Genomic DNA, 550,860 nt, shown 5'->3' with positions numbered 1-550,860 from the left:
ACCATCTGTAAACCTACCTGCTCCTGCTAAATACTAGTCATCCATTAAAAAAAAAGTCCTAATCTTGTTTTTGGAGCTTATTGAACTTAACACACTGAAAAAGAATTCTTTTTCCAGGATGAAATTTAAAAAAAAAAGAAAGCCCACATCAGTAAAATAAATCTGCTTACAGATTAGGTAAAGACTGGGGCTGCAATGCAACCTAACCTTTCCCAGATTGTGCAGTGGGGTTAGCAGATTTAGATAAATTGAGGAATGAAGATGAGGAAAGGGAAAACTTACAGGCTCAGCCGTGGAGAGCATTTGCCTGAGCTCCCTTTCCCTCACTAAAGTGGTATGAGCAAGTCCCTCTACCTCACCAGGCCTGGCTTGGTGATGGTTCCTTCTTTCCTTGCTGGCATTTGAAGGGGTAAGGGGAACAGTCACAGCCATGTCAACTTTGGCTCAAACTGCACTCAAATATGCACTCACAATTTACTAGCAGTGTTGCATTTGACTATACACAATAAAACTTGAGTGTTGTATTTAAGATGAGGATCTAAGGAGACTTAAGAGCAAGACAGGGGAGAGGAAAAGCTAATCTATAAGCAAATAACTTGGAAACGTGTGCCCCTGCAAATGAACCACCATCCTGAGTGCTGCTGCACTTGGGTAAATTAGACTGTAGTGTCTGCTAGTCCTCAGGTTGCACAGTCCTCAAGTTACTCCTAGATCTGTGTGTAGGAGCATCTCCTGTCAGTGGTGAAGTTTGAAGAAGAGTGAGAAAACAAAGAACTGACACAGAAGGAAGCGTAGGGTTGGACTGAACCTTTTTCTGATGTTTTATTGGACATGCTCTCCAGTACATCTTGCTTACTGTAGATAGAAGGTAGAACTCTCTTTAACCTTTCTGGAATTAGAAACGTAGGCGTAATTTGAACCCGGATTATTTTATGCACCCTTCTGTCATACAAGCTGACCCACACATTGGCACTGAAACAGGGAGACAAGGTGGGGCAGGGAAGAAGGAAGAGCTTTGTTTGCTTCTAGGACACAGCCCCCTGGAGCCAGGAGGGACCATGAAGAGGGTGGTCTCTGCCTTCACTGATCCAGACAGACACTTGCCTGTCCTCCTACCCTGAGACCTCACAGCCTCCCTGATGATGTCCTTGGGGGTTTCACCCTTAGGAAGTTTTTCCTACCATCCACTCAGATCCCTCCTGCTGAAATTAAACTTGGGGTTTGCTTGTCTCTGCTGTGGACAGGTGGGACAGATTTTCCCCCTTTTTTCTGCAGCAATGTTTTGGATATTTGCTACGTCCTGGTTGTTTTTATCTCAGACTGATCAATTCTCTGAAGAGATCTCCAATGCTGCTTGGGTTTTTTTCTCTGCCAGTGGGGAGCTGGGACCTGAAAATGGTGACAATTCATTCAGTGAGTGGAAGGGATGGATGCCATCATGTACCTTGCAGCAGAAGTCTAATTGTGTGTTCCAATATATTTCCCATCTCCCCATTGGCATAACTTTGCTGATTCATAATTTGGTCCATTTTGCATTTACTCTATTGATGTTTTTTTGTGCTTATGCATAGAATCTTTCCCACAGCTTTACTGCATTGCAGCCTATTTTTCTCAAACTATTTCTCCCATTTGTGAAAATAATTTTGAACTATTACCCTCTTTTCTAATATACTTTCAGTTCCTCTCAGCTCTGCACCACTTGCATATTTACTAAGTACACTGTCCCATCATTGACTTCACCAATGAAAATTTGGAATTAAATGGAAGGAAGACCCGTTCACTGAATACATTTTTCTGTTTTGATGGTGAATCACTTTCCAGGGTGTGTATTTTTCCCCTGACCAATTCTGCACCGACCCCAAGGCAGTTTTCTCTAGACCACATTCCTTCATGTGCTTATGAAAACATCCTGCAAAGCTGAACATGTCCCCATCTGAGCTGATACCAGCAGTTTGTGAAGAAAACATCCTGATCCTCACCTTGTGGTTGCTGAGCCTTGATAAATAGGCAGAAAATGAACACGTGAAAAATAAGCATAGGGCTGCCTGCAGGTTTAGCAGGTTGACTTGGCCCAGCAAAGAGTCCAGGGAGCAGTGCAAGTGCCACCAGGGAGGGGATGACACTCAACTACGACATGTGACTTCACACTGAGCCTGCATCAGGGTCTTGCTGAAGCTGGGGGGTGGCATTTGCTGCTTCCCATGAGCAGAAAGGTTGAGTTTGCCTGTTGGATAAAACACTAGGAGGCAAACACGGTGTTTTAACTAATTTGTAGCCAGTGGTAACTTAATCATATCTAATTATTAAGTCTAAGATCACCTTACATAACCTTCTTTAATCAGATTAATTTTTGTACCCCTTTCTTGTGTGTGTGAGAACGACCTGAATGTACTTGCTCAGTCAACTGCAATTAATAAATTAATATGGGTAGCACCTCTGTGTACTGAATCACTGAAAAGCAATTCTGGAAAAGACATGCATGTCTCATACATGTTCTCTCTTGCTCTCCTTGATATCAAGCTGCCTCCACAGCAGGATGAAAAGATGGGTTTTATTTACATTGACTGCCCAGGTCACTCCAAGCTCGGGCCTCCTTGCAGGAGCCCAGTTTAGGTCTCATCCAGACAGAGGTGATGATGGTTGGATTATCTCCTGGCATTTTGCAACCCCTTAGACAAAACTGTCCACCCAAGAATCTTGGCCCAGGTGGAGGCTTTTCCTGGGAGGAGCAGTCTGTTAGCTGCACAGGAGGCAAGAGGAAGAAAGTGACAGTGGCAAAGGCCATGTCCCTGAGCTAGCCCTGGGCTTTGCTGGGTTGGCAGTTTAGAAAAGAAAGAGCAGTTTACTGATTCATCACAGTCGGTAAGGGAGACAATTAGACACAGCAAATAAATAAACCCACAGAGTTAATTTTATAGTAATTTTTTAGGACAGAGCTGGATTTAAAAGCCCCTTCTCTGTGACACTGGTCCTGTTTACAGCTCTGGCCTGTGCCTGGTAGCAGCCTGGGAGATTTCATTCCTTGTTGTAAGAAAATCATCTTCTCATTGACATTTGCTTTTTTTTTTTTTCCCAAAAAGAAAGGCTTGAGAACATTTGCCTGCCCTGTCAGAAGCTGCCTTTGCCTTATCTTCCCAGAAGTTTCCCAACACTATGCTTGCACTGAAGCTCTCATTAAACATTTCTCTTCAGATGATGCCCTCTGCAAAGGCCTCTCAAACAGAGGTAACTGGAGAGCTGAAGCGTGCTGGCAAGCTGAAAGCCATCACCTTTGCCACCTGAGAGTCCCCAGCCCAGCACCGAGTTGCTCACCCTTTGCCGGGACACAAAGGGAGCCGTGCGGGAACCCCACTGAGGCTGCACTCGCCGGAAGAAACCTAACAATTCTTATTACCAAATTGACAAAATCCTATCATCGCAATTAAGGGGATATGTAATTAACTGTTTCTTAATTACAGCAGCTGCCACTTCATCTGAATGCAGCAATTTGCTGAGAAACTGAGGGAGATGCTTTAAATTCGTGTGTGTAAACAGTGCAAGCACAAACAGCGCGGCCGCTGAGCCTCTGTGCCTGCCTGGGGGTGTGATGCCCGACCCTGGGGGCTGCCAGCCTGCTGGCTGGGGTGGCTTTTGGAAATCCCTCAGGGAGGCAGAGAGCTTTTGAAAACCCCACTACAAACCTATTGCCCAGGGGGTTTCAAGTGTTTTGCTTGATCTCGACCTACTGAGCTGCAGGGCTGAATGTTGCCCAGGACCGCAAAGACCTCCTGGCATGGAAACGTTTCTAAAGAGCTTCTTACTCCTGGGTCCTGGCCTCTGCAGGAGAGTGAACCCCTGGTGTGTGTGCTGGCATGTTCTGGGTGATCCTACTTTTGCTTGGTCTCCTGCTGTGTGCTTTCATGGCTTTATCGCTCTTGTCTGGAAGGATCCGTGCAAAGGGATGGAGCTAGTGCCTGCTCTGCCAGTCTGGTTTCTTTCTTTCTCCTCACCAGCTGCTGGGGTGCAGCCTGACCCTGTCCAGCTGCTGTGGGTCTGCATGATGTTTTCAAGGTGCCTGAACCCTTTGCTGCTGCAGCCTTCCCTATCTTTGTCCATTGAGACCTTCCAGCTCTGCTCCCCTTCAGTGACTCCTTCTGGAGATGATGCTGAGGAGCCTGGGTACCACTCTGTGCCTCAGCTTACCCACCTGCAAGAGGCTCAGAGAATTTGCTTGACTTGGGCATGCAGCATCTGTGCCTCTAGGTACATCCCAGGAGGTGCTTATTGCTGAGCTGTCAGGCCCATGGCACTGCTAATAAATAGGATTGCTGCTACAAAGGTGTAGAACTGTACCTGATGAAGTTGGTAATTTGGGTTCTGTCATTCACCTGCACTGATTTGTCCTCTGTGTTTCATACATGAAATAAAGCTTCTCGATATCAAGCCAACACAGGAAGGATATTCTGCTTGGTACCAGCATCTCTCCTCTGGTTTCCTAAATGAAAACAAAACTATTTTCTGAGAATTTAACTACCATGCAGCACAAAAAAGACTGGCTTATTAATATGCATGTCAAGAATTTGGGAATATGGGATGACATCTCATTACTATTTTAATGATGACACGAGTTCCCACAGACACTGGTGCACCCAGAATTTCATCAACCACAGCCACTCCACTGTCACTAGCTAGCTTCATATCACACCACAGGCCTCTGGGTTGCAGTCAATAGCACTTTGAGGAAAAGAAAAACACAGTTAAAACTTGTTGAAACTTGTCCATTTGATCTCTCAAAAAGCACTTAGTTGTAGATTTACACGTTGAATGAGGAAAACTTCTGACGTGTGTTTCTGCCTTCTCTGGGATGGAGGGCTACCCACATGGTGTTTTTGAAACCAGTTATACTTGTGTGGATGCATGCACTTTGATTCATCAACCTTCGTGTTTTTCTACCTAATATAATACGCTGACTCAGCTATTTCCACAGCACTTGTCTGTGTCTGTGTTACTGGCTGTGCTTCGGTTTTAGCAGGAAAAATTACATTAAAAAGTTGAAGAAAACAAAGCAGCCTTTCAATTTGTTTAACCAAAGGGGAGTGTACAGGCAGGAGTGATATAATTTTCATAGCTGCTGAGCATTTTGGCTTTTACTGATGTCATTTGTGGGCACCAGTATGGATGCCAGGTGTCTGGCTTTTGGTAATGGGATTTGGAAACACCACCCAAAGTTTCCCATTGCCATCCAAGTGACCTTAGCAACAAATACAAAAGAGAAACAGAAAATATGAGACATGGAAAGAATGTGTTCTCTCCAAGCTGTTTGATAGGTACAGGGTTTCCTCCTGTCCTACCAAAACAGCCATCTTCATAGGACAGAAAATGCCATCACCACAGTCACCTTCTGAGGCCCTCCCTTGACCCTGCCATAGGTTGAGTTATGTTTGCTCTTCCACACAAAACCCCAGAGAGGTAAATCCACAGTCTATCACACTTAGGCAATTTATATCCAGCATCTGTTACAGAGTTAATTTTTTTTTTTACATGAGGGTGATCGACTGCAGTAAATGTCTGACATCCAGGAGGTAGAATGGGAACACTGTCAGTCTCTAAAAACCCTCCATACTCTATCCTACCCTTCTTGTTTTTAAGATCCCTGGATTAGAAGGACTTGGCGATATTTGCTACCCCCCTTCCTTCTCCCCATCTCTGTTACCCAAATGCTGGCCTCTCTCTGTGGGAGGTAATCAGGGGCCGCAGGCTCTATCAAATCACTGGGTGTGAACAAAGGACCGTGAGGAACTGGGATGAGATCACCAAATCCATTTGATTTATTTGGGATTTGAGCCTAGGTCTTCTGGGTGCAAGTGAGTGCATTAACCCACTGTGGGAGTTAATTCCTTGCCTAGCCATTATTCAGGCATCATTACAGTATGCATTGTGCTGGAGGTCAAATCAGATCACTCTAAAGAATTTGGAATGAGAAAAATGCTGGGAGTTTTTCATCGGCCTAAGGGTTTGCTTATCTCAGTGTTTAGCTATTTATATTGTGCCCATCACTGTGGCATGTCTCTGTATAAACAAAGGGATGCTCTAAATCTCTTATTATTTTAATGACATTAATGTTCTTTAGCTGAGGAAAAAAGAAAATAATTTCCCCCTGGAAGATAACAGAGTAAGTGGTTTAATGTAAACAGCAGCTCTGGGAAAGCTGCTCTCTCAGGCTCACCCAGGCAGAACGGTCCCGCTGGCACCAGCAGCCACCCAGCTGCACCTGGAGATGTTGCTACCCACACCCTGTCCTGATGCCAGGGACAAACCCCTGCTGCTGTAAGAAGGGCTCCCCTGCAATAGCAAAAATGTGGAGGAGGAGGACAGCCCATGTCTACCCCACATTTAAAGAGAGAATGGGGAGCAGCACCGCATGACTCTGAGCTCTCACATAGGAGTGTAACTCTGAGCAGAGCTCTCCTCTGCAGAGGTAACCTGGGTGCTCTGCCTGAATCCTACACTCTGGCACCAGGGGGAGAAGGAACACATGGGCTGGATCAAGGAGTATTCATTTCTTGGCGATTCACAAAGATGCGACTTGTAATTGCAGATCCAGACATATGCTGCCCTTATCATTGCAAAGAAAGATGCTAAGATAATAGTGTGATGCTGGAAGGGGATCAGCAAGGCAGAAGCAGGAGAAAACGAGGGCTGCAAGAAGTCAGCTCCCACTCCCAAAGAAACCTGTCTGGCTTTCTGGTTGTGGCAGCAAGGGGAGAGGAACTGGAAAGAACTTGAAACCCAGACTGAACTGGTCTGCAGTCTGCAGATGAAGGCTCTTCTTGGGAATGCATGATGGCTGGGAAGGCATTCTAAATACCAAGACTATTCTAGTGCTGAGAGATGGTGCTCAGAGAGAGGGTGCTTGGAGAGGTAGTGTCTGGTGTGCCTCCGTGAGGAAGAGAGAGGGCAGACAAGTGCAAAAACTGGTGGTACTGGGGGTGACTGGCACAGAGATCCTCCTAAAGGCTATAAGAGACCTCCACTAATTTTAACCTAGGGATTTTTTTAGTCTTGTTTCATGTAGAAATAAGGCCTAGACAGTCACTCCAGATGACTTCCAAACTTTCTGAACAGGTTGACGAAGGTGACGTTCTCAAAGACATCCAGTCCCTGCAGCACAGTCCCTTTGTGCAAACAGGCATCCCAGAAGAAAGACAAACACAGAGCCAAAGGAACTCCTATGCAGTGTTAGTTATGTGCCATGAAGGAGAGGGGTTTTATGAGCACCACAGTTTCAAAAGGAGCACCGCAGGTGCAAAATGAACAATTGCTAAAGGGAGCACATTAGATAAGGGGTAATCCCAAGGTAAGACACATAGCTGTAGGGATCCAAGCTTTATACGTTCATCTGCTCAGCAGTGCTTATTTGTAATTAATTTCAAATGGAATCTGAAATTTCTATGAGTTTCTCCATCCAGGGTCTGGGATCCACATGAGGATCTGTGTCCTGAGCACAGGATTCAGCACACGTCCCTTACTCCAGGAGTTTAGGGAACATCAGATTTACTGAGCTGCACTGAGATGTCCTGTACTGAGGAGTACTGAGGTACTGTGCTCGGCGTGGGAGAATGGGGCTGAGACGGACATGAACCTGATGGAGAGATAAAACAGTGTGTAGCCAAAAAGTCAGTGCTCCTGGCCAGTCATGCAGGGAGCAGAGACCACTAAACATCAGATAAGGATCTAACCTATGATATGGAGGAAACATCTTGAAGTTGCACCTGGGGAGGTTTAGACTAGATATGAGGAAGAATTTCTTTACTGAGGGAATAGTTAGGTGTTGGAATGGCTGCCCAGGGAGGTGGTGGGATCACCATCCCTGGAAGTATTTAAAACCCGTGTAGATGAGACATGTAGGTGGGACACGCTCTAGTGGGTGGTACAGATACTGATAGATACATTTCATGACATTGACAGTTGGATGCAGTGATTGTATTCTGTGACAATTCTGTGATTCTGATTCATGTTTCAACCCAGCATGCAGGGGGCTGGCTCTGTGCACCAAAGCAGAGAAAAAAATTGCTGCCTCTGTTTCTAAATATCCTGGCTCAGGTGTTGTCTTCACCTTGCAGCAAAGTAAGCTGGAAGCACAGCATTAAGATCAGCATCCCCAGGAGGAAATTACTTGGTGAATGGAGTACCAGTACTGAAAACCACTGTGAGGAACCTAAATGTGCTTGATGTTGGTTGGGTGTGCCTGTGAGTTTGTGGAAACCAGGTCCAGCTGGAAGTCTACCCTGTACAACTGTTGAACCATTCAATTTTGTTTCTAATGTTAAAGAAATATTACAAAAGAATTACACTGAGGGTAGCTAATATAACCACTGATGGCACCCATTTAACACTTTGGTGGAACACTATGATGCTTACTTCTTGTTCTCCAGCAGCAGCAGGGAAATCTTTTAAAAGGCAACTGGGGCAGAAGTGATGCTTATGCTGTGAAATAGGTCAAACGTGATGTGACACCTTATCTGTTTAGTTGTGACCCCCACCATTCCATTGCTACTCGGCCTCTGCATTGATTATCTGACAGTTTTAAAATGCTCCTGAAACCTTTGCCTGTCACCTCACATAATTTCATTAAGGAGTCAGCACCAGCCCTCTGTTCTTTCAGCTCAGAGGATCCAATCATTGTTTCTTATTTCTGTAGCCCAGGAAAAGAGAGGGAGCCATCCTCATGCACAGATGGCCTGTGATTTACATCAGGAGCTGTGGGGTTAGGGACTGTCCCAGCAGAGAAAGCTCGCTAGCCTTTCCTTTATTGAACTGTCTAGGAATGATGTGTAGTCAAAATCCCAGCCACCTGTGGCTATTAAAAATCCAGTGGTGCTTTTTGCAGGACTATCACCCATGTCCCAAGTACATTTGAGGGGGTGTGTCTGTGTGTAGAAATGCACTACAACTTCCTAAATCCTACTTCCTGATGAAACTGTGAGAAAGACACATTATTTTTTTCCTGCTCTGAGTTTTCCTGTAATGTAATTAAACTGTAGGCAATCAAATAGTTATTGCTTGTTGCCCCAGAGATGAGAGTGTTTCTGATGTGAATTCAGGAGATCCAAACATGTCGTTTCAGTTTGTGAAGTGCCTGGGAATGGTGCTTACTGCCTTGAGAAGAGCTCTTCAGTCCTGCAGGCATTTTTATGAGGCTGCAAAATACCCCTAAGCCTGCTGAAGACTGCAATATTAGCAGAATAAAATAAATTATAAATAAATAAAATGCCTGTGTAAGCTTCACCATAAATCACTGTACTTCTATGAACCACTGGGGAGGAGGCTTGGCTCTGACAACAACAGCAAAAGCACAGTCATCACGAGTAGATGCTTTGTGGTGTTGGGTGGAAATGACTGGAGGAGACACCAAATACATGTGGTCTTGTTCTCCCCCTAATTAACTGCATGACTTCTATAGAAATATACACAAAATAAACACTTAAAATTAGACTGAGAGCTCTTGCTTAAATGAAAAGACTGTCAATATTTGCAGAGAGATGCTTGGGCTCACCCAGACAGTACATCACACTTGAAAGGCTGAATACATGGAGCACTCTCTTCCCTTGCTCTGCTTAACAAAAAACAAAATGAGGAGAGACTGATTTTGATTTTCATGTTCATGTTTTTTCCAGATGCTCCCAAACTTGATTTTTTCATCAACTACTTCAGACAGCAGAATCAGCACAATGGCTCATACTGGCCTAAGAGTGTACAAAACGCACAAAAAAAAATGGGGGGGGAGGAAAGCCCTTTTTTCCCCCAAATGTTGTAGATATCTGCTTCTCTAATCTCCCTTTCTCTCTGGGCTGTTAGATGAAATACCCAGGGCAGACATTGACTGGTTCTGGAAGCAGAGCAGGAGTGCATTGCCTGAAGGCTGAATTGAACTGTAACATGGTGTGATCTTGCCAGGATGACTGGGTAAAGCATCCCATACAACACCCTTGTTTCTGTCCTTTTATCACAAAGAAATAATAATTTCAAAGCTGATGGGCATTATCATCCCAGGTGGCTCAGATCTCTTTGTGAATTTTTCATCACACTTCACCAGAATAGCAGGACACAAGAGTCTGGTCCGAGGCAATTTCATGCTTCTCAGGTAGGGCCAAACTCTGTTGGATCCATAGTGCTGCAAGCTCAAAGTAACCACAGTGAAGGCTTCTGCTCTCTAATCATCTGTGCTCAAAGCATTTCTTACCCATCCCTGGCCTCTGATACCCTTGGTATCTCTGGCTTTTGCAGGCAGTTACCTGCCCTCCCTACCAAAACTTCCCCTCACTCTGTCTCCGAAGAAATAGAAAGGCTGATTTCCACCAAAGGGGGTGGAAGCTTTTGCACACCACAGAAAATGTGGCTGCTTCTCTGCCCCCTTGCATCCATCACCCTGCATGCACCTTGTTGGGTACCTCCACTGGAAAGAACAGGAGCATGGTTCACAGGCATGGTTCACATAACACTTCCCACCTCTTCCATCTAGATCTCCATTTAACAGAAGCCTTGTAAGCCTCCATGTACTTTCAAAAGCAGGCTGAATATTATTATTTTCTCCATACAGCTAGGGAATGTGCAGCTCAGATTCTTGTTAAAACTCACATCATGTGAGGACCTTGGTTTCCATTTTCCTGAACCAACGTCTTGGCCATGGTACCAGGCAGCATTCAACAGTTCCTCCATTTTTTCACACATCAGGTCCTTGGGGACATGCTCCCCATCCTGGGAGCAATCACTGACCCATCCCTAAGGTCAGGGGATACAATTTCTGAGCCTGATTTCGTGGAATAAACCATACATAAAAGCAGAAGTATCTGACAAATTTGGTCTGGCACAATCTGTTCAGCGCAAATCTTAATGCAAATAAGAGAAATGTCAGTGCTAAAAGAAAAAAGAGTATTGAGGGAAAAAAAAATTAAAATCCTGTGCTGTTTTATGGCGTTTTTGCATAAAATAATGAGACCAAATATATCACCATTGGATTTGAGCCAGGTAAGTTCATAACGTCTAATCCAGCTGGTGGATCATGACTCCCTTCATTATTTAAAGCAATGCCGTGGGAAAAGACACACAGCAAAACTAACAAGATGGTGCTTGAGCTGCCATACTCCTGGCAGCTGAACAAATGCAGCGTGCATTTTCTCACACCAGCAGGGAGAGGGAAGGAAAACGTGGAGCTACCCATGAGCCCAGCATCCCCTCACGATGCAGACTGAGCCTCACCCACTGCCATCTCCCCTGCAGTCTGTTCATCTCAAGTGACAGTGTTTCCCTACCCCTCCAGACCACAGTCCTGGGGTTTGTAAGGTGAAGTGATACCTGGACAGGAGAGGGTTGTGCTGGAGAACAGTGGTCCACCCAGCTCTCCAAACTGCCTCTGATTGTTGGGAAACAGGTAGCAAGCACCTACCTTGCAATGCGTCCTCTAAGCACGCTCCTCAGAAGTTCTGGGATGGAGCCAGAGGTGGTAATTTCACATATATCAGCCCTTCAGTGACTTATTTTCTTCCTCCATCTCACCCAGTCTGCCATACAAGCTTTTTGGGTTGTGGCATTGGTGTGGAGATCATGTCTTGGCTTCATTCTTATGCCACCTTATCCTCTCTTGGTCTCTCCATGTTCCTTCAACACTTCTGCTTTTTTTGCTCATGACCCCTCCACAGCTCAGCTGATGGAGGCTCCCAGGTTTTGGTGCTGTTGATTTGGACACAGTCTGGAGGCTGTGCCACAGGCCTGTCCCTGCACACTATCTCCCTGCCTGTCTTCTACTACCCCCACAGGGCCCCCTCGCAGAAGCTTGTGGACATCACCCCAGGACCACGAGCACGTCCTCATCTCCAAAGAACCTCCAGAAGCTCTGGAAGGCATCATGCTTCCTTGTGTTTAAGATGATGTTTTTTAGGCTCCAGGCACTTTGTGTCCAGCATGGCTGCCATGGCAGGGAGAACACAAGGGCTCTACATAACTTCAGCTGTATGGCTTGGCTCAGAAATGGCCATGTGTGCATGGCTGCATCTTTCTGTGTAATTGTGAGGAGACTGACTGTGGTGCAATGCCATTGGTACACACAGCTCTGCTTCTCCTCATCTATACTTCAGACTTTCACCAATTTTTCACCTGTTTTGGAAGTGGAAAACCTGTTCCACCTGTTCTGTGCAAAACCAGAATATACTCTTGCTCCATTGTTCATGATAGGTAACTGCTAGGGCAAATAATTTGCTATGCAAAACTGATATCCTGGTCATAAAATTTGTTTTCCCTCTGAAGTCTGTGTTCCAGGAACGTTGATTCTGGTCTGGGAGAAGTTGTTGGGCACCTTGGAGAACCTGGCACCTGTCATTGTGGTCCTTAGTTGATGCACCTACAAAGCTGTCAAGTCTCTGAAGTATCTCCTAAATACGTGAGATACACAGATATAAACAAAAGCTTCAGGTGCAACCAGAGGTACAAAAATATGATAAAGTGACTTCCTTGAAAACCAGTTTTCACCTGCTTTTCTTTCTCCTCTGTCTCAATCTGACAGGCTCCTCTGTCACTCATCCTGGCTTCCAAGAAAAAAAGCAGGGCAAGAGAATCATTATCATCTATGGTAGGGAAAAAAATTGACCCCTTCACACAAAACAAAGAATATAACATTATCCACATATTTGTACGTCAGCATCTGAGTCTTGGAGCTCACACAAGAGGAGAAAAAGAGCAGAAAACAAATAGATTTATCGAAGTGCTGGATATTTCAGCAGAAGAGCAGGGAATGAGGAAGAACGAGAGGTAAAAGAGCCCATAAACATTCAGAAAATAGGTGTGGTGCTCTCACCCTGAACTCAACAACTGCCTGGGAGTGGTATCCTTGGAGGACAATCACTGCCTGCAGACTGAGCTCAGGAGGGAATAATTTTGGGCAGGAGGAGTGGAGGAGGCAGAGGCCAGGTCTGGACTGTGGGAAGAGTAGGAGGGACAGCTGCAGAACCCTGAGGCTGAGGAAGTGGAGTGTCTGGCTGGCCACTGGGTCCAGTACTGGGGTTGCTGCTGCCTCTGCAGCTCTGTTAAATGTTTTGCTAAGGCAATTTGGGAGGCCCATCAGGCTGCTGCTTTCTTTAGGCTCTCAAATCTCCAAACATGCTCACTTGGAGGTCCCCCATGATAACCCCCCACCACTAGCTCAGGCAATGCATCTCACAGGTGCTGTCCAGTGGTGAGACACTGCTGCTGACACATGTGCAAGGCAGGGAAACCCACATGAAGAGCATCAGCATGGTTCTCGCCACACAGGTCTTACCTACAATTCCTTTCCCAGGAAAAGAGTCAGCACAGTAAATGCCTGTTTGGTGCACCAAGCAACAGCACCTTTCCCAGCAGCACCATCTTTTGTTGCCATCTGCATGTGCTCCTTCCCTTTCTCCTTCCAGCCAGCATGGAAAGTTGCCTCTTTCTTTCCTCGTTACCATGGCCTTCCTCTGTCTTCTCATTTTCTAGACTGAACAAAAACAATGCTCCTGATAAACTGCTTTTGTCTCACTGGTGGAGGCTCAGGGTGAAGTGGTATCACCAACCCCCATTGAAGGCTGCTGTATCCTGGCCTTGGGCTGAGCTGTGGGAAAAGCATCGTGCTTCTGCCTGCACGGTGTGGGGCAAGGGCCAGAGAAAAGGGAGCAGGATGGTTGCTCCAGCATCACCTCTGCAGTCCATACGTGGTTACACACATGCAGCCTTTCTACCCTTTAAGGCAAATTTTGTGTTTTTCTTGCAGGAAACACCTCAGCTTTCGCTGTCCTGCTGCTTTGCATGCACACACCACACCCCCCACGGGTATGGGGCCAGGCTGGGGAGGAGGATGAGTCAGGGAGCAAAGGGCAGGGACAGGGAGAGGAAAACCCATCAGTGCATGCCACAGGGCAAGAAGACAAGAGGCCTCCAGAGCATCTTTGAACAGCTGCCTGAGGCAAATGTTAGTAGGTTGTTTGTTTTTTTTTAATGGTTTAATATTGTCTGAATGTTAGAGGTTTTGTAAAGTGCAGGTGGTGCTCAAGCACAAACTCTCCCACCGTTCCTACAGAGAGATGTGCTGGGCACCCATACGCTCCTCCTTGCTCTTCCCAAACTGTTGGACTGGGAGGTTCGGTCCTGGTGTTAATCGGCCCAACCCACCTATTACGTGAGGTGCTAAACGTTTGACTGTTTGACTCCCCAAGGCGCGGAGGGTCCCTGGGGGTCCGGCGGATCATTGAAGCCGGGCCCCGGTGGAGTGCCGGCTTCTGGCGGCGGGGTGGCAGAAGCAAAGGACACATCCCCGGGGGCTCAATACACGGTTTTCTCCTGCTGACTCCCGCCGGGGACGCAGCTTGAGGCCGCACACCCTGACGGCGAGGCCGGCCCGATCAGCCCAGAGACCAAGGCCAAGGGCCTGCGGCAGGTGGAGCCGCGGCGGGCGGCGGGAGGGCCGGTGGCGGCCGCTAGGGGTCTCCCGCCACTCACGGTTGGGCGGCGGCGGAGGCTGAGGCGGCGGCGGCGGCGGCTGAGGAGGAGGGGGCTGAGGCGGGGGCTGTGGCGGCCGCGTCCCTCAGCCCCCTCCCGGCTCAGCCCCCGCCGCCGCCGCCGTCTCCGCCACCCCCGGGGCAGCGCCTCCGCTCCGCCGCCGGCCCCTTCGCCTAGGCACGGCGGTCGGCAGCAGAGTGTGGTCAGTGGGGAGCTCGGGGAACACCTCCGGCATTAATACGCTTAAAAAAAAGCAAACCAACAAACATAAACCTTAAATATTTCCCCCCCTAAACTACACAAAGGTAAATTTTCAGAGCGTGCCGATGCCCAGAGGTCTGCCGAACCCTCGGATGTAACCAGGGCAGTGGTGGAACATCGTGTCCTGGGCACCCGCTTTGTTTCTTTGTTACCCACCCGCACTGCACACGCCGAGCCAGCGATTAGAGATGCCTTAAGCAGGGAAAATTTTTAAAAAAGAAAAAAAAAATAGAAAAAGAAGGGAAAAAAAAGAGAAAGGAAAAAAAAAAAAAAAAAAAAAAAAAAAAGAAAGAAAATAATTAAAGCAATGACCAGGTTAAAAGGGGATTTCGCTGGCTGATTTTAGGGCTGTGATGAGTCCACACTATAAAACCTGGGAACTGAACGACTACCCAGAGTGCAGGAGGTGGTTTGTTTTTTTTTTCTTCTTCTTCTTTCTTCCCCCAGAGACTCTGGGTTTTGTTTCAGAAACTTCATAGGCGTAGGAGCTGGCTGCAAAGGTTGAACCAGATCTATTCCAAGTTTTATCTGCCTCACAAAAGTCATTTTGGCAGCCAGGGAACCGACAAGACCTGAATCCAAAACCCAGCAGAAGTTCCCTGTTAGAAACTTTAGAGCAGGAAAATGTCTAGCACTTCAAAACAATGTAGGCTTTCATGTGAAGCTCTTTGCAAACTCACAACGCAGGAAAAAGTTCCTGCACTAAACCCTGTTTACTTGCGTTGCACGCCGACACCCAGCCCAGGTTCCTGCACCCAAAGCAAAGGGCCTGCAGGGGAGCAGAAATCAGCTCTAAGTGCATGCTTGTGTATGGCACCAACACAAAAAAAACTGTGACAAGCAACTGAATGAAGTAAATGCTTTTCCTACCAGAGTAGTTCAGCGGGTGCATCTGAGGCCATTCTTCTTCTCCTTTCTAGCTTGACATTTTCCTGGCCCTGTATGCTAATGGAAACCATCCTAAACTAGCAGGTATCACCTGCCCCTGCAGGGAAGCAGCATCTCCCTCTCCTAGTACTTGCCACCAGTGAAAATTTCTGGAACCAAGCGAGAAAGCTGAGTTAAAAGGCTTTATCTTGCACTTGCAACACTGCTGCTGAATGTGATACAGGCCAGTGAGAAGCTGAACCTGTCGCAAAACTGCCATTCAGCATGGAGGCAAGTTTCTCAAGCGTCACAACATGTCCCCACATCACCCTTCTCAGGTTCCCAATACAAGGCTTTCCTCTCGCTGAAGACTGTTCAGATGGGTCAGCGATTGCCAGGGAAGGAAATGACAGCCAAGGAAAGTGGAGTTAGCCACAGTGCAGACAGGGTTTGTGTACCACTAGTTCCCCTGGAAAAATATGCTCATTTTATTTGTGATTTGAATGGCAGGACCCTCTGTGCTGCAGCATGCACAACTGTCTAATGACAGGATGGGGGGGGTTTCCCCTTGATTGCTCTCTGAGTGGGGAGCACCCCACTGAAATGGCCCCCAGCCAGGGCCTATCAGCTTGGCAGGAGCGAGGAAGAGTGGCCCCAACGAGAGCACAGGGCACAGTAATTCACAGGAAGAAAAGCAGGAAAAAGTGCTCCAAATTTGTGGAAAAATTACAGGTTCCACAGAAGACTGCAAAATCAAAAAGGGATTTATGTAAAAGATAATCCTGCAAAGAAGAGGACTGGAGGCTGCAGGCTGTATGTTAGGCTGCTTGCAGCCTTATGGGACTGAGGTTGTGTGGTAGCCATCAGTAATAAGGTTCCAGCTGTGTGGGGACATCAGGACTTTGGGATTGACACCTGGAAGCAAATAGGCTTCACATGAACTGTTCTATCAGCTGCTCCAGGAAGACCCATGATTAAAAGCAACGCTAACTTTCAGCATACATACTTTATGGCTGTCTAGATGTGGAAGCTCTTAGATCATTCTTGATCTTAATCATTTTTTACCTAGGGAACCAAAACACCCTAATGTGTGACCTTGTGATGTACAGGATAGAAAGGGAGTTAGTGCATGCAGGGGTCCCAGCTCTGAGCCTGAGAAAGTCTCACTCCAGTGCATTTTCTAATGGTATATTTACCTGCTGATGTGTGCTAGGTAAAATGCATTAAGAAATTTTAATAAACATTTTCAGGAGATGTTTCTTGTCTTGTCCAGAGAAGCCTTGTCTGCATCCTGTCTGCATCCTGTTTTGGCTGTCCATCTCTTCCTGTCTAACCGTTGTTGTGCTACAGAATTTATATTTGAAGGCAGGAAAACTGCATGGACAGATGACCCAGAAGCTTTCTGGAGGCATGATCAAGGCAGAAGCATAACTTCTTTGATGACTTTTTATATTTAAGTTTCTTCCTCCTCTGCTTTATTTCTGGTTTCACATCAACAGAGCTTTCTTATATATCTACTGTAACCATGAGGTCTCCTTCCAGGGCTGCTACTTAATTATTTTCCTGCAATACGCATCTGGAAGCATTGTAGTTTCTTTCCTCTGTATTATAGTGCATGTGATTTGTTTTCTGGCTATCCAGCTGGATCATGCTTTTTTATAGATGGAGATTTACTTAAGTGAGAATCCTTTCTCCAATTAAATGCTCTCAGTTTAAGAAACCATTCTCATTTTATGTGCAAAAGGATCTTGAAGCTGATCAGTTCTATACAAGGTAATTGATGTTTCCTTCTTGATGAGGTTTTTTTTTCAAATTGTTTACGTTGTATCAGGGAGAGCACTGTGTAGTCAAAAGGTTATTCATAAATAATGAGCATGCAGAAGTCTTGTCTATTGACTGATGAGAAAACGGGGAGAGAACAAGCCCACAGCTCCTCCCGAGGTCAAGTGTCACCATCAACACCTGCCCCAAAGTGTTGGCACTCATGATGAATTTCCACTTTCCAGGGAGGATGTTCCTGAGTGCTGTGAGTCTGGACCTGGGCAGAGTGATGCTCTGCCCACCCTGAAAGGCAGAGTTGAATTTTAAGGCAAGAAATCTCTTTAATATAGTAATTTGTGGAGACATCAAAAATTTATAGGTGCTGGAGCTACTCTTTATCACTTGAAGCTTTTCTTTGAGACTGTACCTGGACAGCATGCACTGAAGATGAAATGTCAACTCAATCATTCTTCGGTGAGATGTTGTTGCATTTTTTCCCCCTAAAGATAAATTTAAAGGGCAACTCATTTTGCATAGCATTTTCATATCTTCAGTCCTGAAAAGAAGGAGCCAGGACTATGATCTGAAATCTAATATTCACACCTTTTGCAGTGGCAGAGGACAGGGGGAAATGTCATTAAAAACCCAACTCAATTATCTTTGTGAAAGAGTGTTGTGTAAACTGGGAAATACAGTCAATGAAGAGTTAAAATAGTAAATAGCATTACAGTTTGGGTTTTGGTTTTTTTTTTTTATTGCTTTACCCCAGGCATTTACTGTGGGTTCTCCATGTGAAATGTGGTGGAATTATTGTGAAGACGTGGTGTTTAAATATTAAACATTAATGTTCTTCTTTTGATGGTGAAGCCAGTATTAAACCTGTTAATTTTTCATTAAAGGACCTAAAGCTAAATTTGTTTAAACTCTAAATTTGCTGTCATCTTCATAATAGAAGACACCAAGTAAAAGCCATGCAGACCTGAGAATAAATAGGAGGGAAATGTGGGAGCCAGCTCCAGGCTTCCTCACAGGGTGGAGGGAAGATGAAGGGGAAGAGAGAAGCAGCAGGAGGGGAAGGAAGAAGAAAAGCAGCTCTGGGAAGAGAGGATGAAGGAGGAAAAGATGAGCATGTACAGAGCAATGGGAAAGGGTTTGTAAGTATTAAACACACCAGTACAGCAGCAGGGCCTGTGCAACTTCTGTGCAGCAAAAGGCATAAGCCTGTGATGGGTTGGAGGCAAGTCAGCTCTGGGAAATGCTGCTTGCTCGTGTGGACCAGGCAAGAAAAGGATGTGGGGATTCTGAGCTAAACCTATGCCCTCACAGCACTGCCATGGGCAACTAAAGTCAGTGCTACTTCACAGCTGAGTCTGGCCCCAGGTGCATTATTTTATCTCAGCGTGGTGGTGAGATGTGTAAATCAGCTCCTGCTCATCATTCCTAATGTCAAGGGCTGCACCTGTACAATCACATCCAGGTGGGAGCCTGTACCTTCATCATTGTTTTGTGATTGCCGGTGAGAAAAAGAACTCACAGGAGGTGTTTGTGTGTAATCCTTTGGAGCATAAATGATTTTAAGCTGTGGTTGGCGGGTATGGTGCTGGCTGGGCAGGGAGATGGAGTAGGAAGCGCTGGATGAGTCTGCATTTGCCAAGCAAGGAGAAGGATTTTACAGTAATTGAGATGTGAAATGCTGAGAGTCTTGACAAGAGTTTTAGCTGTACAGATGGGTAAGGAAGGCCATATCTCAAAGATGTTATGCAGAAAGAATCTACAAGCAGCAGAGAGAGAGCTTGGATGTGAGCCCGGGGGAGGCACCCACGGGAGCCGCTGCCCAGGTGACTGCGGAGCGATGCCATGGAGCGATGGATGGGTGGAGGGATGGAGGGGTTGGGTGGGTGCCTGGGTGGAGGACTGGGTTGTTCAGGGCTCTCATAAACAGGCATCTGCAGGAGGGAGAGGTAAAAGATGGGCAGCTGTATTTTAACCTTGCTGTGTGCAAGCTGCTGCCTGCTTGTCCACGCAAAACTGAGAGACTTAAGATTCTGATCGGCGCAGAGACAGGTCTCTGGTAAAGCACTAGGTCTAGGAGACAAAATAGGATGTTCTTATGGCTAATGAAGAACTAGTATCATGCCCTTCATCCAGTGAGATTTCCAGCTACACAGACAACCAAAAAACAGTCAATTAATATTCAGTATAGGCTATTTTATTAGAAATAACAGGGGAAACAAGCCCATATTTAACTTTGGTTATTGGACTGCTTTTCTTAAACACCACTTTCCTATTGCTTTAACCAACCCAGTTAACCCTAAGGAAAAAACCTATTTGATTTAATAAGGATGGCAATGACAAGGGCTTATAGAATGACTAAAAAATAGGGGGGAGTCCCGATACATGGGCCTAAACTGAGCTGTCAGCACATGGACATGGAAGGAAACAAGGCAATTGGGGATTTTGTGGCAGTGGGACATGGTCCAGCCAACTGACAGGGCAGTGAGTGAGCAGCATTATTTTCTGTTGGACTGTGCAAAACAGCCCAAAAAACTAAATCTCTGCAGCTGGTTATGTTTTTCACCTGAATTATTTAAGCCCTTTCCTGGAAGGGCCATCTCTGTGTATTCCTCTCCTTTACTCTGTCCTCTTTTTCCCCGTTTTCTTTTCCTCTCTCCCTTATGTGACCAGCTCATTTGCAACATTTCTGTTGCAATCCTGCCGAGATTAATTTTCACTTTTTTATTGAAAAATCAAAATCTTTGGAATTAAAAGCTCCCAATATTGAATTTTCAATAACAGGTGAAAATTAGGCTCTGCATGACGATGAGGAGAAGGATGCGCTGAGCTGGGAGCGTGAAGATGTGGGTGCCAGTGGGCTCACATTTGACCCACATGAGACAACAGGGGCAAGTATTTACAGCAAAGGAAAAAAGCAAAGGTCATTTGGGAAGTGCAGTGGAGAACACAGGGGAAGGAATTTTTCCATTCAGGGCAGGGCTGGTAGGAGGAGGAATTTTCCTGCTGTCTGCTTGCAAAGCAAAAGCAGGAGCAAGATGCAGAGTTTTGGGGGGATGGATGTGTTTGTGGAAAAGTGTTGGGGATTTGAAGGTTCCCTTTAGGAGAGAAATAGCTTAATAGATGCTGTTCCAGCTGCTTCCAGCTGTGCTTCTCAGGGCCTGCAGACACCTCACTGTGCCGTGCTGTGTGGCAAGCAGTGGGACCATGGGTTGTGCTAGTGATGGGTGAACCCCTCTGCTGCAGCAAATGGAGTGAAGCAGGCAAGGATATTTTCTCTCTGAAATCTGCCACAGAACTAATGCAGATGCAGCAGCAGCATTTCCAGCTTCACTAGCACCTGGTGTTCCTTTAATTACCATATAGCCTTGCTCCGAGCAAGGTTAAGCAAGGCTGTGGTGACACAGCCAGTCTGTGCTGTGACTGCTGGTCTGGGTTCCCCCTAAGGTGCATCTTGCACTTTTCTGGGAGTGTCCTCCTTTATCTGCAGGGCCCTTTGTGGCCACCTGGACATCTGCACAAATGAGAGGTGCAAGGGAGAGTGGCTACCCTGGCAGCCATGTGCCAGTGCATGTGAGCACTGGGCAATGGGTCAGGGAGTCCCAAGTCCAGAGAGCTGGCTGCACTCTGTGCATGCAACAGTTCACACCAACCAAGGGTAACTCTTTCCCTGGATGGTATTTCTTTAGGTTTATTTTTTTTAAGTTCCTTTTTCAGGCAGATCTTGCAAACCCTGGCCTTGTTTTTCATCTGGGATGGCAGGGTCTGCATGAGTGGGGCTGGATGGCTGGGGTCAGAGCTGCTGAGGCACTGTTGGGCAATGGTTAGCAAGTAGAGAAGAGCAGATGAGGTGGTTCCCTTATGCTTTCAACCATATCACAAAGTTTTTCCACCAACTTCCCAAGAGTGCACTCCTGCTCAAATGCTGTTTCATTTCCTGCTAAGCTGTTATCACTGATGAAGACTTTGAAGATGAGGAAAATCATGTAGGTTTCAATTTCCAGCAAGTGAGATACTCTGAAATTACTTCAGAAGAACTATGGTCTGCTTCTCCCTCTGCTGCCCAGCCCTGCTCCCTGCAAAGTCATGGGGGGAGTTTTGCTGCATGTTTTGAATGTCCCAGGTATAGAGCAGGGCAAGACAGGGAAAGCAAAACACACAGCAAATCCCTTGAGTGCTTGGGCCCTGCGAAACAGCAGGTAGCCAACAAAAGGGTCTCAGCCATTTTAGTAATGCAGTAAGCTCGTACCTGCTTGGAAGGAGGCACCAGGAATGTCCTAGCACTGCAGCACAGCCCCAGCCCCTGGAGCAAATGGCCAAGCACTGCCTGGCCCCATCAGGCTGGGGACCCTTGGGTCACATTAGCTGCGAGCCCTTCCCCATTTCTGGAGGCGAGAGGAGGAAATCAAACAGGAGGTAAAACATTGCTTGAAGATTTCACCGTGGCTTCCTCCCTTCCACCAGCCCTTTCCCAGCCAGCCCTGGAGAAAGCAACTGGCGGCAGCACGTGAGGAATGCTGCAGATGGATGGTGTGTCATGGACACAGCTGGATGGATCTGGCATGCAGGTGTTGGGCTGGTGCCTGCCAGCTGCCCAGCCGCCTCCAGATATTTGTGTCCGAGGGATGAAAGGGGAGAGGAGTCTCCCTCCTCCCTTCAGAGCACAGTGAGGGAGGCAGCCATGCTGGGGGGAGCAGGAGGAAGGCAGCAAACCCTTCCCACAAAAATTCTCATGGCTGAATTGCCCTGCCAGTAAGAGTTTGAAGGATCCTGGGGCTGGACATGGTGGCTGCTGCCTTGCAAGCCAAGTGACCTCCAGCAGCCCCACAGGCACTGCCCAGCTAACCCAGCAGGGGGGAAGCCTCTTGCAGGAGGTCCTCTCCTCCCATGCCCATGGGGGAGGCAGGTGGTCTCAGCATTGGAAAAGGCCATCTCCTAATTCAGGCATCCCTGCTGCTGTCCTTGAGGGGCCCTGCATCAGATGCCATCACGAGAGATGGAGAGATTAATCGTGAAAATAAAAGTTGTCTGTTGCTTAAATACAAAATGATCATGGCCTTATTTTTTTTTTCCTGTGCAAAAGAAAAGTTAAAACCCTGTATTAAATAGTGACATTGGTGCTTAGGTTACCATAAATTATGGGCTGAATAACCTGGGAGAGAGAACTAGAAAGATGTTATTTGTTGTCTTAAATGCCCCAATCCCTAAAATTAAGGGCTTGAGAGGTTATGCCCAGCCTGTCAGAAGGGAATAAAGCTAACTGAAGTTACATCTATATAATTCTAAAGAAGTATGTGTTTGTGTGGGTTGTGTGGAGTATGTACATATGTATGCACACACATACAAAGGGATCTGGAAATACACTGGTAAGGGGTGAGATACTGCAGTCTTCCCTGGATGCTGAATGTGGGCACTGGGGGCCTTCAGGAATGGTTAACAGGAGAGGTGGGCTTTGTAGTTTCCTTCCAACCTTTGGCACTTTCACATTGATTGAGGTCTGTCTGAGAGTCTGTGTTTGTGTTATGTGGATGCACGTACACCAAGGGAGAAGGGGAAACGGGTTGCAATGAATATTGCCTGGAAGAAAGGAACAGCAGAGAACTGGTAAATTAAAAAATAATGATTTACTATAACACAAAGTTACAGTTTAATGCAATTTTTTTTTTAAACAAGCATATTAGTAGCACAGAAAATCTGAGCAACTGTGTCACTAAATGGAAATTATAAGCTGTCACTCAAACATTATACAAAAAGGCTTTGCAATCAGTAAATATTCCTCTTGTGCATTTGGGAATGAACATACGCTATATTTGCATCCCAAGAAGATAACAGTGATGAGGATGCCTGACTTTCAAGCCTCACATTGGCTTTGGCTCCACAGGGCTCTGGGATGCTGCAGACCCCACAGAGTGGTGCAGTCTTTGGCCAAGGACCTCCCTGGCAGCTGCTCATCCCCCTGCCCGGGATGAGTCCTGCCCCCCATCCCGCTGTGAGTATTTTGTCAAGCCAAGCTTGCCCAGACCTGCTGGGGACTGTAAGTGCAGGTTTGTGTTTTGTTTTGTTTTTTCTGAATTACAGCTTGTATAATAAAGATTTCAGCAGCTCATTGCAAACTCAACTTTAGGCAACATCTGGGAGAATCTCTCAAGATTACTTTTATTATCCATTTTCTGCACACAAAGATGCTCAACTGGCTTTCAATGAGTCAGCGAGCAAAGGTGTATTCCTCTAGAATGGTCTCATTTATATTTTTTTTTTGGTTACTCCTTCTCTCTTTGAAAAGGCTGTTGGAGCTTTTTGATTTCTCATAAGCTATTGATGGAAATGACAAAGAAATCACAAAGTTCATTGGTTGGCTCCTAACCATTAGATGAAATTAGCTTGCCTAAGCCATAAACCCACTGTATCTCCTGCAGGACCACCTCATGCTGCTAACATCATGCACACAACTGCTTTTCAGCCTGAATACACAGAAATGTTCTGGTGCTGAGCTGAGCACTTACACAGCATCTTTGTGTTGCTCTGCCCAGCCTGTGATGTTTGCATGTTGTCTATTCCCATCACACCACCCCCCTGCACTTTAGAAAGTTTGGAGATGTATGGTTCCTGACAGCCTGCAATTAAGGGTTCAGGAGGGCTGTGTAGTGATAGCACTTTGCCCTCCCTGAAGGATACAGACTGCTTTTCTTCAAGAGGGCTGCTGGGTTTGTTCAGGTTGCTTTTATTTGTTTTTCTTTATGGAGAAGCTAAGCCCCTTTCTCCATCCCACTGGAGGATGGAGTAAAGCCAATTACTGCAGAGTTTAGAATCAGAGGCATTGCTCTGCTTATTTCACAGATTTACTTCTGATCATCAAAGTGACAGAAGACAATAAGGAAAAATTTTCTTGCCTTGCCCTGTCTTGTCTCCCCAGTAAGGATCTTAGAGGTCTTTTCCAACCATGATGATTCTGTTTTTCTGTGATTCTGTGACAGGGCAGGTGTCTGCAGTCCAGAAATACTGACTCCCACATTAAGTGCAGCCTGGGGATGTGAAGGTGAAATCTTTGAAGTGACTCAGTAGAAAGCCAAGGGAAGCCTTTCCATGTGTCATGGTAAGAGCAGTGAGGCTGGAGGGAGGCCCTGCAGTGAAGTGCTTGGGCCATGTTGTCTTCTGCTGTCTTGGCACCCCTGGAAGGGGAGCCACCTCCATGCAGTCCTGGGACATGGTGAAGACCAGCACCATGGCAGGGATGGAGACATCAGGGCACTGCTTATTTCCATGTGCATAAAGGTGAGGGGATGTGGCACAGCTTTGTTTGCAGCACAGCTCCATGACAGTTGCCTAAAATACCCAAGCACTGGCTGGCAGGCAGGCCCATAGGGCACAACTGTGGCCAAAGCCACCCCTTCACACCTACCTGGGGAGAACTTGATGGTGGTGTTTGAAAGCATCTGAAGGGAGATAGTGGTCACATGAGATGGAAAAGGCTGTTTTAGCCCCTGCTAGGACAAGAAGGGTGAGCTGCTCCCCTGGCCTTTTGGGAGGGAAGTCAGCGATGGCTCAGAGCATCCCAGAGCCAACACCAGCCCCTGCAGCTGGACAAGCAGCAGTTCAGTCTTATAATTTCAAGCATTTATGGATGCAGGCTGGCACAGCATACTCAGAGCTAATGGTCTTTTTGCAAAAGTAGTGTTTTTCTCTGAAAATAACTCACATTGGCATGTTCCATCCTACTTGAGTTCAAGGCCTTCAATGATGGAGAAGGGGGCAGCTCCATTGGGGCTCCTGAAGGTGCTTTGATGTAGCCAGATGTGGTCTGTTCCCACACAAGGTTGGAACTACTGCAACAGTGTGATACCCATGACCAGCCCTTTGCCTCTCTCTGCTGGGGCACTGGGGAACCCATGCTTTCCCATGCTACATGTGTGACCCTTTTGTGGCTTGAAAAGAAGGCTGAGCCCAGGGCCTCTCTGCAGGAATGAACAGAGGGATGGTGGGAGGATCAAGTGCCTTGGACCCAATTTTGCTCCTGGATGGAGCTGGGATGGAGCTGGGATGCAGCTGGAGGCCAGTTTGGTTGTTGCATCCTCTCCCCAGGGATTTCGTCTGGATGACAGCCAGGGTGCAGGTTCAGCATTCCAGCAACTCTTGCTTTTGCAAAACTCACTCTTTGCAGAATCCAGCTCAACCTTGGTGTTGAATGGGGTGAAAAAAGAAAACCACACAACTAATTCCAGCCATTGCACAACTGTGGCATTGCACCCCCCAGGCCTACAGAGGGTGGGCCCCAGGGAGACCCAAACTCAGCTGCGACCTGGGGGCTGCCAGGTGCCCCTCTGTGGGTGCCCCCCTGGCTCCTGCCCTGCATGAGGGCTTTGAGGGCCCTGAGTGCCCCTACCAAGGGGAAGGGGCAGCTGTCTCCTGCTCTGGCCCCATGGGCATGAGCTGAAGGGGAGAGAGGGGAGAGAAGACGGAGAGAAGGGGAGAGAGGCTTAAGTGCTGATGCTGCTCAGTGGTGCTGAGCTGGGCTGGCCACCCCTCACCTGCCACATCTCCAGCAGTGCTTCTGCTTTGTCTAAGGGGTGGCTGGGCAGAGTGAGTAAACAACATCTCCTGTGAGTTTTCATCATCCAGGCAGGTTAATAAGGGAGAAACTACAAACTTTAAAGTCAGTGCAAGAAGTTTGGCTTTTCTGCTTGGCCCTTCACTTCCCCCGGTGAGAGAGCTGGTGCCAAGTGGCCCCGTGCCAGTGCAGAGGGTGAGCAAAGTCCTGCTGGACCTGGGGGGATCCCTCCCCAGGGCCTTGGTGGCTGCTAGGCTGCCCACAGGGTGTTTAGCATCACTGCCCAGTTTGAAAAGGCCCCTTGTCCACTAGGGAGGATTAGGAACAAAATTTCATGTTCCCCCCTCACACACCCCCATCTTATTTGTAATGTTTCTGCCATGTTGATAGCAGGAACTTATTATGGTGAACAAACAGGGCTTTGAGAAGCTTGTCGGGAGAGGGTGCCTGCGGAGAGGACTCTTCCCTCTCCCACCCCAACTCCAAAGGGTGCCCCCGCCAGGTCTGGGAGAGGCAGATACCAGGGGATTAGCGGGTGGCGCTGGAAGGGCTGCAGCCGGAGGGGAGGTTTGGCACAGCCGCCTGGATGAGAGCTCACAACAATGGCGAGCTGCAGCCTGCCAAATCTCAACACAGCAGGCAAGGCTAAGGCTCAGCTCTAGCTAAACGGGAGCCGTGTAGGACCCTCCATTTTGGAAGAGCGCTAGCAAGGTCTGGCACTTGGAATTCTTGGCATCCACAAGTGTCTTCGCTCTTTCTTATCCCCTCCTGTTCCCAGTAGATTTTGCATCCTTTACAATGGATAAATTATACATGCAGAGTTTACTCTCCTACCCAAGCTTTGAGAATACCCCAGTGCCAGCCAAGGGAGCTGGTGCATGGGGGAATAGCCAGGAATGTTTAAAATAGTCTGGCCATGTGACTTTGGGGATTGGGAAAAAAAAAAACCAAAAAAAAAACCAACCCACCCCAACAAATCCTTTCCCCCAGCACTTTAAATGCGAGTGAACTTTTTTTTCACAGGAGAGACTCATGAACTGGTGATCTGTGCGCCAGTCACGAGCCAGCAGCTCTGGTTTCCCTCCTGGCTGCAGAAGCGGCTGCGTCTGGGCCCTGGGGCGAGGCACGCGGAGCCAGAGCTTGCTTGGAGGATTCTGGATCCAGCCTGGGCGAGGTGGAAAGTGGGAAGGCGGCAGAGCGCCCCCGTCCCTCCCTCTTTGGCTGGCGCTGAATGATTAAAACTGAGGGCAAGGGTACCTGTGCTTGTACATACAGTTTGTTCTCTTGTAGGGAAAAAAACCTAAACACAACAACAAAAAGAACAGCCGTGAAAAGGGAGATGCAAGTGATGCAAATCCCTGTTTGGGCAGGAAACCACTGGGAGAAGCGTGGCTCTCAGCCCCACATACTCCTCTCTACCTGGCTGGCTGCCTGCCCCTGTGGGCCCACAGCCCCTGCCTGCAGTGGCACCCACCAGCCCCATCCTGCTGTGACCATCCCTGTTTGCCCATGGATGAGGACAGTGATGGTGTTCTACGATCCTCCTGTGGCTGCCTGCCCCTGATGGCTGTGGGGGGCAGAGGGGCAGCAGTATTAACGAAGCTTTTAATGACAGCTACCGGCTTGTACTACAAGCATCTGAGTCTCATTTGAATTCAGGCAACTTTAAGCTCTTTTGGCAGTATAAAAGGGCCTGAAAGTGGATTCCAGTCACATGTGTGCTTGCTTTTAGACGCCAGTGCTGTGCCAGTGTGATGTAAAAGGGCCTCCGCGAGCCGGAGAATCAGGCCCTGCATATTTTACACTCTTTTGTAGCTTACTGTGACTCTGCTTATCTCTAACAGTTAAAAACCGAGTGCCAATGGTCTACACGCTGGATACGTATCATGCAAAACCAAATATAGCACGGCTCAAGAACACTCTTTGCATAATGTACATATGTATTTCATTTATTTTTGTAAAAATTCTGCTTAAGCATATGGAAGGGAAGGAGTGATAACACTGCCTAGAGGCAGATATAATGTGGTCAGGCAATGTGCAAGCTTCCTCACACAGCTCGAGGAATGTGCCTGAGTTTGAAGTTGTTACATGAGTCCTGGACAATTGCTTAGCAGGGAGAAACAAGTAGGTCATACAGATGATTTTGTGACAGGGGTCTTCCCATCAGGTGGCAGGGAGCCTCCAAAGGCTTTTCACCTGGGGCTCTTATTTTCTAACCCAGAACTATGGATGTGCAAGACACTAGCTGAAAATAACCATGTAGTTCCACATTTAGGAGCCTGCATACATGAATTTTTCTTCAAACTTTTGGCTTGCCACATCGACTCTGTCCTACCAGTAATTCTACAAACCCTCTGGCTTACATTGCGTAGTGCAGCCACTACCGCCAATTGCAAAAAAAAAAAAAAAAAAAGAGAAAAAAGAAAAAACCCCAAACCGATCCAGGCAAGCCACTAACAGAAAAAATAACCACATTTAATGAAACTTGAAGCTTCTTGTCCTCCCTGGGCAGGGCCAGCCAGACAGGACTGACCCCAATGCCTGGCCCTGAGAGATGCTGGGCTCCTGCCAGCGCTTCAAACAAGAGCTGTGCTTTGTTCATCTCAAAGTGTGCCTCTGTCTGTACTGCCTTTTCCTACTTTCCCTGTCTGCAGACAAAAAATTGCATTTTTAAAAAAGCAGAGTGGCTGCTGCTAGAGATTGGGGTAAACCATGTGTTGGCTTTGACTTGTGCATTCATCTCCTCTCAGCTGTGGTGGGAGCCGCTGGGATCTGCTTGTCATTGCGTTGCACGTATCAGCTCCTGGATGCTTGGCCAAAGACAACACCAAGCCTTCTGGGGCCCTTGGCCAAACCTCATGGCCTCTTTGTGCCGAGAGGATCTTCCCATCCTGCCATGGCTCCTGGCGAACAGGAAAAGTTGGGAGCACTGAGCTGGCTGGCCTCTTACTTCCCTTTGCTGATCTCTGCTGGATTTACCCCTGATTTTTACAGGTGCAAATGACAGGCAAACCAAATGCATTAGCACTAGCTGATGTTCACAGATCCAGCAGCGTGTGAAGCATTTTGAAGCTGGCATGCAGATGGCAGCTGCCTGTACCGAGGGACACACTATTTAAGGGCTGATTTTCCAAGCTGATTGCATCTTGGGCAGGGAGGATGCTCAGACATAATCTTGAGTTCATATTAAATTTCATCATTTTCAGGAAAACACCAAAGCACCTATGTAGCTGCAAATGGATAATTTACTGTAATTCTGGATAATTCAGTGCAATTAATCTAAAAAGGGTGCTTCCCTAAACAGGGACCACGAGAACACTCCTAAGCTAAGATGAAGTCAATGAGCTTTACTTCTGAGTAATGTTAGCTGGTGCCTGAAGTGAGAGGATCAGGGTGTAAATGTCCTGGTGGAGAAGTGAAGGATGAAGAAATAGAGATTACAGCAACACTGACATGTGCTTATTTGTGGACACAGGTGTAGATTTAAATCATGGACAGGTGTTTTACCTATGGGTTTGTGTAGATTTTATCAAACAGGCTTTGTTTTAGAGGCTGGGGGAGAGACCAGAGACATTTTAAGAGGACAAAGGACTGTCAGGGTATGAACATATGTGACAGAGGCAGCAGCATCCAACAACAAGATACCTTTTGATGTGTCGTGCTCTCTATCCAGAGCCAAATCTTAATCTAATTTTTTTACTGGTACAAAGTGATTTTCTTAATATAGTCATACAAAGCTGTAACAAAATAAAATTGGATCTTGGTGTGCTAATTGGAGAGCTGACCCAGAGCAGCAGTTAAGCATACGCTGAGTGTGAAGTGTGAGAGCCGCTCCACCCAAGTCAGGGAGGGTACACCTGGCCTCTGAGTTAAGCATCATTTTAAGAATTTGGAGCACAAATTCAGAGGAGCTGGTGTCTAATCTTCTCCCATTTCTGCTTAGATACCTCAAACCTCCAAACATTTCCATGTTAAAATAGTGAGTGCTTCGTTGGGAACTACTGTAAGTTTCCCTCCTCCCTTGGAGGAATATTGCCCTTCACACTGAGGGGTGAATTTCATTTTAGGAGAACTGCAAGACTAGAGACAAAGGTAACTCACCCTTACTGACCCTCATTCCCACAGCACTGGGTGTTGCTGCTGTAGTGGAAGAATTAGGTGTTTGTTGAAAAGTCTGTGCTTCACTGGCTTGCAGGGCGTACAAGACGGGAGGACTGGATTTTAATTTAAGCTATTAATTTGGAGGGAGGCAATAAAACAGAAAGGCACATAAAGATTTACTTGCCCAAAAACCTCTGAAATGTCTCCTATTTTTAGAATGCTCTGCAAATGCTTTTCATGCAAATGTAAACGCACGTATACATACGTATGTATATCTCTGTTATGGAAATCAACTCTGGCTTCTTATTCACTGTGTTAACGAGCTTTGAAAAGGCTTTGGCATTTCCTTTTCTGTGAAGGGATTTTTGTTTTTTAAAGAAATAATTAAACCCACGTCTCATAAAGGTACTTTTAAAGCAGCCAAACCCTCATAGCTGTAGTCAAGCTAAATTTGATCTGGTTGTGCAAGCAGTCCCCTGAAATACTTCCCAGAACACTGACAAACTTTTAATCATTTGCTGAAAGGTGATGCTGAAGTACCTGGCTGAACTGAGGCCTCATCCAGAGACCTGGGGTGTGGGAGCCAGGCATGTGAGAGGGTGGGAGGGGGGAAGTGTGAGGAGTTGGCTCAATCTCTTTGCTCTGCCAAAAAGCACAGAGCTGGCTGGGGAAGCCATGGGGCAGTTATCACCTGCAGTGCATGGACACACCAAGTATTGTATCCCTGGCAAGTCTTCACCTGCAGCCACATCTCCAGCAACAGCACTGGGTGGGCAGCTCTGGGTCCACGGGGAGAACAGCATCCGCCTTGCAGGGTACATCTTCTGGAATAAAAAATCTGTTCTTCAAGTCTCTGTATGAGTCTCCATCCTGCTGGCAGTGAGTCAGGAGATGATGACTACTGTGGACCCCTTCAGTGCAACACCACCTCTTATAAAGTCATCAAAACCCAGAGGGAAAGCCAAGAATTCGTGGGGCTGGATTGTATCCCAGAGTGTCCAGTAAGCAAAGATGTACATTATACGTATGCCTAAAATGGAAACATGAGCTGGTGCTTGCTTCTACAGCTTCAAAGGCAGCAGCCAGCAAATTCTCTCTGGAGCCCAAATGCTAGTCCCAGCAGACAGCCCACTGTATTGGCTGAGAACAAAGGTGAGCAGCAGGCCACAGCCTGCAGGTGCTGGAGCATCTGCAGAGCAGCAGCCAGATCAGGCTGCACACCAGAGGATATCTGCAAATAAAGTGGTTGAGTCCCACCACATCTGTAAGAGAACTAAAATGCACAGCAGTCAGAAAACATCTTGGCAAATAGTTTTTTTCTTTTTTGTTTTTTTTCTGTGAGTAGAAGGAGTTTTCTGACTAGCAGTTTCTGCCCATGTCCATTGGCTGCTTTCTGTGACTTCCCTTTCCACTTTAAGCTGTCTGTACTGACTGGCAAAGGAAATGAAGCAGGATTATTTCATACCCAAGTTGTATATCCTATAAGAAAAGGAGCATCCTGCTGTGCCAACTAGTGGTTTTCATACAGTAGCTATGCATAGAAAGCAGGCACTGGCTTTGAAAAGTAAAACCCTCCAGGGAGTCACTGCTCTCCCTGAGGGAATACCATTTACTGAGCACCAGCTCCATTTGTTCCAGGGACATTTCTAACCTGTTGCCTGGATTTTAATGCAGTTCAGGTTGTCACATCGCACCAAAAGGCACACACATGAGCTGCCTTTAGTGGGTAAGAACAATGGGCTCAAAGGGTTGGGTTTTATTTGTTTTAAATATTGTTTATTGATCAAGAAGGAGCAGCTAGTGTGGTGGGAGAGCAGTGATGTCCTTTCCTCCCAGACTGCTCTCCTGGGAGGGGAGGACTGATTGCCCCCACTCCTGGTTTCCACTGAGGTCTGAGCACTGAACTCCAGCCAGGGAGGTGAAAATGAGCAGTTTCCATGTTGCCTGAATTCCCTGAATATTCATCTCTCCTGCTCAAAAATGAAAAGAGAAAAAAAAAGAAAAAAAGAAAAGTAAAAAGAAAAAAAAAGAAAAAAAAAAGAAAAGGAGAGAAAAAAGAAAAAAGAAGAAAGAAGAAAGCAAGCTTCACATTTTCTGTGGCACCTCAAGCTGGGGGGAAAGGCCAAGATAAATGGATACTTTCAAGGTCATTAGCTAGTGGAGCTCACAGTTTGTATCACCCTGCCAGAGCTCAGCTTGGAGAGGTTATAAATGTTTTTCATCTGGAGCAGGGAGCTCATTGTTGGAATTTGGATCCTCTGCTTGGCTGACAGTGAAAAATCCAAATTCTGGTGGAGCAGGGCCCCCCTCCCTGCCTGGGAGGTCTTTTGTCTATTCATCTGTAGCAGAAAACAGGGAATTAGATGTGGGTTGGAGATACTGCAATGCTTTGCTGCTATGGTTGCCACCACCAGAAACATCACTGGGCAGCTGACCTGCCTGGCGACCCACCAAAAGAGACACAAGGTCAAGCGCTGTTTGGCCTCCAAGAAAATTACCTCAAAATGATGTCCAATCCTCTGCAGCCTTACGGGCCAGTAGCCCCGCAGCCTGTGGAGAGACAGCAGGATGGAGGGCATCTCTGAACCCTGGAAGACTGCAGATTTTGGGGGCACTCGATATGGTGTCTGGCTCTTTGCAGCTGAGGCAAGGGCAGCTCTGCAGCCACTGAGCCTGCCTGCTAACACTCAGGGGTCTTCTCCTCGTCCCAGCTCCCAGCCCTGCTGAAAGCCACAGCTTTTGGCCATGTGTTTGTCTGAGTTAATAAACCCTGTACCAGCTTCTTTTTTCTCTAGGCTCCTGAGGAGATCATAGGTGCAGGGACACAGCCGTGGTGGCAGCAAAACCCAGCTTCTGAAGGGGGAGCTGGTGTCTGGCTGTCTATATCTCTTCTGCCTATTCCCATTGCTTTGCCATCCAGCTGTGGTGCTGGGTGCAGGGAGGGTTTGTGCAAGGGGGGGCATCCTTCAGTCTCATGGACTTGCTTTGAAGGCTGCTGTGTAAGACTAGAGTTCTTCCTTCAAAATCTGATCTTTGGCATTCACCCAGGTGCAGTTTGATCAGTGGATAGATGCTTCTTCTGGCATCTGGAGCCCCACAGGTTCCAGGGAACTCAGAAATGGTGAAGATAAATTTTAATTTGGGGTCAATGCCACAGACTGAAATGGACAGAAAATTCCAGCTATTTGGTGCTCAGTCAAGCCAGATGTTTTATAGCCTCTGGTGGAATATCAGTAGATGTATTTCACAGCAGTAAAGGTCAAAGATGGACTCTAAAGTAAGTGGAGCCAGTATTTTTGATGGCTCTTGGATTAGAGAAATATTTACTGGCAGATAATATCTGCAGAACAAAACCTTCTCATTCAGAACCGAGAGAAGAGTTTTAGCAGTAGCTGGGACCTCCAGGAGCCATCGTGTCTTACAGACCTCAGGCTGGCATGGATGGTCCACAGGGATTTTTCTCTTCTTCCAGAGCATGAAAGGTGCCCTGATAAATAGAGCTGAGCTCCTCTGCCTCTCAACTGCACACCTCACCAGGGACTCCTGTTCAGGTTAACCACAGTGAGACCTGTTCATCATTTCCAGGTCATGACACAGAAGCACGGGGATCCTGGGAGATGCAACCTCAGGGATCTCCATTGCCTCTCCTTCCCTTAACCCACCAAGCCTGTGGGTCTGGTTTGCCTGCTGTCTGCAGTGGCTGGGTAGCTGTGGGGAGATGTCTTTCCAAGGCCTTTCTCCCCACTGCTTCCAGAAGCAAAGTCCCAAGAGCCTCCAAAAAGCTGCTGCTCTGCAGGGATGCCTCAGCACAGAGCAACAAACATTTATACCCACTTAGTCACAGCAGGCTCTGCAGGACAGCTGGACTGAGCTGAGATTTAACTGCCAGGGACACATCCATTTTGTTACTGAATTTATCCCCGACATAGTCTTTTGTGGAAAAAGTTTCTATAAGGATACATCCCCAAGCATATATGAACTAGAGGCTGCAATAATACAATTTGAAAGTGGGCAGGGTATGAATTAGCAGTGCCTTTCCAGACATATTTCTGAAATGGCACACAGAAATACTGAGAGCAGATGTTATATTGCTTTCAGAGGACAAAAATGGGTCAGACCTCATAGCAGAGTTTCTAACCACTATGCCATCTCTGCTGTCCTATATTTCTCAGGAGGAGAGCAGGGAACACTAATTGTCCTGTTCCAGGTGTCCCAAACTCCTGTAACAGTTTATCTCCTAAAATGCTACTGTGGTGAAACTGGTGTCTTCCTCCCTTCCAGAAAGATAAATGGTCTCCACATCTGAATCAGGCAGAAGTAAAACGATCAGCCCAGATGTCCCCTTCCTAAGAATGTGAGTTTGGGAGCTAACAGATCCCAGGAAGTAAGGGATGAACCCCAAGTGGCTGTGAGTGCTCTGGATGTGATGTTACATCTCCTGGGTCTGGAGAGGAGGAGGAATACCCACAAGACCCATTGGACACCAAACATGTAGGACAGATCTGGCAGCTGGGGCAGGAGCCATGCTGGGGTTGGAAGCAGGGATGGAGTGGCAGGTTGTGCCTGTAGCCTGGGCAGGGCTGACCTTGGCTGAGGTGGAATGGATGGATAAGCCACCAGGCAGCAGCAGGACCTCCCTGACAGACAGACAGACCAGCCTGAAACGTGAGGCCTCCCAATAGGAGCCAGATCCTTTGCCACTGCCTTGTTGGTGTCCTGGAATGACCTGGACACTGAATTACTTCAGGCTGACTCGGTGGCTGGAGCCTGTAACTCCTTGCATGTAGAGGTTACCGTCACCTTAACCCATTCAGTTTGACTATCAGAAAACTAAAATTTTGTATTTTTTTTTTTTTAAGGTTTGATCTTGTTTTCAGGTAGTAATTTCCTGTTAGGGAGGTTCTTCCTGAAGAATTGCCTTCAAGTCATCTGATACTTGTTGGAAAGTGAGGTTTCCCTGGGCAGCAGTGGTTAGAGGGCACATTGATGTATTGCCAAAGCCTGTATTGCTCTGGGCTGGCTGCAGCCAGTAACAAGTCAGGCTGTGACTGGAGAAGCAGGGGAGTTACAGGAAAGGGAAACCAAGTATGCATGGGTGATATATCTGTGATTCCTGCTATCAGGCCTCCAGGGCAGCAGAAAGAAGGTGTGACACTAACTCTCCTGAAGACATCAGCAAAGACCCCCTTGACTCCCCACACAGCCCAGGCTTTGGCTGCAGCATCTCCATCACAAAGCAACTGGGACAGCAGGGCTGTGCTCCACAGGCATGGCAGAATTCCCAGGAAAGGTCTCAGAGAGAGGCCACCCATCTCCCTGAGTACTTGCAGTACTGGGGCAGGGCTGCATGAACAGCTGGACCTGGTGGGGCTCCCTCAGCACTGGGGATCACAGCCCCATGGCTCCTGGGGGCTGTATGTGAATGAGGGAAGGGCTCAGGGACCAGCATGTCCAGAGCAACCAGGGGGACAATGGCAGGAACACACACTGGCCCTGACCAAGTAGGCCACAAGTCAAAATAGGCTATCACACCCAAAATCGTGTCAGGGGATTTTCTAGCACCAGAGGAAACCTTACCGGGTTTTATGCTTTAAATAAACTGACCTAAAATATCCTAGCAAGGTACCCAGTCAGAAAAATGCCAAAACTCAGCCAAAAGCTTCTGAAGGCAGTCAGCAGTGCAAATAACTCAGCCATTCAAAACCATTTGTTTTTCATGTCAATCCCTGATTAATCGGCGCTTAAATTATGTTCTGTTTATTTGTTTATTTGTTTGTTCTTCTGGGATTAGCTGCTTCACTTTGAAAGAACACAGGCCCCTTAAAAGATAGATGAAGGTGACACACAGCAAATGTCCACTCACCCTCTGCTTTTTTTTGAAAGTCTCAGATGACTTCTGACTCTCCTTCTGGGTTTCCACCGGCACAAGACATGAAACGGGATCTTTGTGGTGTGAAAGATGGCAACAGGCTCACTGCTGTGCTGCACCAGGGCAAGAGCATTGGTGTAACAAGGTTTTAGTGACTGATAAAAAAGCAGACAGGAGGCTTTGGGTTTTCTCCTTATCCTAAAACACCAGACCAAGGAGCTGATGCTGGACTCTGAGGTCTCTGATGAAACAAAAGCTGGATGCACTCCCCATCTCGGTGAGAGGAACAGAAATTAAACTTCATGAACTTGAACAAAAGACTAATCTCTGAGAGGGGAGAGGGGAGTGAAACAGAGAGGAACCACAGACAATTAGTACTCTACAGGCTCTGACAGAGTCATTAATGAGGGGTAATACCCAATTAAGGAGGAGGATGGGAAATCTGGGGAATGCCTGTATATATTCCAGTAAATTGCTTATGGCTCCTCCTTATTCGCCTCTCTAACTTGGATGATTGTCTAAACAGGAAAGAAACATTCAAGTGAAATATAGTTGATGGCAAAATTTGGAGCTCATAGGTAGGTGGCTTGCTGCCCAGATGTCCTGGGAGCACATCCCCACACACACGTCTCATCAGAGATGCATGCATTGAAGGGTGTGCGAGAGGGAGCCTAAAAGGTTCTGGCAATGATTTAACTCAATTAAAGTCCGTGGGAGGGTTCAGCTTCACATCATGAAGCAAACACGGGATGAGTAACTGATATAAAAATGAAAGGCACTTTACTTGTGTCTTTTGTCTTTAGGATGGCAGGAGGTGGATAATATTCCTTTACTGACAGGGTAAGGCTGGAGCTGGTCAGATTCTTGTAAAGCATTATGGGTTTTTTGTTGTCAAAAGGTCATCAGCAGCTTCGAAATGCAGATTTCCTTCCAGCAGGAAGTATTTAAAAAAAAAAAAAATGTTCTACCCATCTCAGCATTTCTTTAAATGGAACTGTTAGTCCTGTTGATGTGACCTAAATCAGCAATGTCCTGCATAAGAAAGAAAAGTAACTCACAGTCCCCAGTGCCTCAGAAACACTTGTCTCGATTGACAGAGAAAGAGTCTGTTTCCAGAGAGTCTCCTATAAAAATAGCTGGTAGCAATTTTCAGATTATGAATTCTCTGGGTTTGGGGCTTTGGGGGGCTTTGGGGAGTATGGTTTTTTTTTTGATAATTTTATTTTTGAATGAACCCCCCCAAAACATTAATTATGTCATCAGTATTTGTTGTTATTTTATTTTATTTTATTTTATTTTATTTTATTTTATTTTAAATCTAGCACCTCCTTTAAAGTGGTTCCCAAAGTAGTTTTGAGAGTAAAGCTTAGTTCATTTATGTCTTTACATATGCTGTGTAGAGGGAGAGCTGGATAAGCTCCAAAGACTTTTCCAGACCTTCAGAGCTTTTTTGAAAACCAGTAAGTCCCTTGTGCCCCCAAGCTTTATGACTAAATTCTCTCCTCAGTATTGCTGCAAGGAACAGAGATCTTTACAAGTCTGCTTTTATAGATTGGTTCTAAACAGTGTAATCACCAAGTTCTTGATGGTCTGAAGAATGGGGCTTGACTTGCTCTAGTCATCCCTCCTTTTCTCCATAAATACAAATATATATATATACATATATATACACACATACTTAATCCCTCTCTGCCCCAGTATATACAACCAATGGTTATTGCATCAGTGAATGTTAGAGATCCCATTTTTCCCAGGGCAGGGCCCCTAATGTGCACAAAGACACAATGCAGGGAAGATTAATATCAGCTTCTGCTTTGCCATTCCAAGCCCCTACTAACTGTAAATAATATTTTAGCAAAGATCTTGATGCATCATGATCTATTGTGTTGCAGTGATGATGCTGCTTGTTATGTCTTTAGCAGTGATTTATCATCCTCTGCAATGACACAAATCACGGATGGCTCATGACACCCCAGGATGTATGATCTCTTAGTGGTGGCAGTGATGAATTTTGCGCTTAGATCATAACATTTTGAAACCTGGGATGTGGAGCTGATCCTTTCCTTTTTACTTCTAAAAGGTACCTAAGGCAATAAAACCCTCTCTTTGTTAACAATGCATCAAGTAGCACATCTCCTCCTTTCACAACAGCTCTATAAGGTTAATTCTGGCTAAGCCTCAAAGGGTTATCAGGCAACTCCAGATTACTCATTCCTGGTGCTTTTCCCTTACTACCTCCTAACCTTTAATGTCCTCCTCCTGCATTCTGGTCCCAGGGACATATTTTGAAATTCTGCTGCATGTATAATGAGTATGAAATGTTCCTCTAGGAGCTGGAGAAAGCTCAGATGTTTGGGTACAGTAGGCCCATTCCGACACAACAAGCCTACGCTCAAGCTGTGATCCCAACAGAGAAGAAAGCGTTTCAGGTCTGAGCTGCTCTCATCCAGTGAGCTCCTGCCATACCGGCTCTGCTCCGAGGAAGTGGAAGTACTTGCTTTTATTTATTTTTATCCTGTGGCACTGAAACACCCTAGCTAAGAGAGGACAGAACGGAGAGGGGGGGTGTTGAAGGTTCTCACTCTTCACTGCTGGGTCCCTGCTGCTGAGACAACCAGCATTTCTTTTAGGCAACATGTAACTTATTGTGAGAATCCAGGTTTTCTGGTTTTCGAGTTGACAAAATAGACATGAATGTCAAAGGAAAAAAAAATTAAAAGAAGAAAAGAAAATCCCAAACAAATATCAGGGGGCTGGCCAAATGCTTCCCTTGGTGATGAACATCTGGCTTTATTCGGGGGACCTTTCAGGCTGTCTTGGACATGGGTATGGCTGGAAACCTGTTGCTGGGGGCTCACTCCAGCAGCCAGCACTCCCCCCGAGCTCAGGCTGAAGGGGCCCCTCCAGGGCTCAGCCCCCATTGCTCTGCCTCTTCCCAGAAGCGATGGGTAAGTCAGCTGTCAAAGAGAACCTGGACTGGCATCAGGCTGGCTGTAAGGCACTGCTGATACCCACAGGCAAGGGTCTATACAGCAGCCACGGTGCCTGTCAGCCGGAGAGGTGCTGGAGCCCCAAGCCTGGACTCAGGGCTGCCGGTATCCTGCTAGCAGGGCAGGGGATGGGGCAGGCGAGGGCATCCCCTTGGAGGGCTGCAGGGCTTTGGCTGAGGCGTTCTGCGCTCCTCGGCCCCATCCTCAAAGCCTGGATGGAGGCTCCAAGGTGTTTCGTCACCACTGGATGGAGCAAAAGAGGTGGGCGAAGAGAGCCGAGGAAGCCTCCCGGGAGGCTGGGCTGGCCGCCTGCCTGCCCTGGCCGCGGCTCAGCTTCCAGGGAAGCTGTTAATAACCCGGAGCCTCCTTTCCCCTCTGCTGGGGGGCCCCGGGGCCCCTGGGGGTGCTGCCCGGCCTGCCCGCCCCCAGTCCCCCCCCGCCACAGCTGCTGCTCTCCAGCCGCAGCCAGCAATCCAGGTGCTCCACGCAGCCCCTGCGGCCGGGAAGTCCTGGGCGAAGGGGACCCCAACCCCACCGGCCCACGGGGTGAGGAAGGGGGAGGGGAGGTGCTGTGGAAGGCAGCAGCACTCAGGGGCAGCAAGGGTGAGGGGGGGGGGAATGCAGGTACCGCACCCCAAAGTTGTGTCTGCTCTGCTCTGCCCCGAGGATTTCGGTGCTCGCCTCCAGCCCCTCCATCCCGGCCGGACACAACCAACCTGGTTTCTCTAAAGGTGTTAACAGGGTCAGACTCGGCAGCATTTAGCAGCTGATAACGATTTGATACCGTTATCAAATCTCGGAGAGCTGACTTTTTTTCTATTCCTTCCATCACAGAACAGAAGTCTTAAGCCATTCAACCAACGTTAAGAACTCATTTCACATGAGAAAAGGGCCCTTTTTAAGGAAGGAGCTCTTTTCCACCCCTAAAACTTAGGAAAACAAGAACCTTAATTATCAGCCTGAGACAGCCGAGCATCACGGAAAATTTTACCTCAAGTGGTGAATGTTCAGCCAAGTTAAGATACAACAAAGGAAGATTTTAGAATAGAAAATCTTGGGCAATCCTGTTTATAGTCTTCATTGCTCATTAGTGTCTGTGTTTTCTGTAATACTGTAATTCATTCTATAATATGGTATCATGACATCATATTGCTGCAGCAGGCAATGCCATCCCCTGAGAAGAGAGTTCTACTGAGAAGAAAAAAAAAAAGATACACAGGTTTTAGGCTATATACTCTGGAGTGACCATCTGTGAAATACAGAGCAGCCTTTCAAACTGAAGCCTGCCTTATTACTAGATCCAAGTCTAGAAGGGGAAACATCTCCTGTTGTCTTCCAAGGGTGAGAGAAATCATTTGAGACACACCTTTTCATGGTATCACATTTCTTCTGTTCCCAGTGAATAAATATGATTGTCAGTAAAATTCTTAACAGTGGGGATTTTACACATGCAATAAATTTCTCACATAGAGTGCTCTGTAAATATAAATATATATTTGAAACTGAGATGCACCAAGAGCAACCTTCTATATTTTAGTATGTAACAATTTACAATATAATTCCCACTATTTTACATGCTTTCTTTTCAATAAACATATTTCTATTAGCTCATACTTCACCAAGTCTTTTCAGCTTAACCTGTTAAAAATGTTGCATGAAGGACTGTTGGGTTATCAAATACTAATTGGGTTACCAAATACATGTCTTGAAAGTATGAATAGATGGGTTTTAGTAAAGAATTAAAATGAGTCAAACTTACCAAAACCAGACAAGAATTAAAAAAAAAACCACCCTAAAAGTTATTTAATCAGGTAAAGAAAATTAAACACCTTCCTAAGCCAAAATAATTATAATAAAATAATTACAATAAAATCTATGAATGAAAGCCCAGGGATGTAAAAGCTGGGATGACAAAATGGGAAAGAAGTGCTCCTGTGAGCCAGTAGCACAGCAGCCAGAGCATGTTTTTTGTGAATGTGGAGGACTTAGGTTTAATATTCAGTATTCCCCCATGCCCAGAAGAGATGTGAAGCCTCACCACAGTCTTGTTCAGACAAAACACCCTGGACACAGGACTATAGACTTAATGGAAGCTGAGTTTCCTTGTCCTCAGTGACTGCTCTAAGCACTGTGCTATTTAATAAAAGGGAATCCCTTGTCCTTTATTTTATGGGAAGCTTTCCCTTTTTTAACAGGTGCCTGAATCTTTTGATTATACTAGAACAGCTAGCAATGGAAATTATGGGACTCGTTTGTCTACCATGTTCTGATATATTTATTTCAGCTGAAAGTCTCTGGCAAAATTCACTTGAATTTGCAAATGTGTTTGAGCTTCCCTGAAATATCATTTTATGATATTTCATTTTATGATACATCGTTTTATGATGTTTCACCTGGTATTTTCCAAAATATGATGTGATGATGGTGATGATGATAAGATTAATGATTACAGCTGTTATTGTTCAGGTAACTCTAACAGTATTTCCTTACTTTTTTCTTTTTCTTTTTTTTTTTACTTTTCTTATTTCTTTACCTACCTGCAGCATATTATTTTACATATATTTCCTATTTATTTTGCTTTGTCCTTGCCACTGCCATACATGATGATGCCCTCATGGCTTTCAGTATCCTCAGACCCACATCCCCATGACTTCTTTTTATATAGTCTGGGCCAAATCCTTCACAGCATTACTCCAGTTTCCTTCAGATGTGATGCCAATGAAATCAAGTTATATCAACAGAGCTGATGTGCAACCATGGAAAAAGCAGAGACCTTATCTGTATAATGTCTTGATATAATTTTTTTATTTTATAATGTCTTTCTCAGCATATATCTCTATTTACAGTTTCCTTTTTTATTTCTCTGCACCTCTTTATACAAACCTGTCTTCTTTACATTCAGTAGCCATCACCATGATCTATCTGATCTAGACAGCTGTGCCGAGACAGGGGATTTTGAAATATTACAGTAAAAAACTGTGAGCTTTTTGCCACACTTGTATTCATTTTAGTGGTTATCACTGTAACAGTTAACAAAAGACACAAAGACATCCATACCCAAAACACAGCATATGAAGATTTAATTTTTTTTTTTTTAATGGCACATACATTTAAATAGCTCCTACTTTTCCCATTTGGCAAGGCCATTGTTGTGGCTAATGTATGTATTTCTGAAAACAATGATACATTTCCAATAGTATCTTCCACAATTTTTTTTTTCAATGAGCAATAAAGGAGGTTGAGGTGGGATGTGTTTTATCCCACCACATTATATCATTCCTCTTTTTCCTCTTTGTTGGATGGCAATCAGGAACCCTCATGCCAAGCTTGGGAAGCAACAGCATCTGGCTCCTTGGCAGATTCTGCAGGCGGTCTTGTTGCCAGCCTTTAAGCTGTGTCTGGGTCTGCTGCATGGTTTGGCTGCAGATGGGCTCTCTGGGTTGCCTTGTGCTTATGGGTGCCAGTTTTGGCTTACCTTTGATTCTGAGGACTTTACTCATTTTTATTCATTTGTGAACAAGGACCCGTCCAAAAGCTTCATGAAACCAGTATCAGAGTGTACCAATATTTAAAATGAAAAGGGAAGGAGGCTATTTCCCTTCCCCCTCCCCTCCCCAAGATGAAACATTATAATAGCATCTGCAAATGGATCTGGATCTATCAGTATTTCCATTATAAATCAGAGGCTTAGAGCTTAGCCATGAATATTCCTCCCAGAATGGAATGCAATGCAGTTGCTGGTATCAAAACAGCACTGAATGTTTTTTCAGACCACCTAGGCATTCCCACACTTGCTTTCCCTTCCTTCAGGGACAGTCATTTTGAAGACATGACAGTCTAACACTGAGCATATGTCCAAAAACATCTGCATGACAAGAAGAAACACTTCTTGCTGGTGTTTTGGGATGCTGAGGTTCAAGGCAGTTTTGGAGCCACTTACAAGAACAGTGCCTGGGCCTGGAAGAAAAGCTTCAAAATCAGAGACTCGGTGGGCAAGGGGGGAACTGTGGCTATGAACACAGCCTTCCTGCCTCTCCCACCTCCAGACTCCCGAGGGCTGGGAGGTTGCAGCAGGGAAATGCTGTGCCCATCTCCCGCTTCAGCACCTCCCATCAGCTCCTGCCACGCTAGATGTGTCACTGGTGAGACCCAGTTTGGTCACCTTTCTGCCTGGGTTTAGGCACCCAAACACCCTCCAGGAAAGGCCCTGTCTCTCCTGGAGAGGGTGCAGGGTGAGTGGGGTGTGGGGAGGCTGTGTTCCCTAATTGGAGGTGTCAGGCTGTTGTCAGGGGGTAGCCAAGTGCCTCTGCCCAGCCAGCCAGTGCGGATGCTGCCTGGCACAGATGGCCTGGGTGGGGGGTGGGGGAGCTGCCCAATTACCAAATTAAGCCTTCAAAACACAGTATGACTCGGATTTTGGAAGGAACCTTTCTGAACCCCAAACCCCCATGCCTGTACCTCCTCATGGTCAGCCAGACCAGGAACAGATACTTTCAGTCATATTGGGACAGGTGCCTTTGGGGTATCTTACTTGCTTGTAAAGAAGCATTCCTGCTGAGCCAGGGGAGATGTGAGGACCTGGCATCCCTGAGAAGTGGATGAGGTGGGGCTGGAAGGAGCAGAGGAGCATGAGGAGCTTGTAGGCACCCTGTTAGGGTGTACATACGGCAATGGTGCTTGGGGACCAGGACTCTGCCCCTGCCTATGACTGGGACCTCGTGATAATGTTGGATACTGGGCAAGGCTGGATCACAGCTGCCCATGCTGATTCCCAACATGACCCTGCTTCCCTGCTGAGTGATTCTAAGGGATCAGAGCAGTCTCTGAGCAGCCAGGCAGGCACTGAGGACAATGCACAGCAAAACCTCTTCTAATTACAACAGGATCCACAGGCAGAAGTTCCAGTACCAATAATGACAAAGGAAAATTAAAGTAAAAAAAAAAAACAACACTTTTTTTTAAAGGGTATTTCTATTTTTCTTTCTGATATACACAATGCAAAATACAACTGCCTGAAATTTTATTGCTATGTATATGCTCAAAGAGTCATGTCAGTGACACATCCTGTTACACAAAATCCAACTAAATGTGATGCAACATTCAATGCTGGTGTCTCTTGCTTTCTTTTTGAAACCTGTCTTTTCCATACTGAGGGGAAAGGGTTCTTTCCACATTTTCCTGCAGTACAAGATTTATAACAATCTTTCATCTGCAATCTTTTCCAAGATACATTTTTTTGCAATCCTTTGTAACAATCTTTCTTACAATCTTATGCTCTTGCATTCTTAAATGAATCAAGGCAGGATGTCAGATATGTTGGTCTAGTGGCGGGCACCTCTCTACCCCCCTGCCTTTTTTTCATAGCAGCATAGGGAAAAAAGTTAAATCATGGACAAAATTGTTGTAGATTCTCTTTTGCAGGTTATTTGTTGAGAGGAAGTTATTCACCTTTAAACTGAGTGATGCTCCCCATTTGGTGACAGACTTGAGCACCCATGCAGTTCCAAGTATGGGAGGAAGCTACATGCAGTTGATGAAATTACTTGCCTTTTAAATTAAAGTGCTTAATAAGTTTCAAATGTCAGGTCTCATTTTTGCATGTGGGTCAGAATCTTGTCTAAAGTTCATTTCTTTTTTAGACTGGTAAAATCACACATTACAGATCAAAATAATAACCAAAAAAACCCAACAGTTAGGCTCCTTAATGTGAACCTCTCCCCTCTCCTGCATGAGAAGCAAGAGAATTCATCAGAAAATCACACATCAGTAATAAAAGTACAAGCTAATATTATCTCCAAGAAAGACTCCAAAATGACCAAAGACTGAGTGTCCAAATAGCAGAGCAGGTTAAGTGATGAAAAACAGGACTGGTGAATGTTTGTTTCACTTCCATTTGAATTATCATTTCATGCTGTGTCTTCTGGAAATTTCTTTACGGAAGTGAGGGCTGACTGTTATTGGAGTGGTTGGTTGCTCTTTGTAGTGCCCTTATTCACATAAATCCCACAAATGTTGATGTGTTTGTGGTGGTATTTCCTTTTTTTACTGTTCTCTTTGACAAGTTTCACCTATCCAGAGGGAAACAGAAGGAGTACTGTGTGGTTTAGGTGATCAAGTCAATACCATGAAAGGTGAATGGCAAATAGGAAACTGTCAACTCAAACAGCTCATAAATAAGGCCCATGATGAAAATCATGAGTCTAAACCATTGACAGCCAAAAGCAAAAATATACCAAAAAACTTAACGAATATGCTCAATGCAGTTCCAGCTGGTCCATCAATCATTAACCAACAGAAGTGCTACAGCCATGGCAAATAGTATTAAAATAAATAGTATTACTATTGCTAGCTGTGTTGTCCATGACTCCTGTCTCACAGGGGAGGGTTAGGCAGGGATCTTCTGCCTAGAGTTTAGGGCATGTCAGAGATGCTCCACAGAGATGTTCCACTCCCACTGTCCCACTCCACCAGCCCTGAGCCACCTCTTCCATCTCAGGTCATTGCTATCTGAGCACAGAAGTCCAGGATTCAGTCACTGCTGCAGGTGGTTTGCTGTGGATCTAGGCACAACAGTTGAGAAAGGCATTTTTATTGATGTCTCACTGTCCAGTTTCTAGGGGGTCAAAGAGCACAGCACAAAAGCTGTCATCCCACTTGGCTCTCATCACTCTTCATTTTGGCACCAACAGCTGAGGCCAAGGATTGAGTGAGCACAGGGGATGAATCCTGCTTTCAAAGCTTGCAGATCAGGACTGAAGCATGTTGAAAGAGCCATATGAGATGCCTGCATACCTCTTTCTTGCATAGTCTTGTTCTCTGGGTAAAAAAAAGAATCATGATGCTGTGGGGCTGAGGGCTCTTATGACCATTTAGGCATTCTTATTAATGGCTTGAAAAGGTGGTCAGATTTAAAAGTGATACTTCAGGAGGGGGCACTTCTGCAGCAAACTGACCTTTGGGCTGAAAGCAGACCCTTTACTTCTTGTCCACAGGTGATTTTTGTTAAGTAAAATCTGGAGAAAATCCATGTCAGTTTTGTTTGTGTATTTTTCAGTTTGACTTGCAAGCAGTGCTTTGCCCTGCTTTGAACAGTCAACTCAAACATTTAAACAGAACATTTAAACAAACACCTTCTTACGTTTTTGAGTTGGGTCTATCTTTTCGCTTCCCTTTAATGGCATTTTACCTGAAAACTTAAGGCTCTTGCCATTTGCCAAGACACATCCTCAACTCCTCACTGGGCAACAAGGCATGCACACAGGAGCAGCAGCTGCTCCTTTATGTGCCTGGAACAAGCAAAAATTGGAAAGTCGGGAGCGCCGTGTAGTGCAGCCCAATGTATGCAGAACCAGGGTATTTACTGCACAGCAAGGCAGCTATGTACATATTGGGCCTGCAGAATGGCAGAAGCCCTGTGTGCCTCCAATACCTACCCACTTTACTCTGCTTTCCAGACAGGGCAAGGCAGCCCCACACATCCAGCCCTGGCTGTGCCCCCCCACTGTCCTACCTGAGGAACAAAGGGAGAGGACAGTTCCTCAGCTCTGGCCCCAGCTCCTGAAACACAGGAGCCATCAGCCAAGAGTGCAAGTAAAACAATTGAAGTAAATCTTCAGGTTTCAATAATTTTTTTTTATTGGTTGGGGTTTGTTTGTTTGTTTGCTTTTGTTTCCTTCCCCTTTTTCTTGTTTTTATTTTCCACAGATTTGGCAAACATTTTGCTTTTACAAGCTCAAGCTTTGCCCAGTCACTGAGCTGTGTATAGGTTTTGCTTAGCTTTTGACTTCCATGTTAAACAAGAATTAGGAAATAAAAGAGATATCATTACGGTTTGAATGTTCTGGTTTGGGAATCAATAGGACATGTAAGTGTTATTCACTCCTGGTAGGGGATGACATAGAGCAGACTGCCTCCTGTTAACATTGTAACCTGGAAAGTTTGCTCTTTAATCCCAAACCAGGTATGCACTGCCCATCTGACATCTTCCCCATCCTTGCTTTGAGTCGCTGGCAAAAAAACCCCTTCCATGACATTCCACAGCAGCAGGATAGGGTCCAGGATGTTTAAATCCTCAAAACTTTCTGTTATTTCCTAACAATACCCAATTCATTGGGCCGAGATCTGAATACACATCTTCCTCGCACCATTTCACAAAGGGCTTGGATCCCAAGAATAGGAGGAACCACTGCAATACAACAACGACATATAAATATGAATGTCAAACTGCCCCATCAATGAAATGCTTTAAAATGCAGGGAGTGTCATGGTGCAGTTGGCCACAGAAACACAATGAAATGATAATGAGGACAAGTGGAGATGAAGACCACCCACCAGTAGTTTTATGACTGTGACTTGGAACGACAGTTCTCAGTGGGGCCATTGCCACTGGATGTCATTGTCATTTTTAGCACATGCTAAAGTAACAATTGTGCATGGACATTTCAACTGTTGCCTCTGACAAACAGCAGCCAGATTATTTATGAACAAACCCCAACCCCCATTCTTAAAGGGTTGTAGGTAGGAGAGAATGGGAGACTGCTACTTTGTTCCGACAGGTTTTCCCATAGTCACTGTCTGCTACTCCTTGCATATGCTTAATTTTCTGAGGAAGAGAAATTACTTACTCAGATCCCTTCCTCTCCAGCTTCAGTGTTAATCTTCTCTTATGAAAGCTTCTGCACCCCTTAAGCTATAGTCTTCTTCATGCTCCACTGTTTTTACCCTCCTTTCCTAGGAAAAACCTCTAACATTCAGAATTAGGGAACCAGAATAAACTTCTCTAGGGCTTGGCTGTGTCCTTAAGACATAATGTGGATTTTGGAGGGATGAGGAAAAGAAGGGGAAGATATGGCAATAGTACATTCTTGATACATTGATTCACTCTTTCCAGGAGGTGCCTGTTCTGGATCACAACATCAAGGTGTCCTGGCTTAGGTTTCTGCCTCTCTATTCCAAAATTTTGCCACTCACTTTCTTGGCAACTCTCAGGACAGAGAGGGTTCAGACAGAATGTAGGACCATGTTCATCCACCCAGCTTACACATCAGAAACTGTTTGGTTCAAGATTTAGGTAAGCAAGAAGTTTTTAAAATAATAATACAAATTCAGATCTTTTCTGCTTTGTAAATCCACTAAAAGGCTACCAAGGCACATTCAAAAAAATGCAGCCTTTTAGGTTTGTACAATGTTTCATAAATATCTATAGATTTCACAGCACCCTGACAGCTTGCATTTAAGTCTTATTGTACTAAGAAACTCACTTGAAAAGAATTTTGTAACTAATATATTCTTAATCCTTCACTCTTCAGATCCAGTCACAAAATGTGTAGCTGAGAGAAGCTGCTCACATTAATGTGATGCTGTACCAAGTCATCACTCCCAAAGCTTTCATCATGGGATGTCACCAAAAGGTGCCACCTTTACAGCCAAGAAGTGCCTAATTTAACCATTAGGCATTCCTTCAGTATTCATTCAAAGTGAGCATGATTGGATTTTTTTAAACTTTCTGTTTTTCCAAGAAGAGAGCTATGGATCAGAAAATAAGCATTCATGTTATTTGCAATGGCTTAGGGGAAAAAAAATAATTTGCACTTACATGATGATATTGGAAGCTGACTGAGAGGGAGCTGTTGCTAACAGGTGGTTCTGGATGGTCTCATTTAAGGAGTACTGAGAGGTCTCCAGTATGGACCAGAGTGTTGTGTGTTTGGATGCTGTTCTCTGTGTTGTATAACCCCTTTCTAAAAAGATGGGGAGTTATATATTTATTTTTGAAAAAAAGAAAAAAAAAAGGAGCTAGAGAGGGAGGAGGAGTAGAGGGATGTGTTGCAAGCAGAAAGGGACAGCTGAAGGCACAGGGAGACAGGCACAGTGCAGTTTATTAACCACTGTGGAGGTCATTGTGCATTTAGTCCTGGTTTTATTCTACCAAAGTTCTTTGAAGAGACCTGCAACATCCCCCTGAAACATGCCTTAGGTATCCTATACAGTCAGTGGAGAGATGGACTGGATAGTTTAATAAAAACAGTTCAGTTACCTCAGATTAGAGTGTTTTCTGGAGCTATCCATCATTATCTGGAGACTATAACAGAAGTCTAGTGTCCAACCTCAAAATCATGGAATCATAGAACAATTTCGGTTGGAAGGAACCTCTGAAGTTCACCCAGTCCAACCCAACCCCCTGGAATAAGCAGGGACACCCTCAACTAGATCGGCTTGCTCAGAGCCTCCTCAAACCTCACCTTGAACATCTCCAGGGATGCGGCCTCAACTACCTCCCTGGGCAGCCTGCTCCATTTTTCCAGTATCCTCATGGTAAATAACTTTTTCCTAACATCCAATCTAAATCTACTCTTCTCTAATTTCAAGTCAGCGCCCCTCATTCTATCACTCCAGATCCCTGCAAACAGCCTCTCCAGCCTTCCTGCAGCCCCCTTCAGATACTGGAAGGTCACCATTAGGTCTCTCCAGAGACTTCTTTTCTCCAGGCTAAAGAAATATGGGGTCTTGCACTGTCACAACATCACAGTTATGAAGGAGGAAGCCAAATTCCCTGGCTCAGGAAACTTCTTATAAAAATCTTAATGAGACTGGCAATCACAGAATATGCAGTGTGAAGCTGAGTGGAGGATGGGCTCCAGGTGCATCTATCAGGCAGGTGGTGACCGTGGCTCTGCAGGACAGGTGTATTTTGCCTCTGTGACCTCCCCCTTCAGCTTCTGTGTTGGGCTGACAACTCAGGATTGGCACCAGAGCTCGTGAGCCACAGGACTGCCTGTGTAATTCAGATTTCTGTTTGTGGAGGTAAGAGAGCCAGAAAAGTCTGCACCAAGGAACAAGGCAGGGACAAAGTGTCCAGTGACTCACTGCCATGAATGGGGTTCTGGTTTGCAGATTCTGTGCAACACAACTTTCCAGTTATAAAGCCAGTGGATCTACAGTGGCTGTAGAAGTGATTGAGAATAGAGCAGGAAATGTAAATTTCCCCTTGCTCTTCATCCTTGAACTCACTGCTTCTTGCACCATCCCATGACTTCTTGGGAATTTTAATTGATGAGTACTTTGGTTTGCAGTGGAAATATGGTGTGGGTATATGGCAGTGGTTTTTCATACCTCATTACATATTTGTTACTGTGTAGAAACAAGAAGTGTCACCTCACAGAAAATTCAGCAGAATACACTTGGCAATAATATTGACACTCTTGGCCAGATGTGAATCCTCAGACTGATTCTTCCAGATCTCAGAGCCTCTGCTTCCTCTTCTTCCTGGTTAGTTAAAAGTTTCTCTATAGTTCTAGGCTAAATGGGATCTCAGAAACTCACAAACATATATCACAGACACCCAGCAAGACCTCATGGTGTGGGCTGTCTGGTGTTCCCAGTTGAGGCACATGTTGGTGAGGTAGCCTGTCCAGTTTTGTGCAGGAAATTTCTGCTAGATCTGAGAAAGGAATTCAGTGATTTGATCCTAAGTTCTCTGCCTTAGCCCTCACTCCCTTCTATGTCTTTCCTTCACCCTGAATTCCCATTCTTAATGCCTCAACACAGAGATTAAATAGGCCTTTTCGTATGAAAAGGGGGACACTTGTGACTGCAAAACTATATTTGAATTCAGCATAGCAGGGAGAACAGGCGACAAGAAATGGGAATACAGTCAAGCAAGTTCACACGTTAGTTATGTCCGAAGAGAGTTGCTCTCTTTTGTTACAGTGTGCTCCACTCATCTGTGCAGCTGTGCATCTGGCCTTTTGTTTCTCTACCTATTCTCATAGGTGACTATTGGAATGAGGAATGGGATGACAGCACCAAGGAGCTGACAAGCAGAAACCTCTCAGATGGGTGAAAAAGGCACTTGAATCAAAGGAAACTGGAAAGATATTCAAATATATATGAATACATAAATATTACGAGCAACACTACCATACCTCAGCCCCACTTTGCTGCAGACCTCTGTAAGCATTCAGCCTCACAATGGACCCTCTCATAAATCTCTCCTGTTTATTCTCCATGAGTCCAGATACCACCCTGGAGACTACACAGGAGTTCTCCTCAAGAACCCAATGGCCAGCATGTAGCTGGTCCCTCTTCTGGACTGTGCTGATTTTCTTTGTGTTTGGCACAGTTTGTTCTCTGTGCCAAGCACAGACCAAGCAGCCTAACACATTATTTTTCAAACTCTGCAACTGATCTCTAAAGGGTGGGTTTCATACTTTGTAGGGGAGATTTGAGCCTGCCTGCCAATGAATGTTTATTTTTGTGTTCTTGCCTAATCATTGCCACAGATGATTCAGCAAGAGCAGATCTACCACTCTGCCTGAAAAAAAGAAATATCTGCCAGCTCTCATACAATTTGGAGTGGAAATGAACAAAAATATATAAAAAGCCATCCTTGTGCTCCCAGAGGGTATTTCTCTGCATTTTGAGGGAGGATTATTGAGCTAAAATTGGAGAAACTGCACAGGTAGAACATTATTAACATAATTAATGGCTTATGTAAACTAGGAAAAATGTTGTCTGGGGGATGTTTTGCTGTCTGCAAGAACTCAGAGACCTAACAGGTACCTGCAGTTCCATGTCTTGATGTTGTTTAGACAATTTTCTCCTGCCACGAGGAGGTCAACAGTCACGTACCTTCTGTGTGGGACACTGTCAAACCTTGATTACTGTCATTAGAAGGTCTCAGGAGAAAGCTGGTGAGTTTTTGGCAGTTTATGGCAGAGGAGAGAGCTACAGCTGCAGAGCAGTTGTTGTAGAAACACCTATTCATCATTATCCCTCCCATCATGAATCACCTCCTGATAACTGACCCGTCTTTGTTTACCATCACATCTAGAAAACCCGTTCTTGATTCCAAAAATCACATCTTTACCTGAGAAAACTGTCTGGTTTTGTGCCAGCATTTCTTCCCCAAACTCAGAAAATTCTCAAAGTCTCCCTGCTGAGAGAACAGGGACAGCTTTTCAAATGTTTTGTTCACTTCCACTTAAAATTCAACCAGAGTGTCTAAATTAGGAATGCTGCTACATTCCAGCTCAGAAAGCTGCAGTGCTCTGTTACAAAGAGGGGCTTCCTCTCCTCCTTGCCATCCGGAACCTTTCTGGATCGTCTGGTCCATTTGCCTAGGTGGAAAACTTGGTAGAGGGCTTGCGTTGTACCCTTCCTCCTGTGTCTCACACAGCACGGAGCACCATGCCATCGCCACACTAACACAAGAGAAAAATCAGCTCATCAAATCAGCTTCATTAGCTGGATCTGGAGAGCACAGCTCCTCTGCCCAGCCCCGCAGACACGCAGCCAGCCTCACCGCTCCATCTGCTGCAGCCGAGCAGGAGGGGGCTGCCCGCTCGGCTGTTCACACACAAGTGCAAAAGCCCGGGACTCCAGGGGTACTTGGAGCATGTGCCATGCTCCTGCCTGACACATGTCACCAGGGGACTGCTGCTCCTCCCCTGTCTCTCAGACATAAGACCAAATCCAACTCCGGAGGGCTGGCGATGAAGCTGCGGAAGCGAGGTTTTAGGCCACTAATGATTTCACTGGTTTTGGGGAGGATGGGAGACAGGTTTGGTCCAAAAATCTGCCTGGCATGTCTGTTGTAAAATGGATTCCTGGAGACCACCCTGTGCTGCTGGGGAGGGAAGAGGTGGTAAGGAAGAAACTGCCCAAAGGTGGGTTGTCCCCACAGTGGGCATGGGGATTTGCAGTCCCTGTATTTCAATAGCAGAGGGCCAGGACACTGGCAGGTCACGAGTTTCACAGATTTGTTCACTGCTTGGAATTTCTGAGTGAGATTATTTATGGATAGCTCTGGAGTTATTTTTACAGGAATGGCTGTGTAACTAAGCACTTCAGAAAGAATATCAGGCCACCATGTGGATGAAAAGGCAGGTGGAGAAAGCTGCACTTCAGCGTATCCAGTTTGAAAATGGATAGGTGCAAGCACCTAGCAGGCACTTGCCACTGAAATCCCCTAAGGACAGTTATCACAAATGCTCTGCTTCAAACAATGATGAATAATAAGCACATGTATAAATCTTACAGTCTTTGGTATTGCCAAGGGTCTGTGCAGAAGTATCTGTTGCTTACACTCAAGTTCTCTCTCTCTCTCTCTCTGTATTTTTAGCATGGATGGAGATATAATCTCAGAAAATGTAATGACATGTGACATGAAGGATTCATATGTATCGAGGCAGTATTGGAATGTACCATGTAGGAGGAGACGTAACATACTGCTTGGCTTCTAATACCCATTACTTAAGCATAATAAGAAGCAGTATGGAAGCCGATAAGGGGACTCCCCGTTGTGCAGCATTAGAAGACACATGTTTATCCTGTACCTGGATTTCCCTTTGCTTTATGTCACTGCATTAATTCATGAAATTCATGCAATACTGCCTGAAGATTTACACAGGCTTGTCAAAAATGCCCTCGGGGTTTCTCTTTAGGAGGTGATGGGTTTTCATGAGAAAAAAATCATCAACTTGATTGCATCTCTCCCAGGCCATTAACAAATATCTGCTAATGAATCTGATCAGATATTGATGCAATGCTATGGAAAATCATCTAATGTTCAGAATTTCTCTGCTGGTTTTAACAGAGTCAAAAGGCAATGTTCTATCCTGGAGTTGCCCTTGTAATTCTAACAAGATGATATACTGAAATTTTGCCTTGTAAGTGGTTCTAATAAAATGTTTTTCCAAAAACCAGCATGTTTAAGGAATCATCTGATGTCCACACTATTGCTGCCACTGAGAGGAGTGTGTCAAACAGAAGGGATCAACCTCTTCCCTCTTCACACAACCTAGTTTTAATAACTAGCCTGCAAATGGATACAGAAAAGGGCTGCCAAAGATCTTAATATCATAGTTGAAGCAAAATGCCTATTTTCCTAACCAAAGTTTGAATTGTATTGTAAAGATAGATGTTGGAATGGTTGACAGTTTTAACAAGAAAACTGTGACTGCGATTCCAGTGCAAACCATACATCTTGTGAGATCAAGTGGAATGCTCTGTACAGATGCCAAAAAGAGCTGAATTTTTAAAGCCTGTTTTTTTATTAGTAGCTAATGGTATACACTTAACAGTGAAAGGATCATTTGACAGCACATCAGTCTTGCCAGATATAGGAGTAAAAGGAAACTCAAAAATTATATTTGTGTGGGGTTCTTTTTCATCTAAAATTTTAGGAAGAACCAACCTGCCAGATGTGAACTCTATTGAATTAGATGGAAAGGCTGCCATTGATTTCCATGGGCTTTAGATCAACCATAAGGAGAGGAAGCAAAATACATGCTAGGATGTTTCCTTGGTTATTTGCTTGTCCTTTTAAATGCTGTATGTGACATTTTAAAGTTCAGGTGTTAAAAAAGGAATGATAGCTTCATGAAGGGTTTGTCAGTGAACTGCAGAGTTTAGAAGGCTGTTAAAAATATGAATATAAATGTCTCTGTGCATACACACTACAGGGACAGAATTTAATTTAGCTGGAGCTGGTGGTACCTGACACTTTCTGCTATGAGAGTCTGTTTTCAGTTTTCTATACCTTTGCCAAGTTTTAACCATTTGGTGTCTACCTCACGCTGAATATTTTGCATCTCTTGATTCTACCAGCAAGGTGATGAAAAGCTACCCAGTATCACAGAAAGGAGAATGCATTCAGGGGATCTGGCCACATGGGAGAGGCAGTAAGTGACCGTGAGAGAAGCATGTGAATTCTTCTTAGGACAGGAGGGGACAAAGTGAAACGGAAGGTAAATCAGATGGGTGAAGCCAGATGTGAGGGTGATGGGGTGGGGTGAAGAGCTAGTCCAGCAGGAGAGGCAGCCTTGGAGAGAAACAAAGGAAAGGGTGAGGAAAAAAAAATCCACAAAGCAATCTGAGCAGTAAATCCTTGACTCATGTATTCATCTTCTGTAGGTTGTTTTAGGGTTTTTTTTGTTTTTTTCTTTTTCTTCTTTTTTCCTCAGGCTAAAGAAAATGATTTATGCAGCACCAAGCATAAGAGACCCCCATTCTCCACTAGCTGGTAAGCATTGCTGTAAGGAACACAACAGCAGCAACAGCAAAGAAGGCAGGAGTAGATGCCTGTTGTCATGTCAAACATCCAGAGAATGACTCATTGGTCAGACTGCTCCCAAGAAGAGTTGCTTATTGCAACTGTTTTCTTTCTTTTCCTGTTGAGATCACAGTTTTTATATTAATTTTACAAGCATTAGGAGCAGCCTACAGGACTTCAGAAGAAGGCAGAAGAGCTAAGAGAGGAAAGGTAGACAAAGTGCAGATGAGGAAAGAGAGCAAGTGAAGAAGTTCAGAGAGGGAAAGACTCATCAGATGGGGAACAAAAAGACAAATAACAAAATATCTCAGCGTTTCTAACCGTACCCCAATGTATGTGCATGTTCCCTGTGCAAATATTTCTTCTACAAGGTGCTTGATCACCAGAATACAGGGGTGGGTGCAGTGTTAGTAGAAAGCACAGCTGGTCAGGTATAGTTTGATGATCACAGAATCATCTGGATTGGAAAGGACCTCTGAGATCATCAAGTCCAACCCTTGATCCACTACCACTGTGGTTCCCAGGCCATGGCACTGAGTGCCACATTCAGTGTCTTTTTTAAAACTTCCAGGGACAGAGAATCCAGAAAGAATTTATTCCTAATATCTAACCTAAACTTCCCCTGGCAGAGCTTAAGACCATTCCCTCTTGTCTTACTGGTGGGAGAACAGCCCGACCCCCCCTGGCTCCAACCTCCTTTCAGGGAGCTGTAGAGAGTGATGAGGTCTCCCCTGAGCCTCCTCTTCTCCAGACTGAACACCCTCAGCTCCCTCAGCCCTTCCTCACAGGACTTGTGCTGGATCCCTTTACAGCCTCCTTGCTCTTCTCTGCACCTGTTCCAGCACCTCAATCTCCTTCCTGAACTGGGGGGCCCAGAACTAGACACAGTACTCAAGGTGTGAAATGTCTAAGGACATAACCCTGTACACTCCACTGGTAGAAATGCTCTGAGAAAGTCCCTATTCCTGTGTACTCCCCCACTGTAGCTGCTAGGCTTAAAGCCTTCTTTCCAGGGAAGCACCACACGTTTCCTTGTACATTGACCACAGCTGGGAGTGGGTGAAAGCTTTCCATGTTTAAGTCCACTGTCTCCTTGGGAATCACATTAGTCTTGCAGAGCTGTTTTCATGAGGTCCTGCTAACTCTCCTTCTCTATCAGCCTGTGTCTGCATTTGTCCCTGATCCCCAGATTAATGGTAAGATTATGCTTGTGGTAGCTGCCTCCTTGCACTGCTGCTGAGAAACAACATGTAGGCAAGGAGGTGTCCCTCAGGCTCTAGCAGCATGTGCCCATCGCAGGCATTTGTGGAAGGGAGGTTATTTTGGAAGTGCAAGGAATCACACGATTCCGGCAAAAATGTTTCTTGGAGATGTTGCTCTTCCTGCATCTGTTCCGAAGTGGAAAAGAAAAGGGGAAAGGTAGAGGGAGGCTTCCAGCCAGCCCTGTTATCTTTTGCAAATGAATTCACTAACGAATGCAGCTTTCTCCTTGCAGCATGAATTTTACACCAAGTTCTTGGGCATACCCCTGTTCATATCTGCTGCAAAGGAATTAGGGCAGAAAAAGAGAAATACTTCAAAATGTTGCCCCTGACTTGTGGGTAAACAGGTTATTTGGAGCCTTGGCTAATTATTTTCCCTGATGTATCTGTCACCCAACTTTAAAGGCATTGTCTCTGTGCATGACTACCATAAGGAAAAATTTGTTTTGTTCTGTTTTTTCCTGTTCAGAAATTATCCACACACATTTCCTAAACATTTGATGGGTCTCAGAATGTGAGGCTTTTCCAAAAGGCTGCAGAAGCCCTTCTGTGGCTTATTTATCCAAGTGAATATTTATCTCCTAGCAATGACACTATTCCCCTGATGGATGCAAGTGTCTGTGGCAGTTAAGCTGCTTTGTGTGACAGGACCCTAAGTGATGACCAAGAAGAGACACAAAGATCCAGATGTATGGGTGGATCAGGGGAAGGAGGTCGGGCAGGGTGACTGCTGTGGTTTAACCACCCCCCAGTTGTGAAGGGGTCGTGGCTCCTGCTTGTCTCACTGTTCCTTTCACAGACAATCCAGTGACTACAACCACCACCACCAATAACTTGGTAAGTAAATAAGGTCCATAACACCAGCAGAGCGAATCAGTAGTTTTTAGTCACTAAAATATGAGTTGTTGTTCTTTGGGTTTTTTTTTTAAGAAAAAGAAAAGCTGTATCCACACAGCTGTAGTCTGGACTCCCACATTTCAGCTGTTCACTCTGTCCACAGGCAGAAGTAATGCGTCACTTTCTGAATTGTTTCTTTTTTTAAAAAAACAAACCAACATAAATCAGTTAATCAACAGCAGCAGTAACATCATGTGGAAATGGTCTGTTCAGCTTCTTCCAGGAGGGGCAGCATCGACTATGGCAGGTAACAAGCTGAGAAGCTCAGCATCATTTTTGGCACATACTGTCTGTCCCCTCAGCCCCCGGGGGGACATGGGGACCACTGCTCACAGCACCCAGGTTCCACCTGGGCCCAGAATAATGCCAATTCTGTTAAAATTAAGAGGGTTTCAGGTTGGGCTGTGTTCAAGCAGGCTGCCACGGGCCCCTGGAGCCTACTGCAGACGGGGCAGGAAAATGTTGTGTTCCCCAGCAAGACGCACAGGATTTCCTGCAGTGGGTCAAGAAAACACACCTTCCCATTGTCCCCGTCGTGTCACGGGGAGTCCTTGTGCTCCACCAGGGAATATGTCAATTCCTACCCTGGCAACCAAGGAAAACAAGAGAGGTTGTTTGGCATTTTTTTACGCGAAGCTGCTGCCTGCCTCCCTCCCCAGAAAGGCCCAGCTCTGAGAGAGGCATCGGGGCTGCTAAGGAACTTCCCTTGTCGACTGTTGGTTGGCCACTGAGATGGAAAAACTGTGGCAGCCCAACGGAAAAAAAAATATCTGTATTGAAGACAAACAAATGCTCAGGGGTGGGGGAGGTGGACACCAGCCAGCTTCTCAAAGTGTGGTTCTGACTCCTGCCCTGGGTCTGCCAGGAGCTGCAGGTCAGGTGGCAGTGGGCAAGTGGCCAAGAAGGGCCCACAAAGGGCATTTGGGTCAGCACCAAGCCCAGCTGTGGTGGTGGGGTGTCCAGCAGTGAGGACCTGGACACATCATTGCTCCATAGTATGCACAGGGGTCAGGCTTGGTGGCCACCCCTCCATCAGCTCTGGATTAATTGTAGAGTGGGCTTCATGTTGTTCCTGTTCTGATGTTCAGTGTGTTTGCTATTATTATCGGATTTTGTCCCTCTAGAATCACTTTAACATTAAAAGAGCAGTCACAGTAAGGAAACTGCTGTCTTACATTCTTGCAAAAACCTGGGGACTGAGTCTTCTAGCAGGTGTTGAACACACATGAACACTACACACCATGCTGGACCTGAGAGACACAACACAGACCTCACCAGCATGTCTCCCAAGCACTCACAGTCCAGGATGGATCCTGACTGGCTTTGGAGCCCTGTGATGGAGGCTGGGAAAGTCTCACCTTCGTTACTGCTGGGCTGGCACACCTCTGGGATTAAAGGCACTGTTTTCTTCCTGTAATGCTTTTGTGCGCCTGCGTTTGCTTTTTGTCATAGCACCAAACCAGCAAGTGCAGGAGGAGACAGAGTGCCTGGAAAGCAGTGCAAAGATTGTAAGAAACTGGGCATTTTAGTACAGCTTAAAGCAAAGATTTCTCACTCTGAACCTTTAAAATAAGGTCATGTCAAAATGCGCATGGAAAAAGTGTAAATTGGCTTACTGTAACAGTGGCATGCAGATATGTTTTTGTTTTTATACTGATAGTAAGAAGATATCTGAAAAGTTGACTTGAATAAAAGAATATCAAACTGTAAGAGCAGCAAAAACACACAGTCAGTGCAAAGGTCATTACCTCAAGAAATGATGTTTCGGTTGCTGGCTAAAATGCAGATTTTACCTCTGGCCTTGAAAAGCCAATCTGTGCTACATTTCAGTGCACCCTAGAATACCAGAACTGCTGTTTGAATAGTACTCATTATTTGCTTGATTAAGGATTGTTAATAAACCCCAACATAATGCAAAAGTGAAAATACTTAAAATAAAGCCCTGGAGATAGAAGTGCACATAGGCCATGCCTCTAGGCTTCAGAAGTGCTGACACTAAGTCAGGTGCTGACCCAAACTGCCACAAAACAGAGCTGGTGTTACTATTTGACAAGATCCATGGAGAATACTGTGTGCAAGTCTGCCCACTCAAATAAAGTGAAAAAGGACACATATAAAGAGATTTCATTAGTATTTCATTGTTAGATAAAAAAAGATTTGAAGTGTGTTTGTCCAGAAAGGGGGGAACATGTGTCTTTAAATTTATCATAGATAAATGGGCAGAGGGAATAGCAGCCAAGATTTCCTTCTCTGAGAAGCTGAAGCTAATACTGTCATCTGTGGTTAAGACCCATTTGTCAAACAGAGTATGCTGAGAATAAAGAAAATCAACTTTCCCTTCTCTTTTTAATTTGAGTTAATTAGCCATGATTCCCCATACTGAAATAAAGGCATTTCCAATAGCAGGACACATTTCTGTGCCCTTACTTTTGGTAAAGGAAATACATAGCTCCGCATGCAGGGGAAGCAAAAGCCGAACAAATGTGCTGCAAAAACAAGATGCTCCACTACACTCACCTCCTTCCTTGGGAGAGGAGGACAGAACAAACAACACGTGGCAGATGTTAGCCACACAGTTCAGTGCCCTACTGGGAGGCATGCAAATACTGTCGTGATAAGCAGCCTGGGAGAAACTACATCGGCGAAAACATTGCACTTGTTGTATGTATGTATGTCAGATTTGCCCCTCCATAGCTAGGAGGAGGCATGCACTCATAGCACGGCACGGAGTGCATAACAAAATTATAATTGGGTGCAATATGTTCACAGCATTTAAAAAAACGTTGTCTTAAAAAAAAAAAACCAACAAAAAAACCGAGTGCCACGTTCAGATGGCTTAAATTCCCCATGAGCCCCTGTGCCTACTGCTTCCTACTGGCTGCTTCTGGTCCTTCAGCGGTGCCCAGCCAAGAGGAAACTTCAGGGCACAGATGGAGTTCAGGCTAGACAGTCCATAACCTTCACTGGATCCCGCTGGCATCCTGTGGTGCGAAACCTGCATCCCAGAATTACTTGGAGCAGTCATCCTCCCGAACCCGATGAGCACACTTGCCTAAAATAGTCGCTTGCAAAGGTGTGGCGAGGCCAGCCTTGGGGCTCGCAGAACTGCTGAGGGGGACTGTGAGCCTCAGAATATCCTTGTAATTTGTCTGTAATGCTAAACTTTAAATAACTGCCTTCCTCTTTCACTCCTCTCTACCTCGGCTAAGAAATGCGACACGCACTGTGTAAAGGGACTGTCACCAGCTGTTAATAAGAAAGCAGCTTTAGCTTCCCTCCGCTTCTCTTGTTCACACGTAGACAGTGCTGGAAATCAGTGAAAACGGGTGTAGCCCCTCTGCTACCGCCACCGTCACCTCCCACAAAGAGAGCAAGTGAGAAAGGGAAGAGGAAAGGTTGAAGAAACGGGCTGACCTACTTAGGTACTGCGAAGGACGAGCATGCGGGCTCCGAGTGCTGGGATGGCTGCGCGCGTTTGTTCTGGGCACCTACTGTTACCCTGGCATCCCTCCAAACAAATGGCTTTACACCCAATTCCAAAACAGCTCCTTCCTCCTCCTCTTCAAAATATGCCCTCCCCACTGTGCATGCTCTCCCTGTGATCCTCGCTGCCTCGGTTTTAAAACGGCCACTTCCCCGAGCAGGCAGCCAGCCCCTGTCTTCTCACCCACCTGTTAATACCTGGCCTCCTGTTTGTCACACGGCAGCTCTGGGCTCTCGACCAGCATCCCCCCCCTGCTCCTGTGCCGCAGCCACTGCTTCCGGCATGGGCCACCTGTCCCTCCTGTCTCAGCTGAGAAAGGACAGGACCTAACTGCAGGGTAGGTGGCTGTCAGCGAGCAGACCCGGCTTGCAAGGGGGGTGGTTTCCAGAAGAGGGAAGGAGAGCAGAGGAAGGTCTCCTCGCTCTCGGGAGGCCCTGACTCAGACCCCTTCCCGTGTGTCACATGCCGCCCCCTCCCCTCCACTGGCTCCCAGCCCCTCGGTGGCATCACTGGAACCCTGCGAGTTAGCCAGCCTGAAAATTATACCCACTGGGATCTGGCCAGTTTGCAAAGCCTAATATCAGCGATTGCAAGGTGGGATCAATGCAGTCAGGCGACACAAAGATTGCATTATAAACCCTTTTGGATTTAGATGGCAAAGGATCCTCTTGCTCTTCAGACGGTATTTCTGGCAATTCAGAGCAGTTACAATTGCTTGTCAGAACAACCAAAAGTGCTTCCCTGGCAGCACGGCGTATCTTACTGAGAGACTGGAAGAACCTTCTTTGGTTTCTATATAAAACCACTGATGACTCATATAGGACTCAGAAATTGTCCTAGTTAGAGATAAATGAGAAGATACACTGCAGATCTGGAGAGTGAAGCCTGAGTCACAGAGCTGGAACCAGGATCAGAAGTCAAACTTCCCTGAAGACAAGGAGAAGCTTGTTTGCCTTTTTCACTCAAGCATCACATGCGGCATCTCTTCCTTCTCTTTTCCTTCCTGTTTCCTCATTTGGTGTGTTCTGGAGTCTCATAGTTCCTTTTGTCTACTCCCTCTACCACCTTTCATCTAGTTTCACAGCAGTGATGTCTCAGAGGCAATGAGGTTCCACTGAGTTCCACAATGCCAAGGCTGCTCCCATCCTTTACCGAAGACTGCATAATGATGTTTCACACACAAACCACGGTGAAGGATCATTACATCGAATCAAGCACTGAGAAGATAGAAAAGGCCTCTGATAAGCTGGCTTGCTGAGCTTCAGTTTGGCCCCTCTGTGAATACACATGTTGCAGTAGTCTTTAATTACGTCAGTATAATCCAGCACTGTTTGTCCCACAGAACCCCTGCCTCATTCAGCTCATGGAGCAGGTGGTGCTTGCTTAACAAGAAGCTATTTATATTGGGTCTGTTCTCAGCACAGGACCCCATGCCTTGGTCACTGAACACTTGTTTGGACCCCACAAGCAATTCACTGCCCTGCGGGTTCTTCTTGTGTACTTACCACTGTTGTGCTGGTGGGCTTACTTTTCACAAAATGTTTCAGAGATGAGGAGGTGGAATGATTCCTGTTTACTGATGGTGGATTGAAAAGGGAGATGTGAAGGGTCCAGTCCTTTAGGGTGACCTTTGTCAGGCTTCTGCTCTTCCTCTGTTCCACACGCAGGCTCCCACCTGCATGTGAGAGCTCAGGGCTTGTACATGAAAGACCATAACAGACACTTCTAGTGCCCACTGTGGAAAGTCTTCTTTCAGTGATTTGACTTAAATCATGCAGGATCTTCTGGAGCCTTCTGGGTTTCCTTTATATACAAATATTTGCCAGAAATAATACTGTGAAAAAAAATTCTCTCAGCAAAACTTTGTTGTGCTTGCACACTAGCTGTCCAAAAGAGGTAATTTTAAAATATTAGTCACTCTAGGTGTAATTTTATATACCCTTCATTTATTTATAGATTGGAAATGAACTTTAACATCTTCATTTGATACTATTATGTTGTCCCACTTCTTTCCAAGTAGAATGAAAAAATGCAGAGTATTTCCACATCATTAACAATGTTTGCACCTCCCCACCAATAATAAGCTGATGCCAATTCCTTTTGCTTCTACTATATGCAATAAATCATTCTTAACCTTCTTAGTCTGCTGCTTTCCCTGTTCTTGGACCTACTTTTTTTAGTTAAAACTTGGTAAGGTATAATGCCTCCTGTTTGGTCCCTCTTGCCCTTCTATTTACATTTTTTTTCCTTTAGGAAAAGGATTCCTTTTTGCCTCACAAACAAAATTAGTTGTCAGACAAATCTTCCTTTTTCCTTAAGAGTGGAAGCTTGACCTCTTGACCATATAATGACCTGAGTATTCTTGCATCCCTTTCTTGGTGTCTTTACAAGTTTTCCTCACATTTCTTATCACCCTGAGGTATTAGCCCTTCACAAGCATCAAGGGTACTGTCTTTGGTGTAGTGCCTGCAGTCAGATCATGATAAAGGTCCCTAAACTGCCACCAACTTCCAGTCCCTCAATTATTTGATCTTCACACATCATAAAGAAGTTCAAACTGGAGTTCCCTCACACTGGTTGCCATGTCTCTTGTGTCAAAACAGTTTCATCTACAGTGCTCTCCTGTGAACACATTTCCCCAGACTGCAAATCCATTGGGATCCCCCCTAACAGTAAATTGTTCTCCCAAGACCCTGACAGAAAGTCACTAAGAAATGCTCTCTGCTGGTCATGGTTGGTCTGCCCATTCCTCTTCATGCTTTGACCTGTTCTGCCTCCTGTCCTCAAAGGTTTTATGCCACAGCCTCTCTGCTCCCTGCTCTTGTCTTGTTGTTTATCTGCCTTCTGGACCTCAAACTTACTTAGCCAGAACTTCTTACTTCACTAGATCCACTCTCTAACAGCTTGCTCTCTGCTTTTGAAGCCCCTAACTTATGCAGCCATTACCAGAGGTCTCACTGAGGCAGTAAGTTGACTGAGCCAAAAATACTTAAGGTTTTTTGATTTGCAGCCCCAGTTCCTTGGTCATCTGCATCAGAGACCTGGACAGAGCCTCTGCCCACCCCTCTGGGAGCCAGCTGAGCGGCAACCTGTTGAATACCCATCTACAAGGGTTTGGACATGTTTGCAGCTCCACCAGCATGAATGTAACCCGAGGCTACCACACAAATATAGTCCTGTACACTACAAATATGGCCTCTCTTCTCAGTTCTGGCTCTAACTCAGCCTGGAGCAGCTATTACAGGAAAAGGTTGGCTTCTCTCCTGCAATGCTGGCCTCAGGCATGCTCTGCTGTTTCACAGAAAGGTACATGGGTCTCTATTGTCTCCTGGAGATAACCATGGGATGGATCATGCTCCATGACACTGGCATTCTTGAGGGCTGTATCTGTTAACATCTATAGAGTCTCCATTGAGCAGCTGTGAAGTGAGGGTTTTTCCCCAAAAGTTTTGGCCAAATTTGGTGGATTTTCAGAAAAATGATATGCGGCACATCCCTGAAGCTGAGACCAATCCCCTGCCAGATTTCAAGCCCTGCTTCAAAGCATGGCAATGTTGCAACAATTCCAAGAAAAAGTGGCCAGAACCTTTAAATTTGGACAAACTAACATATTTTCCCAAACCGCATTCTTGAAAAGGCCCAAACTGATGGATCATAAAGTTAAAAAAGAAAAAATTTAAAAGAAAAAAAATCAACCTGAACAGTACGGTAAATTTAACTTCAAATTATTAAAGTTTGGCATAGCTATAAACTGCCCAAACCATGGTCATGTAATACAAATCTGTGGGCAGTTCTTCTAAAACCCAGCAGCCCAAAATAACTTAATAATTTTTATCCCTGTTTTATTTTCTGGTGCACTTATATCATTCCCTCTTCCCCTCTTCTTTACAAGTTGAAGTGGATTTTCATGCATCATAAAAGATCTTGTGAGGTCACAAATCTTCACATTAAAATATGTAATGGAAATAGAAACTGTACTCTTTCAAAAACCAAAATCAGAACTACAAAACCAAAAATAAGGATGGGGATTTCCTATTTTTCATTCCACAAGCACACCTCACAAATGTCAGATTTCTTAGCTCTACAATCAATGTGAGGTGTAGAAATATTTTTCCTCCTGTTCTGAGTAAACATACAAAATGACTTATTTTCATGGAAATGCACAGAAGTGTCTTCTTGCCTCCAAAATTGTCACCTCCAAGAGAGCTAAAAATGAAAACTAAGGAAAATGAAATAGTTTTATGGCAACTAGTTTTGTGCAGATACCTGGGGGCCTGTTATCACTCAGGAGTCACTAACTGAAAGCATTGAGCTCTTAAAATGAGTGTCAGCAATGACAGCATTATGGCTGTGTTGCTGTATCTTTAATGATACAGGGTATTATCTCTTGGTGCCTTGCTGCAGATGTTGTAGAGCCAGAACTTCTTTGACTTGAAAGTGGCTTTTCCTATGCAGAAAATTTAATTTCTGGTTTACAGACTACATTTTTTGCTCTTGTCTCGGTGACTTTTCTTCCCCAACACAATGTGTGCATTCAGATTTCTTTTTGAGAGCTGTCTCCTCTGCCTTCCTCAGGGCAACAGAACCACTTATTTTCCTTCATGAGATGGCTGAGCTCTGTGGAAACCCTATTAAATGGCTTTGGAATCAACATGAAAGAACATAGAAATCATCTGTGGAAAACTGCAAAAGGTGGAAACGATGTTGTCATCTATTAGCCCTGCTCAAAAATAAAATAAAATAGCTCCATGGGGCTTTTCCAATATTTGTGGAGTGGCACACCTCCAAAGCACACGCAGTAAGACAAGGTGCTTTTGGAATGCATGCATCCAGGCTTGCAAGCACACAAACACATACACACACCATGGACTGCAGGCACAGACTATTTTGCTGGCTTGGAAGGAGTCAAGTGTTGGAGGACCCTAGTCAATGAGCTCTGCTTGCTGCCAGGCTGATGTCCCATTTTTTCTGTACTGGTGATGGGTGACAGCTGGGAAGAGCAGTTCTGCCCTGTCCTCTTGTGCCTCTTCCCAGCAGGGCAGGCAGGAGGAGGGTGGCCAGGACTGGTGTCCCCCCATGGGAGACATTGCACAGGAAGGTGTCAGCAATGCATTGAGGGGTTGTGCTGCCCTCTGGGAAGGGAGAGAGGTGGCTGGAACTAACTGGTATCCCAGGCCAAGTTGTCTGGGGAGAGGTTTAATCAAAGGGTAATACTGACAAAAATTCAGGAGACTGAGTATCATACCAAGATTTATACTGTGTTGATGCTATTTGTCAATTACCTTATTAAAACTGAGAAACTTTGGAAGAACATTGCAGATAGGGGAAAAGAGAGGAAAGTCTTCCCTCTAATGCTGGAAATGAGGGAAAGTCAGAGGTCTGCATGTTGTGGGAAAAGAGAACTGCACTGTTCTGTCTCTGATCACATGGAAGCTGCTGCTCTGCTTTTGGTTCCCAGCACAAGGGATCAGGAAAGATCTGCTCACTTTAATAGGCAGCTATAGCTGTTTGAAACCTCTCCAGATAAAACCCAGTGGGTTGGGAGTTGTGCTTCTTTTTAATTCCCCATCTCCAACTTAGAGACAACATAGCTGCAAGGATGTTGATGTGCCAGAGATGGAAAGGATGTGCTCAGTTAGGCATCATTTGCCAAAAGGTGAGGGTATGTGTGTGTCTCAAGCTGAGTCAGGGCAAGGGCATCTTTTCATCCTGGACTTGGGGAGCACAGCAGAGGAACAGGCAAGATCCCAGCCCCACAAACTGAGGTGGTTTTGCAGTCAGTAACCACTGCACCAGTCATCTCTGCATATTTTAAAAATGACAGGCAGTTTGGGCATCTGCTTACATCAATATTCTGTAAATACAAGTATAAATTGGTAGCCCAAAACAGTGAGAAAGCTTTGCATAGGTTCTGTTTTCAATGCTATTTATTACACAGCATGATATACACAGAACTCTTATTCATGTCAGTGGGAGTTTTATGCAAACATGGAAAGCAGAATGTGGCTCAAAATTGTAACTTGATTTGCTGTAGACAGGCCTTTATGCGTGCAAGGCTGTGAAGGCAAGTTCTCCTCTTCACACAAAAAAAGGTGCAAACCTGTTACCTAAGCCCAACATAATCAGGAGGCTGTGGTAAAGTACGGAAAAGTCTGGCTGGCGTGATTTTACACCAATTCACCCTTCACCAAGAGGAATGAAGAGAAAGAGAGAAGGGAGGAGTTCTGGAAAACATGCAGATTTAAATTTTTTCTTGACAGGATTTGGTTATATTCAAATTCACAACTGATGGTTTTGAAGGGATAAGTGTATTCCTAGATCATGGATAGTATTGTGGAGAGGTGGCAAACTTTCTGTAGATAGTGGTGTCCTTAGACTGTTGGTAAAATCCCATTTCTATCCCTGTACCTATAAGGATAGAAACCTACCATCATCTTACCTACAATGACTGCTCTGAATAATAATGGATTTATGGCTTTATAGGTTTACTCTTTTGCTAGGTGTTTTCTTTGTTTTTAAAAGTAGTGTTAAGAAGAGCTGCTTTCATCAAAACATGAAAATTTAAAAGGTAAGGATTTTTTCCCCAATACCTCATCTTGATTTTTGCTTGTCCTAAGAGTTAAAAATCTTACCTCTACTAGCCATCTTGCCCAGTAGCACTCTGACTTCTTGATGGTACTGTAGTGACACTTAAATTCCAAAATTTCAGGAAAGTACACACCTTACGTATACCTCCAAGTAGCCATTTTTTTTACAGATTCAAACAAGTGGTGCCAGGGTTTATGTAACTTGGAGTTGACAGATAAAAAAACACTGTCCATGTTAAAATCCAGATACTTTGACAATACAGCATTAGTACCTTGCAGTATTACAGCACTGATAAAGATCTGCCACTGAGGGCTTGGACATATTTATCACCTAGAACTCCTTCCGTGATGGTGACTGTGCACAAATAACCTCCTGCAGAGAGCATAAGCTATGCACAGAACAGATTTTTTTCCCCTTGTTTTTTTGCTCGGAATAATGATAGTCTCCCTTCACAGGCAAGATTTACCCAAGACATTTTTTGAAGAAAATGTACAGGAAGGAATCCCTAAAAAATTTCATATCAAATGCTTAATTAGCACACTTGGGCTGTAAATGTAGATTTGTACTATAAGGGAAAAAATAGTCTCCTGTGTTGCATCTGTTTCATATTCAGTTTGGAAATTCTAAGATAAGACAAAGTTTTCAAGATGTTTTGAAATATACTTCAAAGATTCAGCCTTCGAGCTTTGTGAACCTTAAGTCCACCCACTACTGATGGCAGTGTGCCCTATATATTCACTATAGAGAGCAACATACCCTGTATGCCCACTGCTGAGGACACTACCTATTCAAGGTATTTTGGTACATGATGGCTGGGAATTCCAATTACAGCAAGCTGCCTCCTAGATTTGCACTCTACAACATGCCATGGGTACCACAGGTGTGTTGACTGGCTGACAGGTAGATCTGCAGAAAAGGACCTGTGGAACACCAAGTTGAACAGGAGCCAGCAATGTGCCTCTGCAGCAAAGGCAGCTGACGGTATCCTGGGCTGCATGTGAGGTGTTGCCAGTGGAGGGAGGTGATCCATCCTCTAATGAGCACTGGTGAGGCTACACCTGGAGTGCTGTGTCCAGGTTTGGGTTCCCCAGTACAAGAGAGATGTGGAGTTACTGGAGAGAGTCTGGAAAAAGTCCAAAAAGATGATTAGAGGGGACTGGAGCATCTCTTCTGTGAGGAGAGGCTGAGGGATCTTGGGACTGTTCACCTGGAGAAGAAAAGATTCATGGGATCTCATCAATGGGAACAAACATCTGAAGGGAGGGCATAAAGAAGTTGGAACCAGGCTGTTGTCAGTGGTGTCCAGTGACAGAACCAGAGGCAGTGGGCACACACTGAAACATAAAGGCTCAATCTGAACATCAGGAAACACTTTTCTAATGTACAGGTGACTGAGCACTGGCACAGATTGCCCAGACAGGTGGTGGAATGTCCATTCTTGGAAATACTCAAAAGTTGTCTGGACATGGTCCTGGGCAGCCTGCTCTAAGTGGCCTTGCTTGAGCATGGGGGCTGAAAGAGAAGACCTCCAGAAGTCCCTTCCAACCTCAAATCTTCCGTGATTCTGTGCTCTCATTAAAAATACTGAGCAGTAATTTAAGCCTACTGACTAGAGGTTTCCTTTCATAAATCCCTTTCTCAGGCCAATTGAGACACCTTTGGGATTTTTGTACCACACTGAAAACAACTTCCCTGGTCAAATATACTACCTTGCAAGAAAACCACAGATTCTACCTTTTAAATAAATAATGACCAAGCAGTCAACCATTGATAAATCTCTCAAGCAATTGGAAAGGTTTTAATCTTTCATGTTCTAAAGAGTATGTGCATGGTGTAACGACTTCTGTCATAACACCCCTGATGGAATCAGCTTCGATAACAGAAATGTCTTTTATTATAGTAGAATATCGGGGGAAAGTTAGTGTGTGGGGGCTCACTCCTTTTTTAAAATCTACTAGTTCCTTTTTTTAAACCTTTACTTTCCATTTCAAAATCTTGACTTGAAAAAAAAAGTCTTAATTTAAAAAAAAGTCTTAATTTAAAATGTTGTCAGGTTTTTTTGCAGTATTTGATCTGTTTTTGCTAATTCATCTTCGTTTTCTGACCAGAAATAACCAATTTAACTAGTACTGCTATTTATTTTAGTAACTGATTTAGAACTGGTGCAACCTGGTGGGGCTGCTTGTGCCAACGGCATGATGGTTATGTCTGCAGCAGAAAATCTGGCATCACTGCTTGTCCTGAGGAGTACAGAATCCAGTTTGGAAAATAGTTGCTTTTCTAACCTCTACCCAAAAATCCAGCCTCATGCACACATTAAATCCCATCCATGTTAGGTATGGCCTGGAAATGTGCCAGTCCTGTCCCTGCAGAACCAGGAGGTCAGACAGCAGAGGAATTTGCTGGGGAAGCATCACGTGGCTGCTGAGAAGGGGGAGAAATCAGGATAGGATGAGTATCCCAGGGATGGGGAAAAGGGGCATGAGGAGAGTATAGCTAGGGGTGGAATCTGACCCCCTGCACCAACCAAGCTTTCACCTCTGTGTGCATGTGTCCTCTGAGTGGTTTTTGGTGCACGTAGCACTCCTCATTCAAACCTCTCACTGAGGCAAGTCATTGCCAAAAAGAGCCCCCCACCAGCCCTCCCCCCAGGAGACTTCAGTCCTTCCTCACATCATATATTAGCACCTCAGATCTCCTGCATTACTGCTCCGACTAAATGTGCATTTAAAAAGAAAGGGGAAAAAAAAAAAAAAAAAAAAAAAGCCCACACATTGCAATCTTCCTGTGAAAAAGAATCACAAACATGAGGATAACACCCCAGCCCCGGCTGTCAGGAAACAGTTTCATTTTGGGGGGGTTTGCTAACTCGTCCTCTCCTTGGTGGCCAAGCCACCTCAGTGCACAGGCAGTCAGGTGTGTGGAGCCTACTGAGGAGCGTGGCCCTTCTCCTGGTGTCTCTGCCACAATAGCCAGCTCCTTAAATAACTGCAGCACTTGGAGATACACAGAGTGCTCAGTGACCCTCATAATTTCTCATTTCTTCCCTCAGATGAAGTGGTCGGTATGTTGTGCTTATGGTAGTAGTCTGAAAGATGTAGGAGCTCTCAGATGATCTCTGCAAGATGTGCTTTCACTTACCCATGTGCATCTCTTTGTTTCTGAATTTAAAATGTGGTACATCTGAGTGAGGAAAACTAGGTTTCTATGCAGGCTGCTTCTTTTTCAGATCAGAAGTAAAAGATGTCAAAATCTGCTTTTTGAACAAACCTGTTAGAGGCCGGAGGCTTTCTCTGGTGATCAGGAAGGCTCAGAAAGACCAAATTGAAGTAAAAATCCCAGAATGGTGGGGAGGAGGGTATGATTATTTTTTTACAGATGGCACGTCTGAGCAGTGTTTGGCTTTGGTTCCTGGACCAATGTAGCATGCTCCTGCTGTTGGTAGTGGCAAATCCAGCCTACTAGAGATGGAGTGCTGCAAGACACTCCAAAAGGCTCCCTTTGATTACTGCAGTCCTGCCTCATTCAGGGTCCTGTGGCCCTTCTCCAACCTCAAATCTGCAAGCATCACAGTTAATAGAAAACACTGAAGGGATTATTGAGGAAAATCTGAAAAGTTTTCTGTGGGAATGCTGAGCAGGAATCCCAGAAGTGCATGAAAGAGTTGTTAGTCTGAGCACCTGTGTCACTTTGACATCTTTGAAAGCTCTGTCTGCAGCTTTCCTGCTCTAGGGCTGCTCCCTGGCAATGCAGGTTCTTGCTGGAAAATTTAATTTGGTGCAATTTATCATCTCTGATGATTTCCTATTGCAAGTACCTAGAAGTATGTGTTGCCTGAGACATGTGCTCTATGTATTTTGTGGTTTTGTGGAGTGGCCGTGCAACCCAGGTGACACACAGCACCTCTGATTTCTGACTCTGGTAGTCCTTTCCTGAAGAAATCACTAACCCTCACAGTGCTGTGGTTTTTGGTCTGCACACAGAATGTCAGTACACGCTTGCCTTCCTCTGTAAAGTGACCCCAGCTGAGTTGGTGGAGGTTTCAAAATCAACAGACCTTTTCATCATCTTGGAGCTGCACCAATAGAACCAGAGAGTTTGTGGGCACCGAAAAGGCTCAGTGTGCCTGTCACAGCTTGCTTGTCTCTCCAGAGAGCAGCTATAGAGCACTGGAAGCTCTAATGAATTGGGAGGGTAAGGGGGAACCTGCAAAATCAAACCTGCTACCAAACTTCAACACTGAAGCACTGGGGAAGAGGCTTCCTCACTGCTGTGAGCAGGACAAAGCTCCCCTGGTGCCAGCCTGGAGCTGAACAACCCACACCAAGCTTCCTTATGAGCAGCATCCCCATTCTCCAGCGTCTGTGAGGAGAGGGCAAGCCAGTTAATTCACTGCAGATAGGTAAAGGGCCACATAAGATCCTCCACACACCCAGACTGCTCATTTGGGTGCTGTCTAGACAGCAGTACCCCAGCACCTCCTCCAGAGATGCCTTCCTGCCCTTCTTGCACACATCTGGTGAACATCCCCATGGCAGGGGGCTCCTCACCAGCTGCCCACGGAACTCTGTGTGCCCCAAGGACACCAGCTCAACCATCAGCTGGAGCTTGTGCTTGGTGGCAGGAGAGGAAATTAGTCTTTTCTCTAGGCCTCTACTTGCAGAAGGTTATGGATATTTTTATGTGCTGCTTGGTGAGATGTGAGTTGGTTGTTCCATTGGCAAGGACAACTTTTATGGACTGCTGGCGCCCTTTGGGCACGACCCCAGCCCCATGTCTCACCTCCTTCACACATGTGGGATGCAGAAGTGCTTCATGGCAGGCAGAGCAGTCACAGATGCCTCAGTGAGATGAGAACCAGATTTGCCTTTTTTAGTGCCTCTAAATGCTGCTATATCCACATGAACCTTTGCCTTAGATGGGCCCACAGCACAAGTCTGAGCAGGAAAGGTGTGGGGTGACCTTGGAAGGCAGAGGTTTTGCCAAGACGGGGAAGAAATAATAATATCAACCTAGGCAGTGTGCACACCCAGTCTCCCCTGGCAATATTTTCCAGAAAATTTAAGTGAGCCCTAAAATTCTACGTCTTGTGGAAGGGACCATCCCCTTCCTCTCCCCAGAGGTTTTCATTTAATTTTTTGAATTATTAAAAGATCAAATGTTGGAATGCTGAATAGCCTGAATTCATTTGTCAGATCACGAAGTACTCATAACATTTCTCAGCCTTAATAACACATCTGCTCTTAAAATGTGGTCTCTTGATAATAGCTGGCTGAAAGTGTCTGAATTTAGGGATTATTTGAGACAACAGATTTCCTTCTATTTGGAATTGAATGAGGCATCTGCTCCCTCACCGTCAGCTTTGTGGGATATTCTCTAGGCAATCATAAAAGGGCAGATCATTTTGTACATTATGAGAAGGAAAATAGACCTCTGTTGGCAATTATGAGAGTTGGAAGGGTGAATTAGGGACCCACAAAGGTATCACTTCATGTCCAAAAAAATCTAGCTACTCCATCCATTCTCCCCTCTGTGTAGGGTGGGATGCAGATTTATCTGATGAACAGAGGGGAGGGAGCAATTCTCCTGTTAAACCAATGTTAGCAAAAGGGAAAGAGCAAGAAAACAAGTCAGGAAAGGATGTATGCACTCCATCTTGGGTAACTGACCCAGCAACATATTAGAGAGATTAGAATTTGGGATGGAGAGCAAAGCATGGTTCCCTTGGAGAATTAAAGGAAGTTCTGCCAATATTTATGCCAGTTTGCTACGCTGGAAAACCAGGACAAAAACCCGAATGCTTGCAAATTATTTAACACATATTCGTCATCAGAATCTCCTCCCACATATCAGCAGGAGATGATTAATAAAGAAGTGAAAACAAAAGCAATCAAAGCAGAGAGGAGGCACTACTTTGCACTTTACAGGTATATCATTCAGTTCTAGATGTGAAATATTACAGGCAGCGTCCGGAAGATGACATGTGGACAGAATGCATGCTCTGAGCTGCCTGCCCTGCTGAACACACAGGTGAAGGCACACAAATACATCCATATCAATCTATATAAATCCATATATAGTATATACATATAGATGTATAGATATGTATATATAGCTTCTTAGTCAAGTGACGCAAACTGCTGCAGCTGGAAATAACGCTGTCTGCTCATAAAAAGACAGGCATGTACTTAGACTTATTTATGTGGTAGAAAATATGTTCAAGGGATGTGAGCTGCCTCAAAGCCTTTGGCAGAGGAGAAGGGAGCAACCTGCGAGACACCTTGGCTACACTTGTGTCTGGGAATAATTATTTACTGTGGGACATAAAATACCTGGAGGTGGACGTCCTGCTCCAGGATGGGCTTCAGGCAGGTGGGAACGTGTGCCTCATGGCCTCCCTGTGCTGTGAGGGAGTCCCCAGCTTGTGTCAAGGAAAACTTTTTGGGTTAGAAGGGAATAATCTGCCTGTCTGTTTTACCAGAGAAGGGCAGAAAAAGGTGCCTGACACTGGTCTCTGTCATGTAGACATATTTATGAAAATATGTAGCCTGAGTTTGAAAAGGCTGCTGAGCATTAAGGGAGTTGCCAGTTATTTTGTGCTTCCTGATACAGAAGCCTGGTGTAAGGATCCTTTTTTTTGAAAATACTGACTTTTCATTTTGAATTACTGAAGTCCTGGGATAAAACTTTAGGACCTCCAATCCTCCAGCACCAACTGCAGTACCAGTGCCATGGACATCATGACCACCTCTGTAAAATGGGCTGAGACAGAAGATACAGTGTGCTTTCCTACCACAGAGAGTGTTTGACACCTTTGCACATCCTGATGTATACAGGACCCTCTGAGAGACAGAGAGGTGGTGGTTAGGCTCTCTCTGGGCAGGTAGCGCTGCCTTTGGGTCAGGACCTCCTCTTGGCTCACAGCTGGCTCTGGAAGAAGGAGCAAATGCAAATGCTCTGCATAATACATAATATACCCACAGGTCAGTGAGCATTGCACATCCTGCTCCACGCCTGTGCTGTGGAATAGGAGTCTGCTCTCATTCTCAACCCAGGAGACATGCTCTTTAGCAAAAGCTATGGAGGCTTAAGCTGTGAAGGTCTGCAGTTATGTCCCCCACCTTGGCAAAGGACACCTGGCAGTACCAAAAGCACCCCGGGCTGCCCTTCATGCTCCCTGGCTCCAGGTGAAACATTCCAGCACAGAGCTGAGAGCATCTCCCACCAGGAGCTGGGCTTTAGCACTCTGGTCCTCCGGGGAAGGCCAGCATCTTTAGTCACGGGGTTTTCATTTGGGGATGGTTCATTTTCAAAAGAAGCTTTTTAGCACTTTGATTGAGGCCCTCATCTATTCTTTGTGGTTTATATTACATACTGCAATTATACTAGGAGAGGTGTTCAAAGTTTCTGATTTTCCCCTTGGCCACTTTTAAATCTCATTTGTAATCCCTTAGCCCCTTTAAAGAAGTTCTCAGCAGTTTACATTGTTATTAAATCTCTGTTTGGGGAATATAATTTTAATCCTCATTATATGCCAAATATAGATATCAAATATTCATTGTGTAATTGCAATTTAAAAATATGGCCCCCCAAAGGATCTTTTATATTAATTGAAATTATCCCGTTCTTATATTATGGTCAGAAATAACCTGTACTGCTGAAAATGTCTTCATTGAAGAATGTATATAGTTATAGTTAGAATACCTCCTTGTTTTGGTTAAATCCCATTCTATGACATTGTAGCCACGCAGATACAGAAATACAGGGTGCATTATATTTGAAACCCCCCTCCCTTCTTTGTACTGTAAAGAAACAGTGGAAATCACTGATTTTGCTTTCAATGTTAGCAAAAATAGAGTAATTAATCCAGGCTTTTTTAGGCATTGGGCAAAGTTTCATCTCACATGAACTATTTTCTCTTTATAATCAGGGACACAAATTCGTTACTCCTAAAAAACCCTTACAGATATCAAGAGAGTAATCAAGAAAAAAGATCTCCTTATAACAAATAGGATGACTTAATATTATGGAATTTACAGTTTCCAGCTTAAACATGGAAAAAACAATTTATAATCTTTTGCTTATAGATGTCACTGGTTGGCGAATATTTGCAGTGAATTTCAACAAAGTAAACTGCTAGCAGCTTACAAGATTATTCACTTAAGCTTGTTTGTGGATAATAATACCAACTTCATTGTGATGTACTCTTTTTTTTCTTACACAGAACACTCTTTATAAGAAATAAAAAGGTCTTTTGAAGTCCTTAGATGACAAATGTTATATTTACAAAAGGGGATCCAGCCCTGACCTCTGTAGTCCAGGCAGTCAGTACAACTGGGTGGATCAGCCACAGCGAGACCCACCACTAGCTTGCAGTCCTCACTGACATGGTCATATACTTTTCTTTAAACATCGTGGAAGAAAGCATAAAAGGTCACATTTCTGTAAGCCACATAGATCTTTGCTTTTACAGAATTACTAAGCATTAAATAGAGATGCTGTCTGGCTAAAATAGAATTAGGATTAAGACAAATTCCAAAATCCAAATCCCACTATTCATGGAGGAAATTCATATGTGATTTTTGCTGCCAGTCCTCTGTTTCTGCAAACTGCCAAACCCAAACAGGAGGGCCAGGTGCAGATTTTCAGTCTCAACCCCATCCCTGGTTGAAGCATGATCTCAAAGTGTGAGTGGTGGGAGAGGGGACAGGAATGGGAGGGAAATTTGGCAAGCAGAGGAACTGGAGTGCTCCCCGCTGTCTCCTACCAGCCTGCTGTGGTCACTCAGGAGAGCAAGTTGACCCAGCAGTGTCTCCAGAGAGCACCACAGCTCAGGCTGTTTGGATATTGCCAGCAAATGGCTTTTGGAGGATGAACACTCCTCTGGGGAAGATATTACAGAGTATTCTTTGGAGTGGCAGCTGCTACCAAAACCTTAGTGGGAGTATTTGAAAAGCAGTAGGAGAGACTTTCTTCTGTTACAGGAGAACAAGGGAAAGTCAAATGAAACCCAGGCATGAACACAATGTCCATAATTCCTTCTGCCCTACAAAGGCTGTTGGCAGAAGTCCAGCTTAGAAAGAGTTTGAAGCCTCCTGTGATGCCTGGTGCCAATTTTGCTTGCTCCTGATGCTTCCAGCTCTGACCTTCCTGGTCATTGCCCCTGTTAGAATATGGCTTTCCCAGTCCTGTGCTGGGACCTGATGCAGGCCATGGGCAGCAGGGACTCCCTTCCAATGCTTCATGGCCAGGAAGCCTCACTGCCCTTTGTGTGCCATCTCCCCTCTTTCCATTTCCTGCAGTCTGTGCATCACCAGTCCCAAGCACACAGGTTGCTGCCCTGGCCATCCACAAGGCAGCTGGGGCCAGAGGCCTTCTCCTTTCCCTGGAATCTTGCTAAGCAAATCCAGGTGCTGCAGGGGGCTGAAACCCAACCTCTCAGGCAGAGCAAGGGTTATCAAGCCCACTGGCTACATGGTGATTCTTCTCAAGTCTACCATGTAGGAAAGCCATCTTTAGTTCAATGTTGGATGTTCTTGGCCCAGTCTGTTACTGAGAAACCATCCAAGGCAGCTTGCAAGTATCAGCAGTGCTGCTTGTTGAGACAGGGGAGGAGGCTGGGGCATGTCAAAATTTTGTGTGGATCAAAACCTAAGTGACTATTCACACACCTCTGGGATTGTCTGCAATGGGCTAAGTCAAAGCTCTTGAAAAGGTGAAACCTCACCTTGCCTGTGCCTCCCCTTCCTTACACAGCCCAGGTTGATGCTGGGACCATGGAAGTTCAGATGGCAACAACTCCATTTGACTTGCAGTTTAGCAGTAAGATGGTTCCTAGCTGCCCTTCTTGCCAGACCCATGCCAGGTTGGTTTCTGTGGGCTCCCTGCCTGTAGAAGCACGCCCATGGAGGTCAGGCAGAGCTGGGTTTATGGTGATGGATCCTGGGGACCATTTTGCTGGGGAGCTCAGTGGTGTGGGTATCTTCCTTAACTATCAAGGCTCAGCAACCCTTTCTCAAAGGGCTGTGTCTCTGCTTATCAACAATGAGTATTGCAGGTTCACTGTCCAAAATTAGACCCATATTTCTTTTATCTGTAGGTATCTTCATCCCCATCGCTAGTTCCATGCACAGGCAAGCATTGTTGGTACTTTAAGAATTAATCACATACTGTTCGGGGAAAAAAAAAAAGTAATTTGCATTTCAAAACTCTTACCAATTCTAAACATTTATTCTACAAAAACTTGGAAAGATTGTAGTTCTGTTTCAAATTATTCCAGCACCGTGGGCATTGCCACAGAATGTAAAATTACAGAACATATGAGACTGAAACCTGACACCCGTTCTTCCCTGTTGTGAAGTGTCGTTGATGAAAAATATACTAGTTTGAAGAAAAAAAATAATTATGTAGGAGCATGACCTATTCCCAAAGCAGTCAGCCAAATTCACTCTTGTCTTAGAGGAAGCTGGGTATGTACATTCAGTAGGGGACCCCTCTTCAAATACAATTAATTCAATTTAAAATAGTAAGAAAACATGAAATAGCATCTACAGAATAATCTTCTGATGCATCTGTGAGAACATTCAAAGTGTTAGCAGAAAAGAAAAAGGGCAGGGTACTTTCTGCAAGTATCTCTCTTCTATAACAGTGATTTTGTAATCAGAATGACACAATTCAGTAAAATTGATCTTTATTGCAATTCTATAATCCTTCTTCTTTTAAGCATTTTCCAAGCAGGCATTTTAAAATTTTGTAATCAAAGAGACAATGACTTTTGAAAGTAATGAATAATCTACTCAGACATTTCAGTCTTTTATACTGATCTAGAAAAGATGGTGAGATATAGGTAGAAAGGAGTATTTACATGAAGAATTGGAATACAAATGAAATTGTATTAAAGATAAAGTATGTGATGCAGGTTCTCTTTCAGAAAAAAACCTCAGATATGTGTTTGTAAGTAGACATGTATATTTCAATGTACACTCACTGATGTGTGCACATTTTCATCTGAAGACCCCAGAATGCTCCAGAAAGCTAAACATAGCATTTTGCTGCTCTTAATTTACAGGTGGGGAAGTCAAAGTGAAGAGAGGTTACATGTGCAAAGCACATTGCTTTCCTGAATGTAATAATCAGCAAATCAGTTCCCAGCTAGCAGAATTGCCTCTGCTGCCTTCAGCAAACCACCTGTTGATTTTGAACCAAGAATTAGCTATTTCGGTCCAGGCATTTCATCTTCCCATTCCAGCTGCTAATTTTCTCTCTACCTGAAAAAATCATGGAAAGCCACAAAGAAATGTTGACATGCTTCAAACAGGGTAGCCCCGACTTTGAAAAAACAAACCCAACCCCAGGTGTAACCCACCATTCATTTTAATAGATCTGGACTTATGTCCTGCTTCTCACCTTTGCAGCATTTAATTAATTTTCTAAAACTTTTCTTTAACCACAAACAGGAGTGTTATTTGAGTAAGGAATGAACAAGAGCTGTAGGCTTTAGTGTTTGGGTTACAGAGATGGAATGGCTTGCACTCACAATGTGGTACCCTTTGAAAAAGGGAAATAATTTTTCTCTGTGAAAATCAAATCTAAAACATATGACTATGATTGTCCACATCTTTTACAAAACACTTGCATGTTCCTGAGGACCTTGGTTTCACAAAGGTTGGACAATTTTAGTTTGATTCCCTGGACTGTTAATTTATGCTCCTCTCTCTGATCTGTTTTGCCTCTCACTCTGTTTTATCAAATTACCTGGACAGAGAAAAACAGATGATCTGTTCTGGAGCCTGTATGTAGCAAAAAGCCCTCCAAAACCCCAGGACTACAGAGCTGGCATCCCCCCTTCCTCCAAGACTTTATTCATTAAAATCCGTTCATTTTCAAATGACTGATCTGCTCAGTGGTCTGCTGAGGATTCTGACATCAAGACATGAGTTTGCACATTCTCTGCCAGCACTGGCCTGGGAAAAAACAATACAGGAAACTCTCTCCACTACTAAGATCGACTGCCTTTGCTGTAGACTATAAAAACCTGGCAGACCCCCTGTCTACCTCTTCCTTCCCCCTCTTTCACACCAAAAATGCTCTTGGAGAAATTTAAATTTACTGTTTCTTCATCACATTGTAAAGCCTGTGCTGCTGCAGATTTCTGTGCTGGAAGAGCTACTTCTCACAGCCAGTGCCAGCAGCAGCCCAGCTCCAGGAGCTGTGAATTCACTGCTCTGGGCTCCAGCTTTGCATCACTCCCAGTTGGGGTGGCTGGGCAGGGGCTAATACTAAGGACCAGTGCAGACTCTGCCCTGGCTCTCCTGACTCAAACTCCCTCAGGTCTCCAGCCTGTCACTGTCTCTGCTCTTTGCTTCTATGGGCTTCAACCTGAGTTGCTCACCCCTCTAGTTCTAGCCTCTCCTGGTAACCCCAGTCCCTCAACAATTTTTCTTTATTGCTACCCAGTCTTGCTTTCCTGGCTCCTTCAACCAACCATCTCCCCTTTCTCTCAGCTCCCAGCCTACCTCTCCCAAATCATCTCCACACATCAGGGATGAACATGGCTGTAGCCTTGAAAAGATGGAGAAGCTAAAGGGGCCTGAAGAACCTTCTGTATGGTGTACAGGGAGAAAGATCTTCCAGAAGTTGGGCAGTAACATGATCAAGCAGAGCAGAAGAGATCTGACCGTCACTTAGTGTCTGGTGGCAATCAGAAGCATATTGGTACTAGAGGTCATGAGACAAACCATGGTAAGATTAAGGTTTTAATATAAGCAAACTAAAGAGTGTTGCTCAGTCTCATTATTTAAAATGGTGGATGTGCTGCAAACTGCTGGATTAACTACAAACAATTCGGTAAAGACACTTTATTTCATTCCCTTTATATTAGTTACATTGGGATTTTGCTAAATAGTGTGCTCTTCAGTGGTGCATGATTCAGTGCCAGATTTATAAAGACATTTAGGTGCTCTTTCCCACTGATTAAGGAAGTAAAAGACTAAATTGGTTTAAAAATCTGCCCTCAGGAGCTGCCGTGTGTGTCTGGGCACCTGAAACCTGTGAAGATTTACTGCATCTAAAGACCTAGTGAAGATCAGAGAAATGCTTTGCCAAACAGAAATGGCAATGAGACATATTTTGAACCATCAAAGTACTGCCTTTAATTTTCTTTTCAAAGATCAGTGTCAATAAAGAACTTACTGAGCCTGGATTTGGGGACCAGTTCTGCAAACTGGGTCTGATGCTGCTGCAATGGGACCCAACTGTTTGCTCCAGCGAAGCCAGACCAGATCTAAATGACTTAGTGTCACATTACAGTGACATTTCTCCTGTTGAGATGGACTTTTATTTGACACTTATCTTCCCTGGTTCTCGTGGGCTCAGGGGAGAGGTAAGGTGCTGTGTCCACTGGGCAGCAGAGTGCTGGATCCCATCTGGCTTGCAGGGACTGGGTTAAAATCAATGCACACCAGCACTTCTTCCTCAGCCTTTGGCTTTAATGGTGGACTTGGGCTTTTTATGCCTCGCTGGTAATGCCAGGCTCTGTGAGACACGTGCATTGGTTTCTAATGGGAAGAGGAAAACTGAATATTCTTCACGAAGCTTGGGTGATTTTTTCAGTTTGATCTGATTAAACTGGTCAGGAGATGTTATGGAATCAACAGGGTAAAAAATGACCTTTTGAACACATTCAATTTGTTTGAGCCCGTTTAGCTTATGAAAATAAATAAAACCTCTCTTAATGATTCATAACATCAATAATAACCCAGAAATTATTGTGCATTTAATGACCAATTTAAGAGCATTGAATTCTGTTAACAATCAATTTACTAGGCATTATAGTGCTTCTGTTCATAACTGTCTAATTATATGGGTCAGACTCGCTCGTAGTGTGTTACCTTTGGTAGGCAACCCCAGCCCTCCGACTCAACCTAGTAAAACCCAATTGCATTATAAACCTCTCCTAAAAGCAGCAGCAACACCAGTGTTCCCATACAGTTTCTGCTGTGCCATCAGAATGTGGCACCCATTGTGCCACCCTCTGGCCTTATCCCTGGGCACGGCTGCCCCTCCAAAAGCAGGGAAGGAGGAGGGCAGGGCTGGGGCAGAGCAGGGAGCTCCCCATGCCTTGGCAAAGGCTTCTCCTAAAGTTCTGTCCTCTAGCTGTGGATGCAAACTCAAGCTGGTCGTGCACACAACTCTGAGCCCGCCGAGCCCGCTACCCCTCGGCACAGCCAAATGTTTCAGCAGCTGCCCTTTTGTCCTGTTTCTTAAGTAAACAAAGAACAGATACAAATTAATGACCTAAATTTATGACAAAACACACTGCTTTCCCAGAGCAAATAGCCTTAAAAGAACAGATGTTAAAATAGCATTTTGTACTCACAGAGAGAAAACGGCTACTGGGAAAATGTAAAAGCTCGGGATGTATAGAAAAGAGTATCTAAGGCATCTATTTGTGCCACGGCGCCTCCCGCTACACTACAAACCCCATAACCTTCTGATGGTGCTTTGTACAGAATAATTATCCTGCCCGGGGCATTCCACATCCCTTCTTGCCTCCTCTTGCAATCCCAGTAAACTTTCTCCTTTCATTCCTTTAGATTCCTTTTGGAGATGAAAAGAGCAAAACGATCATTTTGCCAGCATGTTAAATAGCAACTGGCAATCCCGTGCTGTAATCCTCCATCTAATTTAGCCTGGTAGAAATATGCTCCCACAACGCACCATCTCAACAAACCATTCCTTTGAATTACCTCTTTGTCTTACCCTGAAGGGCACATTCATTATGCAGGAGAGATTATTTCTTGCAATATTTTAAATTTTTTTTCCCTGAGAATTATCTTACCAATGCCTACATTTAAGTAAATTAAAAAAAAAAAAAAAAAAATAGCAAAGAGGGGCAGAGGCTTTGGGGTAGTTATTAATTATTTCCTTTGTTTATTTCTTTATTTTTTTTTGTGAAAAAGCAGAGGGAGACATGAAGACATGATCATGCACAGGAGGCGAACGTGCCTTTCGGTCGGTGAGGTGTCCCTGCCATCCGGCACCGGCGAAGGCAGAAGCGAGCGGCGCTGGGTCACGGCGAGAGGAATTAAAAGGCATCTCTGCTTTCCCACCCAGCAAGTGCATTCTGTTTATACTACACCACATTGTATTTCCAGTCTTACTCAACGTTTTAATATACATTTTCTTGTCAGGCGTCTTGGCAATCGGGTACACGACTTGCAAGATGGACTGAGAATTCCACAGGTGGACTGATTAGTGGGTGGCATTTCTGAGCTCCAGCAAGCTGTTAGCATTATGTCTGTTTGCTTTAGGTACAGATGTGAAATGATTTGACAGTCAATCTCAAAGTGTGTGCGAGTACTTGGGCTTTTTTTTTTGCTTCCTTCCCCCCCCTTCCTTCTTGGTATGTCAAACTCTTCTTATAATACAATCCTTATCCGTCTGGTTGTCCATTGAAAAAGCATCCCCCCCGCACCCCCCTCCTGTAGCCAATCTGGATGCGTCATGCATTATTCAGGAGATATAATTTGTAAGTGTCAGAAGTGGCTTTGGTTTTTTTTCCTGTTCGCTCATTTGAGGACCACAGCTGTTGTGACCAAGAGCCCTTGCTGGGCAGGGGGGTTATCCTGCCGCAAAAGCGAATTGTTTCCTTTGGGCAAGTTGTCCGAACACAAGTTGCCTTAACAAAGCCATAGTCGTAAGCAAATGGTGTTTGACAAGTGGAATTTTCTGTTGACTTGCTCATTTCATTTCCCTCTTTTGGCAGAAACACTTGGAACTTGATTTTCTTGCAGTTACTATGAGCCCAGAATAATAACTCCTAAATCAACACTGAGGAGGTGGAAAGGTACAACAACACAAACACTCAGTAACAGTCAGGACAGCGACATGGAAATATGAGTTGACATGCAGAATAACCACAAGTGGTGCATAATTTATTGATTGCACCTTGTCATGGGAATGATGAGCTCTCAGCTAGAGGAATTATATTTTATATATTTCACAACTTTGGGGGAAAAATATAAATATTATATATACAAACTGCATATACAGTAACTAATGGATAGAGCAGAATTCCTATTTCCAGTTAGTGAAAAAGTTGTGTGCATCACAAGGCAACATTGTGTGGAGCCAGGCAACCTGGGAGAAAGGAGACAGGAGGGTGGCAGGGGGAGATGTGGCTCTGCAGCACCTCTTAGGTGTTTGAGTGGATGTGGCTAGGGTAGAGTTAAAATTTCCTGAATGTTGGAAGGCAGATGCATTGTATCATAAACACTGAGCTTTAAAATTGCCCTACGTTGCAATACTGTATTTCAGTTGTGAAATATTATATATGTGCACCCATAAAAAACTGCAGCATGAAGCAGCATGTGAATAACAGCAAATTACCCTGGAAAAGTAGGGTAAAAGGTCTGAGAAGTGTCTGTTTCTAAGCTCCTTTAAAGCTTTCAATTAGGCAGACTCTCGAGCTGCTCTGTGGCCAGGCACAACCCAACAGCTTCTTCTCTCCTTATCCTATTTTGTTTTCAGCACCAGGAGAACTGCTTGTTCCAGGGCTGGGGCTGCCCCTGTTTCCAAACTGATGCTGTTTCTTCCTTCTTTTACTCACTGGGTAAGCAGGGAACCAACAGACCCAGACTCTTTCCTTACTTGGGCAGTCACACGGAAGTGGAGCCACAGCCGCAGCGTCGGTTGCTGAAGGACGGTGGTGAAGTCTCAGGGTGGGTGGCCTGCAAGAGAAGCACAAGAAGGAGGACCACCAGCCACTGTGCTGGCACTCCTGACTCAACTGGATGGTTGAAACCCATGAAATAAATGCCCAAAAATACAAGCACTTGCCCTACCTATGTTTCATCACATAGGAGCAGGCTAACAGGTTACTCAACTGAAAAATCCGTTTCTTCTACTTCAAAGAAATCGATCTTTTATCCTTCTGCATTGAAAAAGCATGTAAGCTCTTTGATTTCTGCCGATTGCCTACTACAGCACTCAATTTACAACCCTGGAATTAAAGCTTTCTCTGAGTAAAAAAGCTGTGTCTCCAAGTGCCTCTTTTTCCGTGCTATGAAGAAACATGTCAGAGGAGACACAGCAATGCACTCCAAATGAGAAACAGGGGCTCGGCTCAGTACTTGCTGGTATCAGCAACAGATTTGTCTATGTCACCTTCTGCAGCTAGGAAAGTTCCTGCCGTACATTTGCCATTTAAGTCGTGAGCTGGTCTCATGCTGCTTAGGAACAGCTTAAGTTGGAATAAAAGATGCTTCATCTGAAGAAACCAGTAACAAAGCCTTGGGTACCACAAAATCAGAGCAGAAAAGTGCCCCTGAGTAATGCTAAGAAGAAAGAGCCCCCAGCAGAAAGCTGGTGGTCCTACTCTAGGGAATGTCAGCCACTGCATGGGCTGAAATGCAGCTTGGTTTAAAGGTGCTCTGTGCTCACCCTCGTTACGGCACATATTTTGCTTTATTTTCTCCCTCCAGACCCAGAAATATGTTTACCACCCTGCTCCAGGCAATATATATCTCACCATTTCCCATGATTTACAATTAAATCTTATCTCACAAGTGGAAATAATTTCTGAGCTGTTTATAATGTGAATGTGATGGAGACCTATGACTAAATATCCGATTTATTATTTCGCATTAATCTTCTGACTTTTTATGAGGTTTCTCTAAAAATAGAGAACGCTTCTGTTAAACACATATTTTGGGTGACCTTCTCAGAAAAAGAAGTTACCAGGCTGAGCACACCCAGATGTGAATCATACAAAGAGCATGGAAAGCAGGGCTTGAGGATGCTGCCTCTCCCCTCCTCAGCCTCCACAAAGGCACCTGCTGAGAAGCTGGCAGTGGCTTATGCACCTCATGGTGGCAAGGGTCCCTTTGACAAAGATAAATTCCTTGTGAGAATTGGATTTGCCTTCCTTAAAGCAAAATTATTGACCAGAGGACTGGTGGGAAGGGAGAAGAATTGAGTAGATCCCCAGGATGCAGAGGGGCTGAGGGCAGCAGTGCTACGCTAAATGCCCAGATTTTGCCCAGTGCATCCCGTGGCATCCCTGGCACGTGGCTGGAGCCCGGCTCCCTCTGCTCAGTGCTGTCGTCTCTTGCTGTGTTGCTTATTCACACATCCCAGCTCACTCTGTCTAGCTGCCTGAGTACGGATGCCAGGGAAGCTGAAACACCACAGGCTCTGCAAGCCCACCCAGACCACAGGCTCCAAAGTGCACACTGCTGCCTTTTCCTCCAAAATTAATATCTCAGCTCACTAAATTAAAACAAGCAGGGTTTCACCCAGGCATGTTGTGATCACACCTCCGACTTGCAATATAGACTTACCACATAAACTGCTAAGCAAGGTACAGTACTCTCCCAGCAGGAGAAGACAATGTCAGACTGCAAGGAAAAGAGGCTTCTGGTGGGAGAGCCGGGTATGGAGTTCTCCTCCAAACAGCTCCTGGATGCCGGTCCGTACCAGCACAGTGTCCAGAGAGGGCGGCATCAAGGTGGATGCTGCTCACTCAGAGACCCCCTAGGTCAGAGTCACAAAACTCATTTAATGAAGAAGGCAAAAACTGGCACCTGAGGCAACCTGAGGTGGAAAGGTGGAGCACAGAGCAGGCTGGAGCTGACCCCTTCACTGGCGAGGCCACCGCTGCCGAGGGTGCTGCCTCATCCACCCCAGCCAACAAGCCTGGTTTATTCTCCTGTGCATCTGTGCCCAGCTCAGCCCTTGCAGGCAGGTGTCTCCTGCTGCCCAGCCACTCTGCAGAGTGCTCTTCAGCACAGCTTCATCTGCACCCAACACACTGTGAGGCTGCTGGGTTTTTATTCTTTGCTTCTAAATCAGTAGACTTGTTACCATTTTTTTAAAAGTGTGAATAGCTGCAACAGAAGCCACCAATTAGCACAAGCAAACAGGGCCAAAGTCCTTCCTTCCTCCTCCCCCACAGCATATTGTGAGGAGAGCTGTGCTCTTCTACTTCGGAGGCTGCTGGAGAGGCTCTGAAGTTGAGCGGTCCCGCTGCCGCCTTTGCATCTGCTCTAGGACGGACAGTACGCTCGGGAAGCAGGATGGGCTTTCAGTGCTGGCACTGGGACAACGGGAGTGAGCCCAGCTCAACAGCAGCAGCAGCAAAGGAAGGCAATTTTTTTCCCCTTTCTGTTCCAGAGAGCCTTCCAGGGCTAAGGGAGGTTGCCAGTGGTTGACTGTTTTTTTTCAAGCGCCATTCCCCCTTCCCAGTTTTGAAGAAGCTGCAGAGGGAAGCCCCTCCAGCAGCTTTGCTTAATTACCCTGATCTATGGCGAGGCTAAAAAAACCTCTCTGCTGAATAGTTTGAAAACTGGACTGTGCATGCCAGAAGATTTCTGTTGATTAGATGATGCAGAGTATTAATTAGAATATAGATCATATGCAAGTGCTTTACTGTAAGTTTGCTGCCATTTGGTCTGGGCATGTACGTTTCTTGCCACATTGCTTTTTCTCCCAGAAAACCTGTCTCCTGGAGCCAGCCTCTTAACACAGATCCCAGCCAGCAAGGAGAAGGCTGATTGTGTTCCTGATTGTGCGAGTGAGAGCTCTGGTCCTTACCAGCCTTGTAAAGGATGCTAGTAATTAAAACAGGGTTGACCAAAACCCACCAAAACACATGACCTGTGAGTGAGACTCACCCCACTTTCCCAGCCCCCTGGCCGTGCTGCAGACAGACTCTGGTCACCAGCCAAACCAGGCATGGGAAGCACAGTTGTGTGGCCACAGATCTAAGTGGCATCGTGTACTTGGCATGGGCTCTCTCCAGTCCCTTTTTGAGCCACATGATTTGCAACCTGCAGGGCAGGAGGGCTGTTCCAGTCACTGGTAACTCTGTGTTTGTTGGGGCCCTGAGACTTGTGTGTTCAGTCCCCTTGGGTCATGCTCTGAATGGCTCTTTCCAAATGTAGAAGGACACCTGGGATGTAGTTACTACTAAAAAACCCATAATTTTTCAGTCAATAGCTTATCTCAACCTGCTGCTCTTTCTGGCAGCTACAGGTTCTTGAGAGCAAGGTACAAGAATCCTATAATGGGCAGTTTGGGAAACATGTGGCCCGCAGGACCCATTTCTTTCCAACCTTTGTTTGACTTGCTTCCTAAACCATGATTTCTAGCTCATTATCCATAGCAATACATAATTTTTTTCTTTCTGTAATATTTGTATGCTGTTCCAAAGATGAGTACCTTGTGGTATATTACCTGTGCTTGAAGAATATTTTGAATGCTGAACATGTACAAATAAAAAGAAATTACAATCTTGTGCAGAGTGAACAGGAGCACAGACTTATCTCCATTGTGCTGTTCACTGCCATAAATACCTCTAATGTGCCTCTCTTCTTTATCCTATTTCTAAATTAAACAGTCATCCTGTTTTTCACATCTCTCATTATATAGAGGTCTTTCCATATGTCTAACATTTGTTTGAATCTCAATACATCAGACCATGTAACATGCTGATTCACAGAAATCTCACGTTCTGTAATGACCCAGCCTTTGATATCTGCCTGCATTTTTAAAAATCTGGCTCACATTTTGACTTATCAAATGCTATCTGACCACCTCTCTTAATCAGAGGTTGCTTTCAAGTCAGATTTGATCCTGAGCATTCATGCTTGCTTCCAACTTGTGTCTGTTGAAAACAGCAACTTTATTCAGCTCTTTAAAAGGCTGATAAACATTCTCCTGCCATGTTTGCAACTAAGAAACATCTTGCCATTATTCTGGATCATGAGTGGGTTTTAAGCAGGCAAGCGGCCCTTCTGAAATACCACCTTCATATCAGAGAGCTGCAAGGTGTCCAGGTGTTTCTGAAACCACTTCAGCCCCGCAGATGTGATGGTTCTGCAGGGCAAAGCTGTTGCCTCTTGGCATCAGATGAGCCATTGACTGCCACCCATTTGGCCATGTGGGAGGTGCTGTGGTGCAGAGAGAGGCAGCCAGAGTATCCTTGCTGCTACCGGACTTTGCTAACCCAGTGTGGAGCATGGGTAGAAGTCAGTCACTGCAGGTCTCACACCAAGACTCAACTCTCTGTAGAAAACTGGCCAAGAAAATGGACATCTGTCTTGCTCAATATTTGCAGCCGGATATATTCAAAAGCAGCCTGGACATGGTCCTGGGCAGCCTGCTTTAGGTGTCCCTTCTTGAGCAAGGGGTTGGACCAGATGACCTCCAGAAACGTCTTCCATCCTCAACCCTCCTGTGATTCATGGCTCTGTGATAACACATCTGCCTCTGTGACTCAGCTGGCCACAGCAGCTTAATTAACCACCAGTGCTGGAGAGCTGGGCGTGCTGCAGAGCTGCTGTGGGTCTGCTGCTCAGGTTCTCTGCCTGGAGCAGAGCTGCAGGCTGGGTCCTGTCATGGGCTCAGGCTCTGCCCCAGTCACACCCTGGCAGGGCTGCTGGGACAGCAGGTCACCCCCAGGGCCAGGGGGGCACTTCCCACCCTGCAGGATTTACTGCAGGTCAGCATGCTTGGGCCAGAAAGAAACAACTCATCTGTCACATCCTCAGATGAAAAACAGCTATGGCTGAACCCAAGTGATGTGTCCCAGTGTTATGCACAGGTACAAAAGAAGAGCTGTCACTAGTGTGGCTTTGCCAGGGTCCACACACTCCACAGCGCCATGGTCAGATATTTTTTATCCTGAGACTGCAGAGGTGTTTCACTGACCCATTCCTCCTTATGATCCCGTGTCTCTGCAGCTCAGTCTAAATACTGGAGATGTGAAGGACTCTGGCCCAGAAGCCCTGCCTTTCCCACCATCCCTGAAAAATGTCACATCTCACACCTTTTATTTCTAATGTTAACTGAGAAGGATTGTGCCCCTTGGCCCCAAGGATGCATGCCCATCACTCTTTGGTTATTCCCTGGGCCCCCGATGTTCAGACAAGCATCCAACCAAATGAATCCAAACCCAGGAGGTTTCCCACTCCCAGTCCTCCAGATACTCTGCAGCATAACTCCCCCCAGCCTTTCATGCAGCTCCAGTGTAAAATGTCCCTGGTATGATTTCATCCCCTTGAGAGCCTCTACCTGTTGACTCTTTTTACATTTAACACACGAGTGGATTTATTTCCCATTTGCCTTAGCCCTGCATCCTACTCATACTGAGCACCTCCACCATCCTCATACACCAGTCCTCCTGCCCCACCTTAGAAATCCATTTTCTCTAAGATAAAAAAGTCTACACTATTAATTAAAATAAAATGCTTTCACTTTTACTGCCCATAGATTGCCACAGTCGCTGTCTTGGGTTCCTCTTTATATTCAGGCAACTGATTTGTATTGTATTTGATAAAGGTTTTGATCTTTTTTCTGGGGGGCTGATCACTGAGCTTTAATACAAAGCTCTGGTTGAATGCCATCCCTTTGCTGTTTTTAAACAGAATGAGGACTAGAGAGGGGATGGTTCAGTGCTCGGGACACCGGGTGGCAACACAAGGCACTGTGCTGCAATTTCTTTTCTGGCACCAGCTTCCCGCAAGGCTTGGAATGGTCACTTGGTCTCTTTGGCTCTGAGTGCCCCAGAAAGGGCTCGCCAGCACAGCTCCACTACCCAAATACAATTACAGCCCATTGCAGCAGGCGACAGCTTTTTCTCAGACATCTTTAAAAAAAAAAGCTGCTCCTAGAGCATAATGATCTAACTCAAGAGAAGAGTGTTTTGCCCCTCTAAATGCAGGCCTGTTGGGCTGCCATTAGCCCAGGTAAGGTGATGAGGGACACCAGAGATGTCAAGCCTTTTTTACTGCTCCTGCTTGCCAGGTTTGGATGGAGAAGTTGTGCTGGTGTAGCCTGGGCCAATGCATTTGCGAACCTTATGTACAAGGGACAATAGGCAATCCAGGCCTCACAGACTATTTAAGAATAAACTCCAGACTGTGAGCTGCTCAGACATCTTGGTTGTCGACTGCATATAGGTGCCATCCTAAAACTGTGAAACTGAATACCCTTAATTTAAAAATTCATGCCCAGATCTGTGCTTTGCCCTTCATCCTTGCATTTACAGAAGGCTAAATCAAGATCCCAGATTTTACATCCAAACGCTGAAATGTTCACAATTCAGACTCCTGTGAAGACTTACAGACAAGCACATTTTAAAATCGCATCGTGTAAACTGTTTATGTGCTGAAGGAAAGCCAGGGATTTTGCTAATGACAAAGAAATTATTCTCTCCTCTGCTAGCTGGAAGAATTCCTCTAATGACAATAAAGCCCCATCCTTGGCAATTTTCCTTCGGGTGGATGGCAAGATTAAAGAACGTCCATCCCAGCTATGATTTTTCAGATTGCATAAGTACCTTAAAAAGATGCTCATTATCTAAAGTGACGCCTCTTCCTTAATTGCACTGCCACTATTACGTGAATTTATTTCCCCCCCCCCCAAGCCCTCGTAGATGGTAAAACAATTTTTTTAGATTGAGGAGTGAGCCCCACTCACAGAGGTGCCTTTTGCTAAGGGAGCTGGGGGCAGGTGTGGGTCCCCCCCGACGGCCGCCCGTGCCGTGCAGCTGGGACCGCTCTGCTCCTGTCCTCGCCTCACCCCGCCACGTCCAATCTGCTGCCCCAAATCGGGAAATCGGGAAGGGGAACAAAAAGGAGAGCGAAACCTTCGACTGGGAGGCGATTACAAAAAAAAAATCACCAAAACTCAAAAAAAGGCTGAGGCTGACACTGAAAAAACCACGACAGCCCGGACCGGCATCTCCGACAACTTGCATGCACGGAGAAATGTTTGATCGTTTGCTTCGCCTCCTGCTCTCTTCCGTTCGTTCAGCCCCTGGTGTCGTGCCAGAGCCCGGCCACATGTCCCGGTGGGATGGGGTACCGTGCCGGAGGGTGAGAGCACCCGCAGCCCTCATTGGCTGCGGAAAATCGGGAGCTTTGGTGGTCCTGCTGCTGCTGCGAGTTCTGGTTTGGTGCAGGAGAGGCTGAAAGCGGGCAGTGGGGCACGGCAGGCAGGGGAGCAGCCTGTCTGCACCACGGGCTTTTCTTCCCCGAGGGATAAAGGTGGAAACAAAGAGTCTTTCTTGCCCGCGTGTGTTTACTTAGTCTCAGGGGCCAAAAGGGCACCCATCGCACTGCTGTGAGCAGGGTGGCTGCAGCACCCCAGGGCTGATTCTGTCACCTCAGGGCAATTTGCACCGAGCCCCCCAAAACCGCTTGTGCCTCCTGCCCTTAGTCACGTTCCTGGCTCCCACCAGCATCGGCAATGTAGCCACCAAAATTTGCAGGTGGTCATCAGTATACAAAAGGGGCTCTGGCAAAAGATTTTTAACTCCCTTCTACTATTCTTTCACAGTATCAGAGTTATTAGGGAAATAATCCGTTTCCTATTTCTTTTAGAGATACTAAAAATTCTTTTAGTATAACATATGCATCCATACGTACACTTGAAATTTCTGGGAACTCCGAAAACCTTGTAACTTTAATCCTATTATACGGTTTATATTTAATTGATTGCTAGTCAGAGATGAAAATTTCACAGATCTTCTAAAAGAATGAATATTTTTAATCAGCTCATTTAGCTATCAAAGAGGATACGCATCCTCTCTCTAAACCAGCATTTCACAGCACCGAGCAGGTTGCAGCTACTGCGGGAGTCGATTACCCCACAAGAAAAAAATGTTGAAAATTAATCCAAAGCTAAATCAGTGACATGATTGTATTCCCATTACATTGCACTTAAATGCATATGTTTACAATATCCTTTAATAATAATTATTATTAAACATAGTAAAATACTTCCAAACTTGGCTCATGGCATCATTGTACTTCTAGTGGAAAAAAAATTATCTGAAGCCTTGTCAATATGCCACTTCCTCCTCCCCCATCTTTTAACAGAAGCAGCCTCCAGTGAAATAATCCAAGCTGTGTTCAAGAAGTTGGCAAGTGGGTCCAATTAAATGTGGTTTTAGTGTATTCTGGCATTTGCATATCTAGTTTGCCAAGAAGTAATGTTTTAGAAAAAAAAACACCATCCAAAAAAAAAACAAAAAAACCCACAACAACCCACCCACAAAAAAAAAACCCTGCATCAGTCCAGACAGAGAGTGTATGGTGTGATGCTTCAGTGAACTTTGTCCTATGAATCACAGTTTTAAAATTAATAAATAAATAAAAATAATTTTTGTGTCAGCTATTGCCCCTTTTTAGTTAACAGGCTTTACAGTGATCTTTATGTCCTATAAAGGACAACATACAGAGGAAATATTAGAAAATTAATGCCTCAAACTGAAAAAAAATCAGCTTTAATATTTAGTGAATCATTCAAAAAACTTAAATCACAATGACCTTTATTTCAGGGAAATATTTAATGCCTTAGCGGAGCCATTCTCCAGCTAAACAGTGATTAAATAAAGCAGTCCATCAAAATAGCTCCTGTTCTCCAGGACCCAGAACTGAGAAGTCAATCGTTGTCAGCAAAGGATCATTTACCTCTGCTGAGAGCCGTGCCTTGGTTTTTTTGCAGCTCCTACCCCTTCCCTCACTGTAAAAGCCACCACCGCCTCTCTGGTACCCTGACCCCATTTCCCCTCTGCTGGTGTGTTCTGTGCGTGACCCCTGGGCGTGGGAGCTCCAGTGTCCCTGTGCCATTTGGCCACCATTTGTGGGACAGCACCAAAGGGCCACAGATGCAATCCCTCACCTCCTTCCCCCCTCCAGCCCTGATCAACATGGACAAAAACCCCTGCAGAGGAAGGATGTGTGGAAAAAAAAAACAACCCACCCCTAAGCCCCCCCCCAAGCTCTAATCCTCCACAAGGCTAAGTGTAAAACGATGTTTAAGGTATACTGGCCAGCCCTTCCACCCATTTATTCCATAGCCAGGACAACCTTCTTACAAAGCAAAGAGAGTTAATTAATAAAACGAGGCAGTGTGGGGTTATATGGAATCTTTAAAGCCTTTATCAGTTTGCCAGTCCATTAGCGGGGCTGCATTCTCCACAAACTCCCTGCTCCAATATGTGCAGCAGAGCAGTTAATTTCTTTTGGACTCAGTCTATGGCACCAAGCTGTTTTTTTTTTTTCCCCTATCTTTATCCAAACAAACTATTAAATAATCAACAAATAAGAATATTTAACCCAAAATAAATGAGAAGAATGATCACTTGCCTAAAAACTATAAATTAAAGCTATCCAATCACAAAAGAAAGTTGAGTCATCCATTAAGCAACAAAGGAGAAGGAAAAAATAGATCTCTCGGATGTTTTCGTGGTGTTGGTTGCCTCGCAAATGTGCTGAAGCCAAGGCCCCAGGAGAATGGACAGTTGGAGCCCAAAATTGCCTGGAGACCATCATCAGGGAAGAACTTCCAAAATATTGGACTACATCCCAAAAGACAAGGAAAGAGAAAAAGATACAGGCCACTGCATCCTTCTTGCTGATGCAGGTTAGGCCCTGGGGTGTGGAGCTGGCTGTGAAGGGGGAGGTTTCACCCAGGAGCCAAACATGGCCTGGAGAAAGATACTTTGGACTTTCCACAGGTCTGAAGGAAAGCAAACCCCACTTTTAGGGGGCCCTGCTCCCCTCTCTGTTCCTTCCTTCTCCTCACTGCCCCACCAGCTGTGCAGAAGAGCCGTGTTTAACAAGGTCTGGGGTGGGTGGGGTGGGTGGGTTTGTGGTGATTCCCAGCCCCCCAGCTGTACTCCTCAGAGGAGATGTCTCACGGGTGCTGTGCTAACAAGATGCTTGACAGGCACCAGCCAGTGGCTGCCGAAATTCCCAGCCTGCTTCCCAGTGACATGATGGGCAAAAGCCTCGTGTGCCTGGGATGGCAAAATAGGGAAAATGGGGCTGGGGAGGTGGGAATGAAATAAAGCAGTCACAGGAGTATTTTGCCATATAACCTGGCAAAATACTACAGCTGGATTCACATTAAACCCCCTTCTTATTTTTCTAAATAAATAATGTAGACACAAACTTCCAATAAGTGCCCACTAAAGACCATCGAGTATCTCTGGATGATTTGTGATGGAATGAACACTTCCATAATCAGCTTAATTCCTGCCCAGAACCCAGGAATGAGCTTTTATTTCAGCTTACACCTCCAGTGTTCTCCAGAGGACCTGAAAATTATTTTCCCTCACTGGGAACTCTGGAAGAAGAGGTTCAGCTTGGATCAGCTGACAGCAGCCAAGCCAAACATCAGGCATCAAACATGGTGCACAAAGGGGCTGGAAATGTAGCACAGAAGATGTGGTGAATACACTCCAAAATAGAAAACCCTGTATCCATCCTCAGGACAAATATGAATTTCACTTTTTTTTTGTTTTGGTTTTTCTTTTGGGTTTTTTGTTTTGGGGTTTTTTGGTGGTTTTTTTGTGGGGTTGTTTTTTTGTGGGGTTGTTTTTTTGGTTGGTTGGTTTTGTGGGGTTTTTCTTCTTTTTTTCTTTTTTTCTTTTTTTTTTTCAGTAAGTTTAGTGCCTTTGAATGAGCCACAGCATTTTACCAGGCAGTGCTGGCTCCCCATTCCCAATGTCTCATTTTGTAGGAGAGCAGGAGAGTGCTAGAGAACTCTTGGTCCATGGATGGGGGCTTCAGACTTCAGCTGTAGGCTTCAAAACTGAGCTTCTGCCATCTGTAAATTCATGAGCAGCAGAAGATTTTCCATTCTTAGCTAAAAAAACCAACAACCAACAGCTTTTTGAGATGAATTAGAAATGCTTCATCCTGTAGGAGTGCACCAGGAGCAAGGCTCACGACCGTGCCATGGTATATTGCTTCCTCCCTAAGAGCCAGGAAAAAAAAGGAAAAAAGTTCTCATAATGCTTTTTGTCCTTAATAAGAATCAAAGTGGTGCAGAAAAGAGGCTTTATACGTCCCATTCCCATAGCCTGATTAATGTGCTCTGTCTTTCAACATGTGCTTTCCCTTATACCTCATTTTTCTGTAATTTCCTTCATTCTTTTAACAATGTGCTTAAGCCCCCCCTAAAAAAAAAAAAAACCATTATTTACAGATGTTCCCTCTCCTTTCACTACCTTCAAGTGCAAAGCACAGTCTCCTCTGCCTTCTTCTAAATGAAAGAAGATAAGATCAGAGATAAGATAATTTCAAAAGGTGAGCACCAATATTAAATTTTAGCAATACATGCCAAGCTGATGTCTTTGTAAATAAACTTTTTTCTGCTCCAGACACATTTCTACCCTGTTCTGGAACTCAATAGCAGCTACCCAAAGGAACTGGATATTCCCAAAAGCAAACTTTTGCCTGTCATTAATAGAGGCAATTTTAGACCAAAGGAATCTGGCTCAGCCATGTTTATCAGAGACTTTTGTTGAAAAACCCTGCATTAAATGGTCATGCTTTCATGTGAGGGAGCTCTGAGTCTGAAAAGCACCAACCTAAAATAGAAGGCTAGCATTAGGACAAGTGCTTGTTGTCTACTCTGTCTACTCTCTGAGAGTGCCTCAGACGTAGTTCACTACAGGTAGGTCCCAAGCCTTGACATCTCTGCTTGCCTTGAGCTCATATTCCATAAAGGAGGCTCGAGAGATCCGACCCTTACATTCAGTGTATTTAAAAAAAAAAAAAATAGCACTGCAATACAGCAACCAGATACCCAGCTACAGTTGTGCTAGTTCATAGCATAACACTTCAGGATCGGCTTGCACCATTGGGTACTTCTGTGATTCTCACAGCCCTCAGCTCAGGGTGGGCAATGGGCGCTCCCACCCTGGTTGCTGCTGAGGAAGGGCGAGCGGGTTTGATTTACTGCCTTGTTTGGATCACTCCAGGTCTTCCAATGTCTTCCCAGAAGCAGTGCTTCAGTCATTTTCGATCCCCTCTGGCAGAAACGTGCCTACAAACCTGCTGTCGTTTGGGGATGAAAGTCCAGCTTGCTGCAAGATGCTCACCTCCAGCAGGCTGGTGGGAGAGCCAGGCACCTCCCAGCCTAGCCCCACGTTCAGCCCCAGCGTTTGCCTCCTGCCCTCACCCTGACACAACACCCTCAGCCTGGAAGGTGAATATAACTTGGCTGTGCTTCCTCTGCTCGGCAGGAACCCCACATTTTCCTTTGAGCTGCAAACTTCATGTTATATATTAGAGGGAATAAAAGAGCACATTAAAATTAGCACTCTGTTTAAAAAAAAAAAAAAAAAAAAAAAAAAAAAAGAAGAAGAAGCTCAATCTACTCTCATTTTTAACTACTAATTATAGGATTTAAAAGGTCTTCTCGATGAGATTTTAAAATGCATGGGCTTGTTGATGCCAATTTAGGCTAAGAATAACAAATTTCCTAAGTGAAGTACTGCTTTATGCCATTTTTTGTCCTCCCTTTGTGGCAGTTTTCTCTTTGTGAGGCTTCTCCAGTCATTAAGAAAACAGAAATACATTTCTTCTTATTACACTGGACTGGGCAAAACACAACTTTGCCTTCACCTTGTGTCTCAGGAGCTTTTTTCTTTCAGTGCTGAGAAATCCTTGGAAGTAAGCTGCAATGAGTTACCTGACACTTGCAGAGGGACGTTGGTCTGTCTGTCAGCAGGGAACCCAGCACCCATGTGTTCATTACATTACACCCTCATAATTAATACAGAGATGTACAACTTTCCATTTCTCCAAAAATTAGGAATTGCCTAGTTACTCTCAGCTTGTGCAGACATAGCTCTTCCTTAAAAGTCACTGAGTCATTTGAAAATAATGAAATATTGGTATTTATAGTGTTTTCAAGCTGTCATCTATGCAAGCATGAAAATCATCTATGAACAGAAATCAGATTTTGGATAGACGGCGCCAGTCAAATGACTTTAAAAAGAGAGAATAAGCTACAGAAAATGAAGACCTGGTAGCTATAGCCTAGGAAGATGGGATATGTTTCATTAAGATTTTAACTGTATTTTATCTCAGCACAAATTTCCAAAATTATCTCGACATGAATCCTCACTAAGTGCGAATACGTGGCAAATGCAGTTGAAAATAAATCATCTCTTCTATGATAAACCTCTATCAGTTTCAAGGGGGTTTATTTATAGAAAAAGTACATTTTTAAAATTGTAAAATGTATATTGGGAACACATCCAAAAGTTTATAAAAAGTAGCTTTTATGCTAAAATTGAAGACAATTTGACAAAAGCCTAAAATGAAACACCGAAGATAGTTTTTATTTTCTTAATAGCTGTAAATAAGACTTAACCAAAATGTATTTCAGGAAGGTTGTGAAAGAAATATTTAAATCTTTATCTAGATTTGCATCCAGATACACCATATACCATGCCACAGAGCTGTTTTGAGACAGTTAAGCCTTTTAATACACTACTCCTGGAGTAGTAAGGCAGTAACATATTGCTTTACTAGTTAGATCCTTTCGGAAGTCATCATGTACGTGTAACTTTCTCTCTAAATATTTTACTAATTTCAAACTGGGTTTCAGGCACTGGGTCGTAATGTCTGGAGATGTGCTGTGTAAATCCCTCTCTGGCATGTTCCAGACGTGGCATAAAAAAAAATAAATTCCTTCTTGGTGCTGAGATTAGTGCTGATAACTGAAGGCATCACAAGCAATAAGTTGCAAAGGACCACGTCATGTTGGCCACTACGTATGAACACTAACCATGTCTTCTAAAGATGTTTAAAGAATAACTGAGGCTGTGATTTCAACGCTCAGCTAAATAAAAATTAGCAAGTTATTTTAAAGTACTTCCTCACCCGCACACACATATGTTCATACCCAATATGCGTTTTAAAGAGCACTGCTGAGGTTAAGAAATACCAAACCACTGCACATTAAAACATCCTAAAAAATAATCACCAGCTGTATTCTGCAATTAATCATTTATTTATTTCCTGCAATCCCAAAAAATCCCCAATCACATGGAAATTTCAGCTCCAAGGCTAAACTGCATTCGCTCTCACTTTTAGCCCCAAGCTAAAGCTTGTTACAGACAGGCTGTAAAATCGCAAAAAAATAAAAGACAATTTGTCCCCACAGTAACAGCTGTGGCACTGAAGAGGCACAAAGTCTGTCCCAGCGAGGGGAGTGGTTTTGCACTGGGGTGAGCACTTGTGGCTCCCTGCTATGAATGGTTAATGCTGAGGTGTTACCAAGAATGCAAACACTCTGCGTGCTGCACCATGTATTAGCGGAGTGACTGTCTTCTGAGGAAAAAAACCCTGAAAGTAAGAAACAACATTATAGCAAAACGAACCTGAAGATCATAAGCATACATAGCTAAGGTCTTTCAGTCTGTGAAATTAAATAGCCCAAGAAATTCCGATGCAAGGAAAATGCTTCAGGTCAAACGTAGATTAATCCTGGAAAATAAACTTTTTTTTTTTTTTTTTTTTTTTGGCAGACATCTCCATCACTCAAAATCTCTGCAACATTTGCTGTCACTGTCATGGTTAAGCCTGTTCCACCTTTGGCTGTGCAGAAGACTCACCCCTCTCTTGCTCTGGCAGAGCTGAGTAAGCTCTGTATTATTTGCACTGAGAGCATTTCGATTTGACAATTGGTTAAAAGTAAATGCTTCTTTTTTAGTCAATGAGACTAAAATGGATAATCTTTCCCAAAAGGATGTAATCGCTCATCGGTAAGACCCATTAACAGGTTTAGATGAATTTTATCACACTAGTGGGAGCTGTACGTTTTAATAAGCAGGGCTCTTCCTCTGACTATCTTCATTTGCCGACAAAGTGGAATATTTCCACCTTCTGCCCAAAAGCATTGGCACAAAGAAAGAAAGAATTCTTTTCTTACCATCTAGAAAATATTTTCTATTACCAAATTCACTGTATTTAATGACATAGTCAAAACATGAGTGAAGCACAAAAAAAAAAATCAAATAAAAAAAAAAAATCAAGCAAGGACTCCTGAAGTAGAATATTTTAAAAGAACCCAAAAAATCTGTGAATCTCTTTTTCCTCCCTTCAAAAATACCAGACAGTTCTATAACAATTCACATTTACCATCCCAGTAAAAAAATCCTTAATGACTTGGTTAGATTTCTTTAATAAAAGATCATGCTCATTGGAAATATTTCCATTTGGAAATCACATGGACAAATACCATTAATAATGTATAAGCTTGAGAACCCTGCTATGGAGGACTACATGGCAATATTTTAGAATCAGATTTCTAATTTTACGGTAGTTTTGCAGACTCTAAATGTATTTCACCTTCATTCTAAATGAATGTGCATTGCTTCAAAGTCAGGGGAGGAAGCCTGGAGAAATTTTCTCCCCTTCCAAGTTCACCTCAGCTACAACTTGCTGCAGCAGAGACATTGATCTTAAAAAGGGAGGCTCAGGGTTTTGTTTTTGAAAGTACACTGTAAAAAAAGTTATTTATTAGGAGTCTATTAAAAAGTTTGAACATTTGCTCACTGTAGAATTAATTAAGGGGGGGGAAGTCAGTCCACCACTGCCACATCACTTGATCCATTATCAGCAGAAGTTAAGCAGAGGGCACGCTGCGGCAGGGGAAGGAACTGGTGGTGTCCTCCCTGGGAAGGTGAGCCAGCAAAGCTGCTGGGGGGAGATGGCACAGGGGGAAAAGGCAATCTATCCTTTTGCTAATTAATTTTAAAACTTTATTTAGGCTTCCAACCAGGTGACACGTAAGCTTCACCTCAGCTCAGCAGAAGTACATAGGATTATTTAGGATTCACTTTTCCCTTGATGCAGAATAGGAGAAGCAATAAGGATCCTTTTGCTTCCTTGTTCAGAAAGTTTCATTTTAAACTCCTAAAAATGTTCTTCAAATTGCACTTAAAACATGCAAAGATCTCAGTAAGCAGAGGATCTGTAGAATGCTCCACTATTCAAAAGTTTGTTACACCAACCCCCTAAGCTTGAGGTTAGAGAAAGTACTCATAATTAGCGAATATAAAGCTATCACAGGCAGTGGTTAAAAAAAAAAGAGCTGAATGATACATTTAGCGTGCTCCCTTTGAGTCCTGGGCTACAAGCACACACAGTTAAAAAGTGATGATTAACACTGGTAAGACAAAGTCTTTGAGACCTAGGAAGCTAGAGCATACAGCTCCCATTCCCGCAAATTGCCTTTGACCATCATGGCAACATGAATGGTGAGGATTTTGTTACCATGATATTCTCAAGCCAAATGAAATGTTCCCCCAAGCATCAGTATCTATGGGCAGTATTAGAAAAAAAAAAAAAAAAGTCAACACATTATATTTTATGGAGAGAAGCAACACATAGGAGTATGTGAGTATGTTTCATCTTTTCATTGAAGAAACACTTTGACAGCCACAAGCGTGTGCTGCACATCTATATCCCTTCTAGATAAAACCTGAAAGTATACAGGATATTTTAAATTATTTTGCCATTAATGGCTAAGTTATGTTCTCTGTTACCATTCTGAAGAAGGGCTCCTTCTAAGTCTAGTTTTTCTGAGAATCTGCAGTCCTTGAAAATCTTAATGCTGGAGAAGAAACTGAATGTGCCTAGAGCCACAGCCAGAGCTCATCAGTTGCATGGACATCCCTGCTTAAGCATTACCTGTTTTCCAGTCTTGATACTTTAAACCATCTACACATAATATTCTACTATATGAAAGCCTACAGGAAAGATCTGCTGATAGACAAAAAAATACGCGGCCAAAGACAGATGTTGACAAAAGGAAATATTTTCAGGATATCTGTAATAACTCAAAAAAACCCAAACACCAAACACAGAAAATGATTATTGAAAATTGTAATAAATAATAAAATGGTGAAAAATTTTGGCCCAGAACAAATTACTATAGATTTAGGAAGATACACAGTATGGCAGAGATTCGCTTGGTCAAGGCATAACTGAAGTTGCACCTAGAGAGATGACAAATGCAATGAATTGTTTAAATTAAGGTATATTTTTTCCCCTTCAAATTGTCCCTGCTGTCTCCATTCCAAACTTCTAATTTAGCTCTACTTTTATATTCCCACTGGGCTCTGCAGTGCTGGCCTTGTTCCTAGGATGGAGCAGCTTCGGACAAGAATTAGGGGTATATCCTGCAACAAGTATCTGAACCAGGTCTTTTTCCAGAGGTTTAAATAAGCTTCATATCTTTCAACTGAAAAGAAGGTTTAGCCCATTGTCCAAAGAGACTTAAGATTATTTAAATTTTCCTCTATAATCCTGACAGTTTTGATGTATTACCAGCATTTTGGACATTTTGACTGCCAGCCAGGACTGGGCCAGTGCTTCAGATTAAGTTGTTGCCTTCTGCTCTGATGTTCTTATAGAGACTGAATACAAAAGAGTGAGCCCAAGAGAGCTCCTTGGGTGAAATTAAGCCCAGAAAAGGAACTGTGTGTCTGCACAGATATTTGAATGGTAGCAATTTTTTTTTGGAATTTAATAGATTGCTTCTGCAAAATTCTTTGGGGAATAAAAAAATTATCAAAAAATCCCTTAACAGAATGATCAAGAGCTACACACAGAGAAATGCTTTCAAAACACAAGCATTTAATTTTTTTAAATGTTAAGTGAGATGTAAATATGTACGTTAGCAACAAAGTGCTCAAGAGCATACTGAAAACATATTCCATACACAGTTAGCAATAGAAGTCTGTACAAAAGTAATAAAGTTACACATTATAAAAAATACTCCATAACTATAATTTAAAAGAGGGAAAAAAGACAAGGGAATTGATTTCTCAGTTCATATAATTTATTGCAGTTAGCACACAGTTTAAAAATTCACCAACACACCAATAGTACAAAACTAAACAGCATTATAAGTTATTCCCCCCTCAGGAAAATAAAACATACTATGATTGTCAAAGCTAGATGTCAGTCTAAGTTTTAGAACAAAAGAAGAATGTGAAACTAAGGAAAGGAAAAAGCAATCACTCACAAGGACCACAAAAAAATTCAAGAGAAAGTCCATTTTCCTCAGACACTGATTGTCTTCTCTAACTTAAGAAAAGAATGTAGTTTTAAAACCTAGAAACTATTCAAGTAACTAAAGATAACGCTCCAAGGCCATTTTCACAGCTTTTTTTTTTTTGTTTTAAATGCCATTACAGCCAAATTAACACACATTTGACCAAATATTTCCAAAACAGTCCAGCAATACACAATGGAGTTTTCCATTCAGTATCTTAAGCACAAAAATAGGCTATGTTTACAGTAGTTAAGGCGATCAAATTTTAAACAAAAGCAGAGAAAAAAAAAAAAGGAAAAAAAAAAAAAAGGAAAAAAACAGCAAACGTTTTCCATGCTACTCCCATAGACCTTATTTGTAAGTGCAAGACAGGAAAACAAACACTGTGCAAAATGCTTTTGACCTGCGTGCTGGTCATTAAAACCACACGTCAGGCTGCAGTCTCTGCTGCTTGGATACACATAGTCCTTCCCCTGCCCTCCCCCGGCCCCCCTGTCACTCAGGCCTTCCCAAGCCTTTCAGCCCGGGGCTTTTTCTTTCTTTCCTTCTTTCTTTCTTTCTTTTTTTTTTTTTTTTTTTTTTCTTTCTTTTTTTTCAGTCCACAGCCTCTTTTCAACGGGGGGAAAAAAAAAAAGAACGACCTATTGTGGTGGAGTGGTGCAGCAGGAATCCTACAAATGCTCATCTGGGGAAATGGACGCACCTCAGTTGGAGCTGGCGTGGGGTCTGTGCAATTAGAAGGGGTCTGGGGTTAGTAAATGCACACCGCACATGCAAATCTCGAAGCCTGGTTGTAAACATTCAGGTTTGTTTTTTTTTTCTTTTTTTTTTTTTTTTTTTTCCTTGTTAACGTAGCTAAATCGGCGACTCGTAGCTTAAGTTCTTCTCAACTTAAAGACAGTGGGAAAGTAAGTTTAAATTAGATAAAATAAAAAACAGTGCATTTCTTTTCTTCGTAACACCGGCATTTTACACGGTGTTGGGTTTTTTTCCTAAGGAAATTAAATAATTTTCAACTCACTCGTTAAAGTTATACAATGCAAACAAAGACAAAAATATACTGAAACTCATGCATTTCTGTAGCGTTAATATTTACTTTTCAAGACTCAACTAAGAGCATCAACACAACCTGCCAAGTTCTTTGATACCTCCCCCCGGCCCATGTAATCAATTACAGTATACAATAACAGTAATTCACATTTTTTAAACACACAGTTCATCACTGCTGAAGCTGCAATATCCTTTTTCATCCCAAGCAAACCTTCACGTAAGACAGAGTCCCAGTGATCCCAGTGTACTCTCAGGGTTTTTGTTTTATGGTTTTTTTTTGTGTTGGTTTTTTTTTTTTGTGTGTGTGTGTTTTGCTTTTCCAGTGGGAACTGTCAGAAATCCAGAAGTTGCCATAATAAGTTTTAAGTCAACTGCTTGTTTAAAAATAGATAATCCAGCATTTCAGAAATTTTCCATTTGGGTCTAAAAGCATTCAGGTTTCCAACAGCTAGTAAGGACTCATGCAATTATAGAAATGTAAAGGAACTGACAAAATTGGGTGAGGATTTCTACATTCAGATTTTAAGAGGAAAAAGATCAAGAGCTTAAAGGAACGCAATGTTTTGGGGGGAATAAAGCCATGTCCAAATTTTTAGAATTGGAGATTCCTTAGAAGTAAAATATCTGCTGGCTTCTATTCCAGAAAGGGGTAAAATTCGTTTGATAATTTGTTAACTCTGTCGGATTACCTCTACAGTTCATTTTTATCGGAGTGCTAAATTAGTGAAATATTCATGCTGCCTTAAAGTGCAAAAACAAGCTAATAGCCAAACTTTCAGTTCAGGGAAACAAGATTGCTTTTAGACTGTACCACAACTATATAGATTTATATATATATTATTTATATATATAAAAATTTTATTTCCAAAGTTCTTGTGAGCTATCTTCTAAGGTCCAGTCTCTGACAGTAGGTAAGCTCAGTGCTTCGCTTTTGACAGACAATGAGTTCACCAACTCACAGTGAAACTTCCGAATGTGTCTGTAAAGGTCTCCGGACTGCGTGAACCTGCGTTCACACCACTTACAAGCGTGAGGCTTCTCCCGCGTGTGAACCACTGCGTGGCGGCTCAGGTTGTGGGAGTACTGGAAGCTCTTCCCACACTGGGTGCAAGTGTAGGGCTTTTCACCTGAATGAGTCCTCTCATGACGTTTCAAGGTGTACATGCAAGAAAAAGTCTTACCACACAACGAGCAGGTCGGGACATTGACATCAGTAGCAGGCTTGCTGCGGATCCCGTCCTGCTCTCGAAAGTGCGTGCTTAAATGGATCTGCAGGATGTGGGGGCTAGGAAAGACCTTGTTGCAGAGAGGACACATGAAAATTTGGCCAGCGGGGCTAAGTATGTTTGACACGTAAGGGAGCAAGCTGCTGTCCATGTTTCCTTCCACCTGGACTCTCTCGTTCTCTGGAGTTATCATTTCATCATCGCTTGCCTTGTCCTCTCTATCTAGCTCCCTCAAGACCGAATCTTCCCTCATCGGAGCCAGGTGGGCCGGCTCGTACTGTACCCTGTTATTAGTGCTCACACTTTCCTTCACAGTGCTATGTTCCATATCATAGTCATTAGTGCCAACATCACTCTCATCACAGGAAGCCTCTTTCTCCACCTTCACCTGAACCAGGCTGCTTCTAAGCATGTCCTGCGAAGAGAAATAAGAACTGTTCAAATTTTCAACTCCTGAAAGGCTGGACTTGACAGACAGGTCCAGCACGCAGTCAACATCTGCTGAATCCCTCACGGAGGTGACAGACCTCTGGGACAAAGACTCTGTTGAGCTGCAGGGGCTGGCTACTGTTTTTCCAGCTGCTGCTGCGTGCGTCTCTGCCTCTCCGCCAGTCTGGGGAATGCCTGCTGAGTCTGAGGGCAATCTCATCCACATGTTCCCAGGCTCGGCCGCCAAGTCCCTTTTGCTGGGCAGGATGTTCAATTTTTCATCTTCTCCGTCGTCTTCATCGCTGGGCAAGTCTCCTGGCATGTGGCTGCTGCCGTCGGAGAGGCTCTCCACTTTGTCTGAACAACTTGAGGCGTCTTCCTCCTTTTTTGTACTGTCTGCCTCCGTGGTTGCTTTCTCTTTCAGCTTCTTTTTGCAGACTTTGACAATGTCATACATGTGGAGATAACTGGCAGCTGCTAGCACGTCTTCAATGGGCAAGTCTTTGAACTGGAGCTTTCCTTCGTACATGAATTCAAGCAGGAGAGCGAAAGCTGGGGCTGTAACAATGTCGCTGTTCAGATGAACAATGTCCCTTTTGTCCAGCTGGTCCTTGTAAAAGAGGTGGAAATACATGCTGCATGAAGCCAGTACAGCTCTGTGCGCTCGGAACTGGGCATCTCCTACCAGAACAGTGCAATCACAAAGAAAACCCTGATGTCTCTGCTCACTCAGACACTGTAGCAAATGTCTACTGTGGTCAGGAAACTCCATACTGTCTTCATAACCTATAAGGAATGAGATTTAAAAAAATTAAAACACATATTGGAATCACAGAACTTACAAACCCATGTTACTCCACTCTAAAAACCTTGTATTTATATTACCAGAATTATGGTACTGACACGATGCAAAGATTATTTACCATGTATATATGATGGCAATTCCCTTCCTGACCAACCACTGAAGTTATGATTTCCTCTCAGTGGTAAATAAGCTGTTCTAATAAGCGCATAGGTACATCTGTAAATTTTTTTTTAAGTATCACTGCTGTTCACAAAATCTGTTCAATAGTGATTTTTTTTAAGGGAACTTCCTCCAGATTGCATCCCTAGGAGGGCAGACCCCCCCTAAAAAAAAAAAAAATAAAAAATTAACACTAAGTTTGAGAGATCACAGAGGGTGGGAAAAAAAAAATCAGATCATCAACCTCCTTTTTTCAAGTCGAATCGTGGTAAGAGGAGAGGTTCACAGATGAAGAAATGCTAATATATCCAAATCTGAAGGTCTAACATTCATAAAGTATAAAAATTATTTACGGATGTTAAATTCTATCTACTGCAAAATCAAGGTTTTTAGAACTTTTGTGGTTGTCTTCTGGTAGTAAGTAGAGTTCCAGGTTTAAAACCTTCTCCATACTGTACAACAGAACATGAACATTTTTGCCAACATGCAGAATTTACAAAAGAAAATTAACAACCAAAACGCCAATGAACACCACTTCCCCTGTGCAGAAGGACAGAAATTTCCCTCACCTCCCACACCAGGCAGAGTTTGCAGTACCCAACTTAAAAAAAAAAAAAAGTCATCCGACGTGACCGTGTGCATATTTAAAATCAGTATCCCGAGTGCTGTTCTTACCCAAGTATTTTTGTATTCACCTTCCTTGATGATAAAGAAAAAATAAACTTAAAAGGAAGTAGAGAAGTCAAAACTCAAATGGAAAGTAAAATCTCTTAAAAACCTGCCTTAATCTATTCTTCTGTGATTGATAGCAATGCTCTTCCAAACCATCTAAGCAGATCGTGACTCTCTAGGCTGGCAGATACTACTGAAAAATCCTTATCCCTCGCAAACCAAGATGTACTAAAACTTACAACACAACTCCTACTATATTCTGTAAAATACCTTTGCTAGAGTAAAGCACGAAGATTTACAATACAATCACTTTAAGTGCCCCACAGCCAACATCAATCCTAATCCTTAAGAGGGCTAAAAATAAAGATTGGAGGGCAGCTCACAAGGTAGCTGTGATCAAATTAGGAGGCTGAAAGGACAGAGAGGGACGAAGAAGGAAGCTTATAAACATCTGATCCAGCTGACTGTGGCCATATGGCAGCTGCTGCCCAGATAAAGAGATTAAGAATAGAGGAGTGCGATTACAGCTGTCTGGCCAATTCAGGCAGCTCAAATCTACAAGTTCTAAATTAGTCGCAAATACAAAAACTCCTTCAAATAATTATTGTTATGCTGAAATAAAAGATTTCAAATGCTACATGCAAGAAAGAAAAGAGGAAACCAGTCAAGCCATTCTGACGGGTACAAAAGTTTTTAAACACGTAACTGATTTCTATCTTTCAAAAGCACTACAGCTGTATGCTGCTATGGTTCTGAGCTGCTGGATATTTAACCGTGAAGTTTAATGAAAGACTTCCCCACCAACACATTTTAGCCAGAACAGTCCCTTTTTTTAAAAAAGCACACTTTTGTATATTTCACTAAAACCCCTGTAAAGTCACTTAAAAAATGCAATACAAGAACACTCTTTAGTCTTGCCACAAAATCCGTAGCATTTTTAGTCTTACAAATGAAGAATGAACTTGCTCTCTTTCTTGCAAGACAAGACATTCTCACAATATGCATTAAAGTTAATGCTAACAACGTGCCCAAGAACTGATACTCTCCAACTACAGCCCAAGCCTTTTGACTAAGTCCACTTATCTATTTAATACTCAATTTCATATATTACCTCTAAACTTGGTTAGAAAAGTAATGTGATTTTTTTTTCTGAAATTCAATAAACAATACACCAAAACAGAAATATGCTGTATCTAATCTATTGCTACTCCTACCTTTAGTACACATAAACCTGATTAAGTCCTTTCCTCTGAGTCTTGCTGGCTCCAGGTCTGTTAGATCGGTGGAAAAAAAGCAGACTAGGAGAGACAGATGCAAAGTGGAGATGATGTTAGAGAGGAATGAGATACCTTCTCCACACACAGATCTGCACACACTAACTCCCTGTCTGTGTGTTAGAATAAAAGGCTGAGGGATGGCAGGCTGTCAGCTGCTCTGACATCATGTTCAGATGGAAATGCTACCTCCAGCTGTGCTCCTTTTAATGCCATATGCTACTCCTCTACACTCCTGCCACCAGCTTTTTCTTAGGAGAACTTTTCTCTTCTGTTAGTATAAACAAAATACTTCAAAGTCTCTTTTTTTCAAACTTTCTAACAGGGAGGGGGAAAAAAAAAAAGATAGAGAGAAAGAAAATCCTAAACATATGGGGCTCTACTGTATGTGCAGCATAGCAACACTTCTGCCTTAAGTTGGAGGACCGCTTTATATACACTGACAGCACACCCCAGCCGCGGGGTTACCCGAGAAATCCATACCGACTCGGCTTTATTGAGCCCAGAGGTTCAGTTGAAAGAAAAAATTAGCCGAAGCCATTCACTCAACCAACAGCCCCCCCCCGATCCCCCTCTTCGCCGCCGGTCCTTTCGGTTTCGGCGTTCAGACAGGACGAATGACACAGAGCACTCGAACTCCAGCCTTGCACCTCAGCTCAGCACCCAACCTGGCCCGGGCGCTACCTCAAGCGTTCCGCTTTACTCCTAAATCTCTCTTTCCCGGTGGAGGCTCGGGCTGTCACGGAGGGGACTGCCGTGGTACCAGGACGCCGGCTCCAGCCCCGCCGGCTCCCATCGCCCCGCAGCTAGGGAGGGGAGCAGGAGTCGGCGCGGCCGGGCACCGTGCCCCTCGCACCTCCGGCGGGATCTGTCCCCCCCCCGGTGACACTCACGGCCCGCTCGTCTCTACCAACCCGGGCGCTTCACCTGCCCGGGGCCAGGTGGGGGACGAGCCTGGAGTCCGCCGCCCCCCAGGCCGGCCCGGGCCGTGAAACTGGGGGGGGAAGGGAGGGCAGAAGGGGGGGGGGGGGGCGCGGCGCTGCGGGTAGGCAGGGACACCGCGCATTAAGTTCCCGGCGGGCCCGGTCCCCCCAAACCCTCCGGGCGGTGGCAACTTTTCACCGAGCTCGCCCCCTCCCCAACCCCGACACCCCGGGCCGGGATCGGCCGCCCCCCGCCGCGCGGGGCCCTGCACCCGCCGGGCAGCGCCGTCCCCACCCCCGCCCGGGGCCGGGCGCGCCGGCGGCCGCCCCCCGGGGAAGGAAGCAGCTGCCCGGCGCGCAGGAAAAGCCGCCCCCGGGTCACGGCGGCAACAAAAGAAAAGTAACCGGGAGCGGCGCCGGGGCGGCCGGTCCTGCCGCCCGAAGGAGGGCAGCCCCCGCCTCTCCGCCCACCCCCCGCCGGACCCGCCGCCAACTCCGCCCGCCCCGCGGGGTCACACCGGCCCCGGCCCCGGCCCGGCGGGTGTGTGGGGAGGGGGGCAGCGGGACTCACACTCCGCGGCGGCCCGAAGTCCCCGCGCTCCCGCCGCCGCCCGCCGGCTCCTCTTCGCTCACTTGCCGCTCCGGGATCGCGTCTCGCCCCCCTCCCACCCTCCCCCCCGCCCGCCCCCCGCGCCCGCTGGCCGCCGCCCCCCCCCGGCCTCCCCCCTGCCGGCAACTGAGGAGCGAGCGGGGCAGCCGGCGGAGCGAAGCGGGCCCCGCGCTCAGCGGCTCCCCATGGCACCGACGGCCGGAGACGGCGCGGAGCCCGGGGCCGGGCGGCCGGGCGCGGGGGAGGGGCAGGAGGGGGGGGGGGGGGGGGTGAGGCCAAACGGGCGGGCGGGCGGGGGCGCCGGGCGCACGCAGCACGGGCGGGCGCACGCACGGCGGCGGCGGCGGCGGCACAGCCGGGCCCGGGCTGCGGCAGACAGATGTTCGCCCCCTCCCCGCTCCCCACTTCGGACTCCGGTCCCTGACTGACAGCCCGGCCCGCCCGCGCCGCTGCCCCCGCCAACCGGCGCGGCGCCCCGGCCTTGAGTGACAGTCGGCGGCGGGCGCTGATTGGAGGAGGGCGGCCCGGGAAGGCCGGCGCTGCCGCCAATCGCAGCACGCGGCGGGGTAGGGGGCGTGGCCCGGCCGGGAGCCGAGGCGGAAGGGGGCGGGGTCTCACCGAGGCAGGGGGCGGGGAATAGGGCGGGGCGATCCGCGAGGGGGCGGGGAGTGAGGGGGCGGAGCTTCGCTCCTGAGGGCTCTTGAGGGAGCCGGGGCCCCGCGCCGGTTGGCGGGGCTGGGGGGGCGGCGCGGTGCATGGTGGGACAGTGGCGGACGGCAGGTGCGGGCAGGGCGGGATGGGCCCTGCGCCATGGGGCCTGATCCGGGTGGATACGTGCCCTGGTCTGCCCGCCCCGGGGTGAGCCCGGGGTCTCGAGTGTGTCTTTGCACTCTTGTCTGGCCAGGCAGGTGGTAGAGGCTGGGCGAGGCTGCAGTCGGTGGGTGTGTGGTGTGAGCAGGCCCAGCCCGGCCTGGGGAGACCTCGGAGGCCGCCGGTACTGGCCAGGCTGCCGTGCCCACCCTCAGGAAACTGCCCGGTGCCTTCTCTCTCGTTAAACGTGGAGTTTGCCCGTGTGTGGGCTGACCATGAGTCTGGCAACAGCCCGGTCCACGGCCTGGGAACCACTCGTTGTGCTTCCTTGGGCTGCTGAGGATGGGGACTATGATGTAAATTACTGACAACAAATTAACCAAGAACAGATTAGCCAAGAACATGCTGTGTTACGGTCTCAAGACCCAAAACTCATCACTTGCCTTTACTTACTAAGAGATCAAGTGATCCACTAGGAAAGATTTTCACAGAATTTATTGAAGGATCCAAATCTGAGAGAAACACAAGTTGCTGCTGCCTGATTACTTTGCAGAAGCTGATGACAGAAACATCTGGATTAACAAGCCACAAGGATGCTGATGGATGCTGCTTCTGCAAGATATAAATACAGTTGCTTTGCTGTGCCACATTTATGATTGGATAATTAGAAATATGCATTAGTAGGTAATTAGGAGATTGATAGTATACCCTTGTATAAAACCCCCCCAAAAAAATTCCTTGGGCGTGCCCAGTTTGGCTGAGGCACCTGTTGTGCATAATTAAGTATTTACATTTTTAATTCTTTAGTTGGTGTCCTAGCCCTTCTCAACTGGCACAAGTCAGTTCTAATTTCTAAATGAGATTAATGGGAGCACACTTCAGGTCCTCTTTTCTCTTACTAGGAGGCCCTGGACTAGTTGCCACCTCTAGCACTATCTTTCCCTTGGTGATCTGTGTGCTTGTTGCTGCAGCAGAGGGAGTTGGGAGGAGCAGTGACAGCAGTTTGGGGTTGTTTGGTAAGTGCATGTCCTCAGGCCTGCCTGCTCTTGGGAAAGGGTGGGAAGGATGGTGCCTGAGGGGTGAAGGAGCTCTAGAGACCTCATGAGGGTTCAGAGGTAGGTTGAGGTCAGCAGCTTGGGAGGATACCATGGCTTAATGGTGGGTTAGGAGAGGGCAGTGGAGGGCAGGTTTGAAGAAATGAGGTCTTCCTTAGTGAAAGATGAATCCTAGGGGGTTGGGTGCTTCTCCCTGTCTCCTTCAGTTTCAGATAAATGGTTAACACAAGGAAAGAAGAAAACAAGGCTGACCAGAATTTAAAGACAATGAACTCAATTACACATTAAAAATAAAAATTGGTGTATATATAAAACCTGAAGGCACGTTCTTAGTCTCCTGCCATAATGTGAAACCATTATGAAGAAACATTCTGAATTCTTGCTGTGCTTAATTTATTTGACAGCACTGCTATGTATATCACTAGCAGCTAGCATCTAGGTGTCCACACACTTTAAGCATTACATACATATATGTAAAAAAAATATGAAATATACATGTGTACAAAAGAAAACACTTCTCAATATCCTTTAGTGAACTGATTGCTCACACAGACCTGGTGTGAGACACTTAATTATTAACATCAGTTTTAGTCCTTCTTAGATACTGACACAATTCCATCTTAGGGTTGCTTTTTTTCCTTCTTTTTTTTCTATTTTTTTACTACTGGCATCATGTTCCATATTTTGTTATACCTGGAACTCAATGAGGCTCTGTCCTTGTCTTCAAGACACAGCAGCTAAGATGCTGACTCTTCATGTTTTCTGTTTGTCTCCTCAGTGCTAATAATCACTTCCTCTGAGAAAAAGCAGTTCTCTATGCCCTGCTGCCTCTCATTTCTTGAACATCTTCCCTATAAGTACTAAACTGCTTTTTCTATCAGTTGCAAAAAAATTTGATTATTTTAATAAGAAATACAGTTCAAAATTGGTCTAAGGTGTTGGTTTGTTTTTTTTTTTAATCTAGACCATACAAATAAATTACATGGTTATATATATCTTTGAACTGTCAGTGAATGTACCTGAAATTATCATGTTAACTTTGTTGTCCTAGATCTGTGAACTGCATCCTGTCTCATGCTTCCTAGTCCAAGCCATTTCACCAACTGCCCAGGGTTGGTAAGTGAGACCTCAGCTGATGAATGCTGAATTTTGCAAGTGCAGTTTTACTGAGGGAGACAGTTTAGTGTCATTCTCATGATACAAAGCTGGGAAAAATGACTCTGCTTAATGTGAAAAAAAATTCCAAGAATGTATTTTCTCAGGAAGACATTTATCAAATGGGCTTTCTCAGGTTCTCATAGACTCTTACAGGACCTTGAATTTTAAAGTAATCTTAAAATTTTGTGGGCTATTACTGTTTATACATTCTGTTCACTTATTCTTTCCTCCTCATACATATGAACTTACCTTCTTATGTTTTAAGATGTACTGAGAAAAATCTTACTGCCTCTCACCTCGTATTTACAGTGCTGTCTCCTAATTAAATCAGGTGTTTTCTCTTCCATTCTATCACTTGACTGCATGACCTTGGGCAAATCACTTTGTCCTTTTTGCCTTTTCAGACTGGCTTGCCCTGGGGACTACAGCTTTTGTCTTACTACAGTTATATTAAAGAGAATGATTTGCAATTGCAGTTTATACAACTCTTATAATTAAACAATTTGTTACTATTTCTAAATAGGAGATGGAATGAAAGAGAAAAAAAAATGACTGTAAGTAACACTTTTAATATTAAAAATCCTTTTGGCAGTGAGTCAAGCATCATTGATATAAACCTGGAACTGTTGACATTTGGGTTTTTTTAATGCAATTTTTTTGCTTTGTTTTTGTGAAAGGAACTCTAATTTTTTAAAAAGAGTATTTAGAGAGGTTTAAAGACTTTGCATTATTTGATTTTAAATACAGAAACAAAATGGTAGAAAAGTGACTAAGAAAAAATCCTACCCAGGGAAAACTCACAAATGCCCTGTAGGTCAGCTGATCCTCTGTTAGAAAAAAGTAATATAAGGTGGGCATTCCATTGGAAGAGATGGTGAAGCCTTGTTGTAAAGGGACATAAACATCTGGCAATACACCTGGTCTCTACACTTATTTATAAATCACCTCAGGCATCCCAAGGCACCATAGAGAACACACATGAAAATGGAACTAAGAACATTCATAAGCCAAAGAAAATAAAAATGGTCTTGATTTAGCGTGGAAAGAAATGAGTCTCATTTACTGCACAAACACAGTTTGGAAAGACATGATGTGATTTTGCACTTCTTGCACCTTTGCACCTGCTGACTTTCATTTATATCCTCCAGGCAACAAGCAAGCCTGAAGGCCTTTGGCTCATAACCAATGCTGACGTTGCAGTGTGGTGCTACAGGAGCACTTGAAGCTCTGGTAGAGCCTCCCTGCTGGCCTCTGATCTGGGAACATTGAGGTTTCCTGGAGTCTTTTCTAAAACACTTTGTGTGGTGAATCTCCCAGTATTGTTTGTTGCTGCTCAGGGTTGATTAGCACACAGCAAACTGCTTTGCAGGTGCCAGCTTTGCCTACAAACCTCAAAATGTGTTTGTCACATTTGTTTCTGGAGCTTGCATGTGCTCCATGCTCTTGGAAAGTCTTCTTGAGGGCATTCCATCAGAGGAGCCTGAGCTTGACAAAGGTCAAAGGTGCCTACATAATGTTTGTGTCCAGAGCCATAGGTTTAGATGTTAACACACTTATACTCTGGAACAGCTGCAGATTTAGCCCTTAATACTTCTTTCCTATACCTGCTATAGCACAATTTTCTACATTTTCTTCAAAATGTAAAGTAATGGTGTGCTGACTACCATGCACTTTCCATTTTGTGGTCCATGAAAAAAAGGAAATTAACAGGAAAACTGGTCATCTGCAGCCAAATATCCCAGTTTTATGTTCCACAGATTATTTTGGACCAGATACTGCCACCCCATGCATAGTACCACTGTGTTCATAGGTAGGACAATGGAAAGCAGGTATCTCCTTGATAAATTAACTCTCCCAGAATGCTTTGACTAGGAAGCCTGAGGGTACAGAAGCAAACATCTTCAGGGTTATGTATCCCAGGGAAGTGAAAACTGGGGGTTGTGATCAATCTGTAGTGACATGTAATTAATGGCAGTCTGGTTTTCAGAAAAATTAAAATTAAAACAGTTTCTGGAACTGCCATCACACTTGAGGTTCAGCTGATGTCACCATGGAACTGAGTTTTCTCTCTGGGGAACCAGTGCTGGGGAAGTGCCAAGAAAATATAATACAGTCTTTGCATGACTTGGCTATATGTACATCTTATTTTGCCAAAGTCTGACTGGATCAGTAATTCTTATCAGCCCGAGCTATGCTGGGTGAGCCACTGTGATGGGTTCAACTAAGAGCTTGTCTTAGCATATGGGCCAAAAATGTCTCTCTCCTCTGACATTCTTTTACATAAAGGAGAAGGAGCACTGTGCACTGAAGTTTATCACTTTCTTAAGGTCCAGGTCTCCTTTTCTAGAGCATGGATTTGTCTAGCTTTAAGCTACAGCTTCCACTTCACACTGATTACTAAGATCAGTGACTTTGTTGTTTTGTCTCCAAACAATTTCAAGACTCCGTACAAACTTGATAATAAAAAATGGGACTGGCCCTGTGGGTGGAGACACGAGCTGGATTTTTAAAAATTTGTTTGTTGAGTATTAATGATAGGCACACCATCACTATAACCAGAAGAGAAATGTTTTCTCTCAAAAGGCAGCTTGTTTTGGATCCAAAAGAATTTGTTCAAATGTTTAGCCTAGGTACACCTGGCTGCTTAACTCCAATCTCCCACAACTCTGGCTAATGATGAGCAGATGCTTAATTCAGGACAGATCTGTGCCAAGTGCCACTGCATGCTCACAAGAACACACAAGTATTTCCCAAAGCATATATATAAAAATGCAAAACCTAGAGTTCAAAAAGATGAGACACAAGCCATGATGCCCTGAAAGGAAGAAAGTGGGAGTGGTTGTGAATTTGTGCCCCAGGCCCTCGCAGTGGCTGAGGTGTGCTGGGTGGGACTGCTCAGAATATATCCAGGTATCTTCTTCCTGCAAAACCTTCTGTGGTTTCTGCTGAGGTCACACAGGTGTGACTGGGTATTGTAGCTGGAGTAATTCTTAGAAAGCTTGAAGGTGTGAAGCCTTTTCAACTGGTGTGGCGGCCAACACCGAGTTATTTAGGATTGCTTTGTTCAGAAGTTAATAAAATTAAATGCCAACTTAGTTTTACAAAACCCTTTGCTTAATTTTTCTCTCCTTATATGCTGTGTAGGTGTATGCATCTGTGTACATTTAGGGGGTGTCCCTTCTACGAGGACATGCTGCAGAAGCAAAATAAGTAATAGCTGCTATGCTATTTTTTCACTATATTTAAAGCAGACCTGGAAAATACAATATTTAACCAAAACCCAATTAAATTGTCTTATGCTTTTTCTGTAATTTCTTTCCTATCATTACAGATTACAAAGACATTTATGCCTAAACAGAAGCTGTCTTCTTCCAATCAGCCTGCTCTTTCTGTTCAGTTCATTCACTAAATCATTTAATCACCCAAGGCCATATGTTACCATCTTGTGTAAAACGGGTGGAAGAGAAAAAAAAAATATGCAAAATTCTCTGCACTAGAGTGGGTGTCGACATCCAGCATAGCTCCCACTAGGAGCACAAAATATAAAATGTTATAACCAGTGAATGTGACTATGAAAATAATTTGAGACAGACAAAAGAAAGAGACAAGGCATTGCAAAGGTGAATAGGAGTCTTTGAAACTCAGTTCTGTGTAGAAAAGTTATGGGCTAAATGTTCTGTGTTAGTCCACATGTTTGTATTTTCAATAGTCTGCCATTAACATAGTTGCTGCTTTCTGCTGTAATTACCTGGAACATGCATTAACTCATGCTTAACAGTCCTGGTTTTTATATTGCATCAATAAGACCCTGTGCCTGACTTGGTTCTCTCTTAGGACTTCTTTTTCTCTCTCTCCATCTACTGGTGCACAGTTTGTCCCAGGTATTTCTGTGCAGAGTCATATGCCTTTACCACTCAGCTTCAGCTGCTGTTCCCTGTCATGATTACTTTGCGTGGCTTTCTCTCTTGGCACATTTGCTGGGTGTCAGACCCTCTGGAAACGCATGGCTCAGAGGAAATTGTGGGGTATGAGCTCCCGTCAGGAATTGAGGAGGCTTGAGAAAAGTTAGAGGTGGCAAATCTATTGGTTTTTTTAAGTGAGGGGACTTTACAGTTTTGTGGAAGGACATGCAGTCCACCCTTTCTCCACACCTTCAACAAGATACTGTGTGTTTCCTTGCCAGTGGGGTTATGACAGTGCTGCAGTTGAAGAAGGGAGAGGAGCTGATGGAGGGGTCTCCACCAAGAAGCCACTGCTGCTCCTCTCCACTCTCAAGGGCTGTCAGGGCAGAGGCATAACACTGCAGGCTGCAAAAAAGCCCAGCCCTCCTCTAAAACTGCATGCGCCGGTTTATCCTAAGACTATGAAAGCATAAAAGATTTTATTTTCATTTGCATGGTTTGCTGGTTTTTATTTGGCAGCTACAATAACAACAGGCTACAGCGAGCCCATAAAACAAAGTGAGAGCAGCAGCTCATTTTTGTGGCAGAATGTAATGGCTATGGCTAAAGGGCTTACATAATTCATCTTAAACCCGTATGCCTCTATTTATTGATGTTTAAATGAAAATTAAACTCTTAGAGCCATAAGGAGGCTTCTGGTATCTGAAACGGGATTTTGATGCTGATATTTTTATCCAACACTGCCAGCTGAAAGCTGCTGTTGGGAAGCATTTGGCTGGGAAGTGTGGTGCTGGGCAGGGTTGGGTCTCTTCTCCCTTGTCTGCTGCTCAGAGTAGCACCAAAGTTCTTAGAGACCCAAGGCTGTACCCAGGAGTCTGACCTGAGAGGCTGCATCCGTAAGCTGTGTTTCCCTAGTGGGAGAATGGTCACTGAGATGACCAGGAAGAGAATATTTACACATTGAAAAGGTGAAGTAAAACTGAGGGTCCTGGTTTCCTCAAAGGGAGCTTATGGTAAGAACAGCTTCTCAGTGATTACTTTTCCGAATACACAGGGAGACAAAAGATTCAGATAACCATACTGTTAGAGTAGAGAAAGATGTGTTTTGGGTTTCTTTTATTTTATTTCCCAGAAGCTTTTAGAAGGTTATTTTGTTTGTTTCTCAGATTTTTCTGTAATGTATCATTTCCCCCCCCCCCCTCTATTCCTCAGAAGATAGAGCAGACTCAGGAAGTGAATTGCTGCTTAGGGAAGTGTCCTGCCTCCAAGCTGACTTACATAGTAGGACATATGGCATAAGTTATATTTGGACAGATGTGAACAAGTAGTCAGTGGATTTGATAAGATTCTTTATTTAAACTAACTTACATAGTGTCACTGTTCTACCATCTTTCCTTCCTTGATCTGATCTTTTGCTGGTTTAAAGAATTTAAAATATACAGTATGTCTAAATAGTCTGTAAAGCTTTAAATGCATTGAAGAGCATTCAGTCATGACAACAATATCTGATTTTTTCCACCCTATGATTGGCAAATATCTGCTTTTGGTGATAAAGCAGGCACAGAGGATAAATTGTCTGAGTTGCAAACCCCAAACGATTAACCAGTTTGAGACAGCCAAGTTCAATGTGAGTAATTTTCATTGATTTGATTAATTTGGCCCCTCACAAAGTAATTCTATACTCCCATGAGTACCATAGAAATTACAGGAAAAAAAAAAAAAAAAAAAAAGAAAAGAAAAGGAAAGGATTTAGTAAATTTCAAGAGATCATTTCATTCACTCCCTGCCTGGATTGCTGTCAGGATTATCTCTGTTTGGGCTGTTTCTGAGAAATTCAGGTCTGCCCTGTTCTCAGGAATTTCCACGGAAGGAGACCCCACTGTACATGCAGGCAATCCTTCCCACTGCTCCATTAGCTTTTCCAGAGATATGTTTTTCCTGGAGTCTTCTTGCAAATATATTTTTAAGAAAATGGTTACTTCTTGTCCTACTCAGAGATGCCATGCAGAAGAGTTTATTTCTTCTGTGCTTCAAAAGTTTGTGTGCTGGAGGTTAGCCATCATACCTTCTCCAGCCTTGTCTTCTTCAGATTAAACTGCCCCGTGTATTCCTTGTATTCATGTTTCTCAGGTTGTGTTTCACTGTTTGCATCTTCTGCTTGGTCCATGTCCTTCTTAGCCATGCCTTGGCTGTGGATCCTGCACTTACATAGTTTATTACTCCTACTGAAGCAGAAAATGTTGCTTTGATCCTATCTGCCATGCACCCAGCTTTTCCAGGCCATTTCCAATCTGACAGAATAATTTTGAATTATAACCTTTCCTCCAGTGCTCTTCTCTTGCAGCTCATTCCAAGCTGGTGTCATCTGCAAATTTAAGAGTTGTACTGCTTATCTGTATTGGTAATGAAAAAATTGAGTTGTAGCAAAATTAGGACATATATCTACAGAACTGGACTCACTATAAACCTTCAGTGTGGCAGTAAAATTTTTGTGAAGATCCCTTGCATATGTTTTTCCAGACAGTCTTGCCACCACTGGTTACTTTTGGCTTAGCCATGTTTCCAGGTTTCATCACAAGAGCATCAGGCAGGGCAAGGTCAGCAGCCTGGCTGAAGGCAAGACATGGTGTTGATTACTCCAGGCCTCTTAACCTGTTTCAGAGAGGAACAGGACTTGTTTAACATGCTTCATTTGTGATAAATCAATGTGGACTGAAGCTTGTCTCCATGTTGTCTTCTTGGTAGTTTAAAAATGTTTAATAACTTGTTGCTGTATTCCTCTGAAAAATTAAGTTTGATAAATGGTCCATAATTCTCTTTTCATCATCTCTGAAGGATGAAGTACTCATCTTGTTCCTCATGAATTCTCAAAAATCACTGCTACTAATGAAGAGATGGTTTCAACCAGCCTCTTGCTATCCAAATGCTGAAGGATAAGGACAGCATAGGTTAGGAAATAATGAGCAGCTCATCAGTGGCTTTATAGAAACTGCTTGGTAGTACAAAGGAGGGGTCATGGTGCAGCCTTTCCCTCCAGCACACCCCTTTCTCACCACCTCAGTGGTGCCCACTCGCCCACATTAGCTCCTAAACCACAGCAGCACAAAATTAAACTTTTCTAGCATGTTATAGCTCTCAAAAGATAGCATGGGTGAAAAAATACATTCTTCAAGGCTTGAAAATAGATGTAAGTGGATATTTGGCATAAAGCTAACAAAGAGAAAAGCCACGGAAATGAACTGCCTCAAAGATGGGTTTTAACTGCCAGTGGCCATTCAACAGACAGGTTGACAACTTGGCCCAATGCTCACCTTTTTGGTACAGACATTTGCTGCATAAGCGTATGTGCCATTTTAATTCCCAGCCCCACATTTTAATGGTTAAAAGCTAATTAAAACATACAGTGGCATTTTGAATCAATACAGCGTATGGACTGCTGCAAATTCTCTCATCAGGCATGTTGCCCTCAGGAAGCAGCATTAACTTCAACAGCAAAATAGGGCTGTGAGCTCATTAATCATCACACTCAGAGACCGTCTGGGTGGCAGTGGCAGCAGCTCCGTGTGTTTCTGGTGGTGAAGACTGGATGCTATGGTTAGATATGTGATGTGTCACACAAACATTAACTCTTACAGCCAACTGTCTTTGCAGTTGGCATTTATTAGCTCAGGCCTTCAGCTTAAAAAGCAGAGACAGACCATGAGGTGGAGTTTTTTTCAGGTAGTAAATAGGTGTCAGGCTTCTATATGAACTCAGCATCCTGGGTTGTTAACTCTTAAGTCCCCTTATTTCCCTGTAACAAGGAAAGAAAACCCCTAAACAACAAACCCACCCACCTGGGAATGTGTGGAGAAGAAAAAGAATACTGAAGAGGGGGAAAAAGATGAAGGAGGTGGAAAGGAGATTTGAGGGGAAAGAAGAGAACGGGTGTCAGAGGTAAAGCTGAGGTTGGAAGATATTAGGCTGCAAAGGGAAGGAAATTGTTTTATGTCTATAAACACAATCTTCTGTGCCTGTGAGGAACTCTGAGAGCGTCTTCTGAGCTCTCTGCTTTGGTACCAGGTGCTCACTGAAATTGAAAGCATGTGCCCTTGTAGCCCCTATCCCCCTCTCCTCAGCCACACCAACCTTGATGAGTGAGACAGGAATCACCAGAACAAAGCAGTCTCCTGACAGATTCCTCTGTCCTAATCCTGCTGGTCACCCTGTTTAGCACAGTGCCTCTCTTTTGCACTAAAGCCTCCTAAGCAGTGGCAGTTTTGCTGTCCCTGCTGCAGCCAAGAGCCCTTCTTACCTTTTGTGGGGGCTCTTGATAAGCAACCTTCAACTTGTTATGTGTGTTAGCAACCACAACATTTGTTACATGTTCCTGTGGCTGATTTGTCCTGGCATGTAGTGAAGAGCAGAAAGAAAACCTGAATGCTGGCTCCTAGCTTTTTATAAGATTCAGGTGCACGAGCTCCAGTACAGACTCCTTCTATTGAGACTTTATATTTAGAAGAGTTCAATTTTTTCTTTCAATGAAGTCATGGTTTAATGCTTTGTTATGGTTTAATGCTTTCAGCAGCGCAAGTATTCTATAGAGTCACGTCTGTAGTCTGTATGAACCGAGGATGAACAGTCAAGTTGGGGATAGAGTGTTGCTCTTTGTCTTCCTCCTGCAATAGCTTTCTCCAGTCCATCTGTCCACTCTTTGGTCCTGCAAGGAGAGAATGTTGAGGCACATGTTGGCTCTCTCTGTGTGAGCTCGCCTGTACACATAGTTTCTTCTGGAGGCACCATCATGGTGTTATTGTGGACCCATCTTCAGAAAATCTGGAGACAGCATGCAGAAGCATTAGTGATTGATGAGGGCTGAAAAAGTGCCAGGGAAGAGAGAAGCTTCCAAAGAAAACAAAGTGCTGTGGGAATGCAGGCTGCATACGTATGACACTGCTGCTCCCTCACAGGGTAGGGGTTGAGCTTCCCACCAGTTGTCCAGAATGAAATATCCTCATAATTCTCACCCCAGTGCAACTTCTACTCACCAGCAGCTGGCATCACATCAGCTTCATCTCTTTCCCTTATAGATCCATCAGTCCCACTTTCCTGCACTGTAGAGTTGATTTTTATGCTAAACAGCAAGTTTTATATCTCATGCTTTCACCTCTGGAGCCACATGGCTTCTAAGAGCCCCTGCCAGGTTCCTTCTCCATGAGGTGCTAGGGTACCTCGTTTTTGTCCTCCTCTTTTAAAATAATTTTTTAATGGAAAATGGAAGAAAGATCCAGGGGGAGATGTAGGTGCAGAACTAGGAGTGGTGGATGCCCATAGGTGGTGCAATGAATCAAAGGCACCTTTTCTCAGACTCTTTCAGTGGGTTTTTTGGCTCTGTGTTGGGGCCACGTACAACTTGGAAGCAACTGCTCGACAAGGTCTGTCCTGCAATGGGATGCTTCAATATTAATCCTAAATTAAACTGAGCCAGTGTGCACAGGGCCTTCCAGGCAGAAGGGGACAATAAGGCAGCATAACGTAAGAGGGCATGGAAGAAGCATTTTGCTCTGTAATGGCAAATTACCCACTCAAATGTAACATAAAGAAGGGAGGAAAAAAATTAACGAATAAAGTCGGCACGTTATTTTAAATCACAGAAGTGTCAAAAATGGTAATGCCTATATCAAGGCTGCCCTAATGTAGCTTTAATTTGCATGCAATTGGCATTGATTTGATGTGAATATTTACTCTCCTATTCAATTAAGAAAATCCATAACTGCCACCATATTTTAATGTTAATGTATTTTTACACAGCTCTCTGTTTACCTTATTTTCTCTTCTATAACATTAACACTTTTTTTGTTAAAAAATGTGTGAAAGATTAATTTGTAGAATGACGGGATATGTGGGTGTGTAGCACAGGCCAGATGGAAGGGGTGTAACATGACAGTTTTCTTCTGTGGCTTCGTTTTGTTTTTATTGTTGCAAGCGAGCAAAGTATAACTAAAATTATCATTTCTTCTCTGGGCAGAAAGAACTAAGTGGTAAGTTCCTCTTTTACTCCTCGTGGCTCTCTGTGCTTGCCATGCAGCTGCAACCCTGTTCAGCATAGCTGACAGGTTGATAAACATTTGTTTAAAACTTCAGCTCATGTATTTGAAGACTACTGTTATTTAAAGAAGGGTGTTTGTACCTGGCGATCCATAATTCTGTATCATGGAATAGATCTGGATGCAAATTTATTAATAACCAAGAGCAATCTGGGGAGACTGATTAGTCTTCACTTTGCTGATAAGGGTACAGAAGGGTGAGAACAGCCACTAATCCTGAAAAAGGAAAGAAAAAGGAAAAAAAAAATCTATTCAAGACAAAGCCTTTTTAATCTACAAAGCTATCCATTCAAGAAAGCTTTATAATTGTTGAAAGAGGGCTGTTCCAAGGCCAAATTCTAATTTACACATAAGTATTGTAGGAGTTTGGTATAGTAAATGTCCTTATTGAAGAATAAAGCAATTAGCACAGTAACTCGCTGTCATCTGGCACGTAAAGACATTCCAAGAAAAAGTTAAGTGTTGAGGAAAGGAGAGAAATTCAGGACAGCATGTGGGAGAGGAATATGGAGGCTCCTTTTTATGCCACTCAGAAGAAGAAAAGGAGGGGAGAGAAAACCCACTGCAAACTTAATCTGTTCCCTTACCTCATCACAAAATGACCCAAGTTTCTTCCCTTCTTTTAAGGGAAAGGGGGAAAACAACCTAAGTTCTTACTTAGAAGCTAAAATCCTGAAATTATCACCCCGTAAGCTATAGCTGTACATTTTGCACCCTTATCCACAAATGCATCTTCTGCTCTGTGAATGTGCCCGTGTGATTCCACACTTAATGAGCTTCACTTGATCCCTGAGACTTCTGTGTCAGTGCTACCTACTCCCCTGTAGGTCAGGAATCATCCCATAAAAATGGTTGCCCTTTTTTCTACAATACATCCACATACAGCTCGTGGCTTTGTTATAATGCCCTGCAAGTCTACCTGATGCAACACCTGGGTGTTTAAACAGGCACAACAGGACTATCTTCTGCCTACAGATTTTATGTCTAACACATGAAAACGCAGCTAAGAAGTTGCACATCAGGAGAGAATTTCACTTGCCGTTTCAACCACTTCTGGTATGGGTGCATGTGGCTGTACTAGCAAAAGTATCTATTTTATTCTAGTCTCTTAGCTGAAAAAAAGAGGGTTTGCTCAAATTTTCAAATAAACAAATTATTTTGGTTTAACAGTCAGCTCAGGAGGGTTCAGTCCACAGAAAAAAATTCTAAAAAACCAGAACCTAATCGATGAGGAAAACTGTAAGTCAAATAAACACTTTAGCAATAATTGAATTTGAATCTCCACAGCTGGAATAATAGAGTGAGAAAGATGTAATAAATCAACCCATCCTTGTCCATCCATACTACTGCATGCAAAGGATTATTCAGTTTTGAGTGTTACCAGCAGTTTATCTAGTCTGCCTTGGGCTTGGTGTCCCCGGGGGGTGTTTTGCTGGTATGTCACATCATGAACTCCCAGCTAAGACCAAGGAAGTGATGGAACTGCAAGAAGTGAGGAGAACAATTCCTGTGCACTTGGGTGACTGCAAGAGTAGACGGCAGTTGTTGGCTTTGCAGTTTCCTTGTACATTTTACCACTGAAGGGTGGGGTTGTAGACATGTATAGGATTCTGGGTGCTGTCTTCACAGCTGCTTCCTGGAGCTAAGGAGGTGCAGAGCAAGGGCATCTGGTGCTGTAGTCACCAGACCCCCACCAGGCACAGAAGATTAACCCCAATGTGGTTGATATGGCCAATGTGCCAGCCCTGTGCCTTATGACCCCAGTCCATACCTGTGTAGATTTTATTTTCTTATCCAGTGAGAAACAATGAAAGAATTGAGCTTAGGAAATGCTGCCAGAGAGGGGCAAGTGAAGTCTTACACTGGAGGTGGGGAGAAAATTAGACAATGAGAGCAGGTGCCAACTCATTATGCTTGTAGCCCTGCTCGAGGTACAGCATGATGCTTTGGGTGACTGTCAGGACCTAGCTAACATTATTTAAGTCCACACAGCTATAAGCAGTAGCAAGATTATCAGAAATCAAAAGCTACGTTTCCAGGTAGCTGCATATGTCCTGGCTCCCAGGAGGGTGCCAGAGCTGCTTCTTCCATGCCCAGCAGTTTCCACTCACTCCTGGGGATACAGTGGGTGTCAGACAATCAAGCAGGAGCTGTGTCAGATGGCAGGAAGGTCTGTTTGCTTTGGGAGACCCTTTGCAAATCAAACTTGGTAGAACAAGTAAAAAGGATTAACAAATAAAAGCTTCCTCAGCCCAGGGGTGTCAATGTTTTTGAGTCTAGGCAGGGAGCTAAGCTGCCTCACAGACATGCTTCCCCCTTCTCCCCAGTTGCATTTACTACACTGCTTCTCCCTTCCTTCAAAGAAGGAGGAAAGCTGGAGTTCATTCCCTGCTTAATAAAGCCATCTTATGCCACGTTATGCAGTATGTACTCTTCAGGGACACCTTATTCTTTCAGCAGCATTTGGCTTTTTCAGAGTTACATTTCTTCTCCCCTTCAGTCACACATTCCCCCCATCCCAGCACGCTCTCTTTGTAGATACTATAGTTTGGCTCCTATTTAAAGGGGAGGGAGAGCTAGCTGGTGGACCATGGGTGTAAAAACTGGCCCTTGGCAACACCATTTTTGTCAGTCATTGTCAGCAGATTTGTCTGTCTTGATATTAATAAATCGGTTTTAGTTTTCCATTAGTAATACCAACAAAAAGGACCTTCAGTTTTCTTTCTTTAAAAGTACAAAGCAAACTGTTTTCGTAGTTAAAAAATCATTGCCAGTACCTTTTTTTTCTCAAAAAAAAAAAAAAAAGAAAAAGGAAAAAAGAAAGAAGCAAAAAGATGGCAACTAAACTTGAGAAATCTATCTTCAGAGCTGTTAAGACAGTCACAGTGAGGCTCTGAGGATGAACAGGTACAAGTGTGCTTCAGAAAAGAAAATATGCATTTCATCACTGCAAAAAACTAAACATACTGCCAAAAATCAAGGTGCTGGGGGAAAGCAAGCTGACTGTCAAGCTGCATAACTTTGTCCACTGCCATCTTCATACCTGTTGTACAGGATTCAAATCAGTACTGAAAATATAGATTATGTACCACATTTTCTCCTCCTTTTTCAGAAACTAATTTGTTAAGTTTTTTCCTCCTTTGTGTCTCATGCATTTTAGCACACTGCTGCCAGGCTGTAATTGCTGCATAGGTGCAGCTGAGGATGCAGAGGGATGGCTTCATGTCAGCCTGCTCAAAGTCTTGGGGATCCTGGAAGCAGGAGATGCCTGAGCAGCCCACAGCCTAACCTGGATAATCCTTAAGGGGTCGGTGCCAGCTGCATCTTCCAAATGCATCTCCAGCAGCCCAGGTGGGAGATGCTTCTGGAGATGTCCCATTCCCTCCCTCTGTTGATGCTGCTCAGTCTGGTGCTGTTCTAGACTTAGGCACCTGCCACCAGGGCAGGTCAGGGAAACCTTCCTACTTTTGTGACACAGGGGGCTCACATCCGTAGAGGCAACTCTGAGTAGAGATGCTGGACTGTGGCCTGGAACCAGGACAAAATACTTGGTTTTTAGTTTTTCATGTTGATTTGTGTGGTTGCTTTTCATTGTTAGGTTGCATTTTCTTGCTAGCAAAAATATTTTCCAGCCTTTTTCCCACTGGTTCATCCTATTTTGTCTCCAGTCATCATAAAATGCAGAAGTACCACGAAGCAAAAGTTTCTTGTGCATCAGTCACTACCAGCAGCCAGCTCATCATGGAGTCACTTGCTTTTTCCAAGTACAAAAGTAAATTTGACCAATTTTAGCATGAGGCTGAAAAACATTATGCACATCTCTAGAAAATATTCCTTGCCCCAGCCAAATGAACAAACATTTTGCAAGGCTGAGCAATAGTGTCATGCTTTCAAGAGATTTTCTGCCAAGGATTTTTTTCTCCTGATGATACTTAAGCATTCTACTGATGGGACAAAGACCTCTGGGAACCGGTCACATCCAGAGCTTTCTCACTTCACCAAAAGGATGGGACTAGCAATAATTTCAGGGCAAGGAATAAACAGAGAGGCTCCACTGAAATCAGACTTAAAGAAATACATAATTTATCTCTGTTCTTTTATTTAAAAATGTTAGATACTGGAACATGGCTGTTTCTTTCTTTGAGACTTCATTCAAGCTCAGGGTCAGTGTGGGGCAGGTGATTGTACCCTTGTCCTACCACCCACCACCCCTCAATGGCAGGGCAAGGGGCAGAAAGCAAGATCTAACATGGGTGCCTTGTCTCTGAAGAAGCACTGACTCCTGTCCTGCTGGATGGAGCTCATGTGGAGTGTGCCTCTTTGTTGATGTTCTCCATAAAAATCTGACATGCTCAGACCGCATCCTCTGTGTTCTGACTGGGTTTTGTAGGAATAGTGAGATGAGCTGCAAGGAAGTCACCTGGAAGGTGCTTGAAAGCACTCAAGCTACATAACATGCCACCAGCACACTGGCTTTCTTTAGTGAGATGAGTGCTTCCCTGTAGGCATCTCAAGAAGAGAGATCAAGCTTGGGCTTGGGCTTGGGTGTAGGCTCTGCTCTCAGCCCTGTGTTGGACTCTCTGTGGCATTCCCTGCCTTGGTGAAGGAGGTTTGAGTTAGCAGTGCTGTCCTCTGCAGAGCTACTTAGGAGGCTCTCAGATCAGACAGCAATGAGTTCCACAGAAAAGCTTATAAATATATTAAATTTATGAACATTTACTGTACGCTGCACACTGAAATCTGCCAACACTAATCCAAAAGAATTACACATTTTAGGCCTGAACATAACATACTGTATGCAGTAACTCACATCAGAGCAACCCATATGCTACTGTTAACGTGCCAACTGACACATGTTAAGCCACAAACATAAGAAAGGATTGGATTTCAACTGCATTTTTGTATTCCAGTTATTCCTGGGTCCATTATTTTTGTTCACCATCATCTTTTCTCCTCTCTCTAGACAAGTCTGCTCTCCCTAATACATCTTTCATTCCCCCTACCAGATTTCAGGCGGGATAGAGGCTGCCCTGGAGACAAAGCAACTAACATAAGTGCACAGGCCAAGGAGGACAGAAATAGAACCCCCCCCCTCCTGCAATAATCTAGGTCACTTAATAGCCTACTTTCAGGGTTCTCAGTGAACCCTGTACCCACTCCTGCGAGGCAAAGAGAAACCCTGCGAAGAAGTGGGTGGATGAGTAGACAGCCAGCCATCCCAAGTGTCAGATCTGACTCCTCGGGAGAGATGCATTGAGGATGCTCTGACAGAATGTGTCTGAGCTGGAGGCAAATGTTTCTGTATTACATTTATGACACAAGTTCTTCCACCTAGCAATATGTGAGCACTGTCGCTGCTTGATGGTAATAACTGGATTTTTCCAGGGAGCCAGAGAAGGCACCCCAATCTTGACACAATAATTAGATCTCAAGGAGCTTTACTGAGCGAGGATAATCCTCCAGAAATTGGTATGTTTTACATAAAGCAAGTCAAGAGCAATGGCAGGAGACTCCAAGCATAAATGTGCTCCACAGAGAAGGATGGAATCTGCTTCTCACCTTTCAGCTTTGTCAAGGTGTAACACCAGCAACTGAAACATGCAACAAAGGACCAAACCACAAATGGCTTCAGTTCTCCTCCCCAGCTAGCCAGACTCATAGGTTCACATGGGATTAGTGGCAAAAACTGTGTTAAGGATGCTATTTCATTATGTAAGCAGGGGGTTTAAAAAAGGAAAACCAAAAAGAAGACAAGAGCACATGTCATCATGCAGACCTAAACCACAAACTTTCAGTTACCTTATCAGATAAATACTACTTAGGGAAGCAACTAATGTATTTTCTTATGAGGTTCTGATAGATATTTAAGCAATAGATTCTACAAGTATTTGGCAATGTATAACATACTGGAGAACCAGACTCATGAGTCTTGATTAAAGGGAAGCAGCTGCTGGTGTCTCAGAGCTAGAAAAAGCAACTGAATATGCCATGTGAGAAACCACCTCTGCTAGAGCTGACCTGCTATAAATTGTGAAATAAAGGAAAGAATTACTGGCTTGTTTTTAAGGTAGGATGTGAGACTACAGAGCACAAATGTCATCCAGCACATAGGTAGAGAGAACCATGATGCACATTGCCCCCCAGCCTTTATTTCAATATATTTCTACAGATTATTTGGATCCTCTCCCTTTTTCTGTTCTTTTGGCCTGTGTGGGTAATGCTGTGTAACCCATAGTGGCACGTGCTGAAAAAGCTAATAATACCCTGGAGATGATGGAAATAGCATCCTTAGGGTAAGAGATTGCACTTTAATTTCAGCACAGAGAAATCTTGTGGGATTCCCTTATTCAGAGTTATACACCTCACTTTTTTCTAGAAACTTCAAAGCCTTTTATGCTGAAGAACTCTTTCATCATGTCCTTAGACTGGCTTAATTAAATTTAGGAGACTTCTTTTATAAAACAAGCAGAAAAGTGCCTACCATTTAGGCATACTACTATATTTAATTTAATTTAAATATTTTAATATTATTCTGACTTCCTTTTTTTGTTTGAAACATACATACAAGATTTGCTTGTGAGTTACTCCAGAGCCTATTCACAAAGAGATGAAGCATGTTGATACCCCTGCCCATAAAAGTCTGCAGGGTTTAGGCATTTAAGACATTCATTAATATAACAGAGAGGGCTGTTAGATAATGTTAACTTTAATTTGGTAAGAGCAAGCTTCCAAGACACTTTTTAATAGAGGTATGCCCCTGAGGTTACTTCATTTGATATGTGCTCCACAGCCCTGCCCAACTCAGGGTTCAGGACAGGACCTCCCCTCTCCATTGGCATAAGGGACACATAGCAGTGAACAGCTGCTGGGCAAGGAATCTAACAGAAGTATTTGGAATAGGCCAACATGATTCCTCTCCATAGTGTGTTCTGAACAATGCCTGCTTTTTATGACTAAAAGCATTCGTGCATAGAGGTGAGACAGAAGTCACTATGGGCAGTAAAAAATTGAAGCTCAGTTGCTGAAGTTCCATGTTTGACAGAGGGTATGAAGGACATGGGGAGAGCCACGCTGCATCAGATTAAGTGCCCATCTAGTAAAATATTCTGCACTGAGCAGTGACCAAAATATATTGTAGGAAGAGTATAAGAGCAAGGGAAATGTTCAGTGAAACATCTCTGCATAACAGTCTGCCAGCCTCCAGTGGCTTGCAATTCAGTGACCTCCTGAGCCAGAGGTGGTGTCCTGGTATTTAACTGCCCTCAGTGGGTTTTCCTTTCTTCTGTGAATTTGGCCAGTTGCTTCTTGAGCCTGTATAAACTCCCAGCTTCTTGTGGTGGACCATCTCTAGTTAGTCCAGTTGGTTTGGTTGGACACACTGAGTGCTGTGTGTCAAGGTAGTAAATCTTTAATGTATTTTGGACCTGCCATCTGACAGTGCAATTGTTTTATCAGCAGAGACAATAAACAATCCATCCCTCTTTACACTGTTCATTTTTTTATAGACTCTTGTCATCTCCCATCTTTTCCAAACAGAAGAGTCCTAGTCTAGTTTGTCATTTCTGATATGATGTCCATGAATCTACGAGTTAGATGAAAATGTAATAGTTTTGTTCAAGAAGAGCTGGAGTGGATAGATGAACAGAAATGCTTAAGCACAAGTGAATAGGGAAAGTGATTAAGCTTTAGTAGATGTGATACTTATAGCCTGTGGCTCTCCCAGGGATAAGCAGCTGGAACTCCTGTCTCAGTCCCTGCAGTTGGTTCTCTTGGGCTGATGATAGTTCTCTAGAATTTACCAGAAAACCAAAACCTCATGTTTTCCATTTAGCCTATTTTCCCACCACAGCTATAGAAAGCCTGGAAGAAGAGACATCCTTCATGCTCCAGTAGCTGTCCTGGGAAACCCTTTCTTCCCCAAAAATATGCTTTCCTGATGGCTTGTGCTTTGAGGAAGCTGTACCAGCAAATTTCTTGCAGATTACCCTGTCCCTCCCAAAAGCTTGAACTGATCAGGGAGGAACATTTACTGTTCCTGAAAATGGTGAGCAACAGTGAACACGAGCATGGTGCCCTTGCATTCATGCTCAGGCACTGACCTGCCTCATGGCACTGCTTCTACCTATGAGGAAAGCTGGGGGAGGCAGGGGCCCTGCTGGCATCTCTGTGTGCTTTGTTAGTGTCCTGGGTGAAGGTGTAGCTGACTGGGATGCAACTCCTGAAAGTGAATTTGGGCTGACAGTACCATTCATTGAATACCTGAATGTCATTGTGACATCTCAAATGTCTTCCAATGTGATGCTTCTTCAGCTTGCAGTAAATTATTATGAGGGGCAGTATAATGTCTGAATTTAAAACTTTGTGTTTAAAGTGTCTAGGTACTAGGGTTTCCTTAAAAATAGATCACATTCCTAGTGACCTTCCACTACCAAATGTTATCTGGCACTGAAGCTGAATAAGCGAGTCAGTGATTTCATTTCCATGGTTTGAAGCACTGGATTTGAGATGCTCGCTCTCCTCCTTCCCCCATTCAAGCCAGAATGCAATCTTTGCAAAGCATTGCTTTCATTTAGCTATACCCAGTTGGTACTTGTTGCCAAATGGATGTGCCTCAGAGAAGATCACTCTCGACTAATGAAATGGTAATCAGTTTATGCAACTTATTAGCACTGGTATTTATTTTACTTTACAGTATAATCTAAAACCAGCCCTGAGAAATTTAAACTGCAGCATTATCTTTTCATTGCTATCTTTTAAATAAATTGTCCTACTAAATGTAAAAAACTGGCATTTGTACTGCATGCACCTATGTTATCATCGTTGCAAAGCAGATGCAGAATGTAAGGCGACTTGAACAATCAGCACTGTAATTTGCACAGTAACATTGTTTTAGATCTAATTAGTGCTTATGCAGATCCCTTACAAAAATGTGAAAACCGCACCAGGATGTAATTGTTAATGAATTTAGTGCAAAGCACATCTGCATAAATTCCATTTCAGCAGGAAAAAAACCCAACCTCTAAGTTCAACTGCTATTTGCTCAAGAGCCAAAACACTGTGAATTGTGCCCACTATGTTTTAGCCTTGCTCTGCTGGCTTTGATATTTCAAATAAATACTACAAAGTTAAAGCCTCCAGCTGCAGACCAACCCATCTGTAGATGTTTGTTATATTTGGCAGTATTCAAAGATGATTTGCCTTCCTGCTGAAAAATAAAATAAAAAAAGAGGTTCTCTCAGCAAAAAAAATGAAATTGAAATACTTATCAGCCAAAAAATAAAGTTTAAAAATATTCTGCATGGGTCAAGTGGCAGAACTTTTGGAACAGCAGGCATGCGTGTATGCTGCACCTATAGCTTGGTCTCTATACCTTGCTCTGTGTACGTGCAGGAGTCCATCTGTGGTCATCTCTTTCTGATCTGCAGAACATACCCATGGCTAACAAGGGATGCCACTAACAAATGCAGTTAACTGATCATAGACTTCATGCAACAACTACCTTAGAAACTGCTCATCTGCCCTTCAAGAACAGCAACAAGATCTACTCCACCTATCTTGGTTTCTGCAGAGCTGTCTTCTAGGTTTTTGACAGGGCTCTGGAGCTGGTCTTTTAGCAAAGAACTTGGCTCAGAGGATTTTGTACCAGTATCAGAAATATCACCCAAGAGTCTGAAGTTTGTCATGAGTGCATTTCAAGATGAGAACATCTATTTGTTGGATCATGGCTTGATGGTCTTTATATTCAAATGTAACTCAGGTGGACCTTGCAGCTAGCAAACCTTCAATAAACTCTTTTGTAGGCTTCCTTATGGAAGTATTTGATCCATAGTTTTCCTGTCCAGATAGAGTAGAAATGGATTTTTACAGACCAGGTAATATTATAATTGTTCTGACTGGCATTAGCCCATAATATGGTTAGGGAGACATCAGAACAAAAGTCAGAAACATCCAAAGCAGAGACCATGCCTGTCTTGCTACCCTGGTTTAACTCAAAAACATCTGACAAGCTCAGCTAATTCAGAACAAATGAGTGACCCAAAATCAGAAGTTATATCACACATGGTATTGGAGAGGTCTAGCACAGCAGCACATGGACAAAAGAGACTTATGCCTGGAATAGATTTTCAGTCTCGGTCTATATTTTTAAAATTTCTGGCAGTTTTCCCTTCATCTGGCATTTGCAGGCAGGCTTGAGCCCTTTCCTTTGGTTATCATTATCCAAAGCATTTTTCCTATCTGTAGTTTTCCAAAAAGCATAATTTTAGTTTTGCATCCAAAAAAAAGATCTGCATCCAAAAGATCTGCCTATGCCTTTTGTCTGAGGATTCAGAATGGATTCAGGGAAGAGATGGGTATGGTGGGGCAATGCAGAGAGGTAGCCCTTCAGGCTCTGCCATGGTCTTCTCATGGGTGAATATTCTCATATTCTTCATTCTCCATTTCTCAAAATGAGCAATGACAGCACAATGATAGTACTGGTTTACTTCACTGAGACATTCACAATGAATGGCCACATTAAAGGTGCTGAGACACTCAGATATCATCTGATAGACCTACACAGAAACTTTAATATAATCTAGATTCTTGGATTGAAGTGGCTAACTTCATGAGTTGATAGAGAAGTCTAGTTAAAACCTTCATGAGGTCCATAAATTTGGTAGGAGATTAGTAAGATACATCCTGTCCAGCAGGCTTCATGTCAGCAAAAGCATGTGCTAAATCCCTGCAGCCCACAGCACTTTCAGTATCACATGATCCCATCCCAATAACTGCTGGGTCAGCCCTCTGGAGACTGAATCAGCTCCAAGGCTGCCAGCAGAGGATGTTCATGCTGCAACCTTGACAGTCTGAGGAAAAAACAGGAGAGGAATGAGAAGGAACCAGAGTAGACCTATTTGTGGTAGAACTGGAGGAGGACACATAAGACCCAGTGAGACTGCAGCAGCATTGCGTCTTGGTTGTGTGCACACATTCCTTCATATAGACAAGCACTACAGAAAACTCCCCTGCTGTGCTGACTTCTGCACAAAGGATTCAGAGAGAAGACCTCATGGTGTATGTTTTCCAGTTTGAACCAGCAAGCAACTGATTTAAACCAGGCTTTTCATCTTCCCTTCTTCTGTATACTTTAGTAGAACCCAATATTTCTGGAATCAGAAGATCCCTTTCTATGAAAAGGGGTACTACCTCAACTACTACTGAGGTTTTCAAAATGACAAAGTAGGTTGCATAGAGTTTTGGTTTATTCTTTTTTTAACATGATATTCACAAATGGGGAGGACTTCAGGGACTGAGGGAAAGAGAAAGACTCTGGTAGAGAGTAGAACGTGACAGCAGGAGAAATGGAGATGGAAGACTGATGAAGGAATGGAAGGAGATGAGAGGAAGGTGAGGAGGACAGGGATAAGCAAATGTTATTAAAAGGCAATGGGAGACAAAGAACAGAATAGATGTGTATGAACTACATAGGAAGCTTCCTTTCCAAGAGCCTCAAATATTAGCAGTTATCTTAGTTTTCTGTTGCTTGCCATTAGTTCCTCCAAGCAGTTGCTCATTCAACTTGAGAAACTGTGGGACATGAGGTGTGCCATTGGCCTGGATCTAGGAGGGGGCAAAATGGGAATCTTAAGGATTCCCAGGAGCAGGAAAGCCTCTCCTCCAGCACATGGGCTGAAACCTGGCATATGGGGAGTACAAGCAGATGTTTTCTTCCTTGCACTGAGAGCTCTTTTCATGTTAACTGTGTTAACTGTGTTTCATGTTAACTGTACAGAAAATTCAGCTTGTTCCTGTTCCTGCAGTTTAGCACAGATAATAAAGGCCCTTCACTCCTTGCTTTCATATATTTTTCTGAACAGTTTGCATCCTTGAATCATTTATACTAACAAAGAAATTCCACTGCCTCCTTGTCTCCCTCCATCCCACCCCCACCCCAATAACTTGCTCTGTCTTGTATCTCTGACTTGATTTTTGGCATATATTTGCATACATTAGAAATGGAGAGAGGATTAAAGTTTAAGAGGAAATTGTGGCTAGTGTGAAAGGGGAACAAAAGGACATCTGTGAAGTAGCCCACAACTGGCAAGGAAAACTATTCCACCTCCAGCACCAGCTGCAGGGGAAGTGGTGCCCACTACCCCAACAAGACCTTCTTTGTTTTGCTGCAAAAACCGGGAGTGGCAGCTTTTAAAGTGACACAATTTGAGGTGAGGAGCTTCTCTTTCTGCTTCTCTGTTCCAATATTAGATGGCAACAGATGTTTTCTAAGGAATTAATTCCTCCCACTATGACCCCCCAGAATCTTCCAAATTCAAAGGGAATATAGATTCATGGTGCTGGGTCTCTCTGCATCTGGAGCCAGGAGTCACCACTAAAAATCCTTCCAGAGCTCTCTAGCCCTCCTAAGCCTGCCTTCTCTTCCCATGGCAGAGGAGAATGTTTTACAGAACCTCCTGGCCCTACAGAGTCAGAAGGAGCTGGGGTCTGTGCAGAGGATGCAGGAGATGGGGGAAGGTGATGCAGGACAGAAGGCAAGCTGAAGCTGAAGGCGAAACTGGAGAGTAAAAGAAGGGGATGAAAAAAAGATGCAAACTGGAATGGTTTTACGCAAAGCTGGCTGTGTGTGAGATAAGAAGGAGCTTAGCTTGCACTGAGGAGGAACAACAGAGATTAGGGATGGGGAAACACAGCAATGAAAACCGTTTCCCATCCAGTTTTGGGAATCACTTTTTCATTCTGAAATGGTGGATGCTCTCCAACTGCATTGTAAGTGTCTACCTAGTACTCAGTGAAAACAACACTCTAAAGCCTTGCTTGCCTTCTGTTTGCAGAACCCCTAGAAAGTGTAGTACTGGGGACCCTAAAAAGAGCAGTGTCTAGAGGCAGACTGTTCAAATGACTCTCCTAGCATTTGCTTTTCTCTAGAGTTCAAAGTCAGTCCCCAGTCAATATTCCCTGAAAATATGTTTTTGTGCCATGAGTCTGTAAAGCATGAGATCTAAAGCATATGTCTTTCCTTCCCAGCTTTAAGAACTTGGAGTGCTTGAGTCTATTTTCCCCTCTGCCTTGGCCACTTTGCTGTTCTCTTCTCCCCTGGTGAAATTCCTCCTTGGAGACCACTGGAGACCATGAGGTCAAAAGCAGTCCTGGGGGTTTCCACTGTGTGATTAGTGGCAACATAATAGTGACAACTACCTAATGTGAGCCACAGGCAGAGCAGTGCACACAGCCTGTGATGAGTGCCTTCCATACAGACTCATCCATACTCCTTTTATCATGTTGACAGAGTCCCCCTTACCTTCCACCATCATTAAGCTTTAATTAAAAAAATAAAAGTGGCTCCAACTATCAGGTTTAAATTACTTCCATGGAAAAAGATACCAGCTAAACAAACAAACTAACAAAAAAAAACCCAAAACAAACAACCCCAAACTAACAACCAAACAACCCAGCATGGGATTTCATTTGAACAAATGCAACTAAATGTTTCTTAAAGTGTCTGGTTTGATTTTTCTGTAAATCTCTCAGTAACTGCCAGGCTCTCTTCTTTCCTTGTGTGCACTTGGAAAAGGAGAGGAAGACATCTAAGCCTAGAGCATACCTGTGAGGGGCAGAGCTGAGCTTTTTCAAGCGTTTCTTTGTTACTTGGTTTTTTCAAGTTTTTCCCATTAAAAATGGATGGCATTTCTTCTTAAAGATGAGAGTTACACTTGGAAGTACTGGATAATACAAGTATCAACTGCTCAGCTGGGGGCTGTGCCATGTAGTTTTTTAAGACGTGCAGCAAGGACACATGAGGAAGTTTTAGGAAAAAACTCTTACTTCTGCATGTGATTTTGTAGGAAAATTGTTTTGATTCTTGAAATTGTAACCTGATTTTTGCTGTTGTTGGTAAATCCATGTTTAAGCTGGTATTTTTCTAGTTGGTAAAGCCCAGAATAGAATAGAATAGAATAGAATAGAATAGAATAGAATAAAATAGAATAGAGAATGGGCTAGACTAAATCATTTGGAAAAGACATTTGGTGATAATCCAGTCCAACTGCCTGACCACTTCAGGGCAAGTGGACTGAATATTGATGTATTTTTAATATATTCATTTTTTCCCACTCACCCGTGTTGCTGTTGGATATTAGCATGTATTCATCAATGTGTGGGAAGATTCTTCATTTATGCTTACTGGTCAATTGAAAAAAGAAATAATAATAATAAGAATAATAAAAAGTATACATTTCATAGCACTGAAAATATTGCAGATTTCTCTATTTTCACAAGAGTGAGCTCCACAGTAACCACATTTCCAGGCGACTGTTCCAGCACTATGCTGTGACCTTTTTTGAGAGTATAAAATCAAGTGCTGATTCAGGACACCATTTTGTGCCATGTCAGCCCATCATTGGCAGGAGAAAGAAACGAAAGGATCCAACCCAGATGTTTCTCAGAATGTTCTGATAAACTCAAGATTTTAATGGCACTTGCTACAATAGAAAAATAATGAAAAAAAGGGGAAGAAAAAAGCGAGTGGGAATGCTGGGCAGTCATGCAGAGGTGATCACTAAATGTCCTTTATGTGCCCAATTTGTTCTTGATACTTCAGGACACTGTGGTGCTTGTACATGAACTGGAGCCACTTGTCGCTAGAAAGTCTGCCAGGATTAAATCAGTAAGAAATTGTTTATTCAGCCTGTTCAAACAAAAAATGAATTGTTTTGATGAATGAGATTTTTTTTAATGAATTAGCACATGTCATGCCAGTAGTTTTTGAATGTAAAGCACTGAGAGACTTTTTTTTTTCCCTTTCATTCTGACATAACTGCCCTAAAATAACTAAAGTATCTGGGCTTCTGCAGCAACACATTACATTCTATATTCCAAAGGACATAGTTGCAACTGTAGGTAGACAAATACCACTTAAAAAAAATTTTAAAAAAACCCAACAAAAATCCAACCCCCCTTCATTCCTTATTATATTCCATGGTAGCTTTGATAACATCATCCTTATTTTCTTTAGTAAAAATCCAGTTGTTTCAGTTAAATGTATTTGTAGTGATAATGGAGATTTTTAAGTCCCTCTGTGAGGTTTATTACCCCAAGGTAAAACTCTTCAGATTATTTTGAGAGAGGTCTCAATACTGGAGATAAGTTGCATTTATTAAACTAAGCCCTAATCTTCCCTTCTGTTTTCATGCAAGAAATATAATTAATTTGGGATTTGAGATAGGAAATGGACCTTCCACTTGTGGAAAGTGTTGTGCCTGCTAAAGCTGAGGTTGTCAACAGAAGGGAGACTATAGACACACATTTACCTTGCAAAAGGTCAAAAGTTTCACCAGTCTCCTTTCTTCAGCAAGGAGAGAAAAAGTTGGTATTCCTTCTCCTCCACTGTCAGTGAGTGAACAAAAATCAGGGGTGAAGGGGATTTCAGTTGATATAACTGCACTGAAACAGCTTGGGGTAATCCCAAGGATGTCAGTGGTGGCAAGTATCCAAGAGGTAGTAATGGCTTCAGAGGCCCAATATTTTCAAAATTAGGGTTTCTGGCCTTACATTTACTTGTAGTCTAGCTCTCAGGGTTCTATTAGAATGCAGACCAAGGTATCAGTCCATGTATTACTCCGTGTTATAACCCTGATTTGTTCAGAGCACAAAATAGCTGTGCTGAGCAAGTGGCAGCTGGGGTTTGGTAGAGACTTGGAACCAGACAGAGGGCTTAAAAGTAAGGATGGAAGGGTATGGGCTGTGAACATTAGTGGGGTGTAAATTAAACTCAACTCTTGACATGAAAAAAACCTTAAACTCAGCAACTCAAAATCATACATAGATTCACCTTGTCTATGTGAGTACTTTCAATATATCAACCTCAGTTATTCTTATTATTAGGAATGAGAGAACTCATAATTATTAAATCTGATACATTTCCCCTGTTGTTAGAGCATCCAGGGCATTGGTGTAAGCTGGTTTACACAATGCTTACGTCCAGGAATGTGAAGATTGGTTCCCTTTGGAAGAAACATGTGGCATTAGGCAAAATGAGGTCATGCCCACTGAAACTCCAACTTCGTACCAATTCTGGCTGGAAGGGGCATCATGTCTGGAAAAGCCCTCAGTTATAATTAGCAAACTAAGCTTGCTCCATGCTCAAGGCAGGGTATCTGACATGGAAAACCTCCAAAAGCTTTCCCATCCCATTCCAAATTGGCCACCATAGCAACATAATTGAGATGGTAGGGATATTATATTTGGAATCGTGGGGCTAGTAATAGGCTACCTTCTTTAAGAAACATCTCTTCCCCTTGGTAAATTCTGGAAATGCCTTTAGCTGCAAGAATGGAGAGTGAAGAGAATTCACTGATATTCTTGGAAAACAAGTAAAAAGTTTAAATTATGGTACAGAAACCACACTACCAAGTCCATTTAATTTTAAAGGATTTCTCAACTCCTTACTCTCAAACATAAACAGGAAAGAAATAAAAAATATATTAAAAAAGTAATAACAAATACAGAAATCTATACTGTTTGTCTCTCCTGCTGTGTTGATTGCTTTCTGTTGAAGGTATCATTTGATGAAGTGCAACATTTACAACCTGCTTTCCTCAAATGCCACAACATGCAGGAGTGCTTCCAGGGCACCCGGCTTCCTCATCTAAATCCCTGAAGTAACATGCCCTTCAGCAGCTGGTGGTTGTTCATAGCCAGACTTTGCTGTGTTTTATTTCTCAGTAGACTATTTAATTAAGACAGCAAACTGGTAAAAAACTCTACATTTTAGCCATGTTTAGAAAATCATAGGAAACTTTGCATAATCTCCATGCTGAGATAAGTTTATCCCTGTTAGCACTTGGATTACATGTCTTTGGTTAATCTTTTTAGACGGTAATAGCTAACGTTTACAGAGCTTTCACATGAGGACCTGGATTTATGTTACAGTTTTTGTCTCTTTACTGTTTCTTGTGCCCATTGATAGAGCAGATGGGGAAGTGTTGATGGTTTCACTTCACTGGTGGTGGAATGAGCATGAAAAAAGCTTAGAAAATGTAACCAAAGTTGGGGTGCAGTTCAGTGATGCTGCTGGTACAAGAACAACCTTTCAACCAGCAGCCCTGAAAGATAAACAGTACTCATGTAAAGCTGCTCTCATGCTTTCTTAAACTGTTGAAAGCATGAAAGCTTTCTGACACAGGCATGAAGTCATGGTAATACTGACCTCCTGGAGGGGGGGTTTGTGGTACACTGAATCACTTGGAATAACAGCTTGGTCAGTGAATTGGTTTCGGTGGAGTTGCTCATGGAGGGAGCACTACCTGGAAGGAGGGAGGGGATCTGAGGGTGACCGTGTAGAGGAATGTGTCTTTGCCACCCAGACCATGCAGCCTGGGCAGTTCTTCTTAATCTCTCCCCAACCCATCCACATATCTCTGAATTTCTAACTCTGCTGGCAATTGTGGCTCATGGATCTTGCAAGGAATTAAAGCTACTCTCTAGCACCTTGTTGGTAGCCATCTCCTCCCCTTGCCTTCAGCTGATGGTGCCTTTGGGTCCATCTTATGCTCCTTACCTCAATTTTTAAAGTCAAATATCTGTGTTCTTACTATGGGAATAACTAGTTCTTGTTTTGCACAGCATTGCTGTCATAGACCTTAGGTAATGTACACACACACACACACCCCTATTAAAAATTTTTCGGAGATTCTCCACCAGCTAAAAACTATTAGATCCACCATCACCTGTACCTGTGTATGAGAAGGTACAATGAGGTCTCTACAGAGTTTGGAGCACTCTTTTACAAATTATGGGAATGAGTTGCTGATAGCATTAGGGACAGGTTAGGAATAATTTAAAAGAGAATCTTTTCAATGGTCTGAGGAAGGCCAAGCAATTGGAGAAAGACAAGCAACTACAGGACGTTTTAAGGACAAAGGAAAATAGTTCAGCAAAGTTGAGGAGCAGATGGGGTAGAGGAAAGGAAGAAGAGTATAATTCTGGACCACCTTCTGCACTGTGATTTTTTTTTGATTCCCTGGTGGAGCACATCTGGTATTCTGGCTGTGAGCTGAGCTGCTTGAGCTTCACCTAAAAATGCAGCCCCTTCTCCCATCCCTCCTCCATAGCATTTAAAGAGCAAACTAAAATCTCTCCACTAGCAGTTCTATTAGTGTCTGACCTTAAAAGGCTACATTATTCTAAAGGCAATACCTGGAGGAGTATTTAAGTAGGCAACAACTTGGGGCAGTCTCCAAGGAGAACAGAAGGAATCTCAGCCTTCCTAGCAAGAAGCTTCCTTGCCATTGTCCATGGTGGCCTTCTCTGAGTTCCACACTTTGAACACTGAGTTTCAGGGCATTTCCTTCCACAGGTAGCCAGTGTCAACCTTGCATAGCCAACATCATACAGACTGACCTATCTGGTACTTGAGACTGTTTGATTTAGTTTGATCCCTTGAGCTGAAGGTCCTCCTAATGACCTTGGCTTGGGTGGTTTAATACTATGACTGGAAACATACTGTGATGGCATGATGTTAGGCAACAGTTCTGCTTTCACAGCCTTATCTAAGTGTAGTGACAAGGTAAAGTGAACAGTTGTACAATAGGGACAAGATGCTGCTCAAGACAATGGGGTTCAGCTCCCTCATATTTTCCCACCTGTCCAACCTCAGACATAATATCTAATATATTTAAAATAAATAATAGCTAAGCAGCAAAACTCCATGCAGGCAAGGACATCCCTCTGGACAGAAAAGGTTGGGGTGAAACTGAGAGGATGCTCACTTCTCTCCTTCTTCAACAGTGTATGCTGAAGCCAGTCAGATTCCTCCAGTTTTGAACCAGTCTATCTAAGAACCAAATCTGGTTCTGCACTTGGCAGGAGCACAGATACAGAAACATTATGCACAGCCAGATCTGCAAATAAAGATCTGCAAGATTAAAGGGCAGATATACAGTACATGTTTTGCTTCCCTGGTAGCCTGGAGAGAACCACCCAGACTTCTAACTTGTGCACGTATACTTTCAAAAGGGCAAAAATGTTGCTTTCATAAATTAATTTCACACACTTTACAGAGATAAAAATAATCACTGTGACATTTTGTTTGTCTTCCTTTTTTCCTGTGTGCAAGCAGCCAACTCTCAATTACTTACAGCCCTAAATTTGTTCCGCTCAATTGTGAAAAGCCCCCACAATATTCAACAGGAGGGGAAGAATTCTGATTTGTGGAAAGTCATCTTGTTTGCAAAGAAAGCAAATTTCCTCCGCTCTCAATATGCTCTATATACCAGCCAAAACAAGACTCTTGTACTGAGTGCCAACTGGTATGAATTCCAACCATTTTATGTCTTATATATTAATGTTATAAAAATATGCACCCCGATTTTTTATAACAAGAGGATTTGTTGTGGCAATATCTGACACGGCTTCTGAACTGAGGTAGACATGACAATCTAACAAAAACATGCCTGCCAGCATGGTGGCATTGGTTATGGATACACAATTGTCTCAACAATCCATGGGGTTCTGAGCTGGTTTTCTTCAGTAACAACCATATCAGACTTGCTGAGCTTTTCTCTAGCTACTTTCTCTAGCTACTCTAAGCCCAACCAGATGTGAAAAAAAAAATCAAGTTTTGATTATTTTGCTTCTTATACATTAAAAGTAATAGAAATGGTACAGACTCTAGTTTCTTGTTAATTTTTTTGCTGTTGGGTGACTGCCCTAAATACTTCAGTTAGGTTCAGAGAAGACCCTTTCTTTCATCTACAAAACCTCATCTCCATTATCCTCCATGTGAGGAGATGTCTCATAGGAATATGCTTCTTGTTCAGATGCTTCTTTGTGGTTTCAGCATGTGGTGAAATAAAACATTACATAAATTCAGTGAGGGCTCTGGAGGTCGTGTGTGTGTGTAGCATGCAGGCTGCAACTAAAGTCTGGGATCAGCACACAGGTTTTTGAAATCTGTTTTGTCAGATATCCTGAGTACAGAGTCAGGTTAGGGCACTAGATGTGGTCACACATCCTGGGAAGAAAGCTCCCATTCTGTGAAAATAGGCAGGGACAGTAGGAAAGAGAGCAAGTGTTAATGAAGACCAAAAGGCTCTTCAGTGCAGTCCTTATCTCCTGGTGCTTAAGTATATAGCAACTCCAAAATCATCAACTATCTGATCAGGTAACTGAAGATATAAAATCATGCAATTATGTATTTTCTCATGCAAATTCAGTGGGCCCGACTTATGGCAGTATAAAACCAGACTATTGCCAAGAGGGTGAATATAAGTGGATGTTCTACACCACAAAGAAATGGTGCAAAACAGGCATGAGTAGAAGAATGAGACACTTCGATGGCGAGTGCAGCCCTGTCCTTTCATTTGTCCTCCAGTCTCACACATTATGTCTTCAAGACTGGCACACATACTTATTAGTGGGTGGTTATTACAGAAGTAAATTAGATGTTCTATTTACATAATTATCAAAAGGCATGAGAAAGCCAAATGCTATAATCTCTACCCATAGTGGTAGGAATATTTTGCCTGAATCAGGAAAGTGCATGGCTTTGGACTGTGGGGAAGTGTCTACATGGACCCACTCGGAGGTTCACCAGTGCCTTTTAAATTTCCCAGTGGGAAGCACCAGGAAGCCCTGACCACAGCAAAGGCTCAGGGCTGTGGGGCAATGCACGTGGCCAGCTGCTGGCTGGGATTAGGGGAATCTGCCCCTGCCAGGTGCTGGTGTTGTTCTTCTTCACCGAATATTTTTATGTTCTGATCACCTCTCACATTGGAAACAACAGTTCTTTCTCCTTCTTATCCAAATGCTTATTGCCCTTTAAACTTTGGTTTCTTAAACAGCCAACTATTGGTTTGTGGTCCTGTGAAATAGCCATCTCCTTGACCAATCAACCAATCAATCAGTCAATCAATCTCATAGACTTCAAAGAGCAACCCTGCAGCAGTTGGAGTAAAACACTATCTGTCCCAAGCCTTTGATGGGATCCTGTTAATAGTTTTTGTTAGCAAGCTGGTTTTCCTTTTTTTCACTTCCCCTTTTTGCTTTTTCCTTTCCCTATCTCCCAAAACAAAAGTGGTGTCCAGCTATTTTCTGTCAAGACCAGGAAAAGACTTTCCCTTTTCTGCTCTGATTTCTGCTCACTGATTTGTTTCACCTTTCCAAAACTTGCTCTTTTATGCCAGTACAAAATCATCACAGCTACAGGCAACAAGGGGTCCCATTTTCTAATGAAAACAGTTTGTGGAACTCATTTCCCCTTCAGCAGCATACTATTAGTGTTGTTAATAGTAACTGTACAACATACATTGCAGCAGCAGCAGCCTCAGAATCAGGACCCCAGTTCAGTCTAGAATTGCTCAGAAATACATGAATACCTGAAAACAACCAAGAAGCAATACCAGTGTAGGGCTAGCTACAAAAAGGCCAAAGATGAGTAGCCCCAGAGAGATAATTCTAATAATTTACACTCTCTCTGAACATTAGCTGCTTTTAAAGGAGCACTGCAGATGAAAAGAATATAGAAACCTTCTGGGAGGCAGCAAAGCCTGATGTGCAGCCCTTCAGCACTGCAGGTTTTTGACTGTGGGCTGAGTTAAACATAATACAGCACCATCGATGCCAGAAATCTCAATATACTGTGCCTCATCCAAGATCCTGGTGTGCTGGGTAGCAGAAAGTGAAGAAAAGAATAGTGAGACAAAACAAGCATCATCAGGCTTTATCATGCTCTGCGCTGCCTTTTGTAACAGTGAAAGCTTTTTCTCATTGGAGAAGGCTCCTCTGTGAGGTTCAGTGAGGAGAGGCTGTAAAAACCATGCCCAGGTTCATTGACTGAAATGAAATACAGAGCTCTGCTTCATATCTGACAAGAGTCAGTGCTGGAGCTGGGTTTGCAATTCTGAGTCTGTGTTACAAGTGGAAAGGGGTACCTAGAATGAAAGTGGAGGATGGTTGAGCAGGCTCAAGGTGATAAAGGAGACCCAACTATAACACATAAATGAGGCTGTCTTTCCCAAAGTGATTGCAGCTACTGTGAGACAGAATTACACCTTTGAGGAGCCAGGGCATGCAGTTTGGGATGCATAGGTAGACCCAGTACTGAAATTTCATACTGGGGTCAGAAAGGAAGATTCAGTCCAGACTGGAAAAAAATAATGTACAGGTCTTGAGCGTGCAAAGCCCAGTAAATCCCAAAGATAGAACCTGCAGAGACATTTATCCTCTCAGACACAGCCACATCAGAAAACCTGTAGTAGCCAAGAAAAAGCAGACAATGTAATGAGCTGACTCTCACCCAGCCCTATATATCATTACTCATTTTATCTTCCCAGGAGAATGTACAGGTATTGGGCCATAGTCCAGGAAAGCACTTAGGGCCATATTCTGATCACATGCAGAAGAACAGTACTTTGCTCAGCAAACAGCACTGCCCAAGTCTTTGAGGTGATTTATGGAGTGAAATTTGCGCAGAGCGAAGGCACCAGCATTCGTTTGCTTCCTGAGATTCTGAGTAGTGCTCTACCCAGTCAAGCTGCTTGCTGCTGGAGGTTGTTCCCATGTGCATGTGCTCTGTTAGCAGACCTAACTAATTACCCAAGCCAAGGAAAGAGAAGCAGAGCTGCCTCTCTGACTCCCACTGGAAGCCTGCACTGAAAACAGTTGGAAAGGGCCCTCCAGATTTTGGGAATTTGCTGCAAAAGCACACCTGCCCTGTGAGCCAGGAGAGTGTGTTTCAGGGCACAGGCTGTTAATTCCTAATTATTTAACTCCATAAACTGGTCAGAAAGGCAGCCAGAGGTACCTCTGGATGAAAGTGCAGGTAGTCTGGATTAATGTTGGAAGAAGAGAAGTGATGCACCTTCGCCTCTCCAGTGCCCCAAGATTTCCCAAATGCAGCATAAATACCCTAGACCAGTCCTGGGGAATTTCTGTGCTGAGCAGGCAGTCTTGAAAATACCTTCATTTAGAGCCCAAGCAGAAACTCCCATTGATCTCAATGGGTTCTGGATCAGAGCCTACAACATCCTTGTCCAGATCTGAATTTAAGATCTCCAGAAACTACTTGGTGGGGTGTGGATGACACCAACAAACCTAGACAACTTTTTGATTTAGCAAAGATATTATGCTGCTAGATGAAAGACTGCTCATCATTTGAATGAACAGAAATCAAGTTAAAATTAATTTAGAAAGTTGGATTAAATCCACCAATATAGGAATCAATTCAAGGTGAACTATGGAATGACAGCAAAAACCAATGCCACATTGTTCATAAATGATGAGTTGGTGAGTGTTACACTGACTGCAGCTGCAGTGACTTGAAGGCTCTGGGCACTTCATGGTCTGGAAATTCAGTGCAGTGAAGACACTAATCCTTTTATTCTAGGTGTTAGTGTAGCAAGGTTTGAGGAAGAGACAGAAGTTTTAAGATGACAGTGTTAGCCAGTAGAGGCACAAGGCTGTTTTGATGGTTCAATAAAAGCTATGCATGGGGATTTTGGGAAACTGGAAACCTGGCTGAGGCAGGCAGGGTCAGGCACCTGCCCAGGATACACCAGGGCTCCTTGTGGCTGCTGTGGCCGGGGTTCTATTTTGCAGAAGTGGCACGAAGGCAAGAGGATGAGTGGGTAATGGTATTAACCAGATTTACATGGTGCTGGGAGAGCACACCATGCACAGTGGGCAGCACATGGATTGGGTAAAGGAGAGGATCATCAGTGCTGGTGCCTGAGCACAGGAAGGGCCATTACTCATTATTTACTAACTCAACATCCAACCTGTACCTGCTGTCGCAACAGCGTGAGCTTTAATCATATTAGAAAAATTGCACTTCTGCTTCCAAAATCAATTTGATGGAGATGTTGCCTCCATAATACGCAGGGCCAGATCCTCAATAAGGCAATCAGCAGTGTTGTGTTGACTTTGGAGAAGATGTAATGATTCATATCTGCTAGGAAGCTGATCCTCAATCACGGTGTGTTGAGAGGAGAGAAAATGTAGAGCTGTGATGACTGAGCAACATCTTGAGTATGATTAACAGGCTTGCTTTCTGGGAGAAATACAGTCTATGTGCAGAGAGGCAGCACCAGTCATAGACAGTAATGAAATCCCACATGACCTTTAGGTTTAAGTGGAATAAAAACAGTGCATAGGAGTTAATTTCATGAGTAGGCTTTCCTCTCTTTAGAACATGGTAGACTCAGGTCAGAAATTTGGGAAGATTAAATAGAAATGCAACACCTAATACAAAAGTAAATGGTTGCAGTGTCATGTGAAGGAACACCCACTGCATAAATGAAGAAAAGGGGAAAGAAAAGATTACCTTTTCTTTCATCATTACCTTTTTTTGTGAACAAATGGTCACATTTTACTGTAGGACACACCAGGAACAGGAAGATCACCCTGAGGCTGACAGAAAGTTTCTTTGGGGTGTGTCTGCTGGTGTTTGAGGGGGATTAGCTGCTGCTCCCCCAGTTGCCATCCCAGCTGGAATATCAGCCCCCGGTGGTAGCTCTCCAGGGACAGCAGTGAGCCAGCATGTGCAGCAACTGTTTGAAGGGGGGATTAAAGCATGTCATAAAAACTTGTGGCCAGAAGCAGGAGAGGAATGTTTTCGTGAGACATCCGTAGGTTATGAAGCACCGGGTGTGCAGACAGCTATTAAATAAAAGGCAGAGAGCAAAGCACTCACAAAGCACAGGAAACCACACGTTTATTTCTTCTGAAGAAGCCTAGTGAGCAGTAAGGCAGCAGTCCAGCAGAAGTCCTTGTCTCCTTCCCCTTGTGCTGAGCTTTCAGGTTGGCTTCTGCTGCAGATCTGCTGTTCATGCAATCAGGGAGGGACTGGCCAGTGCTGGCTGACAGCCATGAAGGGATGGCTGTGTCACCAGCTATAGGGTGCTCGCCATCCCTACCACAAGCAGGCAATGGTCCTTGCTGTGTGGTCACATCCAGGAAACCAGGAAACCTGTATCTGTTGCTTGGACCTGGCTGGAAGGAAACAGACCTGCTGTAAATCTTTAAATTGCCAGGTTCAGATCATCAGACAGGCAACCTGGAAAGCAAAAGTTACTGCTGCTATGTCAGTGTAAGGGACCTACTGCTAATTTTGTGAACATTTACAGACTGGATTTTGAATATAATTGTTCCTTATGGCATAACTGGGACTACAGCTGAGTAACACAATTTGACTTTCTCTACTCTAAAAGATTCCCTTTTTGTTTTCTGACAGCTTAAATTGTAGTTATCACTTGACATAGAGTGCAGCTGGCTAGAGATCTATCTAGAGATCTTGCACTGAACAGCCCAAGGTAGGGGAACACATGACTGAACAGAGGACAAAGAATTGCTTAAAATGGTTGAGTACTAAAACCTCTCCAGCCTTGACTGTATGCACTAATATGAGGTTTTTCAAGCTATTAAATATTTTTCAATTCAGTATTTTTATTGGTTTTTCCTGGGTCTTGTCCTTTTTCCTTTTAATTTTTTTTAATCCTCTTTCCTGTGAATTCACTTTACTAAAAATTCCAACCAACGTTCTCTTTGTACAGTGAAATCAGGTTGGTGAAAACTGGTTTTGTGCAAGCAGCACAATAAAAGGTGCATTCAGGAATATATCCAACAAGTGAGGTCTCTGCAGGGTGTAAGTCTCCTGAAAAGGGAAGCCAAATCGTGCAAGCCCTTCCATTGCAGGCTTGTGCTGCTATTGAAGACAACCATGAATAAGGTTTGCAGGATCAGGCCCCAGAGTTCAGCAAAATTTAGTTCCTGGCTGCTCTCCATAGCATTTAACGGCCGAAATAAAAGAAGGAATTAATTTCTGTTTTAAATCCTTGGCAAGCAACTTTATCTCATTGCTTATCTTTTCATGGGAATCGAAGGATCCTGCCTCGTTACAGCTACTCACAGAGTAGGGGCTCGAGGGAGAGCAAGGTATTTGCTTTCTTAGATGAAAATCAGATTCTGACTGGTGGCATTTTCAATAACGTTTAACAAAGCTGCATGGCTGAAGAAAAGGCAATATCGTGGCTTCTCTGTGTTTCCATTCTTGCCCTAAGTAGGGTTCATTTTTCAGCCAAAGAGTTAACCATTGCTGCTGTGCTCACCCAGTACTCTGCTCTTCATGGTGGCTTCTATCAAACTCCATTTTATTGTGAAGCATTGCACTTTTGGAAAATATAGCCCACCAATTTGGTGGTAAACAAGCCTTGGCTTTAAGACAAAGCTTGTTTTAATCTCCATGATCAGGCTACAGATCTGACCATGTTTTTAAACAAACCTCTTACGAAGAAATCCTATCCATGATTATTATCTATATGAGAATAAAAATGTCTAATTACCTTATATTAAATCTGTATTTATCAATTGTGGCTTTCTCTGGGAAATTGTAATTTGCAGAAATGCTCCACATTCCAGGCTGTAACAGTTGGAGGTGGATGTCCTTAAGGATGAGAAAAAAAGTTCTTTTTTAAATGGCACATTTACTAATTATAAAATGCTCTTATCTCTCTGCAGCCAAAGCCAAAATGAACATGTGCCTTGCACTAAGAAATCCCAGGATTGTCACAACTTGTGCCAGCTGTTGAGGTTATGACACCTGTGCCAGCATCGCCAGCTCTGCCCACTGTCATCTGTTCCAACTGTTCCATCTGCACTGTTTGTACCAATTCTCCCATTTCTGCATCTGTACCTTCTGCAGAAACGGGTCCAACAATGCCAGCTGTGTCATCGGTGCCAAATATGCCAGATGTTCTATTTGTCCACCCTGGGCCAAATCAATGTAGTTTTGTGCTCATTAGTTTTAGCTGGTAGATTCTATTTCACAATTTTTTGAGATGCACTTAGATCAAATCAATTCTAAATCACCACTACAACTGCTTTACATCTATCTTGCCATAAACAGAACTTTGTTTTTTATCCCATGTTCCGTCAAAATTATTTTGAACTTATTAAATCGCACGTGATGATAAAAATTCTGCCTTAATGACAAGGTTGTTTTTCTGTTTCCTGTAGAGGATGTAGCTGAAGAGAAATGAACAGAAAAAAGATAAGGGTCGTGGTATCCAGGCTGTAAATAATTCCCATGGTTACAGTAAAAAATTGCCCAGACATCAATATACTGACTGAGAGAGCTCTGGTCTCCATCCCTTATTCCACCACTGCAGATCAGGAGAAGCCCATCCAATGTCAGTTTAGTTGCTCTGAGTACTTTAAGCTGCAAGGACAGAGGATGATGGTGCTCTGGATGTGTACTCTGGACATGTTTACCAGGGCTGTGCTAAAGGACTGTTCTCTGCATCCTGCCCATGAGAGGGCAAGCATTGTGCTGCCACTGGACCTCCACAACTCCCCTGTGGCTGCACACAGTCTCCAAAGCTTTTCTGTTGGCAAATTTAACCTGTATTGATTTGGGTGGCGTGTGGTCTGCCTTTTCTGTGCTTCACTAATGACATAATATTAGAAAGATGAATTTGTGAGTCACAATTTATTTGGATACATCACTTACAGGACTGTCCCAGTTTGTGTCCTTGGCCACATTCTGAAAGATCATTGAAGGTGGTGGGACTTCTGGTTGCATTGTATCCTTTGGGATTTGATGCTCTGGGTCACTAAGATAAGTAAAAATCTGCCACTGTCAGGTATATCAAAATGAAGTTTGTTCCTGCATAAGAGAGTGAGCCCAGGTTTTGCATCCCCATCTAGTACTGCTCAAAATAGCTTTCACAATGAAATGTAAGTAGGACATGGATGGTGTACTGGGCTGACCCTAAGGCCTGCAGGTGACCACAACTGCACGGGCGCTCAATCAGCACAAGTGACAACCCCATCCTTAACTCTTGTGGGTCTGCATAAACCCAGTCTACCACTCTGAGCTTCTGAAAAGAGCAGAGGTGACAGCTCCTCATCAAAGGAAGGTACAGACTGAAAAATAGCAAGTCAATTTAGGAAAGGGGACTGAGGGAGAAAGAAAACAGGCATTTAACAGTGGTTAGTGGCTGTAGGTGGGGAAGGAAGCTGGAAGTCCTGCAGAGCTTTAGAGATACGGATGCTGGGTACATCTCCCAACCAGCAGCAGGGAGCTATGCTCCTCTGAAGGATAGGGTCCCAATAACACTGCAGAACACTTTGGTCCTGTCCTGCAGCTGTCATGACAAATCTCATCTTCCTGGGAGGTGGCTACATGCAAGGGCTCCAAAGTGCAGTTGGGTCTGATGTGTTTGTCCCTTTCTTCAGTGGGATTAAGAAATAGGGAGAAAATGGACTGAGAAAATAAGAAATAAATGTTTTGTGTATCTGGTTGGGTAAGTGAGTTGGCAGCCAATGAGAGGGACAGACTTCTTATTAGGAAATAACTCCTGCAGCTTCTCAGACACAACTCTGGCAGTAACCTATGATTTGTTGCTTTATAAATTCCTTGGATTTCCAAGTTGTGCAACTGGAGGACACCCTGTCCCCCAGCTCTGCAAGCTTTGCCATCGTGGTAAGCAGTGACCTGCCAGTCATTGTCTTTACTCATATGGAAAATGCCTTGAGATGGGAACTATTTTATTTCTATGAGATTTACAAGAGAAGTCTCTAGTATTCACTCCAACTGCTGTAAAACACCATCTGAGAGCAATAATGAATAATACTTTCTCTGCTCTTCAGTCACCTGTGCCCGCTACCCCATCACTGCACTGCTGTGAGGTAGTGCCAGGTCTCCAGCCCATCCCTGTCTCCTTGGCAGAGCTTATGGAGGAGACCTTGGAAAGCATTTCTAATGCTGTCTTCCTCAGTAGCTGATCTTAAAAGATTTGGTCCCGGGCATGAAAAAGAACTTATTTTCCTTAAGTTTTCTAGGACCTCTGGGGTCTTTTTTACCTCTTTATCTCACACTCCCTGCTTCCTGCAGCCATCCAGAAGATTTGCTCATGGCCCAGAAGGTAGGAGTAGCTTCTCTCCTGTGCTCTGTTGGCCTTCTGCTGTCTTTTCAGGGTTTCCTGCAGGTCCTGGATTTGCTGCAGGGCAGTGGGATGTGTTTGATGGCCACTGCTGTGTGGTGAAAGGAGAAGCAGGATCTTTTGGAGCTTGTTACCTCCTCACTGTGTTCTGTGGTTTACCTTCACAGCACAGGTCCCTGCCAGCAGTGGCATCCCACCAGGTGTCTGTGACCTGTTCCCTAAGGGAAGGACAGTGAAGAAGGGCTTGTCACCTCCATTGTTTTGTGCTGCCCTTGGTGATGGGTCACATAAAGGGGTGTTTCCATATTTCACTTTAAAAAATAAAAAGTTTTGGAGGCCAGTGAGATGGAGACCTAGTCTTTCCTTTAAGAGAAGGTGTTGTGGAAAAGCCCTGGAGATTTTACTAGTTTTCAGTTGTGTCCTGAAGAGATTTATTTCCTTTTTCTCTAAAGACTGTTGTTTCCTTTCCTTTCAAGTCTTCCTGAATTATATGGATCTCTGCCTCCTTGTCCCAAGTAGCACAGCTGATTCTTTAATCACTCTGTTTGACACCTAGCTAGCAAATGTAGGTCACTTGGTCACTTTTATTTATTAAATACTAAGCCAAAACAAAACAAAAAAATGAACCCCAAGACTGAGAATGCTGAGTAGCTCCCAGTTTAGCTTTAGTTTAGTTTTTGTGCTTAAAAAGAGAATATGGCTGAGAGGACTGTGTGTTCTAACCTGGCATTGTACAGCTCTAGCTATATAGAAACACTCACTTTGCTCCTTGCCACCACTACCAATAACACTGACATGAATGTGCACACATTCATACACCCCCAGATGACTGCCCATGTTTGTAGGCAGCACAAGCCAGTGCCCATTACAGCCCAATTCTTGAGCTCACTGAACATAAACTACATTCAGTGTATCTTCTTTTTATAATATAATTTTATAAATAAACTGAAGTATGGAGAATTTTAAATATTTTCCATACTTTCAACAGAGTGACTATCCAGATCAACTAAGAGGGAGGGTTTGCACTCTGGGTAAAAGCAATGTGCTACATTCCAATGAGCATCTCTGGCTGCCCTGATCTTAGGACTGGCCAAAGGTCAGAAATGGTCCTCATCCCACATCCACCCTTGGCAGCTCTCCCCATGGAGAGATGCTTCATCAAGAGACTCCTACTCCTGCTGCCCCCACAGGGGAAATTCCCAGTTAGCAGACCTCAGCAGAGCAATGTAAAGGGGACATAAATGGAACTGAGATTGTGTTGAAGAATTTTTTATAGGGTGCCTGTTCTTTCTCAGCTTTTTTGCACCTTTCTGGTTTCATCTGAGTGACAGGAACAAAGACGAAAGCATCTGCTTTAAAATTCTCCAGAAGAATTCCTCAAAAAAGGAATTTCCACAGCAAATTTTGAACATGAGCAGTCCAACGGGTGTGACTGGAAAGGTTTTGGTTTTTTTTTTCTTGCAGCAGAAAACACCCAGGCTTTCAAAAAAGAATTAATTCAGTTCAGTATTTTTTGGTTTTATTTTATTCATTTAACAAATGTCATTACTTGCAGCTTAAAAAATAACTGAGTTTGTGTGAGCTCTCCTGACGCTTTTTTCATTATTCTGGTGGGCAAAAGAAATAGGCAGGGGAGAGAGGAGGAAAGCAGCTGAAGGTTGCCAAAACTGATGAATTTCTATACAGAAAGAAACATTTAGGTTGTGCTGAAAATTGTGGAGCATCAAGCAGTGGTATCGGATTGCCTGTAGAAACTTTTTTTAAAATATAAGAATAGCTCATTTGTTGAATTTTCAAAAAAAAAATCATATTTCACACTGGGCTGCTATGAAGGGTGGAAATTTTCTTGAAAAATTGTAATTTTATACAACTCTAATTAGCAAACTGTTCATATAAACCCACAAGCTGTGCAGCAGATTTCACTTCCAACATCTCTACAGACAAGACAGAATTTCACCTACTTATTTACTGATCATGTTGCAGCATTCTTTTCCTACTGGCTAATGACTGTGCAGTGGCTTATATAAAATGTGCTGGTGATTTCACAGCATTTCCATTGGACAAGTGTCCATGTGCTAAAGCAAATAACCATCACTGGCACGCTCAGGTTGGCAGTTTTGTTAGGCAGGAACCAAGGAGCAGGAGATTGATTTGTCTTCTCAACCTGTGAGATGGTACAACCAAAAGCAATAGAAAAATATGGATGGGGTTGTTTGGGGTCTCATGCACTACTCTTTCCCTCTTGGTATACCTTTCAGCAGCATGAATATTTATGACTGTACTTTGTCCTGCTAGAGACAAAATAAGACATGCCCAAGGGGATTCAGTCAATGCAAATAAAAGCAATGTTTGCAAGCATGAGTAAATCTCAGTCCCGGTACTTGGCATTTTATGTCAAATACAGCTAAAGTGCAAAATTGCAAGAGATAGACATGATTTCAGGACAGAACTGTTGTTGGAAGGTCACTGGGAAGAAGTGGAGCCTTGAGCGATGAGTCCTCCCTCTTTCAGGCCATGGGTCAGGCAGGGTTGCCTGTGTTTCATGCATAGCCACTCTAGGATCATTAATCCTGACTGAATCCCCTGTTTCTCTGAGGTGGTAAACTCACAGATACTGGTTGGATCTTATTCCTCCTACAGCCAAGCTGTACCTTTCACTAGTTTCTTATTCGTTTCAAAATGCCTGAAAAGTTTTTCAGAACTCTGGTTGTTGGGCACCATGGCAGAGGCTGATGGGGAAAGATAACACTTGATTAAAACTAAGTAAATTTATTGCATTCTTTCTTTATTGGTAACCCATCTGTACTGAAATAAAAAATAAAAAAACCAAAGATGACAGTGCAAGAAGGCTCATATTCTGCAAGCATCTGCTCAATATTTCTACGGAAAAGTTTGCCTTCCTCCTCTAATTTTCTTACATGATAACATGGGGAACAGAAATTTCCATCTAACTTTATTAATTTAATTCCACTGCTTTTGTTAATATTTAGAGATACTGCTGTTTCATTAATGTTACTTAGGCTAGATGCATTTAATAATATTTATACACTGATAATATTTATTGTTCCATCCTTTTTTTATGTCAGTAAAATGAATTTCCCCCAGTAGAAAAGCCAAATGAAAGTCTCCCTATGCTCTTCACATGGCTCTGTAAACTTAAAGCATTCTCAGGTACAGTGTCTTAGACTGAAAAAACTAGAAAGTATATTACAATATTGGCTCCTCTCTGGAAGTGTTCAAAGCCAGGCTGGATGAGGCTCTGAACAACCTGGTCTAGTACAAGGTGTCTCTGCCCATGGCAGGGCAGTTGAAACTGGGTGATCTTTAATGTCCCTTCCAACTCAAACCATTCAATGATTTTTAAATTTATTTTGTGGCTTCCAGTTTAAGCTGCATGGAACAATAAAATTAAACATATAAATGTTCTATTTGATATCTTTCATTTTGTATTTATCTGTGAATGTCTTACTTATCTGTTCACATGTACATACATTCACTTACAGATAGCGACCACCTCAAAGTATGCTTTTCCAGATGTTCTATTCTCTGATTAGAGATTTTGTTATGTGCAAGTTGGAGAAGCTTTAAAATCTGTTTTAAAGCTTCTCATTGTGAATAGGTACAGTTTGTCTTAAGTATAGAGCTCAGACAAATCTGGTTTTGTTTATCTTTCTCAGTACTCAATAATCCAGTAGCTCATTTGTGTTTAATACATACTTATTAGGGCTTGGATTTTCTAAGTGGTACAAGATATAGTCCCTCCCCACACCCACCCACTCCCTTTGGACATACCAGTTTATTTTAAACCCCAAGATTCTTTCAAATACCCGGATAATTCAATTTATTAGCATAAATCCATACATGGCCATGAAATATCTATTTAAATTCATATGCATTTATTTATTTTTCTGTATTTTTCCATTCTTGATGCTACTTTAAAGTGAAATGAGAAATCAGTAAGTGTAAAACCAACAGATCTCTTTGAAGTGTAATAGCTACAGGTTTTTATTATTTAGAGCTCTGTGGTACATGATCACAGGTGTATTGAACTCACAGTCAGGTAGTTTCTGATATGGCTTTGAGTCTTGTCTGTGCTTTTATGAATTGCTGAGAAAGCTTTTACTGCCTTTGCCAGATTATTAATCTGCCTTACCCGATTATTCCTCTTCCTCACAAGGCACTACAGTTGTTTGGTGTGAAAATAACAACACATCCTCACTGCTTGTCTTTTCTTTCTGTTTGACTTGACAATAAAGTCATAATGATGAACCAGTGACTCTTCAATTTTATCATCTTGGCAAGTTGTGTGAAAACAGAAATACAGCTTTACTGCAGGATGAAAAAGAAAGAAAAAGAGGTTTGGATAATGCTTTTCTCAAAGGCTGTTATTTAAAAAGTTCTGTCAAAGGAAAGAAAAATGCACAAAAAGGCCTGTGTTTGTTTCACCCTGTTGCTTTTTAATCACACGTGGTTTGATATAGTGCCTGTCAGAGCTAAGTGGGCCATTAGAAGCTCCTGAGCAACTTGAGTTATGTTGTTCATTGTGTTTTACCTTCATAATCTGTTGTTTGATACAACTTGAGGCCCTGGTAGGTGCCCTGGTGTTTGGCCAAGACCCTTCCCTTTTGCCATTCCTCACAGGTCATGGGTCAGAGGCCTGGCTGGAAAGCCAAAGTGTCTTTTCTTTGGGAGGAAATACCTCTACTGTGAGAGCATTACCGGGCTGATACTACTCATTTATCTGTTCTGTTTCCAGTTATTCCGGGCCAAGTGCCCTGTACTCATGGTGAGCAATGATTTACTGGCTTGGTGGGACTTGGAGGATATTGCAGCACTTAGTGCAAGTTGCAGAATACAGTCAATAGAGAAGCAAGAAAGTATTTGCACAGTGGATGTGCCACCCTATTTGAGACTCTTCAGATTTCCAGACTTGTGCTGTCTTTGGTGCTGTGACATTATTTAGACATGAAGTCAAACTGTGAGAGATGGTGATGGAAGAACAAACATGCTGGTGAGAGACCTGTCCATATTTAAATCACAAAATTACAACTGCATCTAAATTTTTCCTACTAACATTTTAACTGTAGGGATGGGCATCCCTAAGGGTTCAAATCTGAGATGAGTTTAAGTTGTTCACTTTCATGTAAGTAAGATAAGGTACGTGGCAATACACATTCAGTGCTAATAGGGGAACTTCTCCATGTCAGCAGACAATCAAAGGTGTGCTTGCCCAATAAGGCCACAACCAGGGACAGTTATTGAGTCCCTTAATCCATTCTAATATGTGCTTTCATACAGATCTAGAGAAGACACATTTTCTCCTCAATTAAATGTTGGCCTTGTGATAACAAAACTCGTGACAGATAAAAAGATTCTGACATCAGAACTATACATCATCAAAGAAATTTCTGCAGACTGAAACACTGAAGCTGCATATAATTATGGACTGTCTAAGAAAGATATCCCCATACAGAAGACCAGCACAAGTCAGATGAAGTTTGAAGTTCTTGATAACTTGATTAGTGGGGTTGTCATGGTATATAGGACTCATGCATATTACATAGGGATGATTTTTTTCCTAGACGAAAGAAAGATTGGGTCAGAAATACATATTTATTATTACATTTAATACACTATATTTTTAAGAGTACATCAATTTGGCTCTTTTTTTGTCATCTATGTGTAAAATATTACTTTTTGTTCTTCAGTTTTCCACTATTTTTAAAAAGGATTTTGATATGCAAGCTCCATCTTCAATAAAACTTGTATCACAAGCAGCAGGTAAAGGAAAATATTTCCAGCAGCAATGATTGGAAGCCAGTCTGTGTCACCTGGGTTTTACAAATAGGATTTTCTTTGAAATGTTGCTTGGCATATACCATGCTGCTTTCTGAGAAATGACAATGGCATCATTTACCAATAATCACAGTCCTCTTGGAAGTTGAACATAAGTGCTGGACTTCTCTAGCAAAAGAAATGTCCTGTAATGAGAAGGTGATACCTGTGATGAGAAGGTAAAGAGAACATGGAAGAGTCAAGGAGGGGACATAGGAAACCAGATTCCACAAGACTGAATATATCCATGTACTGGGGAGAGATCATAATTTCTCCACAGAGTAATTGCAAGAGTCTTACATTAAAAGACTTCCTCATAAGTATAATTTTGGATTTATAAGACAGATTGCCATTTTATCATTTGATTTTCCTTTGCTGAAATACTGGTCCCACACCTCGTGGCTCTTTTTGCAGTGGGGATGAGATGCATTTTCTGCCTTCAGTTCTGTGGGCCTCTCTGTTGCAAGAGATGTATTGTCTGTAGCAGGAGATGTTCTTGTGGTGCAGGGACAAAGGGGTTATGATGCAAACTCTTCTTTTAATAGATCCAAGTTCAGAATCAATTTGCCAGAAATTTAGCAGATGCCAAACAAATATAATATGCTCTTGCATAACTCCACTAGAGGAAAAAAGCTATCAGAATTAAAACCTTGGAAACAATAGGTTTTTGGAAAGCACAGCAATTTCTTGATCTTGGTATTGATCATTTCCCTGATTATGAGTGTTGTACAAATTTGCAGAAAGTTCAGAGAGCCTTAATCCAGTGTGCAGCAGTTCCAGGTGCTGATCCTTGGAGTGCTTTTACCTTTGAGAGATTCCCTGGTCACAGCTCTTCAGTCACAGTGTAGATACAGCCAGTGTTTTGGATGCTGTGTAAATAACAAATCCTACATCCTAGAAACTCATGACCTTTTCAGTGGCTCATTCAATCTCTGAGTTCTGGAGGGCTCTGTGTTTTCAGCAGGGCTTTCCTCAGGGTACAGGATGCTTGCTGTCTGAGCACCCTCTGCTTTGCACCCATCAGGAGGATGGCAGGAATACTGCACTCCAATAAAGCTGTGTAGCTTGGAAAAAACAGAGTGGAATGTTTTAAGTAGGAAGTTCTAAGCAAATGGACAGTAAAACTGTTGGCCTAAATCACCTTGTGTCAGGTCCCCTTCTAGAACATGGGTATAATCCACCTGCTTGGGGTGGTAGGGGTGTTGCAAAGGGCAATTTTTTGAATCTGTGATTATAGTCCTGCAGAGAAAACAGTGAGATCAACAATTTGGGACTCAGTCTAGTGTCTGGTTCACACTTCAAGGGAGGCAAATTAAAGTATCTTGGGCAATAGATAATATGGCTTCTCCTTCCTCACAGTGATCATTTGCTTTTGCAGCTATAATATACTTTTAACATCTTAAAATACCACCTATGACTTCAGTGACCTGTGTCTGCCAAATCTTTGCCCTCTTACAATCCTGTTGGACAGACAAAATGTCTAATCCCAGGGGTTTGATTATCAGGGTCTCCAAACTCAGTTTCCTTTTTTTTTTTTAAACTAGGAACTTAAGTAGAAAGCCTAAAGGAAAAAGAGACAACCAGGATGAATCACCGGGGGTTTTGTGTGAGTATAAAGAGCTGCAAGTAGAACTCAGAGTTACAGTAGCGAGACTTTTATTATTTGTAAGATCAAAGAATAATTTATCAAAGAATTGTGAACACCATGACTTGGTACACCAATGACTGAAATAAGCACCACCCACCCTAAGAGGAATATCTGTTGCTGTACTTATTCTATATATTCTAAAGTGTCTCATTAAACTTCAGAGATATATCTCCTCTCCCTTAAGGAAAACATACAAATGTTTACCACTTCGCCCTGAGTGTTCCAGGCAGAGAAACAACAGAGCAGAACCCTCAGCACATGGGTGTGCTGAAGACACTGCCTCCAGTGACAGAATGGTCTTAAGGGCTAAAATGAAGAGAGATTTGGGGAACTTCCAGGAGATGGTTGAGCCAGGAAAGGGATTGTCTGAGCCTGTGCTTGTAAGGGCCACTCCACACTGCTGCTCAGTGAAAGGCTTAGCAGGCAGCAGGTGTGGGATGCCTGTGGCTGCTGTAGTTGATGTCGCTGGCAAAGACTCTGATGGTGCACGATCATATTTTCAGCTTCTTCAAAGGAATGAAAGGCATGAACAGAGGTTAATGTAGTGCATTATCAACAGAACAACCCCCAGTCTCCACTTAAAGTAATAATCCTTTCTTTGTGAGCACCGGTAAGCTGCAGCCAGCATACATGAAGTCATTTGTAGTTTTCTTTCACTTCTGCACAACCTGCAGCAGAAAAACACAGACGATATCCAAAATAACTTGGCAAGCTGTTTGTTTATTTGTGTAAGAAGCAGAAATGAACAGGACTGCACTAAGAAGAACATGAGAAAGCCTGAAATTCACTTGGTGGACTCGTGGTAGTCTCCTGGCATCGCATAAGTTTCCACTTGTTAACAAATCCTTAATTTTTCTTTCTTCCTAAAACTTCATTTTTGCATATTAAAATGGTTTCCATGAGCTGTAATTAAAAACCAGAGTAAGCATGTTGCTTATTCTTGGGCTAAGTGTAAACTATCACACTTTGGTGAGCCCCTTTTGTTGATGCTGAAGAGCAGATTGAACAGAGCGAGGCTTATTGTCTCGAGCTAATTGTGCAGAAGTGTTTTTGGAGCTTGTCAAAATTATAAACAACTATGCACAAAACTGAAAGGTTGCTTCACAAATTAAAGAAGCAGCAATTTCTTTTGTTCTGTGCTGAAAAGATGGGAATAAAAGACAACAATGGTTTTATGAATGTCTTAACAAATAACCTGGAATAAACAAGAAATCAATTATTTTTAAAACCTTGAGGAAATCTTGAGAAAAATAATGAAAAATCTACCAGTAACCCCCTAGTCTTATACAAATTATTTCAGAGGTATCATATTTTGTTGAGAGAACAGCAGTCTTGATTTTTCATATTAATAAAATCCAATGATCTGTAGTGCCTTCTTAATTCCTTTCACATGCTAAACCAAGACCATTTTAAATTATGCTGTGTGCTACACCTTATCTTCCTAAATTCAGTACATTATTATGAATGATCAGGAATAAAAAGACAGGAGAAACACAATTGATACCTGAAGTTAGAATTACTCCAAACACACTAACAGCTGAAGACCAGAAGTATTAGCCTTTTTACTAACATGATGAGCAATGGCCATCTGTCTCCACAAAGGATTCCCAGCCAAAATTTATTACCTCAGTCCCAGTAAACTCTTGAACTTTTCTGTCTATCAATAAGGGGTTTAATGAAGAAGATAGAGCATGAAGGCCCAGACTCTCAAAGGTCTGCTTAGGTGTTTAAGTCTTATAGAGGCTCTCTCTTCCATGAAAGTCTGTGCTCAAAAATACTTGAAGAAGTCTACATATTATCTAAGGAAATTACAGGATTTAAAAAACCCAAACCATCAGTGCAACAATTTTCTGTAAATACCTCAGAGAATCTTGATCAACTTCTTTTCTTGCCTGAACTCACTGAAATCTGAGTTAGTCTCCAACATCATAGGAAAAAGGAAAATAAGCAAAAAAACCAAAATGGGAACAAGTTGCCCTCTGTTGTAGTGGCATGCAAAACCCTATCTCCTCAGTGTACCAGCACAAAATGAAATATAGATACAGTTTGTGCAGAATTACGGAACTTGATCATAAAATCAGAACACCAGCGTGGGTCAATATCAGCAAATAATTGCAGCCAGATTATGGCCAACATGTGGACTCTTGCATCTACACAATACAAAAGAAATCAAGAAGCCCTCCCCAGGAAAAGGAATCCTTCCACATGGATCCACTTCCTTGAGAAAAGGCATCCATTGTTAGGAATTGGGTGGGATATAATCTGAACAACACCAAAAGAGTCATTGCGTTTCCAAAGGTAAGAGGAAACCTTTGGAACCTCTGTCCATCATTAAGAGAATCATTAAGATTCATCTATCTTGCTATCATTAAGAGAAAGATAACATCAGTATTAACAGGGAGAAAAAGCAGTCTGACTTCAAATATTAAATCTGTAAAATTGGAAAAAAAAAATTGCAAGATATACCTTTTTGGGACATATATAGCACTTTTTCTTTCATAAGCATTTCATAAGAATGGATAAAACTCCTTCCTCCTGATTTTGTAGCTACAGTAATTAGGGGATAGAAGAACAACAGTGACCTTGCTAAAATTTGTCTAACAATGCTTCCATAACTCCCAGCATGGGGAGAAAAAGATCCTAAGGGATGTATTTTATAAAGGTAGCAAGTACTGAACTTATATAGGGGAAAAAAAATCTCAGAAGGAGAAAATAAAATATGCAAGTGGAAAAAAATAGAAATGAACAGTTAATTGAGAAAGAACAAAAAAAGGAAAATATACCAGAGAAGAAAAGGAGAGGGTTTATACAAACATGTAAATACTCATATATTCACTGCAGATGTACACATGCATATTTACATGGCACTTGGGGATTTTTAGCAGGGGTACCTCTGTGTCAGAATCCTGGCACGCACGTGGATGATGAATATGCCTGAGCTCCTGGTGTGGGGCTGTGGCAGGGAGCCCCTCTGGGACCATTAGCATCACCTTGAAAAGTTTCATTCTGAAAGGTGAGAGGGGCTTCTCCCCTGACAAGAATGCAATCAGCTGAATGACTAAATACTTTGGCTTCTCAATGAAGCTCTGGTAAATGAGCACTTTATTAGGACAATTCCCCTCCTCCCTCCCCCTTTTTTTTTTATTTTTTTTTTTTTTTTTTAAACTCTGAACTCAGAGGTCTCTTATAAGGAAAAACTGCATGGTTTAAAGTCAGTGAAAACAAACAAACAAACAAAAGTAATCCTCAAGAGATCTGAAGCCAATGCAGACAGCCTGGGAAAAAATTTTTCTAAGTATGATAGTACAATGAAAATCAATGCTGGAAAATTGTTCATTTTTTGGTCAGTGCTTCCTAGCCACCCACATTGGTTTGTTTTAAAGACAACTTTAATGCTATTTGCTCATGTTCAAACTGCAACAGTACAGTGTCACATCGATAGAGTAGTTGCCTCAGCTTTGCCTGATGATATTTGTGCCGAATTTCCAGAACTCTTCCTTTCTGAATCGTACTAAAATACCTTCTTTACATTTACTTAATACAATTTGGCTCTAATTCATGAAGATATTAGCTACAGCTGCACAGGTATTATTTAGAGGCTGAATTTTACATTCTGAACCCCTGTGTTGTGTGAAGAAAGAGCTCATACCCAGCCTAAGATGCCATGTTGATTTTTTACAGTTAGTTTATAAACAGCATATTTATTTAACTTCTAAAGGAAGCAAGATCAATATAAAAGGGAATAAATGCAGTACCTTACTAAGTAATTTTTAGAAGATCAATCTTTGGATATTTTAAATTGATTTCCCATAGCAAGCTTTCTTTATGGCTTTTATTTCTTCATTAGTATTTTTTTTCCTCTTTCTAACTGTAATATTTCTTTAATGATTTTCTGTTTATAATTGTTTGCTTTAGTGTTATAGCACTATATACATACAGTTGCTATAATTGAAAGTAACTGTAGAGTAGCATTAAAAAATTAGATAGTGAAAACCATGGAAACAGCCTAATCTTTCTACAAATTAAAAAGTCAGTGAATGACTTGAAAGAAGAAAAAAATAATAAAGTAAGTGTGAGCAAAGCATAACAAAAGCTTTTCTCATTTAAGCACTTAAAGTGGGCAATTATTACATTTCCAAGTGGGACTGTTTATACCAGAAATGGGATAGTGAGGGCCAAATTGCTTAATATGCTTAGGTCTGTATTTGAGCATTCTAAGTTAGCCCCCCATTAGAACTGACCAGGTTCAGTCCAAAGCCACTAGAACTGACCAGATTGAGAACTCCTATTTTCCAAAAATGGGGATTGCCTGACTATCATCCCCACTCACTATCGAGCTCAGGCTCTGCTGCCTCTGCATTTGTCCTGGAAATGTGAAGGGTGACAATGGCCATGGGTCCCACAAGGCTGGAGCAGTCCCAGAATAGGATTTGGGTAACACGTCCTCAGCAAATCTCCTCCTAGATGACAAACTTCCAAGATATAAATTTCTTTTGTAGCTCACAGGAAAGCATAACTGCCCTGTGAGTGTAAGTACCAACTCTGACCACACAGTATATAGGCTGCAATTAGGATCCTAGTTTTTACCTGCTGGAAGACATTTTTATTGTAATTGCATAACTTTTATGATATTTGATAGGACTGCTTTAGTTCTGCAGTTTGAAGGAGGGTTAATATCACAGTGAACAGTAACAGACAAGAAGGCATCCTCTACACCTATATTCACATGCTTTGTTAGTCCAAGGACAGCATGCATTTTGGTTACCTTTTGTGACAGTCATTTACTACTTGGTACTGTTATTTTGAAGGAATATTTAAAGTGTACTTCACGTACCAGCAAGGATGGTGTCAAAGTTCCTACTTTGCTCAAGGCTACAGAACTGCTAAAGGTAGCAAGGAGAAAGTTCTAAGCAATACAAAGCAAATATAGCAAGATGGATTACCCTGAAGTATGGGGTGCCTTATGGAAATATGTCCTCAGGGCTAAGGATTCAAATGGACTGTAAATGGAATAAGTACAGTCCCCTAATTAAGAACAATCTGAAAATTGCTACTCTTTACTCATATTCTGAGCTTCATTCATGTTTATGCAGTCATGGATCCTGGCTCAGTGGTGGAGGAGCAGGATCCTCCTCTTTTCTCATTGGAAACACAATACTGAATAATTCACTATAGTGGGGGAAAGAAAAGTCAGGCTCTCTGACCCGATGAATTCTACAGGAAAAAGACACCAAAACGATTAGTCCATGGGCTTTTCTAGGTCATGTGCCAACTACCTAGTGACAGAAGTGACCCTAAATATTATGCAAAGACCACTGAGTAAAGGAGGCACATCCCACTCTTGACAGAAGCTGGAGATGTTTCATTAGTGCTTCAACTGCATAGAGCTGAGTTCCCTCCCCTGCAGAGGGGGGGTATTTGAGAGTAAAGTCATCTGGAGATATTAGATAAATCAGAAACATTCAGATTATTTTCTAAAAGATAATGATTTACACAGGTCTGGATGGAAAAGGGTTGATATGATTCAGGTGAGGATAACAGCAAGAAAGCCGCTTACAGATAAACCTACCTTAATTTTTGTCAGCAACTTGGTCTTGGACTTCATAAAGTGGACTTTATGAAGATGTCAGCTGTCCTGTCTTGCTCTCTGCTAACCCAAATTATTAATATATCCAATGGATATATATGCGTATCACTTTACACACTGCTTTGCACACTGATTCATTTTTGTGTAAGATTTTAAGGTTATATGTACTTATATCTATTCACATACAATGTGCATGCATTAAGTATATACTAGTTGTGAAACTGTTCATATTTATAAATGTTTCCTTCGTTCCAAACAGATAGAGATGCATGTGCAGAAAAAGATGATGTGTAAAAGTACCTATACACATTCAAATAACATAAAAAGGTGAAGAAAAGAAATACATAGGAGGAAGGACACATAAGAAATCAAGAGAAGTTACAGTCAGGAAAGACTGACATATAAACACTAACAGAGACATGAAACAATATTTCTCTACTTACTTTTGACTATGTTCCCTTGAGTTACAGAGAAATAGGAAGAGTGACATTTAAAACTAGTGGCTACTGAGAAAGAGACCCATCTCATTACCTTAGATTGCTAGATAACGAGGCAGAAAAAGGAATAATTAACATAAAGACACAGCAAGTTTTTAAAATGCTTTTACTTGGTATTTCTAGTACACCTTTAATGGACAAATTATCACTTGAGAACAAACTCCAAGTGTATCTTCAGAGAATCACAAGACCCTTAAATCTTCTAGGTATGATGAATTTCAGACTTCAACAAACATATTTGTATTTCTTTTTCATGGGATGTAACTGACTTGAGTTTTGTGCTTTATGAAAAATAGCAACAGTGCTTTTATACTTACATAGTTTCATCAGTTTACCATTCCAAGTTTAGTTCTATGTAATTTTAATCTCAGGTGCACATTGTGTGAAAAAACCTTTAAGTTTGGTTGAAAGCAGTCAGAACCAGGTCAGAAGCAGGTAAATAAAACTCTATCTTTTTTCCTCATTTACAATAATTCTTTCACCATAGTTCTGCAGTTCCACTTCTCTGTGTAGCACACTTCTTTGGATTAAGTTAAGGGAAAGTGCCTGGGAATTTCTACATTCAATAGCTATTTATAATCTCTCAGAGAATATTCTATCAAGTAGTATCAACACATGTTTTCAAATATCTACAGATAGCTGTTTAGGGCTAGAGTCAAACTGGTGCAGAAAGTTGTAGTGAGTCAGTGCCCAACTGGGGATGAATCATCCCCTCAGCACCTGGGACTGAATCATCCTCCAGGCAGAGAGCTGGTGGCTGCTGCCTTTACAGACACAAACACTGTCTCATACATAGCAGTTGTCTACATGAGGATTTTGCTTGGCTTCTTATAGCAACCATTAATTGAACAGAAAAGAAGTGGCTAAAAAAGATCAGTTTTCAGTCCAAAAGTCTTCCAGCTCACTTTCTGCATCCTTTGGGTGCTTTCTCATATCCTTGGAGGACAGTTGCCAAACACACCAGAAAAATGCCTGAAAATTCTTTCACTGATTTCCTGTGAGAGGTGCAAGTATTGCTCACAGTCTCGATTCTGCACAAGATATCCCTCAGTTATAGACCATCCAGGCTCATCTTTCAGATCGTCAGCTTTCTTGCTTAATCCTGCTTTGGGGTTTAATATCAGTTTCTCTCTGACTGTACTATGGCATGACCTATAATTTCCCTGCTGTGGCTTACTAATGTTTTTACCACATGAACGTGGTATGATCTCAGGCTTTCTGATTTATCTGTATGAACTTGGCTTGATCTGTGATTATGCCCACGAGGATGGGCTTGGTGTCCAGGTCTTGGACCAAGGCACAGGGCAATGTTTCCTACTATCCTAGGGAAAAAAAAAAAACAAAACCAAAACCAAACTAAGTATTTGTGTACCTGGTGAATTTCATCAGTTAAGGCAATATAGTTAACATACTTCTTACCTTAGTAACATAAAAAAAAAAAAAAAAAAAAAAGCCACTCATTCTGAGATATCTGAGATATGAGTTAGGTATGATGTATCTGCTGTAGCTGCAGTGCTTAAAAAAAATAAAATTTGTCTTATTACAACATAGAATATTTACAAGGCCTAAATAAATTGTAAATGGCACATCTTTAAAATAACACAGCTTCCTAATTGTATACAAATTAACTTGCCCCCCTCCTATTTTTGAAAAAAAGAGTATCTATTTGCCAAGAACCTGAAGGATGGTATTCAGATACTGTAGGTACCTACACCATTTTAGATGCCCTTGGTATGCTGTCACTCCAGAAAAGCAGAGGTCTTTTGCAGTTTCCACATCTACCTCAACAACCTTGTGAATTTTAAATGTGCTAGACACCTAGACACTACAGCACAGACATCCCTCAACTGACCTAGATAGTATCAAAACAAGATGCTTTACCTCTCCACTGCAGAATGAATGCTGCTGCTTTCCCCCTCTGCCAGTCTATTTTCTGTCTGAAACAAGCTTTACAATAGTGGAAACAAACAGAAAAGTCTAGACTGCAGATAATGTTTTCTGAAAATTCTCCTGTTGTTCATTTAGAAAAGTGGTTTTTTGCATGAGAATGAAAAGACAGACTGCAATGGATGTAAACTAATGTGCATATATAAATACAGATGTCTTCTTGGCCATTTCTGAAATGAAGGCCAAATTAGTCCAGATCTGCCTCAACAGGCAGGGCTGTTGTTTCATTTCTGATGAATCTATTTTTATTGAAACAGAATCTTCCTGTGAAGTCTATGCTGCGATTTTATCAAAACAAGGTTTATCCCATATTTCTTCCACAATCAGACCAAGTCACAGCCAGTGGTCTTCACACCAAACGGAGAAGCATCAAGAAATTCTTATTATGAAGGAATTACTGCGGATTTTTTTCAACTGACCAAACAGGTGAAGTCAGCCGATTACGCAGACAGTGCAAAACGTGCTTTCACCTTCACAGTTTTTTCTTTCAAGTGGTGTTTATCACCATGTTTCAAGACTCCAGAAGTTATTCACCACCTCATTTGCAAGCACTCCTGTTGCTGTTGTCTTCTCGGGGTGTTCTGGTCCGACGGACGAGGAGCGCGGAGTAGAACCGCGTCCGCTCTCCAAGGTCCTGAAACACGGGGCTGGACTTTGCAGCACATCCCTGCTAATTAGAAGTATTAAACGTTTTATATTAACATCTTCAATTAAAGCTGGATGAAAAAAAAATTGCTTTAAAATTAAGCTTTAAAATTCAAATGAATAGGATCAATTTGGAAAAGAGATTTGATTTAAATATATAACTATATTTAAATTGCATTTAGGTTCTAGGAAGTATAAATAAGAAAGCAAGCAAATTGAAGTTCAGCAACTGCAGAAATGTAAAAGATCACCCTTGTGATTTAAAATATTTGTGGAGGATTTTTCATGGATATTGTATTCCTGGAAAGCAAGGTTGATGAGATTTGCCAGACAAGCTGAATAATACAGCTCTTGCTGAGCCCTGAACTATCAGTATGTTCATTATTAATAAACATTACTGTTCTTTCTTTGCATATGTCCCCTAACACTTTTTAACTTGGCAGTGGCTTTTGTACTCAGAACAAATGCAACAGAAGAAATGTCGTGAGCATTTGTCCTGAAAATTGAGGCACTGCACTTATTTTCCATTCCCCTTTAGTACTTACTTCTTATATGAAAATATGGTGTGATTAATATTTTTTTCCTTTCAGATTTATTGTCCAAAGTTGTAGCATGACATAAGTTCAAGATATCAGAGACTGCATTTACATTTCTATATAACAGTTCTGAGCTGCAGGAGCTGATACTGAGGAACAGGCTTTGAACAGGCTGGTAGTTGTCCAAGTTGCTCAGTATATAATGCTTATTTCCTTTAAACTATCATGGTTTTATTGCAGAAATATGCATCTAAACATCTAACCAGCTAGCAATTTTGCAACCTTAATGAAGAGACTAAGAAGCCTTAATAAAGCACCTAAGGACTGAATATGAATTTTGACCCTGCTATCTGTCTTCTGTGGCATTCTCTGTATTGGACCTCAGGAAGAATGGTCAGAGCAAGCTCAGAAAATTTGCTCTACTGGACAACTGATGTCTTTTTCATGGATAACTAAATGACTTTTTTTTTTTTTTTTGACATACCTTTAATTTGATTTTTCTTATCCACTAACTTAATTAGAATGAATAATATGGTACAAATTAAACTGATACTACTCTGCTACCTCAAATTTCAGGGAGAATTCATTAGTAAGACCTCCCTACCATAACCCCTGAGGGATAATTTATGTAGAATGCCTTCTTTACTTCTTGCTGTGTTTTCTAAATTAAATTAAGATCACACACAAATCAGACAAGGTGTAGTTCTTGAGCCAATGGAAATCAGGAGTACTGAAGACAATGCAGTATATCAACTAAAATATCAGGAAATACTGTAAATTACAAAGTAACATGAGGATACTTTTACTAGGATTATGGTTGAGGAAAAAAAAATCTGCATTATAATCACAAATTAGTGATAAAGTTGTCACCAAAAAGAATGATTATAGAGGAGAAAAAAATACTAATAACATTTCTTTGGAAGTTTTCCTTCCTCATTTAATTACTGTTTTGGACACCTGATTCCAGAGACTGTATAAAGGAAGAATGAATTTAATCAACAAGCAATTCTCTAGGTACTTCATCAAGAAGAGCAGTTAACAAAGTGGAAAGACATTTCTGGACTGGAAGACACAACAGTTCATTATGAGAATAAGCACCATCAGGCCAAAGTGCAATTAAAAGAATGTTCATTATAACTGGAAACACAGAAAGCAAGATTTTCAGAAAGCAAAGAAGAATGTGATCTGTTTGAAGAATGGCTTCTTAAATACACAATTTAAACTAAAATATTAATAAAGACTACACCAAAGACTTCTTGCACGCATGCGTAAGCCCTTTGTGTGAACTTGAAACAGAACCTTGAGAATCTTGTTGTTCATTTTACCAGTTTCAAAACAACTTACTGCCCTTCTGAGTGCTTCTCAGGTCACCTTCATCTCTGCATATATTGGTAATCCTTAGAAAGGACAAGTGAATTCTGTACCATGAATGAAATGCAGTTTTGTAAATGTATAGAGGTTCAAAAAGTACCTGGAGCTCTAAGAGTGCAAACAGAACAAAATAAAACAGTAGAATCCCTCTCTGGGGACTGCCGTAGCTTCAGAGCACACCACATGAACGGGGGATGAAGCCACCAAAGAACTGGTCCCTTTCAGCCATGGACAACTTTCCAATAGCTGTAGGGATGTTTAGTAAGGAAGACTGGTGTTCTGCAAGTTCATGAACTGGAAAAGGGACATCTGGACTAAAATAATTGCAAATTCACCATAGAGAGATGTTGAAATCCTATTACAGGTTTATTCATTTGAGTTCCAAATGAATCTCCTGTTCCAGATAAGACTTGAAATAGGACTTGGACTTAGTTTTTTAATTCCAAGAAATATTGCTCACGGATTATACTTAGATAATGATATTCAGTTTAGATAATGTTATTCAGTTTCCTGGGTTGCAAGGTAAATATTTAAGTCAGTATTATTTGGGATGGTTATTACAAAGCTCAGGTGTTTGCATCTGTACCTTTGTAGTGTCAGCAGCAACAGCTACATCTACTTTTTCTTGTTTCCTGGAGAAATTTCTTAGGTTACGATATGCTTCCTTGTTTATAAAATAAAACAGATTTCCTCTAGAAGATAAAAATATGCTGAATGGTACTCATAAAGCTTGTGTTGTTCCAACCCTAGGAAATTAAAAGTATTGCTGCCAGATGTTCCACATGGTCCCGTGTACTGAAGCTGGGGAAACTTATGTCTATACTTCATATACTATTTGAGAAGCAAGATGCAGAGAAGACAATGGTGGCAACAAGTATAAAGTGGTGCTCTGAATGGTTCTGCTGCTCATAGGTTTTAGCCTGGATTCGTAAGTTTAGCAAGTTGCCTTACATTGTCATTGTCTATTCGTCTTCAGGTTATTCCTAATAACTTGTGAATTTGTTATCTAATTGCAGTCAAATGTAGCAGGGAGATAGAAATATCAGAAATTTTGTGTGTCTAGAATCATGAAAATTTGTAGCTAGGCATGGAGGCAAAACACAAATAAATGCTTCCTCATCTCCTCCAAGGGAAAAAAACCAAACGTGTAGTATTGAATTCAGTAATGATCTGTCACATACTGTTTCTGTGCCACATACTGTTTCTGAGCTGAAAATACTTTTCCATCATCTTTACAGTTTGCAGAAATTCATCTGAAGGCCCATTTAGTTCAAATTTCATTCTTATGAAAAACAGCCTTCTGTCTTGTGGACCTGTACGAAAGCTGTTTACAGTTATTCCCAAATTTCTGATTTCTTTCTTTCAATTGCTCCAAGATTTGAATTTTTTTTGGAGCACATTTATTAAATATTTGGGAAGCCTCTCACACGCAGTGGAAATTACTGAAAGGGATTAAGAAGTAAGGGTTTATCACTTATTCTAATCCAGATGTTTTATTGTCAGGATAGAGCTCTTCTCCAAAAGTCAACTTTTTCCTTTCACACTACAAGAAATAAAGGACATTTATTTTGGTGCAATGTAATTTAAAAAGCAAACCAAGATGGTAATTTGTATGGAACTAAAAAATTATTTCAACATTCACTGTTATCAAATTATGCCATAAAATTGAAGAAATTCCTGTGGAACTGACAAGTAGACAGAAGACAATAGTCACCTTATGTAAGTTTAGACACCTAAATTACATTTCTGATTTAAAAAGCAAACCTGCTGAGACCACGCACAGAGCAAATGGGGAGAGGCAGGTTCTTATGGAAGGCAGTTCAGGGCAAGACTCCATTAACAACAGAGAAACTATTAGGGAATTCACATTCTAACTAGTATCATAACCTAGACTTCTAAATGTGCTGTTGGTAAGTAAAATCAAGAGTGGAGATCTAAGATCCATTTTCATCTTATTCCCATGATTATCTGTAACCCTACAGCCCAGCTCAAGAGTTATTACAGTAATTCTTTTGAAACAAATAAACCTATAAATGGTTGAAAAAACTGTGACAGTATTAGAATTAGAATTTTCACCTATTTGCCATGGAGAAATAATCCTCGGCCTTTAGTATGATTTGGAAAGTTTTTCTAGCTTTGTTAAAAACTGTGGGAAAGTGGAAAATAAAAAGCCATTGTGTTGGCAGGCTCATCTGTGTAGAAATGATTTGCCCAAATGAAGGATAGTTAGGAATAAATAACCTGAAAAGAAGATGAGTGGTAAAAGTTGTACAAAACTACAGCCCGGGCGAGGTCTATTAGCAGTGCTAATTTTTCATAGATTATTTAAATGAATCCATTTATAACTTGCTTCAAGAAGATAAGAAAAACAAGTGTTGACTGCATTTATCCTTCTGTTTTAAGAAAAGCATAGTATTTTAAAGTACTACTATGCAGTAAGAGCCATAAGTTATTTAAATATTTCTGTAAGTTTTTAAACATTCTCATGAATCATTCATAGGTAGATATGACTAAAGTCACTGTCAAATAGATAACACCAATGAAAAATATTGTACAAAGCACTTTCTAAACTCACAATATCTTTCTTTTTTGTGTGTTTTAAAAAGTAAAAAGATTTTACTATAATTACAACCCTATACTTATGATTCATAAGGAGATACTATAGTTGGAGCACCCACTGATAGATGGCCCTGGTGGCTAGTGAAGGGAGTTAAATGTTTCCTGTTCATTTTGAAATTTCATCTTAAGGCTGTGCCAAAAATGGTTTTTGGATCAAAAAGGGACAAAAGTGAAAAGAATTCCAGAAATAAATCCTATGTAATAGAAAAATATAAACCATATGGGCAATTCAGATTTGCAGATAAAGTTACAAGGTTGGCAATCAGATTTTGACTACGTAAATATTCTCAGAGTTCTAAATATAAATTTCTTCTATTCTTTCTCCCTCTGAAAACTGTTTTATAGCATTGCTATGTGCAGTAAAGTGAGCTGTCTTGATCAACTCAGAGAAGACTGATTTACTTTGTGAGTAAAATGACATTTAGTACTCTGGTACTGTCATGTACCAGTGTAAAACTCAGGGTAGAAGCACAGGATCTTTCCTAGAATCAGTATTTATCCAAGCAGTCTCAGACTCTTGAATTGTTCATCAAAATTTGTGCTAAGTCAAGTAGATGTATAAGGACAGCTTTTCTGAGAATTTTCAGCATGGTGTCAAAGGAAACTTGCACTGTCCCTCTTTATGCCCACCCTCCTCTCTGCCCATCCTTTCTTTTCCAGTGACTTTTTATATAATGTTCCCTCCCCCAAACAAGTTTCAGAACCAGGTGAAAGTCTCAGAGAGAGTAAATTCTTAAAATATTCATGAAAACTGGCCACTGAATGGAGGAGCTCTCTACTGTTACAGTTGTTTATATTGGAAAGCCTGAAATGTTAACTGGAGGAATCACAGTGGTGTTAGGTACATGTGGAGGGCATCAATTATATATATTATCATATATATAGGGATCTGCAAGACAGTTGGATTCAAGAAGTGTAACAAGGTGGAAGACATGACAGAATTATTCTATAAGGAATCCCAGCTTCTTTGGTTCCACTGCTCATGGAACATCTTACTTTATGATTTATATTTGTCTATCTTAACAGCCGAACCAGTATTTGTCTCCAGATCACTGCACTGCTGTTCAAAGGAAAAAAACAAAAACAAACCATTCATGAACTTAGGTTTTAGAACCAAAAAAGATTATTGTGATCATCTGGACTGCCACGTTACTGCAAACATCAGCAGTTTCCTAATTTCTTGATCAAGAAATTTCAGGTGCTCTGAACAAGAATATTTAATTGTGATCTAAAGTAACAGAGAATCTATCACACATTGCTTAAATTGTTCCAATTTAATAGTTCCAGAATGTAATAGTTCCGGAATTTAATGCTTCCCACTGCTCAAGATATACTTCTGTTTTGAATTGGTCTGCTCTCAGTTTTCATTCACCAGATCTTCCCAAAGACCCATAAAAAAGGCCTTTGCCTTTTAATATTTAATTATAGAGTACTCCATAGAGTACTCTAATTAGTCTCCCATAATTTATTACACAGAAAAAACATATTATATGGGAAAAAATCTTAATTCTTTCTTTCTTAAAGAGAGTAGACTGTAATCTTTCACTATAAAGTAGGATTTCAACATCAGATCATTAATTTTTAAATTATTTTAAATTCTCTCAGCAGCTTTAAAATGTGAGCCCTGGCTGGACATATTACTTGAGTACTACTTTAATATGATAATAACCCAGCTATCTAAAGTTATTAAAATTAATACTCAAGTTTACTAGCATTAATTCACCCTGAGCAGCTTATTGTGTTACTTTTATTTCAGTCCTCAAGTCATGTAAATAGATGTGTTGCATTCTCAGTGGCCTCAGTGTAGATTCCCCATTAAGGTTGCATTAAAACTATTTCAAAATTCCTTGAAGTTATTTTGGATAAGAAAATGATTTCTCAAAAGGAGCAGAAGACTGGTTCTATGAAGGTGACATACTGACAGCTTACTAAAAAGTTCACCCTTGAATCATCTATAATAATAGCTTTTTCTTGGTTTACAAGATGAGTAGATTGTAGAATGAGGCAAGTTATGAATTCCTTACAATAGTAATAAGAATTCTTATCTGTTGTTCTGAAAGGGGAATTGCCATGAGTTTTTAACATAACAACCAACCAATAATGGTTTTGACAGAAGGAACAGTTACAGAGATAACATAAAACTGAATTCTAACCAGGCAATCCAAACCTCTACCTGAAGGAAGACAGCACAAAATGCATACAAAACCCACAAGTAGCACAACAGCACATGGAAATGAAATGCAGAATTTCACGTTGCCTTCTGAGGCAATGCAAGACCACAGAAGAGCAGCTTCTTTTAGGCCATCGTGAGCCAATTGGGGAGACATTCTCAGAGTCCCACCATGATTTTCCAAGTCCACTAATGTTTGTATGGAGCAGCCCTTTGCAAATGGGACTTCAAAATTTATGCCTTAGTTTTAGAAAGTGAATATGTTGTTTTCCTAGTGCTATTTTGTTTTCTTTCTACTTATTAACTTATTTGTAAATTGTTATTTTATCATAATATTTTTTCCTTGATTCTTTTTTCCATTTCTGTGGTATAAATCCAACAACTTCTGTTGGTTGGAGTACTGCTGCCATCAGACTGGCATCCAATTTATAAAAATTCTATACAAACTAAATCTGAAATACATTAATCATTTGCCCACTGTCTATCTCTAATACACAGCAAACTACAATACTGTATTTTGATATCCTTAGTGAGAATTCATAATTTTAATGTTAACCTGAAATAAATTATTACATGAAATTCTAGCTGCTAGAAGGACAGTGACCTTAGAAACAGTAAAGATGATAGTTCAGTGTTTACTTTTTGCCTGATAACAGGCTTGAAATAATTCAGAAGGAAGAGACAATTTTGTTACAAAAGATTGAATAGTTCCCATGGTTGTGTATTCTCACAGAAGTCAAGGACAAAATCTCGACCCAACAGTGTCAATAGGAAGTCAGAGGATTAATTAGCTAGGAAAACAAAAGGAGATTCCTATGAGAAGAAAATTTCAAAAAGACAGAGTTACCAAATTCTGTTAAAAAAGAATTACATGCCCTAAGGGTATTAATTTTTTATTATATAAAATATAATCTTAACAATAATATATTTTATTATATATTTTTTTCTAGGAAATACACAGCATTCTTGATCAGACATTATAATCTTAACAACCATTTTATAACATTTACCTAAAGTTTATTTGAAGAGCAGCCTTGTTTTTAACAATCATCTTAAATCCTAGTAAACTGAAGAATTAATTAGCAAGCATGGAGGATCAGCAAACTAATGCTTTAGTCTGTTAAACCATCTGCTCAGGAGCACCCTGTTCAAATCTTGGCATTAGGAGAGGATGGGTGAATACTTTTGTCTCTTGCACTTAGTTACAACTTGCCATTCTTTGGACATTCTTCTTTTTTCTTTCAGCTGACGGTCAGTAAAGTCACAAAGAGGTCAATAATTGATCAGATTTCTGTTATAGAGAAGTTTCACTGAGCAGATTGCTAACAGATTTGGTAGAAAAATCTTAGTGTAGCCATTCCTCTTTCTTCATGTCAGATTCCTGTGTATTATAGGTATGTGCAAAGGGACAGATTCAGCATTATCTTTTGTTAGCTTTGCCTTGACAAAGGCAGACCCATATCCAATGAAACCAGCCAAACTAGTGTAAGGTAACAAGTATTTAAAGCAATCTGTCCTTCAGTTTTGAAGACTATTAATGTATGCACCATTAATATTTTAGTACCTTGCTATATTTCATTATTAACAAGAACTCACCAGATCTGAGGAGGTCCTGGCTATTGCAGCACACAACCTGTCTTTGTTTTCTAAACTTCTGTGGTAGTTCTTTGATTTTGTGTCACAGCTTAGTTTGCAGAAAGTGAAGCTACTTTCTGACACGTAAAGGATCAAGGGTAGCATTAGGCAATGGGGGTAGCCAGCGGTCTAGTCTACTGAAACACTTTTATTGTTGATCCCAAACCAATTTCCTCACACTTCTGCTCTCTTAGACTGAAAAGACAGAGGACTATCTCACCTACAAACCAGGGGATTGGTACACTAGGGAAGCAACCCAGCAAATCACACTGTGAAGTCTGCAGGGTAGTAAGGCACAGAGGAAAGTATTCCAAGTAGCACACTCAAAGGATAGCACTGTGCCACTGGTAACCCAATTATTTGCCAAAGACAGAATTGTTCTAAATAAACCCAAGGATCTGGACTGAATCTGGCAATAGATGGCATCCCCTCCCTCCATCAGTAGGCATCTTTCTTCTCAGCTCTTTCTTTCTTACTCTTCAGGCCTCTGTGACCCTCTCAAGACTGTGTGGGGAAAACTTGTCACAAAACGTTAGAAGACATTTGTTTAAAATTCTGTCCCTCTTTCTATTAAGATTTATACTCCTTGATTTTGCTCATGCATTACAGGCTTGATCCTCCTAAATAGCCTCAACTGGCATTTTCTCATTGGCTTCAATTAAGTGAGATCAGGACACAGATAAAGTTCCGTGTGAGAAATCACAGTATGCTGGTAATTGCAGGATTTTATTCAAAGACATATTTTATCTATGTTGATGAAATTAAAATAGAAAAGAGAGGGAGAAAAAAAGCTCAGGCAGAAAGGCTGGCATTTGATTTTTTTTTTTTTTTCGGGTTGCTTCTGTAGTAGATTGACCTCCCTCAGATAAATCTGTGCACCATGGAAACTATTTTCTCACTGAGGAAGAATTTCTAAGTTCAGCTGAAGGCCTATACATCAAGTTAAGCATATAGATAAACTGTGCAACTGTGTAATCTTACTGCCCTCTTCCCATCCTTCCCTCCCGTTGTTTGTCATCCTCACTGTCATATCTGGTTTCAAAGCAGGGTAAGGTCACCGGGGTAGGGCTTGTGCCTTCCTCTGTGTTTGTAGAGCTCCGGTGTGTGGGAGTATGGGAAAGAAGGGGAAGGAGAACACTTCTTTAGATCTTCCGAGGATAAATAATAAAGCAATAATAACATATGGAAAAATAAATGCTATCAACTGATATTTATGCAGTCTTTTATCTAAACTCTTGACTGTGTTCAGCATAATTATAATGCTGCTGAGCAAAACATAGGTGGACAGAATAACAATTTTTTTTATTACTATCTTGCTTTACTGCCTATTCACAGATAGCCTACACCCTGCAGGTCTAAAAGAATAATAATGAATCTATATGTTGTTACCTTCTCTAAGTACTGATGAATTGTGACCATCTGTGGAAAGGAGAACATTTTTTGTGTCCTGAAAATTTGTATAATACATGTAGGACCCAGCAACACGGGTCACCTCAGCCAGGAATGTGACAGCTGATGTTGAAGCAATTTCATGGAGTTGGTGTCAAGTATAGGAAAACACATCCTGTGGAGGCAAAACCTAGAGTCTAGGTTGTTTTTGTTTGTTTCTTTGGGGGTTTTTTTGTTGTTTTTTCCTCAGCTCTATATATTTGAAATAAATGAATGACTCTTTAGTGATTTTTATCCAAATATATCACAGATATTCAGGGACACAGAATGGGATATTGCCCTCTGAGACAGACTCAGAGGCAGAAATGCTGAAAAGAAATTAACTGGGATTCAAACTGGGACTCAAAGAAAGTAAAGACAAAAGAGAAATAGGTTAAAGCAGTATTTAGTAGTGAATGTGACAGAAAAGAAAATAAATGCAGTCTAAAATGCAACTGACCACGAGTGAGTTCTGTTTCCTCCCAGCATCCAGTGGATTGCAACATCCCCTGCCCACAGTTTTCCTACGTGTCTTATCTGAATTGTCCAGCTTCACAATGAGCTCTTTCTTATTGTGAGGAATCTAATTGCCACGAGAGAGAACTACAATTTGAATGACAGTGGTTAAAGTCCTGACATATCTCTGTGCCTACTGCAATACAAAGAATCCAGAGCCATGGCTCAATGTAAGCTGAACATGTTCACTGCTGCTGGAAGCTGAACTTACACTAACAGACACGTTCCAGCTTTTTAAGAACTACACACATATCTAATACTTGAGCCACGATTTTTGTAGGCAGCATCTTAACATCACTGTAACTAAATGTATATTAAATCTTTTAGGCATCATTTTATGTAGAGCAAATCTCGTTCCTGCCAGACAGTTTTCACTGATATTTGTGTGTTTTTTCAAAGAATATAAAGACAGACAGTGACAGGGAGTTTAAAACCAGAGATTACCATCAGACCTGATGTTCTGTTTGGTTTTGTTTTTTGATTTGTTTTGTTTTTTAATTGCTACACTTCAAGTTATTTTTTTAAAATGCACTCTTACAGGGAAAAAAGCTTATTAGCCAATAGGACGAACAAGGAATGAAGTTAAACTGAAGGAAATGTAATCTGTAGAGGCAGAGAAAACTGGTGTTCCGCAGGCGAAATCTTCTCCACCCTGACTTAACTGTTTGTCTTCAGGATGCATATCTCTGTAGTCTTAGACCTTATCACTCTGGTAAGCTGTAAAGCTTCACATAAACATGTTAAGTCAAACAAGGGGCATGTGCTTTTTCTTTTTAGATTGAGCAGAATTTATAGAGATTATCTGTAATTTTTCCCTTTGCTTTCTGTTGAAGTCACAATTACCAGAGATCATATAAAAGTGTATCAGCCTTCTTAGTGATGCCAGTACAGGTGACAATGAATGGATTTTATTTGGTTTATTTCATTATTCTGTGTTTGGAACATTTAATGTCAGAGGTTCACATTTTCTCCTAAATTTACATGCAGTCCTATTGTCCTCGTGTGAGCTGCAATACTTTCTTCATTAGCATATGTTGTTAATATGTTCATTAAATTCATGTCACATTGTAATTAATCTGAAAATTATGTCATTTCTGCAGAACCTACAACCTCATTATGTTCACAGTATGTACATCACAGCCATGTTATTTATGAAAGAGGTATGCCACTATATGGTTATTAATCAAGGGGTCATTTCTGCCCAATTTACAGTGATTAACTCTTTGCAAGAAATCCTGCTGAAGTCTTGAAGTGACATACTAGGCAGTAAAATGATTATATGCTTTAAGAAAAAATATATTTTTGCATAGCAGTGTTTATTTTTATAGCACATTTAATAATCCATAAAAAAATGGCAGGTTAGATTGAACTTGCTGAGGTCAGTACATAAAGCTGAGAAGCATCAGATATTTAGGAGTAGCTGGTAACTATGAATTTCCAAACAGAACAATAAGATTTGATTTCTAAAGAGTAAGATAATGATGAATCTGATTTTAAAGTAATACTGAGCAAAAAAAATATTTCCCATGAATCGTTGTCTATATTGTATAGATAAATCAGAATTACCCCTATCAAGTAGTGCTAAAACCCATATGTTAAGTCTCCAGACCAATACAACAGATTTCAGCCCACTGTTTCATTTTCAGCAATTTGTCACAAAATAAAAATGTAGAAAACAATTTTTCCTTGCAGTAAGTGCTGTCTTTGCTAATAAAAACATTTTTACCAGGGTGCAAGTTTTTTTTTTCTTTTTAGATGTGCTTTTAGTGTGCTTTTATATCAGGTTTCCCAGAGTGATTTGCATCAAGTATTTTATCTATCAATGTAATCAAATTTACTGTAATCATAAAAGAAGTATCTCATAGGCAGCTTTTTGAACATTGGGAGAAATAAATGAAGATAATTTACTATGTAAATGTACTTCTAAGAAAATTCTTATTTCTAATAGGAGGGATTAATATACAGCAGAAATGGAACTAAATTCTTTATCTGACTGGTATCAAATACCACGACTTTCTGTGCCAGATTTCACACTCAACATTTGGCATCCAAACAGTCGATCACCACTTTATCAGCTACTGCCCATGCAGATCTCGTGCTACCTCAGGTCTTGGGTCCTTCGAAGGAATTGCAGCAAGCAGAAGGCACATTACAAGAACTACACCTTTAGTTTTTCAGGAGCAGCTTAGCAGCAGCAGTCAGAGGCATTAGTGAATAAACGCATTTAAATAATTGATACTATGGATCCATGTAAATATTCATAGCTGATATAATAGACTGTTTCTGAGAAACAGGAAAATGGAATGGTAAATTCTGGGAAAGGAAGCGCTTTGACAAGGTACTTTTTAACTTCTTTTTCAAAAAGAAGCATACAATACATGTAATATTTCCCTTTCTTCAGAATTAAGGGAATGGAGAGCTTGGGCTGTAGCCTGTTAGTAACAACAGCGCAGCAAACAGACTTCATAGTTCTGAGAGGAAACTCAGCAGATTTATGAATGGGTTTATTGGTGTGGTTGCCTGCCACAGCACGGAAAGGATTCACTGCCCCCGGAGGCAACTTTTCAGTCCTGTGCCGACTCATATGATTATTCAGATCTTAAAAAAAACCTCTCTAAAGCCCTACAGCAGCACAGGGAAAAGGAGGACTTGGTAGGAAGGTAAGATGTGGAAGGAAGGGAAACTTCAAAAACCAAATATGGAGTACATCCTAAAGAAACACTTATTTTTTTTTGCTTTGTTTTTTTAAAACGTAATTTTGATGAATGTCTTTATACCATTTTAAGAATAAATTAAACAGTGGTTAAACAGTGCAAATAGTTGTGTTACAAGCCATCAGAAATACCCACTTCCCCTTTGCAGTAACAGGTTCTGACACGAGTCAGTGTCAGCTGCAGGTACCACAGCCGCGTTTATGCAGTTAATCTGTGCGCATTATTTAAACCAGGAGTGATACAGAAAGCACACTTACGTGCATTAAACCCGTGTGTGAGCACACACACACACATACACACAGCCACATAGCCACAAACCCAACGTCGAGGGCACGGTCCCTACGAACTCCAGCTCCCAGCGGAGTTACAGGACCACGCCGCCCGGAGCTGCCACAGCCCGCAGGCCATCCATCCGCCCGCTCCAGCCTGCCCAGCCCCTGAGGCACCTCCGCTAAACCAGCACAATGCCGGGCTCAGCACCCTGCCACACGGTCGCCCCGTTGGCAACTGTTCTATTTCTGTCTGCCATGTGAAAGTGCCAGGGATCTCCCATCCGCCGAACGCTGCTGTGAGGTTTCTCGAGATGTTTGTTTACCCACCGGGCTAACTCGGAGCCTGGAGGTAATTTAGCAGCGTGGAGGCTGGTGCATCCACTAAACACTTCAGCAAGGGATGAATTACAGCTTCCTGCTGTGTAACTGGTAGTTTTATTTTTGGAAGAGTTTGTAGAGCTAAGTGGACCGCTCCGGGTACTTAGGCGAGATAAGGGAGTATGTAAACGCTTGAGCGTGAGAACAAAGGAAATAAAACTCGGGAGGTGTTTACAGGTCTAGCAAGGAGACGTTCTGCTGCGAACCCCAGCCGCAGCGGGAAGCGGGGCACCGGCAGCACAGTCTGCTGCAGAGAGGGGCAGAGGCAGCTCCATTCCGGCAGCCGCTGCCCTGCCCGGGGCAAGACACCCCGTCGGTGCTCCCCGGCCAAGGCGGGCGGTCTCCCGGCCTGGCAGGCACCGCCCGCAGCCTAAGGGACAGCTCCAGCCTGGTGCCAGCGGACGCCGCCGCCAGCCTGCATCCATCCATCCTCCTGCTCCTACCCGCGGCCCGGTGGCGGAACGGGACACGCCGCCCGCTCCGCTCGGCTAGGCTCCCGCCCCTGCCTAGCGGGCGGGCGGGCTGCCTCGCCTCTCTCCCTCCCTCCTTCCCTCTATCCCTCCCTCCTTCCCTCCTTCCCTCCCGCCGACGGCCCCCGCCTCCCCCACCCTCACCTCAGCCGCCCCCCGCTGTCTGGCTCCCCCCGCGCTGTCTGGCGGCCCCCCCCGTCCCCGCTGCGCTTCTCGCGAGAGCTGGGGATGCCGCCGCCGCCGCCGCCGCGGAGGGGGAGACACTCGGGGGGAGCCAGTGACGTCGGGAGTTTTCCTGAAAGTCAATAACGAGCCCGGCGGAGGCGGCGGGAGGAGCCGAGAGCGGGGCCCGGGCGGCTCCGGGGTGAGTGCGCCGGGGGGAGCCGCCGCCGCCGCCCTCCTGACCCCGCGCATCGATGCTGCGGCCGCGCTGCCCGCCCGGGCGCCTCCCTGCGTAGCGGGGCGCGCAGCTCCATGTAGCCGCCGCCGCCGCCAGCGCCCTGGGGCCGGAGCCGCGTCCTCCCCCGCGGAGACACCGGCCGCCAGGGACCGCCGAACCCGGCGGGGGGACAGGGGAGGAGGCAGCGGCGCCCTCCCTCCCCTTCTCCCCCCGGAGCCGCCGCCGCCCTCCGGCTCCGCAGCAGCGCCCGCGGCGCCGCCGCCTCTGCAGGTACGGGGCGGGAGGGGCCGGGCGGCGGCGGGGCGCTTGGGCGGCGGCGCTGCGCGGCCGGGGGCGGCGGGGAGCGCGGGGCGGGGGCGCCCGTGGCCTAGCGCTGCAGGCGGCGGAGCGGGAGCGGGGGGGGATGGGGATGGGGATGGGAGGGTGGTCGCCCTCCCGGCGGCTCGGGGCTGAGGTGGGAAGGGCGGGGCGGGGGCGTTTCAGCGGGGAGAGGTTATGTAACGGGGCGGGTGTGTGTGTGTGTGTGTGTGTGTGTGTGTATATGTATGTATGTATGTATGTATGTGTATGTATGTATGTATGTATGTGTATGTATGGGGGGGGGTGGGAATGGGGGGTGGAGGGGGAGGGCGCTGCCTGCGAGGGTTCCCACGCGGCGGCGGCCCCTCCCCACCGGGCGCGAGCGCGCCAACCTTGCCCCCCCTGTTCCTCCCGTTTCCCCCCCTCCCCCCTTTTCTGGCGCTTCCCGCGGCCCTGCGTGTCCCGGGGACGGGGGGTGGAAAGGGGTCGTGAGTCCCCGGTGCCCGGGGTAGGCAGGGGTCTGTCTGCCCACGGGGAAGTTGTGTGCGGGCGGGGGTGCCTGTGGCTGTGCCCCTGCCCCCAGGATAGCGGCGCGGCCGGCGGGCAGCGACTCCCGCAAGCGATGCTGCTGCTGCCGCCGCTGCTGCTGCTGCCGCCGGCGGCGGCTCTGGCTGCAAGTAAACAAACCGGCCCCCCCCCGCCCGCCCTCCCGCACCGGCCATCATGGAGGCCGCGGCCCACACGCAAAAGTTGATGCGCAGCCGACTCTTAGGGGGTACCGGGCGGAGGGGGGGGCCGGGCCGTGAAGGTTGGGGGGGGACAGGTGGTGCGGCGAGGGGGCGGGGAACACCGAGGCGTGGGGTGAGGCAGGGGCACCCCAAATGTGGATGGGTGCGGTGGGGGGGTGTCTGTGTGCGTACGCAGCCAGAAGCACCGCCCGTGCGTGGTGCGGGTCCATTCCTGCAGGTCAGTACAGCGCCTCTGAACATAAAGTTACTGGATGGCGCCGCTATGTATATATAAATATATATATATATATATCCTGGGTCAGATGAAAATGGTCGTGATGTAACGAGCAGTAACAGGCGTATAGGCTGTGCGTTTGCTTTATGTGAGCAACGCTTCTTAGTTTTACTTTTGGGTGGGAATTCAAGAATGGCAGAAAAAGCCTGGGCTGTTTGTTTCATGTTCTTGCACAGTACCTTGTTTATAAAGGGTGTATGTAAAAATAAATAAATAAACAAATTTCTTAGAGCTGAAAAGGAATAAACAATTTTGTCTCTCTTGACCTTTATTCTGATTATTTTTTTAATTTTTTATCTTTGGAGTACTTGTTAGTTGACTGCTTGCTTGGATAGATCCACATCACCTTATAGTTTTTATGACAGCATGTCTCAGATTTAATTCAGTTAGCCTCTATTGAAGAGTGTTATTGTACAAATTGCAATATACCTGGTACCTGCATTGCCAGCTTTTTGCAGTGCTGTAGAAAACTTCGAGCATTCTCTTTTGCTGATGTTTGTCAGGCTTCAGTGAAATTTTGCTAATAGACACGGTTCCACAGATTTCCCATGTTGAGGTTTTTATTCCGCAAGGTGAGAAGCATGCAAAGAAGTAGGTATAAACTTCTGACAATTAACATTTTAAACATGATCCCTCATTTTTGCTGGCTTCTGCATAGGGCAGTTCTGGCTGTTCTGCACTGGAATATGGGAAAAGGGTACAGGAGACAGGAAAGGAAGCTTATTTTGACTTTAAAAGTTACTGTACTACTTCAGAAGATTCTGTTGGTAGGACTTTGGCTTTTTTGACAGGAGCTTTTAAGTTGGCCTCAATATCTTTAATTGGATTGGATTGCTAATTATAGTCCATGTGAATATATTTTGGTTGGATGCAACCAGTAAGTCAAGTTCAAATAAGGGCCAATGAAAAACTGCAGAGATAAGAAAATGTCTGTTTCCTAGAACGTTACCCATAATATTTGAATAACTTACTTTTCTCTAATATAAATGCATAGGGGTTTTTTGTATGTACAGGTGGTATTTACAAGACTGTCCTGTTCTAGACAGTTTATGGTGTATTGCTATTTAATCTGACAAGGTTTGAATGAATTTAGTAGTTTCTAGTTTTATATATAGGTTTTTGAGGGAAGATAATGTCTTATTAAGCAAAATGCTGCTGTTCTAAGGGAAGCTGAGAACACAGACAGCTACTAGTTTTTATTTTGCCCCAGTTGAAGTAGGTACATTGTAAAGGATTGGATGACAGCTTGCACTGGAAACTGTTGACTTTTTGACAGTGGAATAAGTGCTTTGTGAAAGGAAAAATAGTTTGATGGGGGTTTTTTAAGCTTAACCCAAACCCACTTACTCTAAAGCTCTGCGGTTGTGTGTAACCCGAGCTTCTGTTTGCATGGAGTTACCAGAAACGGTATCTTGACTTCCTAGTCGAGCAGCTTGTGTCTGAAGTTTGTATAATAGCGAAAAAGATACTTAAAGCTACTTGGAATTTGTCTAGCACCGATCGATTGAGTCTTCTTTCACTTTTGGGTGCACATTTTCCAGATTTAAAGAGACCTATGGAGTATGTGTCTGTATCCCAGGGGCATGGTTTGCTCCGTTCTTTTGGAAGGCACTGTGCACCTTCACTACAGCCCTGCCTGGTAAAATGCAGCTGAAAATTCCTCGTACAAAGAAGATACAGTTGCTTCCAGCCGAGTTTGGTTACAGTTTCGTTTTGTGCTGTTAGTGTAACGGGATGTGGGCTTGATGGACATGGTATTTCCGTGGGCTTTGCAACAGAGACCTGATGTTCTTTGGCATCTTTTAAGGCATGGGCATACTATTGATTTTGATCAACACTGGGGAGTGGGAGGACATTGAGATACACTGAATGAAAACTTTACTGTACCATACTTCCATTTTGATACGGATAATGTATAAATTAACTGATTAAAAGTAATGCACCATACTCTAATGGTGTATTTTGTAGGTATGTTAGTTGTCTATATACCAAAAGCCCTCTTTTCTTTTTCCCCAGTTCTGCTGAAAACATGCAGTGCTCCCTTTGTGAATGATAGTAACAATTCAAATAGAGAGGAATAGTTAAGTGACTGCATCTGCAAATTTCATTTATATTAAAATATTGCTTTTATTTTCAGTGTTTGTATGAAACTTAAAACCCACTTACTGTTGTAAGTAGTCTTTTATAAGACTAGATTGACAACTTAAGTGCCCTTCAAAATTATTCTAGAATATTAATGTGTGTCATCTCAGATTCTGTTAGGATGTGCCTGGTCAGAATTCTGTGGAGGGGGTGGGGAATACTTTCTATCACAGCATGTACTTCAGGGAGTTTGGCATTCTTGGGAGGGAAGGTGTTTGCAGTGAGGATCTTTCTCATGAACCAGCCTCTTTCCTCTTGGTGGTTCAGAAGTGAGTTTCCCAGCATGGCAGGGACTCCTTGGTAAATGTGTTGTGATAGTTACTCTTACTTGCAACAGGTTGGTTATGGTACAGACAAGATGATTTTATGAAGAGAAGTTACATAGTACATGGAAAAGCTGATTCCAAGTTTTTTAAAAAATCATTAAAAGCCAGAGAAACAACAAACTACTGGCAAATAATAAAACATTAAATGTGAAGTTAACTTTGTAGTGTGTTACATAGAAAAAAACAATCTTTAAAGTTTTAATTCATATTTTAATCTTGACTGATTGTATAAACAATATTCTGGGCTACCTATGAGACGAGAAGAATTTATAAATGAGGCTTATTTATACAGATCACTAATATATACTAATAAAAAGGCTATGGAAAAAGCCAGGGTGTATTAGTTGATTATTTGGCATTTTCTCTGTGTTCCGTAGCTCTAGATCAAAGTTAACCTTGGGTGTTCAGGTAGTTCTGATGCATGCCAGGGATTTCAAACAGAACATTTTGTATTTATTATTTAGAAGTGTTGTTCAGGAATAGTAGGAAGCTGTGGCAGAGTTAATACTTCCAAAAAAAAAAATTGCTTGAGGACTGAGTATTACAAAATGTTACTGTCAAGGACAGTAAATATTTTTGTCTTGTATATATGAAGGTGCTTACTTATGGTCACTTTAAATGTTTCTTTGATTTTTGATACTATTTGTGTCTACACTTATGTATAGATTAAATAATAATATATGTTGAATCCATCTTGTCCAATCTTCTTTTTTCCTTAATATTTCCATTTGAGTGCCTAGGTATGAGTCATGCTGATAAAAAAATAGCATTAAGAACAAGTTGTTTCCCTATGATTTATTTTACTTACTTTTTCTTTCTTCTTAATATCCCGAGTAAAGAGCAGTAGTAATTTTAGCATTCCCTATAAGAATGCAACTGGCAGCTTGGTATTTTGTATTAATATCTGAATGACTGGACAGCATGGTTTGTCAGACCATGTGTTCTCCATGTGGTAAAGATCTGAGTGCCTCCTATAGCAGGAGGTGAAGAGCCTGCTTCACTGACAGCAGTGAAGATCTTACTACTGCCTCTTTTTAAGTGTGGAAGTGCCCAGCAGTCAAAAAATTCTTGTACAGCTGATTTATCATCACAGAATTAATGCAGTGTTTCTCAGCTGAGTCCCAGCAATTTTGCAAAACAATTTTTACCAACACACATAAATTTTTCTTCCCTAAGCACTTAATGTGTCTCTCTGAGATACCTGTTCAGTGCAGCTTGTCTTGCAGGTTTCTTTCTCTACCTTTTTCTAAATGTATTGATATAATTTGAGGCAAAGAGTTAAGGTTGTATGTATGCTTTTCATGTAATCTGGCTTTTCTTAAAACATTTGCCAGAGACCTTCATCTTGTGAGCTCTGCATCCAGCCTTAATTGTCTGTAAGGAATGGGAAACCTTTGAAAAAACAGTCTTCATGTAAGGTGGTAGAGAATTCTTTCTGTCCTTAGGAAATTCAGATCTCAAGTTGATGAGAATAGTGCTTTTTGAAGGTGAACAAGAAGATACCAGGGTTTTGGGTTAGGAGTTGATTACTTTCCAGTTGAAGTGTCAGAATTTGACAGTAGGTTCAGCAGTGCTTGATTGCTTTGTAGGAAGGAATAACAAAGCTCTTCCCCATTGTTGCAAGGCAATTCAGAATTTAATTTGTTCAATATCCAGATAATAAATAAATCCTTCAATGAGAGTTTAAAACAAAGTTACGTGGTGTGTCATTGAACTTTATCTTTCATATTTACAGTTTGAGAAAACATTTTTATCTCAGTACTTTCCTTTTCTTGTTACTCATGGCACTCATGGCAAACATATTTCTGGTTTTTATTATCTTCAGCGGTGTGCACAGTGCTTTACACACAATATGATGTTGTGCTGCAGAAAACTTGTTATCATATAAGTTATTAAATAGATGAGCTTAATTAAACCATTTTCTATCACTAGGAGATATCTTTTAAAATATCTTGAAATGAAGAGGAATTTCTATGTTCTATCAACTTCTGAGAATCAGATTACCAGAGCGTTCTATCCAATCTCAGTTCAAAATATGAAACTAGACTTTAATTTGACTTGGTTGTTTGTATCATTATTAAACTCTATTTTAAAGGGCAAAGAAACTTTGTCTTAAAAAGGCAAAAATTAGTATTCCTGCAGTTATCAATCAGAAAGTTAAATGTATTATATGCATTTTGAAGTGTTGAGAGGATTAACAGTCATAGTTGTGATGCTCAGCTAATCCTTGATTTGACTTCCTTTAAGTCTCAAAACTCTCCCAAGTTCATTGTCTCAGTATCTTTTTTTTTTATTATTATTATTTTTATTATTTTTTTTATGTGTAAGTTTAGTCCTTCCTTCACCTTTTGTCCTTTAAATGAATTCTTTGGTTAAATTTCAGACCTATACTCTCATGTGTTTTATCACTCAGCTTCTGTGTGATTTTCAGTTATTGTCTTATGTACTGTGGGGGAGGGGATGACAAAAAGGACTGAAAGCATTTTTGTCAATAAACACAATGCAAAACAATGGGTTGTTAATGTTTCACGTGGGATTCTAAAGAAACAATTAAGTTACTTTTAGAAACTTCCTTTATACCTTGGTAAACAAGGGCATGGGTGTCTTTGTTCACCTTACTTTAATTATAACTTTGTCCCTTAAAATAGCTGGCTTTGTCATTATAATAGCAAAAGCAATACAGAGTGATGGTTTCTTTCTGATAAACATATTTAGTTGCAGAATCTAAATAATACATCTTGTATATTAGGATTTCAGTGTGCCTGTAGCCTCCTAACTAGGTTATTCTGAGCACAGAGTACTTACGTGCAACTTTCTGTCATACTGAAAGTGAAAATAGAACTCTGAAAATATTAAGGCACAAGGCATATGCATAAGTATGCTTTTAAAAAGAGCTATTTATCTTTTCCAAAGCACATTGGTTTTCCTTACCACAATGTGTAGGCAGAGCTATTTTCCTGTTATCTTCCCCATAATTCCAAGTCAAGGGTTATTAAATAAAGTTATTGGGAGTAATTTTTTGATACTAAAATTCTTAAAAACATTGAGGCTTATAGTAAGAAGTATAGTTTAAAAAAAATTTGTGATGCCTGTCACAAAGGGACATTGGAAATTCTTAAATTGCTTTTAAAATGTGAGAAGTATGAACGTTTCTACTTAGAAAGTATTTAAGGTTTTATTAAAAGTGTCTTAATTATGCATATGTAAAGATTACAACTGTATAAATTTGAGACCTGTTGTAAACCATTTCATGTTTTGTATTGGTTTAGTTTCTTAATTTTTAATTTTTTTTCTTTTATTCTTCCTTTCTTTTTTTTTTCTGTTTTTTTTCTTCTTTTTTTCTTTTTTTCCAAATTGACTTTGTAAGTTGAACGAATACTGTCTGTCTCTAAGTCCCTTTTTCCCCCCACTCTAATCAGTGATAGTATTAAATCAGTCAGTCCTCATGAGACTGTAAAAAGGGACATACTCCATTCTACTGTGTCTGAAGTATAATCAAAATTCCAGAATGGGTAGTTCATAATAACCTGTGTAAATACTCTATCCTTTTTAGATAAAGCACTCAACTGAATGTGGTTCTTCTATTAGCAATGTAGACTAATTTGATTTTGTAGGTTTTGTTGCAATCTCTGATCTGCAACATAGTCTTTTGTGTAATTTTTGATGATGTACAATATATCCTTTAGTTGTTTGACTAGACTTTTAGATAGCAGCTTAGATAGGGGAAGAGGATATGCATATGATTTTTATATAAATAAAGCTTGGATCTCAGCTTCTAATCCTAAAGACAACTCTTGTTTTTAGTTCAGAACCTTATTTTCTGAATTCCTTGCTGTGGCTGCAACCAGCACTGGAGACAGTTCAGCCTGTTTGGGTCTCTTGGAAGATTCAAACTCAGTTTTGTGAAAACCTTAGGAGCTTGATAAGCTACCAAAACAACCTCCAAAGTAGGGAAACAAACATGTGTGTGTTGGAAGCTGCTAGAGGACGATTGAGAGCTGCTTTTTTTTTGCTAGTATGTGTTTTTTGTGTGCATGCACAAAATGATTCAGTTACCTTGCAGAGAAACAAGGAGACAGAGGCAGTGAGGTTTGCACCTGCTTATGCTGGGGACCAAAGAATCTCAGTGTGTCAGGCAAAGTGCTGTTTTTTTCCCCAAACATTTTATTAAATGAATGATTACTTGTGGAAAGCAAAAAGGGTACTTCCCTTGTATATTAGGAGAATAAGGTTGGATGAATCACTAAGTTGATCATATTACGAGAAGTTAAAGGAAGTCTCTGGAAATGCTGAAAGTGATCCTGTTGGTATTCTTTCTGGGAATGTGAGTTGGTAAATCTGAGAGTATCTGTTTTTTCTCAGCTCCAAATCTGTTGAAAGTAGGAGCCTGTGTTTATGAAAGTTCTTACAACAGAGACCTGAATCATACAATTTACACTGAATTTATGGGCACTGTCTTCTTTACTCAGCTGTCTCTTGTTGTGGGGGAAATGGGAGGATGCCCAGATTCCAAGGGAGTGTTGTCTGTTTTTATGAGTCTCTATCGTTATTCACTTACACATAGTGGTTGTTGAGTGTAGACCTGAACCACTGTTTTTAGTCTTCTGCATGCAAGGGTTTTCTTCCATTTTCTCCATCCACTGGGTCTGTGTAGGTACCTGACTACTGGACACGCATGAGAACCTCTTTTAATTTAAAAATAGAAGTTGAGGAAAAGATTTCTTCCTATTGAATGGACCGTTGCTCATTTTAATGGTTGGTCTTGTAGTTCCCATATGGTAGCATCATGAAACAAGCTGATTGTTTATATTGTTATTATTCTTAAAGTTCCAAATGAACACTGAAAAGGTGTTGGCTGTTTTTTTACCATGGCTTGGGAAAATGTTGAACCTTGGCAGAGGGATCCTGGAACTCTGTTGCATGTAATAATTAAGCAGCCTCAACAGTTGGAAACTTAAAAGTGTAACACTACCTTTTTCAAGGTGTGCTGAATTGTTTCATCTAACACTATAAAACTGTCTTAATAGCTTGCCAAAGAAAGGAAAAAAATTACTATTTTCTACCACATCCAAAGGACTCTAGTGTTTTCTTCACATAACTGACTGTGATGGAATGAATTTTTCCACCATAAAGCATGTACACAAGAAATTATTGCATGTACTGTGCTTATACATGACTCTCTGATGCTCTCTACAGAATACATGTAGTTTGAAACATGTCTTCCAAGTTCTGTTTGACAATTTGGGGAATAAAAATGCAATCCACCCTGTTCTGCAGTCATTAGAACATATATAAAAACAAGTCAAGTTTTTACCTGTAAGGCCAGCTGGAATGCAAAACGTCTTCAACTTCAGTTACATATTTTTCCCCTATTTTTGTGGGTTCATCCTATAGCAATGAGGGAAATTGTAAAAACTTACTCTATACAAGCTGCTGAAATTTGAAGTGCATCAGGAGAGTAGAGTTGATTCCTAACATGTATTTAAGCTCAGTGTCAGCTGTACACAATAAACATTTCTGGATCTTTTCTTGAAATAATTGAACTACAGGTATATTGCTATTTTATTGTGAGACTTCTTGGTTCCATGTGTTTTGGGGCAGCTCCCTTATGTCTACAGAAATCCTTTATTCCATTTTCAGAGAAGAAGGTTTCTGTATGACTGAATTTCATGAAGGTCAGTTTTTGTCATAAGAAGTAAATCTCTGAAGTCTGCTCGTTTAGAGCTTTGCTGAATGACTTTCAGAGTAAAGGAGTACAGCTTTTAGAAAGCTTCAAAGGAATTTGATAAGGGATAATAGTGCAGGTGCTTAGAAATGGCTTCTTGTTAGTGTAGTGTTAATGTGAAACCTTTATTTTCATTAGTCTTTTAATGCTTTGGTATATCTCCTTCAGCTTCCTATGGAATTGAGTTTGACTTGTAATTACTCCATTAAAGGATTGATCACCATAACCATACAACTGTTGATATTTCTACTTAAGTTGTTCCTGGTTATATTGAAAAGCTAAACTGGAGATAATTCTGATGGTTTTGTCACCATATTTATCCTATTTTTGTATTAAGGGGATTTTGTTTGAAGTTCAGTAAAGCATTATGTGCTATGGGTGGGGATGCAATCCTACAGACATAGACTCAAGGTTGTTGGGGCACTGGCTGACATGAAAATTGATCATGAATCTTTTTTGATTTTGATGGAATAATACTAACTTAATTGCAGTCAGTGGATAAATAGGGACCTTTAAGCATAAGTTAGGTTGTTAAAGCTGGGTGTCTTCCCAAATAGTGGATTTAATGATCAGTATGTGGGCAGACAAGTTTATTTGTATTTAGTACAGAAGTTAATTTCTCGTAGCTTAGTCTCTAGCAATAGAAATAAATTATTGCCCTTTTCCAAAGCACACACCAAAATTGGAAAGTATATTAAATATGCCAAAAGGGTGAAACATACTGCAGCATATGCCAGTCCAAGGTATGTACTGTGAATTACATTGCTTTCTTTGTTTTCATCGTTTAAAAAAAAAAGTAACTTGTGGTTGCTTCTTAAAGGGTTCAGTGGAAGTCTTGTAGGAAAATCAAACTTAAGTCAGATATCTGAATACTAACGCTCTTAACACTTCACAGTACAGCTGCTTTTAGGTCAGAGTTGTTTGACACCTCTGGCTTTGCAAAGATTTGTGTGCTTGTAATAAAAGATGATACAGGGCTGCAGTGATCCAGAACAGCAGAACCACAGCCTCCTTTCAGGCACATGTCTTCATCTGTCAAGATCTCTTTCCACGCTCAGCTGTTAGAGCTGCTTATCCCTAGTCTGAAATGGGCAAACCAAGGTTCTGATAATGCATGACCCTGAAAATAGCTCTCACAGTTGTAAGGTGAAGGATGTGGGAATGGATGTTCTGGTTATTCCTGCCCTACGGACTTACCTAATGCAAAGTCTAAACAGCTAAAGCTGGTGAGATCAATTAACAGTAATGAAGCTGTCTTAATGTCCTTCCAAAACCTTGTATGTAACAGTTTCTTTTAAGTGTTATAAAAGCTTAAACAATATTTAAGTCTTCAGGCAGGGTGCAGTTGCATAAGCACAGGTGACCTGTGGCCTTTCAGACACAGCAGGGTGTGATGCCAGTGGGAAAGGCTGTGCATCACCTCCACGGGTCTTAATGTCCTACCTGCCTGTGCTGTGGAGATGTCTTAGAGGCACTGTCTTCAGTATTGCTTAAACTTTGCAGTTACTGATGAATTCAGCATTGTGGGTTTTGCTTTTGAAATACTGCATGTTGTTGAGGAAAAGCAGTTCAGTGAAAGTGAACTAATGTAAAATGGACACACTTCAGTGTTTCTGTAAAATCAGGTTGGACTGCATTTTTTGTTGCATACCACTTGAAAAAAAATACTCGTATCAAGTTTTATTTTGCAAAGCACAGAAGCCGTGCAGAATTAGCCTCCCATCTAGCTGCTGTGTGGTGCAAATACACATTTTTCAAATTGTAAATAAGAAATAATCTGCATGTTTCAAGCCTGTACTTAAACCAGCATATTGCCCATTCCTTTCTCCATTCATTCATTGCACAGTTTGCTTCTAGCACTGTCCTGTTTGTTTCTATCCCATTTACATTTGTTGGTCAATGTACTGAATGGATATGTGTGTACTGAATTTGATAGCACTAAACTGGTGTGTGCATTCCTGCTGTGTGCTAGAGCTGTGTACACGTGTGGTCCTGTGTGTAAAGCTGTAGAAGGGTTCCTCTACCATCAGAGAAATCCCTTTTCTTGGTTTTCCACCCTTTTCAACATCATCATTATTCTCTGCTTCTTTTTATTTTGAAGGATAGAGGGGAAGGGCAGTGTGCTGGCAAAAGGAAACCTCTCCTGCCCTATGGTTTCTCTTTCTACTTGATTGTAGTGCTGTTTATCTCTTCTTCACAGCTGTTAGGTACTCTGGGAGTGAGGTGATCAGCAGAGAGGGTGGTGGCTTCTGAGAGTGGCATGTCCTGTTCTAGGGCTGACTTCCCTTCTGTCCTTTACAAGCTGAGCTTTGTAGGGAAAAGAGCATTCTTGTCACTGCCTGACAAAAGCTTCGAGTGAATGTGTGCTCCTTCTTTTCATAAACTAAACATTGGGGGTTTTTGGTTAATCTGTACTCTTAATAAGTTGTCTTTCTACTTGTGTACTTGCAGATGTTCAAAAAAATTGCTGTTTTTTTAAGAACTTCTCTAATTTAAGGATTTCTGTTGGCTATGATGAAGTTGAAGTAGTAAGAATCTTGTATCTCTGTAGCCTTTACTATTTTTTTTAATTCAAGAAAAAAAAAAAAGGTAATTACATGGCTGGTAAGCTATTTACTTCAGATATTAACTGTTATGAGGATAATCATATCCATAGTACTTGAGGCTTTGGATTTAAGCTCCTTTACAGAACCTTTCCTCCCATTTTCTTGCACTCTTGATCTTACAGATGTAGCTGTAACAGGGGAACTACATGATCAGTGCACAGATTTTGACAAATGTGGAAATGGTTAAAGCTCCTGTGGATTCAGAGCTGGACCTGTGAAGCAGTACCAGCACCCTTTCATTTAACAGCATTCTGTTCATTAGTATGAGAGAATTCAATTATGTGCCTTTTACATAAAACCTCATATGACTTAACACATTCTGCTTTTTTAAAGTATTACAGTGTTCATAGAAAATGTGCTGTAAGACTAGAAATATTATTCAGTTATATGGTTAATTAAAAAAGCAGATTTTTAGTAACTTCAGTCAGTGGAAGTCATCAACAAAGACTTTTTTGTTGGCTGTCAAGTGAGAAAGACAGAAAGGATTTAAATGCTTTCTCTAATATTTCCTTCCAGGCTGACTCATCAGTAGAAATTGGGAAGAGCTGCAGAAGAGAAGCCAAACAGACAAGCTGATAACTCAAAGAAATACTCTTTTGAGTTGGAGGTTCAGAGTGGAGCCATCATGAGCGATGTTACCATTGTGAAGGAAGGCTGGGTTCAGAAGAGGGGTAAGTTCTACCTTTCATGGAAAGTTCCTCTGACATATTGTGTGCTGTGGGCAGTTGCATTACACTGTTACACACATCAGAGCATTCTTGATTTATCTTCTAGTCTGCAGTGAGGCAGTCTGACCATATGGAATTAATGGCCATTAAGGCCTTGGTCTTGTTAATACTTAACCCTCAGTACCACCCCTCTTCTAGGGGTAACTGACAGTGAAGAGGACTCAGTAATTCCCACTTAACCTTGCTGCTGCAGCTGCTGTGGTGCTATATGGAAGAGGTAGGAATAGAGGAGCACAGTAGAAGGTTTCTTGGAAGTTTTTGTCAATGTAATATTTCAAAACTTCCTAGATGCCATAATCATCCACTGTGGCTCAGTTTACATTACAAATGCAAGTAGTCCCCATAAAATCAACATAATACTTGCATAAAGGTCAGCGTACACCTAATTACTGTGCAGTCCTGGAAGTCATATGATTAAGGAATCTGCTCTTAATTATAAGCCAGTCTAAAGTAGAGTTTTCTGTTACATCTGAATTCCTGTGAATTCTTGAGATGTCACTTTATAATGTGTCACCATATGATTTGCAAATTTGGGAAGGTTGCTTTTTGTTAAGCTTTGAAAGAGAAACCTCTGGATATAGCTGGCATTTGTATAATGTAATGAACTTAAGATAAAATCTTCAGTGTTTCATGCAGCTCTGCTTTGGGTTGTGGTTGTGTACATGATTATTTCCAAAAGAACAATCTTTTTTGCAGAGAGAAGGTGCTCTGGATTATAGGGTAATTTATGCCATGAGCTTTGGTGATTCTAGCCCAGAAAGATTCAGACTGAAATAGTGGGAACAAAATTGCCCTTTAATTTACAAAAGAATGCTTTGTTTCAATAGCAATGTGTGAAGACAAAGATCATTATTAGCTTTGTTATTGCAGATTGACATTAAATGTCAAAGAAGGCAAGAGAATGAGAGAAAAACTTTATTATTCTGTTATTATTCCTGCATAAATTGTATCTCAGGATGCATTATGGGTATTGTAGATGAATGGGGGCTAAAGTGAGTTAAGCTTAAGGCTTGCTTCCTGTTTTGGTCTGTATATTTACATTTATAGCAAATCAAATAATACACTATGGGAACTATTTAAAGTTTTAAATTACTTTTCCTTCCCATCTTCTTGTTGTTTGCTCAGTTTGGATATCTGATTTCCTTTCTGATTATTTCATATAATTTCTTTGAAATGTATTAGAAAATAACTAGGATCACCCACGTAATTATCTTTTACACAACATCTCAGTTCATTTGTGTAATACTGCTCATTCTTACTACTCCCTGATTTCACATCTGAGGCCTGGATATACATATATTAATTGTTGGGGTCCAGAAAAGGACAGTGTACAATGAAACCCAATGTCTTACTGAATATTTGAAATTCTGAAATGTAAAATAAAGATTTCCCTACTCATGCTGTTTTATTATCTATTCACTAAAGCCTACTGAGTTGCCATTTTTGTGTCAGTTTAGTTAGTAATTATTTTTTTTTTCTGAGTGAAGACATCTCATTACACACGTTTTTTCTTTATTTTAATTTATTTCGGATGAATGTGTAGCTGTTTTTCCTACTTGGTATAGGTAACTGTGTAAGTTGAAAGTGGGATATTTTTTTTTAAATTAGATCTAATGTTGTTGTTAGTTTTCTGTGTCTGACTTACTCTGGTTGCTGGTGTATTAAAGTGTTTGTTTCTGAAAATAAAAGGCAAAGTGCAGCGGTGTTTTTGAGTGTCAAGAATTTGTAAGCATTTAATTCAATGGCTATGCATTTCATTAATTACAACTTCTACCCTGACCTTCCTCTGCAGCAAGAGAATCAGAGCTGTTAAGCACTTTTTTTCTAATCTGTTGCTAAGAAAAAGTATCCAACCTTAATCTAAATTCTGAAAGTCGGAATATGCTTGGTAGAAGCTTTTTATTTTGCCAACTAAGTATATTCTGTTTGTACCAAGAACACCATGGGACTGGGTAAAGCTGCCCTGCTTCTGCCTACTGTCATGCTATTAGAGTTTTAAAGGGAATTCTCTGACCATCCCAACTGGACCCTCATCGACTCAGTTCATAGAATTTTGGTGTGTACAAACCAGGTTCTTCCTGGAGGAAGCTGAGCATGGGATCTCTTCTCCTGGTGGACACCCCGAGCGATTGGTCTTTTGGACAGTCCTGAACCACGTGTGTGGTGCAGCATTCAATCTCATTCTCTAGACTGACTTTAACTTGAAATAAAAGCTTAAATCCTATATACTGGAAATGTAGGGAATGAGGCACTGGCTGCTTTTGTTGACTGATATATTTCTTTTATGTGGAATGGTTTCGTCATGTGGGTACAGCCTGGGACCTTTAAAAGTCCTTCCCTTCAGCAGTCAGGAGGGTTTGTGATTTAAGGGAAAGAACAGAGCAGTGCAGTCTCTGATTCACAGCTCAGTCAACGAGTTTGAGGATGACCTGAAAGTACTGGGAAGAACTTTGTTGAGGAATTGGGTAGTGAAAGAGGCCATTGCAAAGGCAGATTAAGTGTATTGAGTGTAGGACTGAGAGGGGAGCATTACTGGTTGAGCTGGGGATCTCTTTCAGCATTGAGACTCCGGTAGGGTCTGGGGAAGTCAGTGTCCCTTAGGGCACAGTGTTACAAGTCTTAGTACCTGTGAAATGCAGTGAAAAAATGTTTGCTTTATTATCGCTAGTGCTGTATCCATGTCCATAATAGAGGGCTGAGGGTTACAAGTTTGTACGCTTTAACCCTGCTGTTGAACACTGAAAAGCTGGTGGTTGGCTTCAGTGGTCTGCCTTTTGGCTTGTGCTTAAGTGATGAAAGCAAAGTGGAAAGTGATAGAAGCATTTACTATTTTAAAATCAACCAGCGCACGAATTTAAGAAATGTATGAATTAAATTTATTTAAGGATGATCATACTGAGGCTTTGAGTAATCTTTATGAGAAGTTTCCGTGTGGTGAGAGTAGATTATGCTGAGGAAGAGTAATCTGTTCTGTGTGACTGGTCAGATGGGCAGAGATGAGTTGAGAACAGTCCTGGAGTTGGGAACTTCTGACACGGGAAGACATGAAACCCAAGAGGAAGCAAAGCCTGAGGACTTCAGTGAACCTCAAGTGCAGTCAGGTCCCATCTCATAGGTGAAAGGAGACCCTGAAGCACAGCAGCTGGGCCTGCCTGAGCAAGTAATGTGAGGGCAGATTCAGAGGATGAAATAAGTGGTAGTGGGAGAGCCTGGTAACTGTCTACACCCAGTTCACGTGTAAGTGAAGTGAGTATTGCTCTGGCTTCTGTTTGCTCCTGTGCCCCGTTAGCAGCAGCAGTGCTTCTGGAGTACATCTTGTGGTTTTTAGTTCTGTCTGAAAGGCACCAGGTTTGTGCACTTCAGGACTGCTTGATGCAGCAAACAAAAGAGCATTACCTGGGGCTTGAGGAAGATTTATTGCAAAGCTGCTCTCCTCATCTGAACTGAACTATTAATATGACATCAGAACTTGTACAAGTGGAGAGCCAGCTGAGGAGTCCTCTGGAGTAGAGCTCAGGCAAGAGAGTTGTGGGAATGTATTTTGTGTGGACAATCTTATGGTTGTCTGTGTCCTAAACTCTCAGATTTAGTGGTAAGAAGAAAGGATCTTACAGCCTTGTGTCCCTGTGCTGCTGGGAATACATCTTGCAATTCACTGGCTCACTGTGTTTTCAGAGAGGATAATAGTTTTGCTGTCTTCTTCCTATTTTCCAGTTATTCTGTAGCCATCTTAGAAGAGAGATCTGTTGTCTTTATGAGTTTCTGTTTTAGATGACACCAATGTTTTTCCTTCTAGGGAAGTATCTTGACTAAAAATCTGAAATACACTGATCCACCCTTTGCTGCCGATATACAGGAGTTAAAACGTGTTTTACATTCATGCATTTGGTGTAGGGACTCTACACTAACAGCTGAAGTGACTTTTACATTTTGAATTTGCTTATAAGCACAACATTATGCAGTTTTTTTTTTAAATTCTGTTGAGAGTGTTTTTATCTTGCGTAATGTGTTTTTACTGTATTAAATAAAATTTAAAATTTTAGAAAGGAGGGTGTGTTTTTAATTTATCAGTTTGGAAACAGCTATTTTTATAAATGAATGAACTTAGTATAATTAGAGCTATATCATTAAGAAATGATTGTACATGTATATTACTCTGCTCTCATGAGACCCCACCTGGAGTACTGTATCCAGTTCTAGAGCCCCTATTACAAGAAAGACATGGATGTGCTGGAGTGTGCCCAGAGAAGGGCCACAAGGATGATCAGAGGGCTGGAGCACCTCTCCTATGAAGACAGACTGAGAGAGTTGGGGTTGCTCAGTCTGGAGAGGAGAAGGCTCCCAGGAGACCTCATTGTAGCCTTCCAGTATCTGAAGGGGGACTGCAAGAAAGCTGGTGAGGGACTTTTTAGGATTTCAGGTAGTGATAGGACTAGGGGGAATGGATCCAACTAGAGGAAGGTAGATTTAGATTGGATGTTAGGAAGAAGTTCTTCACAATGAGAGTGGTGAAATACTGGAACATTCTGCCCAGAGAGGTGGTGGAAGCCCCATCTCTGGAAGTTTTTAAGGTCAGGGCTCTGAGCAACCTGATCTAGTGGGAGGTGTCCCTGCCCATGGCATGGGGGTTGGAATTAAATGGTCTCAAAGGTCCCTTCCAACCCTGAAAATTCTATGATTCTCCAAAAAGTGGGGTTTATGCATGGAATTCAGGTGTTATTTTTTTTCTTTAAAGCTGAAGTTTGCTGAGTTGTTGAGTTGACCTTGCCTGTGGTCTATAATAGTCACAACAATTAGATTTAAGAATCATTAATAACTATGCTTAATTGCAACCTAATTTCTTTATAAATAACCTGTGCACAAAATTTCAATTAGTTTAAACACATGAAAAGATTTAAGAATCGTTGTTACCATGCTATTAAAAGATCATTTGGGACCAAGGAAAAATTGACACAGACGCTAACTTTTTAAAGGACAGTGTTTTAAATTTACATCTTAGCTAACTTTTTCTTTATGGAAAGAGTAAGTGTGTTGCTTGCTTGTTTGAAGTATACCTTATGTGTATTGCATAACAAGGTGATTAAATCATCATTTGAAGACAAAACAAAATGTTGTCAGTTTAAGTTAGTTCTTCTATTGTGGTACTTCGGTCACCACACCTCTGGAGGTTGAAGTGTGTTGCATTAGGTAGTGCTGTTTGTCATTGCAGTCTTTACCTGGTTTGCATGCTATACTTTTACCCGTTATATTGAATGGATAATGTGTTGGACTTGATTATGGGGATGACATTAATATAATTAACAGGTTTTTATATCATTATTTTGTCTCAGAACACTTACCTGAAGTACGGAAGTACCACTGTATCAGTTTAATAGAGGGGGAATTGAAGTATAATATTGCTATAGCTTAACCATGGTAATGTAAGAAGTGTGATGTAATGAGATGGGGGTGTTTGAAAATCAGATGCCATGAAGCTTTCCTGTAATGAGATTGCCCACTAAACAGTATATCCATCTTTTTCTCAATTATTTTATTTTTTCTTTTCTAAATACAGCCTTTCATAACGTCTTAGTATCCAGAATTGACTTACCTGAAGTAGTATTAATATTTCTAAAGTCACAGAGTTCACAGAAAAGGATATGTTTGTTTTACTGTGATGAGGTTCATTCAGCTGCTGGTCTGTTTTCATTTTTGCAGTTCAGGACACAATGCAGTTTATCAAGGGATTTTAAGAAACAACCGTGTGTAAAATATTTGTTGTTGTTATATCTACTATAAAGAGGAATAAATAGTCTAGTGGAATACATCTATTGTTTCAAATAGGAATATGGTTGTTTAAAGTACAAATTCTTAAGAGTTTTAAGGTAACATGCCTCCCTACCCTCTGTAATTCAGAAAAACAGCTGGTAATTTAATTTATTGGACATTGGGTTTTACAGTTAAATCAAGACCAAACAGATGTTAATTTTGGAAAATAGACTTGGTTCATGTAGTATGTGGTGAGCTTTTTTTTGGGCTTTTTTTGGGTGGGGGCAGGAATGCCTTGATTGAAAAATTAATCTCAGAAGTTATGGTACTAATTGAGTGTTATTCACAGCCTGTCAGAAATCTTGTTTGCAGATTGTCTGAATTATTTGAGCAGTTTAACACACCTCTAACAAAGACAAATTTAAATAGACTATCATGAACATCTGCTACACAAAGTAGAAGAAATTGAAACTATTTTTTTCTAATTGTCTCAGCAAATAGTAGTTTAAGGCAAAATCTTCATTGGTAAACCACTTTAAACTAAATAATCTTTTCTTCCAATCTTCTATTCTAATTCTGGCTAATTAGTAGAAAATGTGAAATACTGTAAGTTCCAGTAAAATATTATATGAATGTAAAAGAGGCAGCTTCATGAGGAGAGAAGTGACAGTTCAGGCTCTCCTATATAAATGTTTAAATCCATATATTTAAAACTATTTTTTTAAGCTGTCAAATAACTAGAAAATTCTGTAGCATACACTCAGTGGATTTATGTAAATCTGTCCAGTTACTTGTACTTGGGGAAGCCTCACACAATGTTTTTTTGGCTTCTGCATACAGTCTGAGCAGAGATCTGTGCATGTGGAGGATGTTTTCCTGCAGCCACCCCACTGTGAGAGGAGAAGAGCCCTGTGTGCCCTTCCTCTCTCCCTCTTGCCTCAAAGTTGAGTGCCAAGCTCTTCTTTCTGGTATAATTCACTGCTGTTTTAGCCCGACTTGTCCTGGAAAGAAGGTCAGACCACGTAAAAATCTTAACTTGATGCAACTAGGATGGATGTGGGATGTTCTCTTCACTAAATAACTATTTATTCCAGTGTTATTTCTGCAGCTCTCTGCTGTGGGTTATAACCAGTTGCTGCAGGTAAAGGCAGTTTGCTGCAGTAATTGGAGCTTGAAACACAAGATATTTTAAATAGTCTCAAGATTTGTCTCTGCAGTATCTTTGGTGAATACCAATATAGGTAATTGTACATGGTTGAGTAGCTTTTAAATTTTTTCAAATTGGTTTTGTTTCAGTTTAGATGTAATACAGCTGGTTTCTAATTTTCAGATGGCTGTGAAGTTGTGATTTGGATTGGTAAAAAAGACATTCTTCTAGATGGAACTGTATTTCAGATGGTAGCAGCTAGAATTCTGTGCATGTTCTTGGATTAAATTTATTAATTCCTACATGTAATGTGTCAGATAGAAGATGCAATACTATATTTCAAGGGAGGAGGGTGTTGTCCTATGTTTGTATTAGTAGGGTATTATTATCATGGAATGTTCATGAAAGTACCAATATGTTAGAATTTGGTGCTTTTGATTCTCAGATTTTTCAAAATAAGTTAAACAAATTCAGTACCTAAAAAGTACCCCTGTTTATGATCATACTTTCAGGGTCTTGTAAGGCATGTTTCTGGTGCTTACCACCTCAGGCTTCGGGTTTTCACACATTCTTACTTTTAATGGTAAAAAGTGCTTTTATTATTTGTGACAATTAGTTGCTTGTTACACAGGAGCACACCTAGGCAGTGGATTTTGTTTTAATATTCTGGGCACTCTGATGTTACAATATTCTCTGTTTCTCTGTAATGAATGCTGCCTTACTGTTCATGTTCTGAAGGTTTTCTCTGCTCATACCAGTTTCTCTTATTCACACCAGTTTGCTACCCACAAGTGCAATACTTTTGCAATACAAAAGCAAAGTTGACATTCCCTGTTGTAGGGACCTGAGGAGCAAGATGATGATAATTCCTTGTCCTTTCCATGCTCACAACACTTTTGTCCTGGCAGCAGCTGTTGGAAGTAGTGCTGCTGGGGAAGACTCTAGGGAACTGTTTCCCAAAAACATGTTTTCTGTTTAATAGAACTCCTACTTTTTATTTAAATCTTAAGTAGTCCCACTGTATAATACCTTTGACATACTGTAATCTGTTGAGTAAACTTAATTCTGTTTGTGTTTATGTGAGTTTCACATCCAAGTTGCTACTGTAAGGATAACTTGTTTGCAATGCCAGGGGTTTTGATACTTCATAAAAATCATCTTCCCTCAAATATACCTGTGTGCCAGTCAATATAATGGGTAAAAGCATACCATACAAACCATGCAATGACAAAGCTCCCAGGGAAGTCTTTTGTGCTTTCTTTTATTTCAAAAGCAATCCATGTGTCTGTTCTTCTCACCTCAGCTAGGTCAATCAGCTTATGCTTCTGTGGGACCTACTTCTTTTATACTACCCCTGCTGTAATAATCAGAAACATTAATAAGGTCAGCAACTGTGACTTGAAACTAGGCCCTGAAGCAGTTTTAGGACTGGATGGAGAAGTTGAAGTTCTAGGGCACAAATATCGAGGCAGTCGAGACTGCAAATTGATATATTGAAAAGTAAGCTCTGGGAAGAGATAAGATGAGTGATGTTTTATGGAATGAGTAGAAGATGGAGAACAAGAAGGTTTTGTAACCACTTGAATGCTGTCTAGGTTGCTTTCTATGTTTTCATTTTTTTTTTTTTGCAGGGACCATTTACCCTTCATGACCATCCGTACATTCTGTTGACAAATTGAGAGATTTTTTCACATTAAAACGTGGAAGGAAGATGGTAGTCATGCCTTGAATTTACTAAACCTCCAACTTACTGAGAGCAGCTTAAACTTTCCCAAATTGCAGGCAAAACAGTGTTGCTCAGTTCCAGCAGCACAGACCTTGACTTGCACTGGGAAGGTTTCCTGGGTCTCACACTAGGTCTCCCTTAGCACATAAAATAGCACAATAGGAGCAGTCTCTCAAGAAGTGCTTGGGTTTTGATGTCCAAACTATCTGTACATGTTTCCAGTGCTTTGCTTTGCACTCATATCTCTGTTCCTATGGGTTGAGTGCCTCTTGGCAGTAGGAATGTATGAAGTGTGGTCACAGTGTAAGCCAAAGCTTTTAACAGTTGGTAATTAGAACATTTGCTTCAGAGATATACCCCTCATCTGTAACATAGATGTACCTCAAGTCTCATTTTTTTTCTAGTCCTCTTCAGTACAAACTCTGTCCCAAAGAGTCTGCTATTATTGATTGCTTTCCTTGCAAATCAGGGCAGTCTTAGCTTACTTTTTAGAAATCTAAGCACATTTCTTTGTAGTCAGATAATTTCAACCAAAATCTTGTTTACCATAAATTGTGAATTTATGGTTTACTTTCTTACAGGGTGCTTTCTTAAAGCAGATAGGAAGATAGGAAATGAATGCATCGGATGCCAGCACACTGATAGGAAACTGTGTTCCCTTTTTCAAATAGGTTCTGAAGTTCACTTTGGAAATTATGGCTGTCTTGCTTTTGGAAGTAGTCTTCCCAAAAATATTTAATTAAACTATGGCAGCATATTAACTGTGCAAAACCAGAAAGCTCACAGCTTTATTAGTTATTGTTACCATTTTTGCATTGAAATTCTAACTGTTAATACTCAGTAATTCACATTTGAACACTTGAGGTGTAAAAATTTTACTGGGGATAGTTTCCCGCTGGTGTTTTATCAACATTGTCTTGCTAAGAAGGTTACTGAGACTTGTTGTGATGAACTTGTGGATGGCTTTGTTCCTAATGAAGAAAGACATGCAAGATGGTAAATTATGTAAAGAATTGGGCCAACAGTTTAGTCTTTAGCATTGTGGATTTTAACTTTCTTCAAGTCACATTTTCCCTCAGATAAAATGGAAGTAGTATTTGATACTTCACCTCAAAAGCTTTCTGAATGTTTGTTCATCCTTGTGAAATTCCTGAGTGCCTTACCTTTCAGTGTTCATGGTTTTTAAAATGTGATTGTTGTATAGGAAGTAGAATGACTCCAATAGTAGTTTTAGTTCAGCCTGATGGAGAATCAATGGATTTTTTGGGTTTTGTTTATACTCCTGACACGTTGCAGAGAAAGAGGTGAAATCTGAAAGGGAGGAGTTGTTAATAAGATGCAAAAAAACCCAGTTGTCCCTTATGAATTCTTAAGCTTATGGTTTTTGCTAGATGACTTCCAGGGAGACTGGAGGAAACCCCTGAACAGCAATCACTAGGAGAGTGAGCCATAGAAACGTGGCAACATCTCTACCTGTACTTACACTCTTGACCAGATGAAAAGCAGATGGATTAGTGGTATAACTTTTACCTAGATGAAAATGCTTAAAGAATAATGTAGTTTCATACAGCACTGATTAAAGTCAGTAGTCACTCACTTTGTTCTGAACTATGGTGGCTGTTATATCATGCCAGTTTATGTATGCTGACTAATACATTGGAAACTTTTCTGAAGTTCAAGCTTGTGAACTTGCCCCTGATAGATGCAGTTCCATGTTTGCTTGAAACTTGTGTTCAGGGGAAGCTGTTGCTGGAATGGGGGAAGTGTCGTGCCCTCTTCTTGCCTGGCAATGTTGGCACTTGTGCTTGTAATGGTGACATGGTGAATCACACCAGGAAATTTATCTAGCTGAAAATGAATCTATTTTTATTTTCCTAGCTTAACTTTCAAATGGATCATTTCCTTGACCTGACTCACCATGTAGCTGCAGAAACAGCAGTTCTGGCACACATGGGAACGTGGGAGCAGCAGAGGCTCCTAGTGACTGTCCCCACCTTTGCAAGAGTAAATTGATTATAAAACTGCACCTAAAACTTCAGTTATCACAATTACCAGAATGCAGCACAACTAGTTGGAATTTCAAATGGTTTTCTTTGAAATTCATATTTAGAAAAGGGCCGCAAATTCACCCTCTTTGCCAAATGATGAGGTAGTTTTGTAATCCTCTTGGGCTTGGAGTTTGTAAGATGTTTAAAAAAGAGTATTTTAACGAGAAAAAACCCCTAAAGCTTATGATAGACAAGTATCCTTCTGAGGTTAGTGAGTTGTTGTCTTCTGGGAATTACTCAAAATTAAAATTATACTTAATGGTTCTCAGAGGTCAGAATATACATACAGTGTTGGTGGGCATCCAGTGAAACTTCACAGAATGTTAATTTTTAAGCCTTTTGAGTTTCTGCAGTGAAGTGTCCATAAAGTTTCTGCTAAATTTGGTAGAATTCCTGTAAATTAGAATTGGGCTGAAATTCATTTGTTGCAAGCCTACTTCTGGTTTTGTTTGGTTGTATACCAAAATGTGGAGAATGATCATGGTCTTTATGATTTAAGCATGGACAATGAATATTTGAAATGATTATTTGTTGTAAGCATTTGCATTTGGAATACTTTTGGATGGTTTTCGATCACAGCCAAGATCTTACACATTTAATTTACACCATGTGCATAGGATTTTATGTGGAACTGCTGTTGGCACAAAGAGGCTTATGTAGAGCTGGTGAAGTTTTACCTCACTTGATCCAACCATCCTTGCTCTAAAGGAGAGAGGGAATTGCTATTCTGTGCAGTAGTTTGGGCTAACCATGCTGATATTAGACCAAATAAATAATTTTTGTGGCAAATGCACATACAAACAGCTCCTAGTTTCCCATTTGCCACAACCATATTGCTATGTATCTTTCCTGATAAAAATAACAAAACCAGACAAAACAAAAAACCCCCTCTGCTTTTAGGGATCCTTTCTAACACTTTGTGAACTTTTGTGCTCTCTTCAAGAATGCAGCTGTAGATATTTAGTCTAAAGAGAGAGAATTAAGGAAACAATTACAGTCCTACTGTATTATTTGTGGTATATAGTATCTGTGTAATACATACTTAGGTGTAAGTATAAATAATTTTTTATGCCAATCTCCCCAGTAGCAGTATAGTCATTAACAGATAATGTTGCAAGTGCTTAGTGGATTAGTAGTGAGGGTTTAAGTAATCTGCTGTAGACAGGCAAAGAATAATAAATAGTACCTTCCATAATAAAAGCTTGACCCACTCAAACAATGTCACATTCTTAAAAATTCTAATATTAATAAGTATTTTGAGTATTTTTGAGAAACAGTATTCTAGTATAAGAATATAAAATCTAAATTTGAGTTGGTTCCTTGTAATGAATTTTCCTGTGAAAGAGGTAACACATTACTACTCTAAGGCTGATGAAAATAAGGGGGAGAAAAAAGGTTTTTTTTATTGAGAGGCAAGTGGAGAGCAAAAGCATCACTGGTGTTCCATAGTGTGACTTTTTCTTCCAGAAGGAAAAATATCTTGACAATAAAGTGAATTTTGCTGAGAGAAGGTCACGAGTTGTCTTATTCAGTAAAGTAATTGTCACTGGGAAGTTGCCTCACAATAGGCATTTGTATTTTTCTGGTAAATACCATCCTACACTATAGTTTTAGCATATGAGTAGCCTTTCCTTTTTTGCAATCCACTTCATTCAAAGCCACCTGTGACTGGGAGACTGTTCATCTCAATATATTTGTAGCTGCAGTGTAGAAGCAAGTTTTATACTGATTAGATGTACCCTTTATAAAAAGAGTGGCTTAGCAGTGTCTCTGACATTTTGCCAACAGGCATGTTTAAAAATGCTCCAAATACCTCGTCATCTTTGGAGTTCCTTGCAAATCTGCTCGTATTTCTTCACTGAAGAGTGTGCATGTGATATTTTTAATACACAAAGCAAGAAATCAATCTATTCATTAACATTTTAAATTTTTTCTAGAATAGACAAATGCTAACAGTTACTCTGTCAAGAGATTCAGTGCCTTGAGATTTAACCAGTGCTTGAAGAATGCATTAATAAATGCTTTATAGAACGTAACATATAGGAAGAGAATGGTGTTCAAAAATGCACCATCTTAAATAGAAATGCTTTTAGTGTACATAAAGCCTTACAGAGGCTTCAAATCAGAAATACAGGACTCAACAAAGCATACAAAGACGCCAGTTTCCTGAAGTCTTCACTATGGGAGAAGAGATAGATCCTTTTTTAAATTTTATCTGTATTGATGTGCCTTTTTAATTATGGAATGGTGTGAGGTGCTGTGGAGCCTGGGGTATGGACCAGGTACTGAGCAGTAAAGATCAGGAGAAGTTTCTTAGAGCCTGTTGTAAGGAAAGCCTCCCAGGAACCAGCCTTTCATGCTCATGCTGTGCTGAAGAGCGCTTTCATTTCTGAAAGAGAAACATGCAGAGATGGTTTCAGCTTCTACTCTAGTTAGGGAATCTGTTCATGGTTTGAAATGATAAAAACGGAATAATTAAAATGCTTTACAGATATTTTCCTTTTGGTTTGAACTGTAATTGCTATTGGTTATTCCCAGCATAAAAAGTCTGTCGTCAGTTTTGCTACACCTTTTCCTGGGCCTCAGTTGTTCTCTGTGAAAGAGAGAGTTGAAAGAGTTGCTGGAAAATGGTACTATTTTTGCATGGTTCTAAGCAGCTGGTGGGCTTGTGAGAGTAGAGGATAAATGATAAAATGGGAAGGATACAGAGAATGGTGACATTTAAAAGATGGGTTGGATAGACTAGGAACGTGGGCAGCTTTGGTATGGAAATGAAGTACCTGTTGCTAGGTACAGCAGCATCAAAGAAGGAAAAATAGAGAAAGTTTAATGCGAGGATAGGGTTTTAGGAAAAAAATAGTGAAAGCTTACATTTGAGAGACTTGTAGTTTTTTAATTACTTAAGTTTCTGTAACAAAAAGAATTCTGTGGTAATTGCAGTAAACTCTGAGATGCTGCAACATGTCCTTGTCATTCTGTGACTGGAAGATGAAGTTAAATAGAAAACATTATATTTTTTTTTTTTGTGTGTGTGTGTCTTTGTTTAGTTTGCAATGCTATTCTGAAATTATAAAGAAAAAAATTTAGATGAATGTAACTAATCCCTGGAAACTCCCAGCTCAAATACTCCACTGGAAAGCAAAGAAATACAAGAAAGTAATAAATTTATATGTACCTTGGTAGTAAGGTGACTGTCATCTGGGGATTTCAGTAAGGAGATAACATTACAAACTGGCAAGGCAACAGTTTAATTTATCAGCTAAATAAGATATGGTCATAAAAATCCATGTTTTAAAGACCAGGGTGTGAAACTTCAACTCAGATATTTCTTTCCATCTCAACATATGGATGTGAAAGCTGGAAATCCAACAAAGGTACAGACATCTGAATGCCTTTGAAAGCAAATGCCTTAGAAAAATACTATGTATTAAATGGAATGAATTTATAACAGATGCCAAGATTCATTAGACAGCTCAAAAACCCCTTGGCTCTAAAGTTATCCAGAAAAGAAGATGGAATTATCATCTGGAACATATGTTAAGAATGAAGCCAGAGCATCTGTCATGGAAAGCATGCCACTGGGCAGCTGGAGGAACATGCAAAAAGCACCAACTGGAAGAGTCTCTCCACTGAACAACAGCTAAGGTACAAAAAAACCTTGTGGGACATGGCACTGGATGTGCAAGGAGTGTCCCAGAGTACACAAAATCTAGAGGGCTTTTAAAATTTTATTTATTTGTGTGTGAACTGAAGTTTTTAGGTTGTTTTCTCTTAAGATTTAAATAAAGGATGATTAAAAATCAAAGGTCAGAATTAAAAAGTACAGATCAAGTACAGTACTTAATTGTTGGGTATTTTAATTAATTTTGAAATCTGCAGTTTTTTCATGTGCGAAAAGATAAAGAAGGTTTTGTAATAAATAATTGTTCAGATGCATTCCCACTGACTGGTTTAATCAGTAACACAGCATTCAGGATTACTCGGTTAAAAATCCAGAATTATTTTATCCAAGTATCCTACACTTACTGAGAGTACTATGGATTTCTGTTTCTCTGAGAACACTTGCTTTTTTTGTACTTTCTGTCTCTTTGCAGGAGTTCTGGTGTTTCTGAACTGTCAGCTCTCTGTGCTAAGATGTCTTTTAAGAGTTTTAGCATTAGCTTAATGTTACAAAGGTTTGTGTTAGAAACTCCTCAGCAGAATTTATATTTCATAAAATACTTCCATTAGAAATGTAAGCTTTCAGGTTTTTTGTCTGTCTGTCTCTTGATCTTATGTTATGCAAAATGTTATGAAAATATAACAATCTGAAATAAGTGTGTCTGAAGTATTCATTAGTGTCGTAGACTTGGTGAATAGCATTTTTTGTCTTCTTTTTACCCTTGTGATTTTTCAGGCAAAAAGAAAAAGTATTCATTCAGTAATGTGGGGACACTTCCAAGCAAGTGTGTGTGTGTGTGTGTGTGTGTGTGTGTGTGTGATAAGGCTTTTTTGTAAAATTGTTGCTTGGGTTTTTTCCCCTTGTTGAATCATCTCACTGACACCTAACCTGAAATGTGGGAATGAATGCTTCCTGTGAGAAGTCTGAACACAATCACTTCACCTTCTAGATGTGTCTTATGAGTCAAAATAGTGAACCAAGACTGTTAGTTCCACTTAGCAGGGTAACAAGTTTAGGCAAAGTGAATAGCTCCTCAAGCATTTTCAGAGGTGTACTGATAGCTGCAGCTTTCCATTTCTTCCTCTTACAGTAGGATAAGTGTCACAGAGATTATTTCTTAATGCCTCATAAAGGTGAGAGAATTTTGCAAATACAATTCAGCTGCACAAAAAAGGCTCAATATTCAGGAAACATAATTTAGTTTTATTTTTCTTTTAAACTATTTCCAGAGTTTTTATCCCCTTTAGATGTTTGGTGTTGATGGAAATCAGTTTATATCCCTTCCTGCCATGCATTGGAGGAGAAGTATACAGATATTGACTGTTCTTCAGAGCTTATGTGGTCATTATTTTCTATCAGAAAATCAGAAGATGCTGCTTCTGATTTATTGCATAATTAGATCCAGTTAGGTCTGTAGATAAAACTTTAACAGAACTTTATCAGAGATTGTCCATTCTGTCAAATTCAGAGCATCCTTTGGTTCTTTTATATGGAAAAATAAACCCAGTGCACCCCTGGATACATTTTCTCCTTTCATTTCTATGTCTGAAATTTCTTTGTATTCAGTTCATAGTAATGTAACTGTAATAAAATTACAGTTCCAGTAATGCTGCAGGCAGACTTAGAAGTTATGCCTATGTAAATAAAAGAAGTGAAAAGACATAGTGTGGTATACTATTTCAAGTTATGTGTTGACTAGGGTTTTGAAATACAGTTGTCCTGTGCTCACTGATCAAGATTTTTGCTGAACAGTACATAACAGTGAAAAATATTCAAGAGCTAAAAATACAGGATTACTTCATGCTTTGACCTGTTGTCAGTGAGTTGGCAGGAGTAGCTTTGTATTGTTTGTTCAAGGTTTGTTTGAAGAGAACAATCAGAGGATGATCATTAAAAATATTGACATACTATTTTTCAGGAGCAAAGGATTAAAAGCACACCTTGAAGAAAGAGGAGTTTTAAGTATTCAGTTGGATGGCATTAAAAAAATCAGGAAAAAAAAGAAACCATTGTTTAGGACTTCCTTTGAAAAATATTGAATTCTAGTTATTGAGGAAGTGGCTGTTTATGGAAATTGTGTGTTTTTCTGTGCATATTCCTTGCAGTGTTCTGAAACAAAATACTACAAAATCTTAATTTAGCAGAATCTTGGTTTTGAAGAGAGAGAGGCAACCCCTCCACATACATCTCCAGTAGGACTGAAGGAAGACCCTCAGTGGATTTTTGCCAAAGACTGGAAGACTGCCTCATTCTCCTGATTTTGATGCAGAGTCAAAATCAAACTAGATGTAAAGGTGTCCTGGTTTGGTAGTAGTTAGGACTCAGAGAGGTTGCCATGTTGATACCCTGAATGGGTGATTATCTTGTGTAGAGCTCTGGTTTGCACGTATGAGAGTGTGTGCATTCCCAGAGTGCAGCTTTGCTGAGTTTATGCCAGCTTTTTGGCTAAATTACTTCTGTAATAAAATCGGAATGTTTCAGTCTTTGTTTTTCTGCTGTGTAGGGTCAACACGCCTGCGTTATTTTCTCCTTGTCCCTGACTCAACTTTGTTGCTTTCATAGCTGGTTTGAGATGTTGTTTTGGGAACTGCCTGTGAAGGAGGACTGGCATTTCCTTCCAGTTCCCCTTTGGGTGTCCTGCTGAATGTAGGCACTCCCTCCTCCCAGAAACCATTACCTGTAGTTAAGTCTAACACGAATAACAGCATTGAGCAGGGACAAACAGATAGGAGCTGATTTCTTCCCAAGAGCACTGGTTTGGAATGAGACAGGAGATATGTGGATAAAATCACCTTTTTGTTTTAATTCTGTTCAGGCTTCTGGATAAAGTTCAGAGAGAGCTTCCTGCTGCTCATAGCTGTTGCCAGGCTGGAGAAAAGGTGACTCGGACTCTTCCTTTGTGAATGAGTCCCCTTGGTCTAGTTGAAGATCCAGGTGGAATGACAGGTGCTCTGTATTTTCTCCAGTACAACTAAGTGGAATAAGGAGTGTAATTTGCGCTTAATTAAAAACAAAATAGAAATTTCCCCTCAAGCCCACTTTTCTTAAAATCTAGGTAATTTTTAAAACATTTGAAGGTGGTCTGAGACCATTGTTAGGGTTGTACATAATGATGGTGAGAGCTTCGTGGGTATAAAAAATGTTTATTGAACAAATTGACAATTGCAGTTCAGTTACAGTGTGGATGTGAGTCTTAATAAGAAAATGGAAAAGTATATCACTTCCTCATTAACCTCACTAAGCTAAGTGAACTGAGTACAGCTGTCCTTATGTTGCAAAATACCTACCGAAATAACTAGTTAACTTCAGAAATGTTGGCTTGTGTTTCCAACAAGGCTGCCAACTTAGATTATGTACTGATACATTTTTATTGGATTTAAAAATGTAATGTTGGAAGAGATTTTGAGCGTTAGTTGTCTGCCCCCCATTTTGATGTAGAGTCAAATCCAAAAAAAAGTCCTTGCATGATGTTTGTCTGGGATGTTCTTGAAAACTCCAGCAACCTTCTGACACAAAGTGGTTCTGCAACTTAACAAACTTTATTTGGACCAACTTTCTAACAATATGTAATCTAAATTTCCCTGCTGATCAGTTTTTGTAGTGCCATCTGTAGATGTGAAGCACAATTAATCACTGTCCTCCTTATGAGACTAGCATATTTAAAAATGATATTCTGCCTCCCTCTTACCATATTCTCTGTTCTAGACTAAGCCTAGCCAGTTCTTTTAACTGTACTTCAAACTTGCTAATTTCTTAGAAACAAAAAAACGTAAAAGTTTATAAGGCTTCTTGTTCTCTCAGGACTTTCCTCAGTTGAGCTTTTTAAATTTTTCTTCATTTTGTAGTGCTCAAAATTTGTAAATGGTGATATTTCAGAGCTCTGCCTGACAGAGGGGAATTACTTCTTGTTTTAGTGATTTCCCTTGATTTGCATACAAAATCTTTCTTAATATGTAGGATGTTTGTCTTGTATTATATTTGTCTCTTTTGTAACATCGAGCTGTTTGTTCTTCCCAGACTTTTTTCAAATCAGAGGTATAAATGTGAACCACTTTCTCCATATGTGACCAATTTGTAACCAGATAATAATAATTTTTTTACCTTTGGAATATTTCTCTTGCTCTTTATTGTTTGGTAGCTGACTTGGTAAAAAACATCCTTAATCTGACGTTGTTTTTTCCTACTATATTTGAGATTTACTCAACTGTTGAGTGCTGGTTTTATTTTTTGTGGATGCTAAGATAAATAGTATTTTTCATTATACCCAAATGCAGGCCTCTCCTGTCTGTGACATTCTACTCTCTGATCAGTGAAAACAGAATTCAAAGAAACAGGAAGAGGAGAACTATTCATCCTTCCATAAAGTAAAATGTTGGGGAGAAGAAAAAAATCTCTGAGGCAAAATTATTTAGATTTTCTTTTAATGAGTGGTGCCATTTGTGTGATCCAGAATATTTTGTTTATTCTAGCAAGCTGGATGAGTAATACTAAAATCCTTGTTTGAATCTGTTGATTTCCATTAACTGTGGTAGTGCTGTTAAATCTTATCTTTTATTAACATATCTTATTACATTTAAGGTTGTTAGTGGCTTTTTTGCTAAGTATTTGTTGTTTGTTTGAATGTTTTATAAAAGTTTGAAATTTTAAGTAAAAATACTGTATTTTTGTGATATTTTTCTCTGCAAAAAAAGTCAGTTTCTGTTTGCTTATGTAAAGCATATTGATTTCACCTGATAAACATAAAACCAGGTATATTTTGGGGATAAACACTCTCCCACTGAGTTGGTCGCAAAAAATGACTGTGCTGTGGTGCTGCAACAGGTTGGAAGCAGATTGATGATCTAGGAGATCCTTTCTGCTGCTGTGATCTCTTTGGCTGTTCTTTTTCCACTTGCCTCTTGTAAATGTATTTCTACAGGAAAGAAGTTTCTGACGTTTTCCCTTCTTCCCTTTCTCTTGCCTCTAACAAAACACAGTAGGCACTACTGTCCATGTTCCTAAATGTTAGTGTGTTACAAGTTTCCTGTAGGTATCCCAAACCTTTGCTACATACACCTCCCTTTTTCAGGAAACTTGCAGGCAGTCTTCTCAGTGACATCTCTCTGTGAGACACCTCATATTTTAGATCTCAAGCAAGGTATTTCCTAGGAGAGCAGAGTCACACGTGACTGCTGTAGAACAGTTGTTCACCTTGCTCCATTTAGCAGTTGTGGACCAGCTGTAGCTCCCAAGGCCACTGAAGAAGGAGACAATCTTCTTGCAACCTAGAATGAGTCCTTCAGTGAAGGAGAATTCCTCCAGGTTCTGCCCTAGTAAAAGGTGGGGGGTTCCTGCAGTGGGTGGGAATTTCTCGAAGACACCTACATTAGGAGGAACTTGCATAGAAAATGGAACCTTAGTGTAGAGATATTTTTTTTAAATTAAAAAAATAAAAGGAAACAGTTTTTTGCATAAAGTGGTGGTATTTGGTGTTGAGTTCATAGTTTCAGCTCATGGTTAGATATAGAAGTGCCTAGGATTCTGTCCCCCAGCAAGGACAGCCTGTCCCACTAACACTTTTTTCTTTTCTAACCTTCCCAGTGGCAGGATAAGCTTCAAAATCTGCAGGTAGGTCAGCCGTGTGTCACTTGCTGATCACAGCTACTCAAATATATGGTAGCTAGAAATATGTAGCCACCTGTAGTAGTGGGTTGACCATGGCTGGACACCAGGTGCCCACAAAAGCTGCTCTGTAACTCCTCTCAGCTGAACAGAGGGAGAAGAGTACAACAAAAGGCTTCTGGTTTGAGATAAAAACAGAGTGAGATCACTCACCAATTACCATCATGAGCAAAACAGTCTTTACCTGGGAAAATTAATTTAATTTATATCCCAATCAACTCAGAATTGAGTAGTGGGAAATAAATAAAAAAGGTGTTTTAATACATCTTTCCCCCACCTCTCCCTTCTTCGTGGGCTCAACCTCTTGAATTCACCTCCTTATCCTCAGTGGTGCAGGGGGTGGTAGAATGCAGGTGTTGCTGAGTTCATCACCGGTTGTTTCCATACTCCTTCCTCCTCAGGGACAGGACTCCTCACATCCTTCCCTTGCTCCAGTCACAAACTGCTCCAGCATAGGTCCCTTCCCTGACTCAGAAACAGACTGGTTCCAGCACGGGTCCCCCATGGGGGTCACAAGCATTTTGCTTCATGGGTCCTGCCAGAAGCCTGCTCCAGTGAAGACTTCCCATGGTGCCACAGCTTTCCTGGGGCATCTGCCTGCAACAGTGTGGGGTCCTCCATGGGCTGCAGGTGTAGATCTGCTTCAGGTGTAGTTCTGCTTCCCCATTACCCTCCATGGGCTGCAGATAGATACTGGCTCTGCTGTGGAGCTCAAGGAGCTGCAGGGCTCAGCCTGCCTCACTACAGCCTTTACCAGGGGCTCAGGGGAATCTTTGCTCCAGTGCCTGGAGCATCTTCTTCCCTCTTTCTTCAGTGGCCTGCGTGTTTGCAGAGTTGTTCCTCCCAGACATTCTCACTCTCTGCTGGCAGCAGATTTTCCCCCTTTGTAAGTACGTTGTCCCAAAGGCACTGCCACTGATGCTGGTGGGCTCAGCCTTGGACAGCAGTGGGTCTGTCTTGGAGCCATCTGGTATAGGTTTTGCTGGACATGAGGGGAAGCTTCTAGCAGAGCCCCCTACCAAAACTTTGCCACACAGATAGATCAGTAAACAGTTTCTGACAGATTTTTTATTCTGATTTCCTGCCTTGTTTCTCCCCAGCTTCCTCCCTTCATCTAGGGCTTTGGACGTGGTATGTTGGTAAGCACTTACTTGTGGGGGCCTGGATTATTTTGAAGGTGAGAAGTGCAGTGTAGTGCTAGGTAGAGATAAGAAGCTTGGTATACTTTTCCTGGGAAGTTACTGTACATTTCTGTATAGAATTCTACTCAAGTTCAGTGCTCTCTGTGCTCATCTAAAACAGTTTTTTGTTGTAGCATGGTGTTTCACTTCTTTTGTAGTTTTAGCCTCACATTCCCTACTTATTAAGCAAATTGGGTGTTTTAATGTGGTGCTACAAGTGCTCATTAAAGCTATTTTTCCAACAGCTGATGATTATTTCTCCCTTTTTTGATTTTTTTTAATTTTTTTTTTTTTAATTTGAGAAAGCTAGCCAGTAGAGACTTTTATTTCATTTGTTTTATGTAAAATAGTTTTTCAATTCTTTGTTCTTGCAGCTCTTAAAGGCTTGGAAATCTGTTTTTGGTTGCTGCAAGTAGCCTAAAAAAGTTTGTATGTTTTATTCTTCCCTGTTGATCTAGTTGGAGGCTTTGTTTGTAGTGCCAGACATGGTAAGGACTCCATAATCTGCTAAAATCTTTCCCAAATGGGTCATATGTTTTGGGAGTGTGAATCAGCTTTCTGAAACCTATTTCTAAATTTTGTAGATTGTCTTCCAAGATGCATGAAACACAGGAATTGAAGGAATGGGAACTGCAAACTTTGATCCCACTGTATTTTTAAATTTTTGTAAGTTTATTTAATTTTTTTTTCCTTGGAAATGAGTGTCCACTGACCCAGTTGGTATTGTTTCCATCGATCTAGGTGGTGATGATGATACAGATACATCTTTTAAATATGTGATTGGACTTTATATTGGATATGTAACTTTTCTGGAAGAAAAAACCCTAGCATGAATATTACTTGAATAATCTTCTTGCAGTTCAACATGTCAGGGTTTTTTTGGGTTTTTTCCAGCAATAGGTGGGTGATCCATAAGGGATATATAAAACACCACTGAAGGTAGTGTAAGATGGTGATACTGGAGCAATTTTCATTCCTGGACAAATTCACTTGAACTTTGTGATAGCAAAGTTTGCAGTTTTTATCTCTAGAACTCATTTTGATGGGGGTCATTTCTTCAGAAAATGGAGCTGTGGGAAAAGCAGTGTTTTGTCATTCCCTTCTATGAAGTAATAATTGCTTAGCAGAATATGAGGAACTTGTTTGTGAATTAGTACACTTGTGCAAAGTGCAAATTGGAAAGTAAATTATATTTTCAAAGAGCCTTTGTGTTTTGGTACAAGTATCTGGACTATGAACATGGTCCTTGTGCAGAGAAATATTTTCATAGTTATGCTGTAGTACTTTGACTTCATTGCCATTAGATTTGGAAGATTGACTTGAAGCCTGACAGAAGTGTGGTGATAGACACAGGTGGGAGATAGTGCTTACAGTTCCAGCCATGGATATCTAGGGTAGGGTGGAAGGACCTTAATAAAGATCTGTGACTGCAATCATTTTAGTTCACATCAAAACTGCAAATTGTGACTTGCACTGCATTAAGTGAGTGTAAAGGAAATGGAATATTAAATATATAATATATCTGTAATAATTACAATTTGCTAGTGAACACATTTAAGAAGTTCATTATCAAGTTTCAGACATTGAAATGAGGCTTTTAAGACCAGACAGAAATTAAGTTTAAATACCTGAGAGCTCCTGTAGAAATCTGTAGCATTGTTGTAAGTGAAAATGTGAGCATACTTTAATGTTTTACATGTAAAGCACAAAATTGTGTAGACAAAAATAGGAAAGTCTGTAGCAGTTAAATCAAACTCCGTGATGTTACTCTATCGTGTAATTGAATGCTTATGTTCTGCAAGAGGTTTTACCTTTATGGGTCTTTGATGTCAGTGCTGAGCCCTTTTGAAATCAATCTGAATCACTGCCAGTGCATTGTTCTAGTCTGTTACAGTCTTGCTTCTTACAGAGATGATAATTTCTCCTTAAAATTACAGATCTGAGGCTAATGCAGCACTGCATTTTAATTAGACATACTTTAAGATTGGTTTTAGGGTGAAATATAATAATAGAAGAATGAACAAAGGCCTTGACCTTGCAAATGACTGTAGACTGCCTTCAGATTCCCTGGGCTTCCCTGGGACTTCTGAAAGATGCAGGACATCTGTGGCTGGTGAACCTCCTGGGTAGAGGTAGATTCCTGCATCTGCATCTCAGCAGAGTTTTGCTTGAACTCTTTTTAAGTGATCTGTGCTGGTAGCTGATCAGAGAACTTCAAAAGGAGGAAGGTGTGATGGGTCAGTCCTATCCCTTGTTTTTACCATGCTTCTCTTGTTACTCTACGTGAATTAGTGAAATCTTAGTTGAGGAATGCTTCCTGCTTTTCTGAAGATACTGCTCCCCCAAGATGTATTAACTCTGGTGGAGTCTATGATGTTTCTGCATTTGAAATAGCTCTGAATATCAAGGTGCCTAAGAAAAGAATTAAGAATTAAGGTCTGCCTTCTAAGTAAGCATAATGCTATTATTTTTCACTCACAAAAATCACATATAGTCTGGCTATTACAAAATTATGTGAATATTTGTATGTATAATTTCTTTAATGTTAAAAATGTAAAAATATTTTTAGGTCTGCTTTTCACATAATTGCAAACTCATGGAATACACACAAAAGCCATAAAATATTCTTAAAAATGTGAAGATGACGTTTTATTGCTTACTTGTATCTGCAAAAGAATCTCACAGCGTAGTGGTGGTCTGTTTTCCAGAAATACTCTGTTCCTCTGCTTCAGCCCACCTCGAGAGCTGGTAATAAAAGTCTTGATGTGAAACACACTTGCACAGCACAAGAGTGCAGGTGCAAAAGAGAAGAGCAAGCATTTTTTTCAAGTGGCATCGATTGTTTTCTCTGCAGTATGCAGGAACACCAGAATATTTTTAGATGAAAAAGATTAAAAAATTATCCATTGCATTTGTGATCACTTATATGTTTGGGTTAGTTATTTATCATTTCCACTATCCATAATGCTATCTTAAGCATCCTAATTAGGTTTCAGCTTTTCACAGGGAGGCTGGAAGGCTCTCGTGCAGTTGTGGTGCTGTGGCGGGGTGCGTGCGGCACAGCTGCTTTCTGATGTCAGTCGCTATTTCAATGCAACAAAAGTGGGAGAGGAAGAGCATTAAAAAGGCAGTTTTTAAGAAAAAAGTGTCATCAGTAAGCAAATTATTTTTGTCTGTGTTGTTTTGATTAGGATATGAAATAACAAGTAAAGTCTGATTGCTACAAAAGAAATTACATCTGGAGAGCTTAACTGGGGCAGTTGCAGAAACTTTTGGGTGAAATGTGTCATTTTGCTCCCCCTGCTCAGGAGAACTTCACATTGTCTTTAGCAAAACTTCTGGTATTACCCACATTTACCTGGCCTTCAACCAAAGTGGGATCCTCTCAGTGCTCTGTATTTATGTTAGAATGCTCTGGTCAGAGACAATGGAGGAACAGTGGATGAAGCTTCCCACAGATCATCGGGTAAGGTCCTCGGTACTTGAGCAGGAGAAACATTCCTGGGTTTGTTTCCTCTCTTTGTAGGCATCCTTTCAGTATGCTGGTAATTGCATAATATCTTGTTGAGTTTTTCCTCAGGTCTTGGATTTTGTTGACTAGGTATGATTTCCATCAGAGTGACATGTCTTCTGCTTTTTTGGAACATTCCTAAGGAGAGACCAATCCAATGCCTGTCCATTGAGGTTACACATCTCTTTCTCTGACTTGAGAGTCGGCTTTCACAAATTTTATGGGAATGTATTATAGATTGTCTGCTTTCTGTCATACAGATGGCATCAACTGCTGGTTTTAAAAGATGTAAGGGAAGGAAATGGAGTTGTTATTTCAGCACCTAATTTCCTTGGGCTCTTGTTGGCCGGGCTCTCTGGCAAAACTCTTCCCTGTAATTCACCTCATTCACCTTTTTTGCTCATTCACTGTGCTGCCTTATGAAAGATGTAATTCCATTGCAGAAGCTATCTCAGAGAGAAAATTGGAGCATATTTTGGCTGACCTATAGTTTCTCTGAGACACCACAGCAACATTTCTAAATTTATTATGTTCTAGATTCCTTTCAGAAAAAGACAAAAGTTGAATTTTGATTCAGTTTCAATGCAGAAGACATCTAGAAGAACTGTCTGGAATTATTATGCAGATTGAATAACTTATGGATTGAATGATAGTAATAGTGTGCTTGCTTTAGAGAGCTTATATAGACAAGGGTTTTTTTTTTCCTCTTTTCACTGCTGATGTATGATTTTTTCATATTTATAGTACAGCTGTACTCATGAATTTCCACTTGTGACTTTTTATGTTTTAAGTATTTAGAATATTTGTTTTGATATCAATTTTGTAGTCTTGTATTATCAGTGTATGTTTGACTCTATATAAATTTCATTTGGATTCAGACATGCTTTATTATATACAGTAGCAGATTTAATTAAACTACCGTGTAGTAACACCTGATTCTTTAAGAATATTGACATCTGTAGAGAAAAACTGAGGGGAAGATAGAATTCAGGTTCAGCATCCACATCAATAATTTACTTTTCCAACAATTCCAGCATATATAAGATCTAGTGGAAAATTATAATGTTATAAAGGTATACAAAAGTAGTTGAATGAATGCTTTGAAATTATAGTAGCTGATAGATTAAAATATTTGAAAATATGTAGACCCAAATAAGCTTTCACATTACTTTTCCTTTTTGAGAGACACTTTTTTTGTTCTTTCTTTCATTCTTTCTCTTCTTTAGTTAATTTATGATTTTCACAGTTTCAGTTTGCTAAATGAGAAATTTTTTTTCTGTCAGAAATTTAAAAAGAATATCTTAACTTTTGTCTTAACCTTGATAGCCTAGGTGTATAGAACTTGTAGACAATCTCGAGAACAGCAAAGTTATCTTCAGACATGTTACAAACTGTATTCCATGTTAGTGTTTCAGAATGTGTGCTCATACATGGTTAAATTTCCATTCTTGCAATAAAGGGTACTTTTGATGGGATAAAGGAATCTTCTTATGAGTTTGGAGGATAAAATAGTCACGTATTGAATTACTTGATTTACATTTTATGTTAGCATCTAACATCATGCTGCCTTCACATTAAGTTGGTCAAAGCATTCTCTCAGCCTTTTTGTTGAAAGCCTTGATTATTCATTGAACTTTATAGTTATTAATTCAGGTCAAGATTAGCTTTATAGAGTCATTCCTGGAGAAAATCTAAATGTAAGCCTTCAACACTCATGTAATGTCTATTTTTGTATGTTTAATGTTTTTACAATGAACTACTGATTTTCTTCAAAGAGCTCTATACTGAGGTGCCTTTTAGGAGTTCAGAAAGTATGGAAGTTAAAATTAAATTGTTTTTTATTAATTTTTTTTGTTATTTAGACTGAAACTTCAGAGTATCTTGTGGTAAAAGCATTTAGCATTTGTCTGTGTACTTGTATCAAGTAACTTTATGTATTTCTTCCATAGCTAATAAATTGATAATTGAAAAAAGTTGTTAGAATAATTTTTGTAGATCTTCTGTAACTATCACCATAAAATAAATCAGATTTGTGAGTGACACATACCAAGACTGTTAAGAGACAGGCCTGAACCCCCATCGCTGGGATGGTAGTTTAGTGTGTACTGTAAGGTTATAAATTGTTGCTCCTTGGTGCCACATTCTTTTCACTTTTCCCCTTCTATTTTATTTGGTTCCAAAATGTGAAATGTGTCAATCCCCATCATACCTGTGTTAATCTGAACATAATTCTCACCAGTTTTTTTGAACTTAAGTGGCAGCTGAAAGTTGAACTGAATTTCTTCACTATGTTTGGATCAGCTGAAAGTCCTGGTCTGCACCCAGTCATTTGTGTAAATGAATCACACTGTGTGTTTTTTATTGGAATTCATTCTTTTCAGGTTACTCCATGTGCAGTTAAAGTAACTGGAATTTTAGCAATGCTGATGTACCCACCCTTTGCTGTATAAAATGATGAATGTCTTTGCAGCATTTTCATAGTTGAAAAAGTAATATTAATTTAAAATAAGTGGCCCTATTTATTATTAAATACATATGCAAAAAAAGGAACATCTGCCTTCCAAATGTTATTCAATAATTGTAATTAAAAGGTTAAATAAAAGCTGAGGCAAGCTTTGAATTTTGAAGCATTTGCAACAGCTAGTAATCTGACTTACTGCAGACATTTTTGTCAAAGTTGAAAAAGTTAGAACTAATTAATTTCTTGGGAGACATATGATGAAATTGTAGGTGTGATAACATATTTGAGTAACATATGGTCGTTATGGGGCACCTTTCTAATGACTGAGCACCAAGTTAAATATAGGCTTTCCAGTTTTTCACTTCTATTAGTGGTTCTTTGTTACTACCATCAATTTAAACTCCTTATTTTTTGTTGTGCATGAAATAGAATTCTTTATATGTCTGGAAATAATTTTAAGCATATTACTACCACAGTACTGTGCCTTGCTGAAATTTACTGAGGGAGACAATATCTCTTTGTCAAACCTGATTTTGGTAGCATTAACTGAGATTATGTACATTTTGACTTGTATTTTTTAAAACGTGAAACTTGCCCAATCGTTAGGTGCCTGTCCTCTAAAGTAGGAGTGAAAATGTTTTTGAAAGAGTGACAGGAATGCATGTTGCTCCCCCTATATGTAATATGCTGGAACTTTAATAAGGTATTGTAATTATGTCACAAAAAGGAGGACAGAAGTATTTTTGGAACAAGTTCTTGTTCCGTCTACAAAGCCATAATAAACAATTATAATTTTTCATGAGAGGTTGTTCTTCTGTTCCTTAGGAGCCTGTAGGTAAAGACTGTATTAGAATATGTAAATGTTTTATTTTTTAATAAAAAAAGTTTAACCTAGTTTTAAATTTTATTTATCGTTATAATTTAGAGCAAATTTCAAACTATTATTTCAGTGTCAATGAGTGGAATGCATAACACTAAAATTTACTGATAGTGACACACAAATGAGGAAGGAAACAAAAATGTTTTGGGTGGAAATGCAGAACAGAATGGAAGGAGAAAGGTGGCTTTTTGGGGGGGCTGGGCTGGTGAAAGCAAAGGATGCATGAGAAAGCTGCTGTTTTGGGAGGAAGGTAAAGAATGGGGCCTATTTGTGTGAATTGTGTTCTGAGTTGAGTAAGAATTTTTTGGTAAGTCATGCTTTTGTCTGTATTTCAGTATCAAATGGAATATGTATAAATATAACAATTAATTAATTTGGTTTTAAGGAACCTGCTTGCTCCTCAGTTCTACATTGCTGGAGATGATTCTGGATTATCACAGAATCTGAATTTATAGTACCTGCAGTTTCACTGTCCTTACCATACAGGCTGCAACTGGGGCCAGGGGGTGAGGAAGAGGTGGTAACTGTTCCAAGAAGAGTGGTAATGGTTATTGCTGGAATGTGGCCATCCTTTTCTTACAGGAGAATGAAAGATCTGATGCTTAGGAAAAATGAAAGTGCTGATACTTAGAGGAACAAAATAACAAATCGTACTGCTTGGGAGGAGCTAATGGAGAATTGTATTTGGGTAGCTATGGAATTAGTGGAAAGGAAAACATCCTGAGAAAGATAAGAGTGGGAGTGCTGTTGCATGCAGCAAAGACTTTTAGCACTATGTACAATGTCATTCGGACTTCGTTTTCCACATTGATTGCATTTCTCTTTTTTTCTGGGTAGTTTTTTGTGAAAAGGGAGCTTTAATATGTGTCTTTTTATGTAGAAGATGCTCAGATTATATTCTCTGGCAGGCTCCTTGGCTAGAGAAGAAAACCAAATCATGATTTCTACCAATGAACTTTTGTTTTGCTGATTGCTCTCCTTTGGTTCTGCCTGGCACTTACAACATGTACTGAGAATTACTCATGAAAATATTTGTAATGGATATAGTAAATTACAGATAGAGTTCAATTACTCATAGCATACTCCCCTCCAAACTGTCCGGCTGATCAAACTATTTGTTTACTTAAATATTTATTTCTGCATAATGCTGAAGCATTAAAAGCACGATCACAGATGGAAATGACTGGAAGCACTTGAAAGTCTAGAAGTCTTGCTTAGTTTAACACTTGATGTTTCAGCTTTTTGTTAAATTAGAACTATTTCTGTAATCTTTAATTGATAATTTAGCCTAAATAAAATTAACTTTGTGAATAAGTTACTCTTTCAGTAGGAGGAAGAGACTGAGTACCTGTTGACAATACAGGTGGAGGGATGTGGGGGAGGAGGAAGATGTTCAGTCCTAATACACCTGTTATGTTGTATGCAGGAGGCATTTGTATATTTTTATTTTAACCTGTTTGCCTACAAGTAATGTGTATGTTTTTAATTTGGCTTGTTTGCCTACAAGTAGATGTATTTAATTCTGGAGTATTCTCATCTGAAATCATCAACAGTATATTTGCTGTGCATAAATTGTGGTGCCAGATGTGATGAGGTCAGGACTCCAGCTAGTCACATATTTCATTAGTTATTGTTAAAAACTGCTGAACCCCTGAAGGGACTAGTTATCAGGGAGGGGGAGTATATTTAAAAATGTAATTATAAAAAATAAAAGCAAAAAAAAAAAGCATCTTGTGGCACATTATGAACTCTCACATCTAAGCATTTTTGGATGCTTTCATTGCCATCTGTAGAGGGAGGATCATTGATTATGCATCAGCCAGATAAAAGAGATCATTTCAGTGCATTTCTTTCTTCACCAGATACCATTTCCCTGCAAAATACTATGGTATCTTGATCAAATGATTAAAACCAATTTTTTTAAGGAGTGGTAATAAAAACATACTGTATAGAGAACACGAATTATATGCTACAGGTTGAGTTTCTTTTTAGTGGTTTTTTGATATCTGTATAAGTCGTAGGAGGGAGAAAAATCTCCATGAATCACATTTAAAATTAATCACCACCAGACCCCCCCGCCACTGTTGGTGTGTTTTTCCTGCCACTTCTGAGTCAAAATATTGTAAAAATTATTTTGAAAAACCCACTGTTATCTTTTTAAAACTTGGAATATTCAGTTTAACATTATTTATTCTTCATAAGTTAGGAAGCTAATAATGGGAGGGACTAATGGGAGGGAGTTTTTATAAGGGCATGTAGTGACAGGAGGAGGGGTAAGGGCTTTGAACTGGAAGAGGATAGGTTTAGGTTAGACATTAGAAAGAAATTCTTCACTGTGAGGGTGGTGAGATGCTGGCACAGGTTGCCCAGGGAAGTTGTGGTTGCCCCCTCCCTGTAAGTGTCTGGGGTCAGGTTGGATGGGAATTTTAGCAACTTAGTCTAGTGGGGGGGTGTCTACGCAGGGATTTGGAATTATGTGGTCTTTAAGATCCGTTTCAACCCAAACCATTATATGATTCTGTGATAAGGAAAAGACAAAGTTGTTACACAAAGAGAAACAAATTTGCCATCTGAATTTGTTTAAGAAGGTAGTGTAGTCTACTAAGAATATACCAGCTAGGTTATTTAATGTACAGAGGGAGCAGTAGTGTGCAAGAGATGTGAAAGAAAGATCATTATAGACTCATATGGAAGACTGACATAATTTAGAATAAATTCCTGTTCTGTTGCTGATCACTTTGTTAGAGGTGTTAGATCACAGCATAAACTTAATTTGCTTGATACGAGTCCCATAGTGCTTATTTCTTTTAAAGAATTCAGAATTGCAAGAAGCAAGAAAGCATGATTTTTGTATTCGTTTGTTTGTTTTCAAATCAGTCTTTCATCTCTCAGTACTGAAATAATTCCAAACGTTCAAATGTTAAAATATCACATTTGGCATATGACATTTCTCACTGAGGAGCAGATCTGTGTTTGTCATTTTTTTGTGGTTTGGGTTTTTTCTTAGGGCTGGAGGTGGAGTGTGATAACTGCTCAGAGGTTGTGTACTGCATTTTCAAAAAAAGTATAGGAATTTTTCTATTCCAGCTATTTGCTACCTGTTAAAAAAATTTGCAATTGCGGGACATAAATAAGGAAAATTTTCCATTTTCTTGGTAGGTTTACCTTGGTGGTTCAGCACTGTAAAAGATGCACTCGTGTTGTAGGTGACGGATGAGCTAGAGCAATTTCTGTTCTTTAACAGTTCCTAGTTATTTGATACAGTGAGTGAATACTATTCCAGTTGCCACCAATTTTGGGTTTTTTTGGCTTGTTGTTGTTCCTTTGTTTGCTTTTTCCCCTGAGGAGTTCTCTATGTACAGAATATGCAGTTACTCTTCAAAATAAAAGCTGAATTAAAATGTGAGTATATAGTAACATAATGTGGAAAATTCAATGACAAATATATACACATAAAATTAAGACTATTTAATATATATACAAGGTAGGCTTTCTAATAAGGGTTCTCAAATTCATGGTGTCTGCTGAAGAGTTGGAACAGACAATGTGAAACACAGTTGAGGCCAACTCTGTAATAAAGAATAAAGGGAATACTGACAGAGGCTTAGTGACAGAAGCAGAATCCCCATGCTAATGTGTACCTGAAATTCAGATTTAATTCTGGCCTCTTTTAAAGTTTTTTTTCAATACTTCACTTAGTTTGCTAAGTCACCCTTTTATAGGAGTTTGTTTTGGACAGGAATTTCATATTTAAACCTGACTGAAAAGTAGTTATATCACATGGAGTGTCTGGGTTAGAGTAGACATTTGTACTTGGAAAGATGTAATTGGTAGCTGTAACAAACTCTTGTCTGTAATGAGAACTATCTACTAGAGGGGAATGAAACACTATAACCAGAGGTTTTCACAGCTATATGCTGCTAGAAAGATTTAACAGCTTCAGACCCCTAAATTCAGATTGTTTTGGCAAATGTACTTTCTAACCTTGCCATTCACTTATCTTTCCCCTTGTACTTAATCCCACGTTAGCTTTCCTTCTGCTTTCATGTTGCCCTGCTGCTGTCGATCTGTACTTACACTTTTCAGATCTGGCCTCCTTTCTTTTTGTCTTCTCAGACCATAATAAGTCCCACCTCTTGCTCTCTGCTCTCAGCTCGTAGCTATGACTATTTTAAAGTTCTTTCAAGTCCTAAACTCTCTAGCAATCTAGTTGTCTCCTCTGGCCATCTTCTGCTTTTTATCTCCTGCTACCCCGTTGCCCCATTCAGAATTCTGCAATGTATTTGTCCCAACCTGAATCATTCCTCATGGACTTCCTCCTTAATCTTTGTGATACCTGGATGTCATTAAGGTAATATTTGGAGTGAAAGAAAAAACCCTCTCTGCTCTCATTCAGTTGCATGGAACTGTTGTAGAAAATTGTCATAAGGAGCAATTACAGGAGATGACCTGGTCAGTCACTGCATCAGGAGAGAGAAAGTGGTCTGCATAATGAGCCTTTGGAGAATTGGGCTGCCAGACTCAACAAATCTTTTCTTAGCATATGTGAAGTGATTTTATTATATTTTTAAATTTTATTATTTTATAAATCATCATATTTAGGTGGCTCTTCCTATAGGCATCTCTGACATCAGGTGAATCTCCTGCCAAACTCCAAGTTCCAGGTCAACTTTCAAACCTGGATACTATAGTTTTTTGACACGTTTACTGTAATGTTTCTACACAACAGCATGATAACGTAGCTTCCTTAAATTCCCTTGAGAAATAACAGACTTGATTTAACTTCTTTCAATTTATATTCAGCTTCAGCTAAATCAGTGGAAATAGTGCTTCTAGGGAACATGGGAAGTGGCTCAGGATGCTGAGGTTATTCACGTTCAAGGAGCTGGTGACAGCCGTGTTTCTGTCTGCTCTTTCATGCTTTCGATATGGTGATGCTACCCTTTAGCACTCTTAGATTTTCTTCCAGGAACTGATGGTTATTACACTGTGAAGAAGGGAACTAATCTTGACTTACTCTTCTCTGAAAAGAAGGTAATGTAAAGGGAGTGATTAGCATTATGAAGGAAAAAAATATTTCAGAAGGTGGAGGTGATACTTACAATTTAAATGTATATAAACTAAGTGTGGATATTCCATTTATTTGACAAAAATATAATAACTAGACCAATACAGAGCTCAAAGAACTTCAGAAGTGTAAATGTGTTTAATGGGATGCATTAAGTATATCCACATATGTATTTATAGATTTATTTTTCCGCTTTGGAAAAAATTGCATGAATTTTGATAACCAAGAGTCTTAAAATTGTGTACCAGGTGTAGTTTTGGAGAATTATTTCTAATGTTAATATATAGAATCATAGAATACCAGGTTGGAAAGGACCTGAAGCATCTTCTGGTCCTTATAGTTTTGGCAAAAACATGGTTTAGATGAGATGTCCCAGCACCTGTCCACATGAATGTTAAAATCCATCACTTCCCTAGCTGATTGGTCTTGTGAAACATTTTCCCCTTGTGTTTAGTGGGGATCTCCCTGAATTATCTTGTTCCCACTACTCCTCCCTCTATTTTCTGTGTGACTCTGTGTAAAAAGGGAGTCTCCATCTTCTCTGCAGCCACCCTTTAAGCACTGGAACATGGTGACAAGGTCTCTTCTGAGCCTTCTTTTCTCCTGGCTGAACAAACCCGTGTAGCAGGCTTTCCTTCCTTCATCTTTGTGGCACTTCTTCAGCCTGTCCACACATTTTTTTTTTGTGTAATGGGGACTTGAACTTGTGTTCCAAGTATGACCTGACAAGGGCTGAGCTGAGTGGGATGATGACTTCTTTACCTCTGTTGGTGATGCCCTTGTTGATGCAAGCAGCATCTTCTTGGCTTTCTTTGCCCCAGCAGCACACCTGAGCTTGTTGTTCACCAGGGCCCCCAGGGCCCTTTCCACGGAGCTGCTTCACAGCTGGGTAGGTCCCAGTCTGTGCTGCACTGTGGATTATATTTTTCCAGGTGCATCACCCTAACAGTTATCCTTGTAAGGACTTCTAAACTTCTAAAGGTTCTTGTTAGCCCACTCTTCCTGTCCAGGTCTTCCTGCAAGGTGGCTTTCCCTTTCAAAGGTGCACTTGCTCCCTTAGTTTGGTATTATTAGCAAACTTCATCAGGGTAGGCTTGATCCCATCATCCAAATAGTTTATGAACAGCTTTGGGCCCCATATTGATCCGTGGGGCCAAAACTTGTGACAAGTTCCCAGTTTGAAAAGGAGCCATTTACCACCACGCTCTGGGCACAGCCTGTCAGCCAGCTCCTCACCCACTGAACAGACCACTTGTCTGGACCATAAAGCATCAGGAGGCTGTGGGGAACTTTTATCAAAAGCTTTGGAGAAATCCTGGTAGACAATGTCCACTGCTTGCCCCACATCAACTGAGAATGCTGCTTGTCATAGGAGGTCATCAGGTTTGTCAAGCACGGGTTGTCCATGGTGAATGTGCTGGCTTTTCCCAGTCATGTGCTTCATTTGACACTAGGATAACTCCCAGGAGGATTAGTTCTATAACTTTCCCAGTGATTGAAGTGCAATTGCACAAATGCAGTGGGTGGTGGTTACTTCTTGGTTTCCCAAGAAATCCGAACTTGTTGATCTGTCAAGATTGCATGTAAGGTATGACAGCCTAATGTAGGTAATCAGCACACAAGGGAGGAGTATATTCAACATCTTGTTTAGCACCCTTGAAGTCTGCAGTCCAGATGACCAGAGAATGATGTTCACAGTAGCTGTCACAGATGTCACAGTAGCTGGGGTTTTTCAGTGCATAAATGTAAGAAGAGAGTTTGTCCTCTTGCCGTTTGGTGTCTTGCAAAATGCTCTAGGTGTGTTGTACCAGAGTTGTTTCTTCCTTTCTCAACTGGTTCTATTAATGCAAGAAGGCTTTAAGAGAGTAAAGTTAAAAAAAAAAAAAAAAGATTTAACCAGACCAATGGGCTTGGAAGGAGATGGCTTGAAATGCTTGTGTATGCATCTGAACGTGCTTAGTAAGGAAGTATCATTTAGTATGGTTAATTAAGCACTTTGCTCCCAGTTGAACTGTATTTCTGTTCAAAAGTGTCTTCTTGTTTTGTTCTATTTTTTTTGTTGCCGGAATGCCCAAACCTGCATTGTGTGGTATTTATTATTGTTTTAATTTAGTAAACTATTAGTGTTCCACCATTCTCACTACAAGTACTTAATTGAAAATGTGACTAAATAGCCTCTTTCATATACTGGATTTTCTATCATCTGTTGAAGCACTCAGTTATCACCCCTTTCTGTTACTCTCTTGATCCTGTACTCCTTCAAAGTCAAGCTTATAAATGTCCTGCTATCCTGGGGTCAGCCACTGAGAATCAGGGAGTTTCTCAAGTACTGTTGCTCCTTCTTAGGAAGATGAAGTAGAGAGTAATAAAGATGGAGCAAGACTTAAAAATCTAGAAGAGGGATGATATTAGTAACTATAAATGTGCTCTTAGTTGTTTACAAAGATAATGATATAGAATTACTCATTAGTAAAATCAAACCATTTGTTCTTTTTTAATGCTAAAAATACCACTGGTATTCCCTCTTCACCCATTATCTATTTTTTTTAAAAAAAGATATTCTTGCATTGGTCAGATGCTATGTACCAGAGATTTTCTGGTCTCTTTTTAATTTCATACAACAAATACAGAAGTTGGACACCTGATCTAGTTTGAAAATTGCATTTTGGAGCAAATACAGATTATCTGTGACCAGCTCTCACTGAAACAGTGTGTGAGAGCGAGGATTCACACAGGAAAAAGACCCTTCATCTATCCTTGAAATCAAGAGTACTCATGGTTACAACACCTGCTTCCAGCAGTTAAAACACTGTAATTTCTGAGAGACTTGGCATCTGTGTCCAAGGCTTTAGAGATCTATAGGTAGGTAGAGATCAGAATTTGACAGAGAACCTCTAAAAGATTTTGATGCTGAGTAGAAGATTCCTACCTAGACATGTTATTCAGGAGAAGCCACTTGGAAGCAAACACCAAACATTTAATAACATCCATCTCAAAACTAGATCTTGTGGCAGTGGAAGTCTCAGAATCTCAGAATATGTGCATGAATGAACTCAGTCAGGACCTTATAATTGACTCAGCTTGTTTGTATCTACAGAAGTGACCTGTTTTGTAAATTAGCAAGAATAGCACCAGTGGCTACTCTTAACTCCTGTCTCCAATAGTAGCTAACATTTGATGGTAGGGAAGAGTGTGAAGAACAGGGAATGATATTAAATCCTTCTGCAGTTCTTCACAGTTGGCTTTCAGGGTGCTGAAACATTTCTTTGGAAACCTGTTTTTCTCAGTAACTTTCCCTTTTTTTTTTTTTTTCCTTGTCATATCTAAAATTTTCAGCAAAAGATAGGGAATGAATTTCAGTTGTGAACCCAAAATCTGAGAGTATCATAGTGTCAAGGATTTTCTTTTTCTTTGCAATTGTCTTTAAAGATTCATAAAGTGGACTTCTTCACGTTGGAAGAAACTGTAGCACATGGGCTTTTACTGTTCCAGAGAATTGTTTCTACAGTTTCTTAGGTTTGTAGGCTTGAATTAGTTTTGATTTTTTTTCTGGGGGGGAGTTTTTAAAATTGTTGTTAGTAGCTTTGCACTTAAGTAAGTAAAAGGAGATGGAAGTATGTAGCAGGGCTTGAAATACAATTATTGGAAGACACAAACTAGAGAACTGAGGAAGAAGGAAGAAGAAAGGAGTTTGAAAACAGATTTCATTTCTCACTTCCTAGAAGAGTGAATCCAGGTAAAGTTGCCTAGATAAGGTGACTTACTCATGTAATTTATATTCCACATTGCGTACTATGATCCTTGCTGTGCTCAATATATAAACACTTATCACAATATGTATAAATTTTTTTTTTGGTTGGTTTTTTTGTTTGTTTGTTTTTGTTTTTTTTTTTAAAGTAAGGAGTACTGTAACTGTGAGTCTTTACCAGACCTGCATGGCCTCTCTATATTTCAGACATCAGCTGATATTTTGCTGGTCAGCATCCTTTCAAAATCTCTGCGTGTTCCCACTGCTGCTGCAGAGTGCTGAGCACAATGATGTGGGCTGTTAGTGGATGTGGAGGTTGTGGCCATGTGTTGAGAGTGTTGTAAGTCAAGTTACTATGTAAACCTGTTTGCCCTGTGACTATGACCACTGTGATGCTGTATGGATACTGGGAGAATAGACAAAAGAGAAATCAAAACGAGCAGTTACTTTTATCATGGTATTGTGCTTAATAGTCTTCCTGATGCTGACCAGCAGTCAAGTGACTGGTAAGATAAAGCAGCAGCACAGTCCTGGTGTAACACAGAAGCTGCAAATCCTTGAGAATTAACTTCTTTGAAAATCTTGGGGAGTTCACCCCAAGATAAGATTGCCTCAAACTGCAGAGGAAGCTTTGAATTTCTTCATCTGTGAGTTTGTCATCCAGTGCCATCCCTCAGTCAGTGTTTCATCAGCTGATTACAAGTCTGAAGTGTGTGTTGATATGGAAGGGATGTCAGACATGTGCCTTTCAGCAGTATTGAAAGCATGGCTGAAAACCTTGGGTGCTTGGGGTCACAAAATGGAGCAGGGTTTTTTGATTTGATTTTATTTTAGAAACAAATTAATTATCTTGCTCCTGCTCTTTGTGAGGTTGTGAAACTCCTCAGATAAAGGGTTATTTTTTCGTGGCCAAACACAAGGCCTTCTTGATCACTGTGGAAGGTCACGATACTTATTTGGGATATAAAATGCCCGTTTTACGTAATGGAAATGTGATGTTTTGGCCCCAAGCCACTATTGACGTTAATGATGATGCAATTTCAATTGCTTTTCTGTGAGATCTGAAGTTTCTTGTAGAACACTGACTTGAGAGGCATTTTGCTCAGCACTTTTTTAGGAGACAGTATTTCCACAAGAGCTCAGCAGTCAGTGAAATGTGGAAGAGTGAAGAGGAGTTGGAGCTGTGTCGCATCAAAGCTGTAGAAGCTTCAGAGAGGAGCTCACTGATACGACACGTGCATAGCATGATTTGTAGGCAGCTGTGGCAGACGTGCTGGACGACTGACTGAAAAGCTGGGGGGAAAATTTAGGAACATTTTCAGTAAGCTTTGTATAAGTTTTGTGGAGGGGTATATTCATTAAATGCCCTTTCTGGCCAGGAATTCTGTGAACACTTTAAGATATGAGGAAAATGAAGGTTTTATAAAAAGGTAATGGGCTGAAGAAAATATGGTAGGCGTTTTATTAAATTATTTCCTTATAAAGATACAGCTTTATAACCTAGTTCCCATATTCAGTATTTTAAAAGCAGCTTTAAATATACATTTATATACATATCACACAAAATTTTATCAGTTACGTAACTGTTACTCAGTACTGGTTCTCCCTCTTGCACACAGTAACATTCAGAATGAATGACTTACTGTAGGTAAAATAAAGTTAAAAAGCAGCCTCCTCCTCAAGATCACATGCCAGAAATACATCACCAAAAGTTCTTTTCCTTTTGTAGCTGTACAAGGAATAATCTGCAAGTTCAAGAACATCTTTGCAGCCTTTCTCAGTGGGAGATTTAGCTTTGGTTTCAGCAAAGCTGTTCTCTTACCTCTTCAGTTTGTGGTTTTATCTGATCAAATTATTCCTTGAACTGTAGTATCTAAAAATCAGTACATACACTACAATTTTTCATTATTGTATCTCTTGGAATTCTAGATGGTAAATACTGAGTAATATAGGTTCTCACTAAGCCTTCTTGAAAAGAATAGAGTAATCCCTCATGTGAAATTTAGTTGCCAGTCTTCATCATACTGGAAAGCAAGTGTCCTCTCCTTTTGGAGTTAATGATGCTCCTGGATAAGAATTCAGAGTGTTTAAACAGCAGTTTCCCATAAAAAGAACTGAAGCTTATATTGTCAATTACAATGGAAAGGTGGTAAAACTGGGAATGTAAATGATATGGGTTTTTAGATTAGAAAAAGGTCTCAGTTCATAGTTTCAGTTAAATATTTACAAAAAAGTTGGCATGCATTGTAGAGCTCATAAAACAAAGTAAGATTTCACTGTTTACATAAAAAAACAATATTAAGAAAGAAAATAAATTAACATTTTGTGCAGCTAGCAGATAATTATGTTTCTGCCTCCAAAAGTAGAAATGTGAGAGAATGGAGAGGAAGTTACAGCTTCCTCATAACTACTGGTGTTGGTGGATTATTTTAGCCATTGTAATCTTAAAAGATGTGTCAAAATAAAGAATTTCAAGGCCTTTATAATAAATCTGGGCAAACAGCATTTTTGAGTGCTTTTTGCCCTGCTGTGCTGTTCCTTAAAATTTGCAACAAAAATTTAAAAGTTTTAATTGTGCCATATAGGGCATTTTTGAATGGGGACACGAAGGAAAGCTGGAAAATCAAATAGTATAGAGCCAGCACACCAGAATTCGAGTGCATATACCAAACTGGACACGTGCTGTATTTCACTGTTTGGTCATGTTTAATTGAGTTTTGGATATGCTTGTTTATTTTGATTGATTTAAAAATAGAAGTAGTGTAGTTTTCATCCCTACCTATTTGCTAGGAGGTTGAATTTCATTGGTGATGCAGGGAGTGAAGGTAAGACTTGGAAGCAAATGGAAGCAAGCCACAGAGAATATATTTCAAAGACAGTTTTACATGAAACACTCTTTGCCCAGTGTGACACTTAAAGAACCGTGTTGTTGCCTGTGTTTTGAAGTCTCCTGAGCTCACAAAAGTGGCCCAGACAGTTTGCTGACCCCAGATAGACCTCTAAGTCTCTGACTTGTCAGACGAAAGGGGCAGGACTCTTAATTGGCATTCAGCTCACAAGCAGCCGCTGGGCTCTGCGCATAGCCAAGTGCTGCTTTAGGATTTAGACAAAGCCACTCTGGCAAAACATCCCAGTTGTCAGGGAAGCTGGCGTTTTCCTAAAGAACTGTTACATAATGGGGAGACTGAGAAGAGCTTTAGGATGCAAATTTTTTTTTTTTTTTTTTTAAGTAAAAATTAAAAAAAAAAAAGTGGCAGTAATTTTTGAAAAGAAACATTCCCTCCCTCCCCGGATGATCTCATTCATTGTTTCCTCCTTCTGTTTAACTTCTCAGGGTCATAAATGTAGTTTGCTGTTTAAAACTATAGTGATGTCACTCCAAAGGTATTTTGTGGAAGAGGGGAAATTAATTATCTGAAAGTATTTGGGAATCAACACTTAGAGATTTATTAGCTTTACTAGAGGTTGGCTATTTGCATTTCTTCTTCTTTGTGCTTAGTGTAATGTAAACTGGGAATTCAGCTATAGAGTTAATGTTTACATTTGAAACATCCCATGGAACAGAAGGGGATGCTGTCTTTATTGCTACAGCTGTGGGTGAAATTGTGATCTAAAGTCTCGTTGGTCCCTGGCCAGATTTCCAACCTGCCCCTGTGTGCCGATCCCCTTGGGCAATGCCAGGGTTTGGTGCTCCCTGGTACCTTTCCTCCCCTGCCCTACCAGAGGTGACATCAGCCCAGCCACTGCTCCCAGCCTGCCCACAGCCCCTGCCCACTCTGGGGACAGGATGGAAGAGGAGCAACTGGTTCATTTGTTGTTGGAGTTAAGGAAGTGAGCCCCACAAGGCTGCTTAAAAATAGTTTCTGTACTGAGGTTGGGGTGGTGTGGGGAACTCCTATGATCCCCATTACAATGTGTTAGCTCTGCCATGGGTATTGTGGTGGTAGCAAATTTCATTTAGTCAGCCTTGGTTGTAAATGCCTTAGAGTGTTTTGGTTATAATAGAGCCCAGTTCAACAAACTGCTTTGGAAAATATTTCAGTATTTGTGCAAGTGCTGCTCTCTCACACCCTTTAAATGCCATTCACACCTCTAGATATTTCTAATTTGTTAAACAGTGTACCAGCAGAGTACTTTCCCCAAAACTGCTGAAGAAGGAGTTCAGAGAGTACATATATTTTCTTTAATCACAGGGTAGTTTGTTTTGGAGAGGTTTTTTGCAGGAAGCAAGGGGGAATGGTCTATGGATGCAGCCAGAGAACACATCTTACAGCATATGTTTTTGTAGGGAGAGCATATTCATTCCAGAAGCTTGGGTTTTGAGGGGTTTGGCCATTCTTCTGCCAACCCCCTGTTGTTAGGTGTTTGAGGGTTCCTTATAGAAACCCTAATATGTTGCAAAGCTCATTTCTTAATGTTGGACACCAGGACACTAAGTTAATGCTTTTTTCTAGCTGGTCTGTAAGCAGTACATTCCCCATTGCAGCAGGTCAATAAAAGGAATAAAAGACAATGCAAGTCTTCATTCTGGGAAGTCTGAACCACTGATAATAGAATCATAACAGTATCAGTGATCATGCTTTGGTGGACTGGGAAGGTGTGATTTGAAGAGCGCATGGTCCATGTCAGGTTGTTGCTGGCAGCCATTTCCAAAACTGGGGTGGTATCTAAGTGCTCCCATTAGGTAATTTTTTCTAGATTGCTTTTTCACAGAATCTCTTAGCTGCAACTTCTCTGATGCATATGTCCTAATAGCATCCTGGAGTGTTTCCTTTTTGCAGCACATAGTTAGGTAAACAACCTTTGTCATAAAAGGGAGACTTTCTGAAAAGAGTTTTTTCCTTTCCTTACTAACAGTCAAACAAACTCCCATGTCATTAGAACCTTTGTCTAAAGTTCAGTTACCAAAGCTTACACAGGCTTTGTTACTTCTTTTGGAGAATACTGAGCAGTTACATTGCTCTTGCTTCCTTCAGCATGTTAATAAATACTATAATTTCTCTGGTATTGCAAGTTAGTTCTCCATAAAAGGAAGGCTTTGAAATAATACAAAAAGTATATGCATAACTTGTGTAGGTGGGAAGCTCTAGCCCATGCCAGTCACTTAACTTTTTATTCCTGGTGGATTCTAATTACCTACCACGGAGTTCTGGAAGGAAGGAGTGATCTTCCCCTTCACACTTTACACAACTTGCTTACCTTTTGCAAAGAGCAGCTGGTCCACCCTGAAGATCCCCAGTCTTCCTGAGGAAACCCAGCAGGAGGATTTGACCTACTCAGATGTAATGCACTTGTAACCACTATGTAGTGTTTTGCAGGAAGAGTATGGTCTTAAAACAATAGTCTGATATAAGACTTACTAGGTGTGTTAGCTAAGAATGTTAGCTTGATACAAAAATCTCTATGCTTTTCATCTGCCCAGTTCTGCTTTCAGGAAGCTCTGTCACCAGCAGGAACACATGCAAAGTAGGAAAAATCTGGATGCAGCATTCATAGAAAATGAGGTTTTAAGAGAAGAGTGTAATGAAACACAGTAAATCAGAGATAACTGTAATGCCATAATGTTAAAAATAGTCTCATACTAAAATTATGATTCTTTCTTGCCTGAAAACAGCTGCTGAGTAGTTTTGGTCTTAATTTATTTTTTTTTTTAATTTTTAAATTTTTATTTGACTGATTTGCTTAAGACTTGCAATATCTCAGCATGTATTTAGAGTGTTTTCCTCTTCATCTCATATGAATACTTAAATAAATGCCCTGTAATAAACTGAGTAATACACACATATAGATTTTTTTTGGATGCTGCTACTTTGTAAGGCTTTAATCCATTTATCAAATACTGTGTATTTATTTACAAATACTGAAACTGACCTCTCTAACATACTCTGTTTCTTCCTCTCATAACTTCATAGCTTCTACTTCAAAACACAGGAACAGTACCTCCTTGTGTGTGTAAATATGATACTAGGTCTTAAATTCTTCTTTATGTTGGAATTAGCACAGTATTTCTCATAATTAGTTGTCTTTGAATCTCACAGTCTTAAATAAACAAACAGAAAGCAGATGTATCTGCATCTAACTTTATGTGTGGTGCTGGTATGAATGAGTAGTAATCACCCTTGTCACATATTGTGTTTAGCACATAGCTGACTTACTTGAAAATGAAATATTTGAACCTTATTTTTATATCTTCTTGGAGCTGTTTAAGCATTTCACAGCTGTTTGTTCCTTCCTTGCAACCCCTTGGTGTGGTGACAGTGGAAGTTACTGTTCCCATCAGAAATGTTACAAATTAATGAGGCAGACTATTTTCTGCAAAATCAGAAAGGTCAGCTTAAACCATTACATATCAGTTCATGTCCCAAGCCAGAAAGTTTGTGATATAATTAGATCAGTTAAACTAATGTCTTTCTCTCTCTCTCCAGAAGGGGAAAGAAAGGGCTACTAAGTGCAACCTTTGCATATGTATATCAGGTACATCTTTTGGTGTAGCAGCAGTATTCATGTAAGCAAGCAGTGTTTGCTCAGGGAATCAAATGACTGTAAAACTATACACTGTACCAAAAAGAAAAGTATGGCCCCTTGAATTACTTTACAGAAGGTCAAACAAATGGCAGTTTTAATACTAAGCAATATTTGCATTTTTTCAGTGGCTGGATGCTACTGAGTTGTGAAATTTGGGATTACAGTGTAAGAGCTAGGAATCCAAAGTTAAAGGTAACTCTGAAGCTGGTGATTCTTCATATAATAAGCAAGCTGTAGATGTAGTCACCAGATCTTTCTGTTCGTCAAGAAAGAAACAGCAGAGAAAAAGAAATGTCCATGTCATTGTGGGGATTACTGGTACAGTTGAAACTCCTGGACTCCCCATATACATCTTTGCTGTAAGAGCTATCTGGAAAAATGAGAACAACTGTGGGACTGTTACTCTCTGTTTGGACTTCTAAAAGGATGATGTCTCTCTGGAAGAAGCCCAGTAATTAGCTTTGCTGGAATTTTCTAGACATACATTTTGTGTGCTCTGCATTTCTGTTGAGGGTCTTGTAATATTACAACATATTATCTTTTTGGTCAGTCTTTTGGTTTCTTAGAGAGTAACTGCTATGAACATGGTGTTTATCATTTGGCTGACCCAACAATACTGAAGCTTTCATATAATTTCCAGCTGAGCAGAACTTCATGGGGAAAAAAAGCAGTGCATGTTGTTAAAAATTTGCAGAGCTTTGTAAATCACCCGGTGTGGTTATCCACAAAAATAGAACTCTCTATTACAGGTGGAAAAAGCATTAGAGGGACCTCAGGTGCATATTTATATTGGTGGAGGATGTTGTATTAACCAGTTAACTATAGACTGCCTCCCAGTTTTGGAAAGGTGCTTTATATTATATATTTTACTGCCTGTTCCACCCTAGGTGAAACAGCATCTTTCTTTCCATTGTCTCTAGCCTGTCCTTCTTCTAGCTCTGTGTATTTATCATCTTTAGCCCTTCCTCCCAGCTATGTTCTTACTCCCTGGGCAGTCCAAGTATTTGCTTGTAAAGCTTTTCATTTGTGAAAAAAAATCTTCTCTCAGCAGGTGCTGAATATAGAATTACTCAGTTCAGTGGTTAAAATCTGGCAAATCATAAGGTAGGAGAATCAGATTTTAGCTGTCTATAGGTGGCACTGACAAGCTTATAAAATTAACACATTAGGGTTTGACTTTGGAGAGGAGGCCACTAGGCTTGTTTGGTGTTCATGCTGAATTTGCCTATAGAAATGCATCACTGGGGTGGATGGAGCATTTAGAACTGCAGAAATCAAAGAGCTGTGTGTCTGAAATATTAAATGAGAGGCAGGAATAGAAAGACTCTAAAATGCATTGGTTTAATAAGAATAAAAAATAATGTAGAGCTGCTTTGAATATATTGTGTGTTCATTGTACAGAAGGAATCGTGTATTTTGACCAAGTATTAAAAAAAAACACATTTACTTGAAGACTATTAGGAGGAGGTGATCTCTAAAAGCAAGACTTTTCACCACCCATTGTCTGATAAAACTAGAAGTAAAAATTCTATTAGTTCCTGGGGACTTTTCTGTAAAAAAGAGAAATCCTGAACATTTAAGGCTCTTTTTATGGTGCTGTTCTGGCAGTTATCCTTGTTTTCCTATTCATGATGAGTGTTAGATGAGTGACCTGACATATGTAGGACCGTGAAGTCATTTAATGCAAGCATCATTTTGTTACTGGTGGCACTTTAATGATAAGTATGAAGTTATCATAGTGCATCCTAAACTGAAAGGATAGTAATTTTTAAACAGGAGGCTAGAACCTTAGCTTCACTGGAGGTTACAGATTGTAACCAACACAATACTGAACAGGTACAGGGGAAAAAAAAAACCCAAAGTGTAGAAAAACAGCTAATTATAGTAATTGCAGCTGGTTTCAAAGTACTTCTAACAGTTTGTGCATAATGCTTACTTGAAAGCATCAAATGGGCGCTAGTTGTGAAATAGAACACCTGTTTGTTGTTGAGCATGTGTTTATGCAGATGATTTTTGTTGTCAAAGCACCTTGATGTAGAGTAGTCCTGTTTACATTTACATTCTCCCCAAAGGATTAACAGTGTTCTCTCAATAAATTTGCAGTCTATTCTCCTCTCAAAGGCTGCTGTTTGGAGGGTGGTGTGAACAAGGCAACAAGTGCTTGCTAATCACTTGAATATACATAATTAGCGACAGTCTGGTGCACTGGAGGCTTTGTACAGCCATAACAATACTGATTGGCAGCAGCAGATAACAATAGTCGTGGCAAGGTGCTATTTGTTGAATATTTGAAGGTGTTTTTCTTCTCTATTTGCGGTGTGCATTTTGTATTAATTATGCCATTGTTCTGGAACACTCTTCCCATGTCGCCTTAATGTCATTTAAAAGATGGGTAGTGTCAACTGCAGAGAATTAAGACATTTAGTAAAGCCTTTGCTACTTTTCAGACTAAGCTGTATTCTTTTTTTCTTCCCTCATAATTTTATGAGACTAAGCTAGATACCATTTTTTCATTTGTATTTTATATGACCCACAGTCAAACTGAAAGGTGTGTCTAAAAATTTGGGAGATAAATGTCAAGGTTATTATTTGTATAATCTGCAGTGATCAGTTTCATGACTGTACTTTAAAAAAATACAAAATCATTGATGATAAAATTTATAGATAACATAGACTGTAATATAATATAAGACAGAGAAAATTATCTGGATTGCTTTTCATGCTTTTTATGTTCAAACAATGTCTTTTAATATGACAAAATTCTTTACACCAGTTTAACCCAAGGCTAAATACTGGAACAAGTAGGCTATGAACATCTAGGAAATTATGAATGAGTCACTGTGGGTTTGGCAAGGTTAAATTTTACCAAACTAATCAAATTTCCTTTTATTGACAAAGTAGCAATTTTAGGTGACATATCTTGGATTTAGTCAGGTCTCTGATATTTTGTGAATACTATTTTCATAAGGCAACAGGAGATAAACATTAGGTGGAACAACTCTGAAGTTTGTTACTAAAAGCAAATTGTTAGAAAACTATGCTGAGTAATTACCAAAGGTTCATCATCAAAATGAAGTAAACAGGGAGAAGAATTTTGTTAGGCTGTTTTCTGACTTCTGCTTAGGCAGAACTTGCATTTATGAAGTGAGGAATGGAAAAGAGAATGATTATTAATGTTTTGAGGTGTCTCCAAGATGAAAGGGACTGCAGGCATGCTGGAGGATGAGATTAGAATTTAGAACAGTATCTGTAACGTGGAGATGTGGTGTGTAAGGAGCTGGAAGCTATTCAGAGGGAAGAAGTTTAACATGCAATCTAGAATGATCCCCTTTACAAAGCAATGGATGGGGAGCATGTGGCTAGGTAAGTATTTCTTCAGGAAAAAGTCCAGCAGGTCTGTGGATCACAGGCTGGATATTAATTTTATCTCACTGTTATGAAGAATTCAATGCCTAAATGGCACGTGTAAGCAGTAATAGAACTGGTAAATGCATCTTTCTGCTCCATTGAGCACTCAAGGTCTTAGCTGGACAGTTTGCACCTGTTTCTGGATGCTGAAGTTCAAGATGATAAAGACTATAAACAGAGACCAGCAATGAGAGGGGTCAGCAATTTAGGGAGTGTGACCTGTGAGTATAGGTTGAATGAACTGTAATTACTGGGGCTAAATAAGAAAAGAGAAGTGATTATACAGTCTTTTCTTCATCTATACAGCAGAGAGGAGAAGAAATTCTAGTTTTAAGTTGTTGTGAGGCTGTTGGCTTTCAAACTGGGAAAACTTTTTTCAAGTAATTATAACATAAAAAGCCTGTGGAGTCATAGCAGTGGCCCATCAAGCCCAGTATCTTCTCTTCAGCATTGGCAGAGGAGATGCTCCTTTGGGAGATCTTGCAGGTTCAGTTGTTTTCTTGCCTTCCATGCCCTTTGCACTTTTCCAGTGTCCACAATTGTCCTATTAGTAAAGAGTATCTCTGTGAGATCCTTCTTGCATCGATTTAAGGACCTATTTCAGCAAATGCCCCAACTCTTTTACTGTGGTATTGGGTAAACAGCAGTGGTGCCTTCATGATTTTAAAAATCTCAATCTTCTCTTTGAACCAGATTGCCCCCATCTTTTCATCCTCTCAGAAAAGGTGGTTACTTCAACCCTTGGATAATTTTGGTTCTCCTTCTCTGTATTTTCTCATAATTTTACTTTATTCTTCCTAAGATGTGGAGGCAGGACTATGCAGGGTAATGAAGATGTGGGCACAGCAGTGTTTTCTGTATGAGCAAAATGATGTCCTTTCTCTTGTTCTCAGTATCCCTTCTGACATGCCCAACATTTTGTCAGGTTTTTTTGGTTGGTGATGTACAGAAGTTATAATTTCATAGAGCTGAATGGTTAATCCACAACTCAACTATAATTTGTGGGTATAAGGTAAACATGGTGAGCCATTGTTTAGATTATTTTTTCCCAGATACATTACCTCATGTTTATGTACCCCATATTAATTTGCCATCTTTGCCTGCTCAATTTTTTGATATCCTACTGTTTTTCATACCATTTGACTGTCCACTACAGTGTAATATCATCTGTGTTCTTTAAGATTTCATGGATCACACCACTGTCTAGGTTATTGATGAAGATGTCATTTCAGAATGATCCCAGCATGGATTCCTGTCTCTCTTATGCTGAAAAATGACCATTAAGCCTTATGGTTCGTTTCCTTTTCCTTACCCAACTTTAAGACTGTTAAGAGTCCTGTGGCCACTTATCTTCAGCTATATTAGGGGAGGAACCTTGACAAACACATTGCGCCTACTGGATGCACTTTGTCCTCATGTTTATTGCCTCCTTTGTAGAACTCTGTCAGGATAATTCCTTTCACATCAGTGCTGATGGCTCTTTCCCAGGTCTTCTCAAGTGCTCTGTGGTCTCACTTATAGACTGCAGTGACCTACCAGTAGCAGTAGTCAGAATCTCAGGGAGTTTGTGGCATGTTTTTTAGAGTTTCTTTGTGCTGGAAGTTGTGTTGGCAATCCATCAGTCTTCAGGCATGTAGTGATGGGTTATACTCCTTGGACTGCACCCCTCTGCCTTCGTCTTTCAGTTTCTTCAGCACTCCTGGGCTGATTGTCATCCATTCTCAGTGACTATACTGACATCTAACAAATTCCTACGTGTTTACATTAAACCATCTAGCCTTCATGTGTCTACTACAGGGAATGGTTGGGGTTTTGATAACTCTCCAGTGTATTTAGCAATAAAGACCAGGACAAAAATTCATACTACCTCTCTGCTGTGGCCTTATTACTCTATGCTGGAGTTCCCTTTCTGTTCTTTTGTCATCTAGCTGTTTTCTTGTCTGTCTCCCTGGTTTTGATGATGAATGTAATTTGCAAAAAGCTCTTCAGATTCTTTTCTAGCTCTCTTGTCTTTGAATCTGCCATTTTTTAATGGTCTTTCCTTTTTCTCCTTACTTAGGCAGGCTTTTGCTGCCCAATACTGACCTTTTCCCTATAATAACCTTTTTAAATGTTCTGTTAAAACACCTTATCAGATCGAATGGTGTGCTGCTGAGGAAGGAGAAAGTTCAGATAGAACCTGCCTGGACCATACCTCCCTTGCCCCCTTGTGATGAATTTAGCAAGACTTGCCAGCTGATGGGATCAGGTGTCTGATGTTGTAGTAAATCATCCTGTTTCTGCCCTGCTTCACAGACATGCACACAAATACTCTCCCCTTTTTAAAAACTTACTGAACTAGTAAGATGCACAAGTGACAAATGACAAGGAAGACCACTGGACTGCAGGAAGAGAAGGAGGAGGAGGAGGCAGGGTTTCTCCTCAGCTGGATCAGCTGATATATGATAAAATGTTGCACCTGGAATTCTCTAAAGTGGTGTTGGAACTGGAGGAACTGAAAACAGACATGTCAGAAGCATGAAAAACATGTCAAGGACTAGAGTTTCTATACCTTACTGATCATTCATCCCTGGACCACACCTAATTCTGACCCATATGGAGATAAGAAGTATGCTCGACAATGCCCATTTATCTGAAAAATGTTTTTTACTCTTTTTTTTTTGGCGTTTTTACCTGTATTTTTCAGTTGATGTTGACTATTTGCATATTGGATTTACCTTATTATCTCAGATGATCTGGAGAGGGTTTGTTGTCTGTAACCAGTAGTCATGCCACTAGATTTCAGTCATTCCATATCAAACTGTGATGCTAAAAACCAAGTAGTCTTGGTGTAAAATTTAACTGAATTAAACTGCAAAAGTTAGGAAAAAAAGCTTTTAATGAAACTTTTTCACCTGTGCTGCTGTTGATTGATCTTCTTATGTGCACACTTGGTAAACAAGAATATGAAAGACTCTTAGAGGAGATGGAAAAACTTGGGTTGCTTCTCCCTGCTGGGGAACATGAATTCCCTGGGGAATGTCAGCATGGAAAAATGCATCAGCATCATAACGGGCACTCATCTGCAGCACGACCCCCGGAAGACAAAGCAGCGTTTTACCTCTTGGGATTAACAAACATGTGTCAGCTTTCCTACTGTTGTTTGGTAGTCAGGTGATAGACTGCCCATATGTCCTCATACCTCATTCTGGCACGAGATTTTTTTTTTTTCCCTCTCTTTGGAATTTGAAATAAAAGCATAGCTTTATGCTCTTGTCATTTGTTCCAGTTCTTATGTCACAGGTACAAAATTTTAAAAGATGTTTTAAGTAGTTCAGTACCTAAATTTATTTTTCTTACTGTAAATCTATTGGAAAAGATGCTTTGGTTGTCTCCAGAAGGGGCAGACAGAAATGGTTAGAGAACGTAGATAACTTGCATCAAAGGAACTTATTTGTATAAATAGTTAGGCTCTAAATAGGGAGATGAATGTTCAAGAGTTCTTCAGGCACCTACACAGCTCAAATCCCTTCTCCTTGTACAGCAGGGTCCTTCTGGCAGTGCCATGCTCCTAAATTGCACAGGGAGGAAGGAGAGAAGGAAAAGTTTTTTTTAGACATGACTTATATCTAACTGAACAAGTGTCCCTGCCTCTTTCAGATCTCTGGTCCAGTGATGTGAGGATTTCTTGACATAGGAAAAGTAATTATTTAGGTAACTAGTGTTTTGCAGTGGGGAGAAAGGGAAGATAATATGTGGCTTTGAAGTATCAGGAAGTTAAAAGGTTTAATTTCAAAATAACTGCAAGCTCAGAGGAATTGTGTTTTCTCTCTTCTACTTTATCACTGGCATTTTAGTACTGTGAGGAAATAATTTTTAGTTCATTTTAAAGGATTTAGAAGATGTGACTTACATCAGTGTTATGCAGCCATCATTATTAAAGGCTGATGGTGATGGATGCATTTAGTATGGAATTCTCCTCACGCTTACATAGGTTTCTATATCCCATATAGATCAGGTCCTTTTACTTCAGCTATGTAGCTTTTACCTAATTTCTTACTTTTAAAGACAGTTGCAACCATGATTCGTTAGGAATTCTGTAAATCATTATAATAAAGACAAAAGACACAACGACCTCTAATAAACATTTTTATTAAAATGGACATTTCTGAACCTTCTACAGACAATACCTGCTCAGATGTGACAGCATTTGTGACATCACCAGTACAGACTTTCTCAAGGATTTTGAAGTCAGTGTTGTAAGTCAGTTTCCATTTTGTTTTTGTTCATTAGAAAATTGTGCTGTTTACTTTCTAGAGGAAAAAACATCCACTAAAACCATATCAAATTTGTGTATTTAATTCAATAGAAATGCAATTTAAAAAAACAAAAATAACAGCTTCTTATTGGTCCCTATTATTTTGGTGTCACAAATGTTAAATATTTGGTGCCAGATAATTATTGTATGTATAATCTGAATTTCATAAAGGCCAGATGTAGGAGGAGATTATCAGTGTTTCCTCTTGTATGAAACTTGACTTGTGTAATGAATAAAATAATTGTAGACAAAACCATTTTGGAGGCTAAGTCATTAAACACTTATCAGTAATTCAGATTAGGGAAAAAAAATAAACGCTTGTAGTGGTGAAACATAGAGGAAATATAGAGGAAAACCAGTAACAAACTTCATCCTCTGATCTGCTAGGTGAATTTATATGCCTTATCCAGATTTGTCATTGTGCAGTTCGATCGTGTGGTTGGAATTTAAGGTCTCAGAATTTGTAGTTTTGTTTTGAAAGTTTATAAAGTGACTGAAAATGAGGAAAAATTTGTGTAACATTGCAGGGTCTGGAATTTTTGCATTTCTGCTTATCAGTCAAGCTTTTTTTTTAATTCAGAGGGCTGGGAGAACTATGAAGCAAAAAGCTTTTTAATATCTCACTTGCCTGGATATTTATTGCAATTGTAATGTAAGAAAATTGTGCAAGATAAAATGTTGTAAAATATGTATATTAAATTGAACTGTATGATGATTCCTATGTGGGTGTTATGAGCAGTTTTATTCATTTTAAGGCAGTGAAGTGTTTTAGCAATATGTAGAATCCTGAGGTTGAAAACTTGAAGTTATTTTTTTAGCTTCTATTACTTAAATTATAGTCTGCATATTTAAGAAAACACTTTACTGAGCAAATTGTTCTTAGCTTCGTGGTATTGTTTCCGGTATGGGAGGTATTGCACGGCTAACTCCAAATATCAATTTATATTGGGATCTCTATGTTCCTCAGGTTTTATTATTGTAATATTTAATATTATAATATTGTAATAATTATTTCACAAATACACATCAAAGTCTTACAATTCTAGCTTTTTTCAATGTGCATTTTAAGTGATTTTTCAGTTGCTTGCAGAAGTACAAAGATTTGTTCATATTTCTTTAATTTATTTTACTTACGTTCTCAGAATATATTCAGGCTCCTATTTTCAGAATATACTTTTGTTTGTATAGAATCTGAAATTATATTAGGGAAATTTTTGATTTAGTATTGCATCCGAACTTCTGTGGCAGCATTGTTTAGAGATGCAGTTGAAATTGGAATCACTTGAATCCCTTGAACATGATTTTCTAGCTTAACTGGAAAGCAGGAAGTGCAATCACATGATAGCCAGCACTCCTATTAATCAATAGTTAATCTTACATAAGTTCATGCTGATGTTCCTTCCCCTTGCATCTTTCTTGCCCCCAGCCAATAATTCTCTGTCTTTCCTTTGTGCTTCTGCCCTTTCAGGGAGATGAAATTGTTTTGATCTGGTCAAAACCTCTTTTCTTGGGGTTGTTCAGCAGTATGGCTGCCAGTGCTGATGCAGTGGAGCAGGATGTGGGATGCACTACACATTTGCTTTGCAAGTGTTCCTCACCTTCCCAAATCCCCTGTGGTGGTAGTAGATTGTATTTAAGGTGAACCAAAGTGGCCAAGGACGGGGACTTTTAATTCACCATCAGTACTTCTGTCTAGTACTACACTTGTATTCAAAAGTGCATTGCAATTAAAGGAAGAACCTTGATACTATAGATGTAGATAGATGTAAATAGAGTATCTTGATACTCTAATACCCTAAATGTGAGATTTTATTATTTTTTTTTAAGAAAAAGTGCTCAGAGAAGTTTGGAGGTGCCTCACAACATTCAAGGAGACTCTGTCTTCTAAAGGTGCTTGTTGGTGTTGGGTGCTGTATTGGTGGGAGAATGGCTGCCATTGCCATGGTGCCAGTTATGTGGTTATGGTACAGAACCTAGCTGGAACTTTAGATGCTGAATGTTTGAAAATCTGTTCCTGAAGTCTTCCAAAATTAGTTCTTGTGAAAAGTGTGATACTCTCCTGTTGGCTAATTGTGGTGTTAAAGCGTTTGAATCTGAAGCCTAATCCAGTCTTTCTCTCCTTACTCTGCATCTAACTCCATTTTGTATGTTTTGTCTCTGATGCTCATCTGTTTTCTTGTAATTTTTAAAAATATAGTTAGCTAATCTGTAATTTATTTATCATGGAATAATAATATTTTCAGTGTTCTTAAAATTGTATAACTTTTACAAATTATAGTATTTTTCTTTCTTTCTATGTACATAAGCCAGGGTTACATTAATTGCTCTTTAGTGGTTAATTTAAAACCCAAAAGGGTGTATGAGTATTTCAGGTTATTCCTGTAACTGTTCATTAAAGTAATTTTTCATTGCATTTCATCTGGTGTTTCTCAGCTCACTGGTGTAGCTTTGCCACTCTGAAATTATTCACATTCTTAATAAACTTGAAGTTTGACTGTTGTGCAGTATATGCAGTGATGATTCCAGGTCTTTGTTGTATAAATTAGGTATAAATGTTCATGAAAGTGAACTGTAGAGCTTCTCAGACTGAGATTTGACTATGTAATCCATTTTTCTCTCTTCCTTTTACACACTTTCCTATTCTTGGTTCTGCTCCAGGTGCTTTTTCTTCCACATAACTTCTGTTTTCTTAAACTTATTAAAAGCTTTTTAAAAGTTGAAATACATTGCGTCAGTTAGTCTTTATCCGTTTTATTTTCTTGACATTCTTAAATAAATCCCGTATGTATGATGGGCAATATTTTTCTACTGAAAGCCTGTGCTGCCTTGTTTATCTTATGTCAGTTTGCTTTATTTAAGTATGAATAAAACCAGAATTATGAACAGTTTTCTTTGATTACAATCCAGGCAGATGACTTGAAATTTTAATGTTTATTTGATGTGTGTGTGGTTTTTTTATTTAACTTTTTTGTTTCTTCTGGGAGTGTGGGGTGTAATTCTCCATTTATAACCCTTCAGTTTAACTGTAGTCATTGAAAGGTAGCTGCTTTTTGCCAGTAATTTTCACCTCACTTACAATTTCTTAGTAATTGTAGATGTGTTTTTCCTAGTTCTGTGACTCTGTAGTACTTAGCATTCTATTCCAGCACCTCCTTTTAAATTCAGAGAGAGTAAAAATATTTGTTATCTGAAGCATATTTCTGTTTTTGGTTTCTGAGGTAAAGAACAATAGAAAGAAAATCCAGTTTTCTTCCTTGCAGGTGCCATTATCCTCAGTTGCAGACTTTATTTTATGTGTGGTTAATATTTAACCGAATTTTCATATTTTATTTGGTTGAGTTTTTATTTTACTTTGCTTGGAAGTTCACTACACCTTTTTTTCTGTAAGCAGTACTTATAAGATTTATTAATTTTGTCATTTAACTACAATGGTACCTTTATTTAAAGCAGGCTACATTTTCCCATTTGCTCAACTGGTTCCTTATCTTCTGAGATTCAAGGATGGTTTGGTGGCATGGAATGAAAAGCTAGAAGCAAGCAGACCCTGAGGGTTTGATGGTCTATTTCCCAAATTTTGACTGTCCTTATGAATGAAGTGTTTGGAGTGCTAGCAAAAATACTGGAACACACGATCCAGGAAGAAAGTGGGGCTGGAGGTGAGGGATTTGAAGTCTTTGTCTCCCTCCTGTGCCCTGTGCTGAAGTTCAGTTTCACCTTTAGGTTTACAGAGGAGGTCTGCTCCCAAGTAAGGTGGAACTGGAATACTTTGTGGTTGCTGTTAAGTGCTTCTTGACTTAATTCCTCTACACTGCGTGGGTGAAAAGGAAAATACCTTCCGCTTGTGTTTTAGAGCCAACAGTATCCAGTAGTGTTAGTGTCAATAAATTCCTTCTCTGAAGTTTATTATGTGTGGTATTTAGCCTGTTTGAGAGAAATAAAAAATCCTTGAAGTGGACACTATTTAAATCTGGGGGCAGGGGATTTACTGCAATTAAGTAGAGTGCTATGGTAGGCCAATATATTAAGCTCAGGCAGCTTTGCTGCTAATTACACACAACTTCTCTGGAGTATCGGATATTCAGATCCATTTTATGAATATGGTAGAGAGAATAACAACTGTAAAACAAAGCACTGTGCATGTAAGTGACTGTTAGCGTGTATTTCAGAAGGGATAAATGCTCACCATATGGTACAATTACTGTGTCCAAGTTTTCAAATTAGCTTCTCTCATCCTCCTTATTACTGTCTTTAAAAAGAGAGGAAAAAAACCCAACATGATTTATCTACTCTGCAGCAGAACTCTTGACGCAAAACAGCAGCCCAGTTCTGTCCAGTTTTTTTTTCCTAGCATAATAGAGGCTGTCGGACTTTTTTATACTAATTACTGTGTGAGCCTCAGATGAACCCCCTTCAATTCACAGGGCTTTGTTAAGGGAGGAGCTGTCAATGTGTCTGCCCGTTTGCAGCTGTGCTGTGGCTTTAGCTTGCTTAACATTATGCTGCTTTTTAGACTTGACAGAAGGGATTTTTTTTTCCTCTTTTTTTTTTCTTTCTTTTTTTTTTTTTTTCCTTTTTTTTTTTTTTTTTTTTTTTTTTTATTAAGGCAAAGCAGCCTTGTAGCGAAATGGTTTAAGCAGCTGCATTGTGGGGAAGCACAAAGAAGTTATTATTGTGTCTGTTTAGGGGGGTCGGATGGAGGGGGGAGATATTCGGCTGCTGTTGATGCCGATTGTTGACTTGCCATCTGCCAGATAGGGAGAAGAAAAAAATGACAGCTCCAGCAGGGTGTTCAAGAGGTTGTTTGGAGAGACGCATAAACATGTGCAGATGTCGAACTGAATAATGGCAAGAACTTGAGACGGTTTATGATGCTGCTGTTGTGTGTGCATATACAGAATGAATGTATGTGGAGATTTGGTTAGGAGGAGGGTACATATTAATTATCATTGTCCCCCACCTCCTCCTTTACTTCTTTTAATTAGTTCAGGAGTTTAATATCTTCCCTCTGTTGTTTATTGCTAAATAGAGCCTTTTCTTGTAGGGAAGAAAACTTTGGTTTCCCCATGTGGTGGGTTTAAAAGAAAAGACGCAGCAACTTGATAAATGTGGTACTTGTGGAAGTAGAAGGAGTAATGCAGTTATTTCAGTCTCAGGCATTTGGTGGACAGGTGCTATACAAGTTCTTACATAGCATTGTCTGTCTACCTAAAGACTGATAACATTGCATACCCCTACGATTGCATCCTGGGCTTCTCTTGTGCAGAAAGTGCCACTCTGTGATTGCTTAGTATTATATAGAGAGTGAATGCTAGGAGTTAGAGTGAGATTAGCAACTAATTTTTTCTTTCACTTCATCTTATTTTCTGGTCAGGCATTTCTTATATTTTCCTGTTTGACAGTTGCACATAAAATAAATATGGATTGCTTTGTAGGAGTATGGTTTTCTTTCTTCTACTAAAATCCTGTCTTTTTTCTTGTTTGGTGATTGCTGCTGCTGAGTATCCAGGATGATGTGAGAAAGCATAATAGAATGGAGGGAAATGAAGTTAGCCCAGAAAGGCTAAATGAAAGCATTGTCTTAGACAAATGATCTCTTACTTTACAGATTAAAAATTGGGACTTTAATATATATATTTTTTTAATATTACATGCAAAATCAACATTCTTATATATGTATTGAGTTGGAAAATAGAAAATGAAATAATGGTTGAAGTTGCAGACATATCTTCCAGTTATCACTATGGATCAGAGTTTTTTGGTCTGTCACAGCATGACTTAAATATTGTCTGATTGGACATGTCCACTGCTTCCTACCACTGCATCACCAGAAGTGAAGGAACCTCTTGTGTAGTGTCTTCCATATTGCTTCTAATAAGCCTCAGCTCTGTTGGTCATTGGTAACAGTATCTACTGATGGAAAAATTTGATGTCCCCTATTATCATAATCACTGTGGCTGAATGAATAAGTCACCTTTGGATTATGTCAACTTAATTTTAACTGAAAATTCAGGTGTGGTGGTCTCATACCCAAGTATTGATCTCTACATCTGACCCTAAGCAGAGGCCAACAGCACTGCAAATAGAGAATTCCTTTGTGCCTCTTGGTTGGGTTGTTGGTTCTCCTCTGCAGACACGTGCTATGTTCTGAGTTCTGTCATTGGTGGTGTGACATCCAGGTTACTCTGGGTAGTGCTGCATTGCTGCTTTTCATGAAACATTTAATGCAGCTGAAGTTTGCCTGATGTGGGCAGCAGCAATGGAGCTGTTCTGCCGACTGAAGCAGGCTGAAGGATGCTTCTGTGTTATCTTGGACAAGTTGTTTGCAAGTGATGCTGGATAAATTATAAGGCAAAACAGTTGACTTCAGTGATGTGCTTGAGGAAGAAATATACATGAACGATGCTGGTGTTAGTTTTTAGAACCTGCCAAAGTTTGGGGCTAGGAGCACACCTAGTGCCATGGAGAAAGTTCAGGGGAGCTATTCTAAAATCATTGCACTATGCCAGCTTTAAAAGTGAGGCAGTTTGCTTTGTGAAAAATATGCTAGCAAGTATACCAATTTTAAGAGGAGAAAGTCATGTAGTTTTTGACACCACATTAATCTGTCACAGAAAGCTGAATGGTAATGCTATTGTCAAACTTATCACACTCTTTTGCAAACAACGGAAAGTTTGAGATTTTTTTGTGTAAACTAGAGCTGGCTGTTTTACAAAAAATTGTAAGAGAATATCAAGAAGGTGTTTAATTCATGTTAGCTACATGTAAAAGGCATTTAAAATGTAATAATCTGATTTAATATATACTTTTTACATGAATTTAAATTGTTGCTGCTATAGCTGACTGTCTTATACAGTGTAATTTAAATACAGATATTTGTATACTTGTCTTCTCTTAAAATATTTTCAATATCTGGGGTGGATTCTTTGGTATCCAAGCACTTGATAAAAGCAGAAAAAAGGACAGTTATTTTTTTTCTGAAGCATCTCTTGATGCTTATAGTACTATATAAAAAATTATAAATATTTAGAAGTACTGAGAACATGAAAGGTTTTAGCTATTAAAAAGAATAATGATGTGAGGCAGTATTCTAAAATTATAATTTTTAAAAAATTTATTTACCACAGATCTCAATACTGATAAAAACTACAAAATTTCCCTGAGAAGCAGATAAATATTGTGGCATTTTTTGCTTTGATCCTAAAAAGCCTATGCAAGATAGACATCTTAAATATGTGAGTAGTGTCCCTAAATGTTCCCGGGATATAGACCTTGGTTTTCCATTCCTGAATAGCAGGCATATTTAGAAAATATTGATCTTTTTTGTTGTTCGGGGATGCTGATGCAATACAGGACTCTTAGCCCAGACAGCAAGAATTAATCTCAACTTCTTTTTATTTATTGTTCTAATTCTTATCCTTCAAGAATGAAGGGGAATTGAAAATGATGTTGAAGCTGGCAAGGTTTTCTTCCTGTTGGCTCAGAGTGGACACGGTAAAGGTCAAATCTCAATTTGCCAGGATGTCAGCTAACTCAGTATTTCTGGTATGAGTTTTTTTAAAGGACAAAATTTTGTGCATATGAAAATTGAGTATGTGCTGTGAACATTTATTTTCTATGAGATGCCAAAACACATCAGCAATTTTGCAGATATTGCAGATGCCCAATTTGAAAACTGCATTGACGTTTGGATAGCAGCATGTCTCTCTCTTATTGAATATTCTCCTCCAGATTTTTAGATATTTTAGAGAAAAAATTTTTAATGCAACAGGAAAGGGCTGAATAAACAACAGGAGCTAAAGTACTGTTGGTTGCATTTATCAGTAGTCAGGGGTGGGTGGTGATTCGAACCCCAGTGAGCCTGTGTCTGGAACATGCTTTTAGGTTGCATGCAGAGCCTGGAGGGAAGAAAACCCCAAAGAAAACCCCACAGTGAGAGCAAGGAAGAACTTTCTATTGAGAAGCTTGGTCCTCTTTGTAGGTTGGGCTGCAGAGATGCCTGCAGGGACCATGGAGAGCTGCTCTGGTGACTTCACCTCACACTTGGAATTGTTCTTTTTCACAAGTAGAAGCCCTGCTCCTTGATACTACCTGCTACTGCTTCAGGAAAAAGATCTGATTGTTTGCCTCTTCTTCAGTGTATCTTGGCTGGCATGGAGGGAAGAGAAGGTTGTCCCTGTTTTCCTCTCCCCTTGCTCTCAGCTGAGGAACTTCCAGACCTTGTTCCTGAGGCTGCTTGCTGCTGCCTTCTGCAAAATCTTAACATCTGAGTGATTTCTGCTGGTTTCTGGCCACAGAGCTGTGAACAACCTTTCTGTCTGACAGGTCATGGACAGTGAAGGGCACTTATTCTTTCTCACCTTAATTCCCCAGTTTGCAGGAACCTGAATGTGAGCTTAGTTTTGGTGTAAGCAGATGCCCACACATAACATGAAAAGTTCCATATTCCCCAGCTGTGACTGGAAAAATTAATTTGTCTAATTTAAGCCCAGATGTGCGCAAAATGTCATACAGCATTACTGGGAACTGTGGGGAAACAGTATAAATAAATAATCTCTGTTTCACAGTATAAAAGAACCAAAAAGTGTTAGTTCCAAATTCTGCTTTTCTTTGCCGAAAGAAATATGGGAGGAGGGTGTATAATAAAAAACACCTTTTATAATGCTAAAGCACAATAGAAAAAATCAGGTTTATTTAATTCTTTTGTATACAAAAAGATTTTGTCAAATCTTTTGCATGATGTATAATTACACATTTACATTGGATTAAAGGACATATATCGAGTCATGAAGGCAGAAACACTTTTTAGTTTTTTAAACATTTATTTAAAAAAAAATATCTTAGAACACTGTTCCAAATTTGTTACAATGAAATCAAAACTAAGAAAATATTTAACGGAGTGCTTTACATTTGCCTGTGTCTATCGACTTAAATTGTCTCTGATGCTTCTAATCGTGTGTTAGGTAACACTGCCCTCAGAGGGCCAAGGTAAGTAAATTCAACTGCAAAACCACTGGCATTACTTCTGATGATTTACTTGACCTGACATTAATTGCAGTTGTTTCTTTTAAAGAAAAATTGCATATAGTTGTTTTGTATACTTTATATAATTTTCTTTAATGCTCTTAGATAAATTAATTTTTTGCCCACTCTGTTTATTACATGTTTGTGTAACAAAACTGGAGCTTAATTTAACAAAAAAGTGTCTTAAGAAAGAAAAAGAGAACAGAATTTTTGTATTATTTCTATTAAATCCGTTTTAGGAAATTGATGAGACAGACAAGAGGCAGATTTTTTGTGCTCTCTGCTTGGAGGGGGGGTCAGGTTTTTTTCTGTTTCTCCCTCCCTTTCCCAGTTCCCTTAAATCTCACTTATGTCTGTGTGGCAGCTGTTGCTGCTTTTAAGGAAGCAAGTTTTTGAACTCAGGTTTCTGTTGCTTATCAGCACTGTATATTAAAGACATTTCCTTCACACCTCTAAAACCATTTACATATTGAAAAATGTAGATGTTTTGCAAAAGTGATTTTTTTTTAATACAGGTTTTTTAAATAATAAGATTAATTTTACTGAATAATTTTTCAAGAATTGCTGAGTTTCCATATGCTTAAGACTTGGAAGTGATGAGACTAACAGCAGCAGCTATCAAAGCTGAGGTGAATATGTTTGAAGAGTTCTTAGTTCAAGAGGTGAAGTAAAAAAATTATGGACTTTGAGTGGTACATTTGTTTAACATATATTTGTGGACTACTCCTATGTTTCTTAGGAAGCTCTTCTTTGTGAAACTCCTTTGCAGTATCAAAACTATGAACATTGCACCATCAGACTAAACATATTTTGTGAAATGTCCTGAAGGCAGGACTCTTGTTACTAGCTATCAAAGGCAAAGAAAATCATTAAGGTTTCAGTACAGAGGCAAATACAGAGCCAGCCACAAGGGTCATGTTCTAAACAAACCTTCATTAAGCATTCTTTGTTACTGTTGTTAGTCAGTGTATTATTAAATACAGCATTAATTAAAGAGTTGTATGTTATGAGAGTGCTTTTTGCATGAAGATCAGATTGCATTTTCATGTGCTTCAAGAGTGCACTGCCATCTTGTTTCTTTTTTTTTTGGTATATTCTCTCAGTAGTTATTAAAAAAGTAGACCCCAACAACCTAAAACTGATTCAAAATTTTTTTTTTAGGTGTATGTATGTACATATCATCTATCAATATCTGTAGGAAATACAGCCTAGTGCCCTTGTTTTTAAGTAGCTTTAAAAACTTTTACTAGAATTAAAATGGTGCAAGAATTACTTGGGTTTCTTTGCTGCAGTGGTTGAAATTAAGAGACTTCTTACTGCCTAATAAACAGATACTAAAAGAACATGTTTTTCAACTTAGAAGGGTGTAAATTTAAGCAAAATAATAATTTAGCTTACATTAACTCAGCGGGAAGCAGAGTGCAAGCTGATTAATTCTCTATGGCAGATCCATTGCTTTTTTAAGTACCACAGCTCTGTTTCATTAAATTGTCAGGATGTCTTGTGGTTTGGTGAGCCTGCCTGGACCTCTTTCTCATGGAATAATTTCTTTTCACTTGAATTAAATGTCAACTTCTTGTTTTTTGCTTGTGCTGAGGTATTTAATAAACACTCAAAATATCGGTAATTTAATATTGCTCAGACTTAAAAACCCTTTCTTTTGCCAAATTTTTTTGTTTACAAGTTTTCATTTTCAAATGCTTTACTGTGTTTTAATATTTTTGGCATGGGTGATCTCTCTTTCAAAGCAGTTCAATAAGCATATCTCTTAAGAAATACAGACTAAAACATCTTCTGTCTTTAAACAGTTATGAGAAGTAATGCAGTTTTAAGAGTGCACCTAGAGTGCATCTTGAAAGCCATTAAACCACTTCAGCAGCTCAGTGAGCTGTTCACTGATACCACCGTTTACTTTAGTCCTCAAAAGTGTTCAGGCATTTCTTAATTAAATTACAAAATAAATAAAGGGCAACTGATAAATATTTCATGTAAAGGCCTTGAAGAGGGATTGTAGTATTAGTGATTTCAGGACAAAACTAGGGGGAGGGGCCTGTATGCAAGGTTGTACAGATGTCTTGACAAAGTAATCTGGCTGTGATTCATGTTGGGGAGCCATTTAGGAGAAACATGTTTCAAAGAAGTCTATGTCTCTGAGAGAAATATATGGATCCGTATAAAACCATAGTGTTTTGCCATTGCTTTTAAATTACATGTCCTGTGTCTACCTCAAGTTTGCAGAGCAAAGACAGAGAGAGGTAGAGCTCTGCTTGTGGATAAACTGGTACTAAGAGGTCATTCAATATTTATCTTGCTGTGATTAACTTTTATCCGGAGTTGTGAGCTCTTTTCAGAAGAGGTTGGAAGTGACAGTCAGACTCTTCTGAAGGTTTTTCTCCAGGCAGAACACCAGCTGCATACCTCAGTAGATGACAAAAAAATCTGTTCAGTTTTCTGATTAAGAGACTCTGAGTACCTAGTATAAGCCAAATGTAATCTAAAGTGTTGTCTTGAGAGGAGAAGAGGGAGTAAGTGATCAGGGAAGTGTGTGCTGGGACTCTGAGGGCACCTGCTAGAAATGGTTTCCTTTTCTACAGCTTTAATTCTGGAGAGTGTGTATGTAAGTAAGCAAAGGCCTCTCTTCTTCCCTGAAGTGACTAATGAGTGTGCTTACCCTATCAGTTTTGATTCTTAAAGCAGTCTGCTTATCTCCCTGACCAGTTTATTCCTTACAGAAAGGAGGAGCCACCGTTGGGTGGCTGACCTGTTCTAGGCACGCAGGCGTTGTCACCACACTCTCCTTGAACCCTTCTTCAGTAGTTTTAGGTGCCTGCTTTGCAGTTAATTCACCTTCTACATAAGACTTAAGATCTTGATAAATTTTAAACTCACTAACAGGCACTTTCTTTCCTAACAGTCACTTGCTATTACAACTAAATAAGATATAATTTATTGGAATTGTACCAAAGATTCTCTCTATGGTCTTCTAAGAAAGCATCTAGGATGTTAATATTTCTAAAACGCACACTGTGTGATCTGATATGTAAGGTTTTGTTTTGGCTTCAACTTTTGAGTCCATAATGATTTCACTGAATTTTTTGTCACAGATGTATTTCAAACTTTCTTAAAATACGAGCCATACCTTTACTTAGGCCTCATTATTTTGTTTTTAAGTATTCACTAAACTTAATTCAAGAAATGTCTTTTCCTTTTCATGTTATGGTGATACAGTTTTTCACTGTTGTTATTAAAGTTACACATTTGTTTTCCCATACTGCACTGGTATTTGCTTTTTTGTTAGCTGGGATTTCCTACTGTGGAATCAGTTTAGAGTGGCAGTGTCCATAAGGCTGTTGCAAGCTGAAGCAGAACCAGAGATCTGAAATAGAAAGCTCTGATTTGATTCAGTTGTATCCAGCACTATATCTCCTCTGTTAATTTTATGGTCAAATTAAGTAACAATTTGACATTTTCAATTTTTTTCCTACTTCTACGAAAATGTTTAGATAACAGAATCAAGCAGGTACCCTGCTATCTAGAAGCAGGAAGAGGTTTGCTGCCAAGGGCCAGGAAACATAAGTTAGCACCAATAGCCTGGTGTTAATTTTTCTCACTCTTTCTGCTTCCCCATCTCATCCTCACTGCACTGCTTCTCTGCTTAAGTACGTGTTGAAAATCAGAAATGTTTATGGCTACAGTTTGATTTCAAGTCATTTCAGAATCCTTATAAATTATAATCAAGCTCAGCAAGGCCATCTTAGCAGTTCCTGTGTTGGGCTGCAGTGACAGTTGATTGCTCTGATGGAAAGGTGAAGCTGCCATTAATGAATTTTTAGATTACCTGAGTCTCCATGTCAGATGTATGTAAACTACTTTGTGACCTTGGAAATGTGTAAAAGCTACATAGGTACAGTTAACAGGGTGCAGAGGCAGTAAATGGCACTGAAGGGCTGAGCTTAGTCCAGGACCAGTGAGCCCCTGGGCTGGTCAGTTCTGAGCGTTCCACAAACAGATAGACATCTGTTTGGCATGGTTGGAAATTCTTCATTGTTGCATACACTTCTTCTTCTTAAAGTGTTCATTTGTATTATGATGAAACGGTGACATTTAAAGTCTCAGTAAGTACTTGTACATATGTTATTTACTTTGCAGAGTTGATAGAACTCAGGGAAAAGCGGAGCAGATTTGAAGTTACCTTAACTGAGTAATTGCACTTTCAAAATGAAATTGTTGCTGAGATTTAGTGTAGCATTGCAAAGGATAATGCTGATGAGGAGATTATTCACCCTTAAATTGCAAATAAGTGGTGTTAAATAGGATATCATGTCTTTGCTGACCCATTCTGGATGTTTCTGGTTCTGAGTACCTCATTGCAAGCAGAATCCTGCTTAGACTGGGGTGGGGTGAAAGTGGAGGTTGTGGGTTTTTTGGTGGACTTGTCTCTGAAAAGACAATTAGCTTCTTTTTTATTTCTTTTGCTTTCAGAGTTATTTGCTAAGGATACTTTATATAGACTGTCCCATGACCCCCAGTTTTCTTGTAATTGCTTAGTGTATGTTTTGAGGAAATTAATGCTTTTTGCTTTGGCTCAGCAGTATAAATGTTCTATCTTGTATTAGTTTAGAATTAATTTTGATATTAAATGTCAAGCTGTAGTGCATATTTTTGCCTACAGCAGTATTCAAGCTTAGGGGTGTAAATACGTAGGATTTTGAAGAGTGTACTGTGATTAAAATTTAGAATTACAGAATATTACTCTGCAGAGCTTGTAGTTTCTTATTCCAGAGGCATCATTGTATAGTCCAGATTTCCCACTACGATTAATTCCATTTTCTCCTCTTTTGGAGGGAGTTAAGGTTCCCTCTGTAAATTGAAAATGTCTGAAAACATTTTGATATAATCAATGTTAGGCATTGATAATATGTTACACTTTTTAATATCATAGTTTTTTTTCCTTGAGTACTAATGCAATTTTTATTTTTTCTTCTTTAGGAGAATATATAAAAAACTGGCGGCCAAGATATTTCCTGTTAAAGACAGATGGCTCTTTCATAGGCTATAAGGAGAAGCCCCAGGATGTGGATCTGCCATATCCACTTAACAACTTTTCAGTGGCAAGTATGTATGTCCAGTATTTATTACTCTCTCAGCATATTGACTTATTCCTTCATGTGTATTTCAGAATTTATTGGTAACACTGGAATATGTATATCTGTGTCTGTGTGTGTGTGAAGTGCGTGTAACTAACAGTAACATTTGGCAAATGGTTGTTGTAAGAAGAAAATTCCTGGAAAGCTTACCTTTAATCAGATGATCGACCTCTTTTCAGTTTTTCAGTAGTATCTCAGAATTGCTTGAAACTCAAATTAATTAGAAAATTATCTAGACTGTTAAATGACACAAAATCATGCTAAATTATTTTTCTCTTGGATAATCAGGTAATCAGCTCTCCAGCCTGGTTAATCAGTAATTTCAAGCAATCAGACAATTTGCATATATTAGCAAAGCTACAAAGTGTGTATCAGTTGGATAAAGTGAAGACGTTTTGTTTTCTTGTTTTCCAAGAATGTTTCTAAAAGACAAATCTGAAATCTTTTTATCTGGCAAAGTGAAATTTGTAGATGGGTGTTTCTGAACAGAAGTGAGAGCATTTAAGAAGCAAAACTAAGGAGGCAAAAAATCTCCCCAAGTTCTGGATATCATAGCTAGAAACTTTCAAAGGAACACTGGTAAATGTACCCATTTTCTTTCAAAATTGTATTAGCAATTCAATAAATAGTGGTGTTTAGTTTTGTAGAGGAGTATTGGAGCTACAAGAGCATGTGTGCTTAGGGAGGGGGTTCCCTTCCTCTGCATTTCTGAAGATGGAATAAATGCTACTGAGACTTAATATACCTATTTTCTTGATAAAATTGTTCCTGAGTTTGACTTCGTTGCTGGATATGAAGTAATTCAGGTATTTTATTTGGTAAGAAAGTAATCCTGTGCTCCAAGCCTATGTCTTGTCTGACAACTAGAGGAGGAAAACTTTGCATATTCTTAAAAATGACATGGACTGTGCAAGCCTTCTAATAATATTGATGCTATTCAGGATAAAATTAGTGGTGTCTTTATGTTGTCCATGGGTAGAAATTGACTGGATCATGGGCCTTTATTCCTTAGTTACTGCTCTGAATATCTTAACCTATAAATTTATAGCAACTAGTAGTTTCCTAGGTATTTTTTCCCCATTGGGCAGCGGAAAAAACATTTGTAGAACTACTTTGCCCTCCTTTACCATGCTTTTCCTTGCATGTCTAGTCTTTCTTTGCTGCAGCAACTAGAAGGATGATCTGAGTGGTAGCCATGCTAAGTGAAGAAATGCATAATTGGCAATTAATTCCAGTGTGTTGATACTGATGTTTTTCTTTGCTTTTTGATATCCAGAGGTGATCTTATATAATTCCCCTGAACTTTGCCTTCATGGAAACTGGAAGATTTTGTGTTTTTTTTCCAAAGTGACACCTTCACCATCTCTACCCACTGTCCTACTCTCCCACTCCCCAAAAAAGTCCCTTCAGCAGGTAGCTAACCCCATAGGTCTGATCCTTAGGCAATGTAAGCTAAAGGAACAGGGAAGGAATATTAATAGAAGGAATACAGTTCCAGTAAGCAAGATGAGTTTTTCTGTTTTCTGGCAGGAAAAAAGAGTACTGTAATCAGAAATGATTGCTGATCAGTGCAAAGATAGGGAGATTTTCCACTCATAGAAAGAATCACATAAAATGAAGTGAAGCACCTATGTGGAATTCACGGGATGAAAAGCCAAACGTCTTCTAGATTCAGAATGTTTGGATAAGATTCCATTTTATAAGTTGGTTTTAATTAAATGGATTATGTTTGATCGTGAACAATATTACTTGATACATGGAGAAGTTGAAAATATAAAGCAGTATGTTATTATACTCTACAGTGCAAAGGAATAAGTTTTTAGTCAGCTGTTTTATTTGTCTGAAGATGGGATCGGTAGTAGGGCAAACAAACAAACAAAATCACTATATGAATGGATCAGATATCTTTGGCAGTACCTGGTAAATGTCAAGAACTGGTCTCACAGCCTCTGATCCAAGAGTTCCTGGGCTGCTGCAGTAGGTTTCGGGCCACAAGCAGTGCAACATATTTTTCCTGTAATAGTGAAGTACGTTTTTCATAAATTACTAGCCAGGCAGATGGAGTGTGAGATCACTGTTAATACCATCTTGATTAGGTTGGCAGGGACTTAAAGATATGTCTTTACAGTCCTATCTTCATGTAATCTTTGTAGCTATCTGTAAAGTGAGAGTGTGGTCTCAGTCTACGTTTTTCTCTCCAAATGATAGACATCTTTGGCTCTTGCTTACAGCTTGTTATTTCAGCAGAAAAGGCCAAGGCTGTGGTATTATTTTCATAGTGCTGTTGGAGTTGAACATTGTAAAGTTTGCACAGCTCTGCTTTGTATTATACTTGTTCTGTAATTCATAACTTCTATATCCAGCTCTGTCAAATTAGTTCCATGATACAGATACCTTCTCACCAGTGTTTGCTGCCTTCCACTCCTGTGACACCAGCCTTACTTTTTCAAAAGCCACTTCCCCAATCATAGTATAATTTTTTCCATGAAGTGGCTCTCCGATGTCTTCCAAGATGTCTGTAAAATTCCACACCTGAACATTACTCTCTCCCTGGTCCTCTGCCATCTGCATAGTCTGTCAGGAATAACAGGAAGGGTGCAGAGAATGAAGGTGTTTTACTTACTGCTAACAGTGCTTCCAGTGCTAAATAGATCTTTGTTAAAACCTTTCTCATCAGGTGGTGTTTTGTCACAGGATGGGGTGTTCAGAGTCCATCCCTTTTCCTTGAGGTGTTTTGGAAGAAAATGAGGGGAAAAGGTGCTGGGAAGTAGGCATGTGAGCAGGTACAAGCTTTACCCATAGAGGGAAAACCTGAGGCAGTGTGCTCTCACTTTGGCCCATTCCAGCCACACAAAATGCAAGAGAAAGGCATGGGCCCAAGATGGGAGCTTGTGATCTATCCTCCTGGAGCTGAAGTATGCCCCTGAACGTGGGATAGAGTTGACTGAAGGGCATGATGGAGTGGGCTGGGTGGAGCTGAGCCCTATCAGAGGATATGGGACTGTCCCCCTGGGTGTGCTGGGGCTGGGGCTTCGCCTCTCTTGCAGCTGCTGCATCAGACACAAGTCCCAAGATGAGTGAGTGCCCTGCTCTGCATCTGCAGGGCTGCCACCAGGTTGCAGAGCTCAACAACTCAGCCAGATCTCATGGCACTGAACAGCACGTAGGAATAATTCTGGTTTTTCTCCTGTGGAGTGAGTGTATTTTATACAAAACAGAGTAATTTCTTTAACGTGGCAGTTCAGAGAGCTGTGTGTTTGAAGTGTGCTTTTAGTTCCATGATGTGTATGCCCTGACACTTGGACTCACAAAAAGCTGCACTGTGGTGTCTTAACCATACACTCAGAGGTGCGTGAAATCAATGTAATTACAATAATGGGCAATTAATTGTGGAAACTTAACCAGTTGATAGTGGTTTTCAGAGGTAAATTCACAAGCGTGATCTTACTTGAATTGTCTGGTTTGAAATCAGTTCAGCTCTTTTCAGGAAGAGACAAGCAGTTGCAAGTAATCAAGCTATTGTAGCTTGAAGATATACTCCTGATTGACTGAGTGGGCATGCATTCCTAGCCCACTTCAACTGCAAAATAAAATATGTTAATGTAAATTCTTTTGCTTAGACATTTATGCAGTCATAACCAGTTTAAAACTAATTTGGATTAGATTGGTTTGACTTCTTTGTACAGGCAGATGCCTGAAAAAAAAGTCCTGGCTTTTAAAAGTCTTTATTACACTTCCTTGGAACAAAGCTACTACTCTTGGTGACAGGATGTATATATTACCTCAGTGCCCTCCCTCCCTTCCAAAGCCACCCCCCCAACCAATATGTGCTGTTTTTAACTGTCCAGTGTTGCCTAATTTGAGATAACACTGCTTTGTGTTAACCACCTTGGTCTTTTGTTTATTGTTACTGAGGAAGGCAGAGTGGGAAGAAGAGGCAGTTGCTTCAGTTCTACTTAAGGAGCATTTGTGATTTTACTGTAAAAAAAATACTTCCCACATATGCAATGAGTATGTAGGTAATCACATAGCACATTTGAGAAGGAACATCTCTAAGAATTGGCCCTTTGCCTTAATTTTGATCTTTATGAAGGGAGTAATTGGGAAGAGCTGTATCCCTTCACAGTAGCCTTTGAGCTTTGGCCAAAAATGATGTCACCTGGAATTTCTATTGTATCTTGAAAGATAATACTTCTTAAGCACTCTGTGTTACATCTATCCCTTTTTTCTTTGAAAAGAAAAAGTGAAGTCTAGTTATTGTGAGAAAATAACATTTTATAACATTTTTTCCTTTATTTTATATTCTCTGCAGAAATGATTATTGATCAACCTTGGCTGTTCTAAATGGAGAAGCAGTGCTTCTTTTTCCTAGTCTTTCAGTGGGCCGAGACAAGGTTTATTAATTTGGGGATTTTAAATCTTCAAAACATATGAAATGGAAATATTTTTGGGGAATGATTTTAGGCTATAAAGAATTCTAAAGTGATTCTCTAAAGAAATGGTTAGAAAAGTATATTTGCATGTTTTAAGTAAGATTAAATTATACTTTAAAATACTCAGCAGTGGATGTGACCTTACGTGCAATTCCTCAATTCACTTTTCAATGAGATTAAAGTTTTAAGTCCCACTTTTTTTTTCTAATTGCATGTTACGGGATGATATGAACCCATAGATAAGCGTGTAGTTGTAGATACTTATGATTACAGTATAGACTTCATGCCAAAATGATAATGTTGCAATCTTATAAATAATGTTCATTTAACACTGAAAATATTTGTGGGGAGAAAAAGGTAATGTGTGTGTAATGTACTACATATGCACATACACCCATGGAAATTCAAACTCTAATGTGTATAAGCAATATTACTGCCTGATTTGGATGTGGAATTGTTTTGCTTACTGGAAAACCAGGCCAGTAATTTTCTGTGGGAGGCTTTAATATTACTTTATGAATGATTTCTAGGTTGTATAGTTGGTATTCCATCACTAGACTTGGAAGTTTGGATTCAGTTGTTGGCTTTGTCCTGGGTGAAAACTAATTCCATGTTCTCATCCTTCTATTTTAATGGCCACTGATTTCTCAGAAACCAGTATAGCATACTGTAGTTTCCAGTTATGTCTAAATAGGGTCTGGTATCAGCATGGTAGGTCAAAGGTGAAGTTTATAGCCAGGTCTGAGAGTTTTTATGCTGGTGTGATACATCCAGTTGCATAAGTAAAATTTCTTTGCATGAAAGACAGAGAAGGATTTATAATTTTACTGTCTTCTGTGAAAACAAATAAAACCCTAGGCAAAAGCCAACAATAACATTCAGAAATCTCATTTCCATTCTCCCTCTCTGCATGAAGGGCCAACTAGCAAACTGGTTGTAGTGACAGAAAGACATGGATGCTACTTCAGTACTGTTTGGAATGTTGGAAATAAAAGACTTTCCAGCATCATAAAAAGTGCATCAAGGGTGATTTTCACCTTCAAGGAATCAAATTATTTTTTATTATTATTTATTAATCAGTCATATATGTTTTTATATTATCAAAGCACGTATAATACTTGTTATAAGCCAAGCCCCACAGAAGTGGGATTTTTACCCATACGGAACAAAAAGTCAGTCCCTGCTCCAAAATACTAAAATTCCAAATATAAAAAAAAGGGACAGCAGATGGATGCAGACAGATGGGGGGAGTATGAGAAAACAATGAGACAGTATTAGCCTGTAGTACAGGCAGTGGTCTCAGCACATCAACAACTAATCCATTGTCAAGATTAGATTTTTACTCGCTTCTCCCTTCTTTTCTCTCTCCTTGCTTCCCTCCTTCCTGTATTTTAAGAGGTGAAGGAGAGTTTTAAGGAGGATTTGAAGAGAACTAGTATAGCAGAGAGAAATCAGAAAGACTTCTGAGAAATGGTGCTGAAATTGGAACAGGGGAAGGATGGGTGGCATTTTGATGCTGAATACAGAGTGCTACCAAGGATGAGGGTAGGCTGTGGAGGCAGATTGTGTTGAAAAGCTACCTATAATTGATGTGGTAGAGATGGTAAGAAACAAGGAATACAAAGAGAAAAGTGGTATCATCAAAGAGGCAGTGGAGAAAAACGATCTGTTCGGGGATAACATTTTTAGGGGGAAAACTGCATTTATTGAGACCAAAGAGAGGAGGTATTAAATTGTTCACATAAATGTCTTATTTTTAGGGATCATATTCCTCACAGATAAAATGCGGTGAGCAAAGACAGAGCCTCAGAAACATAGGTTTCCCCTAGGATGTAGGGTGTGTGTATCCTCATGTATTTGTGCAAACGTGTAGAAGCTGTGGCTTTTCATACATGTAGAGTGGTGTGATAGTTCTGCTACTTGTCTACTACAGACAAAAGTGTGGATTTAGAGTGCAGAGTAGCAGTTATGGGAAAAGGTAATTGTAAGCAGTGTGTTTAAATTTCACATTAGGAATTAAAAATGGGTGTAGGAACTGAACAGGGAAAGGTTTAGACAAAAGTGTTTATCTTGTGAAGGAAAGATTAAGTGAAGAATAGAAAATCAATGTTAAATTTTACTGCAAATAGATAAGCTAGATAGATACAGATAACTGTATATAGATAGAACTCTATATATTTAAAAGTGAGCATGTTCTAAACAATGCAAGGAGTGGTTCTATACTATTTCTTCTATATCATATAATGATCACGGGGAGTTGTCTTTTGTTCTAAAACTCAGTCTGTATTAGAAATAATTTCCAAAATTTGCAACCTTCTGTTCATTTTTTATTGCAATTTTTTTATGGCTGCTTGTGTGTTTAGTATTCTTGTCTAGCTCCATCAACAAATACTACTGAAGTTGAAAGCTTCCATGGATGAAATAGTAAAATTGCATTAGTCTTCTTTGTAATTTTTATTCTGAATGCATGTGCTCAGGAAAAGAACACTGGTGATTATATGGTTAAAGTTATAGAATTCAAACTTTAAACTTTTTAATAAAATCTGAACAGATGATCTGTGCTTTTTTTTTTTTTTTTCTTTTTCTTTTTTTTCTTTTTTTTTTGGAACTGGCAGGTTTCAGGCCCTCTAATTGGCTTCCCAGCTTTGCAGAGTAATTACAGCTTCAAGCAAACTTTGTCATCTGTGGTTCAGAATGGTGTAAAGTAAACAGAACGTTTTGAAATACAGTTTGTAGTTAGAGTTGCTCAGGAGAGTTTAACTAGCATAACTACTTAATTTAGATAGTAGCAGATATTTGGAAAAGATAGTCTAACATTTTAGAATTGTCAAATTGTGGATATGGAGACAGAAGTTAACCTGACTCTTCTTTTGTTTTAAAAAGAGAAGTTCAATACTTGAGAAGCATCCATTATATTTCTTTATACTGTATTTAGTTCATATTTTCCATTTCCTGTATGGATCAAAAAATGGCCATACGAGTGCTACAGACTTGTTGGAACAGCGTTGTCAGTTTCTGTTACTGATTTTGTATTTTGCTGCTTTGAACAAGTGTTCTCCCCCAAGGTTTTTCATCCCCCCCCTAATATTAAAGAGGAAAATTCCTCTTGCTTAATCTAAGCAAGACAGAAAGCTTTAGGATTAAGAAGTGTAGTTCCAAGTTGTAGATGGCTAGCATACAAGAACACAAAGTTGAGTCTGTCTGTTTACTGGCTTACTCATCTTTTTGAATGATAATTTAGACTTCCAACTGTTTTGAGTTGAGATTCAGCCCTTTAATTACATATGTTTATGTGTAGTAGAAAACTTGAAGACATTATGCTAGAGTTTTCTCTACTCTTGGTAATGACCCAAATATCACTCGAGCTTTGGGAGCCAGCTCTCAGTAGCCAGTTTCACTTGTTCTTCTGTGCTTTTGTAGTTTCCAAACTATTTTCTCTGTCTAAAACTACTACATTTTTTTCCCAGTAATTAGCAGGAAAATATTTTGGTAATTAGCAATGACTGTGTATTAGAGTACTTATTCATCCTAATAGATTTCTTTTTTCTAGCTGTAGGTGAAAGACATTAACAAACAAGTTTCTTATTAACGTTCCAATCATGACAGAAGTGTTCCTTATCTCATACTTTTATATACAGCAGCACATGAAGCATGTGGGGATATCAGCAGATTTCAGTTACCTTTATCTACTTGAGAAGGATGGGTGGCACACCACTTGTAGAGATACATTAGTCCTCTGCTCCTTTTTTTGCTTCAGAAGGGAAGGATATGAACATGCACAATTCTAAGCTTCCACAAGGAAATGTAATCTGTAGTGTCCTTAAAAAGAATATTTAAAAAGATCATTAAATATTGCTAGGTTTTATTTTTCAATAGCATCCAACAGTGAGAGTGAACTGGCATTTTTTGTTCTGTTTTCAGTGCCATTTAAAGTTGCTAAGGTATTTTTTGTTCTATTTAGTTGATTTAGTTAATAATCTGTAAAGAAAGCTTAGAATACAGCTACTAGTTACAGAGCATAGTGTATGTCTCTATATGTTTTGCTCATTTTAATAATGTACATCACTTTGAGGATTGTATGAAAAATTAATATAGATAGTACTACTAATAAATCTATTTATTATATAGATTTACATAATGTACCTACTAGTATACATATCTGTTATGCTGTGTATGGTAAGCAATATGTACAGATGAAGATCATATTATAGATAGTGTTTAGTCATAGGCAGGCTTAATTCTGTTAGTATGAAGTTTTAGTGCTTGAGTTGGCAAACAAATTAATTTCACTTTAATGTATGAATTTTTTTTGTATGTATTTGCAATCAGAAAATGAATGGGTAAATTAAAAATCTTTGACTCCATTACAGGCACTGGGGAGGATGTACTTTTTAGTTGGTACAGATTAATTGCATGTTTACCTTTTTGCCTTCAGATTGTCGTAACACAGTCATCTCACACTTGTGTCCCTGACAGCTTCTTTTGTCTTCGTTTTCCTAAACTAGCAACTCTAGTTTAGCTGTACTCCACCAGTCCTCCAAGTTTTTCTTTCTAATACAGGCTCCAGTCTTTTGTCTTCCCTGTTTCCACTCTTATCCCTTTAGTCCTTTAGTCTTTTGTTCCCAACATCTCTTACTAACTCGCTGTATGCCATCATTCTGTACTGGATTTTGCCTTAACAAGGTAGTTTCATTATCTTATTGTCTGAGGAATGGGATCGGGCTTTATGAATACAGGAGAAAGAGCTATAGCCTCTGGATTATACTCAATGCATAGATTTTAAATTACTTTATGCTTTAGTAATTGTTATTGTCTTATCCCTCCCACATGTAGTGTGGCCAGATGCCTTACATTTTCACAGGAATACTAAAAGGATATCAAAGGTCTTGATTTGCCAAGTTTTAAGTCTCATCTCCAAAAGTAGTGTTTTCCAGCAGTGTGCAGCTTTAGGCAGACACCCAGCAAAGAAAATTTCAGCCTACGTGATTGAAGTGTGATAGGATTAAAGATGTGAGGATGGTTTTGTCAGGAGTAAGATGAGATAATCCTAGAGCAGACAATGCTTCTAGTCACTTCTGTTGTGAAGGTAGCCTGACACATTCCTTACTGCTACAGCTGATGGAGTCAAGAAAACAAATAGCCAGCTAACCCTAGACTCACCGTTGCTGTGGTCACAACTTTGACTTCAGCCTTATCCCTGGAGATGGGGGTTTCTTTGATCTCATGAGTAATGTTTGTACCCAGCTAGGTTAATTATCCTAAGAAATTCTGCTTCATTGTTCTCCCCAAGTTCCCATCATCTGCTTTTGCCATCCTTGTTTCTCTTCCAGCTTCTGTGTTCAGTTCCCTCTTCCTGTGTCCATCCTGCTGTAGCTCTTTTCTCTTTTCCACAAATGGGCTCTCATCCCATCCAAAACTTAGCTGAGTTCTTAAAAGCAGTGCAGCTAGATTACTGGTCTTCTTTTGAGTCTCCACAGTGTACACAGGTTCATTGAATGTCATGTCATATTCTTGGCCAGTAAACAGTCTGACTTCACTAAAAATTTATATTGTGTATCAAGGAATACACACTTGTGCAGTGCAGTATTTACTGAGTTCCTCTCTCATTTTTTTTATACGTATATCTGTCAAGCTTCTGAGGTTCTCTGCTAAGCTGCAGGAGAAAAATCATATCAACAGATGCCTCCTTTCCCTTCTTTTTTCCTTTCTTCTTTCCTTTTCCAATAGAAAAATTACAGTGCCCATGATAGTTCTTAAATCAATGTGTCTTCATAAAGAAGACACCACTCTGATACCAGTCCTTTCATGCCTGTGTATTAAGGGTATTTCAGTACAAGCAAGTCTGCTGATATTTGTTGTGGCCTTATATCATGAAGACAGAGGCCATTTCATAGATAATCATGTCCCACATTGTTTAGGTGTTCAGGCATACAAATTAATGACTTAAGCTAAGGCTTTAAGCTCAGTACGAGCTAGTAATATTAAAGAGAATTCCTTTCATGTGTTTTCAGTATGCAGCTGCATTTCAGAAGGTCAGCTATGAGTATGCACCTTACACAATTAGCACCAGCATCAAAACCATAAAAGAGAAAGCAGAAGTAGTGTAGAGGGTGCTTATATATGTTGGGTGTTCAGAAATTTGCTGGCTCGAATGCAGCTCCTTGGAGAATATTTAAAATGTGTTCCTGTAAAATTGCAGATGACAGTTGAGGTTTCAGGACCCTGAATTTGTGAAGGAAAAATATACCAAGTCAGTGTAATTTAATTCTGTGAAAGAACAGCATACCATGTGAAGCTGTACATGTCAAATAACATGACTTTTGTAAAATGCTGACATTAACTGGGATAAATAAAATGCAATTCACCAAGAATAATGCAAGGTTTTATGATAAAGATTAGTCAGCTACATCAGCAGAAGGTGTGGGTCAACTGGTAGCTGATAGCTTTACCAAAGGAAGCTACAGTGGATCATAAGTGAGCAGGAATTCTGTTGCCAGATTTATTATTTCTTGATGTGTGAACCTGATAAATCATTTTAGATCACACATTTGATCTGGATCAGGTCTGAAGAAGAGACAGCATTCCAGAACAGGAGATGTGATGTTTGTCTACTTTGTGGTAACTGCAGGAAATTAATTATACTTTTGACAAAGTACCTTTAGCTTCACAGAAATGTTTAAATATATTTGCATGAATAAAGAGCTCTATTAGGTCAGTGTTTTGCAGATACAATGTTTAGTGCAATATGCTACATCGTAAAATCGCAGTCTCATTGAATCATTGCCTGAATTGCCAGTGCCGTGGTCTTGTGACAAAGGAGTAATAGGCAGTCTACTGTGTGTCTAAAATTGTGTGACAAGGAAGATCTTGGATGTGAAAGCACAACCTGTGAGGACAGACTGATTGAACTGATTTAGGCAAGGGAAGACTGAAGAAAGAGAAAATAGTGTTCAAGGGGATAGCTGCTGAAAAGATAAACTAGATTAATCAATAGGGTAAGAAACAATATGTTTACATTTTAGGAACAGTTTCATTAAATACTTGTGTGTGTGATTATTTTGTGTTTAATATTCAAACTATTTTCAACATCTGAATTTTCTCAGCTAGGCTATTTTACAATAAGCCTACTCCTGAAGTGACAGTAGCATGGGTAATTGTGGCATGGTTACCATTGAAGGGAAAATGTCATATTCCTCTTGCCAGGTACAGATGGAAAAATGTGCCTGTGGCTACTGCTGTTACCTTGGCATACCAGAGCAATTTGAGACCTAATACTCTTCTTACCCTCATGACACAGACCTAGTTTGCAAATGGAGATTGCACTCTTCATCTATGCAACAGCACAAGTCCAATAAATTCCTATTGACTGATTTTTTTCACTTTGTGATTATTACGTGATATTTTTTGTTCAAGCCTATGCATATATGACCATTCCATATTTCCTTCTGTGTCCTGGATACATGCCAGATGGGTATACATTAGATATATATTTTTTATCTTAGTAATTTTATTTGCTTTTCACCTGCTAACTGGCAATGTATAAAAGAAGCAATATCATTTATTTCTTTAGAATGTCAGCTAATGAAAACAGAGCGACCAAAGCCAAACACATTCATTATCAGATGTCTTCAATGGACCACTGTCATAGAGAGAACATTCCACGTAGACACTCCAGAGGAACGGTGAGGCTTTCACTTTTGTTTTACTTTTTGTCTTCTTTATGTTAAAACCTCAACTCAGTCTCTGCTGGGAGAGTGATCACAGTGATCAGCACTTGCAACTGTGCCATTCTGAGCACATCTGAACAGTTATTTGAAGAATTTGTAAGTCAGCTCCTGTGAAATACCTGAGCACATAGTTAGTGGAAGAGTTGCCTGCAAGTAGCTGGGATGAGTGTGTTCAAATATGCCAAAACTACATTTTGATACCTCTCTGAAGTGTTACATTTTGCACAGTTCATTGAAGAATATTCAATATATTGAAGAATATTCAATACTTCTGTTCTGTGAAAATGTCTCGCAGGGAAGGGGAATACCAAAAACTCTCTTTCAATAATAAGTTATCAAATAGTATTGCCTGGGAGATGACATTCTGTGCTCTGAGCTGTGTTATACCTGGCACAACTGTTTTCACTATTAAGATATTTACAAAATGGGACATTTGCAATTCTTGAAATTAACCATGCAGTGATCCATTTTGGTGCTGGTGAACATCACCACCTTTAACATAACAGAGAATTTGGAAGGCCATTGAAGTTACTAACTTATATGAGTCTTCTGCCGTGTAACATGAGAATTGAACATTGAAGCAATGTAGTGTGTGAAAACCATTATAAGCCATTTATTGGGATGTATTTTATGAGTTTCTAATATGGATGTTGGCTTGCTTATGATAGGGAAGAATGGACAGAAGCAATCCAGGCTGTAGCAGACAGACTTCAGAGACAAGAAGAGGAGAGGATGAACTGTAGTCCAACTTCACAGATAGACAATATAGGAGAAGAAGAGATGGATGCTTCAACAACTCATCATAAAAGAAAGGTAATGGCATTAAAAAATAACTGGTAAGACTAATATGTAAATCACTTTTGTAGAATGAATTAGCTGTGTAAAATGATGTAGAGGGTATAGTATTCCTACATCCATTTCAGTGATACTAAGGTTACTTAGTACATGTTGATTAGAAGTACTTAGTTATTTTATTTCAGTAAAATGGAACTGTTACGGTTTTATTTATTTGTTATGCTATATGATATAGCACTTCTGGAAAACAAAGTTCAACTGTTCAGGCATATGTTAACATTCTGCATATTGTTAGAACATTATTTTGGTCTTTCCCTTTTGTTTGTTTACTGTTTTAGAAATATGGTAATAAAGTATTTTCTTTAGAAAAGTAGATTTACCCCCTTTGTCATGCAAATACTACCCTTTACTAATTAGATAATTTGCATGAGACAGGTTAGCAGGATTTGGTTATTAATGACCTTGGTTTTTTGCTGTCTGGGAAAATAACTGTGCTTTAGATACCAATGAATTAAGAAAAAACAAGGTTCTGTGTTTTTGCAGTCCTTCACAGCTTTTGCTCTAAATAGGAGTAAGAACATTTGTGGCTATAACATACTTACATCTCCAGAATCAACAAGACAAGCACACAACTATGAGCATTTTCTAAAGATCCAGTGCCACACAAAAATTTGGTGATTATTTTGTGTTTCCATTTCATCTTGTGTTTCTGTATGGACTACTCTTGAAGTCCATTCAAATGGATGTCTTGTTTACTATACAGAATTTATATGACTCCCTAAATGCACTGAAAATGCATGAGAAATAATAAGCTGTTTCTATAGGACTGGCTTAATTCTTTCTTGCTAGAAGTGAAACCTGTAGAAAACTTGGTGAAAGTCTGCTGACAGAGCAAAATAGTCTTTTATTAATGTAACTGAACCCTTTGAATGATGAAAAAATGAAAAGAAATTGTGAATATGTGTCTTTACTCATTGTGCATGTTTTGTTCATTGCACAGTATGAAGTAAGAACCAGAAAAATCATTCAAGAAGAATCATCAGTGGATGAAAACTATGCCCTTACAAAGGTGTCATAGGAAATCTTAGTTCTATCCTATCCTAACTTTTGAGAATTTGAGTTTGCAGTGCAAACATTGTTCTTTCATGCTGCTTCATTGTCTGCAATTTTCTAACCTTTTTCCACTCTAGAAAAAAGGTAAAAACTAATTACATGCAGCTGTAACAATGCTCTCATTCGTACATTGTCAGGTTGGCATTGAACTTTCAGCCTTGCAGCAGAGATATTTAATGATTCTGCTCCAGGGTTAAATACGGTGAGCAGCAGCAAGACAGAAGCAGCACTTGAGATGTGTCAGTCTTTCTAAGAGGCAGGGTGATTATGTGGAAGGGATTTGGGTTTGCTCTGTTAAATATCTGAGCTCTGTTCCAAGCCTGTGTATCCACTTAGTAGATGTGGATACAGAACTTAGGTCTTAGTTTTATGCAGACCCACTGCATAAACCCAAGCATTTTTGGAGTATCAAAAGCAATGCTTTATAATGTCTGTAGTGTACTTGGAATGTGTGCTTTCTGTGGTCACAGTGCAGTACATTTGCCCATAGAACAGAAGGGGTTGTGGGAATAGGAGGAGGAAAATCAGTTTTGTTTCTGTCTTGCTGCTCATGCTTTAGGAAATGCTGAAATAAGATGCCAGGAAGGTACGTGTGAAGTGCTGCAGAATATTTTAACAGCTTTGGCAACAAGCCAAAAGCAAATTCTACAAAGCAAAGGTGAAAAGAAAAATGCTGATATTCAACACATAGCTGTAGAGCAGAATGGAGTTTTGTAGCCAGTGAAGAGCATACTGATGACAGCAAGGATATTTTTTTGCCAAAACCCAAAATCCCACTGCAGACTGTTGACTGTTGGAAGATTTCAGCAAAAAGTTCTCAGAAGTTTTTGGAATAAGAAATATTAAGTGACCATAATGTTGGGGAGTTGTCACTACTCCCTCTATGTTAATTGAAATTGGGAAAAAAATTTACAGTCATTTCTGGTTTGTACAAATGTTTCTGAAAAGCTTCTGTTTAAGCTTTTGTAGTTGTCAATATAATCAGAACCATTTCAATTATAATGACTTAATGCATTTTTATTGCCTTTTTTTGGGTATTGGATTCCTTTTCAGGGATTTTTTACACAATGTGTCCTACAAACTTGTTTTGTCACCTGATTTTTCATCTAAGCCCAGTGAATTTTGCTTGTGCATGCACCAGATGGCATACATATGAGTAGAAGAGCATAATCAGATTAAGAAACAAGACAAGAGAGGAGTGGGCATGTTCTTCTCTAAGAAGGTGGCAAAAGGTTTAGGAAGAAAACAGTTACAGTCTTTAGGATGTGGAACTTGATTTGAACAGACATGACAGCAACTTCCCTGGCCCAATTATCTGGAAGAACCAGAAGCCCCTTTTTTTTCTTTCTTTCTTTTTTTTTTTTTTTTGTTTTCAATCTGTCTTATCGGTGTCAATGTGTCACTTAAGTTTTACAGTAATAACATCACTAAAATTTGGAGGACTAGAAATTCTTAGCAAAATGTTTTTATTTGTTGCAGTACTATTTCTTATAAGTAGTTTTTTCCTGATAAAGTCAGATATAAACTCCAAGTGATAATATAATTTTTGTGCAAATTAGGAATTTAAGTTCCTTGGTAGGAATGTGTGACACTGTAGTGGGTTATATTCTTTTGAACAGGTCATCCATAGGGGAGTAAATAAGTTTTACAGAAAGCTGAGCATCATACAATTCTGTTGTTGATGAAGTTTCATGTAGCTTTGTTGTTTTTCCTTTGTTTGTTTCTCATGATGTAGGATGAGTAAAGAATAGATTTTTCAAAGGAAACCAAAAAGTAATGTAATGAGGAAAAAGGTTGAGTCCTCAGAGTTAGCTAGGAATGAAAAAGATGGGAAGATGATCCAAGAGATGGAATCCAATCTTATGGGGGCCTCCAAACTTGCTTACCAATATCCTTCATGCATAGGAAGTATTTTCATTTTTCCACCAGTTTTCAGTACACCCTTAGCTATGGCATCTGTGTTTTTATCTCCCAAGGTCTTGTGTTCTTTGGCAGACTCTTTGAGTTACCCTGAACTACATATCATCTCTAAGCCTTCTGCTAAGGTTCTAAAGAATAAGAGCATCAGGAGATTTTATTCTTAGGACTATCACTACTGCTAAAACCTGTTGTTAAGCCACAGCTCAAAATCTTGCAAACCTGTTACCTTCCTCTTATATGTATACATATATTTTTAAACTTGTTTTCACTGAGCTTGCAGCTAGATTCATGACTGCTTTGGTAAACATTATGTAAGCAAATTTTGGGCGAATGAGTCTTTCAGTTTGACTGGATTGCTGCCCTTAGCATAAAACCATGTCTATGATGAGGCAAGCCAAGATTCTTGTGTGTGCAGACAAAGGGCTGTTTTTCTGAGCAGGTTTTATTCTGATGGTTCCCCTCTAAGTTCAGACCCACCCAAGAAGATCAGAAATATGGGAAAAAGTTACCCCTTGAAGCTGCTTGTGATGTTAGAAATCATTAACTTGGTATTCTTTGTCAATAAAGCTTTTGGCCATTCTTTGAACACAATAGCTTGTGACTGAAAATGCAGAGGATTCTGCCCTGAATTACTCATCTTCTGCCTCAATTATGTTTTGAATGCATTTTGGATTTTTCTTTTGGTTTTGTCAGCTTCCCCTCGGCTAGCACAAAGGGAGTAGTTTTTGCTTGAAGGTTATCAGAGACCTGCTGAAGTATATGATGACTTTCCAAAGTACTGACTGTGAAATTTGAGAAGTTTTACCTTTGGTTGATTAAGTACTAGTAGCCACATAGTGTTTGAATCACAACTTTACATACTACATCATCCATCACTAGTTGTTACACATTATATTAGTTTTGGAAAAGCTGACCAATTAAGGGTTTGTCTGTGGTCACTGACTTGTGTAAAGTGAGTTTCCTCCAAGTAAATAATATGCTGACCCTTTGAAATCTCACTCATATTTCTTAATGGGGTAAATTCTGTTTTATTCTTCCTGATGTGAGATGATTTTGGCAGCAAAACAAGATCTGTCACTGCAGGAATGACTGGATGACTGGAATTCATCAAGGCCAGTTGCATAGAAGCTACCAATCCACCATGACATGGGAGAAAGATTTAATTCCTGCCTCTACAGTTAGAAAGTAGATATATGCAAAGCATCTCTTTATTAAAGCTTTGAAACATCCAGCTACCCAAGGTGTTACCTGAAGTAGTCTGTTGGAGTTTTGCAGTTTTTAAGTTGCAGGTTGAACATTTGAAAGCTGAAGAACTGCAGCATTAATGTGTTTGGTGGAACTTCAGTTCTACCAGTTATGTGAGCAGTTTTCAAACTAACTCTGAGGAAGCAGTTGCATAAATTATTTTCAGTCTGTGAATAGCAGCTTTAGATGTACAGTAATAATATTATGCACTTGAGCTTAAAGGAATACATAATTACAGAAAAAAAAAATTTCCCTTTATTCTTTCTCATGAGAGGAGGATATGATTCTGCCACTATCTGTGGCAGAACTAAGGTGATTATTGGCTCAAGCTTTATGCCCATGGAAATGGCTAAACTGCTAAACTGCTTTGGGATCTTGTATCATCTGGTCATATTCATCCCATGTGTGACACTCCAGATGAGCTGGTAAACCTGCTAGACTCAAATTGTCTGTTGGTGGATCCAGCTCTTGGATGTACTGTGTTTAGTCTGCAAAACTAGGGTGATAAGTAGAACCTTGAACAGTCACAGTGATGGAGTCATGTGAAAGAAGAAAACTTTCCACCTCTTCTTTTTCATTGCAGTATAAAAGCTATGCAAATGCTTTCAAATTGTAAATTGTAATAAAAATCAAATTTTTAAAAATTTCTGCCTCTAATGCAGAATGTTTGCGGGGTCTTACTGGTATAGTGTTACAGGGAGGATCATGTATGTATCAAAAAAGCCAATAGTGCAGAGATTGGTCTTTGCAAAACCTACTGATATGCCACATTCTTGTATCCCTGGTGATATGGGAGTTGATGAACTTTCTTAGGTGTGGAACATTCATTAAATGCTGGTATAATCTAAGACTTTTTATGCTTTGTAAAAATAGGTGTGTGTAATATACTGTGCAGTACTTGACTTTAGAGAGCTAGTGCCAGTATCAAACAGTGGTTTGATATCCTTAGTGGTTTAAGGATACAGTTAACTGTATGAACTTAATGGTGGATGTGTGCTGATTTTTGTACATTGTTCTTGTTATACTGGTAGCAGCATTTCTTTGTTTGTGCACATGCTTGTTTGCATATTGGAACTGGGTAGCATAAGTCTTGCTGATCTCTGTTCTTTGCTCCTTATAGACAATGAATGATTTTGACTATTTAAAGCTACTGGGCAAAGGCACGTTTGGCAAAGTGATCCTGGTCCGAGAGAAGGCCAGTGGGAAATACTATGCTATGAAGATTTTGAAAAAAGAGGTCATTATTGCAAAGGTATGGTTGGTTACAGTTTTAATGCTGCATCTTTTTTTTTTTTTTTTTTAATGGAACAATCCATATCTAATACATAAAGGATATTTAAATTTTGTTGGTAGCTGACTTTAATAGAAATATGTCTGTTTCTCCATAAAACAAGTGTACCTAGAAAGTATGTATACCCATTTTGCTTGCCTTTTTTCAGTGTTTTGTAATCTAGAGTGTGCTAGAGCACTGTGAAAGTTCACAGGGCAGGAAGATTATGCAGTCCAGCTTAACAATAAAAAAAAGTACACTGTAGGGTATCCTACATCTAAAAATTTTTTAAGTAAGCTGCAGATTTATTCAGATAGATGCAATTAATTTGATGGATATGTATTCTGCTCCTGCTATGTTAGATAAAATGGCTGTGCATGGGACAAACTTCTGTTCAGCTTTTGAGGGAAAAGGAAATTAAAGCTGCTCTCTGAAGGAAGTGGTTTAAACTGGCATTGTTCAGACACATAAACTTGGTTAGTTTAATGTTACTAGCTCTTGTACTTGGTCATAATTTTCCTAATTGTAAACTTGGAGATCATCTACCCTGAGTTTTGTTTGTAGTGCTTCTAAAGTTTGAATCCCTCTTGAACAGAACAAATTGAGAGCAAGAAACTTCTATGCTGTTACCACCATGAGATGCAATTAAAAATAATCCCAGTTAACTAAGTAAGGAGATTTGTGAAGAATATGGATCTGACTTGAGATTTTTGAATGCTTGAGGCTAGCAATACCAGTATTCATAAGAACAATGCAAATGGGAACTACTGTGGTTTACATATCCTTTAAAATATCAGATTTTTCTGCTTTTCTTAGTGGCCTGTGAAAGCAGGGCTCAGAGAGTTTTGAAGTCTATTTCTATGTTCATTTGTCTGTCTGTCACCTACTGCAAGTAACCTTTGATTGTGTTGATCAGTTTCAACTACATTTGATAGAGAGGAAGAAATATCAAAGACAATTACATTTCATTAAGTTTCATTAAAAGCAGCCCTTGTGTATGGTGAGAGACTTCAGTTTATGTCTTTAGCAGAGAAGAAACTGACCTGTAAGTTCACGATGCTCTTAGCAGCTGTCTCATGTGCAGTGGTGGGTTGGTCAGCAGGTATACACTTTGGACTAACAGCAGGAGAGTACCCTTTACTTCTTCATAATTGGGAGATTCAAAAAGAAAAGAGAACTGCTGAGTTCTACTGATTATGCATGAGAAGGAGCATCTCAGTGGCCCTCCTTATAAGACTTTTCAAGTGGCAGAATTCTCTGTGGGTTGCCTTGTGGGTCTCAGGGTTTCTGTCTGCTGTGGCCCAGCCTGACATCCTTACCCAGTACTCTGCTCACCCCTGGCACCATGGGGCATCAAGGGATTCTTACATCTGAATTCTTTGTTTCTGTTCTGCTGCTGCTCATTTCTGCTATTCCAGCCTTTAGAGCATTTTAGCATGTTTTCTTAGTATCAATAAAGTAAAAACCACAGTTTTAAATTTTAGTGGTTTTTTTCCTTTTACTTTGCTGTCTGCTACAACATCACTGAATTTTTAGAAGGATTGAAACTGATTCTTGGATAGCTTTGTCTGTCTGTGTTGAGCAAAAATTCTTGTTCATAGAAGTGTGCATAAAGCCAGAGAAATTTTTTTTTTTAAGAAATTTTTTTTGCAGGGATGTGACTGTTGCTTGATCTGCTTATCTGAAAATGGAAGGTAGCTCAGTGATAGACTGGGCAGAACCTTACACTCCCTGAAGCAGAGCAGGGTGTGTTTTTCTGACTGTTTCTAAAATATCAAGAAGATTGTGTGAGGAAAAATGCCTTCAGTCCTGTGATGAAAATGAAAGCATCTTTCCCTCTGACCTTCTCAGAAGTGAAATTTTGTTTTGAAGGAGGCCCTTCTAAGTTTTTCATAGTATGGTTGTATATTGATAAACTGATGGAAGAACAAAAAAGAGACTGTGCATAAATCTTCGCAAGTGAAGTGATCATGTTTTCTTCCCTGCATTCACCAAATAACAGTTTTTCCACAGCACCTCAAGCTAAAAACAAAAGCAGATTTGAGTCTGAACTTAGCTGCCTAGCCCAGTCAGTGTGTGGATTTAGCAATAACATTTAATTCTGAAGATCATTGCTAAGGTCCCTAGGTATAATAGATCTACAGTCCCAACTTGGCCAATAATGTGAAATAATACACTATAGAAGGTTGTACCTGTAACAGCATAATAAGCAGAAAAGTGGTTCGTTGACAGCTGTATCTAGAAGGCTGTATAGCATCTGCTGAGTTGAGACTAAATCTGTTCATCCTAAATTTTATGACAGATTAATATCACACTTACCAGGGAAATACTACCAGTATTACAAATTTCTGAGGCAGTGCCAGAAAAACTGGCCATTGCCAGCTTTTAATGGCCCATACATGTCTGTTGAACCACTGAGGTTTAAAATTAAATAAATAAGACAAATGTCAGTGTTGCTTTTCTCCTGGAAGTGTTTTTTGTTTTTCTACAGTGTGTGGTTGCAGTGTATACACTCAGTGTTGCACTGCTATTCAGATAAATGGCATAGTAATTTATTACCTATCTTTCTGTTGATGTTGTTTAACTTTCTATTTTGACAATTTTTAAAGACTAATTTAAAACTCCTGACATCTGTGTTTACTTTCTAGTTTAATAATACCTTAACTTCAGAGTATAGTCTGGTAAGTGTGTGCAGTGTAATAATGTTGTATTGGTGTAATTTGTAGCAATACTAAAGTACAAGCTGACTAAATACATTCACTTCTGCAGGATTATGGTTGAAGTTTGGGTTGCACTTAAGTTAGTCTTCAGTGCTGTAAAATATAATGCTTAGCATCAGTTTAGTGCCACAGAAAATTGCTTAAACCAGCCTAGTGGCTCTCTGGCTTTTTCGGTCTCATCCCTGCCATCCTAGGAATGGGGAAATTCCTGGCATCTTTTGCACATAGAATTGTATGAAATGGATGTGTATTCACAGAATCATGGAACAGTTTGGGTTGGAAGGGACCTCTAAAGGTCACCCAGTCCAACCCAACCCCCTGCAGTAAGCAGGGATACCCTCAAATAGATTAGCTTGCTCAGAGCCTCATCAAGCCTCACCTTGAACATCTCTAGGGATGACCTCAACCACATTCCTGGGCAACCTCTTCCATTTTTCCAGTATCCTCATGGTAAAGAATGTTTTCCTAGCATCCAGTCTAAATCTGCTCTTCTCTAATTTAAAACCATTGCCAGTCATCCTGTCACTCCAGGTCCCTGCACACAGTCCCTCTCCAGCCTTTCTGTAGCCCCTTCAGGTACTGGAAGGTCACTGTTAGGTCTCCTCAGAGCCTTCTCTTCTCTAGGCTGAACAACCCCAGCTCCCTCAGCTTGTCTTCCCAGGAGAGGTGTTCCATGCCCCTGATAATTTTCATAGCCCTTCTCTGGACCCACTCCATCAGCTCTGTGTCCTTCCTGCATTGAGGGCTCCAGAGCTGGATGCAATACTCCAGGTGAGGTCTCACCAGAGCGGAGCAAAACGGCAGAATCACCTCTCTCAATCTGCCGGCCTCATTTTTTCGGTGTCCCTCCCACATGCTCCGTGTTTCTCCCCAGTCCTCGGGAGCTGCTCACCGCTGCAGTGCAGGGAAAGCCCTCTCAGTGGTGTCCTCTCTCCTTCGGCCCTGCACAGTCCCTCTCTCTGCAAAACCAGTGGTGTCAGTGGCCATGCCCCTGCCCCTGGGGCCTCACTGCCACCCTGCAGGCTCCTTTTAACTTCCCAGCAGCCGCTCCGAGGGATGGTGAGGAGACTCTGGGGCTGCAGAGGCAGTGGGGCAGGAGAGGGCTTCCCAGGGCACCTGCAGGCTGGTTTCTTTCTCTGCTGTTGGCACAGGGCTCATTTTAATCCTTGTTTAGGCTCAAGGACAGGGCAGCATGGCTGTCTCTCTCCCCTTTCTCAAAAATCTGTCGGGACACAGGGTAGAGGCAGTGTGAATGTCTCCCATATCCATGGAGAAAGCCTCAGGGAGGGAAGTCGGGCCCCGTCAGAGGAGTGCTGCTCCACTGAGGGGATGAGGAGGTGTTTTTGTATCTCTGTGTGGTTTTAAAGGAAAATGAGACAAGCGTCAAACCAAATGGATGTTTAAAAACAGAAAAAACGGCTTTACTTAACACTGGGCTAAATTGCACTAAATGAGACGAGGTTTTGTAGTTGCCCGTCAGTTACTACCTGTGGATGCTTCTTGCAAATTGATTCAGTCTCTCTGTACATCTGTTGATCAGAAGCTTCATACCAGAACTGCAAAACTGTGAGGACTATATTTTGAACTCTCAAATCCAACATTATAATTTCTTTTTCCTCTGCATTGGATCTAAAGATAAAGACTTCATTTTAAAGCAAGAAAAAACAAAACAAAACACATGTTAATTTGTATTTGCCCAACTTAAAGTTACTTTAAAGTCTGTATTTTTAAAAATGCAATTTTTTTCATATTTCTTTCAGGTTTTTTCATTTTCCAAAATGGTGCTTAAGTTTTTTCTTTTCAGAAGTCTTGACCTTTTCCACATAGTTAATTAAATAACAATTTTATATCTTAATTCAGACCTACTTCCCCTTTTTATTTCTCAGGATGAAGTGGCTCATACACTTACAGAAAGCAGAGTATTAAAAAACACCAGGCACCCTTTTTTAACAGTAAGTATTAAAAATTAGTTTTAAGTACATTAGCAGGTAATTTTCAGCATGAAGGATATCCCATTATGGATATAATTTAGAAACAAATTTCAAAGCCTTTCTCATGGTGATTTTTAAACTAGTAGCGGCTATTGGGCTCATATGATATTCTTTATGAGAATATATATTTATGAATTCAGAAAGTTTCTAATGAATTTGTAAAACTATCTTCACTGAAAACAAATTATTTGTAGAGTGTATCTGTTGTGCAATTTTTATGGTTTTTGTATGTGAACACTTTTTAAATTAAAAGTTATTATATCAAGAAGTTTCTTATAGCCTAAATGTAAGCAGTAGCAGGTGCAGTTCCAGCCAAATCATGCAACAAAGCCACTGCAGTTGTATCATTTTGTCTTTCTGATGTTATTTAATAAATATTTTAAGGAGACATGCACTATGAGTCACATGAGTCTCTATATGATTTTTTACATGTAGTTCTACTGCATTTTGTTTCTTTTTATGCCAGTCCTGTATCTGTAGATCTTTTGTGGTGTCATTTTTCCAAGCAAAATCAAATTACTCTGAAAGTTCTCACCTAATCAGAATTATCTGCTTGAGAGGATAAAACTAAATTTTGTTACAGTTTAAGTGCAAGAAATTGGGTTAATACAAGATGATAATTGGTTTGGTTTTGCTGTTTTCTTTGCAAGTCCTTGAAATATTCCTTCCAGACAAAGGATCGTTTGTGTTTTGTGATGGAGTATGTTAACGGAGGAGAGGTAAGTTTAAAAAAGATGTTCTGTGCTTGTAATGGTAGTGCTGTCACTGGGTAACACTGTAAGCAATAGATTTTTCCTTCTTATTCTGCTTTCCAGTACCTTTGCAGGTTTTCTTTTTAATTTTTTTTTTTTAAATTTAAAAAATTGTTTTATTTTAAAGATGTAGATGTGTTTTATATCTGTGCTGTTAAAGTAGTCCTATTGTTGAAAAATTAGACTTTATCTTAAAAGATAATTTCATGGTAGAGAAATAATTACAAATAGCTTACTTATTATTTTTTTTCTTCAAGTTTATTATGTTCTGGAATAAAATGGTCATAATCCAATGCAAACAAGGAAAAATAATGCTGCTTTTGTCTTACTGTGGGTTACGTGCTCACTTCTTTTGTATAGCCATTGCAAATACTTAGGAGAAAGGAGTGGAGTGTTTTTATTTTTCATTACTTCTGTCCTGTTCACTTGCTGTGTACTCTGCAAATTTCAGCTTAAGTTGATAAACTTGTTACAGCCTCATTAGCCTTTAAGCCATTACTGTCGTCCAGCTCTTTAATGAGGAATGGAATATCAAAAACAATACCCATCAAATGGAATTAAAGGGAATTGCAATCTGAGAAGAAGGCTTTTATCTACCTTTCAAGGTGCTGATTGCTATTCAGGCTGTCTCATAACAACGTCAACTAGAGGGTTTCCCTTATTTTGTCTACTATATGCTGTGTAATAATGTTAAATGACTAAGTGTTTCCACTCTCTTTTTTTTGTTAGCAAACTGTTTGGGAATTTTTGCAGCATGTTAACCATGTTTTGCATTATGCTTTTGATATGTTCTCCTACAATAATACTGTCTTTTTGAGCACCCCCCGAGTGCCTGCCTTGCATTCATTGCCCTGGCAGTTTCTGGGCTCAGTCTGGGGCCCATCTACATCCTAACTATATACATCATGGCCATCCAATACTAGCCATGGCTACTATACATGGTGTCTTATTTAATTCCATATATATTAACCCAGGTCTGGATATGTCAGGTGTTGAACTGTTTTGGCCAGTTGAACTAGACACAAAAATGTCCCTCAGCTGTAATGGGATAACAGCCTTCTTCTGAACCCTCACCTGGCTCATTTGACATTGACATAGTATTGAAATTGTAATTTGTAAGCTTATCTCCTATATAGTACACATACTTTTTCTGTTGCTGCTTCCCTCTACTGTACTCTTGGTATTCCAAGGAAGTTTCATTGGTGGAGGTGTTGAAAACTCATCTTTTAATTATTAGCTTCCATTGGGAAATTGGCTGGAGCAATACCATGTTGCTTTTCATTCTCTCCAGAGCTGTATTACCTTCAGTGTGTTTCTGTTTTAGATTCCTTCAGATTAAAGCTTTCTTTTTAGTTAAACAGTCGTGCCTGAGTCAGTTGCTTCAAAATTTTCATGGATTGTGTTTTTCAGGAGCACATTTACCAAACAGCCCTCCAAATGAAGGAGTTATTAAAATTTTTATCCATACTCTTGACTCTCCAGGTGAAAACAAGAAAATGTCACAATTTAGGTATCTTCCCTGCTACAGAAATAAAAAGTGTAGCCAATATGTAGTAGCCAAGTGTAGTCTTCAGTCTCTTCCTGTGGTTGGGATGGAAAACAGTCATGGAAGGTATGTCTACAACTACCTGAAAGGAGGCTGTAGCGAGGTGGGAACTGGACTCTTTTCACAGACGACCTTCAACAAGACAAGAGGACACAGTCTTAAGTTGTGCCAGTGGAGGTTTAGGTTAGATATTAGAAAGAATTTCTTCACGGAGAGGGTGATTAGGCTATGGAATGGACTGCCCGGTGAGGTGGTAGATTCTCCGTCCCTGGAGACATTTAAAAAAAGACTGGATGCGGCACTCAGTGCCATGGTCTAGCAACTGCTCTGGTGGGTCAAGGGTTGGACTAGATGATCTCTGAGGTCCCTTCCAACCCGGCTAATTCTATGATTAATTCTGGAGGAGAAGAAATTCTGCTAAAATTATTCTAAGTAACCTGTTACAAATCTAGATCCACGTTGAATTTAATATCCCCCCAGAATAGTATCAATTTGTCTTTGCCTTATATAACCTATGTTGCTTCAAGTTAGTTAGGTTCATTTACTAAAGGGACCATGTTATAATGAAAATGTAACTACATCAGTTTTACTGGTTTATGTCTGTGCTTTTTTACGTTGTACAAAGTATTACGGTATAGAATTATCTTTTACTTCATTAATAAAAAAACATATTCTATAGATAAATACATAAAAGCAGAACATTAGAGATTTTCTTCAAGCATGTTATTCATACAGAAATACTGAAGATGTTTTTATTGCACTAACATCTTTTACAGTTCATCTGCTGCTGCTTAAGGACTCAGTGTTGAGATATTTGTTGTGTACTGAAAGCTTGACTTTTTTTGTGTTCCTGTTGGAACCCATGGATGAAATGTTTAGCAATAGCTATTGATTATAAACTGTTGTAGTATAGAGCTAGAAGGTTATTTCTAACATTGTGATTTCTTCTCAATACCTTTGTTATACTGAAGTGGTTAAAGTAAAGTAACATTAAGACACTAAAATTTGATTTTATAAAAAACCACTCATCTGATTTAGTTGAAATGACCAAATTCCATTGTCAAGACTGTGAAATGGCATATTTTATGTGTGTTGTAAAAAAGTACATGCAGTATTGCATAAATAAACTGTCTTCTTTTCCTTTGTTCAAAAGCTAGAATATTCATGGAAATACTATAAAATAAATAAAACTATCAATATGTAGAGACAAAAACAGAGCTACTTTAAAGAAAAGAAACCCCCTTCATTTTTGTACATCTTTTGCTGTCCTCATCCTATCAAGTTTTTGAAAGCAAGGTCTAAGGCTGTATTGATGGGTTTCCTGCTAGTATTGATTTGCCTTGATTTTGTAGCCTGTATAATGTTGAGTACTATGTGACTGCAGCATGTTTGTAGTACATTAAAGTGTTCTCCCAACTCTCAAGCCACACAGACTTTTTTATACTGTGGTACAAAGAATTATACCCTATGAATGGCCCTTATTGCTGGGGAATAATTGTGGGGTGTATCGTTTCACTTTTTTTTTTATTTCCAGCATTTTGCTTTAAAGGTTAGAAATCTTTCAGAATAAAATCTATTACATACATTACTCTGCAGAATACACTGATTCAGGTGACTAATAAGTTGATTAACTTCCTTGCTTTGCACTTGCAGGATAATTCAAAATTCTTTATTTTGTAACAAACTTAATCAGTAATTATCTGTATAATAACATTAGACTAAAAAATTATTCAGATGGTTTCTTCACACCAGAATTCTGAATCTCTGTTCCACTCAGCCTTTTTTTTCCCACAGCTCTTACTTGAGTTCATTAGGCAAGAGAGAAGTAAATGGTTTGTTTTAATTGAACAAGCACTATTAATGTCTAGAAAAAAAAAGACAGAGGATTTTCAATCTGCCTAATGAAAGATAACTGAATATTGTTGTTAAGCTTTATCATTTTTATTTTGTGTCCTGTTTTGTTTTCCTAAACTCTTAAGTAAATGAAAACATATTCCTTAGCCTGAAATTATGACAGTCCATAATAAGGGTGCTATATTTATTTGGCTATAGAATGTATCTAGAAGTGGTATAAAGTCTAAAACAATTAACAAATACTTTAAAATTTCAAGACTGCTGTTTTAAATTCTTTGTGAAAGAGTCAAATCAACTGTCAAAGATAAAATGCATTTAACTGCAGAGCTGAGGAAACCCAATGTACAACAGCAGGAGCCAGTCATATAACTTTAAACATGCCAGACAGGTCACTAGCATGTGTAAATGTTACACATCTCAATGGATGTGAGGTTGTGTCTTTTATGTATTTGGCATGCTTGCTTCTGAAGTTGAGTATACTTTTGTGTTTGATCTTTGTTTTTATTTGTTAACATTTTTCCATTACATTTTTTTATTAGGAAGAAACCCCATGGCAACATTGTTGTTCAGTTTTTAAATGAAGACATGCCAGGAAATTTATATCTCAAATCCTCACTGTAACTATAGCACCCTCATGTATGCCATCAAAAATTTTGTGTGCAAGGTTGCTTTCTTCGTGCCAAAGCTATTTCTATTGCAATTCCAGTGACGTTATGGCACATATTTAATAACTGTAAATCAATAAGTAGTGCAAATGTTGGAAGCTTTTTTCATACTCTTCTATCAGATTTCTTCTTTTTCTTCTCTGACTTAATAAGTCTAATCTTCATGTCCTGACGACTGTAAATAGAGCCTGGTGAAATAAGTATTGCAACCCAGTGAACCAGCTAAATAATTAGCTGAAAATAATGCTGTAATTTTACTAAATTAGAATTTTCTATTATAATTTTAGAGTTTGCTTTAGTATCTTCAACATATATCTTAGTTTATGAATTTGCTTTTAACATGAACTTTTATATCTAAATACACATTCTTCATTCAAAATTAGGAAGCATGGTTTCATGAGAAGTCTGCTAAGTGGCATAATACTATGAAGATTGCTTATGAAGAATGACTGTAGTGTCATATATAATATTAAACTAAACCAACTTGGGAATTCAGTCTCTTTGGCAAACAGAACTATTTCCAGTTGTTTCTAGCTGGTCATTTTACCTTGGAGTTAGTGTTTTAAAGGAATATCAGAGTATTTTATTGGAAATAAGCACTAATAATAATAAAACAATTCTTTTTATGCTAACTTGTTGGGTTAGCAGCTCTCACATTCAGATTGGGACATTTTCTTTAATGGAATCTAACAAATGTAATGCTGGCAAGGATTCTGAGGTTGCAGAATTTTCTAAGGCTTTGCTGCTCATCTACTGGGTTACTTTCATACAGGAAATAGCAGTGGTCCTTTTGCATAGGTATGAATGTAGGGCTAACTGGAGATTACTATAGATTTTTGGAATGTGTTTGCTATGTGAACACACTAAAAAGTGATCTGAAAGTTGGTCTTAATTTTGAATTACTTTGAGTCTATGGAAACAAATGAAACTGAGTGGCACTAGCTCATTGTTTATAAAAGAGATCACAAAATAAGGATAAATACATAAATTACATAAACTTTATATTTTGCTTTATTTAGATGAAGATCTACTTTGTAGTGTTTGTTTCCTACTTAAATCTTACATAAATGAGTGCAAAAGACCCTATAAATTGTGAAATACATTATTTTCTTTCCCCTTTTATAATATGTGAGGCATTTCATGAGGGCAGGCTTAGTTGCTGGGTCTGTAAGGGTCTTCTGTTTAGGTTGGCATTTAAGCAGTCCTCAGTACAGAATGCACATTCCTGCAGCAAGGGCTGATGTCTCCACCAGGGATTGGTGTTTAAACAGGGGAACAACAGCAGGAGCAGTTGAAATGCTTACAAAATAATGATCCCTCCATTTTTATACAGGGTGTCTTGAGAGTTCAGAAGGAAATTGAAAGGGGAATGCAGACATGGTGAAAAGAAATGAAATTCCCTTTTTAAATCATGCATGCATCAGTTTATGTTCTCTGTGAGGTCTCTGCTTACACAAATAACACGCTGCCAAAATGCTCAGTTCAGTAGGAAGCTTGTTTAGGTTCAGCAAAAAATAATAAATGTTTCTTTGAGCACTGCTGTCAGGAAAGAAGTTGGTTTGGAGTTATTTATAAGATTGACTTTTTAATGACATTTTGAAAAGTCCACACACTGAGAAAATCTGTAGTAAATCTTAAACTGTTTTGTGCCTTCTGAGCTGTGTCAATTTCCTACAGGTGTAAAGTAGCATGTTGTAATGACAGATGATTGTTTTGTTGGTTAGTTGGTTTTCAGGTAGTTTTTTTTTTCTTGTTTTTCTTTTGTACCAGCCCTTCCATTTTGGAATTCTTACTTACTCGATATTTTTACCAGTTAAAAAAAAAACAACCAAACAAGCCAGCACATTTTTTTAATGGATTTACCTGACTGTGTTTAATTTGTAAATGATTTCTGTATTTCTGTTGATTTTTAGCTCTTGTGGTAAACCCAAAACCAATGTAATTTGAAGGAGTAAGGCAGGTGGCCCATTTGGTCTTCAGCAGAACACAGAAACATACCCAGTACTCTTTCTTTAAGCACTTCCCAAGCTTTCTTACCACAGTAAATAAAGATGTTTTTATAAAATTTAAATTAAATAACAAAATCCTGCCTTTAGGTGTTGTTCCAGGTTCTGAGGGTGGTGTTTTACTAAGTAGAATGCTTACAAGCTTGCAGAATGTCATCTTACACAGCTAAAGTTACTGGCAATCCCTACTGACCAGTATTTTTTACTGAAAGATTTCAGTTGAAGAAGTGTCTGCAAAGTGCTGTTACCCATAAACTACTGAAGAAGAGATAAAAACCCCATGGAAATGTTTCTGTTGTAGCACAGAAATACACTTAATACATAGGTTCATTTTTATAAGCCATAAGTGGTTGTTGGTTTGCTTTTTTTAGTAGTATTGCTAGAGGTATGAATATCCTGCTTTTGTAAAATTCCAGTTTACCTGTACAGTCAAAGTCTGCTGAAGACCCAGACTTCTTTCAGTAAAAAAAGAAAGTTACTTACTGAAAAATTTAAGATAGAACCAGAATCTGGATATTTGAGTGAGATTTCTCAGGGGCTTAAAATAAAAGTATGAGGAAGTGGTGGAAGAAGTACAGAATGGTGCTGCAGTATACTTTTTTTTTTCCTCTGGTAACTGAAGGTTAAATGAGTAGCAAGCAGAATGCCTTAAACAAGATTGGTATATTGATTAAAACGCTGATTTAACAGCTCGCTTTCTCCCTTTGGAAACCTGGAAAAGATAAGCCAGCTGCTGTCTAAGAGTGCTGAGTGTCCACTGAGAGTACACTATCTATCATCACAATATGGTGATGAGAGGTGTTTTATGTTTGTGTTAATTTCCCCCACTAAATCAGTAATTATTACAATCCTGTCCCTGCTGTTTACCCTGCAGCTGTTTTTCCATTTGTCGAGAGAGCGGGTGTTCTCAGAGGACCGCACACGCTTCTATGGTGCAGAAATTGTCTCTGCCCTGGACTATCTGCATTCTGGGAAGATTGTGTACCGTGATCTCAAGGTAAAAAAAGAAAAAAAAAAAAGTAATCAAATTTTTGTTTTGGCAGAGACTATTGGGACAAACACAAAGTAATTATAAAGTTGCACTATTCAGAGTTAATGGGGAAAAAAATCAGTGTTCAGTTGAAGTTCTCTGTGTGCTGAAGGAAAACATTTGATGCAGTAATCTATAGATGGACATATTATTTGACTTTAACTTGATTAAAAAGAGAAACAGCATGCCTTGGTGATATCACTTGAAGGAGCTCTAAACTTCTGATGCCATTCCCCCCCATTACTTGCAAGTTAACTTAAATTGCAACACAGATCTCAGATAAAATTCTCATTGTCTCCAAACATGGGAAGTGGGGAGTTGGAACAATGTAACTGAATTCTCTGTCTCAGCAGAGAGTTGTATTCTTGTATGGTTTGAAAACATTTACAATAATTCAGAATACTTCATTCAGAAAGGAATTTCATCCTTGACTTAAAAAGTATTTTGTCCTTTGTATCTTGGGAAAAAGTCATAATACTGGAATAAAGTTTGTCTTAGATTTGTTTGTGTATACAGTCTGTATCCTCTGTTGCCTGAAGCTCCTTTTATATTGTGCCTCAGGTAGTCTGTGTTGCAGTATGACCATGTTCTGTGGAAGATAACCTCTGATTTCAACTGGAACATTTTCTAACTTATGTGGGAAGAACCTCTCAATGCCATAATGAGATTATTTTATTTCTGTGAAAAGCCTTTAACTTTTAGTATGGTAAATTGTGCTTTCCCATTAAACATGCACAGCAGTGGTGTTGATTCATTGACTCCTTTCTACAGGAACTGAGGAGAAAGAAAACAAAATGCTGTTTGTGGCAGAAACTCTTTTAGTGACGTAGCATACTCTGACATCTTGGTAACATACAGAACTGTCTGTTCAAGGATTGATAGGTCATGAGTTTTGACTTAAATTCCAAATAATAAGTATTGAGGAATTTGGCCTCATAATCTTTGATTAGTGATGTCTTCTACTTTACATCTTCTGTGTATGACACTGCTGGACTCAACAGGAAATACATACTTTTGAAGTGTATTGCAGGTTTTATGCAGACTTAGGTAGACAGGGCTATGATTTTTCTTGGTTGGTATTTTCACTATATGCCTTACAATAAGAAAAAAAATTCTGCTCAGAAAAGTTGTTCAGAAGTATGTTTTTACTTACTTTTATATGTATCTGTATTTAAGTTACTAGTGAGAAGCTTTTGAGAAAAGTTGTGTTAGCTGTAGTCCGTAGTAAATATTGCAGTGGTTTTAATTCCTGTTCTTTTAGCACCTCATACCAGCCTCATATAGAGTCTAAAATGAAATGTAAAGCATACGTAAAGCTTACATACACAACTAAGCAAGAATGATGTCCTTTGCCCTTTGCAAGCATGCAAAAAGAAATTTACCTTGGGGTTTTGTTTTCAGCAGTAGCTTCTCTACCCCTACTATTTTCTGTTACTGAAAAAGTTGTCAAAGATGAAGATATTTTAAGGATTTATTTTTAAAGAATGAGACATGGATATATACAAGCTGTTTCATTATGGTATAGTATGTACAATACATCGTGGTAAGTGAAGATGATCTAAAAGCAAATGAAACTTATGAAGTCATGATAATAATAATAATAATAATCAGCCATGATAATAACCTGGAATCATCTTGAAAATATTTTTAAAATATTTTGCTCTCCTTCCATGGAAGATATACCAACCCTGTAAAACTTCAAATGAATGACCATGCTTTGATTGACCTGGGATTTACTATTTTAAACTGTAATACACTATTAAATGTTTAAGTTTTTTGAAAGTGTATGTAACACTGTTAAATGCTGGAATATGATAGAGACTGTAATTTTTTTAAAAATCACAGATATATTATGCAAGCAATAACTGTACCTTTTCTTTTTAAAAACAAACCAACAAACAAAAGATATAATGTGTCAGTTTGTCCTGTTGAGAAATACTAAGGGAACATTTTTTTCCCCAACATACAGTTAGAAAATCTAATGTTGGATAAAGACGGACACATAAAAATTACAGATTTTGGACTTTGCAAAGAAGGAATCACAGACGCAGCGACTATGAAAACATTCTGTGGTACTCCAGAATACCTGGCACCTGAGGTATGATTTAGAATATACTCTTGTGATACAGTAGAAAATGTTTATGTTTCATTTAATTTAATTTTAGACTGGTGTTCGTGTGCTGAAAACTGCTCACTGCAGTACAGAGCTGACAGTCTGCCTTATTAATATTATGCAGTTGTTATTCAGAATTGTATGTGCTACTTTTCTTTTTGGTGATTGTATATATATTGCTGCTGCGTTTCTTAGTGTTTAAAAAGGCCTCAAACGTGCATTTTCCTTCTCATGTTTGCCTTTCTCTGTTACAGTTTTTATCTTCCAGTGATTCCTTCAAAAATAATCCTCTATCTGTCTGTCACTTGGAACATACTATTCTGCTTTACTGAGCTGTATAACTAGTGTTTATATAGCCTTGGTGGAGGCAAGGGGCAATAGGAAGGTACTGAATTTGCTAGGTTTTGTCTGAACCTTGTTGCAGGGAAAAAGAGCTGAAATTTCAGCTTAAAAAGACTTAAGTGTATCATCTTCAGGACTGCAGTGGGCACCAAAACCTATCCATTTCCTTGTGTGTTTGCAGAAGTGTCATCGCAGAGTATGCCACCCCATCTTTATCATTAGGGACCTCTGAGTGCCAAACATCACACTTCTTGAGGACTGATTAAAAGATGGAGATGAGGACTTAGCTTTACTTCCCTTTGCAGCTCTGGTTTGGCCACTCAAGAAACTACTGTGGAGGCTCAAGTCACCTAAATGATTTACTCTAATATTAGTGCTGACAGCTCTGCCACTGATGCCTACTGAAAAGAAGCAGGGAAAGCACTCCAAAAAATGGATTTTTGTCCTGTCTGGCTTCAATCAGCAGTACTGACTGTGGTGCTTGGAAATGTCCTGCAAACAACTCTAGTATTGACATGACAGACAGCATTATTTTGTTTTACTTAATGCCAACATTTCTGTGGATGCTGAATTAGCCCTTATTTCCATTTTGTCAGTGTTAAGGGTTGCTCCACACCTGATTCTGAGACAACTTTCAAGTCAACCTTCAGGTCTTTACAAGGCCCTTCAGTCCTACATGTTAAGAAAGATTCTTCAAGGGATCCCCTACTTCTTACAGCAACTCAGCACCAGCAGAAAGTTTCTATTCTGTATCATCTTTGAATAAGAATGGGCCTTAGTTTAAAGGGAAGAGGTAAGGAGGCACTGATTCAGCATAGCTCGCCTACTTCCACAGGCAAGTTTAGACTGCCTTTTATTTTTTATTCTGAACCTTATAAAGAAAAGTTTTCAAGGAAACTGGTACACATCACCTTCTGGATACTGCTGATTGGAGATAAAGAATTTAAAGACTGGATTTGGCACTCAGTGCCATGGTCTAGTAACCATGGCAGTAGTGGATGAAGGGTTGGACTTGATCTCAGAGGTCCTTTCCAGCCCACCTGAGTCTATGGTTCTGATTCTATGAATGTAGGATGGTCAAGTTTGTGGCTCTGAGTCTTTTTACACCTCTTAAAGTAAATTTCCTCAGGGAGGAATTTGAAACTGCTGTTTGTAATTTAATATGGTATGTGGAGTTAATGAAACCACTTCTGATCAGAGCAAGATCTTTTGATACATTCTTTTTTCTCCAGCTATAAAGGAAACATCAGTATTCTTAGGAGTCACTATCTCTTCATCCATGTGGTTCCATCTTCCTTAATTCTTCCAGCAGTGAAGAGGAATCTGAGCATACATACACTGACACTGCAGGTTTGAAGTACCTAAATAATTTTAGTTGGTTGAATGTGTTAATTTCACTTGTTTGGTGTGTCACTAGCTGCTCTAGCTATGAAGACAAACTCACTGATACTTGGTCTACTTCAGAGATTCCAAGGAAGACTTGGATGCAGATCGTTACTATCCTGTTTGGCAGTTTCTGACATGTCTTGTGTTTAGTGCAGGGAGACTCAGCAGGTATCTACATTTAAAGATTCCATGACTATTCATAGCCTGCTTTGAATCTTTTCTGGGTATTTTGAAGAAGTTGCAGATCTGCCTGTTTGGCTTGGTAAAGTGGCCACTTTTCTTGTGTGACACTCCCAGAATCTGTTCCAGAAAGTAGCACACAAGGGGAGATACTGTCACCACTGGCATAGACTGCAGGTGTCATTGCCAGTTCTTACCCCTCATTGTCTTCTTGTCAGCAGTCTTGAACACATTCTCAAAGAGTGCAAATACCCCGTTCAGTTGCATTCATCATCTTCTCCATCTCTCACTTTGGAAACATGTTAGCTCTCTTCCATCAAACTTGGCAAGGGTTCATTCTGGGTTTTAGACACTCGCCACAAGTAATTTAACAGTCCTGCTCCTCTCCACCTCCCATTGTGAAGGTGGAGTTTTGAAGACCCACTGTTTGCAAATCTGTCTTGAAGGACAGACAGTTGGCCCAGGAACCTGGCAGTTAACCCACTGGCAGGATTCTGTACTTAGCCTGAGAGCTGACTTAATATTTTCTTTTGTATGAAGTCAGTTTTTTGGATTCAGTTTGAAACAAGAACTTTAGTGTAGTTCTTCAAGTGCTTTTTGGACCATTGATTGAGGTAGAGAGTCCTACTCATTATTTAATCTTTTTTGCAAAAACTGAATGGCATTTGCTTCCAACAGGAAAGCAGGGACATAGCATAGCCAGGGGAAGGTGGATTTTCCCCCTGTATGAACTTTTCTTAGGTAAAGATGCCCTTGTGTATCCAACAGAATTGTTTCCCAACATGATTTCAGAATTACTCTTAATCAGAAAATAAACATTCTTGTTGCTGTGTTTTCCTCACAAAGCTTATGTTTCTAAGCTCAAAGCAGTTCTTCCTACCCTCTGGTGAAGACTTATTTCTCATAGATAGGGGCTGACCTTTCATACAGGACGTGAGACTGACTGTGCTGGTACCTGGCAGATCCAGAAAGATATCCCTGTACATGTGAAGATAAAATAGGTGGTGAGCCTTAGGGAAAAAAAGAAATGAGATAGCCAGGTTGGAGCTAATTTTCACCTTTAGAGCTAGAATTACTTTTCTGTACTGTCACTGATTTATCGTTCATTGTACCCATCTGGTAAATTATTGGTACTTGGTAAAGTACCTTCACCAATAACTGTACTTCTAGAGATGTACAGGGCTTCCAGCTATCATCCACAGGTACATTCCCTTCCCCTTGTCCTCTCCTATTCCTTCCCTACTATCCAATGCCAGTAGTAGTCTGCATTTTAAAGAAAACTTGGGTGTGATTTATCTTACATAGTTACATGTCAAGCGTAAGAAATGGTATATTATGTCTCTAGGAACAAAATAGTTGCACTGTCAAATAGCAGGGCTTATATATATTTACAGTAGAGATGTACGTTGTGGTCACATTTATTGAAGAGTAAGTCACTTTTTAGTTGTGAAATTACATTATATTGCAAGAATAATTTGGTTATCTGAAAAACAGTGAAATTTCTTTTTCATCGCAGTAGAACTCTAATGCAAGCCTCATTTTTTTCTTTGCAAATGTAGTGGTGATAATATTTCTCTGGGCTCTAAGAATCTGTAGTATTCCCCATCTGAAAGGTATAAAATAAAATAATTTATTTCTTAGTATTTATTCAGGAAGAACAGACTGTTTCTGAGGAGTCTGCTTCCGTTGTTACCCTTTAAAGTAAGCTGTCACATTAGAGATCATTGTGGTGTCAGAGAATAAACATAGGTACAAGGAGAAAAAAATTTAATTGGGATCCCATTTAGAAAACAGATGTACTCTTGATTTTTTTCAGAAAACAAACACAAAAGGTTTCTTTTCCAGTTTTGTAGTGGCAAAGGTGGGACAGGACCATGTGTATTTTCCAAACAGTATCACTTGCTAAATAAAGAAAGAATAAAACTGAGAAGGTACTTGTAAACATACCTGTGAGACACTTTAAAACCAGTTTGTATTAGGATAGTTATGATTGCTAGGGATCAAAGAACTGCTAATAAAGACACAGCCCTCTACAGACTTCTTTTCATAGAACATTCAGGAAATGAAGCTACTTGTGCATAGAAATGAAAATTCCTTCAGCTCTTATTATTTATAGGGGTAATTTCTTATATATGAGTGTAGATTCTGGCTCTCTGCATTTCAGTTCAAGTTCTTAGGATTAAGTGCATGGTCCTAGTTTTACAATAGTCGTCACTGTGATATTAAATTTTGGTGTAATGTGGAATACAGGTTTAATACCAAAAATTAATTTTGAAGCTTTTGATCTTTTTAGTAACAAGAAAGAATTTTTGGCTTAGAATAAGGGATTTCATGGATGATCATTCAGATGACCCTTCATGGATGTAGAAGATCAATGATATTGAGGTGCATTCTAATAACAGGGAAAATTGCAGGACCTCACTAAGGTTTTTTGTGTAAAATTACAGCCCAGATATATAGCAGGACCATTTCAATGTAGCTTATGCAGTTACTATCACTTAAACATATGTGTCAATAAATAAGACCAGAGCAGATTCATAGCCTTTGTCCATAGGCATGAGAAGATCTGCATGTCTTACAATTTATTTAAATGAGACCCGTGGAGATGAAGGAAATATTGATATTAGTTACACAGTGCTTGTATGGCTGGGTTTTTTTGTTGCTGTTTTTATTTTATTTTATTTTTCCTTTAGAAATGGGAGTTGAGAGAGATCATATGTAATCAATTATTTCCCTGATTTTTATCTCAGAGAAATGAAAGGTAGAACTCTTTTATCAAGAAGCAACTGCTGTCTTTCCTCACTTTTCACTTAATTACTTACTTGAAACTTTTGTTTTTGGGAATGATGTAGCTTTGATGTAGGGGTGACCTAAAATCTAGAACGTGGCTGTGAAAGTTCAGTGGCTGAATTTCAGCAGAGGGAAGGATGGTGCCCAGAACTGGAGGCACAGTTATAACAAGAAAACTCACTTCTGCCATGTTTATAGGAGTAAGAGTTGAATTTTTAAAAAATGTTGTGTTATATGCAGCTTATAAATGTTGTGGTAGAGGCAGAAAATGCATTTTGTAACTGATGCAGCAAAACATTTTGTTTCGTTCTTGCACCCTGGCTTGCATTGGGCTGGGTAGTTCCTGTTTTTGTTTGGTTTCCTCTTATTTTCTTCCGTTTCTTTTTTTGTTTAGAGAAAGGATAATGGGACACTCCACTAAATTGTCAGTGTTGATGTAAATATATTGGTTCATAATGGTTTGCTAAAGACTTAAAGGATCTTGAGTGGTGCTCTAAGGAGACAGAAAGAATTTCATATGTGAAAATATATGTTATAGATAGATACTTTATAGAGATACTATATATACTATAAATAGAGTAAAGTTAGTGCATCTTGGGAGGCTGGAAGATAATTTTGTCTACCTTTAGACCTGTTTTTGTTCTTTTCACATTGAAACTGTTAGAAAGTGCATTTTCCAGCAGGAATGCTGTGCTGAAGTGTGGTAGAGTTCTGGAAACAGATACCCTCACCATTCAGTCTTGTGCTATGATGGCAACTTGCAGTTTCTTTGCACCTAGAAGCAGTATCTGCTGCATTTTTAAGGAACTGCATTGCATTTCCGTGCATTACTACCCTTGACATAATGCCTTTGCTTCTCCAGGATTTCCATGAGCTTCCCTACATATCTGTAATTGTGAGAGTCCTTTATTCCTTGTCCTGTGGCAGCTTGGAGAGAAGACACAAGCTGTGACTGTCCAGAAGTAGGCTCCATGTAGCATCTTATCCTGTGCCTCAGGCAACATTGTGCAGACAGACTCAGTCAAGATGGATGTGTGAACTCGTGTGGATGTATTTCTGGGTTTTGTTCCTGTCTTTGAATATAATCTTTTTAGTGCTGAGCTAATTATGTAGTCTCAGTTTTACTGTTGAGTTAAGAGTACCTGATCAACTTTCCAACTGTAAAACAGTTTGAAAATCAAATGTAGCTTACATGCAAGACCCAACAAAATTAGAAGTGTTAAGTACGTTTTGGCAGTTCACTTTTATTATGCCCAGTCCTCAAATGTACTAGCAGACAATCATCTGAATGTTAGTTATTTTTCACATGCTTATGTGATCACACAAAAAGTACACGCTAAAAAGAAGCAGATGGTGACAGATGGGGAAGGTTGAATAAGGTGGTTTTTGGAAACCTAGAAAAATGCACTTCTGTAATAGTGTAAAAATAAAAATTCTTTGATCACCAAGTTAGAATGAACAAAATAGACTGCGTCCCCCCCCCAAAAAAAAAACCCACCCCAAAACCAAAGCCACTCAAAAAAACTTAAGATAAAAAGAAATGGAACCTACGAGTGTTCAGTGTATATTTAGGAATGTATGTTCTATAGTGTTGGTTTGACCAAGGATAGAACATTAGTTTTTATCAGCCAGAGAACTGAAAAGGTGGTGGTTGTGTTCTGTCTTCCTTTTAAAAAGATCCTTTCAAATCAACAGTGCTCCATGCTGAAAAATGCCATCAGAAGGGTCATTCTTTAATGTCACATACTGGTGGCATTGTAGGTTGTGATAATATTTTTTTCTGGTATCACAAGGAAGAATTTAACCCTCCTGCTGCAATGGCAAATAAATTCTGTGTGTAATGGGAACACACATCTGACCAGAGCTAATCTGTAAGTGGCAGCATTGTCTCTTTGTCATGTAGGCAAATACAAGACTAAGTAATTAGAAATGGTATAAGCAACAACCACAAAAAGCATCTTTCGTGTGTGGACCACAACATCCCAGGGCCTACCCTACTGTGAGGATTGAAGATTTGCATATTCATTTACATTAGTGTAGTGGAGTCTTAGCTTTTATATGTGTTGAGTTATATAAACAAAAAAAATTCCTTTAAAAAAATTAATTATGAAATGCATTTTGTTCCATAAAATAAAAAGTGCCTAATCTGATGATCACTTAATTGCAAAGTGTTCTGCCAACATTGATGCCATGATTACTTTTCTTACCTATAGTATGAGACATTACTGCTTCCTGCTGAGGCAGAATGCTTTGCTTTTGGTTGTTTGCTTTTGCTTGAAACCAGAAAGCCCCAACTTCTAATAACTTGTACTCATTTTCCTGGAAAAGCAGCTAGTTTGCTCAGTACCCAAATACTGTAGTTATGATGTGCTCTGCTTAATAATATTCTTTTCATTTCAAATGGATGATTCAGGTTTATTTACTCTCCATTTTCTTAGGTGCTTCATGCATAAGGTGATACTTAGAAGAGGCATAATAGAATTTTTTTACTTTTGGAAATGTGGTTTAGTGTTGATTTTTACTCTTGAACAACTGTCATTTGTATATTTGGCTATCTGTCATTTCTGGGTGAGGACCCATGGAGGCTGTGAGGAGGGAAAGCACCAATGCCTGAAAATATTTTCCCTTCTGATCTATGGGAGATTTACAATAAAGAATTTGCTCTTTACAGTAGAATTTCAATTACCAATTTCTTTGGAAGTGGAAATTCTAAAAGTTGCTCTATCTTGAAATGCTAAAACCTCATTAAAATTCAAATGTGATCCCTCTTCTGTAGTGTTATAACTTACTATATTTTAGTGTACCACATTTTGTCATCTTATTCTCCTAAGTCATCACAAATGACAGTGATTTCAATTTGGGCATTTTTTTCAGCTTACCCATACAGCAGAATTGCTTCAACAACAGATAAATTAGCACAAGAGTTAGACTTTCTCTTTGAAGCCAGATAATCAATGGTATAACAAGAATGAGAATTTTCAGGCAATCTGTTTACTCTCACCAGACACAAAAACTAACTGTCCACATGCAGTTACCAGATAAAAAAATACACAAAAATAATAAACAAAAAAAGGCTATAAAACTAGACTACCTCCATGGTGCTCATCAATAAACTGTTGTATACAAACCAGGACTTTACAGGAGAGAGAAATTTTCTAATAAACCCCAATTTTTTTTATAAAACACGTACGGCAGTTGTGACAAAGACTGTCTCAATAACATGCTTGAAGCTTTTAAAATTAATTTTCATTTAATCAGTGCAAACCAAAGCCTTTATATTTTCTCAGAGTAATGAAGCAGAAACAAAAGCTGAACAAATGCTGTTTAACATTGGTAAAAATTCAATATCATCTCAGAAAGAATGAGAAACCAGGAAGAAAAATCACACTATCATCATTATTCATTACATGCCTTGCATCTTATGGCACTGTATGTTATGGAGACTCCTGCTATTGCAGTAATGGTTAATACAGATATGAACAGATCTGTATTTTTTCTTTCAGTGGTAGAGTTGGTAGAGTTATGAGAGAACTGCCATCTTTCTGTAGACTGAAATGATCTTTTGATTTTACTTGCCACCTTCTGTGAATGGTGCCTGTTAAGAGAGATTTCAGTTTTGGTTCGTTTTTAGTTTTCTTTTTTTTCCTGTCCATTGAGTAGGTTTTACTTTTGAGAGGTCTTTTTAATGTAATGCAGTTGTTTTCCCTTTGGTTTGTTTTGGGGTTTTGTTGGTTTTTAAATTATTATTATTGCCAGGGTTGCCATTGAGTCTTACAGTCCTTTGTTACATTGTCCATTTTTCATGTGCAATAGCTTAATATATTTTTAGACTTTAAATTTTAAATTCTGCTAGTCAGAACCCCTTGCAGGAAATTACATGCATTAATTAGTATTGCATGTTCTTTAATCAAGGAATCTGTATTTGCTTAATTCACATTTATACCAGAGTCTACCAGTTCTGCTGCAGCACAATGTGTGCCAGCAAATGAAAGATATTTTAGTTTGCTATTTTTTGAAGGTTACTTAAAAACAAGCTAGATAAAATGGGGGAAATCTCTAGTTCAAAAATGCATTAGGAAAGTAGTCTGGGTTAGGACCAGAAGTAGAACAGAACAGGACAGAGTAGAACAGTAGAACAGTCCAAGCCAGATACAAAATGAAGAAAAACTATCTGCAAAAATTAAAGCAGTAGAAAATTCGAGCAGCAATAGAAAACTTTATTCCTTGACTTAATTCTCAGGTATCCATTTCCCAGGGTATCTAAAACCTTGATACTTTTTTGTTTCATCTGTTTATAAAAAAAAAAAAGTGACTATTTATTCAAGTGGGTTTTCTGCTATTGATAGAGCAATAGTTTCATTGTTCATACCAAGACAGAGTTACAAGAACTTAGCAAACATACCTTCCTGCAGGAATGATTTTCATACATTGGGATAAAAGTCTTTCCATAAAGAAATGTGTATTACCATTGTGTATTAATGTTAGATGATAAACTTTCTTATTGTTGTGGTTTATACAACAATTGGTAGGAAGTTCTAGCAATTACACCTTTTAGTTTTTGAATAAAATGTGGGTGGATATTTGTTAGTAGACCGACAACTGTAGCTGTAAAAATGCATGAAGGGTTACCAGGAATGTTTAGGGAACTTAAACTCCACCTGAACTGTAAGGTTAATTGATAACAGCTTTTTCCCCTTAAGCTAACAGTACATTGGTGTATCCAAGTTCTCAGTTTTCTTTCACAACATAGGTGTGCAGACAGTTTGTTTAGATGTTTAAATATTTTCCCATCTGTTCTGTCAAAGTTATTGATTGAGCAACAAGCTATTTGTTATGTCCTATTGGAAAGTCTTGAATCTAATGTATTAAGAGAAACCATAACTAGGTCTAAAACATAATTGATTTCCAGCAAGATGTCTTTGTTGTCTAGCACCAAGTACAGAACTGCTGTTTTGATGTTGTTCTTTAAAAGATAAAACCCAATGCTGACAGCCCTTTGTCAAAGACTGGCAGTGAATTCTATTATTGCTAAATATGTCTGTATTTGAAGTTACAGCAACTACCATTTAGAGGTCTATGTTTCTTGGGAGTGTGAATTTCTACTGTGAAACCAAAAATCTTCAAGAGACTACTTACCAGAGTTAAGAAAATGCAGTGAAAACAGGGTTAAGAGATTTGCTACATTCAGCTCAGTTTGTGTCTGAGACTGTCAGACCTTGTCCAGTACTCCAGTATCAGAGAATCCTAGTTTCATCAAAGACAAGGGAAAATACATGGTTGACTTAAGATGGTCACAGATTTCACCTATTATACTGCTGGCTAGCCTAAAAAAAATTAATTTTCACCAGATTTTCATTACTTCTCTGTGGCTGATACATTTAGCTGCCTGCATCCTAAGTCTCTGACCCAGGCCCTTGGGTTTGCAGATGTGTCTCAAGCTGTTGCTTACCTGAAAACTTTCAGCTCTAGCTACTGAACAAGTAAAGAACTTGTAGAATCAAAGATACCTTTTTTTGTTTGTTTTGGTTTTCACCATAAAAATTAAATAGACATCCTGTTTTGTGGACTGTATATTAGGCTGATTTTTATTAATATTTTAGAGTCCAAAACACTGGACTTTTCAGCAGTGGGCAATGGTATTAGAAAATTGCTTTTTTGTCAGTGAGTGTAAATATGATAATTTTTTTTCCTGAGCTGTAGTTACTTGTCAGCAAAATGAATTTTTATGTGTTAGGGGCAAAAACAATTGAATCAATGCAATCTTAGCAGCACTGAAGTGTGTTTGTGTTGTCTTAGTCCTCACAAAGGCAAGGTTCAGGCTGTGAACTGAATCTTTTATTTCATGTGTGAGGCTTGATGCTCTGTGATGTGTGTATGAAACACCATCCCATTGCATACTTGGTCGTTGACCATGATACTCTCCATAAACCCCCAAGTCTTCAGAGACAGTGGAGTCACTAGTGGGTTGCCTTTTGAACACAGTACAGATGGAAGTTTTAAAGGGAATAAATAACATTCCCTTAGCTGAAACTATAATACTGTCTAGTGTAAAAAAACTGAAGTACCTGTATGCCTGGAAGGAGATCCCTGGCTGATGTTTCTTGCTTGTTAGAAAGTGTCTGTGTTACTTAACCTCTTGCATATTTATCTAAGACTGGAAAAATACAAACTTCAGTAGCACCTCTGCAGCTTTTTTTAAAAGCAGTAGTGTAAACCCAGAATGTGCCCTCCTACTGCAGGTGTAGGTGTAAGTTTTAGAGGAGCATCAACACCTGTAAAAACTGCAGTGGTTTAGTGCAGCAGTGAGTCTATGCCTGCTTTGGAGCCCTGTTACACTGCTGGAGTGCTTTGGAGAAATACAGATTGAGAAGAGATTCTTCCCATTCATCATGAGCACGGCTGTTCCAGCTGTCATTGCCTGCAGGAGTGAGTGGCAGTCTCAGTGTAACTTCTGTGGTGTAACTTTGGGGCTGTGTTTGACAAGCATTTATTTCTGCAGCAGTGCCATGTCCTGTGCTGCCTGCCCTGGTGTTGCTTCTTGTGCTACTGCAACTGCTGATGTGACAGTCGAGTGGCTTAGGTCAGAAAACTTGACTTAGAGGAAGAATAACCCCAGTGAATTATTTTTTTTTCTATAGTGCTGATCTCTCTGATGTAGTCTGTTGCATAGTTTTGGCAAGGTAAGGGAAGCTGTGGTGTGGGAACAGAAACAAGAGTTTGAGTTAGGCTGGCATTGCCTCTAAAAGAAGCAGTTGTCAAATTAGAGCCCTAAAAACAAATGGAGTAAGAGTCCCTCAAGTAATAAAAAATATGGTCGCTTTTTGAGTTTTAGTTCCCATATTCTATGGTACTATCCAGACTGAACTGCAGCCAGCCCACCTCCTCCTTCACTCCACACTGGAAAGTCAGTGGGTACAGTGATGATGTGATCTGTAAAACAGGGATGAGTGGCTGTAAACGTTAACCACACACTGAAGTCACGTTGTGCTAGAGCTCTCATCTCCTGCAGCATCACCCAGATCTTGATGAGGTGGCTCAGAATTTTGGCACCCCACATGTGTAAAGCAGATGAAGGAAGGGAAGTCATATATCTGAATGATCTGGCTATCCTAACAACCTTTATGGAAGAAAGCACATAACTTCGTGAAAATGCACCTGACGGGGGTGTATACTCAGTGTAGCTGCTCATTCTATAGCTTATAAGTTCCATGTGGGCCTTCTCTGTGATACCTCTAGAAAATATTTATATATTGCTTTACAACAAATACCAGAGTTGTTGAGCTTGTGCCCTTCACGATGGTTTTGGTGGGTCTGTTGTGACTTTGAAGGGATAGAGTGTTAGGAGAGTCGCATTTACGTAAAGACAGAATTGTGGATCTCTATAGAGGGGCACAAGAACTGGCTGGAGATGATGGAGGCAGCTTTTAAGGGCAGCATACAAAGTCCAGGAGATCAGACTTGCCACTGTGTCTGTGTCTGACCAGGTGCTTAGGCAGATACCCCACATACACGAGGATACCCCAACAATACTGAAGGGACAGCAGTGTCAGTCCTCTCAGCCAATAGTCCTCTCAACCATGTTTTTGAAAGCATGGTAGGCAAAAGATTGAATTATTCTTAGGTACAAAGTCTGCAGCTCTGTTCATTTTATCACTGAGCTGAAGCTTTTTTGACCTGTGTTCAGTGTAATTAAAAACAAGGCCCTCCAATCCACGAATTGTTTGGAAAGGTTTCTGTAATGCTGGGGCAGTGTGTATAGACATGTTCTCATGCTTTCTCTAATTGTATGGATTTGCTCCTAGGAGCTGCTGGACTCCAGCATTTCCATTGATTTGTCACAGTCTACAAACCCTGGATTTTCTTCACACCACGAGGAGCTGAAATTACTTAAAGAAAATAATTGTGTGTTATTTCCTGTGAATGCATTATGCACAATTTTATGGTCTTTATATTTATTTACATTATTTTCAGCCTGCTTTCCTCTTGCCTAACCGAAACCCTTTTGATTCTCTTGCTTGTCTGGCTGGCTGTAAACCAGGTATTTAAACAAAAATAAGGAGTTGCCAGTTTTGCCAGCTGGGGATGAGAACCCGGCTGGTGATATGCGGGTTTGGGAGGCAGTTAATCCAGCTTTTATGCTTTTTTATGATTTTATGTAAAAAGAGGTTAAAAATCACATTTGGCTCTTTCTTTGTGCCACTGTTTTGTTGCTGTTGTGGGAATGCAGCAAAAGGTTGCTCATACTTTTTATTATTATTAGGTAAAGTCCTGCATAAATTAAATAAAGCCCCAGATACAGCTTGCTTAAGCTACTGGCCCTGTGATTTGCCTTGTTCAGAGAATGATACATTTTATCTTCCTGTTACCTTCTTTTGTAAATCATGTAGGCAAACACACCTCAACTTGCTTGTGAAAACAATGTACCACTGCCTTGCAATTTTATATATTTTACTAGCTTCAAGAGTAGCTCACTGTACAAATAGGAGAAATGGTGACATTGCTAATAGGTATAGTAGAAAAATATATTTTTTCTGTAGCAGAGGAAAGGGTGATTTAAAGACAAGTGTCACAGATTTCATATACTGTTTTTCAGCAAATAGCTTGCAATATGCTCAGACTCATAAAACATTTAATTAATTTTAAAACACAGGAGTTATTTTAGCTAGTTTTGTCATATGTACTTTTTCAGATAATTTGTTGTATTTTACACTTTCCAAAATTTCACCCTTTATTTGGAAATATCAGTGATGTAACGAATCTGTGTGTTTTGGCACAGTTGTAAATAGTATGTGTTAATGTGTTAATATTTATTATTTTTTAATCTTATATACACAAGAGGGATTTGTATTACTTTCCTTTTCATCACGTTCTACTACTAATCCTTAAGGACAGTGAAAACTAGGAATATGAAAGCATTAATCACTGTGGCATTATCAAAATTGCTGTACTGGATCAGGTTGCATTTTGTTTCTGCTAATAGCATGTACAGGGTACTTCAGAGCAGGGCTGGATTTACGGGGGAGAACAAGAGAGGCAGAGAAATGAGCTTGACACTCCTGGTTAGGATTGGTTGAGGTAGTGCATGTGTCCTCTTTTAAGTTTTTTTCCTCTTTAATCTCTCTTTCTGCAGCAAATATTGGCAATATGACACATGCAGTTGTAGCAGTGCCTTCAATATTAGCATGTATTACCTTCTGTTTTCTTTTTTGAATGAAAGGGTATGATCTTCTAGAAGCTCACAGAAATTAGAATTATATATGTGTATGTGCAGTAGCTTTCTGTTTCCTGTTGTTCATGGTTTCATTATGGGGGTATGTTGCTGTTGTCTCCATCCTGCAGTTTAATAGGAAGGTGTATAAGGTCAAGACACTCTGCTTAGATCACTTTGTGCAAGTCTGTGAGGTTGCTGGAAGGAGGGCTGTGGAGTAGGTTGTTTTTAGGCTTGCAGCACTGGAGGCATTACGTTAACAAATTATATAAATGTTACTATATTTTCACATTCATGTCATTTAAACACAGTGTCATAGTAAATATAAAACCCTATAAATGTTTTTCATATTTCTTTACATTAACACAGTTCAGCAGTTTGGGTGCACTACTGTCAAGAGAAATGCACTGAGGACTTTTAATATAAAACAAAGATCATAAAGAAGCTAAGCTTATCTTAGTAAGATTAAGGTGTTTCTAAATTGAGGTGGGATAAGTGGAGAGGAAATAACTTCCCAGAAGGTGCCTGTATCAGGAACAGCGTGTCCAGCAGGTCCAAGGAAGTGATTCTGCCCCTGTACTCAGTGCTGGTGAGGCCACACCTCGAGTACTGTGTCCAGTTCTGGGTCCCTCAGTTTAGGAAGGATATCGAGGTCCTGGAGCAGGTCCAAAGGAGAGCAACCAGGCTGGTGAAGGGACTCGAGCACAGACCCTATGAGGAGAGGCTGAGGGAGCTGGGGCTGTTCAGCCTAAAGAAGAGGCGGCTCAGGGGAGACCTCATCACTCTCTACAACTCCCTGAAAGGAGGGTATAGCCAGGTGGGGGTTGGTCTCTTTTCCCAGGCAACTCTCAGCAAGACGAGGGCATGGTCTTAAGTTGTGCCAGGGGAGGTTTAGGTTAAATATTAGAAAGAATTTCTTTACGGAGAGGGTGATCAGGCATTGGAATGGGCTGCCCAGGGAAGTAGTGGATTCTCCATCCCTGGAGATATTTAAAAAGAGACTGGATGTGGCACTCAGTGCCATAGTCCAGTAACTGCAGCGGTAGTGGATCAAGGGTTGGACTTGATGATCTCTGAGATCCCTTCCAACCCAGCCAATTCTATGATTCACTTCCCAGAAGAATGTTAACTGAGGTAGTAGTGCCTATAATTGGAAATGTCTCTTCCTAAAACAGTTAACACTAGACATAGAATTGTAGAGGACATAAAAAAGGGGAAAATGCAGTCATGATCATTTTGAGGAGGTCATTCTCAGTTTTATATTTTGCTTTTAGCAGTACAGTCTCCAGTATGCCTGGTATTCCAGTGAACTCAGATGTGTGGGTCAGTTGCATGTATTGAGCCAGGTTCTGGGAGACCTTGTAGCACACTGTGAAAATAAAGCCTTGGAAGCACATTCATAGAGGGAGGCATCAGATAGACTGAAATGATTGTGTCTGAAAACAGTCCATGTCTTACAGCTGGTTTTGGTTTCTGTCTTAGGTGTTGGAAGATAATGACTATGGTCGTGCAGTGGACTGGTGGGGCTTAGGAGTTGTCATGTATGAAATGATGTGTGGAAGATTACCATTCTACAACCAAGATCATGAGAAACTGTTTGAACTGATACTAATGGAGGACATAAAATTTCCTCGAACACTGTCTGCAGATGCAAAGTCATTACTATCAGGCCTGCTGATAAAGGATCCAAATAAGCGGTAAGTGAATCCCTTGGGTGTACAGGTATAATAAATATGTCAAACTACACTGTTTAAGGTAAAAAGTAGGCCAGTGGTGTCTGGTCTTCCAGGTTGAAGGACCTGTCAGTCACAGAAAAGGGACATATGCACCCATACTGCCTCAGATTACCACTTCTTCAGTACAGCAGCAGTAGGCAAAGTGAGTTTTACAAGCAAAAGGGGAAAATAATGTTTAAAACATTTCTTTTAAATCATTCACAAGAAACAGGGATCTTTTCAGGTTTAGACTGTGTAGTGGAACAAAGGAAAAACTCTCTATCTTTCTTCAGAGTGTGACTTAACACTGAGTTGGCTGTAGTGTCTCATGGAGCCATTTTCCAGTGGCTGCTGCACTGTACTAGCAGAGTCCAGTCCCCTCTGGTTCGAAAACAATTCTCTGTCTTTGTAAATCACTGAGATTTGTGTCTAGAACCCCTCTTTCCCCAATCTATTTCTTCTTCTTGCAAGTCTCCTGGCACATTTTAAGGCTGCAGGCATTCTTCTTCAATCTGCTCTAGTCCTCCTTCATCCTCACTTTGTTCTCAAGCAGTATTCAGTAGTGGGCATTGCTTGTGAGCACTCAAAGCAGGACTGGTTGCAATGTCTTATAGCCTAGAGAAGAGGAGGCTCCAAGGTGACCTTTATAGCAATGTTCCAATATCTGAAGAGGCCTACAAGATAGCTGGGGTAGGGCTTTTTGCATGTGTGTGTAGAGAGAGGATGAGGAGAAATGGTTTCACACTCAGAGAGGGAAAATTTAGGCTAGACATTAGGAAAAAATTCTTTACTGTGAGGGTGGTTAGATGCTGGAACAGGTTGACCAAGGAAGTTGTGACTGCCCCATTCCTGGAAGTGTTCAAGGCCAGGTTGGATGGGGCCTTGAGCAACCTGATCTAGTGGGAAGTGTCCCTGCCCATGCAGGCAGGTTGGAACTGGATGATCTTTTAGGTCCCTTCCAACCCAAACCATTCTATGATTCTTTTCTATGAAAAGAATCATTCTATGATTAGTTTTCTATGATTAGTTTCTATGATTAGTTTTCTTCCAGGTTAGTGAGCTGACTCAGCTCACAGGCATCAGTTGAAATGATGCTTTAGATACAAGTAAGAAGGAAGAAGCATAAGCAGGGATGGGACACTTCTCTTTTGTCAGCAGTGACCACTTCCACAAGCTCAAATCACCTTGGGTAGGTTCACCCAAATTAGGTAGAATTCACTTCTTAAGATGTTTGCCAAAGTCTGGCTTTGGCAAGCTATGGGCCACAGTGGTTGTTTACAATGGCCTTTAAATAACCTTCTCAGCAGGCCTACAATTTATTAATTTATACTAATTGACCCAAATTGAGACTATTTTATGATAATTGGTTAATTGTTACAGCACCCAGATGCAACGCAGTGAACACTGTACAAAAAGGACGTGTGATTCATTACTGATTCAGGGCTTAGCACCTCCTTGGCAAAATGTTGCATCAGCACTGTTGGGTTCCTTTGGGTTTTAAATGTTAGTTGGTCTTTCAAGATAACTAAACTTAAGTGTGTTTTTAAAATTAATGAATTTTTTAATAAGCTCATCACATTTTCTCTCAAGATCACCCAAATTCATAGTAAGCAGGTGAGAAATACATATTAAATGGGTAAGAATTGTTCCCAGATAGTAAAAAACCAAGTAGTAATTTTTCCAACTATTACAATATCTTAATCTCCCTTTTAGTCTAATGCTTGTTTAAAATGATTTTTTTTTCCATTCTCTTTAGACTCGGTGGAGGCCCAGATGATGCAAAAGAAATCATGCGTCACAGTTTCTTTGCTGGAGTAAACTGGCAAGATGTATATGATAAAAAGGTATGTCTTTTTGTGCCATTGAATAAGCTGGCTTCTGCAAGGTGGTTTCAAATGATAGTTGTAGGATTGCTGCTCTCTGAAGTTAATAATGCTTTTCTTTACAACTGTTTGCATTACTGTAAATGAACAATTAATCCGACCTAGGTGTCCTTATGTAGTCTTTTGTTTTTCAGTAGTAATTTTCCAGTAGACCAAAAATAAGTTTTTCAAACTAACCTAAACTCAGCAAAAATTTTTCTTTTATTATGTAAGCATCAAAAATCTTTTCCTCTTATGTTTCCTTACTAGGCCTTCAAGAGAAAAGTAAATATATCACTCAAGTTAATATGGGAAAGTACAATTGAAGTGTATCCTGGATTGTCTCTATTTCTGCCTGTTGAAAAAATATTTTCTAGAAATAGGAAAATTAAGTGGTTGGAAGGGACTGATAGCAAAACTCTACTTGCTGATTAGGTAGAAGTCTTATTCAAACTTGAATAAACTTAAGTTAAAGAGCTTTCTAAGAAAACTAAAATAGCATTAAAACACTGAGCCAAAACAGTTTGTGGACAAAGTGAGTACTCGGAATTAAACTAGAACAGTTTTCATTTTCTCTAAACCCAGTTCTGTTCCTGTAATGATCAACACATTGGGGATGATTTTAGAAACTGGTTTTATCTTACTCAGATGTGAAACTTCAGTTTGACTTAAGTTGTTTTATATACAGAAGCTGATTTTATCTCAGTACTTGTGTAAGAATTTACTTGTTGCTATAAACCCCTTCTATTTTGATAAAATCAGGTTTTTTTTTCCCCTCAACTGTTTTACACTGTTAATCTGCCAATTGAGCTGCGTAAATTTAAAAGATAGATTTTTCTCTTTTTTTTTTTCTTTGTTCAAATAAAAGGAAAACGAAAGACATACGAATGAGCAGAATATGTTTATGCTACGATGTCACTGATACAAACTGTTTTTTCAGTTGTTGTTGAACAGGATTTTAAATATGTGTGGTTGTTGGTGTGGTACTTCTCTGACAAATACCAGAATTGGAATAAGAGCCTGTGTATGGTGATACAAAATACAGTACTCTGAAGTTACTTGGTACAAGTCTGATTTTTCCATGGCAGCATCATGAGTTTTTAAGAAACTCTAAAATAAATAATCAGAACAAGTGTATTCATCAGGTTACTTTATGAGCCTAACCACTGGTTGGCTAAGAACATTGTAGAGAAGCACTTTGAAGATAAAATCTAAAAATACAAGTCGAGGACCTTTCTGGAGTTAAAAAAAATACACTTAAATTGATTGGATTGTAATGTGCTGGGAGTGGGTGGGAAAGAAAAAGCTGTTACATCACGCTTGCTCTGTTGAAAAAAGATTTCTTAATTATTTTTCTTTAGAAATAGAGCTGTCAGTTCCATACTGTGTTGAGCATAGTATTTCGTTAAAAAATAGAGATGGTCTTAATTTTTAAGCATGTGCTGTGAATCTTCAAATCACTATGGCAATATCTTTCAGTCCAGATCTTATTCTGAGATATTTAAGTAAAAGGAGGTATTTGCAGGTATAAATACATAAAAGTATATAAATAAATAAATTTATAACTATATAAATGCAGGTATTTTTTGTTTTATGCTCATGGAGTCTTACTGGAGTGATATAGCTGGAGAATTTGTAGTCATTCACTGTTTACTCTGCCCTCTGTTGCTTTGAGAGACTAAATTTCCAAGATTTTTTGTCAGTTGAACAGTTTTGTCAGTTGAGCTTCGAGGACTATGCAGGAATTGCTTCTTTTGCAGTGTTGGCACACAGTTTAAAAATTATTTCTGTTTTTCTAGGTTTTTCTGTTTAATTAAAAATTTTTTTTTCTCCTATTACAAAGCTATTTGGTTGATTAAAATATCCAGTTCTTCCTTCTGCACACACAGTCTTATCGGTTCTCAAGTATTCAAAGTACAACTGTTCCCTGGAATAGAAACTTCAAACATAGTAGTAAGGTTAATGAACTTCCACTGAGTATGTTTATTAGTATGCTTATATACATACTTTTGAAGTTTTGATATTTTAAAATAACTCAGGAGGAATGTGCATCAAACAAATTAGATTTTCAAATAGATTTATTCTGTGCTTGCTTCTGTTGCTGTTTATTGTTAGTAGGATGGTCTTCAGCAGTAGGGTCACTTGATGAAATTGAGAGTTGATATAATCATTTGCATAGTAAAAATATTTCACAGTAATCTTGCCTGAGGTTTGTGCAACATGAAGCTGTAATCTTCTGGCTACATTTCTGGTAGCAATGAAAGAACTGAAGTTCACATTTGGAGTAATGGTAACCGAAATATCATGTGTAGTCAGGTAGTTGTCATACAGACATGTGGACACTATGCTCCCAGGCCACTAATTTTATCATACTTACTAGAGATGAAGTACATCTCTGTTCTTACGAGGTTATCAGTTTACTGGTGTGATTAGAGACAGAATCTTGTGTCTGTAAACTAAAAATGTTTCATGCAACAGCAGTAGCTCTGTCAGCTCAAGTGGATGCAAACGGTCAAATGGAATTATTAGCTCTCTGATACTGCAAAGTAATTAAACTAATTTGGTACTACACAATGATAATAAAATGTTGTATGGCACAGTGGAGCAGGCAAGGTCATGGACTTTAAATGAAAAATCTATAGTAGTTAGCACTTGCGATGTGATGTGTTCGTTTTTGGCAGAAATACCATGAGGGCATATGAAAGAGAGCAGCCTGTGCCAGGTTCTTCCTGTGATCATCTCAGCCCTGATGAGTTTTTATCTCTCTGCCTGAGTATGAGAAATTGAATACTTTGGCAAACTCTGTAGACTTCAAAAGCCCAAGTACTTCTAAGTAAAATATTTTTAGCTGGAATCAGGAAGCGTTTTGAAATTTCTGTTACTCATTTAAGAATTGTCTTACCATATTTTGATTTGGGTTGCAGAAATACTCTTAGCTTGTTAGATGTTCTGTCAAGGGTCTTTCACCAAAAAACCCACCACGTGGGCATAAATTTAAAGATAGGAATTTGAATATGTCTTCAGGCTTGAATCATACAGGTAGCCTCATGGCAAAGGAAATCCAGACCTTTCAGCAAAGCCTGTGTTTCCTTCTGCATGTAATACGAGTGAAAGAAGAAGAAAGGAACTGGATGGGAATTTGGGCTAAGGTACCTGTATCCTTCTGATTTCTGGTAACACTTCTGATTGTTCTTGAAGCAAAATAGGGAGTGCTAACAAATCTATTCGTTAGTACTGGGAAGGAAGCAGAGGCAAGCGGCAGTGATGGCTAAAGCTGGAGTGTGACTGCAAGGCACTTGTGAAGACACCTATCTCAGCATGAACTCTGGCAGCTGCCAGAAGCTCCTCACCCTTCAGCTGTGACTGGTTTTGCTTAATTTAGGACACAACAATAGCAGATGATCAAATGCATTGATTGAAGCCCTGGGTTCAGGCCTGGCAAAATCTGCAGTATAACTCCAAACTTCAATGCACATTGAAGTACTTTCATATATCAGATTTTAATGGAAGGGGCAGGAGGGAAATAGGAAAATCCCAGCATCTGGTTTTAGGCTGTTGCTGTTCAAGTTACACTATTTTTGTACTATTATCTGCAGTGCAGCAAAGCCTGTAGAAATGACCCTCCTTACTTGCTTTGTGTTGCTGCCATGCAAAGTAGTAAAAAGATCAGAAAACTGCTAACCAGTCTGATCTTTTAATTGTGTTTCCAGTGATACTTTAAATTATATGGGCAGACCAAGTGGTTGGTTATCACCAGTTGCCCCAGCTGCCTCAGTTTACAGACATTAAGGGTGTTTGATTCCTAAACTTGTTGCTGTAGTCATGGGAGTTGTGTTTTTTCTGTCAGTTGTATCAGCATTGTATCCCTCAGAAAACAGAGTTTGCTAGGGAAGGGCCTACAGACTGACAGAGTGTATAATCTCATCAGCTCCTGTTTCCTTTAATAAATGAGCTAATATCAGAAAAAGGATGAAACAATTGTTGTTAGAAAAGTCAGTATTTTAAAGGATGTACATATCTCAATTATAATATTGTTGTTGAGGATATAATGTTGAAAGACTGAACTAAGGTTTTGTGTTCTGAGTATCTGTGTGGGATTTTTAGGGTCACCAAGCATTTGCTCTGATGGGAGCTTAAAAGATGTATAAATGAGGTATCATGTATTAACAGGTATGCATCAGAAAAATATAAAAACTTGAGACTAGCTTTGCTAGAGTCTTTCTGAGATATTTTATTGTCATATTTTGTGAGTTAATGCATTTCAGTTTATGTGAAAAAGTTTACTTGGAATGTCATTTAGTAAGTTAGCCAGTTTGTTACAAGAAAAACTTTTTTTTTTTTGGGATGAGAAGTCTGTTTGTGAATTTTGACATGTTTTCAGCCCTTTCAGCTGAGCATGCTTGTGATGAAATATTAAGGCATATTTAAGTGAAGTGCCCCCATTCTCTTATCACAGGATAATTTATTTTTTCCACCATTCTGATTTGGTTAATGTGTCTCTCCTGTTCAGTTGTTGAAAGTAGACACTTTGCAGTTTTGGTTCTCCATGAAAGTTTACAGGAAATGAAAGTTTGATTTCTGAACATCAAATCACAAAGACATACTTACCAACACTTAATTAACTTTTGTAGTTAGAAATAATTTGGACATTTGACACAGTTTTTTACAGTTGTCAGGCTTGAATAATAAACTGGGTGGAACTTGTTGAAATATGGCATATCGTGACAATATAAGACATTATTGAAATACATGTTTTGTAGTTATTTTTATAATAACTTTTAAAAATACATAAGATTTGAGAAAAGCAGAATTAATCTCATATATTGTAGTGGAATGTCTTGCTGAAGTTGAACCATAAATAAGATTCAGATAGTTATTCCTTACGAATATAGCCTGAATTGAACAACAGTGATCACTCTTTTAATATTTATATGATATGTAATAAATTGGCATGTTTTGGCATTTTGATATTGTAATCTATTTATCTGATTTATTGAAATTAACAATTCAGTGAGAGTGATCCAAAGCTGCTTCTCTTACTCCTTTCATGCTTAATCTCAAAGTGCTCTTCAGCTGCAGTTTCTTGGCAGAGAAGATTCTTAGGGTATTGTTAATTTTGAGTCCACTTGAAGGAACATTCCCATTTAAATTACAAGAAAAAGGAAGATAGGATAAATATTCTTAAGCATCATATTTTTCATTTGGGAGATCAAGTGCATCACATCTACTTCAAAGCAGCTTCAGCCACTTCTTATACAACACCAAGACAAATGATTCCTGTCAGATTATTTTCGAGCAAATAATTACATTTTCTTTTTTCTCTTATCATAGTATTAGTGTAGTCATTCAGTAAGCATGAGAAATCTCAAGGTATAGGATAGATCCTGTCTGTTCATCTTTGTGTAACTGTAAGACTCAGGTACCTGCCCCTTTCCTTCCCCTGAGTGATAGGTGGCAAGTTTCCCAGGTCTAGATATGTAGAAGAACAGTGGTGTTTCTCACACACTACTCTTGATGGATGCCAAGTAGAAATGCCATTCACTGGAGGTAATGAAGACACTAAGAATTTTATACTCCTTCTGCTGGCATTTCTAACACCAAGTCTTGGAAATGGCTGGGGCAGATTCTACTTGACAGATGGGTGAAGTTGGATTTTTGTCTTGAATATCAGCTCTTAGTGAACTCACACTGAAATTAGCCTTTATTTCTTTGTTTGCATGCACACATGTGTGTGTACATTCATGAACACAAAAAATCTGTATTTCTGGTGGAAAGGAAAAAAAAAAGGAAAAAGGAAAAAAAAAAGGAAAAAGCCCTGAGTAAATCAGTCACTAGTCAGTAACATTGTGAGGAAGAAACTTATCAGTTAATGCGTTACCTTTTTCCTCTCCAATTGCAGATCCATACATTGCTATACATTATGATCTTACCCTGCCAGTCCTTTTTTTTTTTCATTGACTTCTTTGACCTAAATCACAGCTGTTAAGGGCTGCAGAATGTTTTCTCCTTCTCCTCACAAGCCATTGTAGCTGTAGCATGAAAAGTCTCTGGCTTACTTCATTGCAAGAGTTGTTGGTTCTACTGGAGATGTGAATTGCATCGTTTCTTATCCTGGACTTGAGAAGCTAACACTTTTTAAAGTTTTTTGGGGTTTTTTTTCTTTCTATGTAAGTGTTTAATTCTTGTGAAATGCCATTTTCTGTTTCTGATCTGGAAATAAGATCCCAGTTGGGAAAGATGTAAAATTGTTATAAGTTATTAGCTGAAGGACTTGTACGTGTAGGGAAGGATGGGTCAGAAGGATGGTGTCAGAAACTGATCCTACATCCCAGGAACCACCCAGCATTCTGCTGTGTTCTGGTATAGTGAGGTACAGTGAAGGTATCTTTCTCCAGCTAACATGGCTTTTACATTACCAGCTCTCAGTCTAATGTGGCCTATGTGAGAGGGGAAAACATGAAAAGAACTGTGTGGCAGTTTTCTTCCTGGGCTGGAAACAATGGGAATTTGTGTGTGAGTCTGTAATGATAGTAAAGAATAGAGAAAGGCTTCGTGTGAGTGTATGAACCCACACAGACTTTTGCTTAGGTCTCTTTTTGCTGTTTTCTTGCTGTTTTAAGTGCCCCATTTATGCACTTCACCACATTTTAATCTTTTATGCTTCACCCATAGTTGTAAAGTATTAAGAATTATTATTAATAATTTTCTGGATAGAGATCTACAGTGAGGGTTCTTTGGCTGGTTGTGCAGCAATACATACTTGCTTGGTCTGGTCCTCATAGGCAGGGTAGCATTTTCAGGTTTTGGACAGCTTTATTTGTGTGTTATATACTCTCGTTTGGTTAGCACTTGGAGGCAGAGCAGTGTGTAACATTCAGCAGTTCATGCAGATGTCTCCAAGCTCTAAAAAAAAAAAAAGTCTTGTGAATCAAATGTTTCAAAATGAAGTACTATAACAATTACCAAACAGAGTAATTTAAGCAATTTACATCACATACTGTGAATTGTGTCTGAGGCATTGAACCTGCTGAGAGGAGAGGATTTAACAGCAGTTCCACTTCCTATGTGAGGTATACTAGCAAATTAATTGTTTGGTTTTGGTGTTCTGGAGTTGAGGAGAGAGATTAACAGGGAAGTGGTGAGAACCACACCCAAGCTCTGATAATACCAGTGAGCCATAATGTAGCTGCTTATATAGAAAGGGAAATTCGTGCACTGTCTTCAGGGTGTGTACTTTAAATTGTATAGGAGGAGATAATACGAAGGGCTCCAGGATACAACAGAAATCTTTGTCGCCCTCTCTGCCCAATTTGCAATACCATACAAACTAAACTGCTGTATCTGGCACCATGCAGTGTGATATTCCATACTGAAGCTGCCTTGCAGCTAAAATGTTTGGACTTCAGGTGTTTGTTCTGGATTGGAAGGTAGATAGCAAGGCTGTCCAAGAGGGGTAATGCAGTCCTGCCTGTGAGCTGGCAGTAAATACCAGTGATTTGCTGTTGGGAAATCCTGCACAGTACTTTGAAAGCAGTAAGTAGGATTAGATCCAGCAACTCACTTAAACATCAAATTGGCATTTTTAAAAATACAAAAATCTAGTCATGTGCACATAATTCTTTTAAGGTGAGGTCAGATGCAGCCCTTAAATGTGCAAAAAACCCTGTGTCATGCTTACTGTGCTGTCTGTTGTGGTGAAGTACCTAGAGGTGCCTTTGCCTGACATCTGTGCAGGTAATTAGAATGGCCTAAAGAGTTTCTAGGTAGCTATCTGTATGCAGCTTAATTTATCTGCAGGTCATGTGAGAGCAGTACTTGGTATCTAGCTGTGTTCTGACACGAGCTGGATTCTGAACTAGTACTTTTGGAACTGACTTCCGTTTCTTACTACAAGTTAGAGGCTAAGCTGGGTTTCACAGACCTACTCATCTGCTCTGGGGTGTAGAGAAGAAGAACAACTTCCTTGTTTTCCTAGTAGTACTTTAGCTGGCTTCAGATACAGTAATTTAATTTTGTTTCTTGGTCCCTTTCAGCTTGTACCTCCTTTTAAACCTCAAGTGACATCTGAGACAGACACCAGGTATTTTGATGAAGAATTTACAGCTCAGACTATTACAATAACACCGCCTGAAAAATGTAAGTCAGAAATTATGCATAAGTGTAACTTAATTAATCCTGTTACAATAAAGCACTGTGTAAGGGTTTTTCTGTTTAAATAGGAAAGCTATTCTCACTATTACTTAAAAATCTTCATATGGAAGTGTGAAAAAGTAACTCAGTGACAGTATTCTTTTAAAGAAGGAGTAATTACAAGGTGTAGAATATTAGATCATTCTGGATTGGGTGGTGGGGGCATTTTTGGTGATGTATTTTTTCGTTTTGTTTTTGTTTTTTTAGGGTTTTATTTTGGCTTGTTTCATTTTCTTTTTAAATAACAAAAACACCCAGCTTCAAATGTTTATTGGTCAAGGTTGCACTTCAGCAAAGTACTTGGAACATGGATCCTGCTTTTTAAGCATGTGAACACTCCTAGTGACCCCAGTGGGCTCTCCAGGCTTGGTCATATTTTAAAACACATTGAAGACCAAAATTAAAAAAAAAAAAAAAAAAGGGGGGGAAAAAAGAAGCTGCCAGAAAGAATTCTGGATATTTTAATTCTAATTCTATAATTTAATTCTAGATATCAATTGAAAATGAAATTTCTTATCAACTCCTGTGCTTCAGCAGAGCTCTTAAAGAAGTTATTAATATATATGTACCTGCTCTGCTGGGCTTTGCAGAGAGTTTCTTTGTTGGTGTGGATGTAATTTCATCACTTTGTAGTTTGTCGTCTGATACACTCACACAAATCATGATCTGATAGGCCAAGCAGGAGCTTAACAGAGTCACCAGCCCAGAGCTGTTAAAATCTTGCTGCTGAGTTCTTGAATGCATCTCCTTCCTAAGCGAGGTTTTCTGCTTATTTAATCAAAGGATGGGAAAGGAGGGTCACAAAGACTATAAAGGCTATACTTAAAGTTGATGACCCTTTCATAGAGCTAGGTCAATTTTTTGTGAAGTTTTCTTCACAAAACTTCATGCTGAAGTTTTCTGTTAGTATGTATAGATCTGGGGTATTTTCTGCATTTTGTGTTTTTAGTGTTTGAATACATTTGTCTTCCTGCTATAAAAAAAATAACCTTTTCTATTCTGAGTGTTCTCAAGTAGAAAAGTATCCTCTGCAGCACAATTAACTTATAATGAACATGAAGAAGGAAGCTTCTGCCAGTCTGCCTTGGTAGCAGTATAATCTCTGAATTATTTTTTTCCACTTTTGCATCATTTTGGTACTTCTGCCCAACTTCATAAATACATTCTTGCTTCCAGAAAAAATACATTGCCAATTTAAGTCTTCTGGCTGTAAAAAAAAAATAATAACCTTTTCTACTCCCATCTGTCTTGATAGAAATTTGTTCATATTTGTACTTCCATATGATTTCAACATCTTAAAGTCCTGATCTCTTGAAGCTCTGCGTATGCAGTGTGAATGGCTAATAATGAAAGACAAAAGCAACACAAAATATGGGGGTGCTACCAAGATTTAGAGTTTTAAATTTATTGAATTCAGAGCAGGTGATGAGTACCAGTGCAGGGAAACAATCTGCCTACCTTAAGTGTCTTTCTTGGCCTCTGGTAATGGTCTGGCTGCTGCAGCATGAAACTTTGCACAGGCTGCCACCCCACCCCAACCACAGGGATAACAAGATGGGGGTGATGCCCAGCAGCAGTGCAGAACTTAGCTGTGCTCTGGCTGAGGGGTGCCAGGGCTGCCTCACCTCAGGCTGCTCCAAGTACCATCACCAGCAACACCAAGGTGCATTTTTTCTTGTGCCAAGTAAATCTGGAAAACCACTGCCTATTTACGGAACTGTGGTGGTTTTCCCTTTTCTGGGTAATGCAATAGGAAATGATTTTTAATTATCTTTCTTTGAAAATCTATGAGTAATTGTATTATCTACAGTGTGGTATCACCTCTGCCTGATGTGGTTATGTGCAAAGTACTTAAAATGTGTTTTAGGGATTTAGAATTGGTAACTTTTTATCACAAAGTTACTGCTGAACTAAAGATTTTTTTATTGTTAGAGGGATCATTTTAATAACAGGACAGTTATTTAGATACCAGTTTCAATATTCACTTAGTGTGATTTGTGAAACTTTATGTATCTACAGTAATCAAACTGATAGCAAAACAAACAAGATCTGTACATTAACCTAATTAAAACTGGCAGTGCAAAAGAGAGATTGTGTTTAAAGTCTCAGAACTGAGAGGCTCTGTTGGAAGTCAAGCAGCTGAATCATAGCAATTGCTCAAGCATGCATTAGCGTTTTTATATGTGGAATATATGAAGATATAAAAGATACATAATTCAGAAAGGTTGCATATGAATACATCATTAGACTAACAGTTTCAATAGGAGTCTGTAGGGATAAGGACTGTTAAAAAATCCATTTGAAAATGTAGATCAAATTCTCAGAGTTAGGCAACATCTGGTGCCTGGTTTCCATTGGCACTGCAGAATTATGTAAATAAAAATATTTATGAATTTGGCTTAGTCCGTGTTTCCTCTGATCCCAGTAAATACAGTAAAAAATAGTTTACTAAAAAATAATATGGAAGAATTGAAACACATAGAACCTGCATGAATTGTTCATTTTGTAGCTGTTTTTCCTTTCAGCCCCCTTAGAAATGGAAGAGTATTAAAATGTGTCTGCAGTAAGTTGGTAATTTCCTGAACTTGGCTTTAGAAACAATGAATGCTGGTGCTTCAATCAGCATCAGCTTCTGTGCTACCAGAAGCTGGATGTGCTGGCGTGTTTTGATTAGCCTAGAAGGGGTGGTAATGACTGAAGTTCTCAGGTGATAGCCATAATAAAACACTCAAACAAACCCACCCTGAAATAAACAGTAATTTCCTGGGAGGAAGTCCTGTCAGTGGGCATGGTTCTCCTGTGTGAGCATAGCCTTGTGTGCATCAAATCTTACTTGACTTGAGCCTTTAACTTCAGCATTGAGCCCTGGAAGATGTGCTGCATATCAGGAGAGTAATAGAATTCTGTAGCAAATGTAATGACATCTGAACTTCTCCCTTGATGCAGATGACGAGGATGGGATGGACTGCATGGACAATGAGCGGCGGCCGCATTTCCCTCAGTTTTCCTACTCTGCAAGTGGACGAGAATGACTTTTTTGTTCTGCTGCTTCACTGTCATCTTAGATTTATCACTGAAAATGATTCCTGAACATCACCACCAGTACTAGATACTATTTAAGATAGCAGGGGCACTTTCAGAGACCATTCCAAATTGAACAAGTTTCTTTCCCAAACCTACCTAAAATCCATTTTGGTTTTGCATGAAATAGGAGTTTTTTCTCCACTATGCTCTCCTGCTGTTGCTGCTGCCCACAGCCTCAGTACAATAGCAGCATCGAGAAGTTACTAACAGTTTTTTGAAGGTAGATGACTTGGCCTCAGCATTGTACACTCTGTGCACAAGTAGTCATCTATTATTCCTCACACTGGAGGCTAAAGAAAAAATGTGTTGGTCCAGCTTATCTTCTTCCAGAAGATGAATCAAAATCGTAATTGATCTAAAAAGATGTCAGTAACATTTTCTTGCATCTGTTTGTGCTGGTTAGAACAAGGAAACTTAGGGGTGGTGATGTACATATGCAAGGTTTTTGTTAGGCATATCATTACTTGAAGCAGATCTCTGTCATTAACATCTGGCAGGAATTTGTGTGGGAAACGTTTGAGAGAAGGACTTAAACTGTTGATATATATAAATATATATATATATTATTTTTTAATTACTGTTGGATACTACAGAAGAAGCAGAAGGGCTGGGCTCACCCAGCCTGCCACTTAGAACTTCCAGGTTCATGTGCAATCATGGAGAATCGAACATTATACATGCAAGAAATGAAGGCATAAAAGCAGCAGCTGAAGTTATTTAAGGGGTCTTATAATTTGCACCAGATAACATCTTTCTCATGCTTTTCTTTTTCTTTCATGGTATACATCACCTCTGATGGCTGAAGAATGTAGACAGGCATAATGGTATTGCTTTTCACCAAAATGTGTGCACCAGGGTAAACAGGTGTTTGCCTTACTTGTTTATATTTTGAGTTTGTGAATTAGCTTTTTCTCCAGGTGTTTAACTCTGAATATTCTTTTTTTGTTGGGGTTTTTTTTTTTTGTTATACTGCAGTAGTATTTATTTTTAGAGATAAGGATTGTATGTGTCATGTTTGCAAATGCTGCTACATCTTAGATAGAACAGGCTTATAGCAGTTAATTTTGTAATATATGGAAGGACTGTACAAGCTGAAGGGAATAATGCACTTTTCTCCCTTGTGGAAACAAGGCTCTGAAATTGTACATACTGCTTAGAATCAGATTTTTGTGAAAGAAATACTGTTTTTTAATTTTTTGGCAGCGAAGGTGAGAAATTCCAGCTTCATATGCCAAAGGGTTAAAAAAAGGAAAAAAAAAAAAAGCCACATCATGTGCTCCATTGAGGATAAATGTAATATAAGAGCCCAAAAAAGAAAATTTTTCTGTTCTGTATGAAGGAATTGCATTTGAACAACAAGACCACAGTGATTACAAGAAAAGCACTTTATTTTAATAATTAAAGTAGTAAATTTCTGGGATCAGCCATTCTCCAGAAAGGTTTTCCCAAAACCAAAAGAGTCCCAAACCCCCAGCATGTTACATGTAACCGTGGTACCTGATTGACCGAATTTAAAAACATCCCAAGAAATGCTCCCCTGATGGGAAAACATCTTTCTGTTTCCGAAGATCTGTATCTAACAGCACATGTGCATAAACTTGAGCTTTGGTCTTCAGCAATGATAATCTTAATAATAAACCCTTTGGTGCTAGGAGTCGGGACGTCGCGCGGCGCAGCGAGAGCGCGCTGAGCGTTCCCAAGGTTTTCCCTTTGGGAAAAGCCCCGACTCCATGGGATTATCATGCGAAGTCTCTCTGCGTTCGGATCTCGTGAGCTCCCACGAAGACTGTGACATCGCAGAGCGTTGCTGGTTGTGTGGTGTGAGTGAGTAGCTGAGTCTGGAAGGAGAGGCGTTCCTACTCGAGATGCCTTCGCCTCTTGACCTGGAAAGTCGCGTGCCCGAGCATGAAGCCCACTGCTGGCAGTGCCTGTGCTGGGACCGTCAAGGGGTAGGTGGGCATTTTATAGCAAGGCAGCTAAAGACACAGACTAATTTAGACAATTTTTCCTGTTTCGTGTTTTATCTTTAGTAACAGATGGATAATCAGAAATCCGGTGTGCATTCTAACTACACAGGAGGGCATTCTGTCACCTTGTAACACTACACACAAGTAGAGCTTTGCCTCTCTGCAGAGGGAGGAGCACAGCAAACACCTTGCAGGTCTGTCCTGCACTGCTAGTGTAGAGGTGTCCGCACTGACACCGACAGTGAGTGACTGAGTACTTCATAGATGGGCATTAATTAGTTCTCTGCAAAGGCCTTGTACTTACAGACTAAAACTATAGTGATTGAAAAATCTGTGTTGTATGCCTGTGCTTTTTCCCCCATGTTTTCAGCTTGTAGCAATAAGTTTCTTGACACAGGGCACCTCTAGCTCAGGGCCAGCTGGCGCTGTGCCTCTGGTCAGCCGTCCCCGCGGGCAGCAGCAGCCCTGTGGTCAGCTCTGTCACGTGGCTGCTTAGAGCAGGGTTTGCAGTGAACACCTGTCAGTGGATTATCAGAGAACATTTTAAGACTTTGCATTGTATTGCCTGCCTTCCAAAACTTCATTGATCAGGTTCATGCTACAGAGAGAATCAGTGGCTGCTTGGCGCTGCCTGGGGTCGGGGGATTCTCTCTCTTTTCCCAGTGTTAGAAACAGCTGAGAGACAACTGGGCAAGTGGTGCCGAGAGGAACTTTTGAAGCTGCTCTTTTGCTGTTTGCAGTTGTGTTTGGGTTGGGACAGGAGGTGGTGGCTGGTGCCTTGGTGAGCCTTTCGAGCACAGTACATTTCAGACTTCAACTCCAGCTTGTACTGACCTCCCTGACACACAGTATGCCCTCTCGTACTGCAGCCATCTCGGAGGAAATAGGTCATTTCTGTTTGGATTTTGGCAGTTTTGTGCACAGCTTTGCTTTCCACACTAATCCATCTTCCAGTACATTCCCATTGCTTAAAGAACATTTATTCCAGTGCTGGTTTATGTTTGTTTGGTTTTTTTTTTTTTTTTTTCCATCTTTTCTTGCAGCTTCTTAAAGCTGACTGTTCTTGCAGGGGCCATGTGCTTCTCCTAGAGTACAAAAGTAAGGTCTTTCCTTACTAACTGCAGGGTCTATATATTACACCTCAATGTACACACTTTGCTGCTACTGTTTGTACTGTCTACAGTAGAATTTCCTTATCTTGCTCCTGGTAGTGCATTACAGGCAAGCATGAAATGTAAAGTATTTATTTAAATAAAAACCTCTAAATTGGTAATTGAATTACCTCCCTGTAGCTTTAGAGTTTGTGACATTTCTTGACCTTGCTAGTTCTTTCATTAGATCCATGCAAGATCTAGTCATATGGTTAAGGATATTAAGCAGACACGACTATGAACCCAAGAAACCGTATTACTGTTGGTCATACTTAAACTGTTTATTTCCTTAAGTATATGACCCACAAGGATGTGAAATAACTACAAGAAACTGTTTTTGTACACTGTACATCCTTAGTATTTTTACACGTATATGATAGGGATGCACATTATTTTCCTTCGTACAGACAGCTTAAATAAAGCACTATGTCAATCTGCTACTTCTGTGTTTTTTAATGCTAATTTGTTCTGGAGGTTTGTAAATATATATATATATATAAATGTTCAAGCTTGCCACAAAGGACGTATTTTTTTATATCTGCACATTACTATTAAGTATCTTAGGGGATATAATTCCTAATTTGTTCTGTGTTGGAGAAAGAAAAACTGAAATGAGAAGGCTATATTGCAGATTACAAAAGATTTCTCAAGTTTTGGGTTAAATATTTACTTCATATTTTAAAGTAATTTTATATAGGTTAGATGTTTCAATCCTGAAATGCACAAAGAATTTACTTAATTTCTTCTTAAAAGAAAATGTACATCGTTATTTTTTTATCACTGTATATATAATGATCTGTGCATGTTTAGTTACAAGTTTTATTTGCTGTGAAGTCCTAGTGATAACTGTAACTCGCTGTGACGTATTTCAAATACCGGGTGATCAGTTTCAGCCTGTAAATGATAAAGTTACAGTATTGTCAAAAAAAAAAAAAAGTTTTTTTATGACTGAGCAAGATGTATCTGTGCTTTGGACCAAGGCTGTTTCCATACAGGTGGTTTGTGCTAACTCTGCAAGGTCTGTGGTCACTTGTAAATTCGGGTTCACTCCTGAAGTAAGGATTACAGGGCTGCGATTTCAGTGATTTGGCATCTAAGGGGACTCAGAGCCTCACACCCACAGCAGGGTTCTGTGCCAGAGGCAGGAGAGGACAATGTGGGCAGGGGAGATGTGCAGGACACCTCAGAGTGGGACTCGTTGAAGCCCATTTGCACCAGCTGGTCAGGAGGGCTGAGTGTCCCCATAGCATGCTGTCATCTGGCTGTCAGCTCAGTTCTCAGACAGGAACACTTCCCTGGAATTGAGGCTTCATCCAAGTCTTGGGGTTTTTCCCTTTCTTTTTTTTCCTCTCCCACCTTGTAGTGGGAAAGAGCATGGGAGAGCCAACCAGCCACAAGTTCAGTAATATTAGGAGATGAGTGGCCAGGCCAGAGCTGTAGCAGGACTGGTCAGGCTGCACCCTGCATGGTGGGATGGTGCTCTGGCTGTGGGATTGCCTGGATTACAGTACCTGGTCTGACACTTGGAAATTTTGTAAAACTTAAGCATTTGGTGCCTGAGGAGAAGGCAGAGAAGGTGGGGATGTGGGCATGTGAGACAGATAGACCTGGTGTGCTTAAGCACTGCATAATTGCTGCAGCTGCTTCAGAGAAACTGATTCCTCCCAAATTCCCAGCAACAAAATTAATTGAGCCTACATCTGGGATGAGTATGAAAAACCTCCTTCCAGTTGCATATATTCACAGCTCAGGATGCTTTAGTGATATCAAACCACGCACACGTGCACATGGGTGGCTGGCAGCACTGCTTTGCCCGGGGCCACCAGAAGCCACCTGGTAGGGGAGGTGGGTCAGAAAGGTTGAGGGTTGAGCTGTGCCTTGGGCCAAGGCACGACAGCTCCAGGACCTCAGTGAAGCCTAAGTGTTGGGATGAGGTGCCCAGCTTCCTTTGTATGTGTGTCCCATTTAAACAGATTTATGCTGTGGACTAATAAAAAAAGATGTATATATTTTTAAAACGCTTTGCATATTCCTGCCTTTATAAGTGTATATTCTTACCTGTGTAACCATCTATAAAGTAGACACGTAAAAATTTGTCAACCTGATTACTGTGGAGAGCCTGGAATTCAACTACTGAGGACTTTTCTTCAACAGGCTTTCCCATCCCTGAAGACCTGAGGCCATTTTAAGCATGTTTATTGTCATGTTGGTGAAGCAGTTCTGGGAGGAGCTCAGATGTATTTGGCAGTTCAATACAGCAGGAAATTGAAATAAGGAGGAAAAAAACCCAAACAAACCACTTTGATGTCAGGGCTATACCACTAATAATTCTTAAAATACAGGGGAAGGAGAGATTGTGTCCACAGCAAATGGTAAATTATTGCATGTGTTACTCCTATTTTTTGTTATATTTTATGTCCTTAGGTTGGCTGAGGTAGCTTTATCAAGAGATTACTGCTCTTTACCTTTTTTCCCCCTTACTAGTGCAATTCTCCAGCTAAGCTCAAGATAACAGATGTAGAAACTTTTTTTTACTACTTACTGCTACAGTAGTTCAGCAAAGGATTCAGATTCTTTCTAAATCAGCCTGGTATTTGAAAAATAACTTCTAGAAACACAAATGCACACTTAAATTCAAATTTGGAGGAATTTTTTTTGTTTTGGTTTGGTTTTTTGGTTGACTTCAATAATTTGAAGCAAAGGTCAGCTGGAACCTGTCCCCAAGGCTGCCAACTATTTGCTGGTGGCAAGGTCTGGCTGGGCACCTCATTTACAGCTTAGGCTTCAGTAGCAAGAGGGTCCTTTGCCTTAAGGCAAAGTTAATGTTGGCTTCATCTAGTGAACATTCTGAAAGGAAACCTTCCTGGTGGAAATTCTTCCATGTTATATGGAATATTTCTCAATCACTTGTATGACTTTGTGATGGTAAGTAGTTGTTGTGACTCTCACTTTTGCATTAAAAAAGACAAATACCTTGTGAAATAAAGTCTCCAGGTAGCTTCTGGTGATGAATTTATAAACAGGAGAACAAGGTGCTCATGTAGGACATAACAAACAGGCCTCTTCTCCTTTCTCCTCCTGCAGACACTTTCACTTGAACTCAAAAGGACAGAACCAGGAAAAAAAAAATCCAATTCAGTTTATTGGTATTTCAGTCTGTAAATAAGGCATCTATGTTTAGCTATAAAAATAGGAAAAAATACTTTATTAAAAATGATACAGTATAATTATGAATTAAGTCCACAATACATAATAGCTTTTCATGCCAGCTTGCAAAATGAACTTTTCATAAAACTCTTGGCTGTCCTAGAAAGTTTGGTAGGGTGGGAATGCTTAAAAATACGATTCTGAAGTTAAAAACAAATAGAAACCAGTTGAAGTTAGTGAGGAAGTGTGCCTGTTTTCTGCAGAGGTGTCTTGGGTAAGCCTCAGCCCAGCAGACCTGAAAGATAAAAGGCAAGAGATGGGGGTGTAAGTAAGTAGTGTGTCACCTTGCTTGTGTTTATTTGTGTCTCTTCTTCCTGTTGGTGAGTTCTTAGAAATACAGAAATGGTTAAGACTGTGGTGATGCAAGGTAAACAAGTGCTGTTTCACAGCCTGCACTTCCTGCAGGCCTGCGCTCCTCGCCTCTTTGGAAGATGAGAAGTCTTAAAGGTAGCAAGAACAAGAGCTGCTTGATTTCTGAAAAACAGGATCTCCATGCACTTCAGCCATGGCTCATGTTTAGCAGTAAATAACTAAGCTCTTGTTTTGGGGCACGTCTAAGATTCTACCCCTTCTCCTTTCCAGGAAGGAGGCAGCAGGGTTGTGTCAGTGTTTACTGAGAGCTGCACAGGGGTGGGCGGCAGAACAAGAGGCGACTGCCTGGGTGCTGCTGGAAACCTCTGGTGGGAAGGCTCAGTTACAGCTCTGAAGCTGTTTCTTAGCTATTGTTTGTACTTTCTTAGTCACATTTCAGGACTGAATTAGGAGTGAGACATCAAGCTCCATTTGAGCTGTGGGGAGCTACCTAGAAGTAAGTTACCAGAGTTCTAAATATGAATTTAAGAGATGTAAATTACCTCAGAAATAAAAATAAACTTTCTACTTTGACTGGTTTTGCATTAGAGGACTTAAAAAGCCTTGTTGTTTGTTTTTTGGTTTGTTTTTTTTTTTTTAATTAAGTTGGTGAGGCAATTAGGGCTGAATTTAAAAGGAGAATTTATGAAGCTACTGTTCATTAAAGATTTAATTAAAAACATTAATATGGTACTTTTTTTTCCCCCCAAAATACATGCATCAACACCAACTGCAACAGTTCTATCTGCAACCAGTGCAAGAAACAATGAACTACAGCCACAGAAAGCCTTGGGGCTTGAATTCCATGTCAGTGGCTGCTTACTGACAGCCAGGAAAACCAACCCCCATGATGCAGGAACCCCCAGCACTGGAGTGTAGCACAGACATAAAAAAAAAGGCCAAAAAAGCCAAATCCAAACACTTGGCTCCTGAAGGAGTTTCCTGGCAATTGTTGCTGTTGTGGGTGCCTCACAACATCCCCAAGCAGTCCATTCCTCTGCCATGCAGCTGCCCTTGGTGGCCCACTTGATAGCCTGGGATGTTTGCTCACTGCTGAAGCCAGCGTGCCCAGCTGCACCCCAAGGGAGAGATCCTCCTCTTTTTTTTTTTTTTAGGCACCCCTTTTCAGACATCATAATTTTGTACTGCCAACCTTCAACACATTTCTACCATGGAAATGTCATGCTGCCATATATGCCTCTAACTCAAAAACTGTCATTTTCCTCATCACCTACAGCCACAAAAACCGTTTCATTAGCCTTGTCTGTATGCAGGGAAACCCACTGGCTACCAAAGCTTCCACCCCAAAGCCTCGGGGTGCCTACATGTGGCTTTTGTCAGCACAGCTCCCCACTGCCAGTACGTAGTGAGATGCTGACCCTCAGTGTGAGAGCAGAAGCTGCTGTGTCTCCCCTGCCTGCACCCAGACCTCACCTGCTTCAAAATAAAGCACAAATTGGCAGCCTTTGTGCCTCACTGTACAACAGCCTGGTGTGAACACTGTGGTTTGAGATGTGCAGTTCTCTGACAAAGTGGATACCAATCTGCCACTCCCAGTGTCCAGGTAGCTGGGAAATGAGTGGGTCACTGGGTAGTCAGAGGCAGAGACCTTCCCAGTCTTAAGATTTCTCCTCTTCCCAACAATACTTTGATAGTCTGTGAGCAGAGCTCTACAGCAGAAATTGCTCAGCTTCCTCCCAGCAGTGGCATCTGTTTTAACCAAGTGTTTGGGTATTTTTAGGTGTACAGGTTGAACATTTTTGTCGGAGGTGAACCACTGACAGCTGAGAGGTTTAATTGCTGTGCAACAATACTTGTAATGGGAGGGAGAGGAGCCATTAGCTGCTGCTTCAGTTAGAAAACACTTGGGTGGCTGAGGCACTCCAAGCATCATTTGCACAGCTGCAAAAATCCAAGGTGGAGCTCTCAGGGGGGCCAAACCTTGCTCCTGAGCTGTTCCCCAGCTTTGCCTGCACAGGAGGTATGGGCTTCCTACAGTTGCAGATTCACAGACCCTGAAAAGCTAAATCCTGAGCAATGCAGTGCTTGAAGTGTTGTATCAGGACATATATACAGTATATTCTGTATATTATTATTAAATAATAGTGCCATCTCTTAAATATTAGTGCAATGGCCTGATAGACAGCCCATGCTACAAGGTCAGGTTACGTTATCATACGGGTCCTTTCCAGCTCTGAAAATTACAGTGTGAGCATCTTCCTTCTGTTGTAGGCAGGTGGTTATTCTGAAATCATACTGAGCTTCTTTCAGTAATAGGAGACAACATTATTATTTTAAAGGATGCAATTCAGTGCTGAGAATGCAAAGTATGTTTTTGAAAACTGTGGTATTTATCTTGGTGACTCCTTCAGAAACGATGCTAAAAGCCTTTTAACTCATGCTGTCTATAAGAGAATTCAGCTGCTAGCAGGATCATGATTTTTTTCTGCTTTTTTTATGATGATGACTAATTAAAATTCACTTTAAAACCCAGAATTTTTCTTAGTGTCAAATGAGTTTTCCATGAAAAACAGACTCTCAACACACCAGAACGTAGCTGGATTTAAACACATCTTCCCCTCACCCCTTCCTTTTCCCCTTTTCCTCTTTCTTTCTTTCTTTCTTTCTTTCTTTCTTTCTTTCTTTCTTTCTTTCTTTCTTTCTTTCTTTTCTTTCTTTCTTTCTTTCTTTCTTTCTTTCTTTCTTTCTTTCTTTCTTTCTTTCTTTCTTTCTTTCTTTCTTTCTTTCTTTCTTTCTTTTCTTTCTTTCTTTCTTTCTTTCTTTCTTTCTTTCTTTCTTTCTTTCTTTCCTTCCTTCCTTCCTTCCTTCCTTCCTTCCTTCCTTCCTTCCTTCCTTCCTTCCTTCCTTCCTTCCTTCCTTCCTTCCTTCCTTCCTTCCTTCCTTCCTTCCTTCCTCCTCTTTCCTTCCTCCTTCCTCTCTTTCTTCCTCTCTTTTCTTCCTCTCTTTCTTCCTCTCTTTCTTCCTCTCTTTCTTCCTTCTCTTCTCTCTTTCTTCCTCTCTTTCTTCTCTCTTTCTTCCTTCCTTCCTCTCTTTCTTCCTCTCTTTCTTCCTCTCTTTCTTCCTCTCTTTCTTCCTCTCTTTCTTCCTCTCTTTCTTCCTCTCTTTCTTCCTCTCTTTCTTCCTCTCTTTCTTCCTTCCTTCCTCTCTTTCTTCCTCTCTTTCTTCCTTCCTCTCTTTCTTCCTTCCTCTCTTTCTTCCTCTCTTTCTCTCTTCCTCTCTTTCTCTCTTTCCTTTCTCTCTTTCTCTCTTTCTCTCTTTCCTTTCTCTCTTTCTTTCTCTTTCTTTCTTCTTTCTTTCTTTCTTTCTTTCTTTCTTTCTTTCTCTCTTTCTCTCTTTCTCTCTTTCTCTCTTTCTCTCTTTCTCTTTTCTTTCTTCTTTCTTTCTTTCTTTCTTTCTTTCTTTCTTTCTTTCTTTCTTTCTTTCTTTCTTTCTTTCTTTCTTTCTTTCTTTCTTTCTTCTTTCTTTCTTCTTCTTTCTTCTTTTCCCTTCCTTCCTTCCTTCCTTCCTTCCTTCCTTCCTTCCTTCCTTCCTTCCTTCCTTCCTTCCTTCCTTCCTTCCTTCCTTCCTTCCTTCCTTCCTTCCTTCCTTCCTTCCTTCCTTCCTTCCTCTCTTTCTTCCTCTCTTTCTTCCTCTCTTTCTTCCTCTCTTTCTTCCTCTCTTTCTTCCTCTCTTTCTTCCTCTCTTTCTTCCTCTCTTTCTTCCTCTCTTTCTTCCTCTCTTTCTTCCTTCCTTCCTCTCTTTCTTCCTCTCTTTCTTCCTCTCTTTCTTCCTCTCTTTCTTCCTCTCTTTCTTCCTCTCTTTCTTCCTCTCTTTCTTCCTCTCTTTCTTCCTCTCTTTCTTCCTCTCTTTCTTCCTTCCTTCCTCTCTTTCTTCCTCTCTTTCTTCCTCTCTTTCTTCCTTCCTCTCTTTCTTCCTTCCTCTCTTTCTTCCTCTCTTTCTCTCTTCCTCTCTTTCTCTCTTTCCTTTCTCTCTTTCTCTCTTTCTCTCTTTCCTTTCTCTCTTTCTTTCTCTTTCTTTCTTTCTTTCTTTCTTTCTTTCTTTCTTTCTTTCTTTCTTTCTTTCTTTCTTTCTTTCTTTCTTTCTTTCTTTCTTTCTTTCTTTCTTTCTTTCTTTCTTTCTCTCTTTCTCTCTTTCTCTCTTTCTCTCTTTCTCTCTTTTTCTCTTTCTCTCTTTCTTTCTTTCTTTCTTTCTTTCTTTCTTTCTTTCTTTCTCTCTTTCTCTCTTTCTCTCTTTCTCTCTTTCTCTCTTTCTCTCTTTCTTTCTTTCTTTCTTTCTTTCTTTCTTTCTTTCTTTCTTTCTTTCTTTCTTTTCTTTCTCTCTTTCTTTCTCTCTTTCTCTCTTTCTCTCTTTCTCTCTTTCTCTCTTTCTCTCTTTCTTTCTTTCTTTCTTTCTTTCTTTCTTTCTTTCTTTCTTTCTTTCTTTCTTTCTCTCTTTCTTTCTTTCTTTCTTTCTTTCTTTCTTTCTTTCTTTCTTTCTTTCTTTCTTTCTTTCTCTCTTTCTCTCTTTCTCTCTTTCTCTCTTTCTCTCTTTCTCTCTTTCTCTCTTTCTCTCTTTCTCTCTTTCTCTTTCTCTCTTTCTCTCTTTCTTTCCTTTTCTTTCTTTCTTTCTGTCTTTCCCTCCATATAGCACACAGTAACAACAGAATTAAAAATTGCAGTGAAAGTAACATGAGTTTTCAAAACAAATCCTATGAAGTTTATAAGTTTGTCAGGGTTTCATTGTTTTGGTTGTTTCTTCCACACAGGTTAAAATAAATGATGTAATTTTAAAATATGTGGGTTTTAAATTAAAGTTAAGCTCCCAAAAAGTAACTTACAAGGCTATAGGAACAACTGTAACTATGTAGCAGTAGTGTAATCCAAATAGCAATGCTCCAAATATAATTAGTATGGTGTTGAAGGAAACATTACGTAAATAAGTTTTATGATTTATTACAGAAAAAAACTGTAGCCTTTCTGATGAAACAGAAAAAATTCTGCTTCCTTAGAAGGAAAATACTATTGGGAGCAATGAAACTAACCTACCCTAAATCAAAAGACTAACACCCAGAGATTATCCAGACCAAAAAGTACCTACGGTAAAATCTGAGTTCTAGAAGTTCCCACTTTGCTAAGAGTTGCATTTCCCCCTTCCCATCCAATTTAATTTTTTTTTTTTTCCAAATTCTGTCATGTAAACCTCTCTGTGCTGTGGATTGCTTGTCCTAATTTTTTAAAGTCTTAAAAAAAAAAAACCAACACAACCAAACCACAAAAAGCTCCAACAATTTAAAACCCCAAAATGTTCCAAACACTTTCTTCTTCCTTTTTTCTTGAAGTGTTTGCCAGATTCAACCCACATCTGCAAATAGTTTTAGTCCTCCTTTCCTCTCCCTCCTCTCCCTCTATATATAGGATATAGAAAAAATACCTACTTGTGCTCATTTCTCTTTATCCATCCAGGTTTTTACTTGATTCCATCTGTGTCCTGTTTGAGATCTGCATCCCATTTTTTCCCCTGAAATATGCAACTGCAGTTACCAGTGGCTTATGTTCCAAGATACAATAGCACATTAGGTTAGTGTTCTCTACATAATTTTTAAAAGATGAGGCATGATTGATTTCTTGCCCCTTCCCCACTTCCCCACACCAAAAAAAAAAAAAAAAAAAAAAAGTTGATCATGAAAGAGAGCTTTTGAACAATAGAGTCAAATATGGAATATGATGTCACTTCTACCTTTGATCAACACTGATTCTATAATTGAATTAAAAAAAAAAAAGTTTATTTCCACCCTATCTCCATACATCCATCCTTCTGTAGCTAAAATCTCCCATTTATAGTGAACTGTTCTTTAGTTTTCTTAAATCAATTGTATGATATTCCAGGCAGCTCTTTCAGGCTAAATTCCAACTCCAGAGAAACACCATTGCTTTAAACAGCTGCAAATAGATTTTTAGCACTCATTTTGCAATAATTTTTTTTAATCTCATCCTTCTCTTCTGAGTGTTCTCAAGTTAAAAAAGTATCCTCTGCAGCACAATTAACATGTAATGAACATAAAGAAGGAAGCTTCTGCCAGTCAAGCAGTACAGTCTCTGAATGATCTTTTCCTCTTCTGCATCATTTTGGTACTTCTGCCCAACTTCATAAAAGCATGGTTGCTTCCAGATAAAATAGATTGGTAATAAGAAAATCCCTGTGGACCATGTAAAGTCTGTTCACATTAGCAAGGGTGCTTCCCTTAAAACAGAAATTGAAATTTTCTTTTCTGAACCTTCTTAAAACTACCATGCAGAGACAGCACTGTGATTGTCCTGGAACTTGCCAGTAGCTACCCAGATAACCTTACAATTACAATCTTGAGCTACCAAGTTTGTCTACTACAAAGGAAATCCTGTTAAACCAAACACAGTTATGACTAAAGGCTTAACCAAGTATGGATTTTATTCTTTTTGGTTAAACATTTAACTAAATTCTACAGCTAAAAAGCCTATGGAAATAGTATGATTTAAATATCTGAAAGTTCTAAGACCATTAATTTTCTCTTAATGCTAGGTGTGCTGCTGGACTGATTTTCCTACACTGAATGTCTTTTGTTATCATGTTAGTAGAACCCTGGTTATCACTAGTTTGCAAGTTAGAAAACCTCAGGCTATGGTTGAAATAGCTCATTTAGTTAGAAAACACAGTTTGATTATTTGATACTTTTACTGAAAACCTCAATCTGAGCTTGTGAGTTCTCCCTCTTTTTCTGAAACAGGTAAAAGAAAGGCAAAAAACAAACCACACAGCCCTTTCCCTTATTTCCAAAGGACTGACAAAAAAACAGTGGCCAAAGAAAAAAAGCAAAATTAGTCCAAGAGAAGCCACAGCTTGCTAGAGACTACTGGTAGCATGAATCAGTCCTGCTAGACATGGAGGGCAGTGATTAGGGCTCAGGCAGACTGATTTCACCATCTCACATGTGAGTGAGTGGTCATGGAGCAGCAGGAAAGATAAACGACTTTAAAAATAGGGGGGAAAAATCACAGACTGGTAGGGGGACTTAAATCTGATAAATGTCAGCAAAAAGTTCAGAGGAATTCTCAACATCAAGCTCGTGTTAAAACATTAATGCTGTTAAAGAACAGATTTCCGTTTTCGCTGAAAAAGGAACACAAAATCTTCTGATAAGAAAGCTATGAAATGTCACTAAGAATAACTTCTGCTGTTTTATTGTAGCTTCAAAGCACTTTCTTCATTTAGTTTAGATTTAAGTGAGACTCAGGTCCAGCTAACAGTCTTTTTCCAATTGCATGGATTATTATTTTTTTTAATTCATAAGTCAATGCCTTATTTGAAACAGCAGCAAACAAACCCAACAGCTGAAATGAGACTGCTGGTGGATTTCTCTGCTAGAGCTGCCAAATATTCCCCTCAGACTTCCTTTTCTCTTGGCACAGTACCTGTGCTCGCAGAAACTGCACCTCTTCTGTTAGCAGATGCTTCTCTTTGAAGAGTTGATTCTGTTTGTTAAGCAACTCCACTAACTGCTGGGCAGTGGCCTGGCAGTGCTTGTCAAGCTGCTTTAACCTGAAAAAAAAACAGATAAAAGAGTTGCAGAGCATCTGAAGTTGGAGTTCATGGTAAATGCTTTGATGTTTGCACTGGCAGGTACAGCTCCCAGATGACAGAGCTCAGTCTGGTGGCTGGGCTGAGACTGAAGTACTACACTTCAGCTGGACACTCAATACATTCTATCTTCACACTTCAAAGGAGCACTTTTAGAGGTCTGCACTTCTAATTTAGAAGCCTTATCATGACATGACAGTGAATTTGCTTTGCCATCAAGTGACATCAGTGAAGACTGCAGGACTGCATCCTGAAATCTCCAGCTATGCAAGCTGCATGCTCTGTACCTGCTTCAATAACATCTTCCTGAAAGACACACACTAGCCCAGATTATCATAGTATCACAGAATGTTAGAGATTGGAAGGGACTTCCAGACATCATCTAGTCCAACCCCCCTACCAGAGCAGGATCACCCAGGGCAAGCCACATAGAAACACATCCAGGAGGGTTTTGAAGGTCTCCAGAGGAGACTCCACAACATCTCTGGGTAGCCTGTGCCAGTGCTCTCTCACACTCACAGTAAAGAAATTTCTCCTTGTGTTGAGCTGGAACTTATGTTCTATCTTAAACTCATCGTTCCTTGTCCTATTACTGGGCACCACCAAAAAGAGATTGGCCCCTTCCTCTTGACACCCACCCCTCTGATATTTAGGACATTAGTAAGATCCCCTCTCAGGCTTCTTTTCTCAAGGCCAAAAAGCCCCAGTTCTCTCAGTCTTTCTTCAGGGTAGAGATGATTAAGTTCCTTAAATCATCCTTTTAGCTCTCCACTGGTCTCTTTCCAGTAGATCCCTAGAACCAGGGAGCCCAAAACTGGACTATTACAAATCCAACTATCTTAATCCCTGACAAACTGCATCTAAAGTTAGAAAAAAAAAAAACCCAAAACCAAACCCCCCCCCATGTTTCTGTTTGCAGCTCTTTACAGCCTGGTCAATGTCCAACATTTGTTCCAGATCACAACATTTATTTCAAGAAAGCTTAATGTTAATTAAGCATGTAAGCATAGATCTTTCAGTAGGGTAACAAGGATTCCTGGGGAAGAATATAAGAAGCCCATCATGTTAAAGCTTCTCCTCATCAGGGGCTGCAAAACAGAGGGAACAAGCTGGCAGGTACTGGAAGGACCACACAGAGGTCTTTTGCTTATACATGAAAAAACAAGAGCTTGAGTTGGAAAAACACTGCTATAGAAAGGGCACCCCAACCTTTACTTCTTTAATCACAAAATCTGGTATGGCTTATTATGTCCCAGCAACTATATTATTCCTGCCATGAACAATTTAGAACGTCTGCTTGGGACCTGTAGCAAGGGACATAAACACAAGCTGGAAATGGTCTTTTAACATTAAATTATTTCAGTCTTTAAATAGAAACATCTTTAATTAGAAGTCCTTTTGGACATCCTAGAATCTTCTTGTCTTTAATTAATCACAGTAGTCTAGAGAAAACCTACACATCTAAACACTCTGCACTTAAGGAGTGCGGTGGTTTTGTCAATATTAGTTCTAGATCTCAACTTTGCAATTGCTTTTATAAACTATTTCTTGCTCCAACATACTGAAATACAGCTTTCTACTTTCAGCTCCATGTGATAGTTATGACTTGTACAGCTGCCATAGCTAAGCTAATCACTCTGAATATTCACATTTTTCATCAGGATTGTTCAAGTAACTGCATTGGTAACCACCCTGAAATTTCTTGATAAAAAGCTAGTAAAATCTATCTGAAGCAAAACTGCTAAAATTGATGTCAAAATTGTTATATATTTACTAATCTCTTATCAGCCAACTATCCTCCTTGAAATCAATCTGCAACAATCATACCGCAAACACTGAATGCCTATATTTCATAGTGTCCTGTTACTCCTCTAATGTACCCTTGCAAAAGGGATTTGCGAAGCTGCAGGATGAGAACTAAACTAAATGCAGGTAGCTGCAAATGGTGTAAACATCTGATGAAACAAACAAACCCATCCCTCTGATAGCACAGGGTGTCCTACTATAAACACACTTAGGTGCTCTGTGTCTAATTTCATACTCTTTATACCTTTCAGGCTATACCAGGTTGGTTACAGGAGCTGCTTATGCTTCAATTATTTACTCGAGATGATGTCCGGGGTGTTGAATTTCAAAGAAAAGTAAAACAAAACCATTCCACACAAAAACTTGCCTTTGTTCTTTGCTTTGTTTTAAAAGAAAGTAGCTCTTCCACAAGCATCTTGCTCCCAGGGAGTGCAAGAACAAGTTACTATTTGCTGGAGGCAGCATCGTCATTTCAGACTGGAGAGCCGAGCTCTGCTCACTCCTTTGCTATTGATTTCCTTTAACTTGAGGAGGATTTGCAACCTCACTGCACGTCTTGATTTCTAATAAAGACATCTTCCAGTCCTTCAGTTCCAGAGTACTTAACTACTTTACAGCAGTACTGGTAGGGAGGTGTCTTCAGACAGCCAAAAACTCCAGTGCTGCCCTACGTATGTAGAGCCTTTGGGCTGTGAAATCTCCTCATCCGCAAGAGCCTGACACAACAACAGCCACCAAGTCTGGATTCAGGTCCTTAGAACAGACGTTTCTGCTGATTTCTACCTTTGATTAATAATTTTCCCATGCTGCTAGAGCTTCAGTCTGTTTTAAGAACAATCATACGGCATTTGACAGATTCTTGCAGAACTGGCAGCTAAAAACATGGGAAGAGTGGATAAATCCCTTGACCCAGATCTCCACAGCAACATGAGCACTGTCCATCATGGGGGTAACCCCATTCTGGCTGCAAGAGCAAATGTCCTTCCCCATGTGCCTCATCTCTTGCAGGAAGAAGGCTCACAGAGAGAAGTAATTTCCAGCTCATGTGAATTTTACATCAAAACAACACTTTCTGCTAGATACAGGCAGCCTAAGAAAATTTCACAAACATGACTGGATACAAACCTTAGAGCACTCTACTGTAAAGGTCTATATCCTTTCAGATGCTTAAAGAGCTATAACCTTTTAGATTCAGATAAACTACTGTGAACAGGAAAGTCTTATGGCAACACAACTCAATTATGCTTTTCTGTTTTGCAACTTCACCACCCACCATCTTACATTTAGACTGTCCCCTTGAGCATCAGAAGAAAGCTGACACAGGCACTGAGCTGGGTTTGGACTAGCAGGCCACAACTTCACTTTTGCCACCTGTAGTTACCACCAGTGCTTGAGTACAGGGCAAGTACCATTCCTTTCTACAATTCTGGGTCATGATAGAGCAGTTCTAGTCAGTGCAGATTTAGGGCTGTGCATTCCCAAATTCTGTCCATCAGTCTGTTCTCCCAAGACTGCTGCCAAGCTGGCCCTTGCTGGGACTACCAGCCTGCTCTGGTGCATTCAGCTCCTGAGGACAGGCTCTGGGCCCTCTCACAGTATCTGCTATTACGTGTGACATGTGCAGCACAGCCACACATTCCCATATGCATTGTATCTGGCCTGCCTGCTGATCTCGTAAATGATTCAAGATGAGAAATGAACAGCTCCACCCACATTCACTGTACTTCCCATATGTTACAACTGCACATCGATGCCTGCCATAATTTTTACAACTGGGTGACAGAACCTTCTGCACGTTTTGCTAATAGAGTGAGTGAGGTTGCATTCACTTTGGCAATACCACTTACCAGGCAAACATGTACTGTGTCCTGAGCATCTGAGTGAGCACCTCATCCTCCTTGCCCTCCATTCCAAATGAGGTCGTTTTTCCACCTAACTGGCAAGATCTGTCCAGTTGATATGTTGGGCAGCTATTTGTCCTTGGCCTGGGAGAGCAGGAAAGGACTCCATGCTCTGCCATGTTACTTCCAGGCACAAGATGAAGACATGTAGCTCTTCAGCTCCTTTACATTTGAGCTACTTACAGGACAAACCTGGCACTAAGGAGTAAGCTCCCATTTAGTAAATAATATTACCCCTTACGTAATTTTTCATAACCACTTTAAACCAAAATTTTGAGCCCTATATGAGGGCTGGTAAGAGGCAGTTTCATGAGACAAGTGGCTCCACAGAAGGAGAACAAAACTGAGGTATCACAAGCTGTAAGGACTGCTTCAAGGTAAATGTTTTTCTCTGATTCTTGGTGCTTGGAGCTCATATGTAGCTTTATGTTAGAGAATCTCCAAGCTACCTTGCTACTTTGCACAGCTACAACCTGGAGGAAACTACACCTCTCAATCTGTACAGCAATAAAATTTGGATCTGAGATGAGGATTTGCTGTGGTCCACACAGAAATGAAATGGGAAGGGATAGATAGGTTTTCTTACACTTTGACAACTAAGGGTAGACAACCACTGCAGAAACTATGTAAAATGTAAAGCATAAAGAAAGAGCTTGGCACCAAGGTGAACTGAACCCAGCAGAATAAAACTTCATTGAATCCAGCAGCACAAAGCTGGACTAGCATGCACCATGTTATATTTAGATCCACCCCTTCTCTGTGGCCTACAGACAAAACCAGCAGCTTCCTTCTCTTCTGCAGAGACATGCTGATAATGCAGGGGCACCCTCAAGGCCCTGGCTGCAAGTTCCCTGCCCTGGGAGATTTGCAGGTCTGTTAATCTGCAGGCAAGGGGCAAAGGGAAAAGCTGATGCAACCTGTCAGCCCTCCTATGGGTTTTAAAATTGATTTTAAAGAAATTAATATGCAAGAATCTCTGGGCAGTGTCCATCCACCCAGCAGAGGGGATCAGTCCTTGACATAGCAGAGGCATTAAAAGGTTATTTACCCTTTCAGCACAGTCAGGCTACTGATGTAAAACGCTTTTGCTGTACTCCACGGTGCTGAATTTGCTGAAATGGTGTGACTGGGTTGCAGCAACCTGCAGCAGCTAAATCACCAAATCCAATAACCAGGCTGCAGTTACTGGCACACATCTTAATTAGGTTTTAATACAAGTAATCTGATAACTACTTCAGGCCAGCCAGAGCAGAGCTGTCAGAGCTGAAAGGGCTGTCATTGAGCAGCTCATCCAGCACGCTGCTGCGGCCGCCTCCCTGCTGACCCCGCCAAAGCCCCCCATCTGCTGGTTGCCATGGTAACGGAGGGCTGAGTGGCCACTGGGCTGGGGATGTCTGCCACCAGGCACCCCACAGCCAGGCCGGAGACACTGGCCACCCACAGGGGCCACCAGCACCAGGGTGGTGATGGCTCCAAGGGTGAGGAGGTGTTGGGGTGCAGCTCCTGCAGCCTCCAAAACTACTGAGACCCGAAGTCACACAAATAGGCTACTGTGCAGCAAACCATATTCAAAAAACATTTCCCATATCAGAGAAAGGTACAGGTGCCAAGATCGACCCTAATGTTACTTTCTCATCGCTGCTTTGCCTGCAGGTGGACACAGAGATCAGAGGCTGCTTCTGGTTAGAAGGGGGAACAGGGGGGCAATGTCACAGCTCCCCACCCACCATGCTGCAGAGGTGCAGCTGAAGGGGTCTCTGTCCCAACAGGGAGGCAGTGCCAGATCTGCTAACTGGACATTTGCAAAACTCAAATGTTTCTAACATTTTTAAACACAAACATGTGTTTTACATGGAGCTTGTTAAAAAAACAGAGGGAGCAAGCCAATTAGAAAATAAAACAAAGCCCAGCAAACTTTCCATCAGCAAATTTCTGCCTGCTCTTTTCTTTATTTATTTTTTTCAGGACATCCTACAAATTTGGTACCATGTACTAAAGTGATAGGGAGTTTAAGTTTTAGTACTTAACAAATAGTTGCAGTATAACCCATCAAAGGATGTTAAGTTTGTATATTCACAACAGTCATGAATTAGGAGATGCCAGAGCAAAGGTTATCTGTGCAACTCCTTCCCACCCTGTTTTCCACCTCCACTGCTGTTTCCCTGGCCGGCCTTGCTGATTTCTTCCCAAAGCAATAACTCTCCACAACCCTGCTGAACACTTTCAGCCTAACCCACAATTTTTTGGCAAGCCTAATTAAAGCATGAAGAACTTCAGCAGTGTCTTACAATAATCATCACACAACCTTAAATACAAACCAGCGATCACAGCCATTCCTGATACAGACAGAGCAGGCACTGCCTAGGTAATACCCAGCTACATATAAATCAATCATCAGGTTTGTTTTTCCTTTGGATGGGGAATGGGTCTTGGAAAGTCAGACTTGGTGCCATGCAAGGAGTTAAGGCTGGTGCTCATCTGAGCTTCTTTGGGCAGCCACAACTGCCCCAGCTTCTGTCACTCCTCACCATTCTTGCAGGGACAGCAGTACTCATCTCCTCTGCCTTCCATCTCAGCTCTGTTACTTTTTGTGTCTTCCCTTTTCTTCACAGAACTGATGCTGCCTTTTTCATTGAGGCAGCAAAATTCACATTCACCACCTCTACCTATCTTGAATCAGCTCTGTGGACAAGCAAGACTCTAAACCAGTAGTAAATTACTTCTCATATGAGTAGCCTGCATCTTCATTGTGGTTTGCAGCACTGACAATTTCATGCAGTGATTTCTGAGGTAAGTAAGTAAGTCTATAAATTCAGAAATGCAAGCAAACAGTAAATTACCCCTGAAAGTTTCACTAGTGAAATAAATAAATAATACTAAATAGCTATTAGCTAACAATAAATAGCTATTCACATCAGATTTTGAGTCACAGATCAGGACCTTGAGAAAATCTTGAGTGATAAGCATCTCATAGGAGTCTCCTTAGGCTCCCAAAATTAAAAGAGGAACACCTAGAGTACCCATCCTTTCACTGAACTCCATTCTCCCTTCTAGCTTTGAAGGCAAACACTATGATCTACTTTTCTCAAGTTAATAAAATAAATAAAACATAAGAGAAAAAAACCCACAGAAAAGGAAAAAAAAAAGGACGCAACAGTGACAGAAACAAAGGGCAGTGAATGAGCTTCCTCCCCTCTGTCACACTGCAAGTTCTGACTTCTAACAGGAAGACATGGGGAGACAGTGCACATTAAAACAAGTTTCTGTGGCCTCTCCCATCCTCTGACATCCCTATCAAAATTCTGTTGCCAGACAAAAGGCCCAGACTGTAATTTTTTCAGGCAGAGACAGAATGCAATCTGCACCACTTCTAGCTTAGTAAGGTAAGCACTTGCTCACTCTACAGGCAGAACAAACTCATCCACCTTATGTTAACAGATGGTAACTAGAGGTTAATATCCCTTGCACAGTTTGGAATCAGACACCTAAGAAAAAAAATGTCCACATTTAACCATGAAACCCTTGACCCAGGTGGTTCTCTATACTTAATCTTTTTTTGTGTGCATGTATTGAGTCACCTTTAAATCCCCTTTTCCAAAAGGCACTCAATTTTTCCATATGCTTTTAAAGAAGTGCCTATAGTGCATGATCTCCAATAAGACAACAATCTGCACATGCCTTAACAATTACGACTATGGTTTAATTAAAAGTTTTCACAGGAACACCAACTTCCCCTTTGTTTCAGATTTCATCACTGACATTAGAATATATCTTCACTTCCACAGCTGGCCCAACAGGTTAAACAAAATTGATCCCATAGGAAACCTGACCCTGAATCTATTCCTGGACTTCTAGCAGCTCATGTCTAACATGCTGAAGAGAGAACATTACCAGCCTGCTCTATGGCAGGGGGGTGTAGCAGCTGGGCTTAGCTGGTATGATGGCCACTTTTAGCCCTCCTGGGTTTTGACAGGAAGGAAGCAATGAAAGAGGATGGATGGCAGGCTGGAAAAGATATAGGTGAAAGACTCATTAGTGTCTATTTGTGTTTGAATCCCTAGGCTGAAGAGAGCTGTTTCCTCCTTTAAAATAAAACAACATAACCTATGCTAAAAATATGAACTCTGGATCAGATTTGCTCTAGAGACAATAGTTTGTTTTTGTTTGTTTTTAATAATATTTTCTGCCTACTGATAAAAATGTTCAATAAATGAATTGTCAATGAATTGTCCAAACCATTTAGCCTGACTATTAGACTGCTGTAAAAAGCTTAGGGAAAAGAAGAAGACAGAGCTTCCAGCAGATAGATAATCAATTTAATCCTGTAACATTATTGTCACTTTTTAATATATATATATATATTCACCTCTCTGGTTTTGTTATTTGACAGACAGAATAGGTTTTGCCCAATTTCTCAATCAGGAAACAGTCTTGATAATGTTAAGAGACATATATCCTATCAAGGTTTCAAAAGTGGTCCCCTCATGTTTATAAGGATCATTCCACAATTCCAGTCCGTTACTGAAATACTGTTTCCTGCACTTGTTTTACATAACTAGTTACTTTTTAATAAATGTGTGCTCTGTTTTCCTCACTGCTTGCTGTAATTCCTGTTACTTCTTTTATTACGAGGCAAACTTGAACCTTTACAGACTGCTAGTTGGTGTCCACAAGAAAGAATCACTCTATTTGAGTTAGAGACACTGAGATTTTTTTAATGCAATCTGCCCAATCTGAACTTTCTCCTTCAGAAACACTTTGCCTTTAAAAAGAAATTCCCAGCATGAACCTCATCAGAAGTGACATGTAACAGACACTACATGTGGTGTTTGGGCAGGCAGCAGAAAATGGCAAAAGAAGGTTTCACTTTTTCTATCCCATGGCATGTGCAGAATGTACATGTGGCCCAAGCTGACATCAGGCTTTGAAGCAAAAAAAATGCTAAAAGCATCAGTTTCTCTTAATTTGCTTTGTCAGGCATTGTCTTAATTAAAAAGATACTATTGCTAGGAAGGGTAGTGCAGCTGAGCTACAACTGCTTCAGTCGTTTCTGACAGTCGCAATTGCAGACTAACAGGACAGCTTTGGGTTCAGCCCTGCTGTCCTCACTGACCCAGGCTCAAGCTGCCGTCAGCAAGGACTGCAGGCTCTCTCTTACAGAGAGCAAAAAGCTCCTGCTTATAGCTATTAGCATCTTTGTTTGAAAGGTACCATGTTTCTTACCAGTGACCTTGCAAATGGGAGCTCAGTAGGGCTGGGTACACTCCTGATTTAGTTATCCACAAGGGAGCCCTCAGTTTAATAACTATGTATCACTGTCCTTCAAAAATGTTCTTTAGCATAAAAAACCAAGGCTGCTGTATCATATAGTTTGATTACTATGAAAAGGAGCTATCAAAATATCAAACGCAAAGTGTTAAATATCTACATAGGCATCACTCATCAGTTCCTTTTTGTTTAAACCCCATCACCCTTATTTTCCACAGCAGAGGCGTAAATATGCCCCTCTTTCAAAGAAGTGATTTTTCCCTGGAACCTCTGGTAGGTGATACACATTTGCTTATTTTCAGGGTTCACACAGGGTTATTGTGGTTTTCATAACTTACAGTGAATGTAATGATTGATGTAACAATTGAATGGAGTGCAGTTATACGTTTTTGACATACAAGAGGAGAAATACGACCTTGGTGACAAAGGCAATCTTGCTGTGCAGCATATTCAAATAGAGGTTTTCCATACAAGGCCCCCATACAGACAAGAGCACTTCTATTTGTGAAATTACCCCCAAATTGGTGTACTTGCCTTCAATAAAGCTCTACCACATATGTCTATTTTTCAAACTTAGTCTCTGATTGAGTGAGGATCACAGAAATGGCTGTGAAGCAGGTCAAGGTGGGCAGAAGAGCCTAGGATGTACATGAGAGGTAGGGAAGATCTGTGCTCAGATATGTATGGATGTATCCAGGGGACCTCAGGAGGCTTCAGCCTCTGTTTCTCTGCTAGTGCTGTCTGGCCAAGCAAGAATGCTCCCCACTCACAAGGAGCTGCTGCTCACATGGAACACAGCACTTCATACCAGGGCTGCATCTCCTTGGGACCAGGCCCAATCTCCTCAGGTCCCTCTGTACACCTTAAAATAGTTCTGTGGAACCTGCAGGGAGATGGACAGCATCAAGAAAACTCCAGCTGGTGGTGGACGTTAATGTGGAAGACCAAATGCAGAGGAGATGGTAAGGATTACAAAGAAAGGTTTTTACATTAGGAAGGGCTGAGAGGAAAGGATTTTCATCCTGAGAAACCAAAGGTTTTCCAGAAAGTGAGAAAAGCTGGAGCTCAATCTGAGCAGTGACATCAGCCCACATTCATGGAGCTCAGCTATCATGAGTGTAGAGCCCTCTTGGTGTTCCATTTGGACTACGTTAAAACCACTGTGAATTTGCATGTGACATTAGTGAAACTTGCAACAGCTTAGAAGAATTGAAGGAAAGAAGGGAAGCATTTCACAGAAAATACATCTTCAAAATGTATTAGTACATTACAGACAGTATTACACTCTGCAAGAGAGTGGCTATTTCATGATGTGTATATATTAGTCCAATTGTGCTTTGAATTTACTGCATCAAGCCTAAAGGCTGAACTCAATCATTGCTATGAAATAGAGGAATTTTATTGCTGCTTTAGAGGCAAATATCATTACAGTTATCTTCAGAATAACCATTAACCCCTCCACAATAAGGAATATGACTGCCACCAGGCAGTTTGAAGATGAGCATCAACACACCCAGATCACAGCCAGTGGGAAGGGTCAATTATGCCTTTCTTCTGGCAGCAGCTTAGCCTGTGAATGAGAATAGCAGCTCTAGTGTCTCTGCAATAGCAGCACAGGGCTGTCAGGAGTAAATACCACACAAATATGAGCACAAAGGTGGCTCCAGCCTTGGTCTCCCATGCTAAGGTTTGGCACGAGTCAGCAGCCACTAGACCCTGCACAGGCAAACCACTGGGGTAAGACCACCAGCACCTTCCAGCAGAAGTGTTCATTCTGTTCACAACTGTGCATGTGCATGCACGGACTATTCTTTTCCCACCGTATTTTAATTATTGTAAAAAATTCTAGTAAAACTTGCTATTTTCTTTGCTACAAGTTGAAATAAATGTTATTAATTTTCTTTCAATGTAACTGTTAGAGTACTTTTCCCTTTAGATTACACATCAAAAGGTCTTGCTTAGTTTTGTTAGGTAAATGATGCTTTTCTCATATTACTTCCTCATGTTCTAATCTCTCAGTGGAGAGCAATGGTAACAGTTTTATGAAACAAATGCTTAAACAAGAAAGCACAGATGTATTGATATGCTTTTTGGAGCTGAACATTTTCACTCACATAAGTAGTTGGACACTTAAAATTAGAGTGCCTGAAATCACTAGCTGTAAATTAGGAAAAACAAAGGTGTGTCTCTTTGTTTAAAAATTCAACCATGGTTTTTATTCTTCTAGGCAGGGATATGGAAGGCAAATGTGTATGCAAAATGAGAAGCAAGATCCACCTACTATCAATCAATTAGTTATCTGTGTAGACTTGGTAACCTCTGATACTGCTGCTGCAGCACAAATACGCTATTACTCAAAATTCATTATCGGGAAACCTACACAGAGAAACACACACTTCTGCTAATGTGCACCATGATGCACAGGCTACCACGGTGCAGAAAACAGCCTGGGTTTCTGAAAAAGACCATGAAAGCTCAGCAGATGCCCCGAGAGAGGCCCAAGGTCCCCACTGGGGCTCACTGGTCCGGCTCTGCTCCTCCTCAGCAGCCGCCGCAAGAGCCTTCCAGAGACATGCTGGTGGTCTTGGCACAGCTCCTGGTGGACAACTGTCCTCCTCACACCTGGCTCAGCCTCGGCTGAGGAGAGGTAATGAACAGGCTGACAAAACGAACCCAAGCCTCCCTCCCGAGGGAGCCTACTTTTGATCAGTGTTGAGCAACATATGCAGGCTTGAGCAGGGGGGCACGCAGGCAGCTCAGGAAGAAGCGTGTGCTGCTGTAACTAAACTGCAGATTAAGCTGTGGACTGCTGTTTCCTAAGCTCCAGATAAGGAGCCTTCTGGAGAGTAAGAAAAACATTAAAGAGAAAGAAGAGCAGTGACTGTACTTTTACTTTTAAATTATTGGGAAATTTAAGCTATGTTAGCAGGCTGAGATACTGTATTTTTTAGCAAGGATACTCAGTAGGCAAGATGCTTCTGTAGTTAATGGTTTGTTTCTAATCTCTCTAAAACCATAACATAACCTGCTCAGCAAGTATTTACCTATAATGAATATTTGTGTGTCCCTCATGTTATCTCCTTATGTAAAAATCATGATAGGGGATCATTATGTACTTAGTCTTCTCCATAAAATAAGCCTAATTTTATGTAACTCCTTTACTGCAACATCAGATTTTTAATTTCCTTTCAAACAAATAGTAATAGGGAAATAAAACTGGATTTACAGGGGTACTAAGACGTCTGACTTCACTGACACATAGAGAGGAATTTAGCATCCTATTGTGTGACAGTAGAGAAAAAACTGAACCCAATTTCTACTACAGAACTAAACACAGAAGTTTTCACCCTGATCCACAACAACTCCCATGAACTGTAACATGAACTCCAGAGATTCCTGTAAAGCACACAAAACCCCACCAAGAGCCCAAACCTATGTTGCTAGAAACAAAAGGAATTTTGCTTTTAACAAGAGCAGGCCCTTGTTTGCATAAAGATCAACTTGTCAAGCGGAACACAAATGCCAAGCTGGTACGTTACAGCCACAAACACAACAGCCCCAATCTTGTTTTTAACTAAGCAAATCCCAGAGAGAGCAGTTTTCCCCCAAAATCTGGGCATCGGCTACAAACTCAATGAATTGGTGTCTCAAAGTGTTCATGAAGAATGCAGGAAATTTGCAGAAGGGCACAAGCTTCTCATTTAAGACAGGGAAACTCATAAAAAAAAAATGAGTGTGTGAAAAATTGCTAATCAGACAATAGCTCTCTTTCAAGTGTAAAGTTCAGAATCTCCCAAGATTCCTGTATGTTAAAAGAAGAACACAGAATAATGATATAAAAATCCTTCACAAAAAACCAACAAGCAAGGATGAAGCAGTACCCGCCTGGGGGCCAATTGCCTCTCCAGCAGCGGTAAGGCTGTTACTAGGCTTGCAGTACCATTTGTTCCATTACACAATCTCCTGAAGCCTTTTACAGAGAGCTAAAACAACTGCCTGTACCAACACGACACATGGCTTTCCATCCCGACTCTTTGCTAATCCAGACGCTCCAACCATCTTTCTTTAAGATGCCATATGGTTGGCAGAAGCCTGTAGATCTAGCAGCACATCTGCTTGTATGTTACTTCTCCCCTCCAACTCCCCCCTCCACACCACAAAAGAGAGAGCAAATAATTATCTAACATGTAACTGGTTAAACTGCATTTAAAGAGGACAGGGATTATTTAGCTGTAGATATTTTAAAAATATAGATTGCTGCAGAAGATCGTCTGTCTCTCAGTGATTTGCGAAATAGAGAGAAACAAAACAAAGAAATGAAAAGGCACATGGGCAAGATGATCGCTGCATTTGAATTATTTAAATGACTGCCATTTCAGACCTTATGCCCGAAGATTTATTTCCCACATTAGTGTGCCACTGAAGATGGGACTGAATTTCCTCTCTGCTTTTGTCAGAGGTGAATCAGACAAGCAGACTAGGAAACTATAATAGACCAAACCATGCTTTGTTAAGCAAGCAGAGTGAGTCTGTATGCTAATGACTCTGCAGGAATACACTGACACACTGATTTTTTTGGTGTGATGAGCAAAGATTATTGACACTGTTGAAATCCTGGTTGCACTGGCATGCAGGCATCCAGGTTGCCTCTTTAGAATCCAGACGCTAGGAAGACAGGCTGCAAAAACAATTTTGTTTGTGATGAATTATCATTTGACCATTTATGACATAATTGACTATAACAGAGAAGAAAATATACACTTTGGAGCCTGAAATAAAAAAAAAAAGACCTAGAACATAGAAATTATAAATAAATGCTCCTATAAAACTATCATCAACCACTCTGTGATGAATAACCATCTCAGTTAACGAAGGACAGGCAGAGATGGAAATGTGTAAGGACAGACGGCACAATTTTGCAGTTCTGTCTGCTGAGGGTTTGCAGCACCTTTTGTTCAGAAACACTATTTCCTCATTCAACTTTTCATGCACCAGTAAAATAAGACATCAAAGAGAGAAAAGATAACAGCTCTACCTCAAATGCTGCTCACATGTATTGTTCATGTATCTGTGCAGAGAGAAGCAGTATGTAGCATACTGACCATGAAGCACATGTGTATGTTCTAGCATTTTTCAAGTACAGAAACCAGACATGTATTTGCTCCCAATAGTCTCTCCATATCATCTCTCCAATGCAAAGAACTCAAAGTTCACAATAAAAGCCTTCCTTATGATATGGGAAGGCTTGTGTTCAACTAGATAACATACAAATTGTGTTTTCCTTCATCTACTTAGGAGTTAGAGTTTTCTAAACAAATGGTAAGGACACTGTGTCCTCCCCTCATAGAAAGAGCAGACCTCCCCCCCCTCCATCCTTAGGCTATTTTAAATTTCATCTAAATGGATTTTTTTGTGTATAAAATGAAAAAGGAACCTATTCCCCCCTCTTCTCCTTAAGAAAAAGATGACAGAAGTTCAAAACACACTTGAATTTCAACATGTAAAATGGGGCAGTGTATTCAATAATGTAGCATTTTAAGTTACCTTAAATTCCATAGGGTTTGATTTACCACCTATAATAAATAAACAACTGTATAGAGGGTGTTTACAGCAACAAGATGTTCATAAATAAATACATATTAAGATTTCAGTTATCTGTACATACTCTTTACAACTTAGAAATTACATTTAAGAATATTAAAGAAAAAAATAATGAAAACACCACCACCATTCATTCTTGGATGAATCTCTTTCAGATTGTAGTGTTTTGCACACATTTCTGATCACTTATTTTCATTTCAGGTTTTAATGCCCAGGCTTGGCCTGTCTGTCTCAGTCTTCTTAGAGAACTCTGGGAGATGAGACATTTTCTTTCAGTCATCTGACTGTACATATTAATTTCTCTAGTCTCCTTCATGGAGTCAGCTTTGTATTTTCCAGAACAATTCTTAATAAACTCAATAGCACTTAACTGGTCTAAAAATGCCCATCTCGTGCATTGGGTTGCTTTGGATAGCAAAGCAATAATAAACCCATCAGGATGTCTTCTGAACTGATCAGGTCAAAACCAATTGCCTATGGCTACATCTGCTATGTCTCTGAACATCAGCTGTGACCGAAGTTCCATAGGACATGTTTGGAAAGCTGTCACACAGGCTCTCCTGTCCCATTCCAGTCCCTCACGAGCAAGTTCCAGGACTGCCTTTTCTTCAATAAAAGCCCATACAAACATCAGAAACAGAATTTCAGAAACAGAACTGACCCACGGAGGTCTGTGGATATATGAAATATGCTCTGGATGAACATTTCAAGACTTACAATACCATTTATGCAGCAAGTATGGCCCTAGATTTAGGTATAAGACAGAAAAGGAACTTCATATTTGTGCTGTATCTTCTTGATCCAGAACAGGTGAATGAAAAGAAAGAGCATGTGAAATATTGGCCATGATGTGCTGCAAACTGAATATTGCAGAAATAATGGGAATACTGCATACTTTTATTGCTTAAGGCCAAGAAAAAATAATGTACTTTATTGAGCTGACGAGCAATGGTGCAGTGTACATGTAAAGTTTCTCCCTTGATTGCAGAGAGTAATTGCACTGCTTTTTACTCATGTTCACCCTCAATGACATATGACTGAAAAAGTGCCAATGTGTTCACTGGACTGCAGTGAAAAAGACTTGGTCTGATGGAGAATCCAGTATTATATCTCGGTCATAGCTGGAAATGCAATACAAGTGGGGTTTGTGTTTGTTCTGACTTTTTTTTTGGGGGGGGGAGGGAAGGGGCATAGAAAGGAGGTTAAAACTTGTAAAGAAAAAGACAGTTCTTATTATATGGAATAATCAAGATTACATAAATAGGTTTAAAACGTGTGGTATTCATATTCTAGGTATACCTGAAATGTCTGATATCAATAAGCAATAATTGTTAATCATCTACCCAGTTTTATCAGGCACTTTGCGAGCAGAAATAACAGATTTTCTACAGTAATATGTAGACATAAAAATGTTTTTCCTCTTCTGAGACAAAGAGAAATGGGCAACTGAAAGCAAAACACCTTCAATTTGAAAAGGACTATATGGGGAAGCAGGCATATTAGTTAGGGAACTAGTTCCTTCCTTCCTAACCACATTGATTCCTTTAGATATCCAATATCAAAAAAGAAAGCACAGAACTGCTACACTGAAAGATGGCTACACTTCATCTTGGCATTTTTAATTTTTCAACTCCTGTTTTGATTTCTAATTTTGGATATTGACTTCGTGGAGTTAATTTTAAGGATAAAATAAGAAAATATACCTTGCAGAGAAATTAAGTAATCAAGAAGGCACCCGAAATATTTCAATTAACATTTCTACCAATTTCACAGTACTCAAACTATTCTTATGTAATCTGGTTTTATTATTCTAAACTCATAGGTACTATCTGATCATATTTTAATAATCAGGATGATTCTTCTTAATTTTTAAGGAGTTTACTCTGTTTATGTGCATTAAACAAAGTAATAAGCTTTTTTCTTTTTCAAGCAGCCAAAAAAGTTCAGCTACTGCTTGTATATTCTAAAGCTTGTCATTAAATTGAAAGCATTTAAGGATTCAATATGACAAAACAGAAAAATTGCAAAAATGTCCAAGATGTTCTGCAGTACTGAAGTTCCAAATTCATTGTCAGCTCTGGAAACATTCTTTGGGCTTTTAAACTTTGCCTTCCTCATCCAACACACAAATCTTGGAAGCATTCAGCCTCCAAGTTGCAGTTTGTAACACACAAAGTGCATATGGACAATACACTTCCTAATACATTATTATTTACTGAAAAATTACTTATATTATTTATATATATGTATTTTATCAAATACAAGGGTTGTAACCTAATAGTCCAAGTTACACTTGCATTTATTTCTACAGCTTTGAAGCATTTTGACTCCTGAACTTTCACTTGCAATCTGAATTCCTCTCCATCACAGCACCCTTACAATCAAAATTAATAGGCCAAGATATCTTCTAAAATTAAACTCTGATCTGAAAGGTACATCTGAACATTTGGGAATCTCTCTTCAGATGCTGACAGGGAGGCATGTGAGCGGATGTAGAGAGAATCTGGATATATGGTTCACATATGGGCCTAACAAGAGCAATCTCTTCATATAAAGACACCATTTCTCATGCTAAGTCTACCTTGTTTTTAATGTCAGCTGAAAGGAATGCTGGAATCTGGGACAGCTTTCTGCATCAGAGTCTGTTATTTAACTGCCTGATGTCAGGGTTATTGTCTCTTGTCATAAGACCCCAGTAGTCTGGGGCTTTTGGTTTGTTATTGTTTTGAGTCTTTTTGGGGGTGGGTTGTTTGTTTAAGACTACCAATGTTACAGTCTCTTGGGAAATTTTATTCTTCTTGATTATTCCTCCACCCAAAGCACCCTGAAATTACTAAGGCACCCCAACTGATAAAGGTTTTGTTTTTTGGGTTTTTTTGTGTTGTATGAGAACATTGAGATTACCACTGATTCAGCTGTTAGAAAAGAAATTTGGGGTTGCCAAGCACTGAATGTTTTTGAGCTCAAGTCCTTCATCTGAGTCTAGGTCCAAATAGACAGGACGCAGGCACGATGCTACACTAGCTGTCACTAGGCTTCTTTTTGTATAGCACAGAACCCAGAGTTTCAGCACAAGTTAGATACAATGAGTGTGAACAAGCGGAAAACAAATCTTGGATGCAAAATTTGTCTGCCATGTTGTAAAAGATGGTGTGAAGCCATATACCCTATGACACAAAGGCTCATTTTGCCCAGAAAGCTATGTTTTAGTTAAAAGAATCGCCACAGAAAGGAAAATCAAGTTGCAAACGTGCAAAAGGCAGGGCTTTTACTACTGCTTAGTGTGGGAAAATCTATTACTTTACCTTGAGTAGGGTGTGCCCATATGTGAAGCACAAAGGTCTGGAAGAAAAGTGCCAACATTCATTATTGCCTGCCACTTGTAACACACAAACATTTCACAGCTTTATCTTCTAGGATGTTAGAAAAGATCAGTACAGCTTTATTTCCACACCACACACAGATAACCTGCAACCAGCAATGTCAGGATCTGTACCACAGGATGGGCAAAACTGAAACACCACACTTGGAGAAGAACTGCCATAGTTCAAAACAAAATGCTCAGAAGTCTCTGATAGCTGCCAGAGCTCCAAGCATTCAGATGATCAGAAAATGATCACAACTCATGTTTTATGGATTTAAATAACAGGAAAAACAAACACAGTAGCACCTCTGAGTTGTGCAAACCTAAGCAACAGTGTCTAGTGAGGAAAAAAAGCACTGCAATAAGAAACAAAAGATATGAACATGTAAAGTGCTGTCCAAGCTTACCTTACCTTAGGGAAAATGCTCAGGCAAGAAGGTTGAAGGCAGAAATTGCCTTGTACTGCTGGTAAATTATTCTGAAGCTAAGTCATGGCAGTGATATAGGGGCTTAATGGTTTGCAGCTACCTGTGAGTCACTGGGCTCACAAATTGGTCTTCATTTAGCTCCCCACACCCAAAACAAATGAAAAAAAATCTTCTTAATTCAGGGTCCTAATTAGTATGGTAATTGGAAGAAATTCCAAACCATCACACTTGACAGTAATAATCTATATATTCACAACCAGATCAGGTAAGGTATTTGTGGAATTTGTTTAGTGTAGTTTAAGTATTAGGTTTCTCCCCATAATACACTACAAAAACTAAGACTTAAAGAACACTAATCAAGGTACACTACCTTACCTAGATGGGGTCTGAACTTAGTTTCATGTTTTGAAAGAGTCCAGGGATCTTGAGGGAACTCAGCCAGTAAATTAGGCAAAGATTTCTTCAAAGGATAAAGAAGGTTGATTTTTTTCTTCTTCTTCTTTGTCCTCCTCTTTTCTTTTTAAATAAAAGCAAAATCTCTGATTTGTGAGCACACAGTTTTGAAAGGAAGGGAAAAAATACCATTACAAATAGCAAGTAAAGCTTTCAGTTTATGAATCTACTATTTCATCCGTGAAATATCCAGGTTGCCTTCATCATCTTTTCCAAAACACCACATTATATAAGGCAACAATGGAATACTAGGCTGGTCTGTTTCCCATATTTTCAGTCGGCTCAGCTGGAAAGTGAATACAGTCTATTGCCCCAGGACGAGTGAATAATTCAACTCAAATGCAATTTTGCACAAAATTACTTTCACAACTGGAAAAAAACCCCAAATAAACCATGCTAGTCAGACTCCTTGCCAACTATAAGATTTTTTTATCCCCCTAACTAAACTAGTACCACTCACAGAGTTTGATTCACTGTTAAATAGGTGAGGTATAAATTTTGACATCAAAGCACCAAGCTTTTCTGTGCTAAGAGTTAACTGTCCTTACACGAAGTGTCAAGTACAATACTTAGAGATTACATCTCAAACAGTACTACACTGGCCTGGGTGAAATCTATCAGGAGTAAAATTTATGCTAGAGTAAATGTAAGACAAATCCCCAAATTGTACACCGATATTTAGAAGAGGTCTGCTGCATGTTGAACTGATTTTGATCTTTAGATCATAAACTCCTGGAGGCACAGATCTTCTTTAATTACATGACTACAAAGCACCATGTGTTTCCATTATGCTATTTAAATAATAGATTTAATTTGAATTTACATTTGTTGATGTAAACATTACTGACTGTAACATTAGCATCCAATCTGATGCAGAAAGTCATTGAAGTATTAGAAAAAAAAATTCCTTCCCACAAAGATTACAAAGGAAAGAATCCCCTAGTATGCTGTTTGAAAATATGAGTGGAAATTAGCTTAACAGGAAAGAATAAATTTTAGTAGAACAGAATCTTTAAGATTACATTTTCACACCAGTAACACTAACATCTCAGGTAACACTCATTTTTAACTATGCTCTATAACTACCTGCTATTCTTATGGGACTGAGTGATTCTGAGGTAACCAGCAACCAAACTTCCACTGCTTGTCAAAAAGATAGAATCATAGAATTAGCCGGGTTGGAAGGGACCTCAGAGATCATCGAGTCCAACCCTTGACCCACTGGAGCAGTTGCTAGACCATGGCACTGAGTGCCACATCCAGTCTTTTTTTAAATGTCTCCAGGGACGGAGAATCTACCACCTCACCGGGCAGTCCATTCCATAGCCTAATCACCCTCTCCGTGAAGAAATTCTTTCTAATATCTAACCTAAAAAAAAAAAAGAAAAGTAACATGGGAAAGATCACTCATTTATCTTGCAGCTCTGCTTTAATAGAAGTGGAACAAGGGGCTCTGCTCGTGCATTTAACTATCAGGACCCTTATCAGTTCTGCTTTTTAATAAAACTAATTTTACCTCTGCTTATATCTAATCTGGACATCTAAGTACTAATAACAATGTTTAAAATTTGCCAGAAAAGAGGCATCTAAAAATGGGAGTAGACAGATAAGGTACCGTAAAAAGTAATAATATTCAGTAAAGATTGTATTGGCTTTTAGTTTTGATCAAATAACTCAAAAGATAATTGAACAAACAAATTGCATGAAAGATTTTGAGCAAGCAGAAGTTTTTGATCACTGTGTACATTCCGAAACAATTCCCCCTCAAGCTCAGAAGATCCAGGAATCTTCTGAACATTATCAAGAAATACTCCTTCCACATGTAGTGCGGAATAGAAGTATCTAAAATTATCTTACCCAAGAGATTCAGGAAAAGGTAGGGAGAAAAACAAAACCCTGCACTATTAAGAAGTCTTTTTCTTCTTCTGCATTTAAAGAAGTGTTTTTCTTCTTCCATATTACTTAATGGAATTTTTGTATGGTAGGATATGATCCCCTTTCACACATTCCTTCTCTTACTTCTGCCCTTACACTAACCTGCAGAAGGAAAGAGTGAAATACAGGGCCTTCTGTTTGATTTAAAAACGCATAGGCAGAAAAAAAAAATTCTGGTCATAAGTAAAAGATGATGGCCAGACAAAACAAAGGAGTATTTGAAGTGCTAGATGTCTTAAAAAAGGGAAGTCTCCTGATTCGATCCAGATCACCGCAGAGTCCCAGCAGATAAACAGGATTCAACACTGCAGGTGAAGGACCACCTGGAATTCATATAATTTTGGATTTTTGATCACATCATCAAGAAATACACCTACTGATGGTAAAGCACTCTGGACTGCAAAAAGTGTAATAAATATGTGAAAAGCATAAGATTGGCAGCTTTCTTAATACTTTGCACATGGGAAAGACAACCACTATAACTTGTTTTGATCTTGATCTTGCCCACTCCCTCCATCCTTGCTTCTCATTTGCACAAACCCTGTAAGAGGGTAAAACCCTTTGTAAAAACAGAGTTTTCTTTAGATATTTGCAGCTTTGGAATCATGTTTGGAAAAAATGCAGTCAATCTGTCAAATTTGTTATGCATGAAGGTACAGGCCTCCCACATGAACTTACAGCAGCTACCTAAATGATTCTAGCAGAGAGTAACCATTTCCAATGTGTAAATGCAACACAAATCTCTCCTTTTGGAGAGGTGGGAAAATAAGCTTAAGTTTCTTGAAACATTAAATTGGTAAATGGACATATTCCATCAGATGTCAAACTTTCTCCTTTTACTGCAAGTGATTTACACAACTATATATAAAACTTGATGACCAAGCCATAGGCAGTATTTTTAAAAGGCAAGCTCAGACCTCAGTAGGGCTTTCAAGAACAGCACAATATATTTACCATAAAAGCAACTGTTCCAAGATGGTCCTAGTACCTGGATGCTTACTGCAGTATTTCAGTGACCTAGAAAGTGTCCAGACAAGTCTGTGCAACTATTCTTCCAGTCAAACTCAAAGAAAGGAAGAGGGGGAGATGCCTGTATGTGTGATGGAGTCCTTGAAGAATCTGGCTTCCATTTTAAAAATTGTGGATTCTTGACTTCCCTAAACTGAAACATGAGGGTTCTGGTGCAATAGCTCAGTTACCAGCTCCTAGATTAGACAGAGGAAGACTAAACACCTTCCATCTCTGAGAGTATTAGATTCTTACTTATATTCATATTACTGAACAAAACTAAAAATAGTATTTCACCACTTTTGACTATATTTCAATTTAGTGTCTAATATTACCCTAAACTTGAAGGACAAATGCAGTCTTGATTTTTTGCCACAGAGTACTGATTTTACATAAATTTATTTACATGAAAATCACTGTGTAAGCTTTCCATGTAGCAGGAACTCTTAATGAGAGCATCTTCTGTCTTAGGACAGCCATGGTTTTGTCCACCTTTACCTAAAACAATCAATTTGGAAGCAGTAGCCTTCAAGAGATTTCATAGAACATGAAATTCCCAAGTACACATCAGGGTTAACTTAGAGAGAGCTTCCAAGGTTGTCCTAGAAAACACTCACAAGAAATGATCAGCCATATAGACCCGATGCTGATGAAATACAGTCTTCTCCATGATGGGCCACATAGAACACAGTAACAAAATGAAAGGACAATATATCCAAGATATATTCTCTTACTAGAGTTGCCACATAAATTCTAAAACTTAAGCAGAGTAGATTAGGTTGGGGTTTTTTGGGTTTGTTTGCTTTTTTTCCCTGACGGACTCTCAATATATACAATACTGTATATTGCACAGAACTCCATTTTTCAAGTCAGAAAGGTGAACTGTCAAGAAGACCTTGCTGGGATTTGGATCTTTTGTTCCAGAAAGTCTGGGATTTCACAGTAATAAATAATAATTGGGTAACCATCGATCCAATTTAGAACAACAAACTTAATGAAGATGCTGTATTCAGCTTTAAAATATATTTTTCCAGTCAACAGAAGTCCAAAGAGTAAAGGAGGGTGTAGATGATTGCTGCCCCATGGTGATCATTATACGTTCTTCCAATTTCAGAGAGAGTCACATACAGAAATGATGGTTTTAATTTCCAAATTGCTTTATCTTACACAATTATGTACACCTTATAGAATGAGAAAATAACTATAGCTTGGTCAGATATCTCAACAGGGCACTGTCACAAATAACTGCCTGCTACAATTAACCTTTTTAGCCATGAAAGCCAAAGAATTCCAGTTCCTTGTGCTATATTGCAATTCAGTGCTTTTGACTTTTCTTACTTACTACTAATTTCTCTGAACCTAGCTATGTCAAGAGGTCAACAAATACACTGTTCAGAATACACCATGACAGTATGAGTGACCCTGTGTTATATATTCTTTTTTTTCCTCTTTTGATCATCTCTTTATTTGACTGTATTTCAGTAAATTATCCATGTAGTTTTTATTTTGACAGCTCTCTTTACAGCAGTAAAACAAAATGTGTGCATTGCAAATGGCAAAGATTCAAATTTCAGCTATGTTTATCCAAAATAGCACTGAACTGCTTCTGTACTTATGCTATACTGCCTACAGCCTTACGGAAGGGGAGACAGATGGGATGAATTTAGCAGGGAAACAGCTGTGGCTTGAAGAAGAGACAAGCAAAAGTTTTGCTATCAGGCTTCATTATGTATCAAGGTACCAGTAAAATGTGTATCCGTAAGGCAGCCAAAAAAGTGTTTTTCATTTGACTAGTGATAATTACCTTTTCTCAACAGCTGACAATGTTCTAAGCAGCATTAAATAGGTATAATAATTAAGCAATAAGATAAGACAGGCAGTGCCTTGCTGGGGATTATTGCTCGCCTCAGGTTTGTTGGGAGGCATGAGGCTGAAGGGTGAGTGACTTCAGCCACCCAAGAAATGTAATATTCCCCCAGAAATGCACTGCCTGCAGTGTCTTTTTGCTATTAAAAATGGAAATTTAAAAAGGACAAAATGTTAGACACGTTTCCTGTGGATTTTATTGATGTGGGTTAACATCACAGAAAGTAAATGAAGAAATTCCATTTCTGCCCAGCCTATGAAAGCCCTTTCCCATGTGCATTTTATTCATAAAACTGATTTGTGAAGCACAAGTGTTTGCATCATCTAACATGTGTGATAAGGCAAAGCAAATTACAACAGCCTTCATGACAGTAAAAGTGCTTTGAAGTCACATGCTTCCAAATATTCATTCTTTGTAATTGTCTGTGCTTGGTGTCACTTTACAACCAAACTTTTTCTAGTTCTAAAACTGTGTAAATAATGTATATGCATATACATATACACACACATATTTATATATGTATATAAAAGGTCAGCCTGTCAAGTGATTGAAGCAGAGGGAAAAACACAAACAAAAACCCACCCAAACCCCTAAAAGTTGTTTATCACTACACGTAAATCAAATAGCTAAAACTAAAGCTAAATCCTCGGTAGTATGGGAAGTACTACTGTAGAATTCAAAGGAATTGTACCACTTTACATAAGCAGAGAAAAGATACTATCATTTCAGCCATGCCACTGAGACAACCTTTCAAAACTGGAAGAATTTAGGAACCTTGACCTGAAAAAAAATCAGCATTCTAAGGACTGCTCAGGACCAAGTCCTGAGATATATTGTCTGGGACAAGGATGTATTTCCATATGTATAACTCAAGGTCAAATCTGGCTTTCTGAGACTAAAAAAGACTTAAAAAAAGTAAATATAAAAATTTTATTCCCCCTTTCTTTCATGCACATATGAATTTACCACTCACAGGAAACAGAATAATTTATTACCCCTTTCAATTTCTTTCATATTTTCCATTGTCACTACTTTATTTCAGAACCAAAGTGAGAAGTCCTCAGCACACATAATGCTGTCTTGAGTACCCTGGAAATGCATATGCTAAGTAGGTCTTGTCAGACTTTCCTTATAGCTACTTTCACAATCTGTATTTCACTACAATTTCTGCGGTATAACACATTTCAGATGGCATTTCCAGAAAACAGCACAGTGCCCATTATCATTAGACTACTAGTTAGTACTACCATAAGGTACAATAAGCACAACTACCTTCTAGTATTTAGTTTTGCTGGATGGCAACAGAAACTGATAATGAATATTACTGGAATGATAGTCTGGAAAAGAATGATAGTTTAAGAAAGACAAGAAACATATAAAAGAAGATTATATCTGTGTTTTAGAAAACCAGTGGAAAAAATAAGTCTTCACCTTTATGTGGAACGTTAGTTATAGATTTACTGGCACAAGATGCATCAAGGCTAAACATTCAAACATTTAAAAGCAGGTTAGATTTACGTATGGAAAATGAGAGCGTCCACAGCTATATCAACTTCTACAGAAGCAGGACTGGACCCTGCAGAAGAAGTCAAAACCTTGGTGTTATCATGAAAAAGCAGCCTCCTAAAAACCTCGTAAAAATACATTCATTATATTAAAATCACAAATTATTAGTTTAGGGTCTCCTCTTAATTATCTTGGAAACAGGAAGATACATATATTCTACTATGGAGCTTCATGACACAGCTGCAAAGCTTCTTACATGTTGTTCATCTGTCATCTTCACTTCCCCACTATATGGGAATGGGGGTTTTTAAATAACCTTAGTCTGAAAAGCTCAGTTATACTTGGAGATCAAAAGCAGAAGGAAATCTGGTACTGCTTGAAGTAGTTTGACAAATAGGTTAATATATTCTATTGAGAGCTCCTTTAAGACCCAATAGAAAGATCCCAGTTACTGTTAAATATCCCAGCTAGCTATTTGCTGCTGAACAACTGCATAGCATTAGTTTCAAAGTGACTGTTTGAAAACCTCTTATGTTCTGACTATCATAAGGATATCACAGTACAGAAAAATCAATTTTAAAAATGCAGATGCAACTCCAAGAAATAAATAAAGCAAGGTTGGTGTAACAGGAAAGGATTTAAACAATTTAATTTTTCACATGGTCTCAAACAATCAAAACTTACTCAGTATGTTTCACTTCTAGCTGAAACATGGGGAGGGCTGCCCTCCAGAGCTTACACTATATTGGAAATGCTACTATTCTGAGTGCCTTTATTTTGTAGCTCTGTAAAACTTTTAGCAGATAACTTAAATGACTGTCAGATGCTACTTTGTGCTATTTCTTGCCATTAAACAACTACATTTTTATGAACTCATCATCAAATGAGAATTTTGATCCAGCCTGCTCACTTTGTATTTCACCTTGCTGGGGAATGGGGTGAGGAAGCCTGGTCCCTGACCAGAGAGACCAGAGACCAGAGTTTCTGCTGCCAGGCACCGAAGGCAAAGTGTTTCAAAGGAGAAGATACAGTAATGGTTAAAGGGTAACTGGTGGATTAACACAAGAAGGATCATGTATCACCACCAGAAGCAACACCCAACTGAAATTAAATTAGTTGCAGATTTGTAGCAAACATAGGAGATTAAAATGAGGTTTCACTGGAAAACCATGGGTACACTTCTCTTCAACAATGCACATAATTTTCAGCATCACTGTGATGATCTACATGAGGTCAAACATTTCTAGATCTCACCGTATCAAAGAGAGTCGGGAATGAGCTGTCAGACATCATCTTTTATACACCTTCATTTTAGAGGAGAAAAATCGAGAATTCTTTGTTAATGCTAAATTAACATTTAAATTTGAAAACCAACAATTGTGCTGACAACAGAAAGTAACAAGAACAGCCTGGAACCTTATGTTGTGCTGTTTTATGTCACACATATTTCAGGGCTTTGTGCATTCCCAGTAGATGAGAACACAAGCTTATACTATTAGTGAGTTGAAGGCTTTGACTCCCAGAAGTTGATGGCATGAATAAAAACTACCCCTGTGTCTGTTTTGGAGAAGATCGAGTACATCAAAGCAGAAGAACAGAAGATATTGTCAGGAGTGGGCAATTACCAGATGTTTAGCAGAGGGGGTGCTAGTCAGAGTGCTGATAGCTGTTCAACACAGAAACAAGCAAGCAAACCTGGCTATTTTTCTACCTAGCTTTTCTCTGAGGCATCAACTGCCCCCCACGTATCCCTTTCCCAGATTTCTAAAACACAAACTGTGGTGGCCAGCTGCTTTAATGTGCAAAGTGAACACAGACACTGTTGTTCTCCCCTCTACACCTTCTTCCCCACACTGACTACAATGCTAAGGAATCAGACCAGATGCAACATTAAGTAATTCTTAAAGAAGCTAATTCAAATAGCTATCAGCCCATTAACATTACCTTAAATTCATAAAAAACCTACAACAAATTTTGAAGTAAAAAGAACATATAAGGACATGAAGGTAAATGGAAAACAATAGAAACAGAAACATGAGTTTGACCAAGCAGATTCTGTCATGTAAATCCCAAATCCTTTGACAGCTGTTTTTTTGATAAAGGAAATGCAATAAATCTCACATACATAACATTCAGCAAGACATAAATATCATGCCCCATCAGCCATAGTTAACTAAGCTGTTGTTGTTAACTGACTCAAGTAAAAAGCACAGCCAACAGGAACAATTGAAGTTGAGGAAGAAATATACATGAATTTCTTCAAGTTTAAACAGATTTTTGCATATTTTGAATTATGACTCAGCACAAAAAGTGGGAGTGGGCTGATAAATTTATGAGATGTCATCAGCTTAGTGAAGGTCTGGGATACTGTACAGAAAGAAACAGATGACTCAGAAGACTGCAACAGCACAAACAGGATAAAATTTTGTATTACAAAGTCTTACATGAGAAACTTTCTCAGTTCATATCAAAAGTCTCTGCTAACAACTTGAATTTACTTGGGAAGAAGAGGTCCTGGCTGCACTTCTTGGATAGAGAAGGATTATCAGCTGCCAATATTATTCAGCTGTCAAAAAAGGCAAACGTGATTGTAGGATCCATCAGTCAAGGAATTTCCAGTAAATACATTAATTCCACCATCTGAGATATTCAAATGCCCTCATCCAACACCCTGTAGGTAGTTCTGATTGCCCATATTCAAAAAAGATCAACAATCAGTAAAGTGATGATGGTGGAGAGCTTATTGCAAAAAGAACAAAAGAGGAAGACTTCACTTATAATCAGAAGTAGGCTGAATAGATACAACCATTGTCTATAATTATCTGCATTATCAGTGCAGAGAAAATAAAAGCAGAACAAAGGACATACAAGCTGAACACATATATTCAGACCAAAAATAAGAAAGACTCCAATCAGAAGACCAATTGTCCTGGAAACAGTTGTCCAAGTTTGGGAAGCAAGGGCTAATAACTTTTACAAAGGAGCACCATTCATTCTCAAAGGAATTTATATATTAAAACTACAAAGGTATGTGTGTTTTATATACATAGTGGTAGCTGCAGCAGAGGAATACAACACTCTGACCCAGAATACATCTTACAAACCTTATTAAATTCCCTAAACATCTGTCTGAAAAGTCAGTCCCTTCCCTCTGATTGTGATTTGTTTCTCCAGAAAGCTAATGACTGATTTGAATGCTATTTTGCAGCATTGTCTGAAGACCCTCTTGGTTTACATTTTCAGTTTTTTTACCAGCTGTTTTTTCTTTACATGTGTACTGTTCAAATAATTATATATTTATGAGAAAAAAAATTATCTTTAAAAACAGTATTTGGGACCTCATATAGTCTTCCATAAATGATTGCCTATTTTTTACATATAAAAGCATAAATAACAAGCATTTATATACCCACTATATCTAGACACCTATTTAAAGTGGGTAGGGGAAATGGACAAACATATCCACTATATATATATACACACATATATATATATGTATGTATGTATCTATAAGCAAATAGTGAATAGGAGAGAAAGAGGGAGGGAGAGATTTTGAACATCCAGTTTCTGTTCCAGACCATGTGAGCTGTATACATCTATACACATCACCTGTTGATTATTTCCTGATAGTACATCTCTGGATTATGCATTTCTTAACCTCAAATGTGACTGCATTAAGTAGACTCATTTAATTAAAACCCAAGTAATAGTGATAACCCCAACTTCTGGAAAGAGCTGAGTTTTATCTGGATGCACAGCAATGCTGGACATAGGAACAACAAAGCTCTTTCCAAGCTTCCTGCAGGAAAGGCTATTCAACCAAGTCTGTCTCCAATTGTTACAGCAATCCCTTTATACCAAAACTGGACCAAAGATATGTGGGTGTGAATAATCATGCTCAGGAAAAAGGGGAGGACACTGCTCTTTAAACATTGAGGCAACTTTGATATCAAAGATGTTACGGACACAACATATGTTAATCTCCATTTTCAGTATATGAATTAATGTATTTTAAACAAAAAAATTACAATAAAACGCATTTTGTTTTGGTCTAGTAAAAAGACAGTAAAAATTGTCTTGCTGTTGCTTGAAAAAATACTAGCCTGTCAGTAAAATCAGGAAGGAAACATTTTCAACAGAGAACAAACTGGAAAAAAAAGGTCTTTTAGACAATGATCAAAACGAAGTTGTTCCATCCATCACTATTTCTTGAAAACATAAATAAAACATAAAAGAGTGTTAGGCAGAAAATATAAAACTTTAAAATGCAACTTGATTGCTCCAGTTACCAAGAAATAACTTTAATCAATTGTTCTACTGCAGATTTCCCAAAGAATTTTTAAAAAAACCTATTCAGAAGTGTAATAGTGACAGGAAACCAGCTATTGTTATTTTACATATGTCACCTGAAACTGCTGGTATGTTCTCAATATTCATGTCTCAGTTCTCATACATAATGTTCTCTCATGCATGCATGTACTCTCATACACCACCACTTAATAATAACAACAGAAAATATTTTTAATGCTGGGATAAGCCTTTGAAAATTATTGTCCAACTGAACATCCCAGTTTCTCTCTAACACCTTGACCAGTCCATTTAAGAATCCATTATAGCTACTCTTTCAGATAAGCTTATCCATAATAATCATACATTTCCCTATAGGTAGAAAACAAATATAATTTGTCCCATGTGCTATACAGACATTTCTGCACAGTTGCTGCACTACAGTCGGATGTCTGAAGGGGAAGACACCCCAGGTATTGGCTGCAGATACATCTCAGCAACATGGCACGGAGTTGCGATTTGACACATAAAGTCTTTATAAATCCGATGTCTATGAAGTCAAACAAATCTCCTGCTTATTTATAGTAACAGGCAAGAGCAGATCCTTGCCGTCTTGTTACACAGATGGTTGTAACATTTTTATAGTTAACTTACAACGACTGATGCCTGAGGAATAGACACACATCTGCCCCCAACTGCCAGTCCTGTAGGCTCTTCTTTTTAACTTCAGCTACCAAAAATACAGTTGAAATACATGTAACACCATCACCCCTAAAAAGCTCCCACAATGAAAAGCCTCAAACAACTTTGCATTAACAGTAGCATTAACAAACTGTAAATGTTATACAGACTGGACACACAGCAAAATTAACAGTAATATCAACTTATCACCAAAACTGAAGTTTTAGAGAAAATTCATAGCCTGGGATCCCATACAGGGAGCTTAGTTTGGAAAAAAAAATAAATCATTAGAACCTTCTAAACTAGTGTTTTATTAAAAAGATTTCAAAAGAGCCTTGTACTTCATACAAACTACTGTCCATATGCTCTTTTTTAGCTTCTTGATAAAAAGTGAAGGCATGGTTATCTCATCATGAAAAAAGGAAAGCAGTTGCCTAGGCTTTTGTTCTCCTACTTGACACTACTTTGTATTTGCAGTATTTCCACACAACATCTGGGTCTTTAACAGGAAATGTACAGAGAAAATGCTAGCTGCATGAAATTAAATTCTTCCCATTTTAGGCACTGGCTGTCCACATAAGAAATTATATAAATAGATGAGTTACAATCAAATGTTCGCTTTATAATAAGAAGAACAGATGCAGAAAAGCAAAGCTGTAATTGAAGCTTGGATCTACACGAGTTGTCAGTGAAAGCTTAAACAGCTTGATGAGATCCTGACCTGTGGCAGCTTGGGCAAATATTACTTATTCATAAACATGTTCTATCAATAACAGGTCTAGGTAGATTCTTGCCTTTTTTTTCTTGCTCCCCGAATCAGAATAGAGCTTCTGAGAAAGTTGATCTGCATTTCCAGAACTGTCCAGCTCCAGAGGTAAAAATGCATGCCTTTGAAATCAGTTTGCAAACAGATAAATGAGAGAGTAAGCCAAAATTATGTGTTCATTTACCTAATTAATTTGGATTTGGATTTCCCTTCCTCTGGAGTCTATATATTTTCTGCAAAGTGGAGTGCAGAAGAAAAAAAAAAGGTAGTTTATCCTTTTATTTTTGCTACAAATTAATCTTATGCTTGGCTAGTTTTCTGTCTTTACAGCTGCCTTATAAGAAATACTGTATTTCATACTACTTGCTGATTTCTACTATGAACACATATGCACAGAAGGGGAATTTGAAGAATTTAATAAATACAATTTGCTGAGGTTGAAAAATTTATACCCATGTGCTCTTTGCCATGTAACAAGCAGAAATTTATTTCTCCAAGATTCAGACCCATAAAGTGATAGTGGCTGACCCTCTTGCTTCCAGTGACACATCAGTGATCTTATGCTAGATTAATTAATACTTTTGAGGTAATGTACTAAGCTAAACAAATCACTGTCTGTAAGATGAAAAGCACATAGTTGCAAAAAAATATCAAAGAACAACCTAATGTAAAAAAAAAAACCAACATATATGTATCTAAATCAAAGATCCACAGGTTTACTAGATTAACAACATTAAATGAACATCTCTTCATGACTTGAAGAGACATGACTTGAAACGTGACTCTTCACTGCAATCTTAATGTGTCCCCCTAGTCCTGCAAACCATGCATGTTTCCATTCAATTTGCCCCAATAACGTTTCAACTGTATCATTTGGATCTACCTCTTTTAATGCCATATATATTTCACTGAGCACAAACAACTGAAAGGGATGGATATCTGCATTAAATTGAGAAGGCTGAGTAAAAATAATCTGTAATTACTGCAATAAAATACTCTCTAAAACTTGCTTATCATTTTGGTCTATATTCATTTGCAATAAATATTCAAAGAGAGAGATAGGAATGTCAGAGAAAGTGCTATCTTGTTTATCTTCAGTAATGCATTTACCACAAGTAATGCAATTACCAAAACATTGTTGCTTCAAAAGAAATTCCAATTGATCAAATAGATCTTGCTCCTTCTACTAAAAAAGTTAAATCAGGGTCTGTCACAGTCTCCTAGAACACAGGTAGTGACAAAGATTTCTTAAACAAATAGCACAGTTCTCTATTACTAAATGTAACTTTCAGGTCCCAAATTAAGTCAATAACATTAAATTTTTTTAAAAAAAATTTAATTTAAATTTTAAATTTTTAAAAACATATAAAATAGAAATTTTCCAAAGAGAAACTGGATAACAACTGTTGGAAAATTAGTCCCTTTGCTGGAGTGTGCCACAAAAAGACCCGTGCCATTTGTAGTTTCATGGAAAGGGGAAACCTACTGTGTTAAGAAGCAATCATCCTTATTATTTTGCTGTGATTATTAACACTTAAGTGTTGGATAAAAGTCTCAAGTAAAACACATTGTTATTTGCTCCTATCCCTTTAAAAAATTGTCAGATCTATATTTTCAAAATCTGAAGAGAAAAATAACTGGGTTTATTTTATGCAAGTCCTTAAGCATAAATACAAGGAATGAGGAGATCTATTTGTTGTAGAAGTTATACTTTCTGTGTTCCTTCACCTAGATTTGAATACTTACAACCAATTTATAGCATTTGGGAACAAATACTAAAAAGCTATTATAGTTTTCACATTGAAATTAAACCTGGATTACACTGTATTTTTAAAGGAGCTTATTAGTCTTGTCACTTATTACCTAAATCTTAAATTAACTTAGCTCAAGATGATAATTAAAATATTTTAAGAGTTCCCTCATAAAATCCCAGTAAAGTATACTTTTCATGATTCAAATACCTGATACACTCTGCTATATTTACATATTCTGAAATATTAAATAAGGCAAATGCTATCACTGTCATTTTTTCCATCTTTGTTGTCTGCAAAACAGCAGCAGAATGTAAGGCACTGCCTGCAGCAGGATCACTCTGCTTTCAAACTGCTTTTTTGTTCTGGATTAATGCTTTCAAATCTTTTCTAGTGTATAATCACTGCTGCTGCAGCAGAGAATGAGCAACACATTCCAGTAGATCTATTTGGTCCTGACAGAGGAAAGGTTGAACAAAATAAACTTGCAAAGCAGTCTTAAATGCACACTAGTAATTCTACAGGACAACAGCTAAGGGAGAAAAAAATAATTAGTTTTTTTCCCCTCTGAACATAACCCTGAGTTCTCAGTGGATGTCCCCCATATGCTAAGAATCCACCACAAGTAAAGAAACCAAACAGGGAAGTGAAAGGAATGGAAAGATTATGTGGTCACATAGATTAGGGATGCAGTCATAGTATTTTGAATTTCTTTGTTCTCTGAGTTAAAAAAGAGGATGACAATTCTGGTTTACAGAAGACCAGGATGAAGGACAGAGAGAAATCTGAAAAGGAAGAGGAAAGTAGGGGGTCAGGAAGACTATAAAGAATGCATGTAGAGAAACAAGCTGATATGGACAGAGAACGGAGAGATGGCAGCAAAAAATAAAATAAAATCAATACTTGGAAAAAAATGAGCACACAAGACCACTGACTGCTTCAACACATGTGAGATCTGTTCTGATTAGGTAGCCAGTGGTCAAAAAAAGCAAAGAGAAATTTGCCCAGCCAGGACCATGTACTCCAAATGAAGTTAACCTATGTTTTCCCTTTCACTACTGACAACAGGCAGCCTGGCTATGGGGTTTGCAGAGCTGCTTCTCGGGCCCCTCTCTACTTTATCCCCTGCTTCCCCGACTGTACCTAAGGTCTTTCCAGTGCCTGTTACACTGAATTATGGAGTGGTAAATGGAACAAGACCACAGATGAACTTTTAAGTACCAAAAAGAAAAGTCTTGCTGTAGCTGCTCCCAACTTTTCTGGAGGGTCTCTCTGCTTCTCTGAAAAAGCTAGTGGTGCCTGCAAGCTGTTAATAGTTCTCTGGTTACTAGGATCTTCAGCAAGATTTGTCTGTTTATATAATTTTATACAAGATGAATATTACTGAGAAAGGTAAGGTGGTAAAACCAAAAGCCACACCTATTACATAGCATAATAGAACCCACATCTGTACTCCACATTCCTATCACTGAATTACCGCCTCATTCCTTCCCCTCCTGTCTCCCCCAAACCCCCCCCCCCCTTTCTTTTTTTTTTTAATATGGTAAAACAATTCATCCAAGTTAGAGCAGAGAACAGCCGAAGCAGCCCACACACATATGTACTAGGCTTGAATTCTTTGGAAGACTATGTTGTTCAAGCTTTCCTTTTATTTATCCAAAATGGCACAAGCAAAAGATGTTATAAAAAAAACTTGACAGAATGCTTGGAGGGGGTGGGGGGGAACTAGGTACAGGGGGGACAAGGCGGTCATTTTCATTAGTATCCTATTTTCAAACAACCTAGTGTCATTTTTATGTTTACACAACACAACAGTAGAGCATTCCACATACTGACAGATTAACAGGACCTCCTACCTTGCCTTCATCCTCTCATGCATTCTCCCATGCTGGATACACTGTTGGGCCAATTCATCATTCCGTTTCTGCATCTTCTCCAATCTGCCATGAAGATACTCTTTTTCCTGACTAAGCTGGTTGACTTCAGATCTACAGAAGTAAAACACAGTGATGATGGATGTTGTCAGATTGCATCCTGCAGCGTGCCATCAATATGTGGCTTCAGCATTTATAAAATTTCATACATGTATATGTAATGCATAAACAAGCTATTACTAGAACTTACAGAAACAAACCATTTTCAAATCATCTTAAAACAAAAAAAACATGATGCTGAAGGGTGTCTGGTAAATATGCCAATGGCAAACACTCAGTCATAGGTTGGTTATGCTAATTTCAGCCTCATTTAAAAAGGCATGTCATTTGGTGTTATGTGTTAATGTTACAGAAATCAATAAATGTAAATTCACATTTGTTAAGCAAGAATTTGGCCAGCATTTTGAAACACATTTCAAGTTCTTTATTAGTAAAAGCTAACATTAATTTAAAATATGGCTACTAAAAACTTGTTGAACATTGACTGCACCGTACAGGTTGAACTCCCAATAGCGCTACCGTTTGAGAAACTTTAACCTAATAGGCTCAAAATACCATTACACAGATTAAAAAAAACCCACAACACATAAAGAGGAAAATTAATAAAACCTTTAAGAAACAAGGGACAAATCATAAAGGCACAACCTAATCTACATAAAACTCTGCACAGCCTTTAAGAGAATGAGTAACTTCTAGCAATTCTTATTCTTCACGGGTAAGCAGAGACACCAGATCCATGAATGACCTGGGACTGCTACTTGCTACATCTCTAACCATCAGCCCATGGAGAAACAGGCATGAGCTGTTTCTTAATATCAGGAAAAACTCTCAGATTAAATTGTGATAAAATATACATTATGCACTTGTACAGTTTAACTCTTTGGAAAAGGTTAATGAGAATATGTCAGAATCTGCTATACCATCAGAAAGTAAGACTCAAAAGCAAGCAAATTTGTTATATGGCATCTGCCACTCCAGATCTTGAGGTTAAAATGCTTCAGAGATATCTTTAAATCATAAACTTAAATATGCTGCAGTTACAGTGGAAAGATACTTTACCTTCCTGGCTGCTACAGAATGCAACAGCAACTGACATTCTGAAAAATACAACAAAGTGCAGGGGGGGAAGGAATACTCCTCCTTGAAAAACATGTTGTTACCCTGACAAGTCAAATCTAGAAATGACAACATAATCTTTACATGTTTAAATAGAGAACAATACATGATATCATCTGTGAATCTAAAAGAACCCAGTAAGGGAAACTTTGGAAAAAGACTGTGTAATTGAATTCAGATAGGGAGCTACAGCTCCATTAAGGAACATGACTGACAAATACATCAGAACTCTGCTGATGTATTTGTACATAAAACTTAAATACATGAGAGTTTCCTGGATGGGTATGTAACAGTGGGCAGAATGTAACAGGAAGGTAACTGAAGCTGAATTTTTACACTGACTTTTTACAGAAATACCAGTAACTTAAATGTCAGCATTAACAAGGCATTGTCACTTGGGCCAACTGCTATCACATGGTATGAATACATCTGTACTTGACACTGATACTGTAAGAAAGACAATCAGTGGATAAAAGCAAAGGTCACTGCTGAGCAGCTCGAGAGACCTCAACTCCCAAAGCCCAATCCAGTGGTAACTCGACTGCCTTCTTTTTTGCCAGCAAAATGCAACAGCATTTGCCATGTGGGAATATTGTAAATGATTGTGTTTGTAGGGTTTCTCAACTGGGCAATCCTCCTTCTTTTTCTGTATTTATATGGAGCTGTCTCACTCACAGAAACAGCAGAAGCAACTTCCAAGGTGGTAAAATACTCAAAACTTTAAAGGGACAGTCTTACCTCCAACACATTTGAAGGTGCCCAAAATCTTTCTGGAAAGATCAAGGGATTCAAATCAATCAAAAATCAAAATGCTACTAAAACTTACAAGTAATGAAATAAAGATAAAATTAATTCCAGTCAAAATATTATTTACACAATGCCCTTTTCAAGTACACATCTTAGAGTCTGACCACATGAATTCAAGTATTTCATTACATGCAACTTTGGAGGCCAGCACATATATAAGGCAGAATGACTAGTAAGGTCAAGGTTAAAAGGTTGATACATCAGTGTTAAAGAGAGAGCACTGATTCCAATATGAGAGTGCTCACCAAGAGTCTTCATTATCACCTGACAAAGTGCACCTGTAATTACACTTCTGCAGACTTGGGCTGGCCCCACAAGTCATACAGTCATGTTAATGCATCTGTGTGTCCTGCTGAGACCTGACAGATTCTAAAGACCTGTATGAAATCAGTATTAGTTCAAAACTGCACAGAGCAAAGCTACAGCACAGGAGAATGTAAAGTGTGTGTTTATAAGTAGGTGGGTAACAGATTTTGCCAAATCTCATTTATTTGTCACTATATTACAAATATTTAATAATGAATGGTTGGAGGACAGGGACAACAAAACAACAAAAAACCCCAAACCTCTATATTTCTAGGTCCATTCAATTACCAAGAAAGCCTCAATTCCTATTTAGAACCAGATTCATCTACCATGCTTGCTGGAAAAGCCTTGGAAAAAACCCCACCAGTTCCTCCAAAAAATTAAAATACTGGAGGCAAACAACCAACAAATGTTAAATAGTCACAATTCAAAGTCAGTCTAAGGGTATTTTTAGGACAAGTTGATTTTTGAACACTGAGGTGGCAATGCTACCTTTACTCCCCAACTACCTTTTTTGCACTGAATGGCTTTTTAAGCATTGCCTTTTCTTTCTCCAAGTAAACCAACTGTTTACTTGTACAGCAATTAAAGACACGCTTTGAAATACTTTCTGCTGACACAGTCCTGTTGCATATACTTCTAATGGCCACCCCTTCAGACAGGCTGTTTCACATCTTCGTACTGCTCCCTTCACCAGCCATTTCACTCCTGGTATTGAGCGCAATGACTGCAGTCAACCAAACATGCAGAAAAATAGTTCAGCCGGGTGCGAGTTCTTTACTTCAATTAAACTCACACAGTTGGATGCCTACTGTTGCCAAACCAGTAATATAATTTATACATTATAGTCCAAACAGTAAAACTACACTAAAAGTCATTTAACAATATTTATAACATCATAAAATACAGTGTTAAAATATATGAACTGCAATATGTACCAAAATTATAAAATTTGTTTCTCATCATCAGTGATTAAAACCAGGATCATTGCTCTAGCTTCAATACTCACAACCCTGGTGACAGATTAGAATTCAAATCTTAATGATCAATTTACAATTAACAAGATAGAAGTGAAACAAATTAAACCAACCATTATATATAACGAGACCCAATGGACTCCCATTGTTCCCCTTAATTACAAAACGCAAATCACAAATTCACAGTGGGTAGTGTTAAGCATTAATCTACAACCTAGAAACTCAGACAGTGACAATCAGAGGAAAAAAAAAAAAAGGAACAAAATAACAGAAGAAATCAACAAAGGACTATGTATTTAAACATGCCTATGAATACAAAAACCTGCACAGACACATCTTCTTTCTGCACAGCTTGAGGGGTTTATAATTTGCCTGACTTTGTCTTTCTGAAGCTTTTCTAATCCTACATAGGGATAGTTTACAGAAATGGTTCCAGCTTACAAAAAAACATTCAATTTAGACTTCTCAGAAAATATGTATTAAATAATAATAATAAAATAAAAATATATGCAATTAAGAGGCATCCCAATGAAACTGTTCACATCTGCATTTGCCACAGAAAAATCTGAAATTAAAAATGGGCCCTTTGCTTCCTATAAAACCCCAAAAATGTAACATAAACTTACTCTCGCATCTGTTATTAGAGAAGCTTGAGTGTTTTACCATTTAAATAATGGCATTGTTAGTATACAGTTAGTTTTTAACCCCCTGGAAAATATGACAAAATATGACAAGATTCTAAAAGTATAGCAAGAAAACACACATTCAGGTCCAAAATTCAGTTTGGTAAGGTCAAAAGCATGGTAAAAAACATGGAGAAAATATTTTTCATGCAAATAGGTCATACTGCTGCTGATCTGTTTTAATTAATGTAAATGAGAACTAAGTTAGAAAATCTTCCAGGACTGAGTCCTGCAAGTCCAACTTTTTTTTGTTGGTTTTTTTTATTCAGAAGAAAAAGCTACAGCATTCTGTCCCAAAACTGTGGTTTTACCAGTGACAGTGAGCATGAAGATTGCCTTTTGGGGGGATGCTACTGAAAGACAGACTCATCATGCAATTAAAATACGGCTGAAGTAATTTTTTGTATCTTATCTTATTCACATAACTTTTTGAAACCATGTATTAATTAGTTCACCATTTTCCACCATCTCCAGTTCCAACTTTCTGCTTTCATTTTCTCATAATTTCTTTATCTCTACCTATTTCTCCATTCTTGTTAGTGACTGCAGCAGCTCCCACTCACAGGGAGGCAATCTGAAGGTATTTTAGGGCCACTTCTCAGAACTGTTTTCATACATTCTTCCATACTCTAGTGCAAAATAAACCACTTTCTGGAGATCCAAGAGGGCTCCTTTTCCCTTTTTCAGGTTCTTGACATAGTCAGCTAATGCTGCTAGGTGGAGAAACACTTGGCAATCTCTGGTATTTATTTTCAGAGAATAATGTGTTTTCACAGTATGTTTTCTGTCTTTCCTTCATCCTTTTACAGTTACTAGTCTGTGACTGTGAGCTCTAGCAACAAAGTCTGTGTGCATTTTTATTGCTGGAATAATAACGCAATTCAAATCTATTTAGATTTTGTATTACTTTAGCAGAGGAGCTCTAATTTTTTCAGAAGAAAACTTGTTTCCTCCTCTCTCAAGCACCCATCACAATATTCATAAGGGAATATCTCCTACATTTCCCCAGATTTCTCATTTCTTCCCCAAACACTCTGGATGCGATTCATCTCTCAACAGCTAGTCAACACTTTATATTCAGTGGAAAGTAGGATGGGCAGTGGAGGCAATACCTGTAGGAAGAATCATATATATTTTTATATATATACACACACATGTATATATATATATATATATATATATATGTCTGTCATCATACTTGTATCATTCCACTTTGACTATTCCTGGAAACTGATAGTAGGATAAATGAACTCTCTCCCTAAACGAGTGTTGCCCCTGTTAACTTACCTTAACAGGATGATTAAATCCACCCAGCAAAAGAATCTTTTCCTGAAAACCAATTTTATCTTTTCTGAGCATTTTCCTTACTTCACATAAGCCATGCGAGATGATCCTCTCCTTAATTATCAAATGCACTTTGCATGAAATTTACAGAAGTTGCAGAATGCTAACTCAACTGCTTGAGTTCCTGTTTTCTACTCTAAACATGACCTCTGAAGAAAGCTTTGACAGGGAATATTTTCACACTTAAAAATGTAAAATCTAATTATTTACTGGTATAGGATTACATAAGTAACTTTAAAAAAAAATATAATCCTGTCCTATAGAACTTTTAAATAGTTATCTTTATACCCCTATATATTTAAACTGCTTACTATTCCAGCTTTTATTCTATTCCTGATTTTTTAATGGATTTGGATTTAGACCTGCTATTGATTTTAACAAGAGCACCACACAACAAGAGCTGGCAGAATCTGGGTCTCAATGACAAGCAATTTTACAACAGTTATTTCAGAGATAATTATTCAGTGTGCAATATTGTGAATGGATCTTAAATAAATAAACCAGACTACAGTTCTGAGAACTTCAAATAGTCCATATTTTTCAAATAATTTCAGATAAACTTGAATCGTAGCTTTGTTAACAATTTTTCACTCTTCCCTATTAAAACTATGAACATCAGGAAGAAAATAGTATGCAAGTTTTCCATTAGAATTGTTTAAGAAATTTGAAGAAACAGACAGAAGCATAACCTGAAAAGCAGAAAATTGGAATGAGTGTGGATAAAAATCAATCCATATTTCTTAAGTGGCATATCTTAAATTGAGATGATAATACCTGGGACAAGATGCAAACACCAAAATAAAAACACAAAGTAAGGAAGCATGTAAACTAGGAAAGGGGACAGGACAAGAAAAATACACTAACCTGTGTTTTTCTGACATTTGTTCCAGCTTCCTTGCCAACATGCAACATTCTTCCTTTAATTTTGCTGTGAATGTATTCTGGGAAGTCAGCAATGAATCCAGTTCCTTTACTAGAAATTATAAAATTATAAAACTACTATACTATAAATTCATAAATAATTTAGAAATACATATATATGTGTGTATATATATATTTCTTGGATATTTCTGGTATGGTCCTGGTATGTTTTTTAAACTTTGGGTACTTGGACATGGATTCATGACATTATTATACCCTAAATGAAGGCTCTGTGTCAGCACAAGCTAATCTAAAGCATTAAAGTGATGTTGCCACTGAGACAGGTCTTGTATGAGAAGAATCACCATAAAGACTCCATGTCAAATCTGGTGGGCTTGCTTTTTAGCCTGAAGCTCATCTACATTTCTGGTAAAGATAAGATTTCCAAGCCAAGCCTTAGCTGCCTTTTGCTTCTCAACTGGTATAGAGGATACACTGGCAACCCAAATACTCAACACTGTATACTCATTTTATTCTCTCCCTAAAAAGGCAGTTCTTTTATGTACTGGGACTTCTGATTAAAATTAATGTGTTTTTCTTCTCTTTAGTGATAAGATATAGCCTTATTGTCCAGTGGCAGTTGCAGAGGAATCATTTTATAAATTAATTTTCAGCAACTATCAGTTTGGGTTGTACTAAAACTTGTGACCCAGAAATTGAGCATCTTTATTCTTTAAAAAAGAAAGATACTGCAAAAACATATTTCCTGATTTCTGCTTTTCAGATCAGAGAAAGAGCACTGTTACTCACATTCCTTGTATGTGTGCAGGGTCATAATACACAGGGGTTTCTTTATATCCATAATAAATGGATATAATTTTCAACTCCTAATCCTACTAGAGATATATGAAAACAAACTCAGCCTTAATGATGTTTCATTTTTGTATGCTGGGACAATTTATGCACCAGGAGAGTAAATTACACATCTCTTGTGCAAAATTACAGTTGGTCATAGGCAGATGTGCTGGCTAGAGCAGAGAAAAATGGTTCTGAGAGCTTCTTTTCTTTTCCTACTGTGTAGATAGCAGCCATAATGCAGCTTTTTGCATTCCCCGAACACACAAAACGTCCTTTAATACTGTGATAATGCTGCAAAAAAGGCAGAAAAATCAGATGACAGATGTAAATGTGCTTGCTGCCTCAGGTATTATCTGACAATGTTTAGGATTAATACAGGCTATATCATTTTTCTAAAGATATTGCAGGACTCATGGGTAAAAAAAGTATTTCATTAAACCACTGAATATACTGTGTTCTGTAAGAGCAGAAGCCCCTCCTCCTTTTCATGTTCAGAGATTTCCTCTCTAAAAATTAATTTTTTTGTTTATAGTATGCACCTTTAGTACTGTTGTTGGCACAGTACTTCACAATAACAAAGCTTTTATTGTTTGTTTGGAACCATTTTACTTCCAGAATAAAGGTTAGAAGTTATTGATCAGCTAAGTCAATGCAATGAAGTCTCCTATTAAGAGAACCTGAAGTATGCAAGGAATTAAACATCTTTCTTCTAGACTGAGGGAGTGTGGGGAGGCACATGCTAAAGCTAAAAATGTTTGAGGCTGCAAAGATTAAATAAAGGAACATATCAATTTGGAGCCAGTGAATTACATCCAGCTGCGACAGTGAATTAAGAACCGATTAATGGCTAAAGCTTTTCTCCAGTTTGGATGCCGAAGCAAACTCATTAAGCTTTTAGAGTAGCTATAATGTGTGTACTGTGGGAACTGTTCAATGCTATTCAGGAGACTTTAACTGTAAGCTCAGAGCATTTCCCGCAGAGCTTCTGATGCTATTTTCTTTATATAACATGTGTGCCTGAAAATCCAGCCAAAAACAAGCCCTTTGTTTTTCTACTTTGTTGTGGTCTCTCTCAGCTTTACGTTTCTTGAACACAGGTAAATAAACTCATAATCCAGATGGTGCAACAGATGTGAGAGCAGCACTCTGAAATCAACAGACAGTGGGCAATACTTTCCATTTTCTCTTTTAAACGCTAACTAATATGTAATTCGGAATCTCCGGTGTAGTTAGCATCTGCTCCCTTCGGCCAGCCAAAGGTTACAGGTGTTCCTGATGTCATTTCACAGTAAGGCGTGGGCCTGGCTTGTGAGTGAGTGCCCAGGCTCTAATCTTTCCCTACCACCTACCAGTTTTCTCATGCTGGGCCTCCATTTGCTGCATCTTCTGTGTAAGCTCCTGCTCTCTTTGCTGGGCCTGAAGGGCTTGGGCCTTTGCTTTATTGCTAATGCTTTGCTCAATGCTCTGTTTCTTCATCCTATAAAATGATTAAAAAAAATTAAAAAAGAGAATAAAGAAACATTAAAAACATATACTTAAGATGATAAATTAAAAAGATAAAATAGATCATTCCATTAATAATAATTAAAAAAAAAAAAGAACTGTACAGGCTTTTCACATTAAACATCCCCCTTCCACTTCAGGTTATACAAACTGACCTTTCTCTTACAATGTCAAACACTCTCCAGTGACTAGCAGAAAACAGATAAAAAATATGACCCATTTCCTGAGCAAAAATTAGCCTTCCAGAAAAAAGAAAACAAGATATTATTTTAAAACATTTTAAACACGACTTCTTTTTCATAAGGACATTCCTCAATATCCACTTTGCATTTAACAGATTATTTACATTTTCTTTTAAATGCTACATCTTTAAGATCGAGATGAAGCTTAGGGACCTGACCCTGAGATGGACTGGTTCCCAGTGAACCAGCAGGAGACAAGTCAATGGGAGTGATTGCCACAGTGCTCATAATACAGCTACTCTGAAAGCTTAATGAGTTTTCTTAAGCAACCAAACAAGTTTTAACTATTAATTTATGTAAATAGGAGATGAATGCATCCATTACAATAGAGAAGGTTTCAGTACAACAGAGGTCCAGCCCCTTGGGGTTCTGCTCACCAGGGGGTTGTACAGGAAGGTCTAAAGCTCCATACTATTATCGAACTACACAGGCAAGAGAGCAATTTACTTGACCAGATATGCAAGATGGGGCAATCTAATCCTGAGGCAAAACAAATGCTAGACTACCACACTCCATTGAAGCATTTTATTTAATGCAAGCCAAGCAAAAACAGCATGGAAAAATAAAACCCCAAAAAGATTGATGCATAAAAATTAGAAAAGGTGCTGAACTGCAAATTCATATCTAGGCTTTTCCAAAGGTTACAAATATTTACCTGGTTTACAACAGGATCCAGATTCAAAATTTCAGTGTACTTATTTCTATATTTAAAATTACATGTACACCCTTTTCTCCAGAAACTCCATGTAATAGCTTGGGATAAGTTTCAATAAAGCCTTTTAAGTGAACACTTTTTTTTTCTTTTTTTTTCTTTTTTTTTTTTTTTTTTTTTTTTTTTTTATTTTATTTTATTTTATTTTTATTTTTTATTTTTTATTTTTTTTCCTATGGAAAATACCTATTTCAAGGGAGTATAAAACAGAACACAGGCATAGATCATGTAAGGATAAAGCCACATCTCATGTGGTTGCTGCACTTAACCTTTGGATTGGTGCCTAATAACCCATCCGAGATATTGCAATATCTCAGCATGACACACACAATGTTAAATCTTCTCTCTCAAATTTACCCCAAAGCAATACAAATGGTGGGTCACATTACACTAATTCCTGGTCCTGATGTTGCAAGCCCTACCTTAGGCAAAACTCCCTTTGAAATCTCAGGCAGTTTTTCTGAGGTAAGGCTGAGAATGATTTGACACAGAGAACACATTTAGATAGCAAGAATATTATAGCGTCAAGAAAACAAAGCCCATTTTTCAAGGAAATTTCATACACTGAACTGCACTTTATCATTCCATTGTCAGAATTACTTCATAACCATACTGGGGCTATCCTAAGGACAGATACTTGCCTAGAGTTTAAGTTCCAAATATGGAAAGCATTACCATGAAAAATCTTTCCATTTTTGCTGGGAAACATTCTAGTTAAACCCCTTCCCTGCTTCCAAGCATCTTTTACCTTCAGACAGTGGTCATAAGCACTGGATTGCTTAAAAAATGCACTAGCACATTCCCTCAGACACTTTCAGCTACAGGAAGAGGCAGTAGCACAGTATTTTATTTAACAGTGTCTTGTGAGATGGTTGTGTGCAGTTGGGTGCTGTGCTGTCATCTGGCACACAGCTGGCTGCCCAGCATTCTGCTAGGGGTTGCCTTCAGCATGTCTGAAGCTCAGGCTACCAAGGCAAGGCTGTAAAGGTCCACTCCTCATTGCCAGGGTTTCTCCTGTTGAACACATGCTAACAGGCAAGTTACAAATAAATGGAGAATCTGCTGCCACCAGAAACACTCTTGCTAAGGGGACCCATCCAAAACCTTTGCTATTTACTGTCCAGAGCAAACTAGTAGGAGCTCAGAAACCATGGATGGCATGGTGAGTGAAAAAAGATGAGATAAAAGTGGATAAAAAAACTGGATAAAAGCTATAAGACTAGAATAACAGCTGAGTCTTAGGCAGAAGGATAGCTGGCTAGTCTGAATCTTAGAACCTAGAAAATTTTGGGATTCAGATACATCCAGAGCCAGCCAAAGAGCAATACCTGAAGTGCCTAGAGCTGCTGAGGAACAAAAAAAAAAAAAAAAAAAAAAATCTCCTGGAGCCAAAGCTGTCTAAACTGAGTGGCAAGTCTTTCACCCACACCTTGAGTTATCACCCTCCATGCTCTCCAAGTTCAATTTCTCTGCCCTCCTACACAAAATTTCCACAACACTTTACATACACAGAGAAAAGAAAATCAAAACGAAACAAAACAACAGAAACATGGATGAAACATGCAAAACACTTGGTAATATTGCTGCTACAACCAGCAAATACTGCAGAAGTTTTAGGAGGTTTGTCACTGGCTGCTTATCTGCAGCTACTCTCAGTTGTGAAAGAAGGGAAGCTTGATTTAAGAAATGTTATGGACTGTTGATATGCACCAAATTCAATAAAATCCCCAAACCTTTCACACCTGTAAAAAACAAAAACTGGATCACAGATCCATTTTCAGTACAAGACTGCTCTCTTCCAAATGGCTTCACAGTAAAGATAAAGTAAGGGTGTAAAGTCTAGTGACGTGAAAGTCATTTCCGACATAAATACCATTTGATTTTTGACTGTACCAAAAATACCAATGATTTTTGACTGTAAAAGAACAGAATTTTGACTGATAAAACTTTGACTTTCACAATGCAGTTCAAAAATAGGCATTTCTACAAGAGTCTTTTTGCTTTGAAAAAACACAAGGTGATTTTCAGTGTAGAATTAGGCCTCTCACTAGAGGTTGCCAGTAAATCTGATGTGGAACAACCAATGCTCTTATATTGACAATTTGATTTTTCCATGAGATCAACATGTGGCATTTTCCAAAAAGCTAATGGATCCATTAGTAAAGACTTTCAACTTAATTGGACAAATTAAAAAACTTGAGCAATTATCTCAGTTTGCTGGCACACAAAAGGCTGTCAGAACCTTATTTTTGACAATTTCATTTCCTATTTCTACTTAAAAAAGGAATTATAAATTATTTTAAGCTTTCATATATACTTACTTTAACCTGGACATAAATTAATTAAGACACTTAAGTGTTCCAATATTTGAGGAATCTGAACTAACAAGACTTTTGGACTAAATAATGACCAATTCTGGAACTCAGCATCATCACTCATATTTGAGCAGCAAGAGGACCAGCAGAGCCTACCACTAATGCTACTACCACCTTCCTCTTCACTGGCTAAGCACAAACCTCTTCCCAGACAACATGTAGCCAAGTGGGCCAGCCCTGTGGACTACTGCAGAACAAATGCCAGAAGAGGGACAGCATCAGCTGAGAGAACCCCAGCTCTTCCAGAGGAAATGGGCTTTTTCTCCCAGTATTCCGGAAAATACACACATAGCACAAGCTTTTCTATATCTTATTGAAGAAGTTTTGATAAGGCACCCAAGCACTTAAATCCCAGTTTCTTCAAAAAATGTGGCCTCAGAGCACTCAAGTCAATTAGAACACTTTGGAAGCAGGACTTAAAAGCCTATGTATATTAGGAACTCTGAAGATTTTAGCCAATAGCTTTGGATACAAGGGCCCAGGTTTTATGTAGTCTACTTTGCTTCTCATGATACAGGTCCAGGGTACTGTCCATTAATAGCAGCTTTCTGAACCACCTTCTCATCTACAGATTTCAGCTACAATCTCATCAGTTATTTCAGCTAAAAGTATCAAGGGAAGAATGGAAAATCAGAGTATATTCTTGCTCTTCTCTCAGGCTACAAGGGAAAGATACCCACAGAGCAACACAACAGAGGTCACAATACTTACACTGTTATCTAAGGGGAAACACAAGAAAAATGTTTGCAGTCTCTTACTTTACTATCAGAAAGCAGACAAACACCATAGTGGTAAAGGCTATAAAATAATGTACATAGAACATATCATACATTGGGTCAGAACACTCCACAAATTTTCATTTCGCAAATTAAAGTTCTTGTGTCAAAAAAAAAAAAAAAAAAAAAAAAGAACACACGCATGCTTGTGCTAAACTTATGTAGAATTTCCTTTTAAAGGCATCATGATCAGGTCATTTCTTTAAACCTCTCCAAGGAGCTGAAAAATTGCCCTTCCTGTATCCCATTGTGGGAATTACCCACTGAGTTGCTCTTTATGTCTGTTTCTGAGAGCTGACGGATGCTGATTCTGGAGCTGGCTGCCAGGTCTTCTCAGTGGAAAGCTCAAGTTTCTGGAAACTGCCCCAGCCAGCACAGTGTGTTTGGTGAGCTTCAGCACAATCTACATTTGCATGGTCTGATTTTGCAAAGACCTCATTATTAACTCAATTGGTAGAACTGGAGGACTGCATCTTTCTTAAGGATGCATGTTGTCCTATTAGTTAAAACAGGCTTAAAAATAATAATAATAGAAGTTAAATTTGTATTATAGTGTAAGATGCCTGGCTACATCAATTGAGAGATATAGATAGTGTCCTAGAAGAATGAGATGGCAGTGCTTTCATCTTATAAACACATCAAGCAGAAGCTACTACAAGCAATTAGAAAAGTTAAGTAAATTCAAGAGTTTAAAAGTGGCCAAAAATTAAGAATGTGGAGTGGTTCAGCTCTTTAAATACGAATCTGGAAGGCTAGAACATGGTATAGAAATAACTTCAAAGCAGAAATGCTTTTAAATTATGTTAATGACCCAACCAAACAGAGCTGTTTATTACCTTGTTTGAGTGAAAAGACTGGGAAAGACAGCTTGGCCAGGCTACTGCTACTTTACAAAAACAAACAAACAAACAAACAAAAAAATCCCCAAAACATCTCAAAACACAAGAAACCCTCTTGGAGGAGAAAACAAGTAAATATTGAGCTCTGTCCATATTTCCAATTTTTCAAGAGACAATTACAACTATTTGAGAAATTACCTTGGAAATATTTTCCTCACAGTGCAAGTAATTACCCAACCATATCCTCATTCTCAGAATCCCAAGTAACATCAGCTTGTTATAATGTATATTTTCCCACAATTTCAATTTTGCTGAAATGGAAATCAGCTCATATAACTTGTTCCCAGTGAACTTTTTTCCACCTTTTTCTATTCAGAATGCATCTACACCACTGGAAAAACCTTGTAACTTCTAGATATAGTTGCACTTTATAAAATACCAGCAGGTCTATGGAAACAATAAAATACAAAGTCTGAAAGTCTACTTGCTATTTACATCCTAGCTTTGGCATCAGATGATACTATACATTAATGGATGATACTACACAATAATGGCTATGCCTGAAATTCTCTCCTTTTTGAGTACTTGCTGTACTTGAAAACTACATTGAAATTACGAACTCGAGATATTGATGGATATGAAATTTTATGTGGTATAAAGAAGTCTGAATATAGTTATCTTGCACATATATGTAACTGGTAGTATAATCCATCTTTAATAGATATATTAGCAAAATTTAAGGATTGGACTTCTTAGTTGAAGTTCAGCATGAAAGAACTTGCACTTAGCCTTGTAACAAGATCTTATTTTTTCAGTGTTAAGCCTTGAAAAGATACATGCAGAAAACCACCAATTCATCAATGTGGACAGTAACTACTTTTCAGTCTGGAAAGTTCTCTGTACACCAAGTCACAGCTAAATATTATCATTAACTGCCCTCTATTCCAGTGCTAGACAACAAGTAGCACATCTTTCACTAGATCAAATACCCCATTTTGGAACCCAAATCCGATTTTTCTGGCACATCTGTAACCCTTGCCAGTAAGATACACACCTTCTAAGTAATCACCCATCCTGCAGTGGTTATCACCATCAGATTGTGAACTAGTTGGCTTCTAAGTGCCTATAGAAACGAACAGTTAAGTACAGAATAGAAGTTGCATGGAAGATGCAACATGAGAGTGTCTTTTGTGAAGTATTAGTATGCAGCCCTAAGCACTTCACAGTCCTCTTTTCTCTAGAATTCATCCTCCTTTCTCTAAAATATTCTTTGTTCCATACTGGCTGAATATTGAAATGTTTGCTTTCTGCAGAAGATTTTTACAGGCATTTACTCTGTATACACAAAGTTATTTAAATTATATTCACTATATTTAAAATAAAGCAATAATTTTATTGACCTGTGGCAATTCTTGAATTTGGCACCAGCAATCTTTTACAATACAGCTTCTGGACAGATTTAAGCCAGTCTGAGGCAACACTGCCAGTAGAAGGTGCAGTTCCTATTTTCATACTCTTACAATTAGCACTCATGCAACTTACTCTGCGAGAACAAATGATTCTTTTTAAATCTGATTAACTCCCTGAACCACCTGATCACATAGATGCCTTTCTTCCAGTGACAGCAGAAGCAAGGGCCTGGCAATGTGGCCAGACATAGGCACACATCACCACTGCAGGGATCTGCCTTTTTAGACCAGCCTCAAACAATTGTGACTCTGTACTCCAAGGCTCAGCTTGCTAATAGAGTAAATCCAACTGCCAGGCGCCTACTATTGAATCAAAAAATGATGCAGCTAAATGATGCAGAGACCTCAGCTTCTATGAACTCACACTGTCAATTTAAATTTGTTCAAAAAACCCAACGGTTTTGGTATGTTAACTTTGTACCAGCAAGCTTATGCTGAATCAGGTATCATCTGTCCTACTGCAGCTGGCATAAAGTCAGCATAAACACTGCAACCCATGCTTTAGCTAATTCAAAAGGAAAGTGACTGTGTGCTCACACCTGATCCGGATCAGATCAGCACAGCTGAATGATCCAGTAGATCACAGATGCACTTATGAATGACTGCCCAACAGCCACCTACATTTTTCACAGACAATAGGTTTGGACACACAATGTGCAGTTAAGCTACCACAGTTAATAACATCAAAAGCACCCGGCCTATCTCAAACTGTTGCTAAAGTTGAACAGAACTGAAGAACAGCTCTCTCTGCCTCCAAAGGACCAAGCATCATCTGAGCAGCTTGGAAAGAAGCAGAACAATTTGACAGAATAAAGTGTTCTTCAGGTTGACAATTTGAAAGACAATATTTGACTCTGAGGGAATTTGATCTAGGGCAAACTAGACTTCTCCCCCATCCTACAGCAAGTTACCACATATTCCAGCAAACTGACAGACTTGTGACCAAAAGCAAGAAAGATGAGAAATACTGCACTAACATTACATTGTGCCCGACTGTTGTTGACTTGCTTAGATATTACAGAAGCATTCAAATAACAGACATGCTTATCTACCCACATATCATAGAACTAGATATGAACAGGTGACTTAAAAAATAAAAATCCAGCCTTTTATGTCTATTACTGGTCTGGTCAAGTGTGGCCTAATTTTTGTATTATTTTGATTGTAACTGTCTGCACATTAGCATTAGAAATAATGGACAGGCAGTGTAACAGTAGAGGGTTTGGGGTTTAGGTCAAGTTATAAATCTCTCTTCCTTATGCTGTCATGAGTAAGAGAGAAACATATTTCAGTAGCTACTTTAAAGCAAAATTCACAAATTACTACCATTATGTTAAGTGCTAGATATCCCACTGTGCAGTTTTGCTTTCTGAATTTTTACCTTCTTCCATGCACACTTTTAGCCACTGATCGCACAGCCTTTCAGTGTTTTCTGCCTTTTCCTTTAAATAAACTGGCTCTGGCTCCTTCCATCTGGTTCCCCTTCCGTCAGCAACCCTGCACCTGTTCACACCTCCTCTCCTGTTGGATTCCACTGAACATTTCCTCCTCTGCCAGGGCTATTCTGGCACTCGCAACCTTTCTGTCATTCAATCCATCTGTCAGAAGTGAACTTTGTTTACCGCAAGCTTCTGCTTTCTTCTTCAAGAAGCAAAGCCCCTCAAGGTCATTGTCAAATGAACTGTCGGTGTGGATTTAAACCCACTTCTGCTAACCAGCAGAAGATGAAGTTCTTTACAGTCCTGTATTTGTGAAGATCAGGGTTGAGTACAGGAGAAATACAGAAGCAAAAGAATAGATTTTATTCATTATTCATTAATTTGACTGCTAATGCATTTTTCTTCACATGCTTGTATCTGTACCTTCTTGCAAAGACTAGCATAATCTGAGAAAGACTTGCACAGCTATGGAAAAGGATAATAAAACCAGTACAAATAAAATGATAAATGAAAGCTCTTTACTCTCATTTTATCACTATGTAACAAAGATACAGACTAAAAAATGCAAAGAAAAAAGGGGAGCAGCCAAATGATTTAAGTGTACAGTAAAACCTTTAAGCATCCAACAGCATTCACTGTAAATTACATCATCTGCAGAATTTTTTTTAAACTTACCTACTGATGTTTCAAATGTAACACTGTTTAACACCAAAAAAACCCAAAACCAAAACCCTGAGTATTTTTTCCTGTTTTCAAACCTTGCAAAACACACATATGCAATTCTCTGTTGAAATACTGCCTTCTACATAGAGGCAAATCGTAAAGATTCTTTGTCAGGGCTGAGATTAAATTCATATTGCCACAACAGGATACATTATTTTTAGCAATTACTTTGCTCATATTTATTTTCAGGAATACGTTCTGATAACCACAAGCTCCTCAATTATTAACTAACCTCCTTGAGAGTCTCATTCTTTTAAAATAAGAAATATCTTTAAATTTCACTGCATACCTTGGGTATCCTTTAAAAAAAGAAAAAAAAAAAGGAAAAAAGTCTTTCTCCAATATTAAATACAGTACCAAAAAAACCCCACATATTTTAAGTTTTGTAAGCAATTTTAACAAAGCACCCTTTTTATTACCCTTCTACCAAAAAGGAATTTAAAATAAAGCTTTCTGGGAGCAAATCCAGGAGGTAATCCAATCTCATTAGCAGAAATGCAGTTATACTTATGTTAGGTCTGAATTTGACTCTAATAAAAATTGAATTGACAAATACTGAACAAGTTTAGCTGAATAATAACTTAATACTGATATACCCCTTATATAGGGACTAGTCCCTGCATTTGCAGGAGAATGTTTTCTGATGCTGTGATCCTCTTCCATAGCAAATTATAGGCAGGTGAACAAAAGTACTGGAAATAGAAGAACTCTGAAACAAAAAGATGCAGCCACGTCCCACCTAACCGCAAAGAAACTTTTTCACCCTGTCTTTATTAAAGCCCTGTGGAAGGCAACTGATCAACAAGGAGAAGCTAATCAAGAACAGTTGCTTCTATTTCTACACAAATGTAGTTTGATATTTAAACCACCAGGAACACGGGGCAACCAACAGTGGCACACTATTAAGCTTGCCATGCTGCCAGCACAGCCAGGGGAAGGTGGTCAGCCCTGTCAAGCAGCCGACAGCAGAGGCTGAGCTCATCTGCTTGCTCAGGACAGGCATCTCCCAGCTCCCACTTTCCCCCTGACCAGTCACTGGCACAAGGGCACTGAGCAAGGGGGTGAGGAGAGCAGCCAGGCAGGCAAAGCTGGCACACTCAGTGATTTTCCTTCCTCCCTTCCATCCACCAGCTACCTCCTCTAGAGATGACAACCTACAGGCTGATGCTCTTCAATGTCAAGTCTGATCAAGTCCCCAGTTGAGGACCCTTTGGGTTCTCTATTGATTTCTTTTTTTTTTCCTAGGCAAGAATGTCCAGAGCTGAATCTTGCAAAGAACAGAAAAAAAAAAAAAAAAAAAAAGAAACCAAACCAACAATCACTGTGACTGCACAAAATAACTTTGAATGCACCTGTGAAAGCACAAGGCAGCTCACCAATACTAAGTGCTGATAGAAAAAGTACATTTTAGCTTATTGTGAAAATAAGCTTTCAGATGTACTTGAGAGAAAACTGTAGAACAAGTCAAAATTAAAGATAAAAATCAGATCCATTTTTCCAGTAGCAAAGTCAGCAAAAAACTCAGCAGCCTTGAATACGTCTGAAAGATTTTTACGCATCAAAAAAATAAATCATTACCCTGTTGTCATTAGTCACACACATAGAAAAGCTAATTTGAATGAGATCAAAGTAAATATTTGATACACATGCGTAAACTTATTAATGTAAGTGCTAAATAATAACTGCTCAAAACAAAGACCTTATAAAGATGTTTGTTTTCTACAGCAGCTAAGTCTCTTCTGTATTTCATCCGAATTCACTGCCTGCTCCAAAGAGCTTTAAGTATTGTCAGTGCTCCTGAACCACACTCTACATGCAGCAGCAATTTGGCTGCCTCAGCAACCTGATGCGATGTATAAAAGATGAAATCATTAGAGAAATTTGATGTGACCAGTTGCAGCTTAAGAGCCATGGAGAAAAATTCAGATGAACCTCAGACTAAAATCTGAAAATGTGTTATCGCCTTTTCTTTGAGAAATGTGTACTTTAGGACAGTAGATTAATTGTCAACCTTGTCTAAATGCTTTAAAATTTTTTTAAAAAGTGATTTATAAAGACTTTCATATTCAAAATTAATACACAATTTTGGATTTATTCTTTACTCCTTCAATTATATTTTCTCTTTCCCCTTTAAACTTCACCAGTGGCCTTTACTTTGTACAGTAAATCAGTAAAAATACAGTAAATCAGTTTGTACAATCATATTAAATGTGTTTTAATAATTAAATAGAAATATATTTAATTAACTGTGTATTATCCTGACACAAAGTACATCAGCTTCGAAATTTCTACAAGGCACTGCCAGAACACGACAGAGCCGATTTATTTCAAATCATTCAGTATCAGTCTTCGTAAAGCAGCATATGGTCTTATCATGGCAGGTAAAATATTTTACCTTCTATAATAACGCAGTGCAGCTAATTTATCTACATGCTGTATAATCAGATAAACAATTTCAGCTGCACTATGAAAACCTGTAGGCAAGGGAGAAATTTATCCCCCTACATTTTATTGATTTTTCTGTCTATATATTCATATAATTCCTATAACAATAGAGGTTATTCTTTCTTCCATCCCCTACTTCAATTATCTTAAAGCAAGATCTTTCTGTTGTGGAAATATTTGCAGTTTCTACAGCTGCAGGACAAAGAACTGAGACATTTTCACAGAGTTGCTCGGGGGAAAAGGAGGGGGAAAAAAAGCTTGCAAGATTCTATTGCAAGTAAAGCAGAGTGAATGACAACTTTCAAAGCTACCACAATCATTTACTAATGTGCTGCTATACCAAATAAGTCTAATTTTTTTTGACAGCACCAAATTAGATTTATTGCAGAAACTGCTGCATAAATAGCATATGGCTATGTTATACCACCTATTTCAAATCCCTGTAATGTTTCCTCCCCTCCCTGCTCAAAATGAATAATTGAGCCAAGCTATAAACCTTCTGCAGACGAGAGATACACAAGTTCAAAAAGCAGATGCGGGAGATGTAGATTTCTTTGTTGAAAAAGTCTAAAAGGTATCACATATCCCAGTCAATATAAACTGGGCACTAATAGGTCAGGTTTCCCTTGCCACACTTCAGGATTTTATTTCCTCCTTTCCTTAATAAAATTTGTTTTTCATTTCTCTTTCAAGCTGACAGTCATCAACATGGGGCATGACCTCGTAATCCTCTTGCACATGACTACCTCTTACTTGCACAAGAAATTCTATTGATCTTCTAACGTGAGTAAAATTATTCATGTGACTCAAGATCAGAAGGCTCGGACCTCCATTCATTCCCCACAAGCTCGCGTTTATGAAGAGGGAAGTGCCTCCTCTGAGCAAAACCGAAACACAAGAAAACTGGTTTCATTCATCGGAGGGGCCCAACCCTGTGGGAAGGTGCTGACCTACAGCTCTCCCCTCCTTTTCAAGAGGAGCAAAGTTTTCTTATCACTTTGCCGGGTCAGTCCCCAGGCCCACGTGCTTTTGTATTTCTGTCAATCGCCACATTCTGCGTTCAATATGCCGCTGCCATACAACAAAAAAACCCACGCGTCCTCATCAGGCGGAATGACCGGGAGCAAGGACACCAATCTTTGGGGTTAGCGGGGGGCACGGTCCCCCTGGGGAGAAAGTACCCAAAGCCCAGCGGGTTGGGCGTGTGGCCCCTGCTTCCCCTCTCCCTTGGGCTGGGGCGAGGTCTGCCGCGTGCCCCTAAAGTTTGAGCGGTCGCCGCGTGGAAAAGACGTTGCAAGGTCTTCTCTGCGGCCGGCGGGCACACCACTGCACACATCGTGGAAGGCTGTGGCTACCCCGCCGCTTGCCTCTCGGTGGTCAGTCCTCCCAGCTGCCCTATCCGTTACTGTCTGATTAGCTCTGCGAAGGAGCCCCTCCCCGGACAGCTTTCCCCGCCATCTGTTCCACACGCGATGGCTGCCGCCCAGCAGCCTCGCGCTGCCCTCCTACCTGGCACCCGGCTCCCGGCCTTACCCCAAAGTGCTAACACAGGTTCTCGCTGCTGGCAGAGTCAGGATTTCATTACTACTACTTTGACAAGTGCAGGGTTGTTTGTAATTTCTCTTTTATCCTGATTTTGATTGTACAACCACCTCCCACTGATTCAGTTTGCTTCAGTTTTGTTGCTCACAGATTTTACTCTCCACATTAATCTCCCTCTGGCATGTTACTGCATCTGTTCCCTTTTTTATTATTAATTTTCAAATTCCCACCATTTTTGACAAAAAGGAGGTAATCTACACTCTGCTTCTGCCCATTTCATTTTCTTTAATTTGGAAGATAAGTATGAAAGCGTGCCAAAGAAGTTAATTCTCTGTTAACAGTTTATTTTCTGGCATCCCGATGTCTTTGTATATGAAAAACAGAAATAAATGTTGACTGAATCACAACAACATAGTTGCAACTATCCCTAAATTTAATGAAAAGTAAACATATGAAGCAGAATCTAAAAAGTTTATTAGTTATCAGAGTTGTTTTATGTTATCACTCCTCCCTGCCTTTTAAAATAATAGTTTTGTAAAAGATGAGCAAAATATATATGAAAAATACAAATCAATTACTGCTTACACTTGATTTCTTCTTCTCCCCTCTCCCCCCACTCTTTCCCCCAGTTTAACTGTTCTTTGTCCTTTTGTCAGTCTGGGGACATAAAACTTCAGTAATTTAATATTAGTAGCAGCATTTCTTCAAATGTTATCTAATTTCCAGCACAGACAATGGACTCTTTCTGGTGAGCTAAAACTGTTGGAAAAATCATGACATTAACTGTGCTGCTAGGTAATAGATACTGTTAAGAAAAAAACCCCAAAACTAACAGCAAGAAACAAATAGTTAATACTAAGTATAGTGCAATTCCTCGAAGGCTTAATATAACGGCCTTCTAAAAATCAAACGGTTAGTTTACATTTCATCACTAGATATTATAGCTTAAACAGGGAAATTAATGTATGAGGCATGCTGCAATTCTAATGAGGAACGCCGGTGACAACATCCAGCTCAAGACCAAAGCTCCAGTGACTAAATAAAGCCCCAGGAACCTGGAGGTGTGCGATTTATTATACATGTAATACAAATTAGCATTAATGGAGTCGTTGAAACTAGCAAGGACTTATGCTCAGTAGGAAGGCTACTACACTGTACTCCACAAATGCCACTTTCTTTGATACGCTGTTTTCTAGAGACTGTATCATTTGCAAAAATAAAGGAGAAAAGAAATATCTCATAATGGGGGGAAATAACCAAAACCAAGATCCACTATCCTCACTGTAATATAAACTTTTATCCTTCAAGAGAGTGACACAAGAATTCAGAGCAGCTTGGCAGGTCACCTGAATCTGGAAGGATATTCTACTGCTTAGTAGTCCTTTCCCACCTAGAAGATGATATTCTATGCTCCTTGTAATGTTTCATATATGCAAACAAGAGTAGTAGAAAGAAAAAAAAATAAAGAAAATCCGCTACAAGTCCATTCCATCACCCAACAAATTTGAGATGACATTTCAGTCAAAAATAGAGCCATCTACCTAACTCCGTGTGTGAGAAAATGCATGATGGCATAGAAAATATGATTTTTAAATTCAGTGATTCCCCTCACTTGCTTAGATTTATTTAACTGCGTTAGTACATACAAACAGGAACCACATCCGACTGCAATTGAAACAAATAATAGCTTCAGATTTGCTTTGCAATAAAAAAAAAAAGAAATTTTTACTGATGATTCTGTTGTACAAGAGTATTGGAAAGTTTTGTTAAATTAGATGAGATTATAAGATCTGGGCAAACTGTTAACATCTTGATCTTTTCCACTAACATACTGACATGATTTTTAACAATTCTTTGCTCATGAACTAAGAACAATAGGATCTGCATGTTTTGCACTCTGTGAAGAATGGATTCAAGTAAGGTTTGTTAGAAAGACCAAACCTTGCTAAAGTAATGGCAATTTAGCTTCAGAAGTAATTTCCCAAGATTCTGCTACTCCAGCAACCCTAATGTAAAAAACAACAACGCTGAAACTTGGGTTAAAACACCTAACAACTTTAACCAGCATGGTCAGTGTCACAGCATGGTGACATCTGCAAAGTCACGTGACTGACAAGAAAAACTACACAGCAAAAGTTCTGTATTTTCCCAGTTGAATCATTGACTAGAATCAATAACTGGAAATGAATGTTAATAGCAAGGATTTCTAAGAAACATAATACTCCAGGAAAAAAAGTGACAGGAAAAGGCAAATTTAAGCTCTGTGGCAATGGTTTAGAATAGATAATTGGAACCTTTTTCTTGATTTTAACACATACATTTTATTATCTTAGAAACTGTTTAGTTGGTAATCAAATCAATAGTGTCTGAAAACTAGGATGAAGTAAAAGAAACAGGACTCTTGGAGAAAAGTAGAGTTCTGCAGAGCAGAACTTCTTAAGATATAGACTGCATGCTCTCATTTAATCTATTATAATATTTATCATCTCATTTTCATACATTAAAAGCCTAAGTTCTCATATTCAATTTATTACTGTACTTATTTTCAATATTCAAACTTAGAATCAGTAGATGAGAAAAGAACTTTTCTCCTTAGTAATATACTAACTCATAAAAAACAAATAATTCTTTCTGTACCTCCTTGGCTACCTCTGATTTTTGCCATAACAACCCAGACAGGTCATGCAAGGCAACAGAAAGATTGTCCACAACCGTGTAACAGCAGTACAGGACTCCCACAAGTCCAGCATTGTAAGAAGACTTGAAGTGGGCCAGCTGGTCCTCTCCTGAAAAGAGGGAAATCAGCAGGATGAGGCCAAGGCCAGAATCCCCAAGAGATGCACTAAATCAGTGCAATTTCTGCAGCAACCTCCCACAGGCAGGACTCTAGAGCTTAAAATCTGTTTTCCTTGGCAAGTGACACAGTGAATGATTCTATAACCCCCACAGGATTCCTATTACCACTAGATTTCCAATGAGTATTTTTCACTGGCACAGCTTCCATGTGAGGTGAAGGGAAAAAAGAATTAAAGAAGGCAGACCACAAGTTCACGTGCAACAATTATGGATGTACCAATCCATTAAAAACATACGGAGTTCCAAATGCAAAACTAATGCCACTGGAGACATTTAACTTTTATACCTTCACTAATTCAGAAAACCTGTTCTGGCAGGAAGGGATCTGAGAGGAAGCAAAAGAGTACAGGCCACAAAAAGTTTCATATTAGTAGGGGATTTTTTCCTCTGTGACTCAGAGAAAACAGCTGTGGAACAACATCTCTAACCCTGCCATACCAATCCAAGTCTATGGTGACAAAAGGTCACACAAATCTCTCATCTCCCTCCCTCTTCTTCAGCTGTGACAGCAACATCACTACTGTTTTCCCAGAAAGCAGACAGGCACTTCAAAGATTAGGATGACACAAAAAACCTACAGAGGACATCACATTACAGAATTTGGAGAATATCAACAAGAAGGATTCGAACCATTTCCCATGCTTCAGTGCATTTTTCTAACAACGAGATGTTACCATAATAATAATAAAAAAAACCAAAAACAAAACCCAAAACATTTCACCACCTATAAACCAAGGCCAGAAAATGGAACAAAGGATAAAAAAAAATAAAGAAAAGATTACACAGAATCACAGTATCATTGTGGTTGGAAAAAACATTTCGGACCATCAAGTTGCAACCACTAACATAACTCTACCACGTCCAGTGTTAAACTGTGTCCCTTTGCACCACATCTACATGTCTTTTAACCACCTCCAGGGATGGTGATTCAACCAGCTCCCTGAGCAGTATGTTCCAGTATTTGATAAACTTTTCAGTGATTAAGTTTCTTTTAATATCCAGGTTAAGGTTAGGACATTGCAGAAAAGTAGCTGTACTAAGTTAGAAAATGTATCTGTGGCATATCAGCATCTGTCTCAAAATCAGATGTCTGTGAAACTTTGTGTGAACAGGGCCAGCACAGAATATTACTTGCCCAAAATATAGTACACAGCTTCCAGTGATTTGCATCTCAGAAACTTCCTTTATCAGACACCATAAATTGAAAAGCCATCTGAACCATCTGTATGTTTGGTATCCAGCTGTATGTACCTTGCTATTTAGAAGTAGGCAATAATCCTCATTTTGAGTATTAAAAAAGATAAAATAATAATTTAAAAAAAAAAATTGGCTAGTCAGATTTTCTTCAAGATATCCAGAGTTTTATTGCATATAATCAGTCTTCTGCTAAAAGGAGCGTGATAAGCCATTTGGTTAACTATCACAACAAATCATTAGTAATAAAGTTCTGCTAAATCCAAACTTTAGATATCTTAACAACTCACCCAAAACTTTTTTCAAGTTCATTAACCTCTAGCATATTTTTTCTCTAAATACAGGCTGTTAGGGTGGTACTTTCTTCCATCTGTTAAACAACCGTGCCCTGAATTACACAGAAATTTAGCTGAATAAAAAAGTGATTCATTGAATTTATTAGTTTAGGTGAGGGTCTATTTTATTTCCAGTTAATCAATGGCAGAATTCTCACAAAGCCAAAAGAGTAAAAGACTTGCATAAACATGCAGACTCCTACAAAGTGATAAAATTTTGATGGTTCTACCCCGCCACCTAAAATTCTAAAGTAACTTGACTTGTTTAATGTAAGGACTGAGCTGCCAGATTGGATGTTCAGTCTTAGGGGAAGCAGGGGGGACAGAATAGAATAAAATCCACACGCAAAACCAAGCAGAACCCAGCAGACAGCATTCTTGCAGCTACCAAATACTCAAGCTGTAATGAATCATTGAGACGTCAATCTTTTGGTGTTTTCTGGAAATGTGCAATGAACAGTACAGTAAATGGCTCTGGGAGCTATATCCAAGGATGGAATAAATTCAAAGTCTCCTCCCCACAGTTTTTGCATTGTATCACATCTTCTTGGGGCAAATGCCTTGAACACCTTCCTCACATATTTGAGCTTACTTCCTGTTCACAGAAAGCAGTATTATAACTCTTTAACCTTCAATGAAGCTTAACGTGGTTCTGTTAATGTTCCTGTCATTCTGCAGAAATGTCAGGTTATTAATCTGAGAACTCCTATGCTTAAAGATGCTACTGTACATCACAGTCTCAAATGACATTTAAAAGTCTTTGGCTACCCAACACAGAAACAAGAAGAATGTAGCTGCACTCTCTCCTTCTCTTCTTCCTGCCCAAATGCATGTTACCTCATCACCAGAGCTGAAAAGAGCCTTTTCTTCATGCTGTAATACTGGCAGTTCATAACTCACTTTACAGTTCATAATTCACTTATTTAAATCTCCACTTTTAAGATGACTGAGGGCTGCCCATGCAGTCAATGATTGCAAGCATCTACAACTGTGGGGAAGCCTTTGGCAAAAATTTAGCAGAATGAAATTGGTACTACAGCATGTAATAGGATAAGGGGTACCTGGTGAGGTGCAGTTGGTGCTCAGATTTACTCAGCAGTTCTGTCAGTTTTACGCACTCCTCTTTGGCTCCTGTCACATCCTGCTGGGCTTGTTCCAAACGCTGTTTGTTTCCATTCAGCTCTAATCCCAGTTTTTTTATTTTCTTAGAAAATTGTAAAATCAAAGAAAGTATATTTTAAAAACACACAGATACCTTTTAAGACAATAGATCTTATTGTGATCAAAGCTCTTTAAAAATAACGCACATTTTGTTTTAGAACACATACTGTTTGTCCATAAAAATGGCAAACCAAGCAAATTGAAATATTTGATTTTACATTTTTATGAAAAGTCAAAATGCATAACATAACTGTATAAAGTAACACACAAGCAACGTTATTGTCTTCACATTAAGAAATCTGTGAGTTCAATAATTTTCCAATGAGAAGGCTTCCATATTTGTGTGTTGAAGTCACTCTGCTAGAAACCCAGAAGGCAGCAGAACATCAGAACCTACTGGGCATTGGATAGCTCTTGTGGTCATTCATTTTGCTTACCTATTACGTAAGTGATGACATGTGGGAAATCAGCTTTGTCACACTCACTTTATCCAAGAAGGTAAAGGTAATTTTTTAATTTTACTATGATTGAAAATGAATTATGAGTTACAACTGAATCTTAAACATTCCAGCTGCGGTTAATTCTTCCATTTTCTAACACCATTAGTTCTTACATGACAATTAAGCTAAGTAAATCTAGTTAGTTGATGAGTCAATCTATTTTAAAAATAAGCAAATCTGCATGACCTGCACAGAATCATACAATCATTTTGATTGCAAAAGACCTTTACACTCACCAAGTCCAACTGTTAACCCAGCACTGCCAAGTCCACCTCTAAACCATGTCTGCCCCTAAGGACCACATCTACATGCTTTTTAAATACCTCTAGGCACCTTTGCTTTACAGCAAACTATACTGCACTTACTGTCTCTAACTGAAGCATATTGTCATAACTGAAACTTTTTTCACAAGTACTCTCAGATGGAATGCATTTTGCTCTAAATCCATATAAAACATACAAGTATCTAAAGGAATACATTTGTATCATAATACAATACTTTGTCCTCAGGATGATTTTAAGACAACCAACAGAGTACAGAATAAGCTAACAATGTAATTTTATCATGTAGTAACTATTCTGTACTACGTCCCTTTATAAATATTTATTTGCTCTTGGGGCTGGAGGGAACTTGAATGGTTTTCAGTCAGCTAATCTGTGAAAGGTCACTTTTAGCACAGAATAAAATTGTTCATATAAGGAGACAGTACTGAATAGCTATTAAATAGACTTCAAATTCACATTATAACTTACTTTAGAAGTTATATGGAACCCATAGAATAATTTGGGTTGGAAAGGACCCCTAAAGGTCATCCAGTCCAATCCCCTGCAGTAAGAAGGGACACCCTCAACTAGGTAGGGTTGCTCAGAGCCTCACCAAGCCTCACCTTGGACATCTCCAGAGATGAGGCCTCAACCACTTCCCTGGACAACCTGTTCCATGTTTCCACTGCCCTCACGGTAAAGAACCTAGCATCCAATCTAAATCTACTCTTCTCTAATTTAAAATTAGAGTAATATTTTGTGATAGCTTCCTCATTAATAGAAAAACCTGTTATCTTCTTTACTTAATGAAATTATTCATACATCCTGTAAGAATGAATTCATGTAATGCAGTCCCAATATTTGTACTCAAAGCACATTTGTAATACTGTTGTCTCTTTTCCTGCCATGTTAACCTAAATGTTACCCTTAACCACTTACAGTAAGTCATGATGTTGCAGACAATCTTTTCATCCAGAAAAAAAGTTTCAAATTATCTTTTTAAATTTATTTTTATTTTTACTAGTTACTTAGCTCTACAGTTGTTCACAAGAGCACTTCAAGGGTCATGAAGGAAATTTTGATTAGAATTTGAATGTCACCTTGCTTTATTACATAGACCACCTACCAATTAAATCAGTCATTCCAAGTTTGAATACAAACAGAGTGAAGCTAGTTGCAAAATAATTTGTATTCTTCCCCTCTAAAAATGTGACAACCTATTACACTTCCAGAATATTTTAAACCAGGTGTGCAGAGGTATTCAGTTACATATGCTTTACATTTTCACTTATTCCCACAGACGTTTGCATATTTTAAACAGAATAAAAGTCTCAGTGGGTTCTCTACACTCTATTTTTCTTAGCAGCAGTTCATTAATATTATTTCTCCCTTCACAGTAAGCAGGGACATGAGTTCTTCATTGTCTTTAACTGTAAAGATAAGGAAGTTCAGAAACATTCTTTAAACCATTCTTAAAATTTACTTTAAGAACATATTCAAGCATACCTTTAAAAAAACTACAAATTAGTCAGAAAGCATCAACTAAGTATTTGAAAAAATCACAGCTGAGACCATAAATCCAATCCAGATCACTCCTTCAGGGAAAAGTTTCCAGGAACAGATGGGCTTTACACCATTGCCTAGAGTTAAACAGGCTCAGTCAGGTTTTGACACAGACCCACAGAAGGAAACTAATTCCAAGTGCAAGAACCTCTGGTGAAAATATTCTGCTTCCATCAGGCAGATGCTGAACCTGCAGGGTTGAACCCAAGAATACACCCATAGATTTCAGTTGTCATGAAAGAGCAGGGAGAAATTCTCAGACAACAACTCCATGACAGGATCTTTAAAGATTTACAGGAATCTTATGATTTCTTAAAAAAAGTATGAAACACAGGTGTTGAGGAACAATTTTACTTCTGCTATTTGCATCAGTAATTCCAAAACTCAGAATCTGTTCTTTTACACACACATGTATGTATATGTGTATATGCGTGTAGGTGTGTATATATATATATATATAAAAATATATCTTAACACCAATATTTAGAGATGGCCACAGCATTAATTCTATGAAGAGTAGCAATTATACACATGAATTCCTGCTACAACCATGGTAGACACCTCCATGAGCAGAGAACCTCATGCGAAATGGATGGCAGTGAAAATTCATCCAAGACAAAGTGCTAGCAGCAACTTAGAAACACAAAGCATCTAACCCAGGTGTATTTTGGGAACACAGTTAAATTCTGTCATGTAACACTAGCAAACATCCATAGAAAGTAATTTGGTAGGAGCAACACATCAGCACAGTGAAAACAGCCCATACTCTGAACATTACTGGTTGAGTGTTTAATGACTTTGGTTTAAAGACTGAGATTATAGTTTGAAACTGAGACTATGAAGTCTCAGAACTTTAAACTCAGAATTTAAAACACTGAGAAATTACAGAAGACAAATGCTCCATTCCTGCAGGGCACCTTATCAGAGAGTATCCTTCCAACACTACTCAGACTCCAACTAGTTTCCGTGTTACTTCTACTGGGAAGCTACAAGCAGTTCTGTAGCTGCTATCTGGGCTTCAGCACAGAAACAAAGTGAAGTATTTTGCTGACAACTTTGTTTCTCATGCAGCGTTAATTTGATCCCTCAGTGCCTATCACTTGTGATACAGCTCTTTACAAGATGATCAGAGAGTATTTCTTCAAGGTACTTAACTTTTCAATGTATGTGAGAGACAAGAGATGGAGTACAGAACTGCAAAAAGACAGATGACAATCTTGCATATAAGAAAATCTGAAACAGATTTTCAGTATAACAAGGAACAGAATTATCATAATGTATATGTACAACAAGACTACATTAAGGTTGGAACAGGCAACTTCTGGTGCTTAACTCTGTAACTTTAATAATCTTATTAGTTCTGCATGTAATTTTTAAAGTAATATTTAATCTGCCTTGCACTGCAGTCACCTAAACTCCCAGGAATATCAACAGGCACTCTGCCATTGAATGATGTCAGACTAAACCCTGGTAAAAGACACATCATTATTAGTAAGCCAAAACACATCAATACCATTCTGCATGCATATATAATTCAGTTACAAGAAAGAAGCTTTACTAGACAAAAATTCAGGCCTAAGTGAAATATAACTGCAGTAAAATTTTATTCTACTTCAATTACTCTTTTTTTTTCAGTAATCCCACCTTTTATATCTCCATTTGAAGCATTTAGGACCCTTCTATATTTTTTTCTTGAAACATTTAAAGTATTTCACTTCTCATTCATAAATTTATCATGAATTTACAAATTATCTTCTGATTTTCAGAATGTATTTTTAAGTAAACACTGGAGCTGCTTATTCAGTTACATAAATGCAACTTACTAAAAACCACAAAAGATGATTATTCAAACACTAAATCAAGTCTTCAAATATCCTCTTCAGAAATGATCATAAATTATCTTCACCTAACAATACTTATGTATCTTGTAAAACTGTGCTGTTTAATTAACTCAACATCTTTTTATCTCTACAAATTATGATAAAATGAAATAATAATTTCATTCAAAACAAGCCAAATTAAAGATTAAAATTGTTTAATTCTTTTCATACTGATGCTGATTCTATTGTATGCAGAAAAATGCAACTTAAAATTCCAAACTAGCAGATGTTTTTCATAGAATTTTAAGTAGCAGCAAACTGACAGAAAAGACAAATGCTTTTTTTTAAACAAATGGGAATGATTAAGCTGTGATAAAAGAACTCTTACTCTCAAGTAAATGCAAAAACAACTTCTGAAGACTTAACGAAATCAGAAATACGCTAAAACCATATGAATTGGTGATTTATGACATTCACTCTCACTGTCAACAACACAGTTGTACTTGTGTGCTCTCATGTCAGGTAAGAAAATACATAACAGTCTGAAAAATAAATTCTGCACGACTGCACAAATTCTGCAGTAAAAGTCTGGAAAGTTTTTGTATGAATTCACAGTCCTTTCTTTTTGTTTCATACTTCTTTCTCCACCATTATTACAAGACTAAAGGGACATATAACAGAACCAAAAAAGAAAACCAAATATAATGTTAAAGTTAACTATGTTTGCTATCATCATTGATATTTTTAGGTACATCCACAGAACACAATCAGTATCTATAAAAACAAACTTCAAATTAATACACATTAAAATTTTACCAGCCCTGATGCTAATACGCTTAATTTCTTTTACTGAAGTTGCCTTTCAAAGCAAAGAAATTATGATAGAGCACTGGACTGAGGTTATAATTAATGTCTTTTTGAGATGTGCCACCTGTATGGCCATTCACACACACTGAAACATGATAGACAACAGGGACAGGAAGTTTTTGTACTGTTTAATACTGCTGTCTTCTCTCTTTATTAATGGGCTATAGGTTAATTAATCAGGGACAGAACAAACAATATTTAAAATTATTTTTAATTAAAAAAGCCAAAACAAAACAAGACAGTTTTTATAGCAACTCTTTGCACAGACGAGATGAGTTATTAGTCCATAAGCAGCAGGGGTCACCTGCAGCCATTTCTATCCTAATCCTGGTATCAATCAAGCAACTTTAGATTCCGAGTGGTCTCTAAACCTCAGACCTCCCAGGTGTGGCCATCTGACATAGCCCATTGGACCTAAAGAACTATTCAACTTCATATAAGAATGTTAGGGCCATCGTGAAGTTATGTCACATACCATCAAATGTTTCTGTCCCTTTTGCACTCTATATCAATTACTGCTGCTTCCCATTCAAATCGAAATGAGGATAAAAAAGGAGTTATGAAAACTAAATTTGGTTTTAAAGAAGAATTCTCCTTTCTGGAAGTAGAACTGTTATAAAGCTGTGGGAATATACAAAGAAATATTAAGAAATACTTGTGTCCATAAAGAACACCTCTTTCAAAGAGGTCCATCAGAAAAAACACATAGGACAACTGCAAATTCTACAAAACATTTAGCACACAAAAGAAATGTAAAAAACCTTTCTTGACATGAAAGGAAAGTAATGGGAGCAGAAACATGAGACGAGAAGGAGATGCACTAAACACCCATGGTTCCTCTGAAGAGTTTTCCCTGTGCCTGGTTCATAAGCCAAGTGACCTCTAAAGACCACAAGGACAAGCAAATACATAACCTAGATAAGCAATGTAGGCTGTCATTTGTTGGACAGCTACTACTCTAGCTTGATCCAATAGGAATCCTCAGCTCCTCAAAGGGAAGGAGTTTCCTGACCACTTAGTCACTTGCAGTGCAAAGAAATGTAAGAGCACCTGGCAGTACTGAGGCACCCCATGTGCTCCATTTCAAAGGCAGAGGCTCAAGATGGGAGCCATCACCTCAGCGAAGCTCAGCAGCCACAAACCCTCCACAAAACCCCTGAGAACTAACAGAGAGGATGCTGCAGTCTGCTAAGAAGAGCAGGGGTGATGGAGGAACTTGAGAATCACATAGATTCATTTAAGACTGCTGTTAAATGCACACATCTTTAAACCAAATTAAAGCAAACTTTCTATCTGCAACAGATAACTGAAGCAACAAAAACATTGTGTTGTTAAGTATATATTTATGAATACTCACACACACACACAATTTTTTCATTAAGCAACAATCTTAAATGTCTATCCTTGTGAAACTCTCAACAGCGATGAGGCCCCTGGATACCACAGATAAAGTCCCTGGGAAGCAGACAATAGTAAATGGCTGAAACATGTTATACAAGGATTTTACCTCATTATTTCCCTGAGAATATTTGCTTTCAATTTGCCAAAATATTTAAACTGCAATACTATTTCAGGAACAAAACTTTCAAACCCAGAGAGAGATTACTCCAGTCCCATTTTAAACAGACAACACCACTGCACTGGAGATTAGCTCAGCAGCCACCAGAAGAGATAAGAAAGTGATTTTGTTCCACAAGACATTTTTATTTTAACAGATTGCACTGGGAGGGATGGGGAGAGAACAGGGTGGTGCAAAATAGATGGCTTGCTTGCTGATAAGGGAATTTCAGAAAAGAAGGGATGCATATAGGAAAAAGGAAGATTACTCCTACTTCATTATTGAAAAAAACAGGAAAGAACAAAACTTACTACTTTTTAACTTTCAAAGATGTATTTGAGATTAATGATGTGGCATTGACTATTATATCCTGGACAGCATTAACAAATAGCTGTAAAGAATATATATGCAGTAACAACTGACAAGTGATAGTCAGGGACCTCTATACTCCTCCTGATTGATGGCACAGTGACTATTGATAAAACCACCATTTTTCCAGTCTAAGAAGGAGAAAAAAAACCCCAAACAACAGAAAACAAGTTTGGTTGTTTGTTTTAAATACAATGCATACACACACTATACCAAGAGCTATTCAATGATTTTTGATACTGGTCTGGCAAGAGGGTTGGACTAGATAATCTTTTGTCGTCCCTTCCAACCCCTCACTTTCTGTTATTTCTGTGATTTTTCCTACTTTGAATAATGTTTAGTGCATATACATTATTTTCTCTTTCCGTCTACTGATAGTGTGACTCAGCGTGGATCAAGGTCGTATGGGCCAAGTACACCTGGGAATGATAAAATCCTGATTACCAACTGGGTCACTCCTCTTAGCAGGCCAGCTGCTCAGGGGAAGCAGACCAGAACAGAAAATGCAGACCAGAAAATTCTACTGCTGGAAATCCCAGTCCCTGGGTCATGTTTCCATATGAAAAATCCAAGAAGTTAATGAAGTTTGCTTGTACCACTGATCCTTGAGGAATGGATGGCTGACAGAAGAGAGCAATACCATAGAAGAGCAGCAGAGGCCATATCATAATTATTTTCTTATACATTTCAGGGGTGTAGATTAATGTTCTTCCTCAAAAATCTTGAGAGGATCTAGTAAGTACATTTACAAAAAAGAATGATGTTCCTTCTGAAAAGCTCAGAAAATTCATATCAAAGCAAGGCATAGAAAATGAAAATTTCACTCTCTTCATATTTACCTATTTTCAAATTATTGCATTAAATGCCCCAAACTGCAAATGATACATTAAAAAGAGTTAAAGTTTCAGCAAAGGTTAACATTTCTTAATATTTTCTTGTACAAAACCAGTTTGGATTTGCTACTTTTAAAGTCGTTATACTTAAGGTAAGAGCAGGTAAGAAAATTTGATCAGAGTTTCAAGGTGCCTCCTGGGTTTTGATTTTTCCTTCCTGAAAAATAGCCTTCAAGTATGTTTAATGATTTAACAGAGCTTCAAAACAGAACTTCCGTAGCAACTTTTTAACTAAGGAGGTCACAAACTCTTAGATATAGGACTGTTACAAGAATTCATAAACTTAATCCACCCATTACTAAAACTTGCAATTTTATTAAGTTTCAAAACATCTGCTGATATCCAGCTTGTGAAAAAACTAGTATTTTGAAGTCTGACTCATGGAAGCATAATACCTGTTCATAAAAAGACACTTCAAAAGACACTTCAGTGAATCAGTGTCTTCAGAAGGTTTGTACAGGTCTTGGAGATACTACAGTTTTTCCAGGACATATACCCAAATTTTTGTCCTGCATTCCTTCTGATGAAGATGGAGTCAGTAATCCCTCCGCTTATAATGTCTAAATGAGGTTAGTATAAATCACAGATTTATGACAAATGAGATAAACATTCCCAAAATATCTTTTGGCAAAATGCTTTTGGACTGCAATTTTGCCAGATTTTTATTTGTCTGCAAAATTGTCAGTCTATAGTGTACAGAGACATCATTTACGTTCTGTCATACTACACAGAAACACTTTGATGTGTAGCTCTTTCCATTTGTATACATTGCATGTATCAGTAACTCTCAAACTTCTTTTTATCTGGGCTCATGAATATCCATACAGGCAAGTCTTAAAAATCTGGTGGTTTTGGTATAAAGTTCTGCGGGCTTTTCATTCTTTCACCTACAAAATAGGCAATTTAATTCTGTAAACCCATGCTTCAAACTATGTTTGTCCAATTTTAAAGACAGTATTAAAAAAATGGGTTTTTACAGGTTAAGATCATGGGTCTGAATTTATTACTACACAATTTACCTGATTCCTCAAAACATGGTAAAAGAAAACTTTAAAGCTTCAGTTAGCTTCTGCAGTTGAATTTAACATGTTGTATTGCTGAATTACAAGATCTTGATTCCCAGTGGTGCAATGTTACTGGTAAGAACTAACAAGAATGATGCTCAGATTGGCTAGGACTGCACAAACCATTATTGAAAAACTGGTTTCAATTCTACATGCTGAAGCCTGCAAAATTTCATAAACTAAATAAAACAGATTTATATACTAACAGAAAGCAAATGATTAACAGTGTACTTCATTTTTATTTTTATAATGCAGAGCAAAAAAGATCGAATGATGTAATCTGAGGAAATGATTTAGTGTGTCAAAAGTATGATTTTTATTAGAAAAGCACAAATTATGCAGTGCTTCCAGCTTCTCAGAACAAGTATTATAAAAGTGAAGTCCTGCTGTGTCAACTATGCCACACAATTTTTGTTCTGCTAACAGCTATTTAGGTTAGGGTGTGCCTTTTCTCTGATATAGCTGTGCTAGTACAACCCCTAGTGTGGACACCGTTTACTGCCATGAAGGCATTTACACTCTTGTAACTTATAAAGCTTGTTCCTAAGAAGGAAAAGTATTAAGCACGGCACAGTTACTTCAGCATGTCTACATCCACAATGGGAGGGCTGAGGGTGCAAAAAAAGAGAGGGCAGTAGGTTATTCTACTTTATAACATACTGGGCCAGATGAACAGATGCAGTTTTTGTGTGTACAGAAACTGTGCGATGTATGTATTTGTCCTCCCCCCCCCTTCCTTAATCCTCATGTTGATCAGGATCATGATGGATGATATAACAAAACACTTATTCTATTTACATGGTAATGTTGCTCATTGCTTCTTCATTTTTAAGAAACATTCATGTTTAAGAAATAAACGCTCATTTAAGAAATTTCATGACAGGTAGTCACACCAAGGTGACAATATTTGTTATTAATCCTAACGGATTAATAAAGTTAGGAAAAGAGATACTAGAGAATAAGACAAATAATACAAAATCCCTTTAATTTTCCTAAATGATACAAACACCGTTTTCAAGAAATTAATATCACTATAATGAATATATATATTTACTGACATATAAGTTTATGAATCTAATGATCCTAAATGGTAGAAAAAGGGTTTTCTGCCTATTCTGACATACCTGAACAACTTTCATCCCTTTTTAAAAGTCACTATGCATAAATGAAAATATATATTCAAAACTAACATTTATTCACAGCATGATTAAAAGTAGAATCATATTTTAAGAAAGAGTAAACTCAATTTCAATATATCAAAAGACAATCTGAAATATGATTGTCTCCTTTTAAACAGCAAAATGCACTATTTAATTTAGGAAACCATGAAAATATTCATACATTATTGTGTCTCTACCTAAAAAAAAATAAATATGTATTTATTATGAGCAGATGGTGGCCAAGGAAGGTATCAACTCTGTTTCTTAGACAGAAGGTCAGGTCATGGCTGAGAGACCAAAGAACAATTACTATTTGCTATTCAGTGCCATATAAGATGAAATGTTTCAGGTTTTTCTTTTAATACAAAGCTAGATGCCATTGAGCTCATTTCATTTCGTTGAAATTAAATAATTTGCAATGACTTACTAACATTTGATAAAATTTGATTGTGACAAAGAAACAACACTTCCCCCTCCAACAAATCCTGAAGTGTACATACACCCTTCTTTCTTAGCATGTTAAATAACATTAGGACCTGCACATAACTTTCTTGATAATTAGTCACAGCTATAAAACAGCTGTTAAATGTTTAGCCTAAGAATTTCAAAATAGTTTTTCCTTTTTTTAAGGAACCAACAATCATATTTGAACAATTTATGTAATTACTGAATTACTCTAATAGTCTTTGCTGATAGGGACTCTCCTTCCCATCACTTCACTTTTATTATATCAACTTATAAATCATCTAATTTTTTTCATTCCACACAGAATAAAATACCAGTATGTCAATGCACGAAGCTAAAATATTTTGTTAAATATTGCAATTGGTTCAAAGGGCAAACCTGGAGCAAGTTGGAGAATAGGATTTAAAATCCAAGATACTTCTTCAAATATCTTATTAAAACACATCCTGTTTTATTTGTATGCCAAGATTATGCCAACTCTCTTATCTGTGAAATGTGTCAAGACACAGACGACAAGCCTGGGGTTTTTTTTGTTTTTCTAAGTGTCCTGAGGCCTGAAGGATGCAGGAGTGAAAAAACAGAAAGCCAGCCCTGAAAACAAAATGCATTAAGGCCCCTGTTTTTCTGCTCTGTATGAGTTTATATACATAGAGAATTATTTTATCTAATAAACTTTTCTTTTCAATATACATATTTTTAATCTTAATTAATATTTCTTTCAGCCTAAGTTCATACTTTATTAAGTTAATAAGCTTACTGTCCTACATGAAGATTTTGAGGAGCTGATAAATAAAAATACAATTTTAGGGAGACTGCATTTTTCCCTGCATATATTCTTGCACAGGGACTGACTTGTTCATGTATTTAAAAAAAAAATAATTTTTTAAACCTAATGGATAGGTTGCTCTAATAACAAAATGCATCTGAAAAAATTGTTCTCGTGCATTTTATACATCTGTGTATACAGAAGACATTCACTCTTATGTGCAAATCAAAACTTATGAAGGAATAATTGGAAGTTTGAGTACAGAGAGAAAAACAGATAGAGCCTCAACAAAAAAGGGCACTTCAAAAGATGCAGACTACACCTGTTCAAGCTGTTTGCCAAGTATGTCGCGGGTTACTTTAATGATCCTTACTGCATGGGATGTTTCCTCACAGACCACTTGTAATGCACACGCTGTTTGCTTTTTTAATATTATAAAAAACAGTTTTAGATAATCAACAATTAATGTATAGTAGAAATTTTACGTAGTTATTTTTTTCTAGGAATTAATTTGTTTGGTTTTGTTGTTTTGTTTTTTGGTTTGTTTTTTTTTTTACACTTTTCTATGACTCCCAGCATTCACTAACCTTGAATATTTTAAAAAAAGTGGAAGACAGAAGACTTTAATTTTTTTGTATGGTTAGGTTATACTTAAAGAGTGTTTCATATTTTGTCAGGCTGCATGTGTAGGTAATTATGTGTGGATTTATTTGTGAGAAAAAGTGTATAAACATATGTATACAGAACATAAAATTTAAGTCCATTGTATGAATACATATTATAGAGTAAGTCTATATGAAAACACTGAATGAGTGTTTAAACAACATAAAACAATAATACTAGGGCTGAAAATAAGAGTAAGATAACCGAGAGGTATTTATTTACCAGTAATAGCTGGCTTGTTGCCATTAATTTAGAAACCATTTAACAGTAACAAATGACCACTATTAGAAAAACAAATAATTCCAGATTTTGAAACAACCCTACTTAGGCTTCTAATAACTGCAAAGTTATAGCAGTATTATCTCTTACCTGGTCCTTAACTTCAAGCTCCCTTATAGTTTTTGCTCTGTACTCTCTGAGCTCCTTTTCTGCCTCATCCTTCTTCATTTTGCTTTCATTCAACTGATAGCGCATTTCTCCACACACCTGTTAGATTACACAGACAACATGATCTGTAGCTTCAAGAATCCATAGCCCGGGTTTTGCAATTAGATCTTTTGCTGCCCTCTAGAGGCCATTTGCATGCAACATATTTGAATTTACAGATATTTTGAGAATATATACGGTAAATGTTTTTTCTGTAAAAAGGTCGATCCGAGTTCTCTATAGAGTCATTAACTTTGCAATATGCAGTGCCTTTTAGATTCAATTATAGTCGGATCAAGATTTTGCTAAGTATAAATATTTATGTTGTAAATATAAGTGATACTAAATGCAGTGATACTAAACACAGTGAAACTACAGCTGCTGGTTTTATGTTCTTCTCCCATCTCTAAAATCCCATGTCAACATTTTCAAAACCTAGAAATAAAAGATCTATTACACTCCTGCATCAGGACACAATTTCTTATCTTGCCAATTTTGCACTGTTAAAAAAGGAAATGTTTAGATGCAAATAGAATAATCTTCAAAGTTATATCAGAGTATTTTAAACTTACTACAAACTCAAGACTAATTCTTTGAAAACAATGTCTAAATCCAACTGTATGTATGGACCAGGAGAAAGAGATAAAAACAACATTTAAGAAAAACTACTATCACTTCCACAAAGGCAAAAATTACTCTCTTATGTTGGGATGTTCACTATGTTACCTCCTCATTCCTTTCTGCTTGAAGGCAGCTCAGCCTCAGAGGGTCTGGGCAGAAGCTAAGGGAAATAAAGACAAAAAAACCCCCACACCATGCCCCTCCTCATAGCTTTCACTGCTCCTGTTCAGGGACAATCCAAGACTTCTGAAGGGTTCTGTTTTTTCTTACCTGTTGGCAACAGATATCATCCTTATCCTGTGCAGTCCCCTCCAATTCATGTTTGTACATTTCACCATAATTAACCAAACAAATACATTCACATTCCCTAATGAGAATGCAAATGTGTTTACTTGCAGCTACTCTTGGAGAACTTTCTTTGCAACTCTACTTTTCTTCCCCACTTACATCCTTCCATCAGATTTGCTTCCAAAATACACATTTTTAATTTGCTGCTGCAGTCCTTTTTGATTCTCACACACATTGTACAGGACAAACTGATTTCTATTTTTCAGTCTCATACCTCCTAACTTCAGTACTTTTTTATTTCTCCTTCTTAAAAATAAGGTACAGTAAAAGACACAGAGCAAACAAACCACCTTAGGAAAAAACAAAGCCACCATAACTTTAAGAAGTAGCATCACTTAAAAATTCAGAGCACAACTTGTGAATTTAGCCCTGGTGCAAATAAAACAAGGTAGAAAATGCTCTAAAGAATGGTGGAGTTCTACAGCATTTTTTCTCCTTAATACTCCAATATGATATGCAACTAAAAAAATCCTGATGCAACTGCATAGATTGCAAGCCCCCCTTTTTCTACCTTCTCCTTCCTTTAAACAAAGTATGTGATATGTCAACTACCTCCAAGCAAAATAAATTAAAAAAAAAAAAACACAGCCATCCTCATTTTCAGCTCCCCCATACAGTGTACACAAAGGGAATAATGCAGAAGAATCAGCAGATGGTGCTGTTCTAATAATGGATTTTTCCAGTCTCATAGTTCAGAATGAAGGAAAAAGATTTTCACTCCAAACTTTTTTCCCCTGACTTCTGGTGCATGCAGAAAAAATACTTCAGATAAAACTCAAAAGGGAAAAATTTTGCTATTCGCACTTTTTAACAATGGCAAACCAAGTCTGGAAACAGAGTCAGATTCACAAGCAGGCACAGAAGTCACTGACATGACCAAAGAAAACAGTCAGGATGATGCACATAGTCCCAGCAGCTCAATGGTTAGGACTTTCCTACAAGATGTTTTGAGACTTTTTAGTTCAGAACAGAGACATAAATGCAGTTTTCCAGTCTCTCATGACAGTGCAATAAAAAATACAGCACAGACTACTACAGGCGACCACCTATTACAGTTTGTATTGATTAGCATTAACTGAAGAAGGAACTGGAACCCCAGTGTCATTCTCATGAGAGATTGCTTCAAAATTAGGCTACCAGTGTTCTTTCTAGACCAGTAAATGTTTGTATCTACACTTCTTTCCCCAACTCAGAGTCTAAAAAAACTAAAATGTGTTTCAGAAATGATAAACCAAGTCATTGTGACATTTCTAAAATGTTCCCTCGTTTGTCTTTCAGCTGAGTTTGAATTAAATTTTCTAATAATTTTGGATGAATTCTTTCTGAAAATTTTCTGCAATACTTTCCCCCGATTCTACCTGCAGGGGCAGCAGAGGAACAGAGGAACTGCTGAAACCTCTCCAGAAGTCTCTACAGGCCCAAGGAATGAATTGCTCCTCAAAGGCTTGCAATTAACAATTGGGAGGTAGGATTGGCCAGAGGATTATTGGTAAGGTACAAAGCCATTATGAGAAGCTGCAACAAATTTTAATTCTCAGATTTATTCTATGGAAATTTAGCAGTGCCTCATCTTAATTAAGTTTCTTCCGTGAAAATGGAATGATGAAATAAAACTTAATCACTTTAACAATTTGTCATCTCCCAGCATACATTTTAGATGGCTTCTTTGTTTTCTCTTTGTCTTACGCTCCACATTAAGGATCTAGCATGTTGAGAAATATGTGCAAAATAACACCCAGAAGTAATTCACACACATAGGTAGAAGCTGAACTATAATTCTTCACTGCAAGAAATCTCTCTCTGTAAAAAACATGCTATCAATTTTAATAAAGACATAAAAAGTCTACAGGACAGTACTTGGAAAACAGTGATTGGATACACCACCCCTTATTTTAGCACTGCATGTCCCAGAGGCAGCAATTACAGAGCAGAGTTGTGTTGTACGTTGCCTCATTCACACCAAATGCAATTTTTATTGAAACACTTGATTGCAGTTTTAAGTAGTGATGTGCATAGCCTGCAAGGTAGAAAAGTTAGCTTTTCCATCACAAGGTGGCTTGCCAGACTGAAAAATTTATATTTTTACTCATGGAATTGTGTCTCTGGGATAGTCAGATCATATTTATCACATGTTCTTTACCAAGACAGAGGAAAATAAAGGAAAAAAACCCAGATATGCCTACCTTATTCATCTCCATTTCATGAGATGCAAGCTGACGTTGTGATTCTTCTAACTGGTTAACTAGAGAGTCCTTTTCCCTTTGAAGTCTCTCTAGATCAGCCTCCAATAAGGCCACCCTCTCTGTCACACTCATCATCTGCAAAAAGCCCAAGAACATTGTAATGACACAATTTGACCACAGATCTAAATCCTGTGGGACGTCCTCCTTGAAAGGAACTGTATACTGCCAATATATGAAGCATTAAAAATAATACAAATTAGAATATATACAATAAAATATGTAATAAAAACATTAAAATATTACAGCATACGGCTGAATTATTTTAACAATCAGTTTATTATTTTGAGTCAATACAGTAGTTTGAAACTTTTCATCAACTGGACTAGTCTCCAGGAGTAAGCAGCTGGTTGCATTAGCCTTGCAGCTGTAAGAATACTATTTAACACCTTCTAATCCACTCTTGTATGTATAGATTGATTTAAACCAAATTATGTTCTTCCAGGAAAGAAAACTGTAACTTGATTTAAGTTCAGAAAATATTTCAGCACAGTAGATCAAAGTATTATGTACAAAAATCATATTGGAATATGTTAAAAATGATAATGTAATTCAGATTGAACTTGCTGAACAGTAAAAACACGTAACAATGAAACAGAGACAGTGACCCTTCAGCTATTTAGCCCTGAAGCTTACTAATGTAAGTGGAAATAATGGTGTTTGACAGTTCTAGGTTGACTTACAGAATTCAAAGCCAAAGCCAAACCTAGTGGATTATATATTAATAACTATTTTTCACTCATACATCCACCTGATTTATGAATCATGCCAATTCTCCCCTTCAAACAAGTCACTTGATAAAGTAATCAATAAAATATTCATAGAGAGATTGACATGATGTACAGTATACCATTTCTACCTTCTCATAATCCTGGAATATAAAAGTAATTACACAGGTGTAAATCAAGCATACAGATGATAGTTTCCTACAAAGTAATCCAATATCTTTAAACACCAAGCATGACATCATCATAGTGTCACTATAGTTCTTAAATGTGTATAAAGAATTTAGAAAAATTACTACAGCTACACATAGTGGGAATCAATGGCAGTAAAAGTCATCCCAGTGGATGATGAACTACAAAGTAATGTGCAGACATGAAGGAGTGAATTATACTGCCAAAAAAGGTATGAAATGCTCATCTAATAGGATGTATTTTAGTGCATACTATGCTCTAAAGCAAATCTGTAACTGAAGAACCAAATCCATAAAAGGAATAACTCCCTATAGATAACACAAACTCAAAGAAGGAATTGTTTAATAATGTCTCACCATGCCCATGTAACATTATTTTTTTAATTCAGTTTGCCTGGGCAACAGATTTCTGATGATCACTTACAACAATTCCTTTTCTTAATTATAACTTAGCCCCTATCACTTCTTAATTACTGTTTTACTACTTGGAACTGGAATCAAAGGCTTCGACTTCCTGTAGCAACTTCAGAACAATATTCCATCATCTCAGAAGACAAGAAAGAGAGCCATGTATCATCATGGTTCCCTGTCTATGTTAGCACCTGTTAACCTATTTCACTACTAAAGAACCACTTCTTTTCAAATCACTCAGTTTCTCCTGCTCAGTTTGTGCTCTACATATTTTATAAACTGTACAACTTATTTCTAAAAAGAATATAGACAATATTCTAAAAATTATATAGAAAAAAACCAAGAGAAATTGTTTCCAAACCTCCACTAGAAAATGGTTTGAGGTTGCACATCAAACAAGCATGAAAACTACTAATTCAGGGAGCATTCTCTCTACTCTTCTTCCCTGTTCCTTCTCTAGTCACCTTAGAAGTGCCTCCTCCATCACACTTCACAGGCTTACTGCTGTTTACATGAGGTTTTCTCTGTAGACTGTATTGGGCAGAAAACCCTTATATTTTATAATTAGCTTACATGAGCATCTAGAAGTCTAAAACAAGGTTATCAAGGCTCTGTTGTAATGGTCACAGTATAAATAATGAGACAGATTCTTCCTCAAAGTTTATAAACAACAACAAAAGTGAGGAGATTCCAACAAGTCTCTGCTGGTGAGAAAATTAACCACATAGAATAACTCTGAAAAATACCACATTAGAATGTGATTATGATATTGTAACATCAATACATATATGTATTTTTAAGTCTGAAGTAGCAAGTAATTCTAAATTTCACATGCTAACTTCTGAATGCTTGACTTGGCAACCTAAAGAACCTTTTTAAAAACCTGCATACAAACATGTTACCTAACCCCTTCCAATGTCAACAACTTAATATGCATTGTTGATGCATATTAATATGTTGCTAAGTAGCAACATAGCATAAAACTCAGACTCAAAAGGAGCACTTACTTACCACCATTATTTTAAAGCATTAGCAGTGTTGATTTATTAAGCTCTCAAATCCAAAACTGAAACAATTAGAACAGAAAACCCAAAAAGTTTAAAGAGGACAATAGGCTCATTGTGACACACAAATAGAGAAAAGCCAGCTCGTACCAATGCTGCAACATTCTCCTTTTCCTTCTTCAGTTCCTCTTGCAGTGCTTCTTTTTCATCATTTCTCTTACTTATCTGGGCAGCTAATTCCTTTTCAAGGCCGTATTTCTGCCGTTCCATCTCACTTTTTAGCTGATCACACTGGACTAGAGCCTAGAAAAAAAAAATAATAGTTTTTACTTGGTTTCCCTCTGAAGTGGAATTCTGAGCACAGAAGATAAAAAAGAAAACTTGGAAAATGTTAGTAAAATGCAAAAAAACAATTTTGTTTATTTTAGTTTCAGGTTTGTCAAATAAAAAAAAATTAATTTTACCAAAAACTTGCGTAATGCTTAATTTGAAGTGCTAAAACACAGGTTATAAAAGTGTTTTCTTTCAACATAGAAGAAACATATGCAAGAAGGACAGAAGACACTATCTTCTAAAAATGCTAGGGGAAAAAAAAAACCTGTTGTATCCATGCCAAAGGGATAGGAGTGTTAGGTTAGTTTAAATCAGAAATACACTACACAAGTATCTAAAGCACCCTAAAGGCCTCTTGCTTGTCATGAGTTTCCATAATATCACATGATATTCAGCAAAACCTATTTCAAAGAAGCTGAAGCAAACTTATCTTAGGAATCCTACCTTAGTATCTTTTATTTTTTATTATTTTTCTAAAGGACCTATTTTTCTTTTAGTCAAAGCAAGTCCCCTATAGGCAATTTCCTTGATATTGGGCTGTTCACGGGGGAAGCAAGTAAACTCATAATTTTTTGAGAATAGAAAGCCTCTATTAGTTCGTATCAGTTCTGCAGGACTCTCCCTCAAGGTCCCTTTCCTATCTTGGTGACAGAATTCTTCTGTTGTTGCCTTGAATCCTTTTCTGTAGGAATTTATCATCAGCAAACTGTCCACCCAAGACTGGTGTAATTCAGTAGACAAGTACAAAAATTCAACTCTAGAAGAAGTAAATTGCAAGAACAAATATGTATTTTGTTAGCTACTGTAAGGAACAGTTCAAACAATTGCTCTTCATTAATATTTATTTTGAAAACAAAGTCCAAGATTTGCTTCAAGTACAGAAGCAAACCCCATCAGCTCTCCTCCTTGCTCTAATAGGCAACAAATCAAAACCTATAGAGACAACCAAAAGACAAGAAAAAAGACATTTCATCTTAAGAATAGAATAGGACTGGGAAAATAAGGGTGGTTTGCTCTTACTGAGATGAACAGCAGTATGTGTAAAAAATGCTAATTTAATGAAGCATAAGAAAAATATCTCTTCCTGGGCCTTCATAGGACAACAGCTTTTGAGCATGGGAAAAACAGACAGTATGCTATTAAGCCTTGTATAAGGAGAGCACATTACATTACCCATTATTATTTCCAGTTAAGGCCCTACAGAAATACATGCACACTCTCTCTTACAGTATTGCATGAGTAGTACCAATTTGGTCAACTGAACAATTATATCAGTCTTGTTCTCTATTAAAAACAGTATTGAATGAAAAAACAAAACAAAACTAAACCACAAAACAAAACAAAGATCTCTCTCATTTCCATAGTAATTCACTAATAATACAGTAGATGTCACTAAATATCAAGAAAATAATTTAGTTCAATATTGGTTGTATGTAGCAACTAGGGATGACAAAAGCATTAGATGAAAACTGGGTTTAATTTTTATTTACACAGCACCAAAAGCTTCCTGGAGATACCATTAGACACAGTTCTGTTCTGCTAGCAAATCAGCTCTTGCACTGCACTCATCTGAGGCAAAAGGAGGGTTGTTCATAAGCATTATAAATATTCTTCCCAGAGCAACTCAATAGAGCTTATTCTTAATGCCTTTGAAAATTCTACCATTTGATTCTATGACCTAGCTGTGAAACTCGGACAGATTTTAAATGATGGCCTAGGAAGAGAACATACCCTACCTACAGCCTTGGTGATATTCAAATACATAGTTCATCTTACTGCTTTGAAACAGTCACACAGAGCAATGTGTTTAAATCTACTACATTACATCAACAGAAGACAAAGGTCTGATGTATGTATTCTCTCATTAGCGTGAAAACTAATTAATAAGATCTGAATTTAAAAAAAAAGATTAATTTACCTTTGTTTTTTCTAAATTGGCCTCTTCTGTCATTTGCACTGCTTGTTTAACTTGCTCATAAGCATTGGATTCTCTTTGCTTCATCTCATTCATTTTTTGTCTCAGTGAAACAAGTGCATCCATCAAATCATTTCTTTCTCTGCATAGAACGAACAGATATTTATCTTTTCTCAAGAAAAATAAATAACCAGGAGGCATGTCAAATACAAAATGTTTACAGATAAAAGACATGGGTGGTATTCAAGCAAGACTAAAACCAGCATGAGTTAAGAGTGAAAGACAGCATACTGATAGCTTGGAAGATACTAAAAATACTGACTGAAGTCCTTCACTTCAGAAGGATGGAGCATTAGAGAAACTGCCAGCAATGATAGCAGAACTCAAGTCATAAGTATATTGAAGCTGATAAACTGTTGAAATGTTGACATTATGAAATGGGGATCCATGTTAAAAACAAACAAAACAAACAAAAAAACCCAACAAAACATCAACCATAAAATAAAATGAAATAAAAAAAACAAAATAGATTGAAGAAAAATTACTATACACTGTCATTAAATGTATAATAAGAAGGAAAAAAATAAGAGGAAGAGTTCAATTCAACAAGTAATTCAGATCACTAAGTACAATGAGTGAAAACTGGAACCAAACTAAACAGTCAGACCTCTGAATTCTACATACCCTCTGAACTTTGTGTTAACTAAAAAACTGAGAAATCACCAAATGGTGAAGCACACCTGTTAAAAGTTTAAGAAAATTAAAGGGGACAGCTTAAATCTTTTACTTCAAACAGCACTATAATATGACAAGAATTTCCTGATTTATAGTTGGTTCATATTTTCCACTGTCTATGACAAATAATTACTTCTCTTATGGAAGTAGATTTTCAAACATGACTTTTTAGCAAGAGAGAGCTATCCCAGAAAATGTTTGGGCTTCACAATAGAAAAACACATAACAGCTCTCTAATGTGAACAGATAATACATAGAGTGTGACAAATGGATATTCTGTTCCTTCAATCTTCTTGCTTCTCAGTGACCCAATACCTCACCTCCAGAAGGCTCAGTCTAAAAAGTCAGAAGCCCTAAGAAGCTTCAGATATCTGACAATAAAAGCTAAAGTATCTTACCATTCTTACAAGCAAGTAGAAAGGGTGAGATTTTTTGAAGATGATTCATCAGCAGAATTTCTTAAGGAAAGAACATTTTTAAGCTGTTGGGATTTTTGCATTATATGTATTCTATTCAGGATCTATGTTTTTTTTAAAAAAAAGCTATGACTAAAAAAAAAAAAAAAACTACAGCAAATCACTTAATTTATTTTTTATTCCAAATAACTTTTTTTCCCTGACTTATTGTACTTGAGGAGGAGTAACACATCTCAAACACCTGACCTACTGAGACAAGTAGGAAAAAAAGGATTAAACTGCCTATGTATCCTTTAAATTCCCCAAATGTAAGGAGAATAAAGCAGAGTTGGGGTTTTCTGTTGTTTTGTAAGTGCACATCTTTCTACAAAGGCAACCCAACATATTGAGACTTCTATGGTTTTATGTAAGCAACTGTATTTTCAGTGAGAAAGAAAATACACCCAAAACCTACTTTGTTATCCTCTCAATGGTCTGCATGTGAACATTACAGTGAGTCTTTGCAAGAACTGCCTCATGTTGTGCACAGTTCAAACACAGACCACCAACACGACTAGAATTTTTGGCTGAAACAAGTGACTTCTGGTGTTTTAGCCTTCCTTCCAATTCTTTGCATGTCTTCTGAGACACTGAAAGGTCTTTCCTAGAAATAAGAAATATAAAAAAATATTTGAGCAATCAAATATTCCTACAAGTTATATGCAAATGCGATATATAATTAAAGGTGCAATCTAAAAATAATTGTAAGAGCTCCTGTAATGAATGTTGATTTACACATCTCAGCAGGTTAAGGAAGGAGAAATAAAAGTTGAACTGTCCAATAAGAATTATGAATAGACAAACCAAAATTATACTAACTTGTTATTTCTCTCTACAGTATCAGAAAATAGCAAAGTTACACAGCAAAGTATGAGACAAAACTTGTAGGCTTGCATATTGTCTAAACAAAGTAAGGGATTCACTAGCAAGAAACACTATCAGCCATATAAATATTTCAATATCCTAAGATTTTTTCTGTTATTCTTACTAATAATATCACTAAATTTACATTTCTCCTCCACTCTCAAATTAAGTGTAAATTTGCAATACAAGGTAAAAGTCCCCTGTCATCACATTTGCTCTGATCCAGTGACACACAAACTTGAGGTCAACCAAATCTCCAGAAAAACAGAGTAAGATTTTTACTTGTCTCCAAAAATTTCACCAGGTGCTCTGAAGAATTTTCTCCAGAATTTTCAAGCATCTGTCAGGCCAGGGAAAGTGTAAGTGGTAGGAATACTGACATCAGGACGTTCCAGACAAGCACACAGTGTGCACATATAGATCAATGTGACAAATTTGTGTGATGGATCCAATGCTTTTGGTTTGTTATGCAGGCCATCTGGGCAGCATACACATAGTAAGTCTGACACATTCTGGTTACATTGGATTTACTGTGCACACGATATATACACTGCATGAATGCTTATTTCCATCTGGGAAATATGTGCACTTTTTCCAATTTTAGTAGTTGGTCTATTAAATATAATCCACTATAACCTGAACAGAATTTGCTCTGCATATATCCTTAGAAAGGCAGTGCAGAACAGACCTATTGTTGGGAAGTCTTGGACAGAAATCAGCAAGTCCTATGTAAATTCATTCTTTAAGTTAAACACAAGGATAGTCCCACTCCCACTAAAAGCAATATAATTCCTCACTTTAATTAAAATTTAGAAATGCTCAGGTGCTTTGGAAAACTAAGAGTTTGAAAGATCATCCCTCTTAGGAGAAATCAAGAGATGCAATAATGTACTTGTGCAACTTTTCAGACTATTTCAGCTTCCAATACTGATTTCTGAGTACATGTAACACTTCAAGCCAAGTGGGGAAAAAAAAAGGGATAAAAAAGAAAAAAAGAACTGCATAGCTGAAATGTAAGACTCTCCTTTACTTCCAGCAGCAGAATTGGCTTTGTACATTTAAGATTAAGTATGTTCTCTGCAGTGATGAAAACTTCACTCCATAACAGTTGTTCTTTTTAAACACACACAAAAGTTTAGATTTCAGATAAGCAAATTCATAATTTATTTAGGGAAAAGCAGACTTAAACAGATTCAGCAGTCTCAGGAACACAGGCATACAGGTGGAAGCTTACTTCAGAACACCAAATTGTAAAGTGGTTGCCTCTACCTCTCTTTCTCAATAGTTTGCTACCTATTCAAACCTTTAGTAATCTGAGTGGTACACGAGGACTTTTTAAAAGTATTTTTGTGTTTAGACATGCAGGTTACATGAGGGAAAACACTGCCTGAAGGCTTCGAAACTATGTTTTGCTTCTCCCAAATTATTGTGTGGCCTAAACTAGTTGAATATCTAGTGACATAAAATATTAATAGAAGCAAGTTAAGTATGGAAGAGCACACACAGAAGTTAAAATTTTAACTGATCTTTTTTCCTTTGATTGGTCTACCTTGACAGACACGATGTTTCTATAAAGAAAAAGGGTAAAAAGGATAAAGAAACTTTATATCCAATTATAAATTGCATAAATACAGTAATTCAATTGAATTTATAAGATTTATATATAGCTACTATAGCTATATAGTAGCAGTACATTCAGGTTTTCTACATTTCAGGAAATATGTAACCAGCTATCAGGGACATAATCAGAAAACACAACATTCAGACAATCAGGCATGCTTTTACTTATAATTCAAATTAAGAGTGGTTATGTTGTTATGAAATTATAATCTATTAAAAATAATTAAGGAAAAAAAAGAAACATTTTACTTTACCTTAGAGACTCTACTTGATCACCAAGGATATTAACTTTTTCCTCATACAAAAGTTTTATTTTTTCCTTTAGAAAAGATGGGCAAAAAAGAAGTGTCTTTTATTTTCTTGACAAGATTATCTTTACAAATCAATCTAGATACTAGACACATTCATTCCTTTCCCCTGAAAATATGAACTTGTTGAAATACCAGTGTCAAATAAATCTAAATATTTCAGACTTGTGGAAGTGGACAAAATTAACAGCCCTCCCATTTTCTCCTTTTTATGCATCTTGCCAGATACTCACGTGGTAAATTGCTTCAGCTGCAATTGCAGCCATCTACCATGATTTACACAAACTGATGATCTTGTGTCAAGCTTGCCCTTACTCTCCCACAAGTCAGCAGAAATAAAACTCCTGAAGGGCTTCAGGGTATTTATTTATAATCCCTGGAGTTACTCTTATTCACTGGTGAAGAAGTAGGTATATACAATCATATCAACATTTTCAGTCAGCCATGTTTTTCCCAAAGATAGCAATACTACTCCATTATATTAGGGAAAAAAAATTAAGAACATCTTCCCCAACTAAAAATATAGGATAGAGACAATATCATCTCTGAATCACTATAGCTCCTCTGTGTCTCTAGAAGCAAAAAATGTATAAATGTGTAATTCAGCTTAGAGAAAACAGATTGCACAAGGATACTTCTGGACATTACTGAGCCTGTGTTGCTTCAGAAGCAGAAAGATGCATTGCAGAGGAGCTTGCTTGGAGGGCCACCTAAATTAAACCAGTTCTCACCTGTTTATGCACTGTGCTATCCACTGTAAAGCACAGTGGAGCCATCACTGACAGGGCATTCTAAACCAAGACTTATCTATGGCAAGCCAACACCTGCAGATGCAACCTGCCATCTGTGTGTAACTGAATGTTAATATTGATTAGGATATAATGAGAAGATGAGGTTTAAGAGAATAAAATTTGACTTCAGATTAAAGTTCAGTCAACCAAAACTCCTCCTGTATGTCTGTTACAAAATTAATCATCAGTACTACAGCAACAACAAAGCACCCAAAGGTATGACTCTGCAAAGAAAGTTAATACCAACCAGTTCTACAGGCCATTTTTGTAATTCTCCAACAGCTGGTGTAACATAAGCCTGATTTTTGTTACATGCTGGTGATGAAGTGACAGGCTGACGCATGCTGTTGTCATTGCCACCTACAGGCCAGGACTTCTGAGTATTTGTCTAAAAAATAAATTAATGCTTCAGTTATAATTGTGTAGGCTGCTTTGTCACTGATTTTTTGGGTTTTTTTACTTTTTTTTTTTTTTTTACAAACATTGGCATTGTACTATACTGTAATTGTACTATGATTTTCATTACAGTAGAATATAAGAGCCAATAAGATTGGCAACTATGATAGTGATGTTATCCACAGAAATCTATCGTTAGGGACTCTTATTAAAATTCAGTTTGTGGATAACCAGTTACAAAGCCTTCCTTAAAAAGAATAAGATCCCTGAACACTGATTAAAACAACAACAGAGAAAACTTACCGAGGCTTCTAGAAGAGTTTGTTCTCTCAACAGATGTTCTGCATGTAAGAATTTCAGCTTCTGACGGAGGTCCTCATTTTCAGTTACAACTACTTGTACTTGATCTTTCATCCCTGCCAATTCCTCCTGTAAGGTACAGGAACTGCATTTAAAATGCTTGAGACAGCTATCAACATTTAAATAAAACTTGAAAAGTCTAGAATAACATTCTCCACTATTTTAACCCTTTTAGAGAAAATAGGAAAACTTGAAAGATAGATTATGTATTTTTGTAGCTTGGATTTCCATGTAACTATTTTTTTTTTACTATTGCTTATTTGTGTTTGTGATATGATGTAAAAATGTCTTTGAAGACCCTTAAATACCACACAAGCACCAAAGTGCAGTCAGGCTCAGTATCTACTCAGCATTTGGCTCAGATTAGGCCATTACAACAATCAAGATTAAATCTAAGTTGTTTTAGAAGTTCTTCATTCTTAGGGGACCAGAAGGATTTCAGTAGGTGAAATATAATGTTCAATACCTTGCAAAACTTCACTTCTGCTTCTAAATGGTTAATGTACTGTGACTGGTCATTGATTATAGGAATGAGATCAGAAAGGGCTGGTGCATCTCCAATGGCAGCTTCTGGGGGGTTCTGAAGGAAGAACAGCACACGTTATTTTCTGGTTTTCCATTTATTGCAGTAAGATGTTGCTTGCACACAGCACACTATGTACACAATAAAAAGTCACCAAGTGCCAGGTTACAAGGAAGGGAGAAGCAGTTAAGGACTTAAATTGTTCAGTATAGAAAGTAAATCTGTCACTTCTGTCAAAATACAGCTGCTTGATTAAGCACATCCGTAAAGCAGGATTAAATGATACACACAAAGCAATTTGTAAATGAAATTAATACCACTATTTACCATCCACTTTAGACAAAACTAAGGGGGTATTTTTTTCTCTGTGAAATGAATGTAAAGATATCTTGAATTTTAATGAATTGTAGACGTGCTAAGGCAACTCCTCTAAATGTTCATTAACATAACTATGCCAGCAATTTTAATATCTCCATGGAAACACAGATAAATTTGTAACAGGTATCACATTAATCAGAGAACTTTATTATTGGCATTTTGAAAGACAGACCTAAAAATCTTTTTGAAGACACAATAAATAGGTAAATTTTTGATAGCCATATATATAACAAATTAAAGAATGTAGGAGGGACACAAAGATCAGAGGGCTGAAGCACCTCTCCTATGAAGACAGGCTGAGAGGGCTGGGGAGCTGCTCACTGGTCAACAAAATCAACACTGCCCGGTCAACAAAAATATGATTGATTGATTGATTGATTAAAAAATATGATATGATTGTATCAGAGATGTCTTTTTTCCTTGCTGTGGTCATTAAGTATACCACATTGTAACTATATCCTCCAGGACCTCCTATATTTCAGTTTATGAAAATTATTTAGTGATTCTTTTTCTTCCTGGCTACTATAAAATGGATCTCACCATGCACACCATTCATCCAAACAACACAAAAGAAACAAGATGAAGAGACATACCCAGAACGACATCTTCCTTGGGGGACAGATTTCACCTTCCATAGATTCTTGATGTTGCAACAAAGTTGTATGTTGATCTACTAAAAAGAGAAAAAATCCCAAAACATTATAAACAAATTGGGTGTTTTTTCATTGAAATTAGTATAATTTCTAACAATTTTTAAACTAGTTGCTTTCAGAGTAATCTTACCTGCCTGACTGAGCTGCAGCTCTTGCCAGGCTGCATTCCTGCTGTTGTTGCTGTCCCTGTCCACATCTCCACTGCCCTTGTCCACAGAGCATCCAGCTTCACCCTCTGCAGCCTCTCTCTCCTCTAAGACACATATCAGTTGGTGGATGCTTTCATTAGAACGCTCTGCAAGCAATCACATCATAACCCAAAATAAATAACATAAAAGAATGTATTTGTTGAGTGATATTTTAATTTGGAAAAAAAATATAAATAAATGGAAGTACCAAAAGCATTCAGCATCTGTCTAATTTGACTACTTGATCTACACTCAGCTGCTGGAAGGAATTACCTGATGCAGACAGAACAACTACTGTATGCCAGAATTTGCAAAAGAAATACTACATTTTCAAAGAAGAGCTATAAACAGCATCTTAGCCTGTTAATACATTAGAACTCCACATCATCCCGAGCAGCTACTATTAGAAGTCCCCAGGAGAGCCAATTTTCAAAAATTAATCATATATTTGAGCCCGAAGTATTTCCCAGCATACACAGCTTCCCTTTTTAATGAACCTAAAGCTCATGCTCTATTTCAGACAATTTGCAGGGTCAGGCACCAAGAACAGCTTTTTTAACTCCAGCAGTGACACTACACATGACAAAGCAATGTACAGCACAACTGAAAAATACCCAAGTAAACTAAATAAAAGATCAGCAAATTAAGTCAACTTAAACCAGTGATTAAATAAAGACCAATAACCCACAAACAGCTTTTTAAAACATTTTATTAATAAAAATATAGTAAAATAAATAATAACTCATAATTCTGTGGAAAAACAAAACTAAATAAACAAAAACCCCTTCTTCCAGATTACTGCAAGAACTAACAGACTTACTGGGAAGGGCTGTAATTTTCAATCTAATTTTTCTTACATCCTTGTTATCATTTATTTCATTCAGCTGGCTTCACAAATATCAAAAACTTCCTAATCAAAAATGCCATATCACCCCAATACAGCTGAATAGTTCTGATATGCCAGAAAAGAAACACAAGTTTGCAGCAGAGAGATAATGACTGCTTTGGGAATCAGAAAAGATGGACCTGGTTTTAAATGATACTGCTGGTACACACCACAGGACCTCAGGTAATTCTGTTATTCTTTCTCTCAACTGCCTATGTACAAATGGAGATGAATATTTAATTTCTCTTCCCTTTAAGCAACATATCCACTAATTAGAAAAGACAGAGGAATAACCTATGTAGAATGGCTTCACAGAATGCTCAGCAAAGCAGGATCTGTAGGTTCTACTATAATACCAAGTGAATTGAGAAAATAATCTGTACATGGAGTACAGACTCCTGTAGAAGAGAAATTTCACTCTTGTGAGATGAGACTTCTACAGTAACATCTCTTACTGGTGGAACTGCTATAAGTAGAAAAAGGGCAAGCATTCCAGCATACATTTTTTTTCTTCATATTTGCCTGTAAACTGAAAACTTACATGATGCATAAATAGCTAGCCACAAGTTGTGGGGTTTTTTTCTCATAGGCAAAAAAAGCTTAAAAATAATCACAAATCCAAAGTTAAGAATTTGCTAGGTAGAATTTAGAAGAAATGCTTCATAGTATAATCTATGCTGCTGGTTATAAATGTTAATAGCTCCTTTCTTTCAAATGGAAAAGTGAATAGCAGTTCAAGATAGAGAAAAAAGCCAGATATGTATTTCTGGCACTTTGTCTTTAAGTCCAGATCATGTTGACTGAAGTTAGAAAACTTTTTTTTTTCACCACTGTAATGGTTTTCAGAGTCCTTTTCAGCCTTTTTCTCTGCTTCTCTGTAAGTTACCAACAGCTTATAAAATACAAATACCTCCCCATAAAGCATAATATTTAAGAACATGGTTCTCAGGCCAGTATGGCAGTCATCACTCAATTTTTAGGAATGCTTTTTTTAATAAAAACCTGAATGGCTTCTTATATCCCAGTCACCTTGTGACTAGCATCACCTCTTTTGATTTTTGGGTACTTCATCGTTTAACCAAGTTTATAAATATAAAGTAAGATATTAAAAATACATTTTTAATTGTCTTAAATTGTTACAATTCACCCAAATACATTTCAAAAAGCAATGACTCAAAAAAGGAGTCAGATCCAACACTTATCTACTGACATAGTTAGGATAGTTGGTCACTGGAACAGGCTCCCCAGGGAAGAGGTCATGGCACCAAGCCTCTCAGAGTTCAAGGAACATCTGGACAAGGCTTTTAGTCATATAATTTTGTTTCAAGCAGTCTTGCAAGGAGCTGGGAGTTGGATGCAATGATCCTTATGAGTCCCTTTCAACTTGAGACTGTCTATGATTCTATGACATTACTTAAATAACTCATTCCAGAATGCACTGGGAGAGTTAATCAAGCAGTGGTAGAAGTATCTCACTAATGCAATAGCCTAAACATTCAGCAAGCTGTGCTGCAACAAGTTGTTGCCAAGAAGTGTTCAGTGATGTGGTGATCTGACAACAATAAAATTTCTTCATTTCCCCATTCACTGTCAGAGAACCCTGGAGTCTCAATATTTGTTTCTGTGCCCAGTGAAGAGCAACAAAACAAAGCAAAGCAAACAGACCCAATTACACTTGTTCCCTTAGTTTACCTCTCATCCTAATATTACAGTTTCTAAACTAAACTTTAGTTTCTAAATTAAAAGATACTCCTTTATTCCCAAAGATAACAGATTTTCTTACGTTACATCCTCTTCTTCCATAAATATCCTGGGACAATAGTTACAAAACAGATGAAAATAGTACCAGTGTCACACTGCTGTTTACTTTTCTTGATTACTGCTTATTAATTCAGAGACAAAAGCAATCAGGGATCCTAACCCAAGATGATCAAGACCAAACCATTCCAGGCACAAAGATATTCCTCCCCTTCATTGTCTCCAAACGTGAATGCAATTTTGGACTAAATCAAGCTGTTAAGCATAACACTAGAAAAAAACAATAAGACCCTGACTGAAACTTTAATTAATGTTCAGAAAGCACATTCCATATATTCTACAGGCTGAATAAATATACTTTTCTGTTGTGAAAGAAGCATTGATACCTATGGTTATTTTCTGTAATCACCAGAACTACAAAACCTAAGAACTACTCCCTGAAAATATATTATAGGTATTGTTTTTCCAGAAAAGTATCTCTGGAGAAATATAATTGATAGACTCTTTTTAAAAATAGCTATATATATGTGTGTATATATATATATGGGAATGTCAGTACTACAGGTTTTTATATTGGAGACACATTATAGATCCATTCAACTTAAAAAAAAAAAGATAAAGGCTAGAGTTGGGACATTCTGAAGTAAAATACAGCATAGAAGAGGTAGCTGTATTTCCCAAGTAGTAATCAGCTTTCGTGGGAGGGAAAAAAAATAAAAAAAATTGTAAAAACAATTTGCCATTGAATTGAAAACAGAAAAAACAGAGAAGGCATTGAACCATGTTTGCATTGCCTAAACAAAAGATGTTTTTTCAGACACTGCCCAAGACTGTCTATAAAGAGCACTTCTTGAAATGAAAGCACCAAAGCTACCTCATTCATCAGCTCAGAAATGCCATAGAAAATACTCTGTGAGCCAATTGAGAGATTAGCAAAGGAAGCAACCATCCAAAACAACAGAATTGCCTGAAAGACATGGAAAATTATTCCAGCTGGTAGAAGTTTTAAGTAATATAAATTAAACAAATTGCAATTCTATGAAAAAGTTGCCCTAAGTCTGCCATCTAAAGCTAAGGGTCCAATTTTAATAATGTTCAAAGGAAAATTACTAGAACTTAATGGCTATAATTTCAACAAAGTGGTCACTTTCTGACATCCCATGGTTCCCACTCAACAGCTCTGGGGAATTAGGCAAGAAGGAATTACACTGGTTCTTTAAAGAGGTTAAAAAAAAAAAAAAAAGACTTTAAAATTGATGTGAAACGGTAACTGATAAAAAAAGACAACCAGACCACTTAGTAACATAAAGACCACTTAGAAACATAAATCTAAAATAGTACATCACATGCCTCTGCTGGGACAGCATTTCAGCCAAATACTTCCTTAAAAACACTGCAACTGAGAATTTCATTGCAAGTTTTTTCATTGCATGTTGTGCAGTCTTGGTGTTTCCTTTCCTTACTATTTACCATTCTGATACGCACTTACTCTTCTTTATTGGCTGCCAAACACAGGTATGCAACTATTAACCTAATATATGACAGTTTTGTGACTAAAGTATCTCCTCTTTACAATCTATGCTGATTTTACATGTAGCCACACAACAGTAACAACTAATGATACCATGCTGTTCGTAAGTCAGGCCTCAAAAAGTCATAAGATGTGTTTGACACTCAGTAGTTTCAAACTAATGAACCATGGATCCATTTAATTTGGTTTCTTGGTCTTCATAGTTGCTTTACATTATGTAAGAAACTGGTGGTTTTCAACACAGTGTTTACTAAATTATCATTTCTAAGAGGAAACTGTTCCCTGGAGCTGCTGCAGTCATCATCACGAGTCCCTGAATCAGCTCTTTCTGCAGAGCATAAAGTTCATGCCTAAGGTCTAGGGATCTACAGATATGAGAAACTCAAAGCATTTTCCAGTTCCTTCTGACAGGTTCTCCTCCCTTAAACAAATGACATGTGCTCTGTTCAGCAGAACACTTTAAAACAACTGTGAAAAAAAAAAAAACAAACAACAAAAAAAACCTAAGGCAGAAATATGTAATTACTGACTACTGTTTACAGTTTAATTCTTTTATGCTTCAGTGTCCCACCTAACTTGAAGAGCTGGTAACTGGGCCACAACCTCATCTATCTTAGCACAGCTTTGACTTCACATCTCTCCTGTGTTATTTTTGGAGTCAGATAAAGCAGCCACAAAATGAAACTTTATCTGTAGAAACACTAAGTTTTTATCAGTTCCTCTCACAGCTTGCATCTTCATTCTCTGAAATTACATAGTACACTGCACTTGGTAATACAGAGAACACAGAACATAATTTCCACCTTTTCTTAGATGCCAATATGAGGAACTGTGCCTAAAAGGATGGCCTCCCCCTCCTTTGCTCCTCCTCTTGTATTTACTCCAGCCTAGATGTGAGCCAGTGCTGCTTACTATACAGGCAGAAATCTCAACAAAAAAATAAGTTAATAGTTCTCTGTCCAAGGAGCTAGGTGAATGCTAGAAAGAAAGAAGTGGGCTCTAAACAGAGCTTTGGGGAGAGAAAGGTGAAGTAGCAGTAAGCCCTCATGCTCTGCTTCTAGCCCTAGGTGTAGTAGAAGGCCTGTTGGACATCCACACTCTGCCTGCTCATTTTCAATTACTAATGTGAATACAATAGAACAGCAATGACTTTTTTTTCCAGAATACCTCAGTTTACTTGAAAAAAACTTCATTATCTTCTAACGACTCTGAGTTTCATTTGAAATGGTCTCGTCTGTGTGAAATTGAACAGGGTAACCTAATAACCCCAACTGCACACCCTGGCAATCACATACAATATTAAAAAACTTCGTTATACAACGTCTACACTATTAAGGAAAAGAACTAATACAAGACCTTTGTTATTTCACCAGATGCTCTCTCACAGGCTCAAGGACCAGTTATGTCTTAGTGAGGAGTTTTGGAGGGGCTTTTGGTCCTCTGGGCTGTAGACTAAGCTTACTCAACACCTGTTTGCCCTGTATGCCAGACTTCTGAGGGGTTTCCCTTTACAACCAAGGATACTGCACTAAAGCAACCAATTACTCTTCCATCCAACTATATAAGGCTGTAAAATCATTACTCTGATCTCCAGCATGGGTAGTGATAACTTGTTGCCACCTTTCAGCTTGGGCCCAGATAATGCCAGGCACTGCAGACAGCTAAGGCATGCCAGAATCCAGATAACAGGGATAATATGAATGTGGAGAAAAATCTGAAGCCGTGTAACTATTTAAGACACAGAGGTAAGGAAATCTTGACAGCTCAAGGAGCAACAACGATCTATTTGTCCTACAGTAAATTTGGTAGTGCTAATGATCTAAGAAATGCTATACAGGTCAATGGGGCTAGAGAGTTGCAAATCACTGACCAATAAAGAACTTAATTAAGAAACATAATGGAACTTACATCGCCTTACAATGGGGTTATGTTAGTGATAATATCTTATTGATACTTACTCATGCAAAGGCAGCGCTAGATATATGGAAACAGCCTATCTTGGCTTTCTAGAGAAAAAGTTCGTGTTTCCAACAATGAAAAAGGAAACGGCCCCAGGTGAGCAGCGGGACAAACCGGCCCCGCAGCCCCTTGCTCCGCACCGCCCTAACAGCGCTCACGCACCCCCAACGCTCCTCACCGGTACCCGGCGTCCTGCCGGCCCGCAGGATGAGCGGATTAACGGGAGCCGGGTACGGCGGAGCTCTCCAGCATTACCAGACAGCGGAGACCGCAATCACCCCGCCTGCTCACCTCGAAGGCGCCTCTGGTACCGCTCCAGGGACTTTATCAAGGCGGACTCCCCGCGGGGCTGCCGCATGAGGACGCCGCCGGTTCACGGGGCAGCGGCCGGCGCTGCCCAACACGCCGGCACCCCGGTTCGCTGGTGGGTAATTATAGTCCAAGCCGCTCCACTTTCCCGCGCTTCGCCACGACCGCGGAATGCCGAAAGAACAACAGTTCCCACAGAGGTGCGGGGCCGCCCGCCGCCTCCTCAGCGTCGCTCGTTGCTACCCACCCGCCTCGGGCCTCCCCGCTGAGGGAAGCAGCGCGCGAGACCCGCCACGCCCCCGGAGCTGCTCGACCGACAATAAAACTACATGTCCCAGCATGCAGCGCGCCGCGCTGCGCACTTTGGGAGGTGGAGTCCCCGCCGGCCGCCCGTCTCCCACCCCCGGCAGCGGGAGGAGGAGGGGGCAGTGAAGGGGTGGTCGCAGCCTCTTCTTTCCCCTTTGTTGTGGGTTGCGGATGCACACGCGCCTGCGCAGAGCACTGCTCTTCCGTCTACGTCCCTGGGTCCGCAGGGGCCGGGTAGAGCGCAGGTCCAGTCATGGCAGAGGAGGACGGGAGCGGGAAAGCTGCGTTTACATCTCACCACCGCGTACTCCGGCACTTGCGCAGTGGGTGTGCGGCGGCCGGAGCGGGGAACACTATTGTCTGCAGCCGGCGCAGCCGCACTTCGACCGCTCCGCCGCTCCGGCTCGACGCCTGCGCGTTGCTCCCTCCTTCCCTCACCTCCCCCCTCATTGTGTGAGCTGGGGCGGCGCTTGCGCAGTGCCATGCCCCGCTCTGCCCGTTTGCCGCTATGTGCAGGGAATAACGTTGGAGCCGTTGCCACAGGGACACCGATCGGAGCGCCCCGCCCCCGCCCCGCGGGGATGCCGGCTCAGTGACCACCGGCGGCAACACCAACACCACCAGGGAGTGCCCATCCCCGGCGCGGCGAACCTCCTTCGAAGGGGTGAGTGAGGATGCTGCCGCCCTGGCCGCGGTTCGGGCGGGAGCTGTGACGCGGAGAGGGGCCGGGGTCGCGCCGCTTGTCCGCCCCGATATCAGCCCGGTGCTTATTGTGTTAGGCGGCCCTCGCCCACCGTGCTCCAGTGGTTGCGACGGGGAGGGGGAGCGACACCGGGCGGAGGGGGCGGTAGCGCGGTCCGGGCACAGCGCGCTCCCCCTCCCCCGTCCCCTTTGGGTCCAGAGGCTGCTCCTCACCCCCGCCTTCCTCTCCACTCGTGAGCGCGGCGGGGCCGGCGGCGGGGACTGATGCTGTTCTCGGGGCATCAGCGCAGACTGGATGTGGACGGCGCTGCCCGCCTCTCCCTGCCCCTTTCCGCTCGATGGGCTCCCGGCCCTGGGCGCCGCCGCCGGCACACCCACCCTCCCGCAGCACGGGGGCTTGGCAGCCTGCCCTTCCCTCCCGCAGGCGGGTTTCCGAGATTGGAGCGGGCGTTTCCAGAGGTTTAATTTTTTTTATATTTTTTTTTTCGGTTGCCTCTATTGCCCCGCGGCTGGAGGTGGTGTGTTTCTTCAGCCTGAACAATTAGAGGTGCCATTCACTCGAGATGCGGTGTTTTCCCCCGCCCAGTCCCCTCACAATAACATCTTGAGAGAGGGATGATGGGCAAAATCTGCTGGTTTTGCCTTCTCTCTCATTGCGTATTTTCACCTAACAAATATGCGTGTCTTTTGCATTAAAAATATTCTACTGAAGGCGTGATCTCTTCTTCCTTCAGGCTCTTCCCGGGAAAAAAAGACAGGAGAGAAAAAAAAAAAGACACGATAACCTTTTTGTTGTTGTTCCCGGTAGCAGGCAGCAGCGCCGGGCCCACTTTGTCTTCCCGGCGTGGAAGCGAACGGGTTACTGAGCTAACAAAAACCCGATGGCGATTTTTCGAGCAGAAAGCGTGTTGTTGCAGCAGAGGAAGCTGGCGTCGAGGCGGGCGGCGGAGCCCTCCTCCGGGAGGGGCACGGCGGGGCGGGGCAGGGGCTCCGCCGCTCCCTCCTCAGGGCCGCTTCCCGGGGCGGGCTGCGGGGCCGGGCGCGTGGCGCGGCGTCGCGTGCAGGTGCTCGCGCTTCTGTCTCTCTCTAATTATCCGCGCGAGGCCGGCGCGGCGGTTGGGCGCGGCGCGCGCGGCGGCGGTTGGGCGCCGTAGGAGCGGGCAGCAGCCCGGGGCAGCGCGACGTGAGGGCCCTGGGACGGTCACCGGGCCTTGGGACGGTCACCGGGCCTTGGGACGTCGTTCTGAGGCGTTTTTTAAGATGAGCTGACAATCCGTCCGTCCGTCCGTTCTTACGGCTCGACGGGAAAAAAAATGAGACGTAGATGCTGTGGTGGTGAGTTGAGGATACGTAAGGATCGTGTTCTTAGGACAAGAGGATAACGGCGTCTGCTGGTCGGCACTTTGAAGAAATTACTATTTTTTTTTCCCTGGTGAAAGCAAAGCTATTCATGTAATATTTAACTAATGTGAAAGAATAAAGGTTGTTCTAGGACTGCAATGATCATCCTTTCTTCTTTTGGGAATGCCATTCAAGACTTTGTGGCCGTGTTCTTGGCCCTGGTTTTGCCTGTGCAAAATGATATGTGGGGTGGAATAGTTTTTGTAAACTCAACAAGGACATGATTAAACGTGCTGTGATTTCCTATGATTAATTTCCTCTGGGAATTGCTGTATGTCCAGATCCCAAGAAGTCTTGTCTTACTGGAACCGAATTCCATTAGTACGGAAGTTCCTCAACTTTAAATTTTATTTAATGGGGGAAAAAGTCAAGCATCAATACCACAAAGAATATCCCCTCATTCTTTGGGGATTTTATTTTTAAACACTGTCATTTTCATGTAAATCTTGTTGGATTTTATTTTGCTTTTCTGAAGGAAGTCAGGAGGGGTGGAATAGACAGAGCAGTGGAATTGAGTGTATGCAGGATTTCATCAAAACCTCAAAAATACAACTTATTTGCAACTTAGATAAAAGTTTCTCTTCTGAAGAGAAACATCTGTGGTAAGAGTTGTTACCAAACTTACTTTCTCATGGTACTGCTTTTTTTTTATTATTATTATTATTATTATTATTATTACAGCTGTAACACACTTGACAGGCAGAATCCAGAATTTTTAAACAATTCTGTTTATAATATACAAGCCAGAAAAGAACAAGGTTATGAAAGTGAACTGGAAAAGTCTTGTGTTCACCTGCATTTAGTAGCTAGGAAACTTTGTTGAGTGACTGGAATAAAACCTGAGGCATGAATAGCTGGTAGCTGAAGAAACTGATTTTGGAGTACCATTTCCAATTGTTGCAAATGCAGAAAAAGGGATTTAATGTACATTGACACCTCCTACAATGACAATTTCCATGTCAGCTCTGCCTTTTTTAGCTGTGTAAAGAGAAACGAGGTAAAACAGTTTGTTGTCATTTTAGCTAGAAATCCAGCACAGTCATGAAATTCTGGTTTTGCTTCAGAAAATTTTGTACACAGTCCTGCTGCCTATAGCAGAATTTACTCGAGGAAATTCTGTTGCTTCCAGCACTTCTGAGGTTACAAAAGGGCACTCACTTCCCCTTCTTTGAAGAACATGCTACATAATGTCGTAAAAATTGATATGGTTGTAACCTGGAGACTTTGAAATTTGAGAAAGGAAATTCATGGTTGCTGGGGAGTGGAGCTTCCAGTTTGCAAGCTGGGAGCTAGTGTTAGTGTGCTGAGTGAGCCTAGGGGGGACTTTTCATTTGCTATTAGGTTTATAATGTTCTTGTTGAATGCCTGCATTTCTTCCCTTCTACTATTGATCGTTGTGTATCTGCACATTTTCAACGGACTGGTCTACAGAAAGCACTTCCCTTCTGTGCACAGTGCTAATGCTTTCCTGGATCAGAGTCCATCCAGTGCATTCAAAGAGGCAGATGTCCTGGAGAGAAATAGCGTGTGATCAGGTGACTTAAACTGTAACAACACATGCAAATTAGGGTGGGAAATGAGTACGAGCTACTTGTTTAAATAATTTTTTTTTGTCTGTCTGATGTACAGTTCTACATGTGAAAAAATACTGAAATAAACTGCAAATAATTGATTCACCTTTGTAAGTTTAGTTTTCCTAGTCTACTGCCCAAAAAGCTGAGAGGCTGTTTTTATTTCACAGATGTGTTGTAGTTAGAATCACCTTTGTTAATATTTTGTTTGACCTTCAAAAATCCTATATATTCTAAATTATTTATCTTTTTTGTTACATTATGTCAAAAGCAGTTCAGAAGTTTCAAATGAAAGCCACAAAGATGTTTTATTAGATTGCTGACATACTAAGATTGCAGGGAGACCTGTTTTTGGGAAAGTACTGAGTGCTGCCTCTCTGAAGTTGAAGTGTATTATGCAGGCTCCTAGGTGGAGGTTAAGAAGTAAATCTGGGAGCAGGTGGATGTTAAAGAGCCTGACTATGACTGTCAGTTCTGGTGTCTTGTTGCTTCTGCATACAGTAGTCCCTGTTACCTGCTTTTTTCTCTTTTTGGTGCAGCATGGCTGGTCTGTTCTGTTGCAGTGGCTCTGGTCTAAGTTCCTAAGAAATTGATACACTGAACCAGCCCAGCAGAAAACTATCTGTTTTGCTTGGGTTTGTTTTAGGGTTGTTTTTTGTTTGGGGGTTTTTTGTGGTTTTTTTATTGTTTGTTTTTTCTCATGAATGTTTTCCTTCTCCCTTGGGTTAACAAATTGAACTTTCTTCTTGTGTATTCAGACAAGTTATAGGGCAAGTACAGAGCAGTGTTAAGCCTGGCAAAAGGAAATACTCCCTTTTCTATCAGCAAAGAGATATTTGGTCTGCTTAGCTGTCCTGTCTGTCCACTGTGCCACTGTAGACTACTGTGGTCAGACAGTGATTTATGTATAAAACCATGAAAACAAAATAACTAAGAGGAAATAATTTAGATACAGGGTTTCTTCTTAGGCTTTACTTACTGTCCTTGGTATGCAAAATGTCCAGACTATACATTCAGAACATAGCCCTGGGTGAAAAAAACTATTTGTCTGAAAAGTGCATATAAAAAGAGGGAGGAGAAGGGGCTCTGTTAAATAGTGTGGCCTTTTTATGAGGAAAAGTAGGACTTTTGTATTGGTATCTTCTCTTTCACAGGTTTTAAGGCTGTTAGTTTTCAAATATTCTCATAGTTTTTTCTTGCCTAGGTACTACTTTTGAAGTATGTGGTTTATTTATTTATTTTTAATAAAAAGTGCTGTTTGGTATACATTTAGAGAAATTGGTTCTATCATTCAAAACAGAGTTGTGAAGAGTCTTCTCTTTTCATCCTCTGAATAGAATACTCAATAAAACATGGTATTTTTTTTCCCATATGAGCCTGCCATATTTGTCAACTTTGTTTCTCCATCCTTTTTTTCCTCCGAGAAATATTTATTAAAAATAGAATTTTCCTTAGCCAGGTGCTTTTTACAGCTCAAACATCATCCACTGATGAGCCTACTGAGCTGGTTGGAGGTTACAGTTCAACAACTGTAACCCTTTTACAGTCTTAGCTGCTTCAGGATTTTTTTTCTGCTACATTTATTGCAAGGATTGGCATTTTTGTTTCCGTTTCTTGTTTCCATTCTTATGAACTAAACTATTTTTTGCTGGGACTTTTTCCATGAAAATAAGGTATCTTCCTTGACAAACAGCTGAACCTTCTAAAGTCTGTGTGATGGGCTTTCCAGGTATTATCTCATTTGGTACCTCATTCCAAATGAGGTTCTGGTTCTGCTGATTTTCTTTCCAGGAAGAACTGCAGTTGTTGAGCTTTCCAGAGCAACCATAAGAGAAGTGATGCCACTCCCTGGCATTTCCAGTGTGTTTCTTTGTGCACAGGGTATTTTAGTCTTCAGCTCTGGTGTTGCATGAAGAACTTGTAATCTAGCCATTATGGTCTGAAAGTAGAAACACACAGAATGGACCAAATCACATGTTCTTATGACTTTTCACTCATAATGACATGCTTAAGTAATTTTATTGATGATCTTTCTCTAGAATTGCAAATATTTGGCCATCTAAGTTCAAAACCATAGCCCTTTCAATTATTTCTTATTTGTCATCTTGTTGTGGATTGCATTTCAAGATTAGGAAGAAAAATGCAGGCAACTGGAATGCTGTAGGTTTTTCTGTTTGTTGTTTGTTTTTTTTCATTAACATACATTTTTCTTGCCATCTCACTTTCTCCCCTCTGACCCCCATGACTTAACTGATAGTCATAGTCCCATGGGACTATATCGTTGCAAGAACCTTGATGTCAAGAATTCTACATAATTTTAGAATTTAATTTACTAAATAGAAGACACTTAAAGGATAATATTTTAGTTTTACTTTATTTTTTACTTTGGACTTTTCATAAAAATGTAAGAATAGCTGCAAAGATGGACCTTTGGTTTGACACTAACCCAGTATCTTTTCTCCAAGAAGAGCTATAGCCTCGTGTCAAGGGAGAGCTAAAGCTGCAGCACATCTGGTAGTTTCTGCTAAGACTTAGCCAGTCTCCATCTATTTTCAGCTTGGAACTTTTGAGTCAGGTGTAATTTCTGTTATGTCTTACTCCTTCCACTTGATCTGCATTTCTTGAGCTGTGTCTTAAAAAAGGCAAGTTGATAAAAATGGCCTTTCTTCACCTGAATACTAGCTTGAATTAATAATTAAAATCTTGATTTCCTGTATTCTTTGTACGAATACAAAAAAGTCAACCCAATTTTGTGAGGTTAAGGAAGTTTACACTTCCATTCATCCATTTTCCTTGTCTTTAAATGATTATGGTTTCTTTTTATTGTTTCCAGAGGGGATTGTCATGTAATTTGAGAATCAAAGTCCAGAGATGTCACAATTTATTTATTTTTTTAAATTTGCTATTGTGGAAAATTTGTTGTTTCTGTGAATCTTAGTTTGCCACATGAAATTTATTTTGTGCTGAGTCTTCATACTCTGTTTTGTTGGCTCTTGTTCTCATTCAAAATTCTATTTTTGACTTCCCTGAGCATAGGCGAATTATCTGTCTGCCCCAGGTCTTGTTGAACTCGGTGATCTTTAGGTACTGCAGAGGACTTCTGCCTGTGGCAGGAATTGTTTATACACAACAATGCAAGGTGCAATATGGTGCTTTTGCATTGTACTTTTTAGCTTGCTATAGGAATTTTATTGCTTGGTATTATCCAATACTGTCTTTTTCTTTTTTTCCTGGAATATTTATTTTTCAGATTTTACAACTTCTAAACCACATACAACTGTCTTGCTTCCTGTGTATGTATTTTTTCTAGCTTTCCTAAGCAAACACACTTCCTGCTTTATTTCTGTTTTTTTTAAGCCTGATCCTGTTTTCTTTACCATATCGGCAACTTCAGCTGTCAAAGCTAAACATGCTCAGGGGTTGCATTGCTGAAACTGCAAATAGTAAAGGGCAACTTTCCCCTTTTAGGTTTGAGTGATACTCCAGAATCTTCTTTTAATTTATCTCTTGTAGGTTAAACACTGCATCTTTGTCATGTATCCCATTGTGTGTCTATGTTGCACGTTATTTTGTCCAGTTCTGGAGTTCACAACGTGGAGTTCCTTGATTGTGTCCAGAGGAGTGCCCCAGAAATGATCAGAGGGCTGAAGCACATCCCCTGTGAAGACAGGCTGAGGAATTTGGGGTTGTTCAGTCTGGAGAAGAGGTGACCTTATTTAGCAGCTTTCTAATACCTAAATGGGGCCTCTAAGAAAGTTGGGATAGAGCTTTTTGCATGAGTGTGTAGTGACAGGACAAGGGGCAATGGTTTAAAACTTGAAGAAGGAAGATTTAGAATAAACATTGGGAGGAAATTCTTTACTGTGAGGATGGTAAGACACTGGTGCAGGTTGCCCAGGGAAGGTGTAGCTGCTCCCTCCTTGTAAGTGTTCAAGGCCAGGTTGGATGGGTCCTTAAACAACCTGATCTAGTGGGAGATGCCCTTGCCTTAGGTGTCTTAGAAAAATACTGCATTAGTGTATCATGAGGCAAGAGACAAAAGATTTGATCATTGGATTGTGATGTGTTATAAGAAGAGGATTGAGGCAAATGAAAAAAAGAATAAGAATACAAACTGAATCTTTTTAAAAAGTATATGGTTTTATCTATAGTGGATAAATGTGAAAAACAACTTTGTATTTGAAAAATTATTATATCAATGTTTCTGAAAATTATTATAGATCTGTATAAATATAGGAAGTCCTGTGAGGCATAGGTAGGTTTGATGGATGTGATTGGCATGTGTTCTCATTAGCAGCCTAAGCAGAACTGCCCACTGGCTGTTTTTCCTTTTTCTCCCAATCCTAGCTGTACAGCCCTGCTTGTTTTGCTTTGGTGCTAAGATTTCTGTGTGTTAGCCTCTGGGAACCATTCAGCACAAATTAGTGTGTCACCAGTTGAATATTCTGAAATAGCTCAGCTCAGCTGCACAGCCATGTGAGTCCTGCAGCCAAGGCGAGGGGAGTAGTTGGGACTTTGTGGCAGCAGCAAAGAGAGAGGGCTGGGATGCTGACAGCAATGGGACTGGCTTTGGCTGATGTAGGAATGAAGCTTCTTCAGTTCAGCATGTTTATGATGAAGTTAAAACTGTTCATTTGACTGTCACTTGAGTCTCCAACATTAAGGGTGAAAATAAGTCAATGCACTGAATTCTGTGTGTGCAAGCAACATCTGACAGTAGTCTATGTACTGGCTTTGTATGGATTGGCTTTCCATAATAGCTCCCTCTGTGTGGCACATTCAAGGAACACAAAACAGTTCATACGAAGTAGGTTATTTGAGATTTGCTGCAGTGGACTTGTGGAGGCGGAAGCTGCTAAGGTAGAGTTGCCTATAAGGTCACATCCCAGAGTGCTGTCCAGTAAACTGTTGCTATAATGTAGCTCTCTAAGTGCTAACTTCTCCATTTCAACAAGTGAAACTTTGGGCACAGGATGTTCCAGTCTCATTATAAATTCTGAATGCAATTCATACACCAGACTTTTGTCACCTTCTCTGATATTAAAAGTTGTGAAAGGATTTGAAAATAAAATGTTTTCTTTCTCTCTGAACCAAACTTACAAAAATGTCTGAAAAGTACTTTGAACTTGAAGACAAAGTGAGAATAAGTCAGTCTTTGGAGCTCCATTCATAAGAGTTTTTCTTAGTACTTAGAGTTAAAATACAAGCAAAAAAGGATTGTTTTGTCATAATTATTTTCTGTTCTTCTGAATTTCAACTGCTTTTGTATCTTCAGAAGATTGCAGATTGGTAGTTACCAGTGTTTTCTAGATTAAGGCGTTCCTGATCATAGAGCTTGACTTCTATGGATGTATTGTCTTGACATGGTTGGACCTTTATTACTGAAACGTCTGTTTAATCCATTTATGGTCCTTTTGTGCTTGTACATGCAAAGCATGAGAACAGACTCATCCTGTTAAAAATGCTGTTATGCCAGGATGGAAATGCCCTCGACTTGCTCATCTTATGGACCAAGTACAGGGAACATGTTCCTAACATCTGTCTTTATCACTTTAACTTGTACTAGGACATGGCATGTACATCAAAGGCAAAGGGAAAAAAGCACTTCCAAATTTCTGGCAACACTGGGAAAGCACTTTTCTTTTTGTCAAAACTAAAATAATGATATTAAGATAAAATGGAGAGAAAAACATACACAGGAGAACAAGTAATGTCTGGTTTCTCAGACGTGTCCTATTCCAAATGGTGCTGAACTTTTTTTTTACCCCCTTAGTTAGGAACCAGCAATATTCTATGGGGAAAAAAACTGAATAGCCTGCAAAGGTGGAGCCACAGGTCAGACAGCAAGCTGTAAGGAGCTGAAATTGTTGAACTTGTAGTGCAGTTTTTGTGCTGGTGGGATAATGCACTTGTTCTTTTGAGCTTGTTCTGCTCAACACGTTGTTCTTCCCAAGCTTGTGGAAGCTTTGAAATCTCTGAAATCTTGTTCTTAGGAGGAACAATTGGTGGAAAGCCCCATTTCATCAGGTAATCAAAAATTGTTTCAGAGGTTTTTTTTTCTACTGACTGTGGCAGAAGGAGAATGTAGCTTAAAAAATTTAAATCTTTAAAGTAACACACACTCTTGCTTGAAGTAAGAAATATGCCTCTGTGTCTGGAAAAATGAAGGCTATAAGTGGGCTATATTAGATTAAGCAAGAGATAGTATTAGTCTTGTGTGTGACAGATACACTAAAAAAACCATTACCATATGGCCAGTGGGAAATATATGAAAAACAAAATCCAAGAAGAGCCAAGGCAAAATAAACAAACAGAAATGAACCACTAATTTACCCTAAAATGTCAGATGCCATTTGGACTGGGTGATCTCAAGATCCCTTCCAGCATTCTGTGATTCATTAAACTATCAGAAGTGTCACTCAGTAGGTACCAATAGTGATAATAACTTGTACTTGGAAATATAGAGCAGTCTAGAGAAGAGAGGATGTGAATTTTTCAAGCCTTTAAAAAGGCAATGCTGATGATCTGTCTGTATATTTAGTCCACATACAGTGCCCTGTTAGAATTATTTAAAATATTTTTGGTAAACCAGACTATTGTAGCAGCGTGGTTGCTGTTGCCTAATATACCCTTGACTTTTTATGCAGCTGAGCGTAAGCTAAGTTCCCAGTCAAATAAGTTTGTTGGAGACATAAAATGAGTAACTTCTGTAGCGACTGTGGATGGTTCTAAAACAAAAGCCAAACTCCCAAACTTCTTCACTGAAGTGCCAATGAAAGGGATGAGTCAATCCCTTTTTGTGGATGAGGTTATAGTACCACTTCCTCCTGTTTGGTTCAGTGCCTGGAGCAGTGTGTATGCAGTTCAGAGCTCTTTCGCTCCTCTTCCTTTAGGTTTTTTTGTGTTTAGTTGGTTTATTTTTTGTTTTGGTTTGGGTTTTTTGTTGTTGGTTGGTTGGTTTTGTTTTTGTTTTGTTTTTTAAGGCAGAAAAATTTCCTCCTATAGAGATCTTGAAGTACTGACTTCTGTCTATTGAAAGACACGCTTGGATTCATTAAAAATACTTATAGTGTGATACTAATAAAAACATTTTCCAGTAGTTTCCCAAGTGTTTTGAAGTTACCAAGATTTTCACTGTGGTATTCTGCAAAACATATGCTAAAGTTGTACCAAACCAAGTTTAAATCACCTCTCATTCTTAAACTAGCTTATAAAGTTCGACCTGAGAATATCTGCTGAGATAGCAATGAGAGCTTCTGATTGTGATTTAATTAAGGGTTCGTAATGTACCTGCTCAAACAAGTCCTTGCATAAAAACATCAAGCTGCATTCTTGGTGTGTTAATTCTAAATTTTTATAGCAAGAATTTCACATGCAACTGATCAGATGTAGTAAATAAGTGATAGTGCTAGAAGTAGGCTGAAGGCTTGCCATGCTAGTAGCTGTATTCCAGTTTGTCGTCTACATACAAGAAAAGAGCGAGTAGGCACTGCAAGCAAATGTGGAATACCTTCCCTCTAGGGAAGCTGTTTGCTAGGTTCTAATTACAGACTGCTTTAAAACCTTTTGCAATAAGTAATATTAATCATTAAGACCATGACTAATCATGTTGTTTGTGCAGATGTCTTACCCTGCTTTATGTCTTATTAAATTCTTAATACTCTATTTTTGGCAGCTATTTCAATATGATCATACATTGAGAAAGTGTTGGTGGTGTGTTTGATGTCATTGTGTTTCATTCATGGTAAGGAGGGAGATGGAAAGGACACAGACATTAAAAAAATGCTCTACTCCTAACTGCTAGACAAAATTTCAATTGAATTATTTGGGTTGTGAATAAAGAACTGAACAAATAAAATATAAGGCATTTTAAACTTTGATCTGCTCTATTTTGTATTAATCTTCAGGATGAGGACCTCCCATCAGGAAAAAATCTTAAAGCCCCATGAGATTGGAAAATGCTGAGCATGAGGAAAAGTGCTCTCTTTACATCACAATACCTGTGTAGCATAACATAGTTATGACACAGAATCAATGAACTTTTATTATGCTTATGTACACTCTCTTCCCGTTTTCAGAGAGTAAAGGTAGCCTAAAGGAAACAGTACATATAACTTTATGGCAAAATTTTGAGCTTTTGGTTGTTTTGTAAAATAAGTGCATCCATTTTTTTTTTTTTCATGTAGGGCCTGTGTTACTGATCTTGGAACAAACATCTTAGTGAAATTCCAAGAAAAATACATCTGTGCACTTGGCTGTTGAGAATTTTAAAAAGCTCCAGAACATTCCATAAGGGAGAGGGAAGAATGTATCAAATATTTTGCATAGAGCATTCCTTGGAATTAAAAATGTTTTTCATGTTACAGTGGAGATGTAGCAAAGAAAAATAATTGAATACTTTTTTTCAACTTATGTATCTGTGATACTGTGATGAGATGTGACAATCAGTAAAATTGATTTCTATAATTGTCCCTGTCACTTCAAGTTTGAGGCTCTGTGTGCTTGCACAAGAAGTAAAATGGAATTGCAACCTGAAAGATAGATGTTAAAATTTCTTAAATACATGTTTTTCTTCAGAAAGTATACTTAACCTCTTACCCACAAAGTAAATAATTCCTCATATTACAGAAGAAAGAATTTTCATTGCCTGGAATGTGATTTAATCTTACTCAGTGTCTTGAGACATGGAATAAACCCCATATATTTCACAATTTTGGGGAAATGATTTCACTACCCTTGGGAGGTTAAGAGGCCCAATTTTATTTGCAAAGTAGTGTTTGGCTTTACACTAATGCTCAGAAGTGTGGTCAGTGCTCGGCCAATGCAAATAAAACCTCCTCTTCATACACAGCCTACAAAATAACTTGGAGTATGCTACGATGGAGGCAGGGAAAGTAGGAAGTGGAGGAGGAAGACTGGATTGCTTCTTTAAGATTGCATTCTGCCTGAATGCAATACCTGATTTGTATTTACTTATTTATTTTCCTATTTGCTTATCTTGGCAATAGTATAGCCTGATCATATAGTCTGATATGGAGAGGAGGAAGTATTTCTGTAGCTTTCATTAAAGGAGGCTTTTTCCCAATGACAATTTGGTGATGGTTTCTTTGGCCTCCTTGGTGCATTCATTTCTAAAGGCTGTTTATCAGATGTACTGTTGCAGTAGCATAATGGGTATGCTAATCTCCATATAGATTACCTGGTTTGATCATGGTGAAATAGAAAACTTCAAAATATTTTTCTTTATGCAGTTCTTTAATCTGAATGAGAATGATGGACAAAATGAATGCTTTAATGTTTGACCATAAGTTAAGCTACTCTTATAAGCATTATAAGTTATTACCCTTTATTTTAACTGATTATTGAAAATGGCTTTTGAAAAGTGTTGTGTTTTGATGTAGGAAGGGTGCTAGGAAGAATATTCATGAGAAATTATTTTTCCTTATGAATGTAAAGATTAAGATGCAAAAAAATCTGTCCATTTTGTTTAATAAATGCAAAATATCCTTATTGTCTGTTATCCAAGGAGAAAAAAGTGGCTAATAACTTTGTATGCTTTTAACACTTTGAAATCTAATATTTAGATTGAGAATACCTTAAAAAAAACAAAAACCACAAAAACACCCGCAAGTACCCCTGATTATTATAACAACTTAACATGCATGAAAAGGCTTAGGATTGTTGTGTAAGACTATTCGTATGTACGGTACCAGTGTTATGCAAAACTTTTTAATCAGCCCTTTAACAATTTGTGTGTTTCCTAGTATTCTGTGCAAGGATAACACAGTAACTTATTTTTGTCAAGTTGTTGTGACAGCTATTCCTATGTGTCAGCAATAAAATAGTTGTAGATCTAAATCTGACCTGGACCTGAGGGAGAGGATGCTTGTGCAGTCCCACAGCTGTGGCCACATTACAGGACGGACTGGCTGAGTGACTGGGCAAGAGCCTCCTGAGCAGCTTTCTTGTCCTTACTCTGTCAGATGCGTGAGGCAACCTGCAGGGCAAGGAAAGAATCTGAGTCCTTTCTGTATTGATCTCAAACACAATGCAGGAGGAAAAATCTCTCTATCTATAGAAGCATTCCAAGCTAGGAGGCTTTTGCACCTTTCTGTAATTACATATGAGGAAGAAAGCTGCTTCCACAAATGCTGCCCAGGAATCTGCTGTGATAATCTGACTCCAGGGTCAGATCTACAGGATGCCAGACTGTACGTTCCTGCTTCATCACTCTAAAGTGGAAGGTGTGGCTGTATGTCTCTTCCTAGCCTGTTTTTATTTTGTTTGTTTTTCTTTCTTCTTCCTTCCTCCCCTTCCTAGAGATCCCAAAGAAATACATTGCTATTGCTTTACTGATTTGGTAGGACTCTTCTTGTCTGGTCTTTTTTCACAGGTAATGTAGGTAATGTGCAGATGTGTACTAATTAAAAAAGTGGAGAGTGTGACTCAGTTTGGTCTGATATTTTATAAAGGCATTTTCATGCTCTTGTTTTCTGTTCTGTGGCTTATTATATTTAATTATTTTTTCTTCTTAAAATAACTTTTAAAAAAACTTATAAAATGCTGGATCTAGCAGATGTTGCAAGTAAACAGTTTTTTTGATCTGTAAAGAAAAGGGCCAATTTTTTTAAAAATTAAAATTATTCCCTTGCTCTGTGATTCAGCAGTTTCCTTGTTTTGTAGAATTTAATCATGGCTTTATCTTTCAATAGACACAGAAAATATTTCAGATGTAGTATAAGGCTTCAGTATGATTTTTCTAATCTGTTTTTCAAGATGTGGACATATTTGGATATTAGAGATAAGGTGGAACAGGTTAAATACTTCAGAAGCAGAATCAATACCAAGGGGTATCCTTCAGTTGTCTTGTCAACTAAACCTTAGAAAGTTGGAAAGATAAGCAAATAGACCAAGGAGGACAGAGATTTTTATGAAGTGTTTTGCTTTAGTGATGGGAACAGTCATCCTAAATGTATTCATCCATTTGAGCAAGGAGGTCAAATTGAATGAATGCTCCACTTCTCTAGGGGTTCCTGTTTTTCCATAGAATGGTTTGGGTTGGAAGGGACCTTAATGATCATCTAGTTCCAGTCCCCTTCCATGAGCAGGGACAACTTCCACTAGTCCAGGTTGCGCAAAGTCCCATCCAACCTGGCCTTGAACTCTTCCAGGGATGAGGCATCCACAGCCTCCCTGGGTAGTCTGTTTCATTGTCTTGCCACCTTCACACTAAAGAATATCTTCCCAAGGTCTAACCTAAATCTACCCCAGTTTAAAGCCATTAGCCCTTGTCCTGTCACTACAAACCCCTGTACAAAGTCCTTCCACAGTTCTCCTGTAGGCCCCTACAGGTACTGGAAGGCTGCCAAAAGGTCTAACTGGAGGCTTCTCTTCTCCAGGCAGAACAACCCCAACCCTCTCAACCTGTCTTCATGGTGCTCCAGCCCTTTCTTCCCTTTCTTACACTTCAGTTATTTACGTGCTTGCCATCCAGTTCTGCTGTGTCACATTGGGGTCAATCTAGAGTAATTACAACAAAATTTGATATATTTGATAACTAATAGCTATATTTCTTTGTATCACTGTGAACTGGAACAGTTTCTTGGTCAGTGTTGTATATAGCATCTGTGAAGCCCTCTGTTTCCCTTACTGGGATGGCAGCAATGAGCACTGAAAGAACCAGGGGATTATGAAAGCACCAGGAATAGTTTCATGAGTAATACATTTAGAAGACTGTGTCTCATTTTCTTGTATTTATAGCCCATATGATGATAAGCCATCTACCCATACTTTGGAAAGGTGGTCTTAATTTCTAGCCACCTTACCTGCAAAAAAATTAGTCACTCAGGATTGCAACAGAAATTAATGAGACCATTTGAACACCTGTAGTGTTGAGTAAAACTCAGTACTTTAAAAAGAAATTATGATGGGTTTGGAACTTAAAAACTCAAGAATTCAAAGTTACTCAAGAATTCTACAGTTCCCTATTTATAATAAACCCTTTATAGAGAATTTGTGGAGAATTTACTATAGGTGTTAGTGAACTTTTTATGCTGTGGTGATGTGCATGGCATAAAAGGTCAGCTGGAAGTTAATAATTCACAGGTTTTCAGTGAGGTGCATTGAATAAGGCAGAGGTTAATCAATAGGTGAGGAGAGGAGAAAAATAGTGATTAATTGATGCTTTTTGTTTTGTCCCAAACAAGATAGAGTCTTGGTTAAAATATATGGTGACATAGTTAAAGGTTATTTTATGTGTTAATTATGATTGCACATGGAACATTATTTTTGAGACTGCAAAACTGTTTTACAGAGTAGGCAATATTATTGTGGTGTTTTCCAGTCATAAATTCCTAGGTTTAAACCAATTATCTTTATAGATTATGTTTAAATATCCACTACATTGATATGCAATCTTCTCAGGTTTGGAATTGCCTTCAATTTGCTCTTTTCTTTCTATAGCATAGGTTTCTCCATTTCAGTAAAAAATAGAACTACTGGCACTAGTATCCTGAATTACATTGGACAATCAATAAAGCAGCTGTGGTAGACACTTCTGCAATGAAAATGCTGACAGCATTTCTTTGTGACTTGGGAGTAAGCATCAGGTCTTCTCTAGTCACCATTGGCTCCATTAGTGCTGCCTTACTTCTGTTTTCTCTCCCTTCATGATTTATACCTGATGATTACCTATCTTGATTCCACATTCCAGAGTCCTCCTAGCTCCAGCTGAAGTGCCTTGTCCAAGTTCTCTCCTTCTGGGCCTTCTGTTGTCATGTTTGTTCTCTACCAGCCACACTGGATGAATGGAGACTGCTGGGGAAAGATGCCCTGTTTTAGAGAATATTCTGTGTAGATACATGTGTTGAAAGAATTTATTTTTGTGCTTTGCTGGACTAATACACACAGAAAGTTTTCAAAGGCCTGTTGCGTGTCTGCATGTGGATAGATTTGTACAAGTACAATAACCAAAGGTGCACACTGGTACTAAGAGCTCCTGTCACATTTCAGTTACCAATTTTTATGTATGAAGCACTATTTACAATTTTTTTTTAAGTTGGTGACATAGAATATTTTGTTTCAGAAAGATTTGAGTCATTACTTCTGAAGTTTCCCCAGATATATATACTAGGCAATTGCATGAGAAGCTAAACGTAGATTTACTGAAATGTTTAGCAGTTGGGAACAGTTACTTACAAGAGCAAATAATGGGCAACGTATTACCATCAAGCTGTGTCTCAGCTTTATGCAGTTTTTTTAATGTTATTTTAAATATTTTAAAATTAAATTTTTTGTACAGTAGTAGTCTAATTGTGTACAATTACTAATACCACTTTCAGTCTTACTGTGGAGAGCTGTGGTGCTTAAATATCAGAATTTCAGGCATATGTGTAGTTGAAAATTTTAGTAGAGCTTTGTAGGATGAGCATCTCATTACTGGCTGATAGTTGAGATGAAAAAAAAGGCTGTTTTCAGTTATAAGCAAATACAAAAATGTAGACTGTAGATTGCTCAAATATGAGATTATTAAGGATTTTATGTTTTCAATAACATTACTGTATCATAACTATAATCTTGGCAGTACTTCTAGACATATTTGAAACTGGTTACACCCATGATTTGGCTACATAATGCAGGGGTTTAGTTCTTAGGACTGAATTATATTTACAGGGATGATGCAGCCAATTTCTCTGTTGCTGCATCATCTGTTTCAAATGACTTATTACCCATGTGCATTTTGAAATTCATAGTTCTCCACCATTAAGGTCTGTTTCTTCTTCAGACAAGGAAACATTTCGCAGTTGCAATAGATGTCTCAGGAACTTATTTCCAGGTATCTATAAAGAAGCATCCAGTCATAAAGATAAAATATTTATTGGTTTCTTTAAATATTATAACGTAATACTGCCATGTTAGAAAGGACTAATAAAACAAATTGTTTTAATGAAGCATTTAAAATTCAGTTTCCTATGGAAGAAATCATAAATTGTTTGGTAAATACCTAATCTAAAAAGTGTAGCCTGTACTGGAGTAAGATTAGTCCATCTGAGCCAGTATCCTGCTGCCCATAAACAAAGGCTGGATATGGAAGAATGGTTTTTAACTGGGATGATACCAAGTGAAACCTCCCTGGAGGGCCTTTCCAGCCTCTCAAAATGCATGGTGCCTGTGGTTCCTGAGCTGTGTGTGGGGTCACTGAATTTAACTGACATGATATTTTTTTCTTCCATGAATGTTTATTGCTTTTAGAACCCAGTGTAACCTTTTAGTATCCATAACATTTCATTGCAATAATTATCATGACCTAAATTTATGTTGTGCAAAGAGCCCCTTCTGTTTATGATTTTGCACCTGTTGTACAGTAATTTAATTTGGTAGCTCCTCAACAGTGAATGATCTTTTCATCCTTGTTTTGTTCAGAATACTACAGCCAGAGTTTTTAATAAAGCAGTATATTAAAAATAGTGTTAGCTTTACGGAAGTTTTTGGGGTGCAATGTAAACTTGTCCCTGTACTGTCTATATAGGTAATAAGTGTGGAGTTTCATATCAAAGTTTTAATGCACTTTTTTGTTCTCATACTAAGTAAATGTTGCTTCTTCATTCTGTTTTGAGCCAGATTTGCTATGCAGAGTTTCAGCTGAGCTTTGATCAGAGACATTGGTTTATTCTGAAGAATACTTTAAAATAAAATATGTATCTAGGTTGATGATTCGTCGTGGTTGAGACAGCCCTGTTTGGAAAGAACAACATTATTAACTTCGAAATGGTGATGGGCTTTTAACTAAGAATGTGCTGCCAAGCTGTGTGGCAATGATTGTTCCATAAAATACATTTTATAAAATTATTTCAGGTAGCTTAATTTAATCTGTTTGTTGTCGAGCTTCATCGTTTGTTGGTTGTTTGTGGTTTTGGGTTTTTTTCTAGCTTAGTAGTTGTTGACCTACTTGTATGTTTTCTGTATATATAAAAGCAGTTTTTCTCCTTTATTGACAGTTCTATGTAAATTATGTAAACTCTTTGATTATGAACTTTTCCAAATAGTTTATATCCTCTTGGAGATTTTCATATGAAATTTCAATTAGAGCAGGAAGACCAACTGGTGTAAATGTTGATATGATAAGAAGGTGGGTTATTTAAAAGGCAGTAAAATATAAAAGGAATGAGGAGCTTTGATATTGAAATCATGCTTGCTGTCAAAAATTCATTTACTTTTCTTGTTAAAAGCTGGAACCTAGGTTAGCCATTTTTGATACTTCCTTTTCCATTCTTAACAGAACTAGAAAAATGTCATTTGACTTTATCTTCTAGTTTTAAAATAGGTTAAATTAAAAAATGTTAATTTCCTTCAAAGGTGCTGAATAAAATATTTTAATTATCAAAACACATACTTGGCAACTAGGTAGCTTTAAATTTTATTATAGCAAGTTATTGTAGATTTATCTTGTATTCTTCATATTTTGTACTAATCAAGTATAATGGAGAGATGCTGTATCTCTTCCTTCATTGAGATAGACAACATCAGGTAGACTTAAGTTTCATTAGAAAAATGTGTTCTATTACAGATATAAAGATAATCCTAGTGTAGGTATCAGTGTATAAGAGAACACTTTGTTGCAATGCATATTTATTTTTTTTAAGTAAAAATTAGTCTCTTTGAATCTTTCTTCCTTCTCCTTCTCTCCTTTTCTCTCCTTTTCTCTCCTTTTCTCTCCTTTTCTCTCCTTTTCTCTCCTTTTCTCTCCTTTTCTCTCCTTTTCTCTCCTTTTCTCTCCTTTTCTCTCCTTTTCTCTCCTTTTCTCTCCTTTTCTCTCCTTTTCTCTCCTTTTCTCTCCTTTTCTCTCCTTTTCTCTCCTTTTCTCTCCTTTTCTCTCCTTTTCTCTCCTTTTCTCTCCTTTTCTCTCCTTTCTTTTCTCTCCCTCTCCATCAGTTCTGCTGGTTCATTTTAGCACCAGCCCTGGTATGCTTTTGACTCACTGTTTTGTAAATGTCTTTTTTGTCATTTTCAGATGCCGTTTTGAACTACCTCGGTTCTCTTTAGAAGTTTTCATAATTTATGGTGTCTCTCCTCAATTGTACTTTTCCAAAGGGTACAGCGCTGGCACCATTGTCTTTCTCAGTGCTCACAGGATAGTTTTGGTTTTGAGAACATCCGTGCATTCTTGTTAGTATGTAGATTGGGCTCAAGTCTGCTACAGGCTTATGTCTACTTACAGTACATTTGCTGCCCTTGTGGAATTTCACTTAATTACATACAAATAAACCAGCTGTTTGTTACTGAGAGGAATGCAGACTGGTTGCTTTTCTTTTTCTTTAGGTGTTTTTTAATTTATTTATTTATTATAATTTTTTTTAATTTTTTGTGAATACAGAGGGATAAAAAAATGAATGAAATAACTGGTTTGGTTTGCTTTTTCTGAAAGAGATTTGGAATGTTCTTAAAGGCTTATCCAAATATCAGCCAATGAATTACTATGGAGAGTGTGCTTTTAATTGAATTTGTGTCCAGTATCAAGTAGGCCATATTATGTGAAGAAGTTTTCTGTAAGACATGTATCCAGTATCCAAGTTCTATTTTCCAGTGTATTTTATGACATTTTAAATATTTGTGGGGTTTTTTTATGTGTTAGTATGTCATTTTGTTTATTGGAAAATTACAGTGAAGTTTTGAATCACAGAATCACAAAATCACAGAATCCTAGGGGTTGGAAGGGACCTCGAAAGATCATCTAGTCCAACCCCCCCTGCCAGAGCAGGGCCACCTAGAGTACAGGAACACTGCTTTCGAGTTTATTACTTTATATATAACTCAAGTTGTTCATTTTGCTCTGCTTTGTTTACATTTCTAAATATACACTGTTAAAGTTTTATTGAGAAAATCTATCTTGATTTAAGAAGCAAAACTTCTGTAATTTAAACTTTCACTATGTGCTGTACAGAGGAACTGAGCTTAAAACCAAATGAAGTAGTTCTTTTTCCGCAGGAAAATGTAATGGCACATATGCAACTTACTTGCTCTATGTTAAGAATAGTTACCACATTGTTTATTTGTTGTGATAGTGTAGCATGGATGTAGCAATTAGCTTGGTCAAATGTTAAAAAGGGGTCAAATAAGTGGTCAAAAGTTAAAAGCATTTCTGAGGACTTACTGACAACTTTGGCATTAACTAGCTGCTTGTTCATTCTGAAGAAGCTTAACCCTGATTAAATTTGCCTACTTGCATGAAGCCTCAGACTATGTAAATCTGGAGCCCGTCCCTTCCTGTGATTACTGGATTCAGTGCATGCTATTGAAACTGCCATATTTTCAGAGCCTTTTTGTATTCTGTTAGTGGTGTTTGCTGAGCAGGATATGTAGCTAAAAATAACTGAAATGCATTTCTGTCTATCTTTCTCGTTGCAGGATGACGTAGCTTTGCCAAGGATTTATCAGCTAAGCAGAAAATGAGCTTAACATCCTGGTTTTTGGTGAGCAGTGGAGGCACCCGTCATAGGCTGCCACGAGAAATGATTTTTGTTGGAAGAGATGACTGTGAGCTAATGTTACAGGTAATTGCATCATGTGCAACTGCTCAGTTCTTGAACTTACTGCAGCAGTTTCGTATTCCTTTTATAAATCAAATTCCCCAGATGTTGGAAGAGTGATTGTTTTGAATAATATTGTGTGTTTATAGAAAGTTAGTCTAGATATATTGCCATCAATCATTCAGTTACTGTTGGATGGCATTGTCTTCATATGAATCATGTAGAGAATGCAAGAGTAGATGAGGAAATAAATCTTCCAATGTGATCAGTAAAGGGACTGTGTACTCCATGCAATGTGATAATGATAAGTGTACTGGATGCTTTTGAAAAGGCCTTTCATTTTTCTACAATTTATAACCTAATTTAATCAGTGATTTGATGTACTCCCTATGTCCCAATCTTGTCGAAAAGCAAATGAAATTAGTATAAAAGGTTATTTCTCTGTCTCTAAGGAAGTTGAATGACTCAACCTCAGTAGTGGTTTCAGTGGAACTAGAAAAATACAAGTTGTGGTCAAAAAGCAGTTTGATACTTCTGTAACTTCCTCAGCTTTCAGAATCACTGTGCAGGCCTTCTGGAGGCATGTAACCATATGATGTACCCATATGGCATATATTTTGCCCTATCAAAGCTGTAGTCATCTGAGTTGCTTCTTTCTCACACCTGGTTTTTTTTGAGTTGTTAATAGTAATATTTTGGGAATTTCTCCTTGTGTCCTTGTCTTAAGTTACTGTAGGATTGAATTTCAAAATTAATATTCTTAACCCTTCATACCATGCAATACAATATTTTTTATTTGGATTTTTTTTCCCCGGAGTTGTGTCTGCAGTCATTAATGGCCAAATTAGAATCTCACTTGCCATGAAACACCTAGAAACCTGTTTCCTATTTTATGTGTATTACTCAGCATGTCATATTGTGAATATTGGCTGCATTTGGCACTCAGCCTCAGAAGGCATCCAAAAATTTTAAGGGTGGTACCTTATCCTGTTAGAGAGTAGTTGAATATACTCATAGTGTCTCTTTTAAGACAGACAACATATGATGTGTTAGTGATTTATGAGGGAAGTATTAAAAAAACAACTAAAAAACCCTACAAACTCAACCCCCAAAATGAACACCAGAAGCAAGCAAAAAAACCCATCACTAGCTTGTTGTAATGAGTTGTTGACTTGATTATGGGAGCCTTTTCTTACTTTTTTCTTCCCTATGCCATCTCCTGTCCATGGTTGATGAGTTCTTAGAGTGAAGCAGAATACTGAAACATTTATTATTTTGTGTTACAAAACTTCAGTCATCATCACCTTCAAAAGCAGCAGTTCCTTTGATTAAAATTGTAGAATGGATTAAAGTAATATACAAATGTTATTTGTTGTCTGCTGACTTCAGAGGTAGTAAAAAGAATCAGGGTGCCTGTTGATTTTCAAGAATGTTCTCTTTAGCCTGCTGTTAAGTCTACATGCCAGCATGGCTGTAACACCACATACAGAAGCTGAAGGGGGAGGAACTGACCGAAAAAGAAGCTAATAATGTGTTCTTGTTCTGTATGTATAGCCTTTTGTGTAGGACCTTCCCTTTTACTCTTGAAAACTTGGTTGTTCTCTTACTGCAAAGCTTGTGGACAATGCATGATAAAGAAAGCAGAATTTAATGCTTTTATTCATAGTCTCTTGACAGAAGACATGTTACAAAAGCCTTATTAAAAAGCATTTCAACTATGTTGCATGCTTGATAGAATTAGACTTCAGATTTGTATCTAACCATTCTTCTAACAGACATTTTGTTCATGTCTGGGAATACAGGTTTACTTTCACTGGATTATTTTCTAAGTGTGCTCAAACATAGTGTGCAGTCTTTTTATGTAGCTAGCTGCCTCAATGCTTTATCCTAGTTGAGGATAAATACCACATTTGTGCCTTTTTTCACTGTTATGTTCAGAAACTTTTTCAATTTTTGTGGATTAATCACCTTCAAGGTGAAAGATTCTACATTATTCATAATACCAAAACTATTTCCAAAGAATACTATTTTCTGTAATCTGAACATTTGTTTAGTAGTTTGGATTAGATTGAAGTGTCTTTGTCTAAAATAATACTAGTCACAAATTTATCTTAACAGATACTGGAGTTTTCCTACAGCTCTCACAATAGTTATTCTGTGAATTTGTTAATTTTTCCATCATATAAAAATATTCTTACAGGGTCTGGGTGGGATGGATTTAGTTTTCTTTATAGAAGCCCTGATGGTACTGTGTTTTGGATTTGAGACCAAAAGACTGTTGATGAAACACCAGTATTTTAGCTCTTTCTGATCAGTGGGTGCAGTTTCAAGGCATTCTCTGTTTCTCATTCTGCTCCTCCCACACACACGTGGCTGTGTTGGGGGTGCAAAAGAAGTTGAGAGGGAACTCAACCAGGACAGCTGACCCAAACTGGCCAAGGGGATATTTTGTGCCATATAATGTCACTCTCAGCAGTAAAAACTGAGGGAGGCAATTTTGGGGAAGGTAACCACTCCTCCAAATTTGGCTGGGCATTGGTCTGCTTGTAGGAGGTAATGAGTGACTGCCTCTTCATCCCTTGATTGGTTTTGTTTCTTCTTTCTTCTTCCTCTTTTATTTGCTGCTTAAATTATCTTTAACTCAACCCATACATTTTCTTGCTTTTGCTCTCCGTGTTTTCCTCCTCATCCCACAGGGGCAGGAGGGAGTGTGTGAGCAGCTGTGTGGGGCTTAGCCAGGGTACCACAGTCATAAAAAGTACTTTTGATAATACTTAAATGTAAATGTAAGGCTGCAATAAAAAATGAGATGGAAAAATGGCATTTGAAATATTTGCACAATCTTTGCACCTGTAAAGATCATCTGCAATGAGTAAAAATGTGTCCAATTATATGCAAGTTATCTAAGCCTGAAGCATGTATCCAGCCCCAGCTCTTCCTTGCTGGAAGGCATCACCTCAGGCTGCAAACACTTGTCCATGGGCAAGTGGTTGAAGAGGGAGTTAGCTGTTAGGTAGGTAGTGTTTTCAGGGGAACTAGTAACAGGGATTGTTCCTGATCTGTAGATTGACATTTGGATATGAAATAAAGAATTAATTGAATAAGTAAATGCTGGAGTGCTTAAATTATGGCAGAGAAGTCAGAAGGTGTCAGAACTGATGGGAATTCAGGAACTGCTCAGACATTTAATGAAAAAATGGTAATTTGTTTAGTAAATTGAGATCAAGGACAAACAATTTCAATGCTTGTATTACTATGATAAGTATCCCATGCAAAATAATGGAAGAGCTATTGATGCATGTCAGGAACTCTGTGTTTCAGAGAGAACAAGAAGACCACAGAATCATACTCATGTTTGGAAAGATGAATGTAGTTATGGAAATAGAGATAAATAAAGGTGAAGTCAATGATGTTAGATCAAACATCAATTATACTATGGTGAACTGAAAAAAAAATCTTTGGATAATATATGGCTGGATCTGACTTGTAATCACATTTTGGGGAACACTAAGAAAATAATTCTGAATTACTTTTGGGATTCTGCTATGGGCAGCTGGGGCCAGAGTTGAGTATAGTTAGAGACTGAGGTTTTTTTCATATGTAGGACTAATTTTTTTATATATAACATGGATGAATTGGCCACTTTAAGGCATAACCATTAATACTGTCTTGATCTGCATTTTAAATGCCTCATTTAATTTTTTAATATGTTTTAGTCACGAAGTGTGGACAAGCAGCATGCTGTACTAAACTATGATGCCTCTACAGATGAACACTTGGTGAAGGATTTGGGCAGCCTGAATGGGGTAAGTTAACATTAGAAATGGGTAGCTCCCCATACTCTTTGGTATGTTCATCTTGGGCTTTTTCTTGAGCCCAAGGAAAGTATGACTTAACAGCTGTAGACTAATATGTTTTTGATGTAAGACTGGAAATCAGGGAATATTCAAAAGGAAAATGTTGGGGAGTTTTTTGTGAGTTTTCCACTACATGTTATTTAAATGGCTGCAGTAAGTTTTGTTAATAAGAAGGCCTTGGGAGTAGTAAAAACTTGAGAGAATAAAAATTAATATGTTGCTCTTATGTATTTCAGCAATGTAAGATAAAAAATAGAATCTTGATTATATTGTTAAAAAAAGCCATTTCAATCCCCAAAACTGCTGGTTAAGAAATTTATTTTTATTACATATGCTGTTTCTTTTTTCTCCTTTTTGTCACACAGAAAATAATGTTAAACTCTACTTCATATGTGAAAAAAATAAGTATGAAACAAACATGTTGTATATAAGATTAATTAATTCTATATTTGCATTTAGTTTTTCAGTATCCCTTTTGTCAAAATGCTTATGATTGTGTAGTTGTCATTTACAAACTAATACAAGAAAAATATAAAGTTATAAGCAAAATAAAGTTTCATATTATATTACACTTGAAGGCTTTTCTAGCAATTGTGTATAAACATTCTAGGTAAGCTTCACCTTTTATAAATATTTTTAATATAATAGATTATTCAAACATTGGTAACTTTGTCATATTTTTATAGCCCTTTAGATATTTCTTTTTGAGCTGTTTATAAACATTAGTAATGATTGCTATTTTATATAATTTTAAATGTTTGGCTGTGTCATTAATACATGTCGAATAAAATCATGAGTTCATCTATGATTGCTTATTTGAATTAATATTTGGAATATACTGGTAATGTTTAAAAAAACAGAAGATGAAGAAGTCTCAAGTTATTGCCTGTTAGCATTGATTTAGGTTTTGGTGTTTGATCTTGAAGTGCATTTCAAAATAAAAGCCATGTTACTCTCTCTCTATTAGCTTTTTCTGTATTTTAAGATCCCTAACTCAGCCTTCCAAAGAGTCACCCTCTACTCATATGAAATCAGTGTAACCTAAAGGATTTAATCCTTTGAATAGCTGAAACATGTAAGAACTTTGCTTCTTAAATATTTAATATAGCACTGTATTTTGAGTGTAAATAAGTGTGCTGTTTCAAGGCAGTGATCAAAATTTTATTGAGCACATAGTAGTTTTTTGCTGAGCCATTTGATTTTATTCCCTAATTCTATGTTACTCCTGTAGTCGTAAATTTTCATCACAAAACTTGAATTTCATAATTAAGATGTGTGAAAGGCCTTCATTTGACTTCTTTCTTTGCCTCTGATAAAGGGCTTTCAGATACTTGCTTTGCTTGATCTGATTAATTCTCAGGTTTGAGTTGTCAGTGGCTCTTTATCTGATTACCCAGAGACATCAAAGGAATGTCTCTCTTCTTCTTCAGTTCTTCTCTCTTCTTCTACAGTTTTGGGACATGGAATATTAAGTCTTGGGAGTTCAGTCCTTGCTCTTTGTCTTCACAATACTTCCCGTCTCTTTCCAGCTCAGTTTTTCTGACACGTATTTAGGTACATGGTTTCAGGTCAGAAGTCGAAACATTATTATGTAGCACCATACTTAATTGTGTAGCAGAACAATATATACACTGTTTCTGTACCATGTGGTGAACTTCTAACTAGGCAATTTACAATCTCCTACAAACACCACCTTTGTAACAGCCATATCCCTCCTTTAGTGCTTCATCAGCTTCTACCCATTCTTATTTTGCTGGCTTCACCAAGAATAAGCATTTCATGTGGGTGTGCCCAATTATTCCCATTTCTTTGGAGAACTCGTGCACTTTTCTTATCACATGGGACTGCTCCATTTTTGGTGTAATGCACCTTAACCACTCAGAGTTTAAGGGGACAGCTCCAAATACATAGGGCTTTTCTTTGGAGTTTTGTGAGTTCCAAATACTTTCATGAGATGAACTGTAATTGCACTGGCTGCCCTAATGCCTGAATGTTCATATTTATGTGGTTGGTTCACACGTGGCCCGGTGACAGGGTTACACCAGCCTTCATTCTGGGCTTAGTATATCTAGATTTGAACATAAAGCAAAATTTAATTTTAATCAGATTTACATGATGTAAAGTTGTATTTCTATAACCCATCATGGCTCTTCCTGCTTACTTTTTATTTAATTCAAAAAAGTTTAAGTAATTTCTCTGTTCTGAAGAAAATGTGTGTGTATAATTGGTAAGATATATTCTATTATTTTGCAAATATCACCAGAATTCAACAGTATTTTTTCCCTTGGCTTGTGACCTCAAAAACATCATAAAAATTATCAAATATCCATGGCCCTGTTGATTAACATTCTTCTCAGGGGTATAAACAGGTTAGTCAAGTCTACTACTGGTGTTTTAGAACTGGATTGCAAAATGCTCATCAAACTAGCTGAAGGCTTAAAGAGATACAACTTTCCCTATTTGAAGAATAAAGCTTTGGAAAACATTTGAATAAATAAAAATGTACATGGTGTGATATAAAGGGAGAAAAAAAATCCATATTTACATAGCTTTAAGCTAGATTTGTCTTGCATCCTAAAACTTGGTGTGGGATTTTAAACCTCCACTAGCAAAACAACTGAGGTTTGGTTGTTCTGTGCCATCAGTTTGGTCATGAGGATGTCTGCAGACTGCACACACTGCTTTCAGAGTTCTTGGTGTTGAGCATACTGCATGCAATGAAGAACACTGACCTGGGAGGAAAAATGCATACAAACCTATATACATATGTGTCTGCAAGGTGGTCTGTATTTCAGGGATTTCAAGTCAATCTGCCTTGGTAATATTCTTCACATGTGTTTTTGCTCTGGAATCTCACAATGTTGAGTTGAATTAAGTATGCATTAAACACCATTTACAGTTTCATACTTACAAACTATTCAATGGTTATACCTTTTAATTATTTTTTTCTCATGGAAGATATTTTCTAGAAAGTGGGTAAGAAAAAATTTAAATAATGAAATAAACATTATTTTCATTTGAAAGAGCAAATAGAAGAACCCTTTACTATTCTGGGGAAGTACATTGTTTCTGCATTTCTATACTTCATCTAATACTAGATTTGAGCAATCCAAGCCTTCAAAGATTCAGATTCTTGGCTTTTTTAATTATTCAAGTTTATTTTGTGTGTATGTATGCCCCTAACTTCAAAGTGCTTTAAAATAGCACATTTCAGCTGCTGCATTCCTTAGAAACATGTATGTGTTGTAGGCTTTGTAAGTTTGAAGTGGGATAATTCTGTGGGGTTCTGATATTCTAAGTCCACAGAACTAGCACAAACCAATAATAAAATTTATTTCAGAAAAGCACCCTAGATATTTAATCTGTCTCTACTATTAACATGTACTTGTTATGCAAAGTGAAAATGAGCAAGAAGCTGTAATAGTTTTAAGTTTGGAAAATATGCAACTGATAAATAATGCACCAGTCTCATACCATCTAATCCATAAATATTTTATTTCTCTTGAATTTTCCCTAAATTTAGGCTTTATTTGGGATTTTAAAAGAAGAAGTAGCACAAAGGTACAAGAGACTGTTAGTATTTCTTAAAAGGAAGATGCTTCATTCTTACAAGTTCAGGTGTTACATTCTTTTTAAGTAAGAGGAGAAGGATATTTGAAGAAAGCCATGGGAAAATGTAGGGAAGATGAGTTTAAGAGCATAAAATGTAAATTCTTAAAGCTGATTTTTAATTGAGCCTTGAGGAATAGTTTAAGGCAAGATGCTGTGCAGAAGTTTTTTGTCAGCTGACACTTCAGGATGATTGGTTAGGGATCTGAAAGACACTCTGAAAGTGTCTCAATATTATGCACAGTTATGTTTAATGTTTTTTTTTTTCTTTGTAGCCTGAGCTCTGATTCTTGTAATTGAGAGCTTAATACTCTATTCTGCTAGACAAAGCATGTCTTCACCCTTTTATATTTCTCTGTCACTGAGGGAATTCAGAAAATGTTGACACACTATAGAGTTTTCCCTGAAGGTAACAAATCCAGTGTAGAGAAACAATTCACTGGCACATTTAGAGATTCCACCTTATTTAGGGAGTTCTAAGAGCAATGGCATGACTTGGGGTGAGCAGAAGGGTCAATTTGAGAGCTGGGAGGTGCAGGCTCTGGGAAAAGTCTTTATCTGAAAGTTTAAGCATGGCCTCCAATGGCAAAAGAACAGGTTGTGAGAAAAACACTCACTTCTGACCCTCTCTTCTGCCTGAGTATCTCAGCATCCTTGGTTACTGATATCTGAGGTCAGCATGTGCAAATTCACTTCTTGCTGATGTTTTCAACCTCTGGGCATTTTGCTTAACACACTGATGGTCCACCATCCTCACACTGTAAGTCAGTCTTTGAAAATGCAGATCAGTTCCAATGAATGAATAAATTTCTTTTTCCTGCTTCTTATGTCTCTTTCAGATTTTATGTAGGTGACTTTCTGGTATTTTCTTCAGAACTTGAGTAATCTTAACTTCAAGACCTCTTTAGTTTCATATAGTATTTTTCTCACAGAGATTAAATTATTTTCCATCTATTCCAAATCACATCCCTCAGGACCATTTTGACTTGAGCATGTATTATTCTTCCTCCATGCTGCATCTGTAATTAGACATTGTATTTATCTTGGGTGTTGTCTTGAAATTTATACTGTCATGTTTTTGCAAACCAGATCTTGAAATAGGAGTGATGGGTAATCTGTATTGCCTCTAACAGCCAGCTCATCTGGCTGGTGAAATTGGGCAAACTTTAAGGTCTCTAAATCTTTCCCTTAGATCACTGGAAGGTCGTCTGATTTTTCAATGATGTTTTCAATAGTAATTTCAAGGAGAGAGGATCACTTACTGTACAGTAACTGAATTTTCAGAATGTATCATTAATTTTTTAGAATTTGCTCTGCTTTGCTGCTAGCTGGTATAATGATGTTATTTCTGCTTGCAAATGTTTTTATACCCACTCTTTCAAGAGTTGCAATATATTGAATTCTTTACCAGTGCTGTTTGGAGTTATTGGGACGCACTAAGTTGATCCATTTTTCCCCTAAGTCCTTTGTCAATGTTTAGAAATTATAAGCTACCTCAGAATCAGTGTTGAATGCTGTATCAATGTGATGATAAATGAATTCTGACATCTAACTGCAATTGAAAAAGAAAACTACAAGAAAAATAAGTGGAGGTGCTAATTTGAATCAACAAATTCAGTAAATATTGCTAACAAGATTAAACTTGCAAGAAAGTTTTCAAGGTCAATGCGATGTCAGCAGCCTTGGTTGGTGACTGGTGTTAGCATTTCTTTTGAAATAGAAATTTCCCAATGAATAACCAGTAGAAAAATTGTGGTGCTGAAAACTTCAAAATTAGTTTGTAAAAAAAAAACCAAAACCAACAACAACAAAAAACTATTGCTGATTTGTCATTGTTTTAGACTCTAACATCATCTCTTTCTGTCTTCACTTTTTTCTGTAGACATTTGTGAATGATGTGAGGATTCCAGAGCAGACATACATCACTCTGAAGTTAGAAGATAAATTGAGATTTGGATATGATATCCTTGTCATAAAAATTGTACAGTTCCCGGACACACTTTTCTTGCTAAAAGTATGGTTGTGTTAAATGAAGGGTTCTCATTCTTTGAGAAGTGACTTCCTATATTAGAAAAAATTGCAGGTTTTATAATATTGTATGTTGTTAAGAATGGACATTTCATTGTTTCTCACCACAGGAAAATTCAACTTCCTATTACTATTTAAAACCTAATGGGTATCTTCTGTTTTGCTAAGAGACTTGACTTTTCTTGGAGGCAAATATACAAATATTGTATCATATGAGATTGTATGCAGTTAGAAGAGATTACATGTAACTACTTAGCAACATAAAAAGAACAAAAAATAGAGAACACTTGTATTGTTGCAACATTAAGGTATCTACTCAAAGTTCTTCCTACAAGTAGTAAATAACTGTACTGTGCATTTGCTTTGAGTCTGACTGTACATGCTAGTCCTGACATCTGTGTAGAATGGGTGTCACCATTTCAGTGGCAGAATAGTCTGCATAGCTGTTGTTTCTCTGTAAAATCTATTTGTGAATTGAGAAATCATTCCAGTATTTTCCTTAGCATTTCCTACATACTAATCTTTTTACTGTTGTCAGGGGAGAAATGAGAGTCCCTGAAGAAGCACTTAAGGTAACAATGTGCAGTTCCTAGGTGGTGTTCTGTCATTCTGTCGTTACTGGTAAGAGGGATTTTTCACTCTCTGACGGTATTTTTTGTCTTTATTTAATGTCATGTAGCATGAAAAATTCACAAGCCAACTCCAATTATCCCAAAAATCTTCAGAGGCAGAAGGGTCAAAGCAAACTGTCTCCAAAAGCTTGGAGTCCAAGGTAACAGATACCACAGCTGAACTGCATCACAAAACTACAGAAGCACTGAAATCTGAAGAGAAATCAATGGGTAAGTTTCTTTTTTTGTTGTTGCAGAAGCACATAAAATTGGAAAGATTCTTTATTTGCTTTGTTAGGGTGTTTGTGGAATTATATAGGGGGCAGGGAAGGGTAGGAGGTTGTTTAGTCTGGAGGAGGCTGAGAGGAGACCTTATTGCTCTCTTAAGCTACCTCAAGGGAGGTTGGAGCGAGGAGGGAAAAAGCCTCTTCTCCTTAGTGAGCTGTGGTATGACCAGAGGAAATGGATGGAAGCTGCACCAGGGGAGGTTCAGGCTGGATGTTAGGAAACATTTTTTCACTGAGAGCGCTGTCAGGCACTGGAATGGCCCAGAACAGAGGTGTAGTCACCATCCCTGGAGGTATTTAAAAGGTGGTTGTACCTGGTCCTTAGGGGCATGGTTTAATTGTTAGGTTATGATGTTGGTCAAAGGTTGGACTGGATGGTTTTGGAGGTCTCTTCCAACCTAAAATATTCTGTGATTCCATTTTGTGTTTAACTGAAAATATTTATACAGGAACAATTTGTACTTTTACCACCACCGTTGTCAAATGTGCTCTTTTTCCATTTTTTTTTTCCTTCTTAAATAGATGAGGGGTTTGTGTGTTTGTTCTAGACATAGTAGCATTCATTGTTTGATGGATCAAGGTAGAACCAAAGCGTTCTATCGTGGTTTAAAAATTTGTAGAAACTGTAGCTTTGGTCTTTCTGGTGTCGCCTTCCGTATTTATGTAATGTGTCATGGTCACTCTGCTGTGGGTGTCTTCCTCAGTGTGAACCTTGCTAAAATTTATTTTTCATCGTACAATAACTTCTTGTGTTACCTGTTACTACAGGAGGTAACCACAAGAATGAGAAAGGGAATCTGGTATTGTTGTTTCCTTAATACAGAACTGATTATGTTTGACTCCTTAGGTCAAGGCTGTACAGTTTTACTTCAGTCTAATCCATTCTTCTGGAAGTCTCACTTCAGAATTCTCTTCCCCACATATAGGATTCTGTGGGGCAACTACTTAATCCATTAGGCTGATCTAGCCTATTAAGGATACATAATTAGCTTAGCCAGTACTTCAGTATTCCTATTCAATATGGCTTATCAGTATTCAGGTCCTTTTACATTTTCATGAAGCAAAACACTGGATTTTTTTTTTTTTGTATCCTCATATTCCATTTTTCTCCTTACTCTTCCAAACATAGAAGTCGAAGTTAAGGATAGGGATTTGTATTTGAGTGCAACTCTCAGAAGCCTTTTGGGGATTGATTCTCTCACTTTTGCTGTATTTATGCATAACTGTTTACAATTGCATCATCCATCAAGTTTTTAAAAACAATTCAGTAGTGACTAAAGTGCAATGCTGTTTGAAAGAATAATACCATCTTCATATTGAAACTTCTGGAATGGCTGTGGCATTATATATCATGTTTGGAATGGCAGTGAGTAAAACATTGAATAAGATGTTGAAATGCAAGATAGGCTACTTGGCTGGATTTGAACAAGTCATGTTATTTTATATAAAGACTGTTTAAAGTATCTTTGGAATATAAGTATGATCCTAGAATAGCTAAATTGCAGTAGGTTGAAGTATTCTTACAAGAGATCAGGTCAAAACTAATCCAGTCAATTTATCATCAAGGTAGGAATCCTCGATATATTAGTGTGTTTTTTCTTGCTTAATGATGTGTATACATCCTTCATAAGGAAAAGCATTTTCAATTGCACTGTAATTTAACTTTTGCCTTTAATAACAAAAAAAAGTTATGCTCAGTAGAATTTTATTTTACACAAGGTAACTTTCAGCACTCCATAGTAGCTGCCAACAATTTGGAACCTTGGCAACATTGCAAAATTTGATCAGTTTTTCATGCAGTGAGTTCAGATTTCACTGAAAGGTCAGTGTGGGTAAAAGTGAGAGTCTTCTCACAGAAATAGCAATTAACAGCTTTAAGGAATGTGCTGCTATGCTGATGGCTTTAAACTGAAAGCAGAAAATAATGTTTACAGATATATTGGGGTAACAGTAAGAGATGTCAGCTGCCTTTGCATAAACGTTTGTGCCAGTTTTGATTAGGTCATTAGTAAGCTTTTATATTTAGAACCCAGATCAGTTATCCAGCCTCCAAGTCTGTTTTGTGTGTCAGCAAATGCATGCAACCACTTCAGCTTCCAGGACAAACGATTCAAACAAATGACTCTTCCTGTTACTTTCACCTAAATATCCCAGCTAAACAGAAGTAATTTCCTCTGCTTTGGGCTGTTTTTATAGATCTTTCTGCCATGCCTCGTGGGACCCCTTTGTATGGACAGCCAGCCTGGTGGGGTGATGATGAAGCTGATGAAAAAAGTGGTTGCAAGCCAGATAGCAAGAATGAAGAAAAAAATCATGAGACAGGGGCTTCAGGTAAGTCTGTTGTCCTGTTTTTCTGGGGTTTGTGCTCTCTAGTAAAACAATATATATCATTACATATTGAACTGAACATATATTTATAATTGGAGGGTTCAGGGATAGTTTGCATAGATCAAAGCCTATTAAAATTAAGTTAGTTTAAACAAATTTATTCTGCCAGAAACTATGCATTTCCAGAGAACAATTTAATGTGTAATGCATCAGTTTTCTACTATATAGTACAATCTATGATCAGTAAATATAGCAAATAATGTTAGCTGAATCTTAGCTTAGTCTAATCAGTTTAATCTGTATCTGTCATTTTATATTCTCAAAATTGCAGATAACATAGGGAAATTTTATCAAAATAAGTTCTGAAAATAAATGGTGCTGTAAAGTGATCTATGCTAAGATTCTCTTCTGTAATTCAGTAATGCTGCTGCATTTCATAGCTCTTGCAGTGAAGTTTTGCACAGTATAAGGTTAAACTGGTAGTGTTTATTTCCTCATAATACAGATTTTTTTTTCTAATTAGCTTATTTATACACAATTGTATTGCCAAAACTGTTTTTTTATTCTGTAGCAAGCTAATATAACAAAAGTGACTTCTTCAATGTACTGTACTGCATCCATCCAACTTTATTTTTAAAACATGCATGTTATTTGCCCTCATTAAATACAGGATTATTAAAAAGTTATATCCTGGCTTTGCTACCATGTCATTAACAAGTTGTGACACAAGATTCCAAATTCTATTTATTAGCATAGATATTTTTTGTTATTGTTCATAACTTCAAGCTGCTTTTTCAGAAGCAATATTGCATCAAATGGTTTACATGCTCTTGTATTTATTTTACCAAGAGTTTTTTCAGAAAATGATCAGTGTATCTGTGTCTGATCCTGAGTTCAAAGAAAACTAAGATTCCAGCTTTCTCTGATATTAATCAAGGAGGTGCAATCTGTTTCAGTATAGGCAAAACTAAGTTTGTTCTAGACAGAACTCCATCAATGGGCATATTTTTGATATGCTTTTCCTTAGTAAAGTCATCAAAAGTTAAATGATGAATGGAGAAAATGAGCTAATACTCTCTACACTGATTTTGTTTGGTTTTCATATGTGTGTGTGTATATATATGTGTATATATATTATATATATATATAATTTGGGCCTGGAGCCTTCTTGACAAATACAACATTTCTCTTTTTAAAATGTGCAGTATGTTTGAAATCCCTTTTGTCTATGTTTTTGATGTTTAATCATGCAGTTATGTTGTACAAATAGAATTAATCTAAGTTTAGTGTAGGAATTGTTTTTATTTACTCAAACTGAAAGGGTAATAAATCTGCAAGAATACTCCTCAGTTTGAATAAGTGTATACTAAACAAAAGCTTATGTGAAATGTTATAGGAAGAAAAAAACAAAACCTGACATTTTTTCAAAAAAATTTAATTTGGGAGGATGTGGAACTAAAATCCCTTGTATATAAAAGTGATTTATTTATCTTGATCACTTAATCTCTGAGTAAACATTAGTTGTATGTTTTACTAATCTGGTTTTTGACTGTTGTAGAATTTTTTTAGTAGTGGTGGCAACCTGAGAAGGCAGAAACATTGGACTCTATGGACACATTGCTTCAATCTCTGAACACTATGTATAGAAGTGTGCAAAAAATGTCTTGTGTGTTTTCATCCAATTATAAAATCAAAACATAAGCTTTGGGGGTCACTTTGGCCTGCAGTTATACTTCATGAAAACATTAAGTTGGTAGTATGTATTTTCTTTATGCATCTCAGTTTTATAACATAGATGATGATTGGCAGTCAATATGAAGAAATATTTTCATAAAAGGAAATTGGAAACTTGTCAAGACTGTCATGTTTGGATATTTTTAAAATATAAATGAACCTCTATAAAGATTTGCAGGATTGGTGCAGCTGTTTCTTTTTTGCATGGACTAAATTATATTAAGTATTTAAAACACTGATTTGGAACATGCTTCCTAATGTCAAATGGCAAACAGTAAGCACAGTACCAGTGAATTCACTTATGCAAGTTCTTAAACATTTTGTTCAGAAACTCAAATCAATAAGGTCTGGTATCATTATAAAAAATTAATCTTAAAAGATTCTGCTTCATGCTTTCATGCTTTGATATATTATTATTCACTGAATAGAAAATAAGGCCTGAATTATAACAGATGGGGTAAGGCTTAATGAGAGATTGAAATGGGAGATTTGTTTCTGCTAAACCAACTAGAGACAATTATTCTTTACAGTCTCAAGTTAATGAGATTATTTCAATGTTACTGTCTGTCTATCACAACACAACAGGAACTCACTGATGGAAATTTTTTGCAAACAGAGCAGAATAGCCTGAAAAAGTTAAGAAGAGGAAAAACCCTTAACCTTAATTCAGACATGCATGGTGCTCTAATAATCTGTAGATCTATTAGTCAGTATTAAATTGAGCAATTGCATATACACCTATGATGTGACTTTATGCTGCAGCTCTTAAACTTACATGTCAATGGCAAGTTTACCTTGTGTGTAATTTTTATTATTGCCATGTGTTACATTCCCACTTCCAGAGAAAACAAATGACTGCATTCTCTGCCAGTATCAGTAGTAGTTGTAGAATTTTACATCATTTTAGCCTCTACCAGAAATTTAATAAAATATAGAAGTCAGTCTTAAACAGGCTTTAAGCAGCTGAAGTGGTATTTTGCACTTGGCATGAAGTTCATTTAATTCCAGCATTGTGAAACAATATATCAGGTGAAATGTTCCTTACACTTAAGAAACAGTGTCATTTTAAGGTAAAGCATTGGATTGTTCTGGAAATTCCAGTGTAATCAGTGTGTTTAGGAGATTACACACACATGTTTAAGCACTATCATTAACTTTAAAGTTCCTAGAAGTTTGTTATAGAATTTTGCTGAGTTTTGGCCTGGGATACATGCAGGTGCTGCATGTGTAAAGCTGGCTTTGTAAGGCTTTAACAGCAAATGTGCACAGTGTCATGGAGAGCTTGCAGAACTTTTTAGAGACATCACAGCAATATACTTAAGGTTAGCTTTGCCCTTTTTCCCACTTTGTCACCTCTAAACCATACAGTTAAATAGTTTATTATGAGAGGTGGAGATTTCTGACCAGTAGCATTTTATGTCTTTATTTAGAGACAGCAATTTTGTTACAGATTATGACAAGTGGTATTCTGGAGGGAAGGGGAAAGGAGAAAAAGAAATTCTATAAAGCATTCAGTGCTCTAACTTCATGTTCTTCACATTAAATATATCATCTCACAGTACCAAATATAAAACTACCATATAAAATATTTTGGCATATTATGTTAATATATTTTGACTGCTTCTTGCACTTTCTACAAGAAAAGCTTTTCTTCAGGTTTACAGACATTTTTAAAAAGGATTTTTAAGTGCTTTGTAAATTCCAGTTAGGGTTTTTTTGCGAGTTTTGTCAGTATTTTTTTTTAAGGCTGTTAAAAAAAACCAAAACACCACCACCTTTCTGAAATTTCTGAAGTCAGTGCAAAGTTTTTTTGGAGGTGATAATGTATTTATATTCACAGGCAGTCTCTTGCACATCTGATTGATTGTGTTGAATAGCAAGTAGAATGGCAAGTAAAATTTTAAGAATCTACTTGTGTAACTTAAGAAATAAAGCTTTAAAACCCAAGAAGTTCTAGAAAGTCTAAGTTCTGCTAATGTCACAGAGTAAATGTTACTTTTCTGATTATGATCTCTGAGATTTTTCTAGTAAACAAACTCTGAATCTTTGTTTAAGCCTGTGATTTCCTAACTAAATATTATGTAGTTTCCCCTCTTAGCCTCTCCTAGGCTCATTCTTTTATTAATAGTCTCATTACACTTGTGTATCAGCTATAGCTACTGCTGCTTTGCTTGCCCTGTAGAAACTGTTGCACAGTTGCCTTTTGGAGCTCTAGACCTATGTAGAATGATAGCTAATTCTTTACTGATTCCCTGGTTCTTTTTCTACCCATTTCTCCTCTTTCCAGTTCAGAAATCTCTTCAATACCTGAAAAAGTTGCAGTTCACAAGCCATGTGTCTGATTGTTTTCCCAAAATACACTTTCAGTTCCACACAGTTGCCTTTTTTACTGTATAGATATCGTGCTTTTTCTGTTTAAAAATTAGAGAGCTGTGATGACCACCATGTCTTCAGTATTTGCTTGAGGGCTTTCTTGTAAACTATATGTATTTAAGCTGATACATAGTTTTCTTCATCTTGACAGATGACTTTTTATAGCATGATTTTTTTATAGGTATATATATCTTTTTGATAGATCACTCCATAATATTTATAAAGCTGTAAGGGCTTGCATGTAGCATCTGGTTAAAAAGATCCTCAGGGGTGGTTCAGATCAGGATATGTTAAATTTTTGTTTCCTCATTGTTTTCAGTTTCTTATTCTAATCAATGCTAATGTGTTAACTTGTACTTCAATTTTTTTTCATTATATTATATCTGAGTTTTTCTGTTTGATCTGAAAAATACTGGATGTTGTGTGGCCAGTAAATTGCTTTTGCTGGTCCAAAATGAGAATATTTCTCAAAACATTCTGTATTAGCCAGTACCTTTTGAAGAAACATTGAACACTGTATCACAGAATCACAGAATGTTAGGGGTTTGAAGGGACCTTGAAAGGTGGAATCCAACCCCCCTGCCAGGGTAGGATCACCTCCAGTAGGTCACACAGGAAGAGCTATATCTTGCTTAATTAATGGTCACAGGATTGGGTGAAATTGTAGGCTTGAAGCTCTGAATAGAACCATGGAGAAAAAATAAAGTTACAGATAAACTGATTCTTTGCTAGATCACTCTCCTGCTCAATGACAGTGTTCCATACTGCAAGGATCCTGGCTTTTAGATAAAATAAATTACAGCAGCAGTATTATCTACGTCAGTTATTTTACCCAGTTGGTAACCAAGCATGGCAATAATGAAGAATGTGTGCTATTTTTGTTATGACTCCATCACATCATTCTTTTTTAACATTTCCAGCTGTCCCTTAGTTCTTTTTCTAACGCATGTTTTTCTGAAGAACAGCATAGGTACATTATGCTGTCCTGCATCCTTTACACCCTAAACTCCTGACTCCAGTATAAATCTTTCTGTTGCTACCTTATTGCAAAATAATTTCATATACAAATGTTAACTGTCTCAGCAGATACAGGGTAGCTCCTTTTAGCACCAATAATATACTGTTTGCATTCTTATATTCCTTTACTTGGCAGCCTAAAATGATTTCTTAAACATCTTAATGTGGTTCATCATAAATCACACAGGAACTATTTCCAATTCTTTTGCTGGAACTTAACTTGCCCTTGCTGGTAACATCTTAAGTGTCTGTTGCTTCTAGCACATCTCCATGCCAGATATTTTGTCTAGCTTACCAGCTCATGAAGTGAAACCAGAAGTTTGTTTTCTTAAAGGCATATTGGTAGCTTTGCTGCAACCACAAAGAGCTTTAACCTTCATTCTGTGGGACTTTGAATTATTGTCCCACACCTTTTCCACATTTGACATTTTTACCCAGTTAGAACATGGCTTAGCAACATTCTGCATGCCTACAGCTATTGCTACTTATTCTTTTCATCTACACATTATGGAAACAAGTGGAATAAGAACACATGACAGTAGGATTTAGGTCAATGTCTTGGTTGTATCTTTTATAGAAACAAAGTATTTGAATTCTAAAACACTTGCCAGTGCTTAAGCAGTATTAAACTTCTGAAGCCAGAATTAATGTTTATCTTGCATTAATGTGTGAATTGTGTTTACAATGAATTTTACCAAACCAAGTTATATACTGCAGCAGATAAAAGCCAGATTGCTAGCACTCAATTTGGGGGCACCTTGATTTGATGGTTCCCCAATTTGAATAATAACCTCAACTGTTTCTCTAATGTGATTTATCTGTATTCCTTGTGCTAATAACACATCTGACCTTTACATCATCTGAAAACTTTGGAAATGCACATTTCCTTTTACAAATATAAGTACATTCCTTGCAGCCAAAGTTCATGCTGTCTTTGCAGTAATACTTTTCCTATCTAATTCTAGAATTATTCTTCCAGAACTATATTCCTCAATCTTCCCCACGATCTTACTGTTCATTCCAGAAATTACTTAAGTGGCCTTTACAGGAGTTCAGAAGCTTCTTGAAGAACCTGAAGTTCCCAAGTGCTGAGAAATCTATTTCTTATTTTTCTTAATAGGATGCAGCACAGATGCCAAGCAACCTGAAGAGCAATCTGCAGCTGCAAATGAAGAACTTTATCCTTTCTGTAGGGAGCCAAGTTATTTTGAAATTCCTACAAAAGAATTCCAGCCACCTTCACAGGTAGCAGAGAGCACTATTCATGAAATTCCAACAAAAGACACCCAAGGCTCCCATGCAGCAGGTGCAGGGCATGCTTCCTTTACCATTGAATTTGATGACAACACTCCTGGAAAAGTAACAATCAAGGATCATGTTACAAAATTCACATCGGAACAACGTCACAAATCAAAAAAGCCTTCCTCCAGTGGTCAGGATCTGCCTGGACTTCAAACAGTGATGATGGCTGCAGAGAGCAAAGTAGCAGACTGGCTAGCACAGAACAATCCTCCTAGAATGATATGGGAGCCAACGGAGGAGGATTCCAAAAGTATTAAGAGTGATGTTCCAGTGTACTTGAAGAGACTGAAAGGTAAAGTGAATGATTCCAGCTATCCATATTTCTGAAAGCAACAATTCTTCACCAGCATCCAGTGAGTGGATCCCTGAGCCATTGTGGAGTTTGTTTGAAATTACAGATGTTCCACATGTGCACAAGGATCTGCTCTGGCAAATTTTATTGCAGTATTAAGTCTTAAACAGAGGACAGAAAATCAAATCCTAGATCATCTCTCAATAAGTAGATACTTGCAGATAGTCTATTACTGCTGGAAATATCAGGTATTTAAAACATTGATCTTGAAAAGGAAAAAAAACAAAACCTTAATTAAATTTTATATATTTCACTTCTTCCCATGCAGTACTTTAAAAGGTGAATTGCTTTTTCAAATCAAAGCTCTGGGGTTCAAATTATGCCTTAATTATGCCTTAGCAGCTCTTCCAGTAGCATATGTTCTGTGAATATTCATGTGCTCTAAGAAAATAATTTATGACAAATAATGCACTTTATAGTTATTCTGCTTAAATTGATCTTGCATGAGGTTTGAGTTGGAAATCTGAAATAGATTAAGAACTTCTATTTTTTACTAAGCTTACAGTATATGGTATTTATAAGAATGCCACTTGTTGAATGGAGTTCCAGGTTCTTATACATGTTCATTTACTGCACAGAGTGACAGTTCAAATAAAATGAAATCAAATGTTAAGTGTGTCAAGTGTAGTTTTTTTTTTGGATGCCACTAGCAGAATAAAGAAAAAAGTAGTTTTGATCTTCGTATGTTTTGATGTTCAGGTGAGGATTGCAGGGCCATTAAAATTTTCAGAATTGAAACTTGTGAATAACTTTTTCAAGTCTCTTATCTCTGTTTTTAATTTCAGCACATTAACTCCACAATTCCCATTTTTCTTGATTCTGCAACATTATCATATCTAGCTCTTAAACTAGCTAAGATAAGGTACAATGTACTTTATCTTCCTGATCAAAAATTCACTTTTTAAGGCTGACTCTTCCAATTTAATCTAAAATTAAAATTTTGAAAACAGAAATATATCAATGTGCTAGCATTGAGATAGTAACATAGTATTTCTTCTAGACTATTTCAAAGTGCATTCTTTAATCTTCATGCTACTGTTTTGAATTGACAAACATTCTTTAAAATATTAGGCTTGTTCCTATGTTAAATAGAAAGGGCTTTTCTTATGAGGTCCTAGCTTTTTCCTAGCAGAAACTCCTTGGAGTTTGATGAAATTTCATCTTTGGGAGGTGTAAGTTATTGGGTGCCTTTGGCCATAATAAATTTCTGAATTTCGTAACCATCTGTGATCTCTTTGAAGTCTCAGTCATCACTTGTACTTTTTCAAATCAGAAAGGTAGAGAATGTACATAGCAATTTTGAAAGTTTAATTTTTAAAAGAATAATTTTTTTTCCTCAGCTTTTTCTTATAGTATCCTGTACTGAAGTCACGCTGCTAAAGTTATATGACTTAAATGTGATATTGATATTTATTGTTATTCCTTGGCAATATGTGAACCATCACAATATTTTCTTAGGTACAAATTATTAGGCACAAATAAGTTACATTCCAGCAGATGGGAATGTAAATTGTGATTTCAGCTGTGTATTCAGTGCTGTTAGTGTGATAAGTAAGGTTTGCCAATATGTGATTGCTATTTAACCTGAATAGTAGCTGGGTATTCTCACTGTGTAAGTGAGAAATCCTTAAAATAGTTATGCTTTTGAGAATGAAAAACAGAAATAATAAACTGCACAATCTATGTATACATGAGTAAGACCTGATCCCAAGAGAGTTCAAAGAAGGTAAAACTGTTCCATCCCTTCATTGTACATAACGTTGTTCTGTGTTATATGTGACTTGCTGTGTATGAGTATTTGGCCTTCCAAGCATTTTCAGGTATACATTGCATAGTATATTTACAGGCATGTATGTGATTTATTGGACACATAATCCTTATTCATAGATCTCAAAGTAGTTTGTGGAATGAATAAGTAATAACAAAAATTTCACATGCATACATCAGATGGTTGGAGTGAATGATGGAAAAACTCATTGTACTTCTTGGAAAGAGTAATAAACAATTCATTCCAATTTTCAGCAGACATTTTTCATACTAAATTGGTGTAAATGTGTAAGGAATCAAACAATGTGAACTCTAGCTCTCAGTGGGTATTTTCAGCTACCAAAATGACTATTTTAGGGTTTTCTTTTTCCTCTTAGTCCTTCCTAGAATGTTTCAGAAGTCATTCATAATCAACTGGCTGCATAACAAAATTAGTGTAACTGGGATAGATAGAGCTGGTAAAATACTCACTTTTGTAAGTCACTGATATGTATTCACAGATGAGAATTTTGGTGAAAAGGGTAATTCAAATGCACTGCTGTTACTGATCAGCTTTGAAATTGTTCCATTGTTTGACTCATAGCAAGCTGAATGCATCACTAGGAGCTGTACAAAATTTGCAGATCCAAGTACTAAAAGCTGTTGGAGTCTAAACAGAAAAACAATTTAAAATCTTTCCTTTCTTAGTTTCCTTTTTTATTATGTATGTGTTGGGTTGATGGGGTTTTTCTGTTTGTTTCACTGTGCTGAATATTCTTTTGCTTTGCTTGTAGGGAATAAGCATGATGATGGTACACAGAGTGATTCAGAAAACGCCGGTGCACACCGGCATTACAGTAAGAGGGCAGCACTTGAAGAACACCTAAGGCATCATCATACAGAGCAGAAAAAGTCACACCAGAAAGTCCATTCCACAGAAAAGCAGCAAGAGCAAGCTGGTTTGAGTCAGACTGCCTTTATGATTGAGTTTTTTGATGAAGACCATCCTCGAAAGAGACGTTCGTACTCTTTTTCTCAGAATGTAGGAGCTCTGTGCTCAGAATCTCCATCTCCAACACCTCATGCCCGAGCTGAAAGAGTGAAACCTACATCAGGAGAGAAAGCACTCCCTTCATCTGTGCAAGCTGGCTCATTGCATCACAGAGCAGTACATGGTGTTCATGCAAAACTTCTAAAACAAAAATCAGAAGAACCTTCTGCTGCATTACCTGCCTTACAAGCTGCATTGTTAAGGAGTTCGGGAAGTCTTGGCCATAGGCCTGGTCAGAACCAGGAGATGGACAAAAAGTTGAAAAGCCAACATACTTCTGCTGCTACTGAAAAGGACAATGAGGATGACCAGAGTGACAAAGGTACTTACACGATTGAGTTGGAAAATCCCAATTCTGAAGAAATGGAAGCCCGTAAAATGATTGACAAGGTGAGAAACCTAAACTGTATACTGAGAGGTATGTGGTGTGTGGGCAATAGTCTACCACTTCAGTTCTTCTTGTTAAAGCTGCTGCAATAGTACAATTTTTAAAGCCAGTCTCTAATGATGGAATACAAAATAGTGTAAAAGCAGGAGCTGGCACTTGGCTAAAAATTATTCCTGATTGATCCTGCTGATCGTTTAGTTTGGTAGTTTTAATGTGCTTTCACAAGATTTACATGCTGTGGGAGTACTTGGCAACAGAACTCAACTTGCAAGCATTTTTGTGAGAGTTACTAGGTTTGCAATCCTTATGTGCCTATAGAAATGCTCACCTGTTCCCAAAATCCTATGGTCTCTGTAGTTCTCAGTATATAAATTGGTCCCATTCAAATTACCATAGAGAAATAGATCGCAAATGTTTTCTATACTTAGAAAAAAGGTACATTCAATAACAATAACTTAATTTGCAGCATCCATTATAAAAAGTAAGTATAAAAATGATTTAGTTTTCAAAAAATGTTAGTATGACAGCAATTACATCTTCATAGTTGGAATATAGGTGTATTCTTCATTAGACTTAGGAATCTAATGATGAGTGAATAACTTTTGCTTCTTGGTAACAATGTAACAACAATACAAACTGTATTTGCAGTTAAATAATTGCAAATAACTCTTTCTTTGCATTCAACAGGAAGATAGTAGCACCTATGTTTAATTATTTGACTTAACTGACTCTCGAAGAGGATTTTTTTTTTCTGTTACTCTTCTGTTTCCCTAGACTGCTGTAGAATGCTGGCATCCAAATCTAGGCAATGTTTTGGCCAATTTAACAGGAAATTCACTGCTTACTCATTCTGCTGCACAATTCTTATTGATTGGTTAATGTGGAAAAAGTATGTTATTTTTACAGAGTGCAGACAACATCCAATGAAGAAAACCAAAGCCAGATGGAAGACAAAAGCTCAGCTTTGTTTCTCTTCTTTTTTAAATTACTAATGTGATAGCTTTCTGAAGTTGGATTAGTGAGGAATAAGACAAGGACTTGTGTTAACCTGGTGACTGCTGTACTGCTTTATAGAGGATTTAAAAGAATTAAGGGACAACCTCTTCTCACTTGTGCCCTATGATAGGATGAGGGTCAATGGATTCAAGATAGAGCACAGGAAGTTCTACCTCAACATGAGGAAGAATTTTTTTTTTTGTAAGGGTTACAGAGCCCTGGAACAGGCTTCTCAGAGAGATTGTGGAGTCTCCTTCTCTGGAGACTTTCAAGACCCATCTGGATGCATTTCTGAGTGACTTGCCCTCGTTTTGGTCAGTGGGGCTTAGACTTGGTGACCTTCAGAGGTCCAGTCCAACCCCTGACATTCTGTGATTCTGTGACTTGTTTATATTTTTGTCACTAAATCCAATATAACCTCTCTTTCTTTGTTGGCAAGTCTGTCCTTTTTCTGAGCAGTTACATTTTGCTAAACTGAGTCTTATTTCAGATTGTCTGTTGGGTGTAAAGATTAACTGGAATTCAAGAGTTACATTTGATAGGGTTGGAGTGACAATACAGTATAAATAGCAAGGATAGCTGTCCAAAAGGTTCACAAAAATACTGCAGGCCCATCAGTAGCAATTTATGTTACAGTGGAGCCAAGATCTGTGTCAAATTTCATATGGAATAAAATATTTTGGGGTATTTTTTCCCTTTTACTGGAAGGAAGGATAAAAATGACCAATATATCCACAGATTACTAACAGTGTGACTCATTCACTTGAAAAAATTTAGCCTTAGCCTTATTCCTGTGGTCTGTCTTCCCTTTTCCCTGGAAGGGAACATAAGAGCAAACCACAAATACAAGGGTGGCATTAACTTGTCAAAAATCAAGGTGAGGTTAATGTTGCTTCTCTGAGTTAAGAATCCAAGAGAGATATGGAGGGAATCAAAGTTAAGATTTCAGAAAAATGGAAAAAAAAGCTATCTACCTATGTAATTTTTAAAAAGGGGGGAACGACCTTAATGCTGTTAATTTTTTCCTGCAGAAGTTCTCTTTGTGCTTAATGTAGCCTTTTACAAAAGATTATAGGAAAATGACGTAAGGAAATAGATTTTTGTGAATTATTTAAAAATCCAAGAAAGATGCTGTCCTGCTTAATCAACATCTTGATTTCATTTGGATTGCTTAGGATCCATTTCTTCCTCTGCTAGTCTTTCAGTCACTAAGAATGAAGTATTGTCTCTGGAGAAGGAAAGGAGTAGAATAACATACAATGTATTCTTTTTTTTCTTCTCGGTTTTAAAGCCTGTGTTTTAAAAAGACAATGTGAAAAGGACATAAAAATAGCCAGAGGGCAAGAGGAAGACCTTTTCTAAGTAACAGAGAAAAGGTTTTTAGTGAGATATTCCCTGAGAGAGAGGTGTTATCATTTATCTGCAGTGTTGACTGTCTTGGAGGGAATGTCTGTCTCTTACCTAAAACTAAAGCTTCCAAAGAAAAATAATCAGTCCAACATATCAAGATTTGACGGGCAAAAGTATGAACTGGTTACTAGGCAAACAGGTTTAGAAAATAAAATAATGTGAAAGAAAGTTACGATTGAATAATAGGTGCTGGCTTTTTTTTTATACTTGCAGAGTTCTTTTTAAAGTTACCATTTTCATCAATGTATTAAAGAAGAAAAGCTGCTCTTATATACTGCAGCAACTCCCTTAAACATACAAGGCATACAATATTCTCTGCTCAAATATTTTCCGAAAGTCACAACTCTCTCAAGAAGAATGGTGTGCTTACTGTTGCAGCTAACAATTACATACAAAGTAAAACAATTTCAGGATCTTGATTTGATTTAGGACATGTTTTAATTGTTACTTTTAGCACATAAAAGACACAAGAAAATAGGGCAGCGTCATAGGATCTGTTTCTCCTTCACATCCAGCTGTTCTGCCCTTTAGGTAGGTTCAGTGCTTTCTTCAGTTATCTAGAGAAATTCCTCTCTATTTTGCACTGAGTTATACATTTTCTATCTGATTTACATTTTTTAAATAATCAAATTTGTTCTCTTAGAAGGAAGTTGTTCTCATGAGTCTTACCAGGTTAAAACCTCTTCCTAGGCCTTAGAAAAGGTAAGTCTGTCAGTGGATGAAAGAATTCATGATGCTTTTTGTTGAAATAAAGAGTGCAAATTATCAAGCCAAGGAGTTCCCTTTTTTTCAGTAAAGCAAAGTACTGCCAGTAATAGCTTTTAATGAATGAATGTGCAGATAATTCTGGATGTGTCTGAAATATTAAACACTGAGGCTATTGCAAAAAGATGAAAAGCAACACAGTTTTTTCCGAGCTCTTTTTGGGGAGGCTCATGAGAGTTCCTTTTTTGTTTGTTATGTGTAGGTTTTTGTTCTTCTTCTTCATCCAATTTCATTTCAGGATATTTCTGAATGGAAATACTTCATGGAAGTATGGCAGAGTTAAAATCCTTTATGCATGTGAGGGAGAACAGAGGCCACACATATGCTTTGTTTCGATTCTGATCAGCTTAGCTACCCAGGGAGTCTAGCATGTTACAGTAGCTCGTATGAATGTGGAGACATTGGTCTTAGGTGAAGTTCTCTCTCATCCCAAAATTATATTCTGTAGTTACATTAGACTAATTTAAGTTTTGTGATAAATAATAGGGTTTTTTTTAATCAGCAAAGTAAATTTAGGTCTCAGATTCAGCATACTCATTCCCATCCAGAAGTAAAACTTCAATAAAATGAGTAGCAAAAATCAAGCCTCTGTCCATCCTTCTTCCATCTTCAAAAAGAACTATTGTGACCATTCAGTTATTTTGTTTTCTGTTCAAAGTTCTTATTTTAGATTAAATTCCAGCTTATTTTAATTTGGAAAAGGTTTAAAGTCTTTGTTTATGTAGACAGGCTATAGTAATGGCCTGGTTTTTAATGTATGTGCTGTCATCTCTAATTTTACTTGATTACATACCATGCAAAGAGTATACATAAAGTTTTATGGACACAATCTTGACGGATATTCTTTTTCCCTCTTTAAAAATTTGGAATAACAAACAATTTAGGAGTGAGAGCTGTGTTGGTGACACCAGGGTTTCTTTGAGTGTGTGTATGAATGGCATCCGGTTCTAAAAGGCAATTACAATAAAATTGAGTCTTCTTACTCTTTTTGATCCCAGGTTATGTCTGTTGATACCACATTGTATTACTGGCTAATGTGTTCTTCAAGGACTGTGTTCTTCTGAATGATTTTTATTGTTGTTGCTTTAAGTGTTCATAAAGCTTGTTTACCAGACCTTTTATACACTCTTGCAAGCCTTAAACTGTTACCAATCTCACAGATGTATTAAGCAGATAACAGCTAAATGAAGAACTGTGGACTGAGAAGTTTAAGATTGATATAATACTTAGTATTTTGAAAGGAAGAGTGACAAAATCTTAAATAGGTATTTTATTAATTGTTACACATATGTGTCAGCTTAGTTCTGTGAGAAGTATAGAGTAATTTAGATGCATAATACACAACATAAATAACACGCAATGACTTTAGAACATGCAGCCACATACCAAATTCAAACTTTTTTAAAGATCTGTAAGGTATATTAGAAAATGTGTATTCCTTTACTAAAACTGTATTCCTCCAAAACCTTCTATTTACAGTGCAAGTGAAGCAGGGAGGATGAAATGTTTTTCATTACAGTACTTAACATACATGTTATAATAAGTCCTCTTATTATGGAGTTAAAATACACAATAAGAAACTCCTCTGGGCAAATTTTTGCAATATTGTAAACTACAAACTGCCTGAAAAGAATGAACAGGCAGGAAATAAGTTAAAAGAAAAAAAAAAAAAGAAATCTCAGCATTTTCATTACCTGTTTAAAGAATCAATCTCTCTTTTCAGAAAATTACTTCCAGGTCTTAGGTCTTTTTAGACCCTCTGGTTTTAATTGCTTTTATCATTGCTTGAGGCATTTCCTTTTAGCAATGCCTTTTAGCCCCCCAGAGTGCCCTGGTTACAAAATGACTGTATTTTATGAATACAATACTGAAAAAGTAGTAGATCAGTTGAAGCCTAATCAAATCACCTGAGCATGCAGACTTTGTCAATAGGATGTTTGTAATCTTTTTTCTTCTGAGGGAAGGAGTCTTACAGTGTTTAAGCTTATTGTTTCCTTTTGAATATAGAATTCTGAACGAAATTAATTACTCACTGTAGCTAATAGGTACAAACCATGTATGCATGTAAATATGTAACAGGCACCTAGTATGAGGAAGTTATTAGGCTTGGGCCATTGATCCTTTTCATTTGCTTATGTAGTTTTTTTTACATCAGAGCATCTTGCATCTGACTCTATATCTCAAATATACAATAAAATTTACATAAACAACTTCTGTGAAATTTCATGGCTATTAATGAGATGCCCTACGTGGAACAGGATCTATTCACCTGGAATGGCTGGGATAACTGCCAAGAGCAAGCAAAAACTATTAAAGTCAGACTTACTCAGAAGCAACTTGATTAAACACAACTCATGCAATAGCCTAACACTAAGTGTGTTTGGGCATTCCACTCTGACTTATCAGTTTTGCAAAGGTGGGAGGAAGATGTTTGCCTTTTGTTTCTTCTATCTGATTAGTAACTGGTTTTTTAAACAACCAATTTACTGTATATTATGAAAGTCTGGACTGCCTTCTGTGTAAGAATTATGAGGAGCTCAGTCTTAGCAGTAAGCACAGTGTTGCCAAGATGCTCTGCAGTATGGATTGAAGCCTCTTCCATTACCCTGCTCTCTGGAGTCTTCTCTTCAATCAAGTATCCTCTGCGTGTGGCTTTTACATACTTCCTTTTCTTGGTTACTACACTGAATCTGTGTCCAAATCTTGCTTGCTTGCTGTGTTTCCAAATTCCTGTCTCTTTTCTCTTTCTCTTTTTTCTTTTTTCTTTTTTTATTTTTTTCTTTTTCCCCCATTTTTTCTTTTTATTGCTGGTCTGATTGGATTAGTTCACAGCTCAGTTTCTGAAATTTACTTCTATTTTACTTCTGTGAGAAATCAAATATACTCATCATCTTCCTTTCCCCTGAAAAGCTATGAAACATAATAGCTGTTATAACTTCCATACCCATCACTTTACAATGGCAAATACAATATTTCAAATTTAATCACTTGTTCCTTGTTTTATTTTGCCATGCTCCCATCTTTAATGCACTGTACAGTACAGCTGCTTGTCCCTTACCTGTGGTCCACATTCATTTAGTTTGCTTTTTTAATGGTTTATCTTGGAATTCTCTTTTACATACTTTGTTATCCCTGAATTTTGTTCTGGTCACTTTTGTTCTGGTCAGATTGCTGACATTGAAATAAATAGCATTTAAATCCTCATTCTTTTCAAATACTGTTCCAGATTGTGGTTGTAGCTGTTGTTGGGAAATGATAGAATAGAAGGATGATGATGATGATGATGATGATGATAATAATAGTTATTAAAATATCATTATGTAGTTATATATTTATAATATAATGTATTATATTATTATATACTTTTAGTTTACAAATGCCACAATTAATGGATAGGTTCCTATTTATAGCTTTCTTTATTGCAACTAGAGTGCTTATTATTTATTTGTTGGTTTTCTATTAATGTCCTCAAGATTATCAGAAATTACTGCATATACTTTAAATTAAGACTACATCAATAAGGTTATTGGGGAAACTTCAGAAGCTCAGAAATTTAAAACTATTCTTGAGATTTATATTTTCAATAAAATTTATGCTTTTGTGTTTAGTACTTTAAAAAATGCTTTCTAATGCTTTTTATACTTAGTATTTATGCAGAACAATAGGGTCCATGTTCTAATATATATAATGTGCTATGAAACTGAGTAAACATACCTGAGTTTCAAATAAGACTTTTTTTTCCATTGATGTCAATATCTTTATTAATTTTTTGTATGAGGAACTGGATCTTTGGACATATTGTATCGAGTAATTACAGCATCGAAGAACTGCAGTGTGATCTTCATGAACTTTGAATTAGTTTATAATTAGTGCCCTGCAGTTAAAATAAGTGTAAATTCCCAGCATTAGGAACTGTGAAAAGAATTTAGGTGAGATACAACAAGAAAAATTTTTTTCTTACTCAATAACTTTAAAGTTTATAAAAAGCACATAAGGAAAATACCAAGTGGGATTTTGGTGCTTATTTGGGGTTTGGGTTGGTTGGTTGGTTGTTTTTTAGCTAATCCATTTTCTTCCTTTTTCTTCATAAAAATGTTTCCTGTTTCAATAAATTTGTCTGACCTTTTTTTTTTATTTAATTTCTAGAAGGTGAATAATGAAAAACAGCTTCTCTGGTTTTAAAGAATCATCACTTTTGATAAGTAATTCTAAAGACATTATACTAACCTCTAGTATAGTTCATCTGTGAGATAAAATACACTAATAAGGCAGCAGGGGAGAGGGGGGAGGAGAGTGAACAAGACCAATTCCCAGTCGTTAAAGCAAGTTTGTGCTAAAGCTGTGTTTCAGATATTGTGACAAGCAGGTGTGCTCTGAGTCATGAGCTGTTTTCTCAGGGAAATACATATGGCTTGCCAAAGCAGATTATTCTGCTTCCTATAAAATTAGCCCTTGCAGAACAGGGCAAGGCATGTGTTCGATCTTGGTCATGTAACTCATGCTGTCTCCCAAAATATACCACTACTTGTTGCAATGATTGCATCTTGCTTGTATTGTGTTATATAAATTTTATTAATTCTTGTTTGTTATTGGATAAAAAAATTTTTAATCACTGCTTTGTATAGATAAAGTTACATTCTCAGTTACAGTGTCCAAAAAACTGTTGCTGAGATGAAGTGATGAAACTTACTAATACCTACATCAAGCTGCTATTATTTTGCCATCAGTTGAGAAGTTATTGAATTTCCCTTTGGGTGTTCTCAAGACTGACTGAGTTAGAAGGCTGTGTTGAGATACTAAGCTGTCATCTAGGGTCACTGTTATTAAGGTTCATAGGATCACATATGCTAGAAAGGACCTTAAAAGGTTTCTGGTCCCACCCTATCCTCAGAGCAGGGTCAGCTTTGAGGTCAGACATCTTGGTCAGGAATTTATTCATTTTGGTCTTCACACCCTACAAATGCAGAGACTGGGCAACTTTGGTTTGCTTTCCCTAGGCTGAAAAAGCTTTCCTTTATGTCCTGCCTGAACCTCTCTTGTTTCAGTTTATGTAAATTATCCCTTGTCCTCCTATCATGCACTGCTGTGAAGGTCCTGGCCCTCATCTTAATATGCTTCACATGGGTACTGGGGGCTGTATCTTGGAACCTGGCTTCATCTTTTTGTTCCCCAAAACTCAGTTAATCAAAATACCAGGTGGTAGTTGCATCTCTTTAAAGCTGTAGCTGCTGCTCTGACAAACACAAACTTTACAAAAAGAAACTTCCATCTTTTCATACAAACAAGAGATGCAGTGATAGTTGTCATTAACATTTCTTCAGGAATTTTTTGGTCTGGTTGTCTCCTAGATTTCCTTAAATTACTTTGAAATTATGAAGATGTTCAGAGAACAGAAACTTCTGAAGAATTGGAAGCCTTGAAGAATGTCATTCAGTCTTTGTAGGAAGACAGAGATCTCTGTCTGTTCCAGGCTTCAACCACAACAACCCACTCTTTACACACAGACCTTATTATATTAATCCATAAAATACAAATTACAGTTCACTAAATGGTGGAGAATAGATTTTTAACAGAAGCCTTCAGGTTATTCCACGGCTGCTTCTCACTGTTTGGTGAACACTGTAAGGGCATCAGTTAATCCTGAAATTCTGATAGTACTCATTTGCTGCAGATGTGTGATGGGCATGTGAGTCGTGTTCTAAATTTTGTCAAATACTAGACATGAATTGCTTTCTCTTTTACATAGTTTCCAAATTTGAAGTCTTTATATACTAATGGTGTTGTTTTTAAAGGGTTTTCGTATATCACTGTTCTGAAGTTTAGTGTTTGGACTGGATGGCACATGAATCTCTTCTTTCTTTCTAAGAAAAGGAGCTGTACAGTTGTATAGCAGTGGAACCTCGACAGGGCCCTTACTTGCACATACCAGTGCTCCTAAATGTGGAATAAATGAGTAGTGTTAAAATATGCAATTATCATGAAGATGCTTTCCCTTTCTAATACTACTGTACATAAATATTTTGTTCTGGCCTATGATATCCCTGCAATATATAGAGAGGTAGTATTAGGATTAGTATTAGGAGGTAAATCTGTTGCTTGGATCTTGTTGCCTATATTGCTTACCTATATTTTCTTTCATAAAAAAAAAAAAAGGCAGTGTTCAAATTAGGGTTTGTAGTAGTTTCAGTAATAGAAAATGAATAACAAGCTTTGCTTAAGTAGAACTTCTGTACTAGAAAAAGTAAGACTGACAGGAAGAAGTCTTAGGTCCTGTTTTGTGATACAAGTAAGGAAATTTGACATGGTAGATGAATGTGCCACAAGATTGAAACAAGTTAAAGGCAGCAATTTACTCCTGTAGTCTTGATTAGATATTGAATTGTTGAATTTTTATTTTCCTTCAGGTGCTTATGCACTAGAATTGGAATTTATAAGAACATTGCATTTTTAAGGACATGTAAAACTCTTTCATTTCCTAGAATCATAGAATCATAGAATTGGCTGGGTTGGAAGGGACCTCAGAGATCATCAAGTCCAACCCTTGATCCACTACCACTGCAGTTACCAGACCTAACTGAGTTAGGTCTGAGTGGCACTCAGTGCCACATCCAGTCTCTTTTTAAATATCTCCAGACACGGAGAATCCACTACTTCCCTGGGCAGCCCATTCCAATATCTGATCACCCTCTCCGTGAAGAAATTCTTTCTAATATCCAACCTAAACCTCCTCTGGCACAACTTAAGACCGTGCCCTCTTGTCTTGCTGAGAGTTGCCTGGGAAAAGAGACCAACCCCCACATTTAATATTGAACAATATTAAAGAAGGAAAAATGTGGCTGCAGAATAGTGATTTATTCAAAGAAGGGAGGCAGTTGACCCTAATTGGTTTGTATCTTCTAAAATCAATACATTTTGTACAAAATCTTGATTATACAAATCAAAAATGTATCATTAAGGAGCAAGAAAGCTATGTCAAACTTTTTTAAAGAAAAGATATATTTATGAAATACTCTTAAGGAACTGGTGCCTAAACATATCTAGAGTTGATTTATGTATTAATTGAAAACATTGTGTAATTTTAGAATTGTAGAAAGCAGGCTTTTTGTACAAGAGCAAAATAAAAATCCGGTGCATTTGAAAAAGCTTCCTCAGTTATAATTGTATAAACACTGTAGCAATATCTGGACATTACAAGAGCATAAGCAGGTATTGAATGACAGGGTGACTGTTTTCCTCACATGTTCTCAGACAGCAGGACCCGTTATGGTTTGTGGCCATCTAGTGGTGAATCCATTTTAAATCCACTCACCTTGTTCAAAATTTTCATCAAGCAGTTCCTCTGGCTTTGCTGTGCAAAACTGAATTAAGGAACAGTTTTAGGGAAAGCTTCTTGCACTAGTGGTATTTTTTACAGGTGGATAATATTTTTGAAGGTGATTTCCTTTTCTTTATCTTTCTGTAAGACTTGCTTTATGTTGACAGGTTTTTTTATATGTGAGGAAATTTTCAATTCAAATTTTTAAAGTCCCAAGTAGTAAAGTAGTGAATTTATTTCTTAGGCAGAAATTTGTAAATTTTATAAGTTTTGTGTTCCTGAGATACTAAATATTCTCTTAAGGATTTTTGAAGTATACATCAATTCTGAAAGCAATTAATATTCTCTAGTATCTGTGGCTTATGAGAAATTTGACAGACAGTATGCTGGCTCTCCTGCTTATGTCCTTATTACTAAATTGCCTTGGTAATACAGTTTTTCTAGTACTTTTCTCTGAGTAATGGCATTAAAATGTCATGTGGAAATTATTCTCTTACAAGCAGATTAATATAAGCATCAGTAGGGAACAGTGGAGTAGAACAACCATGGCAAATCACATGTTAAATGAGATGAGTTTCCAAGACGTGGTGGACTTGTAACATCTGCTAAGTCCCCAGCAATGAAAAACTGTAAATTAGTGTTAGAGAAAGAATTCAATAAGTGCATTATTAGCAGATATAAGTATTTTTGTTTCTTGTTTTCAGTGGATACTAGCAAAAAGAAAAAAAAAAGCAAAAAAAAAAAAAGTTGTTCTAGTTGTTTTCTTCTTATTTGGGAAATGTATTGTAAAATGGTTTTTGTATTGATTTTGCCTCTGCCGTTTGTTTCTTTCATCAAAGTGTCATTTTGTCATATCTGACCATTCCAACTAGCAGCTCCTAGAATTTTCAGTGTTGACATAGACTTCTGCTCTTATTTTTTTCTTTTTAAATTGCTGTAGATATTTCTTCTGTTTAATTTGTAGATTTCACCAAGATGACAGATATACATAATAGAATAAAACCTATTTAAACTCACTATCCAGCATGCCACCATCCATCCATTAACACTGAACACTGTATCAGGATGGTATTGGGTTAATGTATGTAATGGTTTGTTTCATTTTCAGGTATTTGGAGTGGATGACAGCCAGGATTATGATAGGCCTGTTATCAACGAGAACCAGAAAGATTTAGTAAAAGATTGGGCTATAAATTCTGCTGCAGTAGTGCTGGAAGAAAAAAGACCACTGAGTACAACTGGATTTCTTGACACTGAGGTAGAATTTAATTTTTGATGGTCTTCTTTTTTCTTCCAATAAGAGAGAGCACTAATAACTGATCAGAAAGCATTAAACAGCAAACAAAACCTTGCTAAGAAAATGTTAGCTCAGATCTATAGACATTTTCTTTTTTTCTTAGGCCTTCATTGCATTCTCAAAACTTCTCTGTCAAAGAGAGACACTTTAATATTGTGAAAGTGTTTTAAACTTTGCTACCTTTCTGTGTGCATTAACAAAAGTGTAGTGGAAATGTAGCAAGAGCTTCCTTTCAATATTATATTGTACACATTTCCACAGTATACGCTTCTTGTAAGATGTGCAGCAGAACCGAGGAAAAGCTGATTATGTTTTATAGCCCAAAGCAAGTAACTATATTAAAATTCAGAAATAAGGTGTATGCATCTAATGTGTGACACAAAATCAGCTAGGGAAAAAAATGGTGGATAATGAATTTCAAATTTTTTCCAAAGCCAGAGGACTTCAGGTTTTTACATTCATAAGTTCACAAGTGAGATGTCACTCATGAGAAATCACTTAGGCTAGTTGCTTCAGAATCAGTATAATTTAATCAGTTGGTGAAAGATTCAGGAAAGGAAAATTCCTGTTCTTTACATGTGACTCAGAATACGCCTGCAAACGAGATGTTAACTGTTTCATATTGAAATCATGGGAGGCGTTCTGGGATCGTCGTGCTGGATAAACTATAACTTGAAATGTGTTGGGAACAGAATGGGCTCGCACTGGAGCAGAATTAATCTGGTATCAGTAACCAATCACATCACACTTACTTCCACTTGCCATGGCAAATTTTTTCTGATGCATGATTCTGTAAATTAGCAAACTTTATATATAAGCAGATTTTCTGCAATGCCTCGGGAGCTTTAAGTGTGATTCTGTGTGCCTGCTTTGCAAATCACTGTTTTTAGGAGTCTGTTTCTCCTAGATGTGCCTTATCATGGTTGTATTTCAGCTTCTGTGCCGTCCTAATGTTATTGTATCTAGATTGGTATCTTTGAATAATTTCTGTGAGGTAACTGATTCGAGTAAATTATTGCCATGCAGCCTGGACATATTGTGGGGAAGAATTTGAGGAAACTAGCTTTTGACTTTGCTGCTTTGCATGGATTTATAACCACAATCTGTCTCATCTTTTCCATGCCTTTTGCATCTCTCAAGTCTTTTGTGTCAGACCAGTTTTTAAAATTTTTAGAAGTATTGGGTTTTTTGCCTTTCTGTAATTTGTAAGCAGAAGAATACATCAATTATTGTATGAACATAAATGAGCTTTTCATATTTGTCATATTTTGCAAATAACAGGGTTTTATTTTAGAAGGTTGATTCTTAAAGATTCTTAAGATTTAAGAAGATTCTTAAAGGCCAGCTTTAAGAATCCTTCTGGCAATGGCATATTTGAGTATTAATGAGTATTTGATTAATAGTGAAGTTACAAGAATGATGCCTTTTTATTACTGTGGATGTTTTGCTGAATAAAAAGGTCTTCATAAAAAGGGGATGGGTTATTTGGCATAGCACTAATTTACAAGATTATTACAAGGCATGATAGTTTCATGGGCATGAAAATTGTTCAGTTGTTAAAGAAGCAAAACAGACATAGGCAATGAGGATATGGCAAGGATTGTGTTGGAAGAGATGAGAACAGATGAAGATGGAAGAAAGCTTATTGGAGAATGTAAAAAATAGAAGTTGGTTGATATATATGCAGAAGTAAAAGAGTAGCTCAGAAAAAATACAGGCGTGTTTTGTAGTATCTTAATGGGACAATAATCACGAGGATATCTATTGAGAGAAGAGTTAGTAATTATTAATTGAGAGTAGTAGTTAGTAATTCAGAGAAGTAATATTTGAAGTCTTACCACCAAAACTTACAACCAGTTTGTTTGATCATTAGGAAAAGGTAAATATGTTTGATTTGTAAAGTATGTGGTTATCATGTTCTTTGCTTGTGGTTTTTAGAAGACTTATGGCATTACTGAGCTGCAGATCATATATTAATAAACCTTGATTTGAACACCTTCACTCAACAGTCAGGTAACCTCCAGGTAGCTCAGTGTTCCAAGCTTGCACCCACTCATTTCTTCCAGCTGCCCATCACAGTTGTACCTATAGATGATTTAAAGAATGAGGTGAATTCATAATTGACATAGAAAATGCCACTCAAGAGAATAAAAATGTAAGGTATTTCAATTCAGGGAAATGGAAAAGATGACTTGGGAAATGATGGTTTTATAAAAAACAACTTGGGATTGGAAGATTATTCTGAATTTAAGTATCTTAACTTATAGGGCCTGTGATGTATCAGGAATGTGCTTTGAAAGAATCTGAAAAATTGCTTTTCTTATAAAGAAATTCTTAGCTTTTGCTTTGATATGATAAGCATTGGTACCTTGAAGTATCGTATGTCATGAAATTAAGTGAAATGTAGAGTGAATATCTGGCCCAGTTGGATTCAGCCTGCATGCACTGGTTCTTGCCTTTTCAGTGGTTACAGGCAGACAGTAATAATGCTAAATCCAACTGATTAAAAACATTGAAATTTTAAAATTTTCTATATTATAAGCTGCCACTTGCCAACCAGGGTGAGTATGATTTAGGAACAAAATTAGATAAGTTAGTGAACAAAGAGAATGTTATTGTTCTTATTGTTCTTATTTTTCTTACTATGTAAGATTGCTTAATAAAGGTACAGCAGATATTTGGTCTGTGATTTACACATTTAATTTTCAGTGACCAATTATCTGTGCTAACCACAGTTAAGTAATGTACATGATTTGTCAGCATTGAATTTGTACTTCTTAAGGACAGATCTGATTTTTGTTTGGTTTTGGGTTTGGTTTTTTTTAACCTTTTTGTTAAGACTGCAGCACAATTAGAAACCTGATTCTGCATTAGGGTCTTCAGTGCCATTGACTGTAATGTTCCTTTATTCTTTTAAATGCCCAGTTCATGTCTTTTCTACTGAAGATATAATAAATAATAACACTGACATTCTGAATAACTATTCCTCTAAATATTTGTTGGATTGCTTCTCAGAAGTGGAGAACTGCAGTGTATATCCAGAAGCTATATTTCCTTTTGTTATTACTCTCTAATGACACTAATTTCCTACCCTCCTGTAGAGCAAACCATTCATTCCAAAGTTCAAGGCTTGCTTTCTTGCTTTAACTTAGATGCTATACTGAAACATAGGCTGATTGTTTCACTGATGTCACATGGCTGTGAAAAGGCAAATATGACCTTTGGATACCCTGGAAAATGTATTGTCAGTAGAAAATAAATATCAGTTGTACCATGTTGTCACCATGGTAGAAAGTGTTGATGGAACTTCTTCTGAAATACTGCCACTAGAATCGTTAACCTCCTTCATTAAGAGTGAACACAAGGCTTGAGAAAGTGCACCTTGGGTTATTAAGGAAATTGAGATTTACCTTACAAGAATAGATTGATACAGTTCATTAAGCCTAGGAAAGTAGTAGCTAAGATGGGTACAATTGTTGGGTTTTGCTGTATACATCAAGTAAGTGCAACAGAAAGAAAAACGATATTTGAGGTAGAACTCAAGTGTTGTTCCAAGAATAGGTGTGAATACACTGGCTGTAAATAAAGTCAGTATGGAAATTTGAACAAAAAAAAAAGTCATCACCCCCCCAGAATATGGTTCTGAAGCAGGTAGAGTGGGGAGAGGAGGAAAGAACTATTTTCAAGACAGCACTTCAGTTTATGAAAGGATGGCATGATATATGACTGGCATATGTGTCTGAAAAAACATTTTTTGTTATTCAGCTTGTTGAAATTTATTTCTTAAAAATATGATTCTGCCCTGAAATGCCTAGTGTTGGAGATGCTTCCAGGTGTTATGTGTGTGTGCTGTGGGTTGTTGTTTTTCAGATGTAAAGCCTGAAAGCCCTAACTCTTCAGGCTGAATCTCAAGTCCACAGAACCTACTTGCACATTTTCTGAAGATATTTTACTCCAGTTAATTTGAATTCTTGATAAGAATAAAGCAAAGCAGATTTAACACAAAGTTAACAGGCTGGTATCTTTTATGGAAAACCAGCTTTTCTGAAAGACTAGGAAATTCCTTTTGGTATTCAAGAGAAGATTTGGAAGGTTGCTTACTTGGCAGCCTATAAGATGCAAATTGGAATGGATTACAGGAGGAACATTAAAATAGGTGAATGTAACCTTTTTTATGTGTTTATAATATAAACTTTTCACCTCTTGGATGTGCTTTAGCTGCTACCAAAAGAAACTGCTTTTTCATAGCTTTTGTGTTTGTGCTTTTATACACAGAGTGCACATTTACATACCCTGCTATATAGCAAACATTTTTAGGTAGTGTAATTACTTTCAGAGAAAAGCAACTTATCGTGTTGCTTTATTACAGTTAGTTTGCAGAGTCTTAGTATATTTCTCTGTTGTGAAGTGGATTTCAGATTTCTGATAAGTAGATCTGTATTTCTGGAATTGCTTAAGTAGCACACAAGGAAGTAGTTGGCATTTTCTGTAGCAAACAATTGAGATGTCTCATTTGGCTTTGGATGCAATTCTTTTATTAAAGATAGAAGCTCACTGGTGGAGACAGGAAATGAAAATAGCAGAGTTTATAGATATAAAAGAAAAGCTTCAGCAGTAGTTGCAGTGCCCAAATGCTGCACATTTTTATATGGGGTTTTTGTAGTATTCTTTCTGGCAACCTGTTTCTTGCATTGTGTTAGAAATGCCTGTGAATAACAGAAACAATTGCCTTCCTTTGCTGTAATTAAGCTTGAATTTTGTAACATTTTTAAGAAATGAATTCACAATGCTGAAATTTTTCTAATTGTTGATACAAATCATTTGGTGCATCTCTGACTTAATAGTCATATTCTGAAAAAGATTTGTGACTCGTTTTCATTAATTAGGGTCATTCAATCAGGAGAAATTTAAAATCATAAATGGAAGTCTTTTGAAGTGTCTGGGTAACTTTTACTGGAGTCATCATACACTAGGTGACAATGTTCACCATTCCATTTCTCCTAAATAAATTTTATAGAGTTGCTTCCTGGACAAAGATGAGTCCCGGAGTGGCCAAGGCATTAGGCAAAAATCAGTTTTGAACAGAAATGCCAAGAGTTGAACAGGGAGGACATCTTCAGCTAGGCTTTGAAATAGCTCTTACAGATCTCCTTACTAAGCAAGTTACTGGTATTTCCATGTCCTTCACATCTCTTTTGTTGATCTTTAATTTTGATTTGTTGTTTGACTTGCCTCTGGTTATACAGCTTCTTGGGAACTGTAATCAATGACTTCTGTCGTGTGCAGTGCTTTGACTTTTGAGTCCAATAAATCAGACTCTGCTAAACTTCTAGAAGGCTTTTGATAGTGTGCAGCCCATATGTGTGTGTGCGTATGCAAATGCATATGGATCAACAGTTGCCTGTTGTCTAATTTTGGAGATGTGAGCAAGAGATGATTATAATATGTTGAATAAAACAGTAATATTGGGTTATATTTATAAATCAGCTTTTGGAAAAAATACTTCAGTACTATAACAACACAACTTCAGAAGATGTGTTAATTTTATATTTACTTCTCTTACATTTAAATGGTTTCAAAAGGCTTACCAGCAAGAAAGTAAATCAGTTTGTTTTCTAGGTCAGCTGCAAAAAATTATCAGATACTGATTACATTAACTTTTTTCTTTGCTTCTTGTTTTGTTTAGACCAAAGACCTGATTTTCCTCTTTTGCATCATAAATTATCTTACTCTCTCCTTCCTTAGCATAGTCTTTCCGTGATGAAGTAAATACACTGTTTCATTGACAAGGGCTTTTTCTAAACTGATAAAATGTCATTTTGTTCCTGAAGTACATTTTGAATTTTTGAACATACCCACACTCATGTGTATTTCCCTGTCCTTCTGGGCTAAGTACTGAAATAAGCATGGTTATAAGTCTAGGGCATGTTCTTGTATATTTTATACAGGTTCTGATGTTTAAAGGTTTTCTGCATTAGGAAATGCTGTTTATTCTGTACCGATTCTGCAACTATATAGATTTTGTTTGCTTATTTGCCATTTTGGAGCTGGTAACTCTCAAATTTACTAAGGTAAACTTCTTTTTCATCTTCTTCCAGGAAAACACTCTCTGACATGTCTGTTCTGCAAAAAATCTGGAAAGAGCACAAACATTTCATCAAACAGTTGTAATTTTTCTTCTGCTTTTTTTCTTCTTCAGGAAGGTTCTCCTGCCCCTGGAAGCAAACGTTGGGTATCACAGTGGGCCAGTTTGGCTGCTAATCACACACGTCATGACCAAGATGACCTCAGATTGGAGTCATCTGTGCCTGCTCCATTAGAAAATGGTATTAAAAGCTGTATTTGTCATAATTTATGCTGAAAAAACCTATGAAAGGGAAAAAAGGGTGATTATCACAAGAAGCTTCCTTACACTTAGAGCTTCATCTTCACCTGAAATTCTTTTGTATCCTTTAGAAGAAACAGCATAAAAATGAGCTCAGCAGTAGTGCTGCTTGGCATGGCAGAAGAATGCAAATATTAAAATTGAACATTACTAAACCAAAAAAAATACGTGTTTAATATTAAAGAAACCATCAGTTCAGTGCAGCTTGGGTTGGTCTGCATAGTGTGTTTATTTCCTTCTTTCTCAGTACTGACTCCAAAATGACCTTTAATAGATTGATTGTTAAGCAGTTGAACCTGAGACTTCATTATTCAGTCATTATTCAGGTGAGGCACAGCAGACTTCCTTAGCTTGGAAACCTTTCATGGTTGTTGAAAACAGCAGAAACCTTCTCACCAGGGAACACCTTTATCACCCTCTCTTGTGAGTGCCAGGTACTCAGGCTATGTCCTTGGTAATCTATTCCCATTTCTATGGTTTAAATGGTTTATTCTTTCAGATCTACACTCTTGACTATAAAGGAGTTGTTTGCCTTACTTTACTTTTTCTTGTTTTCTTCTCCTTATCTTAAAGATGATTATGAGATGGAGTTAATGTAGCTTTTCATTATTTTACTATCTATCCATAGATTTCACTGCCCTCAATTTTTGGTGATGCAAATTTATTTCTATACTTTCTATGTTCCTTACAGAGATCTTACCTGTACAGTTTGTTCTTGACTGGGAAAAAACCAGTTAGCTTTTAATTCTATGAATTATTCTGGCACAATGAAAGGAAGGGAAAGAGCATGATTTGTAGTTCTGAAGTTGAATAAATAATAACTATTAAAAAGATGAAATTGGAAATATTGGGAATTTCTTCCCAAATGAAGCTACTGTGTTGTATCGATTAGGAACTGAATTTCTGTTCAGGTTTGTGTTCAGCAGATGAAAGTCTATGTAAGCATGTTATAAGTTGTTAATGAAATGCAGTTATTTTTCTGATAAATTAATTTTTGAAGAAAGTTGGCATGGTTTTAAAAGCATTGGAAAAGAAAATCATTTTAAAGAAAGCTAGAAATAAAATGTGCCCTAACTTCACAGCCTTTTTTTCGCTTTTTGGGAAAATTAGGAAAGATATTTTGTGTTTGATGTTGTCTAATGCAAAATTCTGTATCAATGAGTGGAAGAATTCTTGCCAGTAACTGATGCTTTATAGTAGCTTTTTTTACCCCTCATGGTAGTTTTGTTGGGTTTTTCTTCCTTTGCATAGTATATTAAAAGTCAAAGGAGATGGAAGGAGTAAAAATTAAATTATCTGTTATACCTAATACTTAGGTACTAATAATGGAAATTAAGAGCAAATTTTGCACTGCTTGGGAGGATCAACCCTGTTACCTCGAAGGGTTAGACCAGATGATCCTCGAGTCTCTTCCAACCTGACATTCTATGATTAGGGTACATACAAGGTTCTTAAAATCCTAGCTCTTGGTCCTGATCCTTAGGGTGCTTAGTCAGGGGCTTGGTGGGTTTTGTTTTTTGTATCGTTTGAAATTGTCACTTTCACATGGGACAGTAACTAGAGGTAAATGCTGCTTTTACCATTAGAAGAACTTCATGATTTTAAGTGAAGCAGCTGCTGTGGAGTGCATACCCATACTGCAAGTATTCTAAAATACTTGAGAAATGCAGAAAGCATTCAAGCACCAAAGATGTAATGAAAATACAATTTGGTGTGTGTGTGTATATATGTATAAATATATATATATATCTAACAACCAATCCACAAAATCTGTCTTGTTGGCTTAGATACCTATAATTTCTTTAGGAATCTTAATAATTGAACTTCACATAACATCTATGTAGCCAAAGATGGTGCTGAACAACTCCACACCTTTCTGCTACTAAAGACCATTTGAAATTCACCAAGAAGCAAGATGACTGCCTGAATACGTATATAAAAGATGTGATCTCGTAGGACTCTGGGAGGACTCAATCTTCACAGGAAGCAATCACTGCTTTTCACTGAACCACCAAATTTTTTAATAATTACAAAGAAGAACACTCAAGGAATTGGAAAACCATCGTTAGATTTCAGAGATATTACCCACTCAACTGTGTGTCCTGACATGAATTATTTGAAAATAGATGTGAGTCACTTTGCATTCTTCATCAAAGATGAGACACCGTGTAGAGAGGAAGAAAAAGATAGAAGACCTCAGATAGAAAGTAGCAGATATGTGCAATTCTACAGTATGTCCAGAATGATTGCTGATATTCCATTAAGTACTTAGAGAATTCTTGCAGAGGGGGAAGCCCTATGGCCTAGTTTATATTTCTGGAACAGCAAATGTTGGTGACAAGTTTTCAGAGAAAGATCCCAAAAGGGTGTGCAGAGCAGTTTCCTGGTGACAAGTGGATTGACAATACCACATTATATTGCAAGAACTCACAAATAAATTTAAAAAATATTTACGATCCAAAAGAAAACAGTCTTGCTGCTAAAGCACATTCATTGAATTCTTAGTGGATATAAAATGCTCTTTAGGCAGAAAAATATGGTCATCCCATGAACTGCTGCAAGGACTGTTTTCTTTTGATTATTTTTTATACATTTTCTTTATATTTCTATACTAGAGCCTCTTGTTTGGGTTAGAAGCATTCTTTTCATTCTCTCAGCCATAGTAAGTTCGTTCTTCATGAGCAGGGCTTTTCAATACTGCAGAAAGAGTGTCTGCTAGCACTGCAGCTTCTTCCTTGACAGGAGGTCTCACGGGGGAAGTCTGTAACCCCTTGTTGACACAAGACCTAGAGCTGTGGAACAGACAAGGAGGAAATCTTACACTATTCATTAGTTTTAAAATCTGGGGCCGAGTGTGTTTAGGAATGTAAGAATTGCTTTCCACTCCCTTTTAATGGTGTTCTGATTTAACACTGCTCTGTTGTGTACCTATTTGAACCTACTGTGAGAACATAAATACTTCACATTCATACATACTCTCCCAGTGTACACGGATGGCTTTTTTAGAGTTTGATTTCAAGGATAGTATATTGCACGTAGCTCAAATTCTTGTATCTGAAAACTTTCCTTTTTATTTTGAGCAACCCTAACCTATATTGTGGAATATTTATACTGAAGTTTACCACAAAGCAGGAAGAAATGCCATAGTCCCCCTGAAAGAATGACACAGATGCTCATTAAGTGTTCCCTTTCCCATTATACAGTCACAGAGTGCCAGAGGTAGTAATTAGCCTGGGATACAACACAGATGGGCAATTGTTCAAGAACAACCAGAATTATCCTTGTTTGGGAAGAAATTCTGCCTGTTTGTAGCAGAGCTAGAAGAAAGGATGTTTTCTTGTCTTTGCACTCATACCCTGCTTCTGAAGTTACTCCTTCCATTTTCCTGATATATGTTAGTTTTAGGAAGTACACTTTTGGAATGTAGCTTTTTCTATCCTGGTCATGACTCTGATAAACCGGAATGGTTCATAGCAGTAATGGTATTACAGACTTATAGACATTACTTTTATAGACATATGCTTTGTATCAGCACTTTGGATTGTATAGAATTAACTGTTCTTTTCTATGATACTCTTAACATTCTACAGCAATATATGTAATCTCTTTATTCAGGAGATAACCATGCCAAATTATGGTAGCACATGGTGTCACATCCCACAAGGTGGGTGTGGCACTGTCACTTCTCACAAAATGAGCACAACTCCCCAGATGCGGGGGCCAAACTAAATACCGTGCCACACTGGGTGGGTATGGTGTTACATCCCACAGAGTGGGCACAGGTAGAGTTCCCCAGCGTGGGGTAGACCCAGGGAGATTTGGACTGGACCCCTTTGCTTTCTAAACTCCTTCAGAGAGGAGTCCAGGTGCAGCTGGGCCCAATCCTCCTCTAATTAATCTCTTTTAACTACCCATTCAGCGAGATTAAATTGAGGAATTCTCTGTGTGGTACTCAGGAGTAAGGTTATTACCCAGGAGGTTTGTATAAAAACACAACTTAAAAGTAAGATTATAAAGCATGTCATGTTACAACTGCAGAATTAGAAATTATGGTACTTTCAAAGCAATGGCTTGCAATTTAGCAAAACTCAAGGAAGTTGTCAAAAGAACAGGTTACAAATAACAAAATAAAGCAACAGGTAGTAAAACATAGTAATGTTAGAAACTATGTTGCCCTCATGTGCTGAGATGAGGTTAGAAAGAGAGAGAAAAAAGAGGTAGGAAAGACATCACCACCCTTGGATCCAGCAATGATCTTGGTAGGAAGTTGTGTTCCTTGGATGGTGGGCACACATCCAGCATTTCAAATGTGCCTCTTTTGCTTCCTTGTTGGGGAGGGGGGGAAGCTTTGGCATGTCTTGCACCAGCAGGTGTTCTCTTGGGCCCCTCCAGATGGGGTGACTGAGTAAGAACCCAATAACCCTTATTTCTGCACATGCACCTCTCCAGTGGCTTTACCTGGGACACAAGATGTCACTCTGCCTCCACAGGATGCCGCTCACCTGCTTCTGTCCCTTATCAAACAGGACAGTTTGATAAACAGTCCTACCTGTCAGGGTGGCCATCAGACAGAGCTCCACTTGCAAGGACAGTGCTCTGCTTAGTGGGATAGCCACTGAAGGAGGGGCTGCTCTTGTGAGAGTAGGGCCCCATTTACCAGGGTTGTTACCCAAATGAGGGTCTCTCCTTGAGAGCAGAGTCCACATGGCTAATAAATGAGGCCTCCACCCGAGTGCAATGTCCATTTTGTCAGGGGGGCTGTTTGGAAATTAATATTCTTTTCAGGATTCTGCACATGGTTTTGTTTGGGTTTTATGAAAATGTATTGCAACACTGAAATGAAATAATATATCTAGTTGTGTACAACTTACTATAGTTTGGAGGTAGTTAATGTAATTCATAAACAGAATTTCCTCTCTGTAATAAGAAGTGTTTTCACTCTTTCCTGTAAAGAGGAAATTATGCCTAATGAGAATACACCAAGCAGCATTGGGCTATATAGGAGAAAGCGTAGCTCATGCTGAAGAATTAAGAAAATCAGTTTAAGAGTTATGTACCCAGATAGCTTATAGGGACAATCAAATCACCATAACTGAGATTTTTAAGAATTTTTCAATTAAGTATTTTTCAATGTTTGTCTAATCTATCATGCAGTAGAACAAAGGGATGACCCAATGACTTTTTTCAGTTCTCTTTTGTCTTGAAAGTTTAGTGTTTCTGTTTACCTTCCTATTGAATAACTTCTCAGGTATTTTTCCCTTTTTTATTTTTAGACACAGACATCAGTGAGTCTGGTATTTCCATGAGAAGTGCTGGTTCAGCTGCTTCTGTGAGCAGCCAAGGTGAGCGGAAGAGGAGGACACTTCCACAGCTTCCCAAAGAGGAGAAAGTGAATGAAAGCTCAAAAGCAAAAACGACATCTCATCAGAGATCAGAAATAGGTGAAAAGCAAGACACTGAACTTCAGGAGAAAGAAACCCCAGGTCATGCCTCAGATGCTGACAGCAGAAGTATAGTAAAGTCAAGCAGAACAATGAATGGTCTTTCACCCAAAGCTCCTGGAGACAAAGTTTTTTCTTTCCCCAGTTCTTCCAGTAAAGAGAGAGTTGAAACTGGCAGAGAAACCTCTGTGGTGAAACAGGCTTTAGCAAAAATTCAACAACAAGAACGAAAGGAGCAAGGAAACTGGACACCCACAAAATTATCCTCTACAAAATCTGCTGCAAACCAGGTTGAAAAAGGTAGGGAGGAGATTGCTACGTCACCCAAAACTTTGGATAATCAAGACAAGGTTCCTGGACACGTTACGGATAAAGCAGAAATAAAGTTGGCACAGAGTGAAGGAAAAAGAAGAAAAAATGAGGAAACTGTTAAAGGACAAAGTCCTAAAGCATCTGGAGGAGAAAAAAGGGAATCTTCAAAACCATTAGTGAGGCAAGGTAGCTTTACTATAGATAAGCCTAGCACAAATATACCTATAGAACTTATTCCTCACATTAATAAGCAAAGTGGATCTGCTGCCCCCTTAGCATCTGCAAACAGGATACGTGACAGAAGCGATTCAATGGACACTGATTCCAGTCTGGATACAACACTCATTTTAAAAGACACAGAAGCTGTAATGGCTTTCCTTGAAGCTAAATTGCGTGAAGAGAATAAGACTGATGAAGGTCCTGAGACTCCTAGCTATAACAGAGATAATTCCATATCACCAGAATCAGATGTAGATACTGCCAGCACAATCAGTCTTGTTACTGGTGACACTGAAAGAAAATCCACGCAGAAGCGGAAGAGTTTTACAACCTTATATAAAGATAGATGTTCCTCTGCTTCCCCTTCAAAGGATGTTTTAAAAACTTCTGCAACAAGTGCCAGAGAAAAGATGGAAAAGAAAACTAAAAGTCGCTCTTCAGACGGTGGATCTAGAGCTGATGCTCGCAAAGCTGTGCAGTCCAGTGGCAGAATGAGACAACCATCAGTAGACCTGACAGATGATGACCAAACATCTAGCGTCCCTCATTCTGCCATTTCTGATATCTTGTCATCTGACCAGGAAACCTACTCTGGCAAATCGCATGGAAGAGTTCCTTTTGCTTCAGCAGATGAACTTTTGCATTCCAAAATGGAAGGAAAGTCAGCTAAATCAAAAACCTCTCCTGTTGCACTCGGGCAGTCCAGTAAATCTACCACTCTTCCCAGACCTCGTCCTACAAGGACTTCTCTCTTGCGCAGAGCACGGCTTGGTGAGGCCTCAGATAGTGAGCTTGCTGATGCTGATAAAGCTTCAGTGGCTTCTGAAGTGTCCACTACAAGTTCTACATCAAAACCCCCATCAGGGAGGAGAAATATTTCCAGAATAGACTTGCTTGCTCAACCTCGCAGAACTCGACTTGGCTCTTTATCAGCCCGAAGTGATTCTGAAGCAACAATAACCAGGAGCACTGCCTCATCTCGAACCCCAGAAGCTATTATCAGAAGTGGTGTAAGATTAACATCAGTGGGAGATAGTAGTAAAGTTTCTGCTAGAACTCGAGCCAATAGCATTTCTCGACTTTCAGATTCAAAATCTAAATCTTTGGCTTCAGCTCATAATTCTCCCTCAGGTATGTGAGATTTGAACTTGTCTTTATGCAATACTAGATGTATTTATATGTGGGAATTTTGCATGGTAGTTCCCTAACTAATATTATCTTACAGATAGAAGGAAAAAGCCTGTACACTTGAATAATTTTATTTATGCTATTCTTTTTAAAGTTAACATAACGCTTTAAGTGCAAATAGTGTGAAACCCTGCTAGTTTTCTCCCAACAGCAATATTAAATAAACCAACACTAAAATGTGGTGATTCTAAGTAAGTCACCTTTCATATGTAAATTCTTGCTTTTTGAGTTGTCGTACTACCAGCTTGTCCTTGAGGCCAAGCCACAATCTAAGGAAAAAAAATTAATAAGTGTACTGTGTTGCTACTGAGATTATATGTTCTCTTTTACTGCTTTGCATTCAGAGTTGATGTAAACATCTATGATACTGAAATTCCCACAGTCCTACTGCAACTTATGTTGCTTATATCTCATAAATGCACCTTCCCAGATTCTGCAGTGTCGATTCCCTAGACAGGTATCTTTTGGCTGTGTCACTTATTAACTGAATAGAAAGAAATTCCTGCAGAGGTACAAATGAGGTGTTCACTGAACTATAAAGTTAAAACTGCTTAATGTTATGATGGGTGTCTACAAAGATACAAGAAAAGGGTGAAACCTCAGAGAAAAACAACCTTTCTTTGTGATATCACTGAGAAAGTAGCATATTTTCAATTTTAATAGAAATTTCAAATTGATGCATGCATCCTGAAAAGTGGCAACATTAGGTAAGGGAAGAGTGTCAGTTAGGACTGCTGCTAAGTTTTTACTTCAGTTATTAACACTCGTCCACATTGTGATGATGCCAGTTTTTGAAAAGGAAAACTCGAGTTGTTACTTGTCACTTTGCTGCTTCTTGTGTTTTTCACAAAACTCTATATGGATATTGAATTTGGTATCCATGTGAACTCTGGCATACCTCCTGGGCTCTTGCCTGGTTGCTTCATTGAAGTGGTTTGCTGCTTCTCTTTGGGGGACTGGGTGTATATTCCTCTTCCCAGTCTAATAGCCATCTTTGTTTAACATTTATTTCATCTACCTGCAATACATGGTCCAAGTTTAAATACTTCTACGAGAAAAGATCCCATCTTCTCATGAGCTACCCCAGTGTAATAAGCTAGGTATTTTAAAGAGACCACTGTTAGAAAAATATGGTAGAAATAGCTTCTGTCATAAAAAGCTTTATCAGTTTATATATAAAAATCAGGGAGAAGTCTCTGTCAATGTAACAGTGAAAATTTGAAAGCAATTAATATTCAGACAGACATGCCTGTATTTAAAGGAGAAAAAAAAGCTTCAATCACTGGATTTTTTTAATTGTCATGTATTTCACATGGATGAATTGCTGCATAATAGTGTTAAAATTGTCAGCTTTCAGAAAATATGTAATTTGAAAAATCTTGTTTTAGGTGTTGATACAGTTACATATTGCCTACTTTTAAATGAAATGAGTCCACGACATGTAAAGCAGAATTGTTAATTTTATAGCACAAGCAATGAAAGGCATGGAATCATCAAAAAGGAGTGTGATCAGTAAAAACAAAGACCAAAGATCTTTTTTTCCCACTATCACAGAGGAATATTGAAGATGATGGTTAAAAAAGGAGCTGTGTATTGAGAAAATGACAGTGGCATCAGACCTCGTACAAAAATGCTAAGCTGCAGCTGTGAAATTCAGCAGAGAGCAGGAACAGAAAGACCTTGAGCAGCTTGGCAGCTCTGCTGGCTTGTTGACCCAGCTGTTATTGCAAATAACTCATGCATGAGTTGATCAAAGCTTTTGAGGTATCTCAAAAAAAAAAAAAAAAAAGCGGCTTAAACTTAGAATGAAAACAACCTTTATTAACTCTATGCCAGCATTTTTGCACTACAAGATCTTTGAAATGGACAGGCCTTGGGAAGGCAATGCATCAGTGAGAGTATTTTGTAAGGGATACACTTAAATAAGCGTATATAAGGTCTTAAATAAGGTCTGTCTTCAGATCTTGAAAATGAGATTATGGTGTGCAAGTGATTAAACTCACCAGTTTAAGATATTGTCAACATGTTGTACTTCTCACAGAGTAGTCAACAAATTATACTTGTCTGATGATTATTTTAGCCAGGATTTGGGAGGATTTTCTAGTTAATTGGTGCTGATATTCAAAGTCTTTGGTGTCTGAGAAAACTAATTGCACAATAGCTATCACAAATCTACATAAGCTACCATGACATTTTGGAGATAAATAATCTGTTAAAAGCATAAATGTGCAAATGTATAGCTAGATTAATGGGAAATGTATTTGGATATAGCTCATTACAAATCATACAACTTCCATATTTTTACAGTTAAGCCTACAGTAACTTTTCCCCCATATTACTGAGAAACTTGTTGGTAATATATAAATAATTTTAAGACCTTAACATTTGATGGTCTTAAAAAATGTAGAGAGGCTTTATGGTACCATGCAGACAACTGATGTCATTGCAGTTAGTATCTCTAATGTATCTGGAAATGTTTGAGCTTTTACAAAATTCATTGTTTTTCATTGAATGTCTAATTTAAGAATCATTTCCTAAAAACTGTAGGTGGAAAAGAGGACCTAAAACTCATCACTATAATTTTTTTAAGCTAATGCTTCTAATTTGAATGTTTTAATACAAATTAACGTGATAAAACACTATTTTGTACACAGAAAAATCCAAGCTTCTACCAGACCCAGATCCTGATGTTGAAACTTACAGTGGTAGAGTACTAGAAATGAAATCTATTTCTGATATTTCACTTCTCGTTCAGTTTTTAGATTTTAAATATATGATTACTTATGCTCATTGTACAGTGCTGAGTTGCTGGACTCGCTCTCCTGAGAGACTTTGATAACTTTTATATTTATTTTGATGCATGCAGTTTCAACTGGGATAAAGAATTTTTAAAGAATTCTTGATAAAATGTGGGCCCAACTCAGAAAACTCTTTGGACTTCAGTCACACGTTTCTTGCATGCCGTTGGTGGGGAAATGTACTTTTTCTGCTTATATTTTACTTTCCTAGGATCAAAACAAGTTTGAAATCTATAAAAAAACAGTATGTGACTGGGGAGAAATTTTTATTTCTTGAGTAAAGTTAGAATATTTTTTAAAAGTAAGTAAAACAGGAGATGATTTAAAGTCCATATTTAAACCTCAAAAAATTATGCAATCATCTGTTTGTTTTCAGCAATTAATAATGCATTATTTATGAGGGAAGGGATGTATGCTTATTACACCAGTGTTGTATTCTACATGTTGTAATCATTGAGAGCAGTACACAAATTTTCCTCAACTAAAAATTACTTTCATTCTTCATTACTTAAATTCATATTGATGTACATGTCATTTTTGATGTTTTTGAAATGTGTCAGGAGAAATCATTATTGTTTTGTGAAGTTTTTTTTTATTAAAAACCCACTCCATTACTTGAATCACTATTTTTAAATTACCAAGAGGTGATCACACACTTAAAAAACATTTTTACAGTAATTATAGGACCTCTTGAATCTCTGTGAGTTAGGGGGACTAAATCCTCTGACAGAATTTAGTGGGTTCATGATGAGCATTCCTGAACACTTAGTGGTACCTCTTCCTGCTGGGGATGTTTGAGGGCAGAATGTCTGAAATGCATTTCCTAGACTTGAGTAATTCATAGGGGGACCAGAGTCCTCTTACTTAATTTCAGTTCACTTACATTTCAGGCTCTCTTCAGCAACATGGTTGTATATGCTTTATGTGTTACATGTGAGAATATATGCTTTTTGCTCTGAGGCTGCTGTTTTTGTAGATGTGCTGCTAATTTTTATAACACAGCATTAATTTTCACATATTTTTTCTGAACTAAATACATAATGCATCATTTAGGATTTCAACGCTTTTCTTATGTAAGCATGCATTCCTGGCTTCCTGCCAGCTCCATCCTTCCTTGTCTCCATTTTTTTGTGTGTCATACAAACCTTGAATGAAACTTGTGGAAAAATTCTGCAGAAAAAGTTCAATCTGACAACATATAGTTAATGAATTGGGCCCTAGTTTTGTGATACAGTTTGCCTGAGCTCATATACGCTTACAGGCTTTTACATCTGAATTTACTCATCACTATACAAAGAGCATCCTTTTTATGTTTTTATTAATCAGTATTTATTATTTAACACAAATTTTCTAGCTTACTTTTTAAGATGTAAAAATAAACCTTTTGTGATGTATCGGGATTGATAACGAATAGTTGTGTATCTATTTTTATGTTATTGAAATAATATTGTTTTTTCTTATTAAAGATGCAATAATAATTCTTTTAAACTAATTTAGTAAGTGCAAGATGGAGGCGCTTTCCTACAGATTATGCTTCCACCTCAGAAGATGAATTTGGATCAAACCGTAATTCCCCTAAACATACCCGTCTACGTACTTCTCCAGCCCTGAAAACCACACGACTGCAGAGCACTGGGACAGCAGCTCAAAGCAGCAACACATTCAAGCACAGAATAAAGGAACAGGAAGAATACATTCGGGACTGGACTGCCCATCGAGAAGAAATAGCAAGGTTGGTTTTAAAGAAGTGCCTCTAAAGTAACAGAGGCTTGTACCCAGCAAGTTATATAGGTACACATATAGGAGAAATAATGCTGGTGGATTTTCTGTATCACTCTGTGTACCCTTTTCATTCACTGACTGGATGGGTCATTTTGAATTCTTCTGATGAGAGACTGAGGAACAAAACACCCACGTTACGAGCACCTCTCTTTCTAATGGAAAATGATAGTGATTTCTGACTTAGGATAGCCAGATCTCAGAATAGGAACTTCTGGTTGCGTTAGTGGCACTCGCAGAGGTACTGTGTGTAGAACTCTTAGGTGCTAATGGTGAGGCTGAAGTGTATCTGATTTGGTAGTAACTTCACATTCATACTGAGGTACAATTTCAAGTCAATGCATAGGTGACAGAGAAACAAAGTGATCTTGGCAGTGTGAGAGACCATGTTCTCGTTTTAATTTTTGGTTATCTAGATGCTATATCATGTTAGCTATTTTCTGATTTAAATCATATGTATCTGTCAAAAACTAATTTATTTTGTTGTGAGACCCTGAGTTTAGTGTAGCAGTTTCTGCGTGTTTGCTAATAGCATGCTGCTTCAAGTCAGTTCTGTGTTCTGCTAACCAGTTATTCCCATATCATGCAATACCCTGGCTGTGAAAACCTCAAATAGCTTGCACTAAATAAATAAAATTATGTAAGCACATAAATGTTATTTATAACTTAGATGCCACTGTTCAGGTTCTGAACCTTTTCACAGAACTTAATATGGAAGCCTAAACAAGAAAACTGTTTTTTGCTGGCCTTTTTGGGCTTCACCCTTTAAAATTATTCTTAAGGTGAAACATTGTGTGATTCATGTGATTAATTTTTTTTTTGTTTCCTTTATTGGGGAATATTTTTCAACCTTTGTTTTTCTAGTGGGTCTGTGCAAAGGGAAAAATTCTTAAAGGACTCTCTAATAACATCTTAACAAATCATGTAATAAACATCTTCAAAGCATCTTCCTAAAACATCTCTTTTAAAGTTAGTTATATAGGGAGGAATGTGTGCATATAGGAGAAAAAAACTGAGGATAGCTGTAGCATATCATTTCCTACTTACAAGTACTGCTGAACCTCTGCTTCACTAAAACTTCTTGGTACATTTTGCTCACTTAGGAGAGATTGATACTGGCAGTAATTGACAATTCAGTCTAAACTTATTTGATAGTTAGATTTGTGGGTATTTTTCTTCTCTAGAGCTTCTTACCATTTCTTTCATTTAGATTTGATTTAAAAATTTTTTTGAAGGCTACATACTTACCATACTTCTTTCAGCTTCTTCATTTCTAGTGGAAATGATGTGAGGCTCAAGTCAGTATTGCCAAATTCATGATTTTTGCATTAAGTGAGCACATTTAAGATTTAAGCAAGGTAGCACTCAGCAGTTGAGAAATGCCAGACTGCTGTCCTCTGTTGTCAGTGCTTCCAACACAGGTTTCCTTGGTTGGCCTCAGCTGAGCCCCCTGCTCTAGGTCACAGTTGAACTTTTCTTTGCCCTCATATCTCTTTGTACTGATTCACAGTATTGCTCACTTGGCTTTAAGTTTAACTTCTGTCCTTTGTAAGATAATTTTTGTCTCTGCTCCCCTTGCCTTTTTAACCATAGCCTTCTCTGTCATTGTCTGCCCTGGTTTTTTTCCTTCCCAGCTCTCAGTCCAGCCTTTAAGATTAGAGCCCCTTCAACAATTTTTACATTTTTTTTATTAAAAAAAAAAAAGTTAGTTATATGATCTAATTAATATTGTGTTTTGTTGTTGTTGAATAACTTACTCAATAAGGTAGGTATAGTTTCATGAAGTAAATGTGCAAGTGAAATTAGTGGAGAGACTGTATGACAAACATTGAATTACATCAATGTTACCATCAATACAATAGTATTTTAGCTGCTCTTCCAGGGATGACCCAGTTTGCACTTTTCACAGATATTAATAAAATTGAAAATCGGAAAGAGGTATTAAAAAAATGTATGGAAAAATTGCATTTAAGCCCACTTTGAGCTGGAGGGAATATACACCCTCAGATAACAGGAGCATCACACATATTTTATTCAAGGATTTCAAAGTATCATTATAACGAAAACTGACTCTGTAGGAAGTGTGACAAAGTAGACTAAGCATAAAAATTATTTTAATGATCCAGCAATTCAGAAATATTACAGATATTTTAGAAATATTCCAATTTCATTCTGTTTTTTCTAATATTATGGGTATTCTTTCACTACAGGTAAATAAGAACTAGAGATCCAGGCTGTTGAAAAAGATGGTCATGCTCTCCTCATCCCAGGCCCTGTGTTCTCACCTTTTCCCTTGTGTTGGAAACTGTGTCTGTCCCTTATGTAATTGTGCAGCTGTGGGAGTCTGCTCACTGAACAAATCTTAATAGCAATGCTTCCTGGAGCAAGTTGGGTGGGTTAGGGAATCTGAGGTTTATTCTAGTTTTGCCTGAATTGATTTTCCTTGTATGATTGCTGAGTATAATCCCAGAAGCAATAGAAACCTGCAAGGCAACCTGCAGTTGCAAGAGAGTAAATAGTGTGTACCTAAAGCCTAAGTCTCTTGTCCTTGATTATCCAAAACATACTCATTTTATTTCAGCAATACTTCTTGTATTTAAAAGTTAATGTAGAATAACTTGAACACAATATTAAGAGTCAGGCTAAGTTCTCAGCTGGTTTCTGATTTTCTTTTTGATAATGCTTTTTCTTAAGTGCCCCAGCTATGTTGTTTCTATACAGCAGTGCAATTGAGTGCTGACTGTAGATTACTATCACATAGAAATAAATCCCAGATACTGATCACCCAACTAGGATTTGACTATTATGATTGTGTAACAAGTTGTTTGCCACCCCATGTTAAGAGTTGTTTAGTATGCTATTTTGGGGATTCATATGAATTCATTTTTATGTAGACATCTGCTCTTTCATGTCATTTCAGTTGCTTGGTAAGAACTCAGTTGAAGTGTCTGTAGCATGTTGAAGCTTTGCTGATTTCTGTGGGATTGATATTGATCGTGGTGTTTAATCATGTTTTTCTTCTGGAGGATTTGCTGATAATCAAAATTTCCTGGTCATTATTTTCTTCACAACAATTCATTAAATACCAACATTTGATTCAGAAATTCAAATGTGATTATTAGCAACTTTTCTACTTAGCAAAAGTCTTATGATTGTGTGAAACAGGCAGTATGTGTCTCTGCCACTTAGCATAGGGGTTCATACCTTCTTTTAATGTTATCTATATGTAAGAACACAAAATATAACTTGAAATGGATGCAAAAGTAATAATTAGGTTAATTTAAATAATGTCGTAGTAGGCACCATAATTTATTACAATGAGCAATTGGCTTTGTTTCTGCTTCTGTTTCAGTCTTTGATAGTTTGAGTTCAGAAATGCTGTCTTGAGTAGTCATGAGTAATTGCTGCATATTTGTCTACAGCTCTGCCCCAGTTAGATCTGTATCTGCTGCACAAGGTTGTACTTCATTGCAGGTTGCTGGTGGTTAGCCTCAAAAATCCAGTGTTGTACACTGACTGGAAATTTCTTCGGCGTTTGCTTTTCTAGGTGCAATTCTGATCACTCATTCTTAAACTAGGTCAATGTTGTCCATTCTTTTTGACTTGAAGACAAAGTGAAAATAAAGAGCAGAAAGCAGCTCAGCTCTAACAGGCACTGCAAATGAAAAGCAGAAAGCAGCTCACCTCTAACAAGCACTGGCCAGCATGGTGTGCATCACTCTCACATGGCTGTGAAATCCCTTCCACTTCAGTGGTTTGTGCTGCTGTTCACAGAGTCCTTGGTGGTGCAGATTTGCAAATGTTGACTTCTGTGCCTTACTCCTCTCAGGCAGAAGTAAAAAAGGGAATCTCTTGGTGGCCTGCTCTGAATCCTAGGTCTTCTGAACTGCTTGATCCAAGCAGGAGATACAGCCATAGTGAACTTTTCAGCTCTTGCATTGTTTTTTTTTCCCCTCTCCTTTTTGTGTGTCCAGGGAAGAGGTAGCACAAGCAGAGCTAGGCAAGCTTCTTCTGTTTGCTGAGCAAAACACAGAGCAGAGGTATTTTGTGATGTGGCAGATCAGAAGAAAGGAAAAGGAATCTTCACCTGATAAGACCGCTGTATTTGCATAGTGCTGTCACCTACAGGTGTTTCCAAGCGTGTTCTGTTTTTCCAACTAGAAAGCTTGTCTTGATTAAATTTGAGGAATTGGTGTACTGGAATTTCAGACACAAAAGCAGCTGGATCTGAGCAAGCTGCAGGACTTCTGGATAATCACAGGTCCTGAAGAAGTTCTTTGCTGTTAGGTAAACTTAGGTATAAATTAAATGTGTTCTGGACATTTCAGAATTACTGCATGTACACAGGCAGTCTGTGCAGTATTTTCAGATTCTTTCCAGAGCATCCCATGTGTGCATGTTCTGCACATCTCTGCCTGGGAATCCTAGAAAGAAAACAAGGGTGCTCTGTCTTCCAAGATTGCCTTGTACCTTCTTCCTCCAGGCAGGCATGTTGTTACAAGCTGCAGTTACAAATTTGCTTTTATAGTTCCACAAATACACCTTCAGTTCAGAAGGGCATGAACACTTCCATGGCACAATTATCAGGAACTAGAATTTAGAAGCTCAAAGGCTGCAAGTTGGGCTCTACTGGCTCAGAGGTGTTTGCAGGGGAGAATGTAACACTGTCTTTATTAATAGGATCAGTCAAGATCTGGCTCTCATCGCACGGGAAATCAACGATGTAGCAGGAGAGATAGATTCAGTGACTTCATCAGGCACTGCCCCCAGTACCACAGTAAGCACTGCTGCCACCACCCCTGGCTCTGCCATAGACACTAGAGAAGAGGTAGGAGATCTTCATGGAGAAATGCATAAGGTTCTTCTTTTTCTTTATTTCTTTTGCTTTTAGCATTTTGCATAGCCTTTTTTGGTTACTTCCACTCAACCTGTGTGCATGATCTTTACATTTTCTTTTTTTTTATTTCAAGTTTCTTTACATTTCAACAAACAACCCAGAAACTGCTTGATGAACACAGCTTGTCAAAAACATGCATATTATCTGTCTGTCTCTTTTTTTCCCACGAAACATAGAACAAGATAGTTACTTGTTTCTTGCTTGGATATAGCCTTAGATACCATTGGGTAGTATCTAAGTGCATTTAAAGATACCAGTGTGTATGCACAACTCTATGTAAATGTATACATTTAACACTTTGCATAGCTATTAAAAGCAAAAACGTCCCTCTTTTCACAGGTGACATATGTTTCGTCTTTTGAACACTAAAATACTTAGAGAACATCAGTTAACAGTAACTTTAGATTTGCTTTCATAATAACATTGGTAAAAACTGCCTCAAAATATATTTGCCTTGTTCTTCTAATAATTCTTTTCTTTGACTGTATCTGGTGTGTTGTTCTATGAAAGTATTGACTGACTTGTAGTAACCATCACAGCTCTAATGCTAATAAACATGTTAATCTGAATTGAAATCATCACTTATTTACCATAAATAAAATTCACCCTAATATGCTGTAAATGTTTACCACATTTTTGTTTCTTCATGGTATTGCTTTTGAAATGTGTTGATTCGTTTTTGTGTGCATAAAGTTTGGTTAATACATTACTGTGTTAGAATAATATTGTCTTTTTCTATGGAAAAAAAGATATGAACAGTGATAAGAAATCTGTGTGTTGGGTACTCAGAAATATTATAAGTGCACTCACAGATTTTGGTTTTAATTCTCAAGGATTTGTGGCTAAACTTAAGGAAGTGAGGTGCTTATTCTCTCAGATCTAGCTAGATAACTGATTTTGATACTAAGTGATTTCATTCTTTAAAAACTGTTGTACAGCATGTGCATGCTGCAGATGGCAGCATCTCCTTTTAGTAGGTCTAGGTGTTTCTGTAACATTGTCACAGTTTAACTATCTGGAAACAGAAACCAATTTAAATTTTATAGTAATGTACTTAATTCCACATATATATTGCATTAATCAAAACAATAAATTGTTCAGTACCAGTTTACAGGTAATTATTATGTTACCTGCCTGTGAGCAAAATTACTGTAGGATAATCTGATTTTATCATATATGTTTGGTAACTGAATAATAAACTGTTCACTTTTACAAGATATTGCTACATAAGAGGTGCATCATTTTATACTATATGAGACAACAGAATCAATTTTTCTTCATAAACTTCTTGTAAATTGTTTCAGAAGAAAAAAAAAAAATCCATCTGATTTTTGCATGTATCCATTAGGTTTCATAAAATGTATGTTTTCTTTTACCCCCTAGTTGGTTGACCGAGTATTTGATGAAAGTCTCAATTTTAGAAAAATCCCTCCACTGGTGCATGCCAAACCACCAGAGGGCAATGGTCGGCCTAATGATGCTAGACCTCAGCTAACAGATGCCCTCGATCCCCCAACAATTACCCGGAGAAGGACTTGGAGCAGAGATGAAGTGAGTACACAACAGTGTACTCTCTAGCAATGTGATTTATTGAGCTTTTACAATTGTCTCCCCATTTAATATTCTAGACATTATCCTTTCTTATTTATCTCTAGCAGGTGGCATTGCTACTAGAAAAAAAAAATTATTTTTGTAATATTTAATTTGCATACTACTTATTGAAACACAAGTATGGCTTTTTAAGTTATAAGAAGCTTTGAAAATATATGGAATAATTTTTAATCCAATTCCCATTAAACTAGTAATACCTATTTTTCTCAAAATCTTATTGCAGGTTATGGGGGACAGTTTGCTCTTGTCCTCAGTCTTCCAGTTTTCTCGCAAGATAAGACAATCCATAGACAAAACAGCTGGAAAGATCAGGTGGGCTTTTGAAAATCATTCTCATTACTGAAAATGTTCTGCTCATGTCAACATTCCTACTAGGAAAAGAGAAATGTGTAATACAAATAGAGAAAATGTGTTTAGTAGCAAGTTTTTTTTTTTAAGAATGCATTCTTAAGAAGCCTATCACTTATTTTATTTTTTTTTTTATCTTAATTTTAAGAAACCTATCACTTTCTTAGCACCCAGAAGGGTTTAGGATGAATAATTTTTCCACTCTTGCTTTTATGAACTTAACATTATGTGAAGATAAATATCAGCAAGGTTTACATGAACAGAAAAATATCCACCATACTGCCATCAGGGGAGCTGTTCCAACACATGCAAATGCTCTGCAGAATCTACCAGACCTATGTGCAAGTCTTGTAAATCTCCCTTGCTTAAAAGATAAGGTTAAAATGTTGCTGAACTGTAAAAGTTTCCCATGTTTTTGTAGGGATCCCCTGCTTTAGGAAGAAAAACAAATGGTGCAGCAGTATAGACAGTAGAGCAGTTTCAGCCAGCATTTCTGAAAAAGAACTTGCTGTGAAGACAGTGTGGTCACTATTGAATTCTAAATCTGAAATAACAAATCATGCAACCATCTGTTATTTTTAATTGAAAAATCTTGTTCAGGTAGTTCAATTTCTGCAGAAAATGTCATGGTAGCGAGCAGCAAGCATAGACTTGTAACAATGAGAACATTTAACTTGAATAAGTGCATGAAAAACCATTTGGTGACCACCTTGGTTGACAAGAAAATTCTAAAGACAAAGTTCAAGACTATATGAGTCACATGGGTTTATGCAGCTTATAATATATAATTAATAATTTAAAAATAGAGTACATTAAGTAATTCGGCTGAACTTCATGTATAATTTTCTGAATCTAAGAAAATCCTGTAATTTATCAGTTTGTCTAGGAAGTGGTAGGTATTGAAGCCTCAGATAGGGGGCAGATTAATCTCCAAATAACACTTTTTTTCAGTATGGGGTGATGTAACAAGTAAAACCAGCAAAGCACTAACATAACATATCTGAAGATTGTATTCTTCTGGGAGTACCAAAGAAATTGAGGAAAAAAAAACAACCCAAACCAAACAAACCTATATACATCAGTAAAACCTGTGGGTTATCTGCCATTTCTCATTGTCCTAATTCTAGTAGGGAGTTTGGCAATAGAAACAAAACACTGTGTTAAGTTTTGGTTTGTGTGTAGTTCTCTGGGAAAATAGTGACATCCATAAGGAACTCTGCTTACAAATATTCTTTTTTTCCTTTTAAAGCTGCATCATTGGAACAAGAATCTTGCTTATTGACTGACTTATTTGTGGTAGGCGTCTAGGATAATGCATATTTTAAAGCCCTCAGAAGCAGTAGATAGTAGATGCTCTGCTTTTTGCATCATGATGATTTTTCTTGGTGGTTGGCAGTTTCTTATCTGTAGATATGTAAAAATTTTACTTCAGTAGAGGGCTAAAGTCTTTTTGTATGCAAATTCATTCTGAGAAGAGCAGGTAACTATAAAATCAAGTCTTAAGGTTTTCTGGTTAATTTTCTGTCCTTCAAAGGTAAGTCAGCTACATTGTGCTGAATGTAATAATGATGTGATCATCTATACTACTATATATAAAAGCATATAAACATTTTATATACATTTAAAAAGCATGGCATTGCATATCTTCACAAAATCTAGGGGTGAAACTTTAATTAAAAGCATTTATTTCATACATTCCCCAGAACTGTGATCAAATTTTAATTTTTCCTGCTACCTGGAATGGATTTGAATACTATATTATTCTTAATGTCATTAATATTTTGAACCAGAAAAACAAAAATAGTTCTAGAATTTTTTTTAACTAGCATATTAAGTGGCTGTGACCTATTACAGATTTTACCTTAGCTGGTATGAACCAGCTGGTGTGCATCTCTTCCTTTTGCTGGAGTTTAGCCAGTTAAAATTTCTGCCCAGAGAAAATACAGTGAGAGTCAGTAGGATTTGTCAAACTAGCAGTTGTGTATTTTTCCAAAGTATTTGATTCTGAAAAAAGAGGAGAAATTTCTAAAGGCACCAAATAAGAACAAACCAGTGTTTAGGAGGAAGAAGAGCAAGGCAGACAGGGATGAAGAGCCCAGGAGGGTTAAAAATTACTAATTGAAGAACTGGAAAAAATGTAAAAAGGAAATGGACTTCCTAAAATCACAGCAAAACCAAATTGGCCTGTCTACATGATATTGTAAATAATAACAGTTTTTAATTGTTTTCAATTTTTTCCTCTTTTTTTTTTTTTCATAAAATTACCTATGAAATAGAAAGCTTTCAAATGGTAAAAGAGATGTAACACTATCTGAAAACTTCCTTATCCCAAAAAGAGGATAAGACTGAAAACAGCACATACAGAAGCAGAGGTAATAACTGCATACATAGAGACAAGTATATGAACAAGAAGTTAAATGAAACAATCAAGCAGTGCCACAATAAATTCTGTATTTCTTCTACTAGTGCTAAATAGTGTTTACTGCTAAATAATGGCTTATTTTCTGCTTCCCTGCTAATTTCAGGGTGATATAAATGCTATTAAAGTACAGAAAATACAACTGTGTAAGAGTCTGTGTGCTGAATCAATATTTCTTTTTTTTTAGTATAAGATCCTATGAAGGATTTAATTAGCTCTGCTTTTTATTTGTTTAAACTCACCTCTGTCAGGCGAGTCCTCAATTTTCCATTGTAATTGGACTTTCTGGTATCCAGTTTGGAGTTGTATGGCTTTGCAAGCTTTTGCACTCCCAGAACAAAAGAGCAATCACGACAGATCTCTGGTGATCAGCTTCATTACAAGATGATGGCAATGTGAGGGCACTGTATAAATCACAGCAAGGAAACAAGATGTAAAAAACAGGGAATCTCACTTTATGCTTTGAGGTTTTAAAAATATTAGAAGTAAATTTTTCAAACAAGTAGTTCAAATGATACTTTTTATTTTGTACATACAATTTGTGTGTTGAGACCTTTCAGGGAAGACTTCTATGGAATGCGTTTTTGTTGATTTGCTGAAGTGTTCTATTTTTCATAAGGTTAATATGAAATGTAAGAGTCATGTTTATTTGCAATTCTTAACTCTTCTGTTTTGTAATTGTTGTAAAATGCAGTGTTAATTGGCAAATCTCTACTAAAGATAGTTTGATTATTTTTTTTTTTAATGTCGCAGTGGTGGAGGAATCATCTGTGTCTTTTAAAGACCATAAGCAAGTACAGAACTGTCATTTTAATGCCAGTGATACTGCTGATATCCTGTGTGCTTCCCTGAAAATTTAAACTATGTGGTTGTATTTTGTCAGACTTCAGTATTTCAGATTTTAGTTCCATTCAGTGCATCTTATGTTGCTTTCTTGTATCATGTCTCTAATCTTTCCATTTTATTATGTTTATGTCTATTTTAAACATGTTGTTCTTCATTTTCTTTCTTCTAGAATATTGTTTAAGGACAAAGACAGAAATTGGGAAGAAATTGAAAATAAGTTGCGAGCTGAAAGTGAAGTTCCTATTGTGAAAACATCAAGCATGGTATGAATAGTTACCTCTTCTGGGATTAAATGAGCCTTTTACCTAATTCTAAATAATCAGTAGAGGAATGTGTTATTTTAAATTATATAAAGGCAAAAATCTTACAAAGATTTTATTTAGACATTCAGTATATTTCCAGAACAAAAACCAAATAAAACTTGTTACTGGCTTTTAAGACCAATCATTAGTAACTCCATATTACAATGTATTAGATACACTGAGTTTTGGGGCTGGTTTGGGTTTTTTTTTTTAAGTTTAAGCAAGTTAATCATTGAAGTTTCTAATTTTAGAAATATTACAATACAAGGAGTTTTTCTTATCCTATACATTTCTAGAAAAAGATTGGAGTTTAGTGTTTATTCTAAATGCCTTGAATATGGAATTTTAAGGCACTCATTATAAAAGCAGGTTGCTGAATTTAGGCATTATAAATGGCTGTTGCAATTTATTCTTTTTACAGTACTTTAAAGCCTCTTGCATGGTTTGAAAGTCCATGGTTTGTGTTGCTTTGGGTTTTTTTTTTTTGTCAGTGAATTGATTTTTACACTTCTGCAGTTTACAGAGTAATATGTTTTTCAAATGCATTGCTTATTTTTACTACAGAATGTTATTAAAAGTTAGCAGAGGGGAAAGTTGTATCTGATATTTGTTCTGTCCTTGGATCATTTCAGCAGATTCCACATATGAGCTAGACATAAAGCTAATGACCTTGTAAAAGCCAAGGTAATCAATCCCTTTGGCACCCACAAAACACATTGCTCAGTACAGAATTGGTTTCTGAAATGGGTTAAATGGCCTCTGAAATCAGTGCTGTTGAAAATTCTCAGCTTTTAAAGGCCACTGGCAACCCTGCTCAGCAGTTGGATTACAAGTGTTCTTCTGTGTAGGATCCTTCATTTGTAGGATTTACATATTTATTGTTGCAGATGTGGTCCATTTAATGATATTAGTATTTCTGAGTGCATAACTGTGGCTTCATCTATGTTAGCAAGTAGTGCAGCATGGAGGAGAAAAATCTGTAAGGCAAATGAGTACTGAGGACCCAGCCCTGTGCTGTACAGCATCTCGTGGGCTCAGGGCCCAATGGTTGCAGACAAAATCCCAGTTCTTCTGACTCACATCTGAACAAGTGTATAAATCACATCTGAACAAGAATATAAATCACATCTGAACAAGGGTATAAATCAGCCAATTCTGTTAGTGCTCACTTTATACTTTAGCTTTCATTTAAAGTTTGCTGCTGCTTTGCCCCATTTCTACAGCTTTCTGTAAGCCTCTACTTGAGAAGTAGTGCAGGCAGATGAGCAAGGGACATGAGGAGGTTTTGTTGACCCCAGCAATCAGCCAGTGGGGAGGAACTCTTGATTTCTGACAGGGGGCTCCTGCTACCCACCCTGCTGCCCAGGGCCACCTCCAGCAAGGGTGTTCTTGATGCCAGGAGGGACAACCCAAATAGCATATTGCAGTGTTTGGTGAGGAGCATTGTACTACTGATAGGTGGTTTAGTCTTTTTTTCATTAACAAAACACATTTGTTTCTTTCCTAGGAAATATCATCCATCTTACAGGAACTGAAACGAGTTGAGAAACAGCTGCAAGGTATAAATCTTTTTTCACTTTTCTGTTCTTGTTTGCTTAAATTTTTAAAATATATTTTTATATGTATATGTATGTCATGAAACAAAGTTATCATATTGCGTTAAAATACATTCACAGGATCAGTTACAGACTTTATTATACAATTGCTGGCACATTTGGAAAAGAAATATCACTGAATTATTTCAAAACAGAAGAGTGATGATATCTTTTTATATAAGTTAGAAAAGGCTCAGCTAAAAATTAAATCGTCTAAAGGAATTATTTGTGAAATATCCTAATAAAAATATTTTTATGGGTATATATTGCTGCATAGGTGACAGAGAGTCCTGAGATTAGGCGTTATAAAAGTCTTTGCACATCAGAAATGTCCTCATGGGGGATAATTCAGGGTCAGGAGTGCAATGGGACCATAATCTATAGGAAATGTAGAAAAACCCCACCTTTATCTGATAAAATAAAAATTTAGGATTAGCACTTTACATTTTCCCTTCACACTACTTGCAGTTGTAGAGCCCACAAAGTAGAAAAGTTAATTTGTTTTCATCTGCAAAGACTTACCTGAGTATAAACTGGAAATAAGTATGTTGTTCTTACTATACATCCATACAGTGGATATATATAGTCCATTTATCAGATTCAACTTAAAAACTGAGTATATTTTGAAAAGAAGTTGCAGTTTTATTTGTTTGTTTACTCTTAGTTTACTGTTTCTTTTGAAGTGGTCAAATGGATCAGTGATGCATGCTTGTATATAATCATTATTGTGATTTTTGTAAATTTCCTGTGTTTGTAGTACTCAGATTTAATCCTACAATAAAACATGGTTTAAAAAAAGTGTTTCAGGAGGAATCATTAGCCATCTTTATAAACAAAGTAGTATTTGTGCTATGCTCAGCTATAATTTAAAAATGTTAATTTATTACAAATAATATTGTGTTTAGTTAACAAAGAAATAAGGGCCAGAGAAAGAGACCAAGCCATTTATTTCTGTATGTGGTGATGTTCTACTACATGGTGTAAAAGAGGGATGTTCTGTTAAATATGACCAATATGTAACAGCACAGTAACAAGCAGTTGTTCTACATGCTTCAGTTTGCCCTTACTTTGTGGAGAGGGACAAGAAACAAGTCCATCATTATGCATTAAAAAGAATAAATTATTGCTGGTTTTATACAAATTTCATTCAGTCGTGGAACTGATGTTGGGTATTGGAGTGGGCAGGCTTAAATGAAGCATGATAGAATGGTAATAGAGAAAAAAGCTCCATAAATATGACTAAAAATCCCATCTTTCAGTGTGTATAAGGTAATGATAGGTGGTTAATCACCTCTTCTGTCCACACAGCAGGCAGTGTTGAGTTTATGAAGTTTCATTTCGGAAAGTTTTAATATATGGAAATGCTTTTACATATATGTACCTGCTTACATAGGTGTTGCACACACCACTCCTTTGTAGTGGGCAACACATATCTGTCATCATAAAAATAAGAGTTACAGTAGGATTTTCTTTTTATGGCAACTGAAAATAATAATTTTTATGATTTCTTCCCCGTCCCTTCCATCTCTTCTTGATTACATAGCAATTAATACTATGATCGACCCTGATGGTACCCTGGATGCTCTGAGCAATTTGGGATTCACCAGCCCCATCTTACCAGCTCAGCCAAAGCCCAAGTCCAGTCCTGTTTCCCAAAGCTCCCGACCTCCCGTGCAGCCCAATTGCCAGCCCGAAGCCCGAGCCCCCCGGCCCTCGGCTCTCCCTGCAGCAGCTGAGTTTGAGAACGCTGAGTCAGATTTCAGCATCCACTTCAATAGGTTCAACCCAGATGGGGAAGAGGAAGATGCCACTCTGCGTGAGTGACGTTTCAGTGTCGATACAAATACCTTTCAAGTGGAATGTTTAGGAATAAAGGAAAGATTATAATAACGGTTTTATAATTTTTAAAATAAAGGCTTGGTCAAACAGCAGTTGTTTTATTAAATCCGTTTTCTTTAACTGTGATGCTTTGATTGTCACACAAATCCGTTTCAAATTGTAAAGATATGCATAGATACCAGTGTAGGAAAGCAGATTGTGGCAGGTTTGCCCCTTGTGGTTGTGTGCTTTGCAAAATAATTATTATATCAGCAGTTTTCCCTTAATAGATTTATTTCTTTTTTAAAGCCATGCAAACGGTCTAACATTTAATGTTACTGAAACCCCAGATTTCTTTGCCAAGCTGCTCTAATGAATGGATTTCCTCCTCAAAAGTTTTTACAGAACTGTTGAACAGTTACATTTGATTCTGAATTAGATGATTTATATAGGAAACATTATCCTTGACTACAATGACACATTACTGCAAAAGGTAAGACGGATCTCAGAAGGCATTCAATTCTTGTGTACTGAAAATCTCAAACAGTTCTGTGATTTATATAGCCTTGTTGCTGCATAAATTGTCTTGGGGTTTACAATGTTCACATATTATGTTTGCACTAAGATTTGCTGGGAGTGATAGTTGAACATATCAATATCATTAAACGCAGCAAGCAATGTTTTGGTGTACATAGAAAACTGACAATACTCCTATTATCATTGCAGTGTTTTAATCCACTTTCTGAAAGGACTATTTGGCACTTTTTGATCTTCCTCAAATGTCTTTGTTAATGAAAGTAGAAGTATTTCATATCTCATTTCTGTCCAAATGTTTGTTGAAACTAGGAAACAAATTTAAACATACAGCAACATGGGACATTTTAAAGCATATTGAGGCAAATGGGCTCTCACCAATTCAATTCAAATGCAATGTAAGCTTCTGGAAGAAATTAATGTTCCTTGGAATGATCATGAGATGTAAAATTTTCTTTAGGGGACTTGGAAATAAAGTTGTCATAATTTGCCTGATTGATAGATGCACTCCCGAGCAATTTATTTTATTTGCTTCTGTATATTTTCCTGTAGTCTTGCTAGTAAAGCTGTCTCTGTCTTACATATTTAAAAGGATTCTGAAAGATGACTGCTAACATAGATGTTTTGCTCATACCACTGCGAAGCAAGTCTGTTTAAAGTTTCCTATATAAGCCTATTTTCCTTATAAGTTGTCCCAGTAACTTAACATTTGGAAATGATGATAAAAATAAAAGTAAATTACATTGTATTTCCAGAACACTGTAATTTGGAGGAATGTTATTTCTGTTAAATGTAACTAATAGACTGGAATTTTCCTATGTTTGCATCCGTCTCTATATATTAAGGTTAAAGATACAGTTTTGCAGCTTTTATGAAATGGTCTTTAATATTTCAGCAATAATCCTATATGACATTTGTTTAAGAAAACTACTTTCTGTACACTTTTGAATTGTACAGGCTTTCAGAAGTCAGTAAAAGTCGGACCAGGTAATAAAGATGCAAAAACTTTTTTGTAGAGATGTAAAAACAAAACCACTAATCTGTTGTATAATGGATTTCATATTTTCTTTAGAAAAAAATTAAAAGCAAACAGCCTTCATGTATGACTCAATATGCTCTACTCCAGCTAACTGTGGAAGCCTGAAGTACACGAGTTTACAGAGGCTACAAGAAAAGTTTTAGAAGGTTCAGAAGGGAAAAAATAAATTGAACTAGAGCTAGGTGTTGAAAACCAAGTGTACCAAACCACCACCATAATTCCTTCTTTTGTTTAATGCTTGGGAACATATTTTTTCCACAGGTTGAGTGGAAAGTGTGGAATGGCTCAGAAGGATAAAAGGTGCAGGCTCTTCATGCGAGATTCAGTTTGTGTTCTTTCAGGCGTTTACACCTTTATGTTCTGTAATAAGCATTTTGCATTACTATGTTCTTATTTTGTATGAACATGTTCTCCTTATTTATTTTTGTTACATTTATTATGTATGTTATTTTGTTATATGCATTTACAACTCCATTTTTAAATAAAGTGTTTCTGGAACTTTATGAATGTGTGAATACGTAATTGAGAGCTGGGAAGTTCACAGAATCTTTCTGCTGAATAACTTAACATTATTGAAATAGGAAACTTTTCTTTAATAAGTGCCTTTTCTCTGGAAAAAGTTGTATTGTTGCTGCTGCTGCATCATTTATTCTTCACTGACAGCACTGGCTCACTTTCCTGTAGTCAGCTTCATCTCTGCAGTTGAACAGATTTTTGTGTGTAAAGCTGGAGGCAAAAATAAGCCAGAATGCCTGTCACCAAGTAATGAGTGACTGTTTCCCTGTGTAGAATGAAGGTAAATGTGCCAGGTGCAACAGTAAGTGGTTTTCAGATGGCTTTGCTGCTTCTTCACATATTGGAAAACTTTCTTGAACTTTCTGATTTGGCTTCAAACTTTATTTCTGTCCCAGCTTCAACTCCATACATACTTTGCTGTGAGACACTGAATTTCCTCTTCTCTAGCTCGATTCCCACAAGAACAAAACTGAGTTTAGTTTTCTAAAGAAGAATTTCATCCCAGCTTATGCATTGCTGTGACTTGGCAGCACTCAGCTGTGATTTTGTTTCTGTGCACCTATTTTTCCTTTTTATCCCTAGTCTGGCAGCATTAAGACTGGACCAGTGGCACACAGTAACAAGAGAAAACAGAGTTTGTCTTTTCTGATCAACATTGTTGGTTCCTCCCTTAGCACGTGTGCTGCTCTAATTATACACCCAAACTCTTGTGATGACACATCTGGTGGTAGCATACAGACACAAACCCGAGAGTGTGAGTTTTGTGCCTGACCTGATACCAGCAGGATGGTGTTTCCCTACAGCACGTGTATAATACCAAAAGCTACTGGTACTTCAATCTCAGAGGGGAATGCTGCTTCATGCTGAACACAACTTCAGTGATGCCTGTTGGAAAGACTTTGGAATTTTAATTGGAAAGATTTCAAGCAGAAGATGTACAATTACTGCTTTGGCCTGCAGCCATGAAAAGAAGGGTATGCAGGAGTGTGTGCTGCTTTCTGTGCAATGGTGTGCACAGTAAAAGGAGGCCACTCACTACATGCCAAGATTTTACACGACCAAGTCTTTTGCATCTGAAAAGGATTACAAGGAGGAAGCTTAGTCCCTGACTAACAAAGTTGCTTAGATTCATCCTGGTGAATAATCAGATTTTTAAAAGCACAAGAATGTCATGTTTGACTTCGAGTACCTTGGTAAATGCTGGGAGTTACAGTCCTGGTAGTTCAGCTGTGCTTGCCAAGACACCACATGGATCCAACAATATTGCCCAGGGACAGTTGCCCAGTGCTGAAGAAAAGCATTTCCAGTTGCACTAGCTCAGTACTCTTGTAAAAACAATTTATGTTTTTAACTTGGTAAGCCTTACCCAAACCTGTTCTTGCAAGTGACAGCCAAGAGTGAAGTGGCTGGGGACCAAGGCATTTCCTTTTCAGATTCTTTTCTCACCATTCATATATTTCCAGAGGAAAACACGGAGTTGGCAAGCAAGGGATTATACTTTAAAGCAGGGTAAAATGGCTGGAAGCCTGCTGTCCAGTACCTTGACCTCTACCTGTTCAGTAAGACCTGAGTTAACTATGAAAAAATAAGGCCAGATCTCGCTTGGGTTGCCTAACAACTTCACAAGCAGTTACTCTTCAGTGGGATGGATTCTTACCACAAGCTTTCTTACCTCACATCTGGTGAGAGCTCTTAAAATGTCAGGTTATTACAAAACACCCTTGGGGGTGCAGGGGGCTGTATCAAAATAGGAGTTTGTAATTATTTAATATCTTCAAGGAAATACAGGACAACATTTTCAAATTACATTTGCAAAAATTATTCAAGCCGTAGAGGTGTAGTGAGGGGATGGAGAATGGTTCATTTAGGGGGTAAACCTTACGCTTTCACTTACCAACTAGTGTGTGTCCTTGCTGTAGTCCATCAGTTCCTCAAGCCTAGCATTCTTAGACCTGTTTAAAAAATTAATACACATTTATAATTTATATGGCTTTCTACTCCTATGGAGTAGTTAAAAGCACTCTCAGGGCTCTAGAGGTCTTTACATTGTGTTAAAAAAAAAACAAAACAGTTTAGCATCATGACATCTTTCCTGCAAACTAATCTTCCTTAACAAAAAGAAAAGCTAAATTAATAATTTTTTTAAATGTGCAAGATGAAGTTTTTAAGTTCTGTACGTCCTACTCATGCAAACATGGACCTGTATGAAGCTGGGCACAAAGAACAAGGTTTATAATATTAAATTCTAAAAAGTTAGTGAGAGGCCATTTTTCATTCACAGCATCACTTCTGAGGTAATGTTATTTATAAGGTAAAGAAACTTCATTGACAAATTAACATAGATGTGGAAGTGAGCTGTGGTTCAGGTTATCTGTGACTGATTTTGTTTGAGAGAAGAGAGATGGCTGCAGATAATTGAGGAGGTTTTAAAAGTATTAAGAAAGAAAATGTCCTAATAGTTATTGGAGAAAATGACATAAATGGTATTTCCTAGTATGACAATTGTTTAATAAATGAACATGCAAAATACCTTGTTTTCAACAGGCATTATTGGATCAGGAGACTAACTACAGAGAAAAAAGCTAAGCAAACTTTTGTAAAAAACTCTAGAAAGAAATCAAGTTGTAGAACAGAAGTTAATGGGGATAGGGAAGGAGTAGACTTCTCCCAAGCCATGACAGTGGTGTTACTGATTGCTGCATTTAATGCAAGGCAATTTTTGTGCAAAGGAGAGCGGGAAGATGCAGATGGCACACAAGAATTTGGGCATGAGAAAGGTGCTTTCAGAGCTGGCCCAAAGCTGTGCAGGATGCACACTTCCTAGCCTGAGATGGGCCTCAGGTGCAAGAGAGACTGCAGCCTCCCTGCTCCTAGGAAATACTTAAAAGTTATGATGTGGGTTGGTAATCACATCATTTTTCATCCTGCAGAAGAGCTGGAGCCGAATCCTTTGGTGCAGTTTATCTTTTGCTGTTATCTTAAAATAATTTTTGCACCTCATAGATGAAATCTGCTTAGCTGACTAAAGCTGCAGGTGCACAGTACTGTGAGCTTATTACCTGCACACTTGGGAACTCAAGTCCTATGAAGAATTTGCCACATAAACCTGATCATTCTGTCTTTGTTTCCAAACATGCAAGGTTATATGCAAACCAAGCTCCTCATGTCTGCTGCTGTCACAGTTTTCTTTTTTTTAAAAACATGCAACTTATGCAATGTTTGTTACATCTTACTAGTGGCTTTCTTCCCACTACAAGTCTCAGGCAAAAACGTTGTTTTAGTAATTGCTTTGAGTCAACTTCCTAAATGCCCAGCCTTCTCAAAGATAGCTCCTGTCCAACCACTTTGCACATTTCAAAATGCTGAATTTTACTGAAAATCACATCCATGGCTTCACTGAAGTTATTATTCCTAAGGAAATATTATTTCTAAGTTTAAATACAAATCAAAACACAGATTAGTGGCTTATCTCAGCACTGATTTTAGCACCAGGCACACTGAACTTAGCAGACGTGCCAAATTTCAGTCTGCACAAGCAAGGTTTGCTCTTGGGTTTAAGCAGCTGTTGCCACTTGGAATTTTCAGTAATGTGTTTTTAGGCTTCTAGGATGTTTTGAGTATCTAGATTTTTAACATTGGCCAATTTAATTATTTTTCAAAGTTCAGAGTGACAATAACATAGAAAGCCATCATTCCTTTTTGAGTGATGAAGTGATTTTGTTTGGAAAATATGTGGATTTTCTCCAACTGGAAGTCTTCAGTTAAATCTTACATTTGTCCCCTAGTGCTCCAGGCATTACAAGCTAAGGAGAGCTGGTCTTTATGAGGGACATGGAAAAGGTTCATGTCATGCAGTTACATCCTTGCTTAACTGAGTGCAAAAGCAGCTTTCTACATTTGGGATTTTGCTTCTATGCAGTTTTGTAAAATTCCAAAGAGCTGCCCCGCAGCACAGGCAACTTTAAAAGCATTTTTAAATGTGTTGATTATAAACTTTAGCCTGACATTGGTCAGCAACAATTTTTAAATCAGTAGGAAGAAATTCATCCTGGCTGACATCAATGGTTTCTTTTAATTGATATTTAAATTTCTTCAGATGAGGAAATATGCTGGAACTTGTCTTCCTGCTTAAAATGCAGTGAGCCAAAAAATGGAAAGCATAGGATACTAGAAAAGAAATCTATAAGCAATAGGTATGATTAAAATTCATAGCTGGAGGAAATTTCTAATTAAGGATTTTCTCCAGGGAGACACAGTGGAAAGCCTGAAGCCAAATGAGTTTTGGAGAATCACTGCCAATCGATGAACCACTCTTGCTACTTTCTGGAGCCTCCCAGACAGCAGCACTGAGGACTGGCCCTGATAATTTTACAAACATCAATATTACTTGTAGGCTTGCTGTGCAGTATGGAAGCCAAAGAAACAGTTGCAAAGATTTACCCTCCAGTGGTGCTTTCCTTCTGAAATCTTTCAACCCCTTCACAAACATTCATTCTGTTGTGAAATTTCTATGAGGAAGATGGGAAAATAGACTAAGAAAAATCTTACTGTATGTGCTCTCTAGCAAGTGCTGAGGCAAGGCTTTGCCACCACTGAAATCTCAGCAGGTGACAACATACATCCTCATGGCAGTAATAATGCACCATTTGATCTGACAGTGCCAACTTCTAAGTATCCCTGACTCCCAACTGGCTGTGACAGAGCCAACAACCTGTGTCTTTCCAGCCAGATCTGTTTTGCTCACTTCTCCCTCTCTTTCCCCTGTCTGGGTTTCTTACAGTGCTCCTTGCTGGCAGATTTGGAGCTGCTGAGGTGAACGCATCTCTTCCAGCAAACTGCTTTAGCCAGTGGGGCTTGGCAGCCTCCCCACTTGGTTGGAACAGGAGGCTGGAGTTTTGGGATAGGTTTGAGATCGTTCCTTCTTTCTGTTAAACACAGAGTTGTCACACATAATCCTCCAAGTTTTCACAGGTTTCTTGAAAATTTCTTTTTCAGGTTTACCCTTATTTCTATCCATTAAGGAGTGATGTGTATAAGTTTCCATTGAATTTGTGTGGCCTCCCTGTGTTTGAAGTGCTCTAATTCTCCATGCAAATTATCTTGGTTTCTGTGCATCTATTTAGAAGTGTCTAATTTCTTTATCTTAAGATTTAATAAAATAACAGAGATGATATCAATTGAAGTTTTCAGCCATTGAAGTTTTCAGCCCCTGATTCTTGGCTTTAGATGGCTGCCAGTTTTGCAGCACTGCAGAAGCACTCGTGTAGCCATTTATTTCAGTTGTTTAATGTAAAGCTTCAATTTCTAGATGTATGGAGAAGCCCAGAGTGAAAAGTGTCCAGGCCAGTGTATTTTGTTTAATTGTCAACAAATTTTTCAACAATATATGAAAGAAATTTTATACCTCAACATAGTGGCAAAGCAACTTCCCTGTAGGACAGTAGATAGCTATGGACCCCAGTTTTTCCTGGAGGGTTCTGTAGAAACAATGGTCTTGAGCCTCATTTAGTAACTATATGGATTTTTCATGTATGTTGAATGTCCACAGGATTAAGATATAAAAAAAATAATTTGTATTTAGAGTGTATACAGTTCAAAAAAGACATAAAGCCATTCAGCTGCCTGTCTTTTTTTGGGAAAAAAAGAAAAATATGTACCTCGTTGAGCACATGATTGCATCTGCAAAGAAAAAAAATCTGAAGCCTCTAAAGTTTTCTAGTTCAGCTGCTGTTTTTCCAAGAATTCAAGTGGTAAAGTAGTTGTCTTGAGAAAGGCCACCAAGCCCACTAAATCTGCCTTCCTTTGAAAAATTATCACATTTCCTAATTGCTTTGTCACAGCTACCATTGAATTATACAATGCTCATTACAAACCAGAAAGGATTGGAGGTCAGGTGCTCTTTCTACTCAGGGGTCTTGAAGGACAGAGTTAAGTGAATGACCCCACATTCTGCAGGAGTTTTTTGGCATCACAATCAGAGGAAAAACCAGAGGCAGGAGAGACAGCAATCACTTTGAGATAGTCAGGTTCTCCCTGGCCTCTCCTGCCCCTGTCTGTGCCTGCACTCTGGCTTTCCTGTAAGGCAGTTTTACTGAGGAATATACTAGATTTGTCTCACCGATTTTCTCTCTGATGGAAACCAGTGCCCTGGAGTTCAACAAGCAGATAATAAAGACAAAACAGTTTTGCTTTTCATGGCAACAGAGCTTCTCAGGAAAGAAATTGTGGCCTGGTACTCCTGCTGAACCGAGCTACAACAAAAAATAATGTTTGAGCTCCCCAGAAACAAAGCTTTTCAGAGTGCTTTGCCATCAAGACTAGAAATTCCTCAAATAAATAAAATGTGTATGTGCATGTGCCATGGTTTTAGGCAATAACCAAGTGACAGATGCTCTCTTTTATCCCCTCCTGCCCTCTCAGGGGAAAATAAAAAGGGGAGTCAGGTAGAGAGACTTTAAAGCTGGAAAACAAACAAACAAACAAACCTGAAGCAGGCTAATGAACTAGCAATGATAATGATGAAATGTATATACAAATATGTAAATATGGAACCTGCACTCCTCAGCTGGCATTCGTTTCCCAAGCAGAGAAGTCTTACACTGGACTCAACAGCAGGATCCAGGTCCCAGTGACAGTCTGCAAGAACCTTCCCCTGCTCAGGGGGCAGGAGAGGATGACCTGTCCTGGGAAACAACGATCCCCTCTGGCAATAAAACAGGATTTGGGAGCAGCAGCAGAGAAAGCAAAGACAGAGACCCCAACCCAACCCAGCGCCATCTCCCTCAGGAGCCATCTTACAGGGAGCACCCAGGGGCGGAGCGCTGTGATTGGCCCATTCGGGTCACCTGACCCACTCGCTCCTCTCCACAAGCTCCATTCCTCCCCCTCGCCCGCCATTTTCTCCCTTGGCACTGCCACGGCCCCACAGCTGCTGGGGGGGTCTTGGGTTGCCTCAGGTCAGCATGGCTGTAGGCAGTTGTTATACTGTTCCTCTCAAGGTAGCACAAGGGAGAAAATTCCCAGAAAGCTCTTTCTTGAAGGATTTGAATTTCTCAGAAAGAACTGAGGAACATAAAGAATTGGTTGGCCCCAGCTCTGTCAGGTGCTGAGGTGAAGGGCCAAACCCAGCTGCAGTTTCCCCAGCCGGGACTCCCACAGCTAATGGGCCACACTGCAAAGAAATTCACAGCATGTGAGACTTAAGGTGGAAGCTGGTGGCCTGGGCGCCTTCATCAGGCTCTCTCCTCACCCAGACCACTCAGGCAAGAGGCCACGCTGAGGTTTTCTGACTCATCTGTTTTTCTGACTGAGGAAGAGCGAGGACTGCAGGAGCCAGGAGCTGGCACAGCAATTGCTGCAGCCTTGGGCACAGGGACAGCAGAGGCAGACAGAGCATCTGTGGGATGTGTTGCTCCTAGGATGGGGACATTTCCATCAGGCACAGAAAAAGAGGGAAACACCAGCAAAAATTCTGCAAAGCAAGACTTCCTCTATGTGTAATTTGCAGGATAAAAAGAGGGTCCTGATCTTATCCATTACTTTTTGAACCCTTTTGAAAGTTTCCTAGAAGGAGTGAAATCTTCCATCATGCAAAAGCAAGGGCAGATGTTCAGTTAACTCTTTGAAATGGTGGTTCTTACACAGGATTGCTTACAGCAACTGAAGAAAATACCTCAGGGGTTTATGAAATCCCTTGGTCTGGTTCAAAACAACATGAAAGAGGGGAGGAAACGGACATGGCTACACTGTGATACCAGAACCAGTCAGGTGCTGTTGCCAAATCTGGAGTGCTTAAAAAAAGAAAAGAAAAAAAAGGTATTTGACAAGCAATCCACAGAAGTGAGAAAAGCAGGGGATTGGCTCAAATACAGAACTTTTTTCCCCAGATGTATAAATAGTGCTGACAAATATAGAAGCCGAGATGGTAAATGACTGGTAAGTAAAGATATTAAAAATCAGAAAGCTGAACTTTGGGTAAGAACTTTTATTAACTGAGTTGGTAGAGTGCTAAAATAAATAATTTTTTGTGCCCAAAGCAAAATTCTGCATTTCAAAATTTCTCAAATTTATTTAAGTGAAATTCACGTTGAAACTAAAATTTTAATAATTCTGGCTCAAATTATACATTTACTGGCTTACCAGTGTAGCTCTTTGGAGCACCCTACCAATTCTTTAGCTGAAATTATGAAGATAAACAACGTACAGGAAGGCATTTGAAAGGGCACCACCACTGAAGCAGTGCAGTGAAAGCCAATGAGACCACCTCAATAGCAATGTGCTCACTTGATTCATGTTTGCTCATCACCTCCCCATCTTCTTGCATGTTTGGCTGCCCTTGGCCTGGCCAACAAGATTTAACACAGCAGAAATAAGCAGCCTGCTTATTTTTTTCCCACTGTGAAATGGGATTATAGGGATTTATTACTGTTGCATTCTTAGGAGCAAGGGAAAAAGACAGGATTTTATTTTACGGTTTCTCTTTGCTTCCTTTCTGGGCTGCTTGTTCTCTCTCTCTGTTTTTTCTTTTTGCTTGTTTTGTTTTGTTCTGTTTTTTATTTCTAGTTTTTTAAACAAAGGAAGATCTACTTGGTGCAAAAAAGATCTTAATGTGCTTTGCAGAGAACTGAAGTAAAAATGAAGCTCATATTCTGGCTATCAAATCCCTAAATCCTTAATATTAACATTACACTTGAGCAAATATGTTTTCCATGCCCTACAGAAATCTGGATTACACTGATTTTTCTGGTCCTTATCCATCATAGGATTATTAAAAAAACAAACAAAAAAAATTACTGCTCATGCTCAGTTAACCATGAAAATTCGTGTCCTGGATATTGCTGCAGTGATGTGTTTGAAGACCACTTCCTAGGCCTTTCAGTTCCCTCACAGGCTTCCCATGCTCTGCATTCTTTTTTCCAAAACCCTGTGGGTGGAGTGCAGGGGCAACAGTTATTTAAGATGTGGACACAGTTTCTGGGTAGAGGAGACACTTTCAAGAGGAAGGTATTCAGTAGCAAAGAATATCATGCAGCTGCTCCACAGTGATGAAGCACAATAGCTGCAGGGGGAATGCACAGTGAAGAGCTGCATTACACAGTACATCAGCCACTGTAAGTTTTCCCAGGAGCCTTCTCTTCTCCAAGCTGAACAGCTCTAACTCTCTCAGCCTAAGAGAGGTGCTCCAGCCCTTTGGTTGTCTTTGTGGCCCTCCTACAACCTGCTCCAAACCATAGGATGGCATCATACAGGTTAGTAATTTATATTTAATTACCACGCAGGTTTCTGAAGAGCAAAGCAGAATCATGTATTTCTGTTTGTGTTCTTAAAGAGCAGAACTTCTAGTTTTCTAAAAGCAGAAACCAAGATAAATCAACTCTTACCCATAGAGCAGAGATGGATGTAACTTAATTCTGCAGTCCTCAATTTCTGGATGTGTCTCCCAACTGCATGGTGGTCCCTGAAGCCTTTTTGTGGAGTAAGAAAAGGGGCTCCTCTTGTAATTCTAACAAGTCAAGAATTCCTGTGTTCTGTACAATGAATCCTGAAAATTCCCTGCATCTCAAATCTGACTCAAATATTGACATCTGAGAGTGCATTTGTCCATTTGTTAGCCTGGCCTCTATGTCTATAAGAGAGATTGCATTAATTAATTAATTACTTTATTGCTCCTATACTAGATAAACAAAGGGCAGAGATATTTCAAGAGGCTGAAGAACCCACTGGTCTTAATTTATTTCACATAGAAACAGAACAGAAACCACAAAGGAGTCTGTCCCAGTGAGGCAGGCAGGTTCTAGGACATGCCACCTTCTCCTGAGGAAGGTCAGGAAAGGCAGTTTGAGCAAGGACTGTGCCAGGTCCAATGGACAACCTCCTGCATCTGCTGTCACTTGACATGATAAAAAAAAAAAAAAAACAAACCAAAAACCAAGTCATAATTTCTGTTATGAGTCTGAGATGAATAATGAGCAGAGAGGGTTTTCCTAACTTTGTCATATGATGTGTGAAGCAAATTTTCTTATGGAGTTGATGATAGCAGTAGTGGAAATGGGATGTTTGGACAGAAGATAAACAATGGGTGAATACCAGCCCCTGTTATTTGACACATCTAATCTGTTTGCAGGTTGTTTCTATGTGATATATTTACCAGCAGCTCAGGGTCTGTATTTTCTTCCAGTTTACTACCTTTATTTCTTGCTGTCTCTCTGGTTACTGGCAGCCTCTCTAAGTCACTTCTAAGAAAGCCCACAGTGGAGTTCCTCAAGATAACTCCTTCTCCCACTAGTCCAGACCATTTCCTCTGCCACTGCATTCATTACACAGGTGCAGTCAGAGAGACTCCATCCCACTGATACCACACAATAAGCAAAGTAGTATTTCAGCTTGATATTTCTGTGCCTGTACTTATGTGCTAATTCCTTATCTTTTTCTGGGGAACATCAATAAGATTTAAAACATATCAGCTGTGCTGATCAATACAACCTAACACTCATGCTGAGAAGTTAACTCTTTGCTGTAAAATGCCATTTGGAACTTATCTTGGCTTCCAGATTTGCCATGGTCTCAGCAACATGTGTTATTATTTACATTAAAAAGTGAATCAATGACCTACAACTCAGCTTTCAGCAATTATGTTGTCCTTCCTACAGGAAGGCTGGAGAGGGACTGTTTGCAAGGGCCTGTAATGATAGGACAAGGAGAAATGGATTTAAATTAGAGGACAGTAGATTGGATGTTAGTGAAATGTTCTTTACCATGAAGGTAGTGGAAAAATGGAAGAGGTCGCCCAGGGAAGTAGTTGAGGCATCATCCCTGGAGATGTCCAAGGTGAGGCTTGATAAGGCTCTGAGCAAGCTGATCTAGTTGAGGGTGTCCCTGCGCACTGCAGGGGGTTGGACTGGATGACCTTTAGAGGTTCCTTCCAACCCAAATTATTCTGGTTCTGTGATCCTATGCAAATGAGAAGGGCAGGCTACCACATTTTACTGTTTCCAGGAGTGTGAATTACCTAGGCAGTGATGAATAACTACTAGATGAGAAATGACCAAGCAGAATTAATTTAAATTAGCTTGCTATAGCTTTAATTAACTGCTATAAATAAGCAATTTGTGCTATGTAATCTCAGCAATGGGATGCACGAAGAGTGTGTGCATTAGGTACTTAAATAGTGACATTCTTATTGCTACAGCCAGATGCTCACGAGAGCAGAACAACAACAACTCATCTTGATCTCAGAGCAGCTGTGGAGAGACAGCTCCCGGAAACAACCAGCTAGTAAGGACTGAAACAAGTCTGCCTCTCCCAGGGCAGTGTAGCTGTAGTGAAGGCCAGGCTTTTGTCTCCGTGGTGGGGGGGAAGGCTGGCCATCACCAGCCAGGTTACAGAACAAAGCTTGCAGCACTGCAGGTTGCTGTGTTTTGTGCACTTTGGAAAGGTGGAGAAGGGGGGAATTTGAACTGGAAAGTGTTGAAAGAAGTCTGCAGTGGGCAGTCAGTCAAGAAGGATACTTACCATCTAGGAAATGAAAAAGTGAAATGTAAACAAAAAATATTTCCAACCTTGAGGGTGAAAGAAACACAAGCTTTTACTGCTGGTTCTCTTGCTCTGCCTGCACCATTTTCTTTTTAAACCAAATTGAACCTTAAATCCTTGTAATTCTTTCACATTTCAGCACAGCTAAAATGATCCTAGATATGCTGTGTCTTGTTCAGCAGGACTGTCTGGTCCTGATGACCTGAGAATGAGGGATATGGTATGAGAGTACTGGGTCAGTCTCACAGTCTGACTTTCCTTCACCTAGAAGGTGTTCCTTTGTTGCCAGAAAAATGAAACCACTGTCCCATATTTGATACTTAAATGTTATTATTTTGATACTATGTTCTTTGTCACATCTACATCATGACAACTGAACTGGGAGAGAAGAATCTGATAAAGTGGTTTATAAGAAAGCTATGGGGTTTTTTGGGTTACAGCTCCTTAGATATTTTCCATCATACAACAGAAAGATTAAATGTGCCTTTGTCACATGTATATTTCAGTTTTAAGAAGTGGCAGACAGAGTATAATGTGATAGTTGGCCATTAGGGAATGAATCTTGAGACCATGAGAAACTGCCCTTAGGATTTCCACATTAGTAGTGGAGTACAGTTTATGATATCAAATTAAAGTTCAAACTACAATGTGGCTTTTCTCAAGTGGCATTAATATCACCCCCTGATTCACAGTGTGACACACAATAGCTCCTTCTAAATTTCAACTCTTCTGTCTCAACTGCACAACCAAATCTAGCAATTTAGACAAAGATAATTAATGGTGAGGCTATGCAAATGGGACATAAAAAATAACTGGTGTCTATGGCTGCAAATTTTGGCTATGAAACTCCTTGGGGCTTGCAAAGTTAACTGACAGAAACATTAATTTACTTTGTATTCAGTCCTGCTTCCCAAATACAGTGTGAATTTCTGCCAGTGTCAGATTTGTGCAAATAGGAATCAATCTCTTGAGGAGTGGGGAACCTCTCTCATCTTCCATCCTGTTTCTTTTTGATGTTATGTATAGCTATTTGCCTCAGCTTGATGATTTTTTTTCATTAATAGAAGGAATTTGTAATGAAACACTTAAAACAACTAGATAACATTTTGCAAGCAACTTCTTGCAAGAAACTCCCGGCAGCTTTGCCAATGAACTTTTATGATAATTTGTAATGTGAGCTAAGACTGCAAACCATAGATAAGTATATATTTCTGGTACTAAGAAAGGAAACAAAACTGCTAGCTGTGAAAAGAAATTGAACATATTGACTCCATTTGATACGTGACTGGCATTTGAAGATGAAACAAGTTCACTGCACTCCTGAGTTAGCTTTTTAAAGCTTTAGATTTTTATTCTATAGATGTTTGTCATATGGCACATGTGGTTAAGAGAAAACATGTGAAATCATGTCTACAATCCTTATTTCATATATGATATTAAATCAAAATTTTAGATTGTTCAGATCCAAAGAACTTGCAGTTTTTTAATTTCCTTTGTTCCCTTTTTGTTTCCCTTTAACTCCTGCTCATCACTCGAGACTATACGGAGAGACAAAGCTGAAGTACGAAGTGATTAGAAAGACTTTTATTTTATTGATTTACCTTCTAGAACTTAAACCAAGAGTTCACACTGCCCCGTTTCATCTGTTTACCCTTCACTGACACTGACTCCATTACAAGGCACACGGGTAATTAGAACTGATGAAAATCTGATTGATTATTGTAGACTGAGTGCTTGCATTACACTCTATCAACTCAAACCACTATCCATGTAGGAACACATTCATCCTGAGCTTTTTCTAAACATTTGTAAGGTTATCCTGGTGATCTGCCACATACGGACTTTGAGATGATTGCTGTTGTGGTTCCTGGCACAAATACTTGGCTGCCTTTTGCTTCTCAATCATTCCTAGCCCATCAAGAGGGAAAGCCTTAGAAAAGAAGAGCAGATGCTCTATGCCATCTACTACTGCTGTACAACAGCTACTTCTAGAAAATTTTCTGTCTGTCTCCACAGAAGTAACTCTTCTGCCCAACTTCTGTGCATCACCAGATGGTAAACTAAGGTCCAATTGATTTGGGAAAGAATAAACAGATCAGATTTTTGAATACATGGATATTCATGGATGTGTTTCTACACTGACTTTCTTTGCCTTACAAACATATCCAGAAATCAAATGTTAATAATTATAACTACAATGGTCAACAGACCGTGGTGGCAGCTAGCAGGTCTCTGCCCCCTTCACTAAGTGCATCTGACCAGCACAACAGGCTCTTGTTTTTCACCAAAGATCTCAAAAAAGCCAGCACACAAGTCTTAATATGCATTACAATCATTAGCTGGAATACTACAGTGTTGAGGGAAATGGAAGAGCAAACATAAAATAGAAAAGACTGTGAGATTTTGTGCTTCTGTGCTGGAACTTATTCCTTTCTCCCTGTATCTCTCTTTCTCTGTAATTTTTTTCAGTAAAGCTATAACCTTCTGCCTTCAAATCAGCCAGTGTGTGTGACACAAGCCATCCAGCTGTGTGGCAGATGGCTGAGCTGGGCTTTGTCCTATATGCATCCATGCAGAATTATTTATAAATATCAAACTTGATACAGTGAGTGACTCAGCTGAGTTTTGCAATATGTAGTGGGATTGTTCTGGGCTTTTAGAAACCATAAAATTGCTTTTCTTGACCCAAATAGATATTACAGTTCTTAAAAACAAATCTTGGACTTAAAAGCCATTGAAGCTGATGTTTGTGTAGCAATGTGCAGTAAAACTCAGTTGTCTCCTTCAACCACTTTAGGCTCTGGCAGGATGATGCACTACCTGCAGCAGTCATGTGGGGAAAGGGACAGCAAGATCATTAGGGCTTGTAGCTGCTGTACAACAGTGGATAGGGGGCTAAAGGAGAGGAGAAGAAGCTCTGCCATATACAATGTAGAAAGCTCCTTCTCTGTCATTCCTGCTTGATATAGGAGATACAGGAGGAGGAGCATGAAGCTGTGCAAGAAGGGAAGTAAAAGCAGAGTGAAGTCGATGATGTGGGGCTGAAGCTGCTTCTTACTCCCAGCAGACATATGGGCCCTTCCTTAGCCTGCCCCTCTCAGCTCCTTTCACTAACCCCTGTGGGCAGAAAAAGAAACAGGGAGATGTTAATTCTCTGGAGTTTCCCATATCTGCCTGCTGCCTGGAGTCTCTGCTATGTGGATTGCTGCCTGTCAGGTAACTGCACTGAACACCCTTCAGGGATACTCCAATCCTGTTTTATTTAGTGGGGTGAGGGACCTCCTCTGTGTGACATTCCCTCATCCTTACTGATGCACTTGCTCTGGCCCAGTCTGTAGCCATTATTATTACTTTCTCTGGGCTATTGGGGAGCTATCTGAAAGCCATCGGATGTGCAAATGACTCCACACTCCTTCATTAGACTCCAGCTGAGCTCAGCGGGAGCTCTGCCGGTCCTTCTGTACTGCATTGGTTTTTACATAGTTTTGGGTAAGAGAAATCATGGTGCAACCTGATTGCGATCTGACCAATATCCTAAGGGCTAGTACAAATTGCTATAATGGTCATGGCTGTACATATCCTGCCTCTAGAAAATTACTTTCATGTTGGCTGACTTAAATGAATTTATTATTTAAGCAAATCAGCATCTAGAATGACAACTGTATTGCTATGATAGTGCCCACTTCACTTACCAGAGATTACTGTACATTTTCCTCTGTTGTTTCTCCTGTTAATTGTCTGTTTCTCTTTTGACACCCTTTTGACACCTCACTTTAGATCAGGTCTTCTAATCTTGTTCTGCTTTTGTAGAAGTTGAGTAAGTAACTTTGATCAAAAATAAAAGAAGTTTGAATAATGGTTGCCTTCTGTTTAAAAAATGGTTGAGAGCAGTTGATTCATTTTCTTGACTTACATTCACTCTTAAGAGTGTCTTTTGGTTGACTTTTAGCCCAGTCCTCTGTTGGTGGACTGTTTTGGCATTTTGTCATCCTGGTTCTGTCCCTCTGTCCCATGTTAGCTGTCTTGTACAGGTATGGACTTTGTACTACTGCTTTCTGCCTCTCTTGTGTCCAGCACTTGAAACCTCCATTCAACTGTTCTGGGGAAAAATTCATCTTTATTTAGACATTAATTTGACAGGAGTACATTTTTGAACTTTTAGATATATACATATCAACATATATATATATATATATATATATATATATAACATATATAAACCCCTTATATAACTAGGTTAAGAAGTGTTTCTTTTAAAACAAAGCACCACACAAGTCATGAAAATGCAAAATTAAAGTCCAGTCTTCTTTCAGCTTCCTGATATCTTTTCACTGTCCTTCGGGTAAGGTTGCAGTGCAGATGATGATACTGCTCTGCTGAATGATCACCTCATGCTAATATTTGAATTAAATGCATTTTTCAGAATAAAGTATTAATATGTCTTCCCTCATCTGCTTTTTCTACACCAATTTCCTGGCAATTGGACATTTAGAACTATAAATGAACCCCATTATAAAATAATCAAGCTGTTCTGGCTGAAGACAGAAGAAAGAGAAAAAGAAAGTAAGAGTACTGTGATTGATGACCAGTGTATTGTCTTGAATACCTGGGAGGTTCTTGGGCCACTCTAATGAAGGGTTTTCTAAGAATGTGGATAGTAAAAGTAACTTGAGATGCTGGGAAAAGCAGCTACAAAGTTTGTCACAGCAGGCTAAGTGCTGTTTCAAACAAACATGCACGGAAAACTGCATTATGGGGTCCAAAGCTTTTCCTGCAGCACAAAGTAAAAACCTAACAAATCTCTTCCAAACTGAAGTGGGCTCATTTAGTAAGAGTCAGTGATTTCTGTTTCAAGTAAAATGGCAAAGAGAATTGAAATTTGGCTTTCAGGCTCATCTACATTGTCACTAGATGGCACATTGGTCTAAAGTTTCAGTACCATCACTGGTGTTGCTCGCAGTTACAGCAAATGCAAGTGCTAGAGATGGGAAACATGTAGGAATTATCCATGGAACTGTTCTTTGTGTATGTGCTGATGTGTGCAAGTCCCAGTATGTCCTGGATGAGCATACAGCAATATAACTATCTGGGTCCTTTTTCTAAGACTGTTGCTCTGTGTATAATACAGTTATGTTAAATACAGATACTTGGTATCTAGGTACTAGTACCCAAAAAAGAGGTGAGAAGAGGAAAAAGAAACCCTCTCTCCAAATACTATTTGTATGTACTGGTCTGTTTTTGTAGCTGGAGCAGGTGAAGGTCATGTCAGACTCTACATAAGTGCCTCCTTGAAGCAGCTTTTGTTAGCTGGGACCTTACATTGAGTAGAACATGCAAAAGGCCTTAGGAGCTCTACTTGTAAATTACTAAAATATGTGGCCCGGGGGAGACAGATAACAATGATTTTTATATTAGTTTGATTTTTATATTAGTTAGATAGAGAGGTGTAAGCTCCTTCCAGTATCTCAGTAAGCTGCTTTGAGATGTTATTTCTGATGTCTGTTCCTGAAATTTGAAAAAGGGCAATGAATCAGAACCTGGTACGCAGTGTAGTGTTTACCTTTACTTTGAGTCACAAAAAAGTGCATCATATCCTTAATTATCACATCAGAGCCCTTTCCCCCATGCCCTCTGTCCTTGTTTTTTATGAAAAATACATATGTCAACTTTGAGAGACCTTCATTAACTTAGTGAAATAGGTAACTTGAACAAGAATTTCTTCATTGCACCACAACTGGCGGCACATTTCAGAGATTTATTTTCCCTTTTGTGGGAAGCACCTTCTTTTCCAACAGTTTTGTACCTTCTTGAACATCAGTTAGATGTATGTCTTCTTTGATTACCAAGATTACCTTGCATGCTGCCTTTTCCTCATGACTATCTTTCTCTTTACCTGTTTTCTGCAGTTTACCTCATGAGGCTATAGTATTCATATACTGACAAAATACTTGGGTTTGGGATTTGAGACTGTTGGGAGCTTTCATTCTCAGAAGTAATTTCAAGTTCTGTATTCTTAAAAGACAGCAGAGCTAATAAATAGTTAAAACAGAAGATTGAGATCTTTCTGTAGAAAAGATGCTGCATTTCTTTAACTAATTGCATAAGCATCCAATTTACCCTAGCCCTTTTCAACTCACTGGAAAATGTCAGGCATCTTATTGAAGTACAGTAATAATTTTCAGTCTTGGAAAGGCTGTTCTGTAATGAAGCAGGAAATCCACAGGAGAATCAGCACATCAGGTTCATTTTGAATTATACCGTGCAGTAAAACTGATCCTGAACTTGGATGAATTAAGTGACTTTCTATTCCCTCTCCATTATTTTTTTTCCTTTATGTATTAGGCATTGTTATGCATCAAGTACTTTTCTCTTGAGGTGTGGGACTGGCCATTTATAGTAGCACATATTAAATGGAAATTCAGACTCAGTTGAAATCTGGGGAAAAAGCTATTAATTCAACAACAGGGCTTTTTCTTTCATACTACAGAAATTGATTTTGATATAAGACCTTTACAATTAGTGGTGCATCCTTGTAATTAGATTCATTCTTCTTTTAGGATTCAATCCCAGTTCTGAAATATGATTAGATTTTACCAACTCTGGTAAAGTCTTGAATTTTTAACCTTCAGGAATGATCTAACAGCTCTGCTGTGACCTATGGGTATGAATTAAAGGACTGCCCCCATTCTTAAGGCAGAGGCAGGCTATAGGTACAGACACCATTGATAGTGTCATTTTATCAGAGACTTTTTTATATGGGCTGTATCTTGTTGAGGGTGATCCTCTCAATTTGCATACTCAGGAGAAAAATAAAAAAACATAGATGTGACCACATGGTGCAGGTTGGGGTAAACAGAGGGATATGATAATATCTCTCTTTTGGATCACTGGAGAGATTACATTTTCTCCCCTGGAACAGAAACCAAAGATGGGTTTTCCTTGTCATCTGTACCTGAGCATGGAAAGGCATTAAGATTTGTTGGTTTGTGTTTTACCGATAAGAAACTTGTATGTCTTGGATAAGTGAGATTGCTTGTTCTATTTAGTGGCAACAAACAAGCAGCTAGAAAGAAGAGGAAAGTATTTATAAATACTTTATAAATACTTATAAATAAAGGAACATGGACAACAGTATTTTTAGTGATGTTCATACATTTTTTCATAGTCCTCAAACTTTCACAGAAGTCAGTGGACAAGGGATCCAGGATCAGATCTTAGATCACTTCTAAGTTACATTCAACTGATCTTGTTTCAGGAATCTGAGAAATGGCATGCTTACATTATTTTTTTGCTCTGATTTTTCATAGATAATAGATATTTTTACTCTGGTCCACAAATAATAAGAATTTACACCTTAACTAGTAAAGAAAGATGGGAAAAGATAAAGCAAATACCCAGACAGATGAGAAGCACAGTGAAGAAAAGACTCAGTGCCAGCACAGAAACTAGGTTGGCTGAATATACACTGAAGATTAAAAAACTTGTTTTGTAACTTCTGTAGACAACTTAAAATATAGGAAACTTAAAAAAATATTACTAACTTAAACCTTTCTCAGAGGTGATAAATAATGCCAACCCAAATCCTTTCCAAAACCATTATTTGGGAATTAAGTATTGAATATATCAATAGTTTCACTCCACTACCTTTCATTACCACAAAGTTAATGGAAAAATTATTGATTGGTAGTTCAAACCATACAAATTGACTTGGCTGAATAGCAGCACCCAGAGTTTAACTACCTGTGAAAAACACTTCACTGGTATAGACATTCCAGTTCCAGGTGACACAACCATGACAGGATCTTTCACACTCTGTGTCATATTACAACATAGACTTTGCTGACAACGTGCTTTATTTAATTCCCACCCCATGGAATGATGTTACTGATATGGACCTCATCTGTTCTCTATGAGGAAAAGGTTTGACATCTCTGTGCTTGAGGGGTTAATTCTGAAACTAACCTAAGTTAGCTCAGAAGGTTCAAGATGGGGGCAAAAGGCTGCTCATTCAGAATGCCAAACTTACTCTGTGTAACAGCTTTTCTCATACCCTTTGGTATGAATAACTCATGAACACTGTGTGGCAGTAGGTTGTAAAAAGGTGCTGCTGGAACCTGTTTCTAGGCAGCAGTTCGGCTGAGTAGCTTGCTTGTCATGTGAGCCTGCACATATGTGGTTTATTATGTGCTCTCCTTGATGGTGGCTTTCATTTAAATTAGGAACTCAGGAAAAAACCCCAACATCTTATGTTTCTTAGCTTTTGAAGATGTTTTCTAAAGTCTTACTATCAGTCACATCACCCAAAGTATAGCCAGCTTCCCTTCTGTACCTGAGATAATTCTGTGCCCACAGAAATGAACTCAGATATATCAATAAGGTTCAGAGAAGGAATAAAGTCAAATAGAGCCAAGTGGAGGATTTCAGAAACTGTTGCATGGTCTTCAGTTGTCTCTTTCCCTCTAGTCTGCTCCCTGGGGAAACTGTAACAGTGAAATGTGAAATTTACTTCCCTGCTCCCTTTTTTCTTAGAAAACACATGGCTATGATCTGTATCAACACTTTTATCCCATTTAAGCTGCTACATAAGATTAAACATTGAGCTCTTTGCATCCTAGGTTTCTATCTGTCTTTCAGAAAAGCCCAGTGTCTGAACTGCCACCCACAGAAAAAGAAAACACTTCTTCAGGTTCACCAGCTGGCCAGCTACTTGCCAGCATAAGAAAATAGTTCTCATAGGTGAAGCTCAGCTCCAGTTTAATAATATAGCTTACTCATCAATTGATCCTCTTTTAAGCAAATCATCTTCTTCACAATATGGCATGGATTGTGTAACATTTGAGGTTACAGTTGATTTAGAAACACAGCTGCTCAGCCAATTTTTACCTGCTGATGTTTAGCTCCATCATTAATTCTATTTTTGCTTCGAGCTGTTTATTGTCAGCTGGTCATTAATCATGGATAATGACTGGGATCCTGAAGGGTAATGCTCGAATGCATTCTTCTAAAATTGAAAAGTATTTCTGAGTCCAAGCCTCTTCCACTGCCATGCAGATAGAAGCAAACAAATGTTGCTCTCCTGTTAGAAGGGTACTGATGATATATGTCTAATTAACAATCCAGATGTCAGCACTATTAAAATCTGTGACTCATCTACATAACTGGTAATTTGTTATAATGAGCAAAATACCCGTTTTTAAATAGAAAGTTTTAAAAAACCCAAAACAGTTACATTTCATCCCAGATAATAATGAATTCCAGCAGAAGATTTGTACTGTCAGTAAGATTCATTCCACCAGGGATAATTACTGTTATCCTATCTATTTATGTGAAGAAATTTCTGATTTTTGTTTGAACACTTCAGAGCCAGGCATTAACTCTCGTTTGCTACATCAAATCTTCTAAACACTTACAAATATCCCTACAAAATAATGTTAATCTTTTATGACAGCAATAAGTCATTATTGCCCACCAAATAAATGCAGTTAAAACATCAGCTGAATGCCTCCCTGCCCCTAGTGACCAGTTTAACTCAAGCTTTTTAAGATGCCTTGGTATACATGCAGTGCTATTTGGTGACCTCATGCATCTTCTCTTAATGTACTATCATGGTGTAGCCCATGTGTGGATTCCACACAGTAGTGCTCCACCATCTTTCTCCTGAAAGTAATGCAACTTCCAGAGCTTCTTGAAGAGTGTACCTGATTATCTCTCAGTAGTGAGAATATAAAAAGTACAGTTATAAAGAGAATATAAAAATACAGTTAAAACCCTCTTTAAGATCATGCCATAAACTTGAAAAACAAAATTAAACTAGTACAGGATGTCAAAACTCATCAGCCGCTCAATGAGCAGTAAACAAGGAACTTCAAAGATAAGCAAGCAGAATATCTTTAAATAGTTGAAAGGTGGATGAGGTAAGCAGCAGCTAATTAAATATCTAGGTCGTTAATAAAAGAAGGTTCTTGAATTAGTCAACCCCTCTCTGTCTATAGGATATTAAAACAGTTGCAATGCCATGTTAAATATAGAGGCAGTGCAACTGAGGATCAACTCTAATTTGAGGCCTTCAGAACAGCATGAGGTACAGAGCACTAACTGCACTCTTCTCTTGCTCATAGTAGTTTTACAGGGGTGCAGCTCTATTGAAGATGTACTTTGCCTTGCTTTGAACCATGGAGTTACTCTCACAAATACAAATTAGGGGTCTAGGGGTCTCTATCAATCTAAACTACCTTGCTCTAGTGGTGCTCCTCTTGTATTTAATTGACTACTGACCACAGGCTGGAGAGGTGCCATTATCTTAACTAAAATGAACTTGATTAGAATTGTACTTCACAGAACTGTCCATAAAACAATGCTCACCAAAACAGAGCAAATAATTCAAATAATTCATATAATTAAATAAATCAAATAATTCAAATAATTTACTACAAGGGAATTAATATTTGTGATGTCATATGTGTTACTATGTTCTCCTATTTAAAATACCTCATCTTGCACAGAGTGCATCACCCTCGTCAAACTAAGATGTCCAAAGACCTGTGAGCTGCTGTAATTACTTTTTTACAAAAGCCTTTGTCTGTAAGGCTTTATGAGGTTATCTTCCTCCTCAAAGCCAATTCTCAGAGAAACAACCTTGATTCCACTTAAAGTATGTCAATAGTGTAGCAATGATGTTTCAGGCTCTGTCCTAAGACATTTTTTCAAGCCTCAAGTACATGTCAGTCTCTTCTGGCCTCTCAATGTGTTCAGCTTGCAATAAGATCAACATGAAGATGCAAGAGACAGCCTCTAGTACAGATTACCCCTACCCCAGCCCCTGTTGTCCCTACAGCTCCTTGATTCTGTGTCTTCTGGCCATTCCATCCATCTACTTACTGGCAGATGGATGGTATTTTTGAAAGCCTTACTCAGCACTAAAGCCCTTATTTTCCTACATGGTACCACCAAAGACCTGCTAATTCCTGGTGGCCAGCTGACACCTGTTATGGGAAGCTGAGGATGTGCTCCTCTGCAAATAACTCCACAGAGAGGGATGCTTACAATTTGGTTAACAGGTTAACAGAATAGGCCAAGCACCATCATTTTAGCTTCAGTAACAAAAGAATTAATCTTCATAATTCAATCTCACTAAACTGGCCATCCATAGGTCTGGGTAGGAGTGACAAATCAACGGTCATGAAAGACAAAAGGCACTAACCAGAGCTTCAGCAAAGCCCCCTGTGTGTGCATCTTGAAGATGTGACTGACAGTGCTCCCAGCTCTGATCAGGGGCAACAACTCCCTGCTGGCCTATGTACACTAAAGCTGTTACCTTTATGAAGCAGTACTACTTTTAGTGCCTGAATTGTGCTTTTTCTAGTTTTTACGCGGACTGCGATCACCTTGGGGTGGGCAATACTAAAAATCTAGTGTTGGGAAAGAAATGCAGGATAATGAAGCCAAACACACCAGAAAAACAAACTTCCATTTCTACTGAATTCAGTACTGATCTACCAGGAAATCCTTCTCTCTTCCGACCAAAGGTGCCTTTTCATCCATTTTTGACTTATGAATCGAACCTTATTTAGTGATGTAAGTACTTGTCAGTGTTTTTCTAAGTTACCATGTTCAAGCACATATTCTCAGAGCTTTAAATACAAAAAAGAGAAAGTCGCTGACCTGCAAAAAGTTTTAGTTAAAATGTGCATAGACACACACAAAATCTCAAGCAATTTACATGAATCAATTAAATGGCACCCCCTATCCCTAATGAGCAAGCACAGAGATACTATAAATGGATATTTTATTTGCTAAGTGATTTGACCTTTACCAACACAATCCATAAAATTAATTTGGCACACCATAGCCCTTGCAGACTGGCAGTACATTGACACCACAAGTCTAAAAGCCATAAGCACAGATGGGTGTTTCAATACCCTGTAACATCTCATTAAATCATGTTCCAAGATATTTTGCCATCCATAAAACAGTATGTGCATTAGCAACCATCCCATATGACATAGATGTTTGCTTGTAAAACATCTTAATTTTCCTTGACCATATTTCTCAGGAGAGGGCACCTGTGGAAACTGCTGAAAGCGTCCTTCAAAAACAGTGAATATTAGCATGAAAAATACTTTTCTTTCATTGTGTAGATATGGTATCCTGGTGTGGACTTGCATTCCTGTGCTATGTTTGTATTTATATTTTGTTCTTCTGAATCAAGTGCCACTTTTCGTTCAGCCTCTCAAACAGGTGTACTAGCAACAAATGCTGAAAGCATATTTGAACTTCTTTCCAATCATATGGTTTGAATGCAGGGTTCAGCCATCAGCTGGGAAAGATATTCTGAGAATCTTGTGTTGTAACCTGGCAGTGCTTTGCAGAGAAGTTCATGCGGTTTCCCAAATCCATGACACAGTACTCCTGGTTAACATGCTTCTTGGCTTTTTCCTGAGCACAAACTATATACATCTGAGTTCTTATGCTCCAGCTGGAAATCTACTTCATTTGGAAATGCACAAATTTCAGGACGTTTTTAAAATAAGAGTTGCCAGCTGGCAACAGGAATATAACCCTTTGTCACTAGAAACAAAACAATTGCTTGGCAATGGTTGGTTAACCATGCAGCTACAGCTGTCTGGGGATGCTGTAACTTACGAAGAGAAGCCCACATCCATTAGGCCATGGCATTTGTGTGCTGTGGTGCAAAAGGTCTTTTACAGACCTGTGGCTTTGTCTATGTTGCAAAATAGCTCTGGATGAAGCCAGGAGGTTGAGTAAAGTATAATTAATCCTTCACACTGCTAAGCTCCTGACACCATTTTGGCCTGTGCCAGCTAACACGCTCTGAGGCAACACCCAGGAACAGCCCAGGGAAAATCATGTGCCAGAGATTACTTCCAATACGTTGTGTGAACACTTCCCTAGGCTAATCTCATTGGCCCTTTACTGTCCTTCTGCACTGTTCAGCAAGATTTGCATGCTCAGGTGCTCCTTGTGTCACACACTGAGAGAGGCAAGAAGAGGCACTTTTAGTTTTATCCTACAAAAACATCTCTCTGTTGTGCGGCAGCGCAGCCTCTGAAAACTGAAAATCAAACTCCATGTAGAATGCAGAGGAGAATGAGGGTCAGGTGCCAGTCGGTGGGGATGCAGTCCATGCTACTTGGCTTCAAGGCCAGTGGGCCATTACAGGCTTTGTTTTATTTAAGATTATAGAAGATAGACTGAACACCAACTTCCTTGGAAGAAGGAGCTACTCTTGGCCAATTTGTGTCTGTAAATGAGCATGATTCCACTATGCTGTGATTGCATTTGTGTCATTTTTTCCCCCTTCACTTACTAAACTGTATTTATCTTGATGTAAAAGGTTTTTTCTTCCTCACTCTTGCCCTATTAACTGTGGAGGTGATGAAATGACAGGGTGGGGGCTTGCCTACCAGCTGGGGTCAACCACTATAAACATCCTCTGTCTGCCTTTGATTTTGAATCCTAACACTATCCAGAGAATATCCACAAGCACGGAATGGAAACAGGTGGTTGTGTCTTGGCAATGAGGATGAAAGAAGAGCAATTTGCCTCCTCTGGTTTGCAGAACACACACCTTAGTATGCAGATATTTATTCCTAAAGCTTTTGGTTCCATTTTGTGTCTGAGTTTATGAGTACCTTCCTGGAAAAAAGAAAATCTAGTCACTGGTAGTGAAAAGAATGCAAGTATAACATGGTCATTTAGAGGGAGCCATAGTAACCTGTGAGAACTGTAAACTCTACAGATACCAGCCAGCAACCTCTGCAGTCCTGTTGAGCATCACAGCTGCAACAATGCTGGTGAATGGAATTTTTATAGGATATCCAGTGGCTGTTTTCCAGGTTGGACAGGAGTTATGCTTTGAAAAATTACCCATATCTCAGCAAAGGACATCCAGAGCTATTCTATACTTACCAATATTGACTTGTGGAACTGAAAATGATTCATTGCTCAAATTTAGTTCCATTCATTCTTAATCTTCCTTAATAGTGCTTTTAATCAAAGAGATTTGTTATAAAACTATGTAAATTTAAGACAGAAAAAATCTTTAGAGTGTGGGAAAATAATTTATCAAAAACAATTCCGGGCACAGTGCCAGAAGCTATTTAACTAATCAATATTGCCTTGGGGGAAGTAACTGGGTATACAGTTTTGTCATCCATACTAATTTTGGGAAGGCTGCCATCTTGATGACAGTAGAAAACATGAAATTATGTAACCACTAGAACTCTCCAGGTCTTCAGTCTGAAGTCAATGAAGTTACTCAAAATTAAAACACTATATTAGAATTTGAACTAATTTTATAGGACCTGTATGCAGTGAAAATATTAATTTTGAAAGCTACCAAATACTTCAGACTGTAGTTAAATTATCTCCCTCAGACTGAGGGGCTCTCCAGTGCACAGCCATCCAAGATTTTAAAGAGTCTCCAGCTCTATGTGGGAAGCATTAAATATTGCCAAATTATAAAAAGATTACAAGGTTTCAAAATGCAAAATATACAATTTCCTTCTATTTATTATTTGGTGTTTGTTTTTGGTTTTTTTTTAAGCGATATAGCTTGTGGAGAGACTAAAATAATAATAAAAAAATTAGAGCAGTGGCTTAATTTAGAGTAAAATAATTCAGCATTTCATTCCCAGGTTTCCAAGTAAGAGTGATTAATACTAAGTTTCCAGGCTACCAGCTTTTCTGCTGCCAATAATATTTCCCAGCAACTGAATATGCCACAAATTAATATCTCCCTTTGCATGGCTCTGTACAAACAGCTAAAAACATGGAGGGAATGAAAACACGTAACTGTACAGGTCCACACAAAATGCTATGAATATACTAAGCCAAACTAAACAAAACCAGACTTTGATTTGGGTTTTATTTTCACCACAGACTGGAGTCACAGGGAGGACTTTGTAGGAAGATAACCAGGTAGCTTTGCCTTCTGTGTAGGTGCAATGAAGGCTGGCTGCTCCTTGGCATCCCAGGCATCCAGGAGCCACAGGGGACTTCCAGGTCTGGGCTAGGACCTGTCCCCCATCCACAGCCCAAGAGCAGGGAAGGCTGAAGGGCAGGCAGGGGCAGCCCAAGCCCTTAGCATTAGGAATCTCCCTGGGAAAGGGATGAGGCCATATTGGCCACCAGCTCTCAGTGAGGGGGTCAGAGCAAGACCTGGTGAAGGCAACCAGGGTCACACACAGCCTCAGACACAGGATGGTGACAGCCTGAAGCCAGGCCAGGAAATTGGTCTGTGTGTTAGTGTGGATCAGCGTGGTTCATGGCAAGCCACACATATGGATGTGGTGCAGCAGGGACAAAACGTAGCTCAGGTGATGTTTTGGTGGAGCCTCAGATTCAAATCAAGTGAAAGGGGCTTGGGTCTGTCTGAGACTTGCCCAAAGTGCTGCCTGGGAGCCCCTCTTCAATGGCAACAGAGGAAGGGCACCTTGGTCTGGCTCTAAATTGGCCCTTATCCCTGAAGCCAGAGAGGAGATGCTCTCAGAGCTCTGACACATACTTGAAGACCTGTTTACACACATAAAGTTGGGGCACGGCAAAAAGTCTTCAGCTGCCTGTGTGAAAATTTAACAGATGAGCTGGAGTTATTTGCAGACGTTTGTGTTCTAGTGGCAGGACTGAGCAGTTTGGAGATTCATCCTTCTGCTATGGAAGGAAACTTGAGTCCTGTAGTCTGGTGAGGTAGGAAGAACCAGCAGGGAGACAGGGAATTGAGCTTCCCTCAGCATCTGGAATGTACAAGAGAAGAGTAAAATGTATTCTTGAAAGCCATAAAAGAGGAGGCTGCAGTAGGTAAAAGAGAAAGTGAAGGAGGCCTGGATGGTACAGAAGTGGAAAAATTTTGTCTTACAGATATTCTAAAACAAGACTTATTAAAGCTTTAAGTGGGCACCAGCTGGAAATTCTGAGAAGGGGCCCCATCATGGTTAAATACAGGGAAAGTGCTGGACCAAGTACCAGTGACCAGGTAGGTTGTGTTTTTCTTTGCTGCTGAAGGAAGGGGTGTAAGCTGTAAGGGAAAACAACAAACCATGATGGGTGCATACTCTTTAAACAAGGTTTGCAAATGACCATAATATCATTAACAGAATTTACTATCAATTAAATGCAGGCTGACAATTTTTCTGCTGTGCATATGTATAAAGACATGGTAAAACTTTCCAAGAATGTGACAGAAAACAATATTCTGAGAGAAATGGCTGTCATTCTATAGAAAGCAATAAATAATTTTTCCTTCCAAGAGGCTGTTTCTAAACAATGTTTTAATATCTCTATAGAAAATGGGTGCAACTCATGGCTAATCTGAAAATGCAGTTGACTCCTACATGAGATACTGTCTTTAATTTGTTGGTGTTTACAAACTTAAGAAATTATCTCTGATATGTTGCAGTGTTAAGAAGAAATCAGGTGCATTAAGTGCTTGAGACACATGCAAATGACATATTTCTCTTTACAATGTGGTACCAAACAAACATATTTTAAATAACTCTCAATACTAATTTATTCTCTAACGTAACTTGATTTTACCAATAAAGCTACAAACATTTACATAAGCCTACATTCTCATTTATATGATCAGCAAGTTTAAAAATTCAATCAGAACATAATAGTCTACGTCACTTAGCATTGGGGTAGATAAATACAATTGATTAAGATTATGATCAGTTAAGTCAGTGCATTTATCACATGCCTGTCAGTCAGAACCAGCCATGCATCACTGATGCTGAAGGAAGCAGATGAGCTGAAAAAATGATAAGAATTTGGAAGAACTGTCGCAACACTGTCTGATTCTGTTAAAAAGCTTTAGTCAAGGGAGACTGAAGTTTGAAGTGAGATCGTTTTGTTTAGTGACCATGCATTCAAATATTTTGATTATGTCTTTTGTGGGGTTAGTTTCAGAATGCCTTGGCTAAATAATTGACTTTAAAAGATCTATCCTGGCTTCATTAAATGATGACTGAGTTTACACTGAGTTTTTGAGCTAGAATGTTGACATTTTAACTTTCTCTAAGGTTTTACTCATAGAGCCAAAGGCTGTATCAGGAATCTGATTCTTACTGAGGCTGTTTATATAGGTGGACTTAGTTGCACAGCTATAAATCAATGTGGTAATTGTTTCACTTGTCTTTTCTTATATACAGATTCTGACTAATCATTTAATCTCAGTAGTTTTTTCTTTTGTTAACTTGAAAGGTATATTGCTAGATTACAATAGTATTGCTAGGGGAAGCTGTTCACCACTTCCTGCTCAGAAAGAAGTTGTTACTGTTGGTTGTGTCATTTACAATCTGAATGCCAAACACTTCAAGGAACCTTATAAATGATTTAAACTTGAATGGTTCTGGCATAATATGATTCCTTATTATCTGTATCCTCTTCCACATTTGTTATTACTGAAGAAATTCACTGTCTGTGATCATCTTATTAGCATTCAGCAAATCCTCAGTGTATTTCCTGCCTAAAGTCATGACCTGAGCATTTCTACAACAATTGAAGAAGAAACAGAAAAACAGACATCAGCATTTTTAGACAAATTCGTCAGGGGCTGGTGAAGTTTAAAATCATGAATGATAGATGTCAGGAATTCCATTGTATAGCTAGTAATATTTTCATTCTGAAGGGAAAAAAGTTGTAATTCAAAGCATGTAGATTCAAATATGTGCAATGAATAAGCAAAAAGAGTCAAAGGGACCCTCTGAGGTGATTGAAAAAGCTATCTGCATATATTGTGATTTTGCTGCACACAGCTTTTTTACTATGTGAGTCATCAGCCATCAGGAGATTTTAGGAAGATTTCTAGCAGGTTTTTTTTCTTGAAAGGGTGGGCCAGGGAACTAGAGAAACATAAAACCTAATTAAATGTACTTGATGCTATACTTAAGAATGTTTCAGCATTCAAACAGACTTTGCTGGATTGAAGATACTGTTATCTTGGATATAGGATGACATTTTCACCACTGGATAATGCAGAGAGATTTATGCTGATCTTAAGTAAGTTAGTCTGGTTTTGGAAGCAGCTGAAAGTCCCCAGTTGTAAGGAACCTCTTCTACATCTCAGTTATCCTGGTGATTTATTTTCTCTAAATTTTCTGTAATTGATTTCCTACTCTTCTGGAGGCTTAGCCATTAGAGCTGGATAGATGACTTCAGTGGCATTAG

At 39.2% G+C, this 550,860-nt stretch overlaps 4 protein-coding genes across 11 annotated transcripts; 2 read left to right on the top strand and 2 right to left on the bottom strand.

Annotated features, from left to right (window-relative positions):
* Positions 1 to 101,612: 101,612 nt before the first annotated feature.
* Positions 101,613 to 109,444, bottom strand: ZBTB18 (zinc finger and BTB domain containing 18). 3 transcript variants are annotated; one of them, XM_030446949.1, is made up of 3 exons: positions 109,163 to 109,273; positions 107,609 to 107,692; positions 101,613 to 105,544 (listed from the first exon to the last, which is right to left on the bottom strand). In XM_030446949.1, exons 2-3 carry the CDS (start codon positions 107,619 to 107,621, stop codon positions 103,962 to 103,964), a joined length of 1,596 nt encoding a protein of 531 aa, XP_030302809.1. In that variant the 5' UTR covers positions 107,622 to 107,692; positions 109,163 to 109,273; the 3' UTR covers positions 101,613 to 103,961. The 3 variants fall into 3 exon arrangements, with proteins under 3 accessions (XP_030302809.1, XP_030302810.1, XP_030302811.1); XM_030446950.1 differs by lacking the exon at positions 109,163 to 109,273 and adding an exon at positions 108,353 to 108,695; XM_030446951.1 differs by lacking the exon at positions 107,609 to 107,692 and having other exon boundaries at positions 109,163 to 109,444.
* A 72,573-nt stretch (positions 109,445 to 182,017) lies between these two features.
* AKT3 (AKT serine/threonine kinase 3) lies at positions 182,018 to 325,397 on the top strand. Its single transcript, XM_030447219.1, has 14 exons — positions 182,018 to 182,084; positions 194,453 to 194,607; positions 259,745 to 259,870; positions 271,906 to 272,017; positions 272,731 to 272,875; positions 278,256 to 278,387; positions 283,012 to 283,077; positions 283,767 to 283,835; positions 290,814 to 290,936; positions 292,939 to 293,067; positions 308,471 to 308,685; positions 310,460 to 310,547; positions 318,599 to 318,701; positions 321,702 to 325,397. Exons 2-14 carry the CDS (start codon positions 194,562 to 194,564, stop codon positions 321,785 to 321,787), a joined length of 1,440 nt encoding a protein of 479 aa, XP_030303079.1. The 5' UTR covers positions 182,018 to 182,084; positions 194,453 to 194,561; the 3' UTR covers positions 321,788 to 325,397.
* A 2,680-nt stretch (positions 325,398 to 328,077) lies between these two features.
* Positions 328,078 to 431,382, bottom strand: SDCCAG8 (serologically defined colon cancer antigen 8). Its single transcript, XM_030447220.1, has 19 exons — positions 431,107 to 431,382; positions 424,624 to 424,788; positions 424,434 to 424,513; positions 423,406 to 423,519; positions 422,883 to 423,008; positions 422,431 to 422,571; positions 421,339 to 421,403; positions 419,016 to 419,204; positions 417,414 to 417,552; positions 415,313 to 415,465; positions 412,775 to 412,909; positions 409,566 to 409,682; positions 397,146 to 397,288; positions 378,984 to 379,111; positions 376,780 to 376,888; positions 370,605 to 370,736; positions 335,961 to 336,087; positions 333,950 to 334,032; positions 328,078 to 328,399 (listed from the first exon to the last, which is right to left on the bottom strand). Exons 1-18 carry the CDS (start codon positions 431,171 to 431,173, stop codon positions 333,982 to 333,984), a joined length of 2,181 nt encoding a protein of 726 aa, XP_030303080.1. The 5' UTR covers positions 431,174 to 431,382; the 3' UTR covers positions 328,078 to 328,399; positions 333,950 to 333,981.
* Positions 431,383 to 431,877: 495 nt separating this feature from the next.
* CEP170 (centrosomal protein 170) lies at positions 431,878 to 519,138 on the top strand. 6 transcript variants are annotated; one of them, XM_030447426.1, is made up of 19 exons: positions 431,878 to 432,094; positions 452,508 to 452,653; positions 456,346 to 456,435; positions 461,978 to 462,056; positions 462,637 to 462,695; positions 462,803 to 462,965; positions 465,218 to 465,352; positions 471,594 to 472,067; positions 474,668 to 475,314; positions 486,907 to 487,056; positions 493,295 to 493,421; positions 498,754 to 500,583; positions 504,936 to 505,170; positions 509,898 to 510,045; positions 511,498 to 511,665; positions 511,949 to 512,037; positions 515,508 to 515,601; positions 517,148 to 517,199; positions 518,779 to 519,138. In XM_030447426.1, the coding sequence occupies exons 2-19, from the start codon at positions 452,549 to 452,551 to the stop codon at positions 519,057 to 519,059; spliced, it is 4,926 nt and encodes a 1,641-aa protein (XP_030303286.1). In that variant the 5' UTR covers positions 431,878 to 432,094; positions 452,508 to 452,548; the 3' UTR covers positions 519,060 to 519,138. The 6 variants fall into 6 exon arrangements, with proteins under 6 accessions (XP_030303286.1, XP_030303282.1, XP_030303281.1 ...); XM_030447422.1 differs by lacking the exons at positions 431,878 to 432,094; positions 452,508 to 452,653; positions 456,346 to 456,435; positions 461,978 to 462,056; positions 486,907 to 487,056 and adding an exon at positions 503,295 to 503,345 and having other exon boundaries at positions 462,643 to 462,695; XM_030447421.1 differs by lacking the exons at positions 431,878 to 432,094; positions 452,508 to 452,653; positions 456,346 to 456,435; positions 461,978 to 462,056; positions 486,907 to 487,056 and adding an exon at positions 503,295 to 503,345 and having other exon boundaries at positions 462,643 to 462,695; positions 509,898 to 510,075.
* The last annotated feature ends 31,722 nt before the right edge of the window (positions 519,139 to 550,860 follow it).

The sequence above is a fragment of the Calypte anna genome, chromosome 3 (assembly GCF_003957555.1).
Source record: "Calypte anna isolate BGI_N300 chromosome 3, bCalAnn1_v1.p, whole genome shotgun sequence".
In the NCBI taxonomy this organism is placed as follows: Eukaryota; Metazoa; Chordata; class Aves; order Apodiformes; family Trochilidae; genus Calypte; species Calypte anna.
Note: the sequence above shows the minus strand (reverse complement) of the source record. Positions and strands in the feature narration are given on the sequence as shown.

Excerpts from the sequence above, each read along its gene's own strand:
- AKT3 (XM_030447219.1), top strand. The coding sequence starts at position 194,562 with ATGAGCGATGTTACCATTGTGAAGGAAGGCTGGGTTCAGAAGAGGG. Across the intron at positions 272,876-278,255 it reads CAACTCATCATAAAAGAAAG|ACAATGAATGATTTTGACTA; the intron begins GTAATGGCATTA and ends TGCTCCTTATAG. Across the intron at positions 318,702-321,701 it reads AATAACACCGCCTGAAAAAT|ATGACGAGGATGGGATGGAC; the intron begins GTAAGTCAGAAA and ends CCCTTGATGCAG.
- CEP170 (XM_030447426.1), top strand. The coding sequence starts at position 452,549 with ATGAGCTTAACATCCTGGTTTTTGGTGAGCAGTGGAGGCACCCGTCAT. Across the intron at positions 456,436-461,977 it reads ATTTGGGCAGCCTGAATGGG|ACATTTGTGAATGATGTGAG; the intron begins GTAAGTTAACAT and ends TTTTTTCTGTAG. Across the intron at positions 512,038-515,507 it reads AAAACAGCTGGAAAGATCAG|AATATTGTTTAAGGACAAAG; the intron begins GTGGGCTTTTGA and ends TCTTTCTTCTAG.
- SDCCAG8 (XM_030447220.1), bottom strand. The coding sequence starts at position 431,173 with ATGCGGCAGCCCCGCGGGGAGTCCGCCTTGATAAAGTCCCTGGAGCGG. Across the intron at positions 424,514-424,623 it reads GCTGCAGCTCAGTCAGGCAG|TAGATCAACATACAACTTTG; the intron begins GTAAGATTACTC and ends TTCTCTTTTTAG. Across the intron at positions 336,088-370,604 it reads CATGAGAGGATGAAGGCAAG|GTTAAAGCAGCTTGACAAGC; the intron begins GTAGGAGGTCCT and ends TTTTTTTTTCAG.